The sequence below is a fragment of the Mastigoproctus giganteus genome, chromosome 8, assembly GCF_048544385.1.
Source record: "Mastigoproctus giganteus isolate SK-2022 chromosome 8, ASM4854438v1, whole genome shotgun sequence".
NCBI classification, from domain to species: domain Eukaryota; kingdom Metazoa; phylum Arthropoda; class Arachnida; order Uropygi; family Thelyphonidae; genus Mastigoproctus; species Mastigoproctus giganteus.
The window spans coordinates 212,750,696-213,327,411 of NC_143582.1; the positions used below are offsets into that span (position 1 = coordinate 212,750,696).

Genomic DNA, 576,716 nt, shown 5'->3' on the forward strand with positions numbered 1-576,716 from the left:
AGTTTCCGCTGGTACCTTTTAATATTTTGAGGGGGCATATCAGGCGTCTGGATACACCAATTCCCTCCATAACTGCATTGCTGACCGCATTTCACACATCTTGATTGCCCATATCTCCCGAACTCTACCGACATCTTGTTGAATCAATGCCACGTTGGATAGCTGCTGTAATGAGGGCAAAAGGTGGACCTACGCAAAATTAGGTAGGTGGTCATAATTCAGTGATCACTCAGTTTATTTATTTTCTATATATTGGGTGTGTTTTCTGGTCGAGTTGCCTGTTCTGCTGGACGAAAAATCCCCAGGTTTTTGGGAAAAAACCTTGTTGTCTATGCCTGAGGCCGACCAATTCAGCCAGAGTCTAAACTAAAGCTAAAAATTGTCTGTAAATTGAGTGTGTTCTATAGTCGATTGCCTGCTTTGCTGAACGTTAAATCCTAGTTTTTCCTGTGGAAAAAGCCTTCATATCTATGCCTGAGACCGACTAACTCAGACACTCCGTGGCTGACTTAGTCAGTCTTTATTCGGTGTTTGTCATTTGATTCGATATATTAGCAAGTTAAATATTATATTTAGTGTTAAAAGTTTGCTTAAAGTGGTATTGCAGGTGGTTAAAAAGTTTTTTTTTTTTTTTTTCATGAACCACTGATACCTGAAACAGGACTATTAGTCCTGTTTCAAGCCTGTAAAAGTTTCTCGCGTCATCAACCAGAGTCGAACCCTTGGCCTTTTCTACCCGGTGTTGGGAGGAAAGTGCCGATACCACTGTGGCGCAAACTGTAGAAAAAGTCTGGGTTCGAATCCCTTAAATAATGCGGAAAACTTTTTTTTTTTTTTTTGGCCATTTCACACTTTGGTTTTGTTAGTCGGTCTCGGGCGAGGGACAGCAAGGTTTTGTATGTTTGTTATGGTGGATGTTTCTTCTCTCGGGTTGCCGTAATATTATTATTATTATTATTATTATTTTATTATTTATTTTTTTTTTTTTTTTGCATATGGGAAGATAGGGTATTATTATTATTAGCCATATGGTGCAAGGAAGCCAGAAGCTTATGTTATACCAGCCAAAAAAAATTGAGTACCCTGAGAAACAGAGATAGAAGTAGGAGGGAATCACCAAATCTGAAAAGAATGATTATATCCAGCTCAGGACCGTGATGAAATTTGAATGCCATTTAAATATTATTTCATTATAAAAATGTAAATCTAAAATAAATGAACAACGCAGTATCATTTTAAAAATAATTACATCCTTTATTTTTCTAAGTTAATAAACTTTTTCTGGCTTTAAATTAGTGGCACTGATTAATCTGTGTATGATGGTTTTCATAGGGTGCATCCGGTAACTGTTAACTGGTGTGTCCTACGTGGTGGTTTTGTGTTTGAAAGAATAGGTGAAATGCATTATATTTATCTCATAAAAATGAAAAGGGCGTAAAATGTATTCATGTGTGTAGCCTGCCATCGTATTAGAAAATGTGGAGAACGAAAGTCATTGATCCGTATTATCACTGGATGCTTGAAATATGAGTGGTCTTTCAGTTGCTTATAGTGGTTTATTGGTTTCGTGCTTTAGGTCGTTGGTGTTTGTCATTTGAGTCGGTATTAGGCAAGTGACTTAATGTTAAAGGTTTGACAAAAGTGATATTACAGGTGGTTAAAAACATTTTTTTTCATGAACCACTCGACAGGAAGTGCCATATGAAACGGAAATGGGTTAAATTTTGTCGACAAAGTACATAGAATCTATATAGCAGTACACATGTTTAAAAATGGCGCAGGGTAGCGAGACGCCTACTCTTTCGCGAAAAGGGGAATCCGTTTCGAGTTTGGAAAACTTCAATTTTGATATTGAAGAAGTAAGTTTGCTTCCTTGACTTCAGTAAAAATTAATATTTCTTTCTGTTCTTGCAGTCAGTTCAGTACTTTCTGTTTATTTCATTGTTAAAAAAAAAAAAAAATGACTTAGTAAAGAAATCTGACAAGTACATATATGTTTTAAAATTGAATAAAGCCGAAGAAGCATTTTAAACTCATAAGTTTAGACCCGCACTTAAATTTTCAAGTTTATATTTATTTATTACAACTATTTTATTTTATTGGTTTTGGAAATTGTCCTGACGAATAGTATACATCCACTCCACTCCACGTGGGTAGATTAGTGAGATTGGGAAGCTTAATCGTCAGCATGCATTCAAAAATGTAACAGGACTACAGGGTGTCCATAAAGCCTGGAATCTGTGTAAACATTTTATTTTAAAACGTAGTCACTGTATCTATTCAAAATGATCCCTGCCAATTTAAAAACATTTTTGAATACTTTCCAACCTGTCATTATTGATAGATGCAGTTGCCTGTATGATTCGGCATCGGTTCGAAGTAAAATGGGGGGTCCCCCCTCTTGGAAAATTCCACTTTCAGCGCCTATACCATTGCTGTTATTTTTTATTTTTTAAGTTTATTTAAGCATCTGATGCTCTTTGGATCATGCCGCCCTAGGCACCTGTCAGCGCAAGACACAAGCTGGCTCTGGTTGAAAGTTTGTAATTGTTACATCGTGAAACTCGCAACTTTAACTAATTATATATAGTGAAATCTATGGGTTCAAATTAGATGTTCTCAGGGCCCAACACACTCTGCTTCATCTGCTGGTCCAGTGAGGAAAATTTCTTGTGAACAGGAAGTGCATCATAATGTGGTGGCCTGTCACATTGCATAAACCAGTCAGATATGCCTGTTAGACCATCAGTTTGTGGGATTAAGTCATTATTGAACATGTGATCCTCTCCAGTTATAATGCTTTTAAAGAAATATGTCTAACAACATTTAAATTCCATGCACCACACCAGACCATCAGTATATCTGCCCCTTGTTACTACTTGCTTCCATTGTACCAATGAGGATTTCCTGCAACAAGTAATGATAGTTTTGTTTATTTGATTCTTCATTCATGTAAAAGTTGGTCTCTTCAGGAGATCAGTGTTATATAGTAGTAGAAATATCCATATATTGCAAGGAATCCACAGGCTTTTGCTGCACTGGATTGGAAAAAAAATCGAGTAGATAATAAAATACAAATTATTTGCTTCCCTCTTCACATAGATAACTATCCAGTTGACCTTTGAATTTATTAAAATTGTCAGACTCAACTACCTGTGAAGACAACCTGTTCCAACAATCAATGACTCGCTGGCCAAAAGAAAACTTTGTACAGTCTACTCTAAACCTCTTCCCCTGTAATTTGAAATTGTGCCCCCAAGTTCTGGAATTCTCTATAACAGTGAAAATTTCACCTTCATTCATTTTACTAATCCCTCTTCATCATCAGCCATTTTCAGCCATCAACTGCAGGATGAAGGCCTCTCCAGCAACTTTCCAGTTCCTTCTGTTTTGTGCAATGGTCATCCATTTACTACCCACAAACTCATGAATTTCATCTATCCATCTCTGTCGTTGTCTTCCAAGTTTTCTTCTAGCTCCTCTTGGGTACCATTCTGTTATTTTCTTAGTCCATCTGTCATATCTTCGAGCTGTGTCCTACCCAAGACCATTTTAGTTCTTTAGTTTTGATAAGAATGTCCTTTACTTGAGTGTGCTGCCTAATCCATGTGTTTCTCTTCTTATCTAACAATCTGATTCCCAATATAAATTGTTCCATTCTTTGCTGTGTTGTTCTCATCTTCTCTTCCATTATTTTGGTGAGTGCCCAAGTTTCACTTCCATAAGTCATGGGTTGGGTAGTATACATTGGTTTTCATTATTTTACATTTCAGACAAATTGGGATATTGCTTCTCACTATGTGACTATATTCCCTGAATGCTATCCATCCAAAATACCCCTCTTAGAGTCTTATAAACCTCAATTAGGTCATCAGTTTTGTCTAAAAACCACATGCGCATTTTAGCCAGGCTGCCAGTATTGTATTATAAAAGGTGAAACAGTCAGAGTTTGTAAGGGTTTTTCCTAATTTATTTTCTAGGGCTTGCATGATCCTTCACTGTGATTACTTCTAAATTTTTTCTAGTATGCTGGAACAGCCAGAATGAGATTTATCAGTAACTTAACCCTTCCTTAAATTTTTACAAAAGTTTTGCCATTAGATTTGATATTGAATTTTTTCTGGATGATTATTATTGAGCTTTACATCTGTTTCTCTCTTTTCCCGTCTTTAACATACTCATAAATAGGATAATTTCTGTGCTTCTGTAAGCTTAATGACATGATTATTGCATGTGACCCAACACCAACCATCTAAAAAAAAATGTTTTAAAGTTCAGAAGAATTCAAGATAGAGAGATACATTAACATGACCATATTTAATTGTTACGTGGACTTGAACCATGGTTACTTAAAAGGGTGAACTTCTGTACCTTCACACTTGAGCTGAACTGTGGCAATTTACATTTTTAATACCCTGCATAACTGTTACCACCCAACCTTGAATTAATGTGGACGAGTACAAATCCACATTTATTACCCTCCCCAAAGATTATTATTTATTGTTAGATTTTGTTTCCAGGGGACATTTTTGTCAATCCAGATAGATTTACCATCAGAGCCCTGAAAACTGACCCCTCCCCTTTTACATGTGTGGTCAGATAGTGGTTGTTATTTTATACAGTTCAAAGTCATGTCAAAATGGAAGCTGCCACAGCAAGGCACCAACATTTAGGTGGGGCAAAATAAATAGTATTAAATAGGATCTTTTCATGTAGTGGCGAGAGAGAGAGGAGCAGCAGCATTTTCTGATCTGCATTCCACTGTCTAAGTCTTGACCCAGCCCCAATCCTATGAATAAAGATAAGATCAGTGATCTTCCCAATTCAGAATATACTGATGTCGTTTTGATGTGAGTAATTTAACATTCCAGAAATAAAAGTTTTGGCTAACTTTCACTCATAATATGCACTTTTCTTATAATTCTCAAATGTGCACACAATGACCAGTAATTGTTAAAACTCCAAATACTAAATGTTATTCATTTGGTGGTAAGGGGATATATATGCACGTACAGTAGTGTCAACAAAGTTACAAATGAAATTAATTTTGCTCCTATAGAACCAATTAAAGAGTTGTGGTAAGTGAAATAATTGCTCTGCACATATATGAACAAAAATATTTGAACACCTCTTCATGAATATTATATATTCTGCGCAAAGGTTCCCTCATGTGTAAGCATGCTTCCTTGCATCATTCCCACTACTAATACTATTGTTTCAGACATACCAATATAAAATTCATCAGTCTGACTATGCAGAATTTGTACATTAGAAGGCAGTATGGGTTGTAAGATTGAAACTTAGTGTGGAATGGTGTTGGATGCCACATCAGTAATCACAACACAATATCAGGTGTGTTGTGATTAACATTAAAATGCCAGAGTGCCATCCTCTGGTTTCTTATGCTTAGCCTCCATCTTTTGGAGATGGAAGTTAGTTTGGAAATAAACCTGTCTGGCAGTAAGATCTATGAGATTCAAAATTGTGTATAATGGGCGGCATATGCTATCTTTTGCAATGAGTTTGTTCTTATTATTTGGTTTTTAGGAGCATTAGCAACTAAGGCCATATTGCTCTGGGGATATGCGGTGGTCATTCCCTGACCTTTCCGCATCCTCCGTATTTGGTGGTCACGGGCTCCAACCCCGGTCTAATCAAGAAGTGTGTGCTATGCACTGCTGCTCCTGCCCATCTGGCTACGGAGGCACCAATGAGTTTGTGTACTAGGCTAGCTTCTGAAGAGAACGAGAGAGTGATGCTGGTGAACATGTCTTCATAGTGTATGGAAATTTGTGATCTTCCTAAGGAGGACTGGAATATCTTTTGGATAGGGTTGGAGGCATCAATATTTTTTGGACATGATAGCTGCTAGCCATTTTGCTTTAGCCTGGATGGTATTTACCATTCACTAATGGGCAAGCTGGAAAGCTCACTTTGTGAGCATTAATGCCCACAGAAATGCTCACCGAGTTGGGAAACTTTGAGGGACAGTAACATTGCTTTTACAGCAGTGTTACTACCCAAACTTTGATTTCAACCTACAGAAAAAAAAAGCAGTTATTGTTGTCCCCCCTCTTCACATTGAGAAAACTTTGGGGCAGTACATTGTTTTTTTTATAGCATTAGAGTAAAAGCATCATTAAAATATATAGGAACCCAACAGATGAACCAGGGAGTATAGAAAAAAACAAACAAACAAAAAGAACCTTTCATAATTCATTATGCAATAAGGGAATATATAAAAATTGGAGTAGGTATTATCTTCCTACATACTTGGCTACTACTTTCATTCCAGCCAAATCCAAAAAATATCTCACAGAACCAGCACGAACAGCAGACCACCCAACTAACATACATGGCTCTCTCTCTCTCTCTCTCAAACACACACATGTCCAAAATATTGACTACCAGCAGCGAAACCATGGTTCCCTAAAAATTTGTATCTTGTACAAATTGTGACAAAGTGTCTTTTTGTCACATATTTGATGACTCATCTTGACAGAGAATGCACGAATTGCCCATTTACCTGTAGTCAGTCTGAATTAGTGTGTGTTGAATAGAAGGTGCTTTCTGCGTTTCATCACATTTTAAAATAAGTGATTTCACTGAGCAGTGAGTTTACATCAAATTTTTTTTCAAATTAGGGAAAAGTGCAACAGAAACCCACAAAATGTTAAAACAGCTTCTGGAGAAGATGCTTTATGTCATTTTAAAACTTTTCAATGGTTTGCAAAGTTTGAAGAAGGCTGCTTGTCTGTTGAAGATGATCCTCACTCTGATATCCTTCAACTTCAAAAACCATTGATTTAATCATTCTTGTTTACGGGCTGCTCAGTATTTATAAACATTTAACAATCTGCGAAGGTGTTAGTGAAACTGTTATTTCTTACAGAACACATCAGTCAATTTTGCATTCACAAGATTGGGAATGCAATGTATTTCAGCCAAGTTTGTGGCTGAAATACGTTGCATTTAGCTGATAATCACAGAGAGTTGAGAGTTTTTACATGTCAGGATCTTAATCAGCTTACTGCTGCTTCCCACACTTTATTTCATCCATGGCTACTGACAACAAATCATAGGTGTATTGCTGTGACCCAGAACAAAGGCCCAGTCTTCTCACTGGAAGATTCCGTGTTTTCCAAGGCTCAAAAAAAAAGCAAGACAGCCTCAATCAGTGTGAAGATTGTGCTTATGCTTTTTGACTCGTAGGGCATTGTTCATTATGACTTTGTCTTGCATGGCAAACAGCGATAAAACAATTCTAACAGTACCAGTACTTTTCTGAAACAGCATCCTTATTAATCTGTTAGCATTAGCATTAGTAGAGGCATATGATGCAAGAAAACAAGCTTATATAGCATCAGCCAAAAAAAAAAAAAAAAAAAACCCTTCCCGTTTCATCCATCCATTCAATCCAAATGTTAGTCTATTTTTGCCTTGAACTTATTTAAGTTGCACACCTCTGACTCAACATTGCATTGTCCACCATTGTCAATTGGATGCACTTTCTTAGATTTTTGTGTTTCTTAACTAACAGCATAACCCTTCCTCCCTTACTGTCCTATCTATGTCTTCTGTACACATTGTACTCTCCAAATTCCAATTCTGCACTGCTTATATCTGTGTGGCACCACATCTCTGATGCCCCAACAATATTCGCTTTTGATGTCTTGGCCAGCACTTCAAATTCATGAAATTCAAATTCAGGAAGTATCTATAGAAAAGGCATACAGCAGAAACAGAATGCCTATGAGAAAGAGAGTGGATAGACTTTGCTAGAAATTTGTTATTAATTAACATAACTGCCCTCTTGAATGGAGTCTAGAAGCCTGAGAGAGGTTTTGGGGGCACTCCAGATGCGAGAACAATATTTCATGGTAGGGCAGATTTGCAATTTACTATACTCGTAGCATTGATGTACATGCATGTATATATACACCTATTCTTACTCTTAGTTACTCTGACACAACCCATATATTTACTTGTTCCATGATGACTCCCAGCAGCCCTTGAAATCTCCAGTACCTCGCTTTTCAGGCTGCTGCTCATTCCAATAGAAGCAGTGCAAGAATCAGTTTCACTTCTGCCTGTGGCTATCATTAATCTAGTCTCAGAATAATTAGCCTGTGAAACAGAAGTTGAAGGAATAAATGAGGAAGAAGAAAAGTTAGTTCTGTGAGTTCGAATTCGGACGGTAAAAGGATGCTGACTGGTTGTGGCACATGTTTGAAGTGGTTTGGAAGAGAGAGCGGGAATTATAGAAGCCAATTCAGAAGTATCTGTAGAAAAGGCATGTGGGAGTATTTATAGAAAAGGCATACAGCAGAAACAATGCCTATGAGAAAGAGAGTGGAGAGATTTTGTTAGAAATTTGTTATTAATTAACATAACTGCCCTCTTTTGAATGGAGTCTAGAAGCCTGAGAGAGGTTTTGGAGGCACTCGAGATGCGAGAATAATATTTCATGGTAGGGCAGATTTGCAATTTGTACAGAGTGAGTAGCTGTTTGGAAGAAAAGTAATGCTAAGAGCAAAAGAGAAAATCCAGTTTTACTCTCAAAGTAAAACTTTAGTAATAACTTTTAGTTATTACTCTCACCTGAAGTGGATGCTGTTTTTTTAGATTACTTCTTGTAAATTGAATTGTAGACTTTGTAGCTTTGGGCAGTTCTACCCGTAGTTTTTGTAGTTGTAACCCTGGCTTTTCATACACCAATAGTAAGTTCATTATGGAAGTCTGTTATATCATTCATTTTGTCCATTTCAGAATAGTTTTGTTTATTGATTATAATGTTAGTGTTTAACTCTAGAAATATAAACTAGGGAATTTTGCACTCTGCAATTATTTCTCTGCACAAATTAAAGATAGCAGCACTCAACAGCAGCTTTCTCTGGTATTCTTATATCTATCATTCTTTAGCAGTACATTGCCTTCTCTGAGTAATTGCAACTGTTTATTATGCTTGGGACAAAAATTCCCGTGTACCCAAATACTTGTTTTTTTATATGTATCTAATTTTATTTCTTTTGAAAAATAAATATTTTTGATGAAATTTATAAATAATTTTGAATATTAAAATTTTATTAGTATATCATGACTAAACAAAACATTTGAGTAATGTCAATATTTAATGTACAGTGTAATGCATATAAATAAGTATATATAATTTTATATTTTGTAGCTTGATGACAAGGAATTTGATATTCCTCCAGTTGAGACTCCACCAACACTAGAGAGTATACTTAATGAGGTAAGTATTTTTGTTTTTGATAAAGTAGTTTCTTTTAGGTCAGAAAACGGAAAGAAATTCTTCTGTGAGCAATATTATTTTTGAATTTTTTAAATGGTTGAAATTAATACCATATATTAAAATTAGTTAAATGGAAAAGAAACTGCTTTGCAGACATTCAATTGTTTAAGCACAGAGTTAAGTGCTTTTTTTCCCCCTTAACAAATTATCAGTCACCTGCACATAATGTGCACTGAAGATGCTTATTACTAAATCCTTTTAGTTTCTTTGCAAGATTTATCTACAGATTTTAATTGTGTGTGCGTGCAAACACACACACACACACACACACACACACACACACACACACACACACACACACACACGGTACTTAATGTCTTCATTATTCTGTTGGGGTAGTGTGTCTCTATACTTTGCTGAAATTCCCAGCAACTGGGAAACAAGTTCTTGGAGATTTCAGGGACTGCTCGGAGTCATAACAGTAACAAGTAAATACACAAGCTGTGTTAGGATAGCTAAGAATAAGAACAGGTGCATGTATGCTTGCGTGTACACCAATGCTAGGAGTTTAGTAAATAAATTTAATGAGCTGGTCAAAACATCAAAGGCAGATATTGTTGGGATATCCAAGATATGTGTCACACAGATATAAGGAATGCAGAATTGGAATTTGGGGAGTACACTGTGGATAGGAAGGGAGGAGGAGTTATGCTGTTAGTTAAGAAACACATGAAACTTAAAAATCGAAGGAAGTGCATCCAGTTGGCATGGGTGGACAGTGCAATGTTGAGTCAGTGTGGTGTTGACATAAGCACTGGGAAAGCAAAATTGAGAGTAGGAGTGTGTTATAGGCCTAATGACTCTGATGAGTATAATGAACAACTGTACAGAGAAATAGTGGACCAGTAAATCAGAGGCCCCGAGTGCCAACCAGTAGGGACCAAGCAATTTTTCTTAAGCGACATATAGAGTGAGCCGACCGGGCTAGCCGAGTGGGTAAAGTACCTGCCCGGCAACCCAAAGGTCGCGGGTTCGATTCCCGCCTCGGGCTTGGATCAAAGTACTGCAAAAACCTTGGGAGGTGCAATATGGCCACAGAAGCCGATGCGCCAACAACTACCAAATCAAAAAAAAAAAAAAAAAAAAAAAAATATAGAGTGATCTTTACAAGTGATTTTGTTCTGTTTCATTTCTAGCATTAGTAGACACATACAATGCAAGAAAGCAAGCTTATGCAGTATCCGCCAAAAAAAAAAAAAAAACAAAAAAACCTCCCACTTCACCCCTCCATTTGTTCCAAATGCCTGTTCAGCTCAGCCTTAAATTTATTTAGGCTATCAACTTCCACATCAAAAGATGGAAGTCTTCCACCAATCAACTATCCACTGGCTAAAGGCAAATTTCCGTCTATTCTACAACTGTCTTTCCTCAGTTTAATTTGAATCTGTGCCCCCTCAGGTTCTTAATCTGAGCAAGAGGAAAAATCCCATCGGCATTCAGCTTGCTCAACCCTTTCAAGATCTTATACACCTCAAACAGATCACCTCGCAGGTGCCTACTCTCCACGTGCTGCAATTTGCAGAACTTAAGCCTTTCTTCCTAAGAGCACCCCTTTGCTCCTCTCACCATTCTTGTTGCCCTTCTTTGTACTCGTTCTAGCAACTCTACATCCTTCCTAAAATGAGACCTCCAGACCTGTACAGAGTACTCTAGGTGTAGTGCCTTTCTCATCCTCAGTTCACTATAAGTGGTTCTGTCCTTTTAAGTAAGAACCCAGGAAGGAAAACTACCTTTCTTTTCTTAGTACATTTATTTTCTTCACTAACAAACTAACTCTCCAGCCGCTTGGTCACTAGGTGGCACTGCTCCTGCCTCCCCGTGGTGGGGCCGGAAACCTGAAAGGAAAAATAATCCTTTCAGGGCTAAAAGGAGCAACAATGGACTTGACAAACCAGGCTTCACCTAGATCTAACTGATCATAATAAGCAGCAAGATGATCCTAATCCATCTACTGCCAAAAGACAAAATAAAGATGTGACCCAAACCATCTTTCCACTCTTTCTAATTTTCCACTCCCTAACAGACCAGCCTGTTAGTGAACTTTCTCCCTTTGCAATACAAAGGTGCTTAGAACATATAGCTGGTCCATTGAAAATGGTTTGCCGCTTAAAATCTGGTGGACTACTAATGGAAACAGCAAATCATCGTCATTCAGAGCTTCTTCTTAAAACCACAGCTTTTGGCAGGATTCCCATCAAGGCCACTCCACATGGCACCTTAAATTCATCAAAAGGGGTTATCGTGGAATGGGACCTCTTAAACAGCTCTGAATAAGAAATTGTACAAGAGTTACAAAACCAGAATGTCATACATGCAAAAAGGATCCTTATTAAAAAGGATGGAACCCTGATACCAACTCACACTATCATACTTACTTTCAATACTCCTTCTCTATACATCAGTCAAAGCAGGATACCTGAACTGCCAGGTAAAGCCATACATCCCCAATCCCAGAAGATGCTTCAAGTGTCAAAAGTATGGCCATTCCCAAACAGTATGCAGAGGACAAAAGTATTTGTGCCACTTGGTGCTCAAAAGACCATACAGAGTCTCCTCGCTGTCCAAACTGCAAAGGGGACCACACTGCCTATTCCAGAGATTGCAGTATATGGAAGAGAGAGAAGCCAGTTCAGAAATATAAAACTGAACATAAGGTCACATACCAAGAAGCCAAAAAGCAGATATACCATTACTTCCAGCAGTGAGATCATATGCAGCAGCAGCAACTGCAGTGCAGAAAACAAAAGTAACTGCAACACAGACTGACATCTTTGTTCCGTCTAACATCTCAATAGTGGACTGGGCACGTAATCTCCTTTTACAAATAAAACCAAAAGTTGACCAAGCACCCATTATAATCTCACCAGATGCTGAAGATCCAACACCAACAAGTAGGGCAAATCCCACCAAATCTGTTGAAAAAACACAAAAAAATACTGACACTATGGAAATTGATGAAAAGGAGCAAGAAGATGAACCAGTTCTGGAACTTTACGCAAATGATTATATGGACAGTGGTGTAGATCAAATTTCCTAACAAAGAAAAAGTCAAAATAGATGGGTTGAAACAGGCAGCACATTGTAAATCATCTGAATCAATAACTAAGTCCAAATAATGCGAACACTTCTTCAGTGGAATTGTGGGATTTGGAGTAACCTTAACGATATCAAAGATCTGATTTCTGTCAATAATCCTGCAAGCGTTTGTTTACAAGAAACAAACCTAACGCAGCACATAAATATTTCAGTCAAGCACTACAATATATAGGCAAGATCGTAAAATTACAGCAACCGCCCATGGAGGAGTCACCATTTTGGTTGACTTTAATATTTCATCCAGCCATATTCAGCTGCAAACATCCCTTGAAGCAGTCGTGGTCTGCATTGTTATTGGAATTACCTTTATCATGGTTTAACTTTATCTTCCACCTAACCATACGTATATATTGCAAGACTTCGAGGACTTAGTTAACCAATTACCATCTCCATTCTGTTTGATGGGAGACCTTAATGGGCGTCATACCATTTGGGGCTCTCTTCATATAGACAAAAGAGGGCAGATGATAGAAAAACTTCTAGATAGCAGGAACTTAACACTCTTAAACACAGGTACTCGCACCCATGTCCATTTACCAACAAGGAGTACTTCTGCAATCGATCTCACCATCTGTTCCCCGGCTCTCTATCCTATTCTTGAATGGTCTGTTTCAAATGATCCTTATAACAGTGATCACTACCCAGTTGTTTGCCACCTATTAACAAATGATGTACTGCAATTAATAAGAGGTAAAAAGTGGAAATTTATCAAAGCAAACTGGGAAAAATACCAATCTGCTGCTTCTTTAGATAAGCAAACTATAAGGCAATGTGATATCAATAATGCTGTTACTTATGTTACAAACCAAATCATCTCTGCAGCAAATATTTCAATACCAAAGACCACTAATCAGTGCCACAAACATTACAAGCAATGGTGGAATGAAGAATGCCTGGAAGCAAAGAAAGAGAAAAATAAAGCTTGGAATCAATTTAGAAAGTTCCCCACCACAACTAATCTCATAAAATATAAGAAAGCCAGAACAAAAGCACGTTACATAAATCGGAAATTGCAAAAAGAGTTCTGGATATCTTTTGCTAACAAAATTAATAGAAATACCGACGCTAGAATTATATGGAATAAAATTAGACAAATCTCAGGTAAATATTCAACAGCACCTAAACCGATAATGAACTGGAAAGGCCATGACATAACTGATCCAGAAAAAATTGCAAATTTACTAGGACAAACCTTTTGAGGAATTATCAGCTACATCATCATATAGACCAGTCTTTCAAAAATATAAAGCTCAAATCGAAAATACAAAATTAATTTCCGCACAACTCATGAGATTCCATACAATCAATCCTTCACTATAAATGAGCTATATAAAGCCTTAACCAAATCAAAACAAAGTGCAGCAGGTTTGGATGGAATCCACTATCAAATGATTAAGCATCTCACTGAAAATTCGTTATGCATGATTCTGCTGCTTTTTAATAGGATATACCTTGAGCACACATCCAGACTCTTGGTGGCATTCGTTTGTGTTGGCCTTTCCAAAACGATGGAAGGATCACTCAAATCCAAATAATTATCGCCCTATTTCCCTCACTATCTGTCTTAGTAAAACTTTAGAAAGAATGGTGAATGATCAGTTAACGTGGTTTCTTGACTTGCACAATCTCTTTGGTCCGAGCCAATATGGTTTTCGGAAAAAAAGATCAACACTAGATATATTGACAAAAGCTGAAGCAAACATCCGCAATGCCTTTCTCCGAAACGAATATCTATCTTGTTTTTTTTTATATGTTTTGATACTACCTGGAAATATTGTATCCTTTTTTTTTTTTTTTTTTTAATGTAAACCCCAAACATGAGAGGTATTAGAACCTATAGTACTTAGTACCGTGCTTGGGTTGGAGGTTGAGAAGATGAAAGAAGATATTTGTTGACATTGGATTTGAACTTCTGTAGACTGTAATTTTCAGGAAATACGTACGAAGGAAGGTTGTTCCAGAAAACGGCAGTTGAATGAATAAACGAGGAAGAAGAAAAGTTGGTTCTGTGAGTTTGGAGTTGGACAGTAAATGGATGTTGGCAGCACGTGTTCGGACTGTTTTGAAAGAGAGAGAGGGAATTATAGAAGCCAATTCAGAAGAACAGTGCCCATGGAAGTATCTGTAGAAGAGGCATGCAGCAGAAACAGTACGTCTATGAGACAGCGAGTGGAGAGACTCTGTTAGAGATGAAACATTAATTAACCTAATTGCCCTCTTCTGAATGGAATCAAGAAGCCTGAGAGAGGTTTTGAGGGCACCACCCCCAGATGTGGGAACAATATTCCATGGCAGGGGGGATTTGTGATTTATACAGAGTGAGCAGCTGTTTGGAAGAAAAGTAACGCCGAGAGCGAAAGAGAAAACCAAGTTTTTTGGATGTAGAGGAAGCAATATTTGTAATGTGCTTGTGCCAAGAGAGATTAGGGGTAATCCCCAAAAGAGATATATCATTTTGCCTAGAAATCAGAGTGTCACTAAAGATAAGCATAGGAGCAGAAGAATCCTTGTTGCGAGATATAAGACAAGACTGAGTTTTAGAAGGGTCGAAATCAACTAAGTTGTCTTTGTCCCACTGGAGAATTACCTGAAGATCGGCATTTAAGGAATTGGTAGCAGATTTTTGAGAAATTGATGCTGATTGAGCAGGACAAGGTTTCTCAAAATGGAAAGTGGAATGCAATGTGCTATCATCGGCAAAACTGTGGATAGGATTTCCAGTCAATGGAAGAAGGTCATTAATATACAAGAGGAAAAGAGTGGGAGAAAGAACTGAACCTTGGGGGACACTGGCATCAGCGGGGAAGTTAGAAGACAGAGAGCCATCTACCATCACCCTCAGTGAGCGATCAGAGAGAAAACTGGATAACCAATTACTAAAAACAGTTGGCAAACCATAAGATGGAAGCTTGTTTAGAAGACCTTTATGCCAAACACAATCAAAAGCCTTTGAGATGTCAAGAGCAACTACTTGTGTTTCACCGAACCTTTCCATTGAATTAGTCCATAAATGGGTAACATAAGCCAGAATATCACCAGTGGATCGACACTGACAGAATCCATACTGGCGATCGTTGATCAGAAGGAAGGTTTCTAGGTAGTTTAAGAATTGGCAGTTAATTGATTTCTCCATTACTTTAGAAAGAGTAGGAGTAATTGCAATGGGACGATAATTGGATGGGAGGGATTTGTCACCCTTTTTAGGAATTGGCTGGATATGAGCAAATTTCCAAGCAGAAGGAAAAACCTTTGGAATAAGAAAGTGAAAAAAGCAGCAAAGAATAGGAGTAAGTTCAGGAGCACAGGTTTTGAGAACAAGTGGAGAAATACCATCAGGACCTGGACCTTTTTTAGCATCAAGATTCATCAAAATCCTTCTGACATCCTTTTGACGGAAGACTACAAGGGGCATTGAATGGAGTGTGTTGGGAATGGTGGGAGGTGTTTTACCAAGATCATTAATACATGAGTTGGAAGAAAAATGGGATGCTGGCAGGTCAGCTTTATCCTTGGAACCATCTGGTTTGGACAGAGGTGGGAGCAGAGATGGGCAAAAGTTGCGGCCAGTAGCTTTGGCAAGAGACCAGAATGCTTGGCTACCATTAGGGCAAGAAGCAAGTTTTCTACTCCTGTTCAAACTCTAGTTTGGACTGATTAATAACTGATTTACAATTGTTACGAGCTTTGGTGTATGCAGAAAATGAAAGTGAAGAATTAGAAACTAGACAATTACGATATGCAACATTCTTCTCTTGAACAGCCTTAGTACATTTATTGGAAAACCAAGGTTTAGATAAAGGACGAGATTTTAAAGTGGAGTGTGGGATAAAGGATTCCATTCCTGCAAGAATAATTTCACTGACATGATCTGAGCAAACGTTGACATCAGAAGTTTTGAAACAGTAATCTGACCAAGGAAAAGAAGAAAAGAAGTCTCGCAGGTCACCCCATTTTGCATTCTTGTAATGCCAAACAACACGAGGTTGGGTATAGCCATGAGATAAAGGTTCCATTGAGAAGAGACAATCACCAAGTTGTCATCTGAAGTGCCTAAAGGACCTCTCACTTCGACCGTGTACTTAGAAGGGTTGTTTGTGAGATAAAGATCAAGCATATTGGCTGTATGATTAGGATTGTCCGTATTCTTGTAGGTAAATGAACAATCTGTGCAAGGTCATTAGAATTGCAAAAGCCTCAGCATCTCGACCAGCTGGGTCGGTGCGACTAGAAAATGGAAGCCAGCTGAAGTTGTGAACATTAAAATCACCAAGGAAAATTACCTCACTGTTAGGAAAGTTGGATTGGAGAAAGTCAAGTTGCAAAGAGAGGAAGTCAAAGAACTCCAAATGATTAGTGGAGTTGGGAGAACGGTAGAGACAACAGATGAATTTGACACAATGAGGTAGAGGGATTTTAAGCCAGAGAAGATAGAAAAGAGGAGATTCCAAGTTAACGAGTCTCTGACAGGGAATATTGGAACAGACATATGCACAAGTACCGCCTTTCAGGCGAAAGGAATTATACAGTGAATAATTTCGGCAACTGAGATGAGCAGTAGTTGAATCAACCAATAACTGAGATTCTGTCAGAAAAAGTACATGGGGTTTGGCAGGCTGCAAGTGGAAATGGACATCGTTGAGATTAGAATTGAGACCACGTATATTTGTGAAATGAATTAGGAAGTGTTTGGGAGGTTTAGATCTTATTGCAGATAAGCTTGCTCTATTAGTTTCACAATTCATGGTGTATTCAATAATAAGAAAAAGTGGGTGGGATATGCTGTACGAAGTAATGAAATTTTGGATATGGCGTACACATTGTAAGAATATACCCAGATCCTTGACATAACGTGGCCTTGACAATGCCCCCCCACATACACACTACTCGGACTCCCTCCAGTCACTATCTGGCAGAGTAGAGGTAGCAAGATTATACACTAGCTGATCCGGAAGCCTCCTAAAGAGTTACCAATACGTTTGGTCCAGTGTACTAACTAGCAACCGGCCTGCGAACACCGTTATAGAGCTGTACCCTCGAAATGTAAAGAAGATTGGATCTCGCCATGACATTCATCGTAACCTCAAAAGTCATCAATCGTAATTAGCATTAGCATTAGCAGAGGCATTTGATGCAAGAAAGCAAGCTTATGCAGCATCAGCCAAAAAAAAAAAAAAAAAAAAGTAACATAAATAAATAAAAATAACCACTTCCACTTCACCCCTCTGTTCGTTCGAAATACCTGTCCAGCTGAGCCTTAAACTTATTTAGGCTATCAACTTCCACGACAAGGGATGGAAGTCTGTTCCACCCACCAACCACCCGCTGGCTAAAGGCAAATTTCCGCACATCTATCCTACATCTGTCTTTCCTCAATTTGAATTTATGCCCTCTCAGGTGATTTTTCTGAGCTAGAGGAAGAATCCCATCAGCATTGAGCATGCTCAAACCATTCAAGGCTTTGTACACCTCTATCAGATCACCCCGCTGGTGCCTAGTTTCCAGACACTGTAATTTGCAAAACTTAAGCCTTTCTTCATAAGAGAACCCCTTTGTCCCATTCACCAATCTAGTTGCCCTTCTCTGTACTCGTTCCAGCAGCTCTACATCCTTCCTGAAATGAGGCCTCCAGGCCTGTATACAGTACTCTAGGTGTGGCCTGACCATTGCCTTATACAAGGGAATAATCACCTCCTTATCCCTGCTAGAAAAATTCCTATATATCATTGACAATACACCATGAGCTACTCTTGCAGCTCGTCTGCACTGCTCAGAGAACTTCATATCTGCCTGCACCACCACCCCCAGGTCCCTTTCATTCTCTACCACTGTCAGTGTAGTACCACAGAGTTGATACGTTGCTCTGGGGTTGCTGTTTCCCATATGTAGTACTTTACATTTGTCAATGTTAAACTTCATTTGCCACCTCGAAGCCCATCTGCTCAACCTTTCCAAATCCTGTTGCAGCAGCATAGTGTCAGTAGTGTCCTTGACAACCCTGCCAACCTTCGTATCGTCTGCAAACTTGGACATTAAGCCTGATATACCATCATCAATATCATTTATAAATACAGAAAACAATAAAGGCCCCAATACTGAACCCTGAGGGACTCCACTAATAACATTAGTCCACGATGAGCAGTGTCCATTGATTACCACTCTCTGTCTTCTCCCCCTCAACCACCCCTTTATCCATAGCAGCAACTTGCCTCCAATGCCACACTGCTCCAATTTGTGCAGCAGTCTTCCATGTGCAACAGTATCAAAAGCCTTTCTAAGATCCAAGTATATAATATCAAAGTTATTCCCTGCATCCAGTTCTTTTGTGACTGCATCATAGTATCCAATCAAATTGGTCAGGCAAGACTTCCCCTTAACAAAACCATGCTGTGTCCTAGCTATAACTGAAGTCTTGTCTAGATGATCCTGCAGTGCTTCTTTCACCAGTGCCTCCATTAATTTTCCGGGAACAGAAGTTAAACTCACAGGTCTATAATTACTTGTGTCAGCCTTTGATCCCCCTTTGTGAATTGGGGTCACATTTGCACATCTCCAGTCAATGGGTACCTCCCCTGAGTCCAAGGAAGCTCTCATAATTATGGCTAAGGGTTTGCTTACCTCCTTTGCTGCCTCCTTTAATATAACTGGATAGATCCCATCCACCCCAGGTGCCTTTCTTGTGTTTATCTTCAACAATTTCTCCTCCACTTTGCTCTCAGTTATTACAAGATTCTCTAGCTTACTGCTAGAGTTGAATACACCTCTGGCATTCCCCTCGCTGAATAACTCCTCATGTGTGAATGTCGATGCAAAATATTCATTTAGTTTGTTAGCTACCCGAGCAGGGTCATCAACAGTTGACCCATCGATCTCAAGTGGACCAATCTGATTCATCCCCTTCCTTCTAGAGTTTACATAAGTAAAGAACTCTTTGCTGTTTTTCTTCGCATCCCTTGCCAAGGATCTCTCGTAATCTGCCTTCGCCTGCCTAACCTCCTTTGTAACTTGGTTACAGATCAACTTGTATCTATCATAGGCGTCCGTGTCACGTGTTAATTTGTATGTATCCCATGCATTTTTCTTCTCTGCCATATGCCTCATTAGTTCATCTGACGACCATTTAGGCCTAAACCTTGAACAATATTTCTTAGTTGGTATGTAAAGCCTAGTAGCTTCCACGATAAGTTCTTTGAATGCTTCCCATTTTGAATTTGCTGTTGGCAATATCATCAGTTGATCCCACTGTATAGAATTTAAATACTGTCTCAGTCCATTGTAGTCGCCTTTACGAAAGCAATACACCTTCCCTTTACCCCTAATGGTAGTTACCTCTTTGAGTAACTCCCACTTCAGCACACTGTGATCACTGCCACCAAGTGGTTCATTTATCTGCAGATTCTTAATGCATGAAGAATCACTACTGATAATCAAATCAAGAGTATTACTCCCTCTAGTTGCCTCCTGAACATGCTGATGTAGAAAACAATCATCCAATAAATCCACAAAAGCCTTGCTACTGTGTGAGTGACCAGCCCCCAAATTCCAGTCAATATCTGGGAAATTAAAATCCCCCATTATAAGACTCTCTGATTTACTGGCCCACTCTATTTCTCCGAACAGTTTCTTATTATACTCATCAGAGTCATTAGGCCTATAGCACACTCCTACTCTCAATTTTGATCTCCCAATGCTTATGTCACACCAAACTGACTCGACACTGCACTGTCCAGCGATGTCGACTGGCTTCACTTCCTTGGATTTTATGTGTTTTTTAACTAATAGCATAACCCCTCCTCCCTTCCTATCCTGTCTATCCTTTCTGTAGACATTGTACTCCCCAAATTCCAGTTCTGCATTTCTTATATCTGTGTGACACCACGTCTCTGAAATCCCCACAATATCTGCCTTTGATGTTTTGAGCAATACCTCAAATTCATCAAATTTATTTACTAAACTCCTAGCATTGGTGTACACACAAGTATACATGCACCTGTTCTTTTTCTTAGCTACCCTAACACAACCCATGTGTTTACTTGTACCCCAATGATTCCCAGCAGTCTCTGAAATATCCTGCATCTTATTTTCCAGGCTGCGGCTCATTCCAATAGAAGCAGTGCAAGAATCACTTTCACCTCTGCCAGTGGCTACTGTTAATCTATTAGTCCTTGTATCCCCCCAATCTAGCAGTTTTCCGACCCACCTAACATTGCCTCGATAGCATCAGCAAACATTCTTGCACCCTTTCTATTTAAGTGTATCCCATCCCTGTAGAAGCAGTCTCTCCTGTTAACAAGTACAGACCAGGCTGAAAAAAATTCTACCCCTTGAGCCCTGCACAATCTTTCCAGGGCCGAATTGATTGACAGGGCTCTCATCATATACTCCCTCCTATCGTGCATGATGCATGATGGTAATGCATGATGGAAGAGAATTAAAAAGACCTGGGGGTAATTGTACAGTCAGATATGAAGTTTTTTGAACAGTGCAGACAGTCTGCAAGAGTAGCTGATTGTGTCTTGTCAATGATATTCAGGAATTTTTTTAAACAGGGATAAGGAGATGATTATCCCTTGTATATGGCAGTGATTAGGCCACACCTTGAGTACTGTATACAGGTCTGGAGGACTCATTTTAGGAAAGATGTAGAGCTGCTGGAACAAGTACAGAGAAGGGCAACGAGATTGGTGTTGCAAATTGTACTGTCTGGAGACTAGGCACCTGCATGGTGATCTGATTGAGGTGTGTAAGGCCTTGAATGGTTTGATCAAGCTCAATGCTGATGAGATTCTTCCTCTTGCTCAATTTAGTCACCTGAGGAGACATAAATTCAAATTGAGGAAAGACAGTTGTAGAATAAATGTGTGGAAATTTGCCTTTAGCCAGCAGGTGGTTGATTGCTGGAACAAACTTCCATCTGTCGTTGCAGAAGTTGACAGCTTAAATAAATTCAAGGTAGAACTAGACAAACATTTGGTGTTAATGAATGGGTGAAATGGGAAGGTTTTTTTTTTTTTTTGGCTGATGCTTTATAAGTTTGCTTTCTTGCATCACATGATGCCTCTACTAATGCTAATTATTCATCTGTTTACAATTTGCTAATGTCTAGCTTTCCATTGTGCTTCCAATGATGTTTGAAATATTTGATATGGTTGTTGGTTTTTTTTGGTTGTCAGTTTAATGTGTGTGTGTGTTTATGGTAATGTTCCTCTATATTTCAATGAATGATTTACTTATGTACAATTTGCTAGCATCCATCTGTCTGTCAGTCTTGCAATGTACATATAGATATATTAGATTGTGTTTGAAGATATTTGCTTAGAATTTTTCAGCAGACATTCAATTTACCTCTGAGACAGAAGTGGATAGCATCTTGCCTTGGATGTTTTGATTAGGAGGGTTGGCTCACGTATTATTACCATGGTTTACAGGAAGCCTATGTTTGCAAGTCAGGCCAGTTCACAAATTATGCATTTCTTATGAACTGATGCGTAAGAAAAGTATGGCAGGAACGTTGATGGACAGGTCATGGTCACACTAGTACCTCAGAGGATTGATGGATGGAAATTAAAAGGGTAAAATCGTTGAGGTCTTTGAGTGTGTGGCTTCCTGCAGGTAGCTGGAAGCCACATACCCAAAGCCCTCAAACCTTGTGTTGGTGTGCTAATATGGGGGGAGAGTGTAAATTAGGAGGGATTCCCATGTTACTCTTAAAACAGTCTGTCCCCTTTTATCTTGCATAATAGAACATATTTCTAGGATCCTAAAATCATATTATATCCTCTGCATGCAGCTTCCTGGAAGAAAGCTTTGACTTTTAAAAAATATTTTGAAGACAGTACTTTGGCAAGATAGATTATTATACACTGAACGATCACTTAATTATGACCACCCCTATGAAAACTGAATGTGACCCGTTGACCACATGAGGTACGAGAGTGCAGAGTTAGTCTACCTATGTAGCATAGATAAGGTTTCATTGGTTCAGTAGGTAGTAAAATTCCGAGCATGATGAGTAAAAAGAAGGATTTATTGGACTTTGATAAAGGACGGATTGTGGTTGCTTGATGAACTGGTGCCTCGATTTCCCAAAAGGCTGAACTGGTGGGGGTGTTCGAGAGCCGCCGTAGTTAAAGTGTACCAGGAATGGCATCAAAATGGTCAAGTCGACTTGACGGCAAATCTGCAATGGTCAGCAAAAAGGTTGTGTTACAGGTGAGTGCCGGGTCTGACGACTCATACAGGCGAACAGGCACAACACTGTTGAAGAGTTGACTACCCAATACAACATGGGCCAACCCAGAACAATATCTGGCATGATCATGCGTCGCACGTATGGGCTATGCCAGCAGACGATCCCTATTGCATCCTCTTCTAACCAAGGTTCATCTAAAGGTAAAGGTCCAGGCGAAAGTGATTCTTGCACTTCTTCTGTTGTAATGAGTAGCAGCCTAGAGAGCAAGTTACTGGGGATTTCAAGATCTGCTGGGATTCATCATGGAACAAGTAAATACATGGGCTGTGTTAGGGTAACTAAGAGTAAGAACAGGTGCATGTATACCAATGCTAGAAATATAGGTAGGACCCGTTTTATGGTAGGGTTAGGTTCCAGCAAAACAGGGTCGTAAAATGAAAAGTCGTAAAACAAGACTAAATTATAATGTAATTGAACAAGATAGGTTGCAAAATTCCCAAAAATTTCCCAAGTATGTACTGTTATTTCTGTTCTTTATAAATATTTAAATATTTTAAACATTTAATGCACGTTTTATTTATACTTATACATAAAACAATTAATAAAATAAAATTTAACTTATTTTGGTCCTGTGGAGTCATCGCTTGAGTACTTATTTACTTCACTGATATTTTATGTGCCAATGGCATAATGGGGCAACATTAATGGGAGGTTCTTGGTTGACGGTCATCGGGTTCTGAGGGTTCCTTTCCCTTTGTCATGAACTGTAGTATTGACATCTGGTGTGACTTCCTACTTCTTTCTTCCAAGATGTTATGGTAGGGCTTCAACATCATGCTGACACCTCTTTGGATGCCATGGCTACGTTCCCAATCAGGATCATTATCACAAAGTTCATCAAATGCACTACGAATTTTGGCAAGAGCACTCTGAATATGTTTTGTTTTTAATGTTCTGATTGGCTCCAACTCTTTCACTCCATCTGGTGTGTCAGCCTCATGTTGTTGAAGTTGCACAGTCAGTTCCTCCAATTCCTCTCTCAAAAGTGACTCTCCAGCAACTGGTCAACATCAACTGGATCAATGTTGTCAATGCCAACATCCTTAGCCATGCTAGAATCATCTTTAGCCACTTCCGAAACTGGCTAAATCCTTACAAAATCAATCACTGCTTCGGGCCATAATTTACACCAGATGCCATTCATGCAGGACTGTGACACTTCCTCCCAGGCAGAATCGATGTTTGTGATGGCATTCAGGATGTTATACAACTTTCAGTAGTCCCTCACAGTTATATCAAACTGCACAGCCTCAACAATCCCTTTTGAAAGTCATATACAAATAATACACCTTAAAGGTCACAATTAAACCATGGCCCATCGGTTGCAAAAGTGAAGTTGTGTTGGGAGACAAATACACAACCTCCAAATGGTCATTGTGGATTTCTTGGAGGTTGACTGTGTGTCCTGGGGCATTGTCCAGCACCAACATGACTTTGAGAGGCAAGTCATTTGCTGCACAAAATTGAGCAACCTCTGGACAAAAGTACGAGGTGTACCATTTGCTAAAAATTGTCTGAGTCACCCATGCCTTTTTGTTAGAGCGCCAAAACACAGGAAGTTGTCTTCACCATGCCCTTCATTACACGAGCTGTCTGTGAATGGTACACCAACATCGGTTTGAGTTTAAATGTTCCCGATGCATTGCCACCCAGAAACAATGTCAACCGATCTTTTTCAACCTTGAAATCAGGAGAAGACCTCTCCTCACAGGCGATGTACGTCCTACTTGGCAATTTTTTCTAATAAAGCCCCATTTCGTCTACATTAAAAACTAAATCAGGGTGGTAGTTGCCTTCGTCTATTAAACATTTAAATTTGGAAGGATATTCTTCTGCCACTGCAACGTCAGCACGAGCAGCCTCACCAGACACTTTCACATTGTGAATTTTATAATGGTTTTTTAAACTGATGAAACCACCCTTTGCTGGCCATAAATGTTTCAGTGCTACTGGACTCAGCAGTGTGTAGCACACGCTTCTTGATTAGACCGGGATTCGAGCCTGTGACCACCAAATACGGAGGATGCGGAAAGGTCAGGGAATGACCACTGCATATCCCCGGAGCAATATGGCCTTAGTTGCTAATGCTCCTAAAAACCAAATAACAAACAAACAAGCTACCAGACTCCTCACATATTTCGTCAAATAACGGCTTTGCCTTGTCCAGAATTACCACCTGTGTAACAGGAATGTTATTTTGATTCATATCATCAATCCACAGCACTAACAATTTCTCCATTTTTTTCCCCATTGTCTCACTGCATGAATAAGTTGTTCTGGAGGATGACACATTTGTTATCCCTGTGTGTGTGTGTGTGTGTGTGTGTGTGTGTGTGTGTGTGTGTGTGTGTGTGTGTGTGTGTGTGTGTGTGTGTGTGTGTGTGTGTGTGTGCACTTTATTTTATCAACGTTGTTCATAATCGTTAATACAGTAAAAGGCGCTAAACTCAATGCCTTACACGCATCCGACTGATGCTCCAGACTCCATGCGACAAATCACACCCATTTTCTCCTTAATTGTTAGTGTTTTATGCTTTGTTTTGTGCTTCCCGGCACAGACATCGCCCTTCTCTTAGAGCTCATGGTTATATAAACATTATTATTATTATTAATGAGAAATAGCACTATAATAACACTGTGTAACCCGTTAAAATTGAGGGAAAATTCAACGAAACCAACATGGTGCACTGAACGTATGTAGTAGTAGTAGTTTGGTTTTTAGGAGCATTAGCAGCTAAGGCCATATCGCCCCAGGGATATGTGGTGTCATTCCCTGACCTTTCCGCATTCTCTGTATTTGGTGGTCACAGGCTCGAACTCCGGTCTAATCAAGAAGCTTGTGCTACGCAGTGCTGCTCCTGTCCACCTGGCTACGGAGGCGCCTCACTGAACGTAAACAACTCTAGGCATTGCTGTCATTCCACCCATAATGCACCACGAAAAACAAAAGTAATGCCTAGTGCATGTTTAGATTCATAGGCTTTGCTGCAATGTGTTACTGAGTTGTGATTTTTTTGTTATATTCAGTTTTTTCCAATTTCTTAAGTAATATTTTGAATCAGTCATTAATATGAAAAGTTGTAAAATGGGACCTAACTGTAGAGTAAATAAATTTGATGAATTTGAATTGTTGATCAAGGCATCAAAGGAAGAAGCATGGTGTCACACAGATATAAGCAGTACAGAATTGGAATTTGGGAAGTACAATGTGTACAGAAAGGATAGATAGGGTAAGAAGGGAGGAGGGGGTTATGCTGTTAGTTAAGAAACAAAATCTAAAGAAGTGCATCCAGTTGACATGGGTGGACAGTGCAATGTCGAGTCTGTTTGGTGTGACATAAACACTGGGAAAGGGAAAATTAGAGTAGGAGTGTGTTATAGGCCTAATGACTGATGAGTACAATGAACAGTTGCACAGAAAAATAGTGGGCCAGTAAATCAGAATGTCTTGTAATGGGGGATTTTGACTTTCTAGATATTGCATGGAACGTGTGGGTTGGTCACTCGCACGCTAGCAAGACTTGTGGATTTATTGGACGATTGTTTTCTACAGCAACATGTTTGAGGGACTACCAGAGGGAGTAACACTCTTGATCTGATTATCAGCAGTGATTATTCATGCATTAAGAATTTACAAATAAAGGAACCACTAGGTGACAGCAATCACAGTGTACTGATGTGGGTTTTACTTAAAGATGTAACTACCATCAAGGGTAAAGGGAAGGGTTTTTGCTTTTGTAAAGGTGACTACAGTGGTCTCAGACAGTTTTTAAATTCTATACAGTGGGATCAACTGATGATGTTACCAATGGTGAATTCTAATTGGGAAGCCTTCAGGGATTTATCTTGGAGGCTACTACACTTTTCATGCCAACTAAGAAATACTGTTCAAGGTTCAATCCTAAATGGATGTCAGATGAATTAATGAGGCTCGTGGCAGAGAAGAAAAATGCATGGGATGCATATAAATTATCAGGTGACACAGAAGCCTACGGCAGATATATGCTAGTCTGTAATCAAGTCACAAAGGAGGTTAGGCAGGCAAAGGCAGATTATGAGAAATCTTTGGCAAAGGATGCAAAGAAAAACAGCAAAGAGTTCTTTACTTATGTAAATTCTAGAAGGAAGAGGATGAATCAGATTGGTCCACTTAACAATGATGGTTCGACTATTGATGATCCTACTCAAGTAGCTGAAAAACTGAATGAGTATTTTGTATCTACATTCATACATGAGGAGTTATTCAGGGAGGGGAATGCCAGAAGTTTATCAAACTCTGGCAGGGAGCTAAATGATTTTGTAATAATTGAGAGCAAAGTGGAGGAGAAATTGTTGAAGTTAAACATAAAAAAGGCACCTGGGGCAGATGGAATCTATCCAGTTATATTGAAGGAGGCAGCGAGGGAAGTAAGCAAACCCTTAGCCATAATTATGAGAGCATCCTTTAATTCAGGGGAGGTCCCCATGGACTGGAGATGTGCAAATGTATCCCCAATTCATAAAGGGGGTTCAAAGGGTGACACAAATAATTATAGACCTGTTAGTTTAACTTCTGTTCCAGGGAAAATATTGGAGTCACTTGTTAAATAGGTGATACAGGATCATCTAGACAAGACTGCTGTAATAGTTCAGACACAGGATGAGTTTATTAAGGGGAAGTCTTGTCTGACCAATTTGGTTGGATACTACAATGTGGTCACAAAGGAACTGGATGCAAAAAATAATTTTGATATCATCTACTTCGATTTCAGGAAAGCTTTTGATACTGTTGCACATGGAAGACTGCTGTACAAATTGGAGCAGTATGGCATTAAGGTCAAGTTGCTGCAATGGATAAAGGGATGGTTGAGTGGGAGACGGGAGAGAGTATTAATAAATGGACACTGCTCTACGTGGGCCAATATTATTATTGGAGTCCCCCAGGGTTTGGTGCTGCACCCATTGTTGTTTTGTGTATTTATCAATGATATCAATGAAGGTATATCGGGCTTAATATCCAAGTTTGCAGATGATACAAATGTTGGCTGGGTTGTTAATGACAGTAAAGATAGTATGTGACTGCAACAGGATCTAGAAAAGTTAGGCAGATGGGCTGAGAAGTGGCAACTGAAGTTTAACATTGACAAATGCAAAGTACTGTATATGGGTTGCAGTAACCCAAGAGGAACGTACCAAATGTGTAGTAATACACTCAGGGAGGTGGAGAATGAAAACGACCTGGGGGTAGTTGTGCAGTCAGATATGAAGTTCTATGAGCAATGCAGACTTGCTGCCATAGCAGGTCATGGAGTTTATCAATGAAATATGAATTTTGCTAGCAGAGACAAGGAGGTGATTATCCCTTTGTATAAGAAAATGGTTAGGCCACACCTTGAGTACTGCATACAGATCTGGAAACCTCATTTTAGGAAGGATATAGAGTTGCAAAAACGAGTATAGAGAAGGGCAACAAGATTGGTGAGAGGAACAAAGGTGTGTGCTTATGAAGAAAGGCTAAAGTTCTTCAAATTGCAGTGCCTGGAGACTAGGCACCTGCAAGGTGATCTGATTGAGGTGTATGAGGGCTTGAATGGTTTGAGCAGGCTCAATGCTGACAGGATACTTCTGCTTGCTCCGATTAAGAACCTGAGGGGGCATAGATTCAAATTGAGGAAAGACAGTTGTAGAATAGATGTGCAGAAGTTTGCTTTTAGCCAGCGGGTAGTTGATTGCTGGAACAGACTTCCATCTGTTGTTGTGGAAGTTGATAGCTTAAATAAATTTAAGGCTGAACTAGACAAACATTTGGAGTGACTGGATGGGTGAAATGGGAAGGGTTTTTTTTTAATTTTTTTTGGCTGATTCTGTATAAGCTTGCTTCCTTGCATCATATGCCTCAACTAATGCTAATATTCATGTTTCTCTGTGTGCATGTGTATGAACACTGGGTTTTCTGAAAAGAAAATTCAAAAACTTGGATGATATGGATGATAGAAAATTCAAAGTTTTGTTTAAAACAACTGAACTTTATTCTTATTTTTACATAAATATATAATAATAACTTTATTTTTCATCAATTTGCTATACATAGAAAGAATAATTTTACCAGTTCCAGAGGGTCCATTTCACAGAACCCCTTTAACTGGTCTATGGATCCTCAGGCGTCTGTGGACCCCAGTTTTGGAAACTCTGATCCAGATGAAGATACTTCTGGTGCCATGGCAGGATTGTGATGGGAGTTGCTCTTTGCCACTGCAGCAGCTGAGCCATGCACTTATATAGAGCAGTGGGCTCCAAACATTTTCGGTCATGCACCCTTATTCTACTTAAAACGACTACTGCGCACCCCGGAATAAAAAAATTAAATATATGTTTAATATATATATTTTTTATTTATAAAGCATTTACATGGAAGTCATTATATCTAAAATCGCATATAATTTTAAAAGATCACAAATAAAAAAATGCAAAACAAAATTAAATTGAAGTTCAAGTACAAAATGCATTAGCATTAGCAGAGGCATTTGATGCAAGAAAGCAAGCTTATACAGCATCAGCCAAAAAAAAAACCCACTTCCACTTCACCCCTCTGTTCGTTCAAAATACCTGTCCAGCTGAGCCTTAAACTTATTTAGGCTATCAACCTCCACTACAAGGGATGGAAGTCTGTTCCACCAACCAACCACCCGCTGGCTAAAGGCAAATTTCTGCACATCTATCCTACATCTCTTTCCTCAATTTGAATTTATTCCCTCTCAGGTGATTATTCTGAACAAGAGGGAGAATCCCATCAGCATTGAGCATGCTCAAACCATTCAAGGCTTTATGCACCTCTATCAGATCACCTCGCTGGTGCCTAGTCTCCAGATACTGTAATTTGCAAAACTTAAGCCTTCTTCGTAAGAGCACCCCTTTGTTCCATTCACTAATCTTGTTGCCATTCTCTGTACTCGTTCCAGCAGCTCCTCATCCTTCTTGAAATGAGGCCTCCAGGCCTGTATACAGTACTCTAGGTGTGGTCTGACCATTGCCTTATACAAGGGAATAATCACCTCCTTATCCCTGCTAGAAAAATTCCTATATATCATTGACAATACACCATGAGCTACTCTTGCAGCCTGTCCGCACTGCTCAGAGAACTTCATATCTGCCTGCCCAACCACCCCCAGGTCCTTTTCATTCTCTACCACTGTCAGTGTAGTACCATAGAATTGGTACATTGCTCTGGGGTTGCTGTTTCCCATATGTAGTACTTTACATTTGTCAATGTTAAACTTCATTTGTCACCTCTCGGCCCATCTGCTCAACCTTTCCAGATCCTGTTGCAGCAGCATAGTGTCAGTAGTGTCCTTGACAACCCTGCCAACCTTTGTATCGTCTGCAAACTTGGACATTAAGCTTGATATACCATCATCAATATCATTTATAAATACAGAAAACAATGGACCCAATACTGAACCCTGAGGGACATCGTGGACTAATAACATTAGTCCGCGATGAACAGTATCCATTGATTACCACACTGTCTTCTCCCCCTCAACTACCCTTTATCCATAGCAGCAATTTGCCTCCAGTGCCACACTGCTCCAATTTGTGCAGCAGTCTTCCATGTTCAACAGTATCAAAAGCCTTTCTAAGATCCAAGTATATAATATCAAAGTTATTCCCTGCATCCAGTTCTTTTGTGACTGCATCATAGTATCCAATCAAATTGGTCAGGCAAGACTTCCCCTTAACAAAACCATTAACAAAATATATACTTGTGTTCAAAGAAAGTGAATTGCCCTTAAAATTATAATTGTCGTCCGAATTATGTAAGTATATGGCAATATTTCTTACAGATTACATCAGATAAAATTGATACGCATAGGTGATGACATATTGCATCAGCTGTTACTTTCAGCTGTATAAGCATTCTCTGCAAGAGTTTCAGTCATTCCTTGCTTGTTTCAGGATGGTGAGTTTCATGCAGTTGATGCCACGAAGAAAGAGTGCTATTGTTGCTTTATGTGAAGGATGTTTTTCCTGTCATATTGCTTGTAGTAATCAGTTGACAGTGAGTAGATTTCTTTCCAAACGCATGAATACTGGTTCTGCTGATGGGGAAAAAAGGAACCAGATGCAAACGAGTCTCTATGCCAAAACAGGACCGCATTTTGAAGTGCTTATGCCTTAAAAACTGTAAAGCTTTGTCTGAGCTGAAAAAGAGAAGCAAGTGCAGTAACAGTCAGAAGAAGCCCCTCCTCATACAAAAAATGAAAAGGCCCGATTAATTTGGTGTAAGGAGCATGTGAAATGGACTCCAGAGCAGTGGAAGTCTAGTTATTTTCTCGGATGAAAAGAAATGCAATCTGCATGGCTCTGATGGGAGACAAATGATTTGCTGTAGACATGGTGAAGAATACTCCAGACTGTATGGTGTCTACAGTGAAATTCCCTACCAGCCAAATGATATGGGGGTGCATTTCATATCGTGGAGTAGGTCACCTCCAATTTATAAAAGGTTCTGTAAATGCCAATGGATACCTGGTTATAATGGAAGGCAAATTGCTGCCATCTATTAGAGACCATTTGAACCTGCTAAGTAACTGCATATTTCAGGAAGACTCTGCTCCTTGTCATCTGGAAAAAAGTGTAAGTAGGCACTTCTATAGTTACTTTGGCTTCATTTCTGCATTAGAGGTTCTACAGTAATGTGTTTGCATTTTGTTACAGGTGAAAAAATGGTTGGAAGAATGGTCCATCACAACTGTTAGCCGGCCAGGAAACAGCCCAGACCTGAATCCTATAGAGAACTGTTGGCATCATTTGGAATCTGCAGTTGCCAGAAAGAAAGCAAAGACCCTTTCTGAACTTCAGGAACCCATAATTCATGTTTGGACCCATGAATTATCTGAAGATAATCAACTGATTATCTTCAGAAATTGGATATTATCAATACCTTGATGGTGTGCTGCTGTCATCAGGGCCAGAAGCAGTTCAGCTAAATATTAATTTGCACCTGAACTTATCATTTTGTTTTCCATTTAAAATGATAAACTGAAGCAAACTGAGGGCTTCTGATAACATTTCAGCCGTAATTGTTGTGTTTACCAAAACTGTTGTATAAAGGTCAGCTTTGGGAGTACTTGTCAAATATTACTTAGCTTTGCCTTAACTATTAATAACTATCTTTTGCTTATAATTCTATTTGCGATGCTAGTCATTAATGCAACATATCGTGAAAAAGGTTAGAAATGTGAAATTCCTAGGTAATGCACTTTCTTTGAACACCAGTTTATACCGTCCGGTCAAAACGCTGACTGCCTATGTACAAGTGAGTATGATCTCCTCTTGCCACCAGTACTGCTGCTACCACCACCACACCACATGGCAAGGCATGGATTCTACAAAGTCTCTGAACATTGCAGGAGGTGTGTTGCACCATGTCATGAGGATTTGCAACCCATAGATCTGCAACAGTCCATGTTGGAGAATCCATGTGCTTGATCTGTCAATCCACATCATCCCATAGAGGTTCTGTTGGATTCATATCTAGTGAATTCGGTGGTCAAGGTAGTGCCTGGAGGTCATTTTCTTGTTTGGCAAACCACTCAAACAATACTGGCAACACGATGGGGTGCATTATCCTACTGGAACATACCTGTTCCATCTGAGATGACAGTCACTAAGAAGGGGTGTATTCAGACTGGGGTCTAGGGGTTGATGGCATCAAGAGATTCCCACAGAAACATCCCATATACCAAAACACTGCCACAACCTTCCTGTTCATGTTGGACCAGGATATCGGTGAGTCCTCTCTGCAATTTGACACGGTACCCTCCATCTGTTATCCACACAGCAACAGAAAATGTGATTCATTGGGAAAGGCAACCTTTTCCCAATCTTCTGATGTGGTCTACTGATGCTGTTTAGGTGCAAACCTTAGATGTCAACGGGTGGCTGTAAACATGGGTACCTTGACTTTTTTTTTTTTAAGCAGCATTAGCAACTAAGGCCATATTGCTACATGAATATGCGCTGGTCATTCCCCGACCTTTCTGTATTTGGTGCTGACAGGCTCGAACCCCGGTCTAATCAAGAAGCTTGTGCTAAGCACTACTGCTCCTTCCCACCTGGCTATGGAGATGCCACCTTGACTCGGTGCCTATTCCAGATGCTCATATAAAAGAGGGTTCATTTGATTATGGTCTTTAAAACACTGCTGGTCAGCCATCCTACCATTTTTCAGTCTATCAGCTTTCACAAGGCAGGACAGCCTATGTTTACCACAGCTGTTGATGAGGTGTGGGTACCACACCATTGATCTGGTGACTGCCTCTCTGTCCACTCTTGGAATACCTTAACTATGGCATTCAGGAAACAGCCCACAAAATTTGCAGCTTCTGTAATTCTGCAACCCTTCAACAGGTACCTGGCAGTTGTCCTTTTTTCCAATGTCTGTTAGATCACATCCCTTGCCTGTATTGATCTTATTTTTATGGACTGCATGCCATGAATCTGCAGTATCATGTTTACTGGTTCTCACCATGAAATGTATATATTTTTTGACTGGACGGCATAAGATATATATATATAAAAACGTACACAAGGAGTCATTTCATACTTGCCAACTCTCCAGATTTTATTATGGAGACTTAGTTTCTTTTTTGAGGAAGGGGAAAAAAAAAAAAGGCTTTGTTAAATTCAGAATTTAAGTTTTCAATTACTACTTATTTTCATTAACACTGTCTCACTTTGACTAATTAATTGGCTTTCAGATGCTAGGCTATGCAACATAAAATAAGCAGAACATATAAAACAATTTTTTTTCTTTTTTACATGTAGTGTTTACCTAATTTTTTTTTGTGTAATGTGAAGCTAATTAATAATCTTCTTCAGCGAGATATCAAAAGTCAGTAAGATGAAAAGAAATACAAAATAACATTTCGAAAGACATGCAAGATTTTCTGTGTATTATAAAATCTGGAAAGGGTAACACATTTGCTTTGTTCTGTATGTAGTGTATGAATTTTTAATTTCAAGTGGAGGGAAACATGGATGTAATGAGACATTTGCAAAAGAACAATGTGCACTGCACAGAAAGAAATGCAAAAATAGATATAGCATTTCAAGGTGAAGATTTTAGTTTATATGGGCTGAATGTTTATTTGCATCATTTATCATGCATCAGAATCTTACTCTTATCTGTGCTAATTGTGCAGGTGTGCCATTCAGAAATTTTTTTCCTGATATAAAAATAGCAAAAAAAAAAAAATGCACTGTGGAAGAACAAAAACAGCAAGCAATTATTGGTAAAATTGCACAGATAGGAAAAGAGGTAGTGATAATATTTTAAGAAATGTGCAGTTGATAATTACTATAGATAATAGTAATCAAAATTATTACAATATTGGGCTATCTTCTTTTTAAGAACCTGAAAGGTTGTGGAATTGTTTAGAAAAACTGACACTTAAGTGTTGAAAATATCTTTGATAATCCTAAAAAGTGGAATAGCAATGGTATTAAGAGGAGTTAAGCACTTGGTGGTAATAAGATGTTCATGTTATCTGATTAATTTTTTAGTCAAAAGAGGAGGCTGTGTGCCTTCCCCTAAAAGTGGTGAATGTTTGATGGACATTTATTATATAGATAGAAATATTAAAAGGGAAAAACAGGTTGAAACAGTTTTAATTAATGCATGCCAATGAAAAAAAAAAAAATTGAATCATCTATGCACACATTTGGCTTTCTTAGTAAATGTTTAACTATACTTGTAGAACAGTGGAAACCTGTGATAACTCTATTTGTCACCTCTCGGCCCATCTGCTCAACCTTTCCAGATCCTGTTGCAGTAGCATAGTGTCAGTAGTGTCCTTGACAACCCTGCCAACCTTTGTATCGTCTGCAAACTTGGACATTAAGCTTGATATACCATCATCAATATCATTTATAAATACAGAAAACAATAATGTACTTATTGTACATTATTGTTTTATTGTACATTGTTATTGTACATTATTATTGTTAAAGAAAACAAATGTACTTGAGTGTGCATGATCGATTGCATGATCAAATAAAACCACACGCTCAAACAAAGTCGCATATTGAAGTATTAAAAAAAACATTTATTTTCAATTGTGTTTCGAAAAACTAAAGTTTTTATAATTAATAAATATTGATTTATTGTGGATTATCTCGCTCATCCCACTTTGGAGACCATATCATGTATGTTGCAATCAGAATGTATCCTCTGATGAAGAAAGCCTTGGCTTCAGAAAACATTGGAATTTGTATTTATTATTGTTAAGATACTTTTAGATAATTTTATAGTATTTTATATGTTTTATTACTTTTATGTGATATTATTTTAAATATACAATTATATTAAATATCAGTTCATTTTTATGAATTTTGTATTTTATGATTCATTTAGTGACTTAATTACAGTGGCACTGATGCATTAGAGAAATTGATGCAATGGGTTTCTGATGCAAGAGGCCTTTTTTGCTAACATCTGCTGTTATCATTTGTAGAAATATAGGGAGTTTAGAATAAATGCTAAACTGTCTATAGTGGTAGAACAGCAGGAATAGGCATGATGGTGATTACAGTTCCCTCACTTTTAGATCATGGAATGATTCTGGATGAACCATCAGGGTATCACATCAATTTGGCAAAATGGGTGAATAGTTATTATTAATGCAAACCATCTAGAAATCTAAAAGGAAAGTTACGTTAAAAAAAAAAAATCTTGAGGGTAATGCTAATATTTGTCAGTGCAATCCTAATTGGCAGAACTGCCAATTCCAAACTATTCCCAGAATACAGGGATAGTTTGGAATATGGCTTAGAATACAGCGCTTAGAACAGCGCTTCCCAAACTGCTGGGGTCCGCAGTTCCAGAGGGTCTGTTTGACAGACCCCCAGTGGAACTGGTCAAATTATTCGTTCTATATATATAGCAAATTGATGATAAATAAAGTTATCATTACATATTTATGTAAAAATAAGAATAAAGTTGAGTTTTAAACACAAAATTTTGAATTTTCTTTTCAGAAAACCCAGTGTTCTCTCTCTCTCTCTCTCTCTCTCTCTCTCTCTCTCTCTCTCTCTCTCTCTCTCTCTCTCTCTCTCTCTCTCTCTCTCTCTCTCTCTCTCTCTCTCTCTCTCACACACACACACACACACACACACACGTCTGCAAACTTTTTTGATTTTTGAAAAGGTCACACCCTTGGATAAGACACACTCCATTTTTTTAAAGACAAATAAAAAAAAAAATTAGCATCATTCCTTTTTTAAAATGCTGTGCAGTAGTTCTGCCATCAGTGTTGATGTATAACTTTACTATACTTTGCTTCTTTGAGTAAGAAAAAATCTTGGCAAGTAACATTCGATCAAAAGTAAGCAAAACAAATTAAGATGGTATGGTTGGGTACAAAAGAGGGGAGAAAGGGGGTTAGCTAAGTGGATATTCAAAGCAAAAACAAATCACAGTAGGTTTGGAAGCAGACCAAGAGGAAGGGATCGATGGAGTCAAGAAAGCATTACAGGAAACTGCACCTACCCTTCTTAGAGCTAAAGAGCAAATAGGATATATATAGAGGAAAATATTGAATGAAAGTCTGATAATCCCAATGGTATGATTACTACTATTCATAGTGACCTTGTAAACCCATGGGTGTGATGGATTTGGATGAAGATGATGATGAGAAATGTTTTAGAAAAAAATGATTTTTTAATTAAAATGTCAAAATAAATAAATTATGAAGTAGATAATTACTCCTATTACAGATTGCCTTATTCTTGCTTTTATTTCAAAAAAGAGATATTGAGTGATTTACAAAGTGTGCTGTGTGGGCCTGCTTGTATAATTTTTTTTTTTCCCCTCATCTACCTATCGGTTCATATTATCAAAATAATCTGATAGATATTTTTTCACATCTGGTACAGAAAGTAATTACCTAGATACACTTAGTATAGATTTAAGATTGGTTTGTAGTTGTTTTGGAGGAAGAAAATTTATTATCTCTCCACCCATTTATATAGACAGATGATGTTTCGCTTAGCGATGAGGAATTTTCTAGTCAACTGGGACTTTTCCAGGAAGCAGGAGAAACAACTTCAGTTGGCAGTACAGACTCTCGGAATCGTAAAGGAGAGAAAAGGTAATCCTTCCATCAGATTTGAGTTGCATTAGTTTTTCTAAAATGAATGTTTTTTTTTTTTTTTTTTTTTAAGTTTAAAAATTTTAGTTATGCTTTTCTAAAAAAATTATCAGCTTCTCAAAAAATAATTAGCTAATAACGTGTCAGGAATTATAGTGAGAAATGAATGCTGCATGCATAAAGCTAGTAACATTACAATATTGGAGCTTTTTGATATTGCAGTTTACAAATGCATGTAAATTGCAATCTTTTCACATGCATAAAAGCGGAGAATAAGTTTAGTAATTGTGCAATTTTCTGAAGACACTCCCTCTATCTGTAAATTTACACTAATAAGGAGAAAGTTTTGATTATGATATTGGCCAAGAGCAAGAATACTTTAGAGCCCAGTAAATTCAAAATGGAAGGAAAGAAAGTAAAATTACTGATTTTAGATATGCTAAATTAGAACTATTGTTTATCTGTATAAAGTTGAATTCACAATTAAATATCTGCTGTGGGTAACAGGACTATGTATAAAACCCAAAAGGATCTATAGGAAGCATAGAACAAAGTGGTAAGCATGCATACATGATGAAGTGAACATATGTGGTGTGTGTTTGCATCAATGTGACCCCATAAGATATAACAACATTTGCAAATGGCTACAGTTACATATATGATAGAAACTTAAATCAGAAATGTTTGATTGAAAATATCTTGTTAGGATGAAATGTTTCTTATTAAATTTCCCAAAAAAATAAGAGCATGTATTTTCCCAAAGTATTTGTCTCTCAAATCACAACACTGCTCAAAAGATCATTGTTTAGAAGAATGCATGACTTACCTTTCACTAAACTTTGTTTTAGAAGGCATTCCTGAATAATGCAAATAAGTACAAGTTTTGCTATCATCTTGCTGTTATAATTGGTTTGCCAATTCAGAAATGAACCATTAACAGCTCTTTCTATCACAGCTTAAAAAAAGCATGTTTAAGAATTTCCGTTGTGATGGAGGGAAGGAATGACTACACTGTATAACAAGATCATTTATAAAACCTGCTATATGGATCTCTTCAATAAAATGCAGTTTTTGAACCTTGTTTGCAGCATATTTTTTATATCATTGGTTTTGATAAGTTTAATGAGAAGCAAAAATAACTTTATTCTGTAAGTATAAATAAATAAATCTGCTTTGTTAGATTACCTACAATGATATTTTTTTCATTTGAAAATAGCCTTTTAAGGTTGTATTTGTTTACCAGAAAACATGGCAGTTGTAATTTGTCTATTAAAAAGTTTTGTAAAATTTAGCAAGTTATAATTTATTTATTTCATGCCTTTTGCAGGAACTTAGGGAAAAGCCCACTATATGGTATTCATGGCTCAGTCTTAAGACATGTGATACTAAGAGGAGTCTCCTCACAGTTGCAGTCAGCAGCTGAAAGAGTAAATGCTGGTAAACCAACTTCAATGGTAAATAACTTGAATTGTATAGCAGATAAAGCATTAATATTTTGTGCATGCAAATTATTTGAACATTGAATATGTCTTCTGTTCCTTATTATATTAGAGAGGGTAATTAAAAATGAGATTCACAACTCTGTCTGTTTCTAAATCTATTTATTTTGTACAGTCAGTCCGTATAACATGTATTTACACTACACAAATTCGATCATACACGATTTATAAATAGAGGAACGATATCGTATATAACACGAACTGAATTCGCTTATGAACGATTCGCCTTGGTGTTTACAAGAAATGGCAAATGCAGAATCACGCCAACCGAACGCAACATGATAGGAATGAAGAGAAGATTCTGAAAATGTATTTGTTTTTTATATCAGTGGAGGGGAAACACATTTCACCATAATAACGTAAAAACCAACACAATTCCAGCTATTGGTATAATCGCAAATGCAATTAGATAGAGTTTACTACCAGTTTATAACAGATTCCACTAGCAGAAACGCAACTGGAAATTATTTTTATTGTTTTATGGCAGTAAAATGTGAGGTGTTAATAGTGTATCTCTGCCTTTACGGTGTTGTTTATTCATTTGCTACATGCACGCAGCTTTGTTTATGTGTATCAAGCGTGCCTCCTCGTTTTGTAATTGTGCTTTATTCCCTAAAAATGAGTAAAATACTTAAAAGGAAGCATCCTGGTGAAGACACTGCAGATTCAGAGAGAAAAAGAAAAGCAATATCGATAAACAGTGGTGGACTGGGTCAAAAATTCTTACTCGGGAAAATTTATAGTGGCCTCATACTATGGTTTATGGCCAAAATCACACCGGCTTCCGGCCCACCGGGGTTTCCTCGGTAAGGCTTATGGCCAGTCCGCCTCTGTCGATAGAGAAAAAAAATATGAAATTGTGAAACGCTTTGAGCGAAATGAAAGACCATGTGATATTGCACATGCTACAGACCTAAATGAGGCAACGCCGAGAATTACAAAGAATGCAGAGAAAATAAAAACAACTTTCATAGCAGGAACAACTCAAAGTGTAATTAAAATCTATTAGATTAAGACAAAGAATTGGAAGAGATGGAACGGCTGTCATCTGTTTGGATAGAAAATCAAACAAAAAACAAGTTTGCTTACTATAGAAGCAAAAGCATTAGCAATATTTTATTATGTAACAGTTGTAATAAAATACGTAAGTATTTTATTACGATTATTTATTGTGTTTGGTAATGTTTTGGTTACAAATGTGCGTTCAATCTTGGGTGGTCAGCACATAACCCTATTTTTCCCATAGGGCCTGTTGTTTATATTGCACGAGGGTTTCTAGGAACACAACTATTGTGCTATACGAGGACTGACTGTACTTACAAAAATGAAAGTACAGTCGGTCCTCGTATAACACGTGTTTACATTACACGAATTCGATCATACACGATTTATAAATAGGGGAATGTTATCTTATATAGCACGAACCGAATTCGCTTATGCACGATTCGCCTTTGTATTTACAAGAAATGGCAGTCAAATGCGAAATCACCCCAACCGAACGCAACACGATAGGAATGAAGAAGATTCTGAAAATGTATTTATGTTTTATATCAGTGAAGGGGAAACACATTTCACCATAATAACGTAAAAACCAACACAATTCCAGCTATCGGTATAATCGCAAATGCAATTAGATGGAGTTTACTACCAGTTTATAACAGATTCCACTAGCAGAAACGCAACTGGAAATTGTTTTTATTGTTTTATGGTAGTAACCCCCAGAAATGTGCTTTAGTAAAATGTGAGGCGCGCAGCTTTGTTTATGTGTATTAAGGGTGCCTCCTCGTTTTGTAATTGTGCTTTATTCCCTAAAAATGAGTAAAATGCTTAAAAGGTGTGAAAAGGAAGCGTCCTGGTGAAGACACTACAGATTCAGAGAGAAAAAGAAAAGCAATATCGATAAACAGAGGTGGACTGGATCAAAAATTCTTACCCGGGAAAATTTATAGTGGCCTCATACTACAGTTTATGGCCAAAATCACACCGGGATTTCCCGGGTAAGGCTTATGGCCAGTCTGCCTCTGTCGATAGAGAAAAAAAATATTAAATTGTGAAACGCTTTGAGCGAAATGAAAGACCATGTGATATTGCACATGCTACAGACCTAAATGAGGCAACGCCGAGAATTACAAAGAATGCGGAGAAAATAAAAACAACTTTCATAGCGGGAACAACTCAAAGTGTAATTAAAATCTATTAGATTAAGACAAAGAATTGGAAGAGATGGAACGGCTGTCATCTGTTTGGATAGAAAATCAAACAAAAAACAAGTTTGCTTACGATAGAAGCAAAAGCAATAGCAATATTTTATTACGTAATAAAATACGTAAGCATTTTATTACGACTTACGTATTATAATTTATACTTACGTATTATAAAATACGTAAGTATTTTATTACGACTATTTTATTTAATATAATAAATTTTTTACGAATAAAATACGTATTTGATTCGTAAAAAATACTTTTTTCTAATATAATAAAAATAAAAAAAATATATTATTTTTTATAACGATTAAAATTACCCCATTATTTATTGTATTTGGTAATGTTTTGGTTCCAAATGTGTGTTCAATCTTGGGTGGTCGGCACCTAACCCCACTTTTCCCATAGGGACTGTTGTTTATATTGCACGATTTTGCATTGCACGAGAGTTTCTAGGAACACAACTATCGTGCTATACGAGGACAGACTGTAGTAAGAAATAATGCTGCAAATTATTTTTACAATATCTCTGTGTGGCTACCACCAGTTGTTAGTATTAGTAGTGGCAAATGATGAAATAAAGTAAGCTTATACAGCATCAACCAAAAAAAAAAATACTTCCCACATCATCTATCCAACGAGTCTAATGATTTGTCTAGTTCCTCCTTAAATTTATTCAAAGTACCCACTTCCACAGCACTAGATGGAACTTTGTTCTGACAGTCAGCTACATACGGACTGGAACCAAATTTCCACACTTCTCTCCTGCAACCTTCAACTCGAATTTATGTTCCTTGTGTGTTTTGTCTGAGCAAGAGGAAGGATGTCATCAGCATTTAGCTTCATCATTCCATTTGGAGCCTTAAACGTCCTACAATATAATATGAACCTCAACCCCTGTAATTTGGATTTATGATTCCTATAAAGAATTCCAGAACTAGGGGTCATAAATTCGAATTACAAGGGTTGAGGTTTAGATAAGATTGTAAGAAGTTTTCTTTTAGCCAGCGAGTTGTTGATTGCTGGAACAAGTTGCCCTTGCAGGTAGTTGAGACTGACAGTTTGAATAAATTCAGAGGTCAACTGGATAGTTACCTGTGTGAGGAGGGAAGCACATAATTTGTATTTTCTTATCCACTGATTTTTTTTTTTTTTTTTTTTTTGCCAGTGCAGCAAAAGCTTGTGGCTTCCTTGCACTATATGGCAAATACTATTACAATTACTATTAAATACCTCAATCAGATCTCATAGATGCTTAGTTTCAGGATGCTGCAATTTGCTGAACTGAAGTCTTGGAGAAGGGCAACTAATTTTGTTGCATCTCATTTTAGGAAGGATCTACATCAAAATTACTTAAGAGGGAATGAGAAATTCTTGTTACCAAACTGAACAGTGGACCTTCTGAATGTTATTTTATATGGTTTCAGGAGGGTTAAAAAATGGGTATGAATAAATCAAGAAACCAAGAACTGTTATACTGTTTTGATGAAAAAAAAAAAGAAAGAAATTCCCTGGTCACTGCTGTTTGTAGATGACTTGATGACCTGTACATTATGGCATAAACAGTGAATGAACTATAAAAGAGATTTGTGATGTGGCAGAAAAGTTTAGAAAGAGGAGGCTTAAATATTAATGTTGGAAAAATAATTATTATAATAAGCAGAATTGTACAATTGAAAGATGTGGAAGAGAAATAAAGGTAATGGTATAGTAAGAAACTGTAAAGGGAAAATTTGAAAGATAAGGACAAACTGACTGGAATCAGTAGAAAGAAATGACAGCAATAATTAGCTGAAATGTTCTATGAGCAGAGGTTAGAGTGCTGAATACTGCTCATAGAACATTTCGGAAGAGAACAGTTAGGCAGAAATGAATCTGATACTAGTTTTTATAGTATCACATAGGAATTAGCAGGTAACTTAGAATGAACATAATGGACACTGTATTGCATACATATAATATTTAATGCATGTAGGTCAAAAATAAAATACATTCTTATTGTCAGAATGACATTATCATTCTGATGTTGAGAATTTTAATTCTTGAAATGTTTTTTTGTCTTGAAATGTCATTAAATTTTTTGTATTTACAATGGAATGTCTATTGTGTTAATTCTAAGTTAGAAATGAGGATTCTAGGGTTTATTGGAGTGAATGTCAGTGATATATCACATAAATTAAGACCTAAGAAAACAATGAATAAATGTTGATTATGGTGGTAGGGTTCATCTTGAGAAGGAGTCAATTATAAAAGCTGTGGGTATGAATATGATAAAGAAAAGACTAAGATAGGAAACAAACTTCATAAGAAACAAAAGTGATATGCAAATATTTGAATATGAGGTTAGAGTTAGAAGAGAATCCTGGGAGAGGAAAGTGAAAAGAAACCACGAGATTCTAGGATAGTGCAGGATTAAACTGTCAGAGAGAGAGAGAGAGAGAGAGAGAGAGAGAGAGAGAGAGAGAGAATAAATGAATGAATGAATGAATGAATGTCTTAGAGTTGGCATTTAAGTGATATAAAATGCTTGTTATCAGTAAAAAATTCCTCTTTATAATTGCAAATTTTATAACTGGTTCTCTGTCTAGAGATATTTGTTTTTTAAAATTGCAGAGGTAATTTTTGATTGTAATCTACACAGTGAGTTTGTAATGGTGAAATTTTTTTTTTTTTTAGGCTGTATCGTCTGTTATTGCCATTGGTACCTTCCATGGATTAGTACTCGTCTTCGGTAAGTAGCACTTTATAAATATATATTAATTTTTGTTCTCAGTAATTATTACTTTGTCATTAGAAAAGGTTTGATCTTATTGGATGCTTAACGTATTAGACTAATAAAATTTTGTTATGAATGCATTGGATTTATGAATTATTCTTAGGCTGTAATGGTAGTCACATGTATCTAACAAAAATTAATAGTAATGTTTATTATTGTAATGTAGTTGTCATTTGTTTATGATAGTGTGCATTCCTGGTATCAGTTAAATAGTAAAATGGATGTTACTATTCAACAACTGCAGCTAATGTGTAAAAGCAATGGTTGACATTAGTAATATTGTGTTGGATTAGGTTGGCAGTATTTTTGCTTGCCTACTTCTCTGCCATTAATTTGGAGATATATATTTTATTATTATTATTTTATTTTATTTCATTTTTTTGACCCTAAACATAGAAATGCCATGAAGCATAAAATGTTACTGTTCCCCAGGTATTACATCTGGGGAACAGTAACTCCAAAATAACTTATACACTTGGTGGAGTTGAACTAAAGCTGGTAGTGGAGGAAAGGGACTTGGTGGTTACGATATGGTCATACATAAAATTCTCTAAGCAGTGTAGACAGTTTCAAGTAAGGCCCATGGTGTCCTATTGATGATTTATCGAAAAATTTCTAGTAGAGATAAGGATGTCATAATCCCTTTATATAAGGCTATTGTTAGACCACACTTGGAATACTGTGTTCAAGTATGGAGACTGCACCTAAAGAAAGACATTGTGCTTCTTGAAAGGGTCCAAAGATGGGTAACTCTCTTGGTGAGATCAGCAAAAGGGAATCCACGTGAGGAAAGACTTCGAATATGTGGGTTGCAGAGCTTGGAAACTAGGCACCTTAGAGGAGACTTGATTGAGGTGTGTAAGGCTCTGAGAGGCACAAGTAAAATGAATGAGGATGAAATTTTCACGGTTATAAATGATTCTAGAACTAGGGGCCATAATTTTAAGTTATGGGGGAGATGTTTAGACTAGATTATAGGAAATTTTATTTTAGCCAGTGAGTTATAAATTACTGAAATAAGTTACCTACATGGGTGGCAGAGGCTGACAGTTTGGGGAAATTCAAAGGTCAGCTGGATAATTATCTATGGGAGGAGGGAAACTCATAGCTTGTCTTTTCTTTTTCTCTTATTAATTATTTATTTTTTTAAAATTTTCTTCTTATTATTATTTTTTTTTTATCTTTTATTTATTATTTATTTTTATTTTTTGGCTGGTGCAGCATAAGCCATAGGGTTCTTTGCACCCTGTGGCCATTGCTAGTACTAATACTCTAGTACAAAGTACTATGGATGTGTTGAGTGTTAAGAGAACAACAGAAACTTGTTGGCATTAGATTTAAATTTCCTTAGGGTTTCAATTTTCGGTAAATAGTGAGGAAGAATTTCCTAGAATACAAAATAGAAGAAATGAATGAAAAAAAAAATTAAAAGTTTGGAGTTAAATCGTATATAGATGCTTGCTAGTTAATGCATTCTGATTTATTTTATTGAAGATGCCATTTGAGAAATCCATTTCCTGTAGATATATCTGGAGGCAGTGTTCTAAATGGACCAGCACATCATTCTAATAGTTTCTTAAGACCTCCTCGTTTTGGTAGTTTAATGAAGTGACATGAAATTTAATGAACTAAAGAAACCTGTTAGAATTCTTCTTGCTGTTGCAATTAATTTAATAATTTAGGGATCAGTTGTTATTAGCCTTACTAATTCTTCTTGTTGGTTTATATAAAATATAAACACAAACATGCATGACAGGCTCACTGATGAAAGGGTTAGTCATTTATAAAGTATTGTTGTATTATATTCTTTTACTTTTGCAACTTATTTTAACATATTTTAGTATATAGTTTAATTAACTATTATTCCTATTCCTAATATATTTGTATCCCTAAATTATAATTTATTTGCTTTAAATTATCCTTAAGATCCTCAGCAAGTGTTGAAATGGTGTTTGGGTAATACAGGTTATGGAGAGGAATATGGTTCAGTGTCATCACTTGGTTTTAATGCAGATTCTAGTCGTCTTCTCTGTGGTTACAGTAAAGGACATGTAAGTATTGGTTATTTTACAAAATTTCTGATTTATTTATTTACAGACTTCTCATCCACAGGGCAATCACACCCTAGATAATGATGAGAACGTTAAGAATAACGGAGAATCAATAATAAACAGTATTAATCAATACAAAATGAAATGCAATAGGTGTTTAATAGTTAACTGCTAAATCAGTCATTAACCACCTGCCAATTACTACTTTCATATCTATGAAAATTTTCGCTACAGAATCATATCAAAATATATAATTTTTATCTTTGGAATATATGATAATTCTTTATACATCAGCCACACCAAAGATAAAATACAAAAACTCTAAACCACAATGCTGTAAGCAGACTCCAGCCATGTTAACTGCTGTCATTGAAGGAACCAAAGTATAAATATTTAAGGGCAAAGGCCTCTCATGCTACGAGGTAGAATGACTAACATGTAGGTTAGTGCAAAAGCATCATTTTAACGTAGCCATCTACCAAAGTAGTTAAATTAATTAATTAAATTGGCATCGTTTTGGTTATATCTCATATTGTGAACCTTCACAATGAGTTCCCATGGTATTGTGCTCCTCGAATAAATAATACTTCACCAGTGGAGAAGACTACTGTTATTTATTCTCAGTGGATACCACCACCCAGATGGCACCATTTCAAAGCTTGTTGGCTTCTCTTCGGTGGGTGGGCAGGCAGGTACCCTGGTGGTACCTACGAGGTACCTGGACAGGTACCTTGTAGCATGAGGCCTTTGCCCTTAAATATTTTATAGTCTATATCACTGCACACCATCAGGCATCTCTCATATTGTGAAGTTATACTTCTAGATCCGTGGATATAGCTTAGCTTAATTTTTCAGCACTCACCTCATAGTAATCTGCTTAGTTGGTTGAAAGTTTTGCTACGTGCATAGTGGTTAAGAGATTCTAATAACTTACGGGGATTATAAATTTAAAAACTAAGTTATGGGCTTTAAAAATTTTTCTAAGAAAGGAAAGTGCACCTTCCATTCTATGGTTTTCTAATTAAAATAAATTAAATTAAGTGAGATAAAAGGTAAAGCCGTGCATGAGCGACTTTCGAAATCGTCTTCAGTTAGTTATAGTGGGGAAGGGAGAGCGCGCAAGTGTGTTATATACAGGTTGGGTTCCCGAAATGCATTTCAGTGCACACGGAAACTTAATACATGCCAAATTCCAAATAGGGGAGAAGTTGGCGGGAATCTTTTTGTTTAATATGTTAAGTGATGTGTGGCGCTTAAACCACTGAATGACGAGGGCTTTGTTTTGAAGGATTTTATAACTGGAATTTAGTTTAACTATTGTGATCGCTAAATCGATGAGTGAGTTATGATTATAAGATTGAACATGTTGTGTTAGTTCTGTACTTGCTAAATTAGATTTGAAGCTATTAAAGTGGTAGTATGTACGCGTGTTAGAAATTTTTGATGTCCCTAATTTTGCTGTTGTACTGCCTATTTAACATGCTTGACAATCTGATTGGCATCTAATTAAATATATAATGTTATTATGATCTTGTGCCCCATACTCGTATGTTGTCTTGTATGAATTGAATTTAGAACTTAATTTGTTATAAGATGTAAATATTAATTTGATATCTGTATTTTTAAAAATCTGTTGAAGTCGTCTAGCCTATTGTTGATGGTATGGGAGGGCGATAAGGGGTTTGTGTATCTTATTCACGTGGTTATTAATTTTGCTTGGGTTATTAGTATTATTATGGACTTTGGTGATTGTTTCTTTTATTAGTTGTAATGGGTATTTCCTGTCGATGAATTGTTTGGTGAGGTATTGCAATTCTACGGATAGGTCTGTTTGTGTGTGACTATATTTGATAGCGTTGTATATCTGATTGTATAGAACTGCTTTTTTGATGTATAGAGGATGGTGTGAGTGGTAATGTAAGAATTTACCTGTATGTGTGTTCTTTCTGCATATTCTTTCTGCATGATAGGAAACTTCATTTCACAAAACTATTAGTCAAATACTTTTCTGACAAACTCCACATTACATTCTTAAAGAAATGTCTCACATATGACGTAATCCCCAAGTTCGCTTGTACCTGCACCAAAAGTACTGTTTTAAAAAAATACCCTTTTATTATACACCAAGCCTCTATTGCCATAATTAAAGCCGAATTACGGAAAAGATACAGAGAAAAATATCTCCTTTTAAACCAAATACATACCCTCAAATTCAAGCTTAAAAGAGAACTAACCCCCAGGACTTGGTACAATTACATACAACAGAACAACACATGAATTCAGGCAACTTTAAATCAGATTACACAAAAGCACACCAAGAAATGAGATACACTCACCAGAAGACACAAAAATCCCCAACAACTCGGTTGTTAACATCTCTACACAAACATTTTCCCCCAATGAACTCTCTAGTCTAGAATATGGATTCAATTTTGCCATTAACAGCAACCACTACCCAGTAAAAGACGCCATGATTGAAATACAAACTAAACTTGACAACCACCCAGATAAATATCGTATCATACATGAAACCAATGCTGTTTTTAACTCCCAATCAACTAGTAAACCTAATACTCACCAACAACAATTAACCCACATACGAGACTTCATGAAAATTCCGAACATTGTAATACAAAGGCAGAAAAAGGCGACACCATCGCAATCATGGACAAAAATACACATATAAAGAAAATGTTACATATCCTGTCAGATTCAACGCCATATAGAATTTGCAACACATTTAACATTAACAAACTTAAAAATAAACTTGATGGGATCCTAAGAAGACTCAGAGACAACAAACAAATTAATTTACACACCCTCCAGCAAATAGGCATACGCAGTATTATTCTCCCAAACATTTTTGGAATAGTCAAACTCCCCATAAACAAGATTATCCTTTAAGACCCATTGTTTCCTATAAACAGTCCGCCTATGCCAATCTATCCATATTCCTCGTCAAAATTATTTCACCTTTAATGAAATTTCCTGGGTTCAGAGTCTACAATACTAAAGGCCCACGAATGTATAACTTCCATGACCATATCTGAAAACGATATTCTCGCGTCCTTTGACGTTGTCTCCCTATTTATAAATGTACACATCGAAACCATGCTACTGGCTCTTAAAGAACTATTAATTAAAGATGACACTTTGACAAAACGTACTGACTTAAACATTAATGACATTTTAGAACTCATGTCACTGTTACTTGACGCCAAACAATTTAAATTTCAAAACAACATCTACGAACAAATTTTCGGCCTCCCCACAGGCCTCGGTATCTTTGCCCCTTTATCCGAAATCTACCTCGCTTCTATTGAAGAAAAAAAAGACTCCAACCCTTTCCCCCAGGGATTAAACTATATATGAAATACGCGGCCGACATCCTCTTAATAGGCAACAAAACCACTATTGATACTTTACTGAACACTTTACTTGTTCCATGTTTAATACAACACATGAGATTGGCGCCTCCGTAGCCTGGTGGGCAGGAGCAGCAGTGCGTTGCACAAGCTTCTTGATTAGACCGGGGTTCGAGCCCGTGATCACCAAATACGGAGGATGCGGAAAGGTCAGGGAATGACCACCATATACCCCGAGAGCAATATGGCCTTAGTTGCTAATGCTCCTAAAAACCAAATAACAACAACTACAACACATGAGAGACTCAAATTTACCCTCTAAATAGAAACCGATAATAAAATTAATTTTCTAAACCTCACTATATACAAAATAGGTACATCTTTAGGCACAAAAATATACAGAAAGAACACACATACAGGTAAATTCTTACATTACCACTCACACCATCCTCTATACATCAAAAAAGCAGTTCTATACAATCAGATATACAACGCTATCAAATATAGTCGCACACAAACAGACCTATCCATAGAATTGCAATACTTCACCAAAAAATTCATCGACAGGAAATACCCATTACAACTAATAAAAGAAACCATCACCAAGTCCATAATAATACTAATAATCCAAGCAAAATTAATAACCACGTGAATAAGATAAACAAACCCTTTATCGCCCTCCCATACCATCAACAATATGCTAGACGACTTCAACAGAGTTTTAAAAATACAGATATCAAATTAATATTTACATCTTATAACAAATTAAGTTCTAAATTCAATTCATACAAGACAACATACGAGTATGGGGCACAAGATCATAATAACATTATATATTTAATTAGATGCCAGTCAGATTGTCAAGCATGTTACATAGGCAGTACAACAGCAAAATTTGGGACATCAAAAATTTCTAACACGCGTGCATACTACCACTTTAATAGCTTCAAATCTAAGTTTGCAAGTACAGAACTAACACAACAAGTTCAATCTTATAATCATAACCCACTCATCGATTCAGTGATCACAATAGTTAAAATAAATTCCATTTATAAAATCCTTCAAATTGAAGCCCTCGTCATTGAGTGGTTTAAGCACCACACATCACTTAACATATTAAACAAAATGATTTCTGCCAACTTCTCCCCTATTTGGAATTTAGCATGTATTAAGTTTCCACGTGCACTGAAATGCATTTCGGGAACCCAACCTGTATATAACACACTCACGCGCTCTCCCCTCCCCACTATAGCTAACTGAAGATGATTTCGAAAGTCTGCTCGTGTGCGGCTATTAGCTTTTATCTCACTTCATTTAATTTATTTTAATTAGACAACCATAGAATGGAAGGTGCACTTTCCTTTCGTAGAAAAATTTTTAAAGCCCATAACTTAGTTTTTAAATTTATAATCCCTGTAAGTTATTAGAATCTCTTAACCACTATGCATGTGGCAAAACTTTCAACCAACTAAGCGGATTACTATGAGGTGAGTGCTGAAAAATTAAGCTAAGCTATATCCACGATCTAGTCATTACATCACAGCACATAAGGACCGCTTAAAATATCATCAGAAGTTATACTTCATAACTGGGTTATCACTATTGCAACACCAGGGTACCTGCCCACCCACCAAAGAGAAGCCAACAAGCTTTGAAGCAGTGCCGTCTGGGTGGTGGTATCCGCTGAGAATAAATAACAGTAGTCTTCTCCACTGGTGAAGTGCTATTTATTCGAGGTAGTACAATACCATGGCAACTTGTTGTGAAGGCATTCACAATATGAGATATAACCAAAACGATTCCAATTTAATTAATTAATTTAACTGCTTTGGCAGATGGCTACGTTAAAATGATGCTTTTGCACTAACCTACATGTTAGGAACCAAAGTATTAATCCCTTCAACAATAGCAGTTGTTAAGGGCTAGAGGCTGAAAAAGAACTTTAAAACTAATTCTTAATTAATTCTTTCAATTAATTAAGAATTGAAATATGAAAAAGAATTTTCAGATTATTTCAATTCCTGCATTAGAAGTCTCTGTGACATTATTGTTTGTGTTTTGAAAACATAGTCCAATATAGGAGTAAAAGATAAATGTAACTTTTGTAATGTGTTTAATTGGGGATTTTACTTCATACACTACTTGACTGTTCAATGCATTATTTGCAGGTCATTGTATGCTCATTGAGGCCACTCATTTTCTGATGAGAGACTACTAGTAATATTGAAACAGTTACCACAACAAGACTTATTACTTTAAACAAATGGCAGTTAGCCTTTCGATAATGCTGTTTCTTTAAAAGATATTAGCAGCATAGGTCGACTCATGGATAACAGTGTTCATCTGTAATGTGAGCTTGTAAATCTGTAAAATTATCCCTGACAACTTGGCTTTTAGTAATTTTTATTGGAGGAACCAACACATCTTCAAAGACAAACTGAATTTCAAATTTTGTAAGATTTACTAGACAAATGTAGTGGGTAATTGATGTATACATACAGTTCCCACTTTACGAGTTCCTGGGATTGCGTTCATTTTTTCAAGTATCAACAAAATATGAACACTAATTGCAATAAATAAATGCTAAACATTCAACGGCATTTCAAACCACTCAATTAGCTATACAATACAGTATTACCGTGTGTGCATTTGTTTGTTCAGGCAGAGATGGAGATCCAACTCTTAAAGAATTTTGGAAAGAATTCCATATTTTAGATGCAATCAAAATAAAAAAACGAGCGTGGAACAAAATTACAGAGTTTGTAATTTTGGAATAAACTCTGTCATCAGTTTATTGATAATTGAAGGATTTCAAGCACCAGCAGAGATCGTACAAAATGAAACAGAAGCTGAGAGTAAATGTTGCTAACCAATTGCAGTTGAGGTTTCAACAAATGACGTTACTGCTTCAATTACACAATGGAGAGCTCACAAACGAAGACCTCATTGAAATGGCAAAATGCAAAGAAGCTGAGAAAGAAGGTTTGGCAGCTGAAACTCCTATGCATTCATTTACTCTCAAGGTGTTTGGCGAAGCTTTTCAACACAGAAAAAGCAACTGAGATTTTTGAGTCACAAGATTCAAATTAAATTTCGAGAGCACTATAAAAGTTGCTACAGATTTAAAAAATGCTTATCCATGCTATCATGAAATTTATAAAGAAAAGAGAAGACTGTCTTGGAAACAAACAACTCTTGAAGATTTCCGAAGAAGACGACTCCCTGTGCTTTCAACAAACCAACAGCGAGTGCTGAGCCAACAATGAGTGTTGAAAAATCAACAAGTGACGAATCATCAACAAGTGTGCATTTAGTCGATGATGATGAAGAATAAACATTCTTAACATTTGTGTGACATAAATAATTTCTTTATTATTATAATTTGCTTGATTTTAAAGGCTGTTTTTATTTCTTTGGATAAATAGATCATTGTTCAAGAATAAACTTATTTTGTTGAACTTTATATAACATTACTATGGTCAAATTTCATTGTTCAGAACGTAACCCCAATTTTTAATATCTCATCTATGAGAAATAATTCCCACTTTATGAGCTATGGCTAGGAATGAATCAACTCGGGAACTATGTGTATATAAGGATTTAAACTCGCGTGTGAATTTGAACACTAGGATTAAAAATTTCAGAAATCACCCAAAGACTCAATACATATAAGTATTTTTACATACCTCATTTGAGTTTGGAAAAGTCTGAGAGTGTTTTAGTTCCACATGAACTTACAAATAGCAAGTGACTGGAATAAGTCTCCTTTTGTTCCTTTCTCAGGTACATCAAGTTCGCAAACATTTATGGAATAGGTTGTGGTTGGATATGAGAAGTGATGTGTTTAGATCATAAGACAACTCTCTTTAAATACCCTGCGGGATACTCTATACACATAACGTCATGTTTACCAGTTGAGATAAAAAGAGCATATTCATTTTGAACTGTTGCAGCAAATCTTCAGTCAGGACTGTAGTTAGGTGATCACAGATGGAAGAGTGATAAGTCCCTCCTGAGTTATTTTGGGTTTTTAAATTTGCACAATATGCGCCTTAGCCCAGGAGCATGCATGCACACACACACACTCTCTGCTCTCTCTCTCTCTCTCTCTCTCTCTCTCTCTCTCTCTCTCTCTCTCTCTCTCTCTCTCTCTCACGCACAGTAATTTATGCTTTTGCATGGTAATACTAAATTGCACATTTAAAAAAGACCAGGCAGTGAGAGAGAAGTTTAGCATTAGAAGAGGCATATGATGCAAGAAAGCAAGCTTATGCAGCATCAACCAAAAAGAAAAAAAAAAAAAACCACTCCCATTTCACCCCTCCATTCGTTCGAAATACCTGTCCAGCTGAGCCTTAAATTTATTTAGGTTATCAAATTCCACAACAAGGGATGAAAGTCTGTTCCACCAACCAACTACCTGCTGGCTAAAGGCAAATTTCCGCACATCTATCCTACCTCTGTCTTTCCTCAATTTGAATTTATGCCCTCTCAAGTGATTATTCTGAGCAAGAGGAAGAATCCCATCAGCATTGAGCATGCTCAAACCATTCAAGGCTTTATACACCTCTATTAGATCACCTTGCCAGTGCCTAGTCTCCAGACACTGTAATTTGCAAAACTTAAGCCTTTCTTCGTAAGAGCAACCCTTTATTCCATTCACTAATCTTGTTACCCTTCTCTGTACTCGTTCCAGCAGCTCTACATCCTTCTTGAAATGAGGCCTCCAGACCTGTATACAGTACTCAAGGTGTGGTCTGACCATTGCCTTATACAAGGGAATAATCACCTCCTTATCTCTGCTAGAAAAATTCCTGTATATCATTGACAAGACACCATGAGCTACTCTTGCAGCCTGTCTGCACTGCTCAGAAAGCTTCATATCTGCCTGCACAATTACTCCCAGGTCCTTCTCATTCTCTACCACTGTCAGTGTAGTACCACAGAGTTGACACGTTGCTTACTTTGATATGTTGATAAGTTCTTACTCATGTGCCTTACCTTTCCATCTTACTGTTATTTATTGAGATCTGTCTTCAGCTTTTCCTGGGCAAAAGTGTTGAGAGTTCTGAGTGGTAACTGCAATACCATAATGAAAAAAAAAAAAAAAAAAGGTTGAAATTGCTTTTTGCTTCACATCTTGTCAAATTTGATCATCAAAGTGTCTACAGTTTGGGACAAAAATGGAACTTAGTGACAGGGGATGACAGAGGATGGAGGCAAATATATTCTTGAGTAACATTATCCTCAAACCTTTGTTATTTCTAGTAAAAGTAGCTACAGTGAAAAAAAAAAAAATTAAATCAAATTAATTTTACCCAACTTATATTCATTTCTGTTGTTGAACAATACTAGTTTGATTTTCACCACAAAGTAACATTTTGCAGAATCTTTTTCTGTTAGTTGGTTTCAGGCCACAGCAGGAAACTTACTCCCAAGATGTTCTTCCAGTTGTTAAGCACTTGTCCTAAAAAACAAACATCCTTGTGCTATATTTAGTATGCAGTCTGGAAACTTAGAATATTCAGTGTGTAAAATTATGCTTTCCAATCTTCATTATCAGACTTCAGTGTTGTTTGAAAATGAACATCATGAAATGAAAAGTTATCAGTTATTTGTAAGGAAACTTCTTACTTAATCCTTGGTTTTTAAGAATTAACAATAATTTACTGCCCCTTATCTTCTTGAGAATTGCTTATTCAAGATGACAAGAGATATCTTGACCACTGAGCTATAGTTTGGAATTCTGTATGCATATTCTTATTATGGTATGGCAAGGATTTACCATCAGTGACAGGTACTTGTCATTTTTATATATATTGAAGAGATTGTCAGTGGGAATCTGCAATAAATGAAAGAGGCCATTATAGACTCATTTGGAATTTTATGTTTGTCATCTCACTTCATTTAGAAAAGACTGTTTTAATCCTGTCTGAGAAAGTTTTTCAAAGATTGCAAGCAGTATTGAATAAGTTTCTTTCAAATGGAGGATAGTAGGTTTTCTATATGAGAACTTAATTCTCTCTTCTTTTAAAATAAACTGATACTTAAAATGCACAATTTGCACATGATGAGAAAGACACATTTTGTGTGGGTTGCTTTGTACAGAATTTACTTTTACTTTCACTGAAATATGTATAAATTTTTACTTGCAGAAATTCTGGGATTGTTGTTTTTTTTTTTTTTTTTTTTCCTTAAAAAAAATTAATGGATTGTGCAGATCATTTTGTCAAACTGTGTCAGATATTTGCAATATTTATATATCTTGATGCATGATTTTGCAGATAATTATGTGGGATATTAATGCTGGAAAACTTCTTCGTACTATTTTCGATGCCCATCCACCACATACTGCAGTTCTACATATAAAGGTAATTTTATTGAGCCTACATTTATGATGATGCTACAGTTTTTATTTTCTTTAACTCTGTGAGTAAAGGGTTTATTATAAATAGAGCTGTGTAAATAATGCAAAAGTAATCTAATAGGAATCTATGGTATTTTTTTTCAAACGATCCCTATTAATATGTAATATAATAACCTTTTTTTTTTCTCCTTATATTAATTCATATTTTTTTAGTTTACAGATTACCCAACACTAGCCTTGTGTAGTGACAGTGGTGGATCTGTATTTGAATTGAATTTCAAGTAAGTTGGCAAAATTACATTTTAAATTTTAAAAAATTATAATAAAAATATCTCTTCTCCCCCCTGCTTGTTTTGTATGTAATATGAGTATAATTTTATTGCATATATTTGTGTTTTATTCAGCACCAAATGGAACACTATACTGAACGTTTCCCATCTGGTATTTATATAAAAAATACAAATGCCAGATGGGAAAGTGTTCAGTAAAGTAATCTCAGATATTTCTAACTTTTTTATACCATAAAAGAGGTGCCATTCAAGGTTTAGACCAAAATGAATATATGAATGGACAAGCTTAGTGGCATAGAACTAAAATAGATGAGGTGATTATAAATTATCAGAGGACATGTAATCCTACATTAAGTATAAATTAGGCAGTAACCAAGTTACTTATGGAGTTAACATTTTAAGACAGATTATGAGAAACCTTTGACAAAAAAAGTGTAAAGAAGAGTAGCAAAGAATTCTTTGCACTAGAAGACTAGAAGGGAAGTGTTAGACCACTTGATATAGTAGTAGTAGTAGTATTATTGGCATGTGATGCAAGAAAGCAAGTGTATGAGCTGTGTAAATTATGCAGCATCAGCCAAAAAAAAAAAAAAAAAAACACACCATTCCCTCCAAATGCCTGTCCAGTTCCTCCTTAAATTTATTTAACTTATCAACTTCCACAATGACAGATGGAAGTTTGTTCCAGCAATTAACCACTCGCTGGCTAAAGGCAAATTTCTGCACATCTATTCTACATCTGTCTTTTCTTAATTTGAATTTATGCCCCCTTAGGTTCGCAATCTGAACAAGTGGAAGGATCTCATCAGAATTCTCAACCCATTCAAGGCCTTATACACCTCAAATCAGATCACCGCACAGGTGCCTAGTCTCCAGCCACTGCAATTTGCAGAACTTAAGCCTCTCTTGGTAAGAGTATTCCTTCATTCTCCTCACCAATCTTGTTGCCCTTCTCTATACACGCTCAAGCAAATCTACATCCTTCCTAAAATGAGGCCTCCAGACCTGTATGCAGTACTCAAGGCGTGGCCTGACCATTGCCTTATACAGAGGGACAATCACCTCCTTTTCCCTGCTTGCAAAATTCCTATATATCATTGACAAAACCCCATGACCTGCCCTGGCAGCCTGTCTGCATTGCTCAGAAAACTTCACATCTGACTGCACAATTACTCCCAGGTCTTTTTCATTTTTTACCACCTTAAGTGTAGTACCACACAGTTGGTACGTTTCTCTATCATTCATGTACAGGTTGCTGATAAACTGAATAAATATTTTGAATCTACATTCATGTTCAATTGGTTTTTAGAAATGGAGATACCAGAAGTATCTCCGTTTCTAAAAGTTATTTTTTCAGTTATTATAAAATTATAAATGATTTTATGATAACTGAAAGGAAACAGGAAGAGAAATTGTTGCAGCTTAACAAGACACCTAATCCAATTATTTTAAAACAAGGAACAAAAGTAGTAATCAAACCTTTAGCTATAATAGCCCTTGAATTCAGAAGAAGTCCTTACAGATTGGAGATGTACAAATGTCTCTACCTATTTACAGAAGTAGTTTAAAGGGTGATGTAATGAGATCCCTGTAAGTTTGATTTCTGTGTCATGGAAAATTGTGTGTCCAGTGTTAAGGAAGTAATACAAGTTGATCAGGATAGAAATGGAATTATAAGGCAAACACAGCATGAATTTTTTAGGGGGATGTGGGTGGTGGAATCTTACCTGAGCAATTTGACTAGCCCTTCATGACAAATTCTGTAAGGACAAATGTTTTCGGTTTGTTGTTAACGTGTATTAAATTTATTTTATAAAAGTAAATATGTTGAAAGAAGGATATTTTGTATTTTTAATAATTAATTAAATCTGAATAACACTAATTAAACCATGTGCATTGTCGATATCAAGTTAATTTTATTGTATAAAAAGTATTACATTTAACTTAATGTAATACTTTTTACCTTAATGTAACTTAACTTAACTTAACTTAATGTAATACTTTTTACCCAATAAAATTCACTTGATAAAAATGTTTCATGTAGTTTAATTAGTGTTAGTCAGATTTACTTAAATTAAAAAAATTATTTTCATTTTTTATTAGATGGCCAAGTGTTAGTCAGTAGGGAGACTGGTTGGTTTCCTAAACCCAGCGGTAAAGTTTTTATGTGGATTTTTTAGCTTTTTATAGGGGAGAAAAAAAAGTGGTAACTGAATTCTTAAATGTAATCTGCAATTGATTTTATTATTATTATTTTTTTTTATTTAATTTGCTATGGCAGTCTAGTGCCACACTACACATTTCTAATATGTGTGGCACTTTGCAGGAAATGGTTGGCAACCACTATATGGAATACTGGTTTATACAATACCACAGTCACTGTCCCTTTAAGTTCTCCCATTCCAGATGCTTCAAAAGATTCACTGTTTGGATGCTTACCTAAATAGGATTGAAATTGATGCAAAAGGTATAGACACAGGATTATGGGGATAATGATGTAAACTGAATGATGTTTTTATATCCAGTGCATTATAAGGAGGACCATCTGAACTTTAAATCAAGTATTTGTTATTTTTAATTAAATGAATTGTTACTACAATGTAACCCTTAAGTTTGTATTCATATAATGCTTATGTAGTCGACACTTAATAATTAAACGCACCTCTGTAGGCAGGAGTGGCAGTGCATAGCACACGCTTCTTGATTAGACCGGAGTTCGAGCCTGTGGCCACCAAATATGGAGGATGTGGAAAGGTCAGGGAATGACCACCGCATATCCCCAGAGCAATATGGCCTTAGTTGCTAATGCTCCTAAAAACCAAATAACAAACAACATGATAATTAAACTATTAAGTATCAACCTTAATAGTTTTAATTATATATTAACTAAACTGAGTAAAAATTAATTACCTTAATTAGATTTATTGTTTCAACCTTTAGTGTATTTAGCCAATAACCTTTAATTTTATAAACATTTGACTGCTTGACTAGGTTCCCAAAATTTCAGTGCAGGATGACTGGCAGCTCGGAAATCTTACCCTTTTTTGAACTCTTGATTTCTTTCTTGAAGGGTACATTACCTGGGTGTATAACTACTATTGCATACAATAAAGCTCATTCATTCACTCACTGTTAAGACCTTATCATGAATGGTGCATGCAGGATTGGAAACTTCATTTTAGGAAAGTTATAGGTATAGTTGAGTGGTTTGGAGCAAGAGTACAGTAGTATACACTCTTGAATGGACTGTGGTTTAAGCCTGCATGTAATTGTTAAATACAGTTAATAATTGTATTCGTGACTTGTTGTAAACTCCACTGACCTGGTAGTTTTGCCAGAGTATAAATAAGAACTTTCATCAGAGAAAAGCAACAAGTTTAGTTGGGTCACCAAATGGTATTCTCAGATGAATGGTGGTACATCTGAGAGTACCATTTGGTGTATTCTCAGATGAAAGGTTGTGTTTGGGGGAAATCTTAATGCATCCCTGTAACTTAAGGCTACCACTCCATATATGTCAGTGAAATACTGTTAATCGGTAACTAACCTATATGGAGTGGTAGCTGTAAGCTTTTTTTTTCGTCTTTGTTTTGTATTAATAATTATTTATTAGTATTCCATGATATGCAGTTATCTTTATATAATTGGATTGCAGAATAGTTTGACTGTTATAGTATATTTTGAAGTGTTATTGGTGAGGAAGGAAGAGATCAGAGGTGCTACTTAAATCTTAGTAGGTCATTGAACAGAGTTAAGTCATTGATAGTATAAAACACACCAACATCTCCATCAGTTAGCTCAGTGCAATTAGAAAATGGAAACCATTGGGATTATAAACAGTAAGTCACTATGGATAATGATATCTTTGGGGAAGTTAGTTTGAAAAAATTTAGTTTTGGGAAGTAAATCAAAGCAGTCTGAATGATTGTTTGATTTAAGAGAGAAAGAAAGGCAGCAAGTGAATAAGTGAATTAAAAGACTGTGGGTAATAAAATTAAATCAAAGAACAAATTCTAGGTATAGCACCACACAAATTCCTGTGAGGAGGTGCTATATCAGAGCAAAAGTGTACATATTACTACAGTTCTTTTCTTTAAAAAGGAAAGAATTGGGAATTGTGAAGAAAGTATAGGAACCCCCTGACTTGTAATATTCGACTTACGGAAATTCTACTTTACGTAAGTTTTTGCTGGCCGGTGCAAACTTAAAAAAATCGTGGAAACATATTTTGCATCCCGTGAAAATATCGTAATGTGAACCCAATAACACATTGTTTTTTTGGTAATTCATTCCAAGACCTCGGAAGTAGAAATTTTCACTATATAACTAAGCTATTCATCTCTGTAAAAGGTCATTTTTTATAATAGAAATTGCACTACACTTTCATCATCTTGATATGTTCTGTTATAAGAATCAATTTTGAACGCCTTTGTGATATTTTTCTAAAACACATTTCTGGAGGTCACTACCATAAAACAATAAAAACAATTTGCACTTTCTGGTTTATTGGGCTTTTCTATTAGCACAATCTATTATAAACGGGTAGTAAACTCAATCTTATTGCATTTGCGATAATACTGATAACTGGAATTCTGTGGGTTTTTATGTTATTATGGTGAAATTATGTTCCCCTTCACTGAAATCTTCAATCATAAAAAAACAAATTTTCAGAAACTTCTCTTCATTCCTATTTACATATTACAATGATGAAAGGAATGGGACCAATGGAAAGTGCAAGTGCTGGTAGTGCCAGGAAACGAAACAACATTGATTTAGAAAATGAAGATGATTAATTAAGAAGTATGAAGCAGGACAAAGTTTGTCATCTTTTGCAAGGGAATTAGGTTTCTCTGCTTCAAGAGTGATTGCTATTTTAAAAATAATATTCACTGTTACTATTATAAAATAATAACAGTGAATCACATAGTATAAAAAACAGCATTCAGGTGCTATATCAAAGATGGAACAGCTGTTAATAATATGGATGGAAAATCAGATTCAGAAGTGAGTGCTCCTGAGTCCAATGACCATTCAAGCAAAAGCAACAAGTATATATAAAGATATTAAGGATAAGTACGGTGGACCCCAACCTAAGTTCGCGGCAAGCAATGGGTTTAATAAGTTCAAGCATCGCGCTGGTTTCCACACCATTTAAAGTATGTGGTGAAGTCACCAGTGCCGATGCCGCAGAGAAATTTTGTGATGTGTTGGAAAAAATTATTGATGAAGGCGGCTGGCTATTCAATGCAGAAAATTTTTAACATTGACGAGACTGCTCTGTATTGATAAAAAAAAATGCCGGATCGAACTTACATGGCCAAAGAGGAAAATACAATGCCAGGTTTCAAGGCATCAAAAGATAGGGCCACACTCTTGCTGAGGCTAATGCAGTGGGAGATTACTGATTAAAACCACTGCTTGTGTACCATTCGGGAAATCCTTGTGCATTTAAGGGCATCAATAAAGCCACCCTACCTGTGCATTTCCGATCGAACTAGAGAGCATGGATAACAATATATCTCTTTGAGGATTGGTTTAAATGCTTTTCATTCCCGAGGTTGAAAAATATTGTAAAGACAATGACGTTCCTTTCAAGATTTTGCTTCTATTAGATAATGCTCCTGGACATCTAACGCATCTAGATGATTTCAATTCAAACGTGATAGTCATATTTCTACTCCCAAACATGACTTCACTCATTCAACCTATGGATTAGGGTGTTATTTCAAATTTAAAAGCATACTATTTACGCACAATTGCTCGAGCATTGTCTGCAGTAGACGGTGAGAAAAATTTACATTAATTGACTTTTGGAAATCTTACAATTTTTACCACGCCATATTAAACATTAATAAGGCCTTGGTGGAAATTACTAAAAGTTGTTTAAATGGGGCATGGAAGAAAATATGCCCATGGAACGTAAAAGGCTTCGAAGGATTTGAAAAAGACTAATCATATGAAGAGGTTACAGATAAGATTGTAAAGGTTACAGAGCTACTTCAGTTGGAGGTTGCCAAAGATGTGGAGGTGTTAATAGAGGAAGAAGAGAAGGAATTATCTAATGAAGAACTTATTGACTTGCAGGCAACAATAGTGAAAGAAGAAAATGCTGATGAAACTCAAGATGAACCAAAAGAGGAGCCGAGACGCTTCATCACCAGAGAGATTGCCATGGCATTTCGTGAAATTGCATTGGCAATGGTGAGGTTTGAAAAGATGAATCTTGACAGCGAACGATTCTTAAAAGTTGAGGGGTGAGTGATATGCTTGCTTGCTACAAAGAAATTTACGATGAAAAGAAAAAAGCCACTGTCCAGTCATCCATTCCATTAATATGTTCTTTCATAAGGTTGAGCGGCCGACCCCTTCTAAATCTCCACAGCCCTCAACCTCCTCAGTGTGCGTACTTATCAGCTGAAGATGTCGATTCTGGCAACGATGCTCGAGAGATTAAACTGATGTCTGACTCCTCTCTTTTTTTGCAATTTTATAATTTTTAAATTTTTTAAATTGCATGCTTTTGTAATTCTTCCTGCGCATGAGATAAAATATTGAATAAATACAATAAATAATTCTATTTACATGTTCGTTGAACATTTCTTTTTTGATTCAATCAATTCAGTGAGCACAGTTGCGAGTGCTGCACAAGCATGGGGGAAATTCCGACTAACGTAAAATCCGACTTACGCAGCATTCCGTAGAACGCAGCTCTTACGTAAGTCGGGGATTTCCTGTTTTGGGAACTGATAGTTCCATTTATAAGAAATTGTAGATGGAAAGGACCATTGACACTGGAATTGCATTCTAATATACTATTAAAATGACTAGAAGTATATGTAATGCTTGAATTTGACTGCAAATGAGCATTGCTTGGATATTTGTGATTGTTTGAGAGACTGGGAGAGTAGTTATGAAATAGTAAAATGACACTATAACATTCACCCTTCCACCCAAGACACCATTTGGATCTCAAATGGTGTCTTGGGTGGAGGAGTTGATGTATTTTAATCTTTTTATGATCATTAAGGTGGTTGTAGGTAATTTTTGCTGAAATTGGGGTTGCCAGAAGCAGAACGTTGAGAAACATTACAGGTCGACCGTCACTAATCCGGCAGCATTGGGATTAGTGATTGGAACCTGTGGGGTGCCGGATTAGTGAGTTTGTCGGATCACTGGTGGTTAGATTAGCACATACAGTTTACCTAACAGCTAACCACCTCATCCTACCTTTAACACGTAGACTGCCAAGCTAGTTTAAGAAAAAAATTCCCCAGGGGCAAAAAAAAATATTTAGTAAATAATTTGGATAATCCTCCAGTATAGCGTCATGGTCACCGTCGGCTCCAACCTGTCGTCAATCGTATTCTGATGGAACAGTTCCGACTTTTCACCGAACCTGTAGTTCTCACGGAGCATGTGCATTGCTTGCTGAATTAAAAATAATGAAAAATAAGATCTTTTAATTTTTTCATATACTTGTAATCTGTTTTCAGAAAGAATTTGATAATTTTCTACATTTTCACTAATTTTTGTATACGTTTAATGCGTTTAACGCATTACGGCCAGATCGCAAGTTACTATCAGCTCCAACTTGACTGAGCATGTGTGACACTCACTATATCTGCCGATCTACATGCTGGGAATTGTCACATAGCATGCACGACACTCACTATATCTGCCGGTCTAATATTGGCAATGTACTATGTACTTGCAGTAATATTTTTTTCTCACTTATCTGTATTCTGGGAAAATAGCTATTTCAATGCGTTTTCAGAAAGAATAAAAAGCAATTTTCAGGAAGTGGCTGTTGCATCTTATTGTTTTTATAATTACTTACTTTTATTATTTTACAATCAAATTGTTATATAGTCAGGAAGTTTGTTTTTATTCTTTCTGAAAACGCATTGGAATAGCTATTTTCCCAGAATACAGATAAGAGAGAAAAAAATATTACTGCAAGTACATAGTACATTGTCAACATTAGACTGCAGATATAGTGAGCGTCGCGCATGCTCAGTCAAGTCCGAGCTGATAGTAACTTGTGATCTGGCCCATGATGCGTTAAACATATTAAAATATATAAAAATTACTGAAAATGTAGAAAATTACCAGATTCTTTCTGTAAAGAAATTAAAAGTATATAAAAAAATTACTGAAAGATCTTATTTTTCGTTATTTTTAATTCAGCGAGCACCGTGCATGCTCTGTAAGAATTCCAGGTTGGAGCTGATGGTGACTTGCTAGGTAACCGTGACCATGATGCTATATTGGAGGATTACCATAATTTGATTAGTAATTCTAAAATAAATATTGTAATATCAGTGTTGTCGTTTTTTTGCTTAAAATATCAAAAAAAGAGGTGGTTTTTTTTTTTTTTTTTTTATATGTCGCATATGTGGCTGAGTAGGTTACTTTATTTCTTGAGAAGCCGGGTCAGCCACATACATGTGATGCTATTACGACATACATATTGAAGGTTGTTTGTGATTAGTTTATTGCACTTGCGGCGAGTGCTGTAATAAAACTAATTGCGATAAAACAAACTCTTAAACGTCACAATAAGTTTTTCAGTATTGTTAGAGATTTTGTGAAAACAAGTTCGTTAGTGCACTGTATTATCGATCATATTGTGTTGTGTTTTTTGTAAGTTTGTACAAGTGTGTTGTAAAAAAAAAAAAAAAAAATCTAAAAAGGAATGGCTAAAAGAAAATTACTAAAATAACAGGAATTGAGAGAAATTGCTGGTATTTACAATTAAGCAGAGTTAAACTTCTCACAGACACACCGCTGTCAAGTTTTTTCAGAAGTTCAACTTTATCTGTTATGGACAATGTACGGTGTTTGCGCTTTACACTATGAGAGGCACTTCCTTTATGCATTGGAACCATGGCTGCAGCTAAATGTGAGCAGGTTATAATAATAAATATAGAAAAACAAGTAGGAATGGCTTGCCAGTGTTTATAAGTTCATGCCAACAGCTGATGCTGCAACTAGCTCCACCAAAACAGTAGCAGTAGGTCAGTGCACCGACCTGAGAAATTTTTGAAATTATGTTCGCAGAAATTGTCTGAATTAGCTGTGAAACCGGATTATTGGTGGCCAGATGGTCGACCTGTGGTCTGTAATTTATTTAAGAGAGTGTTTTTCTGCATATCATCACTTAGACTGCCTCTTAGTGTGATCTGGCAGAGCAGTGAAGTTGTTTTTGTCAGCTTAGCAGAGACTTTTTTGAAGCACTGTCAGTTTGGTTTGTGGAACTGTTTTAACCACTCATATGCCTATTGTAATATAAATATGATTCTCTAAACCTGAGGGCCGACCGGGCTAGCCGAGTGGGTAAAGTACCTGCCCGGCAACCCAAAGGTCGCGGGTTCGATTCCCGCCTCGGGCTTGGATCAAAGTACTGCAAAAACCTTGGGAGGTGCAATATGGCCACAGAAGCCGATGCGCCAACAACTACCAAATCAAAAATCAATCAATCACTAAACCTGACAAACAGAATGCTTGATAGAAAATAATCAGATTTTATATTTAGTCTTTTTATCTTGTTTTTAAAGATTAATCTAATCTTCTGTCATGTTTCCATAAATAAATAGGTTGACACTTGTTTTTTTTTTTTTTTTTTTTTTGTGTGTATGAATCTATTTAAAAAATATATATATATTTTTTTACTAAACCTTAACTAATTATTTTGTATCAGTTTCATTTCAAGACCTTGTGAAAAATTATTTTTGGGTGTTTTAAAATATTGAAGGCATGAATTAAAAAAAAAAAATTATGTTTGTGTTTAAGAAGAAATGTTTTTAATTTATAATGGACGATCCAGTGGGTCCTGTTGACACAGAAATGTTAAGTTCCTTTACGTTCAAAGTTAACTTGAAGATTTAATGAATCATGGTTCCAAAAAAGATAAAATTCAAAAAATATTTTGTTTGTGCCAGTTCCCTGTATTTAACTTTTACTTATATTTGACTCAAACATAACAACATAACTCCTTTCCATTTAAATATCACCTATTTCTGAAAGTTTACCTTCTTTTAACAAGCAGTACATAACAGATTTACTTGAATAATATTCTCATTCTTGTATGCTAATCATACAATCTTTAAATGCCTGCTTCATCTAACAGATTCTGTTTTGCTAGAAAACTTTATTTTAATTGAATCAAACTTTGAAATTTTGTTTGCTTTGTTGAAAAACATTTAACAAATGAATTTAGGTGCTATTAAATTTGCTTTTTGGTTACAGATTTCATCTGAATTGTTAATGCCCATAACAATTTTCCATATTTGGTTTAAATTTGATAATGAACATTGCAAACTATAATATAACTTAGCTTTTCTTTTCATTTAGAACCTATTCTTTTGGTGCTAAACCAGAATGAAGACACTAATCAGACTACTCGTTTTACCTTTGACAACTTTAACTGTTTCATGACTTCTAAATCAATAATGTGCCTTTCAGACTTAATCCAGTTATAACCAACTACTCTCCTATATATTTGTTAATTCTTCTCTCTCTTTTTTCTTTCGACTGTTGTGCCATCTGACAGTGTCATAGTATGCCTTCACTTCTATTAGGCTTATGTGCGGGAGAAAGGCAACAATGTATTTTTCAGTAATGAGATGGTGGAAGTTTGCTTTATGAAATCAAACAGGCAACATATTTATAATTAGCAATAAACAAGTATAATAATTATTACAACATATTCATGTTCAGTTGCCAAAGTGAGTAGAATTTATATGCTCTAACATGAATTCATGTATTGTGACAACAAGCATCAAAGCAAGTGGTATTTAAAAAAGAGTAGTTTGGCTAACAGAAAAAATCTTAGAGATTAAAACATTCTACTTAAAAATAAAGAATTGAGGGACCTTACTTTAAACTAATTTTTGACTGCACATATATGATGGAACTTACCTTAAGGATTGAAATGTAATGCGTGAACTGTTACTGTTTGTGTGCAGGTTGTTCATTCCGGGCATGACTTATCATTAGGCTAACATCATTAAGCTAACTAACATGTAAGTACATGGCCTGACATTAGCAATTGGAGTATTTTGCACATGCACTCCTTTCCAATTTGTATTGCAAGATTATTTTTAAGTGAATATTTTCTACCTTTAAACTAATAAATGAATGGTTTTCTTTGTCTTCCATGTTTTTCAAACAACTCTATTTATAAAATAATCAATTTAGTGTAATGCACTGGTTCTCAAACTTTATTGACACAAGGACCACCTCTTAGCCTGCAAAACTTTTTTTGAACCCCCTTTTAGCTTGAAAATGTCATTGCAGTTTATATTAATAACAAATTAAAAAAGAGTAGTTTGCAGACATTATTCATGGACTATTTGAACCATCTCTGTGAACTCCCAGCAGTTTTTGGACTGCACTTTGAGAAACACTGGTCTAAAGCATTGCCATTTCACGTTCATTGTTAATTTTCTTAGGTTTATCACCTAATGTGATATTAATTTACCTGTATTTTAAATTGCAAAATTGTTTGGTTAAGAAATTATCACTAATAAATAATTTACTGTTATTAATAAGTGGTTTTTTACATTTATAATTTGTTTCAACAGGAGGGTGATGGGACAGAGGACTTATGAAACAAGATGCATATTTTCTGGAAGGTATGTACAATAACCATTATCAGACTGTATATATTTTTTATTTATTTATTTTTTTTTTTTATGAAAACCCCAAACACAAGAGGTATTAGAACCTATAAGTACTTAGTACCGTGCTTGGGTTGGAGAATGAGAAGATGAGAGAAGATATTTGTTGACATTAGACTTGAACTTCTAGACTGTAATTTTCAAGAAATATATATGAAGGTTGAATGAATAAACAAAGAAGATGAAAAGTTGATTCTCTGGGTTCGAAGTTGGACAGTAAATGGATGTTGGCTTGTGTCGGCACGTGTTTGGACTGTTTTGAAAGAGAGAATGGGAATTATAGAAGCCAATTCAGAAGAACAGTGCCCATGGAAGTATCTGTTGAAGAGGCATGCAGCAGAAACAGTACATCTATGAGACAGTGAGTGGAGAGAAACTGTTAGAGATGAGTCATTAATTAATCTAACTGCCCTCTTCTGAATGGAATCTAGAAGCCTGAGAGAGGTTTTGGGGGCACTGCCCCAGATGTGGGAACTTTTCTTCCAAACAGTTGTTCACTCTGTACAAATCACAAATCCACCCTATCATGGAATAAAAGTAATGCTGAGAGCGAAAGAGAAAACCAAGTTTTTTAGATGCAGAGGAACCAATATTTGTAATGTGCTTGTGCCAAGAGAGATTAGAAGTCAGGGAAATCCCCAAAAGAGATATATCAACTTGTCTAGAAATTGAAGTGTCACCAAAGATAAGCATAGGAGCAGAAGAATCCTTGCGAGATATAAGACAAGACTGAGTTTTAGAAGGATTGAAATCAACTAAGTTGTCTTTGCCGCACTGGAGAATTACCTGGAGATTGGCATTTAAATAATTGGTAGCGGATATTCGAGAAGTTGAAGCTGATTGAGCAGGCAAGGTTTCTCAAAATGGAAAGTGGAATGCAATGTGCTATCATCGGCAAAACTATGGATAGGATTTCCAGTCAATGTAAGGTCATTAATATACAAGAGGAAAAGAGTGGGGGAAAGAACTGAACCTTGGGGGACACCAGCATTAGTGGAGAAGTTAGATGACAGAGAGCCATCTACCATCACCCACAGTGAGAGCAATGGGAGGGATTTGTCACCCTTTTTAGGAACTGGCTGGATATGAGCAAATTTCCAAGAAGAAGGAAAAACACCTTTGGAATAAGTAAGTGAAAAAAGGCGACAAAGAACAGGAGTAAGTTTAGGAGCACAGGTTTTGAGAACAAGTGGAGAAATGCCATCAGGACCTGGAGCTTTCTTAGCATCAAGATTAGTCAAAATCCTGTCCTCCTTTTGACAGAAGACCGCAGGAGGAATTGAATGAAGCATGTTGGGAATGGTAGGAAATGTTTTACCAAAATCATTAATACATGAGGTGGACGAAAAATGGGATGCTAGCAGGTCAGCTTTATCCTTGGCTGAAGTGACAACAGAACCATCTGGTTTTTACAGAGGTGGGAGCAGAGATGGGCAAAAGTTGCAGCCAATAGTTTTGGCAAGTGACCAGAATGCTCAGCTACTATTAGGGAAAGAAGCAAGTTTTCTACTCTTAGCCCATTCAGTTTGGACTGATTAATAACTGCTTTACATTTGTTGCGAGCTTTGTTGTAGGCAGAAAATGAAACTGAAGAATTGGAAACAAGCCAATTATGATATCCAACATTCTTTTCTTGAACAGCCTTAGCACATTTATTGGAAAACCAAGGTTTCGATAGAGGATGAGAGTGTAAAGTGGGGTGTGGAATAAAGGATTCCATTCCTACAAGAATAATTTCACCAACACGATCTGAGCAAATGTTGACATCAGAAGTTTTGAAATAGTAATCCGACCAAGGAAAAGAAGAAAAGAAATCTCGCAGGTCATTCCATTTTGCATCCTTGTAATGCCAAACAACACGAGGTTGGGAATAGCCATGAGATAGACTCCATTGGAGAAGAGACAATCATCAAGTTGTGGTTTGAGGTGCCTAAAGGACCACTCACTTTGACCGTGCACTTAGAAAAGTTGTTCGTGAGAAAAAGATCAAGCGGTGTTGGATGTATGGTTAGAATTGTCCAGTATTCTTTTAGGTAAATGAACAGTCTGTGCAAAGTCATTAGTAATTGCAAAAGCCTCAGCATCTCAACCAGTTGGGTCGGTGTGACTAGAAAACGGAAGCCAGCTGGAGTTGAGAACATTAAAATCACCAAGGAAAATTATCTCACTGTTAAAAGAAATTTGGACTGGAGAAAGTCAAGTTGCAAAGAGAGGAAGTCAGAGAACTCCAAGTGATTAGTGGAGTTGGGAGAATGGTAGAGACAACAGATGAATTTGACAGATTGAGGTAGAGAGATTTTAAGCCAGAGAAGACTGAAATGAGGAGATTCCAAATTACCAAGTCTCTGACAGGAAATATCGGAACGGACATATGCACAAGTACCACCTTTGAGATGAAAGGAATCGTACAGTGAATAATTTGGGCAACTGAGATGAGAGTAGTTGAATCAAATGATAACTGAGATTCTGTCAGAAAAAGTACATTGGGTTTGGCAGACTGCAAGTGAAAATGGACATTGTTGAGATTAGAACTGAGACCACATATTTGTGAAATGAACTTGGAAGCGTTTGGGAGGTTTAGATCTTTTTGCAGATAAGCTTACTCTATTAGTTTGACAATTCATGGTGTATTTAATAGTAAGAAAAGGGTGGGGGGGGGACATGCTGTATGAAGTAATGAAATTTTTGGCTATGTCGTACACGTGGTAAGAATATACCCAGATCCTTGACATAATGTGGCCTCGACAATGTCCCCCTCATACACACTAATCGGACTCCCTCCAGTCACTATCTGGCAGAGTAGAGGTAGCAAGATTATACACTAGCTGATCTGGAAGCCTCCTAGAGAGTTACCAATAGTTTTGATCCGGTGTACTAACTAGCGGCTGGCCTGCGAACACCGTTTTAGAGCTATACCCTCGAAATGTAACGAAGATTGGATCTTGCCATGATGTCCATCATAACCTCAAAAGTCATCAGTCATACTGCATGATGGAAGAGATGAGGAAGGATTGACCGAAACTTAGTTCTGGAGACTAAACATGGGTTCCAACACTTCAAGCTTCCAATATGTAAAGTGGTGGTATTGCACCGGTTGATGAGAGTCACCTACTACCTAGTATTGCCTGGTAACACAGAGGACGGCATTCCTCCATGTGGTGTCGGCACCACACCTCGACCCCTGCTTACATTGGTTTACACCTGGGTGACCACCCAGGTGTGAACACAGTGTGCTTGTGCATGGGGATTATACCCAGGATTACTAACAGTCCCACTATTGTGAAGATGCAAGCAGAGGATTTGGCTGTCGCAGACCATCCGGACTTCACCGAAATTGGGTCTACTTGACTTGATTGTCACCCGAATATCAGTTCCATCAGCGTTTTAGACTCCCAAGTAGGAAGTACTGCTTATCTGGCATATCTGAGAGAATGTCTGTGACAACCTCAAGGACCAATGTATATAATTAGCATTAGTAGAGGCATATGATGCAAAAAAGCTAGCCTATACAGCATCAGCAAAAAAAAAAAAAAAAAAAAAAAAACCACCCCTTCCCATTTCACCTATCCATTCACTCCAAATGTTTGTCTAGTTCTGCTTTGAATTTATTTAAGCTGTCCACTTCTACAATGACAGATGGAAGTTACTTTCAGAAATCAACCACTCCCTGGTTAAAGGCAAATTTCCACACATCTATTCTACAACTGCCTTTCCTCAATTTGATTTATATTCCCCTAAGCAATTGATCTGGGCTAGGGGAAGAATCCCATCAGCATTGAGCTTGCTCAAACCATTGAAGGCCTTATACACCTCAATCCTATCACCTCTCAGGTGCCTAGTCTCCAGACACTAATTTGCATAACTTAAGCCTTTCTTCGTAAGAGCACCCTTTGCTCCATTCACTAATCTTGTTTCCCTTCTCTGTACTCATTCCAGCAGCTCTACGTCCTTCCTAAAATGAGGCCTCCAGACCTGTATACAGTACTCAAGGTGTGGCCTGACCATTGTCTTATACAAGGGGATAATCACCTCCTTTTCCCTGCAAAAAATTCCTGTATATCATGAGCTACTCTTGCAGACTGTCTATACTGTTCAGAAAACTTCATATCTGAGTGCACAATTAATCCCAGATCCTTTTCATTCCCTACCCCCCCCCACACAGTTGATACGTTATTCTGGAGTTATTGCTACCCATATGTAGGACTTTACATTTGACAATGTTAAACTTCAGTCGCCACCTCTCAGCCCAATTGCTCAACTTTTCTAGATCCTGTTGCAATATCATAATGTCATTATCCACCCTGCGAACCTTTGTATCTTCTGCAAACGTAGACATTAAGCCTAATATACCTCATTAATATCATTAATAAATACAGAAAACAACAATGGACCCAATAATGAACTCTGGGGGACTCCACTAATAACATTAGTCCACGAAGAGCAGTGTCCATTGATTATCACTCCCGCTCAACCATCTGTTTATCCATAGCAGCAATTTGTCCCCAATGCCACACTGCTCCAATTTGTATAGCAGTCTTCCATGTGCAACAGTATCAAAAGCCTTCGTAAGATCCAAATTTAGAATTGCTTTTGATTCGGTTAACTAATTTATTTGTACAGTATTTATTGGTTTTGCCTTGGATGAGTTCTGTTTGTTGGATTATTGTTGCTTGTAATTAATTGTCTCTTTGTGTTTTGTATATATGTTTTTGCATTTCTTCTGGTTGACTATTTTTGTTAATTTCTTGGTTGACTGGTTTTTCAGCTAAGATTTTAATTACTTATTTTGTAAATATTGTATATTTTACTCTCTGCTTATGCAGTGTAATTTGTTAATATGTTTACTGCTATGTTTCATATCGGTGACATAAGTATTTATTATTTATCTTAATTTATTCTTTTAAGTGGCTATCTAATAGCCACTTATACATTTTCTATGTTCTTTCCCTGAGACTTTTCTTTCTCCCCTTGTCGGTGCAGGTTGGGCTTCCTTCCCGGCTAGGGGAATCTTTCTTTCAAAATTACAAGCCTTTGGGCTTCAAAAGTTTACCTCTTCAAGCTCTCTCGCTTGTTAGATTTTCCAACTAGTGTTTTCCTCTTTCCTATTTCTTCTTTTTCCTGAGGGAGTGTTTTGCTCTCTTTTCTTCTTCTACTTTCTTTTCTCCCACTTTCTCCTCCCCATTCCTTATTTATTATAACCGGGATTCCACTTGTTGGAATCCCACTTAGTGTAATTTAGATAGTTCCTGGAGTGCCTCCACATGGCTAAGGACGGGAGTTGGGGGCGCAGGTAGCTTTCTCCCTGCCTCCCGGCTGCTAAGACTCCGGGGCCGGCAAACAACAACCATCACAACACACACACACACTCTTGCCGGCTATAAATAACCTACAGATGCTACAGCAGTATATAGGGGTAACCCTGGAGGCTGCAATCAATACGAGAATACCTTGTCCCCTTGATCATATCATAGTAGCCAATGAAATTGGTCAGACAGGACTTTCCCTTAACAAATCCATGCTATATCTGAACTATAACTGAAGTGTTGTCTAGCTGATCCTGTAGTGCTTCTTTGATCAGTGTCTCTATTAATTTCTCTTGAACAGAAGTTAAAGTAATTACTTTAACTTCTGTTAAAGTAATTGTGAATTGGAGTCACATTTGCACATCTCCAGTCCATGTTCACTGTCCATCAAAACTTCCCCAGAGTCCAAGGAAGCTCTCATAATTATGGCTAAGGGTTTGCTTACTTCCTTTGCTGCTTCCTTTAATATAACTGGACAGATCCCATCCACCCAAGGTGCCTTTCTTATGTTTATCTTCAGCAGTTTCTGCTCCAAGTTGCTCTTAGTTATTACAAAATCATTTAACTCAATGCAATAGTTTAATACACCTCTCGCATTCCCCTACCTGAATAACTCCTTGTTTGTAAATGTAGATGCAAAATGCTCATTCAGTTTGCTAGCTACCTGAGCAGGATCATGAATGGTTGAATCCTCGATATCAAGTGGACCAATCTAATTCATCCCCTTCCTTCTAGAGTTTACATGTGAGTTCACTCACATATGCTAGTGTGTGTGTGAGTGACCAACCCACAAGTTCCAGTCAATATCTGGGAAATTAAAATCCCCTATTATATGACTATGATTTACTGGCCCACTCTGTTTCTCTGTACAGTTGTTCATTATACTCATCTGGATCATTAAGTCTATAACACACTTCTACTCTCAATTCTGCTTTGCAAGTGTTTATGTCACACCAAACGGACTCAACACTGCACTGTCCACCGATATCAACTGGCTGCACTTCCTTAGATTTTGTGTTTCTTAACTAATAGCATAACCCCTACTCCCTCCCTATTCTATCTTTTTTGTACACATTGTACTCCCCAAATTCCAATTCAGCACTGCTTATATCCGTGTACCACGTCTTGGATATTCCAACAGTATCTCCCTTTGATGGTTTGACCAACACCTCAAATTCATCAAATTTATTTACCAAACTCCTAGCATTGGTGTACACACAAGTATACATGCACTTGTTCTTATTGTTAACTATCCTAACACAGCCCATGTATTTACATGTTCCGCAGCGACTCCCAGCAGTCTCTGAAATCTCCTGCACCTTGTTTTCGAGGCTGCTGCTCATTCCAAAAGAAGCAGTGCAAGAATCACTTTCATCTGTCTCAGCGGCTACTGTTATTCAGTTAGTCTGTGTATCCCCCCAAGCTAGCAGTCTTCCACCCCACCTAACACTGCCTTGATAGCATCAGCAAATATTCTTGCATCCTTTCTTTTTAAGTGTATCCCATCCCTGTAGAAGCAGTCTCTCCTCGTAACAAGCACAGACCATTCTGGAAAAAATTCTACTCCATGAACTTTGCACAATCTCTCCAGGGCCCCAATTGATTGTCAAGGCTCTCATCATATACGTCGTCCAATTGTGTCTGGGTAAAATTGCAGACACAATTTCAGCCTAACTCACGGCTGTTTTTCAACATTGACCTGTATTTGTTAAGTAATTTCGCCGTTTTCCTACTCTTAATATCATTATTGCCAACATGTACAACAATATCACCTCTTGTGCTCTTAAAAGATAACTGCTCTACAACGTCATCAACTATTGCTCCTGGCAGACATACCCTGGTCCTCCTATCTTTTTGCACAATATATTCCCCATTTCCCTGACAATAGAGTCACCGACAGCAACTAGTTCCTGGGACCAGCGCATTCTGCCTTGGGAATTGCTGGTGTGTTGAGTGATGTTTAAGTGCAAGCCCTGCTTTGATGTGGGCAGCTGAGAGTGTGATGGGCCTTCAATTTAAATCCTTTGTGGGCATCTATCCTGTTCTTCAAGCTCTCGTAAAGGCCCATAACAATACTGAGTTGGCGCCTGATTTCCTAGCATTCCTTACATCGAGCACACACACACACAGACATTCCCCTTGGCAATGTCATGCCCCGTTCCGGATAGCTTCACAAACATCATACAAGCAGTACATTTCAAAAGGTTGTGATTCAGAAGACATCCCCCCTCCCCTCAGTTCTCCCCTGAGCCACAGAACTCCCACTACCTTGCACCTTTTGCTTTGGTGCTCTGGTCTGAGGCATGATTTCAATTCAATTTCAATACAATTAAAAATATAACACTAAACTTATATCCCAATGCAGTTATAACACTGTATATATTTCAGTATTGAGTTTTATCTTCTACCAAGTTACGTTATATGAATTTGTATCTCCTATCAAGTTAAGTTATAATGTTTTGTTTGTGAAATCTAATCATATGTATTAAGCTGTTGTGTTACGTTTGTAAAATTTAAGTCATATGTATTAAGTTAAAAAATTACATTTGTAAAATCTAAGTAGTTATAATAGATAATAAATTTAACTATCTATTGCCATCCACGTGGTTTGAACTCTCACGCTAACTATTTATGCCAAATCACTGATTCTAAAAGCTCTACGAATATTACTGTCGCACATTATGATCTATGTGACAAGTTAAATTATTAAAACACGTATGTAGTGCTATAATTTGTAATTTATAATTCTCTGCTGATACTGATTACACTGCTACAAGTTACTTAGAAACTTCCAATATCTGCTATATTGATAGGAAAACAATGGTGACAGATTTGAATGCTACTACTGTTGATTCAGTGCCAGCAAAATCGACTGTGGTTTCTATGCAATTACAAGGCTGAATAAAGAATAAATGCACCAAATTAATCAGAAAATCACAAAAAATACTATACTACTAAATTTTAATCAAAAGTTATACAAAAACAATAGGCGCCTCCATAGCCAGGTGGGCAGGAGCAGCAGTGTGTAGCACACGCTTCTTGATTAGACTGGGGTTCGAGCCTGTGACCACCAAATAAGTGCACGTGCCTCGAGTGACCGGAGTTCAAGCCCGTGACTACTGAATACGGTGCTGTTTCTTGTATTCTATCTATCTTGTGAACTCCTCTGACCGTTTGGTCGTCCCGGAGTATAAACAGAAAATTTATTTGAAATTTAAATACGGAGGATGCGGAAAGGTCAGGGAATGACCACTGCATATCCCCGGAGCAATATGGCCTTAGTTGCTAATGCTCCTAAAATCCAAATAACAAACAAATAAAAACAATAATTTCAAATCAGTAAATAAAAAAAAAAAAAAAAAAAGTCGACTTAGTGGCTTTGAACACGTCTGGCTCCCTACTTTATTAAGTTATGTGTATTTTCCTCTAAAATGATGATGTATTCATCTAAACTTTGCCATTCATTCTTAGATCATTTACATAAAAATGTTTCAAGACCATTTCTCTTCCACCACAGGTTGGTCATTGGCTGAACCTGAACTTTCTATTTGCAGTTCTGCTGGTCGCACAAAATTTTGTGTGCATAAAAATCACCTTAGAAGAATACATACTTGTATGTTGCTTATTATGTGAATAATTATTTTGCATATTTTAAATTACAGTTTCATTTTACCCAACAGTGTACTTGATTAATGTTATTTGTTTACTGATTAACTGTGTAACATCCCAAAACATGTTAAAACTGTGTTAAATATTTTCTTTGAATTTGTGATTCTGTTTTCTCTTTCTCTGGCTCAGCAGTTATTCTCTTTCTCAGCTGTTCATTGGGTACATGCTTAATGTAAGAAATTCTTAAAAGTTTTCATATCGCTTCATTTCAAAGGCCAGTAGTCTTTTTTTTTTTTTTTTTCCTTTTTTTTCCCTTCATCTTTCTGTAGTAATATCCATCCCTTGCATTCTATATGCAGAATGAAGACTGTTTCACAGCATATTGATAACATGTTATTGCTCTGCAAAAACTTAAGATTCTAGAGAGATTCAGTTGCCTCATATAATCAGGCACTGGTACTAAGAATCTTATGTCAACAAAATATCATTTGCACCAGATGTTTTTCCACTGGGATGTGAATGGCAGTGATTTTCTTAATCAAGTGCAGTTTTGTAATTAGATATGTACAAAGGTGGAAGATTATACATTCCTGCCTGTTGTGTGTCCTCCTCCCTTAAGATGTAGCTACTTTTACCACAGTTAAGTTGTGAATAAGCATAATATGCGCCACTGAACACTAGTAAAACTATATGAGGACTGTAGCAAAACAAAACACATAATAAATTTTTGGTGTATCAGATAATGCACCAGAATTTTTGCCAATATCCTTGCCCCACATTTGTTCAAAATAAGATTAAAGTTGAAATTTATGCTGATTTTTCAGAAACATTCCTCCTCAACTATTAGGAAAGGTACCATTCCAGGTACCCACAACTATGTTGTGCCAATGAGATGGAACATAATTAAATTTTGCCCACTCTGTGTGAGAAGGAGGACTTGTTTATTGGCTACCATGTTCACTAGAGGAATTTTAATAAAAACATTGAGACATTATTTTAATGAACTTTTTGTCATTTATTATTTTCACATGGATGTATATTTTAAAAATGAACGAGTTGTAGATTTGTTGTACATTCTTTTCTTAATTCTTAATGCCTGCATCTCAGATCAGATAATCTGCTCTTCTCTTCTTGTAAAAGCTTCGGTACATTACCCTTGCCATTGATGAGTTATTAATTTGTATGCTTTCAGACAGATGGCAAGTGACATCCACTCAGCCATGGTGAGTTTGCAGATTGCATTACAACATACTTGCTTTGCTACTGATAGTAAGTTTAAGCTAAGTAGGATAGCAGCATCATGTGGTCCTAGAATTTAGGACACCCAAAATTGCTATATTTATGACAATGTAAAAAGGCTAGCACTCTTGACATTGAGACATTATTTTAATTAACTTTTTCTCATTTATTATTTTCACATAGATGTATAGTTTAAAAATGAACGAGTTGTAGACTTGTTGTACAGTCTTTTCTTAATTCTTAATGACACTATAAAAAGATGTTGAAAAGTATTGTTTGTTTTATTAATAGCTGGAAAGCAAATGTAGTAAAATTCTTTATTCATATTCATAGCCGAGGTGAAGTATGCACGATAGAACCGCTTAGAATGACACCTCATTTTCGAAGTCATCCAAGCCAAGAGGTGTGTCTTGTGGCATTAGGAACTGTAACTAAGGTATGCTAAAAATTGAAAGTTACATTTTAACTTCTGCTTATTGCTCCATACATAAATTATGATTTTGTTGATTTAATTCTCATATGTTTACTCACTCAACGAGGTCAAAATTTTTTAAAGCTGTTTTGGATTAGTTTGACAACAATATCAAATGGATCATAAATTCAATAATTTTCAGGACTTTCAATTTTTGGTGTTATTGGAAGTACAGGAAAAAAAGCTAGAAAATGGGGTGATTTTGAAATCTGAAATAATATCAGTTATTTCAGATCAAAAATAATGAAAGTTCTGAAATAATGTTAATTTATACAAACATATTAAAATAAATTTCTCCTCATTGTTTATCATGAAAAGAATCTATGTCGATAATCTTTTTAAATTCTCTGGGCATGCATTATTTTGCCGATATTTTAATAGAAATGTGCTGCATATTTGTTAATATCACATTTTGACTTGGTTGTACAGGCACTCCCCGACTTATATAAATGTTCCATTCTGGAAACCTGTCCGTAAGTCAAAATTTTATGCAACTTGGAAACCACCCAAAATATGTCTATAAACATAAGTCTGCAATTTAAAAGATCACTTTATTTGTTTGTCTAATAACATTTTTATATTACAATTACACACTTATAACATATGCATCAGCATATTATTTAAACAACAAAACTTTTGAAGTGTGTATACATACAGCTTATTTCCAGTGTGTGTGTGGGGTGGGGATATATATGACTGATATTATTTGGAGGGGGATGAAGTTAAAGAGAGCTATCTTGTTGTCAATATCAGACTCCTCTTCTGGTTCTAAAATAGCTGAAGAAGTGGAAGGCCCGAAGAGTTATGATGCTGAAGATGAATATGGCACTGAAGTTGGAGTCAGAGAATCTGCAAGTTGAGGAATTTTGCTCAGTCTTTTTCACGAATTTATGTAGGGAGGTTTGAACGAATGTCTTCTTTTTCTCACAGTAGACTTTAAAGGCATGGAAATTTTTGCACGTTCTTTTATTCGATCTTTATCTTTCCCTATTGTATTCACAGTGGATGTTGCCAGCCTTAAAACACGTGAAAGAGTCTTTATTGTTTTTCCACCTTCATACATTTTCACAATTTCTAATTTTTGCTTTAACGTATTTGTATGCTGCTTTTTCGAAACCCCAGCATTGTCAGGTCCACTCACATGGTTTCGAGGTCCACCCAAACTGACTGGGATAATGAATAATAATAATAAAAAAAAAAAAAACCAAACCAGAAACTGTGAAGCAGTTTCTGGTTTGGGTTTTTTTTTTCCCCCATGAACTGGGAAGAAGTTATCTGTGAAGCAGAGTGGTAGTATAAATAATGGGATTTAAAAATGATATAAAAGAAGAAATAGTTTAACGAGAAGCTCCCATTCTGGATATATACAAAGTCCATTGCACGTTATGTGATAAGTCATGGCAAGCTACGCACATCGGCAGTGTCTGGTTTCTGTGGAAAGTTCCCACTGGAGACTGGGCTGTAGGTATCTTTTGAAGTCACCTATTACAGCTGATTTCTGCACAGGCATTTTTTTTACAAAACATGCATAGTTTTTTTAATGTAAAATGAGATTTCCATAAGTTGAATCACCCGTAAATTGGCAGCACCTTTATAGATATATATTATATACAAGATAATGTGGAAAACGTATTATCTTGTGTATTTACACATTATATTTTGAATATGAATTTAATTTTATTTTTTGGCCAAAATGACATTTCATGTACACACATACACATGCTAGAATTTATAATAAATTATAAAAATTTTCTTTTCATTCATTTTTTAAATATCCTAATTAGTATTACTATAAATAATATGATAACCTTTGGTTTTATTATTATTAATTTTTTTTAGGTGATGGTTGTAACCATTAGGCCATCTTTAAAAGTGTGGTTCACACATTCTCTTCGGGTAAGTTTTTTGCTAATTGTAGTTGTTTGCTGACCTCTGTAACTAATATTGCACTAGTTTTACAATTTAGATACAATTATACAAAACATTCATTCACTTGTTGTTGAAAAAGAACATCCTTGGAAATATTCATTAAATAGATGAGAAGGCCTCTCCAGCAAGTTTCCAGTTCCTTCTGTTTTGTGCAATGGCTGTTCATTTACTCATTTACTTTGCATGAATTTCAACTGTCCATCTCCATTGTCTTCCAGGTTTTCTTTTAGCTCCTCTTGGGTACCATTCTGTTATTTTCTTAGTCCATCTGTCATCATGTCTTTGAGCTATGTGTCCTGCTCAAGTCCATTTCATTTCTTTAGTTTTGATAAGAATGTCCTTTACTTGAGTTTTCTGCCTAATCCATGTGTTTCTCTTCTTATCCAACAGTCTGATTCCTAATATAATTCGTTCCATTCTTCGCTGTGCAGTTTCCAGCTTCTCTTCCATTCTTTTGGTGAGTGCCTAAGTTTCACTTCCATAAGTCATGGTGGGGAGTATACATTGGTTCATTATTTTGTGTTTCAGAAAAATTGGGATATTGCTTCTCAGTATGTGACTATATTTCCTGAATGCTATCCATCTGAAATTTATTCTTCTCTTGACTTCCAGTCATTTATCATTGTTACAGTTAATGACTTGTCCAAGATAAGTATATGAATCCACCTTTTCAATTTCTACTCCTTCAACAATTATATCCCTTTCTGTGGCATACTTGTTCATCATTACTTTTGTTTTAGCCATATTCATCTTTGGTCTGAAATCCTTACTAATTCTGCACAGCTGATTTACGGTGTTCCTCTAATTCTTTGGGATCGTGGCTTATGATCACAATGTCATCTACAAATTGTAAATGGTTTAGGTAGTCTTCATTCACATTGATTCCTTTCTGCAGCCAATCCAATTTTATGAAAGCTTTCTCAAGGGCAGCAGTAAACAACTTTGAAGATATTGTGTCTCCTTGTCGAACGCCTTTCTCAATTTTAAATTTGCTACTGTTTTTGTCTAGTCTAATAAAGGAGGTAGCATTCTCATATATTTTCTTCAAAATCATGATGTAAGGGGTGTTTATGCCTTTCCAGTGCCTGAACATTGCCTTATGCTGTATGGAGTCAAATGTCTGTTCATAATCCCAAAATGTCAATCATAGTATTGTTTTATATTTATTTGCTTTCACCATTAGCTGTGATATTATGTGAAGGTGATCCATAGTTGAGAATCCTGTCATAAAGCCAGTTTGCTCTTCCAGTTGATCCTCACAAGTATTCTTTCTAATCTGTTAGTGATGACCCTTGTGAACAACTTGTAGATGTGGGATAACAAGCTAATTGGTCTATAATTTTCAATTTCTGATATGTCTCCTTTCTTATGCAGCAAAATTTTGATTGCATTATTCCACTCCTTAGGGCCATGCCTTTCTTAATGTATTTTGTGAAGAGGCTTGCCAGTTTCTATGTCATGTCTCTTCCAATTTTAAAAACTCTACAGTAACTTCATCTTCACCTGGGGCTTTTTGATTCTTCATTTTCTTCAATCCATGTTCTTTCTCATCAGGAAGGATATCAGGTATGTTGTATGTGTTGAAAATTTGTGATCCATCTTCCCCACTGCTGGCATCATTCCCTTGCTCCTTATATAATACTTTATAGTAGTCTTCTGCTATTTGAATTGTGCCTTCTCGCTATTTATAAGTATACCATCACTATTCTTCAGATCCAGTATCATTTGTCTTTCTGTATTACTGCTCATGACTACTGATTTAAGTCCTTTGTTTCCCATAATGCTTGTTCTAGTTTTCTTGTATTAAATTTTCTTATGTTCTCTTAGAATCTCTTTCTAATGGCTTTGCATAACTCAGTATATTCAGTTTTGTGCTTTTCGGAGTTTATCTTGCTTCTTTTGTTGTCTTCATTTCAGCATGACAAGTGTTTCTTGACTAATTTTTTTCTTATTTGGATTTCTTTTTGCCTATAGGTTTCTTGGGCTTTATCACTTTCAGAAAGTTATTTTCCTTGTCGATATCTTCTGTTATATATATCTTCTGGAGGATATATATATAACTGAATGAAATCAATTTCAATTATTTAAACTATATTTATAATTTCAATTATATATAAAATAAAATATAATGCTCATCGCTGATTTAAATCTTTAGTGTTGCCCATTCTTGCACTGAATTGTACAAGCGATAAGTACAAGCTGTATATTGCATAGTACAAGCAGATAAGTAGGCATGCATGTAAGCATGCCTACTTATCCTCCCACCTGCTTTATATTACGTGGTATTATGAATCAACAGGGCTTACCTTTATTTAGATATAGGAAGCTTCTTTTCCAACTCTCCTTATCCGACTCGCTAATAATTCATGGGGAAGGCGATATCAATTTTGCAAGACATTGTCATAAAGTTAGATTTTGGAGGTCTAAACTGGCTAATAATTAAGGATCGATTTTTTTCTTTTTGGTGCTGTGGTAAGAATTTTGAGTTAAATTTAGGGGTCTAATACTATAATAATTAATGATAAACACCAGCCAGGAATTAAACTAAAAATTTACTATACAATGAAATAATATACGATGAAATGTGATGCAAATAAAATAAAAACACTGATTAAATTATAGTTAAAATATAGTTAAAAACAATAAAATTAATTAAAATAAACTAGGTGAAAAGCGATAAAACAATGAAACCTGGAGCTTTCGGAGAACTGCCGTCTCCTTCTTCAACAGCATACTACTAGTGCTAAGACACATCCTTAAGTAGCCGGGACATGGCACTCATGCACGTGATCATCAGACACATGATCTACATTCTCCATGCGCGTATCGGAAATGAAGTGGCTCGGGAGCGTGTCAAACAGAAACGGTCATCCCTTCTGAGGACAACGGCCTCAAACAGGGGGTGTAAACGGATCCCCCTGTCCCTATTAATAGTATTGTGACTGGATGAACCGATTCGCAAGCTCTCGAGCCACTTGCGTTCCCAAAATCCATGGGCGCGGTCGGTAATGACCGTGTCTTCAGGGGAGATCTTTTCCCAGAAATGCTCTGCCACAGCAGACCTCGCATAGTTAGCAGTCTTGATAGCGGTCGTGTGTTCCCCCAGACGGTCCTTTAAACGTCGGCCCGTTTCCCCCACATAACACTCCTCACAATCCGGGCACTTAATCTCGTAGACCACATTGCTAGTATGGTCCTGGGCTACGGGATCTTTAACTTGGGATATCACTGTGTGCAACCTCCAACCCGAAGTTGCACACAGCGAGTCTGGCACTCCCGCAATGCCCGTACAATACGTTCTGAAAGGCCCGGATAGTAAGGAATGTATGCAGTAGCCACAGGGGCAGGCCACTCCCTACGATTGGACTCAACCCTATGAATATATTTGTCCAAGACCCTCTGGGGGTATCCACATTTCCTGAGGTCTGCCGTGACTTTGCAAATTTCTATTTCCTTTTCTTCAGGGGTACTACAGTGGGTCCCCACCCTATTCAACAATGCCCTGGCTACACTGTTCTTATGATGACAAGCCTGTGCTGAGCTATAATGAACAAATTGGCCACGGCACATAGGCTTTCTATAGATCGTTGTTTTTAATCTAGATCCATCTCTGCTCACCAAGACATCCAGAAACGGGAGGGACCCAGCTTCTTCCACCTCCGAGGTAAATTGTATAAATGTGGAAAAGCTGTTGAGCAAATTGAGCACCTCATCTTCCTTTCCCTTTTTTAAAATAGTGAAGGTATCGTCCACATATCTCCTCCACTCGCGCATGGGGAAATTCAACTGATGAAACACCCTAGTTTCCAGTTCCTCCATTGCCAAATTGGCCACAATGGCACTGATGGGGGAACCCATGGCCGTGCCATGGACCTGCTTATACATAACGTTTTGAAACACCATGGTAGTGCTTGCGAGGCAAAATTCCACACCTTTACAAATATCATCAATGCTTAGTAAAGATCTAGCACTAAAGCAATGATCTCGTTCCAAGGCCGATCTTACACAATGCACCCCATGTTCAATGGGGATACATGTGAACAAGGATACCACATCAAACGAAATCATGAGTTCGTCTTCACCTATAGATTGGCTTCTTATAAAGTTCACAAATTCCTTGCTGTTCCTGATTACTAAACTGGAGCGTCCCACTATAGGAGAGATGACTCCAGCTAAAAATCCAGATAAAGCATAAGTGGGACTACCCACAAATGATACTATAGGTCTCAACGGAATGCCCACCTTGTGCGTCTTTGGGAGGCCATAAAACCGAGGTAATCGACAACCTGAGGCATGAAGAGACCAATAAACTTCTTTGGTTATTTTACCAGCCTTATGCCATCCCTGTATAATGTTGTTGACTTGTCTCTCCAAACCAGCTAACAGATTTCGATGGGTAACTTTATATATGTTGCTATCCTGTAAAAGATCCAGAGCTTTTGCACAATAATCATCCTTATTCAGTACCACTGTGGATCTGCCTTTGTCGGCAGGTAACATTATGATATCCTCATCTTTTCTGAGTTGTCTTAATGCTCTTTCATGTTTGTGACTGAGATTAGAATGTGCTGTCCTGTTCTGACTCAAAATAGCCGCAACCCTAACCCGTATCTCATCAGCTTGGGTAACAGGTAACTTGTTGATGGCTTTTTCCACTCCCATAGCTATCTCTGCAATGGGAGGTCTGGCAGGAACCAAAGCAAACTTTGGACCTAGGCTCAATACTTCCTCCTGTTCTCTAGTAAATTGTTTGCCACTAAGATTATGAATAAAGTTGCCAGTATCCCTGTTACGCACCACCACGGATTCCTCTAACAATCTATTGAATTTGTTGATTTGCCTGCGCTTGTAAACCTTAGCAACCCTAGTTGCTTTATCTGCCACTACTCTCAAGACCAACGCACCATGCACTGGGGTTAAATTGGTATTGATGTATTCCAACTTCAGTCCAATACGACTTCTAATACCTCTCAGATCATTATGTAATTTAGAAATCCAAATACTTAGAACTTTTCTTTGATAGATTTTAGTAACTCTCCCCAGATGGTCATCATTGAAAGGCATTCTCACCCGAAAGCCATGTGGAACCAGCTCATGTGTTTTGCACCTATGAGCAAATCTCAGATGTTGCTTCTGTTTAGCTTCAGCTATGCTAATTTTCTGGTACTCGCGGATGTGTCGAAGCATCAAATGGCCATAATTATTCACTATATCTTGAAACAGGCCTATGGGGCTGGGAATTTCCATACTATAATAATTAATGATAAACACCAGCCAGGAATTAAACTAAAAATTTACTATACAATGAAATAATATACAATGAAATGTGATGCAAATAAAATAAAAACACTGATTAAATTATAGTTAAAATATAGTTAAAAACAATAAAATTAATTAAAATAAACTAGGTTAAAAGCGATAAAACAATGAAACCTGGAGCTTTCGGAGAACTGCCGTCTCCTTCTTCAACAGCATACTACTAGTGTTAAGACACATCCTTAAGTAGCCGGGACATGGCACTCATGCACGTGATCATCAGACACGTGATCTGTTTGACATGCTCCCGAGCCACTTCCATTTCCGATACGCGCATGGAGAATGTAGATCATGTGTCTGATGATCACGTGCATGAGTGCCATGGACCGGCTACTTAAGGATGTGTCTTAGCACTAGTAGTATGCTGTTGAAGAAGGAGACGGCAGTTCTCCGAAAGCTCCAGGTTTCATTGTTTTATCGCTTTTAACCTAGTTTATTTTAATTAATTTTATTGTTTTTAACTATATTTTAACTATAATTTAATCAGTGTTTTTATTTTATTTGCATCACATTTCATCGTATATTATTTCATTGTATAGTAAATTTTTAGTTTAATTCCTGGCTGGTGTTTATCATTAATTATTATAGTATGGAAATTCCCAGCCCCATAGGCCTGTTTCAAGATATAGGGGTCTAATAATTGGATATGGGGTGGGGGGGTGATTCTCTACATTCCTTAAGTTAGCATTAGCATTAGCATTAGCATTACTAGAGGCATTTGATGCAAGAAAGCAAGCTTATGCAGCATCAGCCAAAAAAAAAAAAAAAAAAAAAAAAAAAGTAACATAAATAAATAAAAATAACCACTTCCACTTCACCCCTCTGTTCGTTCGAAATACCTGTCCAGCTGAGCCTTAAACTTATTTAGGCTATCAACTTCCACGACAAGGGATGGAAGTCTGTTCCACCCACCAACCACCCGCTGGCTAAAGGCAAATTTCCGCACATCTATCCTACATCTGTCTTTCCTCAATTTGAATTTATGCCCTCTCAGGTGATTTTTCTGAGCTAGAGGAAGAATCCCATCAGCATTGAGCATGCTCAAACCATTCAAGGCTTTGTACACCTCTATCAGATCACCCCGCTGGTGCCTAGTTTCCAGACACTGTAATTTGCAAAACTTAAGCCTTTCTTCGTAAGAGAACCCCTTTGTCCCATTCACCAATCTAGTTGCCCTTCTCTGTACTCGTTCCAGCAGCTCTACATCCTTCCTGAAATGAGGCCTCCAGGCCTGTATACAGTACTCTAGGTGTGGCCTGACCATTGCCTTATACAAGGGAATAATCACCTCCTTATCCCTGCTAGAAAAATTTCTATATATCATTGACAATACACCATGAGCTACTCTTGCAGCTCGTCTGCACTGCTCAGAGAACTTCATATCTGCCTGCACCACCACCCCCAGGTCCCTTTCATTCTCTACCACTGTCAGTGTAGTACCACAGAGTTGATACGTTGCTCTGGGGTTGCTGTTTCCCATATGTAGTACTTTACATTTGTCAATATTAAACTTCATTTGCCACCTCGAAGCCCATCTGCTCAACCTTTCCAAATCCTGTTGCAGCAGCATAGTGTCAGTAGTGTCCTTGACAACCCTGCCAACCTTTGTATCGTCTGCAAACTTGGACATTAAGCCTGATATACCATCATCAATATCATTTATAAATACAGAAAACAATAAAGGCCCCAATACTGAACCCTGAGGGACTCCACTAATAACATTAGTCCACGATGAGCAGTGTCCATTGATTACCACTCTCTGTCTTCTCCCCCTCAACCACCCCTTTATCCATAGCAGCAACTTGCCTCCAATGCCACACTGCTCCAATTTGTGCAGCAGTCTTCCATGTGCAACAGTATCAAAAGCCTTTCTAAGATCCAAGTATATAATATCAAAGTTATTCCCTGCATCCAGTTCTTTTGTGACTGCATCATAGTATCCAATCAAATTGGTCAGGCAAGACTTCCCCTTAACAAAACCATGCTGTGTCCTAGCTATAACCGAAGTCTTGTCTAGATGATCCTGCAGTGCTTCTTTCACCAGTGCCTCCATTAATTTTCCGGGAACAGAAGTTAAACTCACAGGTCTATAATTACTTGTGTCAGCCTTTGATCCCCCTTTGTGAATTGGGGTCACATTTGCACATCTCCAGTCAATGGGTACCTCCCCTGAGTCCAAGGAAGCTCTCATAATTATGGCTAAGGGTTTGCTTACCTCCTTTGCTGCCTCCTTTAATATAACTGGATAGATCCCATCCACCCCAGGTGCCTTTCTTGTGTTTATCTTCAACAATTTCTCCTCCACTTTGCTCTCAGTTATTACAAGATTCTCTAGCTTACTGCTAGAGTTGAATACACCTCTGGCATTCCCCTCGCTGAATAACTCCTCATGTGTGAATGTCGATGCAAAATATTCATTTAGTTTGTTAGCTACCCGAGCAGGGTCATCAACAGTTGACCCATCGATCTCAAGTGGACCAATCTGATTCATCCCCTTCCTTCTAGAGTTTACATAAGTAAAGAACTCTTTGCTGTTTTTCTTCGCATCCCTTGCCAAGGATCTCTCGTAATCTGCCTTCGCCTGCCTAACCTCCTTTGTAACTTGGTTACAGATCAACTTGTATCTATCATAGGCATCCGTGTCACGTGTTAATTTGTATGTATCCCATGCATTTTTCTTCTCTGCCATATGCCTCATTAGTTCATCTGACAACCATTTAGGCCTAAACCTTGAACAATATTTCTTAGTTGGTATGTAAAGCCTAGTAGCTTCCACGATAAGTTCTTTGAATGCTTCCCATTTTGAATTTGCTGTTGGCAATATCATCAGTTGATCCCACTGTATAGAATTTAAATACTGTCTCAGTCCATTGTAGTCGCCTTTACGAAAGCAATACCCCTTCCCTTTACCCCTAATGGTAGTTACCTCTTTGAGTAACTCCCACTTCAGCACACTGTGATCACTGCCACCAAGTGGTTCATTTATCTGCAGATTCTTAATGCATGAAGAATCACTACTGATAATCAAATCAAGAGTATTACTCCCTCTAGTTGCCTCCCGAACATGCTGATGTAGAAAACAATCATCCAATAAATCCACAAAAGCCTTGCTACTGTGTGAGTGACCAGCCCCCAAATTCCAGTCAATATCTGGGAATTTAAAATCCCCCATTATAAGACTCTCTGATTTACTGGCCCACTCTATTTCTCCGAACAGTTTCTTATTATACTCATCAGAGTCATTAGGCCTATAGCACACTCCTACTCTCAATTTTGATCTCCCAATGCTTATGTCACACCAAACTGACTCGACACTGCACTGTCCAGCGATGTCGACTGGCTTCACTTCCTTGGATTTTATGTGTTTCTTAATTAATAGCATAACCCCTCCTCCCTTCCTATCCTGTCTATCCTTTCTGTACACATTGTACTCCCCAAATTCCAGTTCTGCATTTCTTATATCTGTGTGACACCACGTCTCTGAAATCCCCACAATATCTGCCTTTGATGTTTTGAGCAATACCTCAAATTCATCAAATTTATTTACTAAACTCCTAGCATTGGTGTACACACAAGTATACATGCACCTGTTCTTTTTCTTAGCTACCCTAACACAACCCATGTGTTTACTTGTACCCCAATGATTCCCAGCAGTCTCTGAAATATCCTGCATCTTATTTTCCAGGCTGCGGCTCATTCCAATAGAAGCAGTGCAAGAATCACTTTCACCTCTGCCAGTGGCTACTGTTAATCTATTAGTCCTTGTATCCCCCCAATCTAGCAGTTTTCCGACCCACCTAACATTGCCTCGATAGCATCAGCAAACATTCTTGCACCCTTTCTATTTAAGTGTATCCCATCCCTGTAGAAGCAGTCTCTCCTGTTAACAAGTACAGACCAGGCTGAAAAAAATTCTACCCCTTGAGCCCTGCACAATCTTTCCAGGGCCGAATTGATTGACAGGGCTCTCATCATATACTCCCTCCTATCGTGTCTGGGCAGAATTGCAGACACTTTCAATTTCAACCCTAATTCACGGCTTTTTTTCATCAGTGACCTGTACTTGTCAAGTAATTCCGCCGGTCTCCTACTCTTAATGTCATTAGTGCCAACGTGTACAACTATATCACCTTTTGTGCCCTTAAAAGATGATATCCGCTCTACAACGTCATCAACTTTTGCCCCTGGCAGACATACCCTGGTCCTATTCCACCTATCCTTTTTACAAAGCATGTTTCCCGTTTCCCTGACAATAGAGTCACCAACAACTACTAGTTCCTTTGGGACCAGCGCATTCTGCCTTGGGGGTTGCCGCTGTGTTCCGCGATGACCAAGTGCAAGCTCTGGCATTGGTGTGGGCAGCTGAGAGCTTGATGGGCCCCTCACTTGTAATCCTTCGAGGGCATCCACCCTATCCTTCAAGCTCTCATATAGGCCCATAACAACGCTGAGTTGTCGCCTTATCTCCTTACACTCCTTGCATCGCACACACACAAAGACATCCCCCATGGCAGTATCATGTCCCATACTTGACTGCTCCGCAAACATCAAGCAAATAGTGCATCTTACAAGGCTGTGATTCAGAGGACAACTGCCCCCCTCAGTTCTCCCCTGGGCCACAGCATTCCCATTAGCTTGAGCCCTTTGCTTTGCTGCTCTGGTTTGAGTCATGATTTAGATTTACTTTCAATAAAATTTCAATTTCTGTACAAAATTAAATCCTAAACTTGTATCCAAACACAGTTATAACGCTATATTTATGTTTCAGTAACGAGTGTTATCTACGGAATATTTACGTTTCAGTAACGAGTGTTATCTACGAAATATTTACGTTTCAGTAACGAGTGTTATCTGCGAAATCCCTTTATATAACTTTCGTATCAAGTTATGTATTAATTATTTGTTTTTACTAATTATTTATGTTACGTAACCTAAGTGGTTATATGTATAATTAATTATGTTAAATAAAATTAATTATATTACGTTTGTAATCTAAGTCGTTATATGTATTTATTTAAACGTACAATTTAACTGCTAACGAAGTTCAACTAACGCTATCTAGTACGGTATATCGTATCACAAAGGTGGTTCATTTATCTGCAGTTGGACTAGAACTTTTCGGTGTGTCATGTTCACAGGAAGAGAGCTACTCACAATTAATCTGAAACTTTTGTCTTAGGTTGTAGTGTTTGTTGTTCACGCATGCGTATAAGTGACCGATCGTCGGACAATAGGAATGGCCTACGGATATTGATTGAACTTGCATGTAGTTTTATCTCTAAGGTTTCTGCAATAAGTAGTTTGTAGTAGTTGTGTTGAATATTTATAATTTTAGTTTCATTAAAGCCGAATGTATATCGTTCATTTATGGCGTGGAACGAAAGTTCCGATGCATTTGAATGACCCGCCCGCACTGAAGCTTCGTGTTGTTTTGCTCGAAGCTGTGCCACTCCCATGGTGGATCCTACGTAGACAGCGTCACAATTTTTGCGTGGTATACTGTATACTAGGTCATGCTGTGATTGGAATGTGGTATTTGAAGGTCGATTTCTGAAGAATGGGTATAATTTGTTCATGGGTTTTGCTATGATTTTAACGTCGGTTCCCTTGCATATTTGGTTAAGTTTATTGTACCAGTGCTCGATATATGAAATGGTGATGAAATATATTTTGGTCTTGTCGGATTTTTTTGCAATGTTTGTTGCGAGGTTGTTGTTATTTATTTTATCACGGGCTATTGTTTTGACTTTGTTTATATAGGTTAGTGGGTAACCCCTATTTGAGAATCTTCTAGTTCATTTATTTCAGTGGTTAGAGAAATCTAGGTGGAAGAATATTTAAAGGCATTTAGAAATTGGTTCAGCATGACCGATTTTTTGTATGGTTGGGGATGGTAACTGTGGAAGTGCAGAAGCATCCCTTTATTAGTGGGTTTTCTATATATGCTGAAATTTAGTTTTTGGTCTAATCTGTGTATGGTAAAATTAAGGAAATTTATGGAGTGGGATTCTGCTTCAGTTTCTAATTCAAATTTTAGTCTCTGATGGATGTTATTAAAAACCTGTAGAATATTGTTTATGGTCAAGTGATCTGTGATGATTAGGATGTCATCCAGATATCTTCCGTAATATGTGATCTGTGGTATAAATGGATCAAGGTGGATCTTTTCTAATTTGTCTAAGTATAGTTCGGCAATGAGTCCACTAATGTTTAGGCCCATTGGGAGGCCAAAAATCTGTCTGTATATTTTTTCTTGGAATAGAATGTAATTTGCATTTACTAATAGTTTTGTTAGTTCGAATATTCTGTCTTTGGGGAGTCTGGTGTTATTAATTTTTGTGTTATCATCGTTTAAGTAGGCCCAGACTATGTCTAAGGCGTAGGGTACATTTACGCTAGTGTATAGTGAAGTCACATCAAGTGAATATAACTTCATATCCTCCATGATATGGAGATCTTTGAGGTTCATGAATAAAGCATCGTAGTTTTTTATGTTATATGTTAGGAGTTCTCGGAGTGGTTTTAGAATTGGGTAGATGAACATGGCTAAGGAGGCAAAAGCTGAATTCTTATATGACACGATGGGACGTATTGGGTATCCTGTTTTGTGTAATTTTACTTGACCGAATAAGGTTTGGATATTCTATGTGCGGGCTTTAATTTGTTTGAGCTGAGCCATAGTGATGTGGTCATCTTTCCTATAGGTGGTGAGCAATTTGTTATATTTGTTAACTAAGCTGTTGAACTCTGATGGTGCAACCTCTTCGTATGTCGTTGTGTCTGAAATGATGGTGTATAATTTATTTATATAGTCTCCTTTATTGAGAATAACTACTGTATTGCCTTTGTTGGCCTTTTGAATAATGATATCTCGGTTTTGTCTAAGTGTGTGTAAAACTTTTGCTTCTTCTCTATGTCGTTTTGATATTGAGGGGATAGCTTGGTTTATAATTCGATTGGTTTGTTGGATTAATACGTTTTTTGTGGCAAATCTCTAAGAGCGAACTCGAGGTCAATAATCATTTGTTTCTTGGGGGGGAATCTCGGCGGTAAATTATAATTTAAACCTTTATTTAATAGGGCTATTTGCTGAGAAGTTAGCGTGACAGATGATAAGTTCTTTACATTATCTGATGGATTATGGTCGTTATGGGATCCAGTGTTTAAATTGGCCCTAAATTTAACTCAAAATTCCTACCACAGCACCAAAAAGAAAAAAATTGATCCTTAATTATTAGCCAGTTTAGACCTCCAAAATCTAACTTTATGACAATGTCTTGCAAAATTGATATTGCCTTCCCCATGAATTATTAGCGAGTTGGACAAGGAGAGTTGGAAAAGAAGCTTCCTATATCTAAATAAAGGTAAGCCCTGTTGATTCATAATATAATAGAATATAGGAAATATCGAGCACTTAATAGCTCTCTAGTATCAAATCTATTACGTGGTATGAACATATGATGCTGTTATTGAAGGAGCACTCAGTTTCACGAAAAGGGTAGATGTACCTAATGAAGTGGCTATTGTGTGTATGATTAAAAAGATAATATCAAAAAGTTTTACTTATGACTTAGTTATCAGTAAATTTTGTATTCTGATATTTTTTCTTCCTGAAATTAGATAATGGGCCACATTGTAAAGTTAGAAGGGCTGCATGCAGCCTGTGGGTTGCATTTTGCTAATCATTGAACTAGATCTTCATCCTGTTATATATATCTTCCAGAAGATATATATAACAGAAGATATTGACAAGGAATACAACTTTCTGAAAGTGATAACGCCCAAGAAACCTATATGTAAAAAGAAATCCAAAGAAGAAAAAATTAGTCAACCATGCAAAAAGAAATGGTGCACAAAAAAAATTATTTCCAAAAAGTGTACAAGGGTACACTTCATATTGCATTTAGTTAGTATGCAAAGTAAATCTCATGATATGAGTAGTTATGCATATTTCTTAGATGTGATAAAAGTAGATGCAACCACAAATAGCAAGCAAAAGTCTACATGGTATTGCAAATGAGAGATAATGCTTGTTCTTTGGTGAGAGTTTTGCCAAAACAGCAATAATGCCTCTGCTGCACTTTGGGAGTGTCATAGTTTAAAAAAAAAGAATAGGAATATTTTATATTGTATTTTATATCATGTATCATTATGCTCAGGCAGCTCAATGGCAAAATGTAAAGGCATTTCAATAATTTTGTTATTACACCTTTTGTATATGAGTTGTAATCAAAAAGTGGACTGGCTATTTGGATGGATCCCCTTTGAAATAGTCTCCTTAACACTATATATACTGTTCAATCAAAATACAGTCGAACTTCCTTATAACAAATTCGATAAATCCAGCGAAAAACTTCGTTATAGAGAAATTTCGTTATACAGAGAACATCTTTTTTATTAGAAATTATTATCTAATTAGAAAATGAATCTACATTTATTTTTAATGTATTTTATTTCAAAAACATACTTATTTAAATTACGTTTACACAATTTTTGCCAGTAAGTATCACAAATTTAAAAAAATCTGTAATTTTCGTTTGCACAGTACAATTAAAAAATGTCTGATTCTCAAAGAAAACCTCACATTTGTTCAGAGCATTAAAAACATTATCAGGAACATTTTCACAAAACTGTAGACCCATACGAACTGTTTTAAAAGCATTAATCATTTCTTCGTGAGTTGGCTTTTCTACGGATTGTTCTGATGCATCTTCAGTGTCATTGTTAATTTCTTCGTGATCATTGTTGCATCTAACACTATTCAGAAGTATTTCATCTTCATTTGGATGTTCTGCTGTAGTCAGATCTTGACCTACATAAACATAACTATCCAGTGTTATTTCATTTTCAATGTTTCCGGATGATTATAATAATGTCCAAAAGTTTTTCAGTTGTGAAAGGGGCAATTCATCTTGTCCGTCCAGTTGTTGTTCGACTTCTGTATTCAATGCAAATCCCGCTTTCGAAAAACAATTTTGAATAGTGTATTCAGTAACATTGTTTGTCCAAACTTTTGCCAGTTCAGAGATGCAATCTCTAAGGTTAATTGTAACCTCCAAGTTTCTATTTTCTGTTAGCGCATTGACAATCTTCATTATTATTCTCTTTCGATAATGAAATTTAAAATTTTTAATAAGCCTTGGTCCATTGGCTGGAGTTTTGATGTTACATTTGGTGGTAAAAACAACAACTTCGCACTTTTAATTTGGCAGAAATACTGGCAGGATGTGCCGGACAGGTGTCTAGATGATCCTACAATGCATCCTTAACCAGTGACTCCATTATTTTACCTGGAACAGAAGTAACCCCAGAGAAACATACCAACTGTGTGGTACTACACTTAAGGTGGTAGAAAATGAAAAAGACCTGGGGGTAATTGTGCAGTCAGATATGAAGTTTTCTGAGCAATGCAGAAAAGCTGCCAGGGCTGGTCATGGGGTTTTGTTAATGATATATAGGAAGTTTTGCTAGCAGGGAAAAGGAGGTGATTGTCCCTCTGTATAAGGCAATGGTCAGGCCATGCCTTGAGTACTGCATACAGGTCTGGAGGCCTAATTTTAGGAAGGATGTAAATTTACTTGAGCATGTACAGAGAAGAGCAACAAGATTGGTGAGGGGAATGAAGGGATCCTCTTACCAAGAGAGGCTTAAGTCCTGCAAATTGCAGTGGCTGGAGACTAGGCACCTGTGCGGTGATCTGATTGAGGTGTATAAGGCCTTGAATGGGTTGAGCACGCTGAATTCTGATGGGATCCTTCCAATGTTAAGATTACGAACCTAAGGGGGCATAAATTCAAATTAAGAAAGGACAGATGTAGAATAGATGTGCAGAAATTTGCCTTTAGCCAGCGGGTGGTTAATTGCTGGAACAAACTTCCATCTGTCGTTGTGGAAGTTGATAGGTTGAATAAATATAAGGAGGAACTGGACAGGCATTTGGAGGGAATGGTGTGTTTTTTTTTTTTTTTTTTTGGCTGATGCTGCATAAGCTCACACACTTGCTTTCTTGCATCACATGCCACTACTACTACAGTTGTCAGTTACCAACACGATTTTCCTTTTTTCTTTTGTTATATGCTTGTCTAGTTTTAATATCCATTCTTCAAAAATATCACTCATCATCCATGCTTTTTTATTAAAGGTTTAGTCAGCTTCCAAAGATTTTGTGCCTCTAAAACATCTTGGGTTTTTTTGATTTTCCGAAGACTAAAAGTCTTAATTTTTCACTTCCTGTCATTTTTGCTCCAACTAGCACAGTGATTCTTTCTTTGCTTTGTTTTCCACCAAAACATTTATCATCCTTAAAAGCAAGTGTTCTATTCGGTAAACATTTAAAGAATAAACCCATTTTGTCACCATTAAAAACTTCTTTATGCTTATATTCTTCCAAAATCTTCAAGGTATTGTTTCTCCAACTGTTGCAATCTTCTTTGCTTACATTAACACTTTCTCCATAAATAACCTTTTCACACAATTCTGTGGCGCTTCTTAAATTTATCTAGCCACCCAGTGCTCACATTTAATTCTGTGTGTCCAAGGGACTGTACAAATTTCAGAGCTTGTTGCTTAATTATTAGGCCCGATATTGGTATATTCTTTTCGCGTATCATTTGCGCCCATTTTAGAACAGCTTTATCAACATCTTTATATATACACAATTTAATTTGCTTCTTGTCTGCTCCTCCTTCAATTGTATTTAAAATTGATTCTCGATTTTTTAAAATCGTAGATAAACTGCTTGCAGGTATGCCATATTTCTCCACAACATCTTTTTTTTTAAAACCCTGTCAATATCATAACAATCTTTGCTTTATCATTAATACTTAAACACTTTATCTTCGACATTGTTTCCGCAATTGTAAAAATTACTCTACGGCTGCTCTTGCCGATACATACACCGCAAACTTTGCTGTGCTGGCCATATAGTGAATTGTTAGTACCGCCTACTCAATGACGTTCGCTTGCCAATTCAACAGTATCATGTGACCTTTCCTATCAATCACTTTGAAGAAATATACAACTTTGTGAATTTCTTTTATTTTGCTTTCATTCATATATACACGAAAGAAAATTTATGATTAATGTATGCAGTACGTTACTTTTCAGAAAAAAAAAAATAAATACAAGAGCATATAGCCTATGTGATTGATGACGAACGAAATTTAAAAAAAAAATTCACGAAAACTATCTAATGGGAGTCCAGTTAGATGAGAACGGACATATCATATAATGATTGACAGGAAGGTCACGTGGTACAGTTGAGATGAGAAGCGAATGTCACTCAGTAGGCGTTACCAAAAACCGACTATGGTAGCATTCTGTGTATTGCCGCCGCAGCATGCTAAAGTTTTACCGCAACGAATTTCGTTTTCCCCTGAGCCAACATCAATTTACAAATCTACCCTATTTATTGTAAAGTTTATGACCACTTTTAAGAACACCCATTTGGTTTAATAACTGTAACAAAAATGAAATAAAGACCCTCCTATGGGCATCAATGGCCATAAGTGTTCACTAAAAGGATGATTATTTAATTCCAGATGTTAATGCACAATTTTGGAAGGAGGCAGTATATTTGAACGACTGTTTAGCAGTAAATGCTTGAAAATCTTCAAAATGCTTTTACTAATTTTTTTAAAAATTCGTTATAGAGAGACTAACACTTCGCTATATGCGGTTAATTTTACGTGTAATTTCGTTTCAAGGTGCAATGTTTTGTGATAAAATTTGTAATAAAGAGAAATTCATTAAATAGAAGTTTGCAATAGAGAAGTTCCACTGTATATTGATTGCCCCCTGTGTTTTAGTAATTGGTCATTCCTCCCCTCTGGTGGCATGTGGTCCATATGAAGTACTTGATCGACATGGGCAAGGGACCTGATGGACTTCAAAAAAAAAAAAGGATAATTATCTGGTACTGGTTGAAGGGTGGCAGTGCTACAGAAACTGTGAATCTTGTGGGCTGTTCACAGAGTGCTGTAGTTAGGATGAGTTAATGTAGAAGGGACTTTTCCTTCTTCCCAACTCAGAAAAAGATTCCATGTATGCAAAACTTCTAATTACCAGTACCCTGAACAAAATTTGGGATAAGAACATGTAAACAAAGCAAATAACTTTTCAAATATAGTTTATTACCCTTCATAATGACATGCGTTTGCCTGTTTATTATTGGTTTGGAAAAGACTTACTGGAATACTGTTCTACCATGTTCTGGCTGAAAGACTGAGCTACATTAAAATTTTCCCAGATTCTGGTTTCAGAAATTTAGCAATTATGATTTATATTCCATTCTTATTATAAATTAATCCTGTCTATTAATACTAGTTTGCAAAAGATAAAATTTAATTGATGTCATAGGTAAACAAAGGTAAGCTTGCCTCCTCTGTGATACGCTATGTTTTAAAACGTAAAAATATGAACTCACAGTGCTCTAGTAAATAGAATATTGTGTTCAACAGCAAGAAGCATTTTATTCTATACATGAATAAAAGATAACTGATATTACTTAAGATGATGATAATCTTATTGTGAAGTAAATAATCTTGTTATTTAGGGAGATCCGGATACTCTTCCTGTTTTGTGTTGGCAATTTGTTTTAATACAAGTTGCACCAGCTACACGTATTATTGATCCTGTCCTGGCATTTGGGCGCCAAAGTCTTCTTTATTTTTATCAGGTGAGTATTATTAGTAATCCACTATTAGCTATAATAAAGAAATGTTTCAGATCCTCATGTAATATATTATATCACTTTTTAATTTTAGGTAAATTTTGGCTCAGCAGAGAAAATTAACTTTATTCCTCTTCAGAAGATGGAGCTGCAATATGTTGTTCAGAATTTTAGTGTATGTAAGATTTTATTTATTTTTTCTTCTTTAATATAACTTGGTTTGAAGATTCTATTAAAAATGGGGTTTAACTTTTGTAAAGTAATTTATTAAAAAATCACTCTGATATTCCTTACATTGTAGCATATTCTTTTATTGTATGCTATATGTTATCATTTTTGAATTTTCAGATTAAAAAGTTTTTGAGTTTTTATATGAGGTACCTGAATGGTGAATGTCATTATCCAAGGGTGAATTTTGGAATTTCTTTGTAATTCCAAAAACTGTCCATGGATAAATTTTTGAGGGGTGATTAGGAACTGCCTACATTTTCTTTATCATATATTCTCTATTTTGTTGCTTTCCATGTGAATTTTAGGTATTTTATATATTTTGTTTGAATAAAGTAAATAAAAATCATGGTTGCTATAGCCGAGTAGTCAGGCACAAGGGTACATAAGTATACATATTTTGTGTGACTGCTAAATACGGTGCTGTTTCTTGTATTTTCTCTCTCTCTTTGTGAACTGCTCTGACTGTGTTGCCATCCCAGAGTATAAACAGAAAATTTGTTTATTTTTAAAAGCTTCCTTTTATTTTATGTGATGTAATCTAAAATTCTAACTAGAAATAGAATAGCAAGTAAGAAAATATTGAATATAAGGCTGATTGATTTGCTACTATAATATCCTGTAAACCCACTGGATATAACAGATTTGGATGATAGTGATAATCGAATCACCAATAATTTTGAAATAAAAAAATGTTAACAGATCATCAACAAAGCCAGTACAAGCTGAACTTGCTTTTCAGGAATTATCAAGAAAATTGCTCACAAGGCTGCAAGATTACGTGATGTAAATATACAACCCCCACCTTAAAAAAAAAGTACACCTCCTTCTCAACCATGAATAAGAAAAAACCAGAGAAAACCAAAATAAGAGGACCAATTCACCCTATCACAGAATTTCTAAACATGGAAGAAGCATGAAATGAAAGAGTTAAAAAAAAAATAACAGTCTCCTACTAATTTGAAAAACAGGCAGTAAAATAGAGAATTCTACACATTAAGCAGAACAATAATGTCCATAACTTTCTCACCCGTGCACATAAGCATGTGACTTGGATTAATACCACCCTTATGAGCAGTTTTTAAATAAAGCAGATTTTTTTTGAGCCATTGTGAGATCTCACACCCACATTCTCAAGATATTACTGTCATCATCAACTAAGGGTAATGATCAACTGAGAAAAATTTTTATTCTTTTTTTTTTTTTTTTTTTTTGTACTTTGACTATACAAGGTGGGTTTAAAAAAAACCTCTAATAATGATGCATTGCACTAAGCTAGTAATAGTAATGTGCATTTACATATTGCCTCCTTTAGAGTACTTCCACTGCTACATGCTTTGGCCAATTCTAGTATATCTCATGGAAATCCCTGTGGAGCAATTCACCATATCACAATACTGTGCTGGGGATAAGGTGATCACAAAATACAGTGCTGATGTACAGCAACTCAAATTGCCATTTGAACCCTTTGGCATTACAGAAATGACATTGCAATCTTTTTAAACAGGAGGAAACACCCCCTCTCATTGGTGAAAACTGTCTGAATGGTTAGGGAAGTATGGTTGATATACTAGAATAGGAACTGCCTGCTCATCAGGTACTTTTGGATGTGAGACATTATCATGATGTGGAAGCAAATTATTGCTACCTCAGAACTCTGGTAATTTTTATCAGATAGCTTGCTATGAAAGAATGATCTCCAATTCTGACGTTTTATTAAAACCTTGAGAGGGATGCATAGTTTTTTTCTCTTGGAAACTTTGGATTTTCATCCAGTAAACAGGCAAATTGACCACAGAACACATGCAATTTACAGACCTAATGCAGGTGGCTGCGTGCACACACACACACTGCAGTATGGTTAAGTCCCTGACATAACCTAAACCCTACATATTCATTTATTTGCACATGAGATGAATTTTTATGTCTTGTATTATTACTATGAACATTTCCCCTGGTAGAAACCAGTGGAAATGTTCATAGCTGCCTCCATTTTTCTGTCATCCTGGTAGTAATAATGCATTCACACACACATGCATAGTCTCACACAAGCAATCATGGTGTATGAAGGTGCCTCCGTAGGCAGGTGGGCGGGAGCAGCAGTGCATAGCACACGATTCTTGATTGGACCAGGGTTCGAGCCTGTGACCACCAAATACGGAGGATGCGGAAAGGTCAGGGAATGAATACCACATATCCCTGGAGCAATATGGCCTTAGTTACTTCATGCTTCTAAAAAACCAAATAACAAACAAACATGGCGTATGGGATGTAGATAATCTACTATGCTCATTGCCTTCCATTGAATAATGATCCTCACTATAATTTTTTTTTGGCAGTTGGATATGCACACCTTTCTCACTGAAATATAATTGTCCTATTAACTGCACTGTTTTTATAGGTGTTTATCCAGTTTATGGTAAGTCTCGAACTCATTGCTCAAATGGCAATATTTTCTCTTACTAAAGACAGTAGTGGTTTTATCACTTGTCATTATTTAAAGTTTAATTCAAATCCTTTCAGTGACTGGAGGAATTATTGCAAAAAATATGCAGATTGAACCACGACTGCATGCACACGTACATGTACATATCATACAGACAACATGCATATAGTCCATCTGCTACTACCATCACAGTAATTTTTACCCTGTGACCCTTTGTAGTTGATGTACTAAGAAGCCTCTAAACTACTACCCACTCAGTAATAACAGTGACATCATCTTCTATTCAATATGTACATATAAAACACCCATTTAAGCCTTGTATAATGTATAAATATTGCATATATTTATAAATATTGCTTGTATAAATATTGCATTAAATCATTACATAAATGCATGAAAAAATAAATAGTTTTATTGCACATGAGACATTATCATGAATCAGTAATAACAATATTTTGAATTTACATCACATATACTGCATTTTTTAAGTGAAAACCATTTTGTGTAAATTTGGAAATGAATTTAATTCTGCACATTGCATTTGATATTTAATTTCTATTTTAATTATTTCAAAACAAATACTGATTAACAGATTAGTGAATGCATTGATATATTCTATCAACCAAAAAAAAAATAATAATACTAATACTTGAAATATTGATTAAAATTATGTGAGCATGAATTTAGCATTTGTCAAGTGTGGTCTTTTATTTAGATCTGTGTCTTTTTTTTAAGGAGATGTCTAGCTCTTAAAAAGTTCTTTACAGTTCACTGTACTTAAAAAAATGCACTGTGCGCCTGCATTAAATTTTCTATAGAGTTTTGATTGCTCTCAGATTTTGCCCACTTTTCTGATCCCAAGATTTTAACATAAGGTAGTTGGGAAACCTTATTTTAAATAATTTCTTGATTTTTTTCCCCCTCAAATATAACATAACTTGCTGCTGTAACTTTTTTTGACATACTTGCTAAACTGTTAAGAATCAGCTTAATTTAATTTTATTTGATTGCAATTATATTTCCTTTCTCTAAATTTGATCAAATTTAATTCTTTCTATTTATTTCAGTGGCTCAATTCTAGAACTCTAATTACCATGGATACTTCTGAACACCTTCATGTTGTTGATGTTAGATCTGAAGAAGAGTTAGAGGTGAAACCAAATAAATCATCACTGTAATTGTTTTAACAGTTACATACTGTATTAGTTTATATGTATTTTTCATTATCTAATTCAAAATTTTAAATGATATAAAATAAATTCTGAAATGTTTTTCATAAACATAATACAATAGTATTGCTGTCTCCTTAACCATTCAAGTATATTTTTGGTCAGTACTCCACAAGTGTTAATATTTGACACTTCATTCCTTAATAACAGATTAATTTGGCCAAAGGAACATGTCAGTTTTTAGTATATTAGAGTGCATTGAGTTCCAATACACAAGTCCAGTAATAATTTATATTAATTAGTTTTCCACATGATTCTTATCATATTTGTTAAAGGAGTAGATATCATTTACATTGTGTATACTTTTCACCTAAAAGAAATGGCAGTTTTCTGTTGCTAAAACCTAGCCCTTTAAGCCTGTTGCAATTCAGCATACTTTATATTTCATTTTGTAAACACTTAACAATGTTAATTTTAAATATTTTCTCTTAATCCATTATTTCTACTTTGGATGAAAAGAAATATGAAACACAGAAATAAAAAAATAATAAAGGTGAATAAAGTAAAACTTAATTACAAATAAAATATCCTTTAATATAAATACAACTGACACAAAATGTCTGGTATAAAATCTCTCTCTCTCTCTCTCTCTCTCTCTCTCTCTCTCTCTCTCTCTCTCTCTCTCTCTCTCTCTCTCCCCCCCCCCCTCTTCAATTGCAAGCTGCCGATTCTGCTAAAATTAATTTTTGTTTATCATTGAAATACTTGTTATAGAAATAAAGGGAATATTTTGATGACATTTCCGTGGTGGCATTGTTTATTTTAAAATAATTTCATTTCTACCAGTAGATTTATTCAATTTCTAGTATTTATCTGGTTTTTTATTTTTTTTACACTGTTTTAAAAATTAAATGTAAACAAAATTTGCAATGTTTACATGCAATTACCATTTTTCTCAATTCTCTCTATATTGGTTTTATTTTTTCTCTATATACCAGTGAATATAGGGCATAAAGTTATATGTTTTTCAGCTGCTTATGATTTAGTGCATGGATAGAGAGAGAATAATGTTTATTGGCATTTATATTTAGGCTATATTGATTGCTAGGGAGTATAGTTATAATAAAAAGATGAATGAAGCAAAACTTAAATACAAATAAAATATTTTTTAATGTAGATAAAACTGGATTTTTTTTTTTTTTTTTTTTTTTAATAAAGGTAGATCAATGTAGAGAAATGTTTCTTTAAGCAGACCACTCATTCTGTCAGAAAAACATTAATTTAAACTAGTGCAAACTGAAATCATACATTTTAGATAACACTAAAATTACATGTTCAGTGATGATACTAAAATTTAAACAAGAAGTGTGATCAAAAAGTTTGTGGTACTGTACTAATATTTGGAAAATGGTAAAGCTTACTGGCTATAGGATGAATAATGCCCTTTGACATGGTCTCCTTGACACCATATATACAGGTTCCAGTACTTTTGTAACTTCTGGAAGGATGCATGATATGTTTATTTTGAAATTGCTAATAATTCATGTCAAATTCTGAATAATTTTCTCCATAATTGCAAATCTGTGACCTTTCAATGGGATTTTAAGCTTGGGAAACAAAAAAAAAAAAAAAAAATATATCACAGTGCTGAATCCAGTGAATATAGTAGATAGGGAATAGAGATTTGTGACTGCAGTAATAGTGTACTTGACAAGAAATTCTTGAGTGGAAAGCACAGAGTATGCAGAGCCACTGCCATGAAGCAGACAATTCCCCAAAGCCCACTTTTTCAGCCATTTTCTCTGAACATCATCCTCATTAATTGCCATAGAACTCTTTTGTAGAATTTTTGGTTCACTGTTTAACCATGTGGAACAAATTGTTAATGAACAATGCCTTTCAAGTCAACAAGTATTATCTTCACATTTGATCGAGATTGTATTACTTTGTTCTGAGCATTGGAGAAGACATTCTCCCCATGATTCTGATTCATCATCAGTAATGATGAAAGAAACAGTAAGCCAGCAGCAGCATTTGGCAAAAATCCTGACTTGTGGGATAGTAGTAGCTGTGGGATAGTAGTAGATGGTAGTAGCTGTTCTATTGTAAGCACAAACATCAATGAGCACAAACTTTGATGAAAAATGTCAAATCCCCAAATCTTATTAAAATTGACTGACATGTTCCATAATAAATGCTGATTTCACTGGAAACTTCGAGGACATTTAAACTTTGATCACTCCTGATCTGATTGTAAACATAAGTGATTGAACCATACACTAATTATTTGGTGATAAATAATGGGTTTATGTTTATAGCTTGAAAATCACAAGCTGCAGTCTCCTTGTTGGAAGATTATCTTCTCCAAGGCGAAAAAAAACAAGACAATCTAAATCAAGTATGAAGATTGTGCTTATCATAAGTTTTGATTTACAGGTATTTTTCCTTATGAATTTTTCAGTGAACCAGAAATATTACAAAATAGCTTTACAGTGATTGCAGTTCCATTCATAGAAACAGCCAGAAATGTGAACTTCAAAGAATTGGTGCTTGCATCAAGACAATGCTCATACCCACTTGGTGTTTCATTCAAGAATTCCCCGTGAAGCACTCCATACTCATTGGATATAGCTGCCTGTTAGTGTTTTTGTTTGCCAAATATTAGTTCAGTCTATGAACTTTTGATCACACCTCATATTTGCTCTTGTAGTATGTATTTTGCCATTTTATTTATCTGTTAAAGTCTGCATTTCAGTAAAATAAATTCCTAGTTCTTAGTATTTAAAAAAAAAAAAAAAAGTGCAACAGAACTTTAATTGAATAAAAAATGACTCTTTTGTAAAAGTTTTGACTATATTCATTAGAAGGAAAGTTCGTTACAAATGTTTCATATATTCCCCTGAGAAGATCTTTTTTTCTGTTTATACAGGGTGAGCATAAAATAACTTTCCATGATAAATTTAAATATTTCATAGACAATATTTGTTATTTACTTCAAGGTGTAATTCAGAATATTGCAAAATCTGTTTGGGACAAAGTATTCCCATAGCTTTAGTTCAAGTATTTGATATCATTGCCACCTTCATTTTCAATTATTAAGGCTAGTTAAGAACCAGAATTACTCACAAAATTTTTAAAGTATTCTAGAGTAATATCGAATATTTTTCTTCTAATTGTATGTTTCGGATCTAATAAATTCAAAGGCTGAGTTTTGTAAACTCTGTCTTTAAAGAGGTTTCATGGTCAAACAAAAAGTCACAAAATTTTACAGCTCGTTGTTTAAAATTCTGTGAGGCTGAGATTATTGCTAATTGCATTTTTAAGAAGACTAGATAAACTTTGCTGGGTATGAGGTAGGACCATATATTGCTTGAAAAGAATGCCTTATTTACCTGATTAGGCAAAAACATTGCCTGATATTATCCTGGTACATCTTTACCCAGTTACTTCAACAGTTTTGGGTATTCCATTAACTTCATCTTCCAATTATCAAAGATTAACAGAAGTTTTATTTAATTATACTTAATTTATCTCTTTATGAAGGTTGATAGTGTGAAGAACAAAAAAATAAATTAAAATTTAAATGTACTAATAAAGGATTCTCTAAAAAAAAGTGCATGCTTTCTGTGGGTTCATCATTATGTAAGTTATGTTAAATTGTTTCTCGCTGTGCACAGGTCAAGAAATGCTTTTATTTTGTTGAACATGAGACTTATGCTGGGAGGTGAGGAAAGTGAGTTTATGTACAGAATTGCCTTGGAGGTAAAATGCAAGAGGTAAGGCCAACTATTGGCCCATTTAAACTCAGAATTCAAGACCTCATAATTTCTTAAAGGCACGCCGAGGTATGTGTAGTGGACTATATTTACTGCACATAGCATAAAATGTATATTTCCAAATGATTATCTTGGTAATCATTTGGAAATATGTATTCAGCAGAGGTAAAATTTAATTTTCCAGACCTTAGTGCCTTGGAATATTATCAATAAATCTTTTTCTTAAAAGATAGGTTTGATTTGAGGATTACTCTTAAGAATTTAACTGTATTCATTGGCTCTAGTTCACAGTGCAGGGGTGTAAGGATAAACCACATGCAACTATCATATATTCTCTAGGTGAGAAGATATCAAGATAAGTAATTATGCTATTTCCCAGGTTTAGATATGCATCATGTGGCTCTTTCTGGTCTGGGCATGGCATGTAGCAGGCAATATCATCTACATATGCTAGAAAAGCAGGAACTGAGTCAAGCTGTAGAACAAATATTACCAAGAACAGCACAGCTGACATCTGTCTTATTGATGATGTTATTATTCTTCTGGAAGTATAACATTCTCTTGGTTAACACATTCTTGAGTTGTGCCAAGAAGTCATAGTGATGACTTTGAAGTTCTCTAGTAGCAGTATGAGGGGTAGGGTTTGCACCATTTCAGAGATATTCTTCATATTCAAAAAAAAATAAGTGTGCAATATGTTTCATGAATTATTATTTTCTTTGTCTGCAAATGAAGATAGATGACAATTAATCTGTTTTCCCTGGCAAAAATACTTATGGGTCAACCTGTTTGGTGAGTTATTTTGAAAAATAAATTATGGACATTCTTAAGAAAGGCTGAGGCTATTTAGTGAAGCTGAGACTATTGCACAAAACAGAATGAACTGTAAAGTTGCTGGAGCAACCTTCATCTTGCAGTGGATCGAAAATGGCTGATGGTGAGGCTATTTACATCAGCCTGAAGTCAGAAACAATTTTGGGATCTGTGTTTATGGCACCTGACACTATGTGATAATGAAGCCAAATGGTTAGAATGTTGAGGCTGTTGGATAATTTTGTCATAGAAGAGAGTGAGCTTCCTTTGTAATGAGATAGGATGCAATTTTTGGGCTAAATAAGGGGATTACATCTACTTCTGTCATGAATTTGTTTGGCAGTGAGTTGATTATGTTCTCTTGATCCCAAGACATTCTTTTTTTTCATTCTGCGATGTGGTCTAAGATTAGTGTCTGATTTTTTTTAACCTTATTCCATTTAGATGATGGGATAACATGTGCTCTTTCAATATCATTTTTCCCTTTGTTAGACAACAGTTCATAAAGGAGTTTATTATACAGCAAGTATGTTATAAGTTATAGTATGCATATTTTGAACTTACATTAAGAAAAACCCCAAAAAAATTTTTTTTTTTTTTTTTTTTGTCTTTTATTAACTGATTACACTTTTTGTTGCTTATCAGGTTTTGGACATAGCAGATGTTCAACTAGTATATGGAAGTAGTCATTTCAAAGGGTTAGCAACAGGAGGTAATGTTAGCAAAGCTATGGTAAGTAATAAATTTATTCATCGATATATGTTTATTACATTTTATGCATGATCATATGTTGAATTTGTATCCCAGTGGGCTTTACAGTTTTAATTGTAATGTCCCTTAAGCATTACAAGTTCAGTGTATGCAACAGCTTACTTGAGTTTTTCATTGGGCTGCTTGATAATTGGCTTACAAGCCACAACCCAAGCAACCTACATAAGGTGTACAACCAAAATAATCCCAGTAGTTCTTGACAAAGACCATTGTTCTATCTGTTTATTTGCATAGGTATGGGTACTCTGGTGGTGTAACATGTGACCCATTCCTAGGATCTGTTAGTGAGAGTTGATTCCAACGTTTGGAAATTGGGTAGCAGCTCCCCAGTTGCCATCTTGTGGGTGCCTGTGGTTGGCCATCAGGTGGGATGGAGGAATTTCTTTTTTGTGTGGTCCTTTCATCTGATGGTTTGATTTCTGGATATTGAAGTTGCTGCCCTCAGGAGGAGAAGACAGACTACCAACACCAGAAATATTCAGCGCCTCCGTAGCCAGGTGGACAAGAGCAGTAGCGCGTAGCACGCGCTTCTTGATTAGACTGAGGTTCGAGCCTGTGACCACCAAATACGGAGGATGTGGAAAGGTCAGGGAATGACCACCGCATATCCCTGGAGCAATATGGCCTTAGTTGCTAATGCTCCTAAAAACCAAATAACAACAACAACCAGAAATATTCCCTGTGTGGCCCTTTTTTTCCTTATCGTTTGATGATGAAACTCTTCCCCCTCCACCCCAACCCCAGAGGTGAAAAATCATCCTATTATAAGAGCATTCCATCAGCTTCCCAGGGCCTCTAGAGGGCGTGGGAATCCGATGGAATAAGACACTAAACAGAACAGAGAATGATCTTTGTGTTGGAGGACTGTAAAGGTTATTTTGGTTGTACATCTTATGTAGGTTGATCAGGTTTCATATATTGTATTTATCAACAGGGCTGACTTACTGGCTTTTCTTATCAGCTCAAGATTGTTAATTATACTATATTTCTGGATGCTTATATCGCTTGCCAGAAGAAGAAACAAAGGCTCCTCTGAAACATCAACTAACCCTCTTCCCCTTTCAACTTTAACTGCCTTATTCGTGTATATTTATAGATTAATGTTACCATACACAGTAGTATATGCTCAGCAAAGAGCTCTTCTGTTCTTTGCTGAGCTCTTTGCTCAGCAAAGAACGTATGATTAATAGTAGTATAAAAAGACTGCTGATTAAAAAAAAAAGTCGGTGAACCTTTTTATACTACTGACTACCTAGAACATTCTTAGTCCTGGATTGTATGCCTTCTGTCATACTGAGAAGTTTCCAAACAGCAGCTCTGAAACTTTCCTTGGAGTATGGGAAAACTTTCCATTTTTTGAGAATGTGCAGACAGAATATAATTGTCAGTGCTAGTTATCTCCAGATTTCCACTGACTTCTATAGCAATAGTATCAACAAATGTTGGTCCATGGTATTCCAAGAAAATTTCAAGCTCTAAAATTTAATCATTCAAAAAAAGTTATTGAAACTAGAATCTGTTTCTGATTAATGGAAGTTTGGATTAGTGTGTGTTCAGATTGCCAAAATTGCCCTTTACTCTTGAATTATTTGATTTTTATTTATAAGTGACCGGAAAAGAGTAAGGGATAAGAAGCTTTCTTAAGTGTATTTAAATGTAATGCTTTTCTATTATATTACATTATTAAATTCTTATAGTCTTATAATAACAAAAAAAAAAAATATATATATATATACACAGTGGAACTTCTCTATTATGAATTTCTCTGTATTATGAATTTTTTTGCAAAGCATTGCACCTTGAAATGAAATTACATGTAAAATTAACCCCATATAGCGAAGTGTTAGTCTCTCTATAACGAATTTTTAAAAAAATTAGTAAAAGCATTTTTGAAGATTTTCAAGCATTTACTGCTAAACAGCTTCTCAAATATACACGGCCCCCTTCCCTTCGAATTGCGCATTATCATCGGGAATTAATCATCCTTTTAGTGAATACTTTGGCCATTGACGCCTGTAGGACGTCTTTGTTTCATTTTTGTTAGTTATAAAACCAAATGGGTTTCTTAAAAGTGGTCATAAACTTTACAATAAATAGGGTAGATTTGTAAATTGATGTTGGCTCAGGGGAAAATGAAATTTGCTGCGATGGCAATACATAGAATGCTACCATAGTTGGTTTTTAGTAATGTCTACTGAGTGATATTCGCTTCTCACCTCAGCTGTACCATGTGACCTTCCTGTCAATCATTATATGCTATGTTCATTCTCATCTAACTGGACTCCCAGTAGATGGATTTCATAATTTTTATTTTTTTTATTTTTTTTTTTAATTTCGTCCTTTTAGAACAATTTGTCATCAATCACAGGCTATATGCTCTTGTATTTTTTTTTTTTTTTTCTGAAAAGTAGCATACAGCATACATTAACCGTAAATTTTCTTTCATGTACAGTAATACCCCGAAGTTACGCAATAGGTGGGTCCGACGAAAATCACTTTAGTCGAATTCGCGTAAGTCGGGGTACAACTTTGCATATAAATACATATAAATTTTGTTTAATTGGGACCAAGGACTAACAAAAACACTAGTTTAGAAGAAAAATATTTAATAAAATTGCAGTTCTTTATACATATTAATGCAAAATATGTATTAAAAAAATAAATGAGTTACGTAAAAAAGTTATTTCGATGTCGATGGCTTCATTAAATCTAACAAATTCGTCTGATGACACAGTGCCTTCCTTTTTTCACGCAGAATTTCTTTGTAGCAAGCTAATAATTTTTTTATTCCTTGCTTTGTAGCTCTAACGCGTTCTTCGTTGGAGTCCATGTTTTCTAAAATTTTTAAGCCCTTTTCAATTGAGCTGAGACCTGTCAAGCTTGCAATTGTCATGTGCTTTTCTGGTGGAACTGGGTCTGAAGTGTCGGATACTTCAATGATGTTTTGCTCACGCATCTCTATGAGCTCATTTATTGTCAGCTCCTGGCTATGTGAATCCAACAGCTCGTTGAAGTCATCACCATTGACTTCCAAATCTAATTGCCTGGCAAGATTAACAACTTCTTCTATCACATGAGCGACATGATCAGTTTCTGGTGTTGTTTTCGTCTCGGTTTTGAAAAAAAAAATGGACAAAGTTACTTCCAGACACCATTCAATGTTTTTTTGTGAATTTCATCCCAAGATTCTTCAATGATTCTTACAGCATCTAAAACATTGAATTGTTTCCAAAAGTCTTTAACAGATATCTCACTATTTTGTCTCATAGCTTCATTCAGACGTGCAAACGAACACCTTGTGTAGTAAGCCTTGAATGTTTTGATGACTCCCTGGTCCATCGGTTGAAGCAAGCTGGTTGTGTTTGGAGGCAAAAACACAACTTTCACACGTGGGTCGAAATTAATTAGGGTGGCAGGAGGATGACCGGGTGCATTGTGAATAAGAAGCACCACTTTAAATGGAATCTGTTTATACTTGCAATAACGTTCAACTTCAGGTGTGAAGTGGTGACCAAACCAGTCCTCAAAAACGGAAGTTGTCACCCAAGCTTTATGATTTGACTTCCAAATGACTGGTCAGCTAATTTTAGATATACACCAAACAAAAAAATCAAGAACCACATAACTCCGAGTTCGCGTAAATCGGGGTAGTGTAAGTCGGAGTATTACTGTATATGTGAATGAAAGTTTTATATTTCTTCAAAGTGATTGATAGGAAAGGTCACGTGATACTGTTGAATTGGCAAGCGAACGTCATTGAGTAGGCGGGACTAACAATTCACTATATGGCCAGCGCAGCGAAGTTTGCGGCGTATGTATCAGCAAGAGCTGCAGTAATTTTTACATTTGCGGAAACAATGTCGAAGAGAAATTGTTTAAGTATTAATGATAAAGTAAAGATCCTTCATGATATTGACCAGGGTTTTAAGAAAACAGATATTGCGGAGAAATATGGCATACCTGCAAGCAGCTTATCTATGATTTTAAAAAATCGAAAATCAATTTTAAATACAATAGAAGGAGGAGCAGACAAGAAGCGAATTAAGTTGTGTATGTACGAAGATGTTGATAAAGCTGTTCTAAAATGGATGCAAATGATACGTGAAAAGAATATACCAGTATCGGGTCCAATAATTAAGCAACAAGCTCTGAAATTTGCATAGTCCCTGGGACATACAGAATTTAATGCAGGCACTGGGTGGCTAGATAAATTTAAGAAGTGCCACAGAATTGTGGAAAAGGTTATTTGTGGAGAAAGTGGTAATGTAATCGAAGAAATTTGCAACAGTTGGAGGAACAATACCGTAAAGAAGATTTTGGAAGAATACGAACCTAAGGATGTTTTTAATGCTGACGAAATGAGTTTATTCTTTAAATGTTTACTGAATGCTTTTAAATGTTTTAAATTTTTTTTTTTAAATGCTTTAAATGTTTACCGACACTTGTTTTTAAGGATGATAAATGTTTTGGTGGAAAACAAAGCAAAGAAAGAATCACTGTGCTAGTTGGAGCAAATATGACAGGAAGTGAAAAATTAAGACTTTTAGTCATCAGAAAATCAAAAAACCCAAGATGTTTTAGAGGCACAAAATCTTTGGAAGTTGACTACACCTTTAATAAAAAAGCATGGATGACGAGTGATAATTTTGGAGAATGGATATTAAAACTAGACAAGCGTATAGCAAAAAAAAAAGGAAAATCATGTTGGTAACTCATAACTGCCTGGCACATCCTGCCAGTATTTCTGCCAAACTTAAAAGTGTGAAGTTATTGTTTTTACCACCAAACGTGACATCAAAACTCCAGCCAATGGACCAAGGCATTGTTAAAAATTTTAAATTTCATTATCGAAAGAGAATAATAATGAAGATTGTCAATGCGTTATCAGAAAATAGAAACTTGGAGGATACAATTACCCTTAGAGGTTGCATCTCTGAACTGGCAAAAGTTTGGACAAACGATGTCACTGAATACACTATTCAAAATTGTTTTTCGAAAGCGGGATTTGCATTGAATACAGAAGTCGAACATCAACTGGATGAACAAGATGAACTGCCCCTTTCACAACTGAAAAACATTTGGACATCTATTAGAATCGTCTGGAAACATCGAAAATGAAATAACACCGGATAGTTATGCTTATGTAGATCAAGATCTGACTACAACAGAACATCCAAATGAAGACGAAATACTGCTGAACAGTGTTAGACGCGACCATGATCACAAAGAAATTAACGATGACGCTGAAGACACCTCAGAACAACCCGTAGAAAAGCCAACTTGCGAAGAAATGATTAACGCTTTTAAAATGGTTCGTATGGGTCTACAGTTTTGTGAAAATGTTCCTGATAATGTTTTTAATGCTCTGAACAAATGTGAGGTTTTCTTTGAGCATCAAACAATTTTTTTTAATTGTACTGTGCAAATGAAAATTACAGACTCTTTTTAATTTGTGATACTTACCGGCGAAAATTGTGTAAACATAATTTAAATAAGTGTTTTTGAAATAAAATACATTAAAAATAAATGTCGATTCATTTTCATTTTCTAATTAAATAACAATTTCTAGTAAAAAATATATTCTCTGTATAATGAAAATTCCCTATAACGAATTTTTTAGCTGGATTTATCAAATTCATTATAGGGAAGTTTGACTGTGTATATATATATGTGTGTGTGTGTGTGTGTGTGTGTGTGTGTGTGTGTGTGTGTGTGTGTGTGTGTGTGTGTGTGTGTATATGTATATATATATATATATATATATTTATAATTATTGATAAAAAAGTATTGGATTGATTTGCTTATTCTAATGGTTCTTTATATTATCCTTAATATATATATATAAGAAGTAAGTAAATAAAAGTAGTAGAGAAGGGAAGAAAAGTGAAAGAAGAGAGGGAAACAAAAAATTAATAGAGAGAAGAGAAGTAAGTGAAGAAAAGTTTGAAAAGAAGAAAGGAAAAAAAATGAATACATATACAGGATGATATTCAGCAGGAATAGTAAATATTTTGGGAGGTTATAGTACCGATTATTTTGAGTAAAAAGGTTCATATAAATATGTATCTCTGTATCCATTGATACATGTATCAATGGATATGGAGATACAGCTGTTTGAAACTAGCACGTACAACTCCCTTATCTGACACTGTTTGGTGTTAAAGTGTTGTTAAGAATGCCACACATCTTCACACATGCTGAATATTCTGATATGGTGTTTGTCTACGGTTTTTGTGGTGGAAGTGCGTGCTACTGCTGCTTGTAGAGAATACCTTCGATGGTTTCCTAACCATAGAATATCGGATTCAAGAGCATTTACTAGTGTTTACACCAAACTGTGTTTACACCAAACTGAGACTGGTACAGTTCCCAGCACTCATATTTCTTCTGAATGTACAAATGAACAAAATGTGGATGAAATAGAACACATTCTTCAGTAGGCAGAACGTAGTCCTACTATTAGCATATGAAGAATTTCTATGAGCATTGCTGTTCCACAGACAAGAGTATCGTGAACATTATATGAGCACGGCTTGTATCCATTTCACATATAGCGGATGCAACACCTTCAACCAGGATACGATGCCCAGGGATCGGAATTTTTTCGGTGGGTAAATGCCAATCACCGATTAATTCCATTAATACTGTTTGGCAATGCAGCTATTTTCACCTGTGACAGTATCAACAACACCCGTAATTCTCATAGGTGGTCAGGCGAAAATCCACATGCCACTGTAGAAAAAAAATTTTCAACATCGCTTCTCTGTAAACGTGTGGTGCAGTATCATTGACAATCAGTTGAATTGGGCTTGTTGTGTTACAAAATCATCTTACAGGGCCCATTTACCTTACCTAGAATTTCTGCAAAACAAACTTCCACTGCTATTGGAGGATGTTCCCTTGGCTACAAGGCTTGGTATGTACTTTCAGCATGATGGAGCTTCTGCACATTATACCCATCTGGTGATGCAATATCTAAATTGAACTTTTCCTGAATGATGGATCGGCTGCAGTGGTCCCATTCACCACCAATGTTTCCAGACCTCACTCCGTTAGGTTTTTGTTTGTGGGGGGTGGATGAACAGCGCAGTATACAAAGAAAAGGTGACTGCAAGAGATGAATTGCTCGCTTGCATTTTGGATACTGCTCCTCTCATAAAGGAACGCCAAGACGACCTCAGAAGAACAACACTTCATATTACCAAAAACGTCATATAGCACCACAAGAGTTGCAAAGTGCATTGAGGTTGGCAGTGGGATTTTCAAACATTTATTGTGAACTGTAAAAAAATTGTCAATTATTTGTTTTGTATCATTCAAAAAGTCAGTAAATGCAAACAAGTCATTTATCATTCTTTAATACTTCTCATAATGGCTTTACGTGCGGCAGTTTCAAACAGCTGTATATCCGTATCCTCGAGAATTGGACACGTGTTTATATGAACTTTTCTACTCAGAATAATTGATACTATAACCTCCCCAAAATATTTACTATTCCTTCTGAATCACCCTGTATAAAGAAATAAGCCATTATTATACTAGATATATGCATGATTATATTGTTATATACTTGTAAAATAATAAGAGGAATTTACCTCAATATAGTATGTAGAACACTTCTGTATGATACTCTCCAGAAATTAAAACAAAAAAATCGAAAACTTACATTAGAGTAAAAAATAATAATTAAAAACACAATTAAAAATTAAAAAGAATCTAATGAAAATATTCAAAACGATTTTCCTTCCTGAAGCTGACAACGCTTTTCGACCGTATGTCGTGATCACAGGAATGAAAATTACCGAATAGGGTTGAACCTGAAACTTGAATAGTGATTATTTGTATTCGTGCATGCACATAACGGTCCACGCATTGGAGATCAAATATGGCCGCCGAACATTAACAGAATTCTCGTGTAATTTAATTTCTACGGTTTCTGAAATTAATAGTTGTATATAATTATGTTGAACATTAAGTATTTTGGCCTCGTTAAATAAAAAATTATGTTTTTCGTTAATGGCATGAAAGGCTAATTCTGACGCTGCTGAACGAGAAGCACGAACTGAGGCTTCGTGTTGATTTACACGAATATTCAGAGAAAATCGTGTTGAACCTTGGTAAGACGAGTCGCAATCACCTCAAGAAATGTTGTATACCAGATCATTAATTTGTGTTGCGAACGCGGAAAGAACCAAGCGATTGTTCAGTACAGTGTGTAATTTTTGTATTGGCCTGGCCACAATTTTAAATTCGGTATCTTCAAAGAATCTATTAAGCTGTTTGTGCCACTGTTCAACTTATGGGACAGAAATAAAGTATTTTTTGATATTACTATTGTTGGTTGGTGTAGTATTTTGTATCCTATCCTTAGCCTGTACCCTAATTAGGTTTATTGTGGTAAGGGGATAACTCCTGTTTAAGAACTTGCTAGTTAATATTTGTATTTCTGAGCCCAAAGCAGATTCCGTCGTTGAATATTTATAGGCATTTAGAAATTGATTAAAGATAATTTGTAGGTGAACGGGTGATAGCTATTATAATGTAGAAGCATACTGGTGTTTGTAGGTTTTCGATAGATGCTAAATTGTATTTTATTCGAGTCCCGTGTAAGCGTGAAATTTAGAAAGTTTAATGACTTTGTATCTGTATCCTCCCTTTCCAATGTAAATTTGAGTCTAGAATGAATATTATTAAACGAATGTAAAGTGTCTTGGATAGTACTACTATCAGTAATAACTAGAACATCGTCTAAATACCTGCCATAGTATGTGATACGGGGTCGAAAAGGTGTCAAATGTATATGCTCAATTGTTGAGAGATAGATCTCTGACATTAATCCGCTCAGGCTCAAACCCATTGGCAATCCAAAAATTTGTTTGTACACCTTGTCTCGAAAGGTGATATAGTTGGCCTCAACTAACAGTTTAATCAAGTGAAAAATTTCCTTAATAGGTAGCTTCGTATAGTTAATCGGTATTGAATTTTTATTTAACATATCCCAAATATCTAATGTGTATTCAACGTTTACATTCGTATATAACGAGGTAACATCTAGTGAGAATAAATTGTCATTGTCGCCAAGTCTACAGTCTTTAAGATTATTAAATAATGTATCGTAGTTCTTAATCTCAAATCGTATTACGTGTCTAAAGGGTTTTATAATGCTATATACATGTGTGGCTAAGGATGAAAATGCTGAGTTCCTGTAGGAAACAATAAGTTGAATAGGAAATCCAGTCTTTGTAATTTTACCTGACCGAAAAGTGCAGGAATATTGTATGTTCTGGCCTTCAATTCCTTTAACTGGGCCATAGTAATGTAGTCGTTTTTTCGATACGTGGTTAACGTTTTATTGTATTGATTGACCAAATTGGTAAACAGTGCCAGGTCTACTTCAAGATAAGTGGAGGTATCTGAAACAACTGAATCTAACTTATTAATATAATCAAGTTTATCTAGTATTACCACTGTATCTCCTTTATCTACCCTCTGTATAATAATGTCCTTATTTCCCCGAAGTTCTCGTAAAGCTGAACTGTCATGTGTATTCAGTTTAGGAAGTCGCGTTTCTTTTATCTTATTCACTACTTGGTTAACTTGTCGAATAAATAAATCTTTTTGTGGAACATTATAAAGTCCAAATTCAATATCAATTACGCATTGTTTTTTAGGTAGTTTTTGAGGTGGTAAATTATAATTTAGTCCTTTGGATAAAAGTGAAATCTGCTCCTGCTATAGCGTACACGAGGAAAGATTTGTAACCTGTTGATATGTCGGTTCGTTGAATACTGGGTGAGGGGTGTTCGTGACCTAGCTGATGTATTCTGTGGTAGTATGCTGTGTCTGTGGGGGGGGGAGGGGTTGTCACCCAACTCGTATGTACTTGGTCGCAAGCCCTTGAAATGTGTTAGAATTCGTATGAACATGTCTTGACCTATCCGATAATGTTTTCAATGTATTAATGTGTCTGTTTTTTATTTCTGAGGCCTGTGCTTCCCTTCGCAAATCTATGGAGGTCTTCAATACAGACCAATTGTTCGGATGTAGATAATTTTTTAATTTATTGCGAAGTTTCCTAACCTGGGAAAGGTATTTTTGTTTATTCGAATATCGAGATTTTAAGGCAAGCTTAACAATATTACGCTATGTGACCAGTGTTGGTTGTTTTATGCCTGAAATTTTTTGATTTAAATTAACCCTGGCAAACTTTGGAACGACGTTGTTTTGAAGGCAATATTTTAGAAAAGAAATATGGTAACTTTGGACCGAGTATCTTAGTGTTGATTTAATGTAATTTTGCACCAAGCCATTCAAAAAATCCCCCATAATTGTATGTATAGTTACACCTGGAGAAACAGGAAGTGAATGAAATAGTCAATAAGAGTTTAAAAAATGAATTAGATAGTATGAATTAGAGCTGTAATACTCAATATGTTCTACATTGATATCAATATTTGTAAAATAATAAGAGGAGTTTACCTCGATATAGTACGTAGAACACTTCCGTATGATACTCTCCAGAAATTAAAATGAAAAAATCGAAAACTTACATTAGAGTAAAAAATAAATAATTAAAAACCAATTTAACACAATTAAAAATCAATTTAACGCAATTAAAAATCTAACAAAAATTAAATTGATTTTTAATTGTGTTAAATTGATTTAAATTGGTTTTTAATTATTTATTTTTTACTCTAATGGAAGTTTTCGATTTTTTCATTTTAGTTTCTGAAGAGTATCCTACGGAAGTGTTCTACTTACACTATTGAGGTAAACTCCTCTTATTATTTTACAAATATTAATATCAGTGTAGAATGTATTGAGTATTACAGCTCTGATTCATACTATCTAATTGTTGTATACTGCACAATCCTGGTGTCGTTTTCAAGTGTCAGCTACCAGAATATAGTGTCCTCTGTTTCTAACATAAAGTACATTTCATTAGTCTCAGTCATCCATTTTTACATTTCATTTCATTATTCTCAATCATCCATTTTGCTTTATTTCCTTTGTTGTACATATTTTTTCTTTATTTGTTATAAATGTGATGCTGTGTTACTCTATAGTTACCATTCTTTAGCTTACAGCTGCTTTCTACTTACTACTTTTATATATATATCCAGGGCTGTTACTAGCACGGATGGGAAATCGCGCTCCAGAATAACTCAAGCTCCAACTGTATATTCTTCTGTCATATACTGTTCGCTTTCCTAAAACTATCATTTTTCCACCACTGGTCTATTAGTTTAATATGAGGGCAGGAGTGTCTATTTCTATCGTATTACTTACTTAATTTTGCCTCCAGTTAGCTAAATGGCTATACTATTGCTTATAAATGCTACAATATAAATAGATTTTATGTATTTATATGCATTTCTCCATATTAGCCTTTGTGTACTCGCAACAAATAGCTTTTGTATACTATCAACAGTGGTTCTTGTTTTGGTTTCTTTGTTCATTTTTGTTTTAGCTTTAGTTTTATTGTTCAATTATGTTTATAATTATTTTCAAGTCCTCTATCATGTCAATCTTAAATTACATGCCAGCAGTCTTTATATCCTCCCTTATAGCTTAAATTTTATTATATTTCATATAATTTTTTTTCCCCCAATACTATATTTTGATGTAATTCTATTTTGCTGTGGCATGTATTTTATGTTAGAAACAGAGGACACTATATTGTTGTCTAGTTGGACAATTCTGGTTGTTGATACTTGAAAATGACACCAGGATTGTGCGATATACAATTTAATCATGTATATATCTAGTATAATAATATTGACTTATTTCTTTATACTTTGTATATGTATTAATTTTTTTTCTTTCTTCTTTCACAACTTTTCTTCACTTATTTCTCTTATACTACTGCTTTACTACTTTTATTTACTTCTTATACTATTATGGTCATGAAATCTTTCTGGGTATCAGTTATCTTGGTCCATAATCAATTTCCTTTTCCATACTCCTTCTCCTATTAATCTTCACAGTATATATATGTGTGTGTGTTTATTTTATTTTTTTATATTTAATTGTTTTTTAGGCTATAGCAGGTGAGCGAGCATGTTATCATTCGATGGCAACATTTGGTTCCCAGTTGCTACTTTTGGGATTAAAGTCAGTTCATGTCATGACACTTCGAACATGGAGTGAGGTGAGGTTTCCAAAAGCCCATTTAATGATCGTTATTAAATAAATTAAAAAGAAGTTAAAAAAACTCAAAATCCTTATAAAGTGGGATTTTTTTCCTTTAAAGAAGAAAAATGTTGAAAAGCATGCTATTTTAAAGTAGTATTGTTAGAATGTAAAGGGCTGATGCATTGGAGTAAAGTTACAGAAACCATAACCAGGAATTTTTGAATATGCATTATTATTAAGCTACTTTATCAAAATTTTTGGGATTAATTGGTTCAGCTCAAAACTTTAATGAAGAAACTGATTCATAGTTTCAAATGAAACATAAGTCAAACAAATCCTCAAAGTAATGTAACAGCTTAAATGAAAAAGTAGGTCACAATTTGTATTTATTTATTTTTTAATGCTAACACTGTTCCTCAACAAGGATATGCAACTGCGAGTCAGTATAATGCTAAAATAGCTTCCCCATTAGCTGTTACTAAATGCAATATTAATCATGTAAATTAATGGAATGAATTAATAACATAAAATGGTGAGGTTTATAACATGCAACTGAAATCGCATAACCACACTTCTCATACCTACGTAGATAAGATGTCTTGGGGATGGGGATTCATTACAGCCTTTATTTGCTAGGGCCTACTCTAAATTATTGAAATGTTTTCCATTCATTAAATGGAGAGTGATAAAAAAATGGAATAACCATAAAGGGAACAAAAATGCATGTAGTGTAATGCCATATATGTGAGATATGTAGAAAATTGAATCTGTTGAAACCAGAAGAAAGTTTTATCATTATTCGCTATGCATTTTTCTAGTCTTTAAAAAGGAGATGAAATGTAATCTGTTTTTCAATAAAAGTTATAATTTCTGTTGATTGTTTGTTACAAATGGGGTCTTAATGTTTTCATGTTTTGTTTTTTTTTTTTATCTAGCGTATAGATTTTCTTACCAGGCAAAATATATACCCTGAAGCATTGGCTTTAGCTTTATCTTTTTATGAAGACCAAGCAAAAGCTGTAACTGGTGAGTATACTTTGAATTTGTTTAAATTTTTACTCTGAATTAAAAATCTGGATTGGATGTTTACCCAAAGTTGTTTGATTTAGTAAGAAATAAATGAAATTATTTGTTATATAATTTTATGTAGAATAAATAATAATGAATATTCTGGAGATAAAGGATATGTTCAAATCATTTAACTTTCAACAACAACAAAAAAAAGATATGATTGGGATGTGTTATTTATACACCACATTGCCAGAGTTTTGGGACAGCACTCTCAAATTGGAATGGAATACCCTACATATGGCATAATGCAGATGTTTTAACTTTTAATGCTTGGCATGTCCATCTTTGTGAACTCAAGCTATAATGGTATTATGATTAATCTTATGCAACATTTATGGAGTAATGAGGTGAAATACTTCTCATACCTTGGTCTTCAACTTATGTGATTAAGAGGTGTATACCTCATGATACACCTCATGATCATAAAGATAAACCTAATACACAAAGAAATCAGAAAATCGTTAAGTCTTATACAGGAATTCTTTGATGTCCAAATCTGAGATGTGGCAAGGCAGTTCTCATTATTTTGAAAGATCACAAGAAATTGTGGTGAATGATACCTTTGTAACATATGGGCTGCATCATCAATCATTGTCACTTCATATAAATACATGATCAGGTGGGCAGGCATGGCAGTGCGTAGCACACACTTCTTGATTAGACCAGGGTTCGAGCCCCTGACCACCAAATATGGAGGATGCAGAAAGGTCAGGGAATGACCTTTTTTCATTTAATTTAATTTAATTTATTTCATTTCATTAATAATTTCATTTATTTCATTTTTATTTATTTATTTATTTCGTATGATGTGCTCAATACACGAAGGAACCAGTTTTTTCTTGCTTCCTTCGTGTATCGTGGCCGGGATATCCAACCAACCGGTTGGTTCGGCACCATCGTGTGATATCCAGCCCGAGGCGGGAATCGAACCCACGACCTTTGGGTTGCCAGGCAGGCACTTTACCTACCCGGCTAGCCCGGTCGGCATTTATTTCATTCATTTATCCTCGGAGCAATATGGCCAGTTGTTAAGGCTCCTAAAAACCAAATAACAACAACATGATCATGCATGATGGCATACTAATTTGCTTTTAGCAATAGGTATATTAGCGTATAGTAACATGGATGCTCCATTTTTTGTGCAGTATTGTGTTGCACACATACTTTGTATAGGGAAAGTGGCAGCTACCTGTCCATACTATAAGTGGATTACGATTGCAATTTATCAAACCATCTGAGAAAGTTTTTGGATAATAGTGATTGTTTTTGATAAAGATAGATAAAATTTTGTTGCTATAGTTCGTGGAATTATCCATTCCTTCTTGATATTTGATACCATTTTCTAATAATATCACTCTCTGGTGTCATATGGCATTTGCACAATATATATTATTTAACCAAGTATATGTCTGCATCGGGCAGACATCATTGATAGACAAATAGTAATCTCTGGATCATATTTTTTACTAGATATTAAAAAAAATGCTTTGGTGGAACAGAAAAAAAGAAAAATTTAGAAAACAGGCCTTGAATGTCGGGCTGCATCACTATATAATTTTTATTAATGACCGCCAAAACTGGTTTAAGTTAAACTTTATTAAAATAAATAAATAAATAGATATACATAAATAAAATACTAAAACATATAAAATAAAAATGTTAAAAGTGTTAAAATACAAGTGTTAAAAATATATAGATATAAATAAAAAGCAATAAAATAGAAGCTTTTGTGGGGAGGTGTTCCTTCATCAGCTACTCAGTGTGCAGTGTACCGAGTATATATATATATGTGCATAGGGTAAAATTGATGGACACTGTGCCCTTAATGCTTCTATTTTATTGCTATTTATTATCTATATATTTTAACGCTTGTATTTTAATGCTTTAACATTTTTATTTAATATCTGTTTTAGTAGTTTATTTATGTATATATCTATTTATTTATTTATTTTAATAAAGTTTAACTTAAATCAGTTTGTTGGTCGTTACTAGAAATTATATAATAGAAAAAAAAGAAAACTGTTTGTGAGCATGGAAAAGTGGAGGACACTGACAATTGACAGTTGTTTCATGGAAAAAAAAGGTAACAGAAAAGGAGAGGATGAGTTTTTTTCATTTTCCCAGAACTGCAGCTCTTTTACTTTTGACCTATACAAACATTCTGGACTCTTTACTTGGTTATTGACCACAGATATCATAGTATGGTGTTGTTGTTTTTTGTTTTTTTTTTTTTAAAGAATATTGTGCATATTACCAAGTAAACTTGTAAAACTTTTCTGGCACATGGTTGAACACCACATTCTGCAAACCCTTTTCAGCTATTTACTGAAGAGTATATAATAGAGGATGCATATATATATATTTTTTTTTGTTCAGACTGCATTATCAGTGCACATCTAACCTTTTTTTGATCAAATATTACATTGAAATCATTGAACACTTACAGGAAGTTACTCTTTCGTGAACAGTGTTATTTCTTGACGAAATGGAACCTGCATGGACAAAATGGTGTTAAAGTGTTTGCTTGTGCATACAGCTCAATTCTTGTGTTTAGTATTGCAACTCCTTGTTTATTTCTGAGTAAAATGGGCACAATACATTTTTACGTATCAGCTGAGCTACGTTTGTGGAAAAATGAAAAACTGTCACTCCTTTTTCATGCTCTTTTCTATCGAACAACTGTCTCCATTCTTAAACATGTTCTCCCTTTTTGCTGCTCCATCAGAGAATATTTTTGTCAGGCAGATATTCTTTTTCCATAATTAATATGCAATTATTAATGTAAAGTTTATATATATTTATAAAAAATAAATTTTAATATTCAATTATCACTTAAATTTTCATTTTACAAAAATGAAATGATACAAAAAGGCATCAAAGGTTGCCTTTGAACAGCATGGTTAAAAGTTAGGATGAGGTATGCAACTCTAGGCTAACTAGTCATATTAAACATACACTGAAAAAATCGTCATCACTAAACTTATGTTTCAGTGAATGCAGGGAGGAAGTAAGCTTATCCTGCGTAGAATTTACCATGTAATGTAGAATTTCCCAGCAACCCCTGTTCATTATATACACTCCCAGCTAAAAGTTTGGAATCATGTTTCATTTTTCTTAATTTTCAAAATTTTTATTAAAATAGGATCAGCTTGTTTATCAATTTTTATTAAAATATTTTCTATTATGTACATCAAGAAATTTCTAGAATATTTGAGAATATTTCAGAACAGTGTAAAAGACTTCTGAGTGTGGTAGAACATTGTAGAAGATTTCCTTCCTGAGTGTGGTAGAATACTGTAGAAGATTCCTGAATGTGATAGAACATTGTAGATGATTCTAAAGAGTTTTCCAGTAATATAAATTGAGGAGTAAGAGCTGTAACTTACAAAATTGAACACCTTCATTCAGAAAGACTATTTAGCTTATGTTTTGTATGTTTTATGATAAACATGGTAGGAAATGAAGAACTGAGTGTTGAAAAAAAGAAGTGCTATTATAACTCTGTATAAAGAAAGTTATTCCACAAGAAGTATTGGCAAATAAAACTAGGTGTTTCATTTAAAGGAGTGCAGACTACCATTCAGCAAAAGGAGACTGGCAGTTTAAAGGAGAAACCACAACCACATAACAACAGAAGCCCAAGATAAAGCCATAACACTGATTTATAAATGCAGTCAACAATTTAACCTACTTGAAATCTGAGCTGAGTTCAATACAGAGAAACTCCTGTGTCTACATCCACTGTAAAACTTCATCTTACACAAGCAAGATTTCATTGTGGTGTATCAGCCTTATTAAAAACCTTATTAAAACCAGAAAATTTAAAGAAACAGTTGGCTTGTTGTTGTAGTAGGATTTTAGCAGCATCAGTGACTAAGGCTATTCCCCCATGTATACTGTCTGTAAATTGCATATGTTCTGTAGTCGATTTTCTGCTTGCCGGATGAAAGCCACGAGTTTCCAGGAGAAAAAAAACCACGGTACCCTTGCCTGAGGCCAACTAACTCAGCCACAATGTGAAAAAGGCCCATAAAAATTCCTCATGCTATTGACAGGACTCAAACTCGAGTCTTTTCCACCTGGTGGGGGAGGACAGCAATTAATTGTACTAACTGTGCTACCCACAAGGGCTGGTTGGCTTGGACTAGGAGCTGTCAACGTTGGACAAGTTGAACTGTGGAAAAACATATTGGGGACAGATTAATCCAAATTTAAAATTTTTGGATCCAAGTGTATAGTATGTGAGACGATCAACTGAAGAAGAAATGGTGCCATATTGTTTAGTGCTTACAGTCATGCATGATGGTGATGCCATTATGATCTAGAGTTGCTTCTGTTTTTCCGGAGTGGGTGGCATCATCAGAATTGAGGAATTTTAAGAAAAGAAGGCTATAAAAAAAAACTCTTGAACATAATGCATCCTCTGGACTTTGTCGAAGAAATTTTACATTATAACAAGATATATATTACAACAGTTCCAAGAGTGAGAAGATTGTTAGGCTAAGTATGTTATCTCAGAAGGACACTAATTAGGTGGGGGAATAAGTTGATCACCCAGTTTAGTATGTTTACTGTCACTACATCATTGCAGTCCAAATGGTTTTTTTACCTCTTAACTGACCTCTTATATTTTGTTAGTCTGTGGGAAGATTTTAGGCCTAATTTTACTTCCATCCCCACTTTCTACCAAATGCAGAACATTTCAAAAAATTTCAGGATTTATATTTATATAAATCCTGACATCTGTATAAATATAAATTATGTATTTATACAGATTTTTTGACCAGATTACATGTTAAGTTGATTTTACATGCATGAACATGTTCTTTTTTCCTGCTCCATCAAAAACCTTTTTCTGTCTAGTCAACAAACTCTGCCTATGACTGATATGCAGTTATTAATATATATTTTAAAAAAATTAAATGTTCAATTATCACTTCAATTTTCATTTTATCAAAATGAAATAAAAGACCAGTTAGGTTTTGAACCTCATTGGTGAAAAATTACAGTATGCAATTATTTCTAAACTGTCTATTCATACTGAATCACTGCTAAGCTCCAAGCTCATCCTTTATGCTGATAATGTAGAATGTAACATAGAATTAATTATGGTATCAGTATAGTAATTGGCAGTATTCATAATGAGATACACATTTTCTGGACCTGTAATTAAAAAAAAAAATTTTTTTAGTCAGCTTGTTCCTCAGCAGTTAAATTGTATGTTTCACGAATTATGTACTGTACTGCCTGTATTTTAAACATATTATAGGAAAGTGCTGCCACACTACCTATGATACATATAAAAATTAAAGTATGTGTAGGAATAAAATTGGCAGGCCTAAAATTCTTCTTTCTAGCATCAACAAAAGAAAACTCAAGTTTTTTGGTCATATAGTAAGAAGGGAAAACTTTCTGTTGAAGAATATAATGGAAGGAAAAACCGAGGGGGGAAGAGGTGCAGAGGATGACTTTCAACTAGGTGATAGGATGAGTTTGGTTAATTTCTGGGCATGACACTTTGCGATGCTGCTCGTATAGCACATGATTGATGCAGTTGGAGGAATTTTTTGGTGGCCACAACAGCTCCTCAGGGAGCTATGTGACTGGAAGAAGAAGAATGTGTAGGAGATTTGATTATTCTAAGGAAAATCATATCAACCAAATTTTCATTGCATATTGTATTGGTCCATGGATTTTTAGGCCCAATTTATATTCTGTATCTTTGCATTCTTCACATCCTCCTAAATATAGAATTAATTATGGTATAAGTATGGTAATTGGCAGTATACATAATCAGATGTGTATTTTCTAGACTTTAATTAAAAAAAAAAAAAAAAACCTACCAATTTTATTCAGTTGGTTCCTCAGCAATTTCATTCTACTTTTCATGGATTATGTACTGCCTCAGTCTTAAACGTATTATAGGAAGTGCTGCCACACTATCTATGATACACATAAAAATGAAAGTATGTATCAGTTGTTTGATTATTGCTCAAAGGAAAAGTTCGATCAATCAAATTTTCATTGTATATTTTAATGGTCCCTGGGATTTTAGAAACATTTCCATAAATTTGAAATGGCAGGTACAATTGATTTAAAAAATTTCTGAGCTTATTTAGAACCTACACTGGTGTTCAAAGAAAGTGCATCACCTAGGAATTTCACATTTCTAACCCTTTTTTGCGATGGTATGTTACATTAATGACTAGCATCACAAATAGAAATATAAACAAAAGATATTTATTAATAGTTACAGCAAAGCTAAGTGATATTTGACAAGTGTTCTCAAAATATTCCAAAATTAGCATTTGCAACCTTTATACAGCAGTTTTGGTAAACATGACAGTTATGGCTGAAATGTTATCAGAAGCCCTCAGTTTGCTTCAGTTTATTTCAGTTTATCATTATCATTTTATTTGGAAAACAAAATGAAAAGTTCACCAGGTGCAAACTAATATTTAGTTAAACCACCTCTGGCCCTGATGATAGCAGCACACCGTCCAGGGTTTGACAAGATCAATTTCTGAAGATAATCAACTGGTAGTTTGTGTATATCGATCTCATATACGACCCCACTACTAGAATCCCTAGTAGTGGGGTCGTATATGAGATCACATGCCCGGATTGTGGGGAATGTTACGTGGGGGAGACAGGACGGCGTCTCAAGGACCGTCTGGGGGAACGTTCATGAGCGATACGGACCGCAGAGCTCAACAAATCCGCCATTGCTGAGCACTATTGGGAAAAACAACACCAGATCTCAACCGACAACGCTGTCATCCTTGACCGGGCGCATAGATTCTGGGACCGCAAGTGGCTGGAAAGTCTGTGAATTGGATCCTCTGGTAACAATAGTATGAACAGAGACAGGGGAGTTAGGCTTCACCCCCTTTTTGAGGCGGTGGTTTTGGCCAGAGATAAACGTTTTAATTTTCCACGTATAATTCTGGTACAAGTGAAAGGAATGCTGAGTATGCGCCTGGTCATCCACGTGTGCCGTGAACCTGGTATTTAAGGATGTGTCGCTTAAGTCTCACTATTACTGAGGAAGGAGGCAGACACCTCCGAAAGCTCTAATAGTGTTTTTTATCGTCTTTTTATCGCTTTTATATTTATATTTTAATGCATTTTAACTTATTTACTTATTTTATTTTTGTTATAGTTTAGTTTTTTGTAAATAATTAAAAGTTTTTTGTAAATATTATTTTACAGTCTTTTCTATCATTTTATTTTATTTCATTATTAAATCAGTCATAAACGGTTGGTGTGTGTTTTTAAAATTGGTGGTATGAATAATCCCAACCTCAGAGGTCTTATTGCAGATATAGTTTGTTTCCCATCAGAGCCATGCAGGTTGAATTTCTTCTCATCCAAGAAAATAACTGACTTCCACTGCTCAGGGGTCCATTTGACATGCTCCTTACACCAAATTAATTGGATCTTTTTCATTTTTTTGTGTGAGGAGGGGCTTCTTCTTAGGACGACAGGCTACAAGTCCATTTTTGAAGAGGCGTTTACTGCACTTGCTACCACTCGTGTATGTTCTTCCCATTCTCTTTTCAACTCAGACAAAGAAGCTTTACGGTTTTTGAGTAGAGATTCGTTTCGGTGTAGAGATTCGTTTGTGTCCGGTTCCTTTTTTCCTATCAGCAGAACCAATATTCTTTAGTTTGGAAAGAAATCTACTCACTGTCGACTAATTACAAGACACTATGAGCAATATGATGGGAAGAACATCCTTCTTCACGTAAAGCAACAGTAGCACTCTTTCTTCATGGCTTCAACTGCACGTAACTCGCCATCCTGCGCAAACAAGGAATGACTGCAACTCTTGCAAAGTATGCTTATATAGCTGAAAGTAACAGCTGATGCAATATTAATCATCACCTATGCGTGTCAATCTTATCTGATGCAATCTGTAAGAAATATTGCCATATACTTATGTTATTCGGACGACAATTAGTTTTAAGGGGTGATGCACTTTCTTTGAACGCCAGTGTACTTATGGACCAAATTTCATTTTCAATATGTTAATTTTCCTTGCTTAAACATGTTTTTTTACTGCTCAATTGGAATATATTTTTCTACATAGTCAATAAATATTTTTCATAAATGATATTTATTTATTAATATGTGCATACATACATATATATTTCAAAAAGAAAAATTAGTTAGCACTTCAGTTTTCTTTTATCAAAATGAAATTTTAAAAAATCAACATTCACAGGTTGTTAATTAACCCCAATGGCAAATCCCATGCAAAAAAAATTTACTGTGGGATTAATTAACATTGCTAAAGTCAAAACTTAAGGTTTCAGCTGCATACACAGAATAAGCAAGCTTATCCTATACCCTAATAACTTACAATTTAATGCAAAATTCTTAAAGGTGAGTGCAGTTATCTCACTATATCTAATATGATTACAATTTTAAAAAAAGACCATAGCAATTTATGTCAAATGGTTCCTGAAGAGTTTCATTTTATTGTTTCTAGAATTGTGCACTACCTCTTCAAAAATATATTGTAATTGACAGCAGTTACATCACTCCTTAAGCAGGAGACCATGTCTCTGTGCTTGTCTAGGTGAATGTGTGCCCCTGCTTATCTGTTCTCTACTTTTAGTTTTAACTTTATTTATTTTATCTGGTAGCTTGATTTTAATGGTTGCTTGAATGAAGGTAGCAGCTTACATCTTCTCAGCATTACTTGTTACAGTTCCTTTAATGTGGCATAATAGTGTTTTTAATTTTGTAAATCATTATGAGAGTATTTTTCAAATTAGTGTTATGAAAATATTTAAGGTTTAAATATTTATTAGAAAATATTTCAGCAATTGATTACAATAAGTAAAATTGATAAATGCATATATCATTGTTATTTTAGGACTTGTAGGCAAAAAGCATCAGCGACAGGAACAAGTGGCTTCTAAGATAGTTGAGCTACTCAGCAACTATGTTGACTTATCAATGACACAGTTGTGTCCCGAGCATGGGAAAATTGAGGTTTTAATAAGTCATTATAAGGATACAGTACCACTTTTGGTAGATTACTGTTTAGCAGTTAACAAAAGGTAAGGGTATTTTGAAGGCTTAACTGTTTTGATGTTTTTTTTTTTTTTTTTTTATGTGAACCCCAAACACGAGAGGTATTAGAACCTATAGTACTTAGTACCGTGCTTGGGTTGGAGGTTGAGAAGACGAAAGAAGATATTTGTTGACATTGGACTTGAACTTCAGGAAATTGTAATTTTCCTGAAGTAATTGTAATTTTCAGGAAATACGTATGAAGGGAGGTTGTTCCAGAAAACGGCAGTTGAATGAATAAATGAGGAAGATGAAAAGTTGGTTCTGTGCGTTTGAAGTTGGACAGTAAATGGATGTTGGCTGGTGACGGCACGTGTTCGGACTGTTTTGAAAGAGAGTGGGAATTATAGAAGCCAATTCAGAAGAACAGTGCCCATGGAAGTATCTGTAGAAGAGGCATGCAGCAGAAACAGTGCGTCTATGAGAAAGCGAGTGGAGAGACTCTGTTAGAGATGAATCATTAATTAACCTAACTGCCCTCTTCTGAATGGAATCAAGAAGCCTGAGAGAGGTTTTGGGGGCACCACCCCAGATGTGGGAACAAAATTCCATGGCAGGGCGGATTTGCGATTTATTCAGAGTGAGCAGCTGTTTGGAAGAAAAGTAAAGGCGAGAGCGAAAGAGAAAACCAAGTTTTTTAGATGCAGAGGAAGCAATATCTGTAATGTGCTTGTGCCAAGAGAGATTAGGGGTAATCCCCAAAAGAGATATATCATTTTGCATAGAAATCAGAGTGTCACTAAAGATAAGCACAGGAGCAGAAGAATCCTTTTTGCGAGATATAAGACAAGACTGAGTTTTAGAAGGGTTGAAATCAACTAAGTTGTCTTTGCCCCACTGGAGAATTACCTGAAGATCAGCATTTAAGGAATTGGCAGCAGATTTTCGAGAAGTTGAAGCTGATTGAGCAGGACAAGGTTTCTCAAAATGGAAAGTGGAATGCAATGTGCTATCATCAGCAAAACTATGGATAGGATTTCCAGTCAATGGAAGAAGGTCATTGATATACAAGAGGAAAAGAGTGGGGGATAGAACTGAACCTTGGGAGACACCGGCATTAGTGGAGAAGTTAGAAGACAGAGAGCCGTCTACCATCACCCTCAGTGAGCGATCAGAGAGAAAACTGGATAACCAATTACTAAAAACAGTTGGCAAACCATAAGATGGAAGCTTGTTTAGAAGACCTTTATGCCAAACACGATCGAAAGCCTTTGAGATGTCAAGAGCAACTACTTTTGTTTCACCAAACCTTTTCATTGAATTAGTCCATAAATGGGTAACATAAGCCAGAATATCACCAGTGGATCGACACTGACGGAATCCATACTGGCGATCGTTGATCAGACGGAAGGTTTCTAGGTAGTTTAAGAGTTGGCGGTTAATTGATTTCTCCATTACTTTAGAAAGAGTAGAAGTAATTGCAATGGGACGATAATTGGATGGGAGGGATTTGTTACCCTTTTTAGGAACTGGCTGGATATGAGCAAATTTCCAAGCAGAAGGAAAAACACCTTTGGAATAAGAAAGTGAAAAAAGGCGGCAAAGAATAGGAGTAAGTTCAGGAGCACAGGTTTTGAGAACAAGTGGAGAAATACCATGAGGACCTGGACCTTTTTTAGCATCAAGATTCATCAAAATCCTTCTGATATCTTTTTGACGGAAGACCACAGGAGGAATTGAATGGAGCGTGTTAGGAATGGTGGGAGGTGTTTTACCAAGATCATTAATACATGAACTGGAAGAAAAATGGGATGCTAGCAGGTCAGCTTTATCCTTGGCTGAAGTGACAACAGAACCATCTGGTTTGGACAGAGGTGGGAGCAGAGATGGGCAAAAGTTGCGGCCAATAGCTTTGGCAAGAGACCAGAATGCTCGGCTACCATTAGGGCAAGAAGCAAGTTTTCTACTCTTAGCCTGTTCAAACTCTAGTTTGGACTGATTAATAACTGTTTAGAACACTGCTTGTTTAGAAGACCTTTATGCCAAACACGATCGAAAGCCTTTGAGATGTCAAGAGCAACTACTTGTGTTTCACCAAACCTTTCCATTGAATTAGTCCATAAATGGGACTAATTGTTGACAATTGTTGAGAGCTTTGGTGTAGGCAGAAAATGAAACTGAAGAATTAGAAACAAGCCAATTACAAGCACATTAGTGGAAAACCAAGGTTTAGATAAAGGATGAGATTTTAAAGTGGAGTGTGGGATAAAGGATTCCATTCCTGCAAGAATAATTTCACTGACACGATCTGAGCAAACGTTGACATCAGAAGTTTTGAAACAGTAATCTGACCAAGGAAAAGAAGAAAAGTCGCAGGTCATCCCATTTTGCATTCTTGTAATGCCAAACAACACGAGGTTGGGAATAGCCATGAGATAAAGGTTCCATTGGAGAAGAGACAATCACCAAGTTGTGATCTGAAGTGCCTAAAGGACCTCTCACTTTGACCTTGTACTTAGAAGGGTTGTTTGTGAGATAAAGATCAAGTGTATTAGCTGTATGATTAGGATTGTCCGGTATTCTTGTAGGTAAATGAACAATCTGTGTTAGGTCATTAGTAATTGCAAAAGCCTCAGCATCTCGACCTGCTGCATTGGTGTGACTAGAAAACGGAAGCCAGCTGGAGTTGTGAACATTAAAATGACCAAGGAAAATTACCTCACTGTTACGAAAGTTGGACTGGAGAAAGTCAAGTTGCAAAGAGAGGAAGTCAAAGAGCTCCAAGTGATTAGTGGAGTAACGGTAGAGACAACAGATGAATTTGACACAATGAGGTAGAGGGATTTTAAGCCAGAGAAGATCAAAGAGAGGAGATTCCAAATTGCCAAGTCTTTGACAGGGAATATCAGAACGGACATATGCACAAGTACCACCTTTGAGGCGAAAGGAATCATACAGCGATTAATTTGGACATCTAAGATGGGCAGTAGTTGAATCAACTGATAACTGAGATTTTGTCAGAAAAAGTACGTGGGGTTTGGAAGACTGCAAGTGGAAATGGACATCGTTGAGATTAGAATTGAGACCACGTATAGTTGTGAAATGAATTAGGAAGTCCTTGGGAGGTTTAGATCTTTTCGCAGATAAGCTTTCTCTATTAGTTTGACAATTCATGGTGTATTCAATAGTAAGAAAAAGTGGGTGGGGCATGCTGTATGAAGTAATGAAATTTTTGGATATGGCGTACATGTGGTAAGAATATACCCAGATCCTTGACATAACATGGCCTCGACAATGCTCCCTGTATACACACTACTCGGACTCCCTCCAGTCACTATCTGGCAGAGTAGAGGTAGCAAGATTATACACTAGCTGATCCGGAAGCCTCCTAGAGAGTTACCAATAGGTTTGGTCCGGTGTACTAACTAGCGGCCGGCCTGCGAACACCGTTTTAGAGCTGTACCCTCGAAATGTAAGGAATATTGGATCTCGCCACCACATTCATCATAACCTCAAAAGTCATCAATCATACTGCATGATGGAAGAGATAGGGAAGGGTTGGCCGGACCTTAGCTGTAGAGACTAAACATGGGTTCCACCACTTCAAGCCTCCAATAAGGAAAGTGGTGGTATTTCACCGGTTGATGAGAGTCATCTACTACCTAGTACTGCCTGGTAACATAGAGGGGCGGCGTTCCTCCATGTGGTGTGGTGTGGGCACCACACCTCGACCCCTGCTTATGTTGGTTCACACCTGGGTGGCCACCCACCATGTACTTGTGCATGGAAGTTATACCCAGGATTACTAACAGTCCCACCATCGTGAAGGTGCAAGCAGAGGATTTAGCTGTCATAGACCATCCAGACTTCACCGAAATTGGGTCCACTTGACTTGAGTATCACCCGAATATCAGTTCCATCAGCGTTTTAGGCTCCCAGGTAGCAAGTACAGCTTGTCTGGCATATCTGAGAGAATGTCTGTGACAACCTCAAGGACCGTTAAACATGTGTCTGTTCTATTAATATCAATTTCCTTAAGAAATATTCTTGTTTCTTTCAAAAATACTTCATATCATGAAAATGGATTGCATTAAATAAATTTGATAAATTTTATTTAATTGGAATGCTAGACCTAGTCATATTTATTTATTTCAAAAATTTCAGTATTTGGTTTAAAGATTTCTCTAAGAAATATTTTAAGGTAACTTTGGAAGGTAACTCAGGAAGTATTAGGAAGATAATTAAAATATGTGCCAAAATTAAGTGTATTAAAATAAACTGCACTGAATAATGATGGCATGCATTATAAAAAGATTATTAATTGTTAATACTATGCTATTTATGCTACTATACTTTTATTGTAGAGCACTATTTTCACTTATACAGAAAAGATGTGATATGGGAAATCAAATTAAAACCGGCAATGATTGTATTTATGGATAATTTCTAAAACTACCTTCTACAAAGAGATTAGTTTTAAAAATATTTATGTAAAGTGTAGAGTAAGTAGACATTAAACATGTAATGGATCAAAGTTACTCTAACAAAGGCATGGAATTTTATTTTTGGCACATATCCTTGCAATATATCTTTAAATATGGGAAAATGGACATGACACTTATAATATTAGTGCATTCAGGGATGCACTAATATTATAGGTCTGGCAGTAATAAAGCAGCTATCTTTCATGATAATTGTGCAACTAATTTTATTGTAAAAACTGAAGTCAGTTTTTCTCTTGTAGTCCTTATTGCTGCACATTTTATACATTGGTTCTTTATTTATATCTCAATTTTAGGTGTTCAAAATGGTTGAAGGGGCAGAACATTCATATGACTGCTCTTCCAGTATAATGGCTTTGCTGGATGGATTCATCCTTCTCATATGTTGCTGGCCAAGCTGTCACATATTCTCTCCTCCCCCTATTTGACAGGTCTAAATATGTTATGCTGAAGGTCTATGTTGATTTCTTTAGATCTAGTTTTTAGCATACATTATGTAAAGAATGAATGCAATCGCCACGTGTATATGTGAATGATCCCCGCTCCCAAATTGTGTTTACAGTCTGATTCAAACAAAATTTACACAGATGTAAATTTATTTTTATAGGCATGTGTTAATTTGATCTGCCACCTGAAACAAGGTGATGCCTGCTTAAAATAGAACTGCAACTTGTTGTTTAGAGTCCTAGTTTATATGCTGATTATGATATGATGTTAGGATTTTCATTGTTTCTCTGCTAATTATTGAGTATTTTTTCCATTTCCTTCTAACCCTTAACATGAAAGATTATTGAAACCTGAAGTACAACTAGCACTGTGTATGGGTTGAGAGGACAGCACATACATTTGATATTGACTTGAATTCTTTAGACTGTAATTTCCTTTTAAGGAAGGAAAGAAAATTATTCCAAAGAACATCAGTAGAATAGATAATCAAAGAAGAAAAGTTAGTTTGAGTTTGGAAATAAACTATAAAGGGTATTAAGTAGCTGATCTAAGTGTTCAAACTTCTTTATGAATAAAAATGTAGGAAATTACAGATACATGCGAACTCTTCTGATTTAGTCTTAAGTTTTCTGATAAAAGTTTATTTAAGGTTGCATTGCTAGATGGCCACAGGGGTATATTACGCAAACCTTGTGAGCATTTGTTTGAAAACATCAAAGACAAATGCCAAAGAAAACTCAGTGGAGGAGTCGTGTTCCACCAGGACAGCACACCTGCTTACAAGTCTGTCATTGTTATGTTTGCACTACATGAGTACAGCTTTGAAATCTCAGACCATTCCCCACATTCACTAGATCTAGCACCATCAGACTTTCGCTTATTTCCTAATTTGAAACAATACCTGGCTGGCATCCATTTTCCCACTGACTATGACATCACTACTTCAGTGGATGCATTCCTGAAAGCCCAAGAGAAAACTTTCTTCACAGCTGGAATCAACACATTGCAGCATTGGTTGAAAAAGTGTATTGAATCCAAAGGGGAATATGTTTAAAAGTAACATGTTACCAAGACTCCTCAAATAAACACATCATCCTCTCATATTATATTACTATGCTCCATTTGCCCAGTGCAACTAGGTTGCTAATTGGGGCTGCCTGCCATCAGATGAAAAGCTACCAACTTTGTAATAGTCGTTCCTTGGTGTTTTTTGTTAAACCTTTGAGGAGTACATATTTACATCTCTAGGTCTTACATGATATATAGCTGACTGGGCTAGCCAGGTGGGTAAAGTGCCTGCCTGGCAACCCAAAGGTCATGGGTTTGAATCCTGCCTCAGGCTTGGATCAGAGTAGAAAATGCAAAAACTTGGGGAGGTGCAATATGGCCACAGAAGCCGATGTGCCAACAACTAACAAAAAAAAAAAAAAAAACCATGATATACATATATATATTTACATTTTCAAAGTCACTTCGAAAAGGCTGTTGTAATGTGCTCATTTATGTAGAAATTGTCTTAATTTTCCAGTAGGGGCTCTTCCATCTGTTATCTTTGTTTGCATGTAGTTTTAATAATAATCACAATTGAAATCGATGGCAACACCAAAAAATCTTTGAAAATTGTTATCCATTTTTGTTAGCCACTGTTATCCATTTTTGCACTTATGGTTGCTACAATTTTCTGGAATTCATATCTGGATATAGGAACAAGCAATAAATGAATAGATGTAGATGATATAATTACATCAAAATTTTTAAAGAGAGTTTATGATATTTTTATAATTTTTTCTTTGTACTGTTTGGCACTTTGCTTTTTTGACTCTAGGCTCTTTATTGTTTTGTCTGTTCAGTTTGTGGAATGCACAACACATTTTGTATAGTACAGTTATAGTTCAAATGAAGTACATTTAATAAGAGTTGCTTAAGGTTTTATACACACACACTGGCCAAAAAAATACAAACCTTGATTCAGTATTGAATTGGGATAGCTTTGTTTTGAATAGCAGCAAGTGTGTGCAGCGTGGATTCTATAAAGTATTTTAGTGCATTTTTGTCTAATCATAATATTCTTCCAGCAAAATATCACATAGCTGCAGCAAAGTTGAAGATAGTGTATTTTGTTGCTTAATAGCTCTCTCTCTCTCTCTCCAGTATACCCCACATTCTCAATAGGATCAAGATTAGGTGAATGTTGGTTGGGGGGGGGGGGGGGGTCCAGGGAAGATGGTGGAAATCCACGTCATGTTCTCTGAACCATTCTTTCACAATTCTGGCACAATGCCCTGTTGCCTAGTCATCCATAAAGTGGCCATCACCTTCGAAAAAAAAGTGTAACATTGCATTGTAGAGTGCAGTAGATCTGATACAAAATTCAGGTACTCTCTGGATGACATTCGACCTTTCACCAGTATCAGCGGACCCAGTTCATGCCAACGAAAACATTCCCCATACCACAGTACCACCTTCAGATGCTTGGTTTGTCTCAAAAAGGCAAGCAGGGTCCGTTGCTTTGTGAGTTTCTCGCCACACTCTCTGCCTACCATCAGTGCAAAACAGGGTATCATGATTCGTCTGACCACATGACTTTCTTCCATTGTTCCACTGTTTAATCATGATGTTCTTGACACCACTGCAAACTGATTTTTCTGTTTTTCTCTGAAACAAGTGGCTTCCGAATAGTCAGGTGACTGCTAATACCTAAATTCAATTTCCTGCACATGGTACAGGTTGAAATAGGGCAATTCCTGGCTTGTTTAAATGCAGATGTTATTTGCTACACACTGGGTGTCCTATTTTTCTGTAAGTCCTGCTTAAAGTATGATGATGTTGCTCTTGAAGAATTGTTTTTCTGCCACATTTATGCCTTTAGATATGGAAGAACCACTTGCTTTTCAGTCATTAAAAACCTTTGAAATGGATGCTTTTTAGAAACTAGTTGTTTTTTGTTTCTTGAATTGTGGTTCCTGCAAAATGTGCATCCATGATAAGACCTTAAAGTCTGATAGATCACGCATTTCCCCCATTCTGAATTCACATTGCCCTCACCGAGTATAAATACTGCTCGTGCAGTATTTATACTCAATGAGGGCATCATATCATCACCCCACATCACAATTTTCTTTACATCTATTTGCATTTATTCACATTTATCTGCATTTTTTCTATCTGTGACTATCTTAATACAAAGGTTCGTGTTTTTATGGCCAGTGTATGTAGATTTAATCAGTTTAAAAAATTTATTTTGGTATTTCCAGGGAGTTCCTCTTTGGGAAGATGTATGAAAGATTTAAAACAGATCCAATTGCATATGGAGTATTTTTAGAAAGTTTGGAATCTTATATTTTAGACTGTAGGCTAACAGTCCTCAGTCCATCAATTGCCAAGGACTTTGTTACTCAGTATGCTGAGCGAGAAAACTTCCAGTCGTTAGAAGCTTGTCTTGTGCGTCTAGATATATCTTGTCTAGACATCCATCAGGTATGTACCTTATTTATTTCTGACACCTCTTGTACTTACATAAAACATTTTGTAGTCATCAAAAGTAGTAGTATTAAAATAAGTGTTTCTCATTCTACTCATATACTGCATATTTTATTTTGCTTTCAGAAGAAAATAGTAATTTATTCAGTATCAATTTTCAGTTTTCTTTTTACTAATTTATTGAGACTAATATAATTTAATAATTCTTATTCCTAAATAATCTGAAATTTACAGTCTAAAAATTTCCTAAATTAGGTAATGTTTAGATTGTAATCTTGAGAGAAACCACAAGTTCCTTACTCTGAGAAAATGAGGGAGAATAATATATACCTAGTAAAATTGTAACTTATTAAATTTGCAGTAGGCATGTGTGTGTGTGTGTGTGTGTGTGTGTGTGTGTGCCCAGGGCTGGCACTAGCATTTATGTCACCTGAGGCAAAACCTTGTAATGGTGTCTAATTCACATTGTATCTTAACACACATATTTATGTAGTAGTGCATCTAGCAGCACCTATTTTAGGGGACACCTATGGCCCTGTGTGCATCAGCACACACACACGCACACACTGCATTGTTGTGATACTGTTTACAAAGAGACACCAGCAAATCAAAGACAAAATAATAAGTGCTTCTTATTACAATTAGAAAACGAGGGAGAATAATATTTACCTTGTAAAAATTAATTATGTAACTTATTAAATTTGCATTAGGTTGCATGCACACACACACACACACACACACACACACACACACACACACACACACACACACACACACACACTACATTGTTATGATACTGTTTACAAAGAGACTAGAAAATCAAAGACATAAAATGATAAGTGCTGCTTATTAAACAAGATTAATGTCATGTAAAGGTGTCATTAGATGAAATTTATTTTCTTATTTTGGCTTAAAGAAACTTGGTTTGATAGTCATGTTTCTTTATAAACCAAAAAGAGGTGGCTGATGTATTAAGTTATTTTTCCATTTATGTTAATTCAAGACTGAAGGTCTCCATGAAAGGAAATATTTGATTTGATTTATTATAACTAGAAATAACTTAACAAATAAGAATTATTAAATTATATTAGCCTTTTGAAATGCTTGCAGGTATCCTTCTTAAATTTTCCGTGGAGAATTTGTTGTTATATAAGCATGTTTATAGCATTTTTTAATCATCCAATTGTAATTCATTAAATTTAAGGTGTCATTATTATTGGTAACTGATAAGAAAAACATTTTTAAATTCTTAAATATTTCCTGCTCCATCCTCCAAGGGCAGTTTACAGGGTTGGCTGTCGGCCTGGTAAATGCTACAAAGGTCAGTTGTACTGTAAAGTAAAATCTAGTCTTAAAGTACAGTGTGTTAGTTGTCTGACGGCACCAGGGGTTCCCCCCATCTCCACGTTGTATTTGTTGTGAGTGACACAGAACTCTGTGGAGGCCAGAGATTTAAAAAGTGTGTGGGGCACTTTTTAAATGTTTAAAAACTGTTGTGTAGCATTATGTTCTCTGACCATTTAGCCGTTGGACCCCTATTGGGACCCACACTTTGCCACAAGGAAGCAGGTCAGGCACCTAGTAGATTATTTAAGTACTCTGGCAGGCTCCACCACCTAATTTCCAACGATTTCAGTGGTAAGCCTAAAAAGAAAAAAGGGGGGTGTACTGTTTATGAACTGTACACCACCCCTTAATTATCCAACAAATTTGGCAAGGAAGTTGGTTGATATAGCAAATAGCGTAAAGGTTGTTTTAGATCTCATGCAGAGTATTCAGTTTTTAGACTAGTTTATTGCCATCTAGTGGGCAAAAAATGGTCACCATTTCCAATTTTTTTTTTGGAAAAAATGCAAGTCATAGTTTAAAATTTTATTCTTAATTCTGAAATTATATTGATATATAATAAGAACAAACATCTTTAGTCAAGCCATCTTGTTATCCAAAAAGAAATATTAATATATATTTCCCAACTGTCTTATGGTCAAATCTCAGGGGTCACAAAGCTGGTAAAATCAAAACAAAGACAGAATTCTGTGGAAAAGTAAGATGTGAATAGTTCATTATTTCCATAAAAACAAAGGATTACGACTAATTAAAAAAAATAATGTGATGTAGATAGAAATGGATGCCCATATTTGAAAGTACTTAAAAAGTTAACATTTTTAATTTTTTTTTTTTTTAATTTTGTTGCTAGTATACTAAAATTAATGCCACTGGAGATTAATAGAATCACAACAGATTCTTTTATTAGGCAAAAGTTTTGGTAAGATTTATATGTATTCTTCCTATTTAGTAAATGATGGGAATTAACTGTAGCTCAAAAAGTTGGGGACATTCAATTTTAACTTTTCTGGACTGCTTAATGTTCACAAGAATCCATTGTGGTTCCGATCATTATTATTCTTTGCCTGTAAGTGGTGAAGATTATATGGCTACAAGAAAAATATCTATTAGAATACAGTGGACCCTTGATTTACCTATTGCAGACTTGCTGGTACATCATCATCAGGTCAACAGTCTTGCCAGTATCTCCACATTGTTCTCTTCACTATTTGGTGCTGTTCCATCTTTTGCTCTTATCATTATACATATTTCATTATAGTATTTCTGGCATCAAATTTGATGATATTATTAGGAAAGGCAACAGATAAAATCCAAACACACACACCCTCATGTGCTGCATTTTCACTGTGTTCTCAATTTCTAGTACTTTAACATTTTTAACACTTTTTTCATTTACTTTTTAATATTTTAACACTTTTTCTGCCATTCAAAAGACAGCCTTTGCACCATCACATTCATTTTATTCAGCTTATCAAAATGCAGTATGATTTTGCAGTAAAATTTTGAATGTCCATGTAATTATAAAAACAAGGTAAGGAATGAATAAAAATCTATAATAGGAGGTCTGTAATCAATATTTCCTCTTAATTTTTTTTTAATACCTTGAGCAGCAGTGATAGTTAGTTATGTTGTGAAAAAACAGCAAAATCAAATTTGTTAAATACTGTCAATTTTTATGAAAAGGCAAAATAAAATATGAGAACCACAAATGTACTGAACACAGTGAATGTTAACAGCAAAAGCAAATAGCCTGCTATGTACAATAATAATTTTTATGCCTAAAAAGAAGTTTCCTACACAAAACACGTGATGCTGGTTTAGTATTGCTGACAAGTACTGAGTTTGACAGATGTCCTGGGAACTATTATGATATTTCTGACTTGTGCATGGCAAAATGTCACTATTTTGTGATTTTGTAGAGACAAAAATAGCAGTGTATGGTCAATGCTGCCTAGAGGAAACATTATCTGTAATGTAGCTTTGTCTTTTTTTTAATTTAAAAATATTCAAAAATAATTCATTGATGTCGTACTCTTACTTTCATTCCTATTTTATGACAGTTTTTTTGCAGTGCTATTTTATTTAAAAATAAAATGTAATAGAATAAAATAAAAATAATAAATAATTTATTAAAAAATAATAAATAAAATAGTAAATAAATCAAAATAAATAAATAGCACTGCAGAAATTTGCAGTACTATTTTGTTTAGATAATACATTTTTCTACATGTGGATTTAGAACTGAAATAATTATATTATTAATTTCTGAACATTTGATCTTATTAAAAATTTTACTTTATTAATAGTAACATGAATATCATACATGAAGTGATACAGTGTGTGATGATTTTTTAGGTGATGACTTTGTGTTGGGCACATGGCTTATATGATGCAATAATATATATTTACAATCGTGGGATGAATGATTACATCTCTCCTTTGATAGTAAGTGCTTTTTTTTTTTTTTTACTTATAAGTCCAAAATAAGTTTATTCAGTTAATATAATTTACAAGAAAATTAATAAAATACAATTTTGTATTGAGGCTTAAATGTTACATACCAAATTTATGTAATTCGGAATTAAAATCATGAACTTTGCACGTGTACATGGGTTCATTACAAAGTTATTTTATGACTTGAAATATTTATAACAACTTTATTTTTCATATGAAAGGAAAACAAATGAAATGACAACAAAGCTAAATACATTAATATTTCAGATCTCAGTATAAGTGCACAATGTGATGCAGCAAACATCCCAGTGAAGTTAAATTTCCTGCCACATTTTATGGAGCATATCAGGAACTATTTGGTAGGTGATAATACTTCTGTCCTTCAGTTCATTGATGTATTCTGGTAACAGTAAGTAATGAACTGCATCAAAGATGCAGTTTATCACCTACCATTACAGTCTAGCATCTTGAGAATTTCTGACTTAAATATTCTTTCACTTGCAAAGGTATTGTCAGAGTCAATAAGAAGAGCTTAAAATATGTAAAAACTTTTCTATTTTTATATCTGCAAGTCTTCAGATAAATTTCTCTACATTCCAAAGAGATTTTTTCTCAGGCATGTTTAGTCAAGATCTTAAGGAAGGCAGAGTTCAATCTGTGATTTTTTTTTTTTTTTTTTAATTAAATAGAGGTTATAACAATTGCTTTATCTTTAAACTGACAGAAGAGAATAATTTTTGTGTGTTCTTTTAGAGAATGACTTAAAGAAAATTTATTTTTCCAGTAAATGAAAAGTCCACTGTAATATTAATAGGCATCCATTAGGCCAAGGAGTTGTATTTTATAAACATCACACAATGATTGTGTAACTTCAGAAGATTGTATGGCTTAATTATTGCTTCTTACAGAAGATTGCATTGCTTAACATTTACCAATGTTAAAAATAAAGAAAAGTGTCATACTGATATTTAATATTTGTTGTAATCAATTGCAAGCCTAATTTGTAAAAATAAATATTTAAAAGAAAAGAAATTGTTTTCTGCAGATCATTCACAAAACACAAAGCTATTGTAACTGGCACTCTTAACTCTGCTTTTTAGTTAGATGTTTATTCCATGTGATATATGTACCATTCATCACCAAATGATGTTTTATTGGTTATTAGAATAGCCAGCTGTAGAGAGAGAGAGAGAACAGAGTTTTTATATGATGATAGTGGTGAATTTATAAACTGCAAATATTAGCAATGTATGTAAAGTGTTTGCAATAAAACATTTAGGGTTGAATTTGAAAGTGTCTGCATTTCTGCCCAGACACGATAGGAGGAAGTATATGATGAGAGCCTTGTCGATCAATTCGGCCCTGGAGAGATTGTGCAAGGCTCAAGGGGTAGAATTTTTCTCAGCCTGGTCTGTGCTTGTTAACAGGAGAGACTGCTTCTACAGGAATGGGATACACTTAAAAGAAAGGGTGCAAGAATATTTGCTGATGCTATCGAGGCAGTGTTAGGTGGGGTGGAAGACTGCTAGCTTGGGGGGGATACACAGACTAATAGATTAACAGTAGCCGCTGGCAGAGGTAAAAGTGATTCTTGCACTACTTCTATTGACATGCAATTTAGCAGCAGCCGGAAAACCAACACAGTGGGGATTTCTAGGTCTGCTGGGAGTCATAGTGGAACAAGTAAATACATGGGCTGTGTTAGTGTAACTAAGAGTAGAAACAGGCGCATGCATACTTGCATGTACACCAATGCTAGGAGTATAGTTATTAATTTGATGAGCTTGAAGTGCTAGTCAAGACATCAAAGGCAGATATTGTTGGGATATCAGAGACATGGTGTCACACAGACATAAGCGGTGCAGAACTGGAATTTGGGGAGTACAGAAAGGATAGACAGGACAGGAAGGGAGGAGGAGTTATGCTGTTAGTTAAAAAACATAAAATCTAAGGAAGTGCATCCAATTGATGGTGGTGGACAATGCAATGTTGAATCTGTTTGTGACATAAGCACTGGGAAAGGAAAAATAAGAGTAGGTGTGTGTTATAGGCCTAATGAATCTGATGAGTATAATGAGCAGATGAGTATAATGAGCAATTGTGCAGAGAAATAGTGGGGCAATAAATTAGTGTCTTATAATGGGGGATTTTAATTTCCTGGATATTGACTGGAATTCGTGGGTTGTTCACTCACACACTAGCAAGGCTTTTGTCGATTTATTGGATGATTGTTTTCTATATCAGCATGTTCGGGAGGCAACTAGAGGGAGTAATACTCTTGATTTGATTATCAGTAGTCATTCTTCATGCATTAAGAATCGGCAGATACAGGAACCACTAGGTGGCAGTGATCACAGTGTTCTGAAGTGGGATTTACTCAAAGAGGTAACTACTATCAAGGGTAAAGGGAAGGGTTTTTGCTTTCGTAAAGGTGACTACGGTGGTCTGAGATAGTATTTAAATTCTATACGGTGGAACCAACTGATGATGTTACCAACAGCAAATTCAAAATAGGAAGCATTCAAAGAAATAATCTTGGAAGCTACTAGTCTTTTCATACCAACTAATAAATATTGTTCAAAATTTAGGCCTAAATGGATATCAGATGAACTAATTAGACCTGTGACAGAAGAAAAATGCATGGGATACATATAAATTAACAGGTGACACAGAAGCCTGTGATAGATATAAGCTGGTCTTTAACCAAGTTACAAAGGAGGTTAGGTAGGCGAAGGCAGATTACGAGAAATCTTTGGCAAAGGATGCAAAGAAGAACAGCAAAGAGTTCTTTACCTATGTAAACTCTAGAAGGAAGGGGACGAATCAGAATGGTCCACTGGATATTGATGGTTTAACTGTTGATAATCCTTCTCAGGTAACTAACAAACTAAATGAATATTTTGCATCTACATTCACACATGAGAAGTTATTCAGAGAGGGGAATGCCAGAGGTGTATTCAACTTTGGCAGTAAGCTACATAATCTTGTAATAATTGAGAGTAAAGTGGAGGAGAAATTGTTGAACATAAACACAAGAAAGCACCTGGGGTGGATGGGATCTATCCAGTTTTATTAAAGGAGGTGGCAAAGAAAGTAAGCAAACCCTTAGCCATAATTATGAGAGGTTCCCTGGACTCAGGGGAGGTACCCATGGACTGGAGATGTGCAAATGTGACCCCAATCCACAAAGGAGGATCAAAGGGAGGCACAGGTAATTACAGACCTGTGAGTTTAACTTCTGTTCCAGGGAAATTAATGGAAGCACTGGTTAAAGAAGCATTGCAGGATCATCTAGACAAGACTTCAGTTATAGCTCGGACACAGCATGGGTTTGTTAAGGAGAAGTCTTGTCTGACTAATTTGATTGGATGCAAAGAATAACTTTGATATCATATATTTCGATCTTAGAAAAGCCTTCGATACTGTTGCACATGGAAGACTGCTGCACAAATGGGAGCAGTGCAGCAGTGGAGGCAAATTGCTGCTATTGATAAAGGGATGGTTGAGTGGGAGAAGACAGGGAGTGGTAATCAATGGACACTGCTTTTCGTGGACTAATGTTATTATTAGTGGAGCCCCTCAGAGTTCAGCGTTGGGTCCATTGTTGTTTTCTGTATTTATAAATGATATTGATGATGGTATATCAGGCTTAATGTCCAAGTTTGCAGACGATACGAAGGTTGGCAGGGTTGTTAATGACACTAATGACAGTACCCTGCTCCAACAGGATCTAGAAAAGTTGAGCAGATGAGCTGAGAGATGGCAAATGAAGTTTAACATTGACAAATGTAAAGTACTACCTATCGGAAGCAGTAATCCCAGAGTAATGTATCAACTCTGTGGTACCACACTGACAATGGTAGAGAATGAAAAGGACCTGGAGGTAATTGTGTAATTGTGCAGGCAGATATGAAGTTTTCTGAGCAGTGCAGACAGCCTGCAAGAATAGCTCATGATGTCTTGTCAATGATATACAGGATTTTTCTAGCAGGGATAAGGAGGTGATTATCCCCTTGTATAAGGTAATGGTCAGACCACACCTTGAGTACTGTATACAGGTCTGGAGGCCTCATTTTAAGAAGGATGTAGAGCTGTTGGAACAAGTACAGAGAAGGGCAACAAGATTAGTGAATGGAACAAGGGGTTGCTCTTACGAAGAAAGGCTTAAGTTTTGCAAATTACAGTGTCTGGAGACTAGGCACCTGCGAGCTGATCTGATTGAGGTGTATAAAGCTTTGAATGGTGTGAGCATGCTCAATGCTGATGGGATTCTTCCGCTTGCTCAGAATAATCGCCTGAGAGGGCATAAATTCAAATTGTGGAAAGATGGTTGTAGGATAGATGTGCAGAAGTTTACCTTTAAGCAGCGGGTGGTTGATTGCTGGAACAAACTTCCATCTGTCGTTGTAGAAGTTGATAGCTTAAACAGATTCAAGGGAGAACTATACAAACATTTGGAGTGGGTGGATGAGTGAAATTAGAATGGGGTGGTTTTTTTTTTTTTAGGCTGATGCTATATAAGCTTGCTTTCTTGCATCATGTGCTAATGCTAAAAAAGGTCCAATATTTGATTCATAAATATCAGAATAGGAGGAAGTCCATGATATAGAAGATATTTCCTGTGAAGCAGAATTTTCAGAGCAGTACATAAAGAAGTATACAACCAGTTAAAGGTATTCTTATACATCTTACACATGTGCCACAATGTCAGTAAGAGGTTGAGGTATGTAAAACTGTTCTATTTCTATACTGCAAACCTTCAGATGAGTTTTTCTACATTCCAGAGGGATTTTTTTGTCTCATGTATGGTCACAGTCTTAAGGAAGACAGAATTTAATCTGCATAGTGTTTTTTTTTTTTTTTTTTAATCAAATTACAGGGTTTAGAACAATTGCTTTTTCTTTAAACTGATGGGAGAGTGTAATTTTTATATCTAACCATTTGGCATATGTTGAACGAAAAGAATAGAAGAGAATTGGATGAGTTGTTATATGTAATCTGTTTATTTTACTCAGATATCAAAGCTGTTTACTGTACAATACACTACAATATTGTAGTGCATTGTCACCACTATTTTTTATTATTGTCATGGACAATAATTAATCAAAAAAGCTCAGATAGAATGGCACAAAAAATAGATTGCTGTATATGGTAGCAAAAGACTCTTTGAACTGAGGTAACAATTGCAACTTGACCTTATTCCCATAGAGAGCGAGGCAGTGCATGTAAACAACTTAGAAAAACTTTTTATTCTTTTGTTAATTTAACAACTGAGCCCTCAGAAAGATGTTTTTCCGAATGCACTTTATGTTGTAGCTACCATAAACTGCTTTTGTTTACACAAAACTAATTTCTAGCAAGTCAGTGCCAGTGCCATCTTTTGGGAAGTAGGGAGCCGGGTGGTTAGAGGCAATAATCGGACAGCTCTGCCAAGATTTGTATTAAACATACAAAATGACAATATTTATTTCTCATGGGTTGAAAATGAACTTTGTAATACATATTAACTGAATTTTTTAATAAATTAATATATTTACTTAGAAAAGCCTATCCTTTCACAGGGGAATGGTATGTGCTTCATATAAATGAATACTTTGTATAAAACGAGTTTGTACTAATGAGATTTTACTGTATTACAAATCATTTTGAATATATCACTGTAATCTTTCAATCTGAGCCACACAAATTAAATCCTTTATAACTTATATAGTGTTTTAATTTAATTAACTTTATGTTATTTATTTAGTGATTCTTGTTTTATTTATCTTTTTTTTTTTTTTTTTTTTTTTTTTTTTTTTTTTTTTATTCAGGAGCTAATAGGGGTATTACAAGAAGCAATAAAAAGAGGAAAGCAATTATCTGATGGACAAATTAGGCTAGGAAATAAACTTTTAGTATATATAAGGTAAGTTTTTGCAGATTTTGTTTTTCTATTTTATTATTAACAGGACATTCAGTGAAATTGAATCACTTCTAAAAAATTTATTTCTGCTATATTTTTCAATGAAATTATACCTATAAATTGCGATAATTTAACATTGGATACCTTTCAAACATGCATGCATATTGTGCAGAAGATTGTAGCTATAAAAATAAGTCCAAGTGGCTCTGCTATTAGTGCGTGTTAGGGCTGCAATGGGAAAGTATGTGCAGTTAACACAAGTAAAAAGTGTAGCCACAGTTAATTAAACATATACAGTGGATTTCGGTTATTTGGGCCACTGGTTAATCAGGGCAGCCATTTATTTGGGACAAATCTTAAAGAACAGAACCCAGTTGAGAAAAACAACATGCTGTTTAATCGGGGGCAGGAGACCGCAGCACTTGAGATTACCCTACGATTGTCTCCGACCATACCATGTGGTTTGGTTGAATTTCTGGAGGTCACAACCATAAAACAATAAAACAGTTAGCACTCCCCTGTTTATTGGGCTTTTCTGTTAGTGCTTCAGTCATATAAAAAAATTAATTTTCAGAATCTGCTCTTCATTCCTATTTTTTACGCTTCGTAACTTGTTACTCCGTTCTCACTTGCGAGTATCGTGTTACTTGCGATTTGTGTGTGTGCCATATTCTTTGTTATTGATTGCTTATCTTTTTTACTGTTTTAAATTTTAACCCCCACCCACATATGTCAGTGAACAGAAATGTCAACTAGTTAGTATGTACATATTACAGTATATATTGATTAAGCTATGCACGTAAGTGTAAATTTATTTTTATTTTGCTAACCTGTGGAAAATATTCTTCCAGTTTTCACGTATCATTTAATTTTTTAATTGGTAAAAAAAAAAATTCGTGAAAAAAAGAAGAAAAAAAAAAAACTGCAGCTATTATCAACCCACTGCAGGATGGAAGCCTCCTCTACAATTCATGCTGAAGGAAATGGACCATAATCTGCCATGCTGGTCCAGTGCGGGTTGGCAGATCGACCGTATTGAGCAGTCAGGTGCTTGAACCCGGTCTACTCAAAGAGCATGTGCTACCACTTCTGCTCCTGATCACTCAGCTACGGAGGCCTTATTGATAATGTAATAAAGTCTAAATTTGTACTTAATACAGTATATCTTTACTTTTATAGCCTGTGGATAATATTCGTCCTTTTTTTTTTTTTTTTTTTTTTTTTTTTGCTAATTAGAATCGCTGTTTAATAGAATTAAATTTTAATTCGCAAATGTGATCACAATGACCGGCACTTTCTACATATCGTATAGCGAATGGTACTTTACTATGGTGAGTCCATCGTAACGTGATTTGATCGTACAGAAAATCAATCACAAAGCTGTATTTTTAACTATTTACGTGAAACTTCGCATAATTGGGGCAGCTGCTTAATCAGGCCAAAATGCACTAGTCCCAAATAACCAGAATCGACTGTACTAGACAGCACAGGAGAACAGATATGATATTACATTTGTTTGATATATAGCTCTTTATCAAAATAAATTTGTGTGATGAAATTACAATATTATAGAAACTATCAATAAGATCCTATCAGAAATACACCAATACCTCACAAGATTTGATCTGCAAGTTAACCTAGGAAAATCTGCCATTATGGTCTTTTTCACTTAAACCCACACCAACCATAATTCAGCCCTGTGATTGGAGTCTTTGTCCCCCATGTTAAAATGCAAAAAGAACTGGTATCTTTGATTGGAAATTAATATTCATTATCATATAGAGGAGTTCTGTGCCAAATCCAGCAGGAAATGCTGAGTTTGCAAAGCAATACCCATTACACATTCAAAACACAAATCTGATAAAAAGTTATATCAGGACCTTGATTCTAGAAGGTGTGCTATTTGGTGTCAAGTTGTGGGATGCAATTGTATACCTGAAATGACCTGGCAGGGTCATTTTCCATCCCAGCAGCATACAACACCAATGGCCACAACATTTAATTTAACTAGGACTTCAGCACCTTTCCGCATCCTCCGTATTTGGTGGTCACGGGTTCGAACCCTGGTCTAATTGACAACTGGTAATGTTATGGAAAAATATATGTGGGGCCAACAACTTATTTTGTTATTATGGTACATAACCTGTTTACTTAAGCACTCATATGATGAAAATAGAAAGATCTATTTTTCTTACAATTTAGAAATTATTTTATTTTATTGTTATTCATTTATTTTTATAATTTTGGGAAAGATTAGTATTATATTGCACTGTTTGTGTTTCCTTTTTTGCTTATTAGGTTTGTTAATGTGTAATGTTAACATAATAAAGTGTCCATTGTCTTCATCATGTAATCTGTCTATCTCTCTGCATATATTAATTCAACTCCCAGTGGATGGATATGTATGAAATTTTATATTTGGGCCATCCAAAATTTCATTAAAATCAGATCAATATCAATAAAAATTCAACAGTTGTTTCTTTATCCATCCGTTCTGTATATGATTTGACTGCTTCAGATGGATTCTCATGAAATTTTATATATTTTTATTTTTTATATTTGGCTCTTTTAGAAAGATTTGCACAAGTTATCCCAAATTTTATTAAAATTGATCCAGTTATAGCAGTTATTATTTTTTTGTCGATCCATCCACAGGTGATAACTTGACTTCCAATGGATGGATTTTCATGAAATTTTATGTTTAGCTCTTTCAGAACAATTTGTTGAACTTTCCAAATCTCATTAAAATTAAACCAACAGAAATCTGGTGATTATTTCTTTTTTTTCTTCCCCTCCTCCCTCATACATGTCACATAGTACTATTCATATGCTTGATGCCATGCTGATTGAAATATGCTTTGCATTTCTTAATGTGCATTGTAATCAACATGCTTTGCATTTTGATTAACAAAATATGGTGTTAATATGTTAAGCGGTATGTGTGGTGAAGTGAAAATTATTACACTTACTGTATATATTAGTAATATTTTTCATGTTTGAGATGAGTGTAAGGTGAATTTTTTTATTTATACATGATTATTGACTGTTAGGGATTTGTGTATTTTCTAGCTGCTGTCTTGCAGGAAGAGCATATCCGTGGGGTGATATTCCTGAAGAAAACATTCCTACAGTAAAATCACAAGTACTTCAGTGTATAACTCAACTTAAGGGGAAAAAAAATCCAGGTAAGGTTTTGAAAATACTCTCTTTTCTTGTGAATGTATGCTATTCATTATTCAAAGTAAACTTTTTCTCTTTGCTAAGAATTTTCAGCTGAAATGCTTTATTTCCAAAATTTTTCTTCCCAAGTTAGTAGGCATTAAATTTTTGCAATTTATATTTATAATTATAATAATTTTCCATAAAACAAATATAATCACTGAAAATTGGGAATACCTCATAAGTTCTCTTGAATCTTTGCTGTAATTTTTGAAATCACACATGGCTATTAAGCCATGTGTGATTTCAAAAATTACAGCAAAGATTAAAATTACATCAAAAATTACAGCACAGAAGCTACTAAAATGACATGGGAATCAGAGAAGAAAGCTAAAAAATTACTATCCCGGAGAAGAAGTGTAAAAAATTTTGTTTCAGTTGTTTGAATGAATTAGGATTAAAAGATAAATTGGTTGGAAGCCAGATAAGTTTGAATTTTTTGATAACTTTGTTTATCAGCTAGGAAAAAATGTATGAGAAAGAAAATAAATATTCAGAAAGAAAAGCATTGGATGCCGCGTCTACTTCTGACATGTGGAACATGTGCGGGTAGGCACCATGCAAATATGTGCTTTGAATTCCTTAGTTTAGATATTTGTATTAGAATTATGTTTATATTATTATGTTATTGATATTAGAATTTATATTACACTATGTATGTTTAATTTACTGCCAGCAGACTGCAATATCTTTAAAACAGTTTATGGTTGATGACTCAGAAATATCAAGTTCATAAATGGTATATGAGTGATTTCTGAAGATGGAATATGTGAAATGTGTGTTGTAATGTTTAAGTGCACTGTAGAACTGTGTTTTCAATTCTGTTGATTTCCAAATTGATTGATTAATTAACTTCCAAATTGAAGTTAATTAATTAAACACTGTAAAGCATATCAATTGTATTCTTCAGTAATACTCAATGTTTGATAATTTAATTAAGATTTTATTGCCACAGTAGCATGTAACATTGCCTAAATATTTGTTTATTTAGGCAGTACTACCTAGGGCTTACAATACCGGAATCCCAATCATTTTTTTCTGGTATTAATACAAAAAATACTGGTTTTTCGGTACTAATTTTTAAAAAAATAATTGTTTATAATTTAATCACAAAGGTTATAAAATCACCTTTATGTGATTATGACGTCGTTATCTCTACTAGCAAATGTTGCAGCTTGTCCACAATTCTCGGACAACTTCATGTCTGACCATATTGTAACTCCCAAGTCCTGTTCCTCCACTACTGACTTTAGTTCAACTCCACCAAGTGTATAAGTTATTTTGGGGTTGCTGTTCCCCAGGTGTTAAGACCTTGCATTTTGCTGAATTAAAGCATAGCTGTCACTTTTCTGACCATCCTGGAAGTCACTCTGAAGAAGTTCTGCTTGGCGGCGATCATTAACTACTCTACTGATCTTTACATCATCTGCAAGTTTAGATTTCACGCCCTCCATCCCTTCATAGATGTCATTTAAGATAATCAAAAACAACACTGTGCGGGTAGCACAGTGGTATCGTCACCATCCTCCCCACACCGGGAGGAAAAGGTCCGGGTTCGAATCCCATCGATGACGCAAGGAACTGTAATGGGACTTTTTTCACTCCGAGGCTGAGTTAGTCGGTCTCAGGTGTAGATAGCAAGATTTTTCCCCCAGAAACTGGGGTTTTTCGTCCAGCAAAACAGACAAATCGAACGTAGAACACACGCAATTAACAGACATGAGACACAGCACGGCAGATGAATTTAATTATTCGGGTGGCCTAAATAAAAAATAAATAAAAAACAACAGTGGTCCTAATACTGATTCTTGGGGAACCCCACTTCTTACATTAACCCAGTGTGAGGAATAACCATTTATCACAACCCTCTGCCTTGTGCCCACCTCCTTTAAGATTATAGGTTATATGGCATCAACCACAAGAGTCTTACTTGCCTAGGCATGAAAGTTCTCATTAAATAATCATTTGAAATTTCAACATCAGTAAATACATTTTTTTCAACTTCACTTCCATCTCATTGACACAAAGGGTTTTTTATGTAATTATTGATGCAAAGTAACTGTTGAGTTCATCTGCAACTTCAGCTATGTTATCTAATACTATCCCATGTCCATTACATAAGGGTCCAATCTGATTTGTCCTTCTGTTTTTATATATGTGAAGAATTCCTTAACTGCACTCTTTGCTCTCTTCTTTATTCCTTATCCCCGCTCTTTGCTCTCTCCCAGACTCAGTAAAGATCCTATAGTGAAAATTATACTTCGCTTAATAAAACTTCTTTCTCCTTAAGAAAATTATGAATATAATTCAACCATGGAAGACCAACATGGAACAGAATTTGCAGAACAGTGTTCTGCAAATTCTTTCCAAAATAAGAAATTACCTGACTCCAATGAGATTTTAAAAGATGAACTTGAGTCGGAAATTAATGAAATACTTTTAACTGTTTTTGCTAAAAAAGTTCAAAGCCTAGAAAATATGGACTGAGATCGTCTACGATTATCTCAATACAGTACAATAGTACCAGAATAGAATCCGAAAGGGCGTTTTCTGCCGCTAATCAAATACTGTATGTACCAAATTAGATCCATTTTTAAACGATCATACTATTGATTGCTTATGTTTCTTAAGAGCTTGCTTTATTCAGACAGGTAATGTGGATGCTTAAACATAACTAAACGTTACAGTAACGATATGTATTTTTTTGTTTTTAGAATAACTGTATTTTAATTTTTTTTTCCAGAATATTTATTATTGCAATAAAAATTTATTTAAAACATGAATCCAAGTAATTACAGTACTTGTTTTTTGCCTTACTTTATTGCACCTAATTGTCATCAAAATTTATTGAGAAAAATTTTTGTTTTTGGAATACCGGTATTAATACCAGTATCCTGTTTCATAAATTAAAAATACCAAAATACCGGTATTAAGATTTTGACCGGTATTGTAAACCCTAGTACTAGCTAATCTTTATTAGCTTTTTATTTATCTTGATAATTAATAAAGTAAACTAAGTTTTTCATAGAAGAAATGCCCTTGTGATATTTATTCTGAATTTGGTACTAATTTTTATGAATGCAAAACATTAATTTTATATTAGTGATTAATATGCCATAGGAGACACACTGACTTAAAAAAAGTTGAGAGTTGCTATTGATATGGCAAAGAAATGGTTATAACAATCAACTGTAGGTAAAGGAGATTTGGTAGACTGTTACCTTCTGTGTTATATATTTGATGAGATGTGTTAGATATCCCTGCTATTAAATGCTTGCTAAAATGTAAGTTAATTCTTGAAACAATGTTATTAATGTTTGTTTTCTATATTATGGTATTATATATATATATATATTGTTTTGTGTGTGTGTGTGTGTGTGTGTGTGTGTGTGTGTGTGTGTGTGTGTGTGTGTGTGTGTGTGTGTGTGTGTGTGTGTGTGTGTGTGTGTGTGTATTTTGGTTATGGTGTTATTTACATTTATTCTGTATGGGATTTGTAATCCCATACAGAATTACATTCTCCAGGGGTGGGTGTGCGTGCGCACGCTCTTATTAAATGTTTGTGTATATCTTATCATTCGCCCAGTGAATGTTAAGATTTAAAATATTGATATTATTTTGTTCATTTTCTATTCTTTAATCTTGGACTTAATTTTTGTATATTAATGCCTGATTGCCTATGATTAACATGTTATCTCTGAAACAGAAGTTATCCCCCCCCATATAATTAAGGCCTGCATTTCTGCCAGTGGAGCAAAAATTCCTATACTCGTATTCCCAAATGTATTATGCTGTAACATATAGAACAGATACTGATTTATTTAATCACAATTAATGTACATCAATTAGAAGTTCCATAATGTGAGATACTTAACTTACCTCATTAAAAATGTAATGAACTAAACTTATACTCACCATATTATATCTTCTCTCACCTCCCCTTTAAGTACATGTGACCATTTCTTAACTATTTCTTTGCTATATTTACCAACTTGAACACAGTCTATAATTTTTCTGGGCATCAACATTAAACTGGTATTTTCCACCTATTAGAGAATGAAAGAATAGTGTAAATTGAGATCAATCCAGGGATATTTCTTCTTGAGTAGTTTGCTTTATTTTATTAGTTGTCATTTGATACATGCAAGATGCAGTAAAAAAAAAAATTAAATAGTATTCTTATTCCTTTTTTTTTTTGTCTCTGTGATGATATAAAGTTGCTTACCTTAATCCCACTGTCTGCAAACCAAAAGTGGCGCACTACAGCCATAGTTGCTGATGCACCTAATAAATCCCAAAACAAACAAACCCAAAGGCAATTGCACTTCGATCGCAGAGAGCTTGACTGCTCTTTCAACTTACTTCAACTTATTTAATTGGCCAATCATGAAAGGCCAATTAAATATGCCACCAGGTAGCTGTGTATTAACTGTTTTTTCATTTAGGACTTTTAAAAATTATCAAGTTTATGAACAAAACTTATTTTAAATATAAGCAGTTTCTAAAGATGGATTACATGAAAATGCCTTGCAATGATTTGCGAACTCTGTTCAACTACTACTCAGGCCACTACTATTCATGAACCAATATTATTAGTGGACTCTCCAGATTTGGTACTGGCCCCTAACTGTTTTCAATATTTATTAATGATACTGATAAATGAATAGCAAGTTTTGTGTCTAAGTTTGATTATACGAAGGTTGACAGGATGGTTAATGACAGTAAAGACATGCTACTTCAACAAGGACTGAATAAATTAGGAAGATAGGCTAAATGTGTCAATTTAGGCTTAACACTGATAAATGCAAGGTAATGCATTTGGGTATCAATAATCAAAGAGTAATATAGTAACTGAGTAGTACAACACTCAAAGCAGCAGAGAAAAAAAAACGACCTTGAGATACAGTTGTAGTCTGACATGAAGTTCTCACAATGATATATAAGAATTTTTCCAACAGGGCCAAACAGTCAGTTATCCCATTGTACAGAGCTATGGTTAGGCCAAACATTGAGTACTGCATAGGGGTCTAGAAGACTCATTTTAAAAAGGATGCTGATATGTTGAAATGGGTGCAGAGAAGAACAAGAATAGTCAGGGGCACAAAAGGATAATCTTACAAAGGAAGACTACATTTACAGTTCTGAAAATTGATTTAGAGTTGAGACACATTTAAAGTCTTAAAGAGTCAGATGGAACACAAGGGGGCATAAAGTTAATTTGGAAAATGATTGTTGCTGCAGAATAGATATATTAGTATAAGACAGAGCTACAATACTCAATACATTCTACATTGTAATTCAATATTTGTAGAAGAATAAGAGAAATTTACCTCAATATGATACATAGAACACTTCCTAATGACACTCTCCAACAAATGAACAAAAATAAAATTATAGTAATAAAATTAATTAAAAAACAATTAACAAATTAAAACAAGTTCAATGCAAATTTTGAAAAAAGACTTCCCTTCTTGAAGTTGACAGAGCTTTTCAACCATATGTCTTGATCACAGGAATGGAAATTACCGAGTATGTGAGTCGGAATCTTAAATAGAGAGATTATTTGTCTTTGTGCATGCACATCAAGGACCTGGATTATTTGTCTTTGCACATGTACGACCATGAATCGGAGATTAGATATGGACGACGAATGTTAATCGATTTCTCATGTAATTAAATTTCAATTGTTTCTGCAATTAATAGTCTAGTATAATTACGTTGGACACTTAAGTATTTTGGCCTCATTGAATAAAAATGTATGGTTTTCGTTAACAGCAGGAAAGGCCAATTCTGACGCTGCCGAACGAAAAGCATGGACTGAGGACGTGTGCTGGTTTAATCTCACATCCAGCGTACACTGCATCGAGGCCTGATAAGATGAGTTGCAATCACTACAAGAAATGTTGTACCACATAACTGATTTGTGTTGTATACTAGGTAATTTTTTGTTGAGGACTGAGCAATTACAGTCCTAGGTAAGAACCATAATCGCTCAGTCCTTTCCTCACACAGGGAAAGGACTGAGCGATTCTTCAGAATAGCATGTAATTTCTGTATTTGTCTGGCCATGATTTTAAATTGTGGCCAGACAAATACAGCTGTTTGTCTGGCCATTAAGCGTTTTTGCCACTGTTCAACATATGGGACAGAAATAAAGTATTTTTTGATGTTACTATTGTTGGCTGGTGTAGTTTTTTGTATTCTTTCCTTAGCTTGTACCCTAATTTGGTTTATTGTAGCAAGGGGGTAACCCCTGTTTAAGAATCTGCTGGTTAATATCTGTACTTCTGCATCTAAAGCAGATTCCATTATTGAATATTTATAGGCACTGAGAAACTGATTAAAAGTAATAGACCTCTTGTATGTCTTTTACTTTTCGATGAACGTATATCAAGCTTAATGTCCAAGTTTGCAGATGATACAAAGGCTGGCAGGGTTGTTAATGACACTAAAGACAGTATGCTACTGCAACAGGATCTAGAAAAGTTAGGCAGATGGGCTGAGAAGTGGCAACTGAAGTTTAACATTGACAAATGCAAAGTACTGCATATGGGTAGCAGTAACCCAAGAGAAACGTACCAACTCTGTGGTACTACACTCAGGGAGGTGGAGAACAAAAAAGATATAGGGGTAATTGTGCAGTCAGATATGATGTTCTCTGAGCAGTGCAGACGGGCTGCCAGAGCAGGTCATGGAGTTTTGTCAATGATATATAGGAATTTTGCCAGCAGAGACAAGGAGGTGATTATCCCTTTGTAGAAGGTAATGGTTAGGCCACACCTTGAGTACTGTATACTGGTCTGGAGACCTCACTTTAGGAAGGATGTAGAGTTGCTAGAACAACCCACAAATTCCAGTCAATATCTGGGAAATTAAAATCCCCCATTATAAGACTCTCTGATTTACTGGTCCTTTACATAGCGATAGCGATAAATAGCAGAGAAGGCATAATTCAAATAGCAGAAGACTACTATAGAGAATTATACAAGGAGCAAGGGAATGATGCCAGCAGTGGGGAAGATGGATCACAAATTAATAACACATATGACATACCCGATATCCTTCCTGATTAGGTAGAACATGCATTGAAGAAAATGAAGAATCAGAAAGCCCCAGGGGAAGATGAAGTTTTGTAGAGTTGTTAAAATTGGGAAGAAGAGACATAGCACAAAAACTGGCAAGACTCTTCACAAAATGCATTAGAAAAGGTGTTGATGCCTAAGGAGTGGAATAATGCAATCATAGTTTTGCTGCATAAGAAAGGAGATAAATCATAAATTGGAAATTATTGACCATTTAGCTTGTTATCCCACATCTACAAGTTGTTCACAAGGGTCATTACTAACAGATTAGAAAGAATACTTGATGAGAATCAACCAAAAGAGTAAGCTGGCTTTAGGATAGGATTCTCAACTATGAATCACCTTCACATAATATCACAGCTAATGGTGAAAGCAAATGAATAAAACTCCACTATGCCTGGCATTTGGGGATTATGAAAAGGCATTTGACTCCATACAGCATAAGGCAATGTTCGGGCACTGGAAAGGCATAAACATCCCATACATAATGATTTTGAAGAAAATATATGAGAATGCTACCTCCTTTATTAGACTAGACAAAGACAGTAGCAAATTTAAAATTGAGAAAGGAGTTCGACAAAGAGTCACAATATCTCCAAAGTTGTTTACTACTGCCCTTGAGGAAGCTTTCAGAAGATTAGACTGGTTGCAGAAAGGAGTCAATATGAATGGAGAGTACCTAAACCATTTACGATTTGCAGATGACATTGTGGTCATAAGCCACGATCCCAAAGAATTAGAGGAAAATCTTAATCAGTTGTGCAGAGTAAGTAAATATTTTGGACTAAAGATTGAATATGGCTAAAACAAAAGTAATGATGAACAAGTATGCCATAGAAAGAGATATAATGATTGAAGGAGCAGTAATTGAAAAGGTGGAGTCGTGTACTTATCTGGGACGAGTCATTAGTTGTAATAATAATAAATGGCTGGAATTCAAGTGAAGAATAAATTTTGGATGGATAGCATTCAGGAAATATGGTCACATACTGAGGAGCAATATCCCAATTTGTCTGAAACGAAAAATAATGAACCAATGACTTATGGAAGTGAAACTTAGGCACTCGCCAAAAGAATGGAAGAGAAGCTGAGAACTACACAGTGAAGAATGGAACGAATTATATTGGTAATCAGACTGTTAAGTAAGAAGAGAAACACATGGATTAGGCAGCAAACTCAAGTAAAGGACATTCTTATCAAAACTAAAGAACTTAAATGGTCTTGGGCAGGACACATAGCTTGAAGACATGATGACAGATGGACTAAGAGAATAACAGAATGGTACCCAAGAGGAGCTAGAAGAAAACCTGGAAGACAACAACAGAGATGGACAGATGAAATTCATGAGTTTGTGGGAATAAAATGGATGGCCATTGCACAAAAGAGAAGGAACTGGAAAGTTGCTGGAGAGGCATTCATCCTGCAGTGGATTGAAAATGGCTGATAATGATGACCTTACTAATATGATATCACTCTAAAGACTATAATCTATACAGACTCTTGAGTGCCGTGAGAGCCCTCCGAGGCAATTTTTGCTCTCCACATCCATTATAAATCAAATAAGAACTCAAATATCCAAATTTCATAGCAATAGGCAGACTGTCACTTTTTGTTCGATTCCAGGAATACCATTAAATGAGTGTGCAGATAAAGCAGCACACTCATTTAATGAGTGTGCAGATAAAGCAGCAAAAAATCCCACTGACAATAACCATATCCAGATTACTTATACAGACTATAAACCGATCATACGCCTAATTTGCTGTGAAAAATGGAGAGAAATTTGGCATAATCAGTTAAATAGCAAGTTACAAAATATAAAACAGAATCCACAGCTATAGAAATCTAACTTCCTTCAAACAGACACAAAGAGTTGTTTGTCAGAGCACGTATAGGTCATACCCACCTTACACATCTATATTTATTGCAAGGAAGTAATCCACCACTGTGATTCACCACTAACCGTAAAGCATATTCTTATAGAGTGCACTCACTATCAGTATGCAAGAACCACATCATTCCAATCTCTATCTAATTTAAACAAGTCTCTTCAAATTAAACATATTATTGTGGACAACTCCAATTTATCTGAGTTTTTCCACTCTCTTAAACAGATTAATATATTTATGCTCATTCAAACTCTTTTTATTAATTGGTACAGTTTCTTTACACAGGAACAGGTGCAATTTGGCCATAGTAGCCCTTGCGCCAAAAAAACTCAACAATAACAACAACAAATTGAAATTGTAAGTCTTGCAAAAGAAGCTGGATTCCACAAAGTTGATGATGGGGATATTACACAATTGCTTGAATCAAGTGCAAAACCACTTACAAATGAGGAGCTATCAGAATTATACCAACTACCACAGAAGAAGCCAAAAATGATGACTTGACGTGATTGAATCACCAACAGATAAAGATTTGAAAATTAAAGAATTAAAGGAAGCCCTTGAGAATAGTGACCAAGCACTTGAATATTTTTGTGAGAACCACCATCTTCATGATCGTGCACAAAAGTTAAGCGCGAAGTTAAAGACAAAACTAAAGGTTAGGACACAATTTTATCTGAAAAAATACAGCAGGGAAAAAAAAAAAAAAAAAAAAAAAAAAAAAAAAAAAGCAACAACTCTGGATTCATTCTTTATTCGTAAAACTGAAAAATAGTGCAACTTCAATAAACTTTACTTAATCTTATGTTGTTCAACATATTATAATAAAAAATGTCTAATAAAATAATTCCCATTTTTCATTTCCTTCAATCCATTGTTTTCAATGTACAAGTACACAATACGCATTACGAAAATTTGGTCCCCATTTCTATTGGAATTTTCTGGAACCAATTATCCTCGGATAACGAGGACCCTCTGTACATATTCCAATATAAATATCTAAATTTTTCATTTACAGTGCAATGAATTTCTCCACTTTCCTACTTGCACCTTCCAATATATCAGAGGCATATGAGAATACTCATTCTTTCAGACAATTTCTTTTCCTGTTGACATAGTAATCCGAATAACTAGATCTGTTTGGCTTTACTTTTCACCCTTTTAATTGTCTTCTCTGATATCTCTCTCATTTTTATTGTTTCAGTAATGAAATTGGTAATGAAACTAGGTAGGAAGTGTTCTCAGAGTAGAAAGCATTTGCTGGGATTGTCAAGCAATTCCTATTTTTAATATTAAGTACACAACTCTTTGAAGAATATCATTACAAATTCAGTGTTATCATTAAAAATATTTTATCCTACTTTCCTCCAGCCTCAATTGGATTTAGGTGGGTATGATATAGTTTGTCCTTTAGTGAAAGTAACTGTTTTTTGCATCATTCTATGAAAATATTTGACACCATTTCAGTTAAAACATAATTATAGCTGAAATTGGTGTTAAAATTGTAGTATTTGTTTTATATGCACTTTGCACTCTGAGTTATTAGGTTTTCAAGTTACTTTGAGTGAACTTTCTGATTGAGATGAAAGATTTATCATTGTTATGAATGATATGATAATGAAAAAATTATCACTAATATGGGTGATATCATTTAACATCATTAGCATCATTGTTGTGATGTATTTAGGAAGTGAAATACAAATAATAAGATATTTACACTTTTCATAGATATAAAGCATTAAAATTTTTAGCTCTTAATTTTTAGGCGTGATGAAAGATACAAACTCAGGTTTATTTAGATTTATTAGTAATTATTTATTACTGCCTACTGATCGTTAAATTAAAACAATAACTGCTGGCAGGTGTCATCCATATCAGGCCATCTCCAGTTGACTGATTTGAGTTTTAACCTTTCTACACTGTTAGAACCCAGCTATTGATTGTGTTTGTTAACATCTTCCCTGTACTAACAAGCTGCAAAAACTGCTCTTTCTTCTGGTTTTGGATGATTCCATCATAGGATATATATGGCCTAGAATGAAATCATCCAATATAAATATTTACACAATTTACATTGTGCCAAATGGCACAGTGGGTCATTGTGAATCATTTTTGAAGATTACTCCTTCAGACTGTAGAATTTTTAAAGTGATTTATTGTTTGGACCACTTGGTCCAGTATCCAACTAGAATTATATGTTTAATCAGTCTAATTAATTGGTTCTCAACATTGCGTTAATACATTCCTCATGTATTAACGCAATGTTTGGTGTTTGGTGATGTGCCAATATGCCTCATAGTGGCACATCACTTTGTGTTTGGTGAATTCAGATTTTGCCAGCAGCTCTACAGTGTTCTTTTCATCACTTCATCTTGCACTATTGTTGTGATCATTTTCTACTGTGCCTTTTGCACTGAACAGCGTCTTTTATCTATTAGAGAAGAAGATGGATGAGATCCAAACTCATATCTTCACATGTGTTCTCATTTCCAGCACTGCTTAAGCACTTTTTTTTACTACTTCTCTGACTGTTTTTTTTTTACTGACCATTATTCATGCCATCATTTATACTGCAATCCTCAACTGCAGGCTTTCAGATTCAACAGTTACTAACAATGTGGCACCGAATTTCCTTTTGTAGTAGTAAGCATTTCAAAATGACAACACTGTTGTAGGATACCATCTGTTTTATATATGTTTGACTAGTTGAGTGATAAAAGAAATTTTACTCTAAAGATGTCTAGTTTAAAACAATTAATCCAGAAAAAACTGGATTAATTATAAATGGATATTTTTGTTTTACTCTAATTAAATACACCAGTGTCATGTTTTAGCAAATTTAAGTAATATGGAAATGGTTAAAGACACAACTGTCCTGGTATATTAGGGTATATTATGTGATGATAAAATCTGCTAGTTACCCTGTTAATGTTTGTTTTTGGTTAATAAACAAAATTGAGCAAAAAAAGTTTATTGTCACAGCATTTTTTGTGTTTATATTTGCTCCTCTGCATATTGCACTTTTTCTCTTTAATTTTAATGTTGAATTAAATTCACTGTATAAATATCAAATGAACAAAAAAAACTGCCTTTCTTTGTACTGTTATCAAAGATTACAGTTTAAGAGGTTGTCTTTTTTTTTTTTTTTTTTTTTTTTTTTGGCTGTAGCATAAAGATCAGTGACTATTCTTTATCACTTGAAAGGAATGTTGATATTCATCATATTCAGAGTGATGTGTATGCAAACTAAATGTTGCTGTCTTATAATCCATCACTGTGAGGAAATGCTTTAAACTGTAGGTTTAATTACTCTTCCTCCCTGCTCCAGTATTGTATTAATCTATTAATCTACGTCAGCAAAAGTTGATTCTGGAGTAATATATCCAGACACAGTTATGAGCATTGAGAGATTGAGCCTATATGCCACTATATAAAAATGCACAACCCATTTGTTATCTGTCGCAATGATATATTGAGGTAGTGAACTCCTCTTGGCCTGGCCAGATAACAAGTGGAATTTATTTATTTATTGTTTAACATTCAGTTGGGAGGGAGATTGTTCTAAGTAATGTTTTTGCTATGTTAAATATATAGAGGAACTTGTTGCAAATCAAATTGAATTGTTCTGATTTTTGGAGAATATTAAGAATTTTAATTTATTTTGTGCATTAGAAAACGTGAAAACGTCAGATTACTCTGATTAACAAATAATATATAATGATGTTATTATTGATATTTGATATAATTGTTTTATTTAGATATACAGTTTGTTCAACATATTCTATGTTATCAGAAATACAGCACTTTGCAATTTTTCATATACACTGTGCTGACCAAAGTGAATGCCCACTCATATATATATAAGCTATATGTGCAGCACACATGGTCACTGCTTTATCTACCATGTATGTATAATTGGCCCTCTCTAGTTTGGATATAAGATGTTCCTTTAGGTATTTTTTTATGCCTTGTGGAATAGTAATACATTCTTCTTGCATAGGCCATGCAGAATTAATTAGTTGGTTAGGTGTGTATTATGTAGGAGAATCATTATGAAGAATTATGAAGCAAAATGCTTTGAATTACCTAAATCTATAAATCAGGCAGACCCTCTTAATGCTAGGATAATGTTAGGTAATCTGTCACCATTGGAACTGAAGCTTGATAAAAGTATAGATCTAGTCTCTTCAGAAAAATGTTGGATCTTATTTGTAAAAATAGAAATAATTACCCAAAATCAAATAATTAGCAGTAAATTTAGTCATGATAGCAATAATTGGATTTGATCTTTGTTTTAGTGAGGAAAAAAAAAAAAAAAAGTTACTGCATAAATTATGAATTTATTCCTGGACCTAATTACATTCATAAAAATAGTTACAAGTGAATTCAACCTGTCAACAACTACCCTATTGTTGCCAGTGTAGGTACCCTGACAACAGGGTACCTGTCCACCTACTGATGGGTAAGCCAACAAGCTTCAAAACAGTGCCGTCTGGGTGGTGGTATCTGCCTTGAATAAGTAACATTAGTCTTCTCCACTGGTGAAGCATTACTTATTCCAAGAAGTGCAATACTTCGGCCACTTGTGAAGGTTGATTCACAATATGAGATATAATAAAATGATGCATTCATACTACCTGGATAGTAAAAATGATGTATGTGCAGTACCCATGCATAAACCATCTCCTTCAGATGAAATATATTTTAAACTTAACAGGACTATGCCCCCTTAATCAGTTTTTCAGAGATTTTTTCACTTCACCGTTAATTTTTGAATTTCTACATGCCATCTGTTAGTCAAAGTTTTGCTTCTAGTGTGAAATCTCCAAGAAGGCCATGTTTTGCCACTTCTATTTGTGCCGTTTATAAAAAAAAAAGCAAAATCCTATGTGGGTGTAGGTTCTCTTGCATTTTGGCCTTTGTCATGTGCACATTGCACTTGAATTGGACCCAATGTTATTATAATTGAAAGTATGTGAGAGTGTAGTCTTGGATAAAAGTCAGATATGTTTTCTTATACATGGGCAGGTGCTCATTTTTGTCAACACAAGTGTATGCATATCTCTGATCTGTTTCAGATGAAACCATATACCCTTACCTAAAGACCTTACTCCACTTTGACACAAGAGAGTTTCTCAATGTTTTGGCCTTGGTAGGTGTTTTAGAAAATTTCTTAATAGAATTTCATATTAATACTGTATATTTAATATACTTGTTTTTTATTATTTATGCTAATACAATTTCTTGCATTGTTTCACTAAAAAGATTTCCACTTATCTTTCACATAGAAAAGAAATGCTTAGAATAGTAACACTTTTTTTTTAATGTATGCAGCATGACCTCTTATATAATTTTTTTTTTTAAAGGGAAAGAAAGTATAAAATTATATAATATAGGATTGTGTTCTTCTAAGAGCACAATCATTTGTCTAAAGATTTAACTGAATTCAGAAATACTGTAACTATTTAAGAATATGAGAACAGTATGCATTTACCAGTCACTACATAGCTAGCAGAAGCTAATTATCCAAAACTATTCATAATTATTATTAATCATAATAATAATAAGAAGAATCTTTATACACTATCATAAATAGCGTTGTAAAGTTTGACGATGCTTTACAGCATCACTTAATTTAATATGAACAAAGAACACCTTTAAGCTAAGGCACAAAATATTTGGTATCTTGTAAAAACATCTTTACAATTAAGAATAAGATCAGGATCCAATTTTGTGACATAAAATAGAACTTAAAAAAGACCTATTAAAATTGGAAATAAACTTATTGCTTTTCCAGTGTTCAGAAGTGGAATCCTCTGAGAAATATAATTCTGTATATTTGCCACAATCATAGATTAATTATGCAAAAAAAATGTTCTCATATCACACAAATTATAGTTGAATATCAATTTTATAATGACCTAATTACTAAACTTGTGATAAATAGGTGATATTTTAAGTTCCTAGGTGGCTGCACTAATATTTTAGTCTTAATGCAGCTGCCTAGGAGTGAGGAACTGTTTTCAACTCACTTAGGAATCTGATGATAGGATCTAGTAAGGCTTGAAACATCACTTTTATATCAAATTTAGTGTGATCAGGTCATAATAAAACTGATTTTGAACTATTATCATAAGGTATAGGAGTGTTTACATAATTGATCTATGGATAATTGCCGCACAGCATCCCACCAAAATTATGTTAAATGATTTGATTTTGCCATTAAGTAGTAGAGCCAACAGCTTGATTTTCAAAATTGCAATATCATATATTAAAGTTGAGCATTAACAATTTGTAAAATATATGACAGTGGGTGAATGGGAATCCAGATGTTGGATATCTTCATTACCAGTATTCAAAGTTTTCTAAAACTAAGATTTAATAGGGTGTGAAAGACAGACTAGAAGGAAGATTTCAATTAACAAAAGTTTTTAATATAATTTTTTATTAATCCCATAACCTTAGTTTATATCAGCTCTTTTTTGCATATTGCAATGCTTTTTAACAGTTTATTATACATATATTCAGTATGCCCTTTTAATATTATTATTTTTTTTTAAATCTAATATTAAGTCCAATAATTTTGCTTTATTATTAATTCTGGTCACATTCAACATGAGATTCCTTTGTCTGTAAGAAGGGAAGCAAGGACATGGTGTTTTCTGAGGAATTATTATTAATCCAATGTTTTAAGAAATTTTATTTATAATCCTTGTGGGGGGGGGGGGGTACTACACATACTTTCAGATGATCAGGAAAAATATTTCAACAATTGTTTAAACAAGAAATACCATAAAGAGAAATGTTGTCTTGTAGCCTTTTTGGCTATATATATATATATATATATATATATATTGTGTTCTTATAGAAGTTTATTATATTAATATTTGGTCAGATTTATGTTATTAGTAGTTTGTCTGTTGTGCGACGTTAATGCTATTGTACATAGGGCAATTAGACATTATATTGGTTGATTTTATTTAAATAAATGTTATGGATTTGTAGGCAATTAGGTGTATATGGTTCAGGCTGCTAAGTTTGCGAGTGTAGACTAGCTTTTACCTGGGGGGCCTATAAACAATATATAAATGAAATGGTATTATAAAATAATATGATATCAAATAATGAAAATAACATTAAAATGTTGATAAACAATAAAAATGCTAAATACAAAATAAAGTGCAAATACATTTCCTCACTTGGCCATCAATCTGCTACTTCGTCAGGGGCTTTGAGCAGAACGATAGCCAGACTAAAGGAATGTCTCATACCTACCCATTTCTGTTGTCCCCATACCAGTTTTGCCAGTTATAAATTTTTTGGTGATAATATAAATTTTAAATTGATTGCAAATCACTGCAATAGGATAATAAGTTTAGTTTAATTCACATGAATTAACTTTTAGATTTTTAAATTATTAAATTTTTCAATCATTGTCTGAAACAGCAAACTGGGATAGGTGACACAAAGCCCAACCGGTATGTATCTGAATAAATGAGAAAGGTTCTTACCTCATTCTTGTACTGTGGTGGTCGGATTGAAAAGGGGGTAAATTCCCGCCTTCAGGTTGGTAAGATTATACTGCGCAGCCGCGTCTTTTGAATACAGTGGTGTGATGGAGAAATTGCTGTAGGCAATATCTCATGTCAATGCGAGTGTTTCGAAATTCATGGGTGGGTTTATATTTGTGCTTGTGGGAGAGGTTTGCTGCTGATGTCAGTAAGAACCAATGTAAAAGAAATGATGGAAATTACAAGATGTATGCAATTAAATTGTTAATAAAAATGGGTTGCTATACCCTGGACAAGGGCCGGTATAGCTTTTCTAAGGCATAACAACCTGTAGTTGTCTGGGGGGGGATAGCTATGTACATATTTACAGCCTCCGTCAAAGTGAATTTTTACCCTACGTTACTAGATAAACTTTGTGTATGTTTTATCTTAGTCACAATTATTTAGTTGTCGGGGGTTTGTTTCTGGTGATAATTTCCCGTGGTATAGTTTGTCTGATTTTGGAGGGGGGGGGATTTGGTGGGACGGTTTACAGTGCGGTCAGACGACGAGCCTCTTCTGAGTGTGACAAACCCGGGAATCAAATTTGGGAAGTTTAATATTATTTGAAACTGGACACAGATATTTTTAGACAAGCAAGTAGTGAGTTACGTGCCATTTGTAGTTTTTAATTGTTTCAGTGTATTTTCAATTAGTGTATATGGGTTGGCTTTAGGGTGGTGTTTGTTGAGATTCGAAAAAATGGCTGCTTTAATGTGGTGTCTGCTGTATTTGGTGGGTATATTATTCTTGACGAGGGTTTTTATGAGTTTTTTTAATTTCTTCCGTGGTGTCCTTTAGATTATTGCAGATGTGTATTAGCCTGTTTGTTTGATTTCTAATTGTGTTGCCATGTATGTTTGGCTAGATTGCTTTCCCAGTGGATAAGCTTTATCACTGGGAAGCTGAAATGGTCTCTCTTATCAAAGTGTTGAGTGTAGACGTTGTCTTGGGTGATGGTTATTTCGCTGTTGAGATAGTAAGCTTGCAAATTGTTATTCGGGTTAGTGCATTCTGTGGTTAAATCTGTGGGATAGATTTCCTGGGCTAAAGTGCTGAAATTGTCATAATTGATGACCAGGACATCATCAATATATCTGTAGAAAGTGATATCTTCTTTGATGTTGTTCTTGAAGTAATGTAGGTAAAGGTTGGCTATGGAGCAAGAACTGCTAGCCCCCATGGCTACCCCCCTGGTTTGTACATAAATACATTCACCCATGAGCACGTAGTTATTTTTGATGCTAAGGTTAATGAGATTTTGCCAATATTGTTTATTGCATTTCATGGGGTCTTGATATTTTTCGTAGTAGTTTAAAAGGACTTTAATTAAATTGTCGTGGGAAATACTGGTGAATAGGTTTTTAAAGTCGTAGGTGTATAGGTTTCTGATGTTGTTTTTGATGTATTCTAAATATTTTCTGTTATTGGAAATAATTTTAGTATTAGTGATTTGGTTAGCTATATTTTTTAGTTTGTCCTCCATTAAGTTACTGGACGGTTTTATATAGCTGTTTTTGCCTGATGTGATGAACCTTTTTCCAATCGGGTCTTTATAAAATTTAGGGATCCAATAAATGAATGGGTATTGTATATTACCTATTTTTAATTTGAGTTTTTTATGCAAGGCTATATAATCTTTTTGCTAATACTGTTTGTTATGGAGTTCATGAGTTTGTATGTATCGCTGTGGTTAATCTCCTCTTTAAGCATGTCAATGTAGAACTTTTTGCAAATAACGCTAAAGTTGTTACTTTATTATCTGTATTTAAGTTGTTACCTTATCTGTATTAGTGATGACAAATTTGTTTTGCAGTTCTTTCGTTTTGTAATTAATATTTTTTAGGTTGTATTTTTTAACGTTTTTTTTTTTGTATTGGTATGATTTCTTTAAATCTTGTCAGAATACGTTCTGTGGAAGTATTTAATCAACTTTGAAAGGCTTCAACCGATATGTTGAATTTGAATTTGTGTCACCTATCCCAGTTTGCTGTTTCAGACAATATGATTGAAAAATTTAATAATTTAAAAATCTAAAAGTTAAAGAATTCATGTAAATTAAACTAAACTTATTATCCTATTGCATTGATTTGCAATCAATTTAAAATTAACTTTTTGGAATATCTATCATTCCTTAATGCTGATCTCCAGGTAGGAGGTTAGGCAAGTGAGGGCTGATTACGAGAAATCTTTGGCAAAGGATGCAAAGAAAAACAGCAAAGACTTTACTTATGTAAACTCTAAAAGGAAGGGGATGAATCAGATTGGTCTACTTGATATCGATGGTTTGACTATTGATGATCCTGCTGGGGTAACTGACAAACTGAATGAGTATTTTGCATCTACATTCTCACATGAGAAATTCTGTAGGGAAGTGGAGGACAGTAGTTTATCAACCTTTAACACTGAGCAAAATGATTTTGTAATAACTGAGAGGAAAGTGGAAGAAAAATTTTTGAAGTTCAATATAAGAAAGGTACCTGGAGTGGTGGGATCTATCCATTTATATTAAGGGAGGCAGCAAAGGAAGTAAACAAACCCTTAGTCATAATTATGAGAGCATCCTTGAATTCGGGGAGGTCCCCGTTGTTAGTTTAAATTCTGTTCCAGAAAAAATAATGGGGTCACTGGTAAAAGGAGTAATGCAGAATCATTTAGACAAGGCTGCAGTTATAGTTCAGACATAGCATGGGTTTGTTAAGGGGAAATCTTGTCTGACCTGACCAATTTGATTTGATACTATGATGTGGTCACAAAGGAACTGGATGCAAAAAATAATTTTGATATCATATACAGTAAGTCCCCGACATGAATAAGAGATATGTTCCAGGACTTCATATGTAAGTTAAGTTTTACGTAACTCGGGAATGATTAGTAAAATAATTCTACTATATCCCTGATATGCCAAAATTACAAAAATCACATAATATCCTCAGAAGAATGAAGAAAATGGTTATATATTTTTTATATATTAGTTATATATATATATAAATGATATATATATATAAATATTATATGTAACCCCTTAAAGGTAATGTTTAAAAAGTTACATAGGATAAAAAGGTATTTAGTTGATGAAATGGTTTTCAGTAAATGAAAGATTAATGAATCAGGTATGACAGTTTTTTTATATATATATATATATATATAGAAATAGTTATATATTTTTAATTAGTTCAATTAAAAACTTTATCTGGGAACAGTGGTGAAGTAGCTGGCGTGATAAAAGGAAGAAAAAACGCATGTTATTGTATTGTAAAAACTGATATGTATTTCGTAGCCTTGGTTATTATAGTTGACTTCTTTGGTGCTGATCTCTTCGCCGCTTCTCGTATTCTGTCTTTGTCCTTTATTATTGTGTTCACTGTTGACACTGACAAATCTAAATTCCACACAGTGCTTGTTAATGTTTGACCATTTTCATACGTTATTATTTTAATTTTTTGATCCTAATCAACCACTTTCCTTTTCTTGGTAGATTTCCTAGTACTGCTGTCACTTATTCTCTTAGTCAGCAGCATGATAGCAGTCAAATGAAATTTTCTGTAAAGAACTTCACAGGGTTAAGGCAGAAACACTTATCTCATGCAAGCTCATATTTTACTAAAGCACATTTCTGGAGGTCACTATCATAAAACAATAAAAACAGTTTGCAGTTTCCAGTTTATTGGGCTTTTATGTTAGTGCAATCTATTATAAACGGGTAGTAAACTTGATCTTATTGCATTTGCAATAATTCCGATTGCTGGAATTCTGTGGGTTTTTCGTTATTATAAAAACTTTTTAAGCTTCTTAAACTTGTTACTCTGTATCTCACTTGTGAAATTTGTGCGTGCCATGTTCATCGTTATGTATTGCTTTTTTTTTTTTTTTTTTTTACTGTTTTAATTTTACAATCAAAAAAAAAAAAAAAAAAATTGAGTGAAAAAAAATTTCGAAAGTCCAAAGTTATGTAACTCGTGCTTACATATGTCAGGACTTACTGTACTTGGTTTTAGCATTAGCAGAGGCATAGGATGCAAGAAAGCAAGCTTAGTTAGCATCAGCCAAAAAAAAAAACCCTTCCCTTTTCCTCCATCCATTCACTCCAAAAGTTTGTCTGATTCACCCTTGAATTTATTTAAGCTATCAACTTTCACAACGACAGATGGAAGTTTGTTCCTGCAATCAACTACCAACTGGCTAAAGGCAAATTTCCGTGCATTTATTCTACAACCTTCTTTCCTTAGTTTAAATTTATGTCCCTTCAGGTGTAGAACCTGAGCAAGAGGAAGAATCCCATCAGCATTAAGGCCTTGTATCATTCAAGGCCTTATACACCTCAATCAGATCACCTTGCAGGTGCCCAGTTTCCAGCCTCCTGATAGTCACTTATGGATTTCAAGAATTCCAAAGAATACTACCCACTACAATATATCAGTCAAATAGTGAAGTTCAGAGGATAGATCATTGTGGGGTGCGTTACATCATACATTAAAATGTAAAACTATTATTTGCACTTTGCCATTGGAATTCTGCCTTTCATGTTCCATCCCATAAAGTTAAGCTTTTACACATCTGGTTTAATGAAAACAGAGTTCCACAATTGACCCAGGCATCCCAGAGTATGATTTTAATCCCACAGAGCACCAGATCAGAGTGAGGAATATATTATAATCCACTTTGGTTGTTGGATGGCCCTAAATTCTATCTGGCTACTATCATGAACTGGTCAGAAGTCTTCCACAAAGGAACAGTGCTATCATTCAGGCAAAAAGTGTGCCTGCACTTTCTTAATAATTTTAACATAAATCCATTTTTAGAGCATTCCTGAACCAAATGATAAATAAAATAAATTTTCTGTTTATATTCAAGAATGGCCATTTAAGATCAGAAGAGTTTACACGCTAGAGAGTGTAAACATTACCGTATTTAGTAGTCATGTGGGCTAGAAATAGTGATGGGCATAGTCATTGAATGATTTCCATAATTGAATTATTAGTAATTGATTATGCAGATCACAGTTATGAAATTGGAAACAGCAAAAGTTAATAAAAAGAAAATATAGTTAAGCGCTGGTTATAGTGATCATGTTTGCAAATTGAATTTTGATTCTAATAAATGCCGATGTTAATAAGCAAAAATTGACAAATAAAGTTTTTTCTGTTTATACTCCAGCACGACAACCAAATCAGTAGAGTTTACAATAAATCGTCAGTACAAATATTTATCGTATTTAGTAGTCACGAGCTTGAACCCTGGTCCACTCAAGGAACGCATGCTATGCACTCTCGCTCCTGACCACTCAGAGGCTATAAAAATAAAGATATAAACACACATTTACACTTTATTACCAAAGGTTTATTACCAATGAAATGATATGTGAAAATCAGAAGGAAAAAGAAAATCCACAGGTCAGCAAAATAAAAATATATTTATACTTACGTACATAGCTTAATTAATATATATATTAATTAAACATAACACTTTGTAATATGATAATTTAAAATGGTCACTTATTTTAGATTGCCTTAAATTATCACTACAAAGTCTATTTATAGATTTTTCAATATTGTATAACTGTCTATATTCACAATCACTTGCACCAGTTTCTTCCAATGCTCTCCTCAGGACAGCTATAGTTTCACGGGTTTGCCAGTTTTGTAACTGGAATTTATTTGGGTTCACCTTCATTTTCCTCCTCCTCCTTGACGAAATTATCGGTAACAGACTGGACAATTTCTTCATCTGTTAAAGCTGTAATAACTTTTAGATCACCATCTATGTCCACCCAGTCATTAAATTCCAGTTCACCCATGTCTTCAGGCTTTTTAACGTGATCAGTACCATGACTTAGTTGACCATCATGACTAATTAATCCACATTTTTTGAAATGGATGGATGGCTGATGCAGGTTTCGGAAACTTCATTCCAGGCATTCATTGTCATATGAAGTGCATCTAGTACAGTTATCTGCTTTGCAATATTGGATGATGTTCCCAAACCTTCATCAATAGACTGGATGATTCTTTGCCTCATATCCCGATCTATAAAAGGTCTTAGAGGTTTTTATTATTCCTTGGTCAAGAGGTTGAATCAGTGATGTGGTATTTGAAGGTAGAAGAACTAATTCAGTGTTTTTGAAAGTCAACTTTGGATGAGCTTGGCAGTTATCCAAAACCAATGCAATTTTTTTGTTTTTTTTATCCAATTGCAAATCCCATTTACAAAGATAATCTTCAAATAAAGAAGCTGTCATCCAAGCATTGGCATTATTGGCATATTCAACAGGCAGCTGTTTTACTCCTTTAAAACATATAGGCGATTTACTCTTGCCAATAACTAACAGCCTTCATTTTAATTGTTGCCATCATGTTGCATGTTAAAATAATAACTGTAATCCTGTCCTTTATCTTCTTTCCTGCAGATGCAGAGGAATTTTTAAAAATCATGCAGTTGTTTGGGGTAGTCCTGTTTCATCTGTATTAAAATGTCTTCAGGATTGTAAGTGCTTAACACAGTTTGCCAAGAGGTTCTCAACTAGGTGTCAGCTGCAGGACTATCAGAATCCTGTTTTTCTCTTTGAAGTTTTTTTGTAAACAATATCATGCCTCTCCTTCCATCTTGTCAGCCATCCATCCATCGTCTTAAACTGTGTAGTTTTTCAGCAAAATCATTAGCTTTTTGAAGAAGAATGCTACATTTGATTGGTGCATTAAATGAGCTGGCCTGTTTGAACCAAACGAACAGAGCTTCATCTACTGTTTGACATTTCCCTTCACGCTTCCTTTTTCTGGTTTCACTAATCACATTAGTGTCTAATGTGTGACGATTTTAATAATTTTGATAAAGATGACTGAGGCACTCCTAATTTTGCTGCTGCTTCCCTTTGAGACATATTGCCTAAGTTTAATTTATTGTACGTGTCTATAATTCATAACTTATCTTTTACACTTAAATTCATTCTCGTTCTGTTCACTGACATTTTTTTTTTTTTTTTTGGTAGTAAAATTTAAAACCGAGTAAAAAAGATAAGCATCAATCAGTAACAAAACACATGGCACGCAAATTGGAACTAACACGACACACGCAAGTGAGACAAAGTTTAGATATAGAAAAGAGCAGATTTCAGTGAAGGGGAAACACGTTTCACCATAATAACGTGAAAATACAGAATTTGAATGGTTTGAGCATGCTCAATGCTGATGGGATTCTTCCTCTTCCTCAGAATAATCACCTGGGGGTCATAAATTCAAATTGAGGAAAGAGTTGTAGGACAGATGTGTGGAAGTTTGCCTTTAGCCAGCGGGTAGTTGATTGGGTTCATCTTCATTTTCCTCCTCCTTGACGAAATTATCGGTAACAGACTGGACAATTTCTTCATCTGTTAAAGCTGTAATAACTTTTAGATGGAACTGACTTCCATCTTTTGTCGTGGAAGTTGATAGCCGAAATAAATTTAAGGCTGAGCTGGACAGGTATTTGGAATGAATGGAGGGGTGAAATCGGAGCTTTTTTTTTTTTTTTTTTTTTTTGGCTGATGCTGCATAAGTTTGCTTTCTTGCATCGTATGCTAAATTGGAACTAACACGACACGCACAAGTGAGATAAAGTTTAGATATAGAAATGAAGAGCAGATTTCAGTGAAGGGAAAACACATTTCACCATAATAACGTGAAAACACAGAATTCCATCTATCGGTATCATTGCAAATGCAAAAGATCGAAGATCGAGTTTATTTCAATAACAGAATTGCATTAACAGAAAAGCCCAATAAACTGGAAACTGCAAATTGTTTTTATTGTTGTGACCTCCAGACCTTTAGAAAAGAATGTGACCTTTAGAAAAATATCACAGAAGTGTTCAAAATTGATTCTTATAACCAAAAATGTGATTCTAATAAACGATGAAAGTGTAGTGCATTTTATTTATTTGGATCGGTTCTTTGAAATCTGATTCTACAAAGTGGCTAATTCTAATGACCAGTGATCAGTACAACTGGTGCTTACTGTAACAGTGGAAAGATGCAAACTGACACTGAAGTGTTGTAATGTGTTTTGTCACTTGGCAATCACTGTCTTTCTTTTTGTATGTGTGCTTGTGCACCCCCCCTCCCTAACCCACACTGTCAGATTTTTGATTATAGCAATGCCATAATCAATTATCCAAATTTCATTTGATTAAAAAAAAAATTGTTATTGTAACTTTATTAGACCTAACAAAAAAAAAATTATTTCAAACTTGTTAATTTTAGTGACAAGCTAAAAATTCTATTTCAAATTGTATTACTTATAAGACATTAGTATTAAGTATTAGTACTGGCAAATAATGCAAGAAAGCAAACTTATACAACATCAGCAAAAATATAATTAAAAAAAAAAACACTTCCCACATCACTTGTTCAACCCCTCTAATAATTGTCTAGTTCCTCCTTAAATTTATTCAAATTACCCACTTCCACAGCACAAGGTGGAAGTTTATTCCAACAATCAACCCCACTGGCTAAAAGCAAATATCTGCATATCTATCCTACAACTATCTTTCCTCAATTTAAATTTATGCCTCTCTCATGTCATAATCTGGGCAAGAGAAAGGATGCCATCAGCATTTTAGCTCACTCATTCCATTCAATGCCTTAAGCATATCAGTGAGAACTCCTCTCAAGTTCCTCGTTTCAGATGCTGTAGTTTGCAGAACTGAAGCCTTTCCCTGGGAAGAGTACCCTTTTGTTACCCTTACTAATCTTGTTGCCCTTCTATGCATGTGTTTCAACAGATCAACATCATTTCCTAAATGAGGCTTCCAGACCTGCATGTAGTACTCAAGATGTGGCATAACCATTGCCTTATTATATATATAGGGGGCCCCGTATTATATATGTGAGCTATATTTCCCATTTACTGTTCATAGTTGTATTGGTCAGAGACACACTGTCGTCATTCGCTGTATATAACATGTGATATTTTAGGCCAACTCATGTTTTCAGGAGCTCAAATTTTGTGAGGTGTGATAGCCTGAACAGAGGAGCAATTTCTGGAGGTCACTGCATAAAACAATGAAAACAATTTGCAGTATAAAAAACAAGTAAATTTTCAGAATTCCTATTTTTTAAGCTATATTTACTGTAATATTTATTTATTTATTAGAATTTTAATATGGTTAAACCTGCGTTAGTAGTTTTATTGGTTTCTAATTCTTTTTTAGTGTTTTACTTACCAGACACACTGGTAAGTAAAAGAATTAATTTAAATTTACTCATATTTTTTTAATTAAACCCTGTTGTTTTTAATGCGCAAAATACCATAATGTGGAGATTTTTAGAAACACGTGTAACGTGTTATTGCAGAACTGACTGTACTATAGTAATACCAGTGAGATTCATCTTTCATTTTGATTGTGAAAAAACAAAGCAGTTATGAAAGAGTTATTTTGTTTTCATTATACAGCACATTTAATGAATGGTATAGTGAGTTTCTAATGGTTTTGTTGTGTTTTTTTGTCTGATATATAAAATGTTTATTATTTAATTAAAATTTTCTAAGAGTAATAAACTGTATGCAGCATTTTCAAAACCTAAACAGAGTGCTGCCAGATAATTTACATGCTTGTAAAAGTCATGGGTGTTCTTACAAACATAGACTATTAATAGTAATCTCTTTGTAAGAATTTAAGACTCATACAGTTTAAAAATTCTTATGCATATTAAAATTTAAAAATTTACCTTTGAATCATGTTGCCTTGAATTTTAATATTCCATTACTATAGTTTTTACTTTTGATCATCGATTTTATTAGAAATGGAATGGTATGCCCATTGAAAAATCATATCCTTGACATACATGCACTAATTATTCTCGTGCTATGTGGCCCATGTACTCACACGTGTAATATTTGTGTTTTATGTTTTCTTTTTCTTGAGGAAAAATATATTAAAAAGCTAATGCTAAGTTTCTGTAATCCTTACCTTTATTTCAAAAATAAGAAGGCTGTTTATCCTCTGTAACAATATAGTGTTTTTAGCATATCACTCATGTGGAGAAGTCCGAGTTCAAGTTCTGTACCAGACATAGACAAATTGTGAAAGGCCTTTTTAAGCGTGACTACGATTTTTTTAAAAAATTAATCCTAATGCTTACATTTTGATAGTGGTTATGAGTTGAATATTTATTTCAAATAAATAAAGTATGACAATTATATTGAATTCTCTGACTTTTTTCTATAATTTTTATATATATCATTGGGAGGTAAATTAAAAATCTGATAACTGTTTCTAGGCTTTTGAAGAACCAGAATTTAATACTGAAACAGGGTGAGTAAGGTATTTATATGGCATAATCCAGTAACATGCTCACAAATAAACCAATGAGTTATTATTATTTTTTTTTTTCTGATTTAATGTAAATAAAAAATTTTGATAAATGATTAGTAGACATTTGAGGAATTTGACAACATGTTACTTTTCAACACAGTTCCCTTTGGAGCCGATACGCTTTTGCCACTGATGCTGTGAAGAAAGTTTTCTTGGACTTTCAGGAATGGATCCACTGCAGAATTCATCTATCAGTGGGGAAAATGGATGTCAGCTAGTTATTTTTTCCAATTAGAAATAGGTGCTAGATCTGGTGAATATGAGGGATGGACCAAGAATTCAAAGTCACACTCGTGCAGTGCAGCCATGGCAGTGAGAGACTTATGAGCATACACATTGTCCTGGTGGAATAAGACTCTTTTGCTGAGTTTTCCTTGGTGTTTGTCTTCGATATTTCCAGAAAAATGCCTCACAAAATCTGCATAATATGTCCCTGTGACTGTCTGACCTTTCTGATGGTAATCCACTAGCAAAACTTCATCAGCATCCCAAAAACCGATACTATTGCCACACCAGCAGAAGGAACTGACTTGGCTTTCTTTGGATGGTAAGAAGAGCTGTGTTTCCACTGCTTGGACTGCTCCTCTGTCTCTGGCTAAAAGTGATGGACTCCCATCTCATCCATGGTCACAAACCTTGTTTGAAAATTTTGCAAATGTTCACTTGACTTGACAATTCTTGTGAGTTACTGATCTGCTGTCAACAGCTGATCTACTGTCAACTCATTGATGGAACAGAAATTGAAAAGGTGAATTCCTATACTTATCCTGGACAAGTCAAGAGAAGAATAAATTTCAGATGGATAGCATTCAGGAAATATAGTCATGTTCTGAGGAGCAATATCCCAATTTGTCTGAAATGTAAAATAATGAACCAATGAACCCCACCATGACTTATGGAAGGGAAACATAAGCACTCACCAAAAGAATGGAAGTGAAGCAGAAAACTACACAGTGAAGAATGGAACAAATTATATTAGGAATCAGACTGTTGGATAAGAAGAGAAACACATGGATTAGGCAGCAAACTCAAGTAAAGGATATTCTTATCAAAACTAAAGAACTGAAATGGACTTGGGCAGGACACAGCTCGAAGATATGATGACAAATGGACTAAGAAAATAACAAAATGGTACCCAAGAGGAGCTAAAAGAAAACCTGGAAGACAACAGTGGAGATGGACAGATGAAATTCATGGGTAGTACAAAACAGAAGGAACTGGAAAGTTGCTGGAGAGGCCTTCATTCTGCACCAGTGGATTGAAAATGGCTGGTGATGTCAACAACCTGGGAACCCATCATGCTGACACTTTTTTCATAGGAGAATCTCTGTTATCATGTGATACACATGTTCAGATGAGTTACCCAAGAACTGTCACTCGTTAATCACCCATTACCAGATCACACATACTGTCAATAACTTCTAGAGTGATGGATGTTGCAATAGCTTCCACAGCATGGGTCATCTTCCAAGCTCACTCTCCCTCGTTTAAAGTCTGCCCACTTCTTAATCATGGAATAGGAAGGAGCTTTTTCCCATAGTGTTGTAACCGTATTCTTATGAATTGCCTTCGGAATTAGTCCCTTTTTTACCAAATGCTGGCTGATTGCATGGTGACTGATTTTGTCTATCTTTCCTCCTTCACACAACTTTGTTAGCTTCAGGACCTCTAATTAAAAATATGGTATTGAAACTTTGTTACCATTTGAAGTGTTATACATTAACTACAGAAATTTTTAACACTGTACTACCCTTTTGTACACAGCCACAAACTTTTCAAATTTCCCTCATAATGCAAGTCAGCATGCTTTACTCATTAATTTAAATGTAAATACAGTAGAGTGTCAGTTGTCCAGAATAATTGGTCAGACCGCTTCTGGATAGCCAAATTTTCCAGATAATTTTTCCAGTAAGATTAAATAAATTTAATCTTACCTTACAATTGAATTAAATAATTAAGATTAATTAAATAAAAAAAAATTATAAACCAATCTTGGAAAACAGGAAAATTAGAAATATTTTTAAATGCTCTCGGTTTTTCGACTTGCTAATAATGAGCACGGACAATCTGTGCATCCCAATGATATTTGCATGCAGCAATTGTAACTAGCTATTTTCTCATATTAAAACTTGGTGCAGGCATTTCTCTTTTAGTGACTAGGGTTCTTCTCGGTAATGCTTTCCATAATAAGCCTGTCTCATTAACATTATAAATGTTTTCTTTCTCGTAATTTGCTTAACTGAAGTGAACTTACTTTTCAAACGACACTGCTGCCGATTCATCTGCAGAATGTTTCTCGTCTTGAATGTCTAGTTCACGTATACCCTGTCTCAGTTTAAAGTTTTCCCAGCCAACCTGTGCTTCCCTTAAAATCTTCATTACCTCTTAATTTTCAATTAAAATCTAATGCTTTTTCACACAACATTAGGCCAGACATTGGCTCACCTAAACTTTGCATCTGAAGAAAAAAAAATAAAGTGCATGCCCTAAAGTGGCATTTTGAGGTTTCAACTTAGTCTTTTTCTTGTTAGATCTTCCTTCACTATCCATAATCGACACAAATTCTGTTATAGCATTGGAATTTTTCATGATGTTCTAAATTGTTGAAGTCCCCACATCAAACTCTTGGGAGAGATATCCTAAATTTTCACCTTTTCTAATTCTATTAATAATTTCTGTTTTTTGTTGCAATATTAAAACTACTCATTTTCTTTTCATTCACATTTTACCATAAAAAAAATGAGAAAAATAATAAATTACAGTTTCGGGCCGATATTATTCTTACCGAATCTGGAGCTAAACTAATCTGAAATTCACTCATGTTTTCCGAGATAGTCTCTGTGATATTTTTCTAAAGCACACTTCTGAAGGTCACAACCATAAAACAATAAAACGATTTGCAGTTTTTGGTTTATTAGCTTTTTGTTTGTATAATCGGTTATAAATGGGTAGTAAACTAGATCTTTCGCTTATTATAATTAAAATTCAGTTTGCAAATGTGATTACTATAACTGGCTTGCTGAACTACCATTAACTTAATAAAAAAAAAAAAAAGATCAGCCTTTAAAATTATTCTGGATAACTTCTACTGTACTCTAAAAACATTTATATAGCATATAGTAAAAGTAGGTACATGCATATATAATGGCTCAAATTGTATTTATATTATATTATTCTGAGAGATATTTTTTAGTTTTTAAATTTAAAAACATGTAAATAAATGTGAATAGTGTTAATATGAAAATGGCATAATGATACAAGAAGGAAGCAACCTTATTCTGCATCTGCCAAAAGAAAAAAAGTGCCTACCAGAGTGACTTCTCCAAATTACAGTCAGTCCTCGTATAACACGTGTTTACATTACATGAATTCGATCATACACGATTTATAAATAGGGGAACGCTATCTTATATAACACAAACCGAATTCGCTTATGCACGATTTGCCTTTGTGTTTACAAGAAATGGCAGTTGAACGCAACACGATAGGAATGAAGAGAAGATTCTGAAAATGTATTTGTTTTTTATATCAGTGAAGGAGAAACACATTTCACCATAATAACGTAAAAACCAACACAATTCCAGCTATCGGTATAATCGCAAATGCAATTAGATAGAGTTTACTACCAGTTTATAACAGATTCCACTGGCAGAAATGCAACTGGAAATTGTTTTTATTGTTTTATGGTAGTAACCCCTAGAAATGTGCTTTAATAAAATGTGGTGTTAATAGTGTATCTCTGCCTTTACGGTGTTGTTTATTCAGTTGCTACACGCGCGCAGCTTTGTTTATGTATATCAAGCATGCCTCCTCGTTTTGTAATTGTGCTTAATTCCCTAAAAATGAGTAAAATACTAAAAGGTGTGAAAAGGAAGCATCCTGGTGACGACACTGCAGATTCAGAGAGAAAAAGAAAAGCAATATCGATAAACAGAGGCGGACTGGGTCAAAAATTCTTACCCGGGAAAATTTGTAGTGGCTTCATACTATGGCTTATGGCCAAAATCACACCGGCTTCCGGCCCACCGGGGTTTTCCCGGTAAGGCTTATGGCCAGTCCGCCTCTGTCAATAGAGAAAAATATGAAATTGTGAAACGCTTTGAGCGAAATGAAAGACCATGTGATATTGCACGTGCTACAGACCAAAATGAGGCAACGCTGAGAATTACAAAGAATGCAGAGAAAATAAAAACTTTCATAGCAGGAACAACTCAAAGTGTAATTAAAATCCATTAGATTAAGACACAAAGAATTGGAAGAGATGGAACGGCTGTCATCTGTTTGGATCGAAAATCAAATAAAAAACAAGTTTGCTTACGATAGAAGCAAAAGCATTAGCAAGCAATATTTTATTATGTAATAGTTGTAATAAAATACGTAAGTATTTTATTACGATTATTTATTGTGTTTGGTAATGTTTTGGTTACAAATGTGTGTTCAATCTTGGCTGGTCGGCACCTAACCCTATTTTTCCCATAGGGCCTGTTGTTTATATTGCACGAGGGTTTCTAGGAATGCAACTATCATGCTATACGAGGACTGACTGTATCTCCAAACAATTCATTGATAGATTAAAAATTGCTTGCTCCTTTTAACAAATGAGAGAGGTGAAAATTTGTAATTCTAAAGCAAAACAAAATGCTTAGTTTGAGGAGAAACCTATGCCTCTGCACATGCACTTATATATAGTTAAAGGCAAGCCATTAGCCTATTGATATCCAAGAAGACAGAAAAATCACAGATTTAAAATTTCCTGGTTTAAAAGCATTGGAAGAAATCAGCACAGATGTAATACCATTTCAGCATACTTTTATGAGAGGCATTGTTGGTAACAGGGTTTGCATGTGTTTCTTAGATTGTGGAAATTTAACCTGAACTGTGAAAGTTGAGGATTTTTAATTTTTGTGCCAAGATCATTGCTGTATTTAACACCCAGGTGTGTGACTGTCGATCTTCAGTAAATTAATATTTTTCTTTCTTTTATAAGTGGTTGATAAGTGATTATCTGCCTGTGTGTTGCTTATATACAAATTATTTATTTTATATGTGACACCTCGTACATACATGTCTAGCACGCTGCTGCACAGTGACACAGAACATCCCCTCCCACCCTCCAGAGCTGCTAATTCAAGCCTTCATCACTTCAGATGTTTGTATGACTTGAACTGAATGTCATGGAAAGAAATTCAACTAAGAAAAATCAATATGATGGAGTCATTCCAAGAAGAGCAGATCAACGAGGCTTCAGACAAGCATTTAAGAAATTAGTTCAGCAAATGCATACAAGGCTAATGAAGGGAGTTCCAAGGCACAGATAATGATGGGTTGGTGAAAGGAAACCAGATGACAGGCTATCAAGCGGTGGCATCCTTATGTGACATTGGTTATGATGAAGCTATAATATATAGCAAGTAAATATTTTGTAATGGTTCTGTGAATTATTGTTGGCCAACTAGTTATAACTACTTGTAGTCATCAAGCTTCATTGATTCTCTCTGGTACCCACTTCTGAGTGCCAGAGTCCAGAATTTGCAAAGAAGTGAAGAGAGATGAAATATTACAGTTGCAAGAGATTAAAAAAGTTAGATTCTTCTGAAAATAACTTTTAGATTCTCATTAAATATTTTTCATATATTAGTAATGGCCATATGGTGCAAGGAAGCCTAAGGTTTATGCTGCACCAGCCAAAAAAAATATAATAATAATAAAATTAAATAAGGTAAATAATAATAAGAGAAAAGGAAATAGACAACCTATGCATTTCCCTCCTCCCGTAGGTAACTATCCAGCTGACCTATGAATTTCCCCAAACTGTCAGCCTCTACTACCCAATGTAGGTAACTTTTCCAGTAATTTATAACTTGCTGGCTAAAATAAAACTTCCTGTAATCCAGTGTAAACATCTCTCCTAGTAACTTGAATTTGTGGCTCCTGGTTCTAGAATCATTTATAACTGTGAAAATTTCATCCTCATTCATTTTACTACTGCCTCTCAGAGCCTTAAACACCTCAATCAAGTTGCCTCTAAGGTGCCTAGTTTCCAAGCTGTGCAACCCACATATTCAAAGTCTTTCCTCATAGGGACATCCTTTTGCTGATCTCCCCAGGTGGGTTACCCATCTCTCTGAACCCTTTCCAGGAGTTCTGTCTTATTTTAGGTGCAGTCTCCACACTTAAACACAGTATTCCAAGTGTGGTCTAACAATAGCCTTATATAATGGGATTATAACATCCTTATCTCTAATAGCAAATGTTCAATAAATCATTGATAGGACACCATGGGCCTTCTTTGCAACCTGTGGGCAATGCTCCGAGAATTTCATGTCTGACCGTATCGTAACTCCCAAGTCCCTTTCTTTCACTACTGACTTTAGTTCAACCCCATTCAAGTGTATAAGTTATTTTGTGGTTACTGTTCCCAAGTGTAAGACTTTGCACTTTGCTGGATTAAAGCATAGCTTGCCACTTTTCTGACCCTGAAGTCTATCTAGAATGCAGTGACTTAGATAGACTTGATAAGTGCCAAATTGATAAATTTAGCACTGTACAATGTCGGCTTTCATCAGAAATGTCTTCACAACCCCAGGGGCTCATATCTGGTAAGCATGGGCTTGGCACAACCAGGATCCTGAGCTGGATATCATTATTCTTCTCTTTTTTGGTGATTCCCTCCTACTTCTCTCTCTCTCTCTCAGGGTACTCAAATTTTTTTTGGCTGTCGCAGCATAAGCCTCAGGTTTCCTTGCACCATATGGCTAATAATAATAATAAAACAAGTGCAGAATGGGTGAGGGTATTGTCGTGCATTGAGAACTAGCTTCCTTTCTCTTGAAATTGTGGCCTCACCCGGTAAATACACGTCAATAGTCTTCAAAGCACCTGTATGTAGAATACAACATACTCTCCTCTTCAGGTACAAATTCCTTGTAAATCACACTATTTGTCAAAAAACATCAGCTTTAGTCATGATCTCTGGGTTGTACTAAAACATCCAACACTCATCTCCAGTGGCAATATAGTCAAGGAAATCAGGAGTCTTCACAAATATCAGGATGAAGTCTTTGCATATGACACTCTTCATTGCTTCTGCTCATTCATGAGGCTGTGCAGCACAAATTTTGCACAGACTTTTCTTTTCCCTAAATCTTCACAAAGAATTTGATGAATTATCTACCTATTTATATTTAACTAATCAGCCATCATTCTGAGTATATTTAGAAGTTAAAACAATGATCTCTTGCCACAATTTCCCGAACTTTTGCAACTTTATCCTCATTTTGAGAGGTTGATGGACGCCCACTTCCTCGGGTCATTGTGAACTTCCTCATGTCCGTCTCTGAACCGCTTATACCATTCAAACACACTGGTATGATGTAATATTTCTTCACGATGAACAGTTTTTAACAATTTTAATCATCGTGCAACACAGCGGCAACCCCCAAGGCAGAATGCGCTGGTCCTAAAGGAACTAGTAGTTGTTGGTGACTCTATTGTCAGGGAAATGGGGAACATGCTTTGTAAAAAGAATAGGTGGAACAGGACCAGGGTATGTCTGCCAGGGGCAAAGGTTGATGACGTTTTAGAGCAGATATCATCTTTTAAGGGCACAAAAGGTGATATAGTTGTACACGTTGGCACTAATGATATCAAGAGTAAGAGCCAGTAGAATTGCTTAACAAGTACAGGTCACTGTTGAAAAAAAGCCATGAAATAGGGTTGAATTTGAAAGTGTCTGCAATTCTGCCCAGACACGATAGGAGGGAGTATATGATGAGAGCCTTTTCGATCAATTCGGCCCTGGAAAGAATGTGCAAGGCTCAAGGGGTAGAATTTTTTTCAGCCTGGACTGTACTTGTTAACAGGAGAGATTGTTTCTACAGGGATGGGATACACTTAAATAGAAAGGATGCAAGAATATTTGCTGATGCTATCGAGGCAGTGTTAGGTGGGTCGGAAAACCTACTTGGGGGGAGACAAAGACGAATAGATTAACAGTAGCCACTGGCAGAGGTGAAAGAGATTCTTGCACTGCTTCTATTGGAATGAGCAGAAGCCTGAAAAACAAGATGCAGGATATTTCAGAGACTGCTGGGAGTCATTGCGGTACAAGTAAACACATGGGTGTGTTAGGGGTTTTTTTTTTTTTTTTTTATGAGAACCCCAAACACGAGAGGTATTATAACCTATAGTACTTAGTACCGTGCTTGGGTTGGAGATTGAGAAGACGAAAGAAGATATTTGTTGACATTGGACTTGAACTTCTGTAGATTGTAATTTTCAGGAAATGCGTATGAAGGAAGGTTGTTCCAGAAAACGGCAGTTGAATGAATAAATGAGGAAGATGAAAAGTTGGCTCTGTGGGTTTGAAGTTGGACAATAAATGGATGTTGGCTGGTGGCGGCACGTGTTCGGACTGTTTTGAAAGAGAGAGCGGGAATTATAGAAGCCAATTCAGAAGAACAGTGCCCATGGAAGTATCTGTAGAAGAGGCATGCAGCAGAAACAGTGCGTCTATGAGACAGCAAGTGGAGAGACTCTGTTAGAGATGAATCTTTAATTAACCTAACTGCCCTCTTCTGAATGGAATCAAGAAGCCTGAGGGAGGTTTTGGGGGCACCACCCCAGATGTGGGAACAATATTCCATGGCAGGGCGGATTTGCGATTTATACAGAGTGAGCAGCTGTTTGGGAGAAAAGTAACGCCGAGAGCGAAAGAGAAAACCAAGTTTTTTAGATGCAGAGGAAGCAATATTTGTAATGTGCTTGTGCCAAGAAAGATTAGAAGTCAGGGTAATCCCCAAATATCATTTATCATTTTGCCTAGAAATCAGAGTGTCACTAAAGATAAGCATAGGAGCAGAACAATCCTTTTTGCGAGATATAAGACGAGATTGAGTTTTAGAAGGGTTGAAATCAACTAAGTTGTCTTTGCCCCACTGGAGAATTACCTGAAGATCGGCATTTAAGGAATTGGCAGCAGATTTTCGAGAACTTGAAGCTGATTGAGCTGGACAAGGTTTCTCAAAATGGAAAGTTGGATGCAATGTGCTATCATCGGCAAAACTATGGATAGGATTTCCAGTCAATGGAAGAAGGTCATTGATATACAAGAGGAAAAGAGTGGGGGAAAGAACTGAACCTTGGGGGACACCGGCATTAGTGGAGAAGTTTGAAGACAGAGAGCCATCTACCATCACCCTCAGTGAGCGATCAGAGAGAAAACTGGATAACCAATTACTAAAAACAGTTGGCAAACCATAAGATGGAGGCTTGTTTAGAAGACCTTTATGCTAAACACGATCAAAAGCCTTTGAGATGTCAAGAGCAACTACTTGTGTTTCACCGAACCTTTCCATTGAATTAGTCCATAAATGGGTAACATAAGCCAGAATATCACCAGTGGATCAACACTGACAGAATCCATACTGGCGATCGTTGATCAGAAGGAAGGTTTCTAGGTAGTTTAAGAGTTGGCGGTTAATTGATTTCTCCATTACTTTAGAAAGAGTAGAAGTAATTGCAATGGGACGATAATTGGATGGGAGGGATTTGTCACCCTTTTTAGGAACTGGCTGGATATGAGCAAATTTCCAAGCAGAAGGAAAAACACCTTTGGAATAAGAAAGTGAAAAAAGGCGGCAAAGAATAGGAGTAAGTTCAGGAGCACAGGTTTTGAGAACAAGTGGAGAAATACTATCAGGACCTGGAGCTTTCTTAGCATCAAGATTCATCAAAATTCTTCTGATATCCTTTTGACGGAAGACCACAGGAGGCATTGAATGGAGCGTGTTAGGAATGGTGGGAGGTGTTTTACCAAGATCATTAATACATGAGCTCAAAGAAAAATGGGATGCTAGCAGGTCAGCTTTATCCTTGGCTGAAGTGACAACAGAACCATCTGGTTTGGACAGAGGTGGGAGCAGAGATGGGCAAAAGTTGCGGCCAATAGCTTTGGCAAGAGACCAGAATGCTCGGCTACCATTACGGCAAGAAGCAAGTTTTCTACTCTTAGCCTGTTCAAACTCTAGTTTGGACTGATTAATAACTGCTTTACAATTGTTGCGAGCTTTGGTGTAGGCAGAAAATGAAACTGAAGAATTAGAAACAAGCCAATTACGATATGCAACGTTCTTCTCTTGGACAGCCTTAGCACATTTATTGGAAAACCAAGGTTTAGATAAAGGACGAGATTTTAAAGTGGAGTGTGGGATAAAGGATTCCATTCCTGCAAGAATAATTTCACTGACACGAACTGAGCAAACGTTGACATCAGAAGTTTTGAAACAGTAATCAGACCAAGGAAAAGAAGAAAAGAAGTCTCGCAGGTCATCCCATTTTGCATTCATGTAATGCCAAACAATACGAGGTTGGGAATAGCCATGAGATAAAGATTCCATTGGAGAAGAGGCAATCACCAAGTTGTGATCTGAAGTGCCTAAAGGACCTCTCACTTCAACCTTGTACTTAGAAGGGTTGTTTGTGAGAAAAAGATCAAGCGTATTGGCTGTACGATTAGGATTGTCCGGTATTCTTGTAGGTAAATGAACAATCTGTGCTAGGTCATTAGTAATTGCAAAAGCCTCAGCATCTCGAACTGCTGGGTCGGTGTGACCAGAAAATGGAAGCCAGCTGGAGTTGTGAACGTTAAAATCACCAAGGAAAATTACCTCACTGTTAGGAAAGTTGGACTGGAGAAAGTCAAGTTGCAAAGAGAGGAAGTCAAAGAGCTCCAAGTGATTAGTGGAGTTGGGAGAATGGTAGAGACAACAGATGAATTTTACACAATGAGGTAGAGAGATTTTAAGCCAGAGAAGATCAAAGAGAGGAGATTCCAAATTGCCAAGTCTCTGACAGGGAATATCAGAACGGACATATGCACAAGGTACCACCTTTGAGGCGAAAGGAATCATACAGCAAATAATTTGGACATCTGAGATGAGCAGTAGTTGAATCAACTGATAACTGAGATTCAGTCAGAAAAAGTACATGGGGTTTGGAAGACTGCAAGTGGAAATGGACATCGTTGAGATTAGAATTGAGACCACGTATATTTGTGAAATGAATTAGAAGTCCTTGGGAGGTTTAGATCTTTTCGCAGATAAGCTTGCTCTATTATTTTGACAATTCATGGTGTATTCAATAGTAAGAAAAAGTGGGTGGGACATGCTGTATGAAGTAATGAAATTTTTGGATATGGCGTACATGTGGTAAGAATATACCCAGATCCTTGACATAACGTGGCCTCGACAATGCTCCCCGCATACACACTACTCGGACTCCCTCCAGTCACTATCTGGCAGAGTAGAGGTAGCAAGATTATACACTAGCTGATCCGGAAGCTTCCTAGAGAGTTACCAATAGGTTCAGTCCGGTGTACTAACTAGTGGCCGGCCTGCGAACACAGTTTTAGGGTAGCTAAGAATAGAAATAGGTGCATGTATACTTGCGTGTACACCAATACTAGGAGTTTAGTAAATAAATTTGATGAATTTGAGGTATTGCTCAAAACATCAAAGGCAGATATTGTTGGGATATCAGGGACGTGGTGTCACACAGATATAAGGAATGCAGAACTGGAATTTGGGGAGTACGTCTACAGAAAGGATAGACTGGATAGGAAGGGAGGAAGGGTTATGCTGTTAGTTAAGAAATATATAAAATCCAAGGAAGCGAAGCCAGTGGGCATCGCTGGACAGTGCAGTGTCGAGTCAGTTTGGTGTGACATAAGCATTGGGAGATCAAAATTGAGAGTAGGAGTGTGCCATAGACCTAATGACTCTGATGAGTATAATAAGAAACTGTACAGGGAAATAGAGTGGGCCAGTAAATCAGAGAGTCTTATAATGGGAGATTTTAATTTCCCAGATATTGACTGGAATTTGGGGGCTGGTCACTCACACACTAGCAAGGCTTTTGTGGATTTATTGGATGATTGTTTTCTATATCAGCATGTTTGGGAGGCAACTAGAGGGAGTAATACTCTTGATTTGATTATCAGCAGTGATTCTTCATGCATTAAGAATCTGCAGATAAATGAACCACTAGGTGGCAGTGATCACAGTGTGCTGAAGTGGGATTTACTCAAAGAGGTAACTACCATTAGGGGTAAAGGGAAGGGTTATTGCTTTCGTAAAGGCGACTATGATGGACTGAGACAGTATTTAAATTCTATACAGTGGGACCAACTGATGATGTTACCAACAGCAAATGCAAAATGGGAAGCATTCAAAGAACTTATCTTGGAAGCTACTAGGCTTTACATACCAAATAAGAAATATTGTTCAAGGTTTAGGCCTAAATGGATGTCAGATGAACTGATGAGGCATATGGCAGAGAAGAAACATGCATGGGATACATACAAATTAACACATGACACAGAAGCCTATGATAGATACAGTTTGATCTGTAACCAAGTTACAAAGGAGGTTAGGCAGGCGAAGGCAGATTACGAGAAATCTTTGGCAAGGGATGCAAAGAAAAACAGCAAAGAGTTCTTTACTTATGTAAACTCTAGAAGGATGGGGATGAATCAGATTGGTCCACTTGATATCGATGGGTCAACTGTTGATGATCCTGCTCAGGTAGCTAACAAACTAAATGAATATTTTGCATCGACATTCACACATGAGGAGTTATTTTGCGAGGGGAAAGCCAGAGGTGTATTCAACTCTAGCAGTAAGCTAGAGAATCTTGTAATAACTGAGAGTAAAGTGGAGGAGAAATTGTTGAAGATAAACACAAGAAAAGCACATGGGGTGGATGGGATCTATCCAGTTATATTAAAGGAGGCAGCAGAGGAAGTAAGCAAACCCTTAGCCATAATTTTGAGAGCTTCCTTGGACTCAGGGGAGGTACCCACAGACTGGAGATGTGCAAATGTGACCCCAATTCACAAAGGAGGATCAAAGGCTGGCACAAGTAATTATAGACCTGTGAGTTTAACTTCTGTTCCAGGAAAATTAATGGAGGCACTGGTTAAAGAAGCACTGCAGGATCATTTAGGCAAGACTTCAGTTATAGCTCGGACACAGCATGGTTTTGTTAAGGGGAAGTCTTGCCTGACCAATTTGATTGGATACTATGATGCAGTCACAAAGGAACTGGATGCAGGGAATAGCTTTGATATTATATACTTGGATCTTAGAAAGGCTTTTGATACTGTTGCACATGGAAGACTGCTGCACAAATTGGAGCAGTGTGACATTGGAGACAAATTGCTGCTGTGGATAAAGGGGTGGCTGAGGGGGAGAAGACAGAGAGTGGTAATCAATGGACACTGCTCGTCGTGGACTAATGTTATTAGTGGAGTCCCTCAGGGCTCAGTGTTGGGTCCATTATTGTTTTCTGTATTCATAAATGATATTGATGATGGTATATCAAGCTTAATGTCGAAGTTTGCAGACGATACAAAGGTAGGCAGGGTTGTCAAGGACACTACTGACACTATGCTGCTCCAACAGGATCTGGAAAGGTTGGGCAGATGGGCTGAGAGGTGGCAAATGAAGTTTAACATTGACAAATGTAAAGTACTACACATGTGGGAAACAGCAACCCCAGAGCAACGTATCAACTCTGGTACTACACTGACAGTGGTAGAGAATGAAAGGGACCTGGGGGTGGTTGTGCAGGCAGATATGAAGTTCTCTGAGCAGTGCAGATGGGCTGCAAGAGTAGCTCATGGAGTATTGTCAATGATATATAGGAATTTTTCTAGCAGGGATAAGGAGGTGATTATTCCCTTGTATAAGGCAATGGTCAGGCCACACCTAGAGTACTGTATACAGGTCTGGAGGCTTCATTTCAAGAAGGATGTAGAGCTGCTGGAACAAGTACAGAGAAGGGCAACAAGATTAGTGAATGGAACAAAGGGGTGCTCTTACGATGAAAGGCTTAAGTTTTGCAAATTACAGTGTCTGAGACTAGGCACCAGCGAGGTGATCTGATAGCAGTGTATAAAACCTTGAATGGTTTGAGCATGCTCAATGCTGATGGGATTCTTCCTCTCGCTCAGAATAATCACCTGAGAGGGCATAAATTCAAATTGAGGAAAGACAGATGTAGGATAGACGTGCGGAAATTTGCCTTTGGCCAGCGGGTGGTTGGTTGGTGGAACAGACTTCCATCCCTTGTTGTGGAAGTTGATAGCCTAAATAAGTTTAAGGCTCAGCTGGACAGGTATTTTGAACGAACAGAGGGGTGAAGTGGAAATGGTTTCTCTTTTTTTTTTTTTTTTGGCTGATGCTGCATAAGCTTGCTTTCTTGCATCAAATACCTCTACTAATGCTAATGTAATTTCATACATTTCTGTTGCAGATATTCCCAGTTTAAAGCAAAATTTGATATTTGTTCATTGCTCCATTGCAAAATTATGACACAGAACATTAATGACACTGGTTGTTATTTGTAGTCTGTTTGCATACTGGACAGTCTCTGTACCACCATCTGTTTGAAGAAGTTTGAACTACAACATACCACTTCAGTTTATTTCCAAATTCACTGCACATGACTGCAACAGCACCAATCTGGGAACTTTATTGTCACACCTCTTATGTGCCATTTAAACTGAAACATTAATTTCCAATGCTTCTGAAAAGTTTTCTCATCGTAAACATGATAGAAAAATTGGTAAACAGTGGTCACCAACCTTATAATAATAATAATACAACCTCATTGCAAAAAATGTGTATGTGCTGAATAAAAATGGCCACACACTAATTGCTGGACTATGGACATCCCCTCTTATTCCTAAAAGGTTGGTCTGTTATTTATTTAAAGTGTGTGGTATTTCAATGACATCCTGTTTCAAAACTTACTTATCTCATCAGATAGTGGGCCGTCTTGATTAGTGGATTTCTCATGAGTTAATAATAAAGAAGTTAAATTTTTTTTTAATATAGCAGTATTAAAATTAATATAGATATTAATTTTATTATTTAATAAATAATATCAAGTGAAATAAATAATATCAAGATATTATTTATTTCACAGATATTTCATATCTGTGAAATAAATTAGTAACCCAATTTATTAATTGGATAAATCTTGAGTATTAAAGACCGTAGCATTTATTCATGGCACTTTAAATTCTGCTTGCTACAAAATACATAAGACAAAGTAGTCATTTAATAATTAATTAATTTGTGGTTTGTTTTATTTTCTGATTCATTTTAGTTCAGTGTTTTTTGAAAATGCTATAAAACAGATTTTCCTGCTTTAGTTTTTTTGTTCATATGGTTGTAGTTTTTTGCTTACACTACCATTGTTAACCCAACTAGGCATAAATTCTGATGATTATTTTTTCATATAGAATATCTCAGAAGCAAAGAATTGTAGATATACTTCTTCAAGTTATGGTTGAGAGTGAAGGATTTTCTGTAAGTACCTTATGCTTAAGCAGAAAACTGGTATTTATAAATATTAATATATCATTAATTATCTGAATTTATAAATTATACTTAAACTATGCAATGTGGAAGATACAAGCCATGTTGTCTCTTTAATGCCACACCCAGTGCATTCATTTTTCTCCTTTCTACAATTATAAGAAAATGTATTTCATTTTGGACATAGATTTTTGTGGCACATGCAAAGTCTAATAGTTTACATGTTTTTATTAAAGTGCATTAAGCTCTCTTAAGTCAGTTCACAAAGGTCTTGTCAGCATTTCCAAGATATCATAAGGTAAAAATTAGTGTACAAAATGGAAATAATGCTTAATTGAATGTGGAGAAAGTTGCATACAACAGCTTTGAATTTTTTCTTCCTTTTTAGAAGAGACATAAATATTTTATATTCATATCAATGCAAGTTATCTCTTAGTTCCATTTGAAATACAAATATCACAATATAATAGTACCCAGGATGCCTGAGTGGAATTTTTGTACTAACGAAGGGAACAGAAGTACCAAACACAGAATCAAAGGATTGACTTTGATTGAAATGTAGTCTTCTACATTTCAGTATTAATGATTTAAGCTGTGCATTGCAACTGTGAGATGCCTATAAAAGAAGTAAAGCTGGTTTTATTTATTTTTTTATTTATAGACTAAAATTACATTTAATTTTCATCTAGTGCAGAGGTTCTCAAAGTGTGGCACACAGGCCCATCCCTCTTGGAGGGCACACTTGTTTTTTTTTGGGAGGGTGCTTGTTTTCATGAAGCACTTCATGGACAAACCATCCCACTAATCCAGATACAAAGCATTTTTTATTTATTTCTGTTATTCATGTTTTATTCGTATTGCATTTCTTCAAGATTAAATGTAGTGAAGTATATATTAATTTATAAAAGTATCTATGTTCATAGCTAAATTTTAGGTCATCTGTTTATTTGCACTTGTTCTGGAACTTGCTGGGCATGTGAAATTTATGAAAAATTAAGGGTGGCTCAGTTATAAAAGTTTGGGAATCTCTGATCTAGTATGTTCTGTACCCATATCAGTAAATTGTTTATTCTATAAGTAAGTAAAATTATTATTAAAAAGTACGTTTGATTATTATATTTTTAAAAGAGATAACTAAAATTTTCTGGAGTTCAAATTTACATCATCCTGAATAGACACTGTAGCATGCACCAAATTGTGGACTAATCACTTCAGACTGTTGCATGGGCAGAACTATACTCACTCATGACAGTGGTTGACATTGTTTGAGGAGATTTTGTGTGCTTGTATATTTGAGGATTAGTGAAAAGGGCAAATGATGATTTTTGAAAAATTTCCCTTTAGGTTTCAAATGAAAGATCACTCAATTTTTCCATCACTGAGCTGACTTCTACATATTTCAGAATTGTTTAAAACAAAGAAAAACACTTTAGTTCAAAACTTATTTATATATGGATAAATGTATTATATTTTACTATTCTCTATTTCAGCCAACACAAGTAGGAGCACTCTTCACATTCCTTGCAAGGCAAATAGCTAAACCCGAAAACATCATTGTGGTAAACCGCCTTCTGTTTGAACAGGTAATGATCTTAATAACAATTGGGATTGAAAATTTTCATGCTTTATTAAAAGTTTGGGAAAATTTTCTGAAGATGCAATTTAAATACTTGATGCTTTCTTTCTTTGAATAACAGCAGTGTTGCTTTAGACCTTGTTAATAAATATAAAAAGGTAACCCTACTTGAAAGATGAAAGTTTGTTGCTGCATAATTTCGGAATGGATGGGACACAGTGAAAATATACTGGCACATAGCTACTCATAAATACTTTAATAGTATGAATTATTTTATGGGTAGCTATGTGCCAGTATATTTTCTACAGTGTCTCCCTCCCATCCATTCCATCAGTTCATCACTGGTGGTCTAACGTTTTCTCAGAACGTAATGAATAACTTTTTTTTTTATGAAAACACGAAAGGTACCACAACCTATAGTACTTAGTACTGTGCATAGGTTGGAGGAGAGGGATGCCAGAAACTTTGCTCTGGAGACTAAACAATGGTTTCACCACTTCAAGCCTCCAGTAAGCAAAGTCAGGCATGTTAATAACCCACACAAATGCATGTATCCATAAATCTGTGTATGCCATCATAAGTTGACAAAAAGGATTTCCCAGCCAACTGTAAGACACGATCATCTTAAACAAGATACATCTCAGAATTTAGTTACAAAAAACACAATTGTTATGAAGTGTTTTTGTGTGAAACTTGAATTGGCAATAATCATGGTTAAAGAATGAAATATTAATTTATTTTAAATAAAAAAAAATAAATAAAAAAAAATCGTCTTGTTTGTTGATTAGTCCTTACAGGAGTACATACATAGATTTACATTTTTTATATGTGGACTGACTGGTATATACATATATTAGCAAATTAAAGGCTATTTCAAACAATGTGTCCATTTAGTTTAAAAGATTAAAGCAGTTTATACACAATACTGCTATAATCTGCCAGTATGTATTACTAACTGTTATCTGTGTTTCCAAGTAATTGTAGACTCGGTTAATAAGAGATGGCAACACAAAAATAGTTTTGAAAATATAAATTCACACCTGTTCTCCATTTAGGCATTAGCCAATTAGCTAGTTGAAGATTCTGTGGAATTAAGATTGAGAAGTTGATGGAATTGAATCACATATGCATAAATAGATGTAAAGGATATTGCATCAAAAAAAAAAAAAAAAAAGAGTAATGATGCACATGTTTTTAATAAATTTTTGATTTTAATTTTGAGAATAATATCACTCTAATAGTGTGCTATCAATCCAAAATAAGAGCAAATTAATATTTAAAAGCATTTTTTTACATAGTTTTCATTTATATACAGAAGTTAAATTCCGTGGAGAAGTTTACACTTCAAAGCACATCCTATATTGGAAAACTCACCTCTCTTGAGCCCACACACAATTAGTGAATTCATTGCCTGCTGAAAGGGATAAACAGACATCAGAAAAAAATTAGAAAATTTCTATATAAGTAAAGAGATTTAAAGATTCGTTGGAGATTTGTTTATTAAAATGAATAATGATGTAGTCCATAATGCAGCCTTGCATTTTTAATGGCAGTCCTAAATGCTAACTGCTGAGACCTCTAGTAGTGTGGAACCATAAATGAGTAATTTTTGGGAAATGCATATTGAGAGAGACAGTTATTCCAGAGAATAGAGGAAGTAGATGAAGCTGAAGAAAGTTTGTTCGGTGAGTTTGTAATTTGAGTTGAAATGTGGATAAATGCTGATTATTGGTGCATATGTTCCGACTGGTTTAAAAGAAAATGGTGACATTATAGTGATATGACAACTCTATATTTGAGGTCTCAGATGAAAAGTTCTCTTAAAAATATCTGTAGAAAATGCATTATTCAGCGGCAGTAGAATGTTTCCGGAACCTTAAACGAAGTATGTTAGTGAAAGAGGATCATTGATTAATCTTATAACTTTCTTCCTACTATAAGCAAGGAGTTTTAGAGAGGTACTTGTTAAACCACTACAGGTATGGGAACAATATTCTGGACGTAGAGGAAGCAGTATTTGTAACATCTATATGCCAAGAGAGATTTGAATTTAAGGTTATTCTGAGTCAAAAAATGTGTTTGTCTCTGGAAACACAGCTTTGTTATTTAGGATGAGTATAGATACAGCAGATTGTTTTCTGTTGAGAAGACAAGAGAGAAATTTTGGGAGATTGAAATTAACCTAATTCTCTTCCTTTCTCCTCCCTATTGGAGAATGATCTGCAGATTGCTATTTACATAACTAATGATAGCTGAGTGCTTTCAGTTATTTATGTAAAGTAAGGTTGGTTAACATGCCATATACCACTTTCAAAGGAAGCAATATACATGATGACATTATGCCACTAGAGATTAGAAGTCAGAATGTTCCCCAATAAAGATATGTAATTTTGTCTAAAAATCTGAGTATTATCAGTAATGAGCATGGGACCAACAGACTCTTTTGCAAGAAATATGATAGTACAGAATTTTAGAAGGATTGAGATTAACTAAGTTTTCTTGTGCTTCATTGAAGAATTACCTGAGATCAGTAATTAAGGAATTGGCTCTGGGTATTCAAGAAATTAAAGTTGTGCAGATCAAGATTTCTTAAACTGGGAGGTAGAATATAGTGTGCTATATTTAGGTCAGAATCAGTTTTTCCCATCAGGGAAAGTAGGTCATTAATATACAAAAAGAAAAGAGTGGGAGAAAGAACTTTACCTTGGAGAACACTAGCATTAGTTGAAAATTTAGAAGATAGAAAGCCATCTACCATTACCTACAGTGAACAGTTATAGAGAAACTGGCTACCCATTTGCAAAACGTAGAAGGCAGACCATAATGTGGAAGCTTGTTTGGAAAACCTCTGTGTCAATTGTTATCAAAAGCCTTGGAAAGTTCATGAACAACTGCTTGAATTTTACCAAACTGTTCCAACAAATTTGGCTAAGATATCATCAGGGGATTAACACTAATGGAATCTATTAGTAGTTATACCATCTGCATTTTAAGAAGTTCTCTATGTTTTACTGCTGATAAGAAATCTGATCTACATTTTTAATGGAAATTTCAAAAGGTACTTAAATTTTGCTCTATCACATTAGAATTTTTTACAAAAAAAAAAGAAAAGAAAAAAAGAAAAACTATATTGGTACAGGTGCTTCTGATTATTTTGTATTTTTACAGATTTTACAAGTAGGTTATTTTTATATAAAAGACTGATAAAAATATGGAATATCAAAAGCTATTGTTCTGTCAAGCAAAGGTGGCTGCCAACTGGATTTCTCATGCACTAGACTAGGATAAACGTGCACATTTTTGACATCATCAGCAGCTAGTTTCAGTGACTGTTCCTCTTTTTAGCATCCAGCTGTAGACAGCCATGATACTGACATTCTGTCTTTCTTAGTTTTTTTTTTTTTTTTTTTTTTTATATATATTCTGATTGGATCTGTTTCTCTGGTCATCACTTAAACTACTTAAATTTTTTGGGATATAGTTGAGACCAAAGTGCAAGAAGTGTATATTAACACTGATGATTGGAGCTGAGTTTTCTGAACTTCTCCAGCACATCATTCACGATTGTCTTGTAATTTGGGCAGTTTTTTTTTTTTTTTGTTTCCCAAGAAAATTGCATACCACATTTTTAAAGCCATTCCAAGCATGTCTTTCAGTTTGATTCATAGCTCCTTCAAATACAGAGTCTAGTAGCAGCTTGCAAATTTCAGGTCCAACAACAATTCCTGTTTTTGATTTTTTTCTATATAAGCAATGGGAATTTAATGCAAACATACCTGAATCAGTTTCCTTCTTTATTCAGGGTTTGGACAAATTGTTTCATTAAACCTAGCAATACATGCAGAGGATGTAACAGCACTCTGTTTTAATTTGTGGCTCATCTTTAATATTCTTTTTACCTGGTGTCAGATACTACATTTCTTTTAATAAAGAATTTTATTATTATTATTATTATTATTATTATTATTATTATACTTTCCATACTTTCCTTTCACATTATTTCACTCTTGCTTGACTATCTCACTTGCACAGAATGCAAGTCATTTTTTTGTGCAACCAAGTTGTTGACCAAGTAGCAGACCAATAACTTTAAAATCTCCACACACTAACCAACCATGATCCCTGTACTGCATTTTTTCCAAAAGAAGCTTAACGTTTTTCTGGTTTTCTTTTAAGTTTGCTGAATGGGCTACAGGAATGGATACATACTTTTTCCCATTATGAAACTCCTTTGAGGTTTTGCTTCAATGAGTCAGTAAATAGTCTCCACTCGGTTGGTTAGCAGAAAATTCAAAAAAGTTCATAACTACAGGAACGTTGCAATATATCATTAAGCCTTCTTGAGAAAAATGGTGAACCAGTTTCACATTGTCTGTACCATGATGAAAAGACTTCCTGTGGCTGGCAGATTCTTGGATTTCAGTTGTCTTGACCCTAAAAGCTCTGCAGACCTTTTAGGTAGATTTTAAATCTCTCATGAGATTGTGGAGTTTACTTTCTGTAAATACTGTAGTCCAGAGTTGTGAATTTCTTCCTTAGAATAATTTATATCATTCTGTAGATCACAGATGTTGGATTTGGGATTTCAAGGCATACATTCAAGAATAGTTGGTGGAGGTGGTTCAGGTGAATAGAATACTGGCCTTACAGCTGAAGTAATATTGTTGGGGTACACAATGCTCAGCTTGTTCTTCAAGTTATAACTTGCTACATTTATGAAGCAAAATTAGCAGTAATTAGTATGATCCCAAGGTTCTCTCTGCACCATGGGAATGGCAAATGTCATGGCTTTCTTTTTACCACATTTCCACAATCTGAAGTCCTCCACACATGTATGGAGGTGGGACAATTTTTGTCTTGCTTGCATAATTTAATTCTAATATATGAGGCATGTACATTTTTCACAAGTGATGTTTTATTTTGCCTTTATTTTGTCACAACACAGTTATTGCAAATGTAAAAAAAAAAAACAAATTTGGATTGTTCACACAACTACAAGTTGGCTTTTTTCAAAGATTCAGAATGTGAAAATCAATGTGAATAGATACTAGTTAGCACAACTGAATGCAGAGTAAACACTTCACAATTTTATAGCTACAAGACTTATATGTCTTGACATGTATAAACACAGCTGGGCATGTCTATACCTGTCAGTTATAAAGGAAGTGGTATACATATTACATGTACATGGAATGTATATATAAGAATTACTTCTTACTGTTTGTGATAAGTAAAAATGGTTCAAATTTTTAAAATTAGCACTAAAAGTACAACCAGAAACACCATCAATTTTGGGAACATCAAAACCTACACAAACCAGTGTCATTGATAAGATAAAAGGTTTCGAGATAGTATAAGAGTTACAGTTAATGGATTTATCCATTACATTGGAAAGAGTAAAAATAAGTGCAATGGAACAATAATTATAATTGGAAAGAAGGGATTTAACCCTTTTAAGAACTGGTTGGATATGTGCAAAAGGAAAATGCCAGTAGAATAAGGGAGTGTAAAAAAACTGGCACAAAACAGGAGCAAGCCCTGGAGCACTGGTTTTGAGAACAAGTAGAGAAATACCATTTGGATCTGGAGACATCTTAGCTTAAAGCTTATTCAGAACTATCCAGGTATCCTTGTGTCAGAAGACCATGAAAAGCATTCGGTGGAATGTATTTTTTATGGTTGGTGATGATTCACCAAAAACATCAAAAGAAAGTTAGAGGGAAAGTAGTACCAGTTCTAAAAATAAAGCCAGCTTTATTTTTAGCTGAAGATACAACAGAACCATCAGTTTGTAACAGAGGTGGAAGTTCAAAATCTAGTTTGAATTGATAATTTTTTTTACAACTGTTTTGAACTTTAGTGGAGGCAGAAAATTTTAATGTGCTATGTCCTTATCCTGAACAGCCTTAGCAGTGGAAAACTAAGATTTAGATCAAGTTCAAGATATCAGAGTCATATGGGGAGTAAAGAAATTCATCCCTACAAGAATGATTTCACTAACATGATCTTCTGATTAGGATCAGAAGATTTAAAACGGTGATCCAACCAAGGAAAACAGGAATAGAAATCTCATAGATCATCTCATTTCACATTCTTGCCAAACAATATAATATTGAGAATAACTGTGGGAAAGAGACTCCACTGGAGAAGATAGCATCACCAAGTTGTGATCTGAAGTACCCGGAGGACCGCTAGCATTAACTGTGTGTACTCCAAAGGGTTGTACGTGAGGAAAAGATCAAGAGCATTGTATATATGGTTAGGATTGTGTAGTATTCCAGTACATAAGCAAGAAAGTTGTGTAAGATCATTAATAATTGCAAAATCTGCAGCATCTCTACCAGTTTATCAATACAACTAGAGAATTGAAGCCACCTGGAGTATGGAACATTAAATTCATTGAGAAAAATTACTTCACTGTCAGGAATGTTAGATCGGAGAAAGTAGAGTTTCTAAGAAAGGAAATCAGTGAGTTCTATTGATTTGTGCAGTTGGAAGAATGATAGATGCAACAGAAGAATTTGACAGAATGGGATAAGAAGATTTTAAGCTTGAGGGGATTCCAAATTAAGAAGTCTCTGATAAAGGGGATAACAGAGTAGACATATGTACAGGTACCACATTTGGAACAAAAGGAATCACAGAACAAATAATTAGAACAATTGAGATGAGTAGTGGTTGAGGCTACTGATAATTGGGATTCTGTTAGAAAATATAAGTGGGGCTTGGTAGATTGTAGACTTATTGTTTGCATTTACTGACTTTTTGAATGATACAAAACACAAAAAATTGACAAGTTTTTTACAGTTCACAATAAATGTTTGAAAATCCCACCACCAACCTCAATGCACTTTGCAACTCTTGTGGTAATATGACATGTTATTCTTCTGAGGTCATCTTGGCATTCCTTTATGAGGGGAGCAGTATCCAAAATGCAAGTGAGCAATTCGTCTCTTGTAGTTACCTTTTCTTTGTATACTGCGCTGTTCATCCATCCCCCACAAACAAAAATCTAACAGAGTGAGGTCTGGAGACATTGGTGGCCAATGAACAGGACCACCACGGCCGATTCATCATTCAGGGAAAGTTCAATTTAGATATTGTATCACCAGATGGGTATAATATGCAGGAGCTATATGTACTTTTATATTGGTATGTACTTTCAGCATGATGCTGAAAGTACATGCCAATCCTTGTAGCCAAGGGAACATCCTCCAATAGTAGTGGAAGTTCGTTTTGCAGAAGTTCTAGGTAGGCCCTGTAGGATAATTTTGTAATACAACAGGCCCAATCAACTGATTGTCAATGATACCTCACCACACGTTTACAGAGAAGCGACGTTGAAAATTTGTTTCTACAGTGGCATGTGGATTTTCATCTGACTACCTGTGAGAGTTATGGGTGTTGTTGATACCGTCACAGGTGAAAGTAGCTTCATTGCCGAACAGTATTAATGGAATTAATCAGCGATTAGCATTTACCCACCGACAAAATTCCAATTGCTGGGTGTTGTCTCCTGGTTGAAGGTGTCGCACCTGCGGTATGTAAAATGGATACAAGCTGTGCTCACGTAATATTCACCATACTCTTGTCTGTGGAACAGCGATGCTCCTAGAAATTCTTCGTGTGCTGATAGTAGGACTACGTTCTACTAACTGAAGAATGTGTTCTATTTCATCCACATTTTTCTTCATTTGCACGTTCAGAAGAAATATGAGCACTGGGAACTGTACCAGTCTCACGCAGTTTGGTGTAAACACTAGTAAATGCTCCTTAATTCGGTATTCTGTGGTTAGGAAACCATCAATGGTATTCAATGGTAGCACTTCCACCGCAAAAACCGTAGACAAACACCATATCAGTATATTCAGCATGTGTGAAGATGTGTGGCATTCTTCTAACACCAAACAGCTTCAGGTTATAATTGCTTCTTGGTCACATCTGATTCAGGGAGCTGTTCATGCCAGTTTTAAACAGCTGTATCTCCGTATCCATTGAGAATTGGACACATGTTTATATGAACTTTTTTACTCAGAATAATCGATACTATAACCTCCCAAAATATTTACTATTCCTCCTGAATCACCCTGTATGAAATGAATTAAGGTTTTTTGGAGACTTAGATCTTTCTGCAGATAACCTTATTCTATTCGTTTGACTATTCATGATTCATTGATGATCCCTCTACAACTCTTTGCATAGATTATGTAAAGAGTTGGATAGGGAACATGTATGAATTGTTAAAATTTTTGGATAAATTGATTGGTTATAAAGAAAGTTTCATATATGAATTGTGATCAAAAAGTTTGGAAACTGACTTTATATATTAAAATTGTATCTTTGTAGAGAGTTGCAACCTGTCAGAAACATGTTTGGTGGCTTATTAAGACAGTAATGCACGAGTTGCCCATTTATTTTCAGTTTGTGTTAATTAGCATGCATTGAATACAAGATGTTTTGTATGTTTCATCACATTTTAAAATGAGTGATTTTACTGAGCAGTAAATTTGCATCAGATTTTGTTTCAAATTAGAAACAGATGAAACAGAAATACACATTATTAAAAAGTTTTTAGTGAAGATGGTAGGTGTTGTTTGAAGACTGCATGGTTCACAAAGTTTAAAGGATATTTGATATTTTTCCCCCAAAGCTTAAGGCCCCCTAAAAGGTCATAGATTTTGCAACAAATGAGGAAATTATTTAGAACGTGACACATTAACTATTGGCTATTCCAAGAGAAACCTATCAAGAATGCTTCCAGAAGTAGCAGAAGCAGTGGAATTGGTATAAGTTGTGCCTACTTTGCAGAGATCCATTCAAATGAATGGTAAGCTTTATCTCTTAAAAGGAATCATAGAACAAATCATAATCATTATTACTAATCAAAAATTACCGTTGCTAATAATCCCGTTTGCCAATTCTGACAGCCACATTAAACTAAGGTAAAGTCATCCAACAGTGTAACTCTACTAGATAATGTCTATCCAGCTATGCCTAGACACAGTAGGCAATTCAGTTTAACCTCTTCAATTTAATATCTTCCTGGACTTAGAGTGAGGAGTAGGCCCAACCTCTCTTCATATCTGAGAATCACAGAGTAGCAGTAGCATAATCTGCTTGAAACAGCCCATTTTTTCACTGTAATATCCAGTAATAAAAATTAAACTGATGAAAATTAAATACCAGTTAGTATACTCCACAAAGTATACCTTCCTTCCTTAATATTTTTGTTCATTAGCTCTAAGGAACAAAATAAATGTCACAGGATAAATCAAAAATGATTTATCCTGTGGCATAAATTGCTGATACTTCCAATATCTTCCAATATAATTTTATATATATTAACTTTCTTTTTTCAATCATTCATAGCTATTAATAAATTTAGTATTCTTAATATTATATTAATACTCTTTGAAATCATAAATAAACAAGTGCACTCATATTTATTTAGGTATTAGAATATTTAACTAATCCAGGTGATGATACAAGAATGGAAGAACGACAGCAAGCCCTTATGGACCTCCTTCAAGCTGGTGGCTTAGCCCAAGTTAACGAAACTCGATTATTTGATCTTGTAGAAAAAGCAAAATTGTAAGTATTATTAGAGAAGTTCTAAATTATTTCTGTAAATAATTTTATAATTCTAAAAACAAAAAGTTCATTTGTTCTAAATAGTTAGAACTAACAGTTAGTCTGATTGTCTCTCACCCCTGATTGTCTGATTGTCTCTCACCACCTTGAATTGACAGACATCTCAGAGAAATATCTCTTGCATGTTGATTACCAGTTCAGTATTAGTGGCTGTTATTCTCTCTACCTTCCTAATTGTACAAAACAATCTTAGTCATAGTTTCAAAGATGACACCTTATTGTTTATACATGAAATTATACTTGACAGTTCTAGCAGATCAGACACTACCATTTCTGTTGCTATTTTTTTTCTCCCAGTTTAAACAAATATATTTCTCATTGTATAGTTGACGCTATTGCTAAATAAAGTTAAATATTTTTATATTTATTTTCAGTTTGTGTTAATTAGCAAATTGTGTTAATTTGTGTTAATTTTATGATTGAATTATTGTATAAAATAGCTTATCTTATCTCAATTTTTATTTATTTTGGAATTTTTATGTATTTGGTGTACTCAAGTGGAATTCTAAGAGCAGAAATGTGCATCCATGCTTATTGCTGAATTTTCATGGATTTAATGAATTTATAAACTTGAAGATGTTAAATTCAAATGATGTGTTTTGGTTCCCTGAGTGCCAGATGAAAAAGGTTTTACTTGTATAAAGAAAAAATCTGCTATGGTTTGTTAAGGAAAAGTATTACTAATTAATCTGTTAATGTGAGCTGCAGTGGAACTAGATCTGAGGAATAACTTGGATATGATTTATTCATTCATTTATTCTCACGAGAATACAGCCACTTCCCGATTGAGTTCTACATAAGTTGAATTTTATATAAGTCGGAATTTGCCTAAATGCTTATCCAGCACTTGCAACTATGCGCGCTGAATTTGATTGAAGCAAAAAAGAAATGTTTGACGAACATGTAAATAGAATTATTTATTCAATTTTTTTCTCAAGTGCAGAAAAAATTATAAAGGTGTACAAAATTACAAAAAGAAAGAGGAGACAGGCATAATTGTCAGCAAGTTTTACCTTTCGAGCATCGTTGCCAGAATTAACTCTCCAGCTGATAAGCACACCACTGTGGAAGTTGAGGGCTGTGGAAATTTAGAAGGGATTTTTTCCAACACATCACAAAATTTCTCTGCAGCTGCAGAATCGGCACTGGAGACTTCACCACATACTTTAATGTTTTGGAAACAAGCACGATGCTTGAAGCTATTAAACCACCCATTGCTTGAACTTGGCTTGGAGGTCGCCATACTTATCCTTAATATATTCATAAATATTTCTTGCTTTTGCTTGAATGGCCATTGGACTCAGGGGCACTTCCTTCTGAATCTGATTTTCTATCCATATTATTAATAGTTTTCCCATCTTTGATATAGCACCTGGACGCTGTTTTGTGATCACTGTTGATCTTGCATTGATCCTTTAACATGTTCTTTTATACGTGCACAGTCCCTTAAAATAGTATTCACTGTTGAAGCAGCGAGATCTAATTCCATGCAATAGATGACAAACTTTGTCCTGCTTCGTACTCCTTAATTAATCATTTTCATTTCTAAATCAATTTTGTTTAATTTCCTAGCACTGCCAGCACTTGCACTTTCCATTGGTCCCTTTCTCTTCACCATTGTAATAAGTAAATAGGAATGAAGAGAAGATTCTGAAAATTTATTTGTTTTTTATATGAGTGAAGATTTTAGTGAAGGGGAACTCATTTCACCATAATACCGTAATGCAAAAACCGACAGAATTCCAGTTATCGGTATTATCGCAAATGCAATAAGATCAAGTTTATACCTATTATACCCGTTTATAATAGATTGTGCTAACAGAAAAGCCCAATAAACCAGAAAGTGCAAATTGTTTTTATTGTTTTATGGTAGTGACCTCCAGAAATGTGTTATAGAAAAATATCACAAAGTTGTTCAAAATTGATTCTTATAACGGAACATATCATAACAATGAATGTGTAGTGCAAGTGCAATTTCCTTTATAAAAATGACCTTTTAGAGAGATATCTTAGTTATATAGCAAAAATTTCAACTTGGAATGAGGGTCTTGGCATGAATTACCACAAAAAACAATGTGTTATTGGGTACACATTACGATATTTTCACGATACCTCCATTTATTCCTAAGGGATTCAAAATACGTTTCCACAATTTTTTAAAGTTTGCACCTACCAGAAAAAACTTAAAGTCGAATTTACTGTTCCTAATTTTTATTATGATGGTGATGATTGAATTATAAATTTTCTGTTAGAATTTTCTGATGATATGTTGTTAACACAGAGAACCAAGGTTTGTTGCTGCACAGCAAGGCAAATTACACAACTGGTCTAAAAAAATGACAGTTGAGTTTAATGCTGGTAAATGCAAGGTTTTGCATGTGAATCACAATTTCAGATTAAATTATCAATCTTGGGGTGGTATACTCAATGCTTTTGAAGATGAAAAGGACTTGGTGGCTGTAATACAATCCAAACAAAGTTCGCTCAGTGGTATATTAAGGCTGTTAGAACAGCTTTTGGAATTTTAGATTCTTAGAACTGCATTTATAAATTTAGATTCTTAGAACTGCATTTGAAATTTTAGATTCTTAGGACAGCATTTGGAAATTTGTCAGTAGATATAAAGAGGTAGTTATCCTATTGTACAAGTCAGTGGTCAGATTACATCTTGAATATGGTGTACACCTCTAGAAGCCTCGTTTTAGGAAAGATTGATTTTCTTGAAAGGGAACAATGGAGAAGATCAATTATAGATGCAGAGAAATATTCTTATAGGAATAAATTCCAGTTCTGTAATCTACAAAGGATGATGCAAGCAAATTATTATTTATTATTATTAGCCCTATGGGGCAAGGAAGCCTGAGGCTTATGCTGTATGAGCAAAAAAAAAATTCCCCAGTTACTCAGAGAGAGAGAGAGAAATAGAAAGGAATCACCAAGAAACAGAGAAGAATGATTATATCCAGCTCAGGACCCTGGGTGTGCCAAGCCCATACTCACCAGATGTGAGCCCCTAGGGTGAATGAACATAGAGAAGAAAATTTGCCGTTAATCAAACATTATTTTAACAAGTTAAACTCTGACACCCTAACCATGAAAAGTCAGAGTTTATGTACATTTTAAGAGAGACTAGATAAATGTTTGTAATAAGAAGATAAAATATAAAACTAGGGATACATTGTATTTTTACTCATTCATTTCATTTGTTTATTGCTTTTATAAACTTTGTTTCTTGCATCACTCTCTCTCCCTCATTTTAATACTAATTTGTCCTTTCTGTAATGTTCAAAATTTCTTGATATTATAGGCGCCTCCATAGCCAGGTGGGAAGGAGCAGCAGTGCGTAGCACACGCTTCTTGATTAGACCGGGGTTCGAGCCCGTCACCACCAAATATGGAGGATGCGGAAAGGTCAGGGAATGACCACCGCATATCCCGGAGCAATATGGCCTTAGTTGCTAATGCTCCTAAAAACCAAATAACTAACTAACTGTTGATATTACCAGCCTGTGCTTGATTCATTTACAAACTTTTTTTATAGATAACTGTCTAATAGTACTGCATTAAATCATAGACAATTTAAGGACTGAAAAGATTTTAATACTATGTTAATTTTTTTTTTAAATTCTTAACCAGCATTATCTGTTGGAGTGTTGATTTTAGCACTGGTTCCACCCAAACACATATGTAATTTAATATTTTTAACTATTGTAATTCTGAGTTTTAATTTTACAGAATATTGTTGATCATTTACTATAAAAATACATGATCAGCATGAAACAGAAATGTTTATAACGTGCTAATATTCTTGTTAGCAACAAATGGCATGTTTTTGTTTTTCCTTTAGTTATCGAGTCTGTGAATATCTCTATGAAAAATATCGGCAGTATGATAAGATCTTAGCATGCTATTTACAAGATCCTTATAGAAAGGTAAGAAGCCATTGTGTTGGCTTTCCTTTATGAATTACACTCTGTGTATTTTATAAAAATTATATATTAAACCAAAAAAAAAACAAAAAAGAAAACACTGCATTATTTATTTTAAAATAAAAATAAAAAAAAAAAGTAAATTAAAACTATGTTTATCATCAAATAGTGAAATAACACATGCTAAAGAAAAACATCACAGTCAAACTACATAATAAACCAATTGAAAAAATTATGGTAGATTTAACCATTAGTGGGCCATGCTTGGTCCATGAGGTTGTCACAGACATTCTCTCAGATATGCCAGACAAGTTGTACTTGCTACCTGGGAGTCTAAAACACCGATGGAACTGATATTCGGGTGACATTGAAGTCAAGTTGACCCAATTTTGATGAAGTCCGGATGGTTTGTGACAGCCAAATCCTCTGCTTGCATCTTCACGATGGTGGGACTGTTAGTAATCCTGGGTATAACCTACATGCACAAGCACACTGTGGGTGACCAACCAGGTGTGAACCAACGTAAGCAGGGATCAAGGTTTCACCACATGGAGGAATGCCACCCCTCTGTGTTACCAGGCAATACTAGGTGGTAGATGATTCTCATCAACTGGTGCAATATCACCACTTTTCTTATTGGAGGCTTGAAGTGGTTGAACCCATGTTTAGTCTCCAGAACTAAGTTCTGGTCAACCCTCCCCCATCTCTTCCATCAAACAGTATGACTGATGACTTTTGAGATTATGAGAACATCATGGCTCTACTGCTCATCTCAGTTGCTCAAATTATTTGCTGTATGATTCCTTTCACCTCAACGGTGGTACTTGTGCATATGTCCGTTTCGATATTCCCTGTCTGAGACTTGGTAATCTCTACCTCATTCTGTCAAATTCATCTGTTGTCTCTACCATTCTCCCAACTCCACTAATCACTTGAAACTCTGACTTCCTCTCTTTGCAACTTGGCTTTCTCCAGTCCAACTTTCCTAACAGTTGAGGTAATTTTCCTTGGTGATTTTAATGTTCACAACTCCGGCTGGCTTCTGTTTTCTAATCACACCAACCCAGCTGGTCAAGATGCTGAGGCTTTTGCAATTACTAATGACCTTGCACAGATTGTATTTACCTACAAGAATACTGGACAATCCTAACCATACAGCAAACACGCTTGATCTTTTTCTCACAAACAACCTTTCTAAGTACACGGTCAAAGTGTGTGGCGCATTAGGCACCTCAGAACACCAAGCATGTTGCATATCGTAATTGGCATGTTTCGAATTCTTCATTTTCTGTCTACACCAAAGCTCGCAACAATTGTAAAGCAGTTATTAATCAGTCCAAACTAGATTTTGAACAGGCTAAGAGTAGAAAACTTGCTTCTTGCCCTAATGGTAGCTGAGCATTCTGCTCTCTTACAAAAGTTATTGGCCGCAACTTTTGCCCATCTCTGCTCCCACCTCTGTCCAAACTAGATGGTTCTGTTGTCACTTCAGCCAAGGATAAAGCTGACCTGCTAGCATCCCATTTTTCTTTGAGCTCATGTATTAATGATCTTGGTAAAACACCTCCCACCATTCCTAACACGCTCCATTCAATGCCTCCTGTGGTCTTCCGTCAAAAGGATATCAGAAGAATTTTGATGAATCTTGATGCTAAGAAAGCTCCAGGTCCTGATAGTATTTCTCCACTTGTTCTCAAAACCTGTGCTCCTGAACTTACTCCTATTCTTTGCCGCCTTTTTTCACTTTCTTATTCCAAAGGTGTTTTTCCTTCTGCTTGGAAATTTGCTCATATCCAGCCAGTTCCTAAAAAGGGTGACAAATCCCTCCCATCCAATTATCATCCCGTTGCAATTACTTCTACTCTTTCTAAAGTAATGGAGACATCAATTAACCACCAACTCTTAAACTACCTAGAAACCTTCCGTCTGATCAGTGATCGCTGGTGTGGATTCCATAAGTGTCGATCCACTGGTGATATTCTGGCTTATGTTACCCATTTATGGAAAAGTTCAGTGAAACGCAAACAGTTGCTCTTGACATCTCAAAGACTTTCGATCGTGTTTGGCATAAAGGTCTTCTAAAGAAGCTTCCATCTTATGGTTTGCCAACTGTTTTTTGTAATTGGTTATCCAGTTTTCTCTCTGATCACTCACTGAGGGTGATGGTAGATGGATCTCTGTCTTCTAACTTCTCCACTAATGCTGGTGCCCCCAAGGTTTAGTTCTTTCCTCCACTCTTTTCCTTTTGTATATTAATGACCCACTTCCATTGACTGGAAATCCTATCCATAGTTTTGCCGATGATAGCACATTGCATTCCACTTTCCATTTTGAGAAACCTTGCCCTGCTCAATCAACTTCAACTTCTTGAATATCCGCTACCAATTCCTTAAATGCCGATCTCCAGGTAATTCTCCAGTGAGGCAAAGATAACTTAGTTGATTTCAATCCTTCTAAATCTCAGTCTTGTCTTGTATCTTGCAAAAAAGATTCTTCTGCTCCTATGCTTATCTTTGGTGACACTCCGATTTCTAGGCAAAATGATATATCTCTTTTGAGGATTACCCTGACTTCTAATCTCTCTTGGCAGAGAGATTAGAAGTCAAGGTAATTCAAGTTATTGGCCACAACTTTTGCCCATCTCTGCTCCCACCTCTGTCAAAACCAGATGGTTCTGTTGTCACTTCAGCCAAGGATAAAGCTGACTTGCTAGCATCCCATTTTTCTTTCAACTCATGTATTAATGATCTTGGTAAAACACCTCCCACCATTCCCAACACGCTCCATTAAATGCCTCCTGTGGTTTTCTGTCAAAGGGATGTTAGAAGGATTTTGACGAAGCTTGATGCTAAGAAAGCTCCAGGTCCTGATGGTATTTCTCCGCTGTTCGAATTCATTTTTGGCATTGTTTAGATTTTATCTCATATTGTAGCCATCTTCACAACGAGATACCAGATATTGCACCACTTCAAATAAATAATACTTCTCTAGTAGAGGAGACAACTGGTTTTCCCAACCAGTTGTCAGTGAGCCACCCAGGCATGTTTTGGAGCTTGTTTGCTCACTCGTCAGTCTGCATTACCAGGTACCCTGGTAATGCAGACATGTTATCACGATCAAAGTTAATTCCACAATATGAGAGATGCCAGATGGTGAAGATAATGATAATATTTTGAAGACGATGCCATTACACTACGTATGTAGTTAAACTTATAGGTAAACTATGGTGTATTTACACCGATATTATATAGTTAATCTCAACCCATAATGTATTATGCCTTGAGCATTTTGTCTTCAAAATATTATCATTATCTTCACCATTTGGCATCTCTCATATTGTGGAATTAACTTCGCAACCATGATAGCATGTCTGCATTACCAGGGTACCTGCCTGCCCACTGACGAGTGAGCCAACAAACTCTGAAATGCATCTGGGTTGTGGTGCTCACTGAGAATAAATAACAGTAGTGCAATACCTGGTATCTCGTTGTGAAGGTAGCCACAATATGAGAAAATCTAAATGATGCCGTTTCACTATGTAAGATAAACTAATTACAGGTCACCCCCGCTTAACGCTGATCATTCGTTCCGGAAAAACAGAGCGCTAAGTGAATCCGCGCTAAGCGAGCGCCGCTTTCCCATAAGGTAACATATGTATTTGTGAGCTGCGGTCGGTGCCATAGGATATTTCCTAATCAATAATAAACGGTAATGAAAAGATGCACAAATGTCGGTCAAAATATTTAATATTCAAATATTTGCCCATATAAAATATTCTGCATTACATACATATAATTATGTGGTAACTACTTGCGTCTCAAAAGTAAACAAAATTCCAATTAAAATAATGAATTTAATTGATTTAATTTAATGGATGAATTTAATCATGAAAAATGTGTGGATTTTGAGTTGAACTTTGGCCCTCTTCCAAATAAACTAAAAGGGGTATTAATTTTAAATGGCCCGCAGCGTTACCACCCAACAATAAAGTCAACCGATCCTTCGCCGCTTTGAAACTTGGCATGTTTTTTGTTCTTTCAATATGAAACTTCTTTTAGGCATTCGTTTCCACAAAAGTCCTGCTTCATCTATGTTAAAAACTTGTTGAGAAGTATAACACATAATACCCCTCTTCAATAATTTTAACAAGTTCTTTTTTGAAAGTTTCGGCTCCTTAATCTGCACTAGCGGCTTCTCCCGGGATTTTAAATCTATTCTACCAGTTTTAAATGGTTCCACATTGTTTTTTTAGGCGAGTTTTCTTCAGATCATCGTATTGGCTAATCTCTTTCTCTCTCTCTCTCTCTCTCTCTCTCTCTCTCTCTCTCTCTCTCTCTCTCTCTCTCTCTCTCTCTTTTAATATTTAATTTAACTGAATTCTGCATTGGAATATTATCTTCAAAAAAATTAGTCTTTCCATTTCAATCCTAATAGCCGGTCTAGTCCTAGTTGCTTGCAGTGGAACAGCTATCTTTCCCGCTGCTAAAATTAATTCTTTATTTTTTCATAATTGTTCTTACAGTTAAATTTGCGAGTCCTAAATTATGGCACACATCCGCTTGTCGTTGACCGGAATCGATTCACTTCAAAACGTCTAATTTAATTTTCAAATTCAGTCTTTTTCTTACATTTATAGTCTTCGTACTGCGCCCAAACGTTGTTGCATTTTCATTCCTGTCGATCATTATTAGCTCTTCGAAAATATAACTGCGTTGGTTGAATTAATTATGTTACAATGTTCAAGTAAACTGTCCGTTACGCACGATGTCTAATACTGTACTGAGTGATGACTAGACTTCGGATAAATGCATATAACGCAAATATTACAAGCAATATATTTGATCATTTTTTAAAATGTTGATCTCGGAACTACGTAACAAGTGACTGTACTTAAATTAGCGTGAGAGAAAATTTCACTGAGCGTGGGAAAATTGCTCAAGTCGGCGTGGGAAACATTTTAATGCTGTTTTGCTATTCATTTTCAAGCTATCGACTTCATCAAATGAAACGATTTCGTTAAATATGTCAAAAATGTAATCTGTAAAAGAGCGTTATAGTCAGATACGGGTTATAATATAAGAACAGCGTTATAGCGAATCAGCGTAAAGCGAACCGCGTTATAACGGGGGCCTGCTGTATAAGGAATTGTGGGAGATGTGGTTTCTTTCGTTAACAATTCTTTACTTTGTTTAATTTTATTTTATTTTATCTCCGTTTATTATTAGTTTTAATTTTTATAACCCTTTTACTACACCAAACAGTGTGATTCATATCAGCACCTTCACACCCAATCCCTCCCATTAACATCCTGTTACCATCCTGTGACCCAAACCACAACTAAATATAAATTTTGAACTGAACCACATAAATTTATATTAAACTATTCTGTAGTTTACAAAAATATACCTATGTAAATCTAAGCAGACACCAATACAGAATTTTTAGTGTGAAACCCTTGGGTGGGTTCACAAACTACTGGGTTTCTCAACCAGTTGTTAGTGAAAACCCAACTGGTAGTTTGTGACCCCCCCCAAGGGTTTCACACTCTGTAGAGTGTGAAGCCCTTGTGGGGAAGGGGGTTCACAAATACTTATTGATGTACCATATTTCAAGCTATTCCTAACTGGTCACCTGGGCCGAAGCCCATCTACCAATATTTCATAACTGTTTATTTGTTACAATTCTTAGGTCGATCAACCTTAACAAAAACAACAATTACAAAGTCTAACTTGACTTATGGTAACAATTAAGAGAGCACAACCTTTAGCCTCGCGGGGGAGACGGCGTCTCCGCCCCCCTCACGAGTTTCCGTCCCCACCGCGAGGAGGTAGGTTGCCCTATCTAGCAAAACATTGTCTGACACCTCTCAGACTAAATAATAAAACAAATTTCATTCAATACAATTGATCTTACTAATTTACTCACAATCATTGCAAACACACACCTATCCGGTTCCTGCAGACCCCAACACTGACGCCACTGTGACTGACGACCCCAGTCACTGTTGGGAGAAGTCTTTTCCAATTACTGGAAGAGGAGAAGCCCCCCCGCATGACACCACTAATCCTGTTCTGTACGTCTCTTTAGGGTATCAACCGCTTTTAAGTATTCTGGACATATTCGGTTATTAGCTTCATGCTCAGAAGGCATCCTCCTCCGCCAACAATTTACACACTTTGGAGCTTCTGCTCTCTGCGTACAAGACTTGAATGTATGTCCACTCCCAGCACAGTGACTGCAGAACTCGCCTGCGTCACAGTGCCGGGCCACATGGCCATACGCCATACATTTGTAACATTGTGTTGGAGTCCACAATTCCCGGACACGGTGCGAACTCCAATTTAAAAATACTCTAGAACATTTCAACAAGTATCTTCGTATACGTGGGGAGACCTCCACCACTACGTTATATCCTGAGGAATTCCTTGCTTTATTCTTTGCTAGTATTTTTATTTCAGAGAGCACCTGATCCTTATTGTCAAATCCATCTACCAAATTCCTTTCCCATAGTTCGTTATTAAAGGACTCACGATCTACATCCGAACTAACGTCAAAAATAACCAATCTGGGAAGTCGGCGAAGGGGCCTTTCTACCTCCATTCCGAACTTCTGCACTTCAGTGCATTCTTCAATTTTCTTAACGTCCAGCTCAGATGCAGTTTCAATCATGACCCTCTTGTTTCGTATGGGACGGACTGACACCACCTTGACATTAGTTAGAACCGGTGCAACTCGTGCCATTAACTCGGTCTTTACTTGGTCACTGGTGTTATATCTCTCCGCATTAGCCTTCACTATAACTGATTTATTCTTGGATCTAATCTCACTTGCACTCGCCACCTCAACATATGATCTTGGTTCAGGAACTTGTTCTGCTTTACCTTTTTCCATTAAAGTATTCAACTTGGTTTCTAAACTCGCACTAACCGCCTCTGCATATGATCTTAATTCAGGGACTTGTCCTACTTTCCTTTTTTGTTCCTTTAAAGTATTCAGCTTCGTCTCTAACCGTACATTCCGTATAGTCAAAGACTCCACATACAGTACCATCTTGTCCCAATATCCCATTACTACATTCAAGTCATGTGCACTTGGCTTATTCAAAGCTGACACAAAAAGCCGTAACTTGGTTCTGTAAGACTCTAATTCCTGCAAGGTAATAGGTTCTAGGTTACACTGTATCTGTTTCGAAATCTTCTTCGCAACTGTACGTGTCTTTTCCTGTGAACTTTTCCCCTCCGGAATCCTCTTCTTTTCAGACGGTCGACTCATGACCTCTTCTGATTCATCTTCACTCGAAGATTCAGAGCTTACCTCCAAAGACTCTATCGAAGATTCTTTTCCTGACTCCTCCACCGGAGGAACAGGGATCTTCCTTCTCGTTTTTGGCATATATCACAATAATTTAGATCTCGCGAAATTACAAAAAGAACCAACCAAAATAGGCTCAATCTGCCAGCTGAGGAATCACCTCAGCTGCCCAGCCCAGACCACTAGGAGGAAGAGCCTCTTCAAATAATTTATTGCACAGGGATCAAACAAACAGCCGCACTATCAATTGACAAATCAAGTCGCAATGATAAAGTTCTGACCGACTATTCAATAAATCATTTGGCACCTGGGCCTACTTATTGATGTAGAGCACTCTCTGTCTACTCTACATCAATAAGTATTACCGGCATCAATAAATATTTCACTCTCTGTCTCATCATCATCATCATCAGCCATTTTCAATCCACTGCAGGATGAAGGCCTCTCCAGCAACTTTCCAGTTCCTTCTGTTTTGAGCACTGGACATCCATTTACTACCCACAAACTCATGAATTTCATCTATCCATCTCCGCCTTTGTCTTCCAGGTTTTCTTCTAGCTCCTCTTGGATACCATTCTGTTATTTTCTTAGTCCATCTGTCATCATGTCTTCGAGCTATGTATCCTGCCCAAGACCATTTTAGTTCTTTAGTTTTGATAAGAATGTCCTTTACTTGAGTTTGTTGCCTAATCCATGTGTTTCTCTTCTTATCTAACAGTCTTATTCCCAATATGATTCGTTCCATTCTTCGCTGTGTAGTTCTCAGCTTCTCTTCCATTCTTTTGGTGAGTGCCCAAGTTTCACTTCCATAAGTCATGATGGGGAGTATACATTGGTCCATTATTTTACGTTTCAGACAAACTGGGATATTGCTCTTCAGTATGTGACTATACTTCCTTAATGCTATCCATCCAAAATTTATTCTTCTCTTGACTTCCAGCCATTTATCATTATTACAGCTAATAACTTGTCCCAGATAAGTATATGACTCCACCTTTTCAATTACTGCTCCTTCAATCATTATTTCCCTTTCTGTGGCATACTTGTTCATCATTACTTTTGTTTTAGCCATATTCATCTTTAGTCCAAAATCCTTACTAGCTGTGCATAACTGATTAAGATTTTCCTCTAATTCTTTGGGATCATGGCTTATGACCACAATGTCATCTGCAAATCGTAAATGGTTTAGGTACTCTCCATTCACATTGACTCCTTTCTGCGACCAGTCTAATCTTCTGAAAGCTTCCTCAAGGGCAGCAGTAAACAGCTTCGGAGATATTGTGTCTCCTTGTCGAACTCCTTTCTCAATTTTAAATTTCCTACTGTCTTTGTCTAGTCTAATAAAGGAGGTAGCACTCTCGTATATTTTCTTCAAAGTCATAATATATGGGGTATCAATGCCTTGTCTTTCCAGTGCCCGAAACATTGCCTTATGCTGTATGGAGTCAAATGCCTTTTCATAATCCACAAATGCCAGGCATAATGGTGTTTTATATTCATTTGCTTTCTCCATTAGCTGTGATATTACATGAAGGTGATCCATAGTTGAGAATCCTGTCCTAAAGCCAGCTTGCTCTTTCGGTTGATTCTCATCCAGTATTCTTTCTAATCTGTTACTAATGACCCTTGTGAACAACTTGTAGATGTGGGATAACAAGCTAATTGGTCTATAATTTCCAATTTCTGATTTATCTCCTTTCTTATGCAGCAAAACTATGATTGCATTATTCCACTGCTTAGGCGTCACACCTTTTCTAATGCAATTTGTGAAGAGCCTTGCCAGTTTTTGTGTTATGTCTCTTCCTCCCAATTTTAACAACTCTACAGTAACTTCATCTTCCCCCGGGGCTTTCTGATTCTTCATTTTCTTCAATGCATGCTCTACCTCATCAGGAAGAATATTGGGTATGTCGTATGTGTTGCTACTTTGCAATCCATCTTCCCCACTGCTAGCATCATTCCCCTGCTCCTTGTATAATTCTCTATAGTAGTCTTCTGCTATTTGAATTTTGCCTTCTCTGCTGTTTATAAGTACACCATCGCTATTCTTCATTTTCAGTATCATTTGTCTTTCTGTATTACTGCTCAACGCTGCTGATTTAAATCCTTTGTTTTCCCTTAATGCTTGTTCTACTTTTCTTGTGTTAAATCTTCTTATGTCCTCTCTGAGTCTCTTTCTAATGGCTTTGCATAACTCAGTATACTCGATTTTCTCCCTGTCAGTGTTTTTCTTGCTTTTCATTTGTCGTCTTCGGTTCATCATGACAAGTGTTTCTTGACTAATTTTTTCTTCTTTGGATTTCTTTTTCCCTATAGGTTTCTTGGGCTTTATCACTTTCAAAAAGTTGTAATATTCCTCGTCGATATCTTGGTCCTCAGCAGTCTGCAGAAGCTCAAACTTGTTCTTAAGTTCCAGTACATACTGCTTTTTCTCCTCCTCTGTTATTTCAAAGACCTTTGTATTATTTACTCGAGTCAGTTTTTTCCTTTCCTTTCCTACATCTATATCAAGTGTACATCTTACCATTCTGTGATCACTTCCAACATTTACCTTATTCAGGACGGTAACATCATTCACAATATATCTTCTGTTAGTGAGGATGAAGTCGATTTCATTAGTAGTTAATCCATTTGGACTCTTCCATGTCCACTTTCTGTTCACCCGTTTCTTGAAAAAAGTGTTCATTACTGACAGTCCTTGAGATTCTGCAAATTCCACAAGTCTTTCACCTCTTTCATTTCTTTCACCAATTCCAAAATTTCCTATAGTTCCCCTTTCTGTGCTGTTTTGTCTTTTTCCAACCTTAGCATTGATGTCTCCCATAATAATAGTGTAGTGGGTTTTCTGCTCATCTAGAAGACTCTCAATTTCAGTGTACATTTCTTCAACCTCTTCATCATCATGGCTCGATGTTGGTGCATAAATCATTATAATCTTTAGCTTGTATCTCTTAGAAATCTTGAGTATTAGTCTTGACACTCTTGGTGATGTACTTTTGAATTCCAAAATGTTGTTTTTAAAATCTTTATGGACCAGAAACCCAATTCCACCTTCACTCCTTTCACTGTTTCCATTGGTGTACAGCAGATTTCCACTTGATAAACTTATAAGTGATTCATTTCTTCTTCTTGTTTCAGCCAAACCGATGATATTCCAATTCACATTTTCTAATTCCTTTTCCAGCTCTAATATCCTGTCTTCACCGATGAGTGTTCTTACGTTATAACAGGCAAAGTTCAGTTTCCGTGCATGGCAGCCTGGTCGTACCCAGAGATTCTTAGCACCCTCTGCTTCCACTCTAATCCTCTCGCTGCCGTAAGAGGGAGAGTGAAAGCTGCTGGGGACTGAGGGCCATTTGTTTCTGTCTCATAGACACTCTGTCTCATAGACATTCTGTTTCTGCTGCATGCCTTTTCTATAGATTCTTCTTTGGGCACTATTCTTCTGAACTGGCTTCTATAATTCTCACTCTGTCTCTCGTACAAACCACTCAGAACACTGCAACCAGTCAGCATCCTTTTACTGTCCAACTTAACTCATAGAACCAACTTTCTTCTTCCTCATTTATTCCTTCAACTTGTGTTTTCTGGAACACCCTTCCTTGATATGTATTTCCTGAAAACCACAATCTATAGAAATTCAAGTCTAATATCAACAAGTATCTTCTTTCATCTTTTCAACCTTCAACCCATGCATGGTAAGCACTGAAGGTTCTATTACATCTCGTGCTTGGGTTTTCATATATATATAAATTGCCTTTTTCATTATGACATCCACTTGGTACTTCGCTACAACTGCCCAGTTACTATTTTTTTCTTGTTGGCTTTTCATACCTCTTTATACAGTAATACCCCAAAGTTACGCGATAGGTGGGTCCGACGAAAATCGCTTAAGTCGAATTCGCGTAAGTCAGGGTACAACTTTGCATATAAATACATGTAAATTTTGTTTAATTGGGACCAAGGACTAACAAAAACACTAGTTTAGAAGAAAAATATTAATAAAATTGCAGTTCTTTATACATATTAATACAAAATATGTATTAAAAAGATAAATGACTTACGTAAAAAAGTTATTTCGATGTCGATGGCTTCATAAAATCTAACAAATTCATCTGACGACACAGCGCCTTCTTTTTTTCACGCAGAATTTCTTCGTAGCAAGCTAATAATTTTTTTATTCCTTGTTTTGTAGCTATAACGCGTTCTTCGTTGGAGTCTGTTTTCTGAAATTTTTAAGCCCTTTACAATTTTCAACCTGTCAAGTTTGCAATTGTCATGTGCTTTTTGCCGTTGCTTCATTTAGGCCTGTAGCACATGCAGTATCACATGGTCTTTCATTTCGCTCAAAGCGCTTCATAATTTTTCTCTATCGACAGAGGCGGACTGGCCATAAGCCTTACCGGGGAAACCCCGGTGGGCCGGTGTGATTTTGGCCATAAACCGTAGTATGAGGCCACTATAAATTTTCCCGGGTTAGAATTTTTGACCCAGTCCGCCTCTGTTTATCGATAATTGCTTTTCTTTTTCTCTCTGAATCTGCAGTGTCTCCACCAGTACGCTTCCTTTTCACACCTTTTAAGTATTTTACTCATTTTTAGGGAATAAAGCACAATTACAAAACGAGGAGGCACGCTTTATACGCATAAACAAAGCTGCACGCATGTAACAACTGACTAAACAACACCATAAAGGCAGAGATACACTATTAACACCTCACATTTCTAGGGGTTACTACCATAAAACAATAAAAATCCAGTTGCATTTCTGCTAGTGGAATCTGTTATAAACTGGTAGTAAACTCGATCTAATTGCATACCGATAGCTGGAATTGTGTTGGTTTTTACGTTATTATGGTGAAATGTGTTTCCCCTTCACTGATATAAAAAACATAAATACATTTTCAGAATCTTCTCTTCATTCCTATCGTGTTGCGTTCGACTGCCATTTCTTGTAAACACAAAGGCGAATCGTGCATAAGCCAATTCGGTTCGTGTTATATTATAAGATATCGTTACCGTATTTATAAATAGTGTATGATCGAATTCGTGTAGTGTAAACACGTGTTATACGAGGACTGACTGTATACTGCTCGACCGACGCGATCCATTTCTCTCGTGAAAGCGATGTAATTTCCGACAAAAGTTGAGCACGAATTCAAACGCACACATATAAATACGACAGTTGGAATACAAATTCTTGTATATGTGTGCAGCTTATGTGCAGCAAAGTTGAATTTTGTTCATCTTTCGCTCTCATTCTCCGCCGTCACACTGTATATCGATAACATATGAAAAACGACCTTGAAGATAGTGGGCAGCAGTGTTGCCAAACGAAAAAATCAAGAACCGTGTAACTCCGAGTTCGCGTAAGTCGGGGTATTACTGTATACTCAAAAACTTTCCTAAAAGGGCCTTGAATATTTATCGAATGTAATGTTCTAGAATCCATTCTGACTAGAACATTCCATTTAATTCCTTCTGCTCATGCATTGTGCACATGCAGCATCTTATTACTGGATGCCAGCAAGCAACTTGAATGTTTCAAATTACATTTATTGTAACACACTAACTGATTTTGATGATTACTAACTGACAACCTATCATAAGAGACTTGAATAATTGATGAGTCTAAGGCATGAACTTGGTTTTCAGGTACTCAGTTTCATACAGCAGTATACCATTCAGTTATACCTTTCATAGTTTCATATTTGTAAGGTTGAACTTGGCATATATGCTACAGGCTTATACAAGTACTGAGCTGATGATACATGGCAAATTGCCTGCAGCCATTCACACCCCTGTGTTGTAGCATTGAGACTTTTATTAACCATTATTAAAAAAATCACGATATGCTCAATTCAGTACTAGATATGCTTTTAAAATGTCCTTTGCTTCAGTTTATGATAGAATTTCATGCTAATTAAAATATAAGAAGTTATCTTTATAAAAAGTTAACTTTTTATAAAGATCAAAGATAGCTCAAAAATGTCTTCTTATAAAGACATTCAAAATAATAAACTTTCTTTATATAACTTGTTATAACTTATAAAAATAATCAATATAACTGTTCATAGAGTTGATATCATATGTTGTGCCAGTCTGAACTATAGAAAACTTGGTTAAGAGATATGAAGTCTGTTGATTTTAAATAGCACATGGATTTTTTTTTAAAGTGTGTAGAACATAGTTTCCATATTTTTTAAGATTATTTTATGATTTACTCAGTAAAATATAACAATACCAATATATAAAAATGGAAATGAGCAATTTCCAGAAAATTGCAGGGGTATAAATTTATTAAACACTTCATTGAAACTGTATATAAAGGTAATATCAGAAAAATTAAATTAAATCTTAGAATTAAGTGATGAGTAGCAAGGATTTAGGAAAAATAGATCATGCATAGATGCAATATATATGATAAAGAAGATAATAGAAAAATCCTCTGAGTATAATAGGCTTACTTATGTGTTTGATTTAATAAACACATAAATGGGGGGGGGGGAGTTTAAATAATATAATTTGGAAGAATCCAAACATCAATCTGAATGCTAAAGCTAAGATCTATAATAACATAATATTATTATTATCTATAATAATAAGGTAAATAATTAAATAATATAATTTGGAAGAATCCAAACATCAATCTGAATGCTAAAGCTAAAATGTATAAATCGATAGTAAGATCTATAATAACATATGCAGCTGAGACAAGAGGTACAACAGCAAAAATAAAACAAATAAATGAAACCACAGAATTGAAAACACTAAGTGTAAATAATTAATAAAACACTAAGAGACAAAGTTAAAAATGATGAAGTCAGAAAAAAAATGTAAAATACAACCTAATTAAATAACTCGATGCAGAAAATAATTTTGATATCATATACTTGGATTTCAGGAAAGCTTTTGACACTGTTGTGCATGGAAGACTGCTGTGCAAATTGGAGCAGAATGTATTAAGGGTAAGTTGCTACAATGGATAAAAGGGTGGTTGAGTGGGAGAAGACTGTGGTAATCAATGGACGCTGCTATTCGTGGACTAATGTAATTAGTGGAGTCACACAGGGTTCGGTGTTGGGCCCACTGTTGTTTTTTATATTTATCGATGATATCGATGAAGGTATATCAGGCTTAGTGTCAAAGTTTGCAGATGATACAAAGGTTGGCAGGGTGTTAATGACAGTAATGGCAGCATGCTACTGCAACAGAATCTAGAAAATTTGGGCAGATGGGCTGAGAAGTGGCAACTGAAGTTTAACATTGATAAATGCAAAGTATTGCCTATGGGTAGAAGTAACCACAGAGATACATACCAGCTGTGTGGGTACTACACTTAGGGTGGTAGAAAATGAAAAATATCTGGGAGTCAGATATGAAGTTTTCTGAGCAATGCAGACTGGCTGCAAGAGTAAGTCATGGGGTTTTGTCAATGATATACAGGAATTTTGCGAGCAGGGAAAAGGAGGTGATTATCCTTTTGTATTAGGCAATGGTTCGGCCATGCCTTGAGTATTGCATACAGGTCTGGAGGCCTCGTTTTAGGAAGGATGTAGATTTGCTTGAGTGTTTACAGTGAAGGGCAACAAGATTGGTGAGTCGAACGAAGGGGTCCTCTTACCAAGAGAGGCTTATGTTCTGCAAATTGCAGTGGCTAGAGACTAGGCACCTGCGAGGTGATCTGATTGAGGTGTATAAGGTCTTGAATAGGTTGAGCATGCTGAATTCTGATGGGATTCTTCTGCTTGCTCAGATTATGAACCTAAGAAGGCATAAATTCAAATTGAAGAAAGACAGTTGTAGAATAGATGTGCGGAAATTTGCTTTTAGCCAGCTGGTTTTAGTCGTGGAAGTTGATAGCTTAAATAAATTCAAAGAGGAACTGGACAAACTTTTAGAGGGAATGGTTGTGTGAATTTTTTTTTTTTTTTTTTTTTTGGCTGATGCTACATACGCTCGCTTTCTTGCATCACATGTCTCTGTTACTATTACTATTAATGAGTGGAAATACAATAGAAAAAAATAATGGGAAAAACATAAATAGGGTGGATAATGACAGGTGGGCAAAAGTAATAAAGAACTGAAGACCCATTAGCAAAGAAGATGGAAGGATGATCTTTTCTAACCCAATAAGCAACATGCTAATGGGAAAATAAGAGTAATTTCATAATAAATATTTATTTTCTATTTAAATTTTTTCATCATACTAAAATTTTTTCTTACTTTTTACAGCCTCAAGTGTTCTACTTTGTCAGACATACTTTAAGTAGTCAAGAACATTCAAAAGAAGAAAAACTTTCTTTAGAAAATAGAACAGTTGAATGTATTCAGGTTGGTGCTGTTTTAAATCGGTATTATATTTCATTAAAATTGTGTGAGTGAGCAAGCTAAGAGCGATTTACTGTTGCATTTTACTTTTATTTAAACAAAAATTTTATTCTCAAATTAGTCTAGTTGCAATATGAATTTAATATCAGAGAGTGACAGTTAATATTCTTGAACTTTATAAATAGAAAAGTGATTTATATATCTTACTGAATGAACTAAATTAGGTTACAGAATGAAAATTACAAAAGGAGCAGATAAATGAATTTATTGCTGCTCATCCTTAAGCAAAAGCAAATTTCATGAACTTTTGTATGAAGTTCAAATTCCATTATAGCTTAATATCTTTTTTATATATCTCACGATTCTGTTTTGTAGGAAGATTATTTTTATTTATTTCAGGAACTTTTGGACATCAACAACAAAAAAACTTCTTTGTTACTTCTTGATTTTTTTCCTCATCGGCTTCAGGATATTATCAAGTTTTTGAAGGTATTTTAGAACTGTTATTACAATTTTGTAATTGTTAGCTGTTTTAAGAATATTTGATACTATTCTTTATTGATACCATCCATACAAAATCCTACCCTAAGTATACATAATAAAAGTATGTATAACCAATACAGCTTTTAGTACTGGATTCCATACTTATCTGTTATCCTCCCATCAGTGCAATTTACAAGTAAGTCTAACCTAACATAACATAACCAGTGTATATTTATGTTAAATAAATGTAAATAAATATTTACACTGGTTAAGTTAGGTTAGATTAGACTTAATTGTAATGCACAGGAGGATAATAGACAAATACCCTGGATGCTTATAACAGTAAGCAAAGAAACAATTTTAATAAAAACTGCACTTCAATCTTATAGCCTATGCATCTGCTGTACTCTGTGCATGCCAATTGCAGTATATCCTTATAAATTCAATATCACATTATTCGAAATGCAATGTATTTCGAAGTTGTTACCATTTTTCTATTAACAATACAGCGTTTTACTTGCATTTTAGTATGGATTATTTGAAATACTTCTGCAATTAAATTAAAAGTCTGAATTGGATCCTACAATATCAGAATAGCTTATTCTAATTCAAAAAGACTACCAAAACTAACTATCAGCAAGCAAGTACTTGTTATAATTAAATTGAATGCAGCTATGAAAAAAATAGGGCACTGCACTGCATATAGTATCATTATACAGTATGTGATACCTCTAAATTTTGCATTTCTATTCACTTCCCAAAGAATCGTTTGCAGAATCATGGAGAATGCATATAACTGTAACTCACATTATAGGTGCATATGTAATACATTTTGTTTATGCTATCAAAAAATAGTAATAAGTAATAATAAAATATTACTTATTACTATATTACATAAAACAGTTTCCCAACATAGGTACTGTACATCTTCAAGTCATGGCATTTGTGCTTAATATGAGATAGGATGACAATGAATGTACTTATGCTTCAGAGAAAAAAAAATATTTTTGCATTGGAGGATTTTAAAAACTGTTCTTAATAAATTCACAGTGAGGGGTGTGAAATTGCTCATGTATAATAAATTTTTTTTGGGTTTTATTTTATTTTATTTTTTATTTTTATTTTTGTGGACATAATAATCATACAGTTCAGTGTATATGAGCTGTGCATTAAAACAAGCACTGTGTTTATTATGCATAATTTTACATAATAATTTTAAGTTTATTATGTATAATCTGCTAAAAAGAGAGTATCCATATTTTAGGATATTAATACAATACTTGCAATCCATGCAAAAACAAGTGGCATTTCTCTCTTCTAGCAATGCTGCTTATTTGTTAAACTTTGTTAAACTAACCACTCTTGCTCATTAAAGCTCTATGAGCTAGTTATAGAGTGCTTGTGTGAACCCCATTATGAAGTTACTTTAGAGCAGCTGAGAGTGAAAAGAAAAAGAAAACACCTGGTTTTATGGGTACTGCTGGAACAATGTATGTTTCATTGCAGTTGTGAAATTTTATCCTGTTTGTGTGGAATTAAATCTATTTTTTTGTGGGTATAAATTTTACAGAAGGTAACTATGGAGCTGCTGTAGGAGACTTTTTCTTGTTTCAATTCTACTTTGCTGAGCAAAGTTATGGACAAAAAATATAAAAATTTATCACATATTCCACCTTCATATTGAACAGTTGTAACATACTGAAAAGCTGAGTGTTTTTTTTTTTTTTTTTTGTTATGTATTATTTACCTTAGTATATAGTGGTCTGAGTTGTCTGTAATATTTTCCTTTCAATAAGCACCTTCCTTGACTAATCTACTACTAATCTAATAGCGACTTATTTGCATGCAAAAAAAAAAAAAAAAAAAAACAAAACACAGAACTATAAAATTCTACACAACCAAGGTAAAATTTCATAACTGTAATCAAACATCAGCTGTACTCGGCCAATGGGCATGTTCTCTCTACCACTCTCAGCTGTTCTAAATTGATGTCAAGCTGGTCATGGGCTTGTAGTGTAATTAGCATGATCAGTTCGTGCTTGAGGTACAAAGTTTACTGAAGGCAAAAATGCAAGAAATGTATCACATTTTTTTTTTATGGATTTCAAGTATTAAACAGCAAATAAGATCCCAAGACATGGATACCGCTCTGTCTCTTTGGCAGGTATGTACATTTATACATAATAAAGTACATAATGATAATTTTAACATTAATGTATGCCTTATATAAACTCAACTGTATAACTGGTAATGGCAGAAAAAATTAAACTTAGCAATCCTGTTATGTGCATTGAGAAATTTATTGAATTTCTGTATAGCATGTTTGTTATCTTTCTCATATTGACTAAGTTGACATGTTCACTATATTCACATATTAAAATGAAAGTAAAAGAACATCAATATTTTAAGTGAGAATTATGAAAAATTTTTCTGCACAGTTAGTATTTGACTAAAACTTTCTTTTGGTTAATTAATACTGACTTGTACTTGAAACCCATTTAAATCAAAATGAACATATTTTGAACTTTTTATAAGTTACACCCGACCCTAGAGTATTATACAATTATTTTTAATAAGTAATTTGTTTATACATCTCAAATTAAATTGGCATTTTCCTTGTAGGATCACCCTAAAGATTTGTATTATCTTCTTCAAGGAGTGTTTGCTAACAGGTAAGTTTAGTGAATAAAATTGTAGTTATAATATAGTGCTTTTAGTAAGTTATTTATTTGTAAAATAACAACAAAGCATTTATTTGAGCATTACATCTCTGGTTCATACTATCTAATTTATTATTTATGTAGGTAAGTGGACAGTTTGGTTAGTTGGCATTTGTAGATGATCAGGTTGGAACATTAATGCTATACAGGATGGTCCATAAATAAGGAAACATGTTTGACTGTAAATAACAACACTGTTTTAAATATATATTTTATTTAATGATAGCACAATAGAAAGGGCTTATATAAACTCTAAAAAATTTTTTTTTGACATCTATTCAATGTAGCCATCATTTTGGTCCTTACAAAATTGTAATCTTTTGGCATACACAGCAAGGCACAATTCTTATTTAAATATATAAAATTTGCTGATAATTTTTGCATCGTGAACTGGTGTGCCATCCCACATAAAAAAAAAAATAATGCTGAAAATTTTGGATTGCATTAATGGAATTATTAATGATTTTATCTTTTTGCAGTCTCAGGTAGTTTTTTCTTGTCACAGTTCCCTCAAAGAAAAAAGATCTGAGAACACCTCCTGATAAATTCCAGCCATGGTATCAAGCCAGGAGCATTTAAATCCTTGCTAAATAAGAAATGGTGGTTGTTAGGAGAATAATAAACACAATTATGGTGATTAATAGTTCTATTTAGTTTAAATGTTGCTTTATCAGTCCACCAGATGTTGTCAACAATATCTATATTTGTAACATTCATGACTAAAAACTACTTGGCAAATTCCAATCTTCTGTGTGGGTCATCCTCATTCAAACTTTGTAGCAGCATGGAATAATAAACGTGTTTAAGTGCCAAACTTCATTTTTTTGGACTTCTTTCAACGTTCTCTCTTACATGTTCCAAATTGGTAGATATCTTTGTTGTAGAGGGTCTACCAAGTTTTGGTAGATTGTTCACTGTTCTCCCTTCATCAGACTACTTCACAATTTGCTTTATATCTTTTATTGTAAGTGATTTCTGACCAAAAAACGTTTTTGCATTTTCATATTTTGAATGCCACTGTACAGTTTCAGTCCTCTCCTTTGTTGTATGGCTCATACTTTTCCTATGTTCAAATTATTCTGAAACAGTAAAAAATAATAAGTTATTTTTCAAATAACTTAGACATATTTACATCAGCCATTATTCAAAATAGCTTCCTTACTGATTGACCACCCTCTATTAATGTTACCTGTAATGAGGGTTTTCACTCCAAATTGGCACACTATAGGAACTAGTGTGCTATAACCAAAGGAATTGATATATCAGAATATCCCTGACCAGCCAACCGTACTGGTAATAAACATGCATAAAAATAAGTTTTTATTTTAAATTTTTAATCCATTTTTTATTAAACCATTATTTTTTTTCTTGTCATCAGGAAGCTCCAAAGGAGGCAGTGGTTTAATAGAGTTGCATTTAAACAGAAATAAATATTCTTAAAATATTTATTGAAATTTTTAAGTTATATACATGTATAACTTAAATGTATGATGATAAAGTGAGCAGATAGTAATATAGTAAACTAGTAAAATAATTCAACATAAAACAAGAAGAAAGATAGCAGTAAGCTAAAATAATGCAAAGCAGCTTAATAAAATGCTATTTAATACGTAAATGAACGTATAATGGAATAAATAAAATGACAAATATTGGATCACACAAAGCACACAGAAACCAAATATTGCTAGGATAATTTGAAAGAATGATAATAAATAAAATAAGAAAAAGTACTAGAACAGTGATATAAACCATTGTACATATAAAATTAGAAAAAATTATATGAAAAGGCCCAATACTTATTCTGTTATATGTTTAGTTATAGATATATAAATGAGTGGAATTTATAATATTAATGTGAGAGAGAAAGAGAAATAGAATTAAGGAAATAAAAAAAGGGCAATATTGTAATAATGGAACAAAAGAAAAGAATGGCCCAATAAAAGAATAAATGAATTCTTTCTGCAATATGCTGGATTGGTTTTGGTACATCAATAAATTTGCAGTGGCACACCAAACTATGAATCTAGGTAGTGGAGCAGGGTTGAACTATTAAAATTAAAAATAGAAACTAAAAATAGGCAAAAATTACCACAGTAAAATATATAAAAAAGTACTTTTTCTGTCCTACAATATTCTAATCTAATAGTTAAAAGGGGAAAAATATGAATTGATACGAATAATATGAACTAGACATATAACTTTAATAGGTGCCCTGAAAGGAGAATGAGCATTAAGAGCTTATATCTGTAGTTTTTCCATTGCTTTTTGACCACTTCTTTTTCTACTTTTAACACTTAAGAATATTATAGCTTGGAAATAATAGAAATTAAGATATGACATCATTATAACTGCTAATCTATTTCATTCTGTTTCATAACTAAATGAAATAGATTAACAGTTATAATACCTGATTGGTGACCTCCAAACATGAATAATTCAAAATACTAAAAAGTAAAATACGAATTTCACTGTTTTCTAGAACCATTCAGAGAGTAACATAATGCAAATATGTAAAGTAAACTCATATGTGTTCAGAGTGTGGCAATCTTATTCAAGCATGTGATTTCAGTTTTAATTTTTCTCTATCACTTACGTCATGGCATCCATAATGAGTTTTCTGGCAACAAGTGGGCCATGACAGAAATGCAAACATTCAGGAATTCATATTGACAGATGTCACTGTGATGAAGGTTCATCATAGTTCCCCAAAACCTTTTGAGGTACTTGTATATTATCCTCTCGCTTGTAAGTTACAAGTAAGTCTAAAACCTAATCTAATGCTTATGTGTAAATATACTTATTTACACTGGCAGAAAGATGATAGACAGGTATCTTTTTTTTTCCACTCTCGCAATGAGTGTCAGTATTTACTTTTGTGTGCATGAGTATGGTTTCTTATTCCAGGCAGCAGTTGTGAAGTATCTTTGCTGAATTCTGAGCTGTCATGTTTCCCTGGGTAGCTGTTGACTCATGCTTGTTAATTTGATTTTTAATTTTTGTTTTGTAGTTTCATTGTTTTGTCTAATTTGACTTATTTAAAGATTGCTTGGATATTGGTTGCATTAACAACTCAATATAACCTCAATATATCAGTCATTGCAGTTAATAGCAATTTTCACATGTGGTACAAAAATATTTAATTGATAAATCATTAGTTGATACCATGTTTTATTCCAAAATTTTTTTAGAGCATATTTCTAAGGACTTTGTTATGCGTATTCATAAATACAGTCGAAGCTCTTTATGGCAACCCTCTTTTTAATGTCTCAAATGTTATAATGTCCTATGTGGTTGGTCCCGGCCAATTTCTCATTAACCTAATGCTATTTTATGAACAATCAATATAACGCTATTCCGATATAATGACTGTTTTTATCATTCCCGGGGAGGGGTCGTTTTATAGAGCTTTGATTGGATAGGTTTACTTGTTACATTCTCATGACATTTTCTATAATGTCTTAATGCAAATATTTGATCCTGACACCACTGTTTGGCCTAAAACCCAACTGTTCTTTTCCAAATGACACATTCAACAATACTTCTAATCCTCTAAATACCTCTAAAGGCTTTACATACCAACTAAGAAATATTGTTCAAGGTTTAGGCCTAAGTGGATGTCAGATGAACTAATGAGACATATGGCAGAGAAGAAAAATGCATGGGATACATACAAATTAACACGTGACACAGAAGCCTATGATAGATACAAGTTGATCTGTATGAGAGCTTCCTTGGACTCAGGGGAAGTACCCATGGACTGGAGATGTGCAAATGTGACCCCAATTCACAAAGGAGGATCAAAGGACGACACAAGTAATTATAGACCTGTTAGTTTAACTTCTGTTCCTGGAAAATTAATGGAGGCACTGGTTAAAGAAGCACTGCAGGATCATCTAGACAAGACTTCAGTTATAGCTCAGACACAGCATGGTTTTGTTAAGGGGAAGTCTTGCCTGACCAATTTGATTGGATACTATGATGCAGTCACAAAAGAACTGGATACAGGGAATAACTTTGATATTATATACTTGGATCGTAGAAAGGTTTTGATACTGTTGCACATGGAAGACTGGTGCACAAATTGGAGCAGTGTGGCATTGGAGGCAAATTGCTGCTATGGATAAAGGGGTAGTTGAGGGGGAGAAGACAGAGAGTGGTAATCAATGGACTCTGCTCATCGTGGACTAATGTTATTAGTGGAGTCCCTCAGGGTTCAGTATTGGGTCCATTATTGTTTTCTGTATTTATAAATGATATTGATGATGGTATATCAAGCTTAATGTCCAAGTTTGCAGACGATACGAAGGTTGGCAGGGTTGCAAGGACACTACTGACAGTATGCTACTGCAACAGGATCTGGAAAGGTTGAGCAGATGGGCTGAGAGGTGGCAAATGAAGTTTAACATTGACAAATGTAAAGTACTACATATGGGAAACAGCAACTCCAGAGCAACGTATCAACTCTGTGGTACCACACTGGCAGTGGTAGAGAATGAAAGGGACCTGGGGGTGGTTGTGCAGGCAGATATGAAGTTTTCTGAGCAGTGCAGATGGGCTGCAAGAGTAGCTCTTGGTGTATTGTCAATGATATATAGGAATTTTTCTAGCAGGGATAAGGAGGTGATTATTCCCTTGTATAAGGCAATGGTCAGACCGCACCTATAGTACTGTATACAGGTCTGGAGGCCTCATTTCAAGAAGGATGTGGAGATGCTGGAACGAGTACAGAGAAGGGCAACAAGATTAGTGAATGGAACAAAGGGGTGCTCTTACGAAGAAAGGCTTACGTTTTGCAAATTACAGTGTCTGGAGACTAGGCACCGTCAAGGGGATCCGATAGAGGTGTATAAAGCCTTGAATGGTTTTAGCATGCTCAATGCTGATGGGATTCTTCCTCTTGCTCAGAATAATCACCTGAGAGGGCATAAATTCAAATTGAGGAAAGAGATGTAGGATAGACGTGAGGAAATTTGCCTTTAGCCAGCGGGTGGTTGGTAGGTGGAATAGACTTCCATCCCTTGTCGTGGAAGTTGATAGCCTAAATAAGTTTAAGGCTCAGCTGGACAGGTATTTCGAACGAACAGAGGGGTGAAGTGGAAGTGGTTATTTTTTATTTATTTATTTATTTATTTTTATTTTTATTTTTTTTTTTGGCTGATGCTGCATAAGCTTGCTTTCTTGCATCAAATACCTGTACTAATGCTAATGCTCTTCTTAAGATTCATGCATATATTTTCGTCTGATACATTAAAGAGTAATATTCCTCTGTAATTTCCACATTCAACTTTATTTTCCTTTTTATTTATTGGTACAATTAGCTATTTGCTCCATTCTAGAAGAACAGGTAATTTTCCAAAAAAAAAATTACCCATGGATAATGATATTACCACTGTGGTGTTATTGTACTTCCAGCTATTGGCAGTTCGGGTATGCTACTTTTCCATATCTTTCAAATACACAGGCTATCTTCCATTTTTCCATTTACTTTTCTATTTTAACAATAGAAATAATTTCCTATGTTTCAGTCATTTTCTCTTCAGTGTTGTCTTCAGCTATTTCATTAGCAGAGTATTTAGTACATTTTTCTAAAATGTCCTTTTCTTCAGTTGTGTCCCCCCCCTCCCCAATTCTGAGATTTTTAATTAAATGCCAAAACATTTTTTTCTGCTCTTCAGATACTTTTCTATATCTTTCTCAAAATGTTTCCAAGCTTTTTCCTTATCCTTCATACATATCTTCGTTCTCTTGCAGGTTTCTTTTTATTCGAATAAGGGTTTGTTAGTTTTATTTGCCAAAATCTTTTTAAAATATTTTTTCTTTTATTTTTTTATAGCTGCTTCTCTTTAACTTCTTGGGTCTGCCAGAACTCTTGAATTCCTCTCTTTAGCATTAGCATTAGTAAGGCACATGATGCAAGGAAACAAGCTTATATAGCATCAGCCAAAAAAAAAAAAAAAAACACTTCTCATTTCACCCATCCACTCGCTCCAAGTGTTTGTCTAGTTCTGCCTTGAATCTATTTAAGCTATCAACTTCTATAATGACAGATGGAAGTTTATTCCTGCAATCAACAGGCACCTCCGTAGCCAGGTGGGAAGGAGCAGCAGTGCATAGCACACGCTTCTTGATTAGACCGGGGTTTGAGCCCGTCACCACCAAATACGGAGAATGTGGAAAGGTCAGGGAATGACCACCTCATATCCCGGAGCAATATGGCCTTTGTTGTTGTTGTTTGTTATTTGGTTTTTAGGAGCATTAGCAACTAAGGCCATGTTGCTCCGGGAATATATGCGGTGGTCATTCCCTGACCTTTCCGCATCCTCCGTATTTGGTGGTGACGGGCTCGAACCCCTGTCTAATCAAGAAGCGTGTGCTATGCACTGCTGCTTCTTCCCACCTGGCTACGGAGGTGCCTGGCCTTAGTTGCTAATGCTCCTAAAAACCAAATAACAAATAACAACAAACCAGCAATCAACCACCCGCTGGCTAAAGGCAAGGTCTTTCCAGACTTTTTCCTCAAACGTAATTTTTGTGACTTGAACTAAAGTTTTTAAATTTTTACTGTTCCTCATTTAAAGTCATATTAGCATTAATAATGCCATTTGACCTGTGAGTAAGAATGTGTCTTCATTTAATGGTTGTTGGCAAATCTAAAAGATTCTTTGTCCATTTAACTTTTTTTTAATACCTCTTACTTTTGTTACTAATTATCACTTTTAATTTGTTCCGTACAAGATAATAGTCATTTCTATTCTCAAATTCTCTATGTATCCTTGTATTTTCAACTAGTTGTGTAAAATTCCTTTTTCATAATGATATATCCAATAATGTTTTTCTTATTTCTACTCCTCCACATAAACTTGTGACCAGCTTAATGTTCAAATGCTATATTTGTAATTAGCAGTGTATGTTCTGTGCAAAATTTAGTAGTGTTTTATCATTACTGTTAGGTTTACTTTTCTATCCAAATTTTCCTACCCTGCTATTTAAATCTTCAACTAGTGCTATTCTGTCTTTGTCGTTAGTTTCTACTGCTCTTTCTGCGATATTAAAGAAGTCTTCTTTTTCTTATTTTAACCCCTGTGGACAAGTCCTGAAATGCTGCACTCAGTATACTGGAGGTGACCCTGGTATGAACCAATGTAAGCTGGGATCAAGGTGTGGTGTCCACACCACACAGAGGAATACAGCCCCTCTGTGTCACTAGGCAACACTAAGTAGTAGATGATGCTCATCAACCAGTGCAATATAACCACTTTGCTTATTAGAGGCTTGAAGTGGTTGAAACCCATGTTTAATCAGCAGAGCAGAGCAGAGCTCCGACAATCTCTTTGTCTTCCATCATGCAGTATGATTGATGTCTTTTGAGATTATGATGAGCATCATGGTGAGATCCAATCTTCCTTACTCAAGGATACCACTCTAAAATGAGGTTTGCAGGATGGCTGCTAGATAATCCACCAGACTGAACCTATTGGTAACTTTCTAGGAGCATCAAATCAGCTAGTGTATAATCTTGTTGCCTCTGCTCTGCCAGATGGTGACTGGAGAAAGTTTGAGTATGTTCTCACTGTGTGTGTGCTGCATCCAAAAGTTTCTTTACTTCATATATGTTCTCCTCTACTTTGCTTTATTACTGAATACATAATCAATAGTTAAACTAACAGAACAAACTGCCTAAAAACTTTCTCATTTATTTCACAAATGTACATGGTCTTGTTTAAAATCTCAGTGATGTCCATTTCCACTTACCTTTTCAATGGTGGTATTTGTGCTTATGCTCATTCTGATATTCCCTGTCAAAGAATTAGAATCATCTCTTTTTGCTCTTCTCTGACCTAAAATCCTATTACCCCTTTCTGCCAAATTCATCCATTGCCTTTATCATTCTTCCAGATCCAATAATCATGTGAAACTTAACTTTATTTCTCTGAAACTCAAACTTTCCCCAGTACAACTTTCCTAACAGTCAAGTAATTTTTCCTGGTGATTTTAATATTCACAACTAGCTTCAGTTTTTCTAGAAACACAGACCCAGATGAGGGTCTGTGTTTCTAGAAAACTAGGCTGTGGCTGAGGTTTTTTAATAACTAATGACCTTGCACAGACTGTTAATTTATCTACCAGAATACCAGGAAATCCCAGCCACATACCCAACATTTTTGATTCTCCTTGACTGTGTGTACTCCCTCCTCAGGTGAGTGATCTTCTAGGCACTTTATAGATCATGACTTGTGTTGCTTGGCATTACAAGAATGCAAAATGGGATGATCTGCAAGATTTATATTTTTGTTTTCCTTGGTTGGATTACTGCTTTAAATATTCTGTTGTCAGTGTTTGCTAAGATCATGTCAGTGAAATTATCCTTGCAGGAATGAAATCCTTTATTCCTCACTCCACCTTAATTATTTAAACCTTGGTTTTCCAATAAGTGTGCTAAGGCTGTTAAAAATGATGCATATTGCAACTGGCAGTGATCGTAGTCCGTGGCTCACATCCAAATCTCTACATTCATTTCTGCCCAAAACTAAAGCTTGCAACAATTGTAAAGCAGTTATTAATCAATCCAAACTAGATTTTGAACAGTCTAAGAGTAGAAAACTTGCTTCTTGTCAAACTGTAGTCAAGTATTTTGGTGTCTTGCCCAGCTGTTGACTGCAAAAACCTGATGGTTTTATTGCCTTCTCAGCTAAAGATAAAGTTACATACTAGCATGTCACTAAATCTTGAATTGATGATCTTGGAAAACCATCTCCTACCATTCCCAGTACAATCTACTCAATAGCACCTGTAGTCTTCTGTGAAAAAGGATGTTAGCAGAATTTTGAATGATATTTGTGCCAGGAAATTTCCGGATCCTGATGGCATTTCTCCACTTGTTCTCAAAATGCATTCCTGAGCTTGCTTTTGTCTTTTCACGTATTCATATATTCCACTGGTGTATTTCCTTCTGCTGGGAAATTTGATCATACCCAACCAGTTCCTAAAACGGGAGACAAATCCCTCCCATTCAGCTATCGTCTCATTGCACTTACCTCTACTTTTTCCAAAGTATTGGAAAAATCCATTAACTGTCAACTCCTAACTGATCTTAATCTTCCATCTGATCAATGATCAGCAGTGTGGATTCCATCAGTGTTGATCCACTGGTGATATATTGGCTTATGTTTCCCATCTGCGAACAAATTCAACGAAAACATTTGATGAGACTCAAGCAGTTGCTCTTAACAGTTCTAATGCTTTTGATCATGTTTGGCATAAAAGTATTCCAAACAAGCTTCCATATTGCAGTTTTTTTTGTGTGTTTTACAATTGGGTATCCTGTTTTCTCTGACTGCTCACTGTAGGTACTGATAGATGGCTCTGTGTCTTCTAACTTTTCACTAATGCTGATGTTCCTCAAGGTTCATTTCTTTTCTCCACTCTTTTCCTCATGTATGTTAATGACGTAGCCGAGTGGTCAGGAGTGAGAGTGCAATAGCACATGCTCTTTGAGTGGGCTGGGGTTCAAGCCTGTGACTACTAAATACAATTAATGTTTGTACTGATGATTTATTGTAAACTCCACTGATATGGGGTTGGTCCTGCGTGAGTTATAAACAAGAACCTTTTTTTAATGACCTTCTTTCACTGACTGATAAACCGTATCCATAATTTTGCTGATAATAGCACATTGCGTTCCACCTTTCAGTTTGAGAACAATAATAATTTTATCATTTATCATCCTTCTGTCAATAATTTTATCATTTAATATCATTTATCATCCCTCTGTCAATAATTTTATCATTTAATATCATTTATCATCCCTCTGTCAATAATTTTATCATTCAATATAAGAATTTCACGACCTTTTTTTGGTGACTCCCTTTAGCTGGGAACCACAGTGCATTTTCACTGGTTTACCACTCGTTTGCTCCACCACCATCCTGGTTCCAACACTCATCCACTCTTTAGTTCATTTTACCTTCTGATTCCTTACTTCTTTCAGCTACCTCATCCTCTTGCCTCTTCTACATGCCTTCCTTTTTCCTCTAACATCCCTAACCTTAAAATTCTGTATCCCAGCAAGTGCATATAATGCAATATCCCAGAAAGTGCAAAGAATTCAGTATCCTAAAAATAGCATAGAATTAAGTGTCCCAGAAAGGATTTTGCACTCACCCTGTCCCATCTGTTTTTAGATTTCCTAGCTCAGTCCACTTCAGCCTCCACTACACCAGTGACCACCATGTCAAAAGATGCTGTAACTATAGAAATTTCCATCAACTTCAGAATATTAACTATAAACATTCTTTCAGGTAACGTGAAAACTTCTCTTTGTCTGAAACAGTACCCATGGCCTGCCTTAAGAATAAACAATTCATTCACATCTGTAAAGCCATAAGGGAAGTCTAATAATTGTGATGAACTCCCATGATTGTTTTCATTGTTTCAAATTCTTCCTCAAGACACAGATACATATACAACCAGGCCTCGCATAACGCGAGTTCGATTAACGCGATTTTCAGTTAACGCTATTTGAAAAATTATACCACTTTTCACTTTACGCGATGCAAATTTCCAGTTAACGCGATCTTTTTTTTTTATGTGAAAAATAATAATTGAAAAAGATTTGAATCGCGCGTTAAGCTTACCGTGAGTCGTATGGGCAATAAACAAACGTTTGCCTGCTGTGCGCCTCGGTGTATTCCATCAACCATCGGAAGAAGACATGTTACTTGTTTGTCTCCTGCTAATAAAGTCAATGCACACTTGCATAAAAATTCAAATTTTTAAATGATCCAGATGAAAATGTTACCACAAAGGAGATAACGGTAAAAGAATTAGATAATCTTTTGTATCGCAGAGAACCTCAAACAAAAGGTTTGAGGTTCTCTGCAATATTATTTCGCCAGGGCCCAGGGAAGATTGTTGTTGGCTATCGGAAATTGATTGATGAAAAGAGAAAGTCAACACTGTTCAAATATTTCTGCAACAGTCATTTCTTCGTTGTGTATTTTATGTTAGAGGTTCCCAAGCTTTCTCAGTTCACGGCGCCCTTAGTGTCTCAGTAATTTTTTCAAGGTGCACCCAGACCAAAAGAAATGCTGAAACTGTGAACTACCTTGAGCTAGTAGTTCATGCGGTGTCTGACAGATGTCGAGTATCACTGTGTTTCCCTCGAAAATTTAAAATATTCCACGGCACACAGTTTGGGAACCGCTGTTTTATGCAATAAACATTTAATTCCATAATTATTTTCATTATCTTTTACATTGTATACAGTTAAAAAGTTATTTAAAAGGTATTTTTAAATTCTTTATGGACATTCCAGAAGTTCAAGGACCAATTATAATTTTTCCTATTGATTATTATATTCGATTAACACGTTTCCATTTTGCACGATGCGCTTGTGGGACGAATTAATCGCGTTAATCGAGGCCAGCCTGTATACTATTCTGATAAAGATCCCACAGGTCTAATGGAGAAGAAAATGCAGCTTCATTCCATTCTGAACAAACTACAAATAGATCAGCCTCTTTTCAACTATTTAAATCATAATGCTTTTGAACCACTATTCATTTTTAGAAGTGGAAAGAATCTGATATAATTTTCTGCAGAAAGAAACCAGCTAGATGTTTTAAAGTCTTACTCTTGGCAGTATTATTTTCTGATATCAGGTTGTGGAGTAAAATTAATAAAATTAGAAAACATTTTGCTTTCTTTTGCCACAGTATATCTCAGGGCTATGTATATTATGTATGTGCAGGTTGTTCTTAATGACTTTTTTTTTTATTATTATTTTTTTTTTATTCTAGAGAAACCCAACATAGTCCTGGATCTAACAATAAGGAGTCTTTTACTGTTGATCCTGTAGTTCAAGAAACATTCATAGAACTAATGTGTCAGTTTGAACCTAATCAAGTACACAGTTATATTCGTAGTGTTGAAGATTATAGACTTATGGAAACTCTGGAAGTAAGTAAATACATATAATGAATGAACATTTCCCTTGATTTACTAGCTGAAAGGGTTGAGTTATGCATTCTCTAAATCAGCGTTTCCCAACCGGGGTCCATAGAAGCTTTGAGCGGGTCCACAAGAAAAAAAATTGTATTTCGGGGGTCCATAATAAGGGGTTCATGATAAAATATTATAAATAAAATAATTTGTTAAATAATAATAATAAAATAAACTAAGTCATAGAAAAGTCCAGAAATTCGCAGTTAGAAGATACTAGTATTTTCTGGAACCTTCTTTAGTTGACGCAAAAAAAAATTTCTTTCCATAGAAAATTCTGGAAGAAGAAAACATTATTTAAGCACCAACTAATCTAGAATGAGTCAGTCAGTCAGAGGTAGTCATTTCATTCTGTAGTGAGTAATCAGCATCGTCGTGGTGAAATCTATTGTTTGTGTTATTGAATGTTATTGTTCTAGTGAACTATATTTCCATTAGTACCTACAAGCATTTCCAACATTAAATATTATAGGCTAATAATATTATTATTGTTTTCAGATTACCCATGGCTCGTGCAAAGAAGAAAACAAGACAATATTTGACTGAATATCTGTCGTATGGTTTTATTGAATCACCAGAGAATATCACAAAACCAATGTGTCTTATATATACGACTGTGCTGTCTAATGATAGCATGAAGCCAAGTAAGCTTCGTCATCATTTGGAGACAAGGCACAGCGAAAAGAAAAATAAATCAGTGGAGTATTTCCAAAAACTACGAGACAATTTTCAAGGAAGAAACAAATTGGATCAGATTTTTAGTAAACAAGCAAGCAATAAAGATAGCGGTTTATTAGCATCATATGAAATCAGCAAAATAATAGCAAAATCTGGAAAGCCACATAGCATTGGTGAAACTGTCATCTTGCCTTCGATATCAGTTGTAATTTCAACAATGTTAAACAAAAATGCACGTGAAATTACCGATAACCTTCCTTTGAGCAATAACACAATATCCAGACGCATTGATGAAATGTCTGAAGATGTAGAAAATCAACTTATTGCTCAATTACGAGTGAAACAGTTTGCAATGAAACTTGATGAATCAACTTTGATGGGCAATGAAGCACTTTTATTGGCATATGTAAGATGTATGGATGATAATCAACTCAGAGAGGAAATGCTTTTTGCAAGATTCCTCAAAACAGATACTAAAGATGAAATAATATTTAAGGAAGTCCAGTCTTATTTTAGAGAAAAAAATATTCCACTCGAAAATTTAATGGCTTGTGCTACTGATGGTGCTCCTTCCATGGTCAGTAGGGATAGAGGGTTTATCACTCATTTAAAAAATGCATTGCTAAAAGTATTTTGCATGCATTGCATGATTCACCGCCAACATCTGGTGGCAAAGAGATTGAGTGGACATCTTCATGAAGCCTTAACTCTTGTAATAAAAGCTGTCAACCTCATTAAGGCTAATGCTCTTCAGGATCATCTCTTTTGCAAATTTTGTGATGAAAATGAAGGATTTCACCGTCTTGTACTGCATACAGAGGTGTGATGGTTGTCTAAAGGCAATTGTCTTCGTCGCTTCATCATCCGTTGGGACAGTATTGTATCATTTCTAAACGAAAAGGAGATTGGAAAACAGTTGGTTGCCATGAAAACAGACATATTTTGCCTCTCAGATGTGTTTGAAAAACTGAATTCTCTTAATAAGCTGCAGCAAGGACATAATTGTGATTTAATATCTAGCAAAGAAGCCATTAATGTATTCCTAGGAAAACTCAAATTGTACAGTCTTAATATCTCACACCATGCATTTGACCAGTTTCCAAACTTTGCTTCAGTTAGCAGTGATTTAAAGGATGATGATTGTGTTGTCTATGTTGATCATTTAAAAAAAATTTATGAAGACATGCAAGTTCAGTTCAAGGACCTACTAGAACTGAACATCCCAGATTGGGTGCTGATTCCATTTGAGGTAAATGTTGCTGATGTTGAAATTGATTTACAAGAGGAACTTGTTGAATTGCGGTCTGATGAGACAGTCCGAGGTCTATTCAAAAAAGGAAAGCATGATGTATGGAAGAATAGTGACATTGCATGTAAATATCCACTTTTATGAGAGAAAGCTAAAATGTATGTCATTGTTTTCCCATCATCTTATCTTGTGGAATCTGGCTTTAGTCATGTAACACAGTTGTTAACAAAAAATCGTAATTGACTTGATATAGTAAAAAAGAGGTGATCTTCGTCTGACTCACAACATCAGCCACAAGGATCTCATTAGTAGGGCCTATTTAATGGGGTCATATTTAATAGCCTTAGGAATATATGTTGTTTGAAATAGTATTTTTAAAAATTTTTTTTTACTAATTCTGTCATTATAAGTAAAAATATGTTTCAGTTTTATCAATTAAAATTTTCAAAATTTGTAATTTACATTTTTTATATTATATTGGAATTGTTTAATTATTAGCTTTTACTAACCTACAAATAAATATTTCATTTAGGAATATTACATATGCGTATATGGGGGTCCACATATGTAAAGTTAGGACTCGGGGGTCCACAAGCAAAAAAAGGTTGGGAACCCTTGCTCTAAATGAATAGTTGTATTTATGTTTCTGAGTTTAATTCCTCAAGATGGCAATAGATTTAATTAGTTTTTGTTACATTAATAGTAAAATCTGTGTTCACTTTTGTAATAAGCATTTGAAATATAATCTACTTTTGGTATTCAGAAATTTCTAAAAAAAAAAAAAATAATAATAATAATAACTAAAGATAAATTTAAGAATTTTGCTCAAGATTATTAATGGTGAACAAAAAATCCAAAATATGAACTAATTTTTTGGACACTGTTCTTATGTGTATCCATTTACCAAGGAAGGGCTTCATGCCTAATATTAACGACTGGTTATAATAGATTGAAAGTTTATAGTTGATTTTCACCTATTACAACATCAGAATAGTGCCTTAACATTGTTTATTACACCTGAGGACATCAGCCTGTCTTGCTGATGATTGTATTTCCAGGTACCTTCAGAAAGAGGATTTTATAAACTGATTATTAATATGGTAAGCATTATATTGCACAAGTGACATTGTAGAAGATTAAAAATATTCAGTAAGTCCAACTTTTAAGTTGCATTTTTTTTTTTTTTTTTTTTTAGCATTAGCATTAGTAGAGGCATTTGATGCAAGAAAGCAAGCTTATGCAGCATCAGCCAAAAAAAAAAAAAAAAAAACCACTTCCACTTCACCCCTCTGTTCGTTCAAAATACCTGTCCAGCTGAGCCTTAAACTTATTTAGGCTATCAACCTCCACTACAAGGGATGGAAGTCTGTTCCACCAACCAACCACCCGCTGGCTAAAGGCAAATTTCCGCACGTCTATCCTACATCTGTCTTTCCTCAATTTGAATTTATGCCCTCTCAGGTGATTATTCTGAGCTAGAGGAAGAATCCCATCAGCATTGAGCATGCTCAAACCATTCAAGGCTTTATACACCTCTATCAGATCACCTCGCTGGTGCCTAGTCTCCAGACACTGTAATTTGCAAAACTTAAGCCTTTCTTCATAAGAGCACCCCTTTGTTCCATTCACTAATCTTGTTGCCCTTCTCTGTACTCGTTCCAGCAGCTCTACATCCTTCTTGAAATGAGGCCTCCAGACCTGTATACAGTACTCTAGGTGTGGCCTGACCATTGCCTTATACAAGGGAATAATCACCTCCTTATCCCTACTGGAAAAATTCCTGTATATCATTGACAATACTCCATGAGCTACTCTTGCAGCCCATCTGCACTGCTCAGAGAACTTCATATCTGCCTGCACAACCACCCCCCAAGTCCCTTTCATTCTCTACCACTGTCAGTGTAGTACCACAGAGTTGATACGTTGCTCTGGGGTTGCTGTTTCCCATGTGTAGTACTTTACATTTGTCAAATTTTTCATGTGCTGTTACAAAAACTAATGTCGAAATGACACACACACACACACACACACACACACACACACATATATATATATATATATATATAGAATCCATATATTAAAGAGTTAAATTGTAAAAATATATAAAATTATTAAGTGTTATATATAGAACTATATATATATATATATATATATATATATATATATATATATATAGTCATATAAATTAGAATAAGGTTTAAAATAATAATAAAATAATGCCAGCAGTACGGCAAGACGAGCGAAAAAACAAAATTAAACCTAGATTCAAATCTAACAGGGAGGGAAGAGAAAGGTAACAAGAATAAAAATATATTGCAGCGGAAACTCTGTATGCTGTACCCTCCTTTTTATTTTTTAAGTAATACTTCTTTTCCAACATTATTTAAATATAATATATATATATATATATATATATATATATTATATTGCAGTACGAGCGGGTGCCAGCGCCCTTGTACTACATGTCAGTACGAGGGCGCTGGCACCCACTATCTACGTATATAAATCAACACGTGCTCTACAACGAGGCTTTTTTCTTGTGTTTCTTCTTCGAGGTATGTCTGCTTCTCTCGTTATACCACGCTGTAAGTATCTAGGAACTAGCCTTTCCTGTCCACTTCATTTCCATAATATATTTTATTTTATTTTATACATTATCCAAAATTTTGCTGCATTATACTATTGATATACCAGGATCTCTTGCTATAAGGGACGGGAAGTTACGCCCCCGGTATTATCTGACGTACAATTGCATTATTACTTTTCCTTTACTTTAACTATTTGCTATCTTCTTCTACTGTTCTTACCTCATGAACTATTAGAGTAATTCGAGGGGGATTGAGGTACTATTGCTCTTCTTACACCCTATATCCGTTCTCCTTTTTTTAGCTGTTGCTCCTTTGTCATCCACTAACATGATATTTAAAAACTATTGGTTCTCAACTACCACTATTATTCATCTTTCTGCTTGATTCGTTGTCTTGGCTATCGGTCGGGCTAAAATCATCCAGCCTGTTAACCACCTCAAATTCGTTTAACTACCACAAAATTCGTCTAACTTTAACTTAGTTACCATTATTATAGCTATCCTTCTTTTTGATATCTTTTATTACCATTCGGCATGGATTAACAGGTAGATGATATCAGAAACTGATAGCTCGCTAATTGTAGGAGGACACATTGAAGGGGTTAGCCCTTGATAAAGTCCCTTTCAATGTGTCACCATTTTCCTATAATTGGCATGACATATGTATTTAGTTATTATTTTCTACATTTATGCTTTATTGATTATTTTGTTTTTTCAATATTTGTTATTTCCATTATTTATGTGTATCCTTACCAAGCTTACCATGGACTAGTTATAACTATTATAGCGTTTAGTTGCCACCTGCTTATATATACTTGCCTTTAATAAATTGCACGTTTAATAATAGCTCAAACTATGCTCAAACATAATAAGACTGATGTAATGTTCTATCTAGACATTCATTGATGGCATTCATTGATGGCATTAATCAGTTCTTCTCCTCCTTTCAGTTTTTAGTTTTTTATTGTATAATTTGCTATAATAATTGTTTATCTTGCCATAATAATTGTTAATTTATTTGTTATATTCATTATATATATATATATATATATATATATAGAGGTTTTAAAATGAATAATGTCAGCCTTGTGTTTTTGGCAAAGTTCCCATGGTACATGTAACCAGTAAATTGTACTACAGTTTGAACATACAAAAAAAAGAAGAAACCCCTGCTGCTTACAGTAGTTGATTCTTGCAATATGAAATTGTCATGTATTCTTATTACTACTAGCCATATAGTGCAAGGAAGCCTGAGGCTTATGCTGCACCAGCCAAAAAAAAAAAATTTCCAAGTTACCCAGAGAGAGAGAGAGAAGTAGAAGGGAATCACCAAGAAACAGAAGAATGGTGATATCCAGCTCAGGACCCTGGGTGTGCCAAGCCCATACTCACCAGATGTGAGCCCCTGGGGTTAACTTGTCAGATAAAAATTAATACCAAGAAATGCTGATATCTGTATTGGTAATGCTTTTATAGATCAAGTTTATTTATTTATTTATTTTATTATTATTATTTCATTATTTTAGTTTAGTTTTCTGTATATTAATTTTTAAGTTAAAGAAACTGAGGGTTCAGGTAGCTATTTGAGTATCTCTCTCTCCTGCCAGCCTGACTTTATCACAGTATCAAATGAGGAGGGGGAGGAGTATAACAAACAAAAATAGTAATAAAGAAAGCCAAACCTGTATCACAGCAGAGTTCAGGATCCACATCCTTACAGTCACTCAAGTAGATTCCAGCCACAGTGGAGTGTTTACTACTATATTGATATTGGCTGTCTGGGTCTGCTAGTTTATCTTAGTACCCACTTCATATGTACTGTGAATTTGATATGGTAAATGCAAATTGATAACGAGACTCCTCTGATTCTTTTGACTTTTCTCCAGTGCATAATGACTGAATGTTTAAAAAAAAAAAAAATCATTGTTGTCAATTGAAATTTTGTACCATATCAGAAAGGTAGGCAGGGAAAATATCCATGGAGTGATTTTTTTTGGAGGATGGCTGCTAAAAATAGTGATCATCTGAAGGGTAAAAGCATGTAAATATTAAGTATGGAATCTTGTCAAAGTATTCTAGAACATTCTTTTTAATTCTGATCAATTTTCAGACATATGGATTTAATTTTATGTACCTTTAAATACATATTTAAGTTGCAGTAATTAATGTAACTTGACATTGGTTCTGGCTATACTAAAGCATATGTCAAAGCTGTCTTTAAAATGCACTTTTTTTTGTGAAACTTTTTGCTCTTTCTGGTTTCTTTTGCTGGAAGTGTATTAAAATTTTTCGTTCTTCTTCACAATTTCTAAAAGTTAGCTGGTGCGTTTTTGTATCAAGTTCCAAGTAAAGAGAGGATTATATGCCTTTGCAGATAGATTCCAACTTCACCCACTAAAAATATTTTTTTTTATCTCTGAAAAAGTCAAAATTCCTTGTCTGTTTGTCTCTCATATACGAAGCATAGGCATTCTCAAAGTGGTTGATAGAAAACAAGAACTGTTTTAAGAGTTTGTACTGTCCATCAATAACATGAATACTTAATCAGCAACTTGATTGGGAAAAATGAAGCCAAGAGCAGGTAATATTCAGATTTTTGTAGCCAGTTCAACTTCCTTTGCTACTTATATTCTGCAGTAAACAGACTTGGTGTTCATTGCAGCAAGTTTACAAATCACATAACATGCTGAGGACCAGGAAACATAAGTTGACAGTACAGTAAACCCCCGCTATTCACAGTATCTGTATTCGTGGTTTCGCGTATTCACGATCGCTGATTTAATATAAAATGAAACTTAAAAAAATGTGAATTTTAAAGCGCCGTGAATATTTTCCGCCATAAAAAAAACATGGGCATGGCTAAAATTATCTTTCCCGGTCAAAACCGCGTTCAGTGGGTGGGGGAGAGGGGTGACAAAATCGCAAGCGTGGATGTTTCTTGCTAATCCTTGTTCAGTATGTGTTATGCGCTTGTCATGGAAGGTTTGGTCGTTTGCTTTTAATTTATATGCTTATAAATTGAATAAATTTATCAATTTATAAATTGATATGCTTACATAAGTGATAAATCTACCATTTTGCAGTGTAAAACAGACTTTTTCGAGTGTGTTAACAGAAGAAAGTGCCTTTATTGTGGACAAGTTCTTTTTTACCCGTACAAAAATATGTTACGAATAACAAGGGAAATGTGAAAATATCAAAGAAGGTGATTAGCGAATAAAATTGAGTTATTAGACAAAATTTCTAATGGTGAAAGTGTCTCTTCAGTGGCAAAACATTATAAAATCAATGAGTCAATGGTACGATCAATCAAAAAATCGGAAGAAAAAATCCACCGTAGTGTCCGTGAAAATGCGCTAATTGCTTCAAAAATTTGCTCTGTAACTCGTGATGTTAAATTGGAAAAAGCTTAAAATCTGTGGATAGAAGACCGAACTCAAAAAATAAAATTCCGTTAAGTTCACTCATCATTCGTGAAAAGGCAAAACTCCTTTATCAGCACTTTAGCGAAACTGGTGATAGCACTGGCAGGATAAGTTTTTTTGCTAGCAAAGGCGCTGGTTTGAAAGATTTGTTTGAAATTTCTAATAAATATTACATTTAATATTAAATTGTTTCTTATTTTCATTTCAATGCCATATGCTTGCATTTTACTATGTACTGTCTACTGTACTATGTACATATAATACATACATAGACAAAATTTTAGACTAGTTTTTCTTATATATTTCATACTTTGGAACGGAACCCCTTTATTACTATGGGAGCCATAACTCAGTATTCGCGTTTTCGGTATTCGCGACATTTCTCAGGAACGTAACCCCCGCGAATAGCGGGGGTTTACTGTACTTTTATAAATAATTTTTATATCTCCTGTTGTTTATCTGACAAAAATATTAGATAAACAGAATTTGTTAGCTATTAATAAACATGTGAATGATATTTGTGTTCTCTAGAACATCCATCCTCTATATATTTCCTGAAAATTATAGATTCCAAGAGTCCACTGTCATCAAATTTCTTTTCACTTCTCACTCCATCATGGTACTAAGGTATGAAGTGCATTAAGTTGCAAGGTTTCCTAATTTGTATTTCATGAATGTGTTAACCCAGCAGCATCGGTGGGGTACCTGACAGGTGTCCCTCGAAAATAACATTTCCAAATTAACTGCTAATCAATGATTAAAATTCTGAAATTCCTTTTACTTTCCTAAATATGGTCAGACTTTTACTGCAGTAGTTTCTGAGGTGATTTTTTTTATGCTTGTATGCAAGCACCTGTTGGGTACCCTGCTACCATCTTTGCAGCTGTTTGACTTTTGCTTGAAGAGTGGCATGATACTGGACAAGTATTGACACTGTGTTTGTTTAAAGTTTGATGTTATTTATTTTCCCCTCTCCCACTAGTTCAATAAACATTTACTGTATTACCATTGTTGTTTTTGAAAGATTTATTATTGATTTTGCATCATAATGACAATAACACAAAACCCAATATTCTTTCCAAATAGCCACAACTCTGTGGGAAGCAGTATACATAATTTCAAATTTCACATGCCATGAAGGGTGCCAAATTTGAAATAAACCTGAAAATGGAAGTAATTAATAGTATTCAAATATATGTAATATATTTTTTAATATTTATATACATATAAGCAGAAATATATTTGCATGCATATGTTTGAAATTTCTTGCACTTAGTCTATTAAATTGGAAAATGGAACAGATTAAGAGACTGATGCCTCCATTTTATATCCAAAATGTTTTTTTTTTAATAATTTTGAGCAATTTTTTTTTTTTTTTTGAAAGTAAAAGGTGTAAACTGCACATTTTAAAAAATTATTTTCTTAAAACTTAAAGTTACATACAATAAATACTGCAGTCCATTAAGAAAAGATGAAATATTGACACTGTTCAAGCATAATTCCAAAAAACTAAAACAATTTCCAAATATTAAAAAGAAAAATGGGCACCTGTCAGTTAGCCCACCACTGTATTACAAATGGAGATGTCACCACTGATGAGTTAATAAATATGAATGGCATTGCTTGTATAATGTATGTTGATTGAGGTATCTTCCATAAGACAGCAGCACTATGTACACCACAGACAGTTGCTAGTATGCCAAGTATGTGTCTCATTTTTCTTGCAAGATCAGTGTGATATCATTATTTTTTTCATCTAAGGCCTTTCAGCCTTTACCAAGTGCTAGTCTGACAAGTGTAAGCAAAGGAATAGAAAAGATTGACAATAACACCATTTCTTACTGTCACACCTTGGAACACTGGTATGCATAGTGTTACCATCTTCAGAGGCACTACAAACAATCGCTGCACATTATCATTGAAAACAATGCCATTCACATGCATGAACACATTTGTGAAATATAAGTAAGGAAACTTTAACTTGCATGCACCTTGTACTGAGTACTTCAGAAACTTTTCATGTTTGGACTCAACATTTCAGAAAGGACAGTAAGAGTTATAAAATGAATGGAATGAGTCTTCAAGAAAATATATTAAATGCCATACAAAATGTGCGTTTCCTGTTTAAAATAAAGAACTTCTATTTTTATCACGGGTTAAAGGAAATAAAACAATGTTTTTTCCTAATAAAACTGATTCTTTATATATATAGGGCACTTGCTGTGAGTTGCCTTTGAGTGTACTATGAGTAAAAGACACTTTCTTAAAGAGAGTATATTGTCATTTATTCATAATGAGTTGCTACTGCTTAACAGTTGTGGCAGATATCCATACATGAAATAAAACTGACAGTTAAATCTGCACTGTGAGAGATGCTACTTAATAATTCTAAATGATTTTAAAATATTTTTCAATATATCTAACTCTATCCTGTTATTTATTTATTTATTTTTTTTTGTGTGTTTATGTTAAAAAAAGCTTTATTTGTCATCTTTTATGAAAAATTTACTGACTTAGCTTCTGAACCTATTTAAAGATATGCAGACACTATCAAGTTATGGATGCAACAGCTTTTTTGTTGGAAAAAGCAGGAGATATCCATGGTGCCTTCAGTATTCTTCTAGAAGTAAGTAAATATTTTGTATTCAATCCAAAATAAACATGTTATTTTTGTTTTATTTAGTTAGTTTTTTAAAATCATAAAAGAAAAGAAAAGAAAAATCTGTATAATGATATTGTGATTTCCATGGTTAATCTAAACTGATTTTCAGTGACTTCTTGAATTCTTTTAGAGATATTTATTAATACTACTTTGTGGGAATAGCATATTTAATTAAATAAGGAGATGAATTGCTTTTTTTCTGTCAGTTGAAATTTGAAATTTTTTTGTGCTATTTTTTAATATAAATAAAACATCTCTATATATGTACAGACTTTTAGTGTGTGTGTGTATATATGTGCATATATATTTTATACATTCCATTGCAGAATTTGCAAATGAAAATACGGAAATTAGCTGAAAGTCTTACCAATGATGTTCGTAATACTGACACAGATTTTAGCATGCCGTGGGTTGGTCTTCAGGCACAACTTATAGTAGTGATTCAGCTGTGTCAACGTAATTCAAATAACATGGATACACCTGAAAGAGAGGTAAGATTCAAATTTTCATTATAAAAATTTAGATAGAGAATTAAATACACACGTAAATAGTGGAATGAAAGTGAATTTTAAAATTGTACATAACTATGTTCAATTTTGTATCTTTGAGACCACTTTGGTCCCTTGACCAAAGTGGCCTCAAAGTAATCTAAACTGATTTTCAGTGACTTCTTGAATTCTTTTAGAGATATTTATTAATACTACTTTGTGGGAATAGCATATTTAATTAAATAAGGAGATAAATAGTGAAGTACATTATTCCGCGACATCTGGTAAAACGATTTCTTCCCTTTCAGCTATCAGGGTGGCTAATGCTTACATTAAACTTAACATTTAACTAAGCTTTAACTAAAGAATTCTTCATTTCTGATCCTTCTGGCTATCACTTATCCCACTGTATATACTGAGAAGCTTGCATTTTATATGCAAATAACACTACCCGACAATTTTTTTTTTTTTCCATCATACCTCTGGAACAAAAGTTGGTTATTCTGAACAAAATTAATGCCCTGATTATGAAAATATCAATCTTTTGCTTCTGTCACATCTACATCAAAAGATATATGCATTTTTTAAATTCCTTGTTTTTATACAATATCAGCATACATGGTTATAATTATTACACACAGTATATGTTACTTAGACAAGTTTCCCACTCAATGATTTCCTTTTATACTCCAGATTGCTTTCCTGTTTAAGGAAATAACAGTAATCTCCCATCATGGCATAGTCCCAGCGACCTTAGTATTGTTTTTCCATTGGAGATACATCCTGGCGGAAGCGCTCTCCTTGTTCATCACTGACATCTAAGTTTTCAGGAAAGAAATCCAGATGGGAATGAAGGAAATGCATTTTCACTGACATTCGACACCCCCATGTTCTTGTAACATTTCAGCAAGTTTGTCACCTAGTTCTCATCTTCTGCTCATAGTTCTCTTCTTTTCTCTTTCCGAGAAATCTGTGTACCACAGCCTTGAAAGATCTCCATGCAGCCAGTTCAACATCATTCAGGCTTCTTTGAAATTCTTCATCTTTTAGGAGCTTTCTTATTTGAGGACCTATGAAAATTCCTTCTTTCAGCTTTGCATGAGATAAATTTGGAAACATTTTCAGTAAATATGCGAATCCTCTGCTTTCTTTATCCAGTGCTTTAGTGAAATTCTTAATCAGGCCCAGCTTGATGTATAAAGGAGGAAGAAAAACCTTTTGTGGATCAACGAATGGAACATACTTTATATTGCTTTTGCTGGGAATATATTCATCTCTCTTGTCCCAGTGTTGTATGACGTAGTGTTTGGCTGTTGCACGACTATCCCACAAACACAGGAAACAACAGTATTTAGTGAAACCACCTTGCAACCCAACAAGCAGTCCAATCACTTTGAGATCACCACAAATATTTCAACCATAGTCATTGTAACGTATAGCAGTAAAAATCTGGGACATACTATCGTAAGTTTCTTTCAGGCCAATAGCATGAACAAGAAGAATTGATGGTAAAGTATTTCCATTATGAAGCAATACTGCTTTCAAACTTAGCTTTGATGCATCAATGAACAAATGCCATTCAGAAGTATTGTGATCAATGTTCAGTTCATGCATAAGACCAATGATGTCTTTGCAGACACACACATGTTGTTTTCCATTGTGAAATATCTTGAAAACTCTTTGTTTCGCTTACGGTGTATTGTAATGTTTGTACCTTTGGCAAGTAAGTTCCACTGTTGTAGTCAGGATCCGAGTAATTCAGCCTTCTCTTTGGGTAAGCCCAAGTCTCTGATCAAGTCGCTTAATTCTTCTTGTTCAATGTAGTGTGGGGCTTTTTCTTTTTCTGGCTCGTAGTCCAAATCATGTGAAGTACATTATTCCGCGACATCTGGTAAAACGATTTCTTCCATACCTTCATCACTGCTTCCAATACCCCAAGATTTTGGGGGCACAGGTACTGGCAGTTCTTTACCGTGTGGCACTGGCCTAATTGCTGATGGGATATTTGACAGTGCTTGCTCTTTTTGGAAATTCCTTTTATTTTTGTCATGCAGAAATAGCAGTTTTGTTGAAATGATTCATGGGCTTGTGCCACACCATAGGGACGGCAAAAGGCAATGCTCTCGGCTTGCCATATAACCACAGCCTTGAGTTCGTTATACAAGTAATACAACAGATATGTGGAGCCCAATTTTTTTCTTGGTCACCTATCTTGCAGCCGAAGTACAATGAATATGCAACTTTTATGACATTGTATATTTTCTTCCTCTGAGTTTTTGGGGTTAAGTGTCCACAGACATAGCAGAAGTTGTCTGGGTGATTGATGCAAGTTCTGTGCTTTGTCTTCTCCATTTTAACAATGCATTAATCTAAAAACAGTAAAAGCAATTGGTAAATTTGAACAGAAGATGAATTCTTGTAGTGTAGTTTATCATACACTATATATTGAACAGTTGAATGGTGTAATAAAATTAATAAAAATACTGACTTATCTGGAAAAGTGCATCAAAATCAAAATATACTATATTGCAAGAACAGTAATGATGTACTTGCCTAACTTTTAGCCAAATAAACAAAATCAACCAAATGTTAATATGTTTAAAAATTGTATTTCAAACAGTATTCATATCTTTGTACAGAATCCAGTTATCTATCTATATCTTAAAACTGAGATGTGATAGGAAATTTTTATGATTGATTTTAAATTCTATACATAAAACTTGACCAGAAACAGCCATTGATTTGCTGGAGGTAAAAGTCATGTTGGTAGTGTAATGTTTAAAAAATGCAAATCTATGGTTGAATGTTATTTTACTAGAGGTTTACTCTTTTAATTATAAACAGACTAATATGTAAAAAAAAATACAGCATTATTATATACCGTATTTCCCCATGTATAAGATGCACCTTTTTTCGAAAAATTTGGGGTCTAAAAACTGGGTGCGTCTTATACAGTGGGTGTAGATTTTTTTTTTTTTTTTTTTACTTGCAGTTCCCGCTTTTTCGCGCTGGTTGTCTTTGCGCTCATTGTTTCGCACTTGTTACCGGTATGTTAGGTTACGTTTTGCCACGTTCTGCCCAGAAATGGCTCAGAAAAGATTTTCGTACAGTGCTGAATTCAAGTTAAAAGTGATCCAGTTTGCAAAAGTGAATGGAAATCGTGCTGCTGAATGTAAGTTTGGTCCTCCTCCAACTGAGAAAACAATCCGAAACTGGCTACGGGAAGAAGAAACCCTACTGAAAACGCCACGACAGAAGAAGGCCACGAGAGGCAAGTCGGCAAAATGGCCTGATTTAGAGAGGGGATTGAGGAGCAAAGGGCAATTGGAATTTCTGTGTCCACAAAGATGGTTCAGCATGAGGCAAGAAGAATTGCTGATGAAAAAGAAGTTACTGATTTCAAAGGAGGACACAATTGGTGCTTCAGGTTCATGAAATTGAATGGACTAAGCATGCGTACATGCACCAGACTTGCCAAAAAGATGCCTGAAAGCTATGAGCAGAAAGTCCTTGAATTTCATCGTTTTGCCATTCAATGTCGGAAGACACATCAGTTTGAGTTGGGACAGATTGCAAATATGGACGAAGTCCCCCTTCAATTTGATGTCCCAAGTAACAGAACTGTTGATAAGAAGGGGATGAAAACTGTAACTGTGAAGACAAGTGGACATGAAAAGAGCCATTATACAGTTGTTCTAGCTTGTTGTGCCAATGGAACCAAGCTGCCTCCTATGCTGATTTTCAAACACAAAACAATGCCAAAAGAAGACATTCCTCGAGGAGTGATCCAACCGTTCATGACAAGGGTTGGATGGATCAGGATGGGATGAAGATCTGGTTTGAGAAAGTTTGGAGCAGCAGACCAGGTGGGCTCTTACGCAAACCTGCCCTATTGGTGCTTGATCAGTTCAGGGCACACGTAACAAAAAATACAAAGAAGATTGCTGCAGAGCAAAAAACAAAACTTGCCGTCATACCTGGAGGCTTGACATCCCAGCTCCAACCACTTTATGTCAACATTAACAAACCCTTCAAAGCTGCCATGAGAGACGAATGGAACCAGTGGATGAAGTCTTCTGGGGACAATTTGACACCAGCAGGAACAGTGAAGAAACCAACTATAAGAGAAGTTTGTACCTTGGTGAAAAGATCCTGGGATAATATCAAGATTGAGATCATTGTCAAATCATTTAAGAAGTGTGGCATTTCAAATGCCATAGATGGAACTGAGGACGAGGCAATATATGAAGACGGTGATTCGTCATCAAACACAGATGAGGACAAGCTAATGGATGGGAGTTTTGACAGTGATGAAGTTGTATGAATTTTATGATGAATAAAACTTGAGTTCAATAACTTTATGTAATACATTTTTTTTTTTCAAATTTCGGGCCTCAAAATTAAGGTGTGTCTTATACATGGGGAAATACGGTACTTTTAGTGGTAACATTTGTATTATTATTATTATTCTTAAAACTAATAATTATTCAATTTTTTATTGTATTTTCATTTTAGACACTGTGGTTTCCTTTGCTTGAAATAATGATGGTTCCTCAAAGAAACCTCAAAGGAAGGATTAAACCGGAGTGTTTGGATGGTATGTTTTTAAAATTGGTAAATCACCAGACTCAAAGCTGAATTTTAAAAAAGGAAAAATTTTGCAAGTTAATATTAGCATTAATAAGGCCAAATGATGCAAGATAGCAAATATTTTCTGCATAAGCCAAAAAAAAAATATATATATATATATATATATATATATATAATATGTTGTATATAGCAATTAATATTGAAGATGGATTTATAGAAAATGCAAGGGATAAAGTAGTAAGGTTAGTAAAAAAAAAAAAAAAAAAAAAGAAAGAAAAAAGGAAAAGAAGAATATAAATTAAATTAAAATATATACACAAAACTTATCACTATTTACCCACAATCTAAGTGACTTTGTCTGGGGCCAACCACCCAGACTGAAGGCAAAAAACGACAAGGAGTTCTCTGTTTCTGTAAAGATCAATAATGATCTGTAATGAGCAATAATGGTCAACAATGTTCAATATGTGCTTGCATTAATACTTTATATTACAGGCGCCTCCGTAGCCAGGTGGGAAGGAGCAGCAGTGTGTAGTACATGCTTCTTGATTAGACCGGGGTTCGAGCCCGTCACCACCAAATACGGAGGATGCGGAAAGGTCAAGGAATGACCACTGCAATCCCGGAGCAATATGGCCTTAGTTGCTAATGCTCCTAAAAACCAACTAACAAACAACAACAACTTTATATTATCTTTCTTTTGATTCTAAAATTTTTAACTACCTTTAATTGGTTTAGATTCAAATTACTTAATCTCTAAAATTATTATTATTATTATTTCATATAACTTAATAGATATTGATCATTACAGAAACAGAGAACTCCTTGTCGTTTTTTGCCTTCAGTCTGGGTGGTTGACCCCAGATGAAGTCACCTAGATTGTGGTGATATATAGCAATAAGTTTTGTGTATATATTTTAATTTAATTTATATTCTCTTTTTTTTTTTTTACTAACCTTACTTTATCCCTTGCATTTTCTATAAATCCATCTTATCTTCAATATTAATTGCTATATACAACATATTTTATACACATTATGGTCATAATGCATCATTGCTGTTGCAAATGCATTGGCCCATAAGTATTAGTTAAAATTTGTTGCAATTTATTAACTTTCTTTCCATATTACTCATATACAGGAACTCCCCAACTTACAGAAATTCAACTTTACACAAGTTTTTGCATCCCTTAAGAATAAATGGAGGTATCGTGAAAATATTTTAATGCAAACCCAATAACACTTTTTTTTTTCTTCTTTTTTTTTTTTTTTTTTTTTTTTTTTTGTAATTCGTTCCAAGTCCTTGGAAGTTGAAATCTTTGCTATATTACTAAGCTATTTATATCTCTAAAAGGTCATTTTTATAATGGAAGCCGCGCTACACTTTCATCATTTTCATATGTATCCGTTATAAGAATCAATTTTGAATGCCTTTGTGATATTTTTCTAAAGCATGTTTCTGGAGGTCATGACCATAAAACAAAAACAATTTGCACTTTCCGGTTTATTGGGCTTTTCTATTAGTGCATCTAATTATAAACGGGTAGTAGACTCGATCTTATTGCATTTGCAATAATACCAATAACTGCAATTGTGTGGGTTTTTACGTTATTATGGTGAAATATGTTCCCCTTCACTGAAATCTCCAATCATATAAAAAACTAATTTTCAGAAACTTCTCTTCATTCCTATTTACGTATTACAGCGATGAAGGGTATTACAATGAACGTATTACAATGACCAATGAAAAGTGCAAGTGGTGGTAGTGCCGGGAAACGAAACAAATTGATTTAGAAATGAAGATGAAAATGATTTAAGTACGAAGCAGGACAAAGTTTTTCATCTATTGCAAGGGAATTAGGTCTCGCTGCTTCAACAGTGAATACTATTTTAAAGGACAGTGCACGTGTAAAGGAACATGTCAAAGGATCAACGCCCTTAAGATCAACAGTGATCACAAAACAGCGTTCAGGTGCTAGATCAAAGATGAAACAGCTGTTAATATGGATGGAAAATCAGATTCAGAAGCAAGTGCCCCTGAGTCTAATGACCATTCAAGCAAAAGCAACAATTATTTATAAAGATACTGTATTAAGGATAAGTATGGCGAACCCCAACCCAAGTTCGTGGCAAGCAACGGATGGTTTAATAGGTTCAAGCATCACGCTGGTTTTCACAGCATTAAAGTATTCTGTGAAGTTGCTAGTGCCGATTCTGCAGCTGCAGAGAAATTTTGTGATGTGTTAGAAAAAATTATTGATGAAGGCGGCTATTCAACGTAGCAAATTTTTATCGTTGACGAGACTGCTCTGTATTGGAAAAAAATGCTGGATCGAACATACATTGCCAAAGAGGAAAATACAATGACAGGTTTCAGGGCTTTAAAAGATAGGGCCATGCTCTTGCTTGGGATTAATGCAGCGGGAGATTACAGATTAAAACCACTGCTTGTGTACCATTCTGGAAATCCTCGTGCATTTAAGGGCATCAATAAAGCCACCCTACCTGTGCATTTCTAATTGAACCAGAGAGCATGGATAACAATATTGTCTCTCTTTGAGGATTGGTTTAAATGCTTTTCATTCCCAAAGTTGAAAAATATTGTAAAGACAATGACGTTCCTTTCAAGGTTTTGCTTCTATTAGATAATGCTCTTGGACGTCTATGCATCTAGATGATTTCAATTCAAACGTGAGAATCATATTTCTACTGCCAAACATGACTTCACTCATCCAACCTATGAATCAGGGTGTTATTTTGAATTTAAAAGCATACTATTTACACAACTTTTGCTCAGGCATTGTCTGCAGTAAATGATGAGAGAAATTTTAAGTTAAGAGACTTTTGGAAATCTTACTTTATTTACCATGCCACCTTAAACTTAAAAGGATTCGAAAAAGATGAATCATACGAAGGGGCTACAGATAAGATTGTAAAGGTTGCAGCGCTGCTCTAGTTGGAGGTTGATGCCAAAGATGTGGAGGAGTTAATAGAGGAAGAAGAGAAGGAATTATCTAACGAAGTTTGTTTGTTATTTGGTTTTTAGGAGCATTAGCAACTAAGGCTATATTGCTCCGGGAATATGCGGTGGTCATTCCCTGACCTTTCCACATCCTCCGTATTTAGTAGGCACAGGCTTGAACCCCGGTCTAATCAAGAAGCTTGCTACGCACTGCTGCTCCTGCCCATCTGGCTACGGAGGCGCCTATCTAACGAAGAACTTATTGACTTGCAGGCAGTGATAGTGAAAGAAGAAAATGCTGATGAAGCTCAAGATGAAACAGATGAGGAGCCGAGACGCTTCATCACCAGAGAGATGGCAATGGCATTTCGTGAAATTGCATAGGCAATGGCGAGTTTGGGAAGATGGATCCTGACAGCAAATGATTCTTAAAAGTTAACAGAGGGGTGAATGATATGCTTGCTTGCTTGCTACAAACAAATCTACGATGAAAAGTAAATTACCTTTTCACTTTTTGTTAAGCTAATTTAACCATCATAGAGATAAGATCTTATACAATGACTGTTCTTTTTATTATGGACACTAAAATTTCATTGGAGGACAGAGTTAAGAAACACTGAACTTGTAATAAGCTGCACACTCTCACAATGGGCCCAACACTGAACCCTGGAAAACTCCACTAATAACATTAGTCCACGAAAAGCAGCATCCATTGATTACCGCTCTGTCTTCTCCCACCCAACCACCCTTTTATCCATTGTAGCAATTTACCCTTAATGCCATATTTGTACATATCCAATTTGTACAGTAGTCTTCCATGTGCAACAGTGTCAAAAGCTTTCCCGAAATCCAAGTATATGATATCAAAATTATTTTTTGCATCTAGTTCCTTTGAGGCCACATCATAGTATCCAATCAAATTTGTCTGACAAGACTTTCCCTTAACAAAACCATGCTGTGTCCGAGCTATAACTGAAGTCTTGTCTAGATGATCCTGCAGTGCACCTTTAACCAGTGATGCCATTATTTTATCTGGAACAGAAGTTAAACTAACTGGTCTCCAATTACTCGTGTCACCCTTTGATCTCCCTTTGTGAATTGGGGATACATTTGCACACCTCCAGTCCATGGGGACCTCCCCTGAGTTCAAGGAAGCACTCATAATTATGGCTAAGGGTTTACTTAGTTCCTTTGCCACCTCCTTTAATATAACTGGATAGATCCCATCCACCCCTGCTGCCTTTCTTATGTTTCTTTTCAACAATTTCTCCTCCACTTTGCTCTTTATTATTACAAAATCATTACGCACCCTGTTACATTTTGATAAACTTCTGGCATTTTCCTCCCTCATTAACTCCTCATGTGTGAATGTAGATGCAAAATATTCATTCAGATTATCAGCTATCTGAGCAGGATCATCAACAGTCGAACCATCAATATCAAGTGGACCAATCTGATTCATCCCCCTTCCTTTTAGAGTTTATATACATAAAGAAGTCCTTGCTGTTTTTCCTAGCATGCTTTGCCAAAAAGTTCTCGTAATCTGCATTCTCTTGCCTAATCTCCTTTGTGACTTGATTACTGACTACCTTATATCTGCCATAGGCTTTGTGTCGTCTGATAATTTATATCATCCTATGCATTTTTCTTCTCTGCCACAAGTCTCATTAGTTCATCTGACATCCATTTAGACCTAAACCTTGAACAATATTTCTTAATCAGTATGAAAAGCCTAGTAGCTTCCACGATTAATTCATTGAATGCTTCCCACTTAGAATTTACTGTTGATAACATCAGTCGGTCCCACTGTACAAAATTTAAAAACTGTCTGAGATCACTGTAGTCACCTTTACAGAAGCAAAAACCCTTCCCTTTATCTGTGGTGGTAATTATATATTTAAGTAAATCACACATCAGGGCACTGTGATCACTGCCACCTAGTGGTTCTTGGATCTGCTCTGCAAATTCTTAAATGCATGAATAATCACTGCTGATAACCAGATACTGCATAGATTTATAGCAGTGATAACCAGATACTGCATAAATAATATGTCTGTTACTTATTCACTACTACTTTTTTGCCAATACTAATATTAATTATAGTCTTAGTGTACATATTGCCACTGAAATGGTAATAGCCCATAATTCTATATAGTAAAGTTATAACTAATGCCATGCTATCTAATATAGCTACGTCATAATATAATATGATATATGTATATTACATGACCACATTTAGAGAGAATGTGTGAAACGGTTTTTTTTTTTTTTTTTTTTTTTTTTTTGGCTGATGCTACATAAGCTTGCTTTCTTGCATCACATGCCTCTACTACACATATATTTTTAAAATACACAAGTGCTGGATAAATTTAAATTCATAACCTCAAAGTAAATTTATCTTTTATTTAGCTGTTTGAATTCGTAACATTAAACGATACTGTTATTAGTTGTACATTCACCCTGTATAACTGACAGTAATTCTCAGCCGTAGAAGCTAATCTAATATAAAGATTATGAGCTACAGTTTTTTTTTTTTTTTTTTTTGTTGCACAGCATTCAAGGAACTGACACGACACCTCCTAAACAGTATGATGGGATACATCAGTTTGCCAGCCATACTGCAACGAATTGTTCAGGTAAATCTTTTCCAAGTTATATTCTTAGCTAATAATGTTTATTGTTTTGTTTCCCTGTAATCATACAGGCTTGTAAATTGAAACTTGCAGGAAAGAATTTGTTTTAACATATTATCATCCCTGAGTTTACTATGGTAATTTCAAATAAAAGAAAGATAAAAAAAATTGACTTTTTTTATTGAAGAATTTTTCATTGAGAAAAAGGAAAACTTCATACATTTTTAAAATTTAATTTAACTTATTCTAATAACAGTTTGTGCACTTTTTATAATAAAATAAACAAAATTCAGTTAAAGTGAAGAAAAGATAAATATTAATACAAAAGTATATTTTTCTTTTCTTCACTTTAATTGAGTTAACTCCAGCAGTAATTTGCTGTTACATTTATGTAGATTCCATATTTCTTGGAATTTTAGGGCTTTTAGTTTCAAATGTATAATTTTTGGTTTCTCTTTTATGAATCATACCAGACATCTACCTTTTCAAAGACCAGCAGTAATCTGCTGTTGTATTTATATTTCATCTTCCCTAGTATGAGAATTGCAAAAAAATTGTAAAAATGTCACCTACAATTTTAACAATATACTAGATGTGGTTGTCCCTATTCTGGAATGCATCTGGTTATAAGCTTTTAAAAAAATATTAATTCAATACCTTTGTTACAAGAGGAGTCTGCAGTATGATGAATGCACTTACATGGAATTGTACCTTTACTTTTGCATTTTACCATTATATTCATGATGGAATTATTAGACTTTAATTTATTGCAAAAATTCATTTCTGGTTCAGTTAAGGTTCCCAGTTCAATTGATGAAAACACCTTAAATGTCCAATTAGGCTGATAAGAAACACTAAGTTTATTTATTCTCATGACAAAAGAACAAATCCTCTTTACTATAATTATTCAACAAATTAGCAAGAACCATCAACAATATCTATCTAGATATTTTTGCTCAAGCTGACAATTTGAAATTCTCAAAACTATGACCCTCTGTTGAAGTCAGTAATAAGATACATATAAAATTCTTGCCACCACTGATGAAACAGGGTAATGAAACCTGAAAAAAAAGTAAACTGAGAGAGTGTGTCTATATTTGTCAACAACAATAATAATGCTAATTTAATGAAATAAATAAATGAAGTTCATGCTGCATATATAAAGAATGCCTGGAAAAAATTTCAAAAGTGAAAAACTCCAGAATAGTTGAAATAGTAGCCTCTTTGCTGAAATGGTAAATTCAGAGAAAAAATAAAATAGTGTGCCCTGTGAATGGAAGTTGTGCATCATATATAAAAAGAAATTTAAATACCTGGGATGTGCTCCCTATCTTCAAGGTAAAGCTACAAGACATAACAGCAGGCAAAGGGAGAATGCAGTCTTGTGATAACACCTCAACCAGCAAGGGGCTGAGTTGAGCAGCTGTAGCCCCTATACTATGGCAACCAGTAAGCAAACATGTTCCTGATCAGTTTAGCACCCAAAGTTGCAAAAAATTAGCAGAACACACATAGATACAAATATAAATACCCTAAAACAGTGCTTCTTAAAGTGAGGATAAAGTATATAATAATCGCTTCGTACTTCTTGTAGTAAAGTGTTCATTTTATTGTACAGCTTGCTTAAATATCATGTAGAAGGGAAAATATCATTATAGTTGATGGGATGGTCCTTGAGGTTGGTCACAGACATTCTCTCAGATATGCCAGACAAGCTGTTCTTGCTACCTGGGAGTCTAAAACGCTGATGGAACTGATATTCGGGTGACACTCAAGTCAAAGTGGACCCAATTTCGGCGAAGTCCGGACGGTCTATGACAGCCAAATCCTCTGCTTGCACCTTCACGATGGTGGGACTGTTAGTAATCCTGGGTATAACCTTCATGCACAAGTACATGGTGGGTGACCACCCAGGTGTGAACCAACGTAAGCAGGGGTCGAGGTGTGGTGCCCACACCACATGGAGGAACGCCGCCCCTCTATGTTACCAGGCAGTACTAGGTGGTAGATGACTCTCATCAACCGGTGAAATACCACCACTTTGCTTATTGGAGGCTTGAAGTGGTGGAACCCATGTTTAGTCTCTAGAGCTAAGTTCCGGCCAACCCTTCCCTATCTCTTCCATCATGCAGTATGATTGATGATTTTTGAGGTTATGATGAATGTCGTGGCGAGATCCAATATTCCTTACATTTCGAGGGTACAGCTCTAAAACGGTGTTCGCAGGCCGGCCGCTAGTTAGTACACCGGACTGAACCTATTGGTAACTCTCTAGGAAGCTTCCGGATCAGCTAGTGTATAATCTTGCTACCTCTACTCTGCCAGATAGTGACTGGAGGGAGTCCGAGTAGTGTGTATGCGGGGAGCATTGTCGAGGCCACGTTATGTCAAGGATCTGGGTATATTCTTACCACATGTACGCCATATCCAAAAATTTCATTACTTCATACAGCATGTCCCACTCACTTTTTCTTACTATTGAATACACCATGAATTGTCAAAATAATAGAGCAAGCTTATCTGCGAAAAGATCTAAACCTCCAAAGGACTTCTAATTCATTTCACAAATATACGTGGTCTCAATTCTAATCTCAACGATGTCCATTTCCACTTGCAGTCTTCCAAACCCCATGTACTTTTTCTGACTGAATCTCAGTTATCAGTTGATTCAACTACTGCTCATCTCAGATGTCCAAATTATTTGCTGTATGATCGCTTTCGCCTCAAAGGTGGTACTTGTGCATATGTCCGTTCTGATATTCCCTGTCAGAGACTTGGCAATTTGGAATCTCCTCTCTTTGATCTTCTCTGGCTTAAAATCTCTCTACCTCATTGTGTAAAATTCATCTGTTGTCTCTACCGTTCTCCCAACTCCACTAATCACTTGGAGCTCTTTGACTTCCTCTCTTTGCAACTTGACTTTCTCCAGTCCAACTTTCCTAACAGTGAGGTAATTTTCCTTGGTGATTTTAACGTTCACAACTCCAGCTGGCTTCCATTTTCTAGTCACACCGACCCAGCAGGTCGAGATGCTGAGGCTTTTGCAATTACTAATGACCTAGCACAGATTGTTCATTTACCTACAAGAATACCGGACAATCCTAATCATACAGCCAATACGCTTGATCTTTTTCTCACAAACAACCCTTCTAAGTACAAGGTTGAAGTGAGAGGTCCTTTAGGCACTTCAGATCACAACTTGGTGATTGTCTCTTCTCCAATGGAACCTTTATCTCATGGCTATTCCGAACCTCGTATTGTTTGGCATTACAAGAATGCAAAATGGGATGACCTGCGAGACTTCTTTTCTTCTTTTCCTTGGTCGGATTACTGTTTCAAAAGTTCTGATGTCAACGTTTGCTCAGATCGTGTCAGTGAAATTATTCTTGCAGGAATGGAATCCTTTATCCCACACTCCACTTTAAAATCTCGTCCTTTATCTAAACCTTGGTTTTCCAATAAATGTGCTAAGGCTGTCCAAGAGAAGAACGTTGCATATCGTAATTGGCTTGTTTCTAATTCTTCAGTTTCATTTTCTGCCTACACCAAAGCTCGCAACAATTGTAAAGCAGTTATTAATCAGTCCAAACTAGAGTTTGAACAGGCTAAGAGTAGAAAACTTGCTTCTTGCCGTAATGGTAGCCGAGCATTCTGGTCTCTTGCCAAAGCTATTGGCCGCAACTTTTGCCCATCTCTGCTCCCACCTCTGTCCAAACCAGATGGTTCTGTTGTCACTTCAGCCAAGGATAAAGCTGACCTGCTAGCATCCCATTTTTCTTCGAGCTCATGTATTAATGATCTTGGTAAAACACCTCCCACCATTCCTAACACGCTCCATTCAATGCCTCCTGTGGTCTTCCGTCAAAAGGATATCAGAAGGATTTTGATGAATCTTGATGCTAAGAAAGCTCCAGGTCCTGATGGTATTTCTCCACTTGTTCTCAAAACCTGTGCTCCTGAACTTACTCCTATTCTTTGCCGCCTTTTTTCACTTTCTTATTCCAAAGGTGTTTTTCCTTCTGCTTGGAAATTTGCTCATATCCAGCCAGTTCCTAAAAAGGGTGACAAATCCCTCCCATCCAATTATCGTCCCATTGCAATTACTTCTACTCTTTCTAAAGTAATGGAGAAATCAATTAACCGCCAACTCTTAAACTACCTAGAAACCTTCCGTCTGATCAACGATCGCCAGTATGGATTCCGTCAGTGTCGATCCACTGGTGATATTCTGGCTTATGTTACCCATTTATGGACTAATTAAATGGAAAGGTTCGGTGAAACACAAGTAGTTGCTCTTGACATCTCAAAGGCTTTTGATCGTGTTTGGCATAAAGGTCTTCTAAACAAGCTTCCATCTTATGGTTTGCCAACTGTTTTTAGTAATTGGTTATCCAGTTTTCTCTCTGATCGCTCACTGAGGGTGATGGTAGATGGCTCTCTGTCTTCTAACTTCTCCACTAATGCCGGTGTCCCCCAAGGTTCAGTTCTTTCCCCCACTCTTTTCCTCTTGTATATCAATGACCTTCTTCCATTGACTGGAAATCCTATCCATAGTTTTGCCGATGATAGCACATTGCATTCAACTTTCCATTTTGAGAAACCTTGTCCAACTCAATCAGCTTCAAGTTCTCGAAAATCTGCTGCCAATTCCTTAAATGCCGATCTTCAGGTAATTCTCCAGTGGGGCAAAGACAACTTAGTTGATTTCAACCCTTCTAAAACTCAATCTTGTCTTGTATCTCGCAAAAAGGATTCTTCTGCTCCTATGCTTATCTTTAGTGACACTCCGATTTCTAGGCAAAATGATATATCTCTTTTGGGGATTACCCTGACTTCTAATCTCTCTTGGCACAAGCACATTACAAATATTGCTTCCTCTGCATCTAAAAAACTTGGTTTTCTCTTTCGCTCTCGGCGTTACTTTTCTCCCAAACAGCTGCTCACTCTGTATAAATCGCAAATCCGCCCTGCAATGGAATATTGTTCCCACATCTGGGGTGGTGCCCCCAAAACCTCTCTCAGGCTTCTTGATTCCATTCAGAAGAGGGCAGTTAGGTTAATTAATGATTCATCTCTAACAGAGTCTCTCCACTCGCTTTCTCATAGACGCACTGTTTCTGCTGCATGCCTCTTCTACAGATACTTCCATGGGCACTGTTCTTCTGAATTGGCTTCTATAATTCCCGCTCTCTCTTTCAAAACAGTCCGAACACGTGCCGCCACCAGCCAACATCCATTTACTGTCCAACTTCAAACCCACAGAACCAAATTTTCATCTTCCTCATTTATTCATTCAACTGCCATTTTCTGGAACAACCTTCCTTCATACGTATTTCCTGAAAATTACAATCTACAGAAGTTCAAGTCCAATATCAACAAATATCTTCTTTCGTCTTCTCAACCTCCAACCCAAGCACGGTACTAAGTACTATAGGTTATAATACCTCTCGTGTTTGGGGTTCTCATAAAAAAAAAAAAAAAAAAAAAAGTTTCAGCTACCAACAGACATTAGCACTACCCTTGCATTTGTGGCAGATTTGGATTCTGTTTATGTGAGTTAGGTGTAGCTTACTTCTTCAGACCTCATCATGAAATGCTTGCAGTAGGCATAATCCAAGCTTCAGTGTTTTCTTAAGAGCCATCTGTAGCACTTCTCTGGGTTTCAGAGTTTGGTGCGCGCTCTCTCTCTCTCTCTCTCTCTCTCTCTCTCTCTCTCTCCCTCACCCCAATAATGGAAGTTTTAAATTCTATGGAGAAGAAATTTTATAAACAAAAAATTAAGGATATGTATTAAAGAGGCATATTTCGCAATACAGTAGTATGTGTTGAGATGTGGTTAAATTAAAAAAAATATATATAGACAGCGTAATTGGGATTATTTTAATGACCTTTAAAAGGATATAAATGAATGTAGGGAAAATTCAGCACACTAATTAAATAAAATTTAAACTTGTCTTCCATCTTTAAATGAATTATAATTCTCACCCCTACCTCAAAACAATGAAAAATAAAGATCAAAGGATAATTAAATTAATTAATACTCTTGAAATATGGTTTTGCTTTTTATATATAGGATCCAGCTTATAATACTGGAAAATTTGGAGAAATCAGAGAACTGATTATGGGCATGTTTGAAACCTACCGATATGAGGAGGTAAATAATTACTTATAATTATTAATCAGCTTATATTGAACACCATACTAATAAATTTGTTTTAAATTGTATCTGATGAAAAGTTTCCATTCTGTATTTATATTCTCTTTAAGATTTTAGTAAAAACACTATAGATGCCAAAAAATTTGGCCTCTCTCATATTATAGAAATAACTTCACAACTAGGTTGACATGATTGCAACACCAGGGGTACCTGCCCACCCACCGAGGATCGCCCAATAAGCCTTGAAACGGTGCCATCTGGGTGGTGGTGCCCACTGAGAATAAGCAACATCTTCTCTGTTAGTGAAGCTTTACTTATTCGAGGTAGTGCAATACTTGGTAACTCATTGCGAAGGTAATCACAATATGAGATATAATTAAATCGATGCCTTTACATTACTTATGTAGTTTTTCATTATGAGTGTACTATGGTGTATTTACACTGATATTTTATAGTAATTCTCAAATATAATTCCATTTGACTATTATGAATGTACTAACTGCCTTTTTTGATATAGACTCTTTTGTCGACAACTACCAATCTTCTAAATGATGACCTTCACACACAGTTGTCTCAACTCTGTTTGGTAGCTAACAAAGGATATTCCTGCCTTAAAAATACTTGTGATGTATGCCATAAAAATTTTTCAAGTACAGAAGACATTGATGGAGAGATCATACTGTTCAGGTTTGGATCATCTAAATGTTTTCACATTATTATAATTAGTGAATATATTTTTTTTATAAAATAAAAAGTAATCTGAAAAATATTTATTTATTAATATTTATTTTTTTTAATGCAAATGTGAAAAATATATTTTAATCCTATGTTTAGCATCCATACATCAGAATTGCTCCAACTAGTATTGAAGTGAAATGATGATAGTTGATATTGGATAGTAATACCCAGTTGAAATGCAGGACAACCACATATAATAAAGGAATCTGTGTACTAAAAAAAAAAAAAAAAAAAAATTGAAATAATTATATTAATGCTAATTACTGTCTTTAACTTTTGGGCCAACACCCATCAATGCATAAATAATAATAATAATAAGTAATTAGCTTAATTACATATTTCTGTACACCTTATACCAATATTACATAGGTGTGATTATGAATGCTTTGAATAATACCCTTATTTGGGTGTAGAGATATATGAAATATAGTTTACTCTATACAAATTTACTTAATTCTTAACATCATGGAGGGAATAATTACGCTACATCCTGGCATGAAAGGATCATAGGCCTGATAGATAGTAAATTAATTTAAATTTTAAAAAAAGGTCATAATGCATATCCAAACAAATTAGAATTCTCTAAAGTAATGACCGAATCAAAAATCAAATTAGTGGCCCCCCACTATTTGAACACTATTGCACCCCTATACTTTTTTCATAACAGCAGTTAACCTTCAAGTTCAAAAGTATGAAGTCAAAATTGTTAAATTTAAATTTAGTAATTTTGACTTTAAATATAATATTAATGTTGCTTTGAAATTAGTATTAAAGCTTAATAATCAGCACTACAATAAATTTTTGATACCAGTAATCAGTAATGCACTAGTGTAGTTGTATAATAACGGGTAAAAAAAAAGTAAAAGTATGGTTAGAATGTTAAAATTAAATTTTAACACTTGCATGACCAAAGCAATATGGGTGTGTTTCTATGGATGTAAGACCTATATAATAGCCAGTGGTATGAGTGACTATACATACTTATGAGTCTCTCCCAAATATAACATGCTACTGATACCTGTGCCCAGTACTTTTTTTTGGGACGGTATGCAACGGTACGGCATACCGGCACCTTTATTAACAGTGACGTGTGACATTTGGATGCAGTGCACTTCGAAATTTGTAATATTCCGTAAATTTTTTTCACATATTTACCTACTATTCAAATATATTTAAGATTATTTACCTAAATTTGCATTTTTCACTGCCTATTGTTAAGATTTTTTCTATATAAAACTGTATAACCATTTTTATAATTCTAAATTACTCAGTTGGACCTCTGATTAACGAAGTCCTTTTATAGCGAATTATTTTGAATTCCCCTTGGAAGTTACATTTCAGATAGTTTCCGTTGAGCGAAGAAAATTTTCATATAGCGAATGGATTAGGAGAGAATTAACTCAGTACTTACTGTTAGCATTTTTGGCCTTCAGGCAGAAATGCTAATAGCTTTAAGCAATTAGTGCTGCTGCGCGAATTAAGAGAGGTAAAGGGATTACCATTCTATAACTTAGTGGTACCTGGTAAAACCTATCCGACCACCTGTCCCACATATGGGGAAGTCGCACTGGTCAACAGTGAGCAGATCAAGGGGTATTCCCAATGGGCTCTGGGGTCCACCTTCTACTGCGGTGGTGTCCAAACTTTTCTAGTACAGGAGCCATATTCAAAAAAAAAATTCAAAGTTAGATTTCTTTAGTGTGTTACATTTTCCATATCTTGTTGCTTGTAAAAGTAAAATTTAAAATATTCGAAAATTTTATTAAGTACAGTACACAATTACATTTACTGAACAAAACATTTAATGAGAATTTTTTGATAATTAACAAAATTTAAAATGCTGTTTTAGTTCACTTTCCGGGCAGGCCATAGGTTGGACACCGCTGTGAATCAACTGTAAGCGCCCTTTCGAGAATTAGGAAAGAGTGATTTTCTTTTACCCCGACTTTTTCCCCTAAATTTTCCCTATCTCTGTTTACATGGTCACTATACCTGAATATCCGAATGACACTGACATTTTGGACAGTTTCAAAAAAAAAAAGAAAAGAAAAGAAATATATCAAATTTAAGAACTAGTGACATACCGATGACGAGAGAATGAAAACGAGGACAACGAAAGTATTAATCCTTCTAAACATGAATTGTTGACATATGGTGAAAATAAAGTTAGAAAATTACAGTTAAACGAAAGAGATACAATTCGTGGATTTCAGGAATACCTAATTGAAAAGATGGTTTCAGAAGAATTGAAGCATTTGATGCATGCTCTGAGAACGATACCAATTTCATCGAGTGAATGTGAACGAGGATTTTCACGAATGAATCTGATCGTCAGCCCAACCAGAGCTTCGTCGATGACAAAAACAGTAAAACTTTATTATGAAATTATTTTTACTTGTTATTTATTTTTACTTATTATTTTTAGGGTCCATAGTCCAACGAAGGACCCTTATAATGTCACTCGGTTGTCTGTCTGTCTGTCCATCCGTCTGTCACAGCATTGTATCTCTGGAACCACTCAACTTATTGACTTGAAATTTTGCATGGGTTTGTACATCATGTGGGCCAACGTAATGCCATATTGTTTGTTGTTGACAAAAATTTGTCTGAGAGATGAGGGGGTAACTGTGGGTGACAAAAATGTTGTCAACAACCTATAGCTTATTGTACACTGTTGGAAAGAGCTCAACGAGTAGGTTTAAAATATTTTTACAGTTAAAAATGGCAGTGCCAGACAGGAAAATGTGAGTAATTTTCGTATTGCCCCCCTCTATTTCTGTCGCTAATGGAGCTAAAAATTTAAAAATCGCATTAGTTATACGCTATTCGATGCTTATGAAGAGAAAACTATTCCAATTGAAATCTATCATTTACTTTTTGTGTTAAAATTAAAAAAACAATTTTTTTATTGCACTTTTATTCTTTGTACTATGTAACTCTCCTTTTGGTGACAAAAAGGTTGGTAAATAGTTAGTTAATAATTCTATAAAGGTCATTTATAAATTTTGTGATGAGAAGTATTTTTTAACAATTTTCAAAGCTGGAGTTGTCCCGACAAGGAGGTACTCAGAGAGCCAGTGTTAAAGCGCCTGTGCAGAGTCTTGCATAGCTCTCACCTGCCAGTCGCTTTTTCCCCAAAACTTTAATTGCTTCTCCCACGCTTGTCATTCACAACAACTGGAAAGATTAAAATAGACAACGTTTTCATTAGTTCCTCAGTTTTAGGCCAAGTCGGGGTACTAGAAACTTTTTATTCAGTTACCATAAAGCTCTCTCTTTGAGATACTACACTTACGACCATTTGTGACTACAGACCCTTCATCCTGAATGCCCGGCACTCAGTAGTTGACCAATTTATTTACTTATTTTACTTCTTTTATATACTTGAATAATAAATTTATGCTTAATAAACTGTGTTAATATACTAAATTTGTTGTTCTTATTCCAAAAACATTACTACTAAAATAACAATATCACAGGGGAAGAAAAAATTTAGAGTACTTTTCATATCCTTCTAATTTTTTCTGATAGTAAAGAATGAGTACCGGCACCTATTTTTTTACAAAAAAAAGCACTGCTTGTGTCTAACACCCCCCCCTTTATTTTTTGTCATGCAATAACCCATACCTGTTCAATAACATAGTCGAGTTGGTAGGTAGGCAGTCATCAGACCATGGAATCATGGACAACATTCTGCTTATGGAATTTTACAAATCTTATAATTATAACAATGGCATTTAAATAGCAGCATTAGGTATTGCTATTAGCTGGTCTTAAAACTAAATTCAAAAGCCTTATGTACATTATATATACAGTCAGTCCTCATATAACACGTGTTTACACTACACGAATTTAGCATTAGTAGAGGCATATGATGCAAGAAAGCAAGCTTATTCAGCATCGGCCAAAAAAAAAAGAAAAAAAAAAAAAAAAAAAACAACCACTACTCCCATTTCACCCCTCAATTCGTTCGATATACCTGTCCAGCTGAGCCTTAAATTTGTTTAGGCTATCAACTTCAACAACAAGCGATGGAAGTCTATTCCACAAACCAACTGGCTAAAGGCGAATTTCCGCACATCTATCCGACATCCGTCCTTCCTCAATTTGAATTTATGCCCTCTCAGGTGATTATTCTGAGCAAGAGGAAGAATTCCATCGGCATTGAGCATGCTCAAGCCATTCAAAGCCTTGTACACCTCTATCAGATCACCTCGGCGATGCCTAGTCTCCAGGCTCTGTAATTTGCAAAACTTAAGCCTTTCTTCATAAGAGCAACCCTTTGTTCCATTCACTAATCTTGTTGCCCTTCTCTGTACTCGTTCCAGCAGCTCTACATCCTTCTTGAAATGAGGCCTCCAGACCTGTATACAGTACTCAAGGTGTGGCCTGACCAATGCCTTATACAAGGGAATAATCACATCCCTGTCCCTGCTAGAAAAATTCCTGTATATCATTGACAAGACACCATGAGCTACTCTTGCAGCTCGTCTGCACTGCTCAGAGAACCTCATATCTGCCTGCACAATTACCCCCAGGTCCTTTTCATTCTCTACCACTGTCAGCGTAGAGAATGATACGTTGATCTGGGGTTACTGTTTCCCATATGTAGTACTTTACATTTGTCAATGTTAAACTTCATTTGCCACCTCTCAGCCCATCTGCTCAACCTTTCCAGATCCTGTTGCAGCAGCATAGTATCAGTAGTGTCCTTAACAACCCTGCCAACCTTTGTATCGTCTGCAAACTTGGACATTAAGCCTGATACACCATCATCAATATCATTTATAAATACAGAAAACAACAATGGACCCAACACTGAACCCTGAGGAACTCCACTAATAACATTTGTCCACGTTGAGCAGTGTCCATTGATTACCACTCTCTGTCTTCTGCCACTCAACCATCCCTTTATCCATAGCAGCAATTTGCCTCGAATGCCACACTTCTCCAATTTGTGCAGCAGTCTTCCATGCGCAACAGTATCAAAAGCCTTTCTAAGATCCAAATATATAATATCAAAGTTATTCCCTGCATCCAGTTCTTTTGTGACTACATCATAGTATCCAATCAAATTGGTCAGACAAGACCTGCCCTTAACAAACCCATGCTGTGTCTGAGCTATAACTGAATTCTTGTCCAGATGATCCTGCAGTGCTTCTTTAACCAGTGCCTCCATTAATTTTCCTGGAACCGAAGTTAAACTAACAGGTCTATAATTACTTGTGTCAGCCTTTGATCCTCCTTTGTGAATTGGGGTTACATTTGCACATCTCCAGTCCATGGGTACCTCCCCTGAGTCCAAAGAAGCTCTCATAATTATGGCTAGGGGTTTGCTTACTTCCTTTGCTGCCTCCTTTAATATAACTGGATAGATCCCATCCACCCCGGGTGCCTTTTTTATGTTTATCCTCAACAATTTCTCCTCCACTTTCCTCTCAGTTATTAGAAAATCATCTAGCTCACTGCCAATGTTTACTTCACCTACGACATTCCCCTTCCTGAATAACTCCTCATGTGTGAATGTAGATGCAAAATACTCGTTTAGATTGTTAGCCACCTGAGCTGGATCCTCAACTGTTGAACCATCAACATCCAGTGGACCAATCTGATTCATCCCTTTCCTTCTTGAGTTTAAATAGGTAAAGAACTCTTTTCTGTTTTTCTTTGCATCCTTTGCCAAGGATTTCTCATAATCTGCCTTTGCCTGCCTAATCTCCTTTGTGACTTGGTTACAGACCAACTTATATCTATCATAGGCTTCCACGTCACCCATTAATTTGTATGTATCCCATGCATTTTTCTTCTCTACCATATGTCTCATTAGTTCATCTGACAACCATTTAGGCCTGAACCTTGAACAATATTTCTTGGTTGGTATGTAAAGCCTGGTAGCTTCCAAGATTAGTTCCTTGAATGCTTCCCATTTTGAATTTGCTGTTGGTAACATCATCAGTTGGTCCCACTGTATAGAATTTAAATACTGTCTCAGACCAGCATAGTCTCCTTTACGAAAGCAAAAACCCTTCCCTTTACCTCTGATGGTAGTTACCTCCTTGAGTAAATCCCACTTCAGCACACTGTGATCACTGCCACCCAGTGGTTCATTTATCTGCAGATTCCTAATGCATGAAGAATCACTACTGATAATCAGATCAAGAGTATTACTCCCTCTAGTTGCCTCCCGAACATGCTGGTGTAGAAAACAATCATCCAATAAATCCACAAAAGCCTTGCTAGTGTGTGAGTGACCAACCCACAAATTCCAGTCAATATCTGGGAAATTAAAATCCCCCATTATAAGACTCTGTGATTTACTGGCCCACTCTATTTCCCTGTACAGTATCTTATTATACTCATCAGAGTCATTAGGCCTATAGCACACTCCTACTCTCAATTTTGATTTACCTATGCTTATGTCACACCAAACTGACTCAACACTGCACAGTCCAGCGATGTCAACTGGCTTCACTTCCTTGGATTTTATGTGTTTTTTAACTAATAGCATAACCCCTCCTCCCTTCCTATCCTGTCTATCCTTTCTGTAGACGTTGTACTCCCCAAATTCCAGTTCTGCATTCCTTATATCTGTGTGACACCACGTCTCTGATATCCCAACAATATCTGCCTTTGATGTTTTGAGTAATACCTCAAATTCATCAAATTTATTTACTAAACTCCTAGCATTAGTGTACACGCAAGTATACATGCACCTGTTTCTATTCTTAGCTACCCTAACACAACCCATGTGTTTACTTGTACCGCAATGACTTCCAGCAGTCTCTGAAATATCCTGCATCTTGTTTTTCAGGCTTCTGCTCATTCCAATAGAAGCAGTGCAAGAATCTCTTTCACCTCTGCCCGTGGCTACTGTTAATCCATTAGTCTTTGTCTCCCCCCAAGCTAGCAGTTTTCCGACCCACCTAACACTGCCTCGATAGCATCAGCAAATATTCTTGCACCCTTTCTATTTAAGTGTATCCCATCCCTGTAGAAGCAATCTCTCCTGTTAACAAGTACAGTCCAGGCTGAAAAAAATTCTACCCCTTCAGCCTTGCACAATCTTTCCAGGGCCGAATTGATCGACAAGGCTCTCATCATATACTCCCTCCTATCGTGTCTGGGCAGAATTGCAGACACTTTCAAATTCAACCCTACTTCACGGCTTTTTTTCAACAGTGACCTGTACTTGTTAAGTAATTCCGCTGGTCGATCATATTAATTCGATATTAGTACGATAATTCGATCATACATGATTTATAAATAGGGAACGATATTGTATATAACATGAACCGAATTCGCATATGCACGATTCGCCTTTGTGTTTACAAGTCATGGCAGTCGAACACGGAATCACCCCAACTGAACACAACACAATAGGAATGAAGAGAAGATTCTGAAAATGTATTTATGTTTTTTATATCAGTGAAGGGGAAACACATTTCATCATAATAACGTAAAAACCCACACAATTCCAGCTATCGGTATTATCACAAATGCAATTAGATCGAGGTTACTACCAGTTTATAACAGATTCCACTAGCAGAAATGCAACTGGAAATGGTTTTCATTGTTTTATGGTAGTAACCCCCAGAAATGTGCTTTAGTAAAATGTTAGCTAGTGAAGTGTTAATAGCGTGTCTCTGCCTTTACAGTGTTGTTTATTCAGTTGCACGCAGCTTTGTTTATGTGTATCAAGCGTGCCTCCGTATTTTGTAATTGTGCTTTATTCCCTAAAAATGAGTAAAATACTTAAAAGGTGTGAAAAGAGAGCGTCCGGGTGAAGATACTACAGATTCAGAGAGAAAAAGAAAAGCAATATCGATAGACAGAGGTGGACTGGATCAAAAATTCTTACCTGGGAAAATTTTTACTGGCCTCATACTAGCGTTTATGGCCAGAATCACACCAGCCTCTATCGTCTTCTGGTGTCCGGCCCACCGGGGTTTCCCCGGTAAGGCTTATGGCCAGTCCATCTCTGTAGATAGAGAAAAAATATGATACTGTGAAACACTTTGAGCGAAATGAAAGACCATGTAATACTGCACATGCTACATGCCTAAATTAGGCAACGCCGAGAATTAGAAATAATGCAGAGAAAATAAAATCAACTTTCATAGTAAGAACAACTCAAATTATAACAAAATCCATTAGATCAAGACACAAAGAATTGGAAGAGATGGAACGGCTGTCATTTGTTTGGATAGAAGATCAAACAAAGAACAAGTTTGCTTATGATAGAAGCAAAAGCATTAGCAATATTTTATTACGTAATAGTCATAATAAAATACGTATTTTATTGATTATTTATTGTGTTTGGTAATGTTTTCGTTACAAATGTGTGTTCAATCTTGGATGGTCGGTACCTAACCCTGTTTTTCCCATAGGGCCTGTTATTTATTTTGCACGATTTTTCATTGCACTGGGATTAATAGGAACACAACTATCGTGCTATACAAGGACTGACTGTATATATATATATATATATATATATATATATATATATATATACACACACACACACACATATATTCCCATCCCCTGATGCCGCACTTTGAATCAAATTCTAGTTTAAAAAGGAGAGATTATAGATTACATGAAGTGTTGAAAAGGCAGAATGAAATATAAAGGGGTGTGTTAAAAAGTTCTGAAAGCAATGTATTCAAGCACTGAAGAGTTACAAGCTATAAATAAGTTGGCAATACTCTGAATATTATCAATCCGATCATGTCACCACATTCAGTTGACAGTTGTGTATTGCTTTGTACAAGGGTCTGTGTGTAAGCTTTGTATTGCAGTTCAAGATCTGATTCTAAAGGACATTGTGCACATGTTAAGTTTTGCATTAAACTCTGTAAAGCGGCTTTAGAAATTATGAAATGTCGCAGTGTTTCGTGATGCAATGTTAAGCTGTGAAACAATGTTCTCAGGGATTTTAAAATGAACAAATATTAGTTAAGGATGATGAATAGTATGCCATGCATTAGCATTCAAAAATGATGCTATGATTGCTCCTATATGAGATATATTTCATACTTTGATGATTCACAAACTTGCAAGTAATGTCAGCATATAACATATCATATGGCTCCTGCCGCTCCATCTTTATGATGTTATGAGAAGTTTGCCAGCAAGATGAATTTGTATCATGTTTATTGTATAATGACCAAAATCCCCATTACATGAGTGCACTTCATCTCCATTATCATGCTACAGAAGCATGCTTCCCCCACCCCCCAAAAAAAGCACAGTAGATGCAGTCAGGTGTTGATGAAATGTTAGGGTATTGCATTGATAAAATTTCAAGGTATTAGATGTAGGCAATTTTCAGTTGAGGTTTACTATCATGAAGTACTATTATGAACCATAAATACTTTCATGGAGTTTAACGTGTGAATGAGAGATTCTCAAATATATAGGATTTGGTTATAATAAAATGCTGACAACAATGGCAGCATTTTATTATTGTCAATTATTATTATTATTTACAATTGACACAGCATGGGTTTGTTAAGGGAAAGTCTTGTCTGACAAATTTGATTGGTTATTATGATGTGGTTACAAAGGAACTGGATGCAAAAAATAATTTTGATATCATATATTTGGATTTCAGGAAAGCTTTGACACTGTTGCACATGGAAGACTATTGTACAAATTGGAGCAGAATTGTATTAAGGGTAAGTTGCTACAATGGATAAAAGGATGGATAAGTGGGAGAAGACAGAGTGTGGTAATCAATGGGTGCTGCTCTTCGTGGACTAATGTTATTAGTGGAGTCCCACAGGGTTCGGTGTTGGGTCCACTGTTGTTTTGTATATTTATCAATGATATTGATATTGATGAAAGTATATCAGGCTTAGTGTCGAAGTTTGCAGATGATACAAAAGTTGGCAGGGTTGTTAATGACAGTAATGGCAGTGTGCTACTGCAACAGGATCTAGATAATTTGGGCAGATGGACTAAGAAGTGGCAACTGAAGTTTAACCTTGACAAATGCAAAGTACTGCATATGGGTAGAAGTAACCCCAGAGAAAAGTACCAACTGTGTGGTACTACACTTAAGGTGGTAGAAAATGAAAAAGACCTGGGAGTAATTGTGCAGTCAGATATGAAGTTTTCTGAGCAATGCAGACAGGCTGCCAGGGCAGGTCATGGGGTTTTGTCAATGATATATAGGAATTTTGCTAGCAGGGAAAAGGAGGTGATTGTCCCTCTGTATAAGGCAATGGTCAAGCCACGCCTTGAGTACTGCGTACAGGTTTGGAGGCCTCATTTTAGGAAGGATGTCGATTTTCTTGAGCATGTACAGAGAAGGGCAACAAGATTGGTGAGGGGAATGAAGGGATCCTTTTACCAAGAGAGGCTTAAGTTCTGCAAATTACAGTGGCTGGAGACTAGGCACCTGCTCAGTGATTGAGGTGTATAAGGCCTTGAATGGGTTGAGCACGCTGAATTCTGATGGGATCCTTCCACTTGTTCAGATTACGAATGTAAGGGGGCATAAATTCAAATTGAGAAAAGACAGCTATAGAATAGATGTGCTAAAATTTGTCTTTAGCCAGTGGGTGGTTAATTGCTGGAACAAACTTCCATCTGTCATTGTGGAAGTTGTTGATAGGTTCAATAAATTTAAGGAGGGAATGGTGTGATTTTTTTTTTTTTTTGGCTGATGCTGCATAAGCTCATACACTTGCTTTCTTGCATCACATGCCACTACTACTACTAATGGAAAAATGCTGCCTGGCTCCTTCATTGTGATAATACACATCTTTGTACCGTCCTTTCTGTAGTTAAATATATGCCAAAACCCAAAATTTTTACATTACATATCCTCCTCTGATTTGTTCTTGTGATTCCTTCCTCTTTCCTAAACCAAAAGCTGAACTTGAAGAAATATTTGTCAACAGGAGGATGATATTGAAAAGCATCAATAATACTGAGTGCCATTCCAAAAGACTAGTATTAGGCATTCTCCAGTAGTGGAACATCACTAGGATAAGGCTATTCAAGGCACAGGATACTTTAAAATTAATGTTCTTTAAAGAGAATATATTCCAATAGCGTGTGAGTAGTTTCACTTGTGTACAGTCCATTGTTAAATGGATTGATGAAAATGCAGAAACTAAATTCTGCTTTATGCTTCTACCTCCTCTGAACTCCATAACATTAGCCTCTTTTTTTTTTGTGCCATATTGACTCTTTTCCTGTCTTCCATCACTGCCATTATCTGTTTTTGATCTGTATTTCTGTGTCCTCCTATCCATTTAAATTTTTTAGTACATTTATTAACACCTTTAACTGAAAAAGTCCTTAATTATATCTGTATAAATAGATATATATATATTTTTTGCAGTTATTTTGATATGTAATAACTTTTCCTGTCCTCCAGGAAAACTGTCATTAATGATACCATGTGTTTTGCTACTAACAACCTTTCACAATCATTCATTTAGTTAGGATCTGTCAATGTCAAAAGAGTAAATTCATTAAAACTTTCTTTGAAGACTTTGTGGGTATGTAATTTCAAACAGACCTTTCCCTCTCTCAACCCAAATAATTCAGAGCTTTATTTATTTTATTCATTCCTTTATGTATTGATATTCTCATTTTTGTTAGAGGACTGTAGAGCAACTTGACCACTAGCATCTAAGCAATTCAGTTCAAATAATTTTTTGTGTTTAGCCTATAACAAAGATTTTGAGAAAGAAATTAACATAAGGCTGTTTTCTAAATTAATTATCAAGATTAATAAATTTCCTTGTTGTTTGCAACCATTCCATAATTCAAGGTACTTGTGTGATAAAGGATTTCTTTTATTTCCCACATTAGACTTTCCATTATCTTGGGCAGTGTCAAGGCCCACAAGGAGGGAAACTGCCTCCCCAATTCCTAGTGAACATAAGCTGACTTTGGGCATTTAATGTACAACAGTAGGATTAGAAGTTAGTGAATTAGTTAAATAAAAAAAATAGAGATTACAGTAATTTATAATATTACAGTCCACGCTATAAAATAAATATACTCTGGATCCACAATGTATAAACTTCTTCCTATACTGACCTCCATGGCAGCCTAGTTGGCACAATATGCTGTTATGTGCCCACTTGTTTGGAGAGGTTTGGGTTCAATTCTCAACAACTGGAGGAATTTCTTATGCCTTCTTTGTTCAAATATGAGCTAGCTGATCTCAGGCAGGGGATGTTTTTCTCTATGTGTTAAACTGTTTCTTTTCCTACCCTGCACAACATGCAAATCAACCCACAAATACACACTTTTACAGATAATACACTTAGAGTTATGAATGCATGTTTGGGGGCCATTAATATCAACACATTATTCTCCCTACACCTCTGTAACTGTTTCTGTTGAAATGGCAGCAAAGTGTAATACTGTTTTTCTGCTCTGTATAGATATGTTTTTTATAAACTATTTCCCAAACATAGACATATTTTAAATTTATGGAAAATTAGAACCAACATACATGGAATCAATAAAAGAAAAAAAAAGGGGGGGGGGGGAGATAACATCTTACTTCTTACGAGTTAATTTTATGTTCTGTTCTGTTCTTGTTTTAAAAAATACAGAACTGTACATATAAATCACTGCAAATAACTTGATTATATGTACCTATGTTGTAAAGAAATCGCATGAATTTCCTGTGACTAAATCATATTTTTTGATTAACTGGAATGCTGCTACCCATCATTGGTATGGATAACCAAGGTTACTCCATACATATGGGGTCTCAGCATATTCTACGTTTTTTCCCCTATCAGTAAAATAGGAAATGTTAACAGAAAATAAATCAATAAAATTATGCTGTTGCAATCATTTTTGTTCATCAGTGGGCATTAAAGGATTAAGTGTGACACTATTTTTAATCTTTTATATATTGATTGTTAAGTTTTTTTTTTTTTTTTTTTTTTTTGTTTTTTTTAAGATGTGATCATTCATATCATGCATCATGCCTTCAAAGTGCTCAACCTGCACATCTGGATGGTAAAGATACAGAGACGTGGATATGCTGCATTTGTTTCCGTAATAATAAACACATAATAAGTAATAAAACAACATCAGAAAAAGGTGTTAGAATTCAGTGTGCCAGTCCAAGGTCCTCCAGAGCAAAGACAAGGTCATGCTCTACTAGAGAGGTAACTGTATGTTTTTATTTATTTATTTTACTAATGCTAATTAGCAGCCAAAAAAAAAAAAAAAAAACTTTCTATTTCACTCGTCCATTCATTCCAAAAGTTTGTCCAGTTCTCCCTTGAATTTGTTAAAGCTATCAAATTTCACAACAGATGTAAGTTTGTTCCAGCAATCAACTACCCGCTGGCTAAAAGCAATTTTCCACACATCTATTCTACAACTCTTTCCTCAATTTGAGTTTATGCTCCCTTAGGTTTGTGATCTGAGCAAGAGGAAGAATCCCATCAGCATTGAGCCTGCTCAAACCATTCAAAGCCTTATATGCCTCAATCAGATCAGCCTGCAGATGCTTAGTCTCCAGCTGCTGCAATATGCAGGACTTCAGCCTTTCTTGGTAAGAGCACCCCTTTGTTTCCCTTCTCTGTATTCGTTCTACATCCTTTTTAAAATGAGGCCTCCAGACCTGTACACAGTATTCAAGGTGTGGCCTGACCATTGCCTTGTACAACGGGATAATCACCTCCTTGTCCCTGCTAGCAAAATTTCTATATATCATTGCTAAGGCTCCACGACCTGCTCTGGCAGCCCATCTGCACTGCTCAGTGAACTTCATATCTGACTGCACAGTTACCCTCAGGTCTTTTTCATTCTCTACTACCCTGAGTGTAGTACCACACAGTTGGTAAATTTCTTTGCAGTTACTGCTACTCATATGGGTAGATGTTAAACTTAATTTGCCACTCTCAGCCCATCTGCCCAACTTTTCTAGTTCCTGTTGCAGTGGCATGTAGTCATTAACAACCCTGCCAACCTTTGTATCATCTGCAACTTCAGCATTAAGCCTGGTATACCTTCATTGATAAATATACAAAACAATAGGACCAACAGTGAACACTGGGGGACTCCACTAATAACATTTCCACGAAGAGCAGTGTCCACTGATTACCACTCTTTCAGGAGTTAAACTAACAGGTCTTCTCCCACTCAGTCATCCTTTTATCCATTATAGCAATTTGCCCTTAATGCCATACTGTTCCAATTTGTACAGTAGCCTTCCATGTGCAACAGTGTCAAAAGCTTTCCTGAAATCCAAGTACATGATATCAAAATTATTTTTTGCATCCAGTTCCTTTGTGACCACATCATAGTATCCAATTAAATTGGTCAGACAAAACATGCTGTGTCTGAATTATTAGTGAAGTCTGCCATGATGATCCTGCAATGCTTCTTTAACCATTATTTTCTCTCAAACAGAAGTTAAAGTAACAGGGCTGTAATTACTTGTGTCAACCTTTTAACCTCCTCTGTAAATTGGGGATACATTTGCATATCTCCAGTCAGTGCGGAGCTTCCCTGATTCCAAGGTTGCTCTCATAATTATGGCTGAGTTTGCTTACTTCCTTTGCTGCCTCCTTTAATATAACTGGATTGAACCCATTCACCCCAGGTGCCTTTCTTATATTTAACTTCAACAATTTCTCCTCTACTTTGCTCTCAGTTATTACAAAATCATTTAACTCCCTGTTAGAGTTTAATAAGCCTCTGTCCTCCATGTCCCTACAGAATTCCTAATGTGGAAATGTAGATGCAAAATACTCATTCAATTTGGCAGCTATCCAAGCAGAATCATCAACAGTCAAACCATCGATATCATTGAGGACCAATCTTATTCATCCCCTTCATTCTAGAGTTTATATAAGTAAAGAATTCTTTCTTGTTTTTCTTTGCATCCTTTGCCAAAGATTTCTTGTAATCTGCCTTCACTTGCCTAACTTCCTTTGTGACTTGATTACAGACTAGTTTATATCTATCACAGGCTTCTATGTCACCTGCTAATTTATATGCATTCCATGTATTTTTCTTCTCTGCCACGTCTCATTAGTTCATCTGGCATCCATTTAGTACTAAATCTTGAACAGTATTTCTTAGTTGGTATGAAAAGCCTAGTAGCTTCCAAGATTAATTCATTAAATAATTCCCATTTAGAATTTGCTGTTGTTAGCATTATCAGTTGGTCTCACTGTATAGAATTTAAAAACTTTCTGAGACCACTGTAGTCACCTTCACAAAATCAAAAACCCTTTCCTTTATCCATGATGGTAGTTACATCTTTAATTAATTCTCTACTTCAGTTACATTGCCATCTAGTGGTTCCTTTATCTGCAAATTCTTAATGCATGAGCAGTCATGGCTAATAATTATATCAAGAGTATTACTTCCTCTGGTACAACAACCTCCATCTCTCAATAGCATAATAGGTAAAGAAGCAAATCTCTCTGAATTCTTTCTCTATTTAAAACAAATTCAAATGTATTACCGTTTCTAACTGCTCCCTGTATATTTATCATAAGTGACTCAATTAGTTTGGGAGGCACAATATGGCCTAAGTAGCTTTTGTGCCAGAAAATACCACAACAACAACTCCCTCTGGTTGCCCCTCAAACATTTTGCTGTAGAAAACGGTCATCCAATTAATCCATAAAAGTCTTGCTAGTGTGTGAGTGACCAACCCACAAGTTCCAGTCAATATCTGGGAAGTTAAAATCCTCCATTATAAGACATTCTGATTTACTGGTCCACTCTGTTTAGTTGTTCATTGCATTTATCAGTCATTAGGCCTATAACACACTCCTACCCTCATTTTTGCTTTCCCAGCTTATGTCACACCAGACTGACTCAATATTGCACTGTCCACCAATATCAACTGGATGCACTTCCTTAGATTTTGTTTCTTAACTAACAGCATAACGACCCCTCCCTTCCTATCCTTTCTGTACATATTGTACTCTCCAAATTCCAGTTCTGCATTCCTTATATCTGTGTGACACCACATCTCTGATATAGCACATTATGTAAGGATTATGTGCTTAATATAATTATTTTAGTTTCATTTAATCTTTCACACAGTAGCAGTCTTCGTGTTGTCTGTAATTCATTTGTGCCCTTGTATACTTGTTGAGTTTTTCAAAATGTTTTAAGCTAATTCTACTAATTATTTGCTCTTGAAAAAAAAAAAGTGGGGGAATATAAAGCTTACTTAAGGATTAATTAATTTTTTGTATTTCTTCAAATGTCGTCTGTAGCAGCATATTTGTTTCACCACTTGCCATTCATTTGGAGTAGTCTTGGTTTGTCTCACCATAGAAGAATTTCTAAAGGACTCTTTAATTGAAACTGGATTAGGCAGTGTTTCTTATATTAATTAATCTATATGAAAAAAAAGTTATGAAAAAATATTTTAATATAGTTTACTGACTGTTACAGACTTTGCTAAATTAAGGTTAAACAATCTCAGATGGATAGAGTAGGTTTTTTTCTCAGTTATTCTGGGTTTTATTAGGCCACACATGTAAATCAACCTCTGAACATACATCGATGAGCCAAAACATGACCACCTACCTAATATGATGTTGGTCCTCCACATGCAGCTAAAAGAGCTCTTACCCGGCGAGGCATGGATACTACAAGATTTCTAAATGTCTCTTGTGGTATCTGGTACCAGCACTTAACCAGCAGACACTTTAACTCCTGTAAGGTCTGTGGTTGAGACGTCGCAGATCGGAGTTGCTGTTTCAACACAAACCACAGATGCTTGATGGGATTGATGTCTGGGGAATTCGGGGGCCAGGGCAATACCTGGAAGTCTTCCTCATATTCTGTAAACCAGTCTCGAACAATCTGGGTGGTGTGGCATGGCGCATTATCCTGCTGAAAGACAGCACTGCCAGGGGGGAGAAGTCTGTTGCCATGATAGGGTGTAACTGGTCAGCAATGATGTTTAGGTAGGTGGTAGTCCAGTTATCCATGTGCCGGGCACATGGATAACTGGACCCAGGGTATCCCAGCAGAACATTGCCCAAAGCATGACTGCCGCCACTGGCTTGTTTGCGTTCCATGGTGCATCCAGGTGCCATCACTTTCCCAGGTTAACAATGCACATGTACCCAGCCGTCCACATGGTGCAACAGGAAACGTGATTCATCAGACCAGACGACCTTCTTCCAACACGGCGCCTCCGTAGCCAGGTGGGCAGGAGCAGCAGTGCATAGCACACGCTTCTTGATTAGACTGGGGTTTGAGCCTATGACCATCAAATACGGAGGATGCAGAAAGGTCAGGGAATGACCACTGACCGCATATCCCCGGAGCAATATGGCCTTAGTTGCTAATGCTCCTAAAAACCAAATAACATCTTCCAATCACTCAAGGTCCAGTTTCGATGCTCATGTGCCCATGTAGGCACTGTCGTTGGTGAATCGTGGTTAGTATGGGCACTCCGAGCAGCCTGCGGCAATGCAGCCCCATATTCAGCAGGGTTCGATGTACTGTGTGTTGTGATACATTACTCCCTTCACCAGCATTCCAATTATCGGCGAGTTGTGCCACAGTATAAAAAAACACCCAAAATGGGTATTTTTTATACCATGTCCCGATCTGCACGCCCCATAGTTCACCCGCATTTGCTTCGATTTGCATAACAACTCTCTGATCATAATGTGTTTTGGCTCATCGGTGTACACTATAACATACAACCTAGACAAGGGCACAGAAATTAATGGGAAACCATAGTATCAGACTTGTATGATCTTTCAAGGACAGTCTGCACTCTTCACGAACCCTCTGTAGAAGAGGATTGCATCAGCAGAGGGTATTGATGTTAGACAACTACTCTGGAATAAAATTCCTTTTTTATAATGGTAGAAAGGGTTTTTTTTTTCTTTTTCTTTTTTTTTTTTTTGAGAAAAATAAGTTAAATTTAAAAAAACTTTAAATAATATATAAAAGTAATTGTTTTCACTTAATTGCACATACCTTCCAACGTAACATTCACTTCAAATTTTGTAACACGGGGTGAATCATGAAAAAATAGCCCTGTCAATGTATAGTAGATTACCTGCCGTTAAAGATGTTAGAAATGACCTCCTTGGGCCACAAGACAGTGCTGAGCCCGTGTCAGCATGTTTCGGCAAACTCTCTGCACCGCTGTACCATTGATGCCTGCGATAGCAGCAAATGTTCTCCTGTAATTGCCGAAGAGTGTCATATATGTCGGGTTTGTCTCATAAATTTTCCCCTTTAGGGTAGCCCCAAAGGTAAAAATCACATATGGACAGGTCTGGGGAATGTGGGGGCCATAAATCTTTGCTGACAGTTCTGTCTAGAAAGGCTTCATGAATTCGAGCCAGCACTCTGTGGGCTGTATGGCGTGGCCCCATCTTGTTGAAATGTGTACCCACTCCCGCTCTTCAGGGGTTAATTGTGCGTAAAAGCTTTAAACACAATCGTACACGAGACACAAACTGGGTTATGTCTGGCAAAACGCTATCTTCCAATGAGATTGACCTTGAGGGGTGACGCATGCCTAATCTGTGAGGCGAAGGTTTGTTTGTGCAGGTGACTAGTCGCATGTTGATTGGCTGATGGCTCTTCTAAGCGTGGAGTGGTGGGTTACTTTTTCGTGACTCACCCTGTACTTTGTAATAAACAGAATGTGAAATGCAAAGCACATTTCGATAAACACAGTAAAAACAATAATCAGCTTTTTAAATCTTATTAAAAAGTTGCATCACAATTAAGGAGTTAAAATATAGATTTTATTGTAGTGACAATCTTTCTGTACAAAATATTATTTTACTGGCCTTTTCTGACTCGTAATATTTGATTCTTTTATTCACATGTCTGAGGAGTAAATAGTAAATGCATTTTTATTTTCCTTGTTATATTAATTATTCAATATGAGAAAATATTTTAATATAGTTTATGCTACTGATCATTACAGAATTCTTGAATTAAGATTAAACAAAAAAAGTCAGCTAACCTTTTTTAAACCTCAATTCAAAGAATATTTGGTTATAAATTTTATTACAAATGCATACTATATATATAGTATGCATAAAATGTATTTTCACATTTATCAAAGTTGTATTTTATTTGTCTTGTGTCAGAATTTCTAATTTTGATTTTTATTTTTGTTGTGCTGTTTCAGATATTTTTAAATCCTAACCAGCAACAAGCACTCCATCACTTACAAAAATCTTTCAGGACACAATCCAGGGTAAGACTTTACTTGAACTTGATAGAATTTCCTCTGTATTTTATTAATTTTCTAATAAATATCTGTAAAATATTATGTTATTATTCAATTTGAAACAATTACAGAGCTATTTTGTAAAAAGTTTTATTTATTTGAAATCAGAACTGTTTTCATTTCTTTTCTGAAAATAGCATGTTAATGTAAAACTAGATTTACTCAGAAAACTTTGTTTTCTGGCATCTGGCTCACCACTAAGCTTGAGAATTCAACAGACAGCCTAATACTTCATTTATCTTCTTTGCTGATGGAAAAGTATCATTTGTAAAATCAAGAACTATTGTATCAAGTAAATGTTGCACTTATGTGATGGAAGGTGTAATTTCTTCATTCAAAATTATCTGAACCTGATTTCAGCTGCAATTTTTAAATGACTCTTACAGAAATTTCTCCCTTAACATTTTCACTTCCTAGAACAGGAATGCTTTTGCATAAAATATTTCAGCTAATGAAATTGTTTTATTGAGTTCTAAAAATGCCAAATTCAGAATTTTGCCATATGCAATAGAACGTCGATTATCCAAACCACTGCCACCTCAAAAAAAAAAAAAAAAAAAAAAAAAATTACAGTATCTACTTTTGCACTGGTTGTTTTTACTGAAATATTACTCCTGCCACTTAATGCATTCATTTCCGATTATTTATTCGAAGATATATGCAGTATACCATAGAAATAGTCTTAATTTGTCATTACAGGAGTTAAAAATCAAATGTTGGCTTTAGCTACTGTTTGATCCCAGCTAGTGGACCAAAGAGACAGTCACACATGTGCAAGGTTTCAATGAAGATGTAAGTAAGATTGTAACTTTATTTCAAGGGGTTCCCGGGTTTTCCGAACGTGGGCAAGATGATGCAGAAGCATTGCTAAACAACGATGCCGGTGATCCTGGTTATCATATTTTAACCAAAGAAGAGAATGTTGCATTAGTACAGGATGAAGAACGTGATGACTTTAACCAAGGTGATTCTGAAGACGAAGAAGAAGAGGAAGCATGGAGCGGGCCCACTCATGCAGAGGCCTTCACTGTGCTACGAACTGCAATGGCATGGTGTGAGCAACAGTCTGAATGCGGTTCTACGGAGACACTGCTATTAGATAGGATGAAAGACCTCACTGCGTTCAAAGAAAAAATTCAAGACTACATATTTTAAAAAATAAACTTTCCCCATATTCTTATTTGTGTGCAATTACTTGAGTTTGTTTATTTCTGTTTATGTAAAAAAAAAAAAAAAGGGTGATTTATAGTTGAAACCATGAAAAACAATTAGGTGAGTTCAAAATAATACATTGTTTCTTCAAAATGTTTTGGTTATTATTTGCAAACCATTTCCTAAATCAGTTATTTTTTAATAATACTTCATATTTCAAAATAGAGTAGTAATAACCTTGTGTACAATAATTTAATTGTACATTACACTTTGTTTCATATAAACTAGGTATTCTTGATTATAGGTCTCCCCAGTTAGTTCAGATAATCAATGTTCTACTGTAGTTATTTTGCATAAATATTGGCAGCAAAAATAATAGATAAATGTGGTTTAGCTGTAGTGCTGAAAAAATTTTTAATTTTGCATTTTTGTTTTTCATTTCTTATAGCTAACATTGTTAGAAGAGCTCTCCCGAAGTGAAAATGACAGGCGACCTAGTATGCATCACTATAGGCAATATAAAGAACAAGATGATATATTTAAGTTAAATTTAATTCCAGGGTGGCAAGGAACTTTCACAAGTGAATTTTGAATGTATTATATATGTAAAAGTTGTAATATATATAAATAAATAAATATATATATAAAAATAGAGGGGGGGGGAGAGAGAGGGAGGGAGAGAGAGAGAGAGAGAGAGAGAGAGAGAGAGAGAGAGAGAGAGAGAGAGAGAGAGAGAGAGAGAGAGAGAGAGAGAGAGAGAGAGAGAGAGAGAGAGAAGTAAATACTTAATTGGGAAACTGGCAAATATATGAAATAATAAATTCTCATATGTCAAGTACATTTAAAAACGTTGAAGCCAGAATAAAGATAAAATGATTGTTCAGGTGATAAAAATTTACTTTTATAATAAACTTTAGTAAAAAAATCGAGATTTTTATATGCTTCAGAAGTTCCTAACAAAGACCTTTTTTATAAGTTATTTGTCTTATTTTTTAGCACTGATAGTCCTTAAAAAAATGTAAACCTGAGATAATCCAAATATTCACTAAGAAAAATCTTGATATTAAAAGAATTGGTATACTCGAGGGCAGGCATACTCCATTTCCTTAAATAATGATGTGCATTATTGAATCTGAGTCTGGATCACCAAACTTACAGCTGCCTCCCTCACAAAGCTTTTTATAAGGTATCCAATTAATTTTATATCAAGAAGAATAAGAAATAAAAGTATGATTTTACTTCCTCTAGAACCCAATGATTAAAACTCGGAATGGAAAAAAAAAAAAAAAAAAAATCCCAAATTGTTTCTGAAAGATATTGTACAGTTTCTTCATAGTTCGTTTTCTCATTTCATTGTCATACCTTGTTGTTTGTAGTTGAAATAATTCAAATTATGATGGAACCAACATTAGTTACCTGTATCTCAACAATTTTGCAAGATAGCAGTTTTTTAAAGTTCACCTGCAAATAGTCTAAAATTTTTAAAGTAACAGATCAAGTTCTGAGTTAAATTACCAAATGGTATCATGTTTACATGCAAAGATTTGTTAATCATGACCTTGGATGCAGTTATTGTATCATATATTTATACTGTTGTAATATTACTTTCTTCAAAATAAAAATTGTAAAATATTTTTTATTGTTGTTGATGTTTGTAAATGGATTTGTGGTTTAAGTCATGCACATGCACTGAAAGATGCAAAATAAATTTTTAATCCACTTCAGCCTTAGTGAATTTTAGACTTTATGGTTTTTCTCTTTGGAGTCAGTCTTTCATATTTGCCAGTTAAGCCAGATCAACTTAGAATAAATATCCAGTTTGACAAATGCTGTAGGACAGAATATGGCATTAGAATGAAACCCAGAAATTCACTGGATGATCAGTGGCGTAGAAAGCAGCACACGTCCGCGCAACAACAATGACACATGATTAAAGTGCCTCACTCAGCTCGTATTGTATTTAATTTTGTATTTAATTTGTCAGTTGACAAAGGGACACGCGTCCTGAAAGCTAATGATTTTTGTTAATATATTTGTATAACTGGTTTATAACTAACTTACGTGTATATTAAACCCAGAAATTACTGGCTGCCATCAGGATATCCCCATCCCTTTCCTCATATGATTAAAAACTTGGATTCCAGCAATCACTCTAAATTCCATGGCAAATTTGGGACGAACCACAAAACAAGGAAAAATTCTAAATTAAATGTTGAGACATGGCTGTTGTTTAGATAATGCAAAAGAAGCACTGAAAACTCCTTGTGTCTCCTTAAAATCTTCATATTTTAAAGTTTGACAGCCTTTTTTAGAGCAATGTCCATAATATTCAACAAAAATTCTTAAACAATGTGAAAGACTGAAAACACAGAAGAAATGGAAAGAGCACCCTTGTTTCTTAATAAATTTCATAACACAATTCTCAATCAAATTTTTGGAATTTATAATTGAACAAATTCTAACATTTTTTATTAATGATCTAACTTCTTTTATGTTAGCATGCAGATTTTATTGGGGTGACGACTAACTCTTAAACGTTTATTTGCATCTTGACACACTGTCCCTTAACACCCACAGCAGACAAAATTTTAAAATGTAGTAGGGTGTTGGCATATTTATCTATGCATGGTGATAGCGTAGACATTTCCTTTAACTCAAAGTACAACCTGCATCTGAAGGAAATACTTGTGGCATTTGAATTTAATGTGAAGAAAGGTAATAATTTTGATAATTACTGCTTTAAAATTTTTTCATATACCACATAGAATTTTTTTTAAATTATGGATTTAAAATTTTTATTTGGCAAAAAAAAAAAAATCTTAACTGATTTAAAAAATGCAAAAACGTATTAGTAAATTGCTGAACTTCTGTCATAGTTTATTCTTTTATTGCAACTCTTTTTGGAACAGAACACAGGGTGCATAATCATCCACGATAGTACAGAGATTTTGCCACTTCTCACTGTTTTGGAGAGGTCAGGATTTGAATTTTGAGGCTGGAGAAATTCTTAAAGGCTTCTTCAATAATACACTTTACACAATATGAGCTACAGTATCATAGGAACCAAGTGCACAATGGTCTCAATAATTCATGCATTTCCAGACACAAAATAATATTAAGGATTGGAAAAAACATTAGTTATTTTGCAACAGGTAGGAATCTTATTCAATTGCTACCAAATGTTTCTCAAACGTTTATTACTAGCTGTTTCTCTTACTTTCCATCTAGCTTTAGAAATATTTAGTCTTGAAGTGATATATTACTGTTAATACAAAAACATACAAATTTGCTTTTCAAGGGGTGGTTGCATCTGCAAAAATTTTTTTTATAATTATTCTTGTTTCAGATTGCACTGAATGTATTTCATTGCATTTGTTTCAGTAATTTCTATTTAGATGGCTGGATATTTCTCTTCATTAAGTTAGTTTTTCTCTCCATTATTAATTTATATATCTGACAAAAGATATTTGTTTGTTTGTTATTTGGTTTTTAGGAGCATTAGCAACTAAGGCCATATTGCTCCAGGATGTGCGGTGGTCATTCCCTGACGTTTCCGCATCCTCCGTATTTGGTGGTGACTGGCTCGAACCCCGGTCTAATCAAGAAGCGTGTGCTATGCACTGCTACTCCTTCCCACCTGGCTACAGAGGCGCCGACAAAAGATGTAATATTTTTGGATGATCTCTTCAGTCAGTGTGTGAATACATATACACACACATATATAAACTGTTTCAAATAAACATTGACAAAATATATACTTCACAATATCCTGTCTGTGCAATAATTTTTTTCATATGCTACAATAAGTTTCTATATAAAAACTAAGTTACAGTGAAACTGAGTGAGAAGAGAAAATAGAAATAGTTATAGTTGATGCATAACAGCTGCTGCACATAACTTCCACTGATTTGGCTTTGTATTAGGAACACCCCTTGTGTAGGGATGGGCTGATCTGTGATGCTGGTGAAGACAAAGTTAGGTAGGCTGATATAAGTTTGTAGTTCATGCATGTGGCAGTCAGATTTTAAGCTGCAAGGAAGAATGGATCAGTTTATCTTTCAGACTTCAAATGTAGAGCAATTGTGTGGGGGGAAAGGTGTGCAGGTACCAGTATTTCGACAACAGCCAATGTGGTTACGTACTCTCATTCTGTGGTGTCACAAACCTACCATGGCTGGCTCAACAGCAATCTAACAACCAGCTGAGGTCACACTGGGACAGCCATGTGGTATGGTTGACTTTTAGGGTGAGCATCGTGTCTTGTCTTGTGATACAGCACAGTGGCCCAGCTAACTACTCAGTACAACACAGGAACAGGAACCGAACATAATCCATGTACATGGATTATGTTCGGACATTAGCTCATACATGCTATAGCTGTTGCCCACACTCACTGCAAGACACAAACTCTGCCTTGCATAGACACGTAATCTGACACTTGGTCTGATAAATCCTGTTACCAGCTCTATCATGCTGGGGCCATGGCACCTGGATGCACTGTTGGTGTTCGGCAGGCTGGAGGTGATGGTGTTATGATTTGGGGACTGTTTTCATGGCATGCCCCGTCTTCTGTTCACCATTAATCAACAGCTCAATGGGAATGCTTAACTTTCTATCATCATGCAGACCATATATCCAGACAACTCTGGTGTCTATCAACAAGGCAGTGCACCATATCACAAGGCCCAGTAAGTTGGTCACACACACACTATCCCATGTGGTTCAGAACATCTGTCCATGCATTCTCTAATCATAACTTCAAAAGAGTCATTTCCTTCACAGGGATTTCCATTAATTAATTCTGTTACATGGTGATACACTACTAATTAATACACTGTTACACGGTGATTATTACCTTTGCTAAGAGCCTTACGATCCAGAACTTCTGCTGGTCCCTTCACATCACTGAGGGACTGGCAGAAGTTCTGGAATGTGACACTATTAACAAAGGTAATCTTGGTGTAGCAGTTTATTAACCTTGTGTTACTAAAATGCCGCCTGACAGATGTTGCTTATTAAATTCTTTTTAAAAATCTGTAAATGAAATCAAATTCTAGAGTATATCTTTTCCCACCAATGTTCTCCAATTGGTTATATAATAATTTCAATATACCATGAATTATGAAACAAATTTTTTTTTGGCATTTAACAGACACCACGTGAGCAAAACCATCTACTTTTGTTCTAGGCAACTCCCATTGCCATGTGGAATCTGAGACACCAGTGACAAGTGTTTAATCTTGTCATGGAGCTTTGATTTTGTTAAGTTAAATGCAAAGAGCTGATAAAAATATAGATGTTCAAGATGTGTCTACCATGTGAGCACTGTGTTTCAATATGGCAATCCAGACAACTCTGGTGTCTATCAACTGACCTTAAATTCTAAAAAATATAATTTTATTAATATTGGTTGGCATTAGTAGAGACATGATACAAGAAAGCAAGCTTATACAGCATCAGCCCAAAAAAAAAAAAAAAAAACTTCCATAATTTCACCCATCCATTTGCTCCAAAAGTTTGTCCAGTTCTTCCTCGAATTTTTTAAGCCATCAACTTTACAATAATATACAAGGAAGTTTATTCCAGCACTCAACTACCTGCTGGCTAAAGGCAAATTTCTGCATGTCTATTCTACAACTGTCTTTCCTCATATTTGAATTTATGCCTCCTTGTGTGCATAATCTGAGCAAGAGGAAGAATCCCATCAGCATTGAGCTTGCTCAAACCATTCAAACCTTACACACTTCAATCAGATCACCTCGCAGGTGCCTACTCTCCAGATGCTGCAATTTGCAGAACTTAAGCCTTTCTTGGTAAGAGCAACCCTTTGTTCCCCTCACCAATCTTGTTTCCCTTCTCTGTACTCGTTCCAGCAGCTCTACTTCCTTCCTTCCTAAAATGAAGCTTCCAGAAAGGTGTGGCCAGACCACTGCCTTATACAAAGGAACAATCACCTCCTTATCCCTGCTAGCAAAATTCCTGCATATCATTGACAAGACCCCATGAGCTGCTCTGGCAGCCTGTCTCCACTGCTCAGAAAATTTCATATTTGACTGCACAATTATCCCCAAGTCTTTCTCATTCTCCACTACCCTGAGTGTAGTACTGCACAGTTGGTACATTACTCTGGGGTTACTTCTACCCATACGCAGTACTTTGCATTTGTCAATGTTAAAATTCAGTTTCTACCTCTCAGCCCATCTGCCCAACTTTTTTAGATCCTGTTGCAGTAGTGTACTGTCACTAACAACCCTGCCAACCTTTGTGTCATCTGCAAACATGGACATTAAACCTGGTATATCAATATCATTGATAAAAATATAGAAAATAACAATAGAACAAATGCTGGGAGACTCCACTAATAACATTAGTCCATGAAGAGCAGTATCCATTGATAACCATTCTTTTATCCATTGTAGCAACTTGTCCTTAATGCCATACTGCTCCAATTTGTAAAGCAGTCTTTTATGTGCAGTATCAAAGGCTTTCCTGAAATCCAAGTATGATATCAGAATTGTTTTTTCATCCACTTCCTTTGTTACTGCATCATTGTACTAATCAAATTGGTCAGACAAGACTCCTCCCCTTAAACTGTAAAGTATAACTGCACTCCTGTCTAGTTGTTCATGCATTGCTTCTTAAACCAATGACGCCATTATTTTTCCCAGAACAGCAATTAAACTAATGGGTCTGTAATTACTCGTGTTACCCTTTGATCCCCCTTTGTGAATTGGTAATACATTTTCACATCTTCAGTCCATAGGCACCTTCCAAGAATTCTCTCATAATTATGGCTAAGGATTTGCTTACTTTCTTTGCTGCCTCTAATATAACTAGATAGATCCCATCCACCCCAGGGGCTTTTTTTGTTTTAACTTCAACAATTTCTCCTCTGCTTTGCTCTCAATAAAATTTTTTAGCTCCCTATTAGAGTTTGATAAACTTCTGGTCTCTGTTTCCCAACAGAATTCCTCATGTGTAAATGTAGATGCAAAATACTCATTCAGTTTGTAAGCCACTTGAACAGGATCATCAAAAGTCAAACCATCAATATCAAGTGGACCAATCTGATTCTTCTAGAGTTTACATAAGTCTTTGTTCTTTTTTTCTTTGCAACCTTTGCCAAAGATTTATCGTCATATCCCTTCGTTTGCCTATCCTCTTTTGTGATCTATCATATATCTCCTTTTTTATATCTACCATAGGTTTCTCTGTCGCCTGATAATTTATATGCTTCCCATGCATTTTTATTCTCTGCCATGAGTCGCATTAGTTCATCTGACATCCATTTAGGCCTAAACCTTGAACAGTATTAGTTGGTAAGAAAGCTCATAGCTTCCAAGATTAATTCCTTAAATGCTTTCCATTTAGAATTTGCTGTTGGTAACATCATTAGTTGGTCTCACTATATAGAATTTAAAAACTGTCTGAGACCACTGTAGTCACCTTTACAAAAGAAAAAACCCTTCCCTTTACCCCCGACAGTAGTTACATCTTTGAGTAAATCCCACATCAGTACACTGTGATCACTGCCATCTAGTGGTTCCTTTATCTGCAGATTCTCCTGGTTTCTCTTATTTAATATTTTTTTAATTGGGTTTATAAAATCATAATAGATTTACTGTTTTTGATTCTGTAAAAAAGCTAAAAATTTTTTTTTATAATTAGAACAACAAAGGGTTTTAAATTTCCTTCTAAATTAATAAATTTAGAAGGAAATTAAATTAATGATTGCTGTAGAATCAGGAAAGTGAAAAAGATTCTGCAACCAGTTCTTTCACCAAATTCCTCAATTTTTTAAAAATTCATAGGTATCTATGCATTTATTTACACAATGACTTTAGCATTAGTAGAGGCATTTGATGCAAGAAAGCAAGCTTATGCAGCATCAGCCAAAAAAAAAAAAAAAAAAACCACTTCACCCCTCTGTTCGTTCAAAATACCTGTCCAGCTGAGCCTTAAACTTATTTAGGCTATCAACCTCCACCACAAGGGATGGAAGTCTGTTCCACCAACCAACCACCCGCTGGCTAAAGGCAAATTTCCACACGTCTATCCTACATCTGTCTTTCCTCAATTTGAATTTATGCCCGCTCAGGTGATTTTTCTGAGCTAGAGGAAGAATCCCATCAGCATTGAGCATGCTTAAACCATTCAAGGCTTTATACACCTCTATCAGATCACCTCGCTGGTGCCTAGTCTCCAGACACTGTAATTTGCAAAACTTAAGCCTTTCTTCGTAAGAGCACCCCTTTGTTCCATTCACTAATCTTGTTGCCCTTCTCTGTACTCGTTCCAGCAGCTCTACATCCTTCTTGAAATGAGGCCTCCAGACCTGTATACAGTACTCTAGGTGTGGCCTGACCATTGCCTTATACAATAGAATAATCACCTCCTTATCCCTGCTGGAAAAATTCCTGTATATCATTGACAATACTCCATGAGCTACTCTTGCAACCCGTCTGCACTGCTCAGAGAATTTCATATCTGCCTGCACAACCACCCCAATGTCCCTTTCATTCTCTACCACTGTCAGTGTAGTACCACAGAGTTGATACGTTGCTCTGGGGTTGCTGTTTCCCATGTGTAGTACTTTACATTTGTCAATGTTAAACTTCATTTGCCACCTCTCAGCCCATCTGCTCAACCTTTCCAGATCCTGTTGCAGCAGCATAGTGTCAGTAGTGTCCTTGACAACCCTGCCAACCTTTGTATCATCTGCAAACTTGGACATTAAGCTTGATATACCATCATCAGTATCATTTATAAATACAGAAAACAATAATGGACCCAACACTGAGCCCTTAGGGACTCCACTAATAACATTAGTCCACGATGAGCAGTGTCCATTGATTACCACTCTCTGTCTTCTCCCCCTCAACCACCCCTTTATCCATAGCAGCAATTTGCCTCCAATGTCACACTGCTCCAATTTGTGTAGCAGTCTTCCATGTGCAACAGTATCAAAAGCCTTTCTAAGATCCAAGTATATAATATCAAAGTTATTCCCTGCATCCAGTTCTTTTGTGACTGCATCATAGTATCCAATCAAGTTGGTCAGGCAAGACTTCCCCTTAACAAAACCATGCTGTGTCTGAGCTATAACTGAAGTCTTGTCTAAATGATCCTGCAGTGCTTCTTTAACCAGTGCCTCCATTAATTTTCCTGGAACAGAAGTTAAGCTCACAGGTCTATAATTACTTATGTCAGCCTTTGATCCTCCTTTGTGAATAGGTGTCACATTTGCACATTTCCAGTCTATGGGTACCTCCCTTGAGTCCAAGGAAGCTCTCATAATTATGGCTAAGGGTTTGCTTACTTCCTTTGCTGCCTCCTTTAATATAACTGGATAGATCCCATCCACCCCGGGTGCCTTTCTTGTTATTATTATGACATATTATTATGTTCCACTGAAGTCAAATCTCTTCTCATTAAACCTTTAAAATAAATCCTAAACTGAGTTCGAAAACATAATTATAAAATTAATTTACTGTAGGAACCCTTTGTTTTCTGTATTTTAAAGATAAAACCAATTATTCTGTTGATTTCATGAAATTTAGAATGGTAAGTGAGCTACAGTACTTCTGGAGGACATGCCTCCCAAGGTGCCCAATAAATGTGAGGTTTAGGTGTTGGTGAATAGGCACCTTGGGAGATGTACTTCTATGGCACTAGACTTGTTCATACCATGCTACTTGGATTTGACAGCAGTAACTGTCAGGATCCTATGGAAATATGACATTCAATGTATTGATCTTCTTACAAAGCATTAGCATTAGTAGAGGCATATGATGCAAGAAAGCAAGCTTATGCAGCATCGGCCAGAAAAAAAAAAAAAAAACCCACTCCCATTTCATCCCTCCATACGTTCGAAATACCTGTCCAACCAAGCCTTAAATTTATTTAGGCTATCAACTTCCACAACAAGGGATGGAAGTCTGTTCCACCAACCAACCACCCGCTGGCCAAAGGCAAATTTCCACACATCTACCCTACATCTGTCTTTCCCCAATTTGAATTTATGCCCTCTCAGGTGATTATTCTGAGCAAGAGGAACAATCCCATCAGAAGCATAGTGTCAGTAGTGTCCTTAACAACCCTGCCAACCTTTGTATCGTCTGCAAACTTGGACATTAAGCTTGATATACCATCATCAATATCATTTATAAATACAGAAAACAACAGTGGATCCCTGAGGGACTCCACTAATAACATTAGTCCACGATGAGCAGTGTCCATTGATTACCACTTTATCTTCTCCCCCTCAAACATCCCTTTATTCATAGCAGCAATTTGCCTCCAATGCCATACTGCTCCAATTTGTCTTCCATGTGCAACAGTATCAAAAGCCTTTCTAAGATCCAAATATATAATATCAAAGTTATTCCCTGCATCCAGTTCTTTTGTGACTGCATCATAGTATCCAATCAAATTGGTCAGGCAAGACTTTCCCTTGACAAAACCATGCTGTGTCCGAGCTATAACTGAAGTCTTGTCTAGATGATCCTGCAGTGCTTCTTTAACCAGTGCCTCCATTAATTTTCCTGGAACAGAAGTTAAACTCACAGGTCTATAATTACTTGTGTCAGCCTTTGATCCTCCTTTGTGAATTGGAGACACATTTGCACATCTCCAGTCCATAGGGACCTCCCCTGGGTCCAAGGAAGCTTTCATAATTATGGCTAAGGGTTTGCTTACTTCCTTTGCTGCCTCCTTTAATATAACTAGATAAATCCCATCTACCCCAGGTGCCTTATGTTTAACTTCAATAATTTCTCCTCCACTTTGTTCTCAGTTATTACAAAATCACTTAGCCTCCCTGTTAGAGTTTGATAAACTTCTGGCATTCCCCTCCTTGAATAACTCCTCAAGTGTGAATGTAGATGAAAAATACACATTGTTTGTCAGCTATCTTAGCAGGATCATTAACAGTCGAATCATCAATATCAAGTCGACCAATCTGATTCATCCCTTTCCTTCTAGAGTTTATCTAAGTAAAGAACTCTTTGCTGTTTTTCTTTGCATCCTTTGCCAAAGATTTCTCGTAATCTGCCTTTGCCTGCCTAATCTCCTTTGTGACTTGTTTACAGACTAGCTTATATCTGCTATAGGCCTCTGTGTCACCTGATAATTTATATGCATCCCATGCATTTTTTCATTAATTCATATGATATCCATTTAGGCCTAAACCTTGAACAATATTTCTTAGTTGGTATGAAAAGCCTAGTACCCTCCAAGAAGTCCCTGAAGTCTTCCCCATTGGTGACATCATCAGTTGATGCCACTGTATAGAATTTAAAAACTCTGAGACCACTGTAGTCACCTTTACGAAAGCAAAATCCTTCCCCTTACCCGATGGTAGTTATATCTTACATCAGTACACTGTGATCACCCTAGTGGTTCCTTTATCTGTAGATTGTTAATGCATGAAGAATCACTGCTGATAATCAGATCAAGAGTATTACTACCTCTGGCTGCCTCTCGAACATGTTGCCGTAGAAACGTAAATCCACAAAAGCCTTGCTAGCATGCGAATGACCAATCCACAAGTTCCAGTTAATATCTGGAAAGTTAAAATCCCCCATTATAAGACATTCTGAGTTGCTGACCCACTCTATTTCTTTGCACAATTGCTCATTATACTCATCAGATTCATTAGGCCTATAACATACACCTACTCTCATTTTCCCTTTCCTAGTGCTTATGCTTTTTAGACACATTAGCAACTTAGGCCATATTGTGTAATGTCTATAGAAGCCTGTCTTCACAGGCCAATTTGCATGTTGTGTGAGCTCAGAATAACCTACTTCCTCCACCTGAGATTAACTAAAGCCCTGACTGAAGAGGCCTTTAGAAATTCCTCCAATCTATAATGGCACTCAAACCCAGAGCAGCTCTCCAAATGAGTGACAAGTAGCAAAACTGCTATACTGCCACAAAGTACTAATCTTTATATTTGATATATCAGATATCCATTATTGTATGATTTTTCCAACTTGAAAGGCTGTCTTCATTTCTTATTTTATGATCAGCCTGAATAATACCTCTAATGGGAGAAAAATTTATTATTTGTTGATGTACAAAGCCTCTCACAAATGACATCATGTTCATCCTTGAAGCAATTGCAGCATTCAAATATCTTATCTCTTGATAAAGCTTATCAAGAGATAATGATAAACAATCATTTCTAGAGTCCGTGAGACTGATATATACAACAAAATGAAAAATTTTATATACACCTTTGTTAAAAAAAAAATAACATTCTAAAATATGACAATACTAAATTAGTTAATATAAAAAACAGATAAAAATAAACTTTGCACATATGCAACCAAAGTATTAGTATTGGCCAGCCATGCAAGGAAACCACAGGCTTTTGCCACGCCAGACAAAATAAAAGTAAAGAAAATACAAAACAAATGTGCTTCTCTCCTCATGTAGGCTGACCTTTGAATTTTTTCAAAATGTCAGCCTGAACTACCTGCAAAGGCAACTTGTTCCAATAATCAATGATTCACTAACCAAAAGAAAACTTCCTACAATTTAGTCAAAATGTCTTCCCCTGTAATTTTTAATTTATGGCACCTAGTTCTAGAATTCTTTATAGCAGTGAAAATTCTGCCTTCATTCATTTTACTAACCCCTCTCAGAGCCTTATAAACTTCAATCAGGTCCCATCTAAGGTGTCTGGTTGACAAGCTCTGTAGCCCACATAATCAAAGTCTTTCTTCATATGGTCACTATTTTACTTATCTCACCATGCAAGTTACCCATCTTTGGACACTAATGAAGCTCAGTGTCTTTTTTTCAGATGCGGTTTTCATATTTGAACACAGTATTATAAATTCAGTCTTACAACTGCCTTATACAGTGGGATTATGACCTCCCTATCTCTACATGATATTGTTTGATAAATCATCGATAGGACACCATGGGCTTTCCTGGCAGCTTGTTTATGCTGCTCAGAAAACTTCCGTATCATATTTACCATATGCCTTTCTTTCCCTACTGTTTTTAAATCAAACCTTGCCAAGTGTACAAGTTATTTTGAGGTCGCTATTCCCCAAGTGCAAGACCTTGCATTTTGCTGCATTAAAACATAGCTGCCACTTTTCTGACCATTCTTGAAGCCTGTTCAAGTCATCCTGAAGGAGTGGTTGCTTGGGACTGATCATTAATGACCCACTCAATCTTTGCATCATCTGCAAATTTTGACATCACACCCTTTATCCTTTCATCAATGTCATTTATAAAAATCAGAAACAACAGTGGTCAGAGAACCAATCCTTGGGTGATCCCACTTCTGACATTACACCAATTTGAAGAATATTCATTAATCATAACCTCTGCTTTCTGTTCTGCAGCTGCCCTGCAATCAATCTTAGAATCTTTCCGGTAATCTCAACCTTCTAGCTTATACAGTAATAGTGGCAGTATAGTAGTTTTGCTACTTTAAACATTTAACTGTTTCAGTTTAAATCTAACCTATACTTTATAAATGAGGCACTGGGTCAAATGCCTTTCTAAAATCCAAATAAATAATGTTGAAATTGTTCTCTACATCCAGCTCTTAAGTAAGTGTATCAAAATAGCTTACCAGGTTAGTTAAACATGATTTTTTTTAACAAAACCATGTTGTGTGTCATGCAGAATGCCATTTCCATCTAAATGTCTCTGGTTGCACTCTAAACCATTGCCTCCAAGATTTTCCCTACCATTGAAGTCAGACTACCAGCCTGTAGTTACTGACTTCACTCTTACAGATACGTTTATGTATTGGCGATACGGTGGCACATCTCCAATCCAAAGGAATCTTTCCCAAGTCCTCGTAATTAACCTCAATGGTTCAACACACTCTCTAGTCGAATCCCTCAGAATTACTGGGTATATGCCATAAATTCCAGTAGCCTTACTTTCCTTTAGGTTTGAATGTTTTTCTAATATACAATCATCTGTAATTTTGAAATCACTAATTTCATATGGCTCAGCCTCACTTGCATAGCCTCTCTTCAGTAAAGACGGATGCGAAATACTTATTCAGTTCATCAACAACATCGGCTAGGTAATCTAAGACTTTCCCTCATACAGTACACAAGGGTCCGATCTGATTTGATTTAAGGTATTCTGGATTTGATTTCTTCTCCTTTGTATTTACATATGTGAAAAACTCCTTGTCCCCATTCTTTGCTCTCTTAGCAAACAGGACAATATGTAGCTTCAGTTCTTTTCTTCACTCTGTAACTTTCTTATGCTATCTTTTCCTGCTCTATTAGATTGGCTAGCCCCATATTCATCCATCTCAGCATCCTCCTCATGCTATATTTTCTTAATGGTATATATGCATTCATGGCTTCTGTTATTATTGCTTTAAAGTTATTTCATAATTCTAATGTATCTGCCCTCCCTCTGCAATCCACCCAATTAGTAGATGCCACGTAGAGCCTTAAACTGTCATAGTCCCCTTTTCTGAAATTAAAACCCGTGCCTTTAACTACTACATCTTTCTTCATCTTCCACTAACAACTGTGTGATTTCTATCTGCCAATGTGTCTTGTACTCTAAGCCCTGTGATGTCATATGATTCGTAAGTAATGATGAGGTCTAGAATATTCTTATCCCTATATTTTCTCTGACATGCTGAAACAAATAATAATCATCTAGTTTATTTTAAAATTTTGCTCCCCGTGGTGAGTTTTCGTCCCACTTATTCTGATCAATTAGAGGAAGATAGAATTCACTCAAAATAAGACATTCACACTTGCTTGCACACTCCACCTAAACATAGATACTCTCATCATACTTTTCACAATCCTATGGTCTGTAGATTACTCCCACTCTCATTATACCTTTGCTTACAACTAACTCACACCACACAGATTCTATCTGGCAGATGTACGTAACTTCTGAATCAGCAAAAGCTCTTTTGCTGAAGCATGAGCTATCTTTCCGAAATACATTATACACACCATAGTGGAACTTGTCGTCCCCAATTTCTGGGTGGCACCACATTACTGTAGACACAGTTAAAACCATGTATTCTTCTACAGTCGACTACCCAGACACAGCCCTTGAAATTATTTAGGCTTGTTTTCCTACCTTACCATTGCTACAAAATAGATTACTCCTATCTACAAGTGTGGACCATGCTGATAAAAATCCCCCCCCCCCCCCAGGGTCTTGCAGAGTCCACGAGGCTTTCAGCATATAATCCCTCCTATTGTGTCTGGGCAGAATTGTAGACACATACACATTCTGACCTAACTTGCAGCATATTTTTTCAATGGTCCTATATTTAACCAACAAATCATTAAGTCAGGTTCATTTAATATCATCAATCCTCACTTGAATAATAATGCTCTCTTTAACCTCCTGCCCTTTAAAATATGGCAATCTGTTGGTAACATCATCAATTCTTGCTCCTGGCAAACACACCCTGGTTCTGGTCCACCTATCTTTATTATAAAAATGTTACCCACTTCCCTAACAACAGAATGTCCCAATAAAACTAAATCTCCTTCAACCTGAGTAGTATGCACTTAACTATTCTCTTCTGGGACCTGAATCAGGGGTGCATCACTTGGCAGGTCACAAGATACTTGAGTCCCTGATGAGCTCCCAGTTATATTTGTTTCTAGGGCAAGCACCTGTTTCTTCAGTGACTCATATTCTTCTCGTAATGCACCAAGTTTTAATTTGAGATCGGTACACTCCTCAGGTGCCAAGAAAAGATTGTCAATTGAGCTTGCTTTGTCTACTAGGCTGACTTTAGAATACACAACATATACTATACAAGCAATGTGACTCACTGGCTCACAAGCATGGGAATCATGAGTAAGATCCATTGTGAAAATTTCTGATATCTTAGGTTATGACCTAAAGAGCTTTTCTTATTTCTAGGTTCAGATATTTATACAAAATTCAGTCCTGGACCTTTTTCTATCCTCCCTTGTTGAACACCTATGGCATCAGATTCCTAGCAGGAAAAAAAAATTATTGGGATATAATTCAAAAACAGCCATGCTTTAAACATTTAACAGTTTAAATCTAACCTATACTTTATAAACTTTTAGTTTTAATAAAAGATTACTGATATACACCTTAACAGATTCTGATAGCATTGTTATGTATTAATCTTTACTAAACATTAGTCCAAGCAATTATACAGAAGAAAACTATTTATTATCATTAAAAAGCAGAGTTTTAACAACTTCTAGGATAAAATAATACAATCTGCATAATGAAAAACAGTTAATACCTCATAACAGTCACTACTAACAAAAATGTTACAAATTTTATTAATTGTACAAAATATAGCTGCCTGTCACATACACACACATATTGTTCTATAGAGAACAAGTCAGAATTATACCATAAGCAACACATGATGCTCAGTGTTACTAGTGATTTTTATGTGGATTTGTGCTTCATACTTTTATAAAATATTTTAATGTGACCTTCAGGTATAAATTAGTAATGAACATAGCCTGAGTTAAGTACATTTACCTCAAACAAAAGGTTCGAACATTCCTATAAGTCACCTAGGCAAAATTTTATTGCACACCAAAAAGGCACTAAAATGAACTACAATAAAGATAACACACAAAAAAGAAAACATTATATCAAAATGTAATATATCTCATAACAGCAGTGTATATTTAAAAAAATGACATTCTTCATAAACAAAACTTCAGGACCTATAAAGAACTACTCTTCTGTTCTATGTACAATACTATATACAACTTGTTTAAAACTTCTTTCAATAAACATCTAAACTGAATGATTATTGATTATGTTCTACTTGGCAATATCTTGGATTGGTGTGAATGAAAAAAAAAAGATGGATAAAAGTCCTACAATGAGGAAAGCACTTATCACATGTTAGTTTGCTTTAAACGGTGGCATTGATTAAATTAATTTTCAACTGGAGGGATTATTAAATAGTTCTTTTAACTAACAGAAAAATACTTTAAAATAATTTCTATTAATATTGGGCATCCCAGTTTGCATATATCTTGCTGCACTTTTTTAAAAAAAGGAAAGTTTGCTATCTGTTCTGTGAAGAACACAGACTAGTCCACTGTTGTGGAGATTGCACACTTAGTTACAATCAATGAAAGTAGTTTCCCAATCAATCAGCATTCCAGTATATATACACAGCATTCCAGCTAATATACACACCAGTATATATTAGCACAGCTCTGGGTTAAATTACAATTAGCTGTTTATCAGATAAGAACTAATGTCTATGGCCAGTTGGTCATGTTATTCTATAATAACAAAGTGACTTGTGCACAGAATACATATAACTTCTGCATTATAGTCTTAAAGTTCAGTGAGGTAGGTAATACAATGAAACACATACTTCAGTTGGAAAGAGACAAATAAATTACAATAATAGTTTGAGGAAGAAACATCAACACAACCAAATATATAATACAGCAGTCTAAATATATATCACACACATTTAAAGATATACAATAAACAAATAAATAATGGTCACCTGTGGTGAGCTGCTAGACTCCATTGAGGTTCTGCAAAATACTAGTGAATATAATACTGTAAATCAATAATCCAAGTGAATAAGATTGTGAAGCTTGATGCAAAATGACAAAGGAACAGTGAAATAACCATAGAGAGCTTTAATGCATTTACATTCTTCAATAAAATATATAAAACTTACTAAAGTATGCAAACCAATATTTAAAACAATAAATCTCTAAATATTAAATAATTGAAGAAACAAGCTGCAAACTATTTGTATTTGTGAAGTTTAAGGTGTTTATTATATAACGAGGGTTTAGTGTCAAACAACATTAACTACAAAATTGCATTATTTATTTATTATTATTTTTTTTTTAGATAACTTTAGTTTTACTTAGTACAAATAACAATGTATATCATGTCATAGAACTGTATCTCTCTAGTACTTTACAAGTTAGCTTGGGCTGTAAGCCCATTTCCAGTAAACCAAGAAAATGTCAAATGACTTTTTCTTGGTTAATTACAAAAATGTTAACTTCAAAATGATTTTGTAGTTAACATTGTTTGACACTAAACCCTCGATATATTTATAATGTGACACCACTATTAGATCCTGTTTATAAAAATTAACTGCTATTTTACATTACTTTTTATTGAAAATTAACTAACAGCATAGGTTATCAATAATAACTTATACCACTTACATATTTACTAATTATAGGAAATTACAGAAAAATAAACTCACATAATTTAAAAAATCTGCAGTAATTGTTTTAAATATTCTACTGAAACTGTTGATTGATCAAAAGATCAATAACTGGAGTAGAATATTTAAAACCTAAACTTTTCTTTACACTTTGATAAAGTTATTTTCATCTTTCAGCTTTTATAATGACTAAAAAACAAATGGTTTTATCTATTAAGCAGGGTACAGAATGGATGGAAATCCACTGGAACAGCATTCCAGTTCAGCATACAAATCAGTAATACCATGTTTAAGCATCAATTGTCTTTTTTGTTCTATTATCCTTATGAGCACTCTGTTTTGTAAGATTTTCAATTTTGAACACCGAATAAAACAAATATTGATTATATCTGCATTTCAAGAAAAATTTATTTATATTTAAGATATTTCTATAAAAATTCCTATATTTTTAAGATAGAAAACTTCTATCTCAAATCACAGAAATCTTTTGTAAGAAAGGGATTTAAAAAAATAACATTTCTTTAATAAATGTCTTAAGAGTGAAATAATAGAAATATTATTGTTACAATTGGATCTTGAATTTTAAAGTTTGTGAGAAACACAATCAATATACTGTCTTCACAGCCTAATTATTCACTTTAATATCTACCGGATTTGGAATGCACACAAGCTTTACCGAAGCTTCAGACTAGTGCCACTATGTTAACAATGCAACTTAACAGAAAATATTTGGCTTTTATGTATAAACGAAAATATTTTAATAATACAGAAAGTTTTTTGTTTATTCTCAAAACAAGTTTTGGGATACTGCTTCTAATATCGCTTTCTTGAATATAGTAGTAAATAAGAACTTATACTGGCTTTCTTAAACTGTTATGCTAAGAAAACATCTTAGATGTAGACTTCACTAAGCCAAAACAAAACTGACAATTACCAAGACAAGCTACACTGTAAAAATTATTTGTTACAGCTATCAGTTTAATATGTACTATGGCAAGTACCTGTAAAAAATCTATTTTCACTCTAACATATAATAGCCCCCAAGCTAATTAAATTACTGATCACAGTGTTGAAAATATTTCGAATAATAGAAGGACACTTTCTTCAACACTCCAATTCATTATGCCGTAATAAGTGTTTGATCAAGTGATATTAAGACAGGATAAAAATAAAAATTTTACAACTTCAAAATCTTTTTAAATAAAGCACTGAATTTTATCATTTTATGAACAAACAATAAAATGGAAGACCTACACAAATTAATTTAGTTAATCACTTTAGAATGTGCTTTGATATGGCAAAAAAATTTAAAGTAACAATTCATCTCATAAATGTTCTCATTCTTGTATACTTTCTTAATTTTATGACAACACAAGCTTTATGAAAAAATTAGGGACTGTCTAAGCTCCTGTGGTCAGTATGACACCTGCAGGTAATGAGGCTGTAGGTTTGAATCTGTATGCTGCCATGAAAAATGCATGACAATACAAAAGCCATGAACTTTGATACTGAAAATTTTTCCACCATTAATTTACTGTGTATACAGTTACAATGAATATATAAACCCATGAGAATAAATGGATATTATTAACATATCTATCTTACTGTCTCAATAATTTTTCAAATTAATCTTTATATAGCCAGTTCAATCTGGTTAAATTCTTTGCCCCTTTATTTTCCAATGAATAAAGATCGCAACACAGATCTGATTATTCCGTAAAAAAAGAAACTAGCAAAAATGGTTCATCATCAACACTGACATGCAATATTTTATGGATCACTGTGCTTTTTTTTTTCCCCCGAACTTCAGGCAGTCACACAGAATCGTGTCTAGTGTAATGTCTACAATTTCTCCCTCACTACATTTACATCACTAACTATTCACATTTCTAAACTACTGTACATTACTATTCATTATCATTATTTGCATATCCTTATATTCATGGGGGTAAACTATTTTCACTATGAGGGCGAGGGCACACTTCCATAGCCGAGAACCGAAAATTATTCCAGCAATAAACAAAAGTGGAAATATCAAAAGGGAGAGAAAAGCCAAACTTTATTACTTCGTTTAGAAGGGAAGCATTTACTTAGATGCTTTTTGTTTTGTTATAACATTAATGTGTAGAAAGGTTATTAAATATGTTAATTATCACTATAAAATAGGATGTTTTTAGCCATTCCATTATGAATAGAGATATAATTTTTCCTTGCATTTAATGAGAAGTCCTTGTTTACTAGCCTCTATTAATGGATCTGTTTTCTGATTTCATAAATCCTATACAATTAGGCTAGATTCCATTATGGAAAAAGGCATACATTTTTCTTTGCATTTAATGACAAGTCCTTATTTTCTGCCATCTGTTCATTAATTCTGTTTTCTGCTAACTGATTTCTTAAATCCTATTGTACAGTTAGGCACATTATATCACTCTGTACAGGCCAGTATATGTGCTTATGAGTCAACTAGTGAATATCGTGATTATGAGTGCATTTTCCCAATAAACAGTATTATTAAAACTATTTTATTTTAAAAGCTACCATATATTAGTTGAATAAAGATAGTCACTTGCACTATCATTGCACTATAATATGATTTTTAAGTCTGAAAAAAAAAAAATCATCTTCTAAAGTTAACATAAATTCTTCCAAATGCCACTTTAAAAAGCACATTAAAATATAGCGAAGTAGCTCTGTTTATCTCTGTTATTGATTAGCAGAAATGCCCCTTAGCAACCATACTTTGTACTAATAATTAAACTACAACTAATGGTATACCCAATGAATGGGCCTTATAGATTTTGAAGAAGTTTAAACACTTAACACTTATGTTCTTGAAATTTTAATATTACTGCTCAGTAGTATTAAAATTTAAAGAAGCCTACTTACTTTATTAAAAATATTAAATAGCTAATAAAACAGCACTCTTTGCTCCACTTTATTAAAAAAAAACAGTATCCTGTAATTCACTCTTTCACGATGAAAACATTTTAAAAATAATGCACATTTCATATAATTTACTGAATTCCATTGTAGTATATTTAATTAAGTTAGATTAATTATTATTTTATCAATTTAACTTCTATCTTTTGAAAATTTTTTATTATATTTAAAGTCTTTTCAACTTTTCTTCTGTTAATTATTTTATTATATAATAATATCATCTCATTCATATACAGGGTGTCTCAAAAATATTGGTACAAACGTTTAAGGGAGGTAGGTAACATCTAAAGGAATGTGAATCGTGTAGGAACCCATAACGGGAAACGTCACCGTAAGTGGGTACACGGCGCTGTTCATCAGTTCGCGAGAGGGAAAATTTCTGGTTTACTCATTCAAGCAGTAGTCGCCGCACAAAGAGCATGCATCGATATACGAACTGTGAGCTGGCAGACATGCACCTAGTGTATGGATTAGCAGAGGGCAATGGACGAGCTGCTCAACAAATTTATGGAGAATGCTTCCCAGACAGACATGTACCGGACCACCGTTTGTTTGCACGTGTACATCAAAATTTGTGCGATTATGGGTCATTTAGAGGTAACAGGGTAGTGTGGGTAGACCACGTTCGACGCGCACTCCCACCATGGAAGAAAGTGTGTTGAATTCCGTCCAGAATAATCCTACTACCAGCACACGTGCCGTTGCCTCTGCCTTAGGAGTGTCTCATTGCAGTGTACAGTGTGTCTGGCACGACGATTCCTTACACCACTTTCATCTCCAAAGGGTTCAGTTACTGCTCCCCCAAGATCATCCTGCATGTGTGGCTTATGCGCAGTGGTTTCTCCAAGAAAGTGTTCAAGACTTGAATTTTCCAGCCTATGTTTTGTTCACGGATAAGGCTTATTTCACTTGGGAAGGCTTATTCAATCAGCACAATGCTCATGTGTGGGCTCACGACAACTCACACAGTGTGCACCCCCATGTGCCACAACATCGCTTCACAATAAATGTGTGGGCAGGTATGGTTGGTGACTGCTTAGTCGGCCCATACCTGTTACCATCCCACATGAACTCCGCTAAATATCGGATCTTTCTTGAACAAGTTCTCTCAGGGTTACTTGACGATGTTCCAGTAAATGTGAGACGCAATATTTGGTTTCAACATGACACAGGGCGCCTGCCCATTATGGAAGGTGTGTTCGTGACCATTTGAACAGGCGTTTTGGGCATGGTGGATCCGTTGCCTGGCCCCCATGCTCACTTGATTTATCAAGCCTTGATTTCTTTCTGTGGGAGGCCCTCAAATCTATCGTGTATGAATCGCCTGTGGAGATGGAAATGGATCTTGTGGCGAGACTCGTCTGCACTGCTGCTACTGTCAAAGAAACTCCAGGTGTGTTCGACCGTGTCCGCCAATCCATGCTGCGTCGGTGTCATGCATGCATCGCATCTCATGGTGGAACCTTCGAGCATCTGTTGTAACATCATGAAATGCATCCATCTCGTACTCCATTGTTAATATTATGTCAAATAAATGTTTGCCACTAATTACTGTCTTGTGTCATTTCTGCTTCTTGTGCCTCTGCTACTACTTTCCCGTGACGTTTCCGGTTATGGGTTCCTATGCGATTCACATTCCTTTAGATATTACCTACCACCCCTAAACGTTTGTACCAATATTTTTGAGACACCCTGTATTGGCTATTCTTCAGCTAAGAACATAAGCATGCAATTATTCTCTCTCATATGTTACATAATTCAACTATCATAACATACTAATATTTACAAGTTCAGGAAGACATTATTTTTTTAATAAAAACAATTAAACACCTGTTAACCAATTGATAAATGTTTCCTAAAATGTATTTAATCCTTTTCTGTCAATAAAATCTCATTTATTTTATTTATATTTTTAAGAGCACAGTTATTAAATTCAAGAGAGAAAATATTTTTTCCCAATGAATTGAATAACTGCACTCTTAAAAATACAAATAAAATAAAGCACTTTCTGTACTTTTTAAGTTATGACTTATTTATCATAATTCAAGTGACTGGTACTTTGGATACTTTCCTACTTGAAATATGTATTATATGAATTGAAGTTTCCCTAAATGCCATAAAATATTAAATAACTAATAATGTAATGTAATGTAATATAATGGATAATAGCTGTTTATATATTTTATAAGTAATAGAATCTCATGATACATAATCCTTGGCAGTAAGAAGAATACTTATTTAATCTACATGTATATAAAACACAGAACTGTGTACTCCTTTGAGGATTTTGTTTAAAAGTCTGCAGAATGCAGGCTGTTTTAAAAGAGTGATACCAAAATTAGTTCAGTAGTGATTTTAGTGAATTAATAATTTATTTATATACAAAAATTAAAAATTTTGATAATATGGAAATAAAATAATTAAATAAATTTTCTGTTTATACTCCAGGATAGCAACATAAGGTCAGAGACGTTCACAAGATAGAAAGAATACAATAATAATACCATATTGAATAGTCATAGAGGCTTGAACCAGTCACTCAAATGCTTGTACCTCTGTACGCTCGCATTGGCGAGCCATTTTAAAATGACTTTTTCCAGTTACATTCTGAGCACCTAACCCACTGGGCTAATGAGAGTTTTTATCTCTAAGTCACAATCTAAGTCATGATAATACTGTAGAACAAGGTACCAAGTACAGAATGATTCTGGCAACTTTAGGGAAATTGAATTCCAGCTCTTCATATTTTGCTTGAAAACAAATTCAAGCTTTGAAAATTCTGTTGCCAATGTACAGTACAGTACACATTGTACATAAATATAAAATTTTAAAGTTATAAATATTTTGTAATGACAATGTTTATTAATTAATTTGCTATACTTTTGTAGTTTAACTAGATATCAGAGTGGATAGCAGCAAACCACATAAAGTCAATCTGAGATTTCAGCATAATCACCATGTTACACTAGAGAAAGAAATTGAAATTAGAAAGATGTGTTACTAATTAAAAAAAAAAGAAATAAATTCATTTACTGAGTATACTGAATACAAGATGTCTCTAAAGTCTTGTAACTTAAACGAAATGAACACCTAGCTGCAGAATAAAGTATAGGTCAATAAATACCATTTAGTGATGACACAACACCAATATGATAAGGCAACTGTGCAGAAAAAATGCATAAGTCAACTAATTTGTGTCAACAGTCATTTACTGTTTTGTAGTGAGAAGTTGTTCACTACCCAGCAGTGTTTACTTTGGAAACTTATTTGATGGCAAAATATTTGAAAATATACCGTGAAAAATTAGAAGCATCTCTGATAAGAAAAGGACTGGAAACCCCCCTCACCCACTTCAGTAATTACAGTGGAGCAAGGAAGTACTGCAAAAAACTGTCCCCCTCAGAAATCTGCAATGTTTGGTACAGTAAATGCACATAGGTAAGACTTCTGCATGTAAAGTAATTAAATATCTCTGAGTTTCTGGATACAGAGTGGATGAATGCTGTGGATGAAATGAAGAAACCAGATAAAACCCAAAGAATGAAATTTTGTCAATGATTTCAATGTTTTATTTAAGTGGCTCTGTAACTGGTTAGAACAGCAGAATTTAGGCCACAGAGAATCAAAGTGAATTTAAAAAAAATCTCTTTGCTTGATATATGGCACAAAATGTTATGGTATAGAATAACAGACTTTGAGACAGTTAAACGACAATGCATTAAATTGTATTGCTGATATTTCCTAACAAACTCTGCATCTAACATGATAAAGCATGTAAATACGAGCTTAACTAAACATGGTGGATACTTTCATCATCTTTTATCATTTTTATTTATAATTATAATTGTAATTCAACTCTCAATTATTTATTTACTCTATGTTTTCTGTGTTGTAGGATTTTACAGACACGTATTTTAAAAAATACATTTCTTGGCTGAAAATTCAGCTTATGCATCTAGAGTATACATCAGTATATAGAGAGTTATAATTAAAGCGTGCCATGTGAAGACCTGTAGAAAGAAAGAATAATTAGACAGCATTGAAATTTTGGATAACTATCCAAGACTACACAAAAACGAATGGTGCAAGGAAAATAATTGGTTTAAAAAAGTGGACCAGAGTGAAAATGATATTGTACTGAGCCAAAATGAAATCCAGTGGTTTTCAACCTTTTTTTAATAACGACACCCCTAAGTAATTTATTTTATTTTGCGGCACCCCTACTCAATTTTCTCGATATATATATATATATATATATATATATAATATTAAAAAATATATATGTTATATGATATTTATTACAATAATATAATTATTAAAATTACATTTCATAAGACAAATTATATATATACAATATATAATTTTATTCTTTATATAGAGGCACTAAGTAAACCAATTATAGATCACCACAAAATTAAAAAGATACTGTACATATAATGAAATAAACATATAAATTTAAAAATAATAATAAGTTTAAGTAACTTAAACCCAAATTACGTGGCACCCATGGAATGTTGTTGCGGCGCCCTAAGGTGCCGTGGCACCCCGGTTGAAAACCACTGTGCAAATCAAATATATGTGACATGAATACAGCAGTTATCAGATTCAACATGGAAACAGAAAAGTTATACACTGCTGGTAAAGCTGTTTAATCAAAGTACAGCATCCTGAAAGAATAGGAATGGAACTGCAAAATCCTTTTTCATCAAAAAATTAGTCGGATACACAAAATGATGAGGAAGTTGGAGGAAACATATCCATAGAAGATGGCCATCAGTTGTAGAGACAATTGTTAGAGAGAGATAAAGTTTTGTAGTGACCAAGGCTACTGCAAGAAGCTAGTTTTCATCCACTAGTGGCAGTGGAGCACCATATCATGCCGCAGTCAGCTGCCTGCAAAGCACTGTGAACCATAGTGCAGTGTTACTCATATAAAATACAGTTGACAGTTAACATAGCCATGCTAGCATGACTCCTGAGTGTCCAGTGTAAAAATAGAGTTACTTGTGCAGCATGTTTTAATCTATGTGCACCACAAAATATGATATTATTCTCACATTCTGTATTTGTATACTCCTCTGATCCTATATAGCCATCTCCAAAAAATAAACAGAAAATCTATTTTATTTATTTTTTTCATTCATCTAATCTATGGAAATGTACCATATATTCTTACATAGTTCTGGCTACAATGTAGATGGGTGAAATGTGATCATGGGAATTCTTTAGTTGATGAGGGTGCATTTCCAGCATACACAGCAAGCACACACATCTTTCAGACTCTACTCAAGAAATTCCACTTTAAACATCACCTGTTAAATAAGATGTAGAGTAATAACAGTTAATAAGACTAATGGGCCTATTCTTTTTTAAGGACACAATATCAGAGTCTGTGATATGTTCTGTGACTAAAAAACATTATTCTTATCTGCTTGCTGATTATACATTACTCCTGCTTAGTGATGGCTGCTTCAAACTGATTTATATCCACCAATGACCATATCATTTCAAACAATTCCCATCTTTCTCAATCAAAAGTGGTATAAAATTATACCACTTTTGATGTGGGAATATCTTAAGGACAGAGTCCACAAAGAAATTTTGCCCAACTTAAAGAGCAGCATTTCAAGGCACAGTCAATATTTCATAGCATAAACTATGAGCAACAATGGACTTTTTTGTTTCTAGCACATTATGTAACACAAAAAGTTGATCAATATAATATGTAATACAGTACATATTTTATTTGGAATAAATATGACTTTACTGGGATCTGCTTTTTCAGTGTGCTCAATACATTTCCTATTTGGAAATGAATAGCACAGTTGTCACACTGATTTCACCTTTTAAAATTTGTTTCTCATTTCCTTCATTTCTCAGGTATAAATAAAATACACCAGGGTTTCCCAAAGTGTGGTCCGCAGACCAGTACCAGGCCGCGAAAAGAAAATTTCCTGAAAAAATGAAAATGTAATCAAATACCAAATACCCAGTTATACTAAAAATACTCAAATAAAATTTATTTGCCTAAAAACAGACTCAAAAATATGTCAATTTTATGTAAACTTTTGATAATAAACAAATAAATTACCTATCTTTTATTTATATTTACTAATGCTAATGAATACCTAACTGCATTATTACAGGTTATGTTAATTGTCCTAATGACATTATTTCCTGAACCTACGAGTATAATTATTGATAATACATTAATTTATAGCTGTAGGTGGGCCGAGAAAAAAAAACAAAATCTGCTAACACCAGTCCGCACTTGATAATGTTTGGGAAACCCTGTAATACACTATTCAATTACATATTCTCTAAATACAGGCCCTAAAGTAATATGATTTAATTATAACTTCCATGTAATAAATAATTAGAAATGAATGAAATGTATTTAAATATCTACAGATGAAAATTGCTTTATTGTCCTGATTTTATTTTGTTTACAGAAATTAATGCTAAAATCTGACCTCCTTACAGATTTCTGCTATTACTAATAACTCAATTAAGTAATGCAAAATAATGAAGTACATGTATGTCAATACTAAGCCTAATTTATGCTTAATATGTAATATTTTACACAATATTCATCTGCTTTTGATAAAATTAGTTATATTTGGAATTTGTATAAATAAAAGTAAATCTATATTACTTAAGACACAGCATATTAATATGTGCTAAGAAACTAATTATACGTTTCCATCTAATACAGAATTCCATTTCAAAAAATATAAATCACCAGGATAACAAAATTCTTATTACTAATTTTTAATGTTTGATTTTCACGTACATTAATGCAACCATTTTTTGGTACTAATTATCTAATACCAGTCATTGGACAGCTCATCTGAACAGATTGAAAGATCTAACACTATTTAGGAACTCAACCAAATTTATGTCAAAGCAAACTTTTCTTTTTTCTGAGAGAGGTGCCTTCGTAGCCAGGTGGGCAGGAGCGGCAGTGAGTAGCACACGCTTCTTGATTAGACTGGGGTTCGAGCCCATGACCACCAAATACGGAGGATGCGGAAAGGTCAGGGAATGACCACCGCATATCCCCAGAGCATTATGGCTTTAGTTGCTAATGCTCCTAAAAACCAAACAACAATCTTCCAAGAGTATATTTCAAAGAACTTTTATTTGACTACAGTTTAATTAGTAATATCAGTTTGATATTACATAAACATTAAACATGTATAAAATAAGTTATTTAATTCCTGCCATAAAGTAAAAAAGTGCTCTTATTCAATTTTTAGATATTATAACTTTCAAATTGCAAAAAATTATTAATCTCTAAAAGAGGAAGAGAATAGCAGGCATCAGAGCATATTTTTAATCCAATTGAAAAACTGAAATCTGTCTAGCACTGAATAAGAGATGACAAGTGTAATAAATGGCTATTATTATTTAAATTACTGATATCAAGCATGATACACCTTATAAGTTGTGAGCCATCACTATGAGATTCCTTGATACTGCATTACTAATAGAGATATCCTTCACAAGAAGAGCGACTGTCGTTTATCTATAATGTAGTGATAAGGAACAACCATCTCCTCAGAGGGTGGCCATCAGTGCATCACCCAACAATCCCAGTAATAATTTTGATTAATGAGATGCCAAATGAGCAAAAAATTTCAGCTTAAAAGGAAGGAACTTTAAAAAGATTTCAATCCTGGGGAAAAAAACATTTTTTTTAATACTCTTTTTAAAACAGTTTCCATGGAAAGGTTTATGTCCTTGCACTACATCTATCAGAGTTGTGATGTCATTGATATCAGATTCCTTTTTTGCTACTCTACAAATAAGCAGCACTTTCCTTATGAGAATTATCATTATTTCTGTTTACACCTAATAAAAACTTTTTTACTAGGTGTAAACAGAAAAATAGTAAGCCCCTTTTTAATAAAATGGTTCATGCTTTATAACAGAACTAAACTAAGATAGGACTAAAAAATCTCTTTTATTTATAAGTTCTTAAATATTAAAAGCATTCAAGTATTACAAACAAAACCACATATAAATTTACCTTAAAACTATTAGAAGCTAAAAAAAACAGAAACTTAACTTATTCCAAGTTATCCAAATCTACTGTGCATAACAAGTGCAGGAAGTAGCTATGTGTTAAGAGGAAGTCACAATTATCCAAGGTTCTGGTTCTGATATCAATAAACGTAGGCAGATGCTCATTTTTGTAATTACATATAGTTTCTTATTAAACAGCAGTGTATAACTTTATGATTAAATTTGCTATAAAAAAAAAAAAATTACAGTTCTAAACACTTCTGAGACAAAAGGGAATATATATCCAATATTTATTTCAAATATTTGAAATAAAATAAAATAAATGAAATATTTACTTATATAATGTACCTCTGGTCTTATTTACTCTGGATAAATGTCTCTTGCTAAATTTGCAAACAACATACGTATAACAATCAGAAAAAATTATTTTGCATAAATTATAAAACAATAACCATTAAGAAAATTTCAGATTATGATGTATGAATATGAAATATCAAAATACTTGTAAATTAAGGAAATTTTTCTTTAGTTTAAAAGGAAGTTCATAGCATACATTCTCATTTCATGTATGTCATGCAAATCCACTTCCAAGCATACTTTTTATAGCAACATACACTATAATATAAATGGGCATATAGACTATGGCATAGTTTTATGCAGCCCTCCATGTACCTCCGTATTATTATATAGTTGCAGCTTACTGACTTAAATTTTGGTGTTGTTTTTATCTGTAATATTTTTACATCCTACACATAATACTAATACGTTTGAAATGAAAATTTAATTGTAAAAGGTGCATGTAAGGAAAAACAAGTTAATCTTTTAACATAACCATAATTAAGAAATAAAAAAAAAAGCAAATTAGAAATATATTTTTTTAATGTGATCAACTACTTTGCAATTTGCTCTAATGACAGGTAATTATTTATTTAAGCAAAATCAAAAAATTATGCTCAATAGCAAGTGTGGAAAAAAAAAAGTATGTTGCCATAAGAAGAACTGAAATCCAGATTTAAGAAATCAGACAATACAAACAATAAGATCAAATATTTGCTTCTTCCCTGCTTCAAATATAGATTCAGCACAAGAGGAATCCTATATGGAGAATGTGGATCTTCTATACAAAAGCAAACTTAAATAAAACATTTCATAACATATCATGGTTGGAGTACTATCACACTATTACATTTCATTAAAATATTTCCCTGTCAATTCATATTCCAGCCAATAAAAATGGAAGCATATCATGGTTGGAGTACTATCACTATTACATTTAATATATCATAGTTGGAGTACTATCACTATTACATTTAATATATCATAGTTGGACTATCATAGTAATATGATATAAATGTGATATCATATTACATTTCATTAAAATATTTCTCTGTCAATTCATACTCCAGTAAAAATGGAAGCATATATGTGCCTAAAATTTTATATTTTAAAATAAAACAATAAATCAAAAGTCAGAAGTTACATAACTGACTGATACACATTTGGAAACTGTTTACAGGGGATGTACCCAAACTTGGAACTGAGTTGTGAGCCTAGCAAACAGGACAAGTGTCAAGTACTTCTAACACTATATTTGAATGAATTCTGACTTTTCATGGTTATGACTAAACCAAATTATACTTACACAATGAACAGCAATAATATGTTTATTTAGTATTTTTTCATGAAACTATAATGGCTCAAGAGATATTCCTCTTCCTTCATCAAATACATTACAGAATGAACTGATTGATGACTAAGTTCAGGTAATCAGCATTCAGTTAGTAATAGTTCCCCCTTTGTGAATTGGGGATACATTTGCACATCTCCAGTCCATGGAGACTTCCCCTGAGTCCAAGGATGCTCTCATAATTGTGGCTAAGGGTTTGCTTAGTTCCTTTGCTGCCTCCTTTAGTATAACTGGATAGATCTCATCCACTCCAGGTGCCTTTCTTATGTTTAACTTCAACAATTTCTCCTTCACTTTGCTCTCAGTTATTACAAAATCATTAAGCACCCTGTTACATTATACAGTTTAATGTATAATGCACTTAAAAAAGGAAGGGAAATCGCTCTCAAAATTACTTACAATTTCATATAGGAATTAGCATAATTTTTGTTAAATCCTTAGTCAACAAATAGAAACACCTTCTCGGTTGACTTTTTCAAGTTTCATTTCCCCATTTGGTCAGTGGCGGTAAGAATTTTATATATAACCGTTATCAATGTTGGAATTTTTTTCATTTTTAAATTAAATTAATTGAAAAGAAATGAAATTATTTGAAATCATTTGAAAAGAAATTAAATTATTTGAAAAGGGCCACATTTTGATTCAAAAATATTCTCCCAGAGAAACAATAACCAAATAGAAAAGGAACAGATGAAAACAGAATAAGAAAAAATAAAATACTGCACGTCTGATCAAATTAATTTGTATCAAAATATTGCAATTTATTACTTCTTTGACTAAAATCATTGTCATGCACTCATGAAAGAAATCACTGTTTAATACAAAAGGAATAAAAAAAGGATAACTATAAAAGAAGGAAGTAGTATGAGGTAAATGATAAACTGCTAAATCTAGGATTTCGTGAAACATAAAATTTCCAAAATATTTATTTCTATTTAATTAATATATTTTTAAAGCTTGCATCTTAAAACAATCTAAATTATTTGAAACCTTTTTAAAAATATTATTGCAAATATATCATGCTGACTACAAGGATAAAATAGGCATATTTAAAACTTGCTATTGTTATTTTAAAAAATAAGATAAATATATTCTATATATACCAGAGTTAGCATGTAAACTTGCTTTAATGTTCATTCAAGCAAATTAGATGGACATCACATTTTTCACAATTAATTAAGTTGATAAAGGGAACACTGTCTCACAGGTATTTTTGAAGTTTCTCACTACAAATTTCTTCCAGATATATTTTATATACAAATAAGCAAACTTTATTTTATTTCCTTAAATTAGCATAACAAAAGTTATGCTAATAGAAACTAATGCAAACTAAATACCCAAAGGAATGGGTAAAAATGGGAATGGGAAGAAAAGGAAAAAAGAAATGGAAAGTTCAATGGAAACTAAATATCAAAGATTGGTTAATGAATGACGAGTGATTGAAAGAAATGTGCATTCTTAAAAATAAAGAATTGTGAACATTCTGAAGGCTGCTAAAAAAGAACTTTCTGTTTTAGTGGGATAAACATTCTTTTAAGTTTCTGAAGTATTTCATCTTAAAAAACAGGAAAAAAAAGTTTGCTGAAAGTTTATTAGTTTATTGATGGGCTTTCCAGATATGTTTACTGAGATTTTCTGCATTTTTATTTAAAAAATGCAAAAAATGGAGGGGACAAAAGTGAGCAACTCAGGATTTAATATGCAGGAAAGAGATTCATAATATGGCAAGCATTCTTCTAGAGTAACAGAATATAAAATAAATATTTTTTAAAGATATCTAAAAACTGTCATGGGAAAAAAAAAAGAAAGTGAGAAAATGAGGATTAAATATGTAGCAGATAAAAGTGATAACATGATAAACCTTCTTCATTAATATGCATAAATATTAAAAAAATTGCAAATTTTTCACTAGTAAAAGATGATTTTCTGTGTACAATTTTCATATAAAGCTGCCTTTCAGAAAATTTGCCTTTTCATATAAGTATTAATAAAAGTGACTTTATCATCATCTCATCTTCCATTAGCTATTTGCCAAGGGTTTTTTTTTTTTTTTTTTTGCTGCAAGAATAAGATTATTTTTGTATTTTTAAAATCTGTAAATGTGAATGGTTTAAAATTCTGCATTCTTGAATATTTTGCATCTTTGTGGTAGCTCTCACCAAGAAGGAAAGCTCAAAATTGCTCAAAACAGTAAATCAGTCTCTCTTTGGAGTCTCAAAAAAAAAAGTAAACTGTTTGAAAATGTTGACTTATTTATAATTGATTAAATAAAGCAATGTAAATTTGTTAACAATAATATCAAGGAAATAGATTTTTCTATCCTTCCAAGACAACCCAACTTGACACTAAGATTTACTTTTATGTATATGAATGTTCATGTGTGTGTATGTGTATACACAGTATTTATATGGCTGGCAAAATGACATGATAATTCCATTTCAGGTATAGGTAGTGCTACAGTACAAGTGGGATGAAGCATTGGTAAACACTGTTGAACAATGTTTACCAATGCCTCATCCCAACTGCATAGTTCAGTAGTTCATTCAGGTGTATGAGTTTTGTTAGCAAAGAAAGAATGGAAGTACTACCATCTACATCAAAAAATGCAAGAGGGAAAAGTTTACATAGTCAAGGTAAAAACATTACATTTAATGTTATTAAAAAACATTATATTTAATGTCATTAAATGGAGTTCCAAGCTTCCCAATTAAAAAAGCAACAAAGTGTGCAAGCATTGCCATGGGATTTTTGGAAACGATCATTAAAAAAATTAGGAGGGAAGGGAAAGGTAACAAAAATTCCACTTTTAAATCTCTAAAATAAGCAAACGAAAAGAAGCCATAGTGTATCTTCTTTGGACAAATTCAATCAAGAAGTTATAAGGTGAATTGTCCAAGACTTACATAAATGAGAAAAGAGTTCCAAGAATACTTAAACTGATTTCAGTTTTGAAAGAGAAATAAATTTTGCTTTTAAAAAAGAATCTGTTCAGAAAATTCTTCGCAAAATTGGATTTTCTTGGAAAAAACCTCAAAGCAAAAGAAAGCTTTTAATGGAGAAGAAGAAATTATACTTAAAAAGGACAAATAATGCAACTTAGAAGAGAAAGTAGGCCTATTATTGAAACTTGGATCGATAGCAATTTGACATTTAGTTAGATGCTGGCAAAGTCAAAATGTTTGCGGGGGGGGGTCTATCAATCATGAAATGGTTCAAAACTGTTTTATGTGCAATTGGAGAAATGGGATTTATTCCTAAATCAAATTTAATATACAAAGCAAACACAACAACAGGAGATTACCACGGTCAGATGAATTCAGCAATTTTTGAAAAATGGGCATCAAATAAACTTTTACCCAATTTACCCAAAAAGGCTGTCATTATCGTAGACCATGCACCCTATCATTCGATACAGTTAAACAAATCTCATAACCTATCATTTAGTAAACAGGAAATAATGGATTGGCTTTCCTGGAATAATATTTCTTTCAATGATGATCTCAGAAAAGTTGAACTTTTAGATTTGTCAAAACACTTTCTCAAAATAAAATATATAAATTTGATTCCATGCTTGAAGAAAAAGGATTTCTAGTTCTAAGACTGTTACAATACTACTGCAATATTAATGCCATTGAATATGTATGGGCAGATTTAAAAAATACATTAGAAATTTTAATATTACTGGGGCTATATCTATGGATAGATTGTTAGAATTAACTATTTGTGGACTAACTTTGATTGGTGAAGAAACTTGGAAAAAATATTGTGCTCGTATGCTGAATTTAGAAGAATATTGGGAAAAAAAATGTCGTGATGGAAGAGTTGTGCAACTCTCTAATAATGCCAATTGATGATAGTGATAAAGATACAAATTATAGTTCAGATGAAACAACGATTTATAAACTTACTAGTCCTTCCGAGGATGAATAGAAAATATGGAAGTCAGTTTATTGATGCTGTTGAAGGTACGTTTATTATTTATATTTATGAGAAATTCAGGGTTATATGTTATATAACATTTCATTGTAATTTTTTCAATTTCATTTCAGTTTTTTCAATTCTCATTTCATTTCAATTTTTATTTTATTTCAATGTTCTATTTATGAGAAATTCAACAGTAATATTATAGTTCAGATGAAACAAAGGTTTATGAACTTACTAGTCCTTCTGAGGATGAATAGAAAATCAGTTTATTGATGCCACTGAATGTCTACTTTATACTGAATCAGTAATCTATTCATTCATAAGTACAGTTTTGAAAACAGAATTTAAAAATATTTGCACGTTTAACCAAATCACCCTTTTTCAGCAAATCGACCATGCCGATTTGGGCATGCACACGAGGATAGCATGCACAGTAGGATAGCATACAGGGAAAAAGTATTAATATTAGTAGTACAGCAAAAACTGCAAGGAAGCAAGCTTGTACAGAATCAGAAAGAAAAAAAAAAAAAAACAACCCACATCATCCATCCATCTTCTCCAACAAGTTGCCCAATCCTTCCTTAAATTTATTCAAACCAACCATTTCCAGAGCACAAGACACAAGTTTGTTCTGACAATCAATTTCTTTCTGGCCGAAAGCAAATTTCTGTAACCGTCAATTTTCAATTATATCCATTTAATCCATTTAAAGCCTTAAACATTTCAGTAAGGTCTCCTAGTAGGTGCCTAATTTCCTGAAGTCATTCTTGACAGGCATACCCATTTGTGCTGCTGACTAATCTCATTGCCCTTCTCTGCATCCATCCCAACAGATCCACAACCTAAGGTACTGCTTCCACCTGTACGCAATACTCAAGATGTGGCCTAACCATTGCTTTATACAATGGAATAATCCCTTTCTTGCTGCTGCCTGCAAAATTATTATATATCATTAATAGAATCCCATGAGTTGCCCTAATAGGCTAGCTGCAATGCTCAGAGAACTCTATGTCAGAGTATATAATTACCTCTAGGACTTTTTCACTCTCCATTACCTTGATATGATACCACCCAATTAGTATGGTATTCTGGGATTAGTTAATACAGAGAAAATATAAAAATGTATACAGTGTGTTTCATATGGAACATACATGTGGACTGTACTTTCAGGTATGATTCAGGGATCTGAAAACAATGAAAAAAGTTCATATAAACATGTGCCCAATTCTGAATGATTACAGAGCTATGGCCATTTGAATTTTAAAAATTGTCTATAGAGTTTTAATGGTAAAAAATTATAAAAAATAAACAAATAAATAAGAAAAAGTGAACATGTACCTAATAATGAATAAACATTTTATTAGACATGTGTCTGATTATTCTTATTTATTATTTTTTTTAACAATGAAAAATGCAGACTATTTTTAAAAATTCAGTCATATCTCCATAACTATTTGGCATTGGCCACATATTTATATAAACCTTATTTCCATTTTTTTAAGGTTCTGAACTGATCCTAAAAGTACAGTCCACATATTACGAAACACCCAATATATAAATTGGGTGTTTCAAAATTATTTAATGTGCATAAAAATTGAATTTTACAAACATTAGTAAAGGCTCAAATTGCTATATTTCAGCAAAATCCATTCAACCGAAATGGATTTTGCTGGCTGAAAATATAGCATGGTCCACATAGAGTTTTTAAATGAGCAGTCAATATTTGAAAGACCACTTTCTATGAAAAGTACACAAATGTAATCTGGTCTATGTAAAATTTTATTGGACCTTATAAAGCACATTATCAGTAAATAACATGGAAAGTGTTTGAATTAAGGAGTAATATAATAAGGCTGTTAGATCGAAAATGTAATGAATTTAAATAAAGCAGTGAAGAAAATGTTGCTGTAGAAAAGAGATAACTTTAGGTAGCTTTAATGTGCTAACACTTACTGTTACATATAAATTGCTTTCACCTTAACATATAAGTTCAGATGCTGATATAAAATTTTGAAGTTAGCATTTTAAAAAAATAATAGGGATACTAAAGTGTTTTCTATTGTAAGTTTTCAAATTTCTTTAGTTATAAAGGTTTAAAAAAATCTATATTTAGATCAGAAGGAAGAATTGCATTATATAATTCAACATGTCTTATGGATATGTGAATGATGAATGATATGGATTTATTTATTTTGTTTTAATATAGACAATATTAAAATAAAATTATGGGAGGCATTATCCCTCCCAATAAATATACAGACAAATATTTACATTAGTTATATATAACAAATCTATTGTTCACATTCTGAGAAAAAGGTCTACAGACAATCTTGATCAAGAAGCCACTAAAGAAGAAATAGGATCCAATATGAAATATTTGAAAATTAAATACAAGAAACAGATTTTTGAAAGTACTCCCAGGCTATAAAGCATTTAGGGCATAAGCCTCAAGCTAGGGAAAAATCTAGACTATGTATAAGTATAGTACAAAAGCATCAATAATACATAGCCAAATCTGAATGAACAGAATATTAGTAAAGCGGCATCGTTTTAAGTTATATCTCATCTTGTGAATACCTTCACGAGTTGCCATGATATTGCACTACTTTGAATATTCTGTTCATTCAGATTTACACCCTAAACGCTTTATAGTCTAAATACATCATACACCATCAGGCATCTCTCATATCGTGGAGTTATACTTCATAACTGTTTTGTCATCATTGCATCACTCGGGTACCTACCCACCCACCGAAGAAGGGCCAAATAGCCCTGAAATGGTGCCGTCTGGGTGGTGGTGGTATCCATCTGAGAATAAGTAACATTAGTCTTCTCCTCGGGTGAAGCATTACTTATTCGAAGTAGTGCAATATCATGGCAACTCGTTGTGAAGGTATTCACAATATGAGATATAACTTAAAACGATGCCGCTTTACTAATATTCAGTTCATTCAGATCTGGCTATGTATTATTGATGCTTTCGCACTATACTTATACAAATACTCCCAGGTTAACATATACTAATAAAACAGAACATTTAGTAATAATAAGTGGCAATAAGCTAGTTTACAACAGAAATATTGGACTACAATATGCAGGGACTTGAGGAGATATAAGGTAACTATGTGGGCAGATGCGAGAGTGCACAGCACTCACACACACACTCAAGCAGACCATGGTTCAAGCCCACATGACTGCAAAATAGGGTTATTGTTTGTATTCATTGTCAAAATGATTAATTAACTATAAACTCCTCTGATCTAGTGGTCTTGTCATGGCAATGCCAGAAGCAAAAAAAACTGAACTTTTAACTTTGAAAGAGCACTTTTAAAAGGGTTGAGGAAAAAGTAGCAATCAGTTAATAAAAGAAAAGTTAAATTTACTGCCAAGTAGTTACCAATCACTTGCCTTCAATAGAAATATAATCGTCACCTATCTTTTCCCATAACCATGTTAACTAGTAAAATTACATCTGAAGAGTGGTTATCAATATCTATATGAGACCTGTCTGTGGCATAAGAGATATCCTGTCCTTTTTTAAAATTCTGGCCCCAAAGGGTTCTTTCATTTTGGCAAGCAGATCAAAGTTGTAACTGGAAAAAAAACTCCTACAATGATAAGCAACATGACAGTAATGATAATCGTTATCTACAACTGTGACGATACCATTATTCACATCATACCAAGCAGTGCCACAGCCAACATAAACAGTATCACTACTCATCCTTTGGAACGATCTGCAACCTAAACTGAGTCAAAAGCAGAGATATTTGTTAATGCTTCAACCACTACCTTGCATGACAACAAACAAGGCCATGAGACAATTGTCACACAAATTCTGAATTAATGGAAATGAAAAAGATCAGAGCACCCACCTTTGATATGTGTCAATGGCTTTGACCAGTTTCCCAAAATGAAAGAACTTCAGCATTTTGACAATGGCACAAATTTGCAGATATTCTAGCCAATAATTATGTAGATAAAGATAGCCAATAATTATGTGATAATAAATTCCACTTTCTCTATTATCTGTCTTCCACTAAGCCTTTGCTCAACCTGCTTGTATTTTGTTAGAAACAAAACAATGAATTACATTTTGGTTAAATTAAGAACAGTAAACAAAGTTAACCAACTGCTTTTTTTCACTTTCAAATACAGAAGAACTTCTTGATCAAGTGGAAGGAGCTTAAGTATTATTTACCTTTACCACACCACGGCAAAAATATTAACTCTTGTGAAATGCCTCAAAAGGTTAAAACCTCGGCTCCATCATTCCAAGAACTAATAAATTCAGTACTGTCAGAAATATTTGGAAGAAATACACTAAGTTTACAGGATGATCTTGTATATTCTAAAGAAATACCATGGTAAATTTAAAACAAAAGTGTTTGAAATGGAACTTATTTTTGCACAAATAAGTTTATTTAAGGTCATATTAAAGTTAGCAGTACAGATCTGATGACTCCATAAAAAAGAAAACTTGCTTGCAAAAATGGTTCATCATCAATACTGACATGCAATATTCTATGCATCATTGTGCTTTTTTTTTTTGAAGTTCAGGCTGCCAGAATTGTGTTTAGTGTAATGTCTACTTGTTCTCTCTCACTACATTTATATCACTAACTATTTACATTACTATTCACTGTCATTTATTTGCTTTTTCATATATTCATGGGCACAGGTGTCAACTATTTTCCACTATGAGGGTGCTGCAGACTTCCATAGTTGAGCCAGGAAGCACATACTTCTTGATTATACCAGGGTTCGAGCCTGTGACCACCAAATATGGAGGATGCGGAAAGGTCAGGGAATGACCACCGCATATCCCCAGAGCAATATGGCCTCAATTGCTAATGCTCCTAAAAACCAAATAACAAACAAACAAACCATAGTTGAGAACTGAGAATTATCCCAGCAATAAACAAAAGTGGAAAAATCAAAAGGCACAGAAAAGTCAAACCTTATTACTTCATTTAGAAGGCAAACATTTACTTACATAATTTTTTGTCTTGTTATCACAATGACGTGTAGAAAGATTATTAAATACTTTAATTATCACTATAAAACAGGATGAGTTCAGCAATTCCATTATGGACAGACATATAATTTTTTCCCTAGCATTTAATGGGAAGCTCTTATTTACCAGTATCTATTCATCAAATCTATTTTCTGATAATTGCATTCATAAATCCTACTATAGTTAGGCAAATTCCATTATGGAGAAAGATATAAATTATTCTTTGCATTTAATAATAATAATTATGCATCTATTCATTAAACCTGTTTTATGCTAACTTATTTCTTAAATCCTATTGTACAGTTAGGCAGGCACACTATATCACTCTATATAATCCAGTATATGTGCTTATTAGACAACTACTGAATATAATGTTCATGAATGAAATATTCCATTAAAGAGCATTATTAAAACTCAATTTTATTTGAAAGTAACATATCTTAAAACCTACCTTACACTAGTTGGATAAAGATAGACACTTCACTGCATTCTGTAATTCTTTTTAAATTTAGAGGGAAAAATCATCTTCTAAATTTTAAATTTGGAGGGAAAAATCATCTTCTAAATTTAACACAAATTCTTCCAAATGCCACTTTAAAAAGCACATTAGGATATATTGAAGTACCTCTGTTTATCTCAGTTACTGATTCTGTTATGAGAAATGCTCATAGCAGCCATAACTTGTACTAATAACTAAACTACAACTAATGGTACCTAGTGAATGCAGCTTACAGATTTTGAAAAAATTCAAACACTTAACACTTATGTTCTTGAAATTTTAACTGAGGAATAAGTCCAATTATGTTATTAAAAATATTAAATACATCACTGTTTGCTTCACTTTATTACAAAAAAAAAAAAAAAAAAAAAAAAAAGTATCGTACAATTCACTCTTTCGTGAAGAATAAAATCACTTTAAAACAGTGCATGTTTCATATAATTTAGTGATTATCATTGTAGTATATCTAATTATATTAGGTTAATTATCATTTTATCAATTTAACTTCTATATTTCAAACAATTTTTTATTATATTTTAGTCTAATAAGTCCTTTCGATATTTTCCTCTGTTAATTATTTTATCATATAATAATATTTATCTCATTCACACATTAACTATTCTTCAGCTAAGAATATAAGTATGCATAATTTCTCCCTCTCTCATGTTAAATAATTCAACTATCATAACATACCGATATTTACAAGTTCAGGAAGACATAATTTTTTTTAATATAAACAAGTAAATGCCTGTTAACTTATCAATAAACTGTTTTCTAGAATGTATCTAATCCTTTTCTATAAATAAAGTAATACTTTATTTATAGAAACTTTAATATCTAATGAAATTAAATTTATATATTTTAATTAAATATTTTATATAATTAAATTTAAATTTATTTTATATATTAAATTTATATTTTTAATATAAATAAAGTAATACTTTATTTATATTTTTAAGAGCATAGTTGTTTAATTCCTCATGCAGTTGGTTAAAAACCTCAGCTCCATCATTCCAAGACCTAATAAATTTGGTACTGTCAGAAATATCTGGAAGATGTACAATAAGTTTAAAGATGATCTTGTATATTGTATCTTCTAATGAGGTTGTCAGTTTCTGAATTTTTCTGCTTTTCTGTCTAATAAATTACTTTGTATAGCCTAACACAGAATAAAATAACATGAAAATATAATAATGAAGTTTTATTTATTTACTAAAATGCATTCTTCTTCTCTTACAAAGTGCAATATAGAAATGGGGGTATGGGGCTTTTAAATGTACAGAAGACTGTGAAACAAAATTTTGGCAAGTATTGTTAGAGCATCTTTCTTCCATACATATTCAATCGGAAAAAAAAATTAAGAAGACATATCTATATGCAGCCAATAAAAATATCTATTTCAGCACTTATTTTGGGCTCTCATAGCTAGCACAAAGTGATTAAAAACACTATCCTTCCATGCCATGTGAAAAGATGTGGGTTTGAGATCCATCTATATAGAAGGAAGTTTCTTCCTAGAAATTTAGGCTTTTCTCCATTTCCAAGAGCAAAAAGAGACCATAGAATACACACAATTTAGTGGCATTATATATACTGAAACTTTATGGCATTAGTTGTTTTGGTGCAAAATCTAATACAATCAACTTATGTGCTGGTTTTTTTTTTTTTTTTAATTTACTACAGCCTTTTTCTTCAATGTGTATTTCATCAGGTAAAAATAAATCAATGAGAAACATCATTAAAAGCTCCAACTTTTTAATGGAATACCAAATAAAAGTTTATTAGCAATAAATGAGTTAGTTCTAATAAAGTATAAATGCAACTTACTGTTGGTCATGCATACTGTAATTCAAACAGAAGTGCTTCATTTTCATTGGTTGTGTGCCATTTGACATCATAAATTGACAGCTACACTACATATATATATATATGTAGTTGTCACTACATGCACAGGCTCACAGTGATAGGTACCAATATCATTACTTATACATGGGAACAGCATAATAAATAACATATTATTAAATTAATTATAAATTAATGCAATCTAGCCTGACAAACTGGTTTGGCTAAATTAGGTTAGGCCAAGCTATTACATAAAATTTAAAGGGCTGCAATTGGCTTCTCTTAGAATTTTCATCAACTTTACAGATCTGTTGTAAATCAAAGATCTGCCACAGAAAATCATTTTGCACTCTGGGAGGATAACTATAGATAGTAATATAACCAATTACTATCAGATGAGCCTATTTTCAATGTGATAAATATGGAACACAGTGAGAATTATTTGCTATTTAAATGACAGTGTGCATGACCAAGGAACAGACAGCAGAGTTTATGTCCAGCAACAACTCACTCACTCAACAAGAAATCCATCCCAAACACTCAAAAAAATGTCACATTTTTAGATATTTCTGGTTTTTGGAGGGGTCAAGTTTTGGGAGTTTGTATCTATATTGCTTTTTAGAACATGCTGTGTGCTATATCTGTTGATGATATTCTTCTCTTGCCTTTACATAATTTGTATTTAATATCTAATAATTGGAATATATGACATACATGTGAAAATGTCCTCGTGTTCATAAAGTAAAAATGAGTCAAATTTTCTGCCAAATGTTTAAACTAATGGTACTGCGTAAAATAATTCTTACTAAAGATAAAAACTGATTTTTTTTTTTTTTTTTTTTTGTATTATAAACCTTAAGATGTGCAATTACACAGATATATTTTAAAAATTTTTCACAGATTAGAGAACTGATTCTCAGAGACAAGAATAAGTTCCAACTTTGGCACATGATTTCCACCTGTGAGCATGAAGGTGCATATTTTAAATAATTAACTGTGGACATGGACAATGGGGAGGGCTGTTTCCTCACTGCCAAATTACATGTAATACATTCCCTTTATTCAATCCAATGAAAAGTGGGATTAAGAAAATACTGAGGTTCCACTGGCTATGATGGTGGCATATATGTGCATGCATGAGGAGAGGAGATAAATTAATATTTTAATAGATATATAATTCATATATGTATATGTGTGTGTATGTGTAAAAACTGTAAAATTAGGGATTAAATTTTAAGAAATTAAAATAATGAATGTATAAATATATATATATATGTAATGACAGAAAATAAAATCTAATAATATATATGTATGTAATGATACGTAACAAAATGTGCACACAATGGTCGGGCACCCCAAATCAAGACTCCCATTATCTAGCGACTCCTATAATCTAACAGTTTTCTGGTTTGTTCGAACTTTGTAGGGTTTATACTGTTATTGTACAGTGTATATTTTAAAATATTATTTGTATATAATGTAATATATAATATACAAATAAAATATTTGTGGGTATTACCAAAATTATTTCAACCTACTTTTTAGCCAAAAAAGTTTTATAACATTTCCCTGTCCATATTATGCAGCTTAAAATCACTAAATTAATATGTAGAACACAAAGTCCAAAACTGAAAATCTTGCGACTTACGAGCTTGCTAGTGTTGGGATTTTTCTAGTTTTCACACAATAAATCACATAGTCTAACCAAGTATTACCATACATTATGTTCACATATTTGGTTTGATGTGACCTTTATTCTACATTTCTAGCAATTATTCGACTGTTTTAATCATATTTTTTTCTCAAGGACTAGTTACTCTGTGCTAATGAACTACAGTAGTGGCTGACACTGGTACCTAACCTTCCACTTCCATCATAGGTGACTTTGATGCATTCAGTAGCAAGGCTGGATCTGCTGGACAATGGGAGTGAGCAATTATCCCACCACGATTATTTCAAAAGCATGTTTTTGCATGTTTGCAAAAACATGCTTTTGAAATAAGAATAGTTTTTTGAAATAAGAACAGTTCACAGAATAGTTTCCTGTGCTGTGTACGTAGAAATGTACAGAGCACAGGAAACTATTCTATGAACAGAACAATCTTCCTATGCTGCTACTCTTATTCAGTAAAGAATCATAGTTAAGTCTAGGGCAAAAGCCTCAAGCTACGAAAGCTTTTCCAAGCCAACATTTCTCAAGAATAATTTTTACATTATTTCTTACAACTACCATGATCATTATCCTTCTCTATTTCTGCAGTAGCCTTTTTGATATGTTAAGGATAGTATCCATGCAAAAAATTTCTATGGTCCTGTATGACCGAACACTGATGTATCACACATGAGGCAAGTCCAAAATCTTGTGCACTATGGCTGGTGTCAGATAGCAATAATGAGAATTAAATGAAAAAACTGTCAGAACAAAATTAAGTTCAAAAAAATGATTCTGAAATGTTTTAATGTTTTAGAAAATTCATTCGGCAGCTTGCCTCTCCATCATGCATCTACTATACAAATGAGTGCATTCTACGTTTAGTGGGGAGTGGATTGTGGATTTCACCTGCTGTAAGCAAATGCTATGGTAATATGAATTCACAATAAAGTCTGCTGACCACCAAACATAAATTGTACATTGGGTGCAAAGTGCAGAAGCAAGCAAAAATTTTACCAAATTTATTTCTAAAGCCAGTATATCATTATAGGGAGGGGAGAGGTTAGGAATAAGTAAACCTTTGTATCTAAATAAATAAACACTGAGCCCTCTCAGCAGCCAGGTTCAAAGTAGCCTTTCAATTTGAAATGACTTACAGCAGGGGATTTAATAAGCACTTAAAAGAAAGAGAAAAATAAAAATGCATTTTTAGTGAGTAAGTAAATAAACTTTAATTAATCTAAATCTGCATACTGTATTTAATGTTGTAATAAACTAGATGAACTTATCTGGAAAGATCCAAGCAAAAGGTAAATGGAGGCAGGAGGCTGACTGCCAAATCTATTGGTAGTCAGCCTCCTGCTTTTTAGCAATTTCTTTACATGACTAATTTTTATTCCTATATACAGGATATGTTGTCAGAAAAATATGGGAACAAGAAGCTTGCAATTGGGAAACATGGGCAGAACGTAGTTGGTATATGAAAAATTATAATCAACAGCAGCTGTTTCTTTTTTTTTTTTTTTTTTTTAGTAGAACATTATTAAAGCAATTCTTTTGGTAATTTGCTCAGCACTTTTGTTGATCCTGGGTTTCTCAAATGCAGGCTTCTCATTTCCAAATTTTATTGAATGGCTAAAGAGGATAAAAGAATAAATAGGAATAAAATAATCTGCTTAATAAAGTTAATAAATAATAAATTAATTACATAAGTAAACTGGCAAAAAGTAGGCACCCAAAGCTGCTGATTTAGCAAGCTACCAACATATTTGTGAATTTTAACATTTAGTTTGACCATTTATGTTTGTTTAGATTTATTTTCCAAAGGTCAGCAATCATCCGGTCCCAAGATTACTGATTTTCAGGCATTCTATCTGTACATAAATATTACTCTCATAAATCAGCTCCATTTGGGCTGATTAATGGGAGCTGAATGTGATTGCCCAATGTTATATATAATAATGAAACATAACAATATATATTTTAAATTTAGCAGTTTGAATAGAGGAAATGAGGTACTCAAACACAGAACTACTGTTAAAGTTTAGGTAAACTTATAATGAATGATGACACACTTTCTCCAAAATTTATTTTTATAGATGAAATGGGGTAGGAGGAGGATAATAAATGCATACAATATATGTGATCCTTGGATGTAATTAGCAAATTTACTACTGAATTTGCTTATTAAAAAAAAAATAATAATCCACTGCAAATAACAGAATATTATGGCAGTGCATTACACATATTTCACATGACTTAGTATTTCCCTGATGAAGTACATTTCAATAAACATGTTCAAATAAAAATATGGAACTTGTTACATCATGATTGGAACACAAGGACTCTTCTAAAACTATATAAAAATAAATTATATTATTATTTTTTATTATTTTTTTTTTCAGAAAATAAACCAACAATTTTGATCTGACTTCTTAAGAGTATAAACCAAAACTTAACAAGAAGCTGATTATTTAAAATAAGCATTCACTTCACTGCATTATAAGTGTATATATTCTTAACAGAAACCATTACTATATAATTTAAAATGTGGGTTACATTGTGGCCCTTCTTTACGAGTCATGTTTGGTGATTGTAAAGTGGTGGGAAAGAATTTTGAAAAGAAATATTAAAACTACTTATATTTAGAACTATAAATGATACCAATAAGAAAATACATGCAGTATTTCTGTATAACGTACAGGCAACTCTCAGTTTATGAATGTTCAATTTATGAACATTCACTATAACGAATATCACAATTCATTCAAAAATTTCTTAAAGTTGCCAATAGATAGAGTTCCTTATAAAACGAAATGCCAAACGTATAGTGAACATAATTGTAAGATTTAAATAAATAAACTTTTAAAAAATATATTTATTACAATAATTATCAGTAATCTATTATATGCTAATTATACTGAACTGTTCTTGGTTAATAAAACTAATCTAGCCAGTAAAAAAATGTTGGTTTACATGCCACGCCACGTAGAATGTTGAACTCTGATGAAGATATTGATGAGTAAAACATATATCCAACAAATAAGATTCAGTGGACAAAAAAACTGCATCACTTTAAAAAAAGTAACATTTATATTGAAACGTATAAGATATTGTTTCATTAGTCATTTTGTTTGTCACAAATCAAAGGTATTGCATCAGATAATGCTTCTATTGCATCAGACAGTAATTGCATCAGCCGTGTCTATAAATGCAGTGTTGGAAGGGTATACATGCTCATTAGTAACCTGTTTTGTGGAGGTGTAAGCATGGCTCCATATGTTCACAGTTGACACCAAGAAAAAAAAAGTGTAGCTGTTGCCCCAGGAAGGGCTTTTATGCGTGCTATCGCTGATAAAATAGGCTGCCACCAGTCAACGGTATCCCAGGTGCTGAAATTAAAGTGTGAAACCGGTGATATGTTTGTTTGTTTTTTGGTTTTTAGGAGCATTAGCAACTAAGGCCATATTGCTCTGGGATATGCGGTGGTCATTCCCTGACCTTTCCGCATCCTCCATATTTGGTGGTGACGGGCTCGAACCCCGGTCTAATCAAGAAGTGTGTGCTACGCACTGCTGCTCCTTTCCACCTGGCTACGGAGGCGGCTTCCAGTGATGTGAAGAGAAGACCTGGATCAGGCCGCAAGAGAGTGACTATGCCTTCCCAAGATCGATATTTGAAATGGCTATGGCTTCGTAATTGCCATGCTAGTGCTCCTGATCTAAAGCTGGACTTTGAGATGGCCTCTGGAGTTGAAACAAGTGTACAAACTATCCAAAGACGGCTTTCGGAATGCGGTCTGCATGCCTATTGGCCCAAGAAGAAGCCTTTGTTGATCCAACAAATGAGGAAGAAGCGATTTGCTTGGGCTAAAATGCATGTTTCATGAGCAATTGGACATCATCATCGTTTCTGATGAATTGAAATTCAACCTGCATGGCTCAGATGGGAAGCGATATGTCAGAAGACGAAAATCGGAAGCATATCATCCTGACTGCATAACACCTACTGTAAAGTTCTCCGCCGGTCAGATGATCTGGGGAGGCATAACAAGCAAAGGGGTGGGGCAAATTAAGTTTATTAACGGAACGGTGAATGCAGAAATCTACACTGCTAACTTGGAGGAGTGCCTGTAACCTGTTATTAGGGATCACCACACAGACGTCCAAAACTGTATTTTTCAACAGGACCCAGCACTTTGCCACACAGCAAAATTGGTAAGTTTTATGCTATTTAGATTTAATGATGACTTCTTGTCTCAAGGCTTAAAACATACTTACACCAATGTTTCCCTTGTTTTTCTCCCTTAAGGTGCAGTCACACCTCACAAATGCTGGCATTACAGTGTTGGACTGGCCCCGCAATAGTGCAGATTTGAACGCTATTGAAAACTGCTTGTACATAATGTCGTCTAAAATTGCTCAGAAGAAGCCAACAAGTAAGATTCAGCTGCAGGAGAGCATTGCAAGGGGGTGGTACCATGAAATTGGGCAACCATATATCCAGAAGTTGATTAACTTTATGCCAGATCGTTGCAAGGCTGTAATTGCAGCTCGAGGAGGAACAACAAAATACTGAGGACTTATTTTTTTTACTTGTCACTTCAGTTTTTTACTTATTTTACTTGTCATTTCAGTTTGCACACGTAAATGCAATAAAATGTACGTTTGGTTGTCATGATTGCCATTTGCATGATTTTTCATATTTCTATTAATTGCGCATTTTACCCATTGGGAAGATATTTATGGCAATTAGGTATATCAGGTGGAGTCTTTTTATTTGGATTTCATTCACATATATATATCCCATCTAACAAATGCATTTTGAACATTTCTGCAACCCACAATGCAGCGCAAAACACATTATTTGCAAAATTCACAAGTGATGCAGTTTTTTTTTGTCCGTCGCCGTACATACACTACATATAGACATACATTATAATAAAATGCATTTTATGGCCCATTCAATGTTTAATACATGGTTTTAATGCTTTAAAATGACTGCTAACATATACATATGTATCATAAAAGCTCAGGAATGCAAGATACACATAACGAATAACGTCTTGGAACGGAACTCGTTCATAACCGAGAGTTGCCTGTACAACAAAAACTGACATAATGAGCAATGGGAAAGATCACTGTATGTATTAACCTTCTGGTGCCATTAATAACTGTGAAGTAAGTAATTTTCTGCACAACTCAAAGGGGTTGCAATATATGATCTCTCCTTTATATTTTAATGTATAGTATCAATCTTTATTAAATTACACACTGTAATGCAGTACAGTGGTAGGAGGTAGGTGCTTATTTCAATTGTTAAATCCTACATCAAAACCATGACTTTTAACAATCATATAATAGCTCATTATTTTAATAATTTCAGTTTGCCTATTGAAATGAAACCTAATTCTGAAACTGATAAAGAAACAATTTTATAAGAATTTCTAATTCTATTCTTCTCAATCGATTATAAGATAATAATATATCTTATAAGCTCAACATATCGTTTCATTCAATAGTATACCAACTGTCTTCCTATAAAATAAAGGGGGGGGGGGGTTACTCCTTTATAAAATTTACACATAGTTAATGTTTCCAGAATAACGAAAAAATCTTGTTTTATCTTAGAAACATTGTTACTCAAATATCCTACATTTTAATTCAATTTTTAAAGGCAATATGTAACTGTAAATATGTTTAAAAAGTCAGTAATTTTATAAAGTAACTATCATTAAATAAAATTGCATGACAAAGTATGTCAAAGAAACATTTACCACTTGCATAAGATAATTGCATTGTATTTCAAGCTTCTATGAACAGCACATACACACAGAAAAGAAAATTAGCTGTTCCAGGACTGAAACCAGGAAACCTGCAAGCTACAGACAAAAACTAATGGACTCTAGGTAATAAAAGAAAATGTCTAGTGCCCCTAATTGTAGCCTGCACATCAAAATCTAGACTTCCCTCCCCCACCCTCTTCATGGACGGTGAACCCCAGGCAGCTGCCTATAATACTTATGCCTAGTTTCAGCCTTAGGAAAATCACAAGTGGCATAATGATGCCATTATTTTATTCTAACTGTTTATAATAGAATAGGAGACAGGAGACTTTAAAACTCTACTACATAATATGTAGTAGAGTAAGATATTTCAGCACTTTTGAAACAGCTGCTGAAGAAGGATACAGTACCTGCATGCATCTTCAATACCTGCATACAGAAGAACATATGTGGATATATAAAAATTCCCTGACTAGTTTGGGCATGTGCACTCACTGAATTCATGGAGGCCAAAAAAAATAAGTGTGTGTATATAGACTAAGGCGCATTTAGGGCTAGAGCCTCAAGCTGCGAACAAATTTAGACTATGTATATAAAGTGCTTAGCATCATAATACACAGCCATTTCTGAATAAACAGAAAATTTTTAAGGTGGCATCGTTTTAGGTTATATCTCATATTGTGAATGCCTTCACAACGAGTTGCCATGATATTGCACTACTTCGAATAAGTAACGCTTCACCTAAGGAGAAGACTAGTGTTACTTATTCTCAGATAGGTACCACCACCCAGACAGCACTGTTTCAGGGCTATTTGGCCCTTCGTCAGTGAGTGGGTAGGTACCCAAGTGATGCAATGATGGCAAAAACAGTTATGAAGTATAACTCCACAATATGAGAGATGCCTGATGGTGTATGATGTATTTAGACTAAGGCGCATTTAGGGCTAGAGCCTCAAGCTGCGAACAAATTTAGACTATGTATATAAAGTGCTTAGCATCATAATACACAGCCATTTCTGAATAAACATTTCTGAATTATGATGCTAAGCACTTTATATACATAGTCTAAATTTGTTCGCAGCTTGAGGCTCTAGCCCTAAATGCACCTTAGTCTAAATACATCATACACCATCAGGCATCTCTCATATTGTGGAGTTATACTTCATAACTGTTTTTGCCATCATTGCATCACTTGGGTACCTACCCACTCACCGACGAAGGGCCAAATAGCCCTGAAACAGTGCTGTCTGGGTGGTGGTACCTATCTGAGAATAAGTAACACTAGTCTTCTCCTTAGGTGAAGCGTTACTTATTCGAAGTAGTGCAATATCATGGCAACTCGTTGTGAAGGCATTCACAATATGAGATATAACCTAAAACGATGCCACCTTAAAAATTTTCTGTTTATTCAGAAATGGCTGTGTATTATGATGCTAAGCACTTTATATACATAGTCTAAATTTGTTCGCAGCTTGAGGCTCTAGCCCTAAATGCACCTTAGTCTAAATACATCATACACCATCAGGCATCTCTCATATTGTGGAGTTATACTTCATAACTGTTTTTGCCATCATTGCATCACTTGGGTACCTACCCACTCACTGACGAAGGGCCAAATAGCCCTGAAACAGTGCTGTCTGGGTGGTGGTACCTATCTGAGAATAAGTAACACTAGTCTTCTCCTTAGGTGAAGCGTTACTTATTCGAAGTAGTGCAATATCATGGCAACTCGTTGTGAAGGCATTCACAATATGAGATATAACCTAAAACGATGCCACCTTAAAAATTTTCTGTTTATTCAGAAATGGCTGTGTATTATGATGCTAAGCACTTTATATACATAGTCTAAATTTGTTCGCAGCTTGAGGCTCTAGCCCTAAATGCGCCTTAGTCTAAATACATCATACACCATCAGGCATCTCTCATATTGTGGAGTTATACTTCATAACTGTTTTTGCCATCATTGCATCACTTGGGTACCTACCCACTCACTGACGAAGGGCCAAATAGCCCTGAAACAGTGCTGTCTGGGTGGTGGTACCTATCTGAGAATAAGTAACACTAGTCTTCTCCTTAGGTGAAGCGTTACTTATTCGAAGTAGTGCAATATCATGGCAACTCGTTGTGAAGGCATTCACAATATGAGATATAACCTAAAACGATGCCACCTTAAAAATTTTCTGTTTATTCAGAAATGGCTGTGTATTATGATGCTAAGCACTTTATATACATAGTCTAAATTTGTTCGCAGCTTGAGGCTCTAGCCCTAAATGCGCCTTAGTCTAAATACATCATACACCATCAGGCATCTCTCATATTGTGGAGTTATACTTCATAACTGTTTTTGCCATCATTGCATCACTTGGGTACCTACCCACTCACTGACGAAGGGCCAAATAGCCCTGAAACAGTGCTGTCTGGGTGGTGGTACCTATCTGAGAATAAGTAACACTAGTCTTCTCCTTAGGTGAAGCATTACTTATTCGAAGTAGTGCAATATCATGGCAACTCGTTGTGAAGGCATTCACAATATGAGATATAACCTAAAACGATGCCACTTTAAAAATTTTCTGTTTATTCAGAAATGGCTGTGTATTATGATGCTAAGCACTTTATATACATAGTGTGTGTATATACAAAGAGAACTGTTTTCATACTGCCTATCTGTCAGAGTGAATCATTTTCATATTTCATTTAAATGTGCCAGAATATTCAAATTTGGTCTGTGCATGTCTGAGAAAGACTTTCTCACAATATTATGAGGGACGCTCCCAACCAAGAGTTCATATCTTAGAATTGAATCTACACATAGTACCAGTACTATAAAAGGACCACTGAAGGTGCTCTCTTCACATATCAAGTTAGAAGTCTTTTCCAAATGCATTTAAATTGCAACGTCCTGGCCCATAATGCACATAAATGGCTAATCTCAACGAAGAGTCTGCACATACATCTACCTTTCCCAGTCTGTAAATAAATTGACTGAAGCTGAGCAGGAATTATGTAATTTGTATACATCCTCACATACACAAATAGGAAAACGAATGCAGGCACTGCAACAACCTTCAAGAGCCATTTAAAAAGTTCATAAACTTATTTTTTATCCTACTATACATAATAAAATTAATAAATTAACTACATGTATTATTTTTCTGGAATTATAAACAATCAGAAGCTCAAATGGCAGGTGTGGAATTGCACATGTTAAGTACAGTTTGACTCATTTACGAATGTTAAAGATGATATCATGATATTGAATGTATTTAATGATATACCAGAAAAGAGAGTAAATAATTATAGTTATGAGAAAGAGAGCAAGAGAATATTTTTTAAAATGTGTTCACATTCTGACAAACTTTAGAAAAATGCTCGAAATGGAAAACCATTTAAATTCTAAATAAAGTTCCAGCTTAGCTACAATAAGTGTATTACCATACACTGTATACAAGTTTGGAATAACATAACGAATATATCTAGGGTTTGAGCTTGTGGTAGATTATCATAAGTCAATGTTTCACAATGTTCTCTACTACATTAAATCACCTAAACTGTGTACATTTATGTATATGTATGCATATATATATATATATATATATGTTTATTTATATATATATTACACTTAACAAATATCAAAAATTTTTTTTTGCTCTATAATATCAGCTATATTTATAATTTTTAAAAGATGATAAAATGATAAAGCATGATGACTTTGGTATCAAACGTTTAAAAACTGATAAGATTCCTTGCATAATAATATCAACCATTTATGGGAGCTGATGGCCAATATACAGAGTAATAAGTGGCAATTTAGATGAATATTCAGCATAATGTTTTCAATCTAATCAACTGCTAAAGTAAAGGAAATAAAATGAAATTTTCACATTAAATATATATGCTGTATTTAAGCCTTGCCTTCAATGGTAAAAATCCAGACAGCTTCACTAATGTTCAAATAAGTGAAGGAACCTGAAACATATAAAGATGCATTTCAAATTATACTATATACAATTAAAAACACTTATATGGACTTCATGATGGACAAAATTCTATGGAACCCAGTGGGATGGAACCCAAAATGGCTCTTCTTCTACTCTTCTGGCAAGAAATAAAAGATCCTGGACAGCTCGAGAAAGATCGTCATTAATAATAGTGGCATCAAACATGTGTCCATATACGTGTTCGATCTGCTGACTTCTCTCTAGAATTTCTTGAAATTCTTCATCCTAACAAGAAATATAAAATTTCCTTATCATACAGAGGTTATGTATTTTAATCAAATTCAACATGCAGAGAAAAGATATAAGCAATAATAAAAATTAGTTTATTTGATGAAAAAATGGCATTTTTTCATTCTCCTGATTCTTGTTTTCCTTATCGTTCTCATTTTTTCCAAATATTCTTCTTTAGCCTCTTTCCCACATACCATAGCTTCCTTACACTTTTCCTTATATTCCAATAAGAATTTAATTTTATTTATAAAAAATTCTTATATTTTTTCCACATAAGTTCCAAAAATTCTAAGTTCTTGGATCCACATGGAAATGGAAATTTGTTGCCTTTACTGATCTTCCCACATCTCTTTGCAACATCCACTAAAGTTCTCTTGTCAATCAATTCGACCTTGGACAGGCCGTACAAAGCTCAAGGGGTAGAACTTTTGTGGATATGTCTGTACTTGTTATGAGGAGAGACTTTTTTTACAAGGATGGATGGGATATACTTAAATACAAGGGGTGTAAGATTATTTACTGATGATCTCAAAGCAGTGTTAGATGGGTTGGTAAAGAGCTAGCTGAGGAAGGAGATACATGGAATAACAGTTATTAATCTTCTAACAGCAGCCGCAGGCACAAGCGTAAGTGATTTTTGCACTGTTTCTACTGGAACATGTAGCAGCGTGGAGAACCATAATGAGCCATAATTTTGGGAGCCTTCCTGGATTCAGGGGAGATCCCTTCAGATTGGAGATTATTAGCTTGACTTCTGTTCCAGGGAACGTAATGGGGTCACAGGCTAAAGAAGTAATGCAGGCCCATCTAGACAGAATGCATTTATACTGCAGTCACAGAATGGATTTGTTAAGGATTGGTCTTGTCTGACCAATCTAATTGGATATTATGGCAGACTGCCAAAGAAACTGGATGCAAAAATAATTTTTACATCATGTACTTAGATTTCAGAAAACCTTTTTATACTTTTCCACATTAAAGACTGCTGTACAAATGGAAGCAGTAATTCCAGAATAACATACCAATTGGGTAATACCATACTCAAGATAGTAAATAAAAAAAAAAATAGGGTAATTGTGGTTCAACATGAAATTTTCTGAGCAGTACTGAAGGCTCATGGTGTTTTGTCGTGATATACAGGAATTTTGCTAGCAAGGACAAGGTGGTGATTATCTCATTGTATGAGGTAATGGTAACGCCACATCTTGAGTACTATGTACAGGTCTGGAAGCTTCATTTCAAGAAGGATGTTGATCTAAACATCCTTCTTGTTTAGGAATATGTGGAATTAAGGGCAAGTTACTGCTATGGAAAATGGATGGTTGAGAAGGCAGAAAAAGACAGGAGAAGACAGAGTTGTTATCAATGGGCACTGCTCTCCTTGGGCAAATGTTATTAGTGGAATCCCCAGAATTCAGTGAGGGGCCCATTGTTGTTTTCAGTATTTATTAATGATATTTCTGAAGGCATATCGAGCCTAATGTCTAAGTTTTCAGATGATAAGGTTGACAGGGGGTTAATAACAGTAATCAGAGTATGCAACTTCAACGAGATCTAAATAAATTAAGCAGATGGGCTGAGATGTGGCAACTGAAGTTAAACTGACAAATGGAAGGTACTTCATATGAGTAGCAGTGATTCCAGATTAATGTAACATCTCTGTGATACCACCTCAAGGTAGGGGAGAATAAAAAAAGACCTGGGGATAACTATGTAGTCAGATATATACAATCAGTATAAACATTTTGCCATGTTTCATTCTGCCAAGAATAAATCATTGAACATATTTAAGTCAAGCGAGCTCAAACCACACAATCAACTCAAATGCACATGCTTGCTGCTGCTGCACTCCTGTGCTAATTACTTGTGTAATCTGCTTAAATACACATTTTGACACTTCTGACTATGATAAAGATTGACTGGAAATAAAGAAAAATTATTTATTTATTAATTCAAAGGCATGAGTATTTTCTCCTTTACGAGGTAAGTTTCATTATTTAGTTTATAAATATATTTAATTATTTTTTTATTATTATCAATTTTGCTTATGAAAAAAATCATACCAAGCCACCGAGAAGCAATGTTATTGAAAAACTCAAGGCATGGATACTCCCAATGTGAATTATGTAAATATGGCAATATCACAATGTACCTCTCTCTTTTTCTGTGTTGCCAATCTCCAAGTTACTTGCCAGCCAATACAGTAATATTAAAATCAGTAGATAATTCCAAAAATTCTAAGACTGACTAGAACTACAGTTATACAGAAATTACAGCATGGATTTGTTAAGGAAAAATCTTGTCTGCCCACTCTCATTAGCTACTATGACAGTAACAAAGAAAGTGGATGCAAAAATTTATTTTAATATCATATACTTAGACTTCAGTAAAGCTTCTGACACTGTTTCACATGAAAGATTGCTGTACAAATTGCAGCAGTGTGACACCAAAGGCAAGTTACTGCTATGGATAAAGGGGATGGCTGAGTAGCAAAAGACACAGTGGTGATAAATGAACACTGCTCCTCTTGAACTAATCATATTAATGGAGTCCTGTAGGGTTCAGTGTTGGATCCCTTACTGTTTTCAAAATGTATTAAATGAATTTATTAATGATATTGATGAAGGCATATGAAACTTATTGTCTAAGTTTGCAAATGACACAAAGGTCAGCAGGGTGGTTAATAGCAGGAATCAGGGCATACTACTGTAATGAGACCTAGAAAAATTAGACAGAATTGCAGAGAAGTGACAATTGAGTTTTAACATTGATAAATAAAAAGTACTGCATATGGGTGCCAATAATACCAGAATAAAATACCAACTGAGTGGTACCACACTGAAGGTGGTGGAGAACAAAAAAGATCTAAGAGTAACAGTAAGAGTGACAGTTCATTAACAGTTCTGTCAATGACATACAGGAATGTTTTCAGAAGGGATGAGGAGGTAATTATTCCGGTATAAGGCAATGGTTGGCTACATCTTGATTGCTGCATACAGGTCTGGAAGCCTCATTTTTAGGAAGAATGTGGATCTGTTGGAACAGGAGAAGAAACAAGCAGTAATAACAAGGTATGTACGAAAAGTTTTAGGACTAATTTTAGCGATACCATAATTGCCATACATTGGTCACTACTGAAACTATTCACTATCAAGTCTGAACTGGCTACATGCCAAGTTTCATCAGTGCGCACAAAGATTTCTGCTGGAAAGTTGGGTTTAAGTTGGCACAGTAAAATCACATCATCAAGGATCGAGGACCAAGCAAAGAGTGACGATAAAATCTTGTTTTAAAGCTGGAAAAAGTGCAACCGAAACAGTTGCAATTGTAAGTGCAGCTTATGGACGTTAAGCACTATCACGATTCAATATTTAATATTTTTTTGCTGGTGTGGGCAGTTCTGTGAAGGGTTGGAAGACGTGTTCAGGATGATGTGCAGAGTGGTCACCCATTCCAATTTCATACTGATTTGACCATCGAAAAAGTTTGGCAGCTGTTGATGGAAAATCTTTGCCTGTCCCTCTGAATAACAGCAGACCAGCTTCACCTCAGAAAGGATACCGTGTGTTCAATATTGTCAAAGATTTGAAAAAAGGAAAGTGTGCTTTCACTTGCACTGATGGTGGAACAGAAGAAAGAACAAGTCGCTACATGTCGAGATTTGATTGAGATGGCAAAGAGCGATCCAGACTTTTTAAAAAAAAATTATAACTGGCAATGAATCCTAGTGCTTTGCATATGAACCCGAAACAAAACAACATCAGCTGCATGAGTTGGAGGAAATTCACTGAGGCCGAAGAAACTCTGGTTCCAAAAACAAAATGATGTCAGCGACTTTTTTGATTGGAAAGGAGCTGAACACAAATAATTTGTACCAGAAGGACAGACAGTCAACTCTGAATTTTATAGAGGAGTCATGGGCAGACTGTTGAAAAGAATTTGGCGTGTTAGACCAGATGTGGCTGAATAGGTTAATGACTCTTGTTTCTCGACAATGCATCTTCACACAATGTGGCCATTGTCAAGCAGTTCCTTGCACACGTCAACATTCTCCATATTCACCAGATTTGGCACCTGCTGCTTATTTTCTATTCCCAAAGTAAAATCTAACCTGAAGGGCCACCATTTTCACTGTGTTCCAGAGATCCAAACCAGAGTGACAAGGGAGTTAAACAGGACTCCACAAGTTCAGTTCCACAGAGCCATCCAGAAGTTGTACAACTGTGCAAAGAAGTGTATTGAATTGTATGAGGGATGTACTTTGAAGATTAAATGGTAATAAAATTTTTTTACTTGAGATTTTTGATTTTTTATGAATGTAATCCTAAAACTTTTCAGACATACCTTATATTAGTCAGGGGCACAAAGGGGTACTCTTACCATAAAAGACCTCAACTCTGCAAACTGCAGCAACTGAATACTAGGCACCTATGAAAAGATGATTGATGTGTTTGTGGCTTTAAATTAATTAATTAAATTAAATGCTGATAGCATCCTACTCTTTTTTGAACAAGCATGATACATAAATTTAATTTTAAAAAAGACTGTTGGGGATAGATACACAAAAATTTTCTTTCAGCCACGGAGTGATTGATCGTTGGAACAAATTTTATCTGGTATTGTGAAAGTGAATAGTTTGAATAAATTTAAAATTGAATTAAACAAAATACAAAATATTAGAGGGAATAGAAAGATGAGGCTGGGTAGTCTTTTTTTGTTTGTTTGTTTGTTTGTTTTTTATTTGGCTGATGCTGTATAAGCTTCCTTCCTTGCATCATTTGCCACTACTAATACTAATATTAACTGAATTCTCAAATGAACCTGTATCACTTAGAATTCATCATGAAGTTTTTTTATGTGGACAATTTTTATGTTACTCTATTCTTTATAATTTCATAATCATATGATGATTTCATATGATGATGTGGATATAGCTGTACTGCATCCACCTTCAAAATAACAAAAATGTATGGGCTACATTCACTCCAGTGTTTTCCAAAGGGAAGAAATGAATCAGATTCTTCAAAATGAATACAAGTGAAATTTGATTTATGAAATTATCACTTCCTGGAATAAATGTGTTAAAATTCAAACAAAATGTAATTTCTACTTTATTCAATCTAAATGCATATAAATATACACTGCCCTTTCATTAATATCCAGACACTCCTCCACTGATAGTTGGTTATGTCCTACCCAAGCTGTAAGTGTCAGACAGAAATATAAATATGCTTGTACGCCTTCAAGGAGACAGTAGTATGATTCTGAATGCTCTTGCATTCAGAATCATACTACTTCCAGAGTGGAATGATAATAGTATGGCACAAAAGCAATCAGTCTGTACATGACATTTCAGTGGCACTGAAGATCCTTAGGTTGATGGATTGGTGATGATGTGACCTGCAAATGGAAGCAGACTGGTGTTGAAACCATCACAAAATGACCAGGAAAAACCTTCAAAGCTGGCATAACGACAGGAGAGCCCTGCAAAGAACTGTACACTCAGAACACATATCAACATTGTCGCAGTGCATGCAGATCCTCAGTAAGACCCACTATTCTTGTAAGGCCTGCTGTCTTGGATCAGACCAATCCAAGCTGTGCTTTTTAAGTGATGAGTCATGCTACATGGTCTACCAACCCAATGGTCATGTCTGGGTGTGACACGTCCAGAGAAAACTACCTGCTGGACTACACTGTCCTGACAATGAAGTTTGGCAGAAGAAGCGTATGATCTAGGGTTATTTTTCATGGTTTGGTCTGTGACTATTTGTTGTTTTGGACAAGATCATGAATGCCAAGGTCTGCCTAGATGTACTGGACAATAATTTATTATCTATGTTGAGACAGCACAGTGGGGAAGGTCCATATATGTATCAGCAAGACAATGGTCCATGTCATACTGCTTGCATTGTGACGGACTGGTTTGAGGACAAGAGCATCGAAAAGCTAGGCTAGCCAGCCCAGAGCCCTAACTTAAATCCTACAGAGAACTGCTGAGATGAATTTGATCATCAGGTACATATGAGGAGAGACCCCCCCCCCCAAAAAAACAGCTGAACTGATCACTGCTTTGAAGGCCAAATGGCTGAAAATATTGGAGGACAATTACAAAAAGTGATGAGGGAGGGTGTTCCATGGAGACTAGTGGCTGTCATAAAGGCTAAAGATTTCAGCATACATTATTAGTTTGCCTGTAAATAAAGGTTATTTGTAGATATGTAGGCGCCTGGATATTAATGATAGGGCAGTATACGTTATGTTGTAATATGTAATGCTTTTCTTACCGAAAAACCACGAGAATAGTTTTCATCAAAGGTTGATAAAGCACAAGAACGGCTTCTTGTTTCCTTCAGGCGTGTAAAGGGTGGTGGTTTGATGAATATTACAAATGGTTTCAGCTGGGGTGAGCGAAGGGTTTTAAGTGCCTAAAAATGAGGAACGTTAATTCACTATAAATAGATGATCTTTAATTCTATTTCCAAATGTTAGTTTACATATATTGCTACTCCATTGCTACATTTAAAAAATTAGGTTTTAAATAAATATTTTAATATGTTACGTTAATAACAATATAAAATACAGATACAACAAAAAGTAATTATGTGGAAGGAGGAGGAGGAGAGAGAGAGAGAGAGAGAGAGAAGAAGAAAATTTAATTATAATAAAAGAAACTTTGCCACAGAAGTCAAGTACAAATAAAATAGGGAACATTTGGCAATGCCATATTTAGGTCTGCTGTTGTTATTACCTATCTGTAGTATGGCTAGCTTATAATCTAACTTAAATTATCTTAAATTGATGAAGGATGGTTGTAGAATATGTGTGCAGAAGTTTGCCTTTAGCTAATGAGTGGTTGATTGCTGGAAAAAAACTTCTATTTGATATTGTAATACTAATACTAATCAGTGTGAAGAACTAGGATGAAATCAATGTCACTGGGATCAGAAAAACTTGCGAGTCAGTTGTTCTTATTGAGATAAACTGACAGGATCTAATTTGTGTGAAAAGTAGATAAAGAGAAGTTTGTGATTTCTTGTGCAGGGCTGTTGCTACAGTTAAAGAATCGGTATATATATTATATACAGATTCTTTAACAGATGCAAATTACTCAAAATATTATTTAAAGGTCAAAGCTATCTTTATTGCATAGAATTCAGCTGCTGTGAATACACTGCATTCAAGTGGTAATAAGACTCAGACAGTAGACGTTAGAAGGATTACTACTTCCACGGCACCTCCATTTTTGAGTAATCAGTATATATCTGAAAAGAATGTGTATTAGCCAAAGCATGGGCAGCATATAACCATCTAAAATTTTGCCCTGCCAGGGATCTTCCCCACTTGCAAAACTAGTTATCACAAGGAGATGCGTACACTGCTCATATAAGTTGTAAGACAAAGGTTGTCTGTGTCTTAGGAATTATTTGCAAGATGTACATTTCATTGTTGCTTTAGTTTTATTTAACCAGATTCCTGTGTGTTTATTTTCATTGGATTTGTTTCTATATGTTTACCACTGAGTATCAAAAAAGTATCTCCAAATGTGATGAGAAGGCAGAATACTGAATTTGACTGAATAGTTAAGAAGCAGCAGTGTTCTCCTAAAATGTAGCAGAGATGCACTGACATCTATATGCTGACTATGTATGTACTGTAGATGTTCTGAGAGGCTCCAAGAGCTGTCCTGAGAGTGCCATGTTGAGCTATTGAGCTATATTAAGCCAAGACAATAGGTCCTCCGTGCAGAGTCACAAATTATTTGGGGCTCCACAGTCTAAGCACAATTTGATTAAAGTTTGATATAGGTGTGGAAGAGTATAGCCATCAGCCCACCCACATATCATGGATGAATTAGCCTTAAGAATATTCAACTTCTTCATAGACAGGGCTTACCTGCTTTATATAGTTCTGAAAGGTAAATTTAGAATCAAGTATTACGCCAAAGAACCAGATATATTTGTCATGTAGTATTGGCTGAGTTCCCATCACTAGTTCAGGATCAGATTCATTCATTTCTGCTTTTGCAGAAATGAATGACTGCCATTTTGGATGCACATAGACAAAAGCCATTGCATAATGTCTATGACTATTTTATTTACTGCAAGCTGAAGCTGTCTTTCACTGGAGCTCACTGGAGCACACATTCTATGAGTGGCAAGATATTGGGAGGTCATCAGCATTCAGGCAAGTTACTGTTATGGATAAAGGGATGTTAAGTGGAAGAAGACAGAGAGTGGTTATCAATGAGCATTGCTCTTTATGGACTCATGTTATTAGTGGAGTTCCCAATGGTTCAGTGCTGGGTCCATTGTTGTTTTCAATATTATCAATGATATTGATAAAGTATATCAGGCTTAATTTCTAAGCTTGCAGATGATACCAAGTTTGGCAGGGTGGTTAATGAGAATCATCAGCTACTGCAACAAAATCTAGGAAAACTAGATCAATGGGCTGAGAAATGGCAGTTGAAGTTTAACGTTGACAAATACAAGGTACTGCACATGGGTAGCAGTAATCCCAGAATAACTTATCAACTGTGCAGTACTACACTCAGGGTAGTAGAGAATGAAAAAGACCTGGGGTAATTGTGCAGTCAGGCATGAAATTCTCTGAGCAGTGCATGCAGGCCGCCAGAGCAGCTCATGGGGTCTTGTCAATGATATACAGGAATTTTGCTACCAGGGATAAGGAGATGATTATTCCTTTGTATAAGGCAATGGTCAAGTCACACCTTGAGTACATGCATACAGGTCTGGAGGCCTCATTTTAGGAAGAATGTAGAGCTGCTGAAATGAGTGCAGAGAAGGGCAATTAGATTGGTGAAGGGAACAAAAGGGTGCTCATACCTAGAAAGGCTTTTCTGCAAATTTCAATGTCTCAAGATGCTGCAATGTGCACCTGCGGAGCGATTTGATTGAGGTGTTCAAAGCCTTGAATGGATTGAGTAAGCTCAATGTTAGTGGTATTCTTCCACTTGTTGGGACTACACACGAGGGGGTATAAATTCAAGTTGAGGAAGGATGGTTGCAGGACAGATGTGCAGAAGTTGCCTTTAGCCAGCAGGTGGTTGATTGCTGGAACAGGCTTCCATCTGTTGTTGTGGAAGTGGACAGGTTGAATAAATTCAAGAGAGACCTGGACAAATTCTTGAAGGATATGGATGGGTGAACTGCATTTTTTTTTTTTTTTTTTTTTTTCTGGCTGCTGCTATATAAACTTGCTTCTTCCATCATTTACCAAAAAAAAAAAAAAAAAACCACAGGTATTCAGTATTATAACACTGAATACAAATCCCTGTGGTCACTGCAAATGGGCTTAAAGAGAAAGTTACCATGCTTAAATGTAAAGAAGGAGTTGATGAAATTTGTCCAGAGATTATTTATCACACACTGCCATATCCCCCATCTATTATAATGGGTGCAACTAGGTATACTCAGGTGAAATCCCAGAGACTAAAGCAATTTACAAAGTTAGTTTCAAGGGAAAAAAATGGGTAATTACAGACCATTAGCATTAGTAGAGGCATTTGATGCAAGAAAGCAAGCTTATGCAGCATCAGCCAAAAAAAAAATAATAATAAAAATAAATAAATAAATAAAAAATAATCACTTCCACTTCACCCCTCTGTTCGTTCGAAATGCCTGTCCAGCTGAGCCTTAAACTTATTTAGGCTATCAACTTCCACGACAAGGGATGGAAGTCTGTTCCACCAACCAACCACCCGCTGGCTAAAGGCAAATTTCCTCACGTCTATCCTACATCTGTCCTTCCTCAATTTGAATTTATGCCCTCTCAGGTGATTATTCTGAGCAAGAGGAAGAATCCCATCAGCATTGAGCATGCTCAAACCATTCAAGGCTTTATACACCTCTATCAGATCAGCTCGCTGGTGCCTAGTCTCCACACACTGTAATTTGCAAAACTTAAGCCTTTCTTCATAAGAGCACCCCTTTGTTCCAATCACTAATCTTGTTGCCCTTCTCTGTACTCGTTCCAGCAGCTCTACATCCTTCTTGAAATGAGGCCTCCAGACCTGTATACAGTACTCTAGGTGTGGCCTGACCATTGCCTTATAGAAAGGAATAATCACCTCCTTATCCCTGCTAGAAAAATATAAATATACAGGGTGTTTCAGTTAAACGTTTCAGAACTTCTAAGAGGGGTAGAGTACATCCTGACAACTCGAAATCATATAGCAATGTGGGGTCGGAAATGCTTTCCTGAAGCGGTGTTGTACACAGAAGCACCATAAAGAAAAGAGACCGTAAGTGAGAAATCGTTTTAATAATACGTGAAAAGAAGCAAAAGGTACATGGATTAAAGTAAGTGTTCGAAGTTTCTTCCACGGGCTACAATGCACGCCTCACATCTCCGACGCATGGACATCCGAACATTCTGGAATACTCCAGGCAGCGTGTCCAGACACAGCAACCGGAGGATTATGCACATCGTATTGCTTTCGCACAGTGGTACCTTGGAAAATGTGCTACAAATGCCCTTTTTCCTGCTGAAGTGTTGTTTTCCGATGAGGCATCCTTCACAAGGGAAGGAATTTTCAACACGCATAACGACCATATCTGGGCGGTCGAGAACCCGCATGGAATACGACGTCGTGCGGCACAGATTCGATTTTCGGTCAATGTATGGGCCGGTATTATGGAAGATCACCTCATCGGACCTTACCTGTTACCGTGTCGTCTAACCGGACCTATCTACTTGATCTTTCTGCAGCAAGTATTGCCACAACTTTTGAGAGATGAACAGATTTCTGCATCGACGCAACAGACAATGTGGTTCCAACACGATGGAGCCCCTGCCCATTATAGCGGAGATGTTCGTAACTACCTGGATGTCACATTTGGTCAACAGTGGATTGGACGTGGTGGTCCCGTGCGTTGGCCTGCTCGGTCACCCGACCTATCATGTCTTGATTTTTATTTCTGGGGTCATATGAAATCGCTAGTTTATGACACCCCTGTTGACAATGCTGAGGAGCTGGTTGCAAGAATCGCAATAGCTGCCGAAGAAATTCGAAATTCGCCTGGAGTATTCCAGAATGTTCGGATGTCCATGCGTCGGAGATGTGAGGCGTGCATTGTAGCCCGTGGAAGAAACTTCGAACACTTACTTTAATCCATGTACCTTTTGCTTCTTTTCATGTATTATTAAAACGATTTCTCACTTACGGTCTCTTTTCTTTCTTTGGTGCTTCTGTGTACAACATCGCTTCAGGAAAGCATTTCCGAACCCCACATTGCTATATGATTTCGAGTTGTCAGGATGTACCCTACCCCTCTTAGAAGTTCTGAAACGTTTAACTGAAACACCCTGTATATCATCGACAATACACCATGAGCTACTCTTGCAGCCCGTCTGCACTGCTCAGAAAACTTCATATCTGCCTGCACAACCACCCCCCAGGTCCCTTTCATTCTCTACCACTGTCAGTGTAGTACCACAGAGTTGATACGTTGCTCTGGGGTTGCTGTTTCCCATATGTAGTACTTTACATTTGTCAATGTTAAACTTCATTTGCCACCTCTCAGCCCATCTGCTCAACCTTTCCAGATCCTGTTGCAGTAGCATAGTGTCAGTAGTGTCCTTGACAACCCTGCCAACCTTCGTATCGTCTGCAAACTTGGACATTAAGCTTGATATACCATCATCAATATCATTTATAAATACAGAAAACAATAATGGACCCAATACTGAACCCTGAGGGAATCCACTAATAACATTAGTCCATGATGAGCAGTGTCCATTGATTACCACTCTCTGTCCTCTCCCCCTCGACCACCTCTTTATCCATAGGCAGCAATTTGCCTCCAATGCCACATTGCTCCAATTTGTGCAGCAGTCTTCCATCTGCAACAGTATCAAAAGCCTTATTAAGATCCAAGTATATAATATCAAAGTTATTCCCTGCATCCAGTTCTTTTGTGACTGCATCATAGTATCCAATCAAATTGGTCAGTCAAGACTTCCCCTTAACAAAACCATGCTGTGTCTGAGCTATAACTGAAGTCTTGTCTAGATGATCCTGCAGTGCTTCTTTAACCAGTGCCTCCATTAATTTTCCGGGAACAGAAGTTAAACTAACAGGTCTATAATTACTTGTGTCGCCCTTTGATCCTCCTTTGTGAATTGGGGTCACATTTGCACATCTCCAGTCCATGGGTACTTCCCCTGAGTCCAAGGAAGCTCTCATAATTATGGCTAAGGGTTTGCTTACTTCCTTTGCTGCCTCCTTTAATATAACTGGATAGATCCCATCCACCCCAGGTGCCTTCCTTGTAATTATCTTCAACAATTTCTCCTCCACTTTACTCTCAGTTATTACAAGATTCTCTAGCTTACTGCCAGAGTTGAATACACCTCTGGCATTCCCCTCGCTGAATAACTCCTCATGTGTGAATGTCAATGCAAAATATTCATTTAGTTTGTTAGCTACCTGAGCAGGATCATCAACAGTTGACCCATCGATATCAAGTGGACCAATCTGATTCATCCCCTTCCTTCTAGAGTTTACATAAGTAAAGAACTCTTTGCTGTTTTTCTTTGCATCCCTTGCCAAAGATTTCTTGTAATCTGCCTTCGCCTGCCTAACCTCCTTTGTAACTTGGTTACAGATCAACTTGTATCTATCATAGGCTTCTATGTCACGTGTTAATTTGTATGTATCCCATGCAATTTTCTTCTCTGCCATATGTCTCATTAGTTCATCTGACATCCACTTAGGCCTAAACCTTGAACAATAAAGATAAGTTCTTTGAATGCTTCCCATTTTGAATTTGCTGTTGGTAACATCATCAGTTGGTCTCACTGTATAGAATTTAAATACTGTCTCAATCCATTGTAGTCGCCTTTACGAAAGCAAGAACCCTTCCCTTTACCCCTAATGGTAGTTACCTCTTTGAATAAATCCCACTTCAGTACACTGTGATCACTGGCACCTAGTGGTTCATTTACTTGCAGATGCTTAATGCATGAAGAATCACTACTGATAATCAAATCAAGAATATTACTCCCTCTAGTTGCCTCCCGAACATGCTGATGTAGAACACAATCATCCAATAAATCCACAAAAGCCTTGCTAGTGTGTGAGTGACCAGCACCCAAATTCTAGTCAATATCTGGGAAATTAAATCCCCCATTATAAGACTCTCTGATTTACTGGCCCACTCTATTTCCCTGTACAGTTTCTTATTATACTCATCAGAGTCATTAGGCCTATAGCACACTCCACTCTCAATTTTATTCTCCCAATGCTTATGTCACACCAAACTGACTCGACACTGCACTGTCCAGCAATGTGGACTGGCTTCACTTCCTTGGATTTTATGTATTTCTTAACTAATAGCATAACCCCTCCTCCCTTCCTATCCTGTCTGTCCTTTCTGTAGACATTGTACTCCCCAAATTCCAGTTCTGCATTCCTTATATCTGTGTGACACCACATCTCTGAAATCCCAACAATATCTGCCTTTGATGTTTTGAGCAATACCTCAAATTCATCAAATGTATTTACTAAACTCCTAGCATTGGTGTACACGCAAGTATACATGCACCCGTTCTTTTTCTTAGCTACCCTAACACAACCCATGTGTTTATTTGTACCCCAATGAGTCCCAGCAGTCTGTGAAATATCCTGCATCTTATTTTCGAGGCTGCGGCTCATTCCAATAGAAGCAGTGCAAGAATCACTTTCACCTCTGCCAGTGGCTACTGTTAATCTATTAGTCCTTGTATCCCCCCAATCTAGCAGTTTTCCGACCCACCTAACACTGCCTCGATAGCATCAGCAAACATTCTTGCACCCTTTCTATTTAAGTGTATCCCATCCCTGTAGAAGCAGTCTCTACTATTAACAAGTACAGACCAGGCTGAAAAAAATTCTACCCCTTGAGCCTTGCACAGTCTTTCTAGGGCCAAATTGATCGACAGGGCTCTCATCATATACTCCCTCCTATCGTGTCTGGGCAGAATTGCAGACACTTTCAAATTCAACCCTAATTCACGGCTTTTTTTTCAACAGTGACCTGTACTTGTTAAGTAATTCTGCCGGTCTCCTACTGTTAATATCATTAGTGCCAACGTGTATAACTATATCACCTTTTGTGCCCTTAAAAGATGATATCCGCTCTACAACGTCATCAACCTTTGCCCCTGGCAGACATACCCTGGTCCTGTTCCACCTATCCTTTTTACAAAGCATGTTTCCCGTTTCCCTGACAATAGAGTCACCAACAACTACTAGTTCCTTTGGGACCAGCGCATTCTGCCTTGGGGCTTCCGCTGTGTTGCGTGATGACCAAGTGCAAGCTCTGGCATTGGTGTGAGCAGCTGAGAGCTTGATGGGCCTCTCACTTTTAATCCTTCGAGGGCATCCACCCTGTCCTTCAAGCTCTCATATAGGCGCATAACAACACTGAGTTGTCGCCTGATTTCCTTACACTTCTTGCATCGCGCACACACAAAGACATCTCCCATAGCAGTATCATGTCCCATACCCGACTGCTCCACAAACATCAAGCAAGTAGTTCATTTTAATAGGCTGTGATTCAGAGGGCAACTGCCCCCCTCAGTTCTCCGCTGAGCCACAGCACTCCCATTAGCTTGAGCCTTTTGCTTTGCTGCTCTGGTCTGAGTCATGATTTCGATTTAATTTCAGTACAAAATTAAAACCTTAAACTTATATCCCAACACAGTTATAACGCTATATTTATGTTTCAGTATCTAGTGTTATCTACGAAATCCCTTTATATAACTTCCGTATCAAGTTAAGTATTAATTATTTATTTTTTACTAAGTATTTATGTTACGTAACCCAAGTCGTTATATGTATAGTTAAAAGTACAATTTAATTGACAATGAAGTTCAACAAGATTAATTATCTGATTAATTGACAATATTATGTACTATACTATACTATATTAAGCTTATGCTATCTATTTCGAGGTATTTTGTATCGCGTAACAATGGCGGCAATTTACGATCGGTAAACACGTGGATTTGATACCCTTTCTGATAGTAAGTAATACCTACAAAATCTCTATCTAAGTATCGTAAATAGGAATATAAAGCTACTCTATAAAATAAGTTAATATGCCAATTTAAGCTAATAAAACAGAAAATAAATCAGAAAAAACTTCTTGGTAAAGATTCAATATCGGGTACAGCCACCAAAAATGGCGGCGAGGAGAGGAGGGGGGAAAGCAATGATTGACAGGTTGTGACTTCGCCCACTCACTGCGTTCCCTCTCCTCTCCTCGCCCGGTGGATTTGAAATGACACGCGGACGGCACTTGGCACAGCAACAAATATGGCGGCTGAAAACAAATGAAGAAAAAGCAATTTTTAAAAAACCAAGAAACAAAAATTCACACGAAATGCAATCACTGATTCTTCTCGCTGGTACATAACTAGACTATTTTGCGAGCATTAACAATGATAATTTCTGATGCCAGTGAACACATAAATGCTTCTTTTTTGTTTTGCGAGTGAACACATAAATGCTTCTTTTTTTTTAAATTTTTGGTGGGGGCTGCCACCCCCTAACCCCCGCTATTTCCTCTTCTCCACAAAATTGAAGCTGAAAAAGAAAAGGTAATTTAAGGGTAAATAGAGGGGAAATTTTACAAAACAGAAATGCACGTTTTTCTATGCTATTTCTATGAAAAACATAAATGCACGTTTTTCTATGCTATTTTACGAGCAAATGAGAAAGGCTGAAAAGAAGAAAAAGAAAAGGTAATTTTAGGGGAAATTTTACGAAACAAACAAAAATGCACGTTTTTCTATGAAAAACATAAAAGCACGTTTTTTTATGAAAATCATAAATACACGTTTTTCTATGCTATTTTACGAGCATTAACAATGAGAAAGGCTGAAAAAGAAAAGGTAATTTTAAGGAAAATTTTACGAAACAAACAAAAACGCACATTTTTCTATGCTATTTCTATGAAAAACAATCAGATTGAACTGAGACAATGAAAAACCACTCACCTCATCGGTCGGGTGTCCTCGTTCAATCCTCGGTTTCAGGTTTATACGCTAAGCTCACAGCTTTTAAAAATTCCATAGTTAAATCGCTGCTGCCGGAATGTTTCCTTCACCACATATACTCTTCAAGGTAGGAGTCGAACTGATCATTTACTTTGCTTAATGACAGTTGCCGTTTAATAGCACTCCATGTTCCCTCGATTTTGTTAGTGTTTGCCCGTTTCCTGTGAAAATTACCTGTGACAAAGGAGATTTCACGGCGGCAAGCAACAGGCACCTGCACAAATCAAGAACTGACCAAAATGTGATTACGCAATCATAATCAGCCAATCACAGAGTTAAGTTACTTTATTTTTATAAAAAAATTTAATTTTTATTATTTTTTTATTTTTTCTGGGGGCTACTGTCCCCAGACCCCCGTCTATGTGGGGGCTCCAGCCCCACACCCCCGGAATTATTCAGCGGAGAACAATACCAATAAACAATAGTTAATTTTTTTTTAATTTTTCGGTTTCGTATTGGGTTTCGTAACTCAGAAAAACCTCAGCATGCCTTGTGTTGCCTTTCATCAGTCGACATTTCAAAATTAATTTTTTTTTTCCCTGGGGGCCTGCCCCTATACCCCCGTTTCAGCGGGGGGGTCAACCCCCTCACCCACTAGTTTAATTTCATCTTTAAATTCAGATAAGTATGATTTTTTTTTAAATTACGAATATAATTAAGACCGATGATTAAACCGCAACCATGTGATATCAAACACCACAAGTAACAGGTGCGGCACAAGGTAACACGCACTGTGTGGCACCCGTGTCAGTTGTGTCTAGACATAAGTTGACTCCACCCACTGGGTGGAGCCGGCTGAGCCGTTCTCATTGGCTGTACCCGATACTGAATCTCGACCAACTTCTCTGTTCCAGGAGCGGCAAAAATGCACGTCCGCACAGGCTACTCTCGTTAACAGTTGTAAATTTTACTTTTGTTACTAGTAAACTGAGGGAATCCACGATTGTGGATGTAATACTAATAATTTGTATTTTTATTAGAAACTGAAATTTGCTGACAATGCTCGTGTTAATTTTTCAAATAATTAGATACAGACAACATCAACAGTGTATTTAAACATGAAAAATAATATTAACATTAACAAGTGAATTAGTTTAAATCCTTACATGGGGATGAGGATTGAGCACACAAACACAGCTACTTCTTGTTAGGAAATATACTGTTTCCAAACTAGTGCCATATAAATTTCCTTTGTATTCTCCATACTCAACAAACTTTCCCTGCTGAATGGCTTGTTCCATCACCTCTCTAGTTGTAAAGAAATAATCTTTTCCATCTTCTTCCACTGGTCTAGGTGGGCGGCTTGTATCTACAGTAAAACAATTAAAATACACTAAATACTTAAATCAAATTTCATAAAAAAATTACTACAAGCATATAAAAATAATAAATAAATAATGAAATAATGTATATACTTATGTAGTATATGAGATGAGCAGTTTGGCAGAAAACTATTTGGTCATCTCCTGATTTACAAAAATTTGTTCTTATAAATATTTTTAACAATTTTTGATGCCACAAATTTTACTAACAAACAGCTTGATTTTATATCTGTTTAATTTCAACAACTGCACGGTGCATTACCTTTTGAAAGTAAAATTAATGAGAATGAAATAATTTCAGCATGTATTTAAACTATATATATATATATATATATTTTTTTTTTTTTAATTACCTTTTGAAAATAAAATTAATGAGAATGAAATAATTTCAGCATGTATTTAAACTATATATATATATATATATATATATATATATATTTCTTTTTTTTTTTTTTTTTTTTGGCTGGTGCAGCATAAGCCTCGGGCTTCCTTGCACCATATAGCTAGTAATAATAATAATATTGTACATGTATTGCTCTACCATTAATATCTGCACATCACTGCATTGATAGTTGGCCAGGTCCTACCCAAGCACCACATGTCAGACACAGTTGTAAATATGCTCATTGGCCTTTGAGGAGACAGTAGGATGATTGTGACTGCAAGATGCCATGATCAAATAAGTTAACAAACTTCTAGTGCGGAACGATAATAGGATGCCACATAAGCAATCAGTTTGTACATGACATTTAAACAGGAATGAAGATCTTTAGGTTGACAATTGGAGATCTGATCTGCAAATGAAAAGGGACTAGTGTTAAAACCTTCACAAAATGACCTGGAAAATCTCCTATGCTGACAGAAGAGCCCTGCAAAGAATCATCCATTCAGAACATAGGTCAATGTTGTTGCTGAACACACAGGCCCTCAGTGAGACAAATGGGACACATGTCAGCACCAGTACAATGTGCAGAATGCTGCATGATATGGGTTACCACTGCCATGCAGCCATTCACAAGTCACTAATCACTCTGATTAATACCACACACCATCTAGCTTGGTGCAAGGCCTGCCATTCATGGACCATAAACCAAACTAGGCCATGCCTTTGGAGTGACAACTCATGATACATGGTCTAGCAGTCTGATGGTCATACCTGGGTGCGGTGGAGGCACAAAGAAATCTACCTACCAGACTGGAAGCAGTGTGATGGCATAGGGATGTTTTCATGGTTTGGCCTGGGACCATTACTTGCTTTGGACAAAACCACAAGCATGAAGGTCTGTCTAGATGTCCCAGACAATAATGGACTGCCTATGTTGTGGCAGCATGTCAAGGAGGGCCCATTCCTGTATCAGCAGGACAATGCTCCATGTCTTATCACTCATGTTGTGATGAATTTGTTTGAGGACATGTGCATCAAAAAAGTTGGAATGGCCAGCCTGGAGTCCCAACCACAATCCTAGAACCTCTGTAATGAATTGGATCACCAAGTGAATATGAGAGATTACCCAAATAACAGATTTGTTTGTTATTCGGTTTTTAGGAGCATTCGCAACTAAGGCCATATTGCTCAAGGCTCAAGCAACTAAGGCTCAAGCTAATGGAAGTGCTGTGGCTCAGAGCAGAACTGAGGGGGGTAGTTGTCCTCTGACTCACAGCTTTATAAAATGCACTGTTTGCTTGATGTTTGCAGAGCAATCGGGTACGGGACATGATACTGCCAAGGGGGATGTCTTTGTGTGTGCGCGATGCAAGGAGTGTATCGATATCAGGCGACAACTCGGCGTTCTTATGGGCCTATATGAGAGCTTGAAGGACAGGGTGGATGCCCTCGAAGAAACTAAATTGAGGGGCCCATCAAGCTCTCAGCTGCCCACATCAACGCCAGAGCTTGCACTTGGGCATCGCGTGACACAGAGACAACCCCCAAGGCAGAATGCGCTGGTCCCAAAGGAACTAGTAGTTGTTGGTGACTCTATTGTCAGGGAAACGGGGAACATGCTTTGTAAAAAAGATAGGTGGAACAGGACCAGGGTATGTCTGCCAGGGGCAAAGGTTGATGACGTTGTAGAGCGAATATCATCTTTTAAGGGCACAAAAGGTGATATAGTTGTACACGTTGGCACTAATAATATTAAGAGTAGGAGACCGGCAGAATTACTTAACAAGTACAGGTCACTGTTGAACAAAAGCCGAGAATTAGGGTTGAATTTGAAAGTGTCTGCAATTCTGCCCAGACACGATAGGAGGGAGTATATGATGAGAGCCTTGTCGATCAATTCGGCCCTGGAAAGATAGTGCAAGGCTCAAGGCTCAATTTTTTTCAGCCTGGACTGTACTTGTTAACAGGAGAGATTGCTTCTACAGGGATGGGATACACTTAAATAGAAAGGGTGCAAGAATATTTGCTGATGCTATCGAGGCAGTGTTAGGTGGGAAGGAAAACTGCTAGCTTGGGGGGAGAAAAAGACCAATAGATTGACAGTAGCCACTGGCAGAGGTGAAAGTGATTCTTGCACTGCTTCTATTAGAATGAGCAGAAGCCTGAAAAACAAGATGCATGGTATTTCAGAGACTGCTGGGAGCCATTGCGGTACAAGTAAACACATGGGTTGTGTTAGGGTAGCTAAGAATAGAAACAGGTGCAGGTATACTTGCGTGTACACCAATGCTAGGAGTTTAGTAAATAAATTTGATGAATTTGAGGTATTGCTCAAAACATCGAAGGCAGATATTGTTGGGATATCAGAGACGTGGTGTCACACAGATATAAGGGATGCTGAACTGCAATTTGGGGAGTACAACGTCTACAGAAAGGATAGACAGGATAGGAAGGGGGGGAGGTGTTATGCTATTAGTTAAGAAACACATAAAAACCAAGGAAGTGAAGCCAGTCGACATCGCTGGACAGTGCTGTGGAGTCAGTTTGGTGTGACATAAACATTGGGAGATCAAAATTGAGAGTAGGAGTGTACTATAGGCCTAATGACTCTGATGAGTATAATAAGGAACTGTACAGGGAAATAGAGTGGGCCAGTAAATCAGAGTGTCTTATAATGGGAGATTTTAATTTCCCAGATATTGACTGGATTTTGGGCGCTGGTTACTCACACACTAGCAGGGCTTTTGTGGATTTATTGGATGATTGTTTTCTACATCAGCATGTTCGGGAGGCAACTAGAGGGAGTAATACTCTTGATTTGATTATCAGCAGTGATTCTTCATGCATTAAGAATCTGCAGATAAATGAACCACTAGGTGGCAGTGATCACAGTGTGCTGAAGTGGGATTTACTCAAAGAGGTAACTACCATTAGGGGTAAAGGGAAGGGTTATTGCTTCCGTAAAGGCGACTACGATGGACTGAGACAGTATTTAAATTCTATACAGTGGGACCAACTGATGATGTTACCAACAGCAAATTCAAAATGGGAAGCATTCAAAGAACTTATCTTGGAAGCTACTAGGCTTTACATACCAACTAAGAAATATTGTTCAAGGTTTAGGCCAAAATGGATGTCAGATGAACTAATGAGGCATATGGCAGAGAAGAAAAATGCATGGGATACATACAAATTAACACATGACACAGAAGCCTATGATAGATACAAGTTGATATGCAACCAAGTTACAAAGGAGGTTAGGCAGGCGAAGGCAGATTACGAGAAATCCTTGGCAAGGGATGCAAAGAAAAACAGCAAAGAGTTCTTTACTTATGTAAACTCTAGAAGGAAGGGGATGAATCAGATTGGTCCACTTGATATTGATGGGTCAAGTGTTGATGATCCTGCTCAGGTAGCTAACAAACTAAATGAATATTTTGCATCGACATTCACACATGAGGAGTTATTCAGCGAGGGGAATGCCAGAGGTGTATTCAACTCTAGCAGTAAGCTACAGAATCTTGAAATAACTGGGAGTAAAGTGGAGGAGAAATTGTTGAAGATAATTACAAGAAAGGCACCCGGGGTGGATGGGATCTATCCAGTTATATTAAAGGAGGCAGCAAAGGAAGTAAGCAAACCCTTAGCCATAATTATGAGAGCTTCCTTGGACTCAGGGGAGGTACCCATAGACTGGAAATGTGCAAATGTGACCCCAATTCACAAAGGAGGATCAAAGGCTGATCCTCCTTTGTGAATTGGGGTCACATTTTTTTTGCACAAGTAATTATAGACCTGTGAGCTTAACTTCTGTTCCAGGAAAATTAATGGAGGCACTGGTTAAAGAAGCACTGCAGGATCATTTAGACAAGACTTCAGTTATAGCTCAGACACAGCATGGTTTTGTTAAGGGGAAGTCTTGCCTGACCAACTTGATTGGATACTATGATGCAGTCACAAAAGAACTGGATGCAGGAAATAACTTTGATATTATATACTTGGATCTTAGAAAGGCTTTTGATACTGTTGCACATGGAAGACTGCCACACAAATTGGAGCAGTGTGACATTGGAGGCAAATTGCTGCTATGGATAAAGGGGTGGTTGAGGGGGAGAAGACAGAGAGTGGTAATCAATGGACACTGCTCATCGTGGACTGATGTTATTAGTGGAGTCCCTCAGGGCTCAGTGTTGGGTCCATTATTGTTTTCTGTATTTATAAATGATATTGGATGATGGTATATCGGGCTTAATGTCCAAGTTTGCAGACGATACAAAGGTTGGCAGGGTTGTCAAGGACACTACTGACACTATGCTGCTGCAACAGGATCTGGAAAGGTTGAGCAGATGGGCTGAGAGGTGGAAAATGAAGTTTAACATTGACAAATGTAAAGTACTACACATGGGAAACAGCAACCCCAGAGTAACGTATCAACTCTGTGGTACAACACTGACAGTGGTGGAGAATGAAAAGGACTTGGGGGTGGTTGTGCAGGCAGATATGAAGTTCTCTGAGCAGTGCAGACGGGCTGCAAGAGTAGCTCATGGAGTATTGTCAATGATATACAGGAATTTTTCCAGCAGGGATAAGGAGGTGATTATTCCATTGTATAAGGCGATGGTCAGGCCACACCTAGAGTACTGTATACAGGTCTTGAGGCCTCATTTCAAGAAGGATGTAGAGCTGCTGGAACGAGTACAGAGAAGGGCAACAAGATTAGTGAATGGAACAAAGGGGTGCTCTTACGAAGAAAGGCTTAAGTTTTGCAAATTACAGTGTCTGGAGACTAGGCACCAGCGAGGTGATCTGATAGAGGTGTATAAAGCCTTGAATGGTTTAAGCATGCTCAATGCTGATGGGATTCTTCCTCTAGCTCAGAAAAATCACCTGAGAGGGCATAAATTCAAATTGAGGAAAGACAGATGTAGGATAGACGTGCGGAAATTTGCCTTTAGCCAGCGGGTGGTTGGTTGGTGGAACAGACTTCCATCCCTTGTGGTGGAGGTTGATAGCCTAAATAAGTTTAAGGCTCAGCTGGACAGGTATTTTGAACGAACAGAGGGGTGAAGTGGAAGTGGTTTTTTTTTTTTTTTTTTTTTTGGCTGATGCTGCATAAGCTTGCTTTCTTGCATCAAATGCCTCTACTAATGCTAATGCTCCAGGATATGCGGTGGTCATTCCCTGACCTTTCGCATCCTCCGTATTTGGTGGTGACGGGCTTGAACCAAAGTCTAATCAAGAAGCGTGTGCTACGCACTGCTGCTCCTTCCCACCTGGCTACAAATAACAGAGCAGAACCAGTTGCCACTTTGAAGGTTGAATGGTGTAAAATATGGGAGAACATTTACAAAAAAACTGGTGAAATTGTTCCCATGGAGACTAGAGGCTGTTGTAAAGACCAAAGGTTTCAGCACACATTATTAGTTTTCCTATAAATAAAGGTCATTTGTAGATACACAAGTGTCTGGATATTAGCAGTAGGCCAGTGTAGAGTACAATACAGTGTAACTCTTCAAGTAGAATGAATGCCCAAACAGCTGTGAATGAACAGAGGGAACGGGATAACTTTTATTTTTTAACTAACCATATTCATAACTACCAATAAGAAAGAATGTGTTATTTTAAGCCTATAAGCAAAAGGTCCAGATTGTAATGGAAGCATTTTTAGCTCCACTGGAAAAAAATTCAAGACAGCATGGCCTCGGTAAGTGATGGTCACCACATTCTGGCTACCAAAGGTATTATATTATTCATATTAATTTCTGAAAATAAGGGCAAGAAAATTAACGTAATAATAATAGAGGCATGTGATGTAAGAAAGCAAGCTTATGCAGCATCAGCCAAAAAAAAAAAAAAATTACAAAACAATTCTCTCTAAATGTTTGTCCAGGTCCTCCTTAAATTTAACCTACCAACTTCCACAACAGATGGAAGTTTGTTCCAGCAATTATCCACCCACTGGTTAAAGGCAAATTTCTGCACATCTACTCTACAACTGTCTTTCCTCAGTTTGAATTTATGACCCCTTAGGTTCGTAATCTGAGCAAGTGGAAGAATCCAATCACAATTCAGCGTGCTCAACCCATTCAAGGCCTTATACACCTCAATCAGGTCACTTTGCAGGTGCCTAGTCTCCAGCCACTGCAATTTGCAGAACTTAAGCCTCTCTTGGTAAGAGAACCCCTTCGTTCTGCTCACCAATCTTGTTGCCCTTCTCTGTACACGTTCAAGCAAATCTACATCCTTCCTAAAATGAGGCCTCCAGAGCTGTACGCAGTACTCAAGGCATGGTCTGACCATTGCCTTATACAAAGGGATAATCCTTTTCCCTGCTAGCAAAATTCCTGTATATCATTGACAAAAATGACAAAATCCCATAACCTGCTCTTGCAGCCTGTCTGCATTGCTCAGAAAACTTTATATCTGATTGCACAATTACTCCCAGGTCTTTTTCATTTTCTACCACCCAAGTGTAGTACCACACAGTTGGTACGTTCCTCTGGGATTACTTTCTACCCATTTGCCAATATTAAACTTCAGTTGCCACTTCTCGGCCCATTTTCCCAACTTATCTAGATCCAGTTGGAGTAGCATACTGTGTTTACTGTCGTTAACAACCCTGCCAACCTTTGTATCATCTGCAAACTTGAACGTTAAACCCGATATACCTTCATCAATATCATTGATAAATATACAAAACAACAATGGGCCCAACACCAAACCCTGGGGAACTTCAATAATAATATTTGTCCACAAAGAGCAGAGTCCATTGATTACCACTCTCTGTAGTCTCCCAGTCAAATATCCCTTTATAAATTTTAGCAACTTACCTTTATGCCATACCTCTCCAATTTGTACAGCAGTCTTTCATGTGCAACAGTATCAAAAGCTTTCCTGAAATCCAAGTATATGATATCAAAATATTATTTTTGGCATTCAGTTCCTTTGTGACCACACCATAGTATCCAATCAAATTGGTCAGACAAGACCTACCTTTAACAAACCCATGCGGTGTCGTAACTATTACTGCAGTCTTGTCTAGATGATCCTGCAATGCTTCTTTAACCAGTGATTCCATTATTTTCCCCGAAACACAAGTTAAACTAACAGGTCTATAGTTACTTGTGTCACCTTTTGAACCTCCTTTGTGAATTGGTGATACATTGGAACAACTCCAGTCCATGGGGACCTCCCCTGAGTTCAAGGAGGCTCTTATAATTATGACTAAGGGTTTGCTTACTTCCTTTGCTGGCTCTTTTAATATAACTGGATATATCCCATCCACCCCAGGTGCCTTCCTTACGTTTAACTTCAACAATTTCTCTTCACTTTTCTCTCAGTTATTACAAAATCACTTAGCTCCCTGTTAGCATTTGATAAACTTCTAGCACTCTCCTCATTGAATAACTCCTCATTTGTGAATGTAGATGCAGAATACTCATTCAGTTTATCAGCTACCTGAGAATGATTATCAATAGTCAACCCATCAAGTGGTCCAATCCGATTCATTCTTTTCCTTCTAGAGTTTACATAAATAAAGAACTCTTTGCTGTTTTTCTTTGCATCCTTTGCCAAAGATTTCTCGTAATCTGCCTTTGCCTGCCTAACCTCCTCTGTGACTTGATTACAGACTAGTTTATATCTGACAAAGGCTTCTGTGTCACCTGATACTTTATATGCATCCCATACATTTTTCTTCTCTGCCACAAGCTTCATTCATTCATCTGACATCCATTTAGGCCTAAACCTTGAACAGTATTTCTTAGTTGGAATGAAAAGCCTAGTGGCATCCAAAATTAAGTCTCTGAAGGCTTCCCATTTAGAATTCAACGCTGGTAACATTACCAGTTGATCCCACTGTACAGAATTTAAAAACTGTCTGATTGATACCTCTGTCGTCACCTTTATGAAAGCAAAAGCTCTTCCCTTTAGCCTTGATGGTAGTTACATCTTTAAGACGGCGCGTCCGTAGCCAGGTGGACAGGAGCAGCAGTGCGTAGCTTGTTTGTTATTTGGTTTTTAGGAGCATTAGCAACTAAGGCCATACTGCTCTGGAATATGCGGTGGTTATTCCCTGACCTTTCCACATGCTCCGTATTTGGTGGTGACGGGTTCGAACCCCGGTCTAATCAAGAAGCGTGTGCTACGGACTGCTGCTCCTTCCCACCTGGCTACGGAGGCGCCATAGTGCGTAGCACATGCTTCTTGATTAGACCAGGGTTCGAGCCCGTCACCACCAAATATGGAGAATGCGGAAAGGTCAGGGAATGACCACCGTATATCCTGGAGCAACATGGCCTTAGTTGCTAATGCTCCTAAAAACCAAACAATAACATCTTTAAGTAATTCCCACATCAGTACATTGTGATCACTGTCACCCAGTGGTTCTTTTATCTGCAAGTTCTTAATGCATGAATAATCACTGCTGTTAATCAGATCAAGAGTATTACTCCCTCTGGTTGCCTCTCGTACATGTTGCTGTACGAGAGGTAGAAAACAGTCATCCAATAAATCCACAAAAGTCTTGCTAATGTGTGAGTGACCAACCCACAAGTTCCAGTCAATATCTGGAAAGTTAAAATCCCCCATTATAAGACATTCTGATTTACTAGCCCACTCTATTTCTCTGCATAATTGCTCATTAAACTCATCAGATTCATTAGGCCTATAACATACACCTATTCTCATTTTTCCTTTCCCAGTGCTTATTTCACACTAAACAGTCTTGACACTGCATTGTCAACTAACATCCTTTGGATGCACTTCCTTAGATTTTATGTGTTTCTTAACTAACAGCATATGTCTCTTCAGCCTTGACTCTCTAAATTTTAATCCAGAAACCCTGATAGATGAGAGTCCAGCACCAGTAACAAAGGGTGGTTGGGATTTCCCAGAGTTCGGAGGAACAGCAGAAAAATGCAGGCTTCACATGCAGAAAACAAGGTTCTCGCTAACAGCATGCCAGCAATGTATTCTTGATAGCTCTATTTTCTCCATATTCTCCTACAAATGAATAGCTCTACAAGTCATTTCTCCAATGGGTCCCTAACTTGAATGGTAACTTTTGTTTCAAGGATAATTTCATATTTCATTTTATTTTTCCCAAGTGAAAAGATGAAACTCAATAGGTAAGTCATTTCCTATTTTGAAATGCTAGTAATTTTTTTTTTTGTTTCTGTACTGAATTTTATTATTGAAAAATGTAAATGATAGATCATTCAATATAGTTTTGTATCAGTATCATTTTGGAATTCCACATAGGATCCCACATTTTCAGTACATTTTTTGTAGTCATACTGATATGTTCTCAATTGTTGTTACGTATTTGTGGAGATGGCTATAAGAACAACTGTTATTCTTTCATCACAACTGTCATTACTGAGAAAAAGGAAACGCAAAAGGTGCACTGAAAAGAGAAAAAAAAAATCGGTACTGAAATAAAAAATTACAAGCATTTTAAAATAGGGAACAATTTATCATATATCCTGTACAGTACTGTGAGCCTTATAAATAATTTTATCTTTTGACCTTGTTTAATGTTAAATAACTTGCCAGCAATTGTAATATAATAATGCAAATGTATACACCTTAATTATCTTTCTTGATTGTATCCCAATTTTCCAGCAAGGCCATTCATTTTTTGCCTCTATGCAGCAAAGTAAAGTAAATTTTTATTCTATTATTTGTCTGTTGCATATACAACAATGTTGTTCACTAATCATATGAGAAGCTAACTTCTAAAATGATATATTCTGGTTAACAAATAAAGTGGTTGATAAGCCAAAAGACTAAAACGTGATTAACAGGATTTAATTCTGTCACAGCCCATGTACTAACAAGTAAATACATGGGCTGTGTTAGGGTAACTAAGAGTAGGAACAGGTGCATGTATACTTGCATGTACACCAATACTAGGAGTACAGTTAATAAATTTGATGAGCTTGAAGTGCTAGTCAAGATATCAAAGGCAGATATTGTTGGGATATCAGAGACGTGATGTCACACAGACATAAGCAGTGGAGAATTGGAATTTGGGGAGTACAATGTGTACAGAAAGGATAGACAGGGCAGGAAGGGAGGAGGGGTTATGCTGTTAGTTAAGAAATACACAAAATTTAAGGAAGTGCATCCAATTGATGTTGGTGGACAATGCAATATTGAGTCTGTTTGGTATAACATAAGCACTGGGAAAGTAAAAATGAGAGCAGGTGGGTGTTATAGTCCTAACGAATCTGATGAGTATAATGAGCAATTGTGCAGAGAGTGCATCATAGAGTGGACCAGTAAATCAGAATGTCTTATAATGTCGGATTTTAACTTTCCATATATTGACTGGAACTTGTGGATTGGTCACTCGCACACTAGCAAGACTTTTGTGGATTTATTGGATGACTGTTTTCTACAGCAACATGTTTGAGAGGCAACCAGAGGGAATAATACTCTTGATCTGATTATCAGCAGTGATTATTCATGCATTAAAAATTTGCAGATAAAAGAACCACTGGGTGACAGTGATAACAATGTACTGATGTGGGAATTTCTTAAAGATGTAACTACCATCAAGGCTAAAGGGAAGGGCTTTTGCTTTCTTAAAGGTGGCTACAGGGGTCTCAAACAGTTTTTTAATTCTGTACATTGGGATCAACTGATGATGTTACCAATGTTGAATTCTAAATAGGAAGCCTTCAGGGACTTAATTTTGGAGGCCACGTAGGCTTTTCTTTCCAACTTCAGTGTGGGCTTTTCATTCCAACTAAGAAATACTGTTCAAGGTTTAGGCCTAAATGGATGTCAGATGAATTAATGAGGCTTGTGGCAGAGAAGAAAAATATATGGGATGCATATAAAGTATCAAGTGACACAGAAGCCTATGGCAGATATAAACTAGTCTGTAATCAAGTCACAAAGGAAGTTAGGCAGGTGAAGGCAGATTACGAGAAATCTTTGGCAAAGGATGCAAAGTATAAAAAAGGCACCTGGGGTGGATTGGATCTAATCCAGTTATATTAAAGGAGGCAGCAAAGGAAGTAAACAAATACTTAGCCATAATTATGAGAGCTTCCTTGGACTCAGGGGAAGTCCCCATGGACTGGAGGTGTGCAAATGTATCACCAATTCACAAAGGGGGTGCAAAAGGTGACACATAACTATAGATCTGTTAGTTTAACTTGTGTTCGGGGGAAAAAATAATGGAATCACTGGTTAAAGAAGCATTGCAGGATCATCTAGACAAGACTGCAGTAATAGTTAAGACACAGCATGGGTTTGCTAAAGGGAGGTCTAGTCTGACCAATTTTATTGAATAATATGATGTGGTCACAAAGGAACTGAATGCCAAAAGTAATTTTGATTATCATATACTTGGATTTCAGGAAAGCTTTTGATACTGTTGCACATGGAAGACTGCTGTACATGGAGAGATATGACATTAAGGGTAAGTTGCTACAATGGATAAAGGGATGGTTGAGTGGGAGAAGACAGAGAGTGGTAATCAATGGACACTGCTCTTCGTGGACAAATATTGTTGGTGGAGTTCTCCAGGGTTCAGTGCTGGGCCCATCGTTGTTTTGTATATTTATCAATGATATTGATGAAAGTGTATCAGGTTTAATGTCCAAGTTTGCAGATGATACAAAGGTTGGCAGGATTGTTAACGAGAGTAACAACAGTATGCTACTCCAACTGGATCTAGATAAGTTTGGCAAATGGGCTGAGAAGTGGCAATAGAATTTAACATTGACTGAAGAGAAATGTACCAACTGTGTGGTACTACACTCAGGGAAGTGGAAAGTGAAAAAGACCTGGGGGTAATTGTGCAGTCGAATATGAAGTTCGCTGAGCAGTGCAGATGGGCTGCCAGGGCAGGTCATGGAGTCTTGTCAATGATATATAGGAATTTTGCTAGCAGGGACAGGGATGCGATTATCCCATTACACAGGCAATGGTCAGGCCACACCTAGAGTACAGTGTACAGTTCTGGAGGCCTCATTTTAGGAAGGATGTAGGGTTTCTACAACGAGTACAAAGAAGGGCAAAAAAGATTTGTGAGGGGAACGAAGGGGTGCTCTTACCAAGAAAGGCTTAAGTTCTGCAAATTGCAGTGCCTGGAGAGTAGGCACCTGCGAGGTGATCTGGTTGAGGTTTATAAGGTCTTGCATGGCTTGCAGCAAGCTAAATGCTGATGGGATTCTTCTCTTGCTCAGATTAAGAACCTGAGGGGTCACAGATTCAAATTGAGGAAAAACAGTTGTGGAACAGATGTGCAGAAATTTACCTTTAGCCAGAAGGTAGTTGATGGGTGGAACAGACTTCCATCTTTTGTTGTAGAAGCTGATAGCCTAAATCAGTGGTTTTCAACCTTTTTTTAATAACAGTACCCCTAAGTAATTGATTTTATTTTGCGGCACTCCTACTCAATTTTCTGTGTTAGATCCGATTCTGTGTGTGTGTGTGTGTGTGTGTGTGTGTGTGTGTGTGTGTGTGTGTGTGTGTGTGTGTGTGTGTGTGTGTGTGTGTTGAATATTAAAAAATATATGTTATATGATAGTTATTACAATAATATAATTATAAAAATTACATTTCATAATACAAATTATATACAGTATGTAATAATTTTATTCTTTCTAAAGAGATACTAAGTAAACATCAATTATAGATCGCCACAAAATTAAAAAGAAACTGTACATCTTTTTATAATGAAATAAACATATAAATTTTAAAAAATAATAAATTTAAGTAACTTAAGCCCAAATTACGTGGCACCCCTATAATGTTGTTGGGGCAACCTAAGGTGCCGCGACACCCCAGTTGAAAAACACTGGCATAATAAATTTAAGGCTGGTTGGTTAGGCATTTGGAACGGATGGAGGGGTGAAATTTGAGGGGTTTTTTTATTTATTTTTTTTTTTCGGCTGATGCTGCATAAGCTTGCTTTCTTGCATCGTGTGTCTCTACTAATGCTAACTGGATAGGATTAAAACAAACATATACACCATACTCTCAAAAGTATTCTTACTCAGTCTGAAGCTAATGGAGTCAGTTCAACCCTCAATGTGCAAAACAGAAGCTGCTATAAAAGTGTCAAGAAAATTTCAGTATGAGTTGTAGTTTTTCAAGTCTTACAGAATTTCAAAGAGGTCACATTTGTATTAGTATTAAAATAGCAGAACAATGCAAGAAAGCAAAGCTTATGTATCAATACTAAAAAAATATAAAATAATTTATTATAATAAATCTCTGCTTGCACCCTTACGCTGATGGGATTGTTAGTAACCCTGGATATATACCTCAAGTGCAAGGTATAAAAATATCACATCTAGTATGCTGGGGGTGACCACCCAAGTGTAAACTAACAAAAGCATGAGTCAAGGTGTGGCATCCACTCTACACGCAAGAATGACTCACTAAGCCAGCGGTTCTCAAACTTTCTGAGCCCACGCCTCCCTTGACCTGTAAAGCATCTATAATTGTATAATTTCTTATTTTTAATATGTTAATACAATAATTATTAATACTACATGAAATAATAAGCATTTGTAGTTCTAAATTACTAACATAATTTAGAACTACAACTTCTAAATTACTAACGAGTATTATCAGTAAGTAATCACGCCAAAAACAATAAAAAACACAATCGCACACCGCTGAAACCATATTTTCAACCATGCAGCTAATGCTATGCAATCTACCTATATATGTCATACATAGTACACACTAAATTATATATATTTCATTACATCAACATCAATCATAATTCATCAATCCATTTCAGCAAAATATATTTTTTTTCCAAATAAATGTTTATCTCATGTTTATATCAAGTTAGAGTGAGATAGGTGGTGGTAAATGTTTTAAAAAATAGGTTATAAAATTTCATTAAATTTTATAACCTATTTTATGTTATGAAAGTTTATTTATATATATATTTTTTTTTATTTATATATGTTATGTTATGAAAATTACATTTCTGTTAAACTTTTTGCGCCTCCTTTTGCACTAGCCTGCGCCTCCCAGTTTGGAAATCGCTGCACTAAGCAATGCCATGCAGTAGATGATTCTCACCACTTGGTGCAATACCAGGTAGTGAGAATCATCTACTGCTTAGTGTCACAGAGTATCAGCCATTCCTGTGTGTTAATATTCATAATATGATAACCTAGAGCCTAATTCTCTCTCTCTCTCTCTCTCTCTCTCTCTCTCTCTCTCTCTCTCTCTCTCTCTCTCTCTCTCTCTCTCTCTCTCTCTCTAATATTTTTAATAAATATAAATGTAATGATGGAAGTGTAAGTTACATAGAATGCCCAAAGCTAAAAGGAAAAGGATAGTTTTACTTTTATTTTATATTACAGGTCACTTTTTAATTACTTATTTCTATTCTTTTCCTTTTAGCTTTGAGCATTCTGAGTAACTTACACTTCCATCATTACATTTATATTTATTAAAAATATTATGTGTACATTTACATCCTTTGCTACTGCTATGCGTGCTTTGGTGTATTTGTCACATCCGATTTATTTATTTTTATTTCCTCAACTTTCCTGGTTTTAACTCATTATTATTATATTAATATATCTTATATTAATTTAAGATTTAGCTATCTGCTGCTTCGCGCAATGCTACTCTTAAAATACATCCACTTCTGATTCATATTTTCGGATAGTTTTGTTCGTTACACATTCTGCCATTTTTCTAAATATGACTATAGAGGTCTCTATTTCTTTTTGTTCTTTTTTACAGTAGTATTACGAATGCATAGAAATGTCTCTTTCGTCTCGAGCATGTATATTCACGCTGTCATTTCCAGGCCTTTCTGTTCCATTTTTCAGACATTAATTTTCGTCTTTAAATCTTCGTTGTATGCAACTTTCTAAGCTTTTATTTTCGACTTTTCTCTATGCCAGAATTTGGTATTGGTCACTTGCCATTTGCATGCTTAAATTCTTTTACACCATTATTTTTATATTACAGGTCACTTTTCTATCCTTTCCTTTTGGCATTCTGCGTAACTGGCAGATCCATCATTATACTTATATTTATTATAAATATTTATGTGTACATCTGCATCCTTTGCTGCTGCTTTGCGTGCCTTGGTGTATTTGTCATATCCGATTTATTTATTTTTATCTCTGTACCTTTCCTGGTTTTAACTCATTCTTATTATATCTTATATCCTTTTAAGTTTTAGCTATCTGCTGCTTTGCGTGATGATATTCTTAAAATACAGCCACTTCTGTTTCATATTTTCGGATTCTTCTGTTAGTTACGCATTCTGCCATTTTTATAAATATCCCTATTCACTTACCATATTTGACTATAGAGGTCTCTATTTGTAATTTTTTCACGGTAGTATTATAAATGTATAGAAATGTTTCTTTCATCTCGACCATGTGCATTCGCCCTGTCATTTCCAGGCCTTCTCTATTTTTCAGGTATTCATTTTTGTCTTTAGATCTTTGCTTTATGCAACTTTCTCAGCTTTTACTTTCAAGTTTTCATTATTCTGTTACATATTTTTTTTATATATTCTTTATATTTTTATTCTCAATTTAGCTTGATTTTCATTATAATTGCTGCGTTGGGACTACCTTGTCCATACTTTTTGAGAGTTTTACTGCTTTCCTATTTTGATCCTATTTATTTATTTATTTATTTATTATTCTTTTAAATTTTCTCTTCCATAGTTATGGACAAATATAGAAATGCAGTCCTTTGATGCATAATCAGGTGTAGTCTCCTGATGAAATACCTGATCATGTATCAACTTTTATTTTGCTGATATCGGATTTATTCATATATTTGCTTTGTTCCCCTTTTTCATTTATAGTCAAATTTGCCCACCCTTATCTGATGCTAGCTACCACTACTTTTATTTTTTATTACATGTCACTTTTTATTTTGTATTACAGGTCACTTTTTAATTACTTATTTCTATCCTTTTCCTTTTAGCTTTGGGCATTCTGTGTAACTTTCACTTCCATCATTGCATTTATATTTATTAAAAATATTATATATGTGTACATTTACATCCTTTGCTGCTGCTTTGTGCGCTTTGGTGCATTTGTCATATCCGATTTATTTTTATTTCCTCGCTATTACTATATTAATATATCTTATATATATTTCACCTGCATATATCAATATCAACAATTACTTAGTGTAATATTAACACCCAAAGAGCGTGGAGACTACACAGGATGAACAAGATCAACATCTAGATAAGAAATTTCCCATAATATTTAGACTAGCAGTGACAAATTTCTGGTCATGTTCCAAAAATGTAACAATTTTCACAGAGTACAGAAAAAACTTGACTGAAATTAATAAATGGTCTATTGCTATTATAAGAAAGGTAATAATACCTAAAATTTTCTAATGAGAACTTTGTTGGTGCATAATTTTGCACACAATTATATTTATGATGTGGCTGATAGACCAAACAACAAATACTTTTTTTTTATAATATAAATTATTTATGGGTGGCTGTATTGCCAGTATATTTTCCTGTAGTGCTCCTCATGGTATGTGTGCCACTGGTTCACCACTGCTGATTTAGATCAATGAAGAGTGGAACCTTTTATACATAAAAAAAAAAAAAAAAAAGGGGGGGGGGGTAAACTGCAGCCATTATCAAGATGGAAACCTCCTCAACGATTCATGTTGAGGAAAATGGACCATAATCTGCCATGCTAGTCCAGTGCGGGTTGGAAGATCAACCATATTTAGCAGACAGGGGCTTGAACCCCAGTCTACTCAAAGAGCGTGTGCTACTGCACTCCCTCTTCTTACCACTCAGCTAAACTGTTCTTGAATACGTTTGTTTATGATAATGGCCTTGAGTTTTTATCTACTAAGAGAAATCATATATCATTCAAAAAGTGTTAATTCAAGAATTGAGTTTATATTAACTAGAATTTAATAAGTTAATGTTTAAATACACAATTAAGTAACACATTTGTGCAAATGACTAAATGGAATTGTAAACCAGATATTATAGGTGCTACAATAACAGTGAACCAACAGTGCAATGCAGGATGTTCAGGTGTTTATATTACTTCTGGCATATGTGATCAACTCCAGATGCAGGTTTCTTTTTTTTTATTATAACTATTTCTTGATTCTTTTGACAGAAAATTGAACAAACTGATATAAATGACAGATATAAATTTTAAAAAATGTTACTGGGAAGGGAATTTATCAATTGAATAAACTAACCACTGATCCTACTCAGACTGCTGACAAACTGAATAGGCATTTTGCATCTACATTCACATAAGAGGAATTCTTTTAGAGAAGGGGATGTTCATCAAACTCTAATGGGAGCAACACGATTTTCTGATAACTGAAAGTTGAAGAAAAATTATTGAAGCAAAACATAAAAGAGGTGCCTGAGGTGGATGGAATCCATCAAAGTATATATTAAGGGAAGTAGCAAAGGAGGTAACCAAATGCTTAGCCATAATTATGAGAGCATCCTTGGATTCAGGGGAGGTCCCTATTGGACTGGAGATGTGGGTATGTATCCCTAATTCACAAAAGGGGATTAAAAGGTGACATGAGTAATTATGGACCTGTTAGCTTAATGTCTGTTCCTAGGAAAACACTGAAGTCAGTGGTCAAAGAAGTAGATATACCGCAGTCACAGCATAGATTTGTTAAGGGGTGGTCTTGTCTGACCAATCTGAATGCATCATAGGATGCAGTGACCAAAGAACTGGATGCAAAAAATAATTCTGATATCATATACTTGGACTTCAGGAAGACTTTTGATACTGTTGCACATAAAAGACTGCTGTACAAACTGGAGCAATGTGGCATTAAGGGTTAGTTACTGCTATGGATAAAGGGATAATTTAGAGAGAGAAAACAGAAAGTGGTTATCAATGGTCACTGCTCTTTGTGAACTAATGTTATTAGTGGAGTTCCCTAGGATTCAGTGCTGGGCACATTGTTGTTTTCAATATTTATCAATGATATCGATGAAGGTATATCAGGCTTAATGTCTAAATTTGCAGGTGATATGAAGGTTGGTAGTGTGGTTAATTACAGTAATCAGGTGAGAGCTACTGCAACAGATTCTAGGAAAATCAGGTCGATGGGCAAGAAATGGAAGTTGAAGTTTAACACTGACAAATGCAAAGTAATGCCAGATTAACATATCAAGTGTTTAGCGCTACACTCAGGGTAGCAGAAATTAAAAAGACCTGGGAATAATTGTGCAGTCAGATGTGAAGTTCTCTGAGCAGTGTAGACAGGCAGCCAGGACAGATCATGGGAGTTTGTCAATGATATACAGAAACTTTGATAGCAGAGATAAGGAGGTGATTATCCCTTTCCCATGGTCAGGCTACATCTTGAGTAGTGTACATGGTTCTGGAGGCCACACTTTAGAAAAGATGTAGATCTGCTGGAATGGGTGCAGAGAAGGGCAACTAGATTAGTGAAGGGAACAAAAGGGTGCTCTGATCAAGGAAGGAAAACTGCAGCATCTGGTGACTAGGCACCTGTGAGGTGATCTTATTGAGGTGTTTAAGACCTTGAATGGATTGAGTATGTTAAATAGAATACATGAGGAGACATAAATTCAAGTTGAGAAAGGATAGTTGCAGGATAGATGTGTGGAAGTAAGCCTTCAGCCAGCAGGTAGTTCACTGTTAGAATGAACTTCCTTCTGTTGTTTTGGAAGTGGGTGGTTTGAATAAATTAAAGGAAGAACTAGACTTTTTTTTTTTTTTTTTTGTTGATGCTTTGTACACTGCCTTTCTTGCATCATTTGCCACTACTAATACTAATAAAATCAGTTATATTATACACATAAAACCAGTTACCTTCATAGTAGTATTAGTTGTAGACCTCACCTTTAAAAATCTAACAGAAACAATATAATCAAAAAATCTAACCAAAATAATGTACTATATGCTTTATTCTATTAGCATAATAGAAATGAGGCTAGTAGTTTTAAAATGACAGCCTATCAAACAATGTAGTAAGTCATAATGAGAATTATTCAAATCACACTTACATGGAATTGTAGTTCTAAAATGAACTGGATCTAAGCTTATTAATTTTTGTTTAAGTTCGTTTCTTCCTACTCCAGGAGCACCTAAATATTAAACAAAATATATAAAATGATCATATTTAACTAAATAAAGAAAAGTACACTTTCAACAGTTTACAGATTCTCACAATTATCCATGTGTATATGTTCTTACATATGTAAGAACATATGACTAATGGTGGCTTTTAATTTGATCCACCAGAATACTGAAAATAGTTTTTATAGCTTGTCTTAATAGTAACATTCATATGTAACAAATTTCTATAGATATTATTTTAACATTAAGTTGCTGCCAAGTTAATGTGTTAGTAAAATCATATCTATTAACTTATAAATAAACTAATGGCCACAACTTCTGTCCATCTGTACTCCCACCCTTATTATCCTTAGGTGCAATAGAACCTGATGGTTCTACTTCATCCTCCAATAAAGATAAAGTCAATTTACTAGCATCCTACTTTTCTTCTATTTTTCGTATAAACTACCTTGTAAATCACCCCCTACCAATCCCAGTACACTCTACTCAATGTCTTCTGAGAGAAGAATGTTAGAAGGGTTGTGAAAAATATGATGCCAAGAAAGCTCCAGGTTCCAATGTTTTTCTGAGCTTGCTCCTGTTCTGTGTCGCCTTTTTTCATTTACTTATTCCTCTGGTGTTTTTTCTTCTATTTGGAAATTTACTCATATCCAAACAATTCCTAAAAAGGATAACAAATCCCTCCCATCCATTTATCACCCCACTGAACTTACTCTAATCTTTAGAAAGTAATGGAGAAATCCATCAATTGACAACTCAGACTGATTCCATCAGTGTTGACACACAGTTGATATACTGACTTATGTTATCCATCTTTGGTCAAATTCAACAAAGCTCAAACAGTTGCACTTGAGAGTTCTAACTTTTGATCATGTTTGGAATAAAGGTCATCTAAACAACTCTCATCTTATAGACTGCTCAATGATTTTTACAATTGAGTATTCAGTTTTCTCTCTGACCACTCACTGCGAGAGAGAAATACCAGGAGAAAGCGGCAAATATATCCAACCTCTATCCTCGTGGATAGAGGAAATTTTGACGGTAGCCTGACTGTGCAACACCGGCAGCGGGAGCTAAGATACAGCTGTGTGCTAAGGTAGACACTAACTGAGCAGATCAGTCGAGCTAAAGTGATCAATGTTCAGACGTGTCCAGTGACACACGCTTCCGACCACTCACTGCATGTGATGGTAGATGGATTTGTCTTCTCCAATACTGCTGGTGTTCCCCAAGGTTCTCTATCTTCTTCTTTCCCCCACTCTTTACCCCTTGTATACTAATGACCTTCTTTCACTGTCTGAATATTCTATCCACAGTTTTGCTGATGATACACACTACATTCCATTTTTAATATGAAAAACCATGCACTGCACAAAAAATTTTCACCTCTCTCTCTGTCTCATAGATGTTCAATTTCTGCTGCATGCCTTTTCTACAGGCACTTCCATGGGTACTGCTCTTCCAAAATAGCATTTATTATTCCCACATCCTCTTCCGAACCAGTTCAGACATGCACTACAAACGATCAGCATCCAATCTCTATCCAACACCATACTCACAGAACCAATTTTTTCTTTTCTCCATTTATCCCTTGTACTTCTTTTCTCTGGAATAATCTTCCTTCATGTGTATTTCCTGAAAAGTACAATATACAGAAATTCAAGTCTAATGTCAACACTTCTGTCTTCCCAGTCTTCAAGTCAAGCACAGTACCAAGTATTATAGGAAATAATGACTTTTTTGTGTTTAGGGGTTTCGTAAAAAATTAAAATGCAATCAAGGCAGCTATGGTCATATTCATGTTGGGTGATGTACAGGTGTGCAAAATTCATATGGACTTCAGTAGGAGGACAACAGCTCTTGAACCATTTTGAATTTATAAAGGTGCAGTTTCAGGATCTTAGTCACTATTTTGAGTGCAGATGGCATGTGTATTTGTTAAGGTTTGGAATCTCTTTCTCTCTCTATCTTTTGCTTACACTGAAATCTTTTAAGATGAGAATAATTTGTTTACAGTTCAGCTAATCTTAGCAACAGTTTCAAGCAACAGCCTGTAACAAGAAATACCCGGTTTCATTTTTTTATCAGTAATGCATCCAGTCTCTTCAAACAGTGATGTCAATGCCTTCAATGACTGAGCTGGGCAAGGACATTTTACTTTTCTTTCTTCTTTTACAGACTTTGAAAGCAGGTGCACATTATTACCATTATGATAATAACAGCAGAAATGAAAAATGCATTGTTCAAAAGGACAATTTTGCTGACAGAAGGCTATATCATGACTGGATACACTAGATGCATTATCATGTGGCTGTGAAGTTCGGAAGCTGTTCATAACCAGTTGTTTATAGAAATAATTTTGAGGATTTTTATTTAATTAGATAAAATTGTATTTAATAAATAGTTTGAATTTCCCTGGTCATGTAGGTTAGCTAATTTTTGTATTTTGGTAATGATTTAGAAAGTTACAGATAGTCTTTTTTATTGATAGGAACTTCATAACATGAGACTAGTAAACTGTTGTTTAGTAAACTGTAATAATTAATTCTAAAGTGTTCTAAAGTGTAATAAATAAATAATTACTGAATTCATAATAAAATATTTTGTAATATTAAATTAATTTCAAGAAATTATGTATTCATCAAGTAAAGTTAGGCACATCATACCAAACAATGTTGCAACTGGTGGCAGAATTGCCAATGGTAATTATCCTGTGAACTACTACAGCCTTTTTGCTTACAAATGTTGTTATATGTATGCTGAGCTTTTGCTAGTTGATAGAGAAACATTTATTTGCTTTTTTCTTTTTTTTTTTTAGAAGCATTAGTAACTAAGACCATAATGCTCCAGGAATATGCAGTGGTCATTCCCTGACCTTTCCGCATCCTCTGTATTTGGTGGTGATGGGCTCGAACCCCTGGTCTAATCAAGAAGCATGTGCTACGCACTGCTGCTCCTTCCCACCTGGTTATGGAGTCACCATTTCTTTGCACAAGATGCAAGAAGCACAATGGACTAAATTTGAAACCCAACATACCATTAGGCATAACTGAGTCACTGAGGAAGCAAGATGATACCTTAGAGCAAATTCAACCTAGGAGCTTGTCAGAGACTCAAGTGGCTCACGCAACATACTCCTGAATTCAGCCCCAAAAATGGATCAACCACTGCAGAATGCTTTGGTTCCACAGGAGGCAGTCTTAATTAGAGACTCAAGTGACAGAAAGACAGGGAATATATTCTCTAAGAAACTCATATGGCACAGAACCATAGTATTTTTACCATGAGAAAAAATTAATGATGTAACAAACAATTTAACAGCTTGAAATGGAATTAGTGGATGCAGGGTAATATGGTGACTAATGATTTAAAGTATAAACATACTGATGGTGAACTGCTTATGAAATATAAGATCATGTTGAAAGTGTAACTAGATAGTTCACAAAATGTTCTTGTCAACAATTATGCCCAGACATGACAGGAGGAATTTTATGATGAAAGCCTTGTGGTTTATCTGTGCTAAGACCACAAATAACCATTTCCACATGACCAAGTAGCCCAATTAAAAAAATTCAAACAATAAGCAACAAATTAAAGAAGTATTGCAGGATCATCTAGACAATACAGCAGTAATACAGACACAGTATGGGTTTGTTAAGGGAAGTCTTGTCTGACCAATCTAATTGGATACTATGACGTGGTCACAAAGGAACTGGATGCAAAAAATAATATTGATATCATATACTTGGATTCCAGGAAAGCTTTTGATACTGTTGCACATGGAAAACTACTGTACAAATGGAGAAGTATGGCATTAAGAGCAAGTTGCTACTTGCTCTTAATGCCATAGAAAAGAGAAGAAAATGCGTGGATGCATATAAATTGTCAGGCGACACAGAACCCAATGGTAGATATAAACTAGTCTGTAATCAAGTTCCAAAGGAGATCAGGCAAGTAGAGGCATATTACAAGAAATCTTTAGCAAAGGATACAAACAAAAACAGCGAAGACTTCTTTACTTATGTAAAAATGAAAAGGAAGGAGATGAATCAAATTGGTCCACCTTGATATCGATGATTTGACTGTTGATGATCCTACTCAAGTTGCTGACAAACTGAATGAGGATTCTGCATCTACATTCATATATGAGGAATTCTATAGAGAAAGGGAGGTTCGAAGTTTATCAAACTCTTAACAGCGAGCTAATTGATTTTGTAATAACTGAGAGAAAAGTGGAAGAGAAATTGTTGAAGTAAAAACATAAGAAAGGCACCTGGAGTGAATGGAATCTATCCAATTATATTAAGGGAGGTAGCAAAAGAAATATGCAAACCCTTAGCTATAATTATGAGGGCATCCTTGGATCCATGAGAAGTCCCCATAGACTGGAGATGTGTGAATGCATCCCAAATTAATAAAGGTGGATCGAAGGTTTTCACAAGTAAATACAGACCTGTTAGGATAACTTCTGTTCCAAAGAAAATAATGAAGTCACTGAAAAAAAAAAAAAAGTAATGCAGGATTATCTACACAAGGCTGCAATTATACTTCAGACACAGCACGGGTTTGTTAAGGGCAAATATTGTTTGACCAATTCAATTGAATACTATAATGTGGTCACACAGGAAGTGGATGCAAAAAATAATTTTGATATCATATACATGGATTTCAGGAAATCTTTTGATACTGCTGCACATAAAAGACTGCTGTACAAATTTGAGCAGTGTGGCATTAATGGCAAGCTGCTCCTATGGATAAAGGGATGGTTGAGTGGGAGAAGACAGAGTGGTAATCAATGGGCACTGTTCTTCGTGGACTAATGTTATTAGTGAAGTCCCCTAGGGTCCGGTGTTGGGTTCATTTTTGTTTTCTGTATTTATTAATAATATTGATGAAGGCATAATGGGCTTAATGTACAAGTTTGCAGATGACACAAAAGGTGGGCAGATAGGTTAATGACAGTAATGATAGTATCCTACTGAAACAGAATCTAGAAAAGTTAGGCAGATGGGCTGAGAAATGGCAAGTGAGTTCAACACTGATAAATGCAAAGTACTGCATATGGGTAGCAATAATACTAGAGTAATGCACCGTGTGGTACTATACTCAAGGTAGCGTAACATGAAAAAGACCTGGGGGTAAATGAACAGTCAGGTATGAAGTTCTCTGAGAAATACAGACAGGACAGTCCATGGGGTCTGTCAATGACATACAGGAATTCTGCTAGAAGGTATAAGGAGGTGATTATCCCATTGTATAAGGCAATGGTCAGTCCACATCTTGAGTACTGCATACAGGTCTGGACGCCTCATTTTAGGAAAGATTTGAAACTGCTGGAATGAGTGCAGAGAGACGGGCAACAAGATTGGTGAGTGGAACAAAGGGGTGCTCTTATCACGAAAAGCTTGAATTCAGAAAATTGCAGCATCTGGAGACTAGCCACCTGAAAGGTGATTTGATTGAGGCTTTGAATGGATTGAGTAAGTTCAATGAAGACGAGATTCCTCCTCTTGCTCATAACACACATGAGTGTAGGCACAAATTCAAGTTGAGGGACAACTGCAGAATATATGTATAGAAGTTTACCTTTAGCAAGAGTGGTTGCTTGTTGGAACTAACTTGCATCTGTTGTTGTTGAAGTTGATAACTTAAATAAATTCAAGGAAAAACTAGACCAACTGTTGAAGGGAATTGGAGGCGTTGTGGATTTTTTTGCTGATGCTGTATAAGCTTGTTTTCTTGCATCATTTGCCACTACTAGTGCTAATCTTAGTACTTCTCTCTTCTGTGAACAGTTAATAGTCAACCTGGTCCTAATGTCTTATGGTATGTTTATTTTTGTTCGAGATTAGAAACATTTATGATATTCTGAATTTTTACCTTGTTAGGAATGTGTTCAAATTTCTATAAGTACTTCCCATATAGTGCAAAGAAGCCAGACTTTTGCTGCACCAGCCAAAAAAGAAAAAAATATATATAAAACAAATTATGTGCTTCCCTCCTCACATAGTTAACTATCCAAGTTGACCTTTTAATTTCTTCAAACTGTCAGCCTCAACAACCTGCAGAGGAAACTTGATCCAGTAATCAAATAATCGCTGGCTAAAAGAAAACTTCCTAGAATCTAGTCTAAACTGCTTCCCTTGTAATTCTTTATAACAGTGAAAATTCTGCCTTCATTCATTTTATTAACCCTTCTCTGATATTTATAAACTCTGATCAGATATCCTCTAAGGTGTCCAGTATTGTATTGGTATTGGTATTTTTGGGCACAAGGGCAACTAGGGCCAAAATGTGCCTGTTCTTATGACATGTTTTTATATAAAATTTGGTTCCAGTTTGTAATCATAGAAAATCATATATTTTTATCTGCTTAAGAAAGGTAAATAGTTCTTTTAAATTCGCATTGTTTCCAATAATATGGGCAAGTGATAGAGGCTCTTTCAGTTGTGACAGTGAAGGGAAACTATTTTTTCAGAAATAGGAATACTGCTTACAATCTAAGAGTATATGCTTGACGGTAAGTGGTAAAGCACAATGAGTGCACTGAGGTGGGACCTCCTGCTTGAGTAGATATATATGGGTTGGATGTGTATGCCCTATGCGTAATCTTGCTAGCAAGCACAACCTCTTCTTGTCTGTTTTTTCTTAAGCTAGATTTCCATAGTGCTGGTTTCTCTTTGATTTCAAGCAATTTGTTGTTCGTTTGTGACCTCCAGATTTCAGACCACTGGATTGTATTGATTTTTTTAATGTGCTTCAAATAATCTACGTATGGTACTTGGTAATGTGATGGTATTGCACTGATTGGTTGTTTGGCTGCCTGATCTGCTCTCTCGTTACCTGTGATATCAGAGTGCCCTGGGATCCAGCAAAATAGCACTGCATGATTCTTACTTCGTAGGTGGTTTAAGCAGGAAAAAATTTGTTTTATAATGGGATGCGATATTGATAGTTTATTGTCTAATGCAGACACTGCACTCATGGAATCTGTGTATATTATACTGCTAGTATTGTGGGAAGTGTTTATATTTTCTAGGGCTAATTTTATTGCATATAATTCTGCAGTGTAACTGCTACACTCAACTGGTAATGATATAGAAAGTGTAAAAGAGGAAAAGACAGCTGCAGCACCAACAGAAGAGTCTGTTTTCGAACCATCTGTATATATTATACAGTGTTGAGCATTGTTAAGGGCATGGCCTTTATGTAGCTGTTTAATACTTTCATCTGACAGGGATTTCTTTCCCCATTGCTGAAAATAGTTATCACAGTGAGGGACAGTTATAGACCAGGGTGGATCAGGTACATCATTCTCTTGAAGCATATTGTCAAAGTTTATGTCCCAGGCATGTATCAATTCTTTTAATCGAATACCAGTGGGTCTATTTTCTCTAACTTTGCTGTTGTAGAACGTGATCCAATCAGGGTTGAGAAGCAATGGTCGAACAGGATGGGCTGAAAGGCTCTGAATTTTGGCTGCATAATTAAGGAGCAGCATTTTCCTTCTAAGGTGAAGTGGAGGTTCATACGCCTCTACCCGTCACCACTAAATACGGAGGATGCGGAAAGGTCAGGGAATGACCACCGCACATCACGGAGCAATATGGCCTTAGTTGCTAATGCTCCTAAAAAAAAAAAAAAAAAAAAAAAACCATACGCCTCTACATACAGACTCTGGACAGGGGATGTTCTAAAGGCTCCTAGCGAAGTACGAAGGGCACTGTGCTGGATGGTGTTCAGTCTGGTTAGTACACTTTTCCTGGCAGAGTCATAGACAACAGCTCCATAATCTAATCGGGACCTGATAAGAGCACGATACAGATGTAGGAGAGAGTATCTACATCTGTAGCACCCCATTTCATGGCAGAAATGGACCGAAGAATATTTAGTTTCTTTAAGCATACTGTTCGGAGATATGTTATGTGAGAAACAAAGTTAAGTTTGGTATCCAATATTAAACCTAGGAAACGAAGATTACTGGTGAGTGGTATCAGGTGGTTCTTTAGCCGTAGTTCCGGTTCCGGATGCAGCTTGCGTTTTTTGCAGAAGTGAATTGCAACAGTTTTTTGTTCTGACATACGATATCCATTCTGCTGTGTCCATATTTCTAGCTTATTTATGGAGAGTTGCAGCTGTCTTTCAATAGTATGAATATTTTTTGAACTGCAAGATAGAGTGAGATCATCAGCGTACATGTATAATTCGACAGTATTGGGAATGTTGTGGGTTATAGTGTTCAGCCTAAGTGAAAAAAGAGTAGCACTAAGTATTGACCCTTGTGGGACACCTTCTTCTTGGGTATAAATACGAGAAAGTACTGTTTGATAACGAACCTGAAAGGTTCTGTTTTGGAGGAAGTTTTTAATAAATTTCGGTAAATGTCCCTGCAATCCTAGGGAATGAAGTTCTCGCAATATGCCATACCTCCAGGTTGTGTCAAAAGCCTTTTCAATGTCCAACCTTACCATTACAAGGTGTTCATTTTTCACATAAGCATTACGGATGTTAGTCTCTGCTTTCACCATGAGGTCTAAAGTGGATCTGTTTTGTCGGAATCCAAACTGATTGTTGTTTAACAAGTTTTGAGTTTCAAGAACCCAGGTAAGTCGCCTGTGTATCATCTTTTCTAGATTTTTACCTAGACAACTGGTGAGGGAGATTGGTCGATAATTTTGTGTGAGTGATTGATCCTTTCCTGGTTTGGGAAAGGCTAGAATAACGGCGTGATGCCAGGCGGAGGGATAGGTACCTTCAAGGAAGATCCGATTAAAGAAAGTTATTAGCAATTTCAGAGCTATATTGTTTAGATGTTTCATCATTACATAATAGATTCCATCAGCTCCGGCAGCGCTATTTGGTGATCTGTTTAGTGCTGTTTGGAGTTCAAAAAGTCGAAAAGGTTGATTGTAGGCTAGAGACTGGGTAGTTTGGAAATTTATCTTATATTTTTCTGCTATGGCTTTAGTTTGTAGAAAGGAAGTATCATAAGCTGAAGTGGCGGAAGTTTTGGAGAAAGTCTCTGCAAGCTCGTTGGCTATTTCTTGTGGTGAAGATATTTCTTGTCTGTTCTTGGTAAAAATTGGAGCAGAAACCGGTAAAAATTTTCCATTTAGTTGTCGAATTTTTTTCCAAATAATTTTACTGCTAGTGTCTTTTGTGATAGAAGAGGCAAACTGTATCCATGATTCTTTTTTGGCTTGTCTTCTTATTTGCCATGCTTTTGCCTTAAGCCTTTTAAACTGGATTAGGTTGTCGGTGGTTGGACACTTACGGAACTGATTCCAGGCTTTGTTTTTTTCTTTTTTCGCTATAGTACAAGCGTCATTCCACCAGTGTTTAAGGTTTCTGTGTTTGAAAGCAGAAAACATTGGTATTGCTTTGGAAGCTGCTGCTAGTATTTGTTTAGTAATGTGCTCGGTGGCATCATCAATGGACGCTAGTTGTATCAATTGGCTATCAAAGGAGATGGAGACAGAAAACTTTTCCCAATCTGCTTTAGAAAATTTCCATAATACCCGATGATCGGGGCAAGATGTCTGCATTGTTTGAATTCTGCATATTATTGGGAAGTGATCACTGTTGTGCAGATCATTTAAAACCGTCCAATCAATAATAGGAAGTAACTCAGGGGAACAAATAGACAAGTCGATTGCCGACATACATCCCGTGGAGAGATGAGTGTAGGTGTTTTGACCAGTGTTTAGCAAAGTTAGGTTCAGTTGGTCTATGAGTTTTTCTAGCAAGTGCCCTCTATTATCCATGTAAGCAGATCCCCATAGCGGGTGATGTGCATTTAGGTCACCAAGAAGACAAAAAGGAGATGGTATCTGTTTTATAAGATCTTCTAATTCTTTCAACGTGTAGATATTGTTAGGTGGAAGATACAAAGAGACGAGAGTTATTGTTTTTCCCATTGCTACACGAACTGCAACGGCTTCTAAGTGGGTCTGAAGAGGAATGTTTCTTGCTGGAAATTTACAATTCACTAGAATTGCAACTCCACCATGTGCATGGCTTGAACTAATTCTATCTTTTCTATAGGCTGTAAAACGTTTAATCGAATAAGTTACCTGTGGATTTAAATAAGTCTCTTGCAAGCAAATGGCTACCGGATTATATTGTGAGATCAAATCGTATATATCATCGGTATTACTGCGTAAACCTCTGCAATTCCATTGTACAATGTACATCATTATTTGGTTTTAGAGAGGGAAGATGATTCTGTCTATTTCTTGTAAGAGGGAGCAGTTTGCTTTTGACGATCATGTTTTATCTTATCCTTTCTTGGAAAAAAAGGGCGTCCATATTCTGTACTCCCTTCATCGATACCAGTAGATGAACATCCAGTCTCCATGTCATCTTCTGCATGAAGATCAAGGACTGTTTCTTCTTGTGCATTTACAGCTTCGCTGTCCATACTGCTTGAATTTGGTTGTTTCAATTCAGAGGCACGTTGCCTTTGTGATTTCCTTTGTAATTTATCGATTGATGTAATTTTAGATGGAACTGAGAGTGGGGTATTGTTTACTTCGTCGATTGAAACAGGTTTGTTAGCAGGCTGATCTGTCAAAAGTACAGATCGCGCCCATTCTGCAATGGATGTGTTAGGTGGTATTGACACTTCTGTTTGGGTAGCAACAGCTTGACAGTTTTGGGTAGCAGTAGCATAGCTGCGTTTTGGCATAGTTACCTAGATGACACAAAGGTTGGTAGGGTTGTTAATGACAGTAATGGCAGTGTGCTACTGCAACAGGATCTAGATAATTTGGGCAGATGGGCTAAGAAGTGGCAACTGAAGTTCAACCTTGACAAATGCAAAGTACTGCATATGGGTAGAAACGTACCAACTGTGTGGTACTACACTTAAGGTGGTAGAAAATGAAAAAGACCTGGGAGTAATTGTGCAGTCAGATATGAAGTTTTCTGAGCAGTGCAGACAGGCTGCTAGGGCGGGTCATGGGGTTTTGTCAATGATATATAGGAATTTTGCTAGCAGGGAAAAGGAGGTGATTGTCCCTCTGTATAAGGCAATGGTCAGGCCACGCCTTGAGTACTGCGTACAGGTCTGGAGGCCTCATTTTAGGAAGGATGTAGAGTTGCTTGAGCGTGTACAGAGAAGAGCAACACGATTGGTGAGGGGAATGAAGGGATTCTCTTACCAAGAGAGGCTTAAGTTCTGCAAATTGCAGTGGCTGGAGACTAGGCACCTGCGCGGTGATCTGATTGAGGTCTATAAGGCCTTGAATGGGTTGAGCACGCTGAATTCTGATGGGATCCTTCCACTTGTTCAGATTACCAACCTACGGGGACATAAGTTCAAATTAAGAAAGGACAGATGTAGAATAGATGTGCGGAAATTTGCCTTTAGCCAGCGGGTGGTTAATTGCTGGAACAAACTTCCATCTGTCGTTGTAGAAGTTGATGGGTTAAATAAATTTAAGGAGGAACTGGACAGGCATTTGGAGGGAATGGTGTGATTTTTTTTTTTTTTTTTTTTGGCTGATGCTGCATAAGCTCCTACACTTGCTTTCTTGCATCATGTGCCACTACTACTACTACTACTACTACCTTGACTTGTCTTCTTGATATGATACTTTGTGTTCAATCTTAAACTTCTGTATATTTTTTTCCATTTTCCACAGATCACATGATTTTGAATAAGCTGGGTGATCATTCTTACAATTTGGGCACTCTGGAGATTTTGCAGTACAATCTGTTTGAGAATGATTTTTCGAACCACAATTAGGACATGTAATTTCTCCTCTGCATGTTGTTTGAGAATGACCGAATTTTTGGCATTTGAAACACCTTAAGGGATTTGGAATGTATGCCCGGACTCGGCAGTGGAGGTAGCTGGCTTTTACTGAGTTTGGTAAATTTGGTGTACTGAAGGTCAGTATGATATTTCGTGTTGGAACTAGTTTATCGTCCTTCCGGATCATGATTCGCCTTGCTTGTGTTACTTTTTGTTCTTGTAATTCCGTAATTATTTCCTCTTCGGTGACATTTAGTAGATCCCACTCACTTATTACTCCTTTAGAGGAGTTCAGTGTATTATGCGGCGTGACTTTAATTGGAATTCCGCTTATAGTTGATAGTTTCAATAACAGTTCAGAATGTCTTGCCTGTGTGGTTTCAATTAATAAATCTCCTGACTGGAGTCATTTTACCATTTTTGGTGTTCCTGCTGAATTTTCAAGACATCTTTGAATGACAAAGGGAGACAAATTGCTTACTGGTTGGGTTGATTCGATAATGAATGCATTATCAGAAAAGCTGGTGGTTCTGGTTTGCTAGAATCTGTTCTCATTCTTTTCGAGAGACTAGGATCATGTTCCCTTCTACGGGTGTCAATATGTTGAGAGCCTGTTGGCTCTATTGGTGGAAATTCGTCGCAATCCATTGTTGCTCCTTTTCCCCCCGGGAGAGGAGCTTCCTTCTCCCAGGTTACCGGCCCCGCCACGTGGAGGCAGGAGCGGTGCCACCAGTGACCAAGCGATAAAAAGTTAGTGGTTAGTGTGTTACAAGAGTTAGTTATATATATACAAAAGAAAGGTGTTTTTCCTTTCTTGTAGGAGGCTTCCTTCTTTATTTATAAAGAGCCAGAAAATAAATAACTTTGAAAGGAAAAGACTTTAGAAATTTTAACTACTTCTTTATAGAAAATACTCTTTGAAAGTCGCTTTGGAAATCGCTAGATCACTCGCTTGGCACTCGGTAAGGTGCCCAGTTGCCAAGCTCTGAAACACACATAATCAAAGTCTTACCTTGAGCGGTTGCCCTTTTGTCAATCTCACCAAGCAAGTTGCCCATCTTTGGCCCCTTTCAAGAGGCTCAATGTCTTTTTTCAGATGAGATATCCATACTTGGACATAGTATTCCAAATGCAGCCTTTTAACTGCTTTATACAATGGCATTATGATCTTCCTATCTCTACAGGATATTATTCGATAAATCATCAACAGGACACCATGGGTTTACATAGCATAAATTCAAACTGAGGAAGGATGGTTGCAGAATATGTGTGCGGAAGTTTGCCTTTATCCAACGGGTGGTGGATTGTTGGAACAAACTTCCATTTGTTTTTTTGGAAGTTGATAGTTTAAATAAATTCAAGGAAGAACTAGACAAACTATTGAAGGGAATCAATAGGTGAAATGGGTGGTATCATGGTTTTTTTTTTTTTTTTTTTGGCTAATGCCGTATAAGCGTGCTGTCTTGCATCATTTTCCACTGATAATGCTAGTTTCGCAACTCCCAAGTCCTTTTCTTCCTCTACTGTTTTAAAATCAACCACACCAAGTGCATAAGTTATTTTGGGGCGTTGCTATTCCTTAAGTGTAAAACCTTGCATTCCACTTGTATTTTAGTTGCCACTTTTGTAACCATTCTTGAAGCCTACTGAAGTCATCCTGAAGGAGTACTGCTTAATGATTTTTCCAATCTTTACATTTTCTGCAAATTTTGACATCATGCCCTCTATCCCTTCGTCAATGTCATTTATAAAAATCAGAAACAACAGTAGTCCAAGAACTGAACCCTAGGGGACACCACTTCTGATGTAACACCAATCTAAAGAATATCTATTAATTACAACCCTGTCTTCTGCCCTGCAATCCATCACTTACTCCCTCATGAGAGGTTATAATATAAATTCCTTGCAAAAATCCAAATAAACTACGTTAATATGTTGTATTATTAACCTCTATTGTTCAATTGAAATTGTTCCCTACATCTAGTTCATGAGTAACTGTGTCAAAACAGCTTACCAGGTAAGTTAAACATGATTTTCCCTTAACAAAACCATGTTAGGTGTCTTTCAGAATGCCAATTCTATCTATAAATGTCCCTGGACTCTTAATCATTGCCTTCAACCAAGATTTTCCCTACCACCGAAATCAGAATAACTACTCTGTAATTACCGACTACTCTCTTACAACCGCTTTATGTAATGGCAACACATTGGCACTTCACTAATCCAAACGAATCTCTCCCGAGTACAATGATGCCCTTATAATTAACCTCTTTGATTCAATACATTCTCCGGCTGTCTGCCTCAAAATTACTGGGTGTGCCTTCAACTCCAGGAGCATTACTTGCCTTTAGGCTCAAATAGCCATCTGTTTATTATAAGTCATTCAAAATTGTTTTGAATAGTTGTTCAAAATTACTAATTTCACATGTCAGAGTCTCACTTGCACAGCCTCTTCTTGGTATGAAGGGTCTTTTGTGAGTAAAGACTGATGCAAAGTACTTATTCAATTCATAATCAACAAAAAAATAATTTTGATATCATATACTTGGATTTCAGGAAAACTTTTGACACTATTGTGCATGGAAGACTACTGTACAAATTGGAGCAGAATAATATTAAGGATAAGTTGCTACAATGGATAAAAGGATGGTTGAGTGGGAGAAGACAGAGAGTGGTAATCAATGGACACTGCTCTTCGTGGACTAATGTTATTAGTGGAGTCTCACAGGGTTTGGTGTTGGGCCCACTGTTATTTTGTATATTTATCAATGATATTGACGAAGGTATATCAGGCTTAGTGTCGAAGTCTGCAGATGACACAAAGATTGGCAGGGTTGTTAATGACATAAATGAGAGTATGCTGCTGCAACAGGATTTAGAAAAGTTGAGCAGATGGGCTGAGAGGTAGCAACTGAAGTTTAACATTGACAAATGTAAAGTACTGCATATGGGAAGCAGTAACCCCTGAGTAACATATCAACTGTGTGGCACTACACTGACAGTGGTAGAGAGTGAAAAGGACCTGGGGGTAATTGTGCAGGCAGATATGACGTTTTCTGAGCAGTGCAGACAGTCTGCAAGAGCAGCTCATGGTGTCTTCTCAATTATATACAGGAATTTTGCTAGCAGGGAAAAGGTGGTGATAATCCCTTTGTATAAGGCAATGGTCAGGCCACACCTTGAGTACCACATAACATACAGGTCTGGAGGCCTCATTTTAGGAAGGATGTAGATTTGCTTGAGCATGTACAGAGAAGGGCAACAAGATTGGTGAGGGGAATGAAGGGATCCTCTTACTAGGAGAGGCTTAAGTTCTGCAAATTGCAGCAGCTGGAGACTAGGCACCTGTGAGGTTATCTGATTGAGGTATATAAGGCCTTGAATGGGTTGAGCATGCTGAATTCTGATGGGATTCTTCCGCTTGCTGAGATTACGAACCTAAGGGGACATAAATTCAAATTGAGGAAAGACAGCTGTAGAATAGATGTGCGGAAATTTCCCTTTAGCCAGCGGGTGGTTAATTGCTGGAACAAACTTCCAACTGTCGTTGTGGAAGTTGATAGCTTAAATAAATTCAAGGAAGAACTGGACAAACTTTTAGAGGGAATGGTTGTACGATTTTTTTTTTTTTGGCTGATGCTACATAAGCTCATACGCTTGCTTTCTTGCATCACATGCCTCTATTACTATTACTATTAGCTGGGTTATCTAAGACTTTCCTCACAACCAGTACACAAGAGTCCAATCTGATTTGTTTTCTTCCTCTTTGTATTCACAAAAGTGAAAACTCCTTGTCACCATTGTTTGCTCATTGAGCTAGTTCTCTCTCTCTCTCTTTCGTACTCAACTTTGGCTTCCCTAACCTTAAATGCAGTACTATTACGGATCAACTTGTAGTTCTTGTAGGCTTTAGTACTTTTCCTCACTATTCAAACTTTTCCATGGTGCTACCTCTTTCTATTCTTTTAGATAGGCCATTTTCATATTCTTCTATGTCAGCATCCTCCCTGTGATTTATTTTCTTAATGATATATTTTGTGTTCATGCCTCCTGCGGTTATTGCTCTAAAGGTATTCCATAATTCTAATGTATTCACCCTTTCTCCGCAATCTGCCCAATTAATAGATGCCATGTAGCATCTTAAACCATCATAGTCCCCTTTTCTGAAATTAACACCCTCCAATTAACACCTTTACCTTTAGCTTTCAACATCTTTCTTCATCTTTCAGATTTTCTGAGTTTTATTACCGAGTTTAATTTACCAGGTTTCATATGACACTGAACCAGTCATATGAAAATTATGCAAGACACTGAATGTTTCTTCATATATGCAATGCCAGCAAGACCACAGTAATTTTATCAAAGTAATTTTAAATAAAATAATCTATTTTGCAATTTACACTTTTTTCAGTAAAAAACGTAACTCTCCACTTCATTAAACACTTTACCTATCAACACAAGCGGCCTATATAAACCTGGTGTAGGATACAATCTGGCAACTTCTTCATAGGCAGGAATACTTCTTATATCAAAACCTAAAGTACAAAGAAAACTATAAAGTTTAACAAGTTACTACAGCATATTTTAAAACTTTTAGAAATACGAAAAGATATAAAATAAAAATCTTCAACAAAAAAAGAAGAAAAAACATTGCTTACTTTGTTCTCCATTGGTGAACATGTGATCCCACCTTGCATATGAATGTGAAAAAGAAATGCTGTCCCAAACTGGTGCCATTCTCCTAATAATAAACAAATACAAAAATTAGAATTACATGTGCAGAATCCACAACAGCAATTCAAATAAAACAAGGCCAAAACAAATAGAAAAACTATTATATTAATTTTAAAATATTCTCTAAAGACAACACAATTATCCAACTATGTCATTAATCCACTCATGTCTCATAGCCTTTATGAGAGCTTGAAGGATTTAAATTGGGGGCCCATCAAGCTCTCAGCTGCCTACATCAACGCCAGAGCTTCCACTTGAACATCAGGCAACACAGCAGCAATCTCTAAAGCAGAATGTGCTGGTCCCACAGGAAATATATTGTGCAAAAAGGATAGGTGGAACAAAACCAGGAGCAAACGTTTATGACATTGTAGAGTGGATATCATATTTTAAAGGCAAAAAAGGTGATGTTGTACACGTTGGCACTAATTACATTGAGTAGAAGAACAGCAAAATTACTTACCAAGAACAAGTCAAGGTTGAAAAAAGCCACAAGTTAGGATTGAATTTGAAAGTGTCTGCAATTCTACCCAGATACGATAGGAGGGAGTATAAGATGAGAGCGTTGTCAATCATTTTGGCCCTGGAGAGATTGTACAAGGCTCGTGGGGTAGAATTTTTCTCAGCATTATCTATGCTTGTTAACAGGAGAGTGCTTCTACAGGGATGGGATACACTTAAATAGAAAGGGTGCATGATTATTCGCTAATGCTATCGAGGCAGTGTTAGTTGAGTCAGAAAACTGCAAGCTTAGGAAATACATGGACTAAAAGATTAACAGTAGCCAGCTGCTACTGTTAATTTATTAGTCCATCTATTAGTCCAACAGAGGTGAAAGTGATTCTTACACTGCTTCTACTGGAATGAGCAATTAAAATCCCCCATTATTCCAATAGATTAATGGGGGATTTTAATTTCCCAGCAGCCTGGAAAACAAGGTGCTGAGATTTCAGGGACTACTGGAAGATATCATCATGGGACAAGTAAATACATGGGCTGTGTCAGGGTAGCTAAGAATAAGAACAGGTGTATGTATACTTATGTGTACATGAATGCTAGGAGTTTAGTAAATAAATTTTATGAATTTGAGGTGCTGGTCAAAACATCAAAGGCAGATATTGTTGGGATAACAGAGACGTGGTGTCACACAGATATATGGAATGCAGAATTGGAATTTAGTGAGTGCAATTTGTACAGAATGGATAGATAGGATAGGAAGGGAGGAAGGATTATGTTGTTAGTTAAGAAACATAAAATCTAAAGAAGTGCATCCAGTTGACATGGGTGGACAGAGCAACGTTGAGTCAGTTTGGTGTGATATAAGTACTGGAAAAGCAAAATTGAGAGTAGGAGTATGTTATAGGCCTAATGACTGATAAGTACAACAAACAACTGTACAGGGAAACAGAGTGGGCCAGTAAATTAGATTGTCTTATAATGGAGGATTTTAACTTCCCAGATATTGACTGAAACTTGTGGGTTGGTCACTTGCATGTTGGGAAGGCTTCTGTGCATTTATTGGATGGTTGTTTTCTACAGCAGCATGTTCAAGAGCAACCAGAGGGAGTAATACTCTTGATCTAATTATTAGCAGTGATTCTTCATGCATTTAGAATCTGCAGATAAAGAAACCACTAGGTGGCAGCAATTACAGTGTGCCGATGTGGGATTTACTCAAAAATGTAACTACCATCAGGGGTAAAGGAAAAGGTTTTTGCTTTCGTAAAGGCGACTACGATGGTCTGAGACAGTATTTAAATTCTATACGGTGGGACTAACTGATGATGTTACCAGCAGAAAATTCTAAATGGGAAGTATTCAAAGAATTAATCTTGGAAGATACTAAGTTTTCATACCAACTAAGAAATACTGTTCAACGTTTAGGCCTAAATTGATGTCAGATGAACTAATGAGACATATGGCAGAGAATAAAGAAGCATGAGATGCACATAAATTATCGGGTGACACAGAAGCCTATGGTAGACATGAGCTGCTCTGTAATCATCATAAAGGAGGTTAGATAGACAAAGGCAAGTTACGAGCAATCCTTGGCAAAGGATAAAAAGAAAAGCAACAAAGAGCTCTTTACTTATTTAAACTCTAGAAGGAACAGGATGAATCAGATTGGTCCACTTGATAACAACGGTTCGACCGTTGATGATCCCACTCAGGTAGCTGACAAACTGAATGATTATTTGATGAGGAGTTATTCAAGGAGGGGAATGCCAGAAGTTTATCAAACTCAGGCAGGGAGCTAAATGATTTTGTAATAATTGACAGCAAAGTGGAGGAGAAATTATTAAAGTTAAAGAGAGAAAGGCACCTGGGGTGGATGGAATCTATCCAGTTATATTAAAAGAGGCAGCAAAGGAAGTAATCAAACCCTTAGCCATAATTATGAGGGCATCCTTGAACTCAGGTGTGGTCCCCATGGGACATGTGCAAATGTGACACCAATTCACAAAGTAGGATCAAAGGGTGACAAAAGTAATTACAGACCTGTTAGTTTAACTTCTGTTCCAGGAAAATTAATGGAGGCACTGGTTAAAGAAGCACAGCAGGATCATCTAGATAAGACTGCAGTTACAGTTCAGACATAAAATGGGTTTGTTAAGGGGAAGTCTTGTCTGACCAATCTGACTGGATACTACGATGAGGTCACAAAGGAACAGGATGCAAAAAATAATTTTGATATCATATACTTGGAATTTAGGAAAGCTTTTGATACAGTTGCACATGGAAGACTACTGTACAAATTAGAGCAGTATGGCATTAAGGGTAAACTGCTGCTATGGATAAAGAGATGGTTGAGTAGGAGAAGACACAGAGAAGACAGAGAGAGACATATTGTAGTCTGTACAGTTCACTTTTAAATTATTGACCATCACTTTTGAAACACCCTGTATATTTGCCATCTTTCTTTAGATACATCATGCCACCTCTGTTCCCCTCCATTAATTTCTTTTTGCCAACCAGGCTAGATGGGTGGGTAAAGTGCCTGCCTAGCAACCCAAAGGTCACAGGTTCAAATCCCGCCTCAGGCTTGGACATTACGATGGTGCCATACCCTCCGGTTGGACCTCATAGCCACGATACACAAAGGAAGCAGGAAAAAACTGGTTCCTTTGTGTATTGCTCACATCATACAATAAAAAAAAAATTTCTTTTTCAAAATTCATTTCAGTTTGTGAGAGAGCTTTAGTCCAATAAAGGAGACATATCATCTCACTAGTTTTCCCGGAGTTTTTCACTTCTGAAAATTCTCTTCTAGTCAGTTACATACTTTATTTAGGATAACTTTATGTCAAAAAGAGACTTACCATCTTACTGGTGTTTTTTTTATTTCGCCCCCCCAAACAACTTCATTACTTTACAAAAGGGAAGACTTTAGTTATTTCTTTAAAGTTTCATTAAAAATTTTCAGGTTTCAATTCCCCCACCCCCCACAAATTTGGTCGGTGACTGTAAGAATAATATGTGTATTTTACTCCCAACCTCACAATGACGTATGGAACCACTGAAAAATTATTGTACATAACACAAAGAAGGGTCAGATAAAATATTACATGTTTTTTACGACTTGAATTTAAGTACAATAATCCCTAACCAGCCATGGAGGTGAATACGTTCCTGAAAAGTACTGCATTTGAAAAAAAGACAGCTGGAAAGACTAAGATCCTACACAATATAAGGGATTTGAAGGATGAACAATAAATATGCCAATAAAATATATTAAAAAAACACATTAAGGGGAATGTGTTTTTTTAATATATTTCTTTATCTTTTTCTTTTTATGCATGAAAACTTCTTTATCTTTTTATACATGAAAACGATGATAAGGTTGCCAATCAGGATGTCTGACAAAGAATTGGTGGGTAGGCTGTATTTCCAAAAAATAAACCATATCACAGTAAATTTTGAATGTTTCTATTTCCCACTCAAACAGTTTCAAGGACATCAAGGATGGCAGCAGTCAGGTGTCACCATAGTCAGCCATTCTAATCAGCGTTGTTTACTTCAAAAGAAAAGGCATGTTGTGTTATGTTGCTAGTTAAGCAAAAATCAATTGTTACTGTGCAATGTATGTTTAGATGTGAATTTAATAAAGGTCCTTCACATGAGAATAACATCAGAAGATGGTTTTGTCAGCTTGAAGACACAAGGTCAAGGTGTGAAGACATACTATTGTTGAAGACACACTATCAACAAAGTTTGTTTTAATTGCCGTCTCCAGGGTTTCCCTATATACTGCTGTAGCATCCGAAAGGCAAAAAGCCAAGGCCAGTAAGTGTGTGTAAGTATGTGTGGTGTTATGTTGGGTGTTGAGTGCCGGCACCTGGCAACTTCGCAGCCAGGGGCAGGGGACACCTGGTCCCCTGACTCAATTCTTGGCCACAAGGAGGCGTGCTAGGGACAACTTTATTACCAGAGACACCTACTGGGGGTATCAGGCAAGCCTGAGAGCCCCAAGGTGTTTAGGGAAAGGAAAAGTTAGATAGAAGATAAGGGGAAGAAGAATAGACATCCCCTGAAAGAGAAGAGAAAAGTTTACAGTATTAAAAAGAAATAGTGTATAGTGAACTATATTCTATTACATTTAAACTCTAATCTAAAGATACTTAGACATATTTCAATAGAGCTTCAAAGCTAGCAACCAAACAGTGCCAATGAAAATTATATACAAGCTTAAAATTATATACAAGTCTACAGCCTATAGACAGGAAGTAACATTAACAGCCATGTCTCAAAAAGAAAAATATTCACAATAAATGTCAACAGCAAGAAAACATTAGTATTTTCAACACTACCTTCTAGAACAAAGTTTCCTGAAAGTTAATACCTTTTGTCTTGTCCATAGTCATTAAAATTCTATATATATATTTATATATAATATATATCATTAACAGGGCTTATTTTCCTGCAAGATATAGCCATTAACCTCTCATAAACACAAGATTTAATTTTCAACAGTTCTTACAGACAACTTACAATAAAAGACTCAGTGAAACTCAGAGCCAAGAAAACCTTATAAACTCTTTGGTGTAACACCTCAAAGTATTAATGTTTACAATACATTTACATCTCCTAAACACACTATCAGCAAAATCAGAGAAATACAAGAAATTCTCCCTTGTTTCCACCAACCGTGGAAAATCAGCGGGACTATATATATATTTGTCAAAATCTGAAGCTGATTTCTAACATCTTCATAGTGGTCACATTCTAGGATTAAATGATCGACCGTCTCAACAGCTCCACAAGGGCAGAGAAGCGATGCAGACAATCCAAGTGCATTTAATTTGGAGTTAATACTCCCATGACCTGTAATCATAAATGTGACATTTAAGCCGGAACAAAACCATTTTAACTGCGTAGTGTATTCAAAGACATTGGGAATAAAATTATTAGTAACCCTGACCAAAAGAGCAGCATTCCATTCCAATTGCCAGTTTCTCATAAACTCAAATCTTAATCTAGCAACATCCTCCTTTTCAGATAAATCCATGTTCAATGTATAGTTACCAATATTAGCTGGGGGATCCCTTCTTCAGTGATATAATAGATACTGTAGTATTATTTCATAGTAAATAGGTATTCAACCATTCAGAACCTGCAGAGAAACAGCAGAAACAGTTCTACGCGCTCTACAGGTGGCAAGAAGGAAAAAAATGCTGAGATTGGATAAGATATTTTTTCACCATGCTATTAACCACCCTAAAGCCCCATGCACCTGCCACATAGCATATGATAGGCAAAAATAAACTTTTATAGTATAGCTTTAATGTACTTGATTTCATACCCAAACATTTTTACTAATTTTAATTATTTTCCCTGTTAAAGCCTTAATCTTCTTCAAAATATACTTTACATGTTGAATGAAAGAGAGTTTATGATTGAACGTTACTCCAAGATATTTGTATGTTCTTTCTAGTTTGATGCGTTTCTTATTAGCTTGAAGACACAGATAGTGTTTTAAAAGTGAAAAGCACAGGAAGACCAAAAGCATCAGTTGAAATTGTGGAAAGCATTAGACAATCTTGAATTCACAGACCAAGGAAATCAGTTCGTCATTGCAGTCTATAATTACATGTTCCAAAATCAACAATGCATGAAAAGTTGCACAAGCAACTTAGACTGCACACACACAAAATCCAACATTTGCATCAGCATTATGGCAAACCACAGCATGTTGAATATGAAAATTCCCTGTTAAATCGCATTCATGATGAACCAAACTTCTTAAACACCATCATGTTCGGCGATGAAGCCACATTTCGTGTCAGTGGATAAATAAATCATCATAACTGCCAGATATGGGGATCAGAAAGTCCTCATGTGGTTAATGAACATATTCATGATAACCATTCATAGTTGGTGAGGATTAATGTGTGATTGTATCTTCAGGCCATTTTATTTTGTGGAAAGCACAATTAATGGAGAAATTTACCTGAACATGCTAGAAAATTTTCTTTTCCCTCAATTAGAAGAAAATGGCCTCTCAAACAACATAATTTTCCAGCAAGATGGGGCACTACCACACTTCTCAGCAACTGTCATGGATATTCTTAATGTAACATTTCCTGGAAGATGGATTGACAGGAGAGGTTTAATTTCTTGGTCACCTAGGGGCCATAATTTGACACCTCTTCATTTTTTATTTTGGAGCTATGCAAAGAATTATGTTTACATAGAAAGCATTTGTGACTTGGACTATTTGAAATGAAGAATCCAAAAAGCTGCTGATCAGATACCAAGAGGTATGCTGCAGCATGTATGGAATGAAGTAGAATATAGAATATAGATTGGCCTTATGCAGAGCCACAAATGGTGGCATGTAGAAATTTACTAGGCTTGTTACAAACTGTTTGACTTACTGTTTAAAACAAAATTTTCATTTCTTTAACATCTTTATCAGTTTCCCAATTATTGGCTATCGAAACCCCACCATTCTTTTTTGGACACCCTGTATAATAAAAAACAAAAAAAGATAAGGACAATGTGCTGGAACTACATATACACACAAGTTAACATGGTAATCTCTGAAGCATTGTGCAAACAAGTCTAAACTACATCAGAGAAAATTGTAAATGATTCTCAAAAAGGCAAAAATCTGTAAAGAGATAGAGATATGTCTATGTGCAGCACTGTATACATAATAATGACAAAGTGTGTTATTGAGAGGATAGAGAGTGGCAGTTCCCAAACTGTGTATCTCAGCACCTCAGAATGCCAATGAATTGCAAATGAATTCAATAGAGTTTTTCTATTGAATTCATTTGCAATCACTCTTTAGGTGTTCCATGAATATAACATTTTTTTAACTCCAAATTTGATTCAAGTAGCAAAAGTTTGGAAATTGCTGGGTAGAATGTAAATAAATTCCCTCCCTCTGCACTATCCATTATAACTTCCACCTCCCGTAAATCCCCCATGATCTACAGGAGGTGGAAGCAATAATTGTCATGTTCTTTTGTGTAATGTTTAAAGAGCATGGATTAACTACATACAAGTATTAAAAAAAGCACAGAATATTAAATTTGGGTATACAAATATAAAATCACTTTACTTAAATCTACAGTTGGGGAGGGATTACTGTAGATCATTACATAATAATGGGGTTTGTTTGTTATTTGGTTTTTAGGAGCATTAGCAACTAAGGCCATATTGCTCCAGGATATGCGGTGGTCATTCCCTTGACCTTTCCACATCCTCCGTATCTGGTGGTGACGGGCTCGAACCCCGGTCTAATCAAGAAGTGTGTGCTACACACTGCTGCTCCTTCCCACCTGGCTACGGAGGCGCCCATAATAATGGGGAGATAGTGATCAGACCTTTGTTATGAAATGTTGGTGGTACTTTTCCAGAGTTCTAAAAATTCCATAAAAAAGGTACTTTCATTAATGGTCATGCACTGATTGTTCTCTGCTACAGTATCTACTTCAAATCACAAAGTGTCTAAAGCATAATGACACAATGGCCTGGGGGCAGGTCAATTACAGATTTGTATTAACTTGAAATGCAGCACACACATGGAACAACGTTCAAAGAATACAATTTGTGTGCATTCGAAAAAGTATATCTTAAACTCATGTAAATCAGAAAATAAATGTATTGCAAGCATTCTTCAATGAATATCATGCTGCTCACCTGCTATTAGCAATTGAATTACACTGCACTGGCCTTTTCCCAGCATAAATAAGTGTTCATGTCAAACAACGTGGTTTATAAAATACCAGGAAAATAAAAATAAGAGTATGAGCATGTCATAAATCAAATGAGTATGATGTAGGCTGACTACATGTCCCATTTTCAACGGGACAGCACCGTTTTTTTGCTATGTCCTGGCCATCCTGTCATTTTAATAAAAATATAATTTTTGGCCCATTTTTTAAAAAAACTTTAAAAAATGCTTAAATATTGGTGCAACATAACCTATAATCATGATTATATCGTAGGATGGCTGCCATCGTAAGTAGTAGTAATTCGTGTAACCACAGGTGGAAGCGCGTTGATCGAATGCCGAGAATTCCAACTGCAAGTGGTTACCACCATGATTGAAAGAAACCAACAATTTTTGTCATAGGCCTTTAACATCAGTTCAACAATGTGTTATGTGTCACTAGTTGATCAGTAGTCTGTAGTTGGCATTTGTTCTGTGTGCTTATCAGTTATCATATACACACACTTGAAAGTTTTTATTTTATAATTTTAAAAGTTTTAAGCCTCAAAATTTAAAATGTAAAAAAGGAGAAATTGCACATTTAACAAAGATCTTCAAAAATTTATGAAACTGGATAATTGGTATAGTGATAAAACAAAAGTGGTTTGTGAACATTGTAATGTTTATTTTTCTGTTGCTCATGGAGGTAGGAGTGGCATTAACCAACATCTATGTAGCCGAAAACATAAGAATGCTGAAAAAACTTGGAATTCGGTTCAAAGCATCAGCTCATTCATTGTCCCATTTTCATTGTTCCCCATACTGTTTTGGCCTCAAGGAATTATGGTCAGCCTAGTGTGATGACTACAACAAACAACTATAACTATAGAGATAAACAGACTGGATCAGCAAATCAATATGTTTTATCATGGCTCAGGACATCAAAATCTCACATGGTATCCCAAAAAACAAACAAAGAGTAAAATCTCTTCTGAATAAATAATTCATATTTTTAAATTATTAATAATAAGTCTTATTCATACATTACCTTTCTTGTAGTGTATTACTAGGTATAAATCCTAGCCTTGTATCCCCTTCATGAGTGGCCTGCCACCAATTTGGATCCTCTTGATTTATAATATTCAAGATATTTCTCTTATGAAATGTTAAACCAGCCTCCTTGGAAGGAATTTCAGGATCAGCCAATGGATCGTAACTGAAGTTGGCTTTTACAAAACCTGATGGTTTGTGTTTGGCAGTATGTGTAATTACTGGAACCAACTTGAAAGTAATGGTGCATTCTCTACAATGCTAACATAGAAAATTAAAAAGTTAATTCTTCAGTGGGAAAATCTATACTACTATTCAAACTACAGAAATCATTACGTTTTGTGTTAGTCTGTACGCATGTACACACAAAGGCATATGCAGCTTATTTGTTACTCTTTTAACAATAGGTAATGTGTTGTTGTTTTACAGTGCATCAGCATCTTAGACTATATTGTGCCAATGTATTATGTATGCACAAGTGTGTGTATTTAGAGACTAATTTGCATGTTGTGTTAATGAAACATCTGTGGAAACTATGTATACAGCAGTATTCACTGCTTAAAGTATTTTAACAATGAATCTTAAAACATGAATACAATGATAATTTCAAAATTTTTTATTGAGAAACTAATGAAGGGAGGAACTCTTCTTCAAAGGTATTATGGGGTTATGGCTGAGTGAGCATAATGATTTTAGAGCCCAAAGGAGCTAAAAAAAAAAAAAAAAAACCTCCCATGCACCTACCAGAAGGCTTACTAGAAATAATAAAAGCAAATTGACTGTTTATTCATTAACAGTCAGCATAAAGGCCATATAATTAATATATATAATTATACCATATAATTAATTAAATAAATGTTATTACTAACTAAAATTCCAATGTAATCAAAATAACATATTCACACATACACAACTAACATCATGGATGACAGATAGACCTCAAGGCTAATATGTTAAAAAATTAATAAAATATGTATACTGATGAACAGGGGCATTAAATGGTTAACCATCTTAAAGATTAATAATAAAATAAATATATCTGGATGAAAAGCCTGATCACAATACACAGTGTTGTATTGAATTGTAGCCTTTTAGTTATTAGGTGAACTGAAGTGCTCTCAATAAAATTCTTATTATACAATTAAGCCTCCCTACGATGACCACCTAATGTTCTGACAAAAATTGGTTATTTGGGGAGGTGGTCACCTTAGGGAGGCAGGCAGCATTGCTGTATTATTCTTTTAAGTAGAGGAACTCCCCAACTTATGTAAGGGTTGCGTGCCGCGGAATGCTATGCAAGCCAGATTTCACGTAAGTCGGAATTTCCCTCATGCTTGTGCAGCACTTGCAACTGTGCTCACTGAATTGATTGAATCAAAAAAGAAATGTTCGAAGAACATGTAAATAGAATTATTTATTGTATTTTCTTCAATTATTTTATCTCATGCAAAGTAAAAATTACGTGTAATTTAAAAAAATTTGTAATTTAAAAACGTGTAATTTAAAAAAATTTAAAAATTATAACATTACAAAAAAAGAGAGGAGACAGGCATAATGTCAGTAAGTTTTATCTCTCAAGCATCATTGTCAGAATCGACGTCTTCAGCTGATAAGTACACCGCTGCGGAGGTTGAGGGCTGCGGAGATTTAAAAGAGGCCGGCCGCTCGACTTTACAAAAGAAAATATTAAGGGATGACTGGATGGTAGCTTTTTTCTTTTCATCGTAGATTTCTTTGTAGCAAGCAAGCATATCGTTCACCCCTCTGTTAACTTTTAAGAATCGTTCGCTGTCAGGATCTATCTTCTCAAACCTCGCCATTGCTGATGTAATTTCATGAAATGCCATTGCCATCTCTCTGGTGATGAAGCATCTCGGCTCCTCATTTAGTTCACCTTCAGCTTCGTCAGCATTTTCTTCTTTCAGTATCACTGCCTGCAAGTCAATAAGTTCTTCGTTAGAAAATTCCTTCTCTTCTTCCTCTATTAACTCTTCCACATCTTTGGTATCAACCTCCAACTGAAGAAGCTCTGCAACCTTTACAATCTTATCTGTAACCTCTTCATATGATTCGTCTTTTTCAAATCCCTCAAAGCCATTTACGTGCTGTGGGCATATTTTCTTTCATGCGCCATTTAAACAACTTTTAGTAATTTCCGCCCAGGCCTTCTTATTAATGATGCCATGGTAAATATTGTAAGATTTCCAAAAGTTTCTTAATGTAAAATTTTTCTCATTGTCTACTGCAGATAATGCCTGAGCAAATGTTGTGTGTAAATAGTAGACTTTTAAATTTGAAATAACACCCTGATCCATAGGTTGGATGAGTGAAGTCTTATTTGGCGGTCAAAATACGACTCTCACATTCAAATTGAAATCATCTAGATGCTAGTTAGTTAGTTAGTTATTTGGTTTTTAGGAGCATTAGCAACTAAGGCCATATTGCTCCGGGGATATGCGGTGGTCATTCCCTGACCTTTCCGCATCCTCCGTATTTGGTGATCACGGGCTCGAACTCCGGTCTAATCAAGAAGCGTGTGCTACGCACTGCTGCTCCTGCCCACATGGCTACGGAGGCGCCCATCTAGATGCATAGGATGTCCAGGAGCATTATCTAATAGAAGCAAAATCTTGAAAGGAACATCGTTGTCTTTACAATATTTTTTAACCTCAGGAATGAAGCAGCATTTAAACCAATCCTCAAAGAGCGATATTGTTATCCATGCTCTCTGGTTCAATCGGAACTGCACAGGTAGGGTGGCTTTATTGATGCCCTTAAATGCATGAGTATTTCCAGAATGGTACACAAGCAGTGGTTTTAATCTGTAATCTCCCACTGCATTAATCCCAAGCAAGAGTGTGGCCCTATCGTTTGACACCTTGAAACCTGGCACTGTATTTTCCTCTTTAGCAGTGTATGTTCGATCTGGCATTTTTTTTTAAATACAGAGCAGTCTCATCAACGTTAAAAATTTGTTGCGTTGAATAGCCGCCTTCATCAATAATTTTTTCCAACACATCCCATAATTTCTCTGCAGCTGCAGAATTGGCACTGGCGACTTCACCCTATACTTTAATGTTGTGGAAACCAGCGTGATGCTTGAACCTATTAAACCACCCATTGCTTGCCACCAACTCGGGCTGGGGTTCACCGTACTTATCCTTAATATCTTTATAAATACTTGTTGCTTTTGATTAAATGGTCATTAGACTCAGGGATGCTCGCTTCTGAATCTGATTTTCCATCCATATTATTAACAGCTGTTCCATCTTCGATATAGCACCTGAATGCTGTTTTGTGATCACTGTTGATCTTAAGTGCATTGAAGCAGTGAGACCTAATTCCCTTGCAATATATGACAAACTTTGTCCTTCTTCATACTTCTTAATCATCTTCATCTTCATTTCTAAATCAATTTTGTTTCATTTCTTGGCACTACCACCACTTGCACTTTTCCTTCATCATTGTAATACGTAAATAGGAATGAAGAGAAGTTTTTGAAAATATGTTTTTTATATGACTGAAGATTTCAGTGAAGGGGAACTCATTTTGCCGTAATAGCATAAAAACTCACACAATTGCAGTTATCAGTATTATCACAAATGCAATAAAACTGAATTTGCTACCCATTTATAATAGATTACGCTAACAGAAAAGCCCTATAAACTGTAAAATGCAAATTGTTTTTATTGTTTTATGGTAGTAACCTCCAGAAATGTGTTTTAGAAAAATATCACAAAGGCGTTCAAAACTGATTATTAAAACGGGAACATGCAGGAACATATACGGTAGCAATTTCCATTATAGATATGACCTTATAGAGAGATAAATAGCTTAGTAATATAGCGAAATTTTCAACTTCCAAAGACTTGGAACGAATTACAAAAAAAAACAATGTGTTATTGGGTTCACATTACGATATTTTCATGATACCTCCATTTATTCCTAAGGGATGCAGAATACGTTTCCACGATTTTTTTAAGTTTGCACCGGCCAGCAAAAACTTACATAAAGTCGAATTTCCGTAAGTCGAGTGTTACGTAAGTTGGGGAGTTCCTGTAATTGTCTTTACTATGGGAATCACAAAAATTGGGGTTAAATAATGCATAGAAACTTTTTTAATATTGTAAGGAGACAATTTATTTACTCATGCAACTGCAGTTACAACATTAAAAGGTTGGTTGGTTGGGTTTTAATGTTGCATCAGCAACTAGGACTATAATGCACCAAACATTAAAAAGTAATTGGTACTTATAACATTAAAAAGCAATTTAAGGATGTTGATCAAAATAATTTTTATGGTCATTTGTTTTGTTTGAACCCTTTCTGCCTTAATTTCATTTTTCAAATTATCTTCTGCTTTAAATAATAAATTTAACGTTTCATTTCCAAATTGCATTGACAAAGCCTTTAATCCATCAAAAGTTGTTAAACTTTCACTCAAAAATATTACAGTTCTACCCCTTGTCCCATTATTACTATGCTTGTCCACTGTTATCTGGTTCCATATCTTGGCAGTTGAAAAGTTTTTCTATCCAATTTTCAAGGTTTTCATTGCATGTCTATACGTCATTCTCAAAAATTAAATTTATTGAAAATTTGCTACTTCTAGCTGCATTAATTCCTTTTCAAGGGATGCTATCTCTTGTATGTCATTTGCCATATTTCCCATATTGTTTCCACAAATTTCAAAATATTTTTTGATGGTATCTTTTTGAGACTGCTTGCCACACCTCTGATATATTCAAATATACACAGCACTCTGATATACACAGCATCGCAAAGATTAATCTTCTTTATCAGTTGTTCCAAATTTTCCACAGAGTTCATTTTCACTACTACTGTTTCTTAAAACATAGCTTAAATGTTTGAATGATACCTTAGTCCAAAGGTTGTAGGGCGCTTAAAATATTAGGCAGTATAAATATTGTGAACAATATTTGTACTGCCTAATACTTCAGGTGGACAAGGTGGCCATCCAATACAATATTTTTTGGATGGCATGGTGCATTAGCTAAGAAAAGTAACTATTTTCTATTCTTCCTTTTCTTAATCTCATTGAAAGTGTTCTAGCCACTGAGTGAAAATTTTATTACTCATCCAAGCATTTTTATTTGCATGCCATTCAACCCCAAGTTTGAACATTTTTATTTTTTTGAAGCAGGGAGGGAGGCTTCAGTGCATTGTTTATAATTATTGGTCTTTCTTTTTTGCCTAGTGCATTTTTACACAACAAAACCGTGTCTTTGTTGAGCTACTGTGAGTATCTGTTTTGCTTCTTTAAAACCATGACATTTAGACCCTTTTAAAACCAATGAGTTTATGGGCAGTGTGATGAAAAAAAAAAAAAAAAAAAACACTGTTTCATCTATATTAAAAACTTTGTTTGGTTCATAGTTCTCATTCAAATCTGTTAATCTTGAAATCCAATATTAAATTATATCTGAATTATTTGGTGCACTTTTACCACAAATAGATTTGAACACAATATTGCTTTGAGTATAAAACTTTTCAAGCCACCCATTACTGGCTGTAAAATTATCAATGTTTAGTACTTTGGCAAAACTCTTTGCTTTCTTTTTTAATACTGGTCCACTTATTGGCAAATTTCTTGCACAAGCACCATCAAACCACAAATGAGTCAAATCATTGATCTCCTTGAAGGTTTGATGAGAATCCCTCTAAAGATTTCTGTTGGCATTTTGAAACTATTTCTTCTTTATTGCCTCCTTATTTTTAAAAGTGACCTGAATCCAAGTCTTGCAGCAGTGGTATTTTTCAGCCAGTCTTCTCTGAAAACTTCCTCTTTTAGTGTCTTCTATCACTATGATTTTTGTTTGTAACTCTAACATGTTCACTTCCCTTTTCACTGACATCTTTGATGTTTGCTAACCAGTGGCTTAGTCAAAACTGACAGAAGTGAATCAATGAAGTGCATGTGTAAATTTCAGCATAATTAACATAAGCAATGGGACATCTTTTTTCCTACTTGTAAATTTAAGCATGATTCTGTATTATTACTATATTTTTTTTGTGTTTATTACTTTTATTGTTGCTAATCTAGGGCTTAGCCAAAATTGACACAAGTGAACTAGAGAAGGGCACTTGTAAATTTCATCGTAAACAATAGGAGGTCTTGCCCACCACTTGTAAACTGTGACATGACATTCTTTTTTTTTTTTTTAACTGAAATTGCAATATGAATGTTTCCTTCCCTTTAGTCCAGTACTTTAGACTTATCCTCAAATTAATCCCTTAAAAGATGACATGCAAATAATGAAAAGTAGTCTAGTTATTAATCCTCACTGATAGTCAGTTATTTTTTGACAACATTTCTATTCATGCTGCAATTCATAAGACCTTCTATTGCTTACAGCACAATTTACATGTGTTCCCAAGTGAACAACATGGCCATCCAATATGTTGTAACAATAAGCCAATCAATAATAATAGTTCCGCCCCCCCACACACACACCTCTTGTACCCAGAAAAATCCTCAAATTATACTTCTAAACTAATCTTTTCATCAACTCAGTTGTGAGAATAGTGAATGCAGAGAGAGAGAGAGAGTGTTGGGTAGTTGATAGTTAGCTCAAAGAGGATAAATAGCATGAATATGGTATCTTTTTAAACTGTTCCATCAAATTTTGGTCACCTACAGAGGCAGTCATTTTAAAGAGTGGTCGCTAATAGAGGTTTTACTGTATGTATGTGTATATATATATATAGATATATATATATATTTTTTTTTTTATATATTTTGTGTACATATTGTGTATTATAGTTATGTCATTGTATTATATATATATATATATATATATATATAATCAGTAGTATAAGAATGTTTATTTCATTATTATTAATTTTTAAAATATATATAACTACATGATTATAGTTATAACCTTTACACAAACACAATAAATGTGTGAGTAAATCACTGTAATGCTTCAAGTTTTGTGCATGATTATCATGAAAAATCAATTAATTGGAGATTTTATATGTAACAATATTAATAATTACTGAAAAACTAATTTAAAAATTTTATTTGTTTTTTTAAAAATTCAAGTGTTCAAATTGTTCTCTGAACATCTGAATGGTATGGCATAGCCTCATTAAAGATAAAAAAGTACAGAAAATATTTTACTATAAAAAATTAAATCTGTATCAACTGAGAGTGAGTGTATTTTTCTCTAATGCTACTAAGCATTAGCATTAGTAGAGGCATATGATGCAAGAAAGCAAGCTTATTCAGCATCAGCCAAAAAAAAAAAAAAAAAAAAAAAACCACTCCCATTTCACCCCTCCGTTCGTTCGAAATACCTGTCCAGTTGAGCTTTAAATTTGTTTAGGCTATCAACTTCAACAACAAGTGATGGAAGTCGGTTCCACCAACCAACCACCCGCTGGCCAAAGGCAAATTTCCGCACATCTATCCGACATCCGTCCTTCCTCAATTTGAATTTATGCCCTCTGAGGTGATTATTCTGAACAAGATGAAGAATCCCATTGGCATTGAGCATGCTCAAACCATTCAAAGCCTTATACACCTCTATCAGATCACCTCGCCGGTGCCTAGTCTCCAGACTCTGTAATTTGCAAAACTTAAGCCTTTCTTCGTAAGAGCAACCCTTTGTTCCATTCACTAATCTTGTTGCCCTTCTCTGTACCCGTTCCAGCAGCTCTACATCCTTCTTGAAATGAGGCCTCCAGACCTGTATACAGTACTCAAGATGTGGCCTAACCATTGCCTTATACAAGGGAATAATCACCTCCTTATCCCTGCTAGAAAAATTCCTGTATATCATTGACAAGACACCATGAGCTACTCTTGCAGCTCGTCTGCACTGCTCAGAGAACTTCATATCTGCCTGCACAATTACCCCCAGGTCCTTTTCATTCTCCACCACTGTCAGTGTAGTACCGCACAGTTGATACGTTGCTCTGGGGTTACTGTTTCCCATATGTAGTACTTTACATTTGTCAATGTTAAACTTCATTTGCCACCTCTCAGCCCATCCGTTCAACCTATCCAGATCCTGTTGCAGCAGCATACCATCAGTAGTGTCCTTAACGACCCGGCCAACCTTTGTATCATCTGCAAACTTGGACATTAAACTTGATATACCATCATCAATATCATTCATAAACACCGAAAACAACAACGGACCCAACACTGAACCTTGAGGAACTCCACTAATAACATTAGTCCATGTTGAGCAGTGTCCATTGATTACCACTCTCTGTCTTCTGCCACTCAACCATCCCCTTATCCATAGCAGCAATTTGCCTCCAATACGACACTGCTCCAATTTGTGCAGCAGTCTTCCATGTGCAACAGTATCAAAAGCCTTTCTAAGATCCAAATATATAATATCAAAGTTATTCCTTGCATCCAGTTCTTTTGTGACTACATCATAGTATCCAATCAAATTGGTCAGGCAAGACCTGCCCTTAACAAAACCATGCTGCGTCTGAGCTATAACTGAATTCTTGTCTAGATGATCCTGCAGTGCTTCTTTAACCAGTGCCTCCATTAATTTACCTGGAACAGAAGTTAAACTAACAGGTCTATAATTACTTGTGTCAGCCTTTGATCCTCCTTTGTGAATTGGGGTTACATTTGCACATCTCCAGTCTATGGGTACCTCCCCTGAGTCCGGCTAGGGGTTTGCATACTTCCTTTGCTGCCTCCTTTAATATAACTGGATAGATCCCATCCACCCCAGGTGCCTTTTTTATGTTTATCCTCAACAATCTCTCCTCCACTTTCCTCTCAGTTATTACAAAATCATCCAGCTCACTGCCAATGTTTACTTTACCTACATCATTCTCCTTCCTGAATAACTCCTCATGCGTGAATGTAGATGCAAAATACTCGTTTAGATTGTTAGCCACCTGAGCAGGATCCTCAACTGTTGAACCATCAATATCCAGTGGACCAATCTGATTCATTCCTTTCCTTCTCGAGTTCAAATATGTAAAGAACTCTTTTCTGTTTTTCTTTGCATCCTTTGCCAAGGATTTTTCGTAGTCTGCCTTTGCCTGCCTAATCTCCTTTGTGACTTGGTTACAGACCAACTTATATCTATCATAGGCTTCCATGTCCCCCATTAATTTGTATGTATCCCATGCATTTTTCTTCTCTGCCACATGTCTCATTAGTTCATCTGACAACCATTTAGGCCTAAACCTTGAACAATATTTCTTAGTTGGTATGTAAAGCCTGGTAGCCTCCAAGATTAGTTCCTTGAATGCTTCCCATTTTGAGTTTGCTGTTGGTAACATCATCAGTTGGTCCCACTGTATAGAATTTAAATACTGTCTCAGACCATCATAGTCGCCTTTACGAAAACAAAAACCCTTCCCTTTACCTCTGATGGTAGTTACCTCCTTGAGTAAATCCCACTTCAACACACTGTGATCACTGCCACCTAGTGGTTCATTTATCTGCAGATTCTTAATGCATGAAGAATCACTACTGATAATCAGATCAAGAGTATTGCTCCCTCTTGTTGCCTCACGAACATGCTGATGTAGAAAACAATCATCCAATAAATCCACAAAAGCCTTGCTAGTGTGCGAGTGACCAACCCACAAATTCCAGTCAATATCTGGGAAATTAAAATCCCCCATTATAAGACTCTCTGATTTACTGGCCCACTCTATTTCCCTGTACAATATCTTATTATACTCATCAGAGTCATTAGGCCTATAGCACCCTCCTACTCTCAATTTTGATTTCCCTATGCTTATGTCACACCAAACTGACTCGACACTGCCCTGTCCATCGATGTCGACTGGCTTCACTTCCTTGGACTTTATGTGTTTCTTAATTAATAGCATAACCCCTCCTCCCCTCCTGTCCTGTCTATCTTTTCTATACACATTGTATTCCCCAAATTCCAGTTCCGCATTACTTATATCTGTGTGACACCACGTCTCTGATATCCCAACGATATCTGCCTTTGATGTTTTGTTTGTTACTAAAAAGAGATCATTAAATCCACTGATGCAATATACTTGTTTAAAAACTTATTTTGAAACATTAATCATATTTTAATGAATTAAGTGAGTTACTGTAATATCAGAATGCTCCTTTTCTATACTATTTTTCACATATTATCAATAGTAAGAATAAAAATGGAAGGATTAGAGATCAGAAATTTCTGGAATTCCAGGGAAATTTCAAAGAAAAATATTTCTGATTCCCAAGAATAAAAAAATTAAAAAAATCTGAGAATCCCAACCACTAATGACATTTTTTTTATGCAATCCAAGATTGCTCTATTTTGAAAAGTAAACTTCCAAAGCACATCTCAAGTTATACTGAGTCAGTTATCATGGGACAAAGAGGAATTTTTAAAATTACTCAACTGCTTAAAACAAAAAATAAAAGTGGGGGAGAGAGGGGAGGAATAGGAAGAAAGAGCTATCATAAATTTTTATTACCAATAGAAATATTTGCATATCTATTAGCAATAGTAATGGATTACCAAAATGAAGCATGCTATTATTAAATGTCACTGCATTAATAATTCATACATTCAATAAAGTAATAAAATAATAAGAATAATAATTAAAACAAGGGAAAAATTATCTTACCTCCTAAGTTCATGCAGAAAGGGAACCATCATAAGATTTGAAAGAAAAATAAAGGAAAAATTTTAAAAAGTATCTCATGAAATATACATTGATAAGACAAAAGTTAAGGTCATTGACAAAAGTTAAAGTCAATGATGATAATAGCGAAACAGTTTGCAAAATAACTGATAGAAGTCAATGAAATTTAGTATGGAAGTACATTATATTAATAATGCAACAGTACCGTGTGTGAGCTTATGGATAAAGCATGCTATTTTGAAGCATAAATTCATTACCTTCTATCAATTATTTTAAAAACTATTGCATTTTTGTCATCAACACCTTGAGTTTTATCCATTAGCATATATTGGGCTTAAATTTCTTTCGGTGAAAGTTATTCAGTACAAACAGTACAGCAGGCCCCCGTTATAACGCGGTTCGCTATACGCTGATTCGCTATAACGCTGTTCTTATATTATAACCCGTATCTGACTATAATGCTGTCACAGATCACTATAACGCTCTTTTACAGATTACATTTTTGACATAACGCAATCGTTTCATTTGATGGAGTCGATAGCTTGAAAATGAATAGCAAAACAGCATTAAAACGTTTCCCACGCCGACTTGAGAAATTTTCCCACGCTCAGTGAAATTTTCTCGCACGCTAATTTAATTGCAGTACAGTGACTTGTTACGTAGTTCCGAGATCAACATTTTAAAAAATGACCAAGTATATTGGTTGTAATATTTGCGTTATATGCATTTATCCGAAGTCTAGTCATCACTCAGTAGAGTATTAGACATCGTGCCTAACGGAAAGTTTACTTAAATATTGTATCGTAATTAATTCAACCAACGCAGTTACATTTTCGAAGAGCTAATAATGACTGATAGGAATGAAAAAGCAACAACGTCTGGGCGCAGTACGAAGACTATAAATGTAAGAAAAAGACTGAATTTGAAAATTAAATTAGACGTTTTGAAGCGAATCGATTCCGGTCAACGACAAACGGATGTGTGCCATAATTTAGGGCTTGCAACTTTAACTGTAAGAACAATTATAAAAAAATAAAGAATTAATTTTTGCAGCGCGAAAGATAGCTGTTCCACTGCAAGCAACTAGGACTAGGCCGGCTATTAGGATTGAAATGGAAAGACTAATTTTATTGAAGATAATATTCCAATGCAGAATTCAGTTAAGTTAAATATTAAAAAGAGAGAGAGAGATTAGCCAATATGATGATCTGAAGAAAACTCGCCTAAAAAAAAAAAAAAAAAATGTGGAACCATTTAAAACTGGTAAGGGCTGGTTGAATAGATTTAAAATCCAGGGAGAAGCCGCAAGTGCAGATCATGGAGCCGAAACTTTCAAAAAAGAACTTTTGTTAAAATTATTGAAGAGGGGTATTATGTGTTATACTTCTCAAGTTTTTAACATAGCTGAAGCAGGACTTTTGTGGAAACGAATGCCTAAAAGAAGTTTCATATTGAAAGAAGAAAAAAAACATGCCAGGTTTCAAAGCGGCGAAGGATCGGTTGACTTTATTGTTGGTTGTAATGCTGCGGGGGATTTAAAATTAATACCCCTTTTAGTTTATTTGGAAGAGGGCCAAAGTTCAACTCAAAATCCACACATTTTTCATGATTAAATTCATCAATTCAATTAAATTCATTATTTTAATTGGAATTTTAAATTTACTTTTGATACGCAAGTAGTTACCACATAATTATACGTATGCAATGCAGAATATTTTATATGTGCAAATATTTAAATATTAAATATTTTGACCGACATTTGTGCATCTTTTCATTACTGTTTATTATTCATTAGGAAATATCCTATGGCACCGACCGCAGCTCATAAATACGTATGTTACCTTATGGGAAAGCGGCGCTCGCTTAGCGCTGATTCACTTAGCGCTCTGTTTTTCCGGAACGAATGATCAGCGTTAAGCGGGGGTCACCTGTATTAATTTGAATTCAGTATAATAGAGTAAACAGACCTCAATTTAACAGACTTTGGAAATAACGGACAGCACCCACCGAGCCAAGCTTTTCATCCTCATGGCAACTGGTGAAATAACTGCCTCAGTCAGACAGCATTTATTATCAGTTAAAATATTTTCACGATAAAGCAGAATTCCACCAAGGAGCCAAGATTTTCTTAACCATCGGCTTAGTAAGCTGAGAGTCAAGAAAATCTTGGGAGCCATCTGAACCTCTAATGAGGATGCTTGGGACCTCTTACAACCCTGAATGAGCTTTAGTCAGTTTCCACTGCCACTATACAACACAGCAAAATTTCAACTCTTCTACTCTACATAATAAATACAGTAAAATATAGTATTATAGCATGTTTTATAAGATTCTAACTTCAGCAACTATATGTATTTCTTTTGAGTTTAATGGATAATCAAATTTAGCAGTCATGTCTTTATCGCATATAACTTAAAAGACTGTACCTTCTTCTTATTTTGACATAACTTCAGATTATTAATTCACACAAACTAGGTTAAAAAATTTCACTTATACATTAACCTAAGATTAGTTTTTAATTTTAGTTAAATACTAATTAAATAATTTCTAATGTGATGATTTAAGTAAATTTAAAAAATGTGGCTAAAAAATTTTCATTATATCCACTCTTGTTGTTGTTGTAGTGCAAAAGCTGCTTCGGCTATATTGTGCCTGTTCAAGTTTTGTTATTTTCAGTTATGTTAACACTACTGTTGGAATATTAAATGTGATTGGTAAGGTTTATTAGACTGAGGTATGTAAAGAGTTCCTTTACTTCTGAGTTTTCTCCCATAATGAGTTCAAGACTTAATGGTTCATCTGCATGCGATTTGAAAGCTGATTGGCGTGCAATTTGGTAATGTGGACATTCTATGATGACGTGCTTCACTGTTAGTATGGTTAGACACTGAGGGCATTGTGGAGGATCATCTTTCATTAAGAAATAAGTTATTGTTATTGTTATTTTTGGCACAATGGCTGCTCAGGCCATATTACACCTATCAGTGATGTGGAAGATATTCATGATGACTGTTTTGTGAACAGTCAGAAACGATCATATAAGTTTATCTGTTTGAGAAAGCAGGAAATTTCTGTGGCATTGGCATTGTTATCTATGATAAGACAGAGCTTCAAAGATTCTTTAAGATTAAGATTAGGAAGAAAATTGAATAAGAGTTGCAGGAATGCAAATACAAGGTGCATTCAACAAGAATGTGCTTTATTGTGAGTTGAGAATTGCAGTGTACACATTGCAGTGAGTTGAGAATTGCAATTCTCAACTCACATATAAGTTTGTTTGTTTGTTATTTGGTTTTTAGGAGCATTAGCAACTAAGGCCATATTGCTCCAGGATATGCGGTGGTCATTCCCTGACCTTTCCGCATCCCCTGTATTTGGTGGTGATGGGCTCAAACCCCGGTCTAATCAAGAAGCATGTACTACGCACTGCTGCTCCTTCCCACCTGGCTACGGAGGCGCCTGCCATATAAGCATCCATTGTTCCTTACACATTCTTCGCACATTAGATTTTTAGTCAACATATGGAACGAGAGAACATGAAAAATCTAAATTAGATGGATGTTTGGCGACATAGTCTGCAACATTCATTTCCAGTTGTTGTTATTTGGTTTTTAGGAGCATTAGCAACTAAGGCCATATTGCTCCAGGAATATGCGGTGGTCATTTCCTGATCTTTCCGCATCCTCCGTATTTGGTGGTCTAATCAAGAAGTGTGTGCTATGCACTGCTGCTCCTGCCCACCCGGCTATGGAGGCGCCATTCATTTCCAGATATCCCAGTGTGGCCTGGGATCCAGCAAAAGATGACTATTAGCTGGTGTTCCTGAATATGTATCAACATACTCCTTATAGTTTTTATTAAAGGATTCGTTGGTGAAGAGATGTTTTGTAAGGCTATAAGTGTACTCTGCGAGTCCGTATATATTATGCTCTTTTTGATGGACAGATGGAGAATATTTTCTAGGGAAAGCTTGATGGCAAATAACTCAACTGTATAACTGCTGCGTTCAGTGGGAAGTGATGCAGAAATGGTGTTAAAAGGGAAAACTGCTGAAGCAACTACTCCACTATCAGATTTTGATACATCCGTATATATTTTTCTAAAAAGAGGATAATTCTCTGTGTGAGCAGTATGGAGTTGTTGTATATTGATATTTGCAAGGGAATGTTTTCCCCAGTTTAGGAAGTAATTGTTGCAGGAGGGTTTAATAGAGGACCATGGGGGAACTGAACAGTTTGGATCTTGGAGGACTTTTTCGAAGTGTACATTCCAAGTTTCTGATAGTGCCTGTAATCTGATACCAGTAGGCTTTTTTTTTTTTTTTTTTTTTTTGGTAGTTGTTGGCGCACCGGCTTCTGTGGCCATAATGCACCTCCCAAATTTTTTGCATTTACTCTGATCCAAGCCCGAGGCGGGATTCGAACCCGCGACCTTTGGGTTGCCAGGCAGGCACTTTACTCACCTGGCTAGCCCGGTCGGCTGAACTGCAGGAGATAAGAGTGTGTTAAATGTGTATATCCAATATGAAGCCGGGCGAGGATAATCTCTTTGTGTCTGTTTACCCAAAAACTTGATTTCCAGGATTTCGGCTGCTGTTTGATTTGGTATAGTTTGTTTTCTTGAGATTTCCAGGTCTGTGTCCATACATTTTCAGAAGCTTTTCGAATGACATTTTTAAAATCATTGTGTGGAATTTTATGCAGGCGAGAATTTTCATTTGATGGATGTTTGGCAGCTTGATCAGCACATTCATTACCCAGTATTCCAGAATGTCCAGGAATTCAAGTGAATCTGACTTTTTGGTTTTGGAGTCTTAAGAAGCGATAAGCAGGAAAGAATTTTTCTTAGATACGGATGAGATGGTTGATTTTGTAGCTGTAAAACATATATTGCACTTGAGTCTGTAAAAATTATACTTTTTACAAAGGAAGTTTTGGCAATGTGATCTACTGCAAGACTTATTGCAAACAGTTCAGCACTATAGATACTACACTCTATTGGAAGTGACTGAGAAATTATGCTATTTGGTAGGACCACAGCAACACCAATGTGTGTATCCATTTTGGAGTCATCAGTGTACAGATGTCAGTAATCAGAGAATTGCATTACATAAAAGGAATGCAGCTGTTTCATATATTGATTTGGGATGTTATTTTGTTTCCATTTTATGAGGTCTATGTCACAGTCAGCTGAAATGATTTCCCAAGGGGGAAGATATGTGGGAGTATCTTGGTAGATTTTATCCATATTTAAGTTCCATTGTGAAAGTATTTCTTTTAGTCATATGCCAGCAGGTTTCCATATGCTAGGTTTGTTCTTATATAAAGTATCCCATTTCGGAGTATATAGATATTGCCAAGTTGGATGTTCAGGAAGGCTTTGAATTTTTGTAGCGTAGTTCAGAAGAAGTTCTCTATGAAGGCTGAGTGGGAGTTGATAAATCTCTGTGTATAGACTGTACACAGGTGATGTACGTAATGCTCCGCAAACAACACGTAATGCACTGTGATGGATAGGATCTAACCATTTTAGAACACTTTTACTCACTGAGGAGTAGATGGGAGAACCATAATCTAATCTAGATCTTATCATTGCTCGATAAATGTGCAAAAGTGAATAATGAACTGCTCCCCATATCATGGCAGATATTGCTCATAGAATGTTTAATTTGTTTACGCACACTGTACATAGATATTTTATATGTTCTAGGAAATTTAATTTGTGATCCATGATTAGACCTAGTAGTCAGATACTACGACTACGATTCAGTGGGATTTGTTGATTGCTTATTCTTAGTTCTAGGTCAGGATGCATCTTTCTTTTTCTGCAGAAGTGTATTGCCACTGTATTTTGTACTGAGAGTCAATATTCATTATAGGTGGACCAACCAGGACTCTATTTTGTTTACAGCGCATTGAAACTGTCTCTCGACTGTCCACATATTCTGTGAGTGACATGAAATAGTGAGATCATCTGCATACAGATATGTTTCTACTGTTTCTGGAATGATTTCTGTGATAGCATTGATTTTTATTGCAAAAAGGGTTGCATTAAGGACTGACTGAGCCTTGGGGTACCCCCTGTTCTTGATTGTATATCTGAGACAAAATATTATGGTAGCGGACTTGGAAAGTTCTTTTATGCATGAAGTTCTGGAGGAACTTTGGTAGATGGCCTTGCAATCCTAATTTGTGCAATTCTTGTAGGATACCATATCTCCAGGTAGTATCAAAAGCCTTTTCAATGTCGAGATATATCAAAACAAGATGTTCGTTTTGTAGATAGGCATTGTGGATGTTTGCTTCAGCTTTTTTCAATATATTCAGTGTTGATCTGTTTTTCTGAAAACCATATTGGTTTGGACTAAGGAGACTGTGCGAGTCAAGAAACCATGTTAACTGATCATTCACCATTCTTTCTAAAGTTTTACTAAGACAGTGAGTGAAGAAAATAGGATGATAATTATTTGGATTTGAGTGATCCTTCCTTGGTTTTGGAAAGGCCAGAACAAACGAATGCTGCCAAGAGTCTAGATATGTGTGCTCAAGGTATATCCTATTAAAAAGAAGTAGAATCATGAATAAGGAATTTTCAGTGAGATGCTTAATCATTTGATAGAGGATTCCATCCGGACCTGCTGCACTTTGTTTTGATTTGGTTAAGGCTTTATGTAGCTCATTTATAGTGAAGGATTGATTGTATGGATTGCATGAGTTGTGCGGAAATTAATTTTGTATTTTTCGATTTGAGCTTTATATTTTTGAAAGACTGGTCTATATGACGATGTAGCTGATAATTCCTCAAAGGTTTGTCCTAGTAAATTTGCAATTTTTTCTGGATCAGTTAAGTCATGGCCTTTCCAGCTCATTATCGGTTTAGGTGCTCTTGAATATTTACCTGAGATTTGTCTAATTTTATTCCATATAATTCTAGTGTCGGTATTTCTGTTAATTTTGTTAGAAAAAGATATCCGGGACTCTTTTTGAGATTTCCGACATATATAATGTGTGTTTTCTTTTGCTTTCTTATATTTTATGAGATAAGTGGTGGTGGGGAACTTTCTGAATTGATTCCAAGCTTTATTTTTCTCTTTCTTTGCTTCCAGGCATTCTTCATTCCACCACTGCTTGTAATGTTTATGAAACTGATTAGCAGTCTTTGCTATTGAAATATTTACTGCAGAGATGATTTGGTTTGTAACATAAGTAACAGCACTATTGATATCACAATGTCTTAGAGTTTGCTCATCTAAAGAAGCAGCACATTGGTATTTTTCCCAGTTTGCTTTGTGAAATTTTCACTTTTTACCTCTTATAGATTGCAGCATTTGTTAATCGGTGGCAAACAACTGGGTAATCACTGTTATAGGGATCATTTGAAACAGACCAGTCAAGAATAGGATAGGGAGCCGGGGAACAAATGGTGGGATCAACTGCAGAAAGTACTCCCTGTTGGTAAATGGACATAGGTGTGAGTACCTGTGTTTAAGAGTGTTAAGTTCCTACTATCTAGAAGTTTTTCTATTATCTGCCCTCTTTTGTCTATATGAAGAGAGCCCCAAATGGTATGATGCCCATTAAGGCCTCCCATCAAACTGAATGGAGATGGTAATTGGTTAAGTAGGTCCTCGAAGTCTTGCAATTGTATATGTATGGTTAGGTGGAAGATAGAGTGAAACCATAGTAAAAGAAATTCCAATCACAATGCAGACTGCAACTGCTTCAAGGGATGTTTGCAGCTGAATATGGTTGGATGGAATATTAGAGTGAACCAAAATAGCGACTCCTCCATGGGCAGTTGTTGTAGTTTTATGATCTTGCCTATATATATTGTATTGCTTGACTGAAATATTTATGTGTGGAGTTAGGTTTGTTTCTTGTAAACAAACACTTGCAGGATTATAGACAGCAATCAGATCTTTGACATCGTTAAGGTTACTCCGAATCCCACAATTCCACTGAAGAAGTGTATGCATTATTTGGACTTAGTTATTGATTCAGATGATTTACAATGTGCTGCCTGTTTCAAATGATCTATTTTGGTCTACCACCAATGTCCATGTCATCAGTTGCATAAAGTTCTAGAACTGGTTCATCTTCTTGCTCCTTTCATCAATTTCCATAGTGTCAGTATTTTTTTGTTTTTTCTCAACAGATTTGGTGGGATTTGCACTACTTGTTGGTGTTGGATCTTCAGCATCTGGTGAGATTATAATGGGCGCTTGATCAACTTTTGGTTTTGTTTATAAAGGGAGATTACGTGCCCAGTTCGCTATTGAGATGTTAGGTGGGACTGGGATGTCAGTCTGTGTTGCAGTTACTCTTGTTTTCTGCACTGCAGTTGCAGTTGCTGCTGCAGCTCCATATGATCTCACTGCTGGAAGTAATGGTATCTGCTTTTTGGCTTCTTGGTATGTGACCTTATGTTCAGTTTTATATTTCTGAACTTGCCTCTCTCTCTTTTATATACCGCAGTCTCTGGAATAGGCAGGGTGGTCTCCTTTGCAGTTTGGACAGCGAGGTGACTCTGTATGGCATTCTTTATCATTATGGTCTTTTGAGCCACAAGTGGCACAAATAGATTGTCCTCTGTATACCATTTGGAATGGCCATACTTTTGACACTTGAAACATCTTATGGGATTGGGGGTGTAGCTTTACCTGGCAGTTCAGATATCCTGCTTCGATTGATGTTGGTAAAGTTGGTAAAGTTTGTTTGTTTGTTTGTTTGTTATTTAGGAGCATTAGCAACTAAGGCCATATTGCTCTGGGAAATGCAGTGATCATTCCCTGACCTTTCCGCATCCTCCGTATTTGGTGGTGACGGGCTTGAACCCCGGTCTAATCAAGAAGCATGTACTACGCACTGCTGCTCCTTCCCACCTGGCTATGGAGGCGCCTTTTTGGTAAAGTAGGAGTATTGAAAGTAAGTATGATAGTATGATAGGTATCAAGTTTCCGCCCTTTTTAAAAAGGATTCTTTTGGCATGTATGACATTCTGGTTTTGTAACTCTTGTACAGTTTATTCTTCAGAGCTGTTTAAGAGGTCCCATTAAACGATAACCCCTTTTTTATGTATTTAAAGTGGCATGTGGAGTGACCTTGATGGGAATCCCACCAAAAGCTGTGGTTTTAAGAAGAAGCTCTGAATGTCGGTTATTTGTCGTTTCTATCAGAAGGCCACCAGATTTTAAGCAACAAACCATTTTCAGTGGACCAGCTATATGTTCTAAGCACCTTTGTATTACAAAAGGGAGAAAGTTTACTAACAGGCTGGTCTGTTAGGGAGTGGAAAATTAGAAAGAGTGGAGAGATGATTTGGGTCACATCTTTCTGTTGTCTTTTGGCAGTAGATGGATTACGATCATCTTGTTGCCGATTATGATCAGTTAGATCTATAGTTAACAATATTTCTTAATAGATCCATGGATCTATTAAGAAATATTGTTCAAGGTTTAGGCCTAAATGGTTGTAAAATGAACTAATGAAATTCGTGGCAGAGATGAAAAAATGCATGGGATGCATATAAATTATCAGGCGACACAGAAGTCTATGGCAGATATAAGCTAGTCTGTAATCAAGTCACAAAGGAGGTTAGGCAGGCAAAGGCAGATTATGAGAAATCTCTGGCAAAGGATGCTAAGAAAAACAGCAAGGATTTCTTTACTTATATAAACTCTAAAAGGAAGGGGGATGAATTGGTCCAGTTGATATTGATGGTTCGACTGTTGATGATCCTGCTCAGATAGCAAAGAAACTGAATGAGTATTTTGCATCTACATTCACACACAAGGAGTTATTAAAGGATTGAAAATGCCAGAAGGTTATCAAATTGTAGCAGGGTGCTTAATGATTTTGTAATAACTGAGAGCAAAGTGGAGGGGATTTTGTTTAAGTTAAACATAAGAAAGGCACCTGGGGTGGATGGGATCTATCCAGTTATATATTACAGGAGGCGGCAAAGGAACTAACCAAACCCTTAGCCATAATTATGAGAGCATCCTTGGACTCGGGGGTGGTCACCATGGACTGGAGATGTGCAAATGTATCCCCAATTCACAAAGGGGAATCGAAGGGTGACACGAGTAATTACAAACCAGTTAGTTTAACTTCTGTTCCAGATAAAATAATGGAGTCACTGGTTAAAGATGCATTGCAGGATCATCTAGACAAGACTGCAGCAATAATTCAGACACAGCATGGGTTTGTTAAGTGAAAGTCTTGTCTGACAAATTTGATTGGATATTATGATGTGGTTTCAAAGGAACTGGATGCAAAAAATAATTTTCATATCATATACTTAGATTTCAGGAAAGTTTTTGACACTGTTGCGCATGGAAGACTACTGTACAAGGAGCAGAATGGCATTAAGGGTAAGTTGCTACAATAGATAAAAGGATGGTTGAGTGGGAGAAAACAGAGGGTGGTAATCAATGGGCGCTGCTCTTCGTGGACTAATGTTATTATTGGAGTGCCACAGGTTCAGTGTTGTTGTGCCCACTGTTGTTTTGTACATTTATCAATGATATTAATGAAGGTATATCAGGCTTAGTGTGGAAGTCTGCAGATGATACAAAGGTTGGCAGGGTTGTTAATGACAGTAATGGCAGTGTGCTACCGCAACAAGAACTAGAAAATTTGGGAAGATGAGCTGAGAAGTGGTAACTGAAGTTTAACATTGACAAATGCAGAGTACTGCATATGAGTAGAAGTAACCACAGAGGAACGTACCAACTGTGTGGTACTACACTTAAGGTGGTAGAAAATGAAAAAGACCTGGGAGTAATCGTGCAGTCAGATATGAAGTTTTCTGAGAAATGCAGACAGGCTGCCAGGGCAGGTCATGGGGTTTTGTCAATGATATATAGGAATTCTGCTAGCAGGGAAAAGGAGGTGATTGTCCCTCTGTATAAGGCAATGGTCAGGCCACGCCTTGAGTACTGTGTACAGGTCTGGAGGCCTCATTTTAGGAAGGATGTAGATTTTCTTGAGCATGTACATAGAAGGACAACAAGGTTGGTGAGGGGTATGAAGGGATCCTCTTACAAAGAGATGTTTAAGTTCTGCAAATTGCTGCGGCTGGAGACTAGGCACTTGCGAGGTGATCTGACTGAGGTGTATAAGGTGAGGGGTATGAAGGGATCCTTTCACCAAGAGAGGCTTAAGTTCTGCAAATTGCAGCGACTGTAGACTAGGCACTTGCGAGGTGATCTGATTGAGGTGTACAAGGCCTTGAATGGGTTCAGCACGATAAATTCTGATGGGATTCTTCCACTTGTTCAGATTACGAACGTAAGGGGGCATAAATTCAAATTGAGAAAAGACAGCTGTAGAAAAGATGTGCGGAAATTTGTGTTTAGCCAGTGGGTGGTTAATTGCTGGAACAAACTTCCATCTGTCATTGTGGAAGTTGATAGGTTAAGTAAATTTAAGGAGGAACTGAACAAACATTTAGAGGGAATGGTTGTGTGATTTTTTTTTTTTTTTTTTTGGCTGATGCTACAAGCTCATACACTTGCTTTCTTGCATCACATGCCGCAATTACTATTACTATTACTATCAGTTCCAGGTGAACCCTGGTTTATTGAATCCATTGTTGCTCCTTTTAGCTCTGAAAGGATTATTTTTCCTTTCAGGTTTTCGGCCCCGCCACAGGAAGGCAGGAGCAGTGCTACCAAGTGACCAAGCGGCTGGAGAGTTAGTTTGTTAGTCAAGAAAATTAATAAATGTACTAAGAAAAGAAAGGTGATTTTCCTTCCTTGGTTCTTACTTAAATCTGTTAAGGACAGAACCACTTACAGTGAACTGAGGATGAGAAAGGCACTAGAAATGAAACAGAATGATATCACTTGGAAAGATCACTCTATATGTCGGTTCAGAAAATCGCTTGGTCCCTATAGCTTGGCACTCGGAGCCTATATCCACTCATTAAATGGCTCTTAATGCTTGGTAGCTCACAGTGACATTTCTTTGTGTTTTTAAAAGATGGTAATAAACAATTCCCAGAGTTCATGCATTGAATTCAGGATCTCCTTGGCTATTATAAACAGATTCAACTATATTTAGTATTCTGAAATAAAAAAATTAAATCTAATAGGTATGCAAAAAGGATATGTACAAAAGAAGAATTTTTCAAACAATTATCAAAAATATTTTAATGTATAGAATTAAAACACAAAAAAATGAGAGCAGAGGAAATGGAGTTTTGCAGGAGTTGCTATTAGGACTAGAGTGAAAAAGTTGGAATTGAATAAAGGTGACAACATACAAAGAATTAAAAGGTTAAAATGATATGATCACATAAGAAGAATATCGATATCATTATATCTCTATTGCTGTCTCTTCTAATAAAGAAGGGAGACAGTTGGAAAATGTGGGAATGGATCACAATTGCTTCTCTCTTCTCTCAATGGTTGAGAGAAGAAAAAGCTAAAAGGACACTGATGATAGGTGAAGGAAGATATGCTGGAATGGAATTGGGAATTATCAGCTATATGGTGCAAGGAAGCCTGAGGCTTATGCTGCACCAGGAGAGAGGGGGAGAGAGAGACAAAAGTAGAAGGGAATCACCAAGAAAGAGAAGAATGATGATATCCAGCTCAGGACCCTGGGTGTGCCAAGCCCATACTTACCAGATGTGAGCCCCTGGTATATATATATATATATATATATATATATATATATATACGAAAAGAAAATATCTTTCTAGATAGAAGGTAATAATAAAGGAAAAAGTCTGAACCAGAATAGGATTACAAGATTTATATCTTGAGTTTTTAAATTAATTAAGATAACATACCAAAATACTCAAAACTTCCCGTGGAGTCTTTCCTTTTACACTGATATTATTGACCTCTCTTATCTCATCTCCTACATGGATAAGGCCTGTAATTAAAAATTAGCACATAAAAACAAGTCATAGTGCAAAATGTTTCTCATATATACTTATGTATAATTAGTAGACGGTGCTGTCAAATGAAAAATAAGAAACTTTTTCCTAGGTATTCAGTAGCATTCCTGTTAAGATCTATTTCTTTTGTAAACAAAAGAAACAGATCTTAACAGACCAGTGGCATTTAAATTTCTGGCCAGATTTATTTATTTTTTCAGAAACTTCTGTTTGGTGTTTTTAACTGACAAAGTCTTTCTGATCTACCACCTTTGCAAGTTGAAATATAATCATTAGTTTCAGAAAACAGCTTGTTGACTGATTCTGATCATTTTATATTTTAATTTAAATGCATTTAATTTTTAGCTTTGCATTTAAATACATTTAATCACAATTAAGCCCTTCTGTAAAGCTACAATTCTAATTACTAATAAATACCACTGCCTGCTCATAAATATGTGGAAGTTTTCAAGACTATTTTAGGAAAAAGAATAATAAAAAAATTAATGCAACAAGTTAATGCTACAAACAACTATGTGTTTATGCTTGGCAAGATATGACTCTGTTACCTGGGTAACAAGATACAATAACAGTGAAAATAAAATAAAATCATAAAATAAGAAATCAACAAAGCAACATTCATGAGCCACAAACTGCCTTGGATTGGCTCTGACAATAATAATTACAGCAATGGTTTTTTGTTTACAATCTGTAAACAATCTGGTGTGTAATCATAAGGGTATAAGATTCAACTTCCTTCATTATTGATACAAAGTGTAGTATGATTTTGCAATTCCATAAGCACATTCTTCAGTTGTGTTCAGTTATGACATTAATTGCATTTGTGATCCTGTTATGAAGATCATTAAAAGAGTGAAGTTTGAAAAGTAAACCACACTTTTAACATTCCCCATTAAAAAAAAGTCCGATGAGGACTGAGCAAGCTGGCTAAGCAATTGGTCCACCTCAGCCAATCCATCTGTTTGGGAAGACTTCATTTAAAAATTATTGAAAGTTCTGGGTGGAGTGGCAAGGTGCCCCATCTTTCTGAAAAACTGTATTGGCTTCAATTGTTAATTGTCTTAGTTCAGGAATAAAAAATCTTATAGCATTGCAAGATAACTATCACCATTAAGCACTGTTTCTTCAAAGAGGAAAGGACCAATTATGCATGTTTTTCATTAAACTCATGAGAAAAAGCTAATCTCACATGGTGGTCCTCTTCCAGCAACATTTGATGCACTTGAATCTTGTCAGGTAGCTTGTGCAATTTCACTCTAAGAATTTTGTGTGCTGGTGCCTTAGGAACATTGAGTTCCAGAGATTTTTGTGGACTTTCCTGAAAAGCTTTCTCAACAGATTCCATAGTCTCCTCATTTAGTCTGGGCCTTTCAGTTTGTGGCTTTTCATTAATGGAACCAGTCTCTTTAAGCTTCTTCATCCAGTTTGAAACTGAATTTCTGTGGTGCTTCCTTTGCATAATATGTCATACATTTTCTTCTAACTGCTGACGTGGATTTAAGCTCTGCTAGCCAGAGGACACAGTTCACTTTCTCTTCTATTGAAGCGATCTCTTGTAGGGTAGATTATCTGAAAAAATTAAAAAACAAAATTAGAGTAAATTATGTAATTGCTTTTGGGCATAAAAACTACAATAAATTACCTTTCCAACCAATTTTACAGATTGTTTTTGTCTCATACAGAAACTAAGTTACTGCAGTTTTAAAGTGCACAAGGACTTTATGAACTTTTATGCAACCTGTATATAGCACAGAAGCTTTATTTTCTGTAGTTTACCTCTTATCTGCTTGGTTATAAATGCATAATTAAAAGAAATAAAGTTATAGAAACTATTTAGACAGAAATTAAAAATGGAAAGTAAAATATTAAGACATCACCCATAAAGAAGTGCACTTCTTTTTTTAAATGATGATCCTGTAAAAAAGGATCATTATTTAAAAACCACCATCGTATGGCCATGGACCATCACAAACTGAAATTTAAATTAAAACAAGGTAAACAAGGAACACAAGTAAGGATATTACTTTCACAAACTGAGGGTGGCTTAAAGCACCAAAGAATTATTGCCATTATAACTTACTACAGTGATCCTATAATCTCATTTTAATTTAAATTTCTATTTGCGACAATCTTTCACATTGCATCAATAATTCTATATGGTGATCCTTTTTAGGTGCACTTCTTTATAGGTGATGTTTTCTGTCTTTTTATTTTTTTAATGAAAACCCCAAACACAAAAAGTATTAGAACCTATAGTATTTAGTACCATGCATGAGTTGAAAATTGAGAAGATGAAAGAAGATACTTGTTGACATTAGACTGGAATTTCTGTAGATCAATATTTTCAAGAAATACACATGAAGGGAGACTGTTCCAGAAAATGGAAGTTGAAGGAATAACTGAGGAACAAGAAAAGTTAGTTCTGCAAATTTGAAGTTGGACAGTAAAAGAATGCTGATTGGTTGTGATATATGTTCTGACTGGTATGGAAGAGAGGGGGGAAGGAGAATTATAGAAGCCAATTCAGAAGAACTATGCCAATGGAAATAGAAAATAAAATAGAAATAGAAACCTATAGAAAAGGCATGCAGCAGAAACAGAACACCTATGAAACAGAGAGGAAAAAGTTTGTCAGAGATGGCTCATTAATTAACTTAACTGCCATCTTTTCAATGGACTCTAGAAGCTATAAGACTGATCATTAATTAATCTAACTGCCCTCTTTTGAATGGAGTCTAGAAGCCTGAGAAAAATTATTGGGACACCAACCCAGATGCGGGAACAATATTCCTTGGTAGGGCAAATTTGATATTTCTACAGAGTGAGTAGCTGTTAAGAAGAAAAGTAATACCGAGAGTGATAGAGAAAACTAGTTTTTTAGATGCAAAGGAAACAATATTTGTGATGTGCTTATGCCAAGACAGATTAGAAGTCAAGGTAATCCCTAACAGAGATAGGTGATCTTTTATAGGAATCTGATTATTGTTGAAGTAAGCATAGGAGCAGAAGAAACCTTTTTGTGAGATAATATGAATTCTTTTTGTGACAGAACTGAGTTTCGGAAGGATTGAAAATCAACAAAGTTATCTTTGCCCCACTAGAGATTTACCTGGTGATCAGCATTTAAGGAATAGGTAGTGGATATTTGAGAAGCTGAAGCTGTTTGTGCAATGCAAGGTTTTTCAAATTGGAAGGTGGAATGCAATGTGCTACCAAAAGCAATACGATGAATATGATTTCCAGTCAATGGAAGAAAGTCATTAATATACAAGAGTAAAAGAGCAGGAAAATGAACTGAGCTTTGGGAAATATCAATATTAGTGGAGAAGTTAGAAGACAGAGAGCCATCTACCATAACTAGGCTTACCAGATGTCCTTTATTTCAAAAGACAATCCTTTATTTTAGCCAAACTATCCTTGTCCTTTATTGAAATGAGAAAGGATGCAATTTGTCCTTTATTTTCATTTTTCAATGCCTGTGCCTCATAATGGCAGTGGCGGATTTCCGCACAGGCATACGCTTTGGACTCCATATGCACAGCACCCCTCAAACTGACAAAAAATTACAATTTCATTTCAAAACTTTAACAGGGGATATTTTAAAAACCTCTTCAAATGCAAAATCCACCACTGAGAAATGAATCATAAAGAGATAATCTTAACCTATTCTATCCTCTCTGGCTCATATATGTAGTTTTACAAACGCCATGCACTTACCTCCATACTTCTTGATGAAATTATATTTTTTTTTGACAAAGCATAAAAACTTGCACCTGTGTGGCCATGATCTAATTTTCACGAAAATCATGTGACTGGTAGATAATTAATAAAATCATAGGTATTGGAAAAATCCCTTTTTATAATATGGAGTTCAATGGCTTTGTTTAAACTGTTTTTCCTGTAACTTTACAGGGAAACATTTACCTATTTTATTTATACGGTTATAGGCACCTACATATTTCATGTTATATACAAACATATTTTGAAAACATATCTTATTTTTTAGCCATCACAAAATGGGATTTCCCCCCCAAAAAAAGAAGAGGCTTTGTTCTTATAACAAAAATTGGGAGCAAGAATACGAATGGCGAGCTTCAACAAATGATCCTCATGACACAGGATGTCTCCTATGCAGAAATGTATTTAAAGTTGGTCATATGGACATCTTAGCAGTTACTCAGCATAAAGACTCACAAGCTCATAAATTGGCTCAAAAATCGGCAAATTCTTCAAATCTTCTTAATAGCTTTCTTGTGAATAAGAATACGAAAGAAGAGGATTTAGTTACTGCAGCTGAAATAACTCATATTTATCATTCAATTAAGCATCACATATTCTTATAACTCATTAGATTGCAACATGAAATTGAACTGTAAACTTTGCAATGATTCAAAAATTGCACCAAAAATATGTGGAAGAACTAAATCCACTGCCATTGTTTGTAATGTTTTAGGTAAAAAAGCATTGCAAATTGTTTTGGATGATTTAAAACATCATGATCCACCATTATTTTGTTAACATTTTTTGTTAACAGATTGATGCTTCTAATAGAAAGAATATGAAAATGTTTCCTTTGTCAATTCAGTACTTCAATAAAAAATATGGTCCTACAAACTATTTAGTTGATTTTTTTCAAAATGCTGATGAAAGTGCACATGGAATGTTTGAGAGCCTAAAATATTCAATGAGTAATTTAGGATTGGATTGGCAACGGGTATCTTGTTTCAGTGCAGTCAATGCAAATTATAATTTTGGGAGTAATAAATCCTTATTACAAAATATTAAGAAATTAAATGAAGACGTAATTAAAGCAAACTGCCATGCTCACATTATTCATAATTTAGCTAAATATGCTTTGGGTAATTTAGATATTGATACAGAAAATATTATCTTGAAAAAATATGGTAATTTTTCTGTTTCAGCTAAAAGAAGGGATAACCTTAAAGAATTTCATGAGTTTGCCGAAACGGAGTTCAAGGAAATTTTAAGGCACGTACCAACTAGATGGCTTTCTTTACAACCATGTACAGAACGAATTTTGCTTTCATGGAAGTCTTTGAGCCTTTATTTCGTAAGCAAACCAAAAGACTGTTCCAAACAGTTTTTTAAAATCCTTAAAATTAATAAAAATTCAACAGAGGCCCCTATAATAATTACAGAATTATATTTTCTTTTCTCAATGTATGCGATCGAAATAATTTGCAAAGCAATAAAAGAGCTTGAAAAAAACGAAACAAGTGCCAGTGATATTTTTTATATAATGAATGATGTAAAAAATTCACTGAAGAATCGTCTTGATCAAGAATTTTTTGAGTATCAAGTTCATCAGCATTTTCAGAAATTAGACCCTGTAGTTAAAAGAAAAGTAATATATGATTTCAAAGCATTTTATAATGCCGCATTGAAATATTTAATAAAGAAATTAAATTTTAATGAAAATACCCCTTTTTTGAAACTCAGCAAATTAAGCTTTAAAAATGTTTGTCCTAACGATGACTCATTTGTTGAAATAGCAGAATATTTTAAATTAATAGAAAAACTAAAGTTGGATATGAATGATTTATTTCATGAGGTTTCAGTACTAAAAACAAATTATAAAACTGTGTCAACCTCTGAAAAATTTAAAACTTGTTCGAGTACTTCGAGTCAATGGCATTTAATTTTGAAGTGTTGATTTTAAGCTTTCAAATATTTTCAAGGTCATTTGTTTGTTTGTAGGCTTTGTAGGCACAAGGGCAGCAAGGCCATAGTGCACCTAACTATGGTGATGTTAAATACACAGTTATATCTGTATTGATGTTATGCAAGTTTATACTGCATTGTACAGTTTTATCTGTTTGAGGAAACTAAAAAGTTTGGCTACATGTGGCATATCTTCTAGGAGGTCAGAGATACTGAAAGAGGTATTCGTTGTGGAAAATGTGGTAAACATAGCTTTTCGCTCAGTATTGTATTTGGAGCAATCAATAAGTAGATGTTGGACAGTGAGCTGAGTGTTGCACTTTGTGCTCTGTGGTGGATCAGTGGCCGCAAGCAGATAAAGATGTGTCAGATGCATATGGCCTATCCACAATTGGACTAATACAACTTCTTCATGTCAGTTCTCCCATATGCTAGATCTCCAAGGTTTTAGACCTTTTTTTATACCAAGTAGCTTATTGTTGCCTTGGCTCTGCCAGGTATTTTGCCTTGTTCACATCACTTTCTTATAATGTCTCATGCAGGTGTAATAAATGATTGGTCTATAGGATCAGTAGCAGTTTTGGCAGTTAGGTCGGCCTGTTCATTTCCAGAAATTCCAGAGTGACCAGGGATCCAAGAAAAGAGAACTTATTGCTTCTTCTGGTTTAATTTAGTCAGAGTATTCCAGATCTGTATGAGTAAGGGGTTATCATAATTTTTATTCCACTGTATAGCTTGAATAGCACTAATGGATTCGGTGTATATAATACTGTGTGATATGGCTGTTGAGAGTATGCAATTTAAGACCATGCAGATAGCATAAAGTCTTGCAGTATAGCTGAATACATTTGGTGGGGAGCTTCTTGGATATGGCAATGTTGGGAAATAATGCTGCTGCACCAACGTGATTGTCAGTTTTAGATCCATCTGTGTAGATTGGTGTGTACCGGCCATGCTGGGGTTCTCAGTGTGGCATGTATTTGTAGTATGTTCTGTTGGGACATGGTGTGTTTTCCCCAGGCTGTGAATGAAAGGTCACACAGCGGTATATGATACATCCAAGGTGAGATTGTATGAGAGGCAGCAGGCTGTATCTTACTAAGGTTGATTTTCCAGTCAGTCTGTAGTGTGCAAAGACGTATACTGGTAGGTGGGTTTATGGATGAGTAAACTCTATAAAGGTTTTCCCATTTAGGAGAGAAAAGTTCATTCCAAGTAGGGTGATTTGAATTCCCTTTGAGTTTTGCTGCATAATTTAATAAAAGCATTTGTCTGCATAGATGCAAGAGTGTTTCATGCGCTTTGGCATATAGGCTCTGAACCGGTGATGTGTGGTATGCCCCCAGTGCAAGACAAAGAGCACTGTGGTGTATGGGATCAAGCTAACATAAGGGGCTTGGTCTAGAAGAGCTATAGACTACAGAACCATAGTCCAGACGTGACCATAATAATGCATGGTACAGATGTATTAGTGTGTAACGGAGCTCCCCATGTTGTGCCTGATAGAACTCTTAAGATGTTAAGCTTTTTAAGACAGGAAATCCGGAGCGATTTTATATGTTCAAGGAAGGTGAGTTTTTGATCAAATATCACACTAAGAAAATGGACACTGGGGACAACTGGTATGACTTGATTTGCTAGTCGAAGTTCTGGATGTAGGTTATGCTTCCTACAGAAGTGAATCCCAATCGTTTTTTGGTGTGAGAGATGAAAGCCATTGTTTTGGGACCATTTAGCTATTTTGTTGATGGCACACTGCAACTGTCTTTCTATCATTCACATGTTAGGAGAATGGCAGGCGATACTAAAGTCATCAGCGTACAGGGTAGTAGATATTGTTTGTGGTAGGTCACGTGTTATTGAATTCATTATTATATTAAAGAGAGTGGCACTTGGCATTGACCCTTGTGGTATTCCTTCTTCATAGATAAATTTTGAGGATAACTGGTTGTGAACTCTGACTTGAAATAAGTGTTGGTGTAGGAAATTTCTGATAAACTGTGGTAGGTATCCGCGTAATCCCAGATCGCATAGATTTCACATTGTACCGTATCTCCAAGCAGTGTCAAAGGCTTTTTCAATGTCAAAGAGGACCATGGCAAGATGTTCTTTCCGTATGAAGGCATCATGGATGTTTATTTCTGTCTTAATCTAAAGGTTGAGAGTGGATCTACCTTCACAGAAGCCACACTGCACTGGATTTATAAGGCCATTTTTAGCTATAAACCAGGATAGCTGGGCATTGACCATTTTTTCCATGACCTTGCACATACAGCTGGTGAGTGCAATAGGTCGATAATGTTGCGAATTTGTAGGATCTTTTCTTGGTTTTGGAAATGCCAAAACTTAAGCATGCTGCCATTTGTTGGGGAAAGTGTTTTCTTTAAATATTCTGTTGTAGAGCAGTAACAGAGTCTTGAGGTCTGGTTCAGTAAGTTTTGCTACTATTATGTAATGTATTCCATCTGGCCCTGCTGCACTAAGTTTAGTGGAGGCTAGAGTATGGTGCAATTCTGACATTGTAAAGGGGAGATTGTACGCAGCACTAGATGCTGATTCAAAATTGATTGAGTGTTTTTCAGCTTGTGCCTAGAAATGTGGCGAGTATGACGTCACAGCTGAGATTTCCATGAACGATCTACTAGAGTGTTTGCAATCTCAGAGCCATTAACAGTGAGCATAGGACAGTTTATACTTTGGTATTTTGGTACATATGTATTTTAGCCCATATTGTTTGAGTTTTTGTAATTGTGGAAGCGTACACAGATATAAGGGATGCAGAATGCCTCCATGCTTCCCTTTTGCTGGTCTGCCTAATTCATTTTGCCTTTGCCTGTTTAAACAGATGAGGTTTTCTGTTGTTGGGAACTTTCTTAAGATGTTCCATGCTCTATTCTTCTCTTTTTTAGCAGCACTACATTCATCATTCCACCACACTTTAGAGCGGGCCGATATTTTTGTGGATTGTTTTGGAATTGCTTTGTCTGCTGCCTGCAGTATTTGGTTGAATATATATTCTACTGCCAGTTTCAAGGTCATTTTGTGTGTTTTTTCAGTGTCGAGGACTTTGGAAAATTCAGAAGGATTTTTAGCGTAATGAACTCGAAGTGGAGAGATGGGCAAAATAGATATTCAGTTGCACTCATAAAAAGCGAACTAATGATCTGCTTCAATTTTAAAGATAATTTTTTAGATTTTTTTGAGAAAATTAAAAATGATGCCAAAGTTCTTAAGGCTGCTTGAAGTAGTACAAAATATGTTCAATGTGAATGATTTCTAATTATTAAATCGTTTTTTTTTTTTTTTTTTTTTTTTTTGGCTTTTTTTAACCTACCTAAAATTACTTCAGCTTGATGTCAATAAATGCACTAAACTTGCATTAAAATATTTGGATCAATTCATGCTTTTTATGTCATCCATATTGTTCATTATTCTTATATATCAATCCATATCCTTCCCCATAGAAAGCCATGGTTTACCAATAAATATTTTAAATTCTAAATTAAATCAAAATTTGCAAATATTTATAGTCAATATGAAAACTATAATTTTTAAACCAAAATCTAAAAAATATAAACAAAATGTTTAATTATTAACTAAAAAATCATTCAATTTTCCTTTTTTGGGGAAGGAGGGGTGGAGTGAGAGTTGAAGAGTGGTAGCATTAATTATTTTTGAGTGTCCTTTAATCCAGTCATAGAAATCTGGAAACTCTAACCATAACCTGCAGTGAGAGAGAAAACTAGATATCCAATAACAAAACACAGTTAGCAATTCATAAGATGAAAGCTTATATAGATCTTTATGCAAAAACAATCAAAAGCCTTACAAATGTCAAGAGTAACTTCTTGAATTTCACTAAATATTTCCATTGAATATGATTCTTGCACTGCTTCCATTAGTATATTCAGCAACCTTGTTAACAAGGTGCTGGGGATTTCAAGAATTGTTGGGAGTCATGAAAAAAAGTAAATACATGGGCTGTGAGAGAATTAGATTAAATAAGAGTAAGAACAGGGGCACATATACCTGCATGTACACCAAAGTTAGGAGTATAGTAAATAAATATGATGAACTTGAAGTGCTGGTCAAGACTTCAAATGCAGACATTGTTGGAATTTCAGAGACATGGTGTCACACAGATATGTGAGTGATAATCAATGGTCAGAGAGTGGTAATCAATGGACACTGCTCATCGTGGACTAATGTTATTAGTGGAGTCCCTCAGGGCTCAGTGTTGGGTCCATTATTGTTTTCTGTATTTATAAATGATATTGATGATGGTATATCAAGCTTAATGTCCAAGTTTGCAGACTATACAAAGGTTGGCAGGGTTGTCAAGGACACTACTGACACTATGCTGCTGCAACAGGATCTTGAAAGGTTGAGCAGATGGGCTGAGAGGTGGCAAATGAAGTTTAACATTGACAAATGTAAAGTACTACACATGGGAAACAGCAACCCCAGAGCAACGTATCAACTCTGTGGTACTACACTGACAGTGGTAGAGAATGAAAGGGATTTGGGGGTGGTTGTGCAGGCAGATATGAAGTTCTCTGAGCAATGCAGACGGGCTGCAAGAGTAGCTCATGGAGTATTGTCAATGATATACAGGAATTTTTCCAGCAGGGATAAGGAGGTGATTATTCCCTTGTATAAGGCAATGGTCAGGCCACACCTAGAGTACTGTATACAGGTCTGGAGGCCTCATTTCAAGAAGGATGTAGAGCTGCTGGAACGAGTACAGAGAAGGGCAACAAGATTAGTGAATGGAACAAAGGGGTGCTCTTACGAAGAAAGGCTTAAGTTTTGCAAATTACAGTGTCTGGAGACTAGGCATCAGCGAGGTGATCTGAAAGAGGTGTATAAAGCCTTGAATGGTTTGAGCATGCTCAATGCTGATGGGATTCTTCCTCTAGCTCAGAATAATCACCTGAGAGGGCATAAATTCAAATTGAGGAAAGGCAGATGTAGGATAGATGTGCGGAAATTTGCCTTTAGCCAGCAGGTGGTTGGTTGGTGGAACAGACTTCCATCCCTTGTAGTGGAGGTTGATAGCCTAAATAAGTTTAAGGCTCAGCTGGACAGGTATTTTGAACGAACAGAGGGGTGAAGTGGGTTTTTTTTTTTTTTTTTTGGCTGATGCTGCATAAGCTTGCTTTCTTACATCAAATGCCTCTACTAATGCTAATATAAGGGATGCAGAATTTGAATATAGGGAGTACAATGTATACAGAAAGAATGGACAGGATAGGGGTTATACTCTTAGTTAAGAAGCACGTAAAATCTAAGCCAGTGCAATGCTGAGTCAGTTTGGTGGGACATAAAAAATGAGAGTATGGGTTTGCTATAGGCCTAATGACTTGGATGAGTACAAAGAACAGCTATACAGAGAAATAGAGTGGGCCAGGAAATCAGAATGTCTTATAATGGGGTATTTTAACTTTTTAGATATCGGCTGGAACTTGTGAGTTGGTCACTCACACATTAGCAAGACTTTTTTGGATTTACTGGATGACTGTTTTCTACAGCAACATATCAGAGAGGCAACAAGAGGGAGGCAACAAGTAATACTCATGATCTGTTTATCAGCAGTGATTATTCATGCATTAAGAATCTACAAATAAAAGAACCACTAGGTGGCAGTTATCACAGTGTATTGATTTGGGATTTACTTAAAAATGTACCTACCATCAAGGGTAAAGGTTTTTTGCATTCATAAAGGTGACTACATTGGTCTTACATAGTTTTTAAATTGAATACAGTGTGACCAACAAATGATGTTACCAGCAGCAAATTCTAAATTGGAAATATTACAGGAATTAATCATAGAAGCTATTAAGCTTTTCAGACCAACTAAGAAATATTGTTCAAGGTTTAAGCCGGAATGGATGTCAGATGAACTGATGAAATAGAGTGGCAGAGAAGAAAAGTGCATGGGATGCAAATAAATGAGCAACACAGAAGCCCATGGTAGGTATATATAAGCTAGTCTATAATCAAGTCACAAAGGAGGTCAGGCAAGCAAAGGCAGATTACGAGAAATCTTTGGAAAAGGATGCAAAGAAAACAGCAAAGACTTCTTTACTTATGTAAACTCTAAAGGAAGGGGATAAATCAGATTGGGCCACTTGATACTGATGGTTCGACTGTTGATGATCCTACTCAGACAACTGACAAACAGAATGAGTATTTTGCATCTACATTTACACATGAGGAATTCTGCAGGGAAGTGGAGGACAGAAGCTTATTAAACTCTAACAGGGAGCTAAATGATTTTGTAATAAGTGAGAGAAAAGAGGAGGAGAAATTGTTGAAGTTAAACAAAAGAAAGACACCTGGGATGGATGGGATCTATCCAGTTATATTAAAGAAGTTAGCAAAGGAAATAAGCAAACCCTTAGCCATAATTATGAGAGCATCTTAGGAGTCAGGTGAGGTCGGCATGGACTGGAGATGTGTAAATGCATCCCCAATTCACAAAGTGGGATCAAAGGGCAACAAGAGTAATTACAGACTTGTTAGTTTAACTTCTGTTCCAAGGAAAATAATGGAGCCACTGGTTAAAAAAGCACTGCATGATCATCTAGATAAGATTGCAGTTATAGTTCAGATACAGCATGAGTTTGTTAAGGGGAAGCCTTGTCTGACCAATTTAATTGGATACTATGATGTGGTCACAAAGGAACTGGAGGCAAAAAATAATTTTGATACCATATACTTTGATTTCAATAAAGCTCTTGATGCTGTTGCACATGGAAGACAACTTTTTTTTTTTTTTTTTTTTTTTTATGATTTGATTTGATTTGATTTGGTAGTTGTTGGCGCATCGGCTTCTGTGGCCATATTGCACCTCCCAAGGTTTTTGCAGTACTTTGATCCAAGCCCGAGGCGGGAATCGAACCCGCGACCTTTGGGTTGCCGGGCAGGTACTTTACCCACTCGGCTAGCCCGGTCGGCTTTTTTTTTTTTTTTTTTTTTTATGAAAACCCCAAACACGAAAGGTATCAAAACCTATAGTACTTAGTACCGTGCATGGGTTGAAGAAGAAGTATGGGGGGGCAGAAACTTTGCTCTAGAGACTAAACATGGGTTTCACCACTTCAAGCCTCCAATAAGCGAAGTGGTGGTATATCACCGGTTGATGAAAGTCATCTACCACCTCCAAAACTGTACAAATTGGAGCAGTATGGCAGTAAGGGCAAGTTGCTACAATGGATAAAAGGATGGTTGAGTGGGAGAAGACAGAGAGTGGTATTCAACTGACACTGCTCTTCATGGTCGAATGCTATTAGTTGAGTCCCCGGGTTTGGTGTTGGGCCCATTGTTGTTTTGTATACTTATCAATGATATTGATGAAGGTTTTTGATAAAAGAGCAATATCATTTATCAATGATACTGATTATATCAGGATTAATGTCTAAGTTTTCAAATGATACAAAGGTTGGCAGGATTGTTAATGACAGTGTGCTACTGCAACAGGATATAGAAAGGTTGGGCAGATGCACTGAGAAGTGGCAACTGAAGTTTAGCATTGAGTGTGAGTATGAGAGTGAGTACAGAGAGGGGCAACAAGATTGGTGAGAGGAACAAAGGGGTTCTCTTACCAAGAGAGGCTTAAATTCTGCAAGTTGCAGCATCTGGAGACTAGGCACCTGCAAGGTGATCTGATTGAGGTGTATAAGGCCTTGAATGGTTTTAGCATGCTCAATGCTGAAGGGATTCTTCCTCTTGCTCAAATTTGGAACCTGAGGGGGCATAAACTCAAATTGAGGAAAGGCGATTGTAGAATAGATGTGCAGAAGTTTGCCTTTAGCCAGCAGGTAGTTTATTGCTGGGACAGATTTCCATGTATCATTGTAGAAGTTGATAGGTTAAATAAATTCAAGGAAGAAATGGACAAACATTTGGAGTAAATGGATGGGTAAGAAATGGGAAATGTATTTTATTTTATTTTTTTTTTCTTTCCTTTTTTTGGCCTGGTGCTGAATAAGTTTGCTTTCTTGCATCATATGCCTCTACTAATACTAATGCTAATTCTTTCTTCTTTCATATTAGCATCTAATTGGTTTCACACCAAAACTGATGCTGTAAAACATCTATTTCTCTATCTTTAATGATGCCAAGTACTGGAAACCTGTCCATAAAAAATTCAATTTGAAAATGATGCACTGCCAACTGATGAAATTTGTACTACCTCGGCATTTATAAGAACATCATTTTGCAATGGGAGCTGTACACCACAAAGTCACATACAACAATAAAGTACTTCCTCACTGAACAATAGCACAGAATCCTCTCCTCTTGTTTTCAACTGTCCACAACCTTGTCAGAAGAAAGGGCTATGACCAGGTCAGAATCATCCTTCTGTTTTAATGCTATGGTAATTAACTTCCAAAATAGAAATAGAAGGTATAAAAACTGTTGGTAAATGAATTTGCACATAGCATTCTTCAACACATCTAGGAATAAAGATCATCATACGCAGCTATGAAATACACTGCATTAAAGTACTATGTTTGTCAGATTTTCAAACATTAGTACAACATTTAAAAGAAACAAGTCAAGTGCTTTATTCAAATTAGAAGAGAGGAACATGGACAGGCTTTCTTCAGGAGTAGGGACAACATGCCAAGAATTATCAGTTTGCTTAGTCTGCTTAGGATTGCTTTCAATAGAATTTTGCAATTCAGAAGTTCTTGAGTTTTCAAATTCTTGTCCTTCAGAACTTTCAGATCATGAACTGGATATGAGTCAATGCTCCCTCACTAGTGATCACTTGTAATTTTCAATTTGGAAATGCTGAAAAGTGCTCATATAGCTTTTCTCACCACTTCTTTAAATATACTTGTCAAAGGTTGCTACTGCTATACCAGTCTACTTACATTAACCATGCCTACCGTTACATTAACCTCTACCAGTCTATTTACATTAAACATTAACTATTAACCAGTAGTTATTAACCAAGGAACAGTCAATGTGTTCACACATGCTTCAAAATATTTTTTACTCCATTCGCATGCATCAGTTGATGTTTTTAAATCTATCTCTCCTTTCAACAGCTTCTTTCTGGATAGAAGTAAATTTCCACCAGATATTCATCCACTTTCACAGGAGGGCATGCTGCCTTCTTTTTAGCAGAGAAATTAATAAGAAATACAAGGACAGCCTGTTACCAAAAAACACCCAATCTCCTCTTTTAATACCCTTGTATTCTAGTTTTTACGTCTACCATAACAGGCACATTATCAATAGTTTTTTTAGAGGAATATCACATACTTTCAGGTTATTCAGAAGATGCCCAATGTTATACCCTGCCGAGTCACCTTCCAAAACTGGTACCGGAAGAGCAAGGCGTTTTCAATTTGACATTTTTTTATTTTTTGTTAAGATCACGACAATGGGATATAGGTTGGAATAAGTTAGATTACCCTCATCTGTAGCAATCGGAAATGGCCCATTTTCACAACCTCTTCTACCTCTTCTTTTCTTACCTGCACAATTTCACTAACAATGCCTGCTGTTTTTCTGACACAATTGCTGATCAAATCATAATATGCAGACATTAGAGACATGGTGTCACTCAGATATAAGGGATGCAGAATTTGAATATGGGAAGTACAAATGTGTACAGAAATGAGAGACAGGATAGGAGAAGGAAGCAATTATGCTCTTAATTAAGAAGCACATAAAATCTAAGGAAGTGCATCCAACTGACATGGGTGGCCAGTACAATGTTGAGTCTGTTTGATGTGACAGCCCTGGGAAAGCAAAAATGAGAGTAGGAGTGTGTTATAGGCCTAATTACTCTGATAAGTACAACAAACAACTGTACAGAGAAACAGAGTGGGCCAGTAAATCAAAATGTCTTGTAATGGGAGATTTTAACTTTCCAGATATAGACTGGAACTTGTTGTTGTTATTTGATTTTTAGGAGCATTAGCAATTAAGGCCATATTTCTCCAGGGATATACGGTGGTTATTCCCTGACCTTTCCGCATCCTCCATATTTGGTGGTCACGGGATTGAACCTCAGTCTAATCAAGAAGTGTGTGCTATGCACTGCCGCTCCTGCCCACCTGGCCACAGAGGCACCACTGGAACTTGTGGGTGGTCACTCACAGACTAGCAAGACTTTTATAAATATATACTAGAAGGAGGGGAAGAATCACATACGTCCATTTCATATCGAAGGTTCAATTTGAGAAAATTCAAGTTGATGATCCTGCCCAGATTGCCAACAACCTGAATACTTATTCTGCATCTACATTCACAGAAAGAATTCTTTAGGAAAGTGGATGCCAAAAGTTTATCAAACTCTAACAGGGAGGTAAATGATTTTGTAATAACTGAGAGAAAAGTGAAATAGAAATTGTTGAAGTTAAACATAAAAAAGTCACATGGGGTGGACAGGATCTATCCACTAATATTAAGGAAGGCAGCAAAGGAAGTAAGCAAACCTTTAGCCATAATTATAAGAGCATCCTTGGATTCAAGGGACGTCCTATGGATTGGAGATGTTTGACTGTATCCCAAATTCACAAAGAGGGAGCAAAGAGTGACATGAGTAACTACAGGCCTGTTAGCTTAAGAACAGTCTGTAGTTACCCATAGGGTTTTGTCAGTGATATACAGGAATTTTGCTAGCAGGGATAAGGAGGTGATTATTCCATTGTATAAGGCAATGGTCAGACCACATCTTGAGTAAAAGTCTGGAGGCCTCATTTTAGAAAGGATGTAGAGCTACTGGGGTGGGTACAGAGAAGGACAACAAGATTGGTGAGGAGAACAGTGGGGGTGCTCTTACCAAGAAAACCTTTAGTTCTGCAAATTGCAGCATCTGGAGACTAGACATCTGCAAGGTGATCTGACTGAGGTGTTTAAGGATTTGAATGGATTGAGCAAGCTCAATGCTGATAGGGATTCTTTCTCAGATTATGCACATGAGGGGTGTATAAATTCAAATTGAGGAAGGATGGTTGCAGAATATTTTGTTCCAGAAATCAAACTATCAACAGGTAGTAGTAGTGGCATGTGATGCAAGAAAGCAAGTGTATGAGCTTATGCAGCATCAGCCAAAAAAAAAAAAAAAAAAAAAAAAAGGCAAGTACAGTGGTCAGAGACCACTGTACTCGCCTTTACGGAAGCAAAAACCCTTTCCTTTACCCCAGATGGTAATTAAATCTTTAAGTAAATCCCACGTCAGTACACTGTGATCACTGCCACCTAGTGGTTCTTTTATCTGCAAATTCCTAATACATGAATGATCACTGCTGATAACCAGATCAAGAGTATTACTTTCTCTGATTGCCTCTCGAACGTGCTGCTGCAGAAAACAATCATCCAATAAATCCACAAAAGTTTGACTAGTGTGTGAGTGCCCAACCCACAAGTTCCAGTCAATATATGGAAAGTTAATGTTTGTTGTTGTTTGTTATTTGGTTTTTAGGAGCATTAGCAACTAAGGCCATATTGCTCCGGGAATATGCGGTGGTCATTCCCTGACCTTTCCGCATCCTCCGTATTTGGTGGTGACGGGCTCGAACCCCGGTCTAATCAAGAAGCGTGTGCTACGCACTGCTGCTTCTTCCCACCTGGCTACGGAGGCGCCCATGGAAAGTTAAAATCCGACATTATAAGACATTCTGATTTACTAGCCCACTCTATTTCTCTGTACAATTGTTCATTGTACTCATTCGAGTCATTAGGCCTATAACACACTCCTACTCTTATTTTTGCTTTCGCGGTGCTTATGTCACACCAAACTGACTCAACAGTGCACTGTTCATCTATATCAACTGGATGCACTTCTTTTGATTTTATGTTTTTCTTAATTAACAGCATAACACCTCCTCCCTTCCTATCCTGTCTATCCTTTCTGTACACATTGTACTCCCCAAATTCCAGTTCGGCATTCCTTATATCAGTGTGACACCATGTCTCTGATATCCCAACAATATCCGCCTTTGATGTCTTGACCAACACTTAAAATTCATCAAATTTATTTACTATACTTCTAGCATTGGTATACATGCAAGTATACATGCTCCTACTCCTATTCCTAGTTATCCTAACACATCCCATATACCCACCTGTTTCACGATGACTGCCACCCGTCCCTGAAACCCCCAACACCCCTCGCTCCAGGTCGCTACTTATTCTAATAGAAGTTGTGCAAGAATCACATTCACCTCTGTCTACGGCTACTGTTAAACTATTAGTCCTTGTATCCCCCCAAGCTATCAGTTTTCCGACCCACCCAACACTGCCTCGATAGCATCAGCAAATATTCTTGCACCCTTTCTATTTAAGTGTATCCCATCCCTGTAGAAACAGTCTCTCCTGTTAACAAGTACAGTCCAGGCTGAAAAAATTTTTATCCCTTGAGCCTTGCACAATCTTTCCAGGGCCGAATTGATCGACAAGGCTCTCATCATATACTCCCTCCTATCGTGTCTGGGCAGAATTGCAGACACTTTCAAATTCAACCCTAATTCACGACTTTTTTTTCATCAGTGACCTGTACTTGTTAAGTAACTCTGCCGGTCTCCTACTCTTGATATCATTAGTGCCAACGTGTACAACTATATCACCTTTTGTGCCCTTAAGGTTTGTCAAGGTTAAACTTCAGTTGCCACTTCTTAGCCCATCTGCCCAAATTATCTAGATTCTGTTGCAGTAGCACACTGCCATTACTGTCATTAACAACCCTGCCTTTTGTATATTTATCAATATCATTGATAAATATACAAAACAACAGTGGACCCAACACCGAACCCTGTGAGACTCCACTAATAACATTAGTCCAAGCAGAGCAGCATCCATTTCTTAATATTTCTTAATAGGTATGAAACTTTTAGTAGCATCCACGATTAATTCCTTGAATGCTTCCCACTTAGAATTTACTGTTGGTAACATCGTCAGTTGATCCCACTGTACAAAATTTAAAAACTGATGTTCTGGAAGTGTATAGCTTGAATAAATTCAAGGAAGAACTAGACAAACAAATGAAGGAGGATGGATAGGTGAAATGGGAAGGTTTTTTTTGGCTGATTCTGTATAAGCTGGCTTTCTTGCAGCATTTGTCACTACTAATACTAATAGTATTTTTTTGCTATTTTGCTATCAGGAAACATATTTCTGTACAATACTCCTGCTGCATGATCAGCACAACATTCTTCCATTCTAAACTCCATAATATGTCATGGGTAAATTGTAAGGTAAGATAATAGGTCTTTCTTGAACATGCTTTGATAGAGACACTGGCTAATTGGATGTTATGAAATAAGGTATGTAATATGCTTTCTGTATCAGTCTTGCCATTACAACCGAAAAATGGAATATTGTGACATTTGTGCAATGAAACTGAGCCACTGCTGTACTGCATAGAACTTATGCAGACATGTATTACACTGGCATTTTAGACAATTTCATACTGACCATACTGTGCTAATTTGCTCAAAATGTATCTAGCATGTACCAGCATAATAATGGGGGGGGAAAATAAAAAAGTCAGGCTTGTAGGGATGTGTTGAGAAAACAATGTTACTAGTCCAGCTAGTAGCAAGTCTCAACTAAAATCCACTAGACCAGTGCTTCTCAAACTATCTGTAGTGAAGGACCAGTTTCTTTTATTTCCAATGCGTCGCAGACCAGTACTTTTGTTAAATACAAATCTCACGGATCAGTAATGAACGAATCGTCGAGGACCATTAACGTCCACGATCAATTTCCAAACCGCGGACTAGACTTTGAGTAGCAGTGCACTACACCATCTTTAGGATAATCTAGAATGTCATATCAGCACATTACCAACATATCCCCCACTTTACCTGTACAGCTGGCAACTGGTTTGAAAGAGGAGGAGAAGCAATGAGCAAAATAATCAAATATTTAAACTGGTCAAAAGGTATTTTCAAAATAATTTTGGCTGTCATTAAGGAGAAGGATGGACCACCATATTATTAATTTTCTGAATAAACATTCATTTTCTTAAAAACTACTAGTGTTCAAATTCATTTGGGAGCACAGTGTAACTTGAAAATGAATTTTATTAAAGAAAAGTTACTTTTATATAAATAATTTATTTTACATAAATTTAAATGATAAATTTAATTTGCAATTAATTTATTTTTACAATTACTCAATAAACTTAATATCAATAATTCAACAAACTAAATATCAACAGTAAAGTTCTTTAAATCAAAAGAAATTTTCAATCACTTGAACTGTAACTAACCACATCTGTCTGCTATACTTCCCGGAACTATTCGCGAAACAACTACAGCTCTTGTTGCTTCATCTATCTTAATTGTAGCACCCTTTAAAAATAAACAAAAACATGTTAAGCCTTTGTTCAACACTTAAAATTTCCACATTGTACTAGCAGTAATTACATTCAAATTATTAATAGTACAGGGTGTACTGAGTTTGGGTATCCTAGTCCGATATTATTCAGTACTAAGAAATATAATATTCACTATGACTTGGAATTCTTGACTGTGGATGCTTAGCATATCCTCTGCTCCACTATGGTAATCTAACTTATGCTAATTAGCCTAAGCCAGCAGATTTACCCTAAACTTTACCTTAGTTCTGCAGCTCATTATCTACAGAACTAATCTTGTGAACCCCTGGGGTCTGTGGACCATGTATTGAGAGAGGACCACAGGCCTAAGTTATTATATTAGATAGTGTTACCCTTCCTTCACCTTGCCTTTTAGCTAACTAGCAAGTCTGGAAAAATCATTAATACCACAAAAAAGAAATATTAATATTTCATTAAATATGAATTAAAAAGGAAACCTTAAAAAACATATAATTAAAAAAAAAAGTACACAGCATAGAATTTGGTCTTACAATTAAATTACTCAAACTACTGAAAAGCTTTACAAAGCCATCAATCATATAGCAGAAAGTGGCAATAGGAAAGACACTCAGTATACGAAGGATGGAAAGTGCCAGTATATTACTGTTATTGAATGCTGAGTATCTTTCTATACATTAAAATAATTTTCCTCCTAGTGACATTTATTCAGCCAATGGGACAAGAGGGCTGCAGGTTACATGGTAATATGTAACAAATACTAAAATACATAACAGAAGCTTGTTTAACTGTGGTAAAACAAGCTTCTGTTTTAGCATGATCATGCTAGATAAACCTTGTGCATGCGCTCTGTTTGTCTAGCATGACCACATGGAACCATTCTTTAATTTTGACATCACATACTTAGATTTCAAAAAAGCTTTTGATAATGTTGCACATAAAAGACTGCTAAATTGGAGCAGTGTGGCATTAAGGGAAAGTTACTGCTATGGATAAAGGAATGGTTGAGTAGGAGAGGACAGAGATTGGTTATCAATAGGCACTGCTCTTCTTGGACTAATGTTATTAGTGGAGTCCCTCAGGGTTCAGTGCTGGGCCCATTCTTGTTATTAATGATGGCATATCAGGCTTAATGTCTAAGTTTGCACATGATGCAAAGGTTAGCAGGGTAGCTAACAACGGTAACCTGGGTATGCTACTGCAACAAGATCTAGAAAAATTAGGCAGATGGGCTGAGAAGTGGCACTGAAATTTAACACTGACAAATGAAAGGTACCACATATGGGTAGCAGTAATTCAGATTAATGTACCGAGTAGTACCACCTTCAGGGTGGTGGAGAATGAAAAATAAAAAATAAAAAAAGCTCTGAGCAATAAATACAGGCTAACAGGACTGCATAAATGTCTGGAAGAGTCATTTTAGGAAGGATGTAGATCTGTCAGAATGGATTCAGAGAAGAGCAATGATATTGATGAGGGGGGAAATGGGCAACATCTGCAAACTAGGCACTTGCAAGAAGATCTGATTGAGGTATTTAAGGCTTTAAACGGATTCAGTAAGCTCAATGCAGATGGCATCCTTCCTATTGCTCAGCCTATACACATGATGGAGCATAAATTCAAATTGAGGAAGGGTGACTGCACAATAGATGTTTGGAAATTTGCCTTCAGCTTTGATTGAGCTTGCTCAATCCATTCAAAGCCTTAAACACATCAATCAAATCACCTTGCAGGTTCCTAGTCTCAGATGCTGCAATTTGCAGAACTGAAGCCTTTCTTGTTAAGAACACCCTTACCAATCTTGTTGCCCTTCTCTGTACTCATTCCAGCAGCTGCACATCCTTCCTAAAATGGGGCTTCCAGACCTGTATGCAGTTCTCAAGATGTGACCTGACTATTGCTTTATATAATAGGATAATCACCTCTTTATCTCTGCTAGCAAAATTCCTGTATATCATTGACAAAACCCCATGGGCTATCCTGGCAGCCTGTGTGCACTGCTTAGAGAACTTAATATTTTGACTGGACAGTTACCCCCAAGGTCTTTTTCATTTGCCACTACCCTGAGTGTAGTACCACACAGTTGGTATGTTACTCTGGGGTTACTGCTACCCATATGCACTACTTTGCATTTGTCAATATTAAACTTCAGTTGCCATTTCTCAGCACATCTGCCTAACTTTTCTAGATCCTGTTGCAGTAGTATACCATCACTCCTGTCATTAATCACTGCCAACCTTTGTTCATCTGCAAACTTGAACATTAAGCCTAATATGCCTTTATCAATATCACTGATAAATATAGAAAACAACAATGGACCCAACACTGAACCCTGGGGGACTCCACTAATAACACTAGTCCACAAAGAGCAATGACCATTGATTACCACTGTCTGTCTTCTCCCACTCAACCATCCCTTTATTCATAGCAGCAACTTGCCCTTAATGCCCCACTGCTCCAATGCATATAGCAGTCTTTTATGTGCAATAGTAAAATATCATTCAACAACAATCACTATGATGACTTTTACTCAACAGTATTCATCCTGTTGGTTTCTGTAATATCTGCTTATTCTGATATCACATGAACCTGGCTCATCTGCTAATTCTGCTTCTTTATCATTTTAAGTTTCTAACACTGATGGTATCTATCATGATTGGTTGTTCCAGCAGCATATTAAGATTACATGTCAGTCATGGGAACTTTGATGACCAAGGAAATATTTCTCAGCCAGAATAAGCCTGAAGCGCTTTGTCCAGCCATAGTTATAAGATTTAAGTCTATAATTTATCCAATTTAAGTGACATAGTCCCATACTGGCAGCCCATCCTCATTTATTCAGAAGCCATATAGCTGGCCCTCTACCATCAGATTAAACTACAAGAAAGTAATGGGTAAGGTGTGGAGTGGACATTAGGTTTGAATACAAGTTGTTTCCCCAAAAAGCTGGATTAGATATGTAGATTTGCTTCTAGAAATCTTTAGACAGTTCTTTAATCCCATATATTTCTGACGTGAAACATCCTTGGGACACAACTCAACCAATTAAACCTGATCGGTCATGAAAAATGTAACACGGAAGTGAAGTCATTTGCAGCTTCTGTCACAGGCAAATTATCGTAACTTGTATTGTTGCAATCATACTTCCTGTAGCTGCCATTTGATTGTAGCCACTCAAATAGCTACAATCAAATTGGTAATTAAGCTATTGGCTTGGATTTTGTTAAGCTCTTCCAAGCCAAGAATGTTTCATATAAAACCATCTGCCGCACATGCTTGGCACACACGCCATTTTTTTTTTAAATTATTATAATTATATCTTTTGTAATAAAATTTAATGAAAATGATATTAAAATACAACTGCATTATAACTGCAATGAATACTTTATAGTAGAAGAAAAGAAATTTAATTTCAGTCCTAACCTATCCTTTTACATACCAAAGGCTCATTGCTTTTAATCAGTTGCACAACTTTTACACTCTCTTCGTCTTCCTCTTCTTCAACACAAGGCACATTTGGTAGAGCTGGAAGGAAGTCCTTTGTAGCTATCTGATCATGAGCTTGAAGAAGAGCCTGACATAAAAAATATCACAAATTAGGTGAAAATATCAATATAAACAGCAAAAATTTGTGTAAACTAACACGTCTGAAATTCAAGGACATGAAAATGAACGTCTGAAATTCAAGGACAAGTTAATGGAAATAATAACTCTCAAGAGCAGCACGAGGATTGTGCTAAGGAAAGAAAATAACAAAAACTTTGGGGTATTGCACTGTATATCTCAGAAACTTTGACCATCGGAAAACGAAAAATAAGATGGATGGAAACATTTTAAATGAGAGTCTCAAAAAAGGATAGAGAGAAAAAATTGAAAAGCCAAAGTAAGAAACAAAAAACTTTATTGTTAATTCATTAGAAGAAAACAAAAGAAATGTAGTGGACACATCCTGCAAGTCAAGGGTTTGTTGAAAAAAGTTATACAGAAGCAAAAAGTACCAAAAGAGAACAAAAAGATGATACACAACCCTCCAACCTGAACACAAGTCAGTTTCACTGACATCACTTCTCACTTAAATAGCATGCTGGGTCTCCCTCTGCACACTACGTGACACAGTCCACCCTCATTAATAGGCTTTCCATCAATGAACAAAAGGCAGCAGTAAGTATAGTCCCTGCTCCTATGAAACATTAACCAAATGAACCACCAATGTCTGGCCTTCACATTCCAATTCATCCCATGGTGTTCCACAGGGTTCAAACTGGAACTTTTGTGCCAGCCATTCCACCTTTTATACATTTGTATCCATGAACCATTCTTGAAAAGCACCAGCAATACGGCATACTCATGTCAAAACAAACATGGATTTGTACCAAAGAGTTGCCATATCATGAGGATCATGGAACTGTCCAAAGTGATAAAGTAGGCATCAGTGTTCATATTTCTGCACACAACAAAAATTTGCATTTAAATTCACACATGAGGAATTCTGTAAGGAAGGGGGAGGGCAGAAGTTTACTAAACTCTAACATGGAGCTAAATTATTCTGTAATAACATAGAGCAAAGTGAAGGAGAAATTGTTGAAGTTCAACACAAAAAAGCCACATGGGTTGGATGGAATCTACCCAATTATATTGAAGGAGGCAGCAATGGAAGTAAGCAAACCCTTAACCATAATTATGAGAGCATCCTTACATTTAGGGAAAGTTCCCATGGACTGGAGATGGCCAATTCACAAAGGGTGACGCAAATAATTATAGAGCACCTTTAGTTTAACTCCTGTACCGGGGAAAATAATGGAGTCACTGGTTAAAGAAGCTTTCAGGATCATCTAGACAAAACTGCAGTAATAATTCGGACACAGCATGGGTTTGTTAAGGGGAGGTCTTGTGTGACTAATTTGATTGGATACTGCAATGTGGTCACAAAGAACTGGATGCCAAAAATAATTTTGATATCATATACTTGGATTTCAGGAACGCTTTTGATACTGTTGCACATGGAAGATCGCTATACAAATTGGAGCAGTATGGCATTAAGAGAAGGTTGTTACAATGGATCAAGGAATGGTTGAGCGGAAGACGACAGATAGTGGTAATAAATGGACACTGCTCTTCATGGACTAATGTTATCAGTGAAGTCCCACAAGAGTTTGGTACTGGGCTCATTATTATTTTGTATATTTATCAATGATATTGATGAAGATATATCAGGCTTAATGTTCAAGTTTGCAAATGATACAAAGGTTGGTAGGGTTGTTAATGACAGTAAAGACAGTATGCTACTGCAACAGAATCTAGAAAAAGTTAGGCAGATGGGCTGAGAAATGGAAACTGAAGTTTAACATTGTCAAATGCAAAATACTGCATATGGGTAGCAGTAACCCAAGAAAACATACCAACTGTGTGGTACTACACTCAGGAATTGGGGGTAATTGTGCAGTTGGATATGAAGGTCTCTGAGCAGTGCAGATGGGCGGCCAGAGCAGGTGATGGAGTCTTGTCAATGATATTTAGGAATTTGGCTAGCAGAAATGAGGAGGTGATTATCCCTTTGTATAAGGCAATGGTCAGGCCACACCTTGAGTACTGCATACAGATCTGGAGGCCTCATTTTAGGAATGATGTAGAGTTGCTTAAACGAGTACAAAGAATAGCAACAGGATTGGTGAGGGGAACAAAGGGTTGCACTTACAAATAATGGCTTAAGTTCTGCAAGTTGCAGCAAGTAGAGACTACGCGCCTGTGAAGTAATCTGATTGAGGTGTATAAGGCCTTGAGTGGTTTGAGCAGGCTCAATGCTGATGGGATTCTTTAGCTACCTCAGATTACGAACCTGAGGGGACATAGATTCAAATTGAGGAAAGGCAGTTGTAGAATAGATGAGCGGAAGTTTGCCTTTAGCCAGCGGGTAGTTGATTGCTGGAATAGACTTCCATGTGTTGTTGTGGAAGTTGATAGCTTAAATAAATTTAAGGCTGAACTAAACAAACATCTAGAGTGACTGGATGGGTGAACTGGGAAGGGGGTGTGTTTTTTTTTTTTTTTTTGGCTGATGCTGTGTAAGCTTGCTTTCTTGCATCATATGTCTAAACCAATGCTAATGCTAATAACTTGAAATTGCTAGCCAATGTGACATTGTTTAAATGGAAATACAATGAGGTTAGCAAAACATTCAAAAGAGACTATCAGCAACAAAAACTATAGATAATAAATGCCACAGATTTAGTTGAAGTAACTCTAGACAAATTCTTATTTAAATATTTATAAAAATCTTCAACTGTGAAGACAAAACCACCCAGTGTGCATAATGTGCCAAAGTAGAATGAACTAAACAGAAAGAAGAAGAATGACGAGAAATCATAAGAATCAAACTTGAATCAACCTGTATGGAATTAATCAACAGATTGGAAAAATATTCCATGACAGAGCCTCCAGTCAGAGTGTAAAAAAAAACAAATTACAGTTCACAGAAGCAAACTGAGAAACTAAATCAGACCATAACACAGAATGGATTTTGCTACCAAAATTAAAATAACCAATAACAGTAACTAGCATTTAACAGTAATTAGAAGAAAAACATCAGCTAATAAAATTTTCACTGTTTCATTAAGTAAGGAGAGAAAAAATAACACACTTTAAAAATAATTTAAGGAGGGCATATTTTGTCTTAACTGACAAGAACTTCTAACCCAAAATAAATAGAAAACCAATTTTATAATAATGTAATGGAATGATCAAGAAATATTTAGTTGGGATGGATGGGATCTATTTAGTTATATTAAAGGAGTCAGCAAAGGAAGTAAGCAAACCCTTAGCCATAAATATGAGAGCTTCCATGGACTCAGGGGAGGACTCCGTGGACTGGAGGTGTGCAAATGTATCAACAATTCACAAAGGGGGTTCAAAAGGTGACAAAAGTAACTACAGACCTGTTAGTTTAACTTGTGTTCATATCAGAGACGTGGTGTCACACAGATATAAGGAATGCAGAACTGGAATTTGGGGAGTACAATGTGTACAGAAAGGATAGACAGGGAGGAGGGGTTATGCTATTAGTTAAGAAACACATAAAATCCAAGGAAGTGAAGCCAGTTGACATCGCTGGACAGTGCAGTGTCGAGACAGTTTGGTGTGACGTAAGCACTGGGAGATCAAATTTGAGAGTAGGAGTGTTCTATAGGCCTAATGACTCTGATGAGTATAATAAGAAACTGTACAGGGAAATAGAGTGGGCCAGCAAATCAGAGTGTCTTATAATGGTCGATCTTAATTTCCCAGATATTGACTGAAATTTGTGGGTTGGTCACTCACACACTAGCAAGGCTTTTGGGGATTTATTGGATGATTGTTTTCTACATCAGCATGTTCGGGAGGCAACTAGAGGGAGTAATACTCTTGATCCGATTATCAGTAGTGATTCTTCATGCATTAAAGAATCCACAGATAAAGGAACCACTAGGTGGCAGGGATCACAGTGTGCTGAAGTGGAATTTACTCAAAGAGGTAACTACCATCAGGGGTAAAGGGAAGGGTTTTTGCTTTCGTAAAGGCGACTACGATGGTCTGATACAGTATTTAAATTCTATACAGTGGGACCAACTGATGATGTTACCAACAGCAAATTCAAAATGGGAAGCAAAATAAAAGAACTTATCTTGGAAGCTACTAGGCTTTACATACCAACTAAGAAATATTGTTCAAGGTTTAGGCCTAAATGGATGTCAGATGAACTAATGAGAGATATGGCAGAGAAGAAAAATGTATGGGATACATATAAATTAACACGTGACACAGAAGCCTATGATAGATATAAGCTGGTCTGTAACCAAGTTACAAAGGAGATTAGGCAGGTGGAGGCAGATTATGAGAAATCTTTGGCAAAGGATGCAAAGAAAAACAGCAAAGAGTTCTTTACTTATGTAAACTCTAGAAGGAAGGGGATGAATCAGATTGGTCCACTTGATATCAATGGGTCAACTGTTGATGATCCTGCTCAGGTAGCTAACAAACTAAATGAATATTTTGCATTGACATTCACACGAAGAGTTATTCAGCGAGGGGAATGCCAGAGGTGTATTCAACTCTGGCAGTAAGCTAGATAATCTTGTAATAACGGAGAGTAAAGCGGAGGAGAAATTGTTGAAGATAAACACAATAAAGTCACCTGGGGTGGATGGGATCAATCTAGTTATATTAAAGGAGGCAGCAAAGGAAGTAAGCAAACCTTTAGCCATAATTATGAGAGCTTCCTTGGACTCAGGGGATGTACCCATAGACTGGAGTTGTGCAAATGTGACACCAGTTCTCAAAAGAGGATCAAAGGCTGACACAAGTAATTATAGACCTGTGAGTTTAACTTCTGTTCCAGGAAAATTAATGGAGGCACTGATTAAAGAAGCATTGCAGGATCATCTAGACAAGACTTCAGTTATAGCTCGGGCACAGCATGGGTTTTGTTAAGGAAAATTCTTGCCTGACCAATTTGATTGGATACTATGATGCAGTCACAAAAGAACTGGATGCAGGGAATAACTGATATTATATATTTGGATCTTAGAAAGGCTTTTGATACTGTTGCACATGGAAGACTGCTGCACAAATTGGAGCAGTGTGGCATTGGAGGCAAATTGCTGCTATGGATAAAGGGATGGTTGAGGGGGAGAAGACAGAGAGTGGTAATCAATGGACACTGCTCATCATGGACTAATGTTATTAGTGGAGTCCCTCAGGGTTCAGTGTTGGGTCCATTATTGTTTTCTGTATTTATAAATGATATTGATTATGGTATATCAAGCTTAATGTCCAAGTTTGCAGATGCTACAAAGGTTGACAGGGTTGTTAGGGACACTACTGATGCTATGCTGCTGCAACAGGATCTGGAAAGGTTCAGCAGATGAGCTGAGAGGTGGCAAATCAAGTTTAACATTGACAAATGTAAAGTACTACATATGGGAAACAGCAACCCCAGAGCAACGTATCACCTCTGTGGTACAACACTGACAGTGGTAGAGAATGAAAAGGACCTGGGGATAATTGTGCAGGCAGATATGAAGGTTTCTGAGCAGTGCAGACGGGCTGCAAGAGTAGCTCATGGTGTCTTGTCAATGATATACAGGAATTTTTATAGCAGGGATAAGGAAGTGATTATTCCCTTGTATAAGGCAATGGTCAGCCCACACCTTGAGTACTGTATACAGGTCTAGAGGCCTCATTTCAAGAAGGATGTAGAGCTGCTGGAATGAGTACAGAGAAGGGCATCAAGATTAGTGAATGGAACAAGGGATTGCTTGTACGAAGAAAGGCTTAAGTTTTGCAAATTACAGTGTCTGGAGACTAGGCACCAGCGAGGTGATCTGATAGAGGTGTATAAAGCCTTGAATGGTTTGAGCATGCTCAATGCTGATGAGACTCTTCCTCTTGCTCAGAAATCACCTGAGAGGGCATAAATTCAGATTGAGGAAAGACAGATGTATGATAGATGTGCGGAAATTTGCCTTTAGCAAGCAGGTAGTTGGTTGGCGGAACAGACTTCCAACCCTTGTTGTGGAAGTTGATAGCCTAAATAAATTTAAGGCTCAGCTGGACAGGTATTTCAAACGAATGGAGAGGTGAAATGGAAGTGTTTTTTTTTTTTTTATCGGCTGATGCTGCATAAGCTTGCTTTCTTGCATCATATACTAATGCTAATCATCTAGACAAGACTGCAGTAATAGTTAAGACACAGCATGGGTCTGTTAAAGAGAGGTCTTGCCTGACCAATTTGATTGGATACTAAGTTGTAGTCAGAAAGTAACTGAATGTCAAAAATAATTTTGATATCATACACTTGGATTTCAGGAAAGCTTTTGATACTTTTTTTTTTTTTTGTATGAAAACCCCAAACACGAGGGGTTAGGTGCTTGGGTTGGAGGTTGAGCTGATGAAAGAAGATATTTGTTGACATTAGACTTGAACTTCAGTAGACTGTAATTTTCAGGAAATACGTACGAAGGAAGGTTGTTCCAGAAAACAGCAGTTGAATGAATAAACGAGGAAGATGAAAAGTTGGTTCTGAGAGTTTGAAACTGGATAGTAAATGGATGTTGGCTGGTGGCACCACGTGTTCGGACTGTTTTGAAAGAGAGAGCGGGAATAACAGAAGCCAAATGAAAAGAACAGTGCCCATGGAAGTATCTGTAGAAAAGGCATGCAGCAGAAACGGTACGTCTATGAGAGGCGCTTCCGTAGCAAGGTGGGCAGGAGTAGCAGTGCATAGCACATGCTTCTTGATTAGACCAAGCTTCGAGCCCGTGACCACCATATACGAACGATGCGGAAACGTCAGGGAATAACCACCACATATCCCCAGAGCAATATTGCCTTAGTTGCTAATGCTCCTAAAAACCAAATAACAAACAAACGTCTATGAGACAGCGAGTGGAGAGACTCTGTTAGAGAGGAGTCATTAATTAGCCTAACTGCCCTCTTCTGAATGGAATCTAGAAGCCTGAGAGAGGTTCTGGGGGGGGAACCGCCTCAGATGTGGGAACAATATTCCATGGTAGGGAAGATTTATGATTTGTACAGAGTGAACAGCTGTTTGGAAGAAAAGTAATGCCGAGAGTGAAAGAGAAAACCAAGTTTTTTAGATGCCGAGGAAGCAATATTTGAATGTGCTTGTGCCAGGAGATATTAGAAGTCAGGGTAATCCCCAAAAGAGATATATCAACTTGCCTAGAAATCAGAGTGTCACCAAAGGTAAGCATAGGAGCAGAAGAATCCTTTCTGCAAGATATAAGAAAAGACTGAGTTTTAGAAGGATAGAAATCAACTAAGTTGTCTTTGTCCCACTGGAGAATTACCTGGAGGTCGGCATTTAAGGAATTGGTAGCAGATATTCCAGAAGTTGAAGCTGATTGAGCAGGGCAAGGTTCCTCAAAATGGAAAGTGAAATGCAATGTGTTGTCATCGACAAGACTATGGATAGGATTTCCAGTCAATGGAAAAAGGTTGTAAATATACAAGAGGAAAAGAGTGGGGGAAAGAACTGAACCTTGAGGGACACTAGCATTACTGGAGAAGTTAGAAGACAGACAGCCATCTATCATCACCCTCAGTGAGCAATGGGAGAGAAAACTGGATAACCAATTACAAAAAACAGTTGGCAAACCATAAGATGGAAGCTTGTTTAGAAGACCTTTATGTCAAACACGATCGAAAGCCTTTGAGATGTCAAGAGCAACTGCTTGTGTTTCACTGAACTTTTCCATTGAATCTGTCCATAAATGGGTAACATAAGCCAGAATATCACCAGTGGATCGACACTGACGGAATCCATACTGGCGATCGTTGATCAGACAGGTTTCTCGGTAATTTAAGAGTTGGCGGTTAATTGATTTCTCCATTACTTTAGAAAGAGTAGGAGTAATTGCAATGGGACGATAATTGGATGGGAGGGATTTGTCACCCTTTTTAGGAACTGGCTGGATATGAGCGTGGGAGGTGTTTTACCAAGATCATTAAAACATGAGTTGGAAGAAAAATGGGATGCTAGCAGGTCAGCTTTATCCTTGGCTGAAGTAACAACAGAACCATCTGATTTTGACTGAGGTGGGAGCAAAGACGGGCAAAAGTTGCAGCCAATAGCTTTGGCAAAAGAACAGAATGCTCAGCTACCATTAGGACAAGAAGCAAGTTTTCTACTCTTAGCTTGTTCAAAATCTAGCTTGACTGATTAATAACTGCTTTACAATTGTTGTGAGCTTTGGTTTAGACATAAAATGAAACTGAAGAACTGGAAATAAGCCAATTACGATATGCAACATTCTTCTCTTGAACAGCCTTAGCATATTTATTGGAAAACCAAGGTTTAGATAAAGGATGAGATTTTAAAATGGAGTGTGGAAGGATTCCATTCCTACAAGAATAATTTCAATGACACGATCTGAGCAAACATTGACATCAGAAGTTTTGAAACAGTAATCCAACCAAGGAAAAGAAGAAAAGAAATCTCGCAGGTCATCCCATTTTGCATTCTTGTAATGCCAAACAACATGCGGTTTGGAATAGCCATGAGCTCCATTGGAGAAGAGACAATCACCAAGTTGTGATCTGAGATGTCTAAAGGACCACTTACTTCGACCATGTACATAGAAGGGTTGTTTGCGAGAAAAAGATCAAGCACGTTGGCTGTATGGTTAGGATTGTCTGGTATTCTTGTAGGTAAATGAACAATCTGTGCAAGGTCATTAGTAATTGCAAAAGCCTCAGCATCTCGACAGCTGGGTCTGTGTGACTAGAAAATGGAAGCCAGCTGGAGTTGTGAACATTAAAATCACCAAGGAAAATTACCTCACTGTTAGGAAAGTTGGACTGCAGAAATTCAAGTTGCAAAGAGAGAAAGTGAAAGAGCTCCAAGTGATTAGTGGAGTTGGGAGAACGATAAAGACAACAGATGAATTTGACACGATGAGTTAGAGAGATTTTAAGCCAGAAAAGATCGAAGAAAGGAGATTCCAAATTACCAAGTCTCTGACAGGGAATATCAGAACTGACATATGCACAAGTACCACCTTTGAGGCGAAAGGAATCATACAGTAAATAATTTGGGCAACTGAGATTAGCTGTAGTTGAATCAACCAATAACTGAAATTCTGTCAGAAAAAGTACATGGGGTTTGGCAGACTTCAAGTGGAAATGGACATCGTTGAGATTAGAATTGAGACCATGTATATTTGTGAAATGAACTAGGAAGTGTTTGCGAGGTTTACACCTTTTCGCAGATAAGCTTGCTCTATTAGTTTGACAATTCATGGTGTATTTAATAGTAAGAAAAAGTGGGGGGAGGGACATGATGTATGAAGTAATGAAATTTTTGTATACGGCATACACATGGTTAGAACATACCCAGATCCTTGACCCAGCATACACACTACTCGAACTCCCTCCAGTCACTATCTGGCAGAGTAGAGGTAGCAAGATTATACACTAGCTGATCTGGAAGCCTCCTAAAGAGTTACCAATAGGTTCACTCCGGTGTACTAACTAGCGGCCGGCTTGCGAACACCGTTTTAGAGCTGTACCCTCGGAATGTAAGGAAGATTTGATCTTGCCATGATGTTCATCATAACCTCAAAAGTCATCAGTTATCCTGCATGATGGAAGAGATGGGGAAGTGTTGACCAGAACTTAGCTCTGGAGACTAAACATGGGTTCCACCACTTCGTGCCTCTAATAAGCAAAGTGGTGGTACTGCACCGGTTGATGAGTCATCTACCACCTAGGAAGTAAGCAAACCCTCAGCCATAATTATGAGAGCTTCCTTGGACTCAGGGGAGGCCCCCATGGACTGGAGGTGTGCAAATGTATCACCAATTCACAAAGATGGTTTAAAAGGTAACACAAGTAACTACAGATCTGTTAGTTTAACTTGTGTTCTGGGGAAAATAATGGAATCACTGGTTAAAGAAGCATTGCAGGATCATCTAGACAAGACTGCAATAATAGTTTAGACACAGCATGTGTTTGTTAAAGGGAGGTCTTGTCTGACCAATTTGATTGGATACTATGATGTGGTCACAAATGAACTGAATGCAAAAAATAATTTTAATATCATATACTTGGATTTCAGAAAAGCTTTTGATACTATTGCACATGGAAGACTGCTGTACAAATTGGAGAGGTAGCATTAAGAGTAAGTTGCTACAATGGATAAAGGGATGTTTGAGTGGGAGACGACAGAGAGTGGTAATTAATGGACACTGCTCTTTGTGAACAAATGTTATTAGTGGAGTTCCCCAGGGTTCAGTTGGGCCCATTGTTGTTTTGTATATTTATCGATGATATTGATGAAGGTATATCAGGTTTAATGTTGAAGTTTGCAGATGACAAAACCTGCCAAAGGTTAGCAGGGTTGTTAACGACAGTAAAGACAGTATGCTACTCCAACTGGATCTAGATAAGTTGAGAAAATAGGCTGAGAAGTGGCAACTGAAGTTTAACATTGACAAATGCAAAGTACTGCATATGGGTAGCAATAACCAAAGAGAAACGTACCAACTGTGTGGTACTACACTCAGGGAAGTATAAAGTGAAAAAGACCTGGTGGTAATTGTGCAGTCAAATATGAAGTTCGCTGAGCAGTGCAGACGGGCTGCCAGGGAAGGTCATGGAGCCTTGTCAATGATATATAGGAATTTTGCTAGCAGGGACAGGGAGGTGATTATCCCGTTATACAAGGCAATGGTCAGGCCACACCTAGACTACTGTGTACAGGTCTGGAGGCCTCATTTTAGGAAGGATGTAGAGTTACTAACACGAGTGCAAAGGGCAACAAGATTGGTGAGGGGAACAAAGGGGTGGTCTTACCAAGAAAGGCTTTAGTTCTGCAAATTACAGTGTCTGGAGACTAGGCACCTGCGAGGTGATCTGATTGAGGTGTATAAGGCCTTGAATGGGTTGATCAAACTGAATGCTGATGGGATTCTTCCTCTTTCTCAGACTAAGAACCTGAGGGGCACAGTTTCCAATTGAGGAAAGATAGTTGTAGAATAGATGTGCAGAAATTTGCCTTTAGCGATCGTGTAGTTGATTGGTGGAACAGGCTTCTATCTTTTGTTGTGGAAGCTAATAGCCTAAATAAATTTAAGGCTGAGCTGGACAGGCATTTGGAACGAATGGAGGGGTGAAATGGGAGGTGTTTTTTTTTTTTTGGCTGATGCTGCATAAGCTTGCTTTCTTGCATCGTATATCTCTACTAAATTCTAATATGCAGATACCACCATCACCATTATGTTTCCCTACCCTACCCTATGAATTTGATAAAATACAAAATGAAACATAGTAACCAGTTATGACAAATCATGTTATAACAGACATCAAAGAGAAAATGTTAAAAACTTAAAATAATGAGTAGAAAGGATATTGATTAAATGCTCCATTTTATTTCTTGAATTATGTACTATGTATCCTGATAAAAGAAAGTTAAAAGAAAAATTTTATTATCAGGACATACAAAATTTCATTAACAACACACACAAGTAAAGTATTTCAATTTAAAAATATCACAAAAGTAACAAAAAGTAGAAAAGAACAAGCAGATAAGCCACTGTGGTATAATGTGGTGTTACCATCTTACACCATGTTATACCACCTTTACCAGAGCCATCATCTTGCAGATTATATATTTTCTTACATTAAGTGACATATTGCAGGAAAACATGTTCCTAACAATAATGAGGTTACATCATCAGCATAAAAATTTTGCACTGATGATGTGACCACTAATGATAATATAATCATGACAATTATGTTAAGAAATAGAGTGCAAGCCTTTTTGTAACTACACGTTCCTTTTCTGTATCTCACTGACTTTTTAAAACAAAATGTAACGAGACCTTACTTTTTGATTTGTCACTCACATACATATATAATAAATCCATTTATATATGTATGTAATAAGCAGGAAAGTTATATTGAGGCAGTAATAATATAGCTATAATTTACAGGATTCGGGTGAGGTAATTTTATTTCATCTTGGCTCATTTTATTACAATCCATACAGAAATGGATATCATAATCAACTTAGCTTTTATTCCAGGTGTGTGTGTGTGTGTGTGTGTGTGTGTGTGTGTGTGTGTGTGTGTGTGTGTGTGTGTGTGTGTGTGTGTGCGTGTGTGTGTGTGTGTGCGTGTGTGTGTGTGTGTGCGCGTGCGTGTGTGTGTGCGTGTGTGTGTGCGCGTGCACGTACACACTCACACACACTGAGTTGGCTTTGCATTAGCAACACACCCTTGTGTAGGAATGGACTGGTCTGGTCTGTGATGCTAGTGAAGGCTCAAAGTCAGGAATGGTTGATATAAGATTGTAGTTTACACACGTGGTGATCAGTTTTGAGTGTCTGTGAGGAAGAATGGGTCAGTGTGAAGATCTTTTTGACTTTGAAAGTGGAATTATTGTGGGGGCAAGAAGTGTAGATGCCAGTAACACAACAGGTTGGCAATGGCAAACATGATGAAGTGCTCCCATTCTGTGGTGTCATGCGTCTACTGTGACTCATGACACCACAGGTCACATCAGATAGCCACAAGGTCAATACCCATGGTGAGAGTCGTGTGTCTTGTCTCATAAGACAGCAGCAATGCAGCATAGGCCCAACTACTAGGAATAGCAAGACCAATATCCATATGGACTATGTGCTGGAAATTAGCTTATACAAACTTTGACAGTCAATGGCTGTCACAGGTATCCATGCTCACTGTGAGATATAAAAAAAGTGCACCTTGCATAAGCACATCAGCAGCAATGCTGGACCACTGATGTGTGGAAATATGTTGCTTGGTGGGTGTATCTGCGTTTGAAGAAAGAAACATGAGGATGTGGCACCTGGCTGCACTGCTGGTGTTTGGTAGACTAGAGGTGGTGGTGTTATAGTTTGGGGACTGTTTTCATGGCATGCTCTGGGTCTCTGATCACCATTAATTAATGGCTTGATGGAAATGCCTACCTTTTTATTGTTGCCAACCAAATACACCTGTTTCGTAATGACAATGTATGCAGACAATATGCCGTGTCATAAGGCCTGCCAGGTTGCCATTGGTTTCAGGAAAATAACAATGAATTCTCTGTCCTCCCAACTCACCCTAACTGAGCATGTTTGGGACCTACTGGAAAAGGGCCTTCGTTGCTACAACCACCCGCCTGACAATGTGCAATTATCACTGGACACACTGTACAACGTATGAGTAACACTACCACAGGACACCCTGCAACACCTTGTGGAGTCCATGCCAAGATCTTTACGGGCTGTATTATGAGCAAAAGGTAGCCTCGTGAGGTATTAGGTAGGTGTTGCTAATGTAAAGCCAACTCAGTGTGTGTGTGTGTAAAGAGAGAGAGAGAACCATAAAAGATAACCTACCACAATATGAGGTTTGCTTAAAAGCTGGCATAGTTGTTTAGCTTCAGATGAAAACTTCTGTCCTAATAACTGCCTAACCTGTTTAATTAAAAAAAAAAAATTAAAAAATTAGTTAAACTAACTCATTGTGTAATTACTAACTATATGAAAAGAGCAAATACAAAATAAAACACAAATAACATTCCAAAACAGAAATAAATTATTAAAAAAGACATAACGAGTCTGAATGTAACAGCCTACAAACACATACACCAACTAACAAGTGGAAGTCATTTTTGAAATGCTGCTAAGTACACTTTTTTATATTCAAAAATTATTGGTTCTTGTTATCTTTTTGTTTCAAATCAGTACAGCAATTATTATTTGCATTTATCTGATAACACACATATCAAAGTTTCCTACTCAGCTTGGAAATTACTCAAAAAAAAGAGTCAAAGTAGGAGAGAATTCTGCATCACTGCATCGATATAAGAATGATATAAACATTATTTAATATTCTTTTATGTAATTTTGTAGGAGTATAATTAATATTAGAACTTTTTATTAAGTCTATAAATGAAACTGTATAACACAATACACAATGTACTTTTATACCACAGTACATACTACTATTGCATAACCTGGGAATAGTGCAGAATAATTATTATACTTACAGTACATATCTGTTAGTTTAGTGCAGTATTTTAATTTAACTTTAAATTAAAATCAAGCCTCAGACTACAGCAGCAGAGCAAATAGGCCGACCGGGCTAGCCGAGTGGGTAAAGTACCTGTCCGGCAACCCAAAGGTTGCGGGTTCGATTCCCGCCTCGGGCTTGGATCAAAGTACTGCAAAAACCTTGGGAGGTGCAATATGGCCACAGAAGCCGATGCGCCAACAACTACCAAATCAAAAAAAAAAAAAAAAAAAAAGCAGAGCAAATAACTCAAAGTAGTGGGAAAGCTTGGGGGACAGCTACTGAGGACAGTACTCCTATGAATCAGGGTTTTATAATGTGCATCACTTGCTATATGTTTGCATGGAGCCATCTGTAGCAGGACCTGATACAAAGAGATGTCTTTAAGTGCTTTTGATGTAAAGAGCATGAGAACATTATTATGTGCAAATTCAGCATTCTTATAGGCAAATATGAGAGCTCAAAGGACAGGACTGATGCACTCAAACTAATTAAAACAAGGTACCAACCAAGCACTGAGCTGCCAAGTTCAATGCTTGGTCTTCACCCATTGCATGACAACACAATGAAATCACCCAGCAGAAAGCATTGGTTCCACAGGAAGTGGCTACTGTCAATGACTTTATTGTCAGGGGAAACAGGAAATATAGCATGCAAAAAGGATAGATGGAATGGACTCGGGGTATGTCTGCCAAGGGCAAAAGTTAATGATGTAGAAGTTATCATCTTTTAAGAGCCCAAAAGATGTTACTGTTGTACATACTAGTATTAATGATATTAATGTACATACCGGTATTAATGATATTAATAAAGATGTCAGGATTGGTATGTTTTAAATTTAAGCCACCAGTCCTTGCCACAGGAACAGCTGGACATTTTAAAGCTTGGCCCGAAATTTGCCCTCACTCCAACAAATTCCCGTCATGCAGACTCTTTTAGGAGTCGAAGCCAGCTTCTTGGGACTCACCGAAGAAACCACAATGGAGGCACGCTACAAGATCATCGAATTAATTTGATTGACAAAAAAGACCAAACCTAACCTCACTAAGGAGCAAATCCATCACATAAAACAAATCCGGAACAACCCCGACATTATTACTGTACCTGCAGATAAAGGACACGTGATGGTCATTATGGATCGGCAGGAGTACCAAGGGAAAGCTCCGGAACACCTCATTGATCAAACAACATACTAAGGGGCCACCCACGATCCCTGAACATTCTCGAAAACAATGTGAACTCTCTTCTGAGAAAGTAGCTCAACCAAGCCGAAATTAGCAAAGAAAAATACTGGAATCTCCACGCCACCGGCTGCAATTGGGGCCACTTCGAAGGTCTACCAAAATCATAAACCAGACATCCCCCCCCCTGCACCCCATAACTTTGGGCACCCCTACCCATAAACTGGCATGCTTCATTTCTAATCTCATCAAACCAGGCCAGACAGACTTCACAACCCAATCCAGCCAAGAACTCATACAATGCTTAAAGAACCACAGCATCAATGACCAAGACCTCCTCATCTCCTATGATGTCACCTCCTTATACACACGTATCCCCATCTCTTGTGCAGTAGACTGTGTTCACTGTCAGCTGGAACATGACCATACCTTATGTGATAGGACAAAACTTTCTGTATTAGATATCTGTGAGGAACCACAGCTATACCCCAACCATTTCATCTTCATGTTCAAGAGCACTGTATATAAACAAACCTGAGGCCTTGCCATGGGTTATCCCATCAGTCCTCACTTAACCTGGTCATGGAGGAGTTTGAAACCAATTCCCTTTCTAATCTTCCCTCCCCATCACCCTCTGGTGTAGATATATGGACGACATCCTCACCATACCCCCCAAGGCTCCGAGATGACATTTCTGGGCTATCTCAACAGTAAATCACCTTTTTTAAAGTTCACTATTGAAACCGAGAAGGACCAGGCCATTCTGTTTATAGATGTGTGGTTAAAGAGAGAGGGTCATAGGTCACAAAGTCAGTCTATCGGAAACCCACATGTGCAGGACAATACACCGACTACCATTCCTGTAACTCTGTCGCACAACAACTGGGTTTGGAACTGGGCTTGGACACATTGCTCCAATGTTACAGGCACACGCGAAGAAATGTATAGGGTCAAGTCCGACTTCAGCAGATTCGGCTACCCTGACAACTACTAGGAACTACGGACATCAAGCCATCACACAACACCAGACACTCTTCATTCAACACCTGCCAACCTTACTCTTCTGGTTTCATAGGCATTGCCTGCATCCCATTTTGCCTTACCCTATCGTACGGCTTAACCAGAATCCTTTGTAGCTACAACATCTGCACAGTTCAAACACCCGGAAGGAAACAGCAATCCACATACCCGCCTCTGAAAATACCGGTTCCACCTCTGAAGCGGAGCGGGATCATTTACCGCATGCCTAGACAGGACTCCGATGCAAGCTACATCAGGAAGGACATCCATCGTTTGGAAGACCGGCTGAGGGACCACCACACCACCATCACTAGAGCTGACTTTGCCCATTCAGTCTCACTGTTGTCAGGTGGGACACAATATCACACCCAATGATGCTGAAATCATAGGCTTCTCTCGCAATTTCAAGATCCGCTGTAGGCTGGAATCAGCACATGTCGATGTCACTGGAAGTACAATCAACAGGGACCGCAGCACCTGCATACATCCCAGCTCTGAGCTTCTCATAGTCCGTGAGCTCGGCAGTCACCTATCTCAAACATCTCCCTTCCTTCTTTTCCCTCACCCTCCCTCTCACTTGACCTTTCTCTTCTTCTCTCTCCTCCATGACCTCGAATACTTATGTATTTGAAGGTCAGCAACACACATAAAAACCGCCATACAGTAGCCGAAAGCTTTTATGTTATGTTCTTTATTTGTGCTAAAATTAATATATGTTATCTCTTGGATACCTGTGCCTTGTGTCAGTTTCCATTTTATATGTTACTGTATGTACTCTCTCGCTTAGTAATAAAGTTCTTTCCACTTGGTCGGTGCAAGCAAGAAATTACTATGCAGATCTGAGGATTTACTTAAAAGGTATAGGACAATGTTGAGAAAAATCTAAAAGTTAGGATGAAATTTGAAAGTGTCTGGAAAACCGTCACAACACCGGACACTCTTTAGTCTCCTATCATGTCTCTGTAGAGACATGATAGGAGAGACTAAATAATAAGAGCCTTCTGAATCAATTTGGCCCTGGAAAGACAGTGCAAGGAGAAACTGTTTTTACATGGATGGGATACAATTAAACAAAAGGGTTGCAACAATATTTACTGATGCAACTGAGTCGGTGTCAGGGATGAAAAACTGCTAGTTAGCATTAGTAGAGGCATACGATGCAAGAAAGCAAGCTTATGCAGCATCTTCTTCAATTGATGCTGTAGTTAGCGATCTCAGGCAGGGAGAATGGGGTTTTCCCCATCAATTATTCCGGGGTTTTCAGCCCCGTACCACATGCAAATCGACCCTTGAATAACATCTATACAGACACAATATGCACACACGAATTTGGGTAAGGCCCAAATCCGTGTGTGTATATGTATAACGATCCGGGGAACGTTAAAATAATAGTAATTATTATTAATATATAAAATTAAATTCCTACGTATTTTCATCAGATCCTAAATCAGGCATCATTGTCTTGAATAAAACTTTCAATGTCACTGTAGTATAGGTCTCTGTAAACAATTGGCTCAGTGGACTATCGTGGAAGAATTCATTTTAACTCACAGTCTTTGCATCTACAATATGCTCAACCTAACACACCACCTATACAGCAATATAATTGGCTTTGGCTTGTCAAATATAGCTTTATCCCCAACAACAAATAATATTCCTCAAAAAAATATTATCTTGAAAAAAATAATATGATATAAAAATATAATATAAAATAATAATAAAATAATAAAATAATAATAATGGTTCACAAACTGGACCACACATGACCACAGATAAACTTCCTGCTCAGTTCTTCTACTGAACAGCAATAGATTTTGAGTGAACCAAAAAAAAAAAACACCTCCCATTTCACCCCTCCACAGGCTTCTATTTTTTGTTGTGGAAGCTAATAGCCTTAAATTTATTTAGGCTATTAGCTTCCACAACAAAAGATAGAAGCCTGTTCCACCAATCAACTACCCGATCGCTAAAGGCAAATTTCTGCACATCTATTCTACAACTATCTTTCCTCAATTTGAAACTGTGCTCCCTCAGGTTCTTAGTCTGAGCAAGAGGAAGAATCCCATCAGCATTCAGTTTGATCAACCCATTCAAGGCCTTATACACCTCAATCAGATCACCTCGCAGGTGCCTAGTCTCAAGACACTGTAATTTGCAGAACTTAAGCCTTTCTTGGTAAGAGCACCCCTTTGTTCCCCTCACCAATCTTGTTGCCTTTCTTTGTACTCATTCTAGCAACTCTACATCCTTCCTAAAATGAGGCCTCGAGACCAGTACACAGTACTCCAGGTGTGGCCTGACCATTGCCTTGTATAATGGAATTATCACCTCCCTATCCATGCTAGCAAAATTCCTATATATCATTGACAAGACACCATGACCTGCCCTGGCAGCCCGTCTGCATTGCTCAGCAAACTTCATATTTGGCTGCACAATTACCCCCAGGTCTTTTTCACTTTCCTGAGTGTAGTACCACCCAGTTGGTATGTTTCTCTTTGGTTACTGCTACCCATATGCAGTACTTTGCATTTGTCAATGTTAAACTTCAGCTGCCACTTCTCAGCCCATCTGCCTAACTTTTCTAGATCGTGTTGCAGTAGCATACTGTCATTAACAACCCAGCCAACCTTTGTACCATCTGCAAACTTGGACATTAAGCCTGATATACCTTCAACAATATCATTGATGAATACACAAAACAACAATGGGCTCAGCACTGAACCCTGGGGAACTCCACTAATAACATTAGTGCACAAAGAGCAGTGTCCATTTATTACCACTATCTGTCGTTTCCCACTGAACCATCCCTTTATGCATTGTAACAACTTGCCCTTAATGCCATACCACTCCAATTTGTACAGTAGTCTTCCATGTGCAACGGTATCAAAAGCTTCCCTGAAATCCAAGTATTAGCATTAGCATTAGCATTAGTAGAGGCATTTGATGCAAGAAAGCAAGCTTATGCAGCATCAGCCAAAAAAAAAAAAAAAACCCACTTCCACTTCACCCCTCCCTGTTCGTTCAAAATACCTGTCCAGCTGAGCCTTAAACTTATTTAGGCTATCAACCTCCACCACAAGGGATGGCAGTCTGTTCCACCAACCAACCACCCGCTGGCTAAAGGCAAATTTCCGCACGTCTATCCTACATCTGTCTTTCCTCAATTTGAATTTATGCCCTCTCAGGTGATTTTTCTGAGCTAGAGGAAGAATCCCATCAGCATTGAGCATGCTTAAACCATTCAAGGCTTTATACACCTCTATCAGATCACCTTGCTGGTGCCTAGTCTCCAGACACTGTAATTTGCAAAACTTAAGCCTTTCTTCGTAAGAGCACCCCTTTGTTCCATTCACTAATCTTGTTGCCCTTCTCTGTACTCGTTCCAGCAGCTCTACATCCTTCTTGAAATGAGGCCTCCAGACCTGTATACAGTACTCTAGGTGTGGCCTGACCATTGCCTTATACAATGGAATAATCACCTCCTTAAGTATATGATATAAAAATTATTTTTTGCATCCAGTTCCTTTGTGACCACATTGTAGTATCCAATCAAATTGGTCAGACAAGACTTCCCCTTAACAAACCCATGCTGTGTCTGAACTATTTATTACTGCAGTCTTGTCTAGATGATCCTGCATCAATTCTTTAACCAGTGACTCCATTATTTTCCCCGGAACAGAAGTTAAACTAACACGTTTATAATTATTTGTGTTACTCTTTGAACCCCCTTTGTGAATTGGGGATACATTTGCACATCTCCAGTCCATGGGAACCTCTCCTGAATCTAAGGATGCTCTCATAATTATGGCTAAGGGTTTGCTTACTTCCCTGACTGCCTCCTTCAATATAACTGGATAGATTCCATCCAACCAACCCAGGTGCCTTTTTTATGTTTAAGTTCAATAATTTCTCCTCCACGTTGCTCTCCATTATTACAAAATCATTTAGCTCCTTGTTAGAATTTAGTACACTTCTGTCCACCCCTTATTAATGGAATCTCTCAGTGTTTGGTGCCAGGCCCCTTACTATTTTCAGTATTTATTAATGATAGCAATGAAGGCATATCATACTTACTGTCTAACTTTGCAGATGGTATGAAGGTTGGCAGGCTGGTTAATAACAGCAAATGGTATATGTTGCTACTACAACAAGATGAAGAGAAATTACACAGATAGGCTTAGAAATGGCAAATGAAGTTTAATATTGATAAGTGCAACATACTGCATATGGGTAGCAGTAATCCCAGAATTACATACCAATTGGGTGGTATCCACTGAAAGTGGTAGAGAATGAAAGATACTTAGGAGTAATTATGCAGTTCAACAAAAAAAATTTCTGAACAGTGCACGACAGGCTACTAGGACAGCTCATGGATACAGGAGCTGTCCTAGTAGCCTGTCAGAGATATACAGGAATTCTGCCAGCAGGGACATGAAGATAATTATACCATTGTATAATGCAATGATTAGGCCACATCTTGGGCACTGCATACAGGTCTAGGAGCCTCATTTTAGGAAGGATGTAGAACTGTTGGAATGGATGCAGAGAAGAGCAATAACATTCTCTGGGACCCAAAAGGGTATACCTAATAAGAAAGACTAAAATTCTGCCAGTTGCAGCATTTGGAAATTAAATTATGCACGTGTGAAGAGATCTGACTGAAGTGTTTAACACTTTGAATGGATTGAGTAAACTAAATTCTGATAGCATTCTTACTTCTTTCTCAGACAACACACATAAAGGACCATAAATTTAAATTGAAAAAGGATGATGAGAGGATACATATGCAAAAATTTGCTTTTAGGCAGAGAATAACTGATTTTTAGAAGAAAATTTTATCTGGCAATGTAGAAATGGATAATTTCAATAAATTTAAGGAAGAATTAGACAAATTATTAGAGGGTATAGACAGATGATGTCATTATTTATTCATTTTTTTTGTCTGATACTGTATAAGTTTGTTTCCTTGCCACTACTAATAATCTAATTACTAAAGATAAATAAGTAGTGACATCCATATTTATTTTTATCAGATCCAAGAATTTTCAACTGCCATCAGGGAACATCTAAAGAAATTTCTGATAAAATCAAATGAAATTAAACTTATTTAAAAGTGAATATAATATGGGGAGAAAAAAATTACATTTTTGCTGCTCACTTTCATTAAAAATATGTTTTTTACTCATTTATAAGAATGTTTCTTGATGTCCCAATTCTCCAGATAATACAGTCCATACAAGGTGTGAGCAAAAAGTTCTGCGCTTGTTTTATTTATTCATGGTTTAGTGTTGTCCCCCTCAAAATTAATATTCCAAGTTCAGCATTATTGACATGACTGGAAACACTGGAACTGTTGTAGTTATCTTAAGATCACATTAAATACCACCTGTGATTCTGTTTGGGTCTTGCATATATCATCAAATTGCCATTCTTTGTAAACTGCAACTTCATCTTGGAAAATAAGAATAATGGTCCTTGCACGCAGACAACAGGTTTCTTCCTACTTGTGGCTGAGAAACACTCAAACTTTGTAGTTATCTTCCATATCCAAATCTTCATTAAAATGCACTGGCATGTTCTGTATGATGGGATTAACATCACAGGCGCATTATCAATAGGATATCATTGGCCTTCTTAAATGACTTCATTTACTTTTCCCACATTTTAGTCAGTTTGATTCAATTATGTACAACTTGAGCAGTCTGATTCTTTAACCACTGTTTTGAATTTTTGAACCAGAATTCACTGTGTCCTTCCCATAACGTCACCACCAAAAGCTGTTGTATCAGAGACTCGTGATATGTGCTTAAAATTTCATGAGTCTCCAAAGTTATTTGATGAGCTTAAAGCTAAAATTACAAATAAAACTAATCACAGAATGCACTTAAACAGTGTTCAAAACAATGCAGCATGCTCTAATGGTAAAACTCGTTTTTTGAAGAAAGAGTTTTGCCATTAGATTGAAGAAATCCAATGGTACATAATAGTGTAAAAGCTGAACTTGCACCTCAATATGAGAGAGAGAGAGAGAGAGAGAGAGAGAGAGAGAGAGAGAGAGAGAGAGAGAGAGAGAGAGAGAGAGAATTCAAAATGTCTCCTAAATAGAAAAAATTGTGTTTTAATTTTCATTTTTTCATTCTTCCAAAAAAAAAAAAAAAAAATTAAAAAGCTAAACAAGGAACAGGTGCAAGGGTACATTAAATCTCTGTGTTTGTGGTCCTTCCTCTATACTCAAAACCTATAAAAAATTATATTTTATTATAATATACATCTAATGACCATTTTTCTTATCAAATTAATATTAGCATTGTAAAAATGATGCAAGAAAGCAAACTTATGTAGCTTATCTTTCTTATATCTGCATAAGTTAAGCTTTCTTCTTTCACATCATTAACAGGAAAATTTAAAAATTGAGAAAAAAAAGGCTGACCCACTCAAATTTATTGAAGTAATGAAAACAAATACTGCATTATTTTGAAAAATAAATAAGAGTAAAAACATTTCAAGTTTTTTGAAAAATATACCTCTAATGAAAGCTGTCTGGCTTCTAAACTGCATGGATGCAATGTTTGACCAATTATCCTATTATGTACCTGTTAAAAAACGAAAAAAAATTATTTTTTTAATGAATAAAAACAATATTGATAATAATGTGAGGAAGCAAGCTTATTTCATGATTTTTATGTACTCAAAAATTGTAAAAATTATAATCTTGACTACACGTTATTTATACAACTTGAAATGGTTTCTTATTTCCTACCAAAAGACAAGTCCAATATACCAAATAACCGCAATCTTGTCGACATTATAAGTTTGCACAAGCAAATTTAGGGAAGACCTATTACCTACTCAACTCTTTTGGATACTCAAAGTTGGATCTGAAATGTTGGATCATCGATATTATTTGGTGTATTGAGATTGCCTTTTGGTAGGAAATAAGTTTAAAGTCTTTTGTCTACTTTCTACTTAAGGGATGTAATAAACCATTTAAAGTTGCATAAATAACAAAGAGTCAAGTGTATAATATTTAAAATTTTTGAATAATAAATGTAACCCACGTTCACTATCACATTGACACACAACTGATGCTTTATATCACATATATTAACAAATATCATATCACCTTTAGTTCTGTCCATGAAATATTTATACATTAACTTTCTGTTTCAATATATAACCTATATAAGGATGTTTCATAACATGTGAGCCATAATTTCAGCATTGATTCAGGACCTGATGTTGTTATTATTTGGTTTTTAGGAGCATTAGCAACTAAGGCCATATTGCTCTGGGGATATGCAGTGGTCATTCCCTGACCTTTCCTCATCCTCCGTATTTTGTGGGCATGGGCTCAAACCCCGGTCTAATCAAGAAGCATGTGCTATGCGCTGCTGCTCCTGCCCACCTGGCTATGGAGGCACCATTCAGGATCTGAAAACAATTAAAAAGGTTTATTATTATTATTATTATAATTAGCCATACGGTGCAAAGAAGCCTGAGGCTTTTGCTGCACCAGCCAAAAAAAAAAAATTTCTGTGTTACCCCTGTGAGAGAGAGAGAGAGAGAGAGAGAAGGGAATCACCAAAAAAGAGAAGAATGATTATATCCAGCTCAGGACCCTGGGTGTGCCAATTCCATACTCACCAGATGTGAGCGCCTGGGTGTAATACAAACATATCATTGAAATCTTTTTGTTTCTGAATTTCAGCCTATTCTTTGTTTCAATAATTATCTGCCTTACCTTGAAAGTATTTAAAAATGCCTGCCTTGAACTTGAATACATCCCTGAACATGCCTCACCATGGATGCCTGATGCATTCAAAATTCCAGATATTGTAGAGATTTGTTGGCATCCTTGTTCAACAAGGTATTTCAAGTTTGCCAATGGGTATCATGTCAACAATGGATGTCATATGATACAACAAATAAGAATTGAGTGATTCAGGTCTAGGAACAAGCCATGAAAAAGAGCCTCCATAGCATATCCAGGGCATATTCAGCTTATCAGGGCTCATCCAAATAATCTCTGGCTATTCAACCAAAATGAGGCAGAGAGCTGTTATGCATAAATTATATATGACATTGAACAGCAGGTAGAACTCTATCTATAAAATCACATGATCATTCTGTAAAAAATCTGATAATCTTGCAGGAAAAACAAAAGGACCAATTAAACAGCAATTAGCAATAATTCCTGCCCATACATTAATATTCAACTGTTGCAGGCACTTTAACTGGATGACTGCATGAGGATTCTCTTCTGACCAGTCACGAATGTTGTGAAAATTGTTCATGCCATTTCTTGAGAAAACAATATGGAGGGCAGAAAAAGAGGATCATGAACATGTTGCATGAACAAAGTACAAAAAGCCACTTGTGGTGGAAAATCAGCATTAGTAAGGCCTTGTAATCTTTGAATGTGACGTGCATAAAGCTGTTGCTTCCATAAAATTTTCCATCAAGTTTAGTACCCTATGTCCTCTGCTGCTGCTGTCCTTCAGGTGCTATTGCACTTGATGTCACACGTGGATTTTCTTCCATGCAATTCAAGACTTGCTCCTCCAACCTAACAGTTCTGGTGCTAATTAGTTTATGACCAACTGAAAATCAGTTGTTGAATTATTCTGTATCTCCAAGGCACTTGCCAGTTCTCCAAAAGGTCTTCTTATCTGGCAAAAGATGACTTAAAAACCTCTCCAGGTACAAACATCTTTCTGTGGCTATGTTACACTCAGCAAGCCCACACATGAGATGCACACCTATCACATCTCAGTTTGAATAAATCTCCAACAGCACTTCAAATACATGCTATCACTTAATAGTACAAATCATTTTAGATTTGTTGTTTTCCTCCCCCTCACTGAACTGCACTCAGAACTGATTTTATGGTAAAATGTTATGATTATGAACAAACTATGCACATCAAAATAGTAATCAACTTTTAAACTTATCCGCTCTATAGTAATGTGGTGTGCCTTCCTAGAAACCAAGAGATGTTTATTACCAGATAATTTCTGGAACACAAAAAGGGCTATGAATTGAAAAGAGAGTGATTTCAGGCATATGCTTATATAAACGTTTTTAATTGTTTTCAGATCCTGTACCAAATCAGTATACAGGGCATTATGAAACACCCTGTATACTGAAAATTTGGTAAAATACAAGCATGGAAAAATGGAGAAACTCTTATCAGCAACTTTCTTGTAACATCCATACAATAGATCAGTAGCTTGATAATCTCACTGTATGATTCTCTGAAGATAATAAAGCACTCAAACCTATGTTGGCATAATTATATTTATTTCCGAATTGGAAATATGTACATAATGAAATCAAATGTTTCATGGTATTTTCTTATCACTTCTTCAGTGACAGCTGTCTTTGCAATATCACCATCGCTAAAGGTCACTTTGGTCACAAGAACTGGTGTCACAACAAGTTCTTGTGACTGAAGTGACTTTTCATGACAGTGATATTGTAAAGACAGCTGTCACTGGAGGAGATTTAAATGCAAGGGTTGGTGCTCAATCAGTAGACAAATGTATAAGATCAGAAGGTGAACCCATGGTCAACAATAATGGAAGATGCCTGATAGACTTCTGCATTTTTAAAAAACTTAAAATTACAAATACTTTTTTCAGACATAAGAATATCCATAAATTCAGATGGAAAGCAAGAAACACAAAGTCTATAATAGATTATATTATCATTAATGAAAATTTAAATGACAAAATTAGAGACACTAGAGTATTCAGAGGCAGGGAAATTGACAGTGATCACTACCTAGTAGAAAGCACTTTCAAAATAAAAAGAAATTATCTTAATAAAAAGAAGAAATTACCAACAAAAACTACTAAGAAATTAAAAATACATTTATTGGAAGACGAAAGCACTAAATTCCTGTATGAAAGTCGATTGAAGGATAAACCCAAATCAGATGAAAGTGATAATGTTGAGGAAATCTGGTCAAACATGAAAAAATCTATTCTGGGAGCTGCTGAAGAAAGTCTTGGATATAAACCTATAAAAAATAAAAACTGGCTAAGAATTTGGAATAAAGAATTGAAACTAACAATCAATGAGAAAAAAAAGACCTATAAACTGTTCCTACAAACTAAATACCTACATCTACACATAAAATATAAAAAGCTTAGAGCACAAATCAGAAAACTAACCAGAAGAATCCGACGAGATGAATGGGATAAATTTGTTAAATCTTTATAACATGATATCATGGGCCCACAGAGAAGAGGTTTTAAAATTTTTAAGAAATTAGAACTAGACACAAATGATCAAATAAAAACCAACTCCATCTCCCAAGCAGAATGAAAGCAACACTATTCCAAACTATGGTATAACCCAGGCACTAGGGAATTGGAAGATGAATCTGTGATAACCAAAGATGAAGAAAATATAACAACGGAAGAACTAGAGTTAATATTATAAAAATCAAAAAACAGAAAAAGCCCAGGCATAGACAATTTGAATGTAGAACTATTTAAATATGGGGGCACCTTACTAAAAAACGCACTACTAAAATTATTTAACGTCATATAGCATAAGCAACAGATACCCAAAGATTGGGAAACAGGAATAGTAATCAATTTACACAAAAAAAGGCTCCAGAAATAACCCTAACAACTACAGAGGGATAACACTGCTGTCAACTGCTGCAAAGCTATACTCTAATATACTAAAGAATAAACTTAATAAATACAGTGAACAATTCTTAGAAGAAGAACAATGTGGGTTCAGAAAAGGGAGAAGCACAATAGATGCCATTTTCTTACTACAACAAATTTTGGAGAAAAGAAGAGAATTCAATCTACCAACATTTCTGCTCTTTATTGATTATGAAAAAGCATATGATAATGTAAACCGGGAAAAACTTTGGCAGATTCTATGTGAAGGAAATATCCCAACCTAACTCCGGAAAGCGATCCAAAGCCTATATAAAAACTGAAAAGTCTGTATAAAATATTCTAATGACCAACTATCAGACCCAAGTAACACCAATAAAGGAGTGAAACAAGGATGTGGACTATCACCAAATTTATTTAATATCTACATCAATAAAATTCTTAAATAATGGAAACAAACAATTAACAACGAAATACAGTTGAACAACAGGAATAAAATCCAAACTATATTATATGCTGATGATCAAGTTATAACTGCAAAATCCGAAAATGAACTACAGATAGCAGCAAACGAACTTAATAAAATAGGTAAAAAGTATGAGATGAAAATCTCCACTTCAAAAACAAAATCAATGGGATTATGTGGAAAAAACATACAAAGAATTAAAATTGTTATTGATGATAAAATAACAGAACAAATATCTGACTTCACCTATTTGGGAAATTTAATATCAAATGAAGGGAAAGACATCCATAGTAAACTACAAAAATAGATTAAAATGAATGGAACGATTAAATGCCACTTCCGAAAACAAATGACAACTGAAACAAAATTACGACTGCACAACATCACTTCAAAACCAGCCCTATTCTACAGCTGTGCGACTGGAGTCATAAATAAGAAATATGCACACAAACTAGAAGCAGCACAAATGACATTTTTAAGACCATTATTAGGCTATACAAGACTAGACCACCAAAGAAATTTAGATATCTGCAAAAAATTAAAAGTAGATAACATAGTAAATGAAATAAAACAGTATCAGAAAAATGGATCAGCCACATAGAAAGAATTAACCCAGACCAGATCACAAAATTAGCCTTTAACTACAAACCTCCAGGCAAGGGAGAGATGTTGGTCAACCAAGACAATGATGGCGAGATCAAGACCATCTCCAAGAACTACAACTGAACAGGTCTTAAAAGACCTAAGCCGGACCAAGTTCATGATGATGATGAGCTATCACTGGTAAGAAAACACCATGAAACATTTCACTCTTTTAACAGAAAAGAGTTCTTTACCTATGCAAACTCTAGAAGGAAAGGGATGAATCAGATTGGTCCACTGGATATTGATGGTTCAGCAGTTGAGGATCCTGCTCAGGTGGATAACAAATTAAACGAGTATTTTGCATCTACATTCACACATGAGGAGTTATTCAGGAAGAGGAATGCCAGAGGTGAAGTAAACACTGGCAGTGAGCTAAATGATTTTGTAATAACTGAGAGGAAAGTGGAGGAGAAATTGTTGAAGATAAACACAAGAAAGGCACCTGGGGTGGTTGGGATCTATCCAGTTATATTAAAGGAGGCAGCAAAGGAAGTAAGCGAACCCTTAGCCATAATTATGAGAGCTTCTTTGGACTCAGGGGAGGTACCCATAGACTGGAGATGTGCAAATGTGACCCCAATTCACAAAGGAGGATCAAAGGCTGACACAAGTAATTATAGACCTGTGAATTTAACTTCTGTTCCAGGAAAATTAATGGAGGCACTGGTTAAAGAAGCACTGGACTCAGGGGAGGTACCCATAGACTGGAGATGTGCAAATGTGACCCCAATTCACAAAGGAGGATCAAAGGCTGGCACAAGTAATTATAGACCTGTGAGTTTAACTTCTGTTCCAGGAAAATTATCGGAGGCACTGGTTAAAGAAGCACTACAGGATCATCTAGACAAGACTTCAGTTATAGCACGGACACAGCATAATTTTGTAAAGGGAAAGACTTGCCTGACCAATTTGATTGGATACTATGATGTGGACGCAAAGCAATTGGATGCAGGGAATAACTTTGATATCATATATTAGGATCTTAGAAAGGCTTTTGATACTGTTGCACATGGAAGACTGCTGCACAAATTGGAGCAGTGTGGCATTGGAGGCAAATTGCCACTATGGATATGGGATGGTTGAATGGGAGAAGACAGAGTGGTAATCAATGAACACTGCTCATCGTGGACTAATGTTATTAGTGGAGTCCCTCAGGGTTCAGCATTGGGTCCATTGTTGTTTTCTGTATTTATAAATGATACTGATGATGGTATATCAAGCTTAATGTCCAAGTTTGCAGACGATACGAAGGTTGGCACGGTTGTTAATGACACTAATGACAGTACACTGCTGCAACAGGATCCAGAAAAGTTGAGCAGATGGGCTGAGAAGTGGAAAATGAAGTTTAACATTGACAAATATAAAGTACTACATATGGGAAGCAGTAATCCTAGAGTAACATATCAACTCTCTGGTACTACACTGACAGTGGTAGAGAATGAAAAGGACCTGGGGGTAATTGTGCAGGCAGATATGAAGTTTTCTGAGCAGTGCAGATGGTCTGCAAGAGTAGCTCATGGTGTCTTGTCAATGATATACAGGTATTTTTCTAGCAGGGATAAGAAGGTGATTATCTCCTTGTATAAGGGAATGGTCAGGCCACACCTTGAGTACTGTATACAGGTCTGGAGGCCTCATTTTAAGAAGGGTGTAGAGCTGTTGGAACGAGTACAGAGAAGGGCAACAAGATTAGTCAATGGAACAAAGGGTTGCTCTTAAGAAGAAGGGCTTAAGTTTTGCAAATTACAGTGTCTGGAGACTAGGCACCTGCAAGGTGATCTAATTGAGGTGTATAAAGCCTTGAATGGTTTGAGAATGCTCAATGCTGATGGGATTCTTCCTCTTGCTCAGAATAATCGCCTGAGAGGGCATAAATTCAAATTGAGAAAAGACGGTTGCAGGATAGATGTGTGGAAGTTTGCCTTTAGCCAGTGGGTGGTTGATTGCTGGAACAAACTTCCATCTGTTGTTGTAGAAGTTGATAGTTTAAACAGATTCAAGGCAGAACTTGACAAACATCTGGAGCGAATGGATGGGTGAAATAAGGGGGTTTTTTTTTGGCTGATGCTATATAAGCTTGCTTTCTCGCATCATGTGCCTTTGCTAATGCTAATCCTTTTAGAGTTTATATAAGTAAAGAAATCCTTGCTGTTTTTCTTAGCATCCTTTGCCAAAGATTTCTCGTAATCTGCCTTCACCTGCCTAACTTCCTTTGTGACTTGATTACACACTAGCTTATATCTGCCATAGGCTTTTGTGTTGCCTGATAATTTATATGCATCCCATGCATTTTTCTTCTCTGCCACGAGTCCAGTCAGTTCATTTGATAACCATTTAGGCCTAAACCTTGAACAATATTTCTTAATAAGTATGAAACTTTTTGTAACTTCCACGATTAAATCCTTGAATGCTTCCCACTTAGCATTTGCTGTTGGTAACATCATCAGTTGATCCCACTGTACAGAATTTAAAAACTGTCTGAGACCACTGTAGTCACCTTTATGGAAGCAAAAACCCTTCCCTTTACCCCTGATGGTAATTACAGGTGACCCCCGCTTAACGCTGATAGTTCGTTCCGGGAAAACAGAGCGCTAAGTGAATCCGCACTAAGCGAGCGCCATATTCCCATAAGGTAACATATGTATTTGTGAGTTGCGGTCTATTCCATAGGATATTTTCTAATCAATAATAAATGGAAGTGAAAATATGCACCAATGTCGATTAAAAATATTTAATATTCAAAATTTTGTACATATAAAATATTCTACATTATATACACATATAATTATGAGGTAATTAACTAACGAAAATCATGAATTTATTAATTCGATGGCCCTGTGCTCTCGAGTTTTCGTATCTTTGGACTGAAAAATGTGTCGATTTTGGGTTGTGCTTTGGCCCTCTTCCTCTCATTGTACAACAATATGTAGGGATTCATTTCTTTCTTCAAATTTCTTATTACCTTGGCACTTCGTTCCATGTCAGGGTCGTTCTCCCGGAAATAATCACACATTTTTTCGAAGTGTTCAAAAGCTTCACTAAGTCCTTTTGCAGTCAGCGACTTCATCGGTTCTTCATCTATAGTATCTTGATCATCATCTCCCTCAATAGCAAGCTCTTGTTCTTTTATAATTTCCATTAGTTCTTCATTAGAGAGGCCATCCCGGTCGTTGTCGATCATCTCTTGTACAATGTCTTCGTTAATTTCGTGTAATCCTGCTTCTTTTCCGAGCTCAACAATTTGTGTTTTAACATTTTCAACGGAATCATCAGGTTCCTGGGAATGCTTTATGCAATTTTTCCAAACTTTCCTCCACACTCCATTCATGGTTTTCTGAGTCACTTCATCCCAGTCACTTGAAATGTTGTAGATGGCGGTTTTAATGTTATAGGATTTCCAAAACTCCTTTAAACTCAGTACATTTTCAGTGTTGATGGCTTTAATAGCTTGGGAAAAGGTGTTTCTTATGTAGTACGCTTTAAATGTGGCAATTACTCCTTGGTCCATTGGTTGGATCAGAGACGTAGTGTTTGGATGCATGTAAAAAACTTTTATGTGATTGTTCAAGTCTTCTAAGCTCTCTTTGCTTGGCAAAGAGAGCTTAGAAGACTTGAAAAAAATATTTTGCAAAAAATATTTTTTGCAAAATATTTTTCCACTGCAGGACAGAAGAACTCAGCATACCAATCAATGAAAAGTGGTCTGGTTACCCAAGCTTTTTTATTAGCCTTCCAGATTACAGGTAGGTTTGATTTAGCTAAACCTTTAAGAGCCCTTGGATTTTCGGAATGGTGAACTGAAAGGGGTTTTAATTTAAAATCCCCCGCAGCGTTACCACCCAACAACAAAGTTAACCGATCCTTCGCCGCTTTGAAGCCTGGCATGTTTTTTTCTTCTTTCGATATGAAACTTCTTTTAGGCATTCGTTTCCAAAAAATACCTGTTTCATCTATGTTAAAAACTTGTTGAGCAGTATAACATCCCTCTTCAATAATTTTAACAAATTCTTTTTTGAAAGTTTTGGCTCCTTGTTGATCTGCACTTGCAGCTTCTCCCTGTATTGCTACGTTGTGCAGGTTATAGCGCTTTCTAAATCTATCAAACCAGCCCTTACTAGCGTTAAATGGTTCCACATTTTTTTGGCTGAGCTTCTTTTAAATCTTCATATAGGCTCTTCGCTTTTTCTTTAATAATAATTGAACTTAACGGAATTCTATGTTGAATGTTGTCTTCAATAAAATTATGTAGAAGTTTCTCCATTTCAATCATAATAGCCAGCCTAGCCCTGGTCAATTTAGTTGCCTGCAGGGGAACAGCTGTTTTTCCAGCTGCTAAAATTGATTCTTTATGATTGTTCTTACAGTTGAACCTGCCAGTCCTAAATTATTGCACACATCCACTTGTCTTTGACCGGAATCAATTCTCTTCAAAACATCTAATTTAATTTTCAAACTCAATGTTTTTCTTACCTTTCCAATCTTTGCACCGCGTCAGATAAGAATGAAAAAGAATGAAATAAGAATGAATAGATCATGAATAAAGAATGAATCACATAAGAATGAAAAAGCAACATTGTTGCTTTTTCATTCTTATCCACCATAACTCTCTACAAATGTAACTGCGTTGCACTGATTGTGATATCAAATTAAATCTAGAATTCCTCTGGCAAGTGAGCTGAAGACGGTGACAAATGTTTTATTTATCTGAAAAGTTTGATTTTACCGTGCAGTAAAATCAAATGGTTGTTTATTGCACCAAAATACTGTAATAAATTATGGTGTGAGTCATGGAGAATGTTTATGGAATTTCCAAAACAGTAAAACAAACAAATTTTATGTACTTCGGGTTACCACAAGGTCAGAGGAGTTCAGAAGACAAGAGAATACCGTACTGTACAAGAAACAGCACCGCATTTAGCACTCAAGGGATTGATTATGTGAAAAACATTTCGCAAGTTATAGTTCCCACAGTAAAACAAAAGAAGAGATAGGGAGTAAATCTATTTTTAGTATCTTTCTATTACAGGTCAGAACAGAAAATGCAGACTTCATAACAGCATATGACACTGGATGGTAAATTTTTTCATCTTGTGTATTAAAAAAGAATTTCTCCCTTGAAACTATCCACACCAAGAAAATAGAGCATATTGAAAGTTTCAATTTTGTACATAGAGTAGAAATTATAAAAATAATTACTGTAGTTAATTTCATGGTGGCTATTTTCTCCTTTTGCCAAAAAAAAAAAAAAAAAAAAAAAAAAAAAGGCTCAAAACAGACTGACTGAAGACGGATTTGCCAAAAATTCAATCTGTATGCTAGTAAAATAGCGTTATAGTGAGTTTTGACAGCGTTATAGTCAGATACGGGTTATAATATAAGAACAGCGTTATAGCGAATCAGCGTAAAGTGAACCGCGTTATAACGGGGGCCTGCTGTATATCTTTAAGTAAATCCCACATTAATACACTGTGATCACTGCCACCTAGTGGTTCCTTTATCTGCAAATTCTTAATACACGAATGATCACTGCTGATAACCAGATCAAGAGTATTACCCTTTCTGGTTGCCTCTCGAACATGCTGCTGCAGAAAACACCAATAAATCCACAAAAGTCTTACTAGTGTGCGAGTGACCAATCCACAAGTTCTAGTTAATATCTGAGAAGTTAAAATCCCCCATTATAAGATATTCTGATTTACTAGCCCATTCTACTTCTCTGTACAATTGTTCATTGTACTCATTCGAGTCGTTAGGCTTATAACACATTTCTACTCTTATTTTTGCTTTCGCAGTGCTTATGTCACACCAAACTGACTCAACTGTGCACTGTTCATCTATATCAACGGGATGCACTTCTTTTGATTTTATGTTTTTCTTAATTAACAGCATAATACCTCCTCCCTTCCTATCCTGTCTATGTTTTCTGTACACATTGTACTCCCCAAATTCCAATTCTACATTCCTAATATGTGTGACACCACGTCTCGGATATCCCAACAATATCCGCCTTAGGTATCGCAATATCATGGCAACTCACTGTGAAGGTATTCACAATATGAGATATACTTAAATGATGCCAATTTTTAACCACTTTTGTAGGTTGCTGCATACTAATATGATCCATTTGTATGTCAGTTAACACTTATACAACATGATGCTTTAACCCTAAAATGCTTTCAGTCTGATGGTTAATCAGGCATCTCTCATATTGTAGAGTTATACTTCATAACTGGGTTGTCATCACTGCAACACCAGGGTACCTGCCCACCCACTGACAAGAAGTCAACAAGCTTTCAAATGGTCACCAGGAGGAGCCTGATGCTGGCCGGAGTTTCACAGAACGGGTAACAACAGACTCCCCTACTGAGGAAGCGTTTTCACCTATTCACGGAGTTCATGAGTAGTGCGAGTTGAAGGAGTTACTGTCCCTTTCATTCTTCTACACTGTTTCTTTTCTTCTTCCTCTCCTGCTATTACTTTTCTCTACTTTTTGCTTTCTAAGTCTAATAGGGACAAGTGGATAATAAAGCTATTATTCCACACAAATTAGCATTAGCATTAGCAGAGGCATTTGATGCAAGAAAGCAAGCTTATGCAGCATCAGCCAAAAAAAAAAATAAATAAATAAATAAATAAAATAAAATAAATAAATAATACCCACTTCCACTTCACCCCTCTGTTCGTTCGAAATACCTGTCCAGCTGAGCCTTAAACTTATTTAGGCTATCAACTTCCACGACAAGGGATGGAAGTCGGTTCCACCAACCAACCACCCGCTGGCTAAAGGCAAATTTCCTCACGTCTATCCTACATCTGTCTTTCCTTAATTTGAATTTATGCCCTCTCAGGTGATTATTCTGAGCAAGAGGAAGAATCCCATCAGCAATGAGCATGCTCAAACCATTAAAGGCTTTATACACCTCTATCAGATCACCTCGCTGGTGCCTAGTCTCCAGACACTGTAATTTGCAAAACTTAAGCCTTTCTTCGTAAGAGCACCCCTTTGTTCCATTCACTAATCTTGTTGCCCTTCTCTGTACTCATTCCAGCAGCTCTACATCCTTCTTGAAATGAGGCCTCCAGACCTGTATACAGTACTCTAGGTGTGGCCTGACCATTGCCTTACACAAGGGAATAATCAGTTGAAGGAGTTACTGTCCCTTTCATTCTTCTACACTGTTTCTTTTCTTCTTCCTCTCCTGCTATTACTTTTCTCTACTTTTTGCTTTCTAAGTCTAATAGGGACAAGTGGATAATAAAGCTATTATTCCACACAAATTAGCATTAGCATTAGCAGAGGCATTTGATGCAAGAAAGCAAGCTTATGCAGCATCAGCCAAAAAAAAAAATAAATAAATAAAATAAAATAAATAAATAAATAAAAAATACCCACTTCCACTTCACCCCTCTGTTCGTTCGAAATACCTGCCCAGCTGAGCCTTAAACTTATTTAGGCTATCAACTTCCACGACAAGGGATGGAAGTCGGTTCCACCAACCAACCACCCGCTGGCTAAAGGCAAATTTCCTCACGTCTATCCTACATCTGTCTTTCCTTAATTTGAATTTATGCCCTCTCAGGTGATTATTCTGAGCAAGAGGAAGAATCCCATCAGCATTGAGCATGCTCAAACCATTCAAGGCTTTATACACCTCTATCAGATCACCTCGCTGGTGCCTAGTCTCCAGACACTGTAATTTGCAAAACTTAAGCCTTTCTTCATAACAGCACCCCTTTGTTCCATTCACTAATCGTGTTGCCCTTCTCTGTACTAGTTCCAGCATCTCTACATTCTTCTTGAAATGAGGCCTCCAGACCTGTATACAGTACTCTAGGTGTGGCCTGACCTTTGCCTTACACAAGGCAATAATCACCTCCTTATCCCTGCTAGAAAAATTCCTGTATATCATTGACAAGGCACCATGAGCTATTCTTGCAGCCCGTCTGCACTGCTCAGAAAACTTCATATCTGCCTGAACAACCACCCCAGGTCGCTTTCATTCTCTACCACTGCCAGTGTAGTACCACAGAGTTGATACGTTGCTCTGGGGTTGCTGTTTCCCATATGTAGTGCTTTACATTTGTCAATGTTAAACTTCATTTGCCACCTCTCAGCCATTCTGCTCAACCTTTCCAGATCCTGTTGCAACAACATAGTGTTAGTAGTGTCCTTAACAACCCTGCCAACCTTTGTATCGTCTGCAAACTTGGACATTAAGCTTGATATACCATCATCAATATCATTTATAAATACAGAAAACAATAATGGACCCAATACTGAACCCTGAGGGACTCCACTAATAACATTAGTCCATGATGAGCAGTGTCCATTGATTACCACTCTCTGTCTTCTCCCTCTCAACCACCCCTTTATCCATAGCAGCAATTTGCCTCCAATGCCAAACTGCTCCAATTTGTGCAGCAGTCTTCCATGTGCAACAGTATCAAAAGCCTTTCTAAGATCCAAGTATATAATATCAAAGTTATTCCCTGCATCCAGTTCTTTTGTGACTGCATCATAGTATCCAATCAAATTGGTTCAGGCAAGACTTCCCCTTAACAAAACAATGCTGTGTCTGAGCTATAACTGAAGTCTTGTCTAAATGATCCTGCAGTGCTTCTTTAACCAGTGCCTTCATTAATTTTCCAGGAACAGAAGTTAAACTAACAGGTCTATAATTACTTGTGTCGCCCTTTGATCCTCCTTTGTGAATTGGGGTCACATTTGCACATCTCCAGTCTATGGGTACCTCCCCTGAGTCCAAGGAAGCTCTCAATAATTATGGCTAAGGGTTTGCTTACTTCCTTTGCTACCTCCTTTAATATAACTGGATAGATCCCATCCACCCCAGGTGCCTTTCTTGTATTTATCTTCAACAATTTCTCCTCCACTTTACTCTCAGTTATTACAAGATTCTCTAGCTTACTGCCAGAGTTGAATACACCTCTGGCATTCCCCTCGCTGAATAACTCCTTATGTGTGAATGTCGATGCAAAATATTCATTTAGTTTGTTAGCTACCTGAGCAGGATCATCAACAGTTGACCCATTGATATCAAGTGGACCAATCTGATTCATCCCCTTCCTTCTAGAGTTTACAAATACATAAGTAAGGTGCCATCTGGATAGTGGTACCTGGCAAGAATAAGTAACAACAGTCTTCTCCATTGGTGAAGCATTACTTATTCGAGGAAGTGCAATATCATGGCAACTTGTTGTGAAGGTATTCACAATACGAGATATATTTAAATGATGCCAATTTTTAGCCACTTCTGTAGGTTGCTGCATACAAAAATTATGCATGCACTAACTTGTACGTCAGTTAACTTTTAAGCAACATGAGGCTTTAGCACTAAAATGCTTTCGGTCATTCAACATGAATTCTTAATTGTGTAATAATTAACAGACATTTATGGATTTTCTGCAGAGAATTCAAAGAAAATATTTTCAAAAACAGCTATTAGGAGTTTCAACTGTGTAAATGGAGTAGATGAAGCACAAAATGCTGAAATATTGCCAGGATTGAATCAACTCTGCACAGCTGATTCTAGGTTAATAAGGTTAGTATTTAAATAGCCATTTAAATTTAAGAAAATATGTGCTACACAAATTCTAGATGATAGTGGCTCAGGAGATGTAGATTTTTTTTTTTTTTATTAGCATTAGCATTAGTAGAGGCATTTGATGCAAGCAAGCAAGCTTATGTAGCATCAGCCAAAAAAAAAAAAAAAAAAAAACCACTTCCACTTCACCCCTCTGTTCGTTCAAAATACCTGTCCAGCTGAGCCTTAAACTTATTCAGGCTATCAACCTCCACCACAAGGGATGGAAGTCTGTTCCACCAACCAACCACCCGCTGGCTAAAGGCAAATTTCCGCACGTCTATCCTACATCTGTCTTACCTCAATTTGAATTTATGCCCTCTCAGGTGATTTTTCTGAGCTAGAGGAAGAATCCCATCAGCATTGAGCATGCTTAAACCATTCAAGGCTTTATACACCTCTATCAGATCACCTCGCTGGTGCCTAGTCTCCAGACACTGTAATTTGCAAAACTTAAGCCTTTCTTCGTAAGAGCACCCCTTTGTTCCATTCACTAATCTTGTTGCCCTTCTCTGTGCTCATTCCAGCAGCTCTACATCCTTCTTGAAATGAGGCCTCCAGACCTGTATACAGTACTCTAGGTGTGGCCTGACCATCGCCTTATACAATGGAATAATCACCTCCTTATCCCTGCTGGAAAAATTCCTGTATATCATTGACAATACTCCATGAGCTACTCTTGCAGCCCGTCTGCACTGCTCAGAGAACTTCATATCTGCCTGCACAACCACCCCCAAGTCCTTTTCATTCTCCACCACTGTCAGTGTTGTACCACAGAGTTGATACGTTGCTCTGGGGTTGCTGTTTCCCATGTGTAGTACTTTACATTTGTCAATGTTAAACTTCATTTGCCACCTCTCAGCCCATCTGCTCAACCTTTCCAGATCCTGTTGCAGCAGCATAGTGTCAGTAGTGTCCTTGATAACCCTGCCAACCTTTGTATCGTCTGCAAACTTGGACATTAAGCCCGATATACCATCATCAATATCATTTATAAATACAGAAAACAATAATGGACCCAACACTGAGCCCTGAGGGACTCCACTAATAACATCAGTCCACGATGAGCAGTGTCCATTGATTACCACTCTCTGTCTTCTCCCCCTCAACCACCCCTTTATCCATAGCAGCAATTTGCCTCCAATGTCACACTGCTCCAATTTGTGTAGCAGTGTTCCATGTGCAACAGTATCAAAAGCCTTTCTAAGATCCAAGTATATAATATCAAAGTTATTCCCTGCATCCAGTTCTTTTGTGACTGCATCATAGTATCCAATCAAGTTGGTCAGGCAAGACTTCCCCTTAACAAAACCATGCTGTGTCTGAGCTATAACTGAAGTCTTGTCTAAATGATCCTGCAGTGTTTCTTTAACCAGTGCCTCCATTAATTTTCCTGGAACAGAAGTTAAGCTCACAGGTCTATAATTACTTGTGTCAGCCTTTGATCCTCCTTTGTGAATTGGGGTCACATTTGCACATTTCCAGTCTATGGGTACCTCCCCTGAGTCCAAGGAAGTAATAAATTTATTTTTCCGAGGCTCGAACCCATGTCGTTGTTACTGGCGGTCTGGTGCTTATCCCCACGGCTACCCTTTCAGTTTTTTTTTTTTTTCAATGGAGGACTTCTTTGAGTTCAGACTTATTCTGTCAAGATATTTGATGTCTAGTTTCCAGTATTCTGCTAGGTCAACTAACTATCAAGCTGATGATGAGATTTATAGAGTGTTATACAAACCGATCACCTCAGATGAATTAAAGGCTACTTTTCCTGGAGTTCGTTCATCACCAGGACCAAGTGTCATCTCTATTTCTATGTAATATTCCACTTCAGGTGATCATCGATTTGTTGCATGTGTTCAGTCTTAGATAAGTGGGAGTATTTGGGTGTCGAGTTCTCCCATACTGGGAAAACTTTGTTTGCGCTGATCTAAACCTGCAATTGGAGAGGCTGAGTAAAGCCCCTTTGAAACCCCAACAGAAATTGTTCATTCTAAAGTATTTCTTAATGCCCAGATTTTTCCGTCGTTCAGTTCTGGCCAAAGTTACAGCTGGACGGTTGAATACTTTGGATATGCAGGTTAGATCAATGGTGAAGAGATGGTTATTTATCCAAAGATGTTGAAACTCCTTATCTTTATGTGGATGTTTTCTCCTGGGGGTTGGGACTGCCCTCCTTTTGGTGGGTAGTCACAATCCTTAAGCAAAAACATCTTGAGAAGCTGCAGTTTTCTTCCTCCCCATTGATTTGGGCCATCGCCTCCTCTTCTCCCCTGAAGGACGAGATGAGAAATGCAAAGAGGCTTCAAGTGAATGGTAGGAATATTATTAATTCTAAAGGCAAGCTGAGAGAATGTTGGAAGGCACTCCTTTACAATTCCTTTGATGGACAGGCTCTGGAGGAGTCAATGAAAGTTCCAGCTCAGCATCAATGGGTCAGAGATGGGACCTGGCTCTTGGCTGGTCATGCTTTTGTTGATCTGGTCAAGACCTGTATAAATGCCCTCTCTACCCTCTCCAGAACATCAAGAGGGGTGTGATGCTATTGAAACTCTGGCTCAAGTTGCCACCGGTTCCATTGCATGTGCATTAAAAGGCATGATGCAGTTGTAATTCTTATAAACAACCAGTTGTGTCAAAAAGGTTGGTTGACTCTTCTGGAGCCTCGGTATACCACTACAGGGAGTTTGAGAAAGCTGAATCTCCTCTGTGTAAAGCAGCATTTCCCAAATTGTGTTCCGTGGAACACTAGTGTTCCATGAAAACTCGTAATTAATAAATAAAAAAATAAAATTAAATAAATAAATTTTGAATATTTGTAGCCACTTTTATATCATTATAATTTTTCACATTATTTTTTTTGGTTATTAATATACTGGCATAGACTAATAATGAAATAGACTGCAGAACATTTTATTTTGCGGCTTTGCATAGAGAAATATGCATAGAGGTAATGACATCTACGTAAAAGTAGCAAAGTAGTGATCTAATATGCCATTTGTAAGCGATTTAGCCTGGAGTACAAGGGTTGAGGGAGGGGGGAAGTGAACTGATGTCATAACTAAACTCACTTCCTTGTATAAACATTTTTGGTAATTATCAATATTCGAAAATATTATTATTAAAATAAATGACCAGGGATTTGTGGTTAAAAAAAGGAAAATGAAAAGCAAGTAATTCTTGTATTGCAACTGTGGTCGAACACAATATTGTCACACTTCAAAGTGAGGATGAACAATCGCAGCCTTTTGATCCCCAAAATCCAAAGTGAAAAACAAGGAACCAACTAATGAAACACTAAAACGAAAATATAATGACAGTAATTTGAATTTCGGCTTTACATGTATTGGAAATAAAGATGCTCCTAATGCACAGTGCATCATATGTAATAAAATATTAGCAAACAGTTCTTTGGCTCCCGCTAAACTTATGTTTTGTAAGTGTTCCGTAAATATATTGTGAGATGAAAAGTGTTCCATGACTAAAAAAGTTTGGGAAATTCTGGTGTAAGGGATGATGGTGTCTCATATTTCTTAGATGCCCAAGTAGTTGGTTCTGGATATTCGACCTCTGCTAGACTTTTACAGCATCTGGGATTATCCAGAAGTGACTTGAAAATTATCTCTTTCTCTGTGTATTGCAAAGCACTCTTGGCTGCTGGAGGGAGCACCAGAAAATGACCACTGTGGTGTGAAACCCCTGCTATGGGGGCTTTTGAAGGCATATTTATGTAGGCTACCACTACCATTAAAGTGGGAATAATGAAAATAAAAAATAAAAATAAATTTCATGTGGAACAGGAAATGAAAATAGGCTGCTCATCTACAATAGCCTCAAAATTATCATCTACAAAATTACAATTATTCAGAGAAAAGCAAGAAATTCCCATTAATAAAAATCTCCAACTATGAGTATATTTCAGTTTCCAGTGAAAATCAAGATTTCATTAATAAGCTATAAAAAGAAATTGCCCAACAGAACATTCTAAGTTTACAATGGCAGAATATCTGTCCATTTCAGAAGCTTCCTCAGCATCTCAACTCAGCTAGTTGAGATGCTGAAGCTTTTGCAGTTACTAATGAACTCGCACAGATTGTTCATTTACCTACCTGAATATCAGACAATCCTAACAACACAGCCAACAAGACTGATTTTTTTCTTTTTTTCTTTTTGTTAGTTGTTGACGCATCGGCTTCTGTGGCCATAATGCACCTCCCAAATTTTTTGCATTTTACTCTGATCCAAGCCTGAGGCAGGATTCGAACCCGCGCCCTTTGGGTTGCCAGGCAGGCACTTTACCCACCTGGCTAGCCCAGTCGGCAACTGATCTTTTTCTCACAAACAACCCTTCTCCTTCTAAGTACACAGTCAAAGCGAATGGTGCTCCAATCACCTCAGATCACAACTTGGTGATGATCTCTTCTCCAATGGAGCCTTTCTCTCGTGGCCATTCTCAACCTCAGGTTGTTTGGCATTACAAGAATGCAAAATAGGATGATCAGCGAAATTTTTTCTTTTCCTTGGTCAGATTACTGTTTCAAATCTTCTGATGTCAAAGTTTGCTCAGAACATGTAAGTGAAATTATTCTTGTAGGGATTATATCCTTTATTCCACGCTCCACCTTAAAAGATTATCCTTAAACTAAACCTTGATTTTCAAATAAATGTGCTAAGGCTGTGGAAAATAAGAATGTTGCATATCACAATTGGCTTGTATCCAAATCTATGTTAATTTTCTGCCTACACCAAAGATCGCAACAATTGTAAAGCAGTTATTAATCAGTCCAAACTAGATTTCAACAGGCTAAGAGTAGAAAACTCATTTCTTGTCCAAATAGTAGTCAAGCATTTTGGTCTCTTGCCAAAGCTACTGGCCGCAACTTTTGACCATCTCTATTACCACCTCTGTCAAAACCAGATGGTTCTATTGCCACTTCAGATAAAGCCAACCTGCTAGCATCCTACTTTTCTTCTAACTCGTGTACAGATGATCTTGTTAAACCACCTCCTAACCATTCTCAGTTACTCTGAATTCTGACCTCCCATGTGATTTTTCATCAAAAGGATTTCTGAAGAATTTTGAGCAGTCTGGATGCTAATAAAGCACCAGATCCTGATGATATTTCTCTACTTGTTCTCAAAACCTGTGCTCTTGAACTTGCTCCTCTTCTGTGTTGCTTTTTTTTCACTTTCTATTCAAAAGGTGTTTTCTCTTCTGCTTGAAATTTGCTCACATCCAACCAGATCCTAAAAAGGGTGACAAATTCCTCACATCCAATTAGTTCTACTCTTTCTATAAGTAACAGAGAAATCAATTACCTGCCAACTCTTAAACTATCCAGAAACCTTCCATCTGATCAACGATCGCCAGTATAGATTCCGCCAGTGTCGATCCACTGTTGATATTCTGGCGTATTAGCATTAGTAGACGCATATGATGCAAGAAAGCAAGCTTATTCAGCATCAGCCAAAAAAAAAAAAAAAAAAACACACCACTCCCATTTCACCCCTCCGTTCGCTCGAAATACCTGTCCAGTTGAGCCTTAAATTTGTTTCGGCTATCAACTTCAACAACAAGTGATGGAAGTCGGTTCCACCAACCAACCACCCGCTGGCCAAAGGCAAATTTCCACACATCTATCCGACATCCGTCCTTCCTCATTTTGAATTTATGCCCTCTGAGCTGATTATTCTGAGCAAGATGAAGAATCCTATTGGCATTGAGCATGCTCAAACCATTCAAAGCCTTATACACCTCTATCAGATCATCTCGCCGGAAGGCGCCTCCGTAGCCAGGTGGGAAGGAGCAGCAGTGCGTAGCACACACTTCTTGATTAGACCGGGGTTCGAGCCCGTCACCACCAAATACGGAGGATGCGGAAAGGTCATTCAGGGAATGACCACCGCATATCCCAGAGCAATATGGCCTTAGTTGCTAATGCTCCTAAAAACCAAATAACAACAACAACCTCGCCGGTGCCTAGTCTCCAGACTCTGTAATTTGCAAAACTTAAGCCTTTCTTCGGAAGAGCAACCCTTTGTTCCATTCACTAATCTTCTTGCCCTTCTCTGTACCCGTTCCAGCAGCTCTACATCCTTCTTGAAATGAGGCCTCCAGACCTGTATACAGTACTCAAGATGTGGCCTAACCATTGCCTTATACAAGGGAATAATCACCTCCTTATCCCTGCTAGAAAAATTCCTGTATATCATTGACAAGACACCATGAGCTACTCTTGCAGCTCATCTGCACTGCTCAGAGAATACATATATCTGCCTGCACAATTACCCCCAGGTCCTTTTCATTCTCCACTACTGTCAGTGTAGTACCGCAGAGTTGATACGTTGCTCTGGGGTTACTGTTTCCCATATGTAGTACTTTACATTTGTCAATGTTAAACTTCATTTGCCACCTCTCAGACCATCTGTTCAACCTTTCCAGATCCTGTTGCAGCAGCATAGCGTCAGTGGTGTCCCTAACAACCCTGCCAACCTTTGTATCATCTGCAAACTTGGACATTAAAGTTGATATCCCATCATCAATATCATTCATAAACACCGAAAACAACAACGGACCCAACACTGAACCCTGAGGAACTCCACTAATAACATTAGTCCACGTTGAGCAGTGTCCATTGATTACCACTCTCTGTCTTCTGCCACTCAACCATCCCCTTATCGATAGCAGCAATTTGCCTCCAATGCCACACTGCTCCAATTTGTGCAGCAGTCTTCCATGTGCAACAGTATCAAAAGCCTTTCTAAGATCCAAATATATAATATCAAAGTTATTCCCTGCATCCAGTTCTTTTGTGATTACATCATAGTATCCAATCAAATTGGTCAGGCAAGACCTGCCCTTAACAAAATCATGCTACGTCTGAGCTATAACTGAATTCTTGTCTAGATGATCCTGCAGTGCTTCTTAAACCAGTGCCTCCATTAATTTACCTGGAACAGAAGTTAAACTAACAGGTCTATAATTACTTGTGTCAGCCTTTGATCCTCCTTTGTGAATTGGGATTACATTTACACATCTCCAGTCTATGGGTACCTCCCCTGAGTCCAAAGAAGCTCTCATAATTATGGCTAGGGGTTTGCTTACTTCCTTTGCTGCCTCCTTTAATATAACTGGATAGATCCCATCCACCCCAGGTGCCTTTTTTTATGTTTATCCTCAACAATCTCTCCTCCACTTTCCTCTCAGTTATTACAAAATCATCCAGCTCACTGCCAATGTTTACTTTACCTACATCGTTCTCCTTCCTGAATAACTCCTCATGCGTGAATGTAGATGCAAAATACTCGTTTAGATTGTTAGCCACCTGAGCAGGATCCTCAACTGTTGAACCATCAATATCCAGTGGACCAATCTGATTCATCCCTTTCCTTCTTGAGTTTAAATAGGTAAAGAACTCTTTTCTGTTTTTCTTTGCATCCTTTGCCAGGGATTTTTCGTAGTCTGCCTTTGCCTGCCTAATCTCCTTTGTGACTTGGTTACAGATCAACTTATATCTATCATAGGCTTCCATGTCACCCATTAATTTGTATGTATCCCATGCATTTTTCTTCTCTGCCACATGTCTCATTAGTTCATCTGACAACCATTTAGGCCTAAACCTTGAACAATATTTCTTAGTTGGTATGTAAAGCCTGGTAGCCTCCAAGATTAGTTCCTTGAATGCTTCCCATTTTGAGTTTGCTGTTGGTAACATCATCAGTTGGTCCCACTGTATAGAATTTAAATACTGTCTCAGACCATTATAGTCGCCTTTACGAAAACAAAAACCCTTCCCTTTACCTCTGATGGTAGTAAACTCCTTGAGTAAATCCCACTTCAACACACTGTGATCACTGCCACCTAGTGGTTCATTTATCTGCAGATTCTTAATGCATGAAGAATCACTACTGATAATCAGAGCATGAAGAATCACTACTGATAATCAGAGCATGAAGAATCACTACTGATAATCAGAGCATGAAGAATCACTACTGATAATCAGATCAAGAGTATTGCTCCCTCTTGTTGCCTCACGAACATGCTGATGTAGAAAACAATCATCCAATAAATCCACAAAAGCCTTGCTAGTGTGCGAGTGACCAACCCACAAATTCCAGTCAATATCTGGGAAATTAAAATCCCCCATTATAAGACTCTCTGATTTACTGGCCCACTCTATTTCCCTGTGCAATATCTTATTATACTCATCAGAATCATTAGGCCTATAGCACACTCCTACTCTCAATTTTGATTTCACTATGCTTATGTCACACCAAACTGACTCGACACTGCCCTGTCCATCGATGTCGACTGGCTTCACTTCCTTGGACTTTGTGTTTCTTAACTAATAGCATAACCCCTCCTCCCCTCCTGTCCTGTCTATCCTTTCTATACACATTGTATTCCCGAAATTCCAGTTCCGCATTCCTTATATCTGTGTGACACCACGTCTCTGATATTCCAACAATATCTGCCTTTGATGTTTTGAGCAATACCTCAAATTCATCAAATTTATTTACCAAACTCCTAGCATTGGTGTACACGCAGGTATACATGCACCTGTTTCTATTCTTGGCTACCCTAACACAACCCATGTGTTTACTTGTACCGCAATGACTCCCAGCAGTCTCTGAAATATCCTGCATCTTGTTTTTCAGGCTTCTGCTCATTTCAATAGAAGCAGTGCAAGAATCACTTCCACCTCTGCCAGTGGCTACTGTTAATCTGTTAGTCCTTGCATCCCCCCCAACTAGCAGTTTTCCGACCCACCTAACTCTGCCTCGACAGCATCAGCAAAAATTCTTGCACCCTTTCTATTTAAGAAAGAATGTAGAAGCAATCTCTCCTGTTAACAAGTACAGTCCAGGCTGAAAAAAATTCTACCCCTTGAGCCTTGCACAATCCCTCCAGGGCCGAATTGATCGACAAGGCTCTCATCATATACTCCCTCCTATCGTGTCTGGGCAGAATTGCAGACACTTTCAAATTCAACCCTAATTCACGGCTTTTTTTCAACAGTGACCTGTACTTGCTAAGTAATTCCGCCGGTCTCCTACTCTTAATATCATTAGTGCCAACGTGTACAACTATATCACCTTTTGTGCCCTTAAGGTTTGTCAAGGTTAAACTTCAGTTGCCACTTCTTAGCCCATCTGCCCAAGACAGTTACAAACAGAAGAAATGCAAATAATTTTTTTTTTTTTTTTTTTTTATGAAAACCCCAAACACGAGAGGAATTAGAACCTATAGTACTTAATACCGTGCTTGGGTTGGAGGGTGAGAAGACATTTGTTGACATTAGACTTGAACTTCTGTAGACTAATTTTCAGGAAATACGTATTTTTGGATATTCCTGGATTATATAACATTAAGTGTTCCAGAAAACGGCAGTTGAATGAATAAACGAGGAAGATGAAAAGTTGGTTCTGTGAGTTTGAAGTTGGACAGTAAATGGATGTTGACTGGTGGCGGCAATGTGTTCGGACTGTTTTGAAAGAGAGAGCGGGAATTATAGAAGCCAATTCAGAAGAACAGCGCCCATGGAAGTATCTGTAGAAAAGGCATGCAGCAGAAACAGTACGTCTATGAGACAGCGAGTGGAGAGACTCTGTTAGAGAGGAGTCATTAATTAACCTAACTGCCCTATTGGAATCTAGAAGCATGAGAGAGGTTTTGGGGGCACCACCCCAGATGTAATAATAATAATTTATTTATCCCTATTTTATGTTACACTTTTTTGGGAGATAACAGCAAAAAAGGAGGGAGCAATGTGGGAACAATATTCCATGGTAGGGTGGATTTGCGATTTGTACAGAGTGAACAGCTGTTTGGAAGAAAGGTAATGCCGAGAGCGAAAGAGAAAACCAAGTTTTTTAGATGCAGACGAAGCAATATTTGTAATGTGCTTGTGCCAAGAGAGTTTAGAAGTCAGGGTAATCCCCAAAAGAGATATATCATTTTGCCTAGAAATCGGAGTATCACCAAAGATAAGCATAGGAGCAGAAGAATCCTTATTGTGAGATATAAGACAAGACTGAGTTTTAGCAGGATTGAAATGAACTAAGTTGTCTTTGCTCCACTGGAGAATTACACGGAGATCAGCATTTAAGGAATTGGATATTCAAGAAGTTGAAGCTGATGGCGCAAGGTTTCTCAAAATGGAAAGTGGAATGCAATGCTATCATCGGCAAAACTATGGATAGGATTTCCAGTCAATGGATGAAGGTCATTAATATACAAGGGGAAAAGAGTGGGAGAAACAACTGAACCTTGGGGGACACCAGCATTAGTGGAGAAGTTAGAAGACAGACAGCCATATACCATCACCCTCAGTGAGCGATCAGAGGGAAAATTGGATAACCAATTACAAAAAACAGTTGGCAAACCATAAGATGGAAACTTGTTTAGAAGACCTTTATGCCAAACACGATCAAAAGCCTTTGAGATGTCAAGAGCAACTGCTTTGTTTCACTGAACTTTTCCATTGAATTTGTCCATCAATGGGTAACATAAGTCAGAATATCACCAGTGGGTCGATACAGATGAAATCCATACTGGTGATTGTCGATCAGATGGAAGGTTTCTAGGTAGTTTAAGAGTTGGCAGTTAATTTATTTCTCCATTACTTTAGAAAGAGTAGAAGTAATTGCAATGAGACAATAACTGGATGGGAGGGATTTGTCAACATTTTTAGGAACTGGCTGGATATGAGCAAATTTCCAAGCAAAGAAAACTGTGATGTGGGGTAATGACATGTAGATTTGTTGAGTATAAAGACTGCACAGGCATTTGATTGCAGTAATCTGAAGGCAGAATGGGGAAAACACATGATCTATCAGATTTTGAAAAAAGTCTTGTAGGTGCACGTTAACAGAAGCAGTGATTAAAGAAACCAAAGACATAAATGGTTTCTCAAAAGCACCCAACTCAAAAGTTTTTAATGACTGGAAAGTAAGTGGTTGTTCCACATCTTAAAGGTGTAAATTTCAGCTTCAGGAGCAAAACTCTCATACTCTAAGGAGAACAATACAGAAAAAAAAGTACATCCAGTGTGCAACAAATAACATCTGAATTCAACCAAGCCCAGAACTGCCTCTTTTAACTTTTACCATGAGAAGTGGAATTGAAGAAATTGGGTATTGCCATTGCCTACCTATTCAGAAGCCACTTGCTTCAGAGAAAAACAGAAAAATCTACTTGCAGTGATGCCAAGAACATCGCAATTGTACAGTGGAACAATGGAAGAAAGTCATGTGGTCAGATGAATTACGATGCACTTTGTTTTGCACCGATAGTAGGCATAGATGTGTGATGAGAACTTCGCAAAACAATGGATCCTGCTTGCTTTGTTAAGACAACACAAGCATCTGGAGGTGGTAGCACGGACAAAGTCCATTGATACCGGTGGAAGGGTGAATTTTATCCAAGGAGTACCTGCATTTTGTATCAGATCTACTGCACCCTGCAATGTTACACTTTTATCCTAAAGGTGACGACCACTTTATGGATGACAATGCAACAGGACATCATGCCAAAATGGTTTGGAGAATATGACACAGATTTCCACCATCTTCCCTGGCCCTCATATTCACCCGATCTTAATCCTATTGAGAATGTGTGGGATATGCTGGAGAGGGTTATTCAGCAGTAAAGTCCTCTTCCTTCAGCTTTGTCACAGCTATGCGATATTTTTCTGAAAGAATGGTTACAATTAGATCAAAATGCACAAAAACATCTTATAGCATAATGTGCCACTTGCTGTTATCCAAAATAAAGATGGCCCGATTCAATAATGAATAAAGGTCCTTATTTTTTTGAGCAGTGTGTGCAGTTTTCAAGAAAGCTGAGCTAGCTCAGTCTTCTTGCAAAGACCTCAATAAATTTCTTGCACTCTATTAATTAAAGCTTGCGAAAATATGAAAATTAAAAAATTTGTTTTTATTTTGTGGATTATATGTAAAGTTTTTTCAACATTCTTAAAGCAAAAGTTCTATATTCCTGTTAGCTATGTGTATCATGTATACATGTACTGTACATGATGTTTAAAAAATTTATAGCACAAAAAGTTGACATTAAATATTTATCATTAGTAAAATCACATACCAAAATCAAAGGTTGCAAGTGCCGACTCTGTAAAAGCTTAATGAGAAAAACTTTGTCCTCCTCGCTGCTATCAACTTTTTTATGTACCTGGTCCAATGATGCCAACAAAGACTGTAAAGCTGTAGATAATAACATTGTGATAAATTAACATTTAATAATAAATTAACATTATTTAAATCTACATTTAATTAATGCAATGAAATAAATAATCATTTGAGTGTATGTTATGCTTTATTAATGGTCATATCTCAGTGAAATAAAAGGCCTAAGGTAACATGTGCAGACATGGGCACAATGAGAGATTAATTCCATACATTGTAACAAAATATACTGTGTATATTTTGTTACAATTTTGTATATTTTGTTAACTGTTGCATTAGTGTATTAGCTGCAATGAAAACATGTACAATGAAGATGTATAACTCCTCTGCCATGGTGGTCATACAAAAGTACAAATAGAAATCGATTTATAAATTCAATGAAAAATAATCTCCTACAATGTTTCAGGTTCTTTATATAACTTAGAATGTTATACATGTATGTAATTGAAACATATCAATAGCACCACATTCATCCTAATTTTGAAAATAAATAATGAGGTGTGGGAACAACTCTTCTTTTAAAACATCAACACGAGGCTTATTTCTCTTACTCCACTAGGCTCTTCAGACAAAAAATTATCCGATGGGGTTTCCACTTATAATTTCCTACTACACAGGTCAAAGTGCAAATTGGACTAGTTGTGTCTGAACATACATTAAATGTTGAAATTACGTATATCCTCACCAAGATTGTTGCTGTGGCACTTAAACAATATAAATAAATTTTAACATACCCTCCAGCAGGCAACTGGTTGACTCCATGCAACAAAGTTAACTAAATTTATACAAAGGCTAAGGCGCATTTAGGGCTAGAGCCTCAAGCTGCGAACAAATTTAGACTATGTATATAAAGTGCTTAGCATCATAATACACAGCCATTTCTGAATAAACAGAAAATTTTTAAGGTGGCATCGTTTTAGGTTATATCTCATATTGTGAATGCCTTCACAACGAGTTGCCATGATATTGCACTACTTCGAATAAGTAACGCTTCACCTAAGGAGAAGACTAGTGTTACTTATTCTCAGATAGGTACCACCACCCAGACAGCACTGTTTCAGGGCTATTTGGCCCTTCGTCAGTGAGTGGGTAGGTACCCAAGTGATGCAATGATGGCAAAAACAGTTATGAAGTATAACTCCACAATATGAGAGATGCCTGATGGTGTATGATGTATTTAGACTAAGGCGCATTTAGGGCTAGAGCCTCAAGCTGCGAACAAATTTAGACTATGTATATAAAGTGCTTAGCATCATAATACACAGCCATTTCTGAATAAACAGAAAATTTTTAAGGTGGCATCGTTTTAGGTTATATCTCATATTGTGAATGCCTAAATTTGTTCGCAGCTTGAGGCTCTAGCCCTAAATGCGCCTTAATCTAAATACATCATACACCATCAGGCATCTCTCATATTGTGGAGTTATACTTCATAACTGTTTTTGCCATCATTGCATCACTTGGGTACCTACCCACTCACTGACGAAGGGCCAAATAGCCCTGAAACAGTGCTGTCTGGGTGGTGGTACCTATCTGAGAATAAGTAACACTAGTCTTCTCCTTAGGTGAAGCGTTACTTATTCGAAGTAGTGCAATATCATGGCAACTCGTTGTGAAGGCATTCACAATATGAGATATAACCTAAAACGATGCCACCTTAAAAATTTTCTGTTTATTCAGAAATGGCTGTGTATTATGATGCTAAGCACTTTATATACATAGTCTAAATTTATACATTAAAATGTTTATTAGAATTAGTCAGCATGAATTTTAACAGCAGACAATGAGATCACTGAAAGTCATAATGCTGAGAGTCAAAACTCTGAATGGGCCAAAATGCCAACAAAGTTAAAATAGCAATACAATTAGAACACTGACAGGACAAAAATACCAAAACTTCAAAATGCTGTTCCTGCAAATAATGACATGCTCAAAATGAAAATCATTCAAAACACCACCTGATCAGAATGCAAATTGGGATTACAATGCCAAGTCTATAACAGATTAACATGTCAACTGATCAAGTCACCATTATATAAAATCAATGTACAGTAATACCCCGAAGTTACGTGATAGGTGGGTCCGACGAAAATCGCGTAAGTCGAATTCGCGTAAGTCGGGGTACAACTTTGCATATAAATACATATAAATTTTGCTTAATTGGGACCAAGGACTAACAAAAACACTAGTTTAGAAGAAAAATATTAATAAAATGGCAGTTCTTTATACATATTAATACAAAATATGTATTAAAAAACAAATGACTTACGTTAAAAAGTTATTTCGATGTCGACGGCTTCATAAAATCTAACAAATTCGTCTGACGACACAGCGCGTTCTTTTTTTCACGCAGAATTTCTTCGTAGCAAGCTAATAATTTTTTTATTCCTTGCTTTGTAGCTATAACGCGTTCTTCGTTGGAGTCTATGTTTTCTAAAATTTTTAAGCCCTTTACAATTGAGCCCTTTTCAATTTTCAACCTGTCAAGTTTGCAATTGTCATGTGCTTTTCGCCGTTGCTTCGTTTAGGACTGTAGCACGTGCAATATCACATGGTCTTTCATTTCGCTCAAAGCGTTTCACAATTTCATATTTTTTCTCTATCGACAGAGGCGGACTGGCCATAAGCCTTACCGGGGAAACCCCGGTGGGCCAGTGTGATTTTGGCCATAAACCATAGTATGAGGCCACTATAAATTTTCCCGGGTAAGAATTTTTGATCCAGTCCGCCTCTGTTTATCGATAATTGCTTTTCTTTTTCTCTCTGAATCTGCAGTGTCTTCACCAGGACGCTTCCTTTTCACACTTTTAATTAAGTATTTTACTCATTTTTAGGGAATAAAGCACAATTACAAAACGAGGAGGCACGCTTGATACGCATAAACAAAGCTGCGCGCATGTAGCAACTGAATAAACAACACCATAAAGGCAGAGATATAATATTAACAACTCACATTTCTAGGGGTTACTACCATAAAACAATAAAAATCCAGTTGCGTTTCTGCTAGTGAAATCTGTTATAAACTGGTAGTAAACTCGATCTAATTGCATTTGCGATTATACCGATTGCTGGAATTGTGTTGGTTTTTACGTTATTATGGTGAAATGTGTTTCCCCTTCACTGATATAAAAAACATAAAAGCAGCAAAGTTGAATTTTGTTCATCTTTCGCTCTCATTCTCCGCCGTCGCACCGTATATCGATAACATACGAAAAACGACCTTGAAGATAGTGGGCGGCAGCGTTGCCAAACGAAAAAATCAAGAACCGCGTAACTCCGAGTTCGCGTAAGTCGGGGTAGCGTAAGTCGGGGTATTACTGTATACATTTTATATAATGATAACATGTAGAAATGTGCACTGTGGGTGAGAATCATGATACAGACCTAAATCTATAACTTACCAAATATTGCCTTTATTACATGTCTATTAGTTACCTAAGTACTATCACACATAATACCTAAATACTTCTATTATAATTATATGGCACAGTCATCTTTTGTGCAGGAGAAATATAATGCTTCTTCAAAGCATTATAATTTCATTAAAACTAATTAGTGATGCTGTATGTTGCAGAAGTGGGGGTAAGTTACAGTGAATCTGCACAGTAATTAGGAATGAGCAGAATGGAAAGAAAAAGATGGATAATCAGCAATTAATTTGCCTATCAATCCCAGATGCCTTTATGATACTAGGAACTATGACAATGAAAAAGATCAATACTCAGTTGCTGAGCTATCTGATTTTGGATGAATCTACCCATGAAATACGGTTCATGATATGTCAAAGAAGAGAGGGTGGAATCCCATTGTGACAATTTTATGAACTGGGGGATGATAGATGCACTGATAATACCTACAATAAGTTTTCCAGTTGTTATAATCCTAAGAACTCATTCTGGTGAATGTGTCCTAAGAATTTAAAAGGTGGCATCAAAAGTATCTATAAATATGACTAAACTATTTAATTAATAATAAACTTCCATCAGAAATTTATTATTATTATCATTATTAGCCATATGGTGCAAGGAAGCCTGAGGCTTATGCTGCAGCAGCCAAAAAAAAAATTTCTGAGTTACCCTGAGAGTGGGAAGTAGAAGGAAATCACCTAGAAAGAGAAGAATGATGATATCCAGCTCAGGACCTGGGTGTTCCAAGCCCATACTCACCAGATGTGAGCCCCTGGGGTTAATGATTGCTTTCACATTCAATGAATATCTTGATACCACTGTGACAATGACTCCTCTTACTCAGCACAATGATATTGTAATATATATAATATGCAGGCACTCCCCAGCTTAAGTAATACTCACTCAACTTATAGAAATTCGACTTTACGTAAGTTTTTGCCGACCAGTGCAAACTTTAAAAAATTGTGGAAACAAAATTTGCATCCCACAGGAAGGAGGTATCATGAAAATATAATGTGATCCCAATAACACAATGTCTTTTTGTGATAATTCTTTTCAAGACCTCAGAGGTTGAAATTTTTGCTTTATAACTAAGCTGTTTATCTCTCTAAAAGGTCATTTTTATAATGGAAATTGCACTTGCACTACACTTTCATTGTTATCATATGTTCCGTTATAAGAATCAATTTTGAACGCCTTTGTGATATTTTTCTAAAACACATTTCTGGAGGTCACTACCATAAAACAATAAAAACAATTTGCACTTTCCGGTTTATTGGGCTTTTCTGTTAGCGCAATCTATTAAAAACGGATAGTAAACTCGATCTTATTGCATTTGCAATAATACCGATAACTGGAATTCTGTGAGTTTTTATGTTATTATGGTGAAATTGTGTTCTCCTTCACTGAAATCTTCAATCATAAAAAAAACAAATTTTCAGAAACTTCTCTTCATTCTTATTTACGTATTACAATGATGAAAGGAATGAGACCAACGGAAAGTGCAAGTGCTGGCAGTGCCAGGAAACGAAACAACATTGATTTAGAAAATGAAGATGATTAATTAAGAAGTACGAAGCAGGACAAAGTTTGTCATCTGTTGCACAGAATTAGGTCTCGCTGCTTCAACAGTGAATACTATTTTAAGGGACAGTGCACGTATAAAAGAACATGTTAAAGGATCAATGCATTTAAGATCAACAGTGATCACAAAACAGTGTTCAGGTGCTATATCAAAGATGGAAAAGCTTTTAAATATATATATAGAAAATCAGATTCAGAAGCAAGTGCCCCTGAGTCTAATGGCCATTCCAGCAAAAGAAAGAAGTATTTATGAAGGTATTAAGGATAAGTACGGCGAACCCAAAGCCAAGTTCGTGGCAAGCAACGAGTGATTTTATAGGTTCAAGCATCGCACTGGTTTCCAAACATTAAAGTATGCAATGAAGTCACCAGTGACTATTCTGCAGCTGCCAAGAAATTTTGTGATAGTTTGGAAAAAACCCCTTCTAAATCTCCACAGCCCTCAACTTCTACAGCGGCATGCTTATCAGCAGGAGAGTTAATTCTGGCAACAATGCTCGAAAGGTAAAACTTGCTGACGTTATGCCTGTCTCCTCTTTTTATAATTTTGAAATTTTTGTAATTTTGTACACTTCTGTAATTTTTCCTGTGCATAAGATAAAAAAATTGAATAAATAATTCTATAGTTACATGTTTGTTGAACATTTCTTTTTTGCTTCAATCAAATTCAGCATGCATAATTGTGAGGGCTGCATAAGTATTTAGGGAAATTCCGACTTACACAGAGTTCCGCAGAACGCAACCCTTACATAAGTCGGGGAGTGGCTGTACTTATTAATATTATGAATAATTATTCATTTCTTATAAATCTACTTTGTGTGGTGGGAGCTGATTTTAATCAGCTGATAATCTGCCAATGGAATGAACAAAAACACAAGATTTTTTATGGCACATCATCAATGAAAAAGACCTATAGATAATTGTGCATACAGTGCAGGCAAGCTGCCAGAGCAGGTCATGGGATCTTGTCAATGACATACAGGAATTTTGCTAGAAGGGATAAGGATGTGATTATCCCTTTATATAAGGCAAAGATCAGGTCACATCTTGAGTACTGCATACAAGCCTCATTTTAGGAAGAATGTAGAGTTGCTAAAACAAGTACAGAGAAGGGCAACAATACTGGTGAGGGGAACAAAGGCATGCTCTTACAAGAAAGGCTTAAGTTCTGCAAATTACAGTGTCTGGTGACTAGGCACCTGCGAGATAATCTGATGGATGTGTATGGTTTGAATGGTGAGCAGGCTCAGTGCTGATGAGATTCTTCCTTTTGCTCAGATTACAAACCTGAAGGGGCACAAATTCGAATCGAGGAAAGACAGTTGTAGAATAGATGTGCAGAAATTTGCCAGCAGGTAGTTGATTGCTGGAACAAACTTCCATATGTTGTTGTGGAAGTTGATAGCTAAAATAAATTCAAGGAAGAACTGGACAAACTTCTGGAACAAACGGATGGGTGAAATGGAAAGCTTTTTTTTTTTTGTTGATGTATAAGCTTGTTTCCTTGCATCATATGCCTCTATTAATACTAATCTATAAACATCTCATCTTTAACCTTCTGTGGCTAATGTGGCACTTCAAACAGATAAAACTTTTTAAAATTTTTCTATTATTTTTTTTTAAATTTGGAAATAAAATCAAGTTCTTCTATATAGCGTCTCTCACCAAATGTGCAGCATTTTCTGTTTTCATTTCAATATACTATGAATTACAAAAAATTAATTTTTTGCTTGGCATTTAACAGACACCAGGACAGCAGAAGTGCCTTTCTTAGAGGTAACTCTCATTCTGCAGCATCTGAGGTGCCAGCAATAGTTTAAATTAGATGTAAAACAAACAGCTGACAAAAAATCAACTGCTCCCTGAATCTCGGTTTCAATTCAGTGGACAAGTGACCTTGAATTTCTAAAAAATACCATGAAAACATTCTTTATTATTGGTTTTTCTCATTTATTTTTGTTCAATACTTTAATTAAAATCACTAGATAAATAGTACAAACAGGAGCAACTCGGGTACATAAAGATCATTAGATCATTACCATCCAAAGAGCTAGAATGTATAAAAAAAAATATTCTGATGAACAATGGATTCCCAACTAAAGACTTTTGACAATATGATGGAACATTACAATAGTAGATCTAACAAAAGGCCAGAAACAAATTAAGAAAATCTTAATTTCAGAAAAACTATCGTGGTACCATAAATTAAAAGTATAATGTAATTCTAAAAAAAACATGGGTCAGTGGTTATTTTAAGTCCACTGAACAGGATAGGGAACTATTTCAAAGAATTATTTTGAAAAAAAGAGACACATTATTTACAAAAATACATATGGATGCAGTATATATCAATGTGGTAAATACATGTGGATGTGGTATATATCATAGAAATATTTTATATGTATGTTAGACATGAAAAAAGGGGAACACTTAAAACATACTGAAAAAGGTAAGAATAAACTTCTATAATTGCGGAACATACATATATCTCTAAAAAGTCTTTCAATAAAAATAATTTCACTACCATAAGGAATGAAAGATATTTTACCAATATAAAAATAAAAGAGGCCATTTATATTAGAAAATTTAATATCTGGACAATAATTAGGAATAATGGTAGATACTGAAACTATTTGGGTGGGAATATTCAGTTATAATCATTGTGCGTGCAATTCCTCTTGCCTAAATGTTTGTGTCAAAACAGAGTGACAATTGGTTTAGTTGGCATGACATCAGTACCTGCTGGAATGTATTTAAGCAGTTATATATTGTTCTTTATCTCCTGTATGTGATTAAAGAATCAGCAAAGTATTAAATATACTGCTCATTTAAAATACAATTAAAGAAATACTCTACACATGTACAAAAATTTAAAGAACTGCAATATCTGGTTTACAAAACTATCAATATAATGCCAATAGTGATTTCTCATTGCTCTTACCTGCTATTAGTAGTACACAAATAATAATTATTAATTACTCCAATTACAAAATAATATAGTTCAAAGCAGACTTTCAGTGATAATCCCCTTTCCCATAACAGAAAATTAAAAATGTATATCAGACCAAGTTTTGCTACAGAAAACTGAGTGAAATCTATGAGTTAAATTTTCAGAATCGTGGAATTAAATGTCTGCAGTAGAAATTACTCATTATTATTATTTATTTTTTTCACTATGCTTTATTACACCAATGAAGCAATAATCGCTATTGGGTAAGCCTCGGTGGGGCCCAGGGAAATTTGGGGGTCCGATGGTGGGTTTTTATTGTTGTTAAACAGCACAAAAGGACATTCCGGTATCTCGATTAGGCAAGGGGCCCGTATTTTGTAGTTTCGCCTCTGCCAATGAGTATAAAACATCTTCGGTTTCGTACTAAAAATCTCTTCCCTTTCTCGGTATTCTTAATTCCTAGATGTACTTGACTAATTTCCTAATGATTTTAGATCGTGACTATGAAACTACCTTTATGTAAACAAAAAATTAACTGCATATTGCCCGTTCACTAATTTTACATTTAAAAACGAAAAAACAAAAAAAAATAATAAAAAGTAATAGTATACCTGTATCACTACCGGCGCCGTTCTGGATTGTCCCTCCCGACATATTGTTGACATTCGGTCCGTCACTGTGAAGTACGTCCTTCCGATCGGTTCCACGTGTTCTCCTACAACATAAACAGTTCATTCTATCAACAGTTTGAATTGCTCATCTACACGTTTGTTCTTCCCTTCGTTTATACTTTTAATCGAACATTACAATTCAGCTATTGCAAATGAACTTAAAATAACGTGGTCTGCGTGGCTAATCCCCCTTGCATATCGAAAACAGAAATCTGTCACAAGGACAAATAAAACTTTTAGGTTAAAATATACGCTACAATGATTCTGAGATATTCATGAACTGCGGCCAGTAGGTAAAATTCGACGCTATTATTACTTGGTGCTATTTCAAACAAAATACGCCTTATTTGAAAGTAAGGCACCTCTGAAAATTTTGATTTCGTTACAGTGGTTCTGTCTTTTCTCTGAAGAAAACGTTAACAACTACATGACTCAATGCATTTCAAAAGGACAAGCAACAGGTTATTCTTCGTTACTGACTGTTTTGTGAATTAGGGTTCACTAATATAGCGATAACGAAACGTAACACTGAAGGAGACACTATAGCAACGCGTTCTTTTTTCTTTTCTTTTCTTTTTTTTATTTATCTGTTTTTTGCCCGGCCAACTTTAGAACAACTACGACGCCCTTCAAAAAAATTAGTGAAATAAGGAACAATAAAACCTGCAAATAATAGTTGCAGCAGCACAACATAAATGAAACCTTTCTGTCACCGATGATATAAACGAAAGCATCTTTCGTACGCATCCCAAAGAATCGCTGATGAGTATTTCGCATGTTATCTCTCTTCTCTCAGCGCTATTTTTGGCACTTGGAAACACCTCATCGTTTACACAACACTGTATAATGCTAAGAAGAGGAAAGATGAATTCATAATAAATGGGGAGACGGTTACCTAATCAGGTATAGACTTCATAGAAACATTAAAAAAGGGGCAATGACATGTTATTCTAACGATCGTTTTGTGTATAAATGCGAAGAAAACAATTTTCAGTTTCTATTGTACTCTTACAATTTTCTATTGTAGGAGTATAATTGATACTATACAGTACTTAAAAATGTATTAAAACACTGGCATAAAAGTACTCAGCAGGCCATAAGACCAAAAGAACCTATAAAGACTAAGATAGCCTGTGTTGGTTTACATTGCTATACCCTAGAAATAAACATATAATTAGCAATAAAATAAAAATATAAAATAGAATAATGATTATGCAGCTAATTATTGATAATTGATTGAATGGCACTTTTTTTGAGGGCTAACATATATCCCATCAATAATTAGTAAGGCTATCTGTTTCTGATTGTTATCTGCATGTTTAACTAGGTCCAAATAATAAACATAAAGGCAATCTATGCTAAACTTTAAATTTAACAGCAAACATACATATATACAGTATATATATATATATATATATATATATATATATATATATATATATATATATATATATATATATATATATATATATATATATATATTTAACCTACAGCAATATACTCTGGTTAAAACTTTGAAAAAGTCCATAAACAAAAAACTACTTTCCTTTGGTATATTTGCATTTTCTACAAGCACATATAATACTGGTATTTAATAGTGGTAAATTACAATTTAAAATTATTATTAGTAGTGGCAAATGATGCAAAAGAAAAAAAAAGAAAGGAAAAAACTATTGTATCCTGGGGTCCATTCCCTTTAATAATTTGTCTAATTGTTCCTTAAATGTATTCAAACTACCTACTTCTAGGATATTTTGACTGGCCCAGGCAAATAAAAAAGGGGTTATAGCTCCCCTCCTTATGACCAAAGTAATTTAGATTTTTTTTTTTAATACTACATAGTGATCAAAGCTTAATGATTAACTACTTTACCCCCCCCCCAACAACTTCCACACCAGATGGAAGTTTGTTCCAACAATCAATTACTCTCTATGGCTGAACGCAAATTTTTGCACATCTATCCTATTACCATCCTTTCACATTTTTCAATTTAAATTTATATCCCCTTATTATGTGTGCTGTCAGACAAAACAGTAAGGATGCCATCCATTTAAAGTCTTAAACACTTCAATCATGTCTCCTCATACGTGTGCAGCCTCCAGATGCTGCTATTTGCAGAACCAAATCTTCCTTGGTAAGATTGCCCATTTTGTGCCCCTGATAAATCTTATTGCTCTTCTCTGCGTCCATTCCAACAGATCCATATCCTTCCTAAAATGAAGCTTCCAGACCTGAATGCAGTATTCAAAGATGATAACTGCTACCTTAAACAACAAGATATTCACTTCCTTGCCCTGCTCACAAAATTGCTGTATATCATTAATAGAACCGCATGAACTTTTTCCTTCATCAATAACATTAACAAACATAGAAAACAACAATGGACCAAACACTGAATCCTGAGGGAACCCACTAATAACATTAGTCCAAGGAGAGCAGTGCCCACTGATTACCACTCTCTGTCTTCTCCCACTCAACCATCCCTTTATCCACAGCAACAACTTTCCCTTAATGCCACACTGCTCCAATTTGTATAGCACTCTTTTATATGAAACAGTATTATAATCTTTTCTGAAATCTAAGTATATGATGTCAAAATTATATTTTGCATTCAGTTCCTTTGTTACTATGTCATAGTATCCAATCAGATTGGTCACACAAGGTGGCCCCTCAACAAATCCATTCTGTGACCACAGTATAACTGCATTCCTGTAGATGGTCCTGCATTACTTCTTTAACCAGTGGCTCCATTATTTTTCTTGGAACAGAAGTCAAAATAACAATTCAGTAATTACTCATATCTCCCTTTGATTCTTCCTTTGTGAACTGGGGACACATTTGCACATTACCAGTCCATAGACACCTCCCCTGAATCCAAGTATGTTCTCATAATTATGACCAAAGCATTACTTACCCCTTTTGCTGCCTCCTTTAATATGACTGGATAGATTCCATCCACTCCCGGTGCCTTTTTTACGTTTAGCTTCAAACATTTCTCTTGCACTTTCCCCTCGATTATCACAAACTCATCCAGCACCCTTCCAGAACTTGATTCACTTCTGGCATACACATTCTAAAAAAACCCTTGTGTGAATGTAGATACTAAATATCCATTCAATTTGTCAGCTACCTCAGCAAGAACATCAACAGTTGAACCATCAATATCAAATGGACCAATCTGATTCATCCCCTTCCTTTTAGAGTTTACATAAGTAAAGACCTCTTTGCTGTTTTTCTTTGCATCCTTTGCCTGCGTAACCTCCTTTGTGACTTGATTACACACCAGTTTATATCTACCATAAGGCTTCTGTGTCACCTGATAGATCAAGTCACAAAAGAGGTTAGGCAGGCGAAGGCAGATTACAAGAAATCTTTGGCAAAGGTTACTAAGAAAAACAGCAAGGATTTCTTTACTTATATAAACTCTAAAAGGAAGGGGATGAATCTGATTGGTCCACTTGATATCGATGGTTCGGCTGTTGATGATCCTGCTCAGATAGCAAACAAACTGAATGAGTATTTTGCATCTACATTCACACGAGGAGTTATTAAGGTTTGAAAATGCCAGAAGGTTATCAAATTGTAGCAGGGGGCTTAATGATTTTGTAATAACTGAGAACAAAGTGGAGGAGAAGTTGTTGAAATTAAACATAAGAAAAGCACCTAGGGTGGATGGGATATATCTAGTTATATTAAAGGAGGCGGCAAAGGAAGTAAGCCAACCCTTAGCCATAATTATGAGAGCATCCTTGGAGTCAGAGGACGTCCCCACGGACTGGAGATGTGCAAATGTATCCCCAGTTCACAAAGGGGGGGTCGAAGGGTGACATGAGTAATTACAGATCAGTTAGTTAACTTCTGTTCCAGATAAAATAATGGAGTCACAGGTTAAAGATGCATTGCAGGATCATCTAGACAAGACTGCAGACACAGCATGGGTTTGTGAAGAGAAAGTCTTGTGTGACAAATCTGATTGGGTATTATGATGTGGTTACAAAGGAACTGGATGCAAAAAATAATTTTGATATCATATACTTGGATTTCAGGAAAGCTTTTGACACTGTTGCGCATGGAATACTACTGTACAAATTGGAGCAGAATGGTATTAAGGGTAAGTTGCTACAATGAATAAAAGGAAGGATGAGTTTGAGAAGACAGAGGGTGGTAATCAATGGATGCTGCTCTTCGGGGACTAATGTTATTAGTGGAGTCCCAAAGGGTTCGGTGTCAGGTCCACTGTTGTTTTCTATATTTATCAATGATACTGATGAAGGTATATCAGACTTAGCGTCGAAGTTTGCAGATGATACAATTGTTATTGTTATTTGGTTTTTTTTAGGAGCATTAGCAACTAAGGCCATATTGCTCCGGGGATATGCGGTGGTCATTCCCTGATCTTTCCGCATCCTCTGTATTTGGTAGTCACGGGCTCGAACCCCGGTCTAATCAAGAAGCGTGTGCTACGCACTGCTGCTGCTCCTGCCCACCTGGCTACGGAGGCTCCAGATGATACAAAGGTTGGCAAAGTTGTTAATGACAGTAATGGCAGTGTGCTACTGCAACAGGATATACATAATTTGGGCAGATGGGCTAAGAAGTGGCAACTGAAGTTAACCGTGACAAATGCAAAGTACTCCATATGGGTAGAAGTAACCCAAGAGAAATGTACCAACTGTGTGGTACTACACTTAAGGTGGTAGAAAATGAAAAAGACCTGGGAGTAATTGTGCAGTCAGATATGAAGTTTTCTGAGCAATGCAGACAGGATGCCAGGGCAGGTCATGGGGTTTTGTCAATGATATACACGAATTTTGCTAGCAGGGAAAAGGAGGTGATTGTCCCTCTGTATAAGGCAATGGTCAGGCCATGCCTTGAGTGCTGTGTACAGGTCTGGAGGCCTCATTTTAGGAAGGATGTAGGTTTGCTTGAACATGTACAGAGAAGGGCAACAAGATTGGTGAGGGGAATGAAGTGATCCTCTTACCAAGAGAGGCTCAAGTTCTGCAAATTGCAGCGGCTGAAGACTAGGCACCTGCGAGGTGATCTGATTGAAGTGTATAGGGCCTTGAATGGGTTGAGCATGCTAAATTCTGATGGGATTCTTCCACTTGTTCAGATTACGAACCTAAGGGGACATAAATTCAAATTGAGGAAGGACAGACGTAGAATAGATGTGCGGAAATTTGCCTTTAGCCAGCGGGTGGTTAGTTGCTGGAACAAACTTCCATCTGTCGTTGTGGAAGTTGATAGGTTAAATAAATTTAAGAAGGAACTGGACAGGCATTTGGAGGGAATGGTGTGATTTTTTTGTTTTTTTTTGGCTGATGCTGCATAAGCTCATACACTTGCTTTCTTGCCTCACATGCCACTACTACTACTACTACATCCATTTAGGCTTAAACCTTGAACAATATTTCTTAGTTGGTATCAAAACCCTAGTAGCATCCAAGATTAATTTTTTACGTACTTCCCATTTAGAATTTGCTATTGGCAACATCATCGGTTACTCCAACCGTATAGAATTTAAAAACTGTCTCGAACCACCGTAGTCACCTTTAAGAAAGAAAAAAACCTTTTCCTTTATTCCTGATGGTAATTACATCTTTGAGTAAATCCCAAATCAGCACACTGTGATTGCTGCCACCTAGTGGTTTCTTTATCTGCAGATTCTAAATGCATGAAGAATCACTGCTAATAATTAGATCAAGAGTATTACTCCCTCTGTTTGCCTCTTGAACATACTGCTGTAGTAAACAATCATCCAATAAATCCACAAAAGCCTTGCTACTGTGCGAGTGACCAAACCACAAATTCCAGTCAATATCTGAGAAGTTAAAATTAGCATTAGCATTAATTGAGGCATATGATGCAAAAAAGCAAGCTTATACAGCATCAGCCAAATAAAAAAAAAAAAAAAAACACCTTCCCATTCAACCCGTCTGGTCACTCCAAATGTTTGTCTAGTGCAGCTTTAAATTTATTTAAGCTAATAACTTCCACAACAACAAATGGAAGTCTCTTCCAGCAATCAAATACCCGCTAGCTAAATGCAAACTTCCGCACATCTATTCTACAATTGTCTTTCCTCAATTTGAATCTATGCCGGCTCAGCTTCTTAAACTAAGCAAGCAGAAGAATTCCATCAGCATTCAGCCTGCTCAAACCATTCAAATCCTTATACACCTCAATCAAATCACCTCGCAGGTGCCTAGACTCCAAACGCAGCAATTTCCAAAACTTAAGCCTTTCTTCGTAAGAGCACCCCTTTGTTCCATTCACCAGTCTTGTTGCCCTTCTCTGTACTCGTTCTAGCAGCTCTACATCCTTCCTAAAATGAGGCCTCTAGACTTGCATGCAGTATTCACGGTGTGACCTGACCACTGCCTTATAAAAGAGGATAATCACCTCCTCCTAGGCAGGCAAAGGCAGATTATGAGAAATCTTTGGCAAATATGCAAAGAGTTATTTACTACTCATGTAAACTCTAGAACAAAGGGGGTGAATCAGATTGGTCCACTTAATATCCATAGTTCAACCGATGATGATCCTGCTCAGGTAGCTAACAAACTAAATTAATATTTTGCATTGACATTCACACATGAGGAGTTATTCAGGGTGGGGAATGGCAGAGGTGTATTAAACTCTGACAGTAAGCTAGATAATCTTGTAATAACTGAGAGTAAAGTGGAGGAGAAATTGTTGAAGATAAACATAAGAAAGGCACCTGGGGTGGATGGAATCTATCCAGTTATATTAAAGGAGGCAGCAAAGAAAGTAAGCAAACCCTTAGCCATAATTATGAGAGCTTCCTTGGACTCAGGAGAGGTACACATGGACTGGAAATGTGCAAATGTGACCCCAATCCAATTACAGGTAATTACAGACCTGTTAGTTTAAGTTCTGTTCCAGGGAAATTAATGGAGGCACTGGTTAAAGAAGCATTGCAGGATCATATAGACAAGACTTCAGTTATAGCTCGGACACAGCATAGGTTTGTTAAGGGAAAGTCTTGTCTGACCAATTTGATTGGATACTGCGATGTAGTCACAAAGGAACTGGATGCAAAGAATTTTCATATCATATATTTGGATCTTAGAAAGGCTTTTAATAATGTTGCACATGGAAGACTGCTGCCAAAATTGGAGCGGTGTGGCATTGGAGGCAAATTGCTGCTATGGATAAAGGGATAGTTGAGTGGGAGAACACAGAGGGTGGTAATCAATGGACACTGCTCTTCATGAATAATATTATTAGTGGAGTCCCCCAGGGTTCAGTGTTGGGTCCATTGTTGTTTTCGGTATTTGTTAATGATACTGATGATGGTATATCAGGCTTAATGTCCAAGTTTGTAGACGATATGAAGGTCCGCATTGTTGTTAATGACAGTACGCTGCAGCAACAGGATCTAGAAAAGTTGAGGAGATGTGCTGAGAGATGGCAACTGAAGTTTAACATTGACAAAAGTAACGTACTGCATATGGGAAGCAGTATCCCCATAATAATGTATCAACTGTGTAGTATTACACTGACAGTGGTAGAGAGTGAAAAGGACCTTGGGGTAATTGTGCAGGCAGATATGAAGTTTTGTGAGCAGTGCTGATGGTCTGCAAGAGTAGCTCATGGTGCCTTGTCAATGATATACAGGAATTTTTCTAGCAGGGATAAGAGGTGATTATCCCCTTGTATAAGGCAATGTCAGGTCACACCTTGAGTACTGTATACAGGTCTGGAGGCCTCATTTTAAGAAGAATGTAGAGCTGTTGGAACGAGTACAGAGAAGGGCAACAAGATTAGTGAATGGAACAAAGGGCTGCTCTTACAAAGAAAGGCTTAAGTTTTGCAAATTACAGAGTCTGGAGACTAGGCAACTGCGAGGTGATCTGATTAAAGTGTATAAAGCCTTGAATGGTTTGAGCATGCTCAATGCTTAATGGATTCTTCCTCTTGCTCAGAATAATCACCTGAGAGGGCATAAATTCAAGTTGAGGAAAGACAGCTGTAGGATAGATGTGCGGAAGTTTGCCTTTAGCCAGCAGGTGGTTGATTGCTGGAACAAACTTCCATTTGTCGTTGTAGAAGTTGATATCTTAAACAGATTCAAGCAAAACTAGACAAACATTTGGAGCGAGTGGGTGGGTGAAATGAGAAGGGGAGGGTTAGTGTTCTTTATTTATTTTTTTTTTTTGGCTGATGCTATATAAGCTTGCTTTCTTGCATCAATGTGCCCTTGCTAATGCTAAATGCTTGTCTCTGCTAGCAAAATTCCTTCCTATTGACAAGACTCCATGACCTGCTCTGTCAGCCTATCTGCATTGCTTAAAGAAGTTCATATCTGAGTGTAATATGGCATAGTTGGTACATTTCTCTTGGGTTACTGCTACCCATATGCAGTACTTTGCATTTGTCAATGTTAAACTTCAATTGCCACTTCTCAGCCCATCTGTTTAACTTTTCTAGATCTTGTTGCTGTTGCATACTGTCTTTACTGTCATTAACAACCCTGCCAACCTTTGTATCATCTGCTAACTTGGGCATTAAGACTGACCTTGGACATTAAGCCTTCATCAATATCATTGATAAATACATAAAACTGCAATAGGCCCAGCATCGAACCTTGGGAAACTCCACTAATAACATTATTTCACTTAGAGCAGTGTCCATTTAAATCCCCCATTATAAGACAAACTGATTTATTTGCCCACTCTATTTCTCTGTACAGTTGTTCATTATACTCATCAGTCATTAGGCTTATAACACACTCCCACTCTCAATTTTGCTTTCCCAGTGCTTATGTCACACCAAACTGACTCAACATTGCACTGTCCACTCATGTCAACTGGATGCACTTCCTTAGATTTTGTGTGTTTCTTAACTAATAGCATAACCCCTCATCCCCTCCTATTCTGTCTATATTGTACTCCCCAAAATCCAATACTGCATTCCTTATATCTGTGTGACACCACATCTCTGATATCCCAAAAATATCTGTCTTTGATGTTTTGACCAGCACCTCAACTCCAAATTTATTTACTAAATTCCTAGCATTGGTGTACACACACAAGTATACATGCACCTGTTCTTATTCTTAGCTACCTTAACACAGTCCATGTATTTGCTTGTTCCATGATGACTCCCAGCGGTCTCTGACATCCCCAGTAACTTGTTTTTCAGGCTGCTGCTCATCCCAACAGAAGCAATGCAAGAATCACTTTCACCTCTGCCAGTGGCTACTGTTAATCTATTAGTCTGTGTATCTCCCCCAAGGTAACAGTTTACCGGCCCACCTAACACTGCCTTGATAGCATCAGCAAATATTCTTGCACCCTTTCTATTTAAGTGTATCCCATCCCTGTAGAAGCATTCTCTCCTGTTAACAAGCACAGACCATGTTGATAAAAATTCTATCCCATGATCTTTGCACAATCTCTCCAGGGCCGAACTGATTGACAAGACTCTCATCATATACTCCCTCCTATCATGTCTGGCAAGAATTGGAGACACTTTCCAAATCCAACCAACTCACAGCTTTTTTTCGACACTGACCTGTACTTGTTAAATAATTTCGCCATTGTCCTACTCTTAATATCATTTTTTTTTTTAACTGTCTTTTAAAAACTGTCCAAGACCACTGTAGTCACCTTTAGTAAAGCAGAAACCCTATCCCTTGCCTATGAGAGTAGTTACATCTTTAAGTAAATCCCACATCAATATATTGTGACCACTGCCACCTAGCAGGTCTTTCATCTGCAGACTCTTAATGTATGAAGGGTCACTGCTGATAATCAGATCAAGACTAGTGCTTTTTCTGGTTGCCTCTCTAACATGCTTGTGTAGGAAACAGTCATCCAATAAAATCACAAAGTCTTGCTACCATGTCACTAACCCACAAGATCCAGTCAATGTCTGGAAAGTTCAAGTTCCCCATTATAAGATATTCCAAGTTACTGGCTCACTATATATATCTGTACAGTTGTTCATTACACTCATCACAGTTGTTAGGCCTATAAGACACTCTTACCCTCGTGTTTGTTTTCCCAGTTCTTATATCATACCAAACTGACTCAATACTGCATTGGCTATTCATGTCCACTGGATGCACTGCCTTAGAATTAATGTGCTCCTTAACTAAGACGATAATCCCCTCCCCCCGTCTTGTCTATCTGTCTGTCATTTGTATCATCAGCAAACTTAAATGTTATATTTAATATATCTTCATTAATAAATATTGAGAACAATACAGGGCACAGCACTGAACCTTAAGGAACTACACCAATAATATTAATCTAAGAGGAGCAGTGCCCATTAATAATCACCCTCTTCTGCCACACATATATCAAACTCCATGAACATTTCTTCTTATTGTAAGATCATTTATCCTCCAAGTTCTTAAAATTAAATATAAATCTGTACAGAATGAAATAAGAGTCCATTATTTCATAACTAATCAGAGAAAAAACAAAAAGTTCTGTAAGTTTTGAATGGCAAAATACAATATTGTGCAGTCTGTAGCACAACTAGGAATATGAAAAGGCAGGTTGGCAGTTGAAACAAAGTATATTCATATAAAACAATTATATGGAACCAGAGCTGAATTTATACTTAGCCAAACAGGTAACAATTCCTGTCCCAGGTATTATCTTTTGAATCCAAGCAATATAAACAGTTATTTCACACCAGAGTTGCCAGTTTTTGTCATAGACAACTGGGACAACAACATTTTTATTTTGATATCGGTATATTGATGCATAACATACTGTGTATTCAAATAATATTAGTACATAATCATTTTTATTAAGCACCCGATTGATCTACTGCACTGACAAGTGACAACTATGCCCTCTAAGCTGAAAAACAATGTCTTACTTTTTATGTGAGAATTTCAATTTTTTTTTTAAATTAAACCAGGTCATTTGATAGTCCCAAAAGAAAGTCTTCAGATGCTGAAAATTGAAACATCTGGCAACTCTAATTTATACACAGTGCATGTTACAAACAACCTATAATTATTTTAAAATAAAAAACTGTCTCATTAGACAATAAATAGATAGACAATAAATAATCTACACTGTATTATTAAATGGTATTTTTTTACTGCAGATTTATATAACACATGCACATATGAGGGTTGTTTGATAAGTTGCTGGCCTCTCATAGAAGGGAAATTTATTTTTTTGGCACATTTTTTTTCTTTAATAATTTGAATCTTTATATGAATACATGCAAAGTTATAGCTCACTACTTAGAATACTTTTTTTAGGTCACTGAAGTTCAAGCCTGCATAAATGGAAAAAAACTGAAGGCTAAGGTAAAGAAAGTCAACATGAGAACCACAGCAAACTTCGGGTAACTTACTGGGAAAATTGGTATGCCGCTACTGCACTCTAGCACTGCAGACTCAGTAAACAGACGGTAGGTGTTATCGGTCGGCAGCAGAAGTCAAGAACAGTATATTGATTGACACATAGGCTCAACATGCGATGAAATGATTGGTGGTGGGTGTGACAGACGACAAGATACTGTGTAGTCATTGGTTGGCATTATGATATGTATTTATCAGTAAAGAATGGTGCATAATTAGTTTTGTAATGAATGGTAAACAGGTAATAGTAGTGATGAATCTTTTAAAGATGGAAGAAATTTGTAAGGAAAATAAAACGTTGCTTGATTTTTTTGATGAAAACTAAATTAATAAGACAAAAATTGTACTGTTTTAAGTGCAATGATTACTTTAAACTAAATGAATCACAAACACAGTCATATGGAAAGTTCTGGCATTGTAAAAAATGTTCTGTGTGAGTTTCTTTATTAAAACATAGTTTTATGGAAAATACAAATCTTTCATTAAAAAAGATAATGTATATTATACAGGGTGTTTCGAAATTGATGGTCAATAATTTAAAGGTGAACTGTACAGACTACAATATGCAAAAAAAGCCTAGTAAACATGGGTCCTTAAGTGAATCGTTTTCGAGATATTGCACATTTCTAGTTGGGACCCACCACTGACAAGGTGAACTGTACAGAGTTGGGATCCACCACTGAGTTGCTTATTTAGGTTAGGTTATGCTCATTCTGTCCCTTTCCCCTCTCTCAATGCTCTGAGACGTAGCAGGCATACTAGTACTTGTCAAAGGATAGTCAACGTGGAAAGAAGTTACAGCAACAAAGAATATACAGACATGCACTTCATGTATGGTAAAGCCAATGGCAGTGCACTCGATGCTGCACATTTGTACCAAGAAGCATTTCCCCACCAAGGACAGCCTAAGAGGTGCACATTCATCAGGGTACATTAATGCCTTAGAGAACATGGGCGGTTTGCACATGGAATATGAGCAGGTAGGCCCAGAAGCATAACACCTAATGTTGAGGAAAGGGTGTTAGAAAGAAAAGAACAAAATCCAGGAATTTCGACAAGGAGGGTTGCTCTGCAAGAGTGTGTACTGAGTCATAGCAGAATTTTACATTGCCAATTACTGTACCCCTAACATATCCAGCATGTACAAGGTCTCAGCAATACAGACTTCCCTCCCAGAGTGAACTTCTGCCAGCAGATGCAACAACAGTGTGTCCTGAACCCCCAATTTTTAAACAACATTTTGTTCACTGACGAAGCTGGGTTTACTCGTGATCGTGGTTCCCTCTAAGCTGCACGCATGCGCGGCCGTGCACTGATTTCTATGAAGTTGCACAGGTGCTTTTACTTCCCGCGCACACAGCCGACATACTAGATGGCGACAGGAATATTAGTGAAAGAATGGATATAGGAAGGGGAGATAGCTCATGCCATAAGATTTGCTATTGCATGACATGTTCCCACATTTTTTATTTATAAATACATAGTGCACTGCAAATACATAGTGCACCGTGAAAAGTTATGCGTTGATTTTTATTTATATGAAAAAAATATTACTTTACATAAAGGACTATAGTGATTGTAGTTTATATTGTATGTTTTTAAGGCGAGTTTATTGTTATAAAAATAATATAAATACCATATAATAGAGAAGGTCAGCACTTTTACATTCCGTCCACTCAACCACATACATCCGCAGTATGTGTGGGGGTAGGTGTATAAGGAATGTATTGTGATCGTGAAATTTTTCGAAGTTGAGTTTTTTACGTATTAATTTTTACTAATTAATGCATAAAAATATGTGGGCGGAATGTCAGCGGATCTACTGACGGTCATCAACAGCAGCCACTCCAGAAAACATCAATAAAGTTTGCAACATATTAGTGGATGATTGGCGAGTAATTGTTAGAGAAATAGTAGAGGCTACAGGAATTTCAACTGATCGGGTGCAGAACATCTGTTAAATGAAGTAGATATGACAATGGTTGTTTTGGTTTTTTTTTTAGGAGCGTTAGCAACTACGGCCATATTGCTCCCGGATATGCGGTGGTCATTCCCTGATCTTTCTGCATCTTCCGTATTTGGTGGTGTCGGGCTCGAATCCCGGTCTAATCAAGAAGCATGTGATACGCACTACTGCTCCTTCCCACCTGGCTACGGAGGTGCCCATATGACAATGGCTTCTGCACAATACGTTCTCTCCTTTTGGCACCCAACAAGAAACATCTTTGATTCAAAACTTCAAAGCAACTTTTTACTCATTATCAAGCAGATCCTGAAAACTTTCTGGCTAGATATGTAAATATGGATGAGCCATGGCTTAATCAATGAGTCAAAAATGCAATGAAAACAACAGAAACATTCTAATTTACCACTTCCAACAAAGGCCAAGTCGTCCCATTGGGGAAAAAGTCAGGGCAGCTGTCTTTTGGGATTCAAAAAGGATAATAATAATAGTAATTATCTTCCTAAGGGACAAACAATAAATGGCCAATGCTATGAGACCTAAGTAACTAAATTATGAGATGCAGTCAAGACAAAAAGCCCAAGAAGCTTATTAAAAGTGTTTTGTTTCACCAAAACAATGGACATGTTCAAGCATTGCCATGGCTGCAATTCATAAGGCTGGCTATGAATTGTGCCCCAGCCACCATACTCACCAGATCTAGCTCCATACAATTTATTATACCTATTGTCAAAACTAAAAGCATTTTCTGGAAGAAAATATGGGGCCAATGATGAGATGATAGTGGCCACCCACTCCTCCTCTTTTTTTTTTTTTTTTTTTTTTTAAAGACTTTCAAGAAAGCAACTACAAAACTGGGATCAAAAATCTGAGGTATCGCTGGAAAAGGTGCAATGAGTTGTAAGGATACTGTACTGAAAATTAGTGTAAAGTTAACATCAGATAATAACTCCTCGTATGCTAGGCTATATACTTATCAAACCCTCAAATATATATATATATATACTACACTGCCAAAAGTAACCAGACCTGCATGTTTCAAAGCCATTTTTATTGATAAAATATTTAACAATATGTTAAATATTGTATCAATAAAAATGACACTGTATCATGTCAGCAGACTCCAAAGCTATTTTTGATAACAGGAAGGCAGTATTTTGGTCCACTTCTCCTTAAGCACAGAGGTCAATTCAGCTACTGACTGCATATTGGCCTGGCCTAAATTAAACATTACAGTTCATCCCAAAGGTGTTCAATGAGATTAAGAACAGAGCTCTGGGCAGGCTAATGAAGCTATTGCATACTCATGTCTTTGAAGTCACTATAGGCCATAAAGTATGACAGGCAGCATTGCCATGCTCAAACAGAAAAAGTCCTCCTCATATTGTAACCTTTATCAGCATAGGAAGAGTGGGATTGCTCAGAATGTCAATGTACTGCATGATATTTACAACAACCAATAGTCCAAGCCCAAACCATGAAAAAGAGCCTCCAGATAGTAACAACACTTCTACCAAACTTCACAGTTTTGACAACATATTCTGGAAAATAACATTCACCAGCTTATCAATTATAAATTATCAAGTGACTCAGAAGCCTATGGCAGATATAAGCTAGTCTGTAAACAGGTCACAAAGGAGGTTAGGTAGGCGAAGGCAGACTACAAGAAATCTTTGGCAAAGGATGCCAAGAAAAACAGCAATGATTTCTTTACTTATATAAACTCTAAAAGGAAGGGGATGAATCTGATTGGTCCACTTGATATCGATGGTTCGGCTGTTGATGATCCTGCTCAGATAGCAAACAAACTGAATGAGTATTTTGCATCTACATTCACACATGAGGAGTTATTAAGGTTTGAAAATGGCAGAAGGTTATCAAATTGTAGCAGGGTGCTTAATGATTTTGTAATAACTGAGAGCAAACTGAAGGAAAAATTGTTGAAGTTAAACATAAGAAAGGTACCTGGGGTGGATGGGATCTATCCAGTTATATTAAAGGAGGCGGCAAAGCAACTAAGCAAACCCTTAGCCATAATTATGAGAGCATCCTTGGACTCAGGGGAGGTCCCCATGGAATGGAGATATGCAAATGTATCCCCAATTCACAAAGGGAGATCGAAGGTTGACACAAGTAATTACAGACCAGTTAGTTTAACTTCTGTTCCAAGTAAAATAATGGAGTCACTGGTTAAAGATGCATTGCAGGATCATCTAGACAAGACTGCAGCAATAATTCAGACACAGCATGGGTTTGTTAAGGGAAAGTCTTGTCTGACAAATTTGATAGGATATTATGATGTGGTTACAAAGGAAATGGATGCAAAAAATAATTTTGATATCATATACCATATTTCCCCACGTATAAGACGCTCCCATGTATAAGACGCACCTTAATTTTGGGGCCCAAAATTTTAAAAAAATGTATTACATAAAGTTATTGAACTCAAGTTTTATTCATCATAAAATTCATACAACTTCATCACTGTCAAAACTCCCATCCATTAGCTTGTCCTCATCCGGGTCTGATGACGAATCACTGTCTTCATATATTGCCTCGTCCTCAGTTCCATCTGTGGCATTTGAAATGCCACACTTCTTAAATGACTTGACAACGATCTCAATCTTGATATTATCCCAGGATCTTTTCACCCAGGTACAAACTTCTCCTATAGTTGGTTTCTTCACTCTTCCTGCTGGTGTCAAATTGTCCCCAGAAGACTTCATCCATTGGTTCCATTCGTCTCTCATGGCAGCTTTGAAGGGTTTGTTAATGCTGACATCAAGTGGTTGGAGCTGGGATGTCAAGCCTCCAGGTATGACGGCAAGTTTTGTTTTTTGCTCTGCAGCAATCTTCTTTGTATTTTTTGTTATGTGTGCTCTGAACTGATCAAGCACCAATAGGGCAGGTTTGTGTAAGAGCCCACCTGGTCTCCTGCTCCAAACTTTCTCAAACCAGATCTTCATCCCATCTTGAACCATCCAACCCTTGTCATGAACGTGGACAATCACTCCTCGAGGAATGTCTTCTTTTGGCATTGTTTTGTGTTTGAAAATCAGCATAGGAGGCAGCTTGATTCCGTCGGCACAACAAGCTAGAACTGTATAATGGCTCTTTTCATGTCCACTAGTCTTCACAGTTAGTTTACACCCCCTTCTTATCAACAGTTCTGTTACTTGGGACATAAAATTGAGAGGGAGACTTTGTCCATATTTGCGATCTGTCCCAACTCAAACTGATGTGTCTTCTGACATTGAATGACAAAACGATGAAATTCAAGGACCTTCTGCTCATAGCTTTCAGGCATCTTTTGGGCAAGTCTGGTGCGTGTACGCATGCTTAGTCCATTCCGTTTCATGAACCTGAAACACCAATTGTGTTCTCCTTTGAAATCAGTACCTTTTTTTTTCATCAGCAATTCTTCTTGCCTCATGCTGAACCATCTTTGTGGACACAGGAATTCCAATTGCCCTTTGTTCCTCAATCCATATCTTCAATTCCCTCTCTAAATCAGGCCATTTTGCTGACTTGCCTCTAATGGCCTTCTTCTGCCGTGGCGTTTTCAGTAGGGTTTCTTCTTCCCGTAGCCAGTCTCGGATTGTTTTCTCAGTTGAAGGAGGGCCAAACTTACATTCAGAAGCACGATTTCCATTCACTCTTGCAAACTGGATCACTTTTAACTTAAATTCAGCACTGTACAAAAATCTTTCCTGAGCCATTTCTGGGCAGAACGTGGCAAAACGTAACCTAATATACCGGTAACAAGTGCGAAACAATGAGCGCAAAGACAACAAGCGCAAAAAAGCGGGAAATGCAAGTAAAAAAAATCTACAACCACTGTATAAGACGCACCCAATTTTTTGACCCGAAATTTTTGAAAAAAGGTGCGTCTTATACATGGGGAAATACAGTACTTAGATTTCAGGAAAGCTTTTGACACTGTTGCGCATGGAAGACTACTGTACAAGGAGAAGAATGGTATTAAGGGTAAGTTGCTACAATAGATAAAAGGATGGTTGAGTGGGAGAAGACAGAGGGTGGTAATCAATGGGCGCTGCTCTTCGTGGACTAATGTTATTAGTGGAGTCCCACAGGTTCGGTGTTGGCCCACTGTTGTTTTGTACATTTATCAATGATATTAATGAAGGTATATCAGGCTTAGTGTGGAAGGTTGCAGATGATACAAAGGTTGGCAGGGTTGTTAATAACAGTAATGGCAGTGTGCTACCGCAACAGGATCTTTGAAAATTTGGGAAGATGGGCTGAGAAGTGGTAACTGAAGTTTAACATTGACAAATGCAAAGTACTTGCATATGGGTAGAAGTAACCACAGAGGAACGTACCAACTGTGTGGTACTACACTTAAGGTGGTAGAAAATGAAAAAGACCTGGGAGTAATTGTGCAGTCAGATATGAAGTTTTCTGAGCAATGCAGACAGGTTGCCAGGGCAGGTCATGAGGTTTTGTCAATGATATATAGGAATTTTGCTACCAGGGAAAAGGAGGTGATTGTCCCTCTGTATAAGGCAATGGTCAGGCCACGCGTTGAGTACTGCGTACTGGTCTGGAGGCCTCATTTTAGGAAGGATGTAGATTTGCTTGAGAATGTACAGAGAAGGGCAACAAGATTGGTGAGGGGAATGAAGGGAGCCTCTTACCAAGAGAGGCTTATGTTCTGCAAATTGCAGTGGCTGGAGACTAGGTACTTGAGCGGTGATCTGATTGAGATGTATAAGGCCAGATTACGAACCTAAGGGGACATAAATTCAAATTAAGAAAAGACAGATGTTGAATAGATGTGCAGAAATTTGCCTTTAGCCAGTGGGTGGTTAATTGAGAACAAACTTCCATCTGTCGTTGTGGAAGTTGTTAGGTTAAATAAATTTAAGGAGGAACTGGACAGGTATTTGGAGGGAATGGTGTGATTTTTTTTTTTTTTTTTGGCTGATGCTGCATAAGCTCATACACTTGCTTTCTTGCATCACATGCCACTACTACTACTATCTGCCAGGTGCAAAGGGCCAGATCAGATAACCATATTCTGTGATTCATCAATGCTTGCCAAATGAGCTTGATTAAACCATAATGAAACTTGGATTTTGCTCCATACCTTCACAATAAAATAACTGGGTGTTACTCTGGACCACAAACTCACCATTGCCACACTTATATAGGCCAGAAAAGTGAAAACTCTTATTTCAATGGTAATTAGGATAACATGGACAGACTGGAGAATAAAAGGCAAAGTTCTCATCCACTTACATGAATGTGTGCCCATGCCCTTGCATACGGCTACAAAAAACAACTCAGGTAAAAGTCAAAGATAGACCGGTCACAATACAGTGCCAAATGCTGTTGTTAATGACTCACACGTGGAAATACATCTACCCCTACACTACAGGTACTGGCTGGATGGTTTCCATTTGACCTTCTGATCATCTTTGGGGGGGGGGGGGAATAATCTATCAACTGCACAAACTCAGGCCCATTATTTGATTGGGCAAATGATACAAAACAGGAAAAGAATACAATATGGTAAACCTCATGTAACAATAGTAAACAGGATGGAGTCTGGAAACTAAGGCAACATAACCAGGAAATTTATATCATGCCTTACATTCATCACCTGTAAGACCTTACAATGGTTCATGAATGACACATACCACCTTTTTGTTGACTGGCCACTGCCCAGCGCAGGACAAATTGGCTAAACCAGGCCTCAGTGCTAAAGAAAACTGATTCTGTGGAGATAGTGAAGACTGGGCCTTGTGGTCTAATCCCCCCTCCCCCATGAGGTACATAATGTAATGATTAAAGTGGACAGTCCACTTCCACTCACTGGTTTCTGTTCTCCAGGGTCAAGGAACCAGTGAGTTGCAGATTCTGCTTCTTGCACTGCAGTTCATGAGTTCATTACACCTAACCTTATTAATTGCCTAAGAGGCTAATTAATCAACACAAACAATATAATCCAACACCACACTATGCAAACATTACACCACTACACCGATTAGCTTTACTGGATACAGTATCTTCACATACACACAGCAAGGTTGCTGTGTGTATGTGCTCAGGACCACTTCCACAAACAAAAAAAAAAAAAAAAAAGGGAAAAAGAGAGAGAGAGAGGCATACAAGAGACACTGGCTGCCCGCTTTACAACCTTCCATTGGCAATATAATTTAATTCAGAGTAAATAAAACCTTATTGCCTTTCAACACTTTGCAAACAAAGTATTCAAAGAGGAATGCACAGGCAACAAACCTAACCATACTGACCCGCTGCCTACTGAGCACAGCACTGATACATTTCTTCACCCCATCTACTGACACAACAATTTCACCTGAGACCTCAAAAGTATGCAACTTAAGGCAGAAACACACTATTATCACGTCATGGGACTCTCGTCATGTCCCTGTCACAGAGTAGTATTCTGTGGTCCCTGTTTAGCGTAAACTGCAAAGTCGGTCGGAGAAGAAACGTCGCTGTAACGTAGGGTGGCCAGATTAAAAATTTGATCTCGAGGTACTCATGCTTATGTTTGGGGTATTCATTCCTCGTTTAGGGGTACTCACATTACATCTTAAGAAAACCAAACAATTTTAATAACAACCATTTTATTTCTATATTTTGTTGATTTTTACAAGTTTGTGGAATGCAAAATTAGTCAAATTTTAATAAAATTAACTGAATTATAGCCCGTGCTTTAATTCGCTTAATTCGGAAAATTTTATTGCAAGAGTTATAAACACTAAAGGAAACTTTTTATAAATATTAACATCAAATGTTTTACATAATTGTTTACAATACATATTCAATAAACCTGATTTATTTTATCAAAAAGAAAATATTTACCTAGCAATACGTTTCATTTGAGCAAATTTTCTTTAACAGTTTTTCATTTTTTAGCACATAATGCATAAAATTCTTTGCATGACATATTGTGTTTCATTGCTGAGGTTAAGGAATCTCCTTCAACATTCTTTAGGTCTAATTTATTTCTATCCTTTTTCCATGCATTAAACATGGAGCTAAATACTTGCTCACTCATTGCATTTGAGTGAGGCAAAGCAAAAACAAAATTAATATTTCTTTCTGTATTACGTACTTCGTATGCATTTAAAATTTTTATCCAAACATCTGTGGTATTTTTGAGGTCTTTTGTCTAAGTATTTCTACGGAATGATTTCAACAGAACATATTCTTCATATAGCAAATCGATATTGATATTGGGAATTTTAAATAAAAAAAGTTTGTTTCCTGAGCCTTAAACCATTACAACGAAATAAGTCAAGTAGAATGTAAAAGGTTACAAAGTAAGCATAATATAAATATTTTACAACCCTCTTTGTAAATAGGACAGAATGTCGTTTTTGAGTCTTTAATTAAGGGTGCATTTCAGCAACAACTTTATCATCAGTTAATTCTTTCTTCCTAAATAATCATCTCAACAGGGTGTTTTATGATTTCTGCTTTTTTCAAAAGTTAAAAAAGGGGTATCTTGGAAATTTTATTATACTTCCAAAAGGGGTATGATGTCTGGCAACCTATAACATTGTATATTATTATTATTATTATTAGCTACATGGTGCAAGGAAGCCCAAAGCTTATGCTGCACCAGCCAAAAAAAAATTCCCAAATTACCCTGAGAGAGAGAGAGAGAGAGAGAGAGAGAGAGAGAGAGAGAGAGTCAAAAGTAGAAGGAAATCACCGAGAAATAGAAGAATGGTGATATCCAGCTCAGGACCCTGGGTGTTATTTTGTTGTTATTTGGTTTTTAGGAGCATTAGCAACTAAGGCCATATTGCTCCGGGATATGCGGTGGTCATTCCCTGAATGACCTTTCCGCATCCTCCGTATTTGGTGGTGACGGGCTCGAACCCCGGTCTAATCAAGAAGCGTGTGCTACCCTGGGTGTGCCAAGCCCATACTAACCAGATGTGAGTCCCTGGGGTTAAATATGTCATTCTCTTTGAGGAAAGCTGAAGCGAAATAAATTGCCACAGTTCATCCTCCTCTTCAGATTTTGAAGAAGATTTAGAAAATGCATGTGCTTTTCTTATAGCCGAAAAAACAAAAGAGTACACAATGGATACAAGACAAACTGGAAGAGAACAGAAAAGGGCAAATTCATCATTTACTGCAGGACTTAGAAGAAGATGAAAATTGTTTCATGATGTACTTACAGATGAATAAAGAATTTAATTTCCTATATAATCCAATTAAGGATGACATTCAAGAGCAAAATACGCAATTTCGAAATTCAATCAGCGCTAAGGAAAAATTAGTTATATGTTAAAGGAAAGTTAAAATACTGCAAGTTTAATTTTGAATAAGGACTTATTCTGTCAAAATATGAAACAAAAATTTTTAATGAAATTTAATTACAACAAAAAACTGCTTCTCAACCCTAAAAATTGAACTTGTAAGAAATTGTTACGAGTTGTGCAAATTGAAATGATCGACTTGTTTGTCCTCTCAATTTGTAATTCTGTTGGTCTATTTTCCTCCTTTGGCCATTTTTGAGCATCCCTGTGACTGGACATTTGCGGTGAGTATGCCGAGTAGCTGGTTGAAGTGGAGAGTGCTTCGGAATAGGCACAGGAGCAAAGTCCTTAAAGTTGTTGTTATTTGTTTTCGGATATTCTTACTTGTGCGCTGAAAACAGATTATTTACTTCAAATTTAATTTTATATTAGCATTTCCTCCATTTTCCTCTTGTCACGCGGTCACACCTAATGAACTTTCTGTTCGAACAGAAAAATCTGAGCTCCTGACAATGTCATTCGGCCTTGAAGCCCGATGTGTTATCTTGTGAATACAGCCAATGACAACAGTGCTCTCCGAGCAATAAACTAATTGGTAAATATAGCTTCCCCACATTTGAGGTTAGATATGTATACGAGTGAAGTCTCATGAAGTGATAATAGTGTGTTTCCGCCTTTAGTCACTAATTACATACCCTTAACTGCAGTGAATCAGATTCTTCACTAGAGTGCACAGTAACCATATCTGGTTGACAGTGCTTATAAATCAGCCTGCCTGCACAAATTAGTATTAGCAACTGATGTAAGGAAGCAAGCTTATAAAACATCAACCCAAAAATATCCTTTCCCCTACATCAGTTATCCATCCCTCTAAAAATCTGTCTAATTCTTCCTTACATTTTATTCAAACTACCCACTTCCACAACACCAGATGAAAGTTTGTTCCAACAATCAACTACCCTCTGGCTAAAAGCAAATTTCCATACATCTATCCTGCAATCATCCTTCCTCAATTTAAATTTATGCCCTCTTATGTGTGTGTTGTCTGAGCAATAGTAAGGATGCCAGCAAAATTTAGCTTTACTCAATCCATCTGCAGCCTTAAACACTTCAGTCAGATCTCCTCACAGATGCTTAGTTTCCAGATGCTGCAATTTTCAGAACTGAAGTCTTTCTTAGTAAAAAGACCCTTTTGTTCTCCTTGCTAATCTTGTTGCCATTCTTTGCACCCATTCTAACAAATCAACATCAGTCTTAAAATGAGGCATCCAGACTTGTAAGCAATACTCAAAGTGTAGCCTTACCTACTGACCTCTTACACAGTAGAATAATCTATATATTTAATATGGAAGCCGTTATCTTTACTCCGTCAGTATGAACGATAGGCTTAACCGATCAGGCTGGAAGTGGTCTCAAATTGAAGATATTTCTTCCTAGGTGTGCACAAAGTTGTTAAAATTTAAAAATTCCCAATAGTTTTATTTTATGGAATGGGTCTGTTTTGTAGTACAAATGAGAATAGTTCAACATTCACTTCATAGGTGGAGCCACAGGAAGATGTGAACTGTTAAACAAACAGTTGTTTAAATTGATAAGGCATTTTTTCTGATTAACAAATTGCAAGTTTGCCCCATCGTGTCCTTTATTCCAAAAAAAAAATAAAAATAATAAAACTCTGCTACCAAAATTCCTAAATTCTCTACTAGCGCTGTCTACCTTAAAAGAAAGAACTAATCGTTAGGATTCCATCACACACAGCTCACTATATGTCCCCACATTGTGCACACCAGCTTATACACTCATTAACCATTCATTACGTTTAATACATTCAGAACTCATCATTTTATCGTTATCAACTTAGTTTATTTGTTTTTTGTTTTGAGGTTATTTAAGGCAAATAATTTAAGGATTTAGAAGTATGTCACAGTCAAAATGCTACTCTGATTGGTCACGTTGAACGTACCTTGCAGCAAAGGAGAAACACACCCTTTCGTGTTTCAGCAAATGTATTCAGGATCGTTTTGAAAGTCCAATCCTGAATACATTTACACATATATATTGATACTACATGGGTACTACATTTCTTTAGGACAGCTAGAGAAAAACTCAGCTAACAACTGTGAAATTTTTGCAACAGGTACAGCTAGCTGTAGCCATTGCGTACGATAGGTCTAACTGATTTGGTCTCAATTGAAGGTATTTCTTCCTAAGTGAGCAGAAACATGGGAAAATATAAAAATTCCGAACAGTTTTATTTTACAGAATGGGCCAATTTTCTCTACTAGTGCTGCATGCCTTAAAAGAAAGAATAGTTTTATTTTATAGAAATAAGAAATGAGAAAGGATTCAACATGCACTGGGTTACCTGCTTAAAACCAACACGCACTACATTTCTTTAGGAAAGCTAGAAAAAAACTCTGCTACCAATTGCAAAATTTTTGCAAGGGGTACTGCTAGTTTCCTCTTTATCACTGCTGACAAAATTTCTATATATTGTTGAAAAAATCCTGTCAGTTGTCCTAGCAGCCCATCTTCAATGCTCAGAAAACTTCATGCCTGACTGCACAATTACCCCAGATCTTTTTCATTCCCACCTTGAGTATAGTCCCACACAGGTTGTTCTGAAATTACTACTACACTGTAGTACCTCACATTTATCAATGTTAAACTTAAATTGTTACTTCAAAGCCCATCTATCTAACTTTCTTACATCTTGTTGCAGTAACAAACCAGGATTATTAGCATTAGTAGAGGCATATGATGCAAGAAAGCAAGCTTATGCAGGATCAGCCAAAAAAAAAAAAAAAAAAACTTCCACTTCACCTCTCCATTCGTTCGAAATGCCTGTCCAGCTGAGCCTTAAATTTATTTAGGCTACTACCCGCTGGCTAAAGGCAAATTTCCGCACATCTATCCTACATCTGCCTTTCCTCAATTTGAATTTATGCCCTCTCAGGTGATTATTCTGAGCATGCTCAAACCATTCAAGGCTTTATACACCTCGATCAGATCACTTCACCGGTGCCTAGTCTCCAGACACTGTAATTTGCAAAACTTAAGCCTTTCTTCGTAAGAGCAACCCTTTGTTCCATTCACTAATCTTGTTGCCCTTCTCTGTACTCATTCCAGCAGCTCTACATCCTTCTTGAAATGAGGCCTCCAGACCTGTATACAGTACTCAAGGTGTGGCCTGACCATTGCCTTATACAAGGGAATAATCACCTCCTTATCCCTGTTAGAAAATTTCCTGTATATCATTGACAAGACATCATGAGCTACTCTTGCAGCCTGTCTGCACTGTTCAGAGAACTTCATATCTGCCTGCACAATTACCCCCAGGTCCTTTTCATTCTCTACCACTGTCAGTGTAGTACCACAGAATTGATACGTTGCTCTGGGGTTGCTGTTTCCCATATGTAGTACTTTACATTTGTCAATGTTAAACTTCATTTGCCACCTCTCAGCCCATCTACTCAACCTTTCCAGACCCTATGGCAGCAGCATAGCGTCAGTAGTGTCCTTAACAACCCTGCCAACCTTTGTATCGTCTCCAAATTTGGACATTAAGCTTGATATACCATCATCAATATTATTTATAAATACAGAAAACAATAATGGACCCAACACTGAACCCTGAGGGACTCCACTAATAACATTAGTCCACGATGAGCAGTTTCCATTGATTACCACTCTCTGTCTTATCCCCCTCAACCACCCCTTTATCCATAGCAGCAATTTGCCTCCAATGCCACACTGCTCCAATTTGTGCAGCAGTCTTCCATGTGCAACAGTATTAAAAGCCTTTCTAAGATCCAAGTAAATAATAATATAATTATTATATCCATGCATCCAGTTCTTTTGTGACTGTATCATAGTATCCAATCAAACTGGTCAGGCAAGACTTCCCCTTAACAAAACCATGCTGTGTCCGAGCTATAACTGAAGTCTTGTCTAGATGATCCTGCAGTGCTTCTTTAACCAGTGCCTCCATTAATTTTCCTGGAATAGAAGTTAAACTCACAGGTCTATAATTACTTGTTAGTATTAGTAATGGCCGCATGGTGCAAGAAAGCCTATGGCTTATGCTGCACTAGCAAAAAAAAAAAAAAAAAAAAAAAAAAACAAAACAATGATAAAAAAAAAAATAAATAAATAAATAATAATAATTAATAAAAAAAAAGGAAATTAAACCTATCATCCTAGGAGCTTCCCTGACCTGAAGGTACTATCCAGATGACCTTTGAATTTCCCCAAACTGTCAGCCTCTACCACCCATGTAGGCAGCTTATTCCAGTAATTTATAACTCGCTGGCTAAAATAAAACTTCCTGCAGTCCAATCTAAACATTTCCCCCCGTAACTTGAATTTATGTCCCCTAGTTCTAGCATCATTTATAATCTTGAAAATTTCGTCCTCATTCATTTTACTGATGCCTCTCAGAGCCTTAAACACCTCAATCAAATCTCCTCTAAGGTGTCTAGTTTCCAAACTCTGCAACCCACATATTCGAAGTCTTTCATCATAAGGACGCCCTTTTGCCGATCTCACCAGGTGAGTGACCCGTCTTTGCACCCTTTCAAGAAGCTCGATATCTTTCTTTAGGTGTGGTCTCCATACCTGAATGCAGTATTCCGAGTGTTGTCTTACAAAAGCCTTATATAATGGGATTATCACGTCCCTATCTCTACTTGCAAAAGTTCGATAGATCATTGATAGGACACCATGGGCCTTCCTTGCAACCTGTTTACAATGCTCAGAGAATTTCATGCCTGACTGTATCGTAACACCCAAGTCCCTTTCCTCCAGTACTGCGTTTAGTTGAACTTCACCAAGTGAATAAGTTATTTTGGGATTACTGTTTCCCAGGTGTAATACCTTACACTTTGTTGGATTAAAGAATAGCTGCCATTTTTCTGACCATTCCTGAAGTCTATCTAGGTCTCTCTGAAGAAGCTCAGCTTGACAGTGATCATTAACCACTCTACCAATTTTATCTACCAATTTTAACATCAACTGAAAATTTAGACATCACGCCCTCTATTCCTTCATCAATGTCGTTTATGAAAATTAAAAACAACAGTGGTCCTAATACTGATCCTTGGGGAACCCCACTTCTTACATCAACCCAATCTGAGGAATAGCCATTTATCACAACCCTCTGCCCCCTGCCCTGAAGCCATCCTGCTATCCATCTAAGGATTTTCCCAGTGATTCCAACCTTTTCCAGCTTATAAAGCAACCGCTCATGTGGGACTGAGTCAAAAGCTTTGCTGAAATTAAAATAAACAATGTCGAAATTATTCCCTAAATCTAGCTCGTGAGTGACCCTTTCAAAATAGCGAACCAGATTTATAAAACATGATTTTTCCTTTACAAAACCATGCTGATTATCCTTGAGAATTTCAATTCGATCAAAATGATCCTGAATCATTGCCTTTGATCATTGCCTCCATGATTTTCCCTACCACTAAAGTCAGACTGACAGGTCGATAATTTTCCACTTCACTTTTAGAGCCACCCTTATGTATGGGAGATACATTGGCACTTTTCCAATCCAAGGGAATCTCCCCAGAGTCTAGTGGTGCTTGCATAATTAGCCTCAATGGCTCAATGCACTCACTTGCCGCCTCCCTTAAGATTATGGGGTATATTCCATCAACTCCAGGAACCTTACTGGCCTGTAGGCTCGAAAGTTTTTTCGTTAAATAATCTTGTGAAATTTCAATATAATTAATTACATATTTTTCAACTTCGCTCCCACAATTTCCCATTGCCACAAAAGGTTTTTCATTTGTAAATATCGATGCAAAATAACTGTTGAGTTCATCTGCAATGGCAGCTGGTGTATTTAATAATATCGCCTTTCCCTTACGTAAAGGTCCGATTTGGTCTGTCCTGCTCTTCTTGGCATTTATATATGTGAAGAATTCCTTATCCCCCCCTCTTTGCACTGTTTGCTAGTGATTTCTCATAAACTGCCTTTGCCTGTCGAACCTTTTCTGTGGCTCTATTACAGATCACCTTGTAGCTGTTATAGGCTTCAGTACTTTTTATTGCTCTGTAACCTTTCCATGCCACCTTTTTCTGCTCAAGTAATGTGGCAACTTCACTATTCATCCAACTTGGAACCCTCCTTGTGGAGTATTTTTTTAACGGTATATACGCATTCAAGGCATCTGTAATTAATGTTTTAAAAGCATACCACAGTTTAAATGTGTTCATTCTCTGCGCGGTATCTACCCAGTTAATAGAGGCCATGTAGTACCTAAAGGCATCGTAATTTCATTTTCTGATAAAACCCATCCCTTTGCCTTTTACTTGTGAATTGAAGTCACATTTGCATATCTCCAGTCTATGGGTACCTCCCCTGAGTCCAAGGAAGCTCTCATAATTATGGCTAAGGGTTTGCTTACTTCCTTTGCTGTCTCCTTTAATATAACTGGATAGATCCCATCCACCTCAGGTGCCTTTCTTGTGTTTATCTTCAATAATTTCTCCTCCACTTTATTCTCAGTTATTACAAGATTATCCAGCTTACTGCCAGAGTTGAATACACCTCTGGCATTCCCCTCGCTAAATAACTCCTCATGTGTGAATGTCGATGCAAAATATTTATTTAGTTTGTTAGCTACCTGAGCAGGATCATCAACAGTTGACCCATCGATATCAAGTGGACCAATCTGATTCATCCCCTTCCTTCTAGAGTTTACATAAGTAAAGAACTCTTTGCTGTTTTTCTTTGCATCCCTTGCCTCGTAATCTGCCTTCGCCTGCCTAACTTCCTTTGTAACTTGGTTACAGATCAACTTATATCTATCATAGGCTTCTATGTCACGTGTTAATTTATATGTATCCCATGCATTTTTCTTCTCTGCCATATGTCTCATTAGTTCATCTGACATCCATTTAGGCCTAAACCTTGAACAATATTTCTTAGTTGGTATGTAAAGCCTAGTAGCTTCCAAGATAAGTTCTTTTATTTTGCTTCCCATTTTGAATTTGCTGTTGGTAACATCATCAGTTGCTCCCACTGTATAGAATTGAAATACTGTCTCAGACCATCGTAGTCACCATTAAAAAAGCAATAACCCTTCCCTTTACCCCTGATGGTAGTTACCTCTTTGAGTAAATCCCACTTCAGCACACTGTGATTACTGCCACCTAGTGGTTCCTTTATCTGCAGATTCTTAATGCATGAAGAATCACTACTGATAATCAGATCAAGAGTATTACTCGCTCTAGTTGCTTCCCAAACATGCTGATGTAGAAAACAATCATCCAATAAATCCACAAAAGCCTTGCTAGTGTGAGTGACCAACCCACAAATTCCAGTCAATATCTGGGAAATTAAAATCCCCCAATTTAAGACTCTCTCTGATTTACTGGCCCAATCAATTTTCCTGTACATTTTCTTATTATACTCATCAGAATCATTAGGGCTATAGTACACTCCTAATCTCAATTTTGATCTCCCAATGCTTATGTCCCACCAAACTGACTCAACACTGCACTGTCCAGCGATGTTGACTGGCTTCACTTCCTTGGATTTTTTGTGTTTCTTAACTAATAGCATAACCCCTCCTCCCTTCCTATCCTTTCTGTAGACGTTGTACTCCCCAAATTCCAGTTCTGCATTCTTTATATCTGTGTGACACCATGTCTCTGATACCCCAACAATATCTGCCTTTGATGTTTTGAGCAATACCTCAAATTCATCAAATCTATTTACTAAACTCCTAGCATTGGTGTACATGCAAGTATACATGCACCTGTTCTTTTTCTTAGCTACCCTAACAACACAACCCATGTGTTTACTTGTACCCCAATGATTTCCAGAAGTCTCTGAAATATCCTGCATCTTATTTTCCAGGCTGCTGCTCATTCCAATAGAAGCAGTGCAAGAATCACTTTCACCTCTGCCAATGGCTAATGTTAATCTATTAGTCCTTGTATCCCCCCCCCAATCTAGCAGTTTTCCGACCCACCTAACACTGCCTCGATAGCATCAGCAAACATTCTTGCACCCTTTCTATTTAAGTGTATCCCATCCCTGTAGAAGCAGTCTCTCTTGTTAACAAGTACAGACCAGGCTGAAAAAAATTGTATCCCTTGAGCCTTGCACAATGTTTTCAGGGCCGAATTGATCGACAGGGCTCTCATCATATACTCCCTCCTATCGTGTCTGGGCAGAATTGCAGACACTTTCAAATTCAACCCTAATTCACGGCTTTTTTTCAACAGTGACCTGTACTTGCTAAGTAATTCCGCCGGTCTCCTACTCTTAATATCATTAGTGCCAACGTGTACAACTATATCACCTTTTGTGCCCTTAAAAGATGATATCCGCTCTACAACGTCATCAACCTTTGCCCCTGGCAGACATACCCTAGTCCTTATTGCAGCAAGATTAAATACATGATTAAATTAAGCACCCTGCCAACTTTTGTATTAACTGCAAACTCAGACATTAAGCCTGATTATACCTTCATCAATATCATTAATAAAATATTGAAAACAACAAAGGGCCAAATGCTAAATACTGGAAGACTCCACTAATAATAGCAGTGCCCATTGATAACTACTTTCTGTCTTCTCCCACTCAACCATCCTTTTATCCACAGTAGTAGCTTCCAATAATACCACACTTCTCCAATTTGTACAGCAGTCTTTCATGTGAAACAGTATCAAAAGCTTTTCTGTAATTTAAGTATATGAAGTCAAAATTATTTTGCATTATATATTAGCACATCACCAGGATTAACCTTCTATCACTTGCACACTGAATTTTAACAAGGGCATTTGCATGCTGTCTGTGTGATAACCCCCCCCCTCTTTTTGTTATTATCATAAAGAATTATTTTATAGCTTTTTTACTGAATCAAAAACGGTGATCTATTAATTATGATTCATTAAAATTAAAAGACACTGAATGAAAATAAATGGGAGAAACCAATAATAATAATAAAGTTTTTATCATATATTTTTCAAGGATTTTTTCTAGAAATTTCAAGATCTCTGAACCCCAGACTGAAATCCAAATACTTGCATGGCATCTGGTAGAATGTCTGTAATTTTGTCAGCTGTTTGCATTTTTCCAGCAAAATTAGACACCTGTTTCTGGCATCTTGGAAGTTGGAGCATCTAATTCTAGTGTTCTGTTAATTATGATTTGCGAAACTCAATTGCAAAAAACATCTAACAAAAAATAAACCAGAGAAACAAATAATATTAAAGACAAATGTAATTAATGACACAAGTGGCATATTGTAAAATGATGTGATATTTTATAAAATGTACTGGTTTTGAAACTATTCCAGATTGTACAATGATGTGTTTTTTTATAAGATGTACTGGATTTTAAACTATTCCAAATTGTAAAGTGCCAATTTTTACAGAATATATAAAAATTAGAGTAAAAGTTTTATTTATCAAACTCTACAACAAAACACTGCTGTAATAAAACTAGATACAAAAATAGTCTGTTAAATATGACAAATACTTACCAACATTCTTTCACTAATCAGTAGAATAAATAATTCTCCACACTCTTCACAATAGTAATTGAAACTCTTATTAGACCATCCAGTGCATTGCATCTAATTCTAGAAGATATAAATCCAGATATTTCCACTTCTAATAATCCTAAAGTGACCATGAAATGTTTGTTTATTATTATTATTATTTATTATTATTATTATTAGCCATATGGTGCAGGGAAGCCTGAGGCTTATGCTGCACCAGCCAAAAAAAAAAATTCTCGAGTTACCCTGAGAGAGAGAGAGATTGACAGAAGTAGAAAGGAATCACCAAGAAAGAGGAGAATGATGATATCCAGCTCAGGACCCTGGATGTGCCAAGCCCATACTCACCAGTGTGAGCCGATATTAAAGTATTTTTATAAAAGAAGATAATATAAGCATTTACTCTATGTAGCTTATTAAAGACAGTTATCCATATATTGTGCAACCAACTTGTCAACAGTGTGTATCCAGATGACTATGGTAACAGAGCACACAATGTCATTGAATATGGAGTGAGATATTTTTAAACAGGGGGCAGAAAGCAGTTTCACCATAACAGTAGTGGTATTTAAGGGGTGGTTAAGTGGTATTTAAGGAGAAAAAAGTATGGAATTTAATAATGAAGTGCATAATATGGGTTTTTCCTGAGAGGAATGTGTATTTATTTTGGGACATTACCTATATTCAAATAATTTTTGCAATGCCAAGAGATATTCAATAATACCCAAGCATTGAATAAGCCTGTACAGAATAAGACATAAAAAAAATATAGAAAACTGCATTCATGCCACTGATGAACTTATTCTTCATAGAATTGCATTAAGTATAGTAGAAAAGTGAATGTATGTCTATACATGTAAGGTTGACAATTCTGACACCTTCCATAACAGTTTTAATTAAATTTTGTATTTGTTTTAAAAATTTTTGTATTGCAAACTGGACATTTTAATTAGATAATCCTGTTTGAATGATAACTCTTTCTATTTTTAGTTTTTCACTATCTGCTGGAAGGTGGAAAACGTGTTAATTGAAATTAAAACTTATTTCATGATATATAATAAACTACACAAATTTAAGTTCTAATACAATAAATTTATCATGCTATTGGGTATGTGAATCTAGAAAAAAATAAAATCAAAAATTTAGTCCCATTCCTATGATTTTCCTTAACAGAAAGATTATTGCGGGCAAGTTGCTACAGAGGGTGGTAATCAATGGATGCTGCTCTTCATGGACTAATGTTATAAGGGGAGTTCCCCAGAGTTCGGTGCTAGGCCCACTGTTGTTTTGTTGTATCCATCAATGATATTGATGAAGGTATATCAGGCATATTGTTGTACACGTTGGAACTAATGACATTAAGAGTAAGAGATCTGCAGATTTACTCAACAAGTACAGGTCAATGTTGAAAAAAAGTCATGAGTTAGGGTTGAATGTGAAAGTGTCTGCAATTCTGCACAGACACGATAGGAGGGAGTATATGATGAGAGCCCTGTCGATCAATTCGGCCCTGGAAAGATTGTGCAAGGCTCAAGGGGTAGAATTTTTTTCAGCCTGGTCTGTGCTTGTTGACAGGAGACTGCTTCTACAGGGATGGAGTATACTTAAACAGAAAGGGTGCAAGAATATTCACTGATGCTATCGAGGCAGTGTTAGGTGGGTCAGAAAACTGCTAGCTTGGGGGATACACAGACTAAAAGGTTAACAGGGGCTGCAGGCAGAGGCAAAAGTGATTCCTGCACTGCTTCTATTGGAATGAGCAGCAGCATGGAAACCAAGGCAATAGAGATTTCCAGGACTGCTGGGAGTCATAGTGGAACAAATAAATACACGGGCTGCGTTAGGGTAACTAAGAATAGAAACAAGTGCATGTATACTTGCATGTACACCAATGCTAGGAGTATAGTTAATAAATTTGATGAACTTGAAGTCCCAGTCAAGACATCAAAGGCAGATATTGTTGGGATATCAGAGAAGTAGTGTCACACAGATATAAGCAGTGCAGAATTGGAATTTTGGGGGGAAAAATGTGTACAGAAAGGAGAGGCAGGACAGGAAGGGAGGAGGGGTTATGCTGTTAGTTAAGAAACACAAAATCTAAGGAAGTGCATCCAATTGATGTTGGTGGACAATGCAATGTTGGGGCTGGTTGGTGTGACATAAGCAAAATGAGAGTAGGTGTGGGTTATAGGCCTAATGAATCTGATGAGTATAAGGAGAAATTGTGCAGAGAAACAGAGTGGGCCAGTAAATCAGAATGTCTTATAATGGGAGGATTTTAACTTTCCGGATATTGACTGGAACTTGTGGGTTGGTCACTCACACACTAGCAAGACTTTTTTGGATTTATTGGATGACTGCTTTCTACAGCAGGATATTCGAGAGGCAACCAGAGGGAGTAATACCCTTGATCTGATTATCAGCAGTGATTATTCATGCATTAAGAATTTGCAGATAAAGGAACCACTGGGTGACAGTGATCACAAAGTACTGATGATATGGGAATTACTTAAAGATGTAACAACCATCAAGGCTAAAGGGAAGGGCTTTTGCTTTCATAAAGGTGACTACAGGGGTCTCAGACATTTTTTAAATTCTGTACAGTGGGATCAACTTAGATGTTACCAATGTTGAATTCTAAATGGGAAGCCTTCGGGGACTTAATCTTGGAAGCTACTAGGCTTTTCATTCCAACTAAGAAATACTGTTCAAGGTTCAGGCCTAAATGGATATCAGATGAATTAATGAGGCAGAGCAGAAAAATGTATGGGATGCATATAAATTATCATGTGACACAGAAGTCTAAAGCAGATATAAGCTTGTCTGTAATTAAGTCACAAAGGAGGTTAGGTGGGCAAAGACAGATTACAAGAAATTTTTGGCAAAGGATGAAAAGAAAAACAGCAAAGAGTTCTTTACTTATGTAAACTCTAAAAGGAAAGGGATGAATCAGATCGGACAACTGAACATAGATGGGTTGACTATTGATGATCATGCTCAGGTAGCTGATAAACTGAATGAGTATTTTGCAACTACATTCACAAATGAAGAGTTATTCAATGAGGAGAATGTAAAATGTTTATCAAATGCTAACAGCGGGCTAAGTGATTTTGTAATAACTGAGAGCAAAAGTATAGGAGAAATTGTTGAAGTTAAACATAAGGAAAGCACCTAGGGTGGACAGAATCTATCCAGTTATAATAAAGGAGGCAGCAAAGGAAGTAAGCAAACCCTTAGCCATAATTATGAGAGCTTCCTTGGACTCAGGGGAGGTCCCCATGGACTGAAGGTGTGCAAATGTATCACCAATTCACAAAGGGGGTTCAAAGGTGACACAAGTAACTATATCCCTGTTAGTTTAACTTGTGTTCCAGGGAAAATAATGGAGTCACTGGTTAAAGAAGCATTACAGGATCTTCTAGACTGCAGTAATAGTTAAAACACAGCATATGTTTGTTAAAGGGCGGTCTTGTCTGACCAATTTGATTGGATACTATGATGTGGTCACAAAGGAACTGAATGTCAAAAATAATTTTGATATCATATACAGGCATACCTCGAATAACGAATAGGATGCGTTCCACGAAATTACTTCGTTAAGCGAAACTTCGTTTTCAGAGGTAAAAATACTATGGCCAGAATAGGGATACGTTCCTACGTAAAGAAAACGAAAAGCTTTTTTTTTTGAACAAAGAAAAGTTTTATTAAATAAACAGTCAACTTACATACAAAGTGAAATCACATTTTAAAATATGAGTCTAAAGTTGATTGCTTATGCTGTTTTTCTCTTTCATTTAACAATTGTCTATACGGAGTTATTGCATTTAACACTGATCGCTTAACAATAAAACTTCTTCCTAAATCAGGATCATTTTCACTAAAAAAATTTAAAACGTTTTCAATGTCATTTAAGCACCTTTTTAAATCTTTGGTTGTTAACACTTTTTCGGCAGGAACTTCTTTAACTTCGTCTTCATTATCTTTGTCTTCGTTGCTAACAAGGTTTTCTAAATCTTCCACTGAAAAACCATCATCTTCTGCATTCAATAAATTTCTAACATCCTCTTCATCGACATTTTCGAAACTTATTGATTGAGCCATCTGGATAACTTAATTTCTAATTTCTTGGATGTTATTTTCTTCTTCTAGTTTCAACTTCTGGCCATATTTTGCGCCAAACTCCATTTAAGCATTTCTTAGTGACTTCTTTCCAAGAACTATCAATGTTTTAAATTGCATTTTTAATGGTGTAGTTTTTCCAAAAAGTTTTAACTGTCATTTCCTCTTTATCCTCTAGTTCAGTTAAATTGCTTAATGTTCGACGCAGATAATAAGCTTTAAATGATGCTATTACTCCCTGATCCAATGGTTGAATCAGGGAAGTTGTTTGCTGGAAGAAAAAAACTTTGACAGGAATGCATGTGTCCAACGTGTTAAGATCAGTAGGATGTCCCGGAGCATTGTCTAACAACAAAAGAGCTTTTTCTTCAAAGTTGTTTTTTTTTTTTGACAATACCGTTTTACTTCAGGACAAAAGTGGTTAACAAACCAATCAGTAAATAACTCCTTGGTAACCCACGCTTTTCTATTTGCTTTCCATATTACAGGTAAATTCATTTTTATGTTACCTTTTAATGCCCTCGGATTTTCTGAATGGTAAACTAATAACAATTTTAATTTATAATCGCCAGAGGCATTTGATCCAAAGAGTAACGTTAAACGGTCTTTGGCTGCTTTGAACCCAGCAGCTGATTTTTCTTCAATAGAAATGAAGCTTTTTTGTTTGTAGCCGTTTCCAGAACAAACCGCTTTCGTCAACATTGAACACCAAATTTGGTGGAAAATTTTCACGTTCAATTATTTCCTTTAGTTTTTCTGGAAACTTCTCCTGTTAATTTTACACTATGAATCCTGGCCCGTTTTTTAAATTTCTCGAACCAACCACGAGAAGCCGCAAAGGGTTCCGTAATTTCTTCAGTTTGTTTAGATTTCAGGTGATTAAACTGGAATATTTTTTTTTATGTTAAATGGGGCTTGAAATTGCGGACTTCGTTATATCGAAGCTTCGTTATCAGAGGTAACGTTAATCGAGGTATGCCTGTACTTGGATTTCAAGAAATCTTTTGATACCGTTGCACATGGAAGACTACTGTACAAATTGGAGAGAAGTATGGCATTAAGGGGAAGTTGCTACATTGGATAAAGAGATGGTTGAGTGGGAGACAACAGAGAGTGGTAATCAACGGACACTGCTCTTCATGGACAAATGTTATTAGTAGAGCTCCCCAGGGTTCGGTGCTGGGTCCATTGTTGTTTTGTGTATTCATAAATGATATTGTTGAAGGTATATCAGGATTAATGTCCAAGTTTGCAGATGGTACAAAAGTTGGCAGGGTTGTTAACAACAGTAAAGACAGTATGCTACTCCAACTGGATCTAAACAAGTTGGGCAAATGGGATGAGAAGTGGCTACTGAAGTTTAACATTGACAAAGGCAAAGTACTGCATATGGGTAGCAATAACCCAACAGAAATATACCAACTGTGTGATACTACACTCAGGGAAGTGGAAAGTGAAAAAGACCTCGGGGTAATTGTGCAGTCAAATATGAAGTTTGCTGACCAGTGCAGACAGGCTGCAAGTGCAGGTCATGGAGTCTTGTCAATGATATATATGAATTTTGCTAGCATGGTCAGGGAGGTGATAATCCCGTTGTACAAGGTAATTGGTCTGGTCAGGGCACACCTAGAGTACTGTGTACAAGTCTGAAGGCTTCATTTCAGGAAGGATGTAGAGTTGCTAGAATGAGTACAAAGAAGGGCAACAAGATTGATGAGAGGAACAAAGGGGTGTTCTTAACAAGATAGGCTTAAGTTCTGTAAATTGCAGTGCATGGAGAGTAGGCACCTGGGAGGTGATCTGATTGAGGTATATAAGGCCTTGAATGGGTTGAGCAAGCTGAATGCTGATGGGGTTCTTCCTCTTGCTCAGATTAAGAACCTGAGGGGGCACAGATTCAAATTGAGGAAAACAGTTGTAGAATAGATGTGTGGAAATTTGCTTTTAGCCAGTGGGTGGTTGATTGTTGGAACAGATTTCCATCTTTTGTTCTGGAAGTTGATAGCCTAAATAAATTTAAGGCTGAGCTGAACAGACATTTGGAATGAACGGAGGAATGAAATTAGAGGGGGGGGGGTTTCAGTTTTTTTTGGCTGATGCTGCATAAGCTTGCTTTCTTGCATTGTATGCCTTTACTAATGCTAATGACAGTAAAGACACTACACTACTTCAACTGGATCTAGATAAGTTGGGAAATGGGCTGAGAAGTGGCAACTGAAATTTGACATTGACAAATGCAAAGTACTGCATATGGGTAGCAGTAACCCAAGAGAAACGTACCAACTGTGTGGTACTACACTCAAGGAAGTGGAGAGCAAAAAAGACCTGGGGGTAATTGTGTAGTCAGATATGAAGTTTGCAGAGCAGTGCAGATGGGCTGCCAGAGCAGGTCATGCAATCTTGGCAATGACATATAGGAATTTTGCTAGCAGCGACAAGGAGGTGATTATTCCGTTGTATAAGGCAATGGTAAGGCCACACCTTGAATATTGTGTATAAGGAGGCCTCATTTTAGGAAGGATGCAGAGTTGCTAGAATGAGTACAAAGTAGGGCAACAAGGTTGGTGAGGAGAACAAAGGGGTGCTCTTACCAAGATAGGCTTAAGTTCTGCAAATTGCAGTGCCTAGAGACTAGGCACATGCGAAGTGATCTGATTGAGGTGTATATGGCCTTGAACAGGTTGAGCAGGCTCAATGGGATTCTTCCTCTTGCTCAGATTAAGAACCTGAATGGGGGACATAGATTCAAACTAAGGAAAAACAGTTGTAGAAAAGATGTGCAGAAATTTGCCTTTAACCAGCGGGTAGTTGATTACATCTCTTGTTGTAGAAGTTGATAGCGTAAGTAAATTTAAGGCTGAGCTGGACAAGCATTTGGAGTGAAATGGGAGGGGGTTTTTTTTTTTTTTGGCTGATGCTGCATAATCTTGCATCACATGCCTCTGCTAATGCTAAGTGCACTCTTTTGTTCCCTTCACCAATCTGGTTGCCCTTCTCTGCACCTGTTCCATCAGATCTACATCCTTCCTAATGTGAGGCCTCCAGACCTGTATTAGGTATTCACAATGAGACCAAACCATTTCCTTGTACAGAGATAATCACCTCCTTCCCCTGCTAGCAAAGTTTCTGTATATCACTGACAAAGCCACATGTGCTATTCAGGCAGCATGTCTGCACTGCTCAGAGAATTTCATATCTGACTGCACAATTACCCCCAAGTCTTTTGCATTTTCTACTGCTCTGAGTGTAAAATTTTTCAATTTTAAACTTCAACTGCCATTTCTTGCTCATCAACCTGATTTTTCTAGATCTTGTTGCAGTAGCTCTCACCCTGATTACTGTCATTAACCACACTGCATCTCTGTATCATCTGCAAACCTAGAAGTTAAGCCTGATATACTTTTATCAATATCATTGATAAATATTGAAAACAACAATGGGCCCAGCACTGTACCGTGGAAGACTCCACTAATAACATTAGTCCACGAAGAGCAGTACCCACTGATAACCTCTCTCTCTCTCTCTTCCCTCTAAACCATCCCTTTATCCATAGCAGTAACTTGCCTTTATTACCACATTACTCCAGTTTGTACAACAGTATCAAAAACTTTCCTCCAAGTATATGATAACAGAATTATTTTTTTGAATCCATTTCCTTGGTCACTGCATCATAATATCCAATCAGATTGGTCAGACAAGACTGCAATTTAACAAATCTATGCTGTGACTGCAGTATAATTGCATTCCTATTTAGATGGTCCTACATTACCTCTTTAACCAGAGACTCCATTATTTTCCCTGGATCAGAGATTAAACTGTCAGGTCTATAATTACTCATGTCACCTTTCGATCCCTCTTCGTGAATTGGGAACTCCTTTGCACATCTTCAGTCCCCGGGGACCTTCCCTAAATCCAAGACTGCTCTCATAATTATGGCCAAAAGTTTGCTTAACCCTTTTGCTGCCTCCCTTAATATAACTGGTCAGATTCCATTCACTCCATATGCCTTTTTTTTATGTTTAACTTTGATTTCTCTTCGACTTTCAGTTATTACAAAATCATTTAGCTCCCCATTAGAGTTTAATGAACTTCTGGCATCCCCTTCCCTAAAAGAATTTCTCATGTGTGAATGTAGATGCAAAATACCAATTCAGCTTGTCAGAAACCTGAGCAGGGTCATCTACAGTTAACCCACTGACATCAAGTGGCCCAATGTGATTCAACCCCCTTTCTCCTACTGTTAATACAAGCATAGAAGTCTTTGCTGCTGTTCTTTGCATTCTTTGTCAGAAACTTCTCATAATCTGCCTTAGCTTGCCTAAACTCCTTTGTGACTTCATTACAGATTAATTTCTATATACCACAGGCTTCTCTATCATCTGATAATTTATATGCATCTCATGCAGTTTTCTTCTGTGCCACGTGTCCCAATAGTTCTTTTGACATCCATTTAGGTCTAATCCTTGAACAGTATTTCTTCATTGGTAAGAAAAGCCTAGTAGCTTGTATGCTTACATCCCTGAATGCTTCCCATTTAGAATTTGCTGTTGGTAACACCATCAGATGGTCCCACTACATAGAATTGAAATATGTGTCCTCTACTAACTTACTAATGTTTTTAATTGAATAACATCACCAAAAGTGGTGAATCTATTATTCATTAAAAGCTCAAACACAACTATTACAGCTGTTTTGAGTATTCTGGAATCTCTTCAGGTAACAGCTGGCCTCAATTAGCAACTGCATCAAACAGGGAAAAATATACTGAGTATAAATGAAATAAAAAAAATCCTGCTCTGTACTGCTTTGAAATCCACTTAAAATGTTTTGAAGGGACCAAACAATATGGAACTCGTAAATGGGAAAGCATCTTAATAGGGTGGAAATATTTTTTTTGAGTGTCAAGAAAATTCTCATTACAGAACTGAATTGTTCGCATTTTATTGTTTTGTTGAGCAAGTACAGTTAACAAAACTGATTGAATTTTTTAACAGCAAAATGAAGAGTTGATGCAAAGAAATGCACATGCATTAGTAGTCACTATACATCACAGATTATAAAATTCTCTATGGCTGCACAGCAATGTGAACATAAGAAAGAAAAGTTCATAAGATACACTTGAAATGAAAAGGCTTAAGACCCTATGCTTCCACCCCTGCTCAAGTGAATTCCATCTTTACAAAAAAAAATACCCACTGTTAATTGCAGCTCTTACCAGGTCCCTCGGCAGAAACCTGGGCAAGAAAAATGTAACTTAGATCCTTCCTATTGTTACTTAAGTGAAGGAACTGCTTTCTGTTTCCAGTAACACTTAGGGATTTCCTATTTTGTAGGTACAGTACTACTTGAATTTTTACACTGCAATAATTTCAACTTACCATTAGGAAATAAACTTTACTGAAATATGTTATTTAAATAACTCAATGCAATAAATAAATGTATCAAGAAAAAACAAGTAAAAATTCTGAGCAAAGGCTTCATACTATGAAAGTTTAATAAAATGCTTGTTTTATAAAATGCTTTAATAAAATGCTTAAAATGCTTGAAAGTTTAATAAAATGCTTAAAACGTTTAATAAAATATATGTAAAAGCACTTGTACTATTGTGTTCATTTAGAGGCTTATTTTTTACCCCTGACAGCTTATTTTAAACTGTAGTGAATACTGTAATGGCCGTAATACTCATAAAAGAACCATCTACTGTACCACAATTTGCCTAGGTTGCACTATTTTAAAACAAATGACATGGCCTTGGCTAATCTGTCATTTCTAAAATGAGACAAATAAATGAACAAAATCGCAGATGTCATTTATTTGAGAGAGGGCAATACCTAGGCAACTTATAGGGTTTTGTCAATATACAGGAATTTTACTAGCAGGAATAAGAAAGTGATTATTTCATTATACAAGGCAATGGTTAGGCTGCATCTTGAGTCCTGTACACAGGCCTCGAAGCCAGGGCTGTAGTGGAGGGTATGCAAAAGTATATGCTGTATACCCTCTGGATTTTTTTAGGTGAATAGCATATATCTTCTGGTTTTTGAAAGACTTAAAAACACAAATGTTATTAAAATATTTACTGAAAATTAAAAAATAAATTTACTATAATTTGATTCTTAGGCAATACTTATAGTTTTAAGTTTTATTATTTATATGTATATATAAATGTATATATATTTACTTATAGGTATATATAAGTAAATATGCCATATATCTATATCTATATACATATATATATATGGGTATACACTGTATACCATCTGGAGTTTGATTAATAAGCCTGATATGCACAGTATACTCTCTGCTTTTCGTAACATTCATAGAGTATACCTTCTGCTAATTTTACAACTACAGCACTGCTCAAGGCGTCATTTTAGGAAGGATGCAGATCTGCTGGAATAGGCACAGAGAAAGTAATGAGATTGGTGAGGAACAAAGGACTAGGCACCTGTGCGGTGACCTGACTGAGGTGTTTAAGGCTTTAAATGGATTGAGCAAGCTCAGTGCTGATGACATTCTTCCTCAGACTACAAACAAGGGGCATAAATTCAAATTGAGGAAGGATGGTTGAAGGATAGATGTGCGGAAGTTTGCCTCCACCCAGCAGATGGTTAATTGCTGGAACAAACTTCCATCTGTTGTTTTTTTTTTTTTTTTTGTTGGTAGTTGTTGGCGCATCGGCTTCTGTGGCCATAATGCACCTCCCAAGGTTTTTGCAGTATTTTGATCCAAGCCCGAGGCGGGATTCGAACCCGCAACCTTTGGGTTGCCAGGCAGGCACTTTAGCCACCCGGCTAGCCCGGTCGGCCAATCTGTTGTTATGGAAGTGGGTTGTTTGAATAAATTCAAGGAAGAACTAGACAAACTATTGGAGGGATCACCTGTCCATCTTTCTTATTCACAATCCAAGTTTTATCACACTTCCCCTCTTCATTTATTATTTGATGCATGCTTTGTGTGTAATTGAGCCTGTGCAGAAGTCTTTTCAACTGCAGAGCAGATGTGTGGAAGTTTGTCTTCAGCCAGCATGTGGTTGTTGGAACAAACTTCCATCTGTTGTTGTGGAAGAAGTTAGTGTAAACAAATTCAAGGAAGAACTAAATAAATTATTGGAGGGGTTGAACAGCTGATGTGGAAAGTTGTTTTTTTTTTTGCTGATAGTTTATGAGCTTGCCTTCTTGCATCATCTGTCACTATTAATAATAACAGCTTTGAAAAGAGAAACTGTAGGATGTTTGTTTCCACCTTCCTTTTTACAATATTTAATTAGAAAAGAAACATTTCTCTTCCATGACTACATGAAACTTTATTTTTAACTTTCAATGTAACCACCTTTTTTACAGACTTGAACTGTGAAATGTGATCACACTTTCTGGTACCAAAGAATCAGAAGAATGCAATGGTAGCTAGAGGTTCAAGTGATGATTCATTTTGGGGTCCACATGCTTTTGTTATTGCTGTGGTATACCATTTAAGAAATGCTTTAGTGCCTCCCTTCTGTGATGCCTGGATGCATCATATCCAGTGCACACACCCACCCTTCTTCATAGCCCCACAAACACTTCCAATATTACTGGACATTCCATATTATACGCTCGCCCTTCCAGACTACACATTTAACCGAATGAACTTTTGCACACTTCTGTTTCTCTGGTATTAAAGCTGGCTCTAGCTATTGAGCAAGCCATTGCTGAAAAAAATTTCTCCATAAGCCTTACAGATTTCCTTGAGGGTTGAATTAACAAGGATCTTATTTGATCAAGATCGCAGACACAATAATATTCTTATTATTCTGATCAATCACCCAGTATTTTTGTAGAATAGCTGTTTATTTTATTTTGTGACTGAAGTCCTCAGAGATCCTTTGATCTCTAGATCTCCCATGCAACCAGTTTTTTTTTTTTGTCTGATAACAATTTCATCATATCTTTACACAATTTGCACACCTTTAATGTGCGTAAATAAGGGAGAAAGAGAGAGTAAACAGATTATCCATCCTATCTTTATTTTTTAAGAATTATCTCTTTTGTATTGTAAAGTTTGACAAATACTCAGTAATTCCTCACTTTTAATTCTAAAAATTAAAAAAACATCTGACTTTAATATAGTCGTTGTTCAACACAAATAATAACACATAAGTATTAACATTTTGAATGCTTTTTAAATGACCATCAAGATATCTGACAGGTGGACGCAATGTTTCTTTTCCTGAAATCTGTGAGCTACAAAACAACACACCAATTCCTGCATTAGAAGTATGCAGCTTTAAATAGGCAAAAAAAAATTCATACTATGCGTATAAGCAAATGAGAGTAACTGAGATCAAGCCACCATTCGCTTAATTATAAACACATCAGTTGTGAATGTGTCCATCAGCCATTCCTTCCCAATTGTTCCCTCACTAGCTCACACTCTCTCTCTCTCCCTCCCTCTCCCTCTCTCTCTCTCTCTCTCTCTGCTTCACGAAGGATCCATTTGTTGATTTTGGTTGGTTCTTTTACCCCAGGTTACTAAAATTTTTACTTGCCTGAGAGCACTTGCTTTGGGTGAAATAAATCAAATATCACACATAGTTTTACAAACAAGCTATTTACTCCTGGAGCAGAGTTTAGATCAGACCACGCTGACGCTAAGCGATGTCGCTAGTTTCTACGGCAATGTTATGAAACGGCAGTGCCGAAACAGTGGGGCGGGGCATGAAATTCTTTACGGGCGGCGTAATTTTAATTTTAGATCTTTTCAGTTTTACTAATATTATAGATGATCTTATATTGTGTAAACAGTATATTCAATAAGCCGCCTACTTATTTTTCATTAGTATGTATTGCCTCACATTACAAGAATCAAAATAGCAACATAACAATGCAGCATTTCAAGGCGTAGTTTATTTTTAAATCATCGATTGGTAAGGAAGAAGGAATTGCTTTTGAAGTGACATTTGTAAAACGAATAAAACAGATGTTTTATAATGATTTTAAAACAAATTAGTGTGGTGATTATTACATATACGAAAATTTTAATGTTATTTTTTTTCTCTTTTTTTTTTTGGTACTGTCCTATCAAGATTAAAAATAAAAGAAAAGGGCAATGATTCTTATTTATGTTGAATTTCTGTGTACAAAATTATTGACTATGAAGCAAACTACATAGATTTGTCAACGTTATCACGCAAGGACATGTTAAGCTTTGCTGGCAATGCAGTGAAGCAAGTGACAAAAATATATGCACACTGAAGAGTTCAATAAGATAGCCCACAAGTTATGAATGATATAACTACTGATGGTCCTATTCAGGTTTCTTACAAAGTAAATACATATTTTTGCATCTACATTGACGCATAAAGTTTTTAGGGATAGAAACACCAGAAGTACACCAAGTTATAACTAGAAGCTAAATGATTTTGTTAAAACTGAGAAGAAAGTGGAAGAGAAATTGCTGAAGCTAACAGTAAATAAGGATAATGGAGCTGTGGGATCTATCCAGTTATATTGAAAGAAAAAGCAAAATAGGTAAGCAAACCCTTGGCCTTAATTATAAGAGCATCCTTGGATACAGGGGAAGTTTCTATAGATTGAGGGGGTGCAAATATGTTGCCTGTTTAACAAAGGTGGATCAAAAGGCAATGTGAGCAATTATACACCTGTTAGCTTGACTTCTGTTCCAAGGAAAATAATGGAGTGACTGGTTAAAGATGTATTGCAGGAGCATCATAAAAGGAATGGAATTATAGAAATCACAGTTGGGACCAATCTTACATGACCAGTCTGATTAGCTACTATGATGCAGTAACAAAGGAACAATGTAAACAATAATTTTGATATTGTATACTTGTATTTCAGTAAAGTTTTTGCTACTATTTCGCATGAAAGATTGCTATTTAAAGTGAAGCAGCATAGCATTAGCCGCAAATTACTAGTGTGAATAAAGAGATAGTTGAGTGGTAGTAGGTGGGAAATGGTTATTAATGGGCACTACTCTTCTTAGTTTAATGTTATTAGTGGAGCCCTGCAAGGTTCAGTGCTGTGCCCTTTAATGTTTTTATTGATGAAGGCACATCAAGCTTATTATCTAAGTTTGCAGATCTGCAAACCTAGACAATAAGCACACTACTGCAGCAAGACCTAGATAAATTAGGCAGATGGGTTAAGAAGTGGTACTTCAGGTTTAGCATGGTAAATGCAAGTACTGCATATGGGCAGCAGTAATCCCAGAATAACACACCAGTTAGGTGGTACCACACCCAAGATGGTGGAGCACGAAAGAGACCTAGGTAATTGTACAGTCCAATATGAAGTTCTCTGAGCAATGCAGACAGGCTACTAGAACAGCTCATGGGGTTCTGTCAATGATGTACAGAAACTTTGCCAGCAGGAACAAGGAGTTGATTAGCCCATTGTATAATGCAATGGTTAGGCCACATCTTGAGTATAGCATATAGGCCTGGAAGCCTCATTTTAAGAAAGATGCAGATCCCTTGAAATGGATGCAGAGAACAGCAACCAGATTAGTCAAGAACACAGAGGGGTACTCTTACTGCAAAAGACTTTGGTTCTGCAAATTTCAGCAGCACTTGGAAACTAGGGACTTGGGAGGAGACCTGATTGAACTGTTTCAAAAGTCTTTAAATGGATTGAGTAAATTTAATGTTGTTCTTCTAACTCTTTCTCAGATGACACACACAAGGGGACATGAATTGAAAAAGGATGGCTGCAGGATAGATTAGTGAAATTTTGCTTTCAGCCAGAGAGATTGTTGGAGCAAATCACAATCTGGTATTGTGGAAGTGGGTAGCTTAAATTTAAAGAAGAATCAGACATATTATTAGAAGGGATGGATAGATGAGGTGGATACTGTTTTTTTTTTTTTTTTTCCCCTGTATAATAATGAATGAATTTCAACATCAAGTCAAACAAGGGAAATGTAATGTTGCAGTTCCTTTTGATTGCAGTCAACTAACACAGCATTCAAATGTGTGGAACCTCACCATTAATTTTCACTCTCACCACAATTCAAACTTGCTTGACAGTTATGACGAAAATCAGAGCCACATGATCTTCCAGGTGAGAATCATTGAATGACACTCAAATACAAAGCTAAATTCCCTGCTGCACTGCCTTTATGTCAGGTTTTATATTTTTATTTGACCTTGCTTTTCTTGCTTATTTGCAGAACCTCTTTTCTACTTGGTACCAAGAAAATATTTGGCAGGGTTTAGTTCAGGAATTTCATTAAAATTCCAGTATCACAGAAACTCTCTTCATCAGTGAAAGCATTTTAACCCCTTGCTTTGTTTGTGCACATTTATCGTAATATATGCCTTACTCTTCTAGAATAGTAACAAATGCTGAAAGATCCAATGCATATCAAATAAATCATAATGTACTTTTCTTCTTTTTTCAGCTACTAAAACCATTGTACAGGATGTTTGTTTTAAATTTGTTAGTGACTCATTTTGCAATATACTTATGATTCTCAATTTCTCAACTCTAGATACACTCATACCTGGACATAAGAAACCTACATACAATTGCCAGTACTCATTATCATTATACCTTTTCTTTTAATGTTTAGTGTGGTGCTCTTGGGCACAATCATATTGGTCCTTATTTTTTACCAGCAAGGCTTTTAGGAATAGCATACTTACATTTTATGAGGAACAATTTGTGGGGACTATTGTAAGACTTACCCTTTGAAAATCAGCAGATGTAGTTTATGTATGACAGTTCACTAGCCCATTTTTCCCCATTATATTCCTTAACTTTTTTAATACAAAGCTGAGTAATTAATGGACTAGTTAGAACTACCCTGTACGGTGGCCACCTAACAGAGTTGAACTGATGTTCCAGATGCTCCATTACATTAGACATACATGAACAAAATGGAGCTCACTTGAAAAGCGGCTTTAGTATTAATAGTGACAATTATACAGCTTATATACAGCTTATAATTGTCAAGCCAAAAAAATAAATAAATATATACCCTTTACATATCACCCCTTTATCCCTTCAGACAGACAGTTTGCCCAGTTCTCCTTTCAATTTATTCAAACTACAGTACCCACCTTCACATTATGATTAATGTATAATACCGTGGTAATTGACTTTTTTGACATATGTAATTTCTTTTATTTTTAGCTTTAGAATGTGCTCCTGTTCCTACATTTTTTTCTGTGTAATTTTGAAACACCCTGTATAATTCTTCCCAAATCTAATTAATGCGTATTTCTAGTCTTCCATGGCAATGTAGTGATTTGTCACTTGTTTGGACCCAGATATCTGGATTCGAATTCTATCAATGACTGGTGAAATTTCTAAAGGCTTCTTTTAATGAAGGCTGTAATTAGTTGACTTTAGGCAGAATAGGGAGCAGGTTTTTTTTCCCCATGAGTTATTCCAGATTTTTAAGTCTGCAATAACATGCAGATCAGCCCGTGAGCACACACTTGCACAGAAATAATATACAGTATCGCAACATGGTTTTAGTTGCTGATGCACCTGAAATCCAACGATATTCCTAGTTTCATTTTATACTCCAGTACAACCACTCAGTGACAGGTGAAGTAATATTCATTGTTTATAATAGCTGCTATAACAGTCCTCATTTAACACTAATGGGCAAATCAAATAAGATTATTCTTTAATGGTGCCAGAGCTTGTTGCTTATAGACAAGTGTGGGGTCACAGGCCAATTTGCATTTTGTTCTGACTGAAAAACCAGAATAATTCACAGGGAAACTCTACTCCCTCTGCCTGAGAGCAGCTAACTGTAACCTCGATTGAAGAAGGCTTCAGAAATTGCACCAGTCTCTGATGAGAAAAGACCCAGACCATGCCAGATTAGTAGAAAATGGGTGTATCGTGCCAAATAAGTTGCCATAGAAGACTAATTTTAATGGGCAGTGCATTTTTTGTGACACCATATAATCTCAAATGAATACTATAACATGTATTTATGATTACATACACTACTCCAAGACAACCTCTCCCTCTCTTACAACACAGTCAGGATTCAAGAACTTGCCAGTGATAGGAAAACCGTGTCCAGACTTTCAGCAGAAAAAGAGAATACTGTAATCTCCATTTTCTGCAGTCTTGCCATGGTGCATCCCAACCTACTGTAGCTGATTCTTCTTCTTTGGACAGCATTTAGAAATATTCTCCCTTCCCACACACACACACACACAGAAATAGCTATATTTGAGAACCCATTGCTGAGCTTTTATTGCCTGGCTGAGAAAAGTAAAGAAATTTAGGTCAATATGTTTTGGTCCCTGACTTAAAAATAATTTAATTTAACAGTTAATTACTATATTCTTACAATATAGTTATAACAATATTATTAAATACTGAGCAGAGATAAATAAAACATCACAAGAAAGCAATACAGATAAATTGAAATTACTAAAAGTGGATATTTTCAAAAATCAGTATGAAACTATTATATGTGGCATGCTAGTTTTAAACTTAGGGTGGGGTTTAATACTTAGGGCTACCTACATGGCTGTAGGTTGCACAGCATGAATGGGTTGCCTTGGGTTGGACATCCCCTAAATTACCATAAATGGTACACATATAATGAATTTTCCAGATATTTGCACACTTGTAAAATTGTTGATTGCTTCATTCAACCCATGGGTACCAAATTGTGATTTGGTGCTTCCAACTATTTGGTCTACTCACTCCTCACTCATGAATGTTTTAAATTCTTTGGTTTGTTATTTCAGATGTCTAATGGCAGATGACCAAGACCTCCTTAAATTATAGATAACTCAGTTTAATATGGCATCCTTTTTATTGTCTCTGTAATGTGTGACCTGAAATAAGCTAGTTTTATTTCAGAAGGCTACCTGGATGTTTCGACTGTACTGTCTCTAGAGACAGCTACATATTATTACTTGAGCAGAGTATATCTGTGGATCCTATAACACCTAGAGAAATTTTTAGTAATGTTGTCAAGAAAAAAAAAAAAAAACGTGCATCTTATGGTTCGAAAATACGGATGTAAATAGGAATTTTTAGTTTATTAATTGATTTAAAACGTATATGTTTTATAAATATTTTAATTATTATTCATTATTTGTTTATATTAATATTTCATTTTTTATTATTTAAAAATTAAAATATTTACAAAAATGAATTGAATATCGAAAAGATATAAATAAATACAAAACAACAAGAAAAAGTTTTAAAGTGAACAAGAAGGAGAAAATAGTAAACTCTGACATTTCAAAGTCCCCGCTACAAGTCACAGGTGAGACGTGTGAAGCGACATAAAAGATATTTTCAATTACACGACATGGTAGTAGATACATTTTTACTTTTTTTTTTTCATTGACGTGAAACAAGAAAAATGCCTTGTAGCATTCTTGTATACGTTATATGGAAATTGCATTACGTCACAAATCATGAAGACTTTCACCATTATTGGAGAAAACCATGCATGTCTGTCGTCATCATATTAGCATCAGTAGAGGCATATGATGCAAGAAAGCAAGCTTATATGGCATCAGCAAAAAAAAAAAAAAAAAAAAAAAAAACGCCTTTCCATTTTAACCCCTTGAATTTATTTAAGCTATCATCCACAACGACAGATGAACGTTTGTTCCAGCAATCACCTGGTAACTTGCAGAACTTAGCCTTTCTTGGTAAGAGCACACCTTTGTTCCCCTCACCAATTTTGTTGCCATTCTCTGTACTCGTTCTAGCAACTCTACATCATTTTTAAAATTAGACCTGTACGCAGTACTCAAGGTGTGGTCTGACCATTGCTTTATACAATGGGATAATCACCTCCCTTTCCCTACTAGCAAAATTTCTGCATATCATTGACAAAGGCCCATGACCTGCTCTGACAACCTGTCTGAACTGCTCAGAAAACTTCATATCTGACTGCACAATTACCCCCAGGTCTTTTTTATTCTCCACTACCCTGAGTGTAGTACCACAAAGTGGATAAATTTCTCTGGGATTACTGCTACCCATGTGCAATACTTTACATTTGCCAATGTTAAATGTTAACTATAGTTGCCTCAAAACATAGTTGCCAATGTTAACTATAGTTGCTTCTTCTCAGCTCATCAGCCCAACTTTTCTAGATCCTGTTGTAGTAGCATACTGTCATTAACAACCATGTATGATCTACAAACTTGGATATTAAGCCTGGTGTATCTTCATCAATATCATTAATAAATATACAAAACAGCAATGTACCCCACACCGAACCCTGGAGAACTCCACTAATAACATTTCTCCACAAAGAGCAGTGCCCATTCACAGGGCCGCTGCGATCGTACGTACCGCCAGTAAGCGAAATCAAATTTGCCGCATAAAAATATTTGTATTAAAAAAATAAAATAAGGCGTAAATAATTATTATTAATTTATTGAAAAAAAATAATTACAAGATATCTCACATATACTATAATGAAACAACAAACAAAAATAATAAAATCATTCTGGAAAGAAACTTTAAATTCTAAATCACAGTAATCGTACCCACAATAATAAAATTAAAGGAAAATTATAATGTTAAAAAAAATATATATGTTTCCTTGCTTTAAAATGTTCGAATTTATTAATTATTTCATTTATGTTTATTTTTTTCAAAAGATCATTTTCTATAGAAATTGGTATTGTCAAATTAGAGAGTCGTTGTTGAGACATTGTCGATCGTAAATAAATTAATTAATTTTAATTTTGAAAAACTCCGTTCACCTGAGGGAACTGAAACTGATAAAGTTAATAAAATTCTTAAAGCAACTGCTACATTTGGAAAAGTATTGTAAAATCGTTTTTAAAAATATAATAGTAGTAGTAGTAGTAGTAGTAATAGTGGCACTTCATGCAAGAAAGCAAGTGTAGGAGCTTATGCAGCATCAGCCAAAAAAAAAAATCACACCATACCCTCCAAATGCCTGTCCAGTTCCTCCTTAAATTTATTTAACCTATCAACTTCCACAACGACAGATGGAAGTTTGTTCCAGCAATTAACCACCCGCTGGCTAAAGGCAAATTTCCGCACATCTATTCTACATCTATCCTTTCTTAATTTGAACTTATGTCCCCGTAGGTTCGTATTCTGAACAAGTGGGAGGATCCCATCAGAATTCAGCGTGCTCAACCAATTCAAGGCCTTATAGACCTCAATCAGATCACCGCGCAGGTGCCTAGTCTCCAGCCACTGCAATTTGCAGAACTTAAGCCTCTCTTGGTAAGAGGATCCCTTCATTCCCCTCACCAATCGTGTTGCTCTTCTCTGTACACGCTCAAGCAAATCTACATCCTTCCTAAAATGAGGCCTCCAGACCTGTACGCAGTACTCAAGGCGTGGCCTGACCATTGCCTTATACAGAGGGACAATCACCTCCTTTTCCCTGCTAGCAAAATTCCTATATATCATTGACAAAACCCCATGACCTGCCCTAGCAGCCTGTCTACATTGCTCAGAAAACTTCATATCTGACTGCACAATTACTCCCAGGTCTTTTTCATTTTCTACCACCTTAAGTGTAGTACCACACAGTTGGTACGTTTCTCTGGGGTTACTTCTACCCATATGCAGTACTTTGCATTTGTCAAGGTTAAACTTCAGTTGCCACTTCTTAGCCCATCTGCCCAAATTATCTAGATCCTGTTGCAGTAGCACACTGCCATTACTGTCATTAACAACCCTGCCAACCTTCGTGTCATCTGCAAACTTCGACATTAAGCCTGATATACCTTCATCAATATGATTGATAAATATACAAAACAACAGTGGACCCAACACCGAACCCTGTGGGACTCCACTAATAACATTAGTCCACGAAGAGCAGCACCCATTGATTACCACCCTCTGTCTTCTCCCACTTAACCATCCTTTTATCCATTGTAGCAACTTACCCTTAATACCATTCTGCTCCAATTTGTACAGTAGTCTTCCATGCGCAACAGTGTCAAAAGCTTTCCTGAAATCCAAGTATACGATATCAAAATTATTTTTTGCATCCAGTTCCTTTGTGACCACATCATAATAACCAATCAAATTTGTCAGACAAGACTTTCCCTTAACAAACCCATGCTGTGTCTGAATTATTGCTGCAGTCTTGTCTAGATGATCCTGCAATGCATCTTTAACCAGTGACTCCATTATTTTACCCGGAACAGAAGTTAAACTAACTGGTCTGTAATTACTCGTGTCACCCTTCGAACCTCCTTTGTGAATTGGGGATACATTTGCACATCTCCAGTCCGTGGGAACCTCCCCTGAATCCAAGGATGCTCTCATAATTATGGCTAAGGGTTTGCTTAGTTGCTTTGCCGCCTCCTTTAATATAACTGGATAGATCCCATCCACCCCAGGTGCCTTTCTTATGTTTAACTTCAACAATTTCTCCTCCACTTTGCTCTCAGTTATTACAAAATCATTAAGCACACTGCTACAATTTGATAACCTTCTTCCATTTTCAAACTGTAATAATTCCTCACGTGTGAATGTAGATGCAAAATACTCATTCAGTTTGTTTGCTATCTGAGCAGGATCATCAACAGTCGAACCATCGATGTCAAGTGGACCAATCATATTCATCCCCTTCCTTTTAGAGTTTATATAAGTAAAGAAATCCTTGCTGTTTTTCTTAGCATCTTTTGCCAAAGATTTCTCGTAATCCGCCTTTGCCTGCCGAACCTCCTTTGTGACCTGATTACAGACTAGCTTATATCTGCTACAGGCTTCTGCGTCGCCTGATAATTTATATGCATCCCATGCATTTTTCTTCTCTGACACGAGTCTCATTAGTTCATTTGATAACCATTTAGGCCTAAACCTTGAACAATATTTCTTCATCAGTATGAAAAGTCTAGTAGCTTCCACGATTAATTCCTTGAATGCTTCCCACTTAGAATTTACTGTTTGTAACATCGTCAGTTGATCCCACTGTACAGAATTTAATAATGTAAAACTTCAAATGGAGTAATATTGTCTTTAATATAAATTTGAAATACAGTGTTGTTAAAATTAAAGTATTCCTATGTAGAGGGCTCTGGAGCGAGTTCTAAGAGAAATTTTCTCTCCTACTGAAGAGAAATTTGGTACAATAAAGAATGCGCTCGCCATTTATTGGGGAAAAAAAATTAGTTACAAAATTTGTCACTGTATGGCACGTAACTCTCTTAGTTACGATTATGCAAATAACTTACGTTATTTGCATAATCGTAAGTTATTCCCAGAACACCACTACTCAGCTCTACTGTACTGTATAAAACCAAAGCAGCTTCAAAATCGTACAGTAGATGTTTGCCTGCACTACAGCAGCAATGACAACAACGCTGCAGGAAAAGGCGCTATTGGTGCAGCTGTACTATCAGAACAGCAATAATACAGCTGCGGCTATGAGAGAATTCCAGCGTCAGAAGGGGTGGACCTATGACTGTTTGTGCCGTCCGCAAAATGATTGCGAAATCTGAAGCGACAGGATATCTTGGTGTTCAATCAGGTAAAGGTCGAAAACAAGTGGACTCCTCTCGTGTTGAAGATGTGGCTATGGCTGTCGTCGATTTATCAAGTGAATCACCATGTCGTAGCGCAAGTGTCTCAGCTGTTTCTGGTGAAGTGGACATACCGTATTCCACTGTAAAGCTAGTAATGCGTCAGGTGTTGCGATACTGTCCTTACAAGATGCAAATGCTACAGCAGCTAAAGCATGGTGATGCAGATATTCGTTTCATATACGCACTTCAGTTTCTGGCGAGAACGACAGTGGATATCACTTGGGCATGTAAAATCCTTTGGAGTGATGAAGCCCACTTCTGCTTAAATGGACAAGTGGATAAGCACAAATGTCGCATTTGAGCAACACAACCCTCGAGTTATCCAAGAGGTCCCGTTGCATTCTCCACAATGACAGTGTGGTGTGGATTTACGGCCACATTCATGATTGCATCATATTTTTTTGACCAGGTAACACCAATTGGGCCCCGCACTTGTTCCATCACTGGACACCGATATTATGCAATGTCGACAAATTTCGCAATACAAAAGCTGCAACAACGTGGGTGCCTCCAGCATACCATATTCGTGCAAGATGGTGCGCCACCCCAAATCCACCGTTGTGTCCAAAGATTGCTAAGGCAACATTTTACAGACGAACGGGTCATCAGCCGTTGTTTCTAGACATCTTGGCCACCCCGATCACCGGACATCATCCCATGCGACTTCTGGTTGTGGAGTTTTTTGAAGAACCAGGTATAGCGGGAAGGATGTAAAACTCTGGCAGATCTGAAGGAGAGCATTAGACATGATGTGCTGGCTATTCCAGTTGACATTAACATTAGAATTAACAAGGGTACATGATGCAAGAAAGCAAGCTTATATAGCATCAGCAAAACTAAAAAATAAAGAAACACACAGACCCTTCCCATTTCACCCATTCGCTCGCTCCAAATGTTTGTCCACCTCAGCCTTAAATTTATTTAGGCTATCAACTTCCACAACAAAAGATGGAAGTCTGTTTTACCAATCAACTACCCGCTGGCTAAAGGCAAACTTCCGCACATCAATCCTACAACTGTCTTTCCTCAATTTGAATTCATGCCCTCTCAGGTGATTATTCTAAACAAGAGGAAGAATCTGTATATAAAACTGTATACAGGGTGTCTCAAAAATACACGGCATAACTTCAGGAATGAGTTCCTCATATGTAGAAAATAAAAAGATTTATATCAACGTAGTTCCGGAAATGCTTGGTTCCCGAGTTATTAACCGGAATGTCTTATCTCCAGCAGGTGATTTCCTTCATCACAAGGTACTGAGAGAATCTGGTGGACTTCCATTCCGACCATGTACTCAAATCAGGAGCAAGCGGATATGAATTTTATGCATGCAGGATAATCTGCTGGTGACAAGGCCGGTACCCGTTGCAGATGTTAAGGATACAGTTAGTGTTCTCGCAACACTCTCCAAATAGTCGAACGTTGAATAGCCAGTTGCATTGCTATTCTGCGTGTGCTGATTCCAGGAGTGGCATGCACAACATCCAAAATCTCCTCCTCTACTTCAGGAGTCGTAGATCTTGGTCGTGCTCTGTCGGCAGCACGAGGTGTAAAGGTCCCAGGGTCACAAAGGCGGCGATTGACACCTTCAAACGTTTTCCTGTTTGGACATCTTCGTTATGGGGACCTTTCGTGGTACAAACGACGAGCCTCAAAAGCATTGCCGTCCGCCAAACCGTACATAAAGTGCATATCCGCTTGCTCCTGATTTGAGGACATCGTCGGAATGAAAAACCACCACCAGATTATGTCAGTACCTTGTGATGAAGGAAATCACCTGCGGGAGAAAAGATATTTCCAGTTAATAACTCAGAAACCAAGCATTTCCGGAACTATGTTGATATAAATATTTTTATTGTCTACTTATGAGGAACTCATTCCTGAAGTTATGCCGTGTATTTTTGAGACACACGATTTAAATTTTAGAAAATTTAAATTTTCTAAATTTTCATTATAAATTTAAAAATCATTTCAATAACTATTGCAATTTACTGTTGGATTAATAATTATCGCTTACTATGTTCAACAAGTCACCCATGCCACTAGTAGAAAACCATTTCGCTTTCAAAATCATGAAGGACATTGACGATTTTAATCTTGACGCAACGCAGATGGTCTTGGAAAAGACACCGCTCTTTCTATCATCTCAAAAAATGCTGATTGGCGGAAAAACGGTAAAAACCCAGATGTGCTTGGAATCTGATTCACTATGAGCTCTGTGAAATTACACTGAATCGACAGAATTCATGGGATACCTCGTTCCTGGGCAATGCGACCCTGTCACCCCTTCTTGCTAGTGGAGGGACCCACCGCTTGGCAGGTATATACGTACATTGCATTCACGTAGACGGTAATTCGATGTTAGTATGGATAAACGTTGTGAGTTAACCGACTTTGAAAGAGGGTTTATAGTGGGTGCCCGACGAATGGGTTACTCTATCGCTGAGGTGGTACAGAAATTGCACTATCTCCGTTCGACAGTATCAAGAGTGTATCGGGAATACGCCATTTCCGGAATAACATCTCATCGTGGACAGCGCTGTGAGGGAAGAAAGGTGGTCGATGCACGAGGCCGGCGACGTCTGTCTCGCATTGTTTCAGCCAATCGGAGAGCGACAGTGGCACAAATCACCGCTGACTTCAACCAGGGAGGTACCAGAAACGTCTCCACCAAGACCATCATTAGCCGCAATAAGTTATTGGAGAAGCCTTGATAACACCGTTACAGAGGACTCTACGTCTCAACTGGGCGAAAGAACATCGGCACCGGACCTTGGATGATTGGAGACGGGCCTTCAGGTCCTATGAGTTCCGTTTCCAATTATTTCAGGCGGACGGGAGGGTGTGTATCAGGCGGAAACCGCACGAAGCTCTGCACCAGTGGTGTCAACAAGGAACTGTTCAGTCAGGTGGACGGTGGGTAATGGTCTGAGGCGTGTTCAACTGGCACAGTTGGGACCTCTGGTACGTCTAGACGCATCTCTGAACGGTTCAGGTTACCTGTCCATTTTGCAGACTATCTGAACCCTTCATGGTCAGTGCATCACAGGGCAATGCTCCGCCTCTGGTAGCTAGAACAAGATTCGAAGAGCATTCCGCAAGTTTTACCACCACAGAAGGCCTTCCTGTTCACTGGACATGAACTCTGTGGAGCATCTTTGGGAGGCTGTTGAAAGGTCCGGTCGAGTTTTGGATCCTACTCCCAGGAATGAGACGGAATTATAGACAGCAGTACAGCAAGCCTAGATGAAAATACCTGTGGAACGCTTTCGTGAACTAGTGGATTCAATGCCTCGTCATGTGACTGCACTTATTCGGGCAAAGTTGGACCTGCTCTTTACTAGGTAAGTATCCCGTGATTTCTGTCCACTCAGTGTACTGGAAATACTAAGCAATTTTAGCTTGGGCTATAATTGCAATCTTTTAATAATTGCCTTCAGAGTGAGCGGGCTTGGTATTTTGACACCCCTGAAAGAGACTGTCATAGGTTATGTGAACTCTTAAATAAATACAGTTGCAGACTGCCCTTTTTAATAATGCCATTTGTTTTAATTAGTACAGTTCCACTGCATTTATTTTTAAAACTCGATTTGTTCGCAATTGAAATCCTACGGCCCAGAAAAACACACGGAAAGGCAAGTTGATTCTACTAACTTCGTATAGCTATAACTTAGCAGTGCCTAACTTATCATATCGCCATTGTCTGGGAAGAGAACTAGACACAGGGAGAGGAGGTGTGGGTCTACAGTTGATTTACAAAGGCAAGCATTAATCAGGATTGAGAATCTTTGACTGTCCATAATTCAAGCGTTAAACAAATAAACAAGCTTAACAATTCAAGTGTAAAGCGAATATTGTCATCATCATCATCATGAACTTGGTCCGACTTAGGTCTTTTAGGACCAGTTCCTTTATAGCTCTTGGAGGTAGTCTTGATCTCGCCATCGTTGTCTTGGTCGATCCAAATCTCTCTTGCCTGTAGGTTTAGTCTGCGCGGGTAGCACAGTGGTATCGTCACCGTCCTCCCCACACCGGGTGGAAAAGGCCTGGGTTCGAATCCCGTCGATGACGCGAGGAACTTTAATGGGCTTTTTTCACTCTGTGGCTGAGTTAGTTGGTCTCAGGCGTAGATAGCAACGTTTTTCTCCCCAGTAACTGGGGTTTTTTCGTCCAGCAAAACAGGCAAATCAACCATAGAACATACGCAATTTACAGACACAAATACGGGTTAATGTATTTAATTACGGGTAACCCTAAAATAATAATTTGATTTTCTTTTTTTTTTGCCTGTAGGTTTTTTCGGCCCAGGTGCCAAGTGTTTTTGTCAGATAGTTGGTCAGATTGATTATCGTTGTGATATTTTGGTCTAGTGATAAGTGCGATTCTTTTGGATCCCTGTCTGGCAAACTACTTGAAGAAACTCTTCCTCCAAGTGGTCTGGGCTGGGCAGCTGGGGTGATTGTCCCCCAGCTGCTGTTTTGATATATCGGGCGATAAATTCTTTTTGTCAAGAATTATATTATTGGCTGATAATAATGCCAAAAGCTAAAAAGAAAGTTCCGGTGCCCCCTGTCGAAGAAAGAGGCAATTTCTGAAGAAGATATTGAGGTAGAGATTCCGAGTGAATCACCTCGAAGAAGAAATCCGGTCAAGGCGAGTCCTAGACGGAAGTTTCGAGAAAAAGAATCTCAGACTGATCAGGATATTGATCTTTCTTCTGAACTGATTGGTTTGGAAGAATTGAGTTTCCTGAGAAGTAAACTGAGGCTTTTTATTCCAGTCCTTCCGGACTCAACTAGTCATGATGTTCATACAGTCATGGGGTATTGGGATAAGATGGCGGATGTGGTACAGTCCTTGGTGTTTGAGAATCGGATACTAAAGGCAAAGTTAGATATCTTTAGACAAGAAAAAGTATCTAGTCAAAAAACGTATGCAGAAGCCGTTGGTTCCCAGAAGGTACAATCCAAGAGTAAATCCATTATATTGAAGGCGAAATCGGATAAATACCGGACAAGTGATCAAGTTAAGACTGAGTTAATAGGCCGAGTTGCCCCTGTTTTAACGAATGTGAAGATCGTGCCGGTTCGTCCGATAAGAGATAAGCGAGTGATTATTGAGGCTGCATCAGAATCCGATGTCAACAAGATTAAAAACTGTCCAGAAGTTCAGGATCTCGAATTGGAGGTTGAGAAAACCCTCTGACGATTGCCGAGATTTGTGATTTTTGATGTAGACCCAGAAGTCAAGATGTTCTAAAGTGTGAACTTTGGGGAAAGAACTTGGCTAATGAGTGTGTCAGCAAAGATCAAGTACTCTCAGAAATAATGGATGTGGCAAGGAACAAAGCAAGGAACTCTATAGGGTACAATTATGTGGTGGAGGTTTCCCCACGTATAAGAAGACAATTGATAAATTGTTCTAGAGTGTTCTTGATATGGAGTTCGCACCGGGTCCGTGAACTGTGGACCCCAACACAATGTTTTAAATGTATGGCGTATGGCCATGTGGCCCGGCACTGTAAAACAGACGAGTTGTGCGGTCACTGTGCCGGGAGAGCCATACATTTAAGTCTTGCAGCAAGCATGCAGACACCCCGCAATGCGTTAACTGTCTGAAAAGGAAATTGCCCTCTAAACATAACGCAAATGATCGAGCGTGTCCTGATTATTTGCGTGCAGTCGACATTTTGAAACGTCGAACTGAAATGTAATGAAAGTAGTGCGATATGTTTTCCTGAGGATGAATGTATGGCTTCTCCCGGTGGTGACCGGGGGTAGTCGGTTTCAGTTGACGCTGAGGTGGTGGTTCAGAGGGATCGGACTCAAGTTTTTTTGTAAATAAGAATGATGGAGCTGTTTTTGAATGTTAGGTTTAACAATGTGTACAGGGTTATTCACTACCAGTGCGACAAACTTGCAGGAGGTGTAGTGGACACAAAGACGAATCGGAATCACATAGCATTGCAGGGTCCAAAATGCCTTCGTCATGCGATAGAGGACGTTGAACGGGAGGTCGCGTGAACAGCGATCCCGCTGGAAGTCAGCATTTGCGAACCGGTTCCCGAGGCAGTAGGATGGACGAGTATTCAAACGTTGAACTGGCCGACATGCACCTCGCGTATGGAGCTGCGGACTGTAACGGGCGCGCCGCTCTGCGCTTGTACCAGGAACGTTTCCCGCACAGGCGTGCTCCTCATCATACGATTTTCGCACGTGTGCACAGAAGGTAACGTGAGACTGGTTGTTTCACGAGACGTACCATAAATCGAGAGCGAACGACGAGGACGCCAGACAATGAGCAGAATGTCCTACGTCTTGCAGAAAGCAATCCGAGTACGAGTACTCGGCCGATAGGCCAACGATTGGGTATTTCCCAATCCACTGTATGGAGCATACTGTCAACAAACCATACAGTGGATCTGCAACCATCTGCAACGCGTCCAGTCATTCGAGCCTGCGGATTATCCACTCCGGAGGACTTTTGCTACTTGGTTTCTTCAACAGAAACGGTTCGCAAATGCTGACCTCCAGCGGGATCACTGTTCACGCGACCTCTTGTTCAACGTCCTGTACCGCATGACGAAGGCATTTCCGACCCTGCAATGCTATATGATTCCGATTCGTGTTTGTGCCCCCTACACCTCCTGCAAGTTTGTCGCACTGGTAGTGACTCACCCTGTATAGATCAATGTTATTATTATTTGTTTGGCGGATTGCCAAACGTGGTTTCCTGGATAGTGCAGCCTTCTTCCTCGTGGTGGGGACGGTAATTTGTGGTGGTGGTGGAGGCGCCGTTCCCACTGCGAAGCTAAAGGTTGTACTGTCTAGTTTTAGATCTGTTTAGTCAAATTAAACTATTATAATTGTCGTAAAAATTGACCAAAAAAGACTGTAACAAATTTAACAATTATGTTGTAAGTGGCAGATGAGCTACGGGTCAGGGGGCCCTTAGGTTTAGTTTGATTAAATGCAATTGCCTGTAGGTGTGTAGTTAAAGGCTAATTTTTGGATCCGGTCTGCGTTCATTCTTTCTAGGTGGCTGATCCATTTTTTCTGATACTCGAAATAAGCTCAAGGGAATATTGTCTATTGACAATAAACTTCACAATGGAGATATTTCACAGTATGTCTGTAAATGTTACAGACCTACTGTGATTAGCACAAATCAAAATTAGGAGAGGAAATTTATGGTACTGTGTGATTGACGAAAATTAAATTTGGATATTATGATTTGGTTACAAAACAACTGGATGCAAAAAATTATTTTGATATCATATAATTGGATTTCAGGAAAGCTTTTGAAACTGTTGCGCATGGAAGACTATGGTACAAATTGGAGCAGAATGGTATTAAGGGTAAGTTGCTACAATGGATAAAAGGATGGTTGAGTGGGAGAAGACAGAGGGTGGTAATCAATGGGTGCTGGTCTTCGTGGTCTAATCTCATTAGTGGAGTCCCACAGGGTTCGGTGTTGGGTCCACTGTTGTTTTGTATATTTATCAATCATATTGATGAAGGTATATCAGACTTAGTGTCGAAGTTTGCAGATGATACAAAGGTTGGCAGGGTTGTTAATGACTAGTGGCTGTGCTACTGCAACAGGATCTAGATAATTTGGGCAGATGGGCTAAGAAGTGGCAACTGAAGTTTAACTTTGACAAATGTAAAATACTGCATATGGGTAGAAGTAACCCCAAAGAAACATACCAACTGCGTGGTACTACACTTAAGTTGGTAGAAAATGAAAAAGACCTGGGAGTAATTGTGCAGTCAGATATGAAGTTTTTTGAGCAATACAGACTGGCTGCCAGGGCAGGTCATGGGGTTTTGTCAATGATATATAGGAATTTTGCTAGCAGGGAAAAGGAGGTGATTGTCCCTCTGTATAAGGCAATGGTCAGGCCACACCTTGTGTACGGTGTACAGGTCTGGAGGCCTCATTTTAGGAAGGGTATAGATTTGCTTGAGCGTGTACAGAGAAGGACAACAAGATTGGTGAGGGAACGAAGGGATCTTCTTACCGAGAGAGGCTTAAGTTCTGTAAATTTGTGTGGCTGGAGACTAGGCACCTGCGCGGTGATCTGATTGAGGTGTATAAGGCCTTGAATGGGTTGAGCACGCTAAATCCTGATGGGATTCTTCCACTTGTTCAGATTACGAACCTAAGGGGGCATAATAATTGAAATTAAGAAAAAACAGATGTAGAATAGATGTGCGGAAATTTGCCTTTAGCCAGCGGGTGATTAATTGCTGGAACAAACTTCCATCTGACGTTGTGGAAGTTGATAGGTTAAATAAATTTAAGGAGGAACTGGACAAGCATTTGGAGGGAATGGTGTGATTTTTTTTTTTTTGGCTGATGCTGCATAAGCTCATGCACTTGCTTTCTTGCATCACATGCCACTACTACTACTACTACTACTACCTTGCTGGTAAATGAACTGTCCAAGTCTAAAATTTGAGATTTTTTCTAATTCAGTTTTAATCACGCATTTTTTTAAAATGTTAATTGTAACCGAAATGCATATAGAATTAGAAAATTTATTTACTGTAGCTACTAATGTAAATTAAAATAAATGTTGTCCTTGTTCTTATCCGTTGTGAATATTAGAGCGTTTGTTTTCTGATCCACCTGTTAGCAGAGTTATTAACCAATTTATATATTTTTAAATACTTTGCACGTTTCTTCCGCGTAGTGGTGTTACTGTCTCTATAATCGTGGTTGCGAAGGTTCGTGGAACGTCATTTGGTTGTTGTTCAGCGTTAGTGATTTTAGTTGTTATTGTGGTAAATATGTCTGGCAGAGGTAAAGGCGGTAAAGTAAAGGGTAAAAGCAAAACTCGTTCAAGTCGTGCTGGTCTTCAATTTCCAGTAGGACGTATCCATAGGCTTCTTCGGAAAGGAAATTATGCAGAACGCGTTGGAGCTGGGGCGCCAGTGTATCTGGCTGCGGTTCTAGAGTATCTCGCCGCCGAAGTTCTGGAATTGGCGGGAAACGCAGCTCGAGACAATAAGAAGACCAGGATCATCCCTCGTCACTTACAACTAGCCATACGCAATGATGAAGAACTGAATAAGCTTCTGTCTGGTGTTACTATTGCCCAAGGTGGTGTACTACCCAATATTCAAGCTGTCCTGCTTCCAAAGAAAACTGGTCAACCAAGCAGTGGAAAATCTGGAAAGAAACAAGCAAGCCAGGAATATTAGAACTCCCATATCGTGTTCGTCGGTATTTTGTTAACGACGATCGTAATAGAGTTCCCTATATGTGTATGTACTTCTACAAACCCTTTGTCACATTACCCTTAATTTTTTTTTTTTTTTTTTTTGTTGTGTGCATAATGTTATCCTATGTTCCAGTATAAATTCACTTAATCGTAAAACCATTACTGTCACTTTGCATAATTCATTTCGTGTTTCATTTTGAAAGTACGTCTCTTGTTTAATAAAGCCATTTAAATTAGTTAATGTTCTCGTTATTTAACTTTGAAAATCATTTTCGAACAATGATGCGCCATTTGCTCATTGTCTAGTACTTTGCATTATCAGAAACCGATAAGAATTGATATTTATTTTAGTTTTGATTTCATTTTAATTGGTATACGTCAGTTATACCGTATTTAGTACTACTGACTATATCTATATGGATATGCTTGTACAGTTCAGTTCTGTTTAAAAATCGTAGAAAGTCAAAAGTATATCCCGAACTATATTTTATAGTTACTTGCAGACAACGCTGCTGAAGTAGTGCGGCCAGCTGTTTTGCATAGTAGCGATAGCAATTCTAGTTTCTTAGTTCATTATATCATTGGTGTCCCACCCAAAAAAAAAGCAATTTACTGTGAAGAATAAAAACCTGGGCATTTTGAAACAAAGTAAAAAAAAAAATAATAAAACTATTTTGAAAACCTAAATGGAATTAATTTCTTTCGTAATTATGACTACGAAATATGTAGATATAGCATATAATACCAATTAATTTAAACTGTAGAAATAGTGGGAAGATAAAATAAACTGAATGTCAAATGCATTTATTACAATATACTATATATATATTATTATTATTATTTTTTTTTTTTTTTTTTTTTTTGCCAGGTTCTTCCTGGTTTCCAGTTGTAACCCAAGAACCCCGAAATTTTTTGAAAATTGACCCCAGCTATTTGTGGCTAGAGAATTAAAAATTGACTTGGCGAAGAAGTTTGCCTGTGATAGTGAAGTAGGTTCACTGGAGGAATGCTTGAATTGCTCAGTAATTGGTGTCCTACCCAAAAAAAAGTAATTTACTATGAAGAATAAAAACTGGGGAGTTTTTTCTTGGGGGGTGAGAACATTGCATTTTGATAACGTAAATGGAATGTAATATTTTTGTAATTTAATAAAATAAACATTTATTCATATTTCTCTTTCATAGCCATTTCCATTGGGTGTGGGTTTTTTTTTTTTCCACAGGTTCTGGGTTATCAGTTGTAACCCAGGAACCCTGAATTTTTTTGTAAAATAGGGTTCTATTGTATGTGAAGATTAGAACTTGAAAGTATGCTTGCATGCATTTTGTTAATCTTTTTTACTCCCACCTATTTGTGGTTAGAGAATTAAATTTATTTATTGTCCTGTGGCAGTGAAGTAGGTTCATCACTTCTGGAAGGCTTCTTGAATTGCTCAGTTAATGGATCTTGGCTGGAGGAATGGGGTTCCACCTGGAGTTATTCTGTTTTTCTGCCTGCTTGCATTGCTTTGAAATAACTTGTGAATGCACTTGTATAGACCACTATTTTAAAAAATAGTTTATGCCAGAAAAAAAATTGGATTAACAGCTTACCAAGTAAGATGTTAATTGATCTGGGCACCATGGCATATAATTTCTTCAGTATTATACAGTTTCTTTTGTCATACTTTGAAACATCTGATCCTGATTTGTGCACCTAGTTTTGTTGTATCAAATGTTTGATAATGGTCAACAGTTTATCATCACTACAATACTAAGATGTGTGCTAACAATAGTAATGTTAGCATGCATCTTAGTATTTCTCTAGTATTGGCTCTTCAACTTGCATCACTGTTTCTGCTGCATGCCTTTTCTATAGATACTTCCATGGGCACTATTCTTTTGAATTTGCTTCTATAATTCTTGCTCTTTCAAAGCAGTCCAAACACGTGCCACAACCGATGAACATCCTTTTACTGCCAACTTAACTCACAGAACCAACTTTTCTTTCTCATTTATTCATTCAACTTCTGTTTTCAGGAATAGCCTTCCTTCATACATAATTCCTGAAAATTACAATCTACAGAAGTTGTCTAATGTTAACTATCTTTTCAACCATGCACTGTACTAAGTACTATAGGTTCTAATACCTCTTGTTTGGGATTTTCATTTTAAGAAAAATCATTGGTTGTTTGAACTGGAAGAGTGTGGCAGTCAAAATCAGATAAATGCATTGATATTGCAGTGTTTCAGACATACATTCTACAGCTGCAGGAAACTGGTTGATGAAGCAGGGTATAAATTGTGAACACCCTTCCTGCAGACTTGTTATTTTTTGAAGTATTAAGGTCACCCTTCAAGTATCAAAAAATGGAAAAATCAAAATGTTTGGGTTTGAAAACTAACCACATAGAATATGTACTTTCTGATTGACATTGGAGGAATGCAATTTTCCAGTGGTCATGTGTAATTTGCAATTTCTGGAAATTACTGTGGTCCTCTTATTAGACAGCCAGCTTGGGTAGTAGTGAATGTGTGTAATAAGGTTTTTTTTTTTTTTTTCCACTATAGCTGCATTATTTTCCATAAGAGGTTTAGCAGTGAAGTTCCTAGGCTGGTGCAGTGCAGTAAAAAGAACAATGGAGCTGCAATGGTTTTATGGCATTCACATTTAAATGGCATTCACAATGTGAATGCCATTTAATGTTACTAGCAGATGAATACTGTTCTTTGTTCTAGTCAGTGTTTGCATGTCTTAGTGTAGCTTATCACTTCCCATGTACTCTGTTCGAGAGGTCCATGATGTAGGTACTTTGCACTGACACCAATTAGGGAAAGTCTGAGAAATAACACTTGCAGTGCATTTAATTTTTCTGTCTGTAATGCCAGGGGAGTGTATTCCTTCAGTTAGAGCTTGGGGTTTAGGCTCTTTAGAAGCGACTATATTATCCTTGAAGCAGCTGACATTATTTGGTGCTACTATAGCGTGTGGTCTACTGGATGCTATAGTGTATGCTAAAAATTGAAATGTGAATGGGTTAAAAACAGTTTTGCTAAATGATTTTTAACAAAGATTAAATATTAGCTTAAATGATATCCTTTATGAATTATACACAAACAGGTTAAATAGTACATTTAAATTACTTACAATTATACTTTTTAACAATATACACTTAAAATATTTTAAAATGTCACAAATAAATCATCTGCATCTTTTCTTAGCACTTTCAACAGAAGTGATCAAGGTGAGATTGAAAAAGCTTATTGTTAATGCCTCGTTTTCTTTAGAACACGTGGTTTTGGATCCAACTATGACCATTCAGTTGCTTGCGTGTTTGCTCCTGTCACTTGATCCACAATTTTCTTGATTCACCATAAAATTGCGGCAACCCATGACATTTAGACTGCTATACGCATTCCATTCATCGGATTGATCACTGAACCAGATTTACATTCCTGTTCAGTGATGGTGATCAAGGTGCCTCTGTCATGCCGTTGCATATAAAATGTGCCTTGCTTGAGACCAAAAACCCAAGGCCCGTTAATTCTTGGTCGATAGTGGCAGTTGTTTTGTACAAGTGCATTACTACTGTCTTTGGAGAGAGGAGCTTGGTTGCCATTTAGCATTATCCCACGATCAATTATATTTCCATCAACCAGCCAACCTTGCTTTGTCAATCTTGAATGGTGTTAAGCTCTGTACCAAACATCTTACCTCGTGCATTGTGAGAAACAGTGGCTCCACACATTTCTTGGCACATGTTATACCAGTCAGTTATAGTATTGTAAGACTTCCTTGTTAGAGTAACTGCTGTATCCATTGGTATTTCCAGTGCAAAAAAGAACACCAGTTCTAAAATTTTGAACATACTCAGGTTGCAATGTAATTTGTTGTTCATGTCTGTATAATGGAAGAATGCATTGCCTTTCCAGACAGAACATGAAATTTGGCATCCTTTTACACGGACAACGAAGTATAAGCCTATATTATCTACCTGTCACTTTTTTTTTGTGTGATGCTACCACAGATGACAAAGCCTTGGGGTACGTCCAGAAGATGGTGTTCACATAAAAATGCAACTGCAGTGTCTTCTGTCAAGATGACACTTCTGTAGAAATCTTTTGACAGCATTGCATAGGGTAAAATTTTTAGACTTCTATTCTCAAACTTCAGATTTCTTATTTTTAGGTGTAGGTAGACCCAGGGGCATTCCTAGGGTATGTGGTGCATGGGTTCAAATTGCAATTTGGCACCTCCCCTTTAAAATTTTGTTCATATGTGTATGTAAGATTCAGGTGCCCTTTGAATTTTTGCTGCTTGGGTGCAGTGCACCCATTTCACCCTCAGGATGGCCTGCCTCTGGGTAGACTGCAAGCTATAGTGTAAATGTTGCATCAAAAATCATTCAGTACATAACTTTGTCATAATACTGCACTACATAAAATTTAGAGCAGCTAATATTTAGTCTTTATTAAAACATTTAGCATATAAATTTGTGTTATCACATATTTATATATCATGTTTTTAACATCCAGTAGACCACACACTATAGTACTCATTATTTTTAGGTGAATCTGTTATTCATTAAAAACTCAAAGGTGCTGTTGTGATTGGTATAGACAAAAAAAAAAAGTGCCTTTCAGTCTGTAATGAATAACAGATTTGCCTAAAAATAATGTTAGTTGCTGCAAGCTGTGTAACTTAAGGCTCAACTGAACTACTCCCCTGGTAGTACAGACAGAAAAATTAAATGCACTGCAAG

At 36.2% G+C, this 576,716-nt stretch overlaps 3 protein-coding genes across 3 annotated transcripts; 2 read left to right on the forward strand and 1 right to left on the reverse strand.

Annotated features, from left to right (window-relative positions):
• The first annotated feature begins 1,338 nt into the window (after positions 1 to 1,338).
• Positions 1,339 to 287,750, forward strand: Vps8 (vacuolar protein sorting 8). Its single transcript, XM_090380461.1, has 42 exons — positions 1,339 to 1,859; positions 9,185 to 9,253; positions 36,669 to 36,771; positions 38,123 to 38,241; positions 43,167 to 43,221; positions 45,193 to 45,317; positions 54,967 to 55,053; positions 55,263 to 55,330; positions 65,184 to 65,192; positions 66,928 to 66,975; positions 77,505 to 77,607; positions 79,483 to 79,539; positions 97,442 to 97,564; positions 97,653 to 97,733; positions 101,300 to 101,383; positions 106,636 to 106,722; positions 118,802 to 118,912; positions 119,832 to 119,922; positions 128,852 to 129,038; positions 137,195 to 137,417; positions 141,123 to 141,212; positions 147,032 to 147,126; positions 150,193 to 150,308; positions 164,392 to 164,465; positions 177,116 to 177,150; positions 192,518 to 192,584; positions 194,084 to 194,176; positions 203,621 to 203,760; positions 207,668 to 207,752; positions 223,295 to 223,393; positions 223,790 to 223,879; positions 226,496 to 226,545; positions 238,392 to 238,551; positions 249,069 to 249,158; positions 249,521 to 249,685; positions 254,198 to 254,279; positions 259,787 to 259,869; positions 265,940 to 266,020; positions 266,541 to 266,710; positions 279,702 to 279,912; positions 285,897 to 285,965; positions 287,599 to 287,750. Exons 1-42 carry the CDS (start codon positions 1,773 to 1,775, stop codon positions 287,740 to 287,742), a joined length of 4,206 nt encoding a protein of 1,401 aa, XP_090236587.1. The 5' UTR covers positions 1,339 to 1,772; the 3' UTR covers positions 287,743 to 287,750.
• A 53,009-nt stretch (positions 287,751 to 340,759) lies between these two features.
• LOC150082252 (MAGUK p55 subfamily member 7-like) lies at positions 340,760 to 540,170 on the reverse strand. The gene is made up of 15 exons (XM_090380462.1): positions 540,084 to 540,170; positions 508,932 to 509,035; positions 500,279 to 500,397; positions 473,350 to 473,418; positions 463,949 to 464,026; positions 450,488 to 450,622; positions 446,962 to 447,043; positions 426,930 to 427,015; positions 403,510 to 403,772; positions 394,225 to 394,307; positions 394,015 to 394,101; positions 377,736 to 377,816; positions 358,117 to 358,319; positions 347,230 to 347,370; positions 340,760 to 340,936 (listed from the first exon to the last, which is right to left on the reverse strand). Exons 2-15 carry the CDS (start codon positions 508,972 to 508,974, stop codon positions 340,760 to 340,762), a joined length of 1,647 nt encoding a protein of 548 aa, XP_090236588.1. The 5' UTR covers positions 508,975 to 509,035; positions 540,084 to 540,170.
• Positions 540,171 to 571,464: 31,294 nt separating this feature from the next.
• LOC150082253 (histone H2A-like) lies at positions 571,465 to 572,071 on the forward strand. The gene has a single exon (XM_090380076.1). It carries the CDS (start codon positions 571,542 to 571,544, stop codon positions 571,953 to 571,955), a length of 414 nt encoding a protein of 137 aa, XP_090236202.1. The 5' UTR covers positions 571,465 to 571,541; the 3' UTR covers positions 571,956 to 572,071.
• The last annotated feature ends 4,645 nt before the right edge of the window (positions 572,072 to 576,716 follow it).

Coding starts and splice junctions, on each gene's coding strand:
- Vps8 (XM_090380461.1), top strand. CDS start 1,773: ATGGCGCAGGGTAGCGAGACGCCTACTCTTTCGCGAAAAGGGGAATCC. Junction 137,418..141,122: donor CTTGTCTAGACATCCATCAG/GTATGTACCTTA, acceptor ATGATTTTTTAG/GTGATGACTTTGTGTTGGGC. Junction 226,546..238,391: donor CAAGGAGTGTTTGCTAACAG/GTAAGTTTAGTG, acceptor TTTTTATTCTAG/AGAAACCCAACATAGTCCTG.
- LOC150082252 (XM_090380462.1), bottom strand. CDS start 508,974: ATGTCGGGAGGGACAATCCAGAACGGCGCCGGTAGTGATACAG. Junction 464,027..473,349: donor CCAGACAGCTTTCATTAGAG/GTATATTTTTCA, acceptor TTAATTAAACAG/GTTAGGCAGTTATTAGGACA. Junction 403,773..426,929: donor GGGAAGTTTTGAGTATTTTG/GTATGTTATCTT, acceptor TTTCTATGTTAG/CATTGTAGAGAATGCACCAT.
- LOC150082253 (XM_090380076.1), top strand. CDS start 571,542: ATGTCTGGCAGAGGTAAAGGCGGTAAAGTAAAGGGTAAAAGCAAAACT.